The sequence below is a fragment of the Vulpes vulpes genome, chromosome 12, assembly GCF_048418805.1.
Source record: "Vulpes vulpes isolate BD-2025 chromosome 12, VulVul3, whole genome shotgun sequence".
Taxonomy (NCBI): domain Eukaryota; kingdom Metazoa; phylum Chordata; class Mammalia; order Carnivora; family Canidae; genus Vulpes; species Vulpes vulpes.
The window spans coordinates 12,926,539-13,459,057 of NC_132791.1; the positions used below are offsets into that span (position 1 = coordinate 12,926,539).

Genomic DNA, 532,519 nt, shown 5'->3' on the forward strand with positions numbered 1-532,519 from the left:
TCAGAATTGAAGTATGTGTTTTAATTTCTCTTCCATAGTGAGATGTCAACTGCATTTTGATACAGTTCAAGACTAAAAGTCACCTTGAAGCAGATCTTCCCTTTTCTGCAAAGAATCTCTTGCATGGGTTCCTCCCCTCAGAGAAAGGCTTAGTAAAACTCAGTATTAACAAAACTAACAGTATTTGAATGGTTTTAAGTATGATATCTTATAGAGGTAGTCACCAAAGAGGAAGTAGGAATAAGGGTTCTAGGTTTGTGTACTGGAATGTAGTGTTTCTAAGAGGTCTAATAGGATATTAAGACCCTGGATGGTTGTCCTTTAAACAACTGCTGTGAAAGAACTTTACCTTGACAGCTTTAATAACGGCTAGAGCAGAATTTAGCCTTTCTGCCACCTTATTTCAGACCTAATATTTAGGGATAATTGTGCCAGCACAGTTAACTGTGCCCTCTGTGGAGCCTAATTAGTCTCATATCTTCCTAGAAAATTCTCAACCTTGTTCCTGCTGCCCACAGCTCTTACACATTTATCAACTGCTTCATCCACCACCTATTGACTCACATCACTACTACCTGTGGAGTGACCATCAACTCAATCTTTGCCATTCCCACTGTCCTGGGGTAGCCTAGAACCCCATGGATTTGGTTCAGAGAGGGACTGGAAAGAACTTTAAAGATTCTGGACAGTTTGGCTTGAAGTCTCCTTTAGAGAGAGTAACATTAATGATATTGCTCAAGACAAGGAGTAAGGACCAGACCTTAAGCCACTTGAACACATAACCACATAAGAGAGAGATGGGATTTTATTTTTTTAAAAGACTGTATTCAAATATTTAATTAGCACAAAATTTATCATAATACATAATCTGTAATCTAATGTAAGCTTTTGAGGACATGTATCCAACTGAGAATACTGAAACATCAGACATAGAATGTGCATGTGATAACTGACATAGGAGTGCAGTGACAGTATGATAGATTTAAATGTATGAGTCAGAATGCCATACACTGACTCAGCTCCTTCATAATAATACTATTACATCACCACAGCATCATAACAATAAAACAGTAACAGTGTAATGAGAATGGACTTCTGGACTTTGAGTCTTACTGACTGTGGGATTCAAATATTACACTGGGAAAATGAATGCGGCACATTTCTTGCCCTGCAAACCGTGTAGAACTCTGGCTTCACCTATAAATTTACTCTTCTCTGTGAAATGTTTTAAAAACATTTTCACATACATTATTTTCAAAACACTCTCTTCAGGTAAGCAGTCACAGCAAAGACTGCTGTTTGTCCTCTAACATGAATTTCTCTCTCTTCCATAGTAAGAAAACACAATGGCAGGCTTCTCAAAACAAAGATTATAACATGTTAATGTTTCATTCTGTCAATCAGTTTATTACAAAATATATGCATATTTCCTTAGGTTCAGGTCTTCTATAATTTTAACTGCTGCATACTTGTATTTTTTAAGCCACATCATTTCCCAAACATAACTATTAGTCCTTTTGAGTTTTTCTGGTCATTATGGGCTTTCATAACATCTAATGTCTTTTGCAAATTTAAGTACATATTACATACTTTAAGTATTACATACTTCCTCTCAGAGGTAAGATGTCAAAATATTAAAATGCTATTTATAAACCACAAACAGAATCCCTTCTTTTGTATTATTTTCAAGGAAAGTTTCAGTCTACAGTCTGTTTTTTAAAAATCAATTAAGTCAAACTTTGCATGATTACACAAATGTTTGTTAAAAATACAAATGTCCTTTATCAACTTTATTTTCTTTACTAATACTATAATTCTACAGGGGTAAAAATACACATAAAGTCACTAAATTTGTCAGGCAGGAGTCTCTCTAGTCCTCTGCCTCACTAACCAAACTATTGCTTGCTGGTAATAATCCCACCATATGAATCGACTTTTTCTTGGTCCCAATTAAATCTTAAATATCCTTATTAAACACAGAAGAAAGTAATACTATCTTCAGTTAAGCATGCCACATAAACGTACTATCATGGGTCACCTGACAGTCTGCCATGTAACGTAATCTAAGGTCTACTATTTTCACACCAGATCACTGGTCCAAATTCCATCTCCACAAATATACACTAAGATTATATATTCCAATATGGACCACTACCTTTCCAACCAATCCCACACCTACACTGAGCTTAGAGATTTATTTCATTTTTAAAGTATTTTCTAGTATCACATTCTTATTCGCCATCTCTATATTTTCAGCATTGTGATGAAACAAGGTCAAGCCTACCCCTTAGTCCCTAAACAGACACCTAGAGAAAAGCACTAAATTCCTGTAATATACAAACTATGTAACACAAGCACAGAAAAAGCAACCACACATAGAAGGTGTACAATGATTTTCAAGAAGCAGAACTAAAAATTAGGCCTAAGTGACTCGCTGAGTAACAAAATTATTACTTTACATAATAGCATAAAATATTTCTAAGTGTTTCTCAGAATCAAAGCTAGTCACTGATTTGGAGTTCCTCAGGCAAGTATCTTCATAACCTGGATGTACGCAAAAGTTTCTTAAGACACAGAAAACAGTAACCATAAATTAAAATATTGAGAAATTAGACCTTTTCAATATTTAAAAGCCTCTGCTTGGGGGATCCCTGGGTGGCTCAGCGGTTTAGTGCCTGCCTTCGGCCCAGGGCATGATCTTGGAGTCCCGGGATCAAGTCCCACATTGGACTTCTTGCATGGAGCCTGCTTCTCCCTCTGCTTCTGCCTATGTCTCTGCCCCTCTCTGTGTCTCTCATGAATAAATAAATAAAATCTTAAAAAAAAAAAAAACTCTGCTTGTTAAAAGACCTTATAAAAATGAGTAGGTAAGCCACAGACCAGAAAGAAAATATGTGCAAAATACATATTTGACAAAGGATCAATATCCACAATACATAAAAACCCCTACAACGTAATAATAAAAAGGTAAACCCAATGAAGTATGAACAGAAGACGTGAACAGATGCTTCACAGAAGGAAATAAACAAATGGCCAGTAAGCACACATAAAAAGTGCTCTAGTATTATCAATCATCAGGGAAATACAAATTAAAAACATAGAAACAACAAACCACCCATTGGAAATGGACGAAATTAAAATGTTTAACAACTCTAATCCTTGGTAAGGATGCAGAGCCCTGGGACTTTCAAACTATGTTATGGAGTATAAAGTGGTACACTTTGTAAAAAAGGTTTAGCAGTAATTCTACTCCTAAATATTTGCCCAAAAGAAATTAAAAACATATGCTCATCAAGACTTACACAAAAATGGTCATAGTAGCTTATTCAGAACATCCCAAAACTAGAAACAGCCCTGATGTGCATCAAAAGGACAAACAAAATGTGGCATATTCACATAGAATACTTGCTACTAAGCAACTTAAAACAGGATGAACTACTGATAAATGCAACAAGATGAATGAATCTGAAAAACATTATGCTGAGTATGAAAGCAGTCTTACAAAAAGAGAATATATTGCCTGATTCTATTTATTCTATTCAGGATAGTTGGGCGGGGGGGGGGGGGGCGGGGGGGGCGCAGATTGAACTGGAAAGAATGTCCCAAAATGCTGATAACATTCTATATCTTCATAGAAGTTTAAGGAATCTAGTGGTATTCATTTGTCAAAACCATTTTTTTAAGGATTTTATTTATTTGACAGAGAGAGAGAATGAGAGTACAAGCAGGGGAAGCAGAGAGGAGAGGGAGAGGGAGGCTCCCCATCCAGGAGGGAGCCTGACAAAGGGTTTGATCCCAGGATCACAACCTGAGCTGAAGGCAGATACTTAACCAACTGAGCCACCCAGGTGCCCCTGTCAAAACTAAATGTACACTTACAATTTGTGTATTTCATGCATGCAAACTTTACTTGGAGAAAAAAAAATGTAAAAATAAAAAACAAAGAAACTTCTCTGTTAAAAACCAAGAGTGGAATCATACTTATTAAGTATTTGTAGAAGAAAAATACATTATAGATTATCTAACTTAAGTATATAAAAAAAACTGAATGACCTTTGCACTTATTTGGATGTCTGCCTGGCCTACTCCCTCACATGTCCTTTAGGTCTCTGCTAAAATCCAACTTTAACAGAAAGGCCTTCTCTAGCAACACTATTTCAACATCCCTAAGTCCCTCACTTTCTATCTTTGTGTCCTGCTTAATACTTATTCATAACCTTTAGTATCACCACAAGAACACACTGTTTATTCTAAGATTCTCTACCAGGGGAATGTAAACTCCAAGAGAGCAGTGGGGAGAAGGAAAGTATTCTTTAACACATTATTCCATTTCCAACAAATCATTCAACTGCAATCCACTTGAGCTTTGAGGTAGATTTTAATGGAAGTGTCTGGCCTCCAAGGAATGGACAGAGAAATACAGTAAAGGGGGAATCTCTCCTCTCTTCTCTCATTTCCATCTTTTGGTCTCTGCTTAGAGGGAAGCTGGACTTTCCACTGAAATCCTCCTACTCCACATATCTGGTCCCCTCCAGCCCTTACTCCCTCAGCAAAGAAGAGAAACTAATCTGATAAATCAGAATTTGTTATTAATTTGGCCACATTTTACTAGAGAGTGAAACCACTGAGCTAAGCTAGCCCATGTTCTGGCCAGCGTCTTGTCTCCTCTAACTTAAGGAGACCAGGAGGTCCTGACTTTCTCACTGCTACCTATCACTGGCTGTGTGAAACAGGCCCATAGGGCTCATTCATTTTACATGTTGGGAAAGTCTAAACAATCTTCTTTGCAAATCTAGTGAAGTTTCCAGTCTAGGCAACACGAGTATATCTGGAGCGGGAGGTTTCAAGCCTAAGCCATGTTCTCCAGTAGCTTTTTTCCCAAGAACCCTGAATTGAAGGTTATAGGATGCACAACTAGATTAATAAAGTTTGTACCAATATTCCATTTGGACAGCAATCATTGGATATATAATACTGTAATATCAGTCAAAATACCAGAGAAGTTCTGAACTCCTAACTCAAAGAAAAATATAAAACAAAAACATAAAAATAATATAATACTCCATTAATGCTAAAGAGCTTATTTTAATAAATTTGACTTTAATACAAGTGTAAAACAACACTCCTAATATTTCAACTATAGTTAAACTCACACTTCAAAGCTAAGTCATGTTACTAATTAGTAACATGTTAATTCTGAAAAGTTTTTAACTACAAGAGTTATCAAATATAATACAAAACCCAAATTTTTAATGCTTTCAGACACAATATTGAAAATAAACTTTTTAATATCCCAAGGCTATCAAAGGTCCTCCCCTGAAAAAAATCTGTTTTTAACAAGTACAGTACACTGCTGTTTATATTAAAACATTTTTTAAAAATTTCTAATGTTAGTGTGATTTGAGTACTTCTATGCCATCCCCAAATGCCTTATGTACATACTAACCATGGTTCATGGTGTTGGTGAAAAAAAAAAACGTTAGTCACAGTGTTTAAAAATTGTAACTAGACTTTTAAATTATAAAATGAAGCAAGAAAGTTTAACATTTAGTACCTTTTTTCTCCTAGAAAAGTGAAAAGTAGCCATTAGAAAGAGACATAAGGGAAAATCTTTAAATTAAAATGATGAATCATTAAAGATACTACCACCAATGTACCCCAACCAAGATCAGAAAGAAGTTAAGAATATGTGAAATGTTGAGGAGAATATTTCTTCTAAAATTAAAATGAATGTGTTTTAAGAGAGAAAAAAAATAAGCTCTTAAAATGAAATTTACAAAGCAAAACATGGACTTAGTAATTTATTAAAAATTATACCCCTAATTTTCTCTGGAGAAAGAGGAACATTATAAACAAGGGCATGAAACAGACTTCAGATCAAGACTTATACCAATACTCTGTTCTTGCTAAAAAATACGATTTAAAAAATTAAATTTCAAGTATTTTCCACTTAATGTGGGTTAAAAAATACAATGTTTATATCTGAAATATAAACTAATCATTTATTTTCATTCATAATATAAAGTGGTTTAGGTAAGGTTTACTTTTCCCAGTGCTCAAAGTTAAATAGGAATTGTTTTCCATATCTAGGAATTAGAATGGTAATATGAAGTATAAGTTCAATTTTGAACTAAAGCTCAGAGATTCAATTTAAAATGTGTATGAAAATACCTAAATAAAACAAAGGCTTTAATTTTTATTATTTTGCAATGATAGTAAGTTTACTTTTTCTAACATTAGGGAAAAAAATCTAGCCTCCTTTATCAACATAAAACTATTAAATAATCACAACAGAATTTTTTATATATAACTTAGGAAAACAGTTTCACATGATACACTCATAACACTCAATTACAATCCAGAAAGAGACAATCTCCCTGAAACAGAAAGAAGTTCTTTCTTTTTGTCACCTCCATTCCTTATATATAATCTTTATTTCACATCATTTACATAGAAGTATTTATCACAATCTGACAGGTAGATAAGAAAAAAATTTCTGCCTTTAGAACTCATAAAGTAAATTTACTCAGTCTTCTTAGTATGTTTCTTTTTAACAGTATCTGAAGCAACAGCTATAGGTTTTGAGGTCGATGAACCAGTACCATTAAAAGATGATTTTGTTTCACTTTTCTTTTCACATGATGAAAACTGCTGCTGCCAGCCAAATAGCATCCGACCCAATGTATCCTCCAGAGGAGCAAAAAGCACAGTAGCAGTCTCTGTAATCATCATGGTTATCTGGAAAAAAAAAGTTCAATTTTGAATTTAAATACAAATGTTTTCTGCTTCTCAAAACTGAGAGGAGAAAGTAAATTTAAAAAGAGAGAAAGATTAAAAACACATTCTTAGTTTTTACTCTTTAAAAAAATGTTTTTTATTGAGGTATTATTGACATATAGTTTCAGGTGTAAAACATGATTCAATATTTGTATATATTACAAATGATCACCACAATAGGTCACCCTACATAGTTACATATTTTCTGTGCTGTGATGAGAACTTTTAAGATTTATTCTTAGCACTTTCAAATATGCAATACACTATTATTAAGTATAGTCATCATGCTGCACATTGCATCCCCATGACTTATAACCAGAAGTTCGTACCTTTTGGATCCCTTTACCCATTTCACTCCCCTGACTCCTTGCCTCTGGCAGCCACCAATCTATTCCTTATATTTAGGAGTTTTGTTTTATTTGCTTGTTTGTTCCAGTTTTTAGATTTCATATACAAGTGAAATCATGTAGTATTTGTTTTTCTCTATCTGACTTATTTCACTTAGCATAATGTCTTCAAGATCCATCCAAGTTGTTGCAAATGGCAAGATTTCATTCTTTTTATGGCTGAGTAATTTCCATTGGATAAATACACACATACCCACATACACACACACACACACACACACACACACACACACACACACACTACATCTTCTTCATCCATTCATCCATCAACAGACATGTTGTTTCTATTATCCTGGCTATTGTAAATAATGCTGCAATGAACATAGGGGTGCATCTATCTTTTTGAATTAGTGTCATTTTCTTCAGATAAATAACCAGAGTGGAACCACGAGATCATACAGAGTTCTATATTTAATTTTCTGAGGAGCTTCTGTATTGTTTTGCATAGTGGGCTGCACCAACTTACATTCCCACCAATGGTGTACAAAGGTTCCTTTTCTCCACAACCTCATCAACACTTGTTATTTCTTGTCTTTTTGAAATAGCCATTCTGGCAGGTGTAAGGTGATATCTCTTTATGGTTCCGACTACATTTCTTGATGATCAGTGATGCTGAGCATCTTTTCATGTACCCATTGGCCATCTGTATGTCTTTGGAAAAATGTCTATTCAAAGCCGTCCATTTTTTTAACTGGATTATTTAGGTTTTTTGCTATTCAGTTATATGAGTTCTTTGTGTATTTTGGATATTAACCACTTATCAGATATATGATATGCTAATATTTTGTCCCTTTCATATTGCTGACAGTTTCCTTTGCTGCACAGTTTTTTGGTTTTAGTTCCACTTGTTTACCTTTGCTTTTAATGACTTTGCTTTCGGTGTCAGATCAAAAAAAAATGCCAAGACTGATGTCAAGAAGTTTACTGCCTATATCTTCTTCTTCCAGGAGTTTTATGGTTTTGGTTCTGGAATCCATTTTGAGTTAATTTTTGTGTGAGATAGTGGTCCAATTTATCCTTTTGCATGTGGCTCTCCACTTTTCCCAGCACCATTTACTGAAGAAACCATCCTTCCTCCATGGTATATTCTTGGCCGCTTTGTAGTAAATTAATTGACTGGATACGCATGGGTTTATTTCTGAGCTAAAAATGCATTCTTTAATCTTTAGGAGAAACAAACTAAGCTAGGTTCTAGAAAATCTCTGTTCTCTATAAGTTTATACTTAACCAAAGCAGAACATAACTCATTAACAATAATACAAGGCACCATGTTTGTGGGTACCAAATGAGCAGTATAACCACAAAAATACAGTTAGTATTCAAAGGAAATAGGAAGGTAAAATATCTACAGTCTATAACAAACAACCAAGAACAGATACCATTAGTATGCTCTTAACATGTGCCAGAACTCTGATAAGTGTTCTATACGATCTTATTCTCTTTAAATTTACGCCAACAATTACTCCACTATTACTCTGAGCACAGAGATGTGAACCAAGGCTGACAGATTCAGTAATTTGTCCAAAGTCACAGAACTAATAAGCAGTAAAGCAGTTTGGAACACCCAGATTTTGAGTTCAATCACTAAATACACTGAATTCCATCATTATCTAAGGTCACAGACTTTCAGTAAATTGCAGGATACTACCCTTAGGAGGGACAGTATAAAGTCTCTAATCATCCAATTTTTCCCACAGGTGTATTTATATCCAAAGCACCGAGACATTAAGAGGTAGAATATAAAGTGCTACCAATTCTTTATCTGGCAAAATGCACAGTGTTCAGAGATGTTCAGATACTCAAAAAATTGGACTGGTACCAATATGGATCTGAGAGGAGAACTAAAGACTAGGAAGGTTCGAAAAAGCCCAAGAATTTCCAAAAGACAATTCCTCCAGCAGATCTAAGATAATGAATCACATTAGAAATTTTTGGAATCAAATCTCCACAAGAGGCCCCTACCTGATCCATTTGTTTAAGGAAAATGGAATCAAGAATAAAATTCTTATGAAGTGCAATACTGTGTAGGTAGTGAGCAGCTGGGAGACAGAATAGGGGTCCATCAAGAAGAATGCATAAGTGAAATGCATACTGTGCACCTGTTAAATGTAAGAGAAAAGCAATATGGAAAAATTCCTAAAAATACTGTTAGGTGAAAATGAGACAAAGAACAAGAGCTACGTTATACTATCATTTAGATAAATTAAAAATGCAAGGACACACAACATTGTGAATATACAAAAAGTCACAGAATCGTATACTATGAAATAGTTTGTCTTGTTATTTTGACCTCAATAAAAGTAAACAAATAAAATAACGAACCTTTTAAAAACTGCATGCACACACATGACCTCATGCCATCCATAACTATATAAATGCCGTGTATCAGACTCAGTCTCTTACCAGAATCAATATAAAAAACAAATACATAAAACAACCATTAAAAGGCCCTGGAGAATAACAAATCAGGTGGAACCTAATGATGCTTTGAACCCTAAGAGAAAGTTAATTGAGCAAGGTGAGCTCCACATTCGACCTGTTTTTTTTCTTTTAATGATATGTGTCAATTCACAGCATAGGACAAGAGTAAACACAAGTCCCAAATGGACTAAGGACACAGAGGCTGCAGTGGAGAAGGCCAAAGCATCCAGGACTTGAGGGCAATACAGCTCAAGGCAAAGAGAAACACAAAAAAGTGAGCCCAAAGACCCACACATAACTTGCCCTGGAGAAGTTTACCAACTCTAAACTGTACAAACATAGAAAGAGATTTCAAAAATCTAACAAAGAGCAACAGTTGGAAAGCTAAAAGCTGATCAGACACTTCAGCAACCAGCTGAAGGTTGGAGTTCAAGGCCAGCCAATGTGGAACTGCCTAGGGATATACCTCAGGTTTAAACCGAGACTCCAAAAGGGTCACATTCTAGAAAGGCAAACTCAAAACACAACAGCATGAACAAAACCTAAAATCAACTATCAACAGGATTAAAATAATCTGCTTATGCATTACATCTTGCTGTCAGAAAAAAGTTGAACACAGTCCCTACCCTTAAAGTCCTTACAGATCAGTCAGGGACAGGCTGGTCAGAGACAGAATAAACCAGTAATTACAGAGCAGTAAACAGTAAATGCAGTGATGAGACCTGGCCACAAATAGTTAAGTAAGAGATACAGATTTGGAAGTCATTACTATACAACTAAAAGGTAAAGGGGTAAATATGAACATGGTCACCTGAAGAGAGAATATAGAGTATGAGTCTAAATATAATGTTAATCTACAAGTTTATATCATTATTGGGTAAGATCTAAGAAGAACTTCTTTATATGAAATTATTCCTTAGAATAAATAGTTAAAAAAATGTGTATTAGCATAACTACCTTGGTCACAGCTTGACTTCATGGACTGCCAATAACAAATAAAATAATTCAGTTAAAAACAATGGTCCACTGTCAGGAAAACAGCAATGTCTTTTTACAAACACTAATAGAGAAGACTGTCAGGATCTAAAGTATTTCCTAAGAACATGAACTATAGTATTTTTCAAAGTCGAGTGTTTTAATAGAATCTCCACTCCCAGTAGACTCATCACTCAGCTGAGAAGTATTGCTGGCATCAGAAATTACTGCTGAGATAGACTTATGAGGTTCAAGGACAAACTTCTGTGAATTCAGCCTCTTATCAGATCTTGATTCAGCAAGGTGACACCAATATAATGGTGACAAATGGAATGAACCTTTATTCTTTTACAAATAAAATATAAAACTGACTCCTTATTTAGCAAACCATTAACAGAACAAGCATAACATCTAAATTAAATAGCATTTGACTTCTTGGTCTCTTGCTTACAAAGGAAAAAAAAGAAAGTAGAAACTCTAAAGACTATTGGATATTTACAATATATCCTAAAATATAAATAATTCAAGTAAAGAAACTGTTTAAAACTCCACCACATTCTTTATGTAATATCTCATATTATGTCATTTCAAAGATGCCCAGAAAAATGTGACATACAATCTAAGTTTTTAAGGGCACAAATAGCATTTAATGTACTTTTAGATCCTCTACTGAGTCTAGCATAGAAAGCACAATGAATAAACATAATTTCTACCTCATATGATCAACTGAAAGACTATAACAATGAATCTATATATAAGGAAAATTTACATGATTACTCTCTCCATCCAGAACATACTTCTGTCTCTGCATCCCTAGATCCAAACAATCCTTTGCAAGGCAACTCATGTGTCTACTCCATTAAAATAGTGTCTGGTGAAATCTGAATGAACTCCCAACGACAAGTGGCATATTCAACCATGTTTTCTGGTCACCTATGCTTTCTTCATTGGTGATCTCATTCGTTCAGGCATCAGAAATTATTAACCTGAAGACTGTCAAATAAATTAAAATTTTAAGATTTCCATTTTTATAAATGTCCTTTTCAATAAACTGGGCAAATGAATTGTTCGCCTCTGGTAGTACAATCTTAGATAAGTATGGAAGAATTAAATACAGAGAGACCTCTTAAAGAGGACTTTGATCATTTATCAGTCAACAAATATGTATTTAATATCTGCTACGAACACTAGACACACTGCTAGGGATGCAGTGATAAATAAAACAAAACTAGTCCCTATCCTTATAAAGCTTCTAAGTATAGTGTACATTTCTCATATTTCTTTTCCTAACATTGTAAGGACAGAATTTGGGTCTTATTCAAAGTTTATATGCCCATTTGTATCCCCCAAAGGGCCTAACAACACTGTCCCTCATTCATGTTTTCAGTAACATACTATCTCAATATACCCTTCAACAGCATTTAGCACAACCCCCCCACCCCCATCCATCCTTCCTAAAGCTTTATCTTGGTTTTCCCCTTGCTTGACCAACAACTTCCAGTTTCCCATCTGAATCTTCCTTCTCTAAATAAATATTAAAGAATCTCATAGCTCTGTCCTCACTCCTATTTCAACAGCTCTGTTTCTCTCTATGTAATATAACTGCCTAATTTATAAATTTAATACAATCTCAATAAAAAATACCAACAAGTTTTTCTATGGAGTTAGACAACTTGCTATTAAAGTTCACATCAATATGCAAAAATAGCCAGAAAAAAATTAAAGAGAAAAACAAACATGCAAGAATATTCAAAAAACACAGAAAATGAAAAATTCCAAGAGTGCCTGATTCTCCATAACCTTGTAGATAGAACACAGACAGAACCAGATTTTTAAAATTCTGCCAGCTAGATAAATGAAAAAGGATATCCAAGTGTTATTTTAATATTTCTCAAATTATGAGTGTTGCACATTTTTTCACGTTTGAAAGATATCTTCCTATCTTCTCTGTGTGAATTGTCTGCTGACAGCTCCTTTTAATTTTCCTTTCAGGTTTTGTTGCCCTATATCCCTTAATTTTTAAGAGGTTGTTATGATTTACAAATATAAGCCGTTTGTGATGTATGTTGCAAGTACTTCTATCAGTTTGACAGGTATATTTTTACTTTGTCCATGGTGCTTTCTTTCTTCTATGCAACTTTTTAAAAAAAATGTTACAGAGTCAAATTTATCAACCTTTTCTTTATAGAAAAAGAAATAAAGTAAGCCCAAAGTACATACAAGGAAGAACATAATAAAGAGCTGAAATTAAGTGAAATATCAAATAGGAAACAATGACACTAAAGGCTAGGTCTTTCCAACAAATTAATGAAACTGATAAACATCCAGTAGGGCTGATTTAAAAAGAGAGAAAACACAAATGACCAAACCAGGAACTAAAGTAGAGACGTTACTACAAATTCTACAGACGTTAAAAGGGTATCAAAGAACTGCCATGAAAAATTTCATGCCAATAAAATAAAAAATGTAAGCAAAACACCAAATTCCTTGAAAAATACAACTTACCAAATGAACACAAGTAAAATAGAAAATCTAAATAGTCCTAGATTAAACACTTAACCAGGAAATAATATCAAACCTATATAAACGCTTTCAGAGAATAGAGAATTGAACACTTTTCAACTTAGTTAATGAGCCAAGTGTTATGCTGATACAAAAACCAAACAAAGGGGCAGCCCCAGTGGCTTAGTGGTTTAGCACCTGCCTTCCGCCCAGGGCAGGATCCTGGAGATCCGGGATCAAGTCCCACATCCCACATAGGGCTCCCTGCATGAAGCCTGCTTCTTCTTCTGCCTGTGTCTCTGCCTCTCTCTCCTGCATCTCTCATGCATAAATAAATAAAATCTTAAAGAAAAAAAGAAAAAAAAGCAGACAAACTACAAAGAAAACTGCAAACCAATATCCTTCATGAACATACTGGAAAAAAAATCCTTCCAAAATATCAGCAAATTGAATCTAGCAATATCATAGCCAAATGGGGTTTGTCACAGAAATGAAAGGTTGATGTAACATTTCTTAAAATCAATGTAACCTACTACATATCAACAGAATATAGGAGAAAAAAATCCATATGATCATCTCAACCAATGCTGAACAAAGTATTTAACAAAATTCCAAACCACTTCATGATAGAAATTATCACCAAATTAGGAATATAAGGGAATTTCCTCAACCTGATAAGTACAACAATAAGAACTTATATAGCTCACATCATATTTAATGTATGATAAATGTTTTCCTACTAAGGTTAAGAACAAGACAAAAATGTCTACTTTCACTCATCATTTCTATTCACTGTTGTACAGGAGGTTCTAGCCAGGACAATAAGGCAATAAAAAGAACTAAACAGCATCCATATCAAAAAGGAAAAAGTAAAATTGTATTACAGATAACAAGATTATATATGTAGACAATGTTAAGAAATCTATACAAACTATACCAGAACCAACTGGTAAAATTTAGCAAGGTCATAGGATATAAGAAATACATACAAGAATCAACTATACATCTACACACAAGCAATGTAAACCGCAAAACTGAAAATTTTTAAATTATTATTTATAAAGGCATCCAAAACTATGAACTACTTCAGGATAAATTTAAATGTAACAAAATATGTGTAAAACAATGAAAACACATAAATTTAAGAAGACCTAAATAAACAGAGAAGTATATCATATCGACAGAATGGCAGATTCAATATTCTTTTTTTTTTTTTAATTTTTATTTATTTATGATAGTCACACAGAGAGAGAGAGAGGCAGAGACATAGGCAGAGGGAGAAGCAGGCTCCATGCACCGGAAGCCCGACGTGGGATTCGATCCCGGGTCTCCAGGATCGCGCCCCGGGCCAAAGGCAGGCGCTAAACCGCTGCGCCACCCAGGGATCCCCAGATTCAATATTCTTAAGATATTATTTCTCCCAAATAGATCTATTAAACAACACAATCTCAATCACAATCCTAGAAGTCTTGCTGGTTTTTAAATTTTTTTTGTATATTTTTTATTGGATTTCAATTGTTGGTTTTTTTATAGAAATGATATCCTAATCTTAACATCATATGAAAATGTAAAACACTTAAAATATCCAAAGAAATCTTGAGAAAGAGTAAAGTTGAAGTATTTACACTATTTGATTTCAAGACTTACTATGAAATTATAGTTATGTAAAACAAGTCGGTACTGGCTAAAGATAGACATATAAATCAATGGAACAGAATACTGCCCAGAAATGGACCCACATATATAAGGGCAACTGATATTCAACAAAGGTGACAATATAATTCAATGAGGGAAAAGACTGTCTTTTCAACAAATAATGCTGGAACAAAGTCATGTTCATATGGAAAAATAAATCTGATCCTTATCTTTTACCAAAAATAAAACTTAATTTGAAATGGATCACGTAACTAAATAGAAAGGCAAAAACTATAAGAAGAAGATACAGGTGAAAAATCTTCACAATCCTGGGGTATGGAAGGATTATTTACATAGGACACAAAAAGCAGGACCATAAAAGGAAAATCTGATAAATTGAACTTTATCAAAACTAAAAAAACTTCAGCTCTTCTAAAGACAATGAAATAAAAAAGAAGGCCTAATTTGTGGAGAAAAATATTTGCAACTCATATATCTCACAAAGGATTGCTATCTTGAATATACAGAGAACTGTTATGTTACAACTCATTAGAAGACAAACCATCCAATTTTTAAAAATGAGCAAAGATCTAAACAAACCCTGCTTAAAGATAATGATATAAATGGCTGATAAGCACATGAAAAAGTGCTCAGATCTCTAGTTTATAAGAGAAATGCAAAGAAAAAAAAAAACCTTACAGTGAGATACCACTGCATATATAAAAAACTGGAACTTTCATACGTTGCTGGTAATAATGTTGAGGAGTATAACCATTTTGGAAAAGAGTGTGCCAATTTCTTTAAACATTAAACATATGCTTTCCATATGACCTAGCAATTCCACTCCTAGTTATTTATCCAAGAGAAATGAAAATACATGTCCACATGAAGTACATGTGTTCACAGCAACTTTATTCATAATAACCTTACTGGAAAAACCAAAAACTAGAAACAATCCAAAAACTGTCAACAGATAACTGGATAAACAAATTGGGGTATATTATGCTACTTAGCAATAAAAAAGAATATGCAACAGCATAGGTAAATCTCAAAAACATTACGCCAAAAAGGGGTACCTGGAGGGCTCAGTCAGTTAAGCAGCCAACTCTTTTGATTTTGGCTAGGTTATGATCCCAGGGTCCTAGGATACAGTCCCTTGCAATGGGCTCCCCACTCACCGAGGTGTCTGCTGGTCTCTCTGTCCCTCCCCCTACTTGTGCTCATGCTCTCCCTCTCAAATAAAATCTTTAAAAACACATTATGCTGAAAAAGAGAAGCTAGACACAAAGATATATATGATATAATTCCATATATATAAAACTTGAAAAAAGATTAATCTACAGTGACAGAAAGTGGATAAGTGGTACCCTGGAGCTATAAGCAACAGTTGGTATTTATTGTAGTACACAAGGGCCTTTCTGAAGTAATGGAAATATTCTGTATCTTGATTGTAATGATTATGCAGGTACATAAATTTGTCAAACTCATTAAATTTAATCATAGATTGAGTATATTTTATTGTACGAAAATAATATTTCAGTGAGTTGGTTTTTTAAAAAATTTTAAAGAGGGATCCCTGGGTGGCGCAGCGGTTTAGCACCTGCCTTTGGCCGAGGGCGCAATCCTGGAGCCCCGGGATCGAGTCCCACGTCGTGCTCCCAGTGCATGGAGCCTGCTTCTCCCTCTGCCTATGTCTCTGCCTCTCTCTCTCTCTCTCTCTCTCTCTCTGTGTGTGTGTGACTATCATAAATAAATAAAAAAAATTTTTAAAAATCTTAAAGAGCCTGTTCCTAAGATTTTTGTAAACGTAATAGCCCTTTGAAGTTATCCTTTGTATTTCTGGAAAATGTACTGTCAATCAGATTAATTTTCTGTATGAGGTCATTTAGCCCAACTTTCTCAGATTTGACACCTTGAATAAAAGACCACGTATAAAAAGGATGAGAAATAGAGTACACAAAAGAATTAGTTGGTGGCTTAGGTATTAGTGGGATCCATCTAAAAAAAAATGCTATTTTGCTAAACATTTTTTAAAAGAGACACGGATGAGGTTGGGCTCTGTACCACAAGTTGGGAGACGGCTATAGGTTATACCTAGAAAAGGAATTAACAGGTCACAAGACATGTAATTCTTTAACTTTGTCAGATATTTGCCAAACTGCTCTCTCAACCTGCTTCTACTTATACTCTCTCCAAATCTCTTTAAAATAGTTGATATGCTTTGTCTTCAATTCCTCTTATTCACCTCACTTTATTTACAATCATTTTTCTATTCTTTATCAGTCCACTGAAACTGCTTTACCAAGGTCACTAAATACCTCTTCATTTCAAAATCCAACAGCTTCTTTTCAGTTTTAATCACTCTTTAAAAAAGAAATCACTCTTAACCACTCAAGTCTCCCTGTGTTTTATTTCACAATAACACTATTTCACCATAACTCCTTATGCCAAGGAGCCAAAAGATAATCCACGCTTCTCAAACTCTTTTCAAATCATCTCTGATAGGAGAAAGTGAACTTCCCAGAGCCCGAAACAAAGGCATGCCAAATATAAAATGTCATATTTTATCTTTAAAAAATGTGAATTTTGAACTCTATCCCATTATATATTCCTGTTTAACTTTAAGATGTTTATAATAATTAACACTGAGATCAACCAATGGTATATAATGCATCACATTTATAATGTGACTTAGTACAACCAGTGCCCAAAAAAAGCCATATATCCCTCAGTGTATGTATAACTCCAATTTTTTTGTGTAACTCCAATTTAAGAAAATAAATGACCAAAAAAAAAAAAAACAGAAAAGAAATGACTTGCTCAAAACTGTGAAGCCTGGATTTCACATTCTGACTCCAAACCCCATGTGCTTTTCCCTATACCAAGTTTCTTTCCTGAGGCTTAAATTGTAACAATTATAAATGACTTGTGAAAGCTGAAGAGTAGAATTAAGTCCTCCTTGAATGAAACCAGGATCCTATAAGAGCGAAACATCACTAAATGTCCAGCTTGCTTGGGTTTGGGAAGGCAAGGAGGAGGGGAGAGACAGGGGAGGAGAATGGGAGGAGGAGGGGGAAGGGAAAAGAAAGGAAGATAAGAGGGAGGAAAAGAGACAAGAAGAGGAGGAGAAATTTAACACACTTCTCTCAGAAAAAAAAAATTAATATATCAGACATGGAAAAAATTAGTAACTACATATTTGAAACATAATTAACAAGGATGTGTACATATATGCAATGCAGAGTCCTTATACCTCCAAAATAAAAAATATACTTACTTTTCATACATACAAATAATTATAAAATTTCATCAATGTAGTATAGAAATGAAGTCTCAACAAACACCAGAGAATAACAAACCACATACACTGTCTATAATGCAGTTAAAGAAAAGTTTTTAAAAGTTTAAAAGATTTTTTTTAATGTCTGAAATTTTAAAATACACTCAAACATTTTTTGTCAAAGAAGAAATTGTAATGTAAGTTAAGAGGAATTTAAACTGGGGAGCCTCAGTGGTGCAGTTGGTTAAGCATCCAACTCTTGGTTTCAGCTCAGGTCATGATCTCAAGATCTTCGAACTGAGCACCATATCCAGCTACCAGCTCAGGACTGGGCTATCCTCTTAGCATTGGGCTACCTGCCAGTGCTCAGTGAGAAGTCTCCTAAGTTTCTTTCTCCCTCTCCTTTTGCCCTTCCCCGCACTCACTTGCGTGCACTCACTGTCTCTCTAAAATAAATGGATAAATCTTTAAAAAAAGAAATTTAAACTGAATAACAATAAATGCACATACATGAAGCCGTGTGATGTGGGACACAGCAATATAAAACAATATGATTGAGGAACAACAAAACCAAAAAGTTGGTCCTCTGAAAAGATTAACAATATACAAAAGTCTCTGACAGACTGATCAAGTAAGTAGAAAGGAACTTCCTCCTTGACTATAGAATAACTAGTTCTAGACTCTAGGCATAAAAACCTTAAACCTGACCAAAAAATGAGGTAACTACCTTTGGGCACTGGACAACAGAGAGTGTAAGACTGATGAGGAGAAGAGAGAAACTGATAAACTGATCCACACATTTACCCTCACTTCTGCCTCAGAACAATTTCTCAATCAGAAAGCTAGAACTAAAACTGAGGTGGTAGAAATTGATGTCAGTGAAGCTAAATGGACTTGAATCTGCAGGGCAGGGTATCAAATAGGAGGACACTGGGTAGGCACAGGAGGCAGGGGAAGAGACACCAGATGTCTATATGGGATGGTGCCACAAGTCCTTGGCTTAGGGCTAAGCTGCACATGTCAAGAGGGAGACTTCCTCTGGCTTACCACGGAGTGGATGCTAATGGGTCAAGACATCAAAAGTGATACTAGAGGTTGAACAATGGTGGGGACATTTACTTTCTGTTTCTCTGACAGAACTCATTATTTTTATACTTCTAGCTTTCTAAATGTGTTTGTTTTACTTTTGGGGAGCTAGTCTCTTTGAAAAGAGAAATCATCCTTATCAGTATACCTGTATACACGAAAACACTAGATTATTATCCAAAACAAGCAGACAATACACATTTTCTATACACACTGACTATATAAAGAATACAGCAAAAGAGTAAAGAAAAATAATTACTGGCAAATTTTTCCCTGTATATTCATTTTTTTATATCTAAGAAATGAAAGGCTATAGTAGCTACTCAGAAACAAATGACAAGTCACTTAAAAATTAATATAAATCTAAATGGAATTTAGGCAAATTTATGGGTTAAAATGCATATTTTATTTAAAAGTTGGTGGATAATTAGAGAAATGTTGTGAAATATTATGAGACAAGTTCAATACTGTGTATTATTACCACATTTCAATATGGTGTTTAAGTTTAGGTATTATAATAAAGAACTATATGTCCAGCAATAATTGTACGAAAAATTCATTTTTATTCCACAAACCAGGCCTTCAACAAAAACTGATCCTTATAATTAAAAAAATTCAACAAATACAGGTACTACTTATTCTTACCAATACATCCACAATACGCATTTGTTTTCTTTAAAGATTAAAGTTAGAAATCTCAGAAATGATACAGCTCCCACCACTCCTGCATGATGAAAACACTCAAAAAACTAGGAATAGAGGGAACAAACTTCCTCAATCTGATAAAAGGCATCAATTAAAGACTCAAAGTTAGTATCATATTTAATAGAGGAAGACTAAATGGCCTCTCCCTAAGATCCAGGAAAAAGACAAGGATGTTCATTCTATTTCTGTTAAACACTGTAGAGTGTGTCTAACCGGGCAATTGCACAAGAAAATTAGATAGAAGACATGAAGATTGGAAAGAAAGAAGTAGGGGCGCCTGAGTGGCTCAGGCAGTTAAGTGGCCAACTCTTGGCCTGGTCCTGGCTCAGGTCCTGATTTCAAAGTCCTGGAATCAAGCTCTGCATCAGGCTCTGCACTCAGCAGGGAGTCTGTTTGAGGATTCGCTTTCCCTCGCCCTCTCTCTCTAAAATAAATAAATAAGTCTTAAAAAAGAAAAGAAAGAAGTAAAACTATCTCTATTTGCAGATGACATCATCTTGAATACATAAAAGCCTAAGGAATCCACACCAAAAAACCCCCACAACAACCTATTAGAGCTAACAAATGAGTTTACTAGCAAGGTTATAGGATACAAGATCAAAAAACAATTTTAGGGCAGCCCCGGTGGCTCAATGGTTTAGCGCCGCCTGTAGCCCAGGGCCTGATCCTGGAGACCCGGGACAGAGTCCCATGTCAGGCTCCCTGTATGGAGCCTGCTTCTCCCTCTGCCTGTGTCTCTGCCTCTCTCTCTCTCTCTCTCTCTCTCATGAATGAATGAATAAATAAATAAATAAAATCTTTTTAAAAAATCTATTTTATTTCCACATATTTACAATGTACAACCTGGAAATAAAGTTAAAAACCAATTCCATTTACTACAGCATCAAACAGAATAAAATACTTAGGAAGAAATTTAACAAAAGGAGTGTACATACAACTCGTACACTGAAACATAATGAAGAAGTATTTTAAAAGACATGGAATAAATGGAAAGACATCTGTGTTGGCAGACTGAAAGCCTTAACAGTGTTAGGATGACAATACTCCCAAACTTATTTGCAGATTCAATGCAATCTCTAAGAGAATATGAGCTGGACTTCTTTGCAGAAATTGTGAAGTTATACCTAAAATTTATACGGCAATGAAAGTGACCCAGAATAATTAAAACAATCCTTAGAAAGAACACGCTCAGAGAATTCATATCTCTCCATTTCAAAATTAAGCAGACAGCTAAAATAATTAAGACAGTGTGGTACTGACAGAAGGATAAGTAAATAGATGAAGGGAGTAAAAGTGAGGGAAAAGAATCCAGAAAAATACTCTTAAATTTACAACTGATTTTTCTGCAAGGGTGCCAAGAAAATTCAATGAAGAAAAGAATAGTCTTTTCAACACATAATACTAGGACAACTAGATATCCATAGAAATCTACATGAGTGTATAAATAGATATCCACAGAATGTAAAAGAATGAAGTTGAATTGAAAGTTCCTCATACTATACCCAAAAATTAACTCAAAATAGATCACAGAGCTAAATATTAGAGCTAAAACTATAAAACTTGTAGAAGAAAACATAGACGTAATCTTTTTAACCTTAGATTTGGCAACAGTTTCTTAGATATGACACCAAAAGCATACACAACAAAAGAGTAAACTTGACTTCACTAAAATTTTAGAAATTTGTATTTTTAAAAACATTACCAAGAAAGTGAAAAGACAATCCCCTGAATGGGAGAAAACAAACACAAATCAGAAATCTAATAAGCATCTGGGATCCAGAATATATGAGGAATTCTTACAATTCAACATTAAAAAGACAAATGAAACCATTAAAATTGGGCAAATGATCTGAAGAGACATTTTTCCAAAGAAGATGTACAAACAAGTACATGAAAGATGCTCAACATTGAACAGGGAAATGTAAATCAAAATCACGATGAGAGGACACTTCACACCCACTAGAATGGCTCTAATAAAGACAAGCATTGATGATGGTATGCGAAACTAGAATTTTCATATATTGCTGGTGGGAATGTAAAATGATCAAACCACCATAGAAAACAGTGTGTAGTTCTCCAAAGGTTAAACACAAAATTACTATATTATCTATTCCATTTTATGTGACATACCCAAAAGAAATGAAACATGGATCTACACAAAAAAAGTATAATAATGCTCATAGCTCATTATCATACTAGCCAAAGAATAAAGCAACCTAAATATCCATCAAATGATGGATAAACAAAATGTGCAATATCTATACAATGGACTCTTATTTGGCAATAAAAAAGGAATAACATACTGATACATACCATAACATGGATTAACCTCAAAAACATTACACTAAGTAAAAGAAACAAGTCACAGGGCCACATATTTATGATATCAACTACATGAAATGTCAGAATAGGCAAATCTATAGACAGAGAATAGATCAGTGGTTGCCTACAGTTGGGGGGCCTGATGGAAAATGTTAAGTGACTGCTAATGGGCATGAGGTTTCTTTTCTGGAGTGGTGAAAATGTTTTAATATTGATTATAGTGACATCTATACAATTCTGTGAATAGACAAAAAAACTGAAATGTACACTTAAATGGATGAATTGTATGGTACATAACGTATCTCAATAAGCGATTACAAAAAAATACACACAGTTCACAAAGTGAGGACTGGAAGAGAAATATGCATAAGAAGAGACTACCTTAGATATCTGAAGTACCTAAATTACAGCCACAGATCACTTTCACTGCAGAGACTACTAAAACAAAGGTAAGTAATCCCTATAATGCCAAGTCACTATAAGATATAAATTTATAGAGTATATATGGTTTTCCTTTTAAGAATTCCATAGGTAAGTTTTTAGCCAAAAATACCTAGGCTAAGACAAAGTTAGCTATAAAATTCCTCTACACTTAAATAATAATCTTATTTTAAAACCAAGTATCTACTTTTGAATAGGGAACAATATCTAATAATGGTAGATAATCAGAATTAGCCTCATGATGCAAATAAAATTCCTAAGACTGTCACAGTGATAAAAGGATATGCACCATCCAATCCTCTCAACAATCAAACAATGAAGATGAGGAAGTCAGGATTCAGAGACATTAAGTGACTTGTCTATTCCAGAATTAGATAGCAAAGCTAAGATTTGAACTTAAGACTGCCTGTCTCCAAAACCTGTGATCTTACATCATACTACCTCCTATTTTCAAGACAGAATAAAGCTTCCAATGAGACAATAATAAGAAACTAAGCACAAGTATGTCCTACTATAAAATTCTGAAATGTTAAAGCTTAAAGGAACCTCAGAGAACACCTAGCCCAAGTACCTCATTTTACAAATGAGACAATGCTGTCTTCAGTCTCTGATCAGCAATAGCGATTTCCACTACTCTCTGGCTTCCAATATATGGTTAGACTATCTGCAAATCTTTCCTGATAGCTTCAGCAAATGTCAAAGGAAGAATCATACAAGAGCTATGTTTCAGAGAGTCATGGATGCAATGAATAAACCACCCAAAATTTACCTTTTTAGACTGTAATAACAATAAAAAATAAATGTTCCTGTTATTTGCCTAGTATGCAGAATTCTGGTTACACAGAATTTAGAATACTGATTTATAGCTATTCTGAATTCTTACCTTTGTGACCACAAGAAACATGGTATAAAGGAACATAAGGTTATGCCTTGATACTGCCAGATACTTCGTGTGCTGGAATGTGAAGAGAACTGACCCCAATAGGGTCACCTTGGCAGGGCTGAAAATAAAACATACTTTAAGTCAGTAAGTAACAAATATGCTCCATTTACTTCTCAAAGAGTACTCTGGAAAATATTAATTTAATGAGTTATTAACAGATAAAAATGAGTTCTGTTAATATACTTGTAAAGTTTTAGAAGTGCTAAGTTGTATAAAGTATAATTTCACTGATAAAATAACAGAGATCTTAGAATGTTCATACATATTGTGACTCTCCAATAGAGTTCATTTCTACATACAGTATTTCTGAAATACATCTGACCATATAATACCTTTTCACAAAGATATGAAAGTCCCATGTTCCACAGTATGACTCAGAAAAAGGAGATTAGTCATTATAGCACGAAACAAGCACCCTTTGGGTGGGTGGGAAAAGAAAGCCCTGATTTCTAGTATTTTCCCATTTCTGTGGTGTAAATACTCCCATCACAGTAAATTTCAGGCTACTGTACAGAATGGAAAAGAGACAGATACACACAATTAGCTCTCATATAACAATATAAGCCAGATCCAGCACATTACTTTGCTAACTCCAGCATAGAATATTAGTGTTAGTATATTAATAAATGAATGCTGAAATTTTAACATCCATAGTAAAATGTTAATCTACAAAAGCATTATTTTCGTATTATGTATTTGCCACACGTTTAAAGTATGTATCTCAGTAACAGATCATTATCTAGCTTTATGCTTATGCTTACAACTAGAGAAAGATAAATGATAAACTCTTAGAATGCCACATTGCAAATATGACAAATTGCATTTCATGAAAAATTAACTATTTATTTATTATAAGCTGAGGATGGAGTCAAAACAGGGTTAGGTGTAGGCCACAGGGGTTTAGACCTTGCTTAACAGTTGACTGGGCAACACTCATGTTTTGGAACAGTGGTCTCTCTAAATTTTTTTTTTAAGATTTTATTTATTTATTCATGAGAAACACAAAGAAAAGAGAGAGAAAGGCAGAGACACAGGCAGAGGGAGAAACAGGCTCCATGCAGGGAGCCCAATGTGGGACTGGATCCCGGGTCTCCAGGATCACGCCCTGGGCCGAAGGCGGCACCAAACCGCTGAGCCACCTGGGCTGCCCTAAACTTTTTAACTGTGCAGCCCTATTAATACCAAAAAAAGTGTTTTAAGACACAAATACATGTTTATCAATTAACTTATAAATTACATATACATATAACTGTGTTATAAAATGTATTCCAAATTGACATTTTTAAAGGATGAGATTAAAAAAAAGGAATTACGTTAATCTCTTTTTTTAAGATTTTATTTATTTGTCAGAGAGGGAGAGAGAGAGAGAGAGTAAAAATGACCACAAGCAGGGGGAGTGACAGGCAGAGGGAGAAGCAGGCTCCCCACTGAGCAGGGAGCTGGCTGTGATGCGGAACTCAATCCCAGGACCCTGAGACCATGACCTGAGCCAACAGCAGACAGTTGTTTAACCAACTGAGCCACCCAGGGGTCGCAGGCATGAGGTTTATCTTAATGTCATTTTGCTATTTTTTGTTTCTAACGGTTTGGGTTCTGTACCATAGTGTCTCATCATGGGTATCCTCTTAGCATATTCACATTCCATTTTGGATTGCATTCCCTTAGAGCATAAATTCAGAAGCACTGAATCTGAAAAGCAAGGATTCTGCAGACAATAAAATGGGACAGGGAATTGGAAACGAGCTGAGATTTAGGAAAATGTCAGTGAAACTGGTTTGAAAGATCAGGACACAATTAGAATATTCTGAGATTAGTTTCCTGTGAAACTAGAAAATGAGCTTATCTGCATCCAAAATACAACAGTGGAATACGTATAGGGTAACAGACACATTTCCATTCCAAAAGAGAGAAAATGAAAGAAAAGGAAGAAAGAAGTCACTGGTCCTGTGCAGCTTCAAAATCCAGCAGGGCAAACTCCATTAGGTTTCAAGGTTTCAAGGCCTGGGAATAATCCTCTGTGACATTAGGCTCCATCCAGTGAGTCCACCCATCCACTCTGCACCCATGGCATCTGGACTCCAACTGTGGGCCTGGCCTCAGACCTCTAGGCCCGTGGCTCCCAGCCAAAAGCCATTTTTCCTTTTTCTTGAAAGGTAACACATGTTTGCAGCTGAGCAGTTTTATCAGCCTATTTCCTGCCTATAGAATTTTGGGAGTCTGACAGTCTCTTCATTTCACCTTATCTTTGTCCCTTTCCAGGCAATCTGGCAGTGCTTCTACTGATACAACATTTTCAAAAACCTTGTGGGTCTGCAGTATAAGACATAGGAATCTATAACATTAGTTAAAATGGTCCTCCACAGGGGATACCTGGGTGGCTCAGAGGTTGAACATCTGCCTTTGGCTCAGGGTGTGATCCTGGAGTCCCGGGATCTAGTCCCACATCGGGCTCCCTGCATGAAGCCTGCTTCTCCCTCTGCCTATGTCTCTGCCTCTGTGTCTCTCATGAATAAATTTTAAAAATCTTAAAAAAAAAAAAAAAAAAAGATGGTCCTCCACATATCTTTCCTAAATAATCTCATGTCTGTTCCTAGCTTGTGCTGTGATGGCTGAATGGATCCACGAGTCACACACCTAATTTAACACTAGCAAAAGTTTTCTAGCCACACTCTTTACCTTCTCTCCACAACAGACTTTCTAAATACGAATCTCCTAATTTAATCACCTTTGCAATCTGGATAGGCCGAGAATTTTCCAAATCATCATATTAGCTTCTTTGTTCAGCAGTTATCCCCTCAATTCAACTTTTTCTCTCTCACTTTACTAAAAGCAGCAAGAAACCAGTCCAGACCTTTAACACTGCTTCAAAATCTCAACTAAATATCCAAGTTCACTGCTCACAAATTATACTTTCCACATAACTGTAGTACATAACTCAACTAAGTTTTCTCCCACTATATGTCATCTCTCCTCCAATTTCCAATATCATGTTCCTCATTCTCTTTTGAGCCCTCACCAGGATCTTTAACATTCATAATTCTACCATCATTCTGTTTATGACAATATATATATTCTCTAAGACCATATAGGCTTTCTCTACTATGCAAAAGTATTTGGTAATAGATAAATGAAAATTTATATATACACACTCATACACAAAATATCATAATGAACAAGTAATCAATCTCACCTGACCAACTGATAATTCATTCATCTAATGTTTACTAAGTATCTATTACGTGGTAAATTTGTTCAAGGATACAGTACAGTTTACCTGACTTATTCCAGGATACAAGCAAAGGAGAAAATAGTAATAAATCAAGTCAAAGCAAATAGGATATGGAAGAAAGACAGATCTTATAGGGTCTTACAGGCCATCTGGGGAGTCATTCCAAGGTTTTGAACAAAGGAGAAACAAATTGATTTTGGTTATAAGAGCTCAAGAAATGTTTTGTGAAAGATTTTCAAGGCATTTTATGAAAGACAATTTAAGACAAAATGAGAAAAATTTCCCTTGAATATCATTAATGCCTTATTTATAACTTATCAGTCAAAGCCTTGTTTGTTCTATTTCTACACTACTTCATTCACACTTAAAAGGGTACATTCAAAGTTAAATACAGAATTTGTTGGTTCACAAAAAACATACACTTCATCATACAGACTGCTTCTCAACCTTCATTTTTAATCCACTTTAATATAAAGTCTTTCCTCACCATGCTTATTACTATGGCCACTATTCCCTAAGTCTTTTTCCTTCTTGAACTGTGTTAACAGTAACTATATCTCTTTATTTCATTTTCAGGAGCATCAGGGATACACCCATGACTTATTTAAGAATGAGTCAGTGTCTTTAGATAGCATTTAATGATCAGATTCCCTCAAATGGATGCAAAAGGTAACCTGTACACCCTACAAATATAGAGTGGTTTATTTCCTCTTTTATTTTTATGTGTAATTAAGCTCAACTCTCATTTTTAAAGCAACAAGGCCTTACAATAATGGATTGATTTGTTCCCATAAACTTAACATTTTACTACCATGCAAATCTGAAATCTGAGTGATGTTGTTCGTAGTCATCAATCAATTGCCAAGAACCTGCAACTGATTCATTTCCATCCACAGAAGTGTGTTCCTATGTACTTCTCTCTCCATTAATACACACTCTTCCCACAATTCCATAACAATCCAGGAGCTTTGGTTTCTAAGGGGAGGAGCTCACAGAGAAAACAATCAATATTTATTTTAAAAACTGCATTTGAGAGAGCAGACTTCTTGAAAGATTAAGTTTCTTGATTCTCTTCCCATTATCATGACTATTTTTTTCAGCTTCATTGCATCCATATTTAGACACTTGGTAAGATTTAAGATAAAAAGCCGGTCTCGGTATAGTTTATACCAACTCACTAGGACATCTTCAGCCATTCATCAGCTTCTGGTTTCCAACCTCCTTTTACCAACTGTTCAAAATTCGTGATGATGCTACCACCTGCACCTAAAAATAAAATAAAACAAGAATTTTAGATAAATTTTATGGAGGAAATATTTGAAACAACTAAGATCAAATTCGAAGAAGATCCCCAAAATATAATTTTGAGGAGGAAGAAAAGAGTTTTCTTGTACATTTATGGTACTGAGACAATTGCAACTCCTCCCATTCATCAGAGCTGGCAACTGTCTATTGTACCATAATTAAGGTTAAAATTGGAACCTCAAGCACAGAGATGTTTCTAAGAGTTTGTTTCAGGCTGAAAAATAAAATTTTCTGCTTTATCATTTCCTTCCCTGTACTAGTTTTAGGTGCAGTAAAATATAGTAAGAGATTAGAGAAATTTGTTCAACTTCTACATATAAAAGAACTCAACAATAAAGGTAAGTGATATAGAGTGAAGATGAATCCATAATCAATCATATTTAAATACTATTTCTAGTTGTTTTGGATAAAAAAAAAAAGAGCAATTTTTAATACAATCTTTTTACATAACTTCTTAAGTCAACTTGTCCCTCTAGTTCTGAGCTACTAATCAAACCAATGATAAAGATTTTATATTGTAAGATAGACTCAAAATACGGTTGATGTCTAGTAATGAAGTGCTAGTTATGAATTAACTTTACTAGCGAACAGAAGACTTCTTTCTTCCCAAAATACTGTTACTAGAGTATGTGGTCCTCATTAACATAACTAGAGAATTGTTCAGTAGCAATAACATATCAATAACAGAATATTTACAAACACATTATGTTAATATTACCTCGGGCCCATCCAATAGCTATCATGACTATCCAGCTATTTTTGTAATAGCTATTAGCATGTTTCACTCCACCTACTATTTTCCAAGTTCTGGTCACTTCTTTCATTCCCGCAGCCAAGAGTTGAACAGGTAGGAAAGAATAGCCCTGGGAAACTAGGTCACATGGGCAAAAAAATGTAATATACCTGAAATTAAAATTTAAATATTTTAATGTATAAAGTATAAGTTTTTATAATATAAATATTTTAATACTTTATAAAATTTTAAATATATTAAGTATAACATGTTAATATATAAATGTAATATATAAATATAAATTATTTAACATATACCCAATTTAGTTAGGTAAGCTTAGATTTTAAACAATTAAATCACAAGATCAGCAATAAAGAGAAATGAAAACCCAGCATATCAGCAATAATTTTCCAAAGCACAACAAACTGAATTATCCATATAAACAAGGAATTTGACTTCAAGAAGACCACGGATTGGGCAGTCAATTTTTGTAAATCCCGGAGGCATACATAATAATCTGCCCAAAAGATATGATCAAAGGGGACTTCCATCTTGTTTGGACTTCTGAATAGTCTATATATGCAAAAAGTATTTACTGAACTCCTAATTTGTGCCTATACTCTCCTAGATGGTAGGTGCTGAATCCACTAACAAAAAAAGTAAAGGTACAATCACTTTTAAGGTCGGGACTTCTCTAAATGGAGTGTCTTTGTCCTCTGGGAAAAGGAGTTAGAGAAGAGCCCTTAGTAGCTGAGAAGGGCTCCATTTCAACCCTATTAACATCTTTACCTGTACCCTTCTGTGCAGAACATAAACTAGGACCAATACAGAGAAAGGTCATAGCTCTCAGGAGACAGATTTGTGTTGAGGAAAATATTTTTACATACAGGTAAAAAAAAATATGAAACTCGTTCTTCAATTAAATTGTGATACTAGTTTAAAAATAACTCACTCTCTCAGATAAATTGTTTTTTTTAAAGACTTTATTTATTCATGAGAGACACAGAGATTGAGAGAGAGAGAGAGAGAGAGAGAGGCAGGCAGAGACACAGGCAGTGGCGAGAAGTAGGCTCCATGCAGGGAGCCCGACATGGGACTCGATCCCGGGGTCTCCAGGATCATGCCCTGAGCCGAAGGCGGCGCTAAACCACTGAGCTACCCGGGCTGCCCAGGTACATTATTTTTTTTGAAGTTTAATTTGTTCCAAGTACCTATTCAGTCTACTAACAGCATTAACTGGAAAACACACTGGTGTTTTTTCTCCCATTTCTAAAATACTCTGGCAGACAATTTCATGCTTAAAGCAGAACATAATATTATATGTCTTCCAAAAGAACTGCAATTCATGATTCATAAAGTCAGAATTCCTAAAAGTATTCACGGAATATGAAATTTATTTGTTAAAATACTACTTCAGAGATCCAGTGCAAGATGCAATGGGATTTGTTCAGGCTCAAGTACTCTTTCTTCTTCATCTCCACCTACCAATGCCTTCCTATTCTTCAAGGTCCTATTCAAATACTATAATGTACATTTGACTTTGGGAATTTCTTTTTAATATTCCCAGTTCACTAAATTCTGATGGCTCTGTACAATTAAAATAATCAATTCTTATGCTTCAACATCCCTACAAATTTTTTCTATAACATATAAAGGGAGTAAATCTCATAATAAATCAGAATAGTCCTTAGATGTTAATCATTCATTTTGTTATCTCCTCACCTAAAACTCAGTGTGATGAAAAGTAGCTCTAAATTAAATAATTTATTAGCAGTTAATCAGGAGACAAAATACAAAATATGTCAAATCAAAGAATCAGTTGATAATTAAAGAGTTTGAGGGAAAGGAATAAATTATCTGAAAGTAATAAAAAGCATTTTAAAAATAATTCATTTAAAAATTTTACATGTCCAAATATTTTGAGAGCCTCTACACACCTCTCTCTCTAAATACAGAATAAGGAAGTGGATTTAAGTACTGGAAAAAAGGTTACAAGTAAAATAAGCAATTTTTTAAAGATTTTATTTATTCATAAGAGATACAGGGTGGGGGGGGGGGCAGAGACACAGGCAGAGGGAGAAGCAGGCTCCATGCAGGGAGCCTGATGTGGGACTCGATCCTGGGTCTCCAGGATCAGGCTCTGGGCTAAAGGCAGCGCTAAACCACTGAGCCACCCAGGCTAGCCAAAATAAGAATTTTTTTTTTTAAAGATTTATTTATTTATTTATGATAGGCATAGAGAGAAAGAGAGGCAGAGATTCAGGAGGAGGGAGAAGCAGGCTCCATGCCAGGAGCCCGACGCGGGACTCGATCCCGGGACTCCAGGATCGCGCCCTGGGCCAAAGGCAGGCGCCAAACCGCTGAGCCACCCAGGGATCCCCCAAAATAAGAATTTTTAAAAATATTTTGATATAATAAAAATACTTTGGTATCCACCATAGATCAGATTAAGAAAGGAGAACTAGGTTTGACTTTAGCAGTAATGAATGCTCAAAAGTAAAACACTCAAAGAAACAACAAAAACTAAAAGAATACAGTATAATGACTCCATTTTTGTTCTCTACGCATTACTATCTTTAAAATGAGTTTAAAAACCTTAACTATTAGCAACCTGGACTTTTTATATTCAACTATGTGACATTATGGCATAAGAGCTAAAATTTGTAATTATTGCTATTTTTAAATAAACAAGGCTTTATCCTATTTAATCAGATATTGCTGAAGTATACCTACAATAAGCTAACATTTTAAACAGAAAACAGTTCTCATTCAAGTGTTAAATAGCCACAGGGCAAAAAAACAATTGTTTATTGTTCTCAGTAGATTCACAAGTAAACAAATCAGACTAATGGCTCCCTAAACAGCCATTCTTGCTCTATAACGTAAGTTTTTTAAAATTCCCTTAATGAACCACTCAACCAATACTCATTAAGCAATCACCACATCCCTCCTTTTGTAAAGACATCATTTCACCTCTTACTAAAATCATCACATCCAAGGCAACTTTCATTGTATAAAGTGTCTAAAGAAAACACTGGAGAAGAAATGGAACACCAGACAAGAAAGAATAAGAAGGCAACTGATTTCTCATACATTTTTAAGTCACAAAGGTTAAAAGAAAGAAAAAACAGCAAAGAATAATTCAAAATAATAGAAATTGGTCTAAAATAGGATACAACACGATGCCAGACCACTGACAAATGAAAGCTAAACCAGTTTAAGTAGGAAAGATGAAAATAGAATTTAGGTAAATACCTAGAGCTGAGCAGAGAGACTCTTCCCATGGTTAATCAGAGAACCCTTGTTTTCACTTTATTATTAATTCTACTCCTCTGAGTACAAAGAAAACAGCAATACTTAACTAAACCAAAACAAATTACAAATTAAATACAGTTCATGTTAGTCCAATATGACAGCTTTTCTCTTGTTCTTATTACTCTAACAAATTAATAAGTTTGTGTATTTTATGTATGCTTTGAAAAATACTGGAGAATAACAGACCTATAAAACTACACCTTTTCTTGTATTTTTCCTCAAAACAATACAATCACAGTTATACATATGCGCATAATTTAATACTTGGAAGTTTGAGGAAACCAAATGGGCCACAAATCCCAGTACATAGAAAAATTACAAAATATTAATTTCCCCAGAAACAGTTTTCAAAAAGAAAAATCCTATGAAAGTATACATTATCTTCCAAACAATACTATACTATGACATACCAAGCTATTGTTTCCCATTGCCAGTAGATGGTGCTAATATCCACATGTGAGTACTATGAGCTATTGTACTGAATAAAGATTGTCTTTTCAAGAAGTGCATTCACAGAATCCCGTAGTTTAGTTTGCTAGAGTTTGAAGTACATTCCAAAAATCATTTTAGCTCTCAAGTTAAAATCAAATAAAGCAAAGATTACAATTTTTTTCTCAACATTAAAACCTTAAAAATAAAATAGTAAAACATACTGTGTCTTTAAACAGTTACCATTTTTTATTTTTAAAGGTCTGAGAGAAAAAAAAAAAAATAAAAAAATAAAGGTCTGAGAGGACAGAGGTCTTGTCTACATTTTCAGAATCCAAAACAACACACTGCATAAAAGCCGACTCAAGATAGCCTAGATCTGAATTCTGGACCTAACTACTAGGTATCTGTGATACCTTGGGCAAGTTACTTGGCCCATCTTGCCTCAATTACATCATCTGCTAAATGAGAATAAAACAGTACCTACCTCAAAGGGTTCTTGTGAGGTTTAAAGGAGATAATATGTATAAAGCACTTAAAAAAAAGTCTAGGACATAGTGAGTATTCTATCAGTGGTTGTTAATATTATTTTGTAACCAATAACAATGTTCACCAGAAGAATAAAATGTAGATATTAATAAATTATAGAGCAGGAGAAGGAATGTACTAATGTACATTAGTAATATAATGTTAAGTGAAAAAAACAAGTCCCAGAGGCACCTGGGTAGCTCAGCTGGTTAAATATCTGCCTTCAGCTCAGGTCATGATCCCAGGGTCCTGGGATCCAGCCCTGCATGGGGGGGGGGGGGGGGGGGGGTCCCTGCTCAGCAGGGAGCCTGCTTCTCCCTCTCCCTCTGCCTCCCCCCCCCAACTTGTTCTCTCTCTCTCAAATAAATAAAATAAAATAAAAAACACATCCCAGAGATACCTCATTTAAAAACAGGGCCAAAAACAAGTAAAACAAAAAACTTATTGTATAGTCATATGTATTATATACCTTTTTCAGAAAGTTAAGATAAACACAAACAGGATAGAGATTATCTGTAGGAAAAGTATATAGAAATGGGATGGGGGAAGAGAAATATATGTAAGTTATTGGTAAAGTCCAGTTCTTAGGTTGAGTGCAATATGATAGAAATGTAAATTTGTTAACCACTTTGAGAAATGATTTGGCATTATCTTTATCTAATAGAGTTTAAGAATAACTTTCTCTGTAACTCAATAAAGCTACTCTTAATCAAATATCAAGATAAAATCTTGCTCATGTACACCAGTAAGTATATACCAGAATGTTCTCAGCAACATTGTTTGTAATAGAAAAAAAAACTAGAAACAATTGTCAACAGAAGAATGGATGAATAAATTATGACAATTCTAGTATGCTATACAGTGAAAATTAATAAATTAGAACCATACACAATAAGACTGAATCTCAAGAAAAAAGGCTGACCAAAAACAGCAAGTCACTGAAAAATACATACACATGATGCCATATATAATAACACTTTCAAAAACTATATTGTTTAGGGACATAAACATATGCTAAAACTACACAGAAAAGTAAAGGAATGGATAAGCACAAAATTAAGAGTAATAGTTATCTCTGAGAAAGGAAGAAAGGAGATGGGATCAGTCAAGCGGTGGGACATCAAAACTAATGACAAGGGTTTTAGGGAAGATGATGGCAGCAGTGGCTGTACAGACTTTGATCTCTTCAAACCCTAATAAAAACAGGGCAACTAGAAAGCAAAATCAAAACCCCATCCACAACGCTTAAAACTATGTGACAAGGTATCCCTTCAAATCCCAAAATGCAAATGGAAAGAGACAATTCACCAACACCCACAGGACCTATATTTTTTGGAAGGAAGAAGAGAGCAAAAAGGTGGCAACTAACAGACCTAAAAACAAAACAACTCCAAAATAGCAAATGGGTATTCACTAGAAAGCACAATGGGCCAATTTGGAAACAACTGAAACAGATTCTCTAATACCAGGTGCCACAAAGAGTCCATAATAAGAAGTTCCTAAGAGGCTGAAACAATTTAGTCCCCATAAACTTTCAAAATGGATCCACCCAAGCTGTCTCCCAGAACAAGCCCCAGGTGAAGAAAACACTGGTATAGAATTAAAACAGCAGTACAGACAACAGAAGGAAGGTTCAGACCAAACTGAGAAAGGAGAAGAGACATAGGAATCTGAGAAAGCAGGTCTTAATCTTTTGAACACTATAAAAACAACAGAAGCAGGAACTCTATGAAGTCAGAACATCTTTTCTGAATTCCACCTTACACTAAAAGTTCAAGAAACCTAATTTCACATAAAAATGACCAACAGAAAAGTATCAAGGTCAAATCTCACACAAATTTATTAAAAGAAAAAAAAAGCAGAATAAAGCCCTGTAGACAATGAAAGCACTCAGGAAAATTTGTCCACCAAATAGATAAAAACTGTGACCTACTATTTCAAAACAACCTAAAGACATTAAGAAAAGTGATACAGGGGGATCCCAGGGTGGCTCAGCGGTTTAGCACCTGCCTTTGGCCCAGAGCGTGATCCTGGAGTCCCAGGATCGAGTCCCATGTCAAGCTCTCCTCGGCATGGAGCCTGCTTCTCCCTCTGCCTGTGTCTCCACCTCTCTCTCTCTTTCTCTCCCTCTATGTCTATCATGAATAAATAAATAAAATCTTAAAGAAAAGAAAAGTGATACAACACATAAAAGAACAACACATAAAAGAACAACACATTAGAATTAGAAAAACTAAGAACTGAAGATACAATCCTCAGGAAAAAAAAATTTTTTAAACGAAAAGAAATCACTTCAGTAATGAAAACCAAACTAGAATGAAAACAAAGAGAAATAAGCATAATAATACCTTCAAAGAAATACGAGAAAAAGGAAAACATTTTAAATTTAAAAAAGGAGATTTAAAAAGTCCTCTGAACTATGACCCAGCAACTGCACTACTGGGTATTTACCCCAAAGACACAGGTGTAATGAAGAGACAGGACACCTGTGCCCCAATGTTCATAGAAGCAATGTCTACAACAGCCAAACTGTGGAAGGAGCCATGATGTCCTCAGATAGATGAATAAAGATGTGGTTATATGCGTGTGTATATGTATACATATATGTATACACATGTATGTGTGTGTGTGTATATATGTATATATATGTATATATATGTGTGTGTATACACACACACACACAATGGAATATTACTTAGCCATCAGAAAAGATAAATACTTATCATTTATTTCAATGTGGATGTAACCGGAAGGTATTATGCTGAGTGAAATAAGTCAATCAGAGAAACAATTATCATATGGTTTCATTCATATGTAGAATATAGAATATAATAAATAGTGAAAGGGACTATAAGGGAAACTGAGTGGGGAAAAATTAGAAAGACAAACCATGAAAGATGCCTAACTCCAGGAAACAAAGGGTTGCAGTAGGGGAGGTAGGTGAGGGGATGGGGTAACTGGGTGACAGGCACTAAGGAGAGCACATGATAAGATGAGAACTGGGTTAACTATATGTTGGCAAATTGAATTTAAATAAAAATATTTTTAAAATATTAAAAAATAAAAAGTCTACTGAAGAAAGACAAAGAGCTATATAACAACCATAAGAGTTCCTGAAGAGTACAAATACTAAAATAATTTTCTCAATTGGAAAAAAAAAAAAGGCATGTACCTACTAAAAAGAACATACCACATAACCTAAAAATACTGACTCAGAATGACTAACACCAAGACTTCTTTTATTTAAATTATTAGGCTTTAACAGGAAAAAATATATTTTGGGCATCTAGAAGGGTATGTGACTTATAAGGGAAATAAAATTAAATGATCATCAGACTTTTTCACAGTAATGTTTTATGACATAAGAAATAGAGTGACACTTTCAAATCCTCAAAGATACAAAGTGTGATCCAATTATTTTATACCCAGCAAAGCTGACTTTCAAATACAAAAGACACAAACATCAATATATGGGACCTCAGTGGTAAATCTCCTAGAATATAAGCTTCAAACAACCAAAACTACTAGGGAGACACAAACATAAGGACTGGTGATAAGCACTAAACATACAGTTAACTATAAAAATAAGATTGAATTACAATTAGGAAGGCAAGAATAACAGTATATAATAGCTATAACTATGACAATGTAGAATAGTTTATTTTTACAATGGGAAGAGAACAAGAAGTACATATGCAAAAAAAAAAAATTAATGTTCTCAGTAATCACATCAATGGTAGTATTAGTACTGTCACTCCAAAGCTATTGTGTATCATATATATAATAGAGAATAAAAGAAATGAGTAATGCTGGAACATTCTATTATGCCTTGTGCCCTCAAGAAAGAAAATTCTTAGTGTGAAAGAAGGATACACACAAACAGGTAACAGAAAAGTTTAATGAAGGCTCTATGGTCTTGAATTTGAATTAAAAATATTAATATGAACTTATAAATATTTTTCATCCTTATTTTTCCTAGCTCTGTCCACTGAAAAGGCTTAGAAACAGTATCAATCCAGTAATAATGAACAACTCTAGTGTTCAAATTTCGGTCTTGAAATGCCATTGCTCAGTAAGAGAAACCAGAAAAATGAGTGATTCCAGAAGAAAAGTACAAGATGAATCTTAGGGTGCTTTGGTGGCTCAGTCAGTTAAAAGTCTGGCTTCAACTCAGGTCATGATCCAGGAGTCCCAGGATCCAGCCCCACGTGTGGGATTCCCCCTTGACAGAGAGTCTGTTTCTCCCTCTGACCCTCCCCGCTCTTGTGCGCGCTCTCTCTCTCTCAAAGAAAGAAAGAACGAATGAATGGAAAGAAAGAAAGGAATCTTATATTAAGTATCAAGGAGCTAATCAGTCTGAAGAACCAATCTGAAGAAGTTCCCATCTGCCAAAGATGAAACAAACTGAACTTCAACAATGACAACTGCAATTTATTGCAACCTATGAAATATGTTTAAATCCATAAGTTCATAATAACTAAAAAAAAAAAAAAAACTGGTTACCTTTTGAAGATGACATGGGACTAATTATCATGAAAACTGGTACATAAAAAAAAAGAATCAAGGATTTATCCTGCCATTCTTACATGAATGATACAACTGGGTAACCAAATAATAGATGGTGAGTGGAAAGTTATCTATTTATAATACTACTCCATCTAATACATAAGACAGAACTAGACTATTACCATTGTGTAATTCCCAATTAACACGGTCATTAAGTGTAAGAGTGCAAACGTCAACAAAAAAGAAAGCAAATCAGATATTTGGGGCCCCTTCTGGTCTTGACAAAGGAATCTAACCTGAATGTGATTTGTATTCGGAATCAATCTACCAATTTTCAAGAAACACAGAGAATTCAGAAATATAATGATCTGCACCATGTGTATGCGATCAGCACATTCCAGACTACAGAAAACTTTACAGGTCAAATGGCTCTGGTTTTTCAAGAGATAAATTATAAGGGAAAAAAAGGAATGGAAGGGGAATCTATAAAATAAAAATGACTTAAGAGACATCAATCTTTTAATAGGTATGACAAAATTATAGTGTCTAGGGATGAACATCTGGATGATAAAATCATAAAAATATACAAGTGATTACCATAAAAGGATAAATGGTATGCTACTCTAACGGTTATTTAAGGTGGGAAAATCATTGTGATTAGAATGAGATACACAGAAGGGGCTTCTAGAATGAATGGCAAAAACTTACTTCTTACTTGAGTAAAACTTCAAGTATATTATACTTCATAATAATACATTAGGCCAAATATTTATTTTTTTGTGGTTTTCCTGAATTTTCACTTTATAATAAAAAGATTCCTATTCTAAATGATGGGAATGCACCTTTATTTTATCACAGTTTTATACTTTGCATTTATTTTATAAATATTCTTCTGTATCTGTTTATTATTAATTGAAAAATTTTAAAGAAAAAATATATTGTAATAAATAAGTAAATAAAAATAAGACAAAAGATTTGATCCTAAAAAAAAGAAAACTGTTCAAAATGAAACCTCTTCTTGGTTAAAGTCATGGTCCAAATGCTGAGTTGAATTCAGACCCTGCCATTCACCAATTCCCTAAGCCTCAATTTCTTCCTGCATAAAACTGCAATAATAAAAGATCTGAGGTTAACAATTAAATATTATACTATTAATTCACTATGTAAAATTGCATTTCTTATTTTCCACTTCTAACATACTTTTTAATTTAAGCTAAGAAAGCATCCATTTGGAGACAAGCAATTTTATTTTATTTAAGGGATCAAATAATCAAGATCTGTGATTCCTTACTACTCAATTACAGAAATCCCTTCTAATACATAACAGCACATTTCTTTAATATATTTAGCGAACCTAGAAAAGTACTTATCACACAGTTCACAAAACAAAATCCCTGTTCTAAAAAAAACAAAAACAAACAAACAAAAATCCCTGTTCTGATAAGCTATTATGTTAGGAGAATGAGACAGACCAACATAAAAAGAAATAAACAGATAATAAGTCAGATAGTAGTAAGTCTAAAAAGAAAAATAAAGAAGGATTATGTGATATTCATGGGAGAGGAGGTGCTATTCCAGTCAAGAAGATCTCTCTGAAAAAAAGAAAATATGAGCCTTTTGGGGAAACAGCATTACAGAGAAAAGACTGCAAGCACAAAGGTCCTGAGGCAGAAAAACATTGTGTGTGCTCAAGAAATGGTAAAAACCAATGCTGGCTAAAACAGAATGAACAGGAGTACAATCAATGGAGACATTACATCAGGAAGAACAAAAGGGAAGATACTGTAGGTTTTTTTTTTTTTTTTTTTTACTGTAGGGTTTTATAAGCCATAGTAAAAGTTTTAGATTTTGTTCTTTTTTATTTTTTTTATATTTTGTTCTTTATTGGATAAGAAACTACTGAGCATAGGAGTAAAACGTTCTAACTTATTTTTATCTTTTTTATTTTCAAATAGCTCCACACCCAGCATGGAGGAGCCCAACACAAGGGCTTGAACTCACCATCCTGAGATCAAGACCTGAGCTAAGATCAAGAATTGGACACTTAACCTACTGAGCCACCCAGACACCCCTCTAACTTATTTTTATATAATCACTTTGTCCATGCAACAAAGAAGGGTGGTTAGTATACAGGAGAAGTGGAAATGGGTGAACTAGGTAAAAGGGTTTAAGAGTACACTTACCATTATGAGCACTGAGTAAGGCACAGAACTCTTCAAACATATTGTACACCAAAACTAATATAACACTATATGTCAACTGTACTTCAAAAAAAAAAAAAGAAAGAAAGAAAAAACATATAGCAAGCAGAAGACTGTATTTTAAGAGATGATCAAACAAATCTATGAGAGTCAGGGGCACCTGGCTGGCTCAGTTGGTAAAGCATGCACTCTTGATGTCTGGGTCATGAGTTTGAGTCCCACACTGGGGATAAAGTCACTTAAAAAAAAAAACAACAACAACAATTATGAGAGACAGGGGCTGTTAAATGTCAAAGCTCTAAAGTCAAATTTCCTGGGTTTGATCTGAATATGAATACTGAACTGTAAATTCTAGCAAAGTTTCTCCATGCCTCAGTTTTCTCATTTGTCAAATGTCAAAAATAATGGTTACCTTACGGGACGTGTATGATTAAATATGAATATAAAGAATTTAGCTAAAAAAAAAAAAAAGAATTTAGCTGATATACGGTTAACAACTCAGTAAATATTAGCTATCAAATTTATTATTCTACTCCTACTTGTTTCCACTAACACAGGTTTCCACTGTTACTTTTTCTCATTGCCACCACTATGTATAATATTCCCCTTTAAGACTGGTTACATGCTCATTTAAAAATTATCACAATAAAAATGAACTTTAAGTGTTGCTAATATTCTATATTTGATATGGTTTTTAATCAAAAGTATAGTTTCTGCTTCAGATGTTGCAAACCCACTCTGATTTGTATTACACTTTTTTTTTAGCTTGATGGATCAATCTTCTTAAAGATAACTGAATCTTTGGATTTGTAAGAACCCAAAGCCATTCCTGCTAATATTTTTTCTTCACTTCAAAACTAGATTAAAAACAAAATTAGGGTAGCCTGAGTGGCTCAGTGGTTTAGCGCCACCTTTAGCCCAGAGCCTGATCCTGGAGACCCAGGATAAAGTCCCATGTCAGATTCCCTGCATGGAGCCTGCTTCTCCCTCTGCCTGTGTCTCTGCCTCTCTCTCTCTCTCATGAATAAATAAAATCTTTAAAAAAAAAAAAATAAATAAATAAAATCTTTTAAAAAAATAAAATAAATAATAAATAAATAAAAACAAAATTAATGTTAAATCCCATAAGGCGATGAAAAATCCAACATAGAATATAATAAGAATGGTAATTATAAATGCATCATAATAATCACCTGGACTTTTTGTGTAGTTGGTCGCATTCTTGATTTTATCCTTTTGTATGTCTGTGGGTATGAATTAGTAAGTTTGGGGTCAAATATTTGGTTTCCTTTCACATTTGACAAGCTTCCACTAAAGATAAGGTAACAAACTTGCCTCTGGACAGGATAAAGGAGAAGGGTGAGAAAGAGACTTTGTACTTAAAACCATTGGCTTTATTTGGGTTCCTTCCTTTGCACATGTATTAACTTTTCAAGAACATAAGATAGGTTTTATAAAGAAAAAAATTTCATTTATTAGTAATTTACAAAACAATTTTTTAAAATGTCTCATAGTTCACCATAATGGCAGCTTACCAGATTGAAGATGCCAGTAATATATTAGTGTTGTTTGCAAGAAACCTCAACGGAGGCTCTGCAAGCAACACACAGGATAAAATTCCTCCACCAAAGCAATGGAGCATAGCAGTAAACCAGCTTGAAAAAGGGTTCTTCCGTGCCACCGCCGCAGCCCCTGGAACGGCAAAGTGGAAATGCGCTCTGAGAGAACTGTACACTGAATAAACCCTAAGGTGCCAGTGGCACTAAAGAAAAACTTCTTGGGCAGCCTGGGTGGCTCAGCAGTTGAGCGTCTGCCTTTGGCTCAGAGTGTGGTCCTAAGCCACAGGAGTCCCACATCGGGGTCCCTGCATGGAGCCTGCTTCTCCCTCTGTGTCTCTGCCCCTCTCTCTGTGTGTCTCATGAATAAATAAAATCTTTAAAAAAAAAGAAAAAAGAAATGAACTTCTTAACTTCATGACTTTCAAAACCTTACTATTACTCATAAGTGCGACAATCACAATCATTATAAACTCTTTTGTTCTTTAAACCAAGACTGTAAACACTTTGTTAAGACACAGGTGATCGGGACACCTTTAAAACACTCTGTCCAGCCTCTTACTGCCAGTTTCCTAATAGCACATTATTATAAACAATCTCCCTTATGTACTCTCTCTCCTTTCATTCCCAGCCCTGTTTTAAGTACTTCCAGTTGATACATCAAAGCAAATTTTAAGAAAAATGTATTTTCTTAATTACTTTAGAAAATAAAAGCTGAAATAAACTTAGCTTTTAACATAACAGGCTAGAAACAGAATAACAAAATAAACCCAGAGGTGAAAGGCTCATGAGGAACATATATATACATTATCTTAAAATGCCTCCTAACAAACTACTTTTTTTTTTTTTTTAATTTATGATAGGCACACAGTGAGAGAGAGAGAGAGAGAGAGAGAGAGAGAGGCAGAGACACAGGCAGAGGGAGAAGCAGACTCCATGCACAGGAAGCCCGACGTGGGATTCGATCCCGGGTCTCCAGGATCGCGCCCTGGGCCAAAGGCAGGCACTAAACCGCTGCGCCACCCAGGGATCCCCAAACTACTTATTAATTAGAGGGAAATAATTTTAGAGTGGAGAAACCTTGCAGACCTCACCGTAAACAAACATCAGGTGACTCCTGCTATCATGCACTGAAAACACATCTTAACTTCTACAGTATTTCCACCAAAAATATATAACCCGAACTAATCTAATCAGATACACCCAAATTGAGGGCACTTCTGGGAAAATACCTGGCCTACCCTTTAGCAATGTCAAAGTCAAGAAACATATACAAAAAAAAAAAAAAAAAAAAAGGCTGATAAAATGCTCTAGATTAAATAACATTAAAGAGACAACAACTATATGCAATGTATATTCTAGATCATATCCTAGAATGGGAAAGAATATTTACAAATCACCTTTTTGGACAACTGACAAAATCTAAATATGGACTATGGCTTAATAATAAGTGTTGTATTACTGTTAAATGTTCTGATTTTAGTAAATGTTCTATGGTTCTTATATATTAACAGACTTAAGTAATTTGAAGTAACTAGGCAAATGCTTCCAACTGACATTCAGGTGGTTTTGAAAAAAATAGTAATGCAAAATAAAAACACTCAGAGATGCTAGAGTACAAATTTCTAGTTCTAAAATGAGCAAGTTCGGAGCTCTAACGTACAGCATAGTGACTACAGTTAACAATACTATCTCATACACTTGAAATTTGCTAAGACAGTAGATGTTAAGTCACGGGGTGGGGGGGTAACTATGTGAGATGATGGATGTGCTAATTAACTTGATTGTGATAATCATGTAACAATTCACATGCATATCAAACCATCAAACTGTACACTTTAAATATATATAATTTTGTCAATTATACCTCAGTAAAGCTGGAAAAAAATTTTTAAATGGGGCAAAATGTAAATGCTTGATGAATTTGGGTAAAGTACATGAGAATTCCTTGACCTATTCTGGCAACTCTTTTGTAAGTTTGAAATATCAAAGGGAAAGTACAAAAAAAAATTAAAAATAAACTCAACCAGAGAAACAGAAGCAATTTATAAAAATAAAAGCAGGGATGCCTAGGTGGCGCAGTGGTTGAGCATCTGCCTTTGGCTCAGGGTGTGATCCTGGGGTCCTGGGTTTGAATCCCACACTGGGCTCCCCACAGGGATCCTGCTTCTCCCTCTGCCTGTGTCTCTGCCTGGCTCTACAGATCTTTCATGAATAAATCAATAAAATCTTTAAAAAAATAAAATAAAAAAATAAAAGTAGAAACCAATTAAATAGAAGTTAAAATTGCAAGATGGAGATGGGCAATCAATAAAGCTAACCCCAAGCTATTCTTGGAAAAACCAATAAAACAGACCATTGTTCAACAAGTCTGAGAAAGGGGCTCAGGGTAGGAACAAAAATAATGCAAAGCATTAGAAGGAAAAATAAAGAAATAGTTTTAATAGAGTTTTACAGGAAAACAACATGCATTTAATATAATAAATGTGAAAATGCAATAGAAATGGACAATATAAATTAGCAAAATTTCCTTAAAAACAGAGAGAAAACTTGAACATATAAATAACTGGAAAAAACCTACAAGGCCAAGATCTATCTTAAGAAAGGTGCCAACTCAGATAAATTAATGGAAAACATTTACCAAATATTCTTGGATTACTCATTTTTATGCTATATAAACATTATGGAATACAGCAAAGGAGAAAAACTTAAATCATTCCATGATTAATCCAATATCATACATTATAAAGAAAGAAGAGTGAGAGAGGAAGGAGGAGAAGAAAGAAAGGAAGAAGACACTATAATTTAGTTTATGAGTATAATGCACAAATATATTAATAATAAATTAAAATCAGTAGTTTTTTGAAAAGATAATAAATCAAGACAAGTAGATTTTATCCAAATTAAAAGAGTTCAATATTTAAAATTCATTTTTTTAAAAGATTTTATTTATTTATTCATGAGAGACACAGAGAGAGAGAGAGGCAGAGACACAGGCAGAGGGAGAAACAGGCCCCATGCAGGGACTCAATCCCGGGACTCCAGGATCACCCCCTGGGTGGAAGGCAGGCACCACCCAGGCGTCCCTAAAAATTCATTTAAATCATTCACTATACTAACAAATTTATTATCATCTCCCATTTAGACAATTAAAGACTTAAAAATTCAACACGCCCAATTTCAAAAAAAATCTAGCACGCTGACAACAGAAAGAAAAGTACTTAACCTGAATAAAGATATGAAGGAAAAGATTTTTTTGACCTTACTAAAATTCAAAACTTCTATATGACAAAAGACTGGAATAGTGTTTTTCAACTTACATAAGGCAAATTCCAATAAATCAACAGAAAAGACAACAAACACGAGAGAAAAATGGACAAGTCACAAAGCAGGAAATATAAATGACCAAATACATACCAAAAAAAGAAAGTCATCAGTAATCAAGGAAAAACAAAATTTAAGAAGATATTGTATTTGTCACACATTCAACTGGTAAAAACATGTACAGCTCAGTATTTATATTAACTTATTAGTTGGCAACAATGTGAAGAAGTTCATATACTGCTGTAAGAGTATTAAAAGTCATTTTAAAGAGTAACTTGGGAGTATAAATTAAAATTTTAATTTAAAACTGACTCAAGTGTCCAAGGAATTTCATACAAGAATATTAAAGCAGTGTTGTTTATAATGCTGTGAAAAAAAAATGAAAAACATCTAAATGACTATCATCAGAGAAGACTTAAACAAATCATGATCATTTGTGGTATGGAATACTATACAGAAGCAATCAAGCGTGTGATATAGCAATATTAACATGGGAAGATGCATACACATGGAATGCACAGCAAAGGGTATGCAATACACCAAAATTAACTCCTATTATATCTCTTGAGAAAGCCTGGGATTTGTGAGGATGGTCAAATTTATTTAATTATATTGATTATGATATGATAATGATATAATATTATGATGATTTAATCATATTTGAATTCTTTTAACTGAATTATTACTAATTATAAAATTAAACAAAATTTTAACAAATTATGTCACACCCAATCTGTGGAATACAATGCATCTATTTTTTTTTTAAGATTTTATTTATTTACCCATGAAAGACACAGGGAGAAAGAGAGGCAGGGATACAGGCAGAGGGAGAAGCAGACTCCATGCAGGGAGCTGGACAAGGGACTCGATCCCAGGACTCCAGGATCACGCCCTGGGCCAAAGGCAGGCGCCAAACTGCTGAGCCACCAGGGACTCCCAATCCAATACAATGCATCTATTTAAAAGAATGTAGCAGCTTTACATGCACTGATAGACAAAAAAAAAAAAAATATATATATATATATATATATATGTGTGTATATAAACAATATGTACAATAAGAAATCATTATTGTACAGAAATCCATGTATTTTGATCAGTACATATACATAAAAATAATACATAAAATAAGGTCTGCAAGAATATATAACCAAGTTGTTGTTATCTCTTAGGAAAATGCCCATTTATGCAAAAACAAACAACAAAACTAACTACATAAATGTATGTGTGAGTTTGTTAGGGTAACATCATCATACTTGTATTAACACGGAAATTCATCTGTATGTGCTCAGGGAGAAAAAAGGAGATAAAAGTCAAATAGTGCAACCCACCATTCCACACAACAAAACGTGCCCAGGAGTGAACATGAGTTGGCAGATGTGCATTTTCTGTGGTGTACATATCCTGTCAAGTGAACATGTGATGCCAAGGTTTAATGATATACGTCTGGTGAGAACTCAAGAAATGGTGACCTGTTCCAAATCTGGAAGAAAAATCAATTATGAGAAAAGTACTAAAAGGCAGGACATCAATCTTCAGTGTAGCAACTTCCTTAAACCTAAGAATTTTCAAGAATTATTTTGATAATATATGCTATCTCTAGAGCCAAACCCCCATGTAAGATATGATACCGCTATGTCTCTACTTAGATATTATTACCTACCTAAATATGTATATGGGCACTAGAGCACCACAGAGTGGTGACTGATTATAACATTGGTCAGTCAGCCTAACAAATGAGTATTATCTTTTCTTAGGTAATGGTCACTAGATTCCTCCATACTGCACCATCTTCATGTTGAAAAGCAATACAGAGGGGTGCTGCGTGGCTCAGTCGGTTAAGCAAGCGCCTGTCTGTCTGCCTTTGGCTAAGTCAGGATCCGCTCAAGGATCAGACTCAGCAGGGAGTCAGCTTCTCCCTCCCCTCTGCCCCACCTCCAACTTGTATACACAGGCACACACTCTATCTCAAATAAATAAATAAAATCTTAAAAAAAAAAAAAAGCAATTACAGAGTGCTTAATATAGAGTGCTTATTGACTCTATAGTTTAACTACTCAGGTATAAATCCTGGCACCAGCACTTACTCTTTGTGTGAACTCAACAAGTTGATTGTTTGCTTTCTCACATCTTCAAAAAAGAAAAAATACACATACGGAAGTGGTAAAGAAAAAAGTAATTTACACCACACGGTTGTTGTAAAAATCAACTACAAGTGAGTACTTTGAAATCACTCAGAATGGGGACCTGGCACACAGTAAGCAATAAGTATTAACGTATCACTATTATTATATAAGTAAATCAAAATAAGCAAAAAATTACCCTTTCCTATTTCTACCATTCTATCACACTCCTATCCTGAGAAATGACAACTTCCAGACTTTTTCCCTATGCTTATTTACACATACACACCCTTTATCCCCCTTACTCTTAACTGTCTCCCAATCCTACCGTGTGTGTGTCCCTTTCTCTCTCTCTCTCTCACAGGCATACTCTGGTTAGCTCTGGGAATGCATTCTGGAAATGAGAGTCCTAACTGCATGACAGCCATAACAAGCCCATCACAGCACAGTCACTATGAAGAACACATTCTAAGATAACTTATTACCTCAAATAAACATACGATTAGGAATACTCACTGGTGTCTGTCCTCTGTGTTCCTGGGTACTACTCTAATGGAGATTTACCATTACCTTCAGCTACCTGATACCCACCACTCACTAACTTAGCCAAATTTTAATATACCTGGGTTTTCCTTTGACCATTAAAACAATCCAAATCAAATTTACTAAGTGATTTCATTTAAATGATTCACTCATGTAATACTCATTTCTGATTAGGTCAAAATAACTTTCCTTTTTCCTCAACTTGCACATTTTATTCTGTCCTCTTAGGACATAATCACATTCTAGATTTTGTATATGTGTTAGCTCCATTATAAAGTTCTTATCTCTTAAAATTCTAAGAGACTTTAGACAGTAGGTACTCTATAAATGTACTGAATGACAGAAAAATATGTGAAATATTTCAAGAGCTCAGTATTATGATTTTTAACTACCATTAACTTCCCTTTGTATTGTCACAAGTCAAAGAAGCAGCTGGAATTATATACCAGTTTTGTGACCTCTTTGTAGGATCACTAAACCCTGCCGGCTTAAGTTTCAACTTTCATAAAATGGGAGTAATACATAACTTATAAGGATTTAAAATAAGAAAATATACAAAAAGACATATTTACTACCTAGTACACAGCAGACACTTGATATATCTACTGAACGGACTGATCATTACCAGCAGAGAAAGCAGGCAAAATGCAACTTCTAACTTCTGGCTGCTTCTATTCTCTGAGCCCCAGATAAAATTCTTTTCAATTCTTATTGCAAGGCTTAGATGAAAACAACACACCATAGCACTAGGGAAGTACTTATAACCCTAAGACACTTAAATCAGTGAAACGAAGATTTTATTAGAGGAAAAAAAAAGAAAGGAAAAGAACGATTGAAGAAGGGTCTCTCTCACATCCATCTTTTTTGTCTAATTTTCAAAACTATGTCCGCTAGAAAAATTTCCCTTAACTCAAATAGGCCTTTCTATGGAGCTCTTTTCAGTATATACACTATGGTAACACATTTTTACAGTATGAGGCAATCCTATGACAAATCTCTTTAGGTGTTATGTTCTTTTGTATATATCATACCAGTATCAGAATTAGTTTATTGTGAAGTTAAACTGTGAAAATACAGAAAGGTAACCAGAAACAGCTTGTATATCTTTTCCTGCATATAAATAATTGTCATTAGAAAAAAATAGTTAATATGGTTTCTTTGCTTTTTTTCTCAGTTTTAAAACATTCCTTTAGCTAAGGAACAAGCTGACATTAGGAGATGTTATTTTATTTTTAACATGCTCATATTTAAAAGACAAAAAATTATCTGTCCTATCTTTAGATGTTTGTGATATTCCCCAAAACTCTTAAGAAAATTTGTCACATTGAGATCTGACTCTAATTCAAAGCAGGAGTTCTGAAAAAAAGAAAAGAAACAAAAAAAGTATGAGTTCTGAAGCACTCATAATCACCTATGGACTTGAACATCAAAATATTTTCATTATGAAATGAAAGCTAGAAAATAAAGTCATATTCTACTTCCAGTTTTGGATCAAGTTTGGATCACAGTGGGCCAAGTAAATCTACAGACCCACCTTGTGGTTATTTCCATAGTTCCTTAATGTATAACTAGAATAGAAGTAGCTGGCAAGTGACACAAAGCCCATAGTGATCCTCTGATTTATGGAGTCAGAATCAGTATGGTAGAAACATTCGAGTAGAAGCCCCTAGAGCTTCTTCTCCCCCTCAAGGTATTTTTAAAAAGCAATACCAGAGATGGGTGCCATAACCAAAAACGTCAAAGATGAAAAGGTGGTGATAGCTATCACATCCCATTTAACTTGCCTATTTGGTCTATAAGTACTAAGCAGATGGATCTTGGAGAATGCTTGTGGATTATCAGAAATGTAGACAGTAGTGACTCCAAATGCAGCTGTATTCAAGATGCAGTATTTTTATTGGAACAAATCAATATAACCCCTAAAACCTGGTAAGCAAATTCTTTTTCTATATTAATTTGAAGGAACCCCAGAGACACCTCTTTTACCTGACTAGGTGAACAGTATATTGCAATCTTGCCTTAGTTCTATGTCAACTCTCCTGTTCTCTAACAAAGTCACAGAGATTTTGATCATATTGGGAATCCATCCAACATCACACTGACCCACTAAAACTAATGACGTTATACTGACTGGATCTAGACAGGAAGTAGCCAGAACTTTAGATATCCTAACTTGACATATGCAAACTGGAAAGTAGGAAGTTAAATTCCACTGCTAGGACTCTGTACCAGTCTGTACCAGTCTGAGTCCAGTCAGGGAACAAAATACATAGTTATTTTAATAGAGAGAATTTGCTATAAAGACATTAAGTATAAAATTGTTAACTAGATTGTTAAAAAGGTAAAAAGTACTACAGTATCACAGAGTTATCAACTACAGAAAGCAGTTTACCACTACTGGGGAAACAAAGGGTTGAAAATATCTTTAAACTTTGAAGCTTCAGGGGATCCCTAGGTGGCTCAGTGGTTTAGTGCCGCCTTCAGCCCAGGGCGTGATCCTGGAGACCAGGGATTGAGGGGATTGAGTCCCACATCGGGCTCCCCACAGGGAGCCTGCTTCTCCCTCTGCCTGTCGCTCTGCCTCTCGCGCGCGCTCTCTCTCTCTCTCATGAATAAAAATCTTTAAAGAAAAAAAAAATTTTTGAAGCTTGAACATCTCTTTAGAGCCAAAACTGAGACTCCTAAGGAGGAAAGACAGCTCAGCTGTTGTTCTAGTCCAGCCCACTCACTGCACAGATGAAATATTGGGTTTTAATTTATCTGAAACTACCCGGTTAGTGATAGAGTTTTAATACTGGTGTCCTGATTTTATTAGCTCTTTTTACCACATCACACTCCCTGACCAATATTTTATGTCATGTCAAATATTCTTTCACTTAAAAATTAAAGACATTTAAGTAAGACTCTCTAATAGAAGTAAATTATGAACTGTCATTTCTGAACATCCTTTTCCACCCTACACTGGGAGAACTGTCACTTTTTAAAACATCACATAACAAAAGAGGCTTTTGGGGTTTCATGAATTTTTTTATCTGGATATTGATTAAATAGATGTGCTCATTTTGCAAATTCATTGAGCTGTATGTACATTTATGATTTTTGTACTTTTCTGTATGCTTTTATGTGTGGATTCATAAAGACAGCAAAATTATGCTGCCACCTTTACAGAAACCTCAGAACTGACAAATTCTTGACATATAAATCCTTTCATCTCCCACAAATTAAAAGGAGAAACAATAATAGGCTTTATTCCTGGATTCCTAGTTCTGGAAAGCAAAACTCATTGGTGATATGGAAACGATAGAAATCATGGGAGAAAATAACATTGTTAGGGCTACAACAACATCTTTCGTCTTGGTATCCTTAGCATCTTGGGGGATCCCTCGGTAGCCCAGCAGTTTAGCATCTGCCTTCGGCCCAGGATGTGAGCCTGGAGTCCCGGGATCAAGTCGCAGGTCGGGCTCCCTGCATGGAGCCTGCTTCTCCCTCTGCCTGTGTGTCTGCCTCTCTCTCTCTCTCTCTCTCTCTCTCTCTCTCTGTGTCTCTCATGAATAAATAAAATCTTTTAAAAAAAATCTAATATAGTGCCTGATACACAGTAAAGTTTCAATGAACATTTGCTTAACTGAACTTCCTGTGATTCGAGAGAGGTTAGCAGTATTTGAAATATTTTAGATATTCCTAAACTATGAACTTTCTTAATATCACTGTCTTGCCAGATCACCAATACTGTCCCCTGTAGTATAATGGGGGAGAATTAACAGGAAAAATAGACTGTGTTTGTAAAAAATCAAGTAGAAATAACTGTAGATTAAATTTTCAGGAAGTTTTACCAAAAATAGCAACTAGATATGAATGTATGATTGCAGAAATGTGTTAATTTTAATGAAGATTTAAATAAGAAAAGAGAGAAGGCAGATTTAAAACGTAAGAAAAAAAATAAAATGTAAGATAAGGGGCAGCCTGGGGGGCTCAGTGGTTCAGCGCTGCCTTCAGCCCAGAGCATGATCCTGGAGACCCGGGACTGAGTCCACATCGGGCTCCCTGCATAGAGCCTGCTTCTCCTTCTGCCTGTGTCTCTGCCTCTCTCTCTCTCTGTGTCTCTCATGAATAAATAAATAAGATCTTAAAAAAAAAAAAGGTAAGATAAGAGAGACTAAAGTTGATATAAACTTTCTGTTAAGTGGGGTTTTTCTTAAGATTTTATTTATTCATGAGACGCATAAAGAGGGGCAGACACATAGGCAGAGGGAGAAGAAGCAGGCTCCCCACAGGGAGCCTGATGTGGGACTTGATCCCAGGACCCTGGGATCACAACCTGAGCCAAAGGCAGATGGTCAACCACTAAGCCAGCCAGGTGCCCTGTTAAATGGTTTCTGACTAATAACTCTCAAGACAGCATTTTCCAACTTCCTACTAGAATAGGAAAACAAACAAGCAAAACCTATGACTACTAGCCAAAACTAAAAACTATAGAAAATCAGATGCCAAGGTTTAGGAGGAACTAAAGTTAACTATTTGACGAATGGAGGTAAATTAAGAAATAAAAAACAGGGGATCCCTGGGTAGGGCTCAGCGGTTTCGCACCTGCCTTTGGCCCAGGGCGCGATCCTGGAGTCCCGGGATCGGGATCGGGTCCTGCGTCGGCCTCCCGGCATGGACCTGCTTCTCTCTCTGCCTGTGTCTCTGCCTCTCTCTCTCTATGTCTATCATAAATAAATAAAAATAAATCTTAAAAAAAAAGAAATAAATAAAAAACAATCCAAATTATTAAATACAAGTCATGTGGAAAAGGAAAGAGGAAAACCATCATCTTTCCTTGGATTTGAAGCCTACGACTTGAACCAAACAGCAAAGGGACACTGTCCTTATCCATACCACAGAAAGAAGGAGTTAATCCCCTTTCCCTGTTTCCACTAGCATTGTTTAAGCTCTAGGAAGAGATATATAAGATGTAAATGGTAGGCAAGTGAGGAGAGAGGTATTGGCAGTAATAAAATACATTCCAAAAGTCAGGAGTCTCAAAGAGTAATGTGCTCCAGAGAATAAAGATAAGAAGAATCCTGGTACTACATAGAAGAATTATAGTTATATTGTACAATAGGTCTGAGTTCTAGAGAATCAGTCAACAGGGGATAAGAAAAAGTTGCCAATTAAATAAAAATTTAAACAAAGTATTGGCAAATAAAATCCCTAGTGAATTAAAATGATACTCAAACAGGTGGAGCTTATTCCAAGAATACAAGGATGATTCATCATTTTTTTAATTTTTATTTTTATTTATTTTTTAGTAATTCCTACACCCAACATGGGGCTTAAACTCACAACCCTGAGATCAGGGGTCACATGCTCTTCTGACTGAGCAATCCAGGAGCCCCTGATTCATCATTTTAAAAAATGTATTACAATACAATTTAAATAGGAAAAACAATATGATCAACTCAATGAAAAGTGAAAATACAAATTGCCAATAAACTTAAGAAGCATACACTCAGTAACCCTGACAGGTACAAATGAAAACTATTTTTCTGATCATCAGAATAAGATAGTTAAGAATGATAACAGTGGGGGGGGGAGCAAATATTGAGGAAGAAACAAGCAGTCTAACATACTTCTGGTAAAAGCTTAAATTGGTACACTCTTTTGTATGAATTCTATCATTTTCACCTGTTTACAAGCACTGGTACTGGAATGTAAAGTATGTTTCTCTCACACACACACACACACACACATATATAAAATATATTCACAAGATGTAATCCCGTTTCAGCATTAAATTACTCCAGTGCTTCTCAAATTTTTTGGTCTCAGGACTCCTTGCGCCCCTAAAACTTAGTGAGCAAATGAATGGTTGCCAGAGACTGGAGGAAGGCCAACTACAAAGGGCAGGAGGGAATCTGGGGTGAGTGATGAAACTATTGGATATCTTGATAGTGGTGGCAATCACATGTCTGTATGCCTTTGTCCAAAATCACAAACTTTAGGACAGCCCGGGTAGCTCAGTGGTTTAGAGCTGCATTCAGCCCAGGGTGTGATCCTGGGGTCCCGGGATAGAGTCCCACATCAGACTCCCTGCATGGAGCCTGCTTCTCCCTCTGCCTTATGTCTCTGCCTCTCTCTCTCTCTCTCTGTGTCTCATGAATAAATAAATAAAATCTTAAAAAAAATCACAAACTTCATTTTAAAAGGTGAATACATGCAAATTAAACCATTAAAAAGTCAGACTTGAGGGATCCCTGGGTGGCGCAGCGGTTTAGCGCCTGCCTTTAGCCCAGGGCGCGATCCTGGAGACCCGGGATCGAATCCCATGTCGGGCTCCCGGTGCATGAAGCCCGCTTCTCCCTCTGCCTGTGTCTCTGCCTCTCTCTCCCTCTCTCTGTGACTATCATAAATAAATAAAAATTAAAAAAAAAAGATTTAAAAAAAAAAAAAAGTCAGACTTGAAAAAAAAAGTTCTTGAAGACCCCAAAGGGCTTTTATGTGAGTTACAGGTATATTTAGCTTATTAGAAATTGTTGAGAAAATTTTAAAGGAGTACTTAATGTTTTTCATTTTAAAAATAATAAACATACTAAATGTTAACATCAATTATGTATTCTTTATGAAAAATAAGTGCTTTCCAAAGCAAACATTTAGTGAGGAAGGTCCCACTGTTTTATGTTAGCAAATCCTTTTTTATCTCTGGCTTCAAGCAGAAAACAGCTGTATTCTCATATCTGTTTCTGTATTCAAACTGTTACAGCATCACAGGTCATGTAGCCTCTGGAAAACTCCACTGCACACTTGTGAGAAAATGAGTGTAAGGAAAGACAAATAATATTTGCATATTATTATGAAAATAATTTTGACCTGGAAGTGTCAGGAACCCCAAGGGTTCCCGGGCCACACTTTGAGAACCTGATTTGGCCTATACAAGAGAACTCCAAATACTGAATATGGCATTATAAGGTACTTCTTTTCAAATCAGGGAAACACTTTCACTTACACAGATTATCTGTCCTGATTTAATACAATATCCACCTTTTCCAGAGCAAAACTTCGACCAAACAATGCTTTAAAAGACTGAGCTACAAACATCAATGTAAGTGAAAAATATTTCTGAGAGCAAAGAGTCAAAAGCAAAAACAAAAAACAGTCCCCAAGAGTTACAGCACCTCTCCAAGCCCTCATTCACTCATTAATGAACTCTCCCTAAAGGACCAGGCGGCATGAACAGATAAAACGTAGGAAAAGGGAGAAAAAAACCAAAAATGCCTGAGCTCAAAGAAAGAAGAGAGTCAAAAAGGATCCAAAAGGCAAGCAGAATAATTGCAGAAGTAAAGCAATACAGGCATAAACATACTCTGAGAGTAAAAAAGACAAATATTGCTCCTTGACCATATACGATAAAGAAACCCTCAAAACGCTGTAGGGAAACCGTGCCAAACGACCCTTGGACGACGTCACGCTTACGACGGAAAAAGGGGGATCCCCTCTCTTCCAACCACAATCACTTTATTCGGCTGCAGAGCACGGTGACAGAGCTGGGTCCGGAGAAGACAAGTGTCCCTGCTTGGGGCTCTCTGAGCGTCCACACAACTTTCAGGGCTGCAGAGCCACTCTCTTATTCCAACTCTCTTATTCCAAGCGACCAAGCTCCACTTGCTGTCCGGGGGGGGGGGGGGGGGGGGGGGGGGCTCTGTCCCCAGGTGACCTTTACGGTTTTTTTTTTTTAAAGATTTTATTTATCTATTTATTCATGAGAGACACACACAGAGAGAGAGAGAGAGAGGCAGAGACATAGACCGAGGGAGAAGCAGGCTCCGTGCAGGGAGCCCGACGTGGGACTCGATCCGGGAATCCCGGGACCCCGGGGTCACGCCCTGGGCTGAAGGCAGGTGCTAAAGCGCTGAGCCACTCGGGCGGCCCATCTTAGGCACTTTTTCATATGTTTCTTGGCTCTTTAGAAATACTCTGTGTGGGTGTGTAACTGCCCATTAAAGTTTCTCTCCTTCGTCTTCCTCTTCCTTAAACACATTTTTTTCCCTACTGAACTGTCTATATTTTTGTAACTGATATGTAGGTCTGTATACACTTTATTTACACATCCTTTGTTGGTTCTAGTTTTGCAAATACCCGTTCTCAGGTTGTGCTCTGTGTTTTCAGCCCTTGAATGGTGTCTTCTGATGAACAGTTCTTACTTTTATAATTTTTTTTAAGATTTTATCTATTTATTCATGAGAGAGACACACAGAGAGAGGCAGAGACGCAGGCAGAGGGAGACGCAGGCTCCACGCGGGGCGCCCGACGGGGGGCTCGATCCCGGGACCCCGGGGTCACGCCCTGGGCGGCAGGCGGCGCTGGAGCGCCGAGGCCCCGGGCCGCCCCGCAGGTGAGCTGTGAACGCCGGGGGTCCCCAGGCCGGCGGCGGCGCCCGGGGACCGCGCGGGGCGAGGGCGGCGCAGGCGCTCCGGCCCCCACACGCCGCAGCGGCGTCTTCCCCGTCAGCTGCCCCTGCCCGCCGCGGCGGCCGGACCCGCGGTCGCGCCTCCTCTGACGACTCCCGGGGCCACACACACACACACACGCTCCCTGCCTCAGTCTCCCCCGCGCTCGCGAGGCCGGGCGGGTCGGCCCCGGCGCCCCTCCAGCCCGTCTCCAGGCCCCGGGCCGTTCGGGCGGCTCCGGCCGTCCTCCCGGGAGAGGCACCCTGAGGGGGCCGGTGTGCGGCTCCCCGCACTCACCCGGCTGACGCTTCAGCGCCATCACGGACACCAGGTAGTGGGCGATGTCAAAAAAGGGGAACATAGACGTGCGAGAAAAGGCAAGGGTCAGCTCATCCCACGGAGAGTCCATGACGACGACCGACAGCAGCAGCCGCAGCAGCCCCGGCGACGGGTTCCTGCCGTGCGCGGCCAGGGTGGGGGAGGGGCCGCCGCCTCGCGCCCGGGCGCGCCGCCTGCAGGAGCCCTGCGCGTGCGCCCTGGGACCCGGCGCCGGCACGCTAGGGGCGGGGCGGGGCGGGGCGGGGCGGGGCGGGGGCGTGTCCTGGGAGTGGGCGGGGCCAGCGGCTTCCCGCCTGTTCCTGCAGGGCTGAGCCTGGTTCTCCCAGACAGGGTCCGGCGTTCTTCGTGCTGCAAACGGTGCCGGCTCCAGGAGAATGGGCAGAGGAATATATACGTAGTGAATTTTATTTTATTTTTATTAAAATATTTTATTTATTTATTCATGAGAGACACAGAGAGAGAGAGAGAGAGGCAGAGGGAGAAGCAGGCTCCATGCAGGGAGCCCAATGCGGGACTCGATCCCAAGACTCCAGGGTCACATCCTGGACCAAAGGCAGGCACTAAACTGCTGAGCCACCCAGGGATCCTCTGTAGTGAATTTTAAAATGTAGTGAATTTTAAAACTACTTACATTAACATTTAGCACATTTGGGCAGCCCGGGTGGCTCAGCGGTTTAGGGCCTGCCTTTGGCCCAGGGTGAGATCCTGGACTCCCGGATCAAGTCCCATGTCCGGCCTCCTGCATGGAGCCTGCTTCTCCCTCTGCCTGTGTCTCTGCCTCTCTCTCTGTCGCCGTGTCTCTCATGAATAAATAAATAAAATCTTAAAAAAAAAATTTAGCACATTTATTATTTTAAAGAACTTTTAAATTTTTCTCCTAAGATGTGAAATATGCTAAGTATTGATTGCGTAGCCCTCGTAGAGTCTTGGGGACTCTTTTGGGTCCTCAAGAAATTTTTTTAGGGATTTGATTTACATACATTGCATTCACCCTTTTTAATATAAAGTTCTATGATTTGGGATAAACCTGTACAGGCCAGAGGGGTAGAGGTTCAGAGTGGGATTAACTTCTTTAAATTGATTCACCTGACATTTGTCAAGCAAAGCTAGTGTGCAAGGCACGTCGTGATTTAGTGGAGATCTAAAAAAGAATACAGTAATATCGTGCCCTCGGTAAGCTTGTGTTTTCTTAAGAGATTAAAAGTTTTTTAGGCACACACGTCATTTGTACAGAACTGGTAGTGAGAAGCATAGGTGCCATGCTAGAGCAGTTCCAAGAAGAGGAGGACTATTTCAGGGAAGTGGTAAGGTGACCTGGCCTTACAGGCTAGATAAGAGATGGACAGAGGAATTTTGGCTAGACTACAAAGTGAGAAATGAGGCTGGAAAAGAAATCCTTGAATGGCATACCACAAACTATGTGGCTTGACTTCAGAATCTAAGCGCTTGATCACTACATTATGTTCAGACAAATCAGAGCCAGAATCCATTGTCTTAACCATTATACTAAACTGGGTTTTTCCCTTTTTGATGGAGGTGGAGGGTAATGTGCAATCAACAAATAGTTTAGGAATAAATTGGTGAGAAGAGACTGGAGACTGGGAAAATCAAAGCGTATTCACTTTCCATACTTTTTATGCATTCCTTTATCTTTGGAATTGTGGTGTTATGAATTTAGGAGCACAATTTGGATTGTGTTTCCCAAAAGGTTTTACATTTGACAATCTTAAATTTCATAAAGGATACATTTGTTCTTAAAAAAGTAATATATATGAAGTACTCTTTGCAACACCTCCAGTGATAGTCTATGTCACTATTATTCTAAGGTATAATTAAATCAATTATTAGGACCAATATGACAACATAAAAAGCATCAGAGTTTTTTAAAAAGCAGGTAAATCCAACATTTTACTTACCCTAAACAGACTAATTCCAACAGAAAGAAATGAATCATTTCAGGCTCTCCTAGTAATCTGAAACTTGTTTCTTTTCAAAAACTGAGAATAAGATGGATCTCCACCTGCCTCGAGGCTAAAGAAAAAAAATTTGTAAATCTAAGAAAAATGAAATTATAATTTTATAAAAAGACAAGTTGTATCCAAATGTTAAATATGCTCACTATATTTGCTTCTGGTCAGTGCTTCAGTTATTTAGTAAAATAAAATAATCCAGAATAAAAGGAAGTGAGCAATGAAAAAAGGAAAGGCTTTGAACTGGTAACAGAGCAAGGTGAGATTGGGGGAGATTATGTGTGAATATTCAAACTTTTCCTGACTTTTGGAAACAGTTTACAAAGTTACATAATCATTGCAGAAAAATGAATTTGTATTATAAAGTATTGCTTATCTATTAGAAAGTAAAGCTGGTCTTATTATATGAATATCTAGAAGAGTTTTGACTAAAAAGAATTTGAATTGAGTAAAAACATGTGAAACTAATTTTCATAAACCAGATTTCTCAACAATACTATTGGCTCTTTGTTGTGGTGACTGTCTTATGCATTGTAGGATGTTAAACAACATTCCTAGCCTCTACCCAATAGATGCAGTAACACACACATGCCAAAGATGTCTCCATATATTGCCAAATGTCCAAGTGGAAGGCTGGTATGAAAATGCCCCTCATTCAGAACTACCCTTATACATAAATAATTTTTTTGCAGTCTGTATCTCTGTATACAAACATAACAGTCATGCCACTAATATTAATCATGAAGTTAATTCTAGAACAACTCACATAACCCTTCTTAGTCTCAGCTTGCTTACCCATTCCCCCAAGTCAAGGTGGCAAAATCCCAAAAACTAGTATCTCAAAATGTAATCATTGCTATCTCTTCTCTGCAATACTGCTTTCCATCCACTGAGTGGCATGCCTTTCACTTTGGGAAATCAGTAACAGTAACTTTTTAAAGAACCATAAAGGGCCCATAGTTAGGTTTCATATTAAAGGGGCTAATTACACTTCTAAACTTTGATATTCCAATTAGACATTTTCACTCTAAAGTTATTTTGATAGGTATTTGATACCGTGCCATATCAAATTATAGTGTAATATTATATGACCTTTACAACAAAATGTTTAATTTGAATTCAACTTTTTAATATCCAGCATTATCTCCGAGAATTAACTAAAGAACATCAGTTGCATTCAAAATACCCACTGAATTTAATCAGTTCAGTGGGCTGCTAGTGCATGAGATTTAAGTGATGAACCAATTTGGGTATCACTCAACTTTTTAGACTCAAGTGTTTAATAATAGTGCCTTTCGATATGGTGACTTTTAAAATATTACTTGGTTCACCTATTTCTTGCCCTGGAGGCAAATCCTTTTCTTTAAACATCACATATACCTCTAACATAAACTATCAAACTAAAACTGTTCTCCCTGTGTAACAAATGTAAATATACCTAATTAAAAATCTGATGTTATTAAAAGGAATATCTCAGTATTCATCAGTGTAAGGACTGCCAAAACTGCAGTCACTCACCACTGCGTGGCTGCTAGGTGTCTGTGGTTACCAACACCCAAGGTTACAACTCCTCTCAGTTCAAGATTAACAGGTACCGTTAAATCAAAGAATAATAACATTCTAGAAGTTGAATGGACCCTTTAAAAAATTACCGTGGATTGCAGGTCATAGAAAACAGTTTGGGGCAGCTTAAACAAAGTGAAGGATTTACTGAAAAACTGCAGAATCAGATGAAAGGAAGAATTGAGCCATTAAGCCCTAAGAAGAGCAAGAAGCTGGGAATTTCTGAGGCCAGCAGCAGCAGGTGGGGGTGGCTTGCTCTCAGTTACTAATGATAGTCAATGTCAACATTGTTCCATCTCTGCGTTCCCCTATTCAATACTGCAGGAAAGAGAGCCTGCCTGGCCTGGGATAGATGTCCTCTCCTGCTTAATCAGCTCTAAAGGGAGGCTGTGGCACATGGACCCATAGCATCCCTAGGTATCAGAGGCAATGTCCTGAGAATAAAGTGAACGAGGCAACCATCACAAGAGGTGTCTATTACAATCATTTTCTTTAGCCCATTTATTTCAGAGTAGGAAACCCAGGGTGACAAAGAGATCACAAAGGCAGTCAGTGACAAACCAGGATTGGTTATTATCCTGTTACAATCTCTCCTAAGTACTCCTCCTGGGCTTTCTCCTATCCCACAGACACCAAATATTATTCTTAAAGTTGTCTTTTAATAACAGTTTCAGCACCCCTACAGCAATGAAAAGGATACCAGTTAAGAGCCAGAAAGACTTATTAGGAGTCAGGGCAATGGGTCAGCAGTCAGGATTAGAAAAAGGGTTTGTAGTTTATAGCATAACCAGTTTGTTGAAGGAACTGAACTCAGTGGGACACAATCAGGAAGTGAATTTATCTTCCTCCAGAAACCCCCACGCCCAACTATAATCCTGTGTCAGATCTCCCCTTCCCATCCTTTAACATTATCTCAGCAGATCCCATTGCTTCTTGTCATTAAACATACTAAAAAATGAAATGAAATGAAAATGTTAAAGTCTACTACAGTTAAATTGTCAGTCTTGCATCTAATTCAGAACTTCTCCCATTCCATCAGCTTGGTCTGCCTAGCCCAGAAACTTGCCATAGAAGAAAGGTCTTTCATCTTTCCTCATCTGCCCCTTCCATCTTCTGTGCCCTCCAAAATCAAGGTAAAAGGTAGCGATATCATAGAAAAGGAACAAAGGTCTTGTGGTTAACAAGTGTTGGTTATAGTTTTCGGGTTTTTTTGTGGCTATTGATACTTTTTATGGGAGGTTCCCAGCGCTGACCCATTCATGTGGTACATTTGTAGGTTTGGCAATGATGCCATGGACCTCTGCATAGCTCGGTTTCCTGACATCTACAGTTGCAGCCAGACACCATGAGGCTAACACAACAAGTATATCTAACTTTGCACATTGAATTAAAACTTAAATATGGCTTTTACAGCCTCTCAGCAAGGAGTGGCCATGTATTAAAATACTGGCAAATGAAAATGAAGAGGGAGTCTGTTGGAATGCTTCTAAAAACAAAGTGAAGAAGAACACAGCTGGTAGACTGATTCTGCTTGCTTGACCTTAAGACTTATTATACATACAACCACAGTAATCAAGATAGTGTGATACTGGTAAAAGAATAGACAAACAGGTTGGTGAAAACACTGTGGCTTCTCTCACAAGGGTGACCCATGCTCTTGATATGGGTCTTATTTCTGCCTTGAGCTGGAACAGCCATCTTGTGACCATGACAGAAGGTCAAGAAAATAGCAGATAACTGAAGATATCAGCTATCTCTCTCAGGCTTACTGTTTTTTTTTTAATAAATTTATTTTTTATTGGTGTTCAATTTGTCAACATACAGAATAACACCCAGTGCTCATCCCATCAAGTGCCCACCTCAGTGCCCGCCACCCGGTCACCCCCACCCCCCACCCACCTCCCCTTCCACCACCCCTAGTTCGTTTCTCAGGCTTACTGTTATATGAGAAAAAAAGTAATCCTATACCTGTTTAAATAGCGTCTGAATTGGCATGGTGGAGAGGTGTGTACTTACTTCCTCACAGACAGAGGAGTAGAAAAGCAAATGCACCAAACCTTTGAATTCCCTTCTATGAATTTCCTTTCAAATTGTTGACATCTTGGGGTGTTGGGAGCAAAGGTCTCTGGACCAGTTGTTATCTGTAAGTCTCAGTTAGATGGCCTACCTCCTCTTTTTAGAATATGAAGGTAACATCTTTTGTCTTAGGGGCGTTCCAAGATAGTAAGTCCCAATTAACATCTTGTTGCACTAGAAGATAAGCAAAAGAGAGAGATTAGAAAATGAGGTCGATGAGTGAGGTTTGAAAGAAAATGCATGTAGCGAAAGCTAGGAACTCACAAAACATAAGTGATTGTGTAGATGGATTGGTTAAACCAAAACATGAGCAATGAGAACATAATATGCCCCTAACATTTGGGCAAACCAAAGGAATCCTACTTAGAGGTTCAGAAGTGTGTCCAACTAACAGGGAATGAATGGTGAGGAGGGTCCATAAGTACAAATAGAGAAGGTAAATGCAGTTGTAGGTGGTCTCTGTCCAGTAACAATCACTGAAGCAAATTAATCCAATTTAAAGCTGCCCTTATAGGACAACTGACAATAAACATTTATTCCATTGCTTGAGCCCAAAGCTGTCTAGGTTTCATACAGAATGCATCTATATTACATGCTTCCCAGGTCTATTTTTAAAATCTATGTCAGTTAGTGGAATTGCATATGTTTCTGTGGACAGCACGGTCTGCTTCAATCACTCAAAGTTCCTTAAAAATCTGTAAATCTGTATAAATCACATTAGATGTAAAATCTGTAAAATGGAAAGATTTATTAGTATTTATTATCCACATTCTTATGGTTTTGCATAGAAAAATTAGTAACAAGTTTCCTTAGTCTGAAAAAAAGAAAACTTAAAGAGAGTATTTTTTTAAAGATGTATTTATTTTAGAGGGTGTGCATGGGTAAGCAGGGGGAGGGGCAAAGGAAGGGTGGGGAGAGAGAGAGGAGAGACAAAGAGAGAGAGAATCTCAGGCAGGCTCCCCACTGAGTGTGGCACCTCCCAGGGACTCAATCTCAGGACCCTGAGATCATAGCCTGAGCTGAAATCAAGAGTCCAATGCTTAACTGACTGACCACCTGGGTGCTCCAAGAGAAGATTGTTAATAACAGCACAACTTCTTAGAGGCATTATGATTATCTAAGAAGGGAATAATTCCCCAAAGTATTTTAAACATGGAAATCTATTTTTTTCCCTCCAAGCAGTTAATGAAACTGGAAATCCAGCAAGGAAAACCCTGTACAAATCTCTTCCTATCTCCACTATACTCAGATGGACTATCAGCTTATTTATAATGTTCATTCACTCAATAAATATGTATCTCATCTTTCAAATGGGGCCCATCAAATCTAACAGCAAAGTCTTTCCCTCCATCTCCTTAGCTACCTCTCTGTGAAGTTTAGCCAGCTAGTAGCAGCATATAAAATTGCATTTTCCATTTTATACTAAGGGGTTCACTTGGGAAACTCTCATCTTGGGAGACAGGGTAGCATAGTGGTAATATAAAACACACGGTCTCTGGAGTCTGGCTGGCTATTTATTGTTTAACCTTGTAGAAAGCAGTTGCTAACTCTCTCTAAACCTGTGCCTTCATCTTAATTTAGGATTAACAGTATTTAATAAGTAGTGTTGTTTTCAAAACTAATAACGCATGCATATAAATTACTTAGCATAGGGGCACCTGGGTGGCTCAGTGGTTGAGCGTCTGCCTTTGGCTCAGGTCATGATCCCCATGTCATGGGATCGAGTCTAGCATCAGGTTCCCCACAGGGATCCTGCTTCTCCCTCTGCCTATGTATTCGCCTCTCTCTCTGTGTCTCTCATGAATAAATAAATAAAATCTTTGAAAAAAATTGCTTAGCATAGTGCCTAACACATGAGTACTTGCTTGATAAACCTTAGCTATCAGTCTTCTCCTATGATATTCAGACCTCTTGGAAGGGAATTAGATATTTTTTCCTACTGCTTTCTTAACTACTGAAGTTATATAGATTTTATTAATTTTAGAGGAATAGTGATTAAGATTGCAGGTGCTGAAGCAAGGGATCCTGAGTCAAATTCTGGCTCTGCTCCTTGATAGCTGAATTATCTTGGGCAAGTTTCTCTGTACCTCAGTTTTCTCATTTCTAAAATGGTGAACAACAAAAATAAATAAATAAATAAATAAATAAATAAATAAATAAATAAATAAAATGGTGAACATAATACTCTGGACCTCATGGGGTTTTGTGAGGATTAAATATATTAAAGTGTGTTAAGAACAGTGCCTAGCACATACAAAGCCCTCAATAAATGTCAGTTACTATTCAGAATTTACTTAACCAGCATTATAAGGACTTTAATAATTTTCTCTTATCATGAATATAATTCAATTGGGACCTAATTTCTTTTAAAAAAATCTATCACATAAAAGCACTTTCAAACTTGTGATCTAGTATATATTAACCTAAATAATGAACAAAATCATCTGTGTGCAATAGAAAAGGATGCTTAGGTGACAGACTTCAGTAAGCTCAGTGAAACTGTCGTTAGCATTCCAAGAAAAAATATAGGTATTTCTCCCTTATTTGCTCCCTTTTACTTTTGTGTTTTGGTTTTTACTTTTATTTCCTTGTCTTTAGCCTTGTACCTTATAATAATTATGGGTGCCCAAATAGAAATAACAATAATGCTTCCCTTAGTCCATGAAAACAACGCTATTGCTTTGACTAAAGTCACATAGTTGAGGTTTCCTTGAGTTCTCTTATTACATTTTTCTCACCCAGAAGCCATCCATATTGAAGTCTACCAGTTCAATTCAGAAAAGTCTTTGACAAGGCTTCCAATCCTGTAAACTCACCTAACTTTGAGGTGCCAAATAAAAAAAAAAAGTTAACCAGAATACACTCTAAAGAAGGGCTGGGAACATTCTCTACCAGACGGAGGTTAGGACAACTGGGCTAACAGTTGTTGCACATCCATAACCACGAGAGAGACTGAGGATAAAATTAGATATAGGGACATTGAGACTAGCTAATTAGAGTGGGTAACTGGCAAGTCTGATCAGTCAGATAATAGCTGAGACTAAGAAATACAACCTGAGGGGCAGATGAAGTTTAGTCAGCTGTCATTAGCAGGACCATAGTCAAACATTACCAGAAAAAAAATGTCAGGTGAATAAAGTCAAGCCAATGAAGCAAGGAACACTTTAATGACAAGGTATGGATGACTAGCTATTGCATAATTACTGATGCTAACACTGGGCAGGAGCCACACGAAGATTTCTTCCAGACGGGTGAAAAGTTGCATCAAAAAGGACTGGTCTTAAAAAAAAAAAAAAAAAAAGGACTGGTCTTTAGACATCTCCTCAAAGAAAGCTCAAACCACGAAGAATAAAATTGATGAATAGGCTTACATTAAAATTAACTTCTAATTATCAAAAGTCACTATTAAGAGAATAAAAAGGCAAACACAAAGTGGAAGAAGATACATGCCATATGTGTTTATCTCCCAACAGAAAAGTCTTACCCCCAAAATATAAAGAATTCATATATCTCAATAAATAGAAGTCAATTAGTTTTTTTTAAGTTCAGTACAAAACTGAGCAAAAACTTGAACAGATAATTCACAAAAGAGGATAACCAAATAACCAATAAATACATGAAGAGGCCCCAACTTCAATAGTCATCATGGAAATGCAAATTAAAACTGCTTATTAAGGAACGCCTGGGTGGCTCAGCAGTTGAGCATCTGCTGGCCTGGGATCGAGTCCCACATTGGGCTTCTTGCATAGAGCCTGCTTCTCCCTCTGACCATGTCTCTGCCTCTCTCTGTGTCTCTCATGAATAAGTAAAATCTTTTTTAAAAACCTGCTTATTGGGCAGCCCCGGTGGTGCAGCGGTTTGCGCCACCTGCAGCCTGGGGTTTGATCCTGGGGACCCTGGATCGAGTCCCACATCAGGCTCCCTGCACGGAGCCTGCCTCTGCCTGTGCCTCTGCTCTTCTCTCTCTCTCTGTGTCTCTATGAATAAATAAATAAAAATCTTTTAAAAAAACCCTGCTTATTAAAATGTTTAAAATTAAAAAGAGAGACAATACCAAGTGCTGGTAAAAATATAAAGCCACTTAAACTCTCATACACTGCTGGCAAGAGTCTAACATGATGCAACCACTTTGGAAAACTGCTAAAGGTGAACATAGATATCCTCAGATCTACAAATTCCACTCACAAATATGAAAAGCACCATTATTTATAATAGCATAAAATTGTAAACAACACAAATGTTTGTTGAAATAAATATGGGTGAATAAATTGTGATGTCCAGTTGCTATATACGTATACACACACAGACACACACACAATATTCTGTACAGCAATGAAAATGAATGAAATATTGCTACTTGCATCAGTATCAGTGAATCATGAGTCTTAAACACAATATTCCATTTAATGGAGTTCAAAAAACAGGCAAAACTAATCTATGGAGTTGAAAATAGGGATGAGTGGTTGCTCTTGGAGGCAGGAGAAGGGAGCTTCTGGAGTTTCTATTCTTTACTATGATGTTGCTGTGTTCACTTTATTGAAAATAGAGTTATACTTTTAAGATTTGGACATTTTGATTTGTATTTTATACTTCAAAAAGTTTTTTCAAGTAAAGAGGAGGAATGACATTTTCTAACAAACTTACTAGGCAGCTTGGGGCTTGGCAGGAAGTCTGGCTCTGACTGGGTTTTCTGTCTCTCCAGGAAGAGCTCAGTCTCTGTGGGAGTAGCATAATAAGCCAAGGTATAAAAACCTATCCTAATTCAGTCAAAGGCAATGTTGTTATCTGTTCAGTCAGAGGTTTCCTCTGGAACCCTGAGAAAAAATAGTGAAGCTGCATGCAATTTTCTTAGTTCATACTCTCCTGAAGTCTGTTTCCTAAAGAATTTCCTCCAGAGAAGATGAAGTTAATAATCACTTTGGCATTAATCTGCAGGTGCTAAAAATCTTGGGCCTTAAGAATGGTTGATTCTTTGTATCATCTACTTTTAAATATATATTCAGGGGCAGGGATGCTTAAAAATTAGGGAGAGGAGGTCAGATGCCAAGTCCTTCAGTTGTAAGCCTCTAGATGCTACAAGAGTTCTCTTCTCCTTGAAAGGAAGTAATTTCAGCTAAATCGGGCTAAGATTCTTGTGTTGTTGCTTAAACAAATGAATACTTCGGGCTCCAGACATACAAATTTTAGTGGGTACTTTGAAGTCAGAGCTGGGTGGCAAGGATACCTGAAGTCAGGCTCAGATTTCATGAAACATAGAATAGATTTTTGTTCTCCACAGGCTTCTAGATCACGAGAGTCAGCAAAGGTAAGGAAGAGAATACATCAATTCCCCTAAAGATTGCCATTCAGAAGAAGAATGGTGAATGGTTCAATAGTTATATGAAAAATGACCATCAGCATCTCTGCCTACATTGGATTCTTGTGAAATATTTGTGAGGAAATTCGAATAGGCTGGTTCATGCATCTGATCAACTTTATGGGCAGATGAAGAACACCTCCAGGCTCTTGGGAGCTTTGTTCTACTTGGCACACAGACAAATGAACAAAGTTTGTGTAGCATGACTGTGGGAGAGCAGGACCTCAGCGGGTAAAAGAAACAGTAAGAACAGGGTCATATATAAATGGCAACAGGGCAGCCCCGTTGGCGCAGTGGTTTAGCGCCGCCTGCAGCCCGGGGAGTGATCCTGGAGACCTGGGATCCAGTCCCACATCCGGCTCCCTGCTTGGGGCCTGCTTCTCCCTCTGCCTGTGTCTCTGCCTCTCTCTCTCTCTCTCTCTCTCTCTCTCTCTCTCCCCCTCTGTGTGTGTGTGTGTGTGTGTCTATCATGAATAAATAAATAAATCTTTTAAAAAATAATAAAAATAAATGGCAACAGCTTTATGTGTATGGCAAAAGCCAATTATTCCTGCCATCCATCCATCCTGAAAACAGCAATGATGGTGGATAAGATAGCCAGGCCTGCTGAGGTCAGTTCTCCCATCCCCAGCAGCCCCCTACTTAATGCTTTTCTGAGACCCCTGCAGATAGTCACATATGCAGTTTTCTGCTGTCCCTCACATGACTGGTTTCTTGAGTTGTTTTCCTTCCTTGCTTCTGCATACTTTACATTCCACGATAATAAAACTGAAAGCCAGTCCAGGACTCAGGGCTTCACCTCAGTGCCGGCACTTCTTGGTGGTGCCTGATGGTATAGCCCCTGCGGGCCTCTCTTTGTTCCAAGGTTCCAAGGTATTGGACTCTGAGGAACCATTTCGTCTCTCTTAGCAAGGCGCCACATGGCACCTGATGACTGCTATAACAGCACAAGGTACTATGAGAGCCCCTGGAAGATGATCTCCTAACCCAAGCTAGAGAGGTTGAGAAAGTCTGGGGAATAGCTGCTTAGCAAATGAACTCGAGTCGTAACCTCATGTGTACACCACAGTGTTTGCCTGTCATCCCTGGCTACAAAGCAGGGGATTTCCTTCAGGAAGCTCTTTGCCAATCTCATGGCAGCAAATCAGGCCTCTGAGTAGCAGTACTCTCCCAGAGTTTAATTCACAGTGTGTCCTGCTTCTGACTAAAAGAAGAGACCTGGAATTTGACCAGGACTCTGGTCTACAGGTCTAGAATGTGTAACAGCTGTCTGGTTGAAGCCCAAGTACAAGTCCATGAACTGATGCAACAATTTGTTTAAAGTGGAAAGATAATCATCCTGCGGCAAATCAGCCACTATTCGATGGACTATTTTATAGAGCAATCTGTTTCTCTTGCTCCTGTTTATATATATCCACCCACAGAAGCATGGGCCAAGCACTGTACACACACATACACACTCACACACACATACATACACACACCCCGCACCCCGGCATCATGTTCTCTAAGGCGCATTGCTATGTCTACTGGTACCTCATGGGGCCTTGTTGCATGACATATTTATCTATCAAAAACTAAGTGCAGAAAGCAGATAATCTTTTGTATCTTTCAGAAGGAGAGAGAGCTCAAGGATTCCCACAACTCTCAGGGTAATTGCAGCATTTACTGGATGGGGATTGGAAGCTGGGAAAATAGCCAAAGAGTGAAACTGAAAACTTGCTGCCAACTTCTGCAAGACCTCAAACATATGACATCCTCCCACTACCACATTCAAAGTCCGAAGACTAGCGACTACTTGGCCCGGAGAACTGGTGCAGAGTAGCAGGAAAGAACAGGGAGGGGAGGCAGAACTAGTGTCACATGCCACTCCAGAGAATGGGGTCTTTATAAATAATGAAAGAGTCACAGGGATAGGACTCTGTGTCTTTATAAGAAGCCCCAATACATCTCATCGCTAGATCTAATAACCATTTGATCTTTCCTATTTGAAAAAAGAAAACAACACTTTACTGAGGTATGATTGGCGTACAAAAAGCTTTTTTATATTTAACATACACAAGTTGATGAGTTTGGAGATAAATATACTCCCATGAGACGATCACTATAAGCTATGTCATAGACAAATCCATCACCTCCAAAATTTTCCTCCCATCTCTTTGTTATTATTTTGTGTTTAAGTGTAATAAGATCTACTCTTAGCAGTTTTAAGTATATAATACAATATTGTTAACTATAGGCTCTAAACTGTTCAGTAGGTCTCTAGGACTTATTCGTCTTGTATAAGTGAAACTTTGTCCTCTTTGACTAAGACGTCTCTATTTCCCTCTCCCTCCAGCCCCTGGCAACCACCATTTACTCTCTGCTTCTATCTAACTATTTTAGATTCCTTATGTTAGCAATATCATGTGGTATCTGTTTGCTGTACCTGGTTTGTTTTTTAGCATGTCCTCAAGATTCATCCATGTTATTGCAAATGGCAGGATTTTTTTCTTTTTAAAGGCTGAATAATACTCCATTGTACATATATACCACATTTTCCTTACCCATCCATTGATGAGTGGGAAGTTTTGAGCCATATTTCTTTAAATAATTTTTCTGCCCCTTTCCCTTTGTTTTCCTACTGAGACTTCCACAATGCATATATTCATTTTCATAAAGATATGCCATACGTCCCATAGGCTTTCTCCACTCTTTCTTTTCTATTTTGTGGTTTTGGGGTTTTTTTGTTGTTATTGTTCCTCCAACTGGATAATTTCAAATGACATGTCTTTGAGTGTGCTGATTCTTTATTCTGCTTGATTGAGTCTGCTGTTGAAGCTCTCTATTGAAATTTTCAGTTCAGTCTTCCTATTCTTCTTCAGCTCTAGAATTTCTGTTTGGTTCTTTTTAATGATTTCTATCTCTTTGTTGAACTTCTCGTTTTGTTCATGTATTGACTGGGTTCTGGCTTTGGAAAATCCTGGGGTCGATATAACACATAGGGGAAAAACTGCCAGAATGAATTCAATCATATATTTTCTAGCATAACCAAAATGTCTACTAGTATATTCTATGAAATACCTAACTTTATACAATGCAAACATTTCTCACTCATCAGATTTTTCTAATGTTAGCCAAGTTTTTTTTCAAATTCTAGGCTTAAAAGAAATCTATATCATTACCATTTTCATAAAGAAGTCATTTTTTTCACAGAGCTATGTCCATTATACTTGTTTTGAGTGAAGCCAGTAGAGTTAGTTTAGGAAAGTTCCAAGTGTCAGCCAACATCCACCTAACCCCCAGCCCTTAGTTCATTATACGAATTTGACAAGAGAGTGTATCCTAAATGAGCACTAAAAATCCAGAAGGGCATCATTATAGTGGCAAAGAAGGCTATTTGCAGCAATATTATACCAAGATGAATATGTTTAAATATTCATCATTGTTTAGATTACTGAATGTTAAACTATAACAAAAGTCTGAGATTGGCTTATAACATTCAACCATATGAGGAAATTAAAACTACTGGTGGAAGATTTCGGATATGCTTAAATAAACCATTTCTTAGCACAAAAATGTTTTCCTTACTCAACTTATAGTTGGTTTTAAGACAGTTTTTTGTCTGAAGAGATTCCACTTCTAACCCTCTGCCTTTCCATTCTCCATTCTAACCAGGGTCTGAAGCTATGAGATGATAAGAGTGATCTTTTTAGTTTTCAAACAAAAATGAGGAGGGGACATACAGCAGAGATGAAATATGACTTTCTGTTCTTCTGATGGAATCTGATTATTGTTGCATATTTGGGCTATTTTGGAAGTGATGGAGAGGGAGAAGTGATGAAGTAAGCATGTGAACTGAGAAGGCCTGAATCATTCACTAATTTTAGGATAGTCAACCTTGTCAGCTCTGTAAGTGAATTGTCTCACAGTCTGTTATGAAGTTATATACTTACGCAATTTGAATTAACACAAAGCCTCGTATGAATATAAGTTATTTTAAAAATAACCCGTGGAAGGTTGTGAAAGATGACTAGCAGGGTCCTCAAGCATGAGGCAGAGAAAACAAATCAAAGGAATGAAATCCGCTCACTGAGGTGTTTCCTAATTTCTGTACCTCGATATCTTTCCCTATCAGAGTATAAATTCTGAAAGGCAAGTACTAAGGCTTCAACACTTTTGTGCAGCCCATAGCACAAAGCATCATCCTTAATGAGTAGTAGGATCCAGTGAATGTTAAACTGTACCATTCAGCTTCAGCTTCTGAATTTATATATTGATTAACCAAGAGGGTAAATGTGAGTCAGTTGGGTAAAAAAACGAAGAGGAACCTTACTTTTTAAGAGGGAAAAACAGCCTTGTCATTGCAGTCCTCATTGTGCCTTCACTGCACTGCCTTTTCTGTTCGGAACACAGAGACCTCTGGGCACTCTAAATTGTCAAGAGCCCTGTAGGCTTTCCAGAGTAGCAGCTTTGTGTGGCTAAACACAGGACGTGCTTTCTTTTTGCACTTTTTTGCAGGGTAGGTTTACCAACAAAGTCGTTGTCCCTCTCTTCCTGGCCTTAGCCCTCTGCAGATCTAGTTATGCTGTTTAGGTTCATGAAGTATAAATTAGCATAATCCGATTAGATTAGCTGCTGAGGGACGTCTTTGGTCTGAAAAGCGGAGAAAACAAAAGTATCTCACAAAGAGGGGAGCCTGGAGCTTGCAAGGGGAGGGGCGACAATTGCTCCTGTGCTGCTGGCCTGAAAGCTTGCACCTGCACAAGCCCTCTTGTAAATAAGGACTCTTAGATGGTATTAAACAGGGCACTGAGGAGTCCGGGGGAGCTTGGGGAGGTAAGCATCAGGAAGAGAAAGGCAAGACAGCAGCTCTGCATCCCATTAATTGATTTATCTGGATTGGCAAGGCAGGAGTTGCTGACAGAAGAGAATGCCTGTTTGATTCCTACTCAGCACTGAGAGTGGGTCAGCCCCATAATCTGGTCTATCGAGATAAGCGTTTTAGAATCTCTGCAAGACACTGATAAGGGGTTTACTTACAGGGAACAAAGTTCATTGGATGTTTGATTTCGGTACTTTCTGAATTGGACTTCTGTATGTTTTCTTTATTTCTGGAAAAGAAGTGGGGGAAAGCTAGGTGGTGGTAGCTGTTTTAGGCCTTTGGGTAAGGTGTGCTTAGAAGCCAACAATCAACTTGTTACAACAAGGGAAGCCAGAAAACTTTTTGACTGAGTGCAGCTTTCTCTGCTATGGGCCGTTTATGCATAGAACTGCAATTTTCATTATTTTGAAAACTAAGGAAGGGACTCTATGTGTGCAGTAAATCACGATGTGATCTCAGATTTGTCTCTTAGACTCTTTTAAGCCACAATTCCTCCAACTGTAAAGTGGAACAAATACTACCATTAAATGGTTATTAGGACTATCAGAGATGGCATTTATAAAATATAATAGGCTCTCAATGGATATTAGTGACCCTTCCTCGAGGTGTTTATACTTCCCTTCTGCATCCCCACCTTGCCATACTGGCATCTGTTTATGTTGTATATCTACGTAGGTGTATCATGGTATCAATATCATGATATTCAAACACAGTGTGAAGAGTTCACTAGTCCCACAAGCTGACTTTTCTCTGCCTTGTCTCCCCCATCTTTTGTCCAGTACATCTTTCCTTCTCAATCTCTGCAGTGGAACATCTTTCCTCCTGGAGCCTAGAGCCATTCAGTCTCTCAGGGAAGATGAAGAAGATACTCCAAGGTTGTTTTCAGGTCTGGAATCTAGGGGCAAAAATTTAGTCTGAGGAGGCAGGTAGGAAAATCATTTCTATCTTCTAGAAGCCAAAGTAAGCATGCAGAATACCCTGAGTGTGAGATGGGGGTGTGGAGGCCTGGTATCTAGAGAAAAGGGTAAGAAGGTGATAAGGAGAAGGCCTGAGAAGCTCACTAACTCTGACAACCCACATCTCTCTTGAGCTGTGGGTTGAAACAATTGCTTCTTCGTACATCTTTTACAAAGACAGAGTTGGTGGGGTGGCATAAAAGGAAGTGGCACAAGGTATCCTTAGAGAAGATTCTCCTCCTTCCCACGTAGATTTTAGTAAAGATAGCTTTTGTAAGTCTGACTTTTTCAGGGATATTTTACAACATGGCCAAGATATCGATTAGGAACATATATGAAATTATTTATAATTATATCATGATAATTATTTTTTTATCATGATAATTATATCATGGCCAAGTAAAGGTTTATCCAAACACTGCTAGGAAATACATTAATATTATATATCTCATCCAATTTCAATAGGTATCAAAAACCTTTCATTAAAATGCGTTACCGGGTCCTCATGTGGGAGGCAAGGAAAACTGCCTTTCTCTATGCCCCAGGAGGTAGACCTGTACAAACCTCAGCCTCCATCACTCTGGCCTCCCTACTCTTGGGCCTCTAGTTGGGCTAACAAATTAAAGGCAGTAGCAGAGCAGAGGGTAGCAGGAGAAAAAGAGGTCAAGGTATTTACCACTCCCATGGCACTCCCACCACTTCATCTGCAACCACAGCTCCTATTAGATAGACTTCTTCCTGGACACAGCTCTGCTAGAGATACCAGGCAGTAGCAGACTCTAATCCCACCTTTACCCAGCTATCCCTTTCTGGAGACTCAATTTCTGAGGAAATTGTTCTTCTGAACTTTCACTTCTTGTTTTGTTTTGTTTTTTTCTTCCTTTTCTCTTTGTTTTGCCTTTTGGATGTTTCTTTTTCTTCCTGCCCAGTATATGTGTACTCTTAGCTCTGCCAACTTAGGATAGAAGATGCTGATCTATCTCAAACCCGGTGGGCCCTTGGTCTCCTACTTTCTTGTATCAGAGTACCACGGGGCAAATTTTTGAAACTTTTCTTTATTAGAATCAAATTTAGAGTTTGGTGAAGGAGCAGTTTTATCTATTTGAACTTATTTGAATTATGTAACTTTCAATGTCATAATAAGTCGTTTGTATTAAAGGGGAAGAAATATTCAGCATCCCCCCCCCACCATTTCTTGCCTCAGAAACCTCAAAAATGGGGCCTCACAGCAAGATTTTAAAGTGAGTTCAAAAGGACAAAAACCTCAGAGTGAAGGAAGTCTTTATAACTATGACTCAAAATCCAGAACCATAAAATTGATAAATTGTATAACATAAAAATCAAATTCTTATACAAGGCAAATGAATGCCATAAACAAAGTCATAAGACAAATGAAATATTGGGGGGGGGGGAATATTTGTTTTTCACATCACAGAAAAAAGATTGATCTCTTTCACATATAAAGAGCTTTTAGAAATTGGAAAGAAAAAGCCAAACAACCCAACAGAAAAAAAAAAAAAAAAAGCTAATAGTCCTCAAAAACACAAATAACTCATAAGCATATGATGTCAGCCTCACTCATAAAAAGAAAAATGCAAATTAAAACCGCATTGAGATAACATTTTCACCTATCAGATTGGCAAGTATCCCAGCAACTGTCAACATGCTCTCTAGGTGACTGTGGAAACAAGAATTCCCACACGTTGCTGCTAAGAATGCACTTATCCTATAAATATATCTACAAGCTTGGGAAATCTTGTGTGTTGAAGGCTATTCGTTGCAGCATTGTTAGTATCAGCAAAAGACTGGATAAAACCCAGTGTCTGTCAGTAACCAAGGTATATCCATATGGTATAAGATATGCAGATATTAACAAGAATGAGAAAGTTCTCTATGGTATTGGAAGATCTCCAGGATATAGTGTTAAGAGAGAAAGCAAGGTGGTATAAGAAAGAAGGAAATGAGAATATATGATTATGTTTGCACAAAGATACAGATAAAGTAGTTAAAGGATAATGGTTCACTCCTTGTGTTGTACATTCTAAGGGTTTTGATAAATGTATAAAGTCATATGGATGATGGTGGAGGATCCTAAACTTAGGTGAAGGAGATTAACAGTACACTTATGATGAACACTGAGTAATGTATAGAATTGTTGAATCACTATATTATACACCTGAAACTAATATAATACCATATGTTAACTCTACTGGAATTTTTAATTCTAATTTTGTATTCACTAAAACAGCCTCTTTGCTATCATTGATTAATTTTATAACTAGGTATTACATAAACTCATTGAAATAAATGTCACTGATTTTTAAAAGTCTAGTTTTTGTTGATGGTATATGTTGGCATCCCGAATAAAATTTCTACTGGAGGAGCACCTGGGTGAGTCAGTCTGTTAAGTGTCTGACTCTTGGTTTCGGCTCTGGTCATGCTCTCTGGCTCCTGAGATCAAGCCCCTCATTGAGCTCCACGCTCATCATGGGGTCTGCTCCAGATGCTCTCTCCCTCACCCTTTGCCCCTTGCCGCACTCATGCTGTAAATACATACATACATACATAAAATCTTTTAAACATTTTGAACTGGAGGGAAAATTGTATAATAACATGTATCCATCATTATAATATCATACAGAGTAATTTCAGTGCCCTAAAAATCCTCTCCCTTTCGTCCTACCCCCTCCCACTTCCAGCAACCACTGATCTTTTTACTGTTTCTATAGTTCTGTCTTTTCCAGAATGTCATGTGGTTGGAATCATACAGCATGTAGTCTTTTTCAAGTTGGCTTATTTCACTTAGTGATAGGCATTTAAGGTTCCTCTGTGTCTTTTCATGGCTTGATAACTCATCTCCTTTTAGTGCTGAGTAATAGTACACTGTCTAGATGCACTATAGTTTATGTATCCATTCATCTACTGAAGGACATCTTGGTTGCTTCTAAGTGTTGGCAATGATGAATACAGCTGCTATAAACATCTGTGTGAAGGTGTTTGTGTGGACATAAGTCTTCAACTCTTTTGGGCAAAAACTGAGGAATGCAAGTGCTGGATTGTATGGAAGGATATGTTTAGTTTTATAAGGAACTGCCAAGCAGCTGTCCAAAGTGGCTATACTGCAGTTTCACCAGCAATGTATGAGACGTCCTGTTGCCCCCCATGCTCTCCAGCATTTGGTGTTGTCAGTGATCCAAATTTTAACTGTTCTGATAGGTGTGTAACAGTACCTCATTGTTTCAATTCGCATTTCCCTGATGACATTTGATGTGGAGCAATTTCCATATGCTCATTTGCACTCCGTATATTCTTTGGTGAGGTGTCTTTTAAGGTCTTTGGCTCATTTTTCAATTGTTTTTGCTTGTTTGTTTTCTTCTTGAGTTCTTTGTATATTTTGAATAACAATTCTTTATCAGATGTGTCTTGTGACAATATTTTTTTCCCAATCTGTAGTTTATCTTCTTATTCTCTCTTCTTTTTAAAAAAAGATTTTAGGGACACCTGGGTGGCTCAGCGGTTGAGCGTCCACCTTCGGCTCAGGGCGTGATCCTTGGGTCCTGGGATCGGGTTCCCTGAGAGCCTGCTTCACCAACACTTATTATTATTGGTCTTTATAACCTTTAGTCTATCTGTAGTTGTATCTCACTGAAGTTTTAATTTGCATTTCTCTGATGGTTAATGTTATATGCTTATTGGTCATTCCTATACCATCTACTATGAAGTCTGGGTGTTTGTTTTTTAATATTTTATTTATTTATTCATGAGAGACAGAGAGAGAGAGAGGGAGAGACATAGGCAGAGGGAGAAGCAGGGTCCCTGAGGGGAGCCCAGTATGGGACCCGATCCCGGGACCCCGGGATCATGCCCTGAGCATGATTCCTCAGTGGCTCAACCACTGAGCCACCCAGGCGTCCCTATCTTCTCATTCTCTTAAAATTGTCTTCCACAGAGCTTAATAATTTTTTTTAAAAAAATGCTGTTACTCACCCCACTCCCACTCTCCTTTTCTTTTTTTTCTTTAAAAAATAGCTTTGAAGGGTCACTTGTTTTGCTCAGTTGGTAGAGCATGTGACTCTTAGTCTCAGGATGTTGAATTCAAGTCCCACATTGGGCATGGAGACAACTTAATAAAAAAAAAAGAAAAAAGGGATCCCTGGGTGGCTCAGCAGTTTAGTGCCTGCCTTCGGCCCAGGGCATGATCCTGGAGTCCTGGGATCGAGTCCCACATCAGGCTCCCTGCGTGGAGCCTGCTTCTCCCTTTGCCTCTGTCTCTGCCTTTCTCTCTGTGTGTGTGTTTCTATGAATAAATAAACAAAATCTTTTAAAAAAATAGCCTTAGAAAGTGACTTTTTGATAACCGTTTCCTGGGAGTATTACTGTATCCCTCCTATTATCTCAATCCCCTGTTTTAAAACATTACTTCTAAAATACAAAAACTATGGATTTTAAAGCACTTTATCAATTTATAAAAATACAGCAGTTGATTTGAGACCATTTTATTTTAGGATACTTATAACCACAAAAGATAAAATGTATAGCTTTTTAATGATTTACACAGCCTAGCCTATCCATTTAAACATTTTATCTCACTGAGTAACAAACATTTATTCTTTAAGCAGAAGTACTGAAAATAAAAGATGTTTATGCCTCAAAATTTTGTACTTTATAGTTTTGCTTAGAAAGTTCTCTTTTCAACTATGTATATGACCATCTTCTGAAAACTAATTTTGACTCCAAAATGTTTTACAATATGCCCAAATAAGGGCTCCAAGGCTAAAGCTTTTGAGAAGATTCAGATCTCAATTTGACAAACACTGTATTTTCTTGTTTGTTTGTTTTGTTTGATTGTTTTGTCCTCAGCAGCCCTCTCCTCTCCTTTTTAAATCTACTCGTGCAGGGAAAGTAAACTCAGGACATTTGGGGTTCTCTTCTGACATACTGCTTAAAAGCTAAATATGTACCCAGTTTTTGTTCAGAAAGTCAATGATGCTCAGTCTAGGGGCATCTCTGAGGCCTGTCCCATCCAGAATGTTACTGTACCATGTGATAAGACTGGGGACATCTGAGGACTACAGTTCCTATCCCAGGCTCCTTCCTCCCTATGGATTTGGCTCATTTTGTGACCTCTGTGATCACATAGATGTTGTGCTCGACATCTACCTCCTTGGGTAGAGTATTAAAGAGACACCAAGAAACTGGATCTTACACCAACAGATCCTCAGCTTTAACCTTATCTAGTTACTTATTAATCCAAATTGAAAGGAGCTGAAGGGAAGGCCAAAAGATGTCACTGATATGACAACCTCTCTAAACTTCTCTTAGAGACCCAATGGTCTCAATAACTGATTAGCCTATCCCTTTCCACATATTTTCCAGTCACCACTGTTAAATCCTTCAAAACCCATTCTTTCTGCAGTGCCCATATGAGATGTGATGTCTCCCAATTGCTGCCACAATTGTATGCTCTCAGGTATGTTACTGGTTGGTGGAAAGAGAACATGTGCACACATATACTTGTGTTCACATGCACACATACACACACCATAAGGTAAAATTAAGTCTTAGTTTATTTAGTGAAAGATATAAAAAAAATACCCTGTAGTGACCTGACTGCTGGAGCAGATGCTAAATATTCAGCACAGCACTCCACTTCTCCCAGAGTGGGGAGAGAGTCACAGTGTCCCTAAGACTATGTGCAAAGTAGAGTCCTGCTGAATCCAAGAGATTTAATTCTTTGCTGTTCCACAGTGTTTTTAAACCTGATTTGTATCACTAGTTAGAAAGAATTGATAGGAATAGTCTAAACTGAATATAGGAAGAAAATGCAATCCCATATCCAGTGAAGAAAAATACTGTCCATTTCCTTAGACACTCTTCTTCCTCCTCAACTGCAGAGGAGCTAAAACCAGGAGAAGGACAGGTAGGAGATGTGGAGGAGTAGATTTCCTGTCGTGTGCATGCAAGCACATGCACAGACACACACACTCACAAGAACCAATGCTCTGAACCATAGTTCATGCTCAAGCCAAGGTGGAAGCGGGAAGCAGAGTCTAAACAGAGCAACTAAGAGTTTGCTCCTGCAGGCTCACTTTCAAGCCTGCCTCTGCAGGACAGCGTCCTCAAAGTGTCTTGCTGTGGGATTACCCCCAACTTGGTGCTTTTAAACAGGAGGACTTTGTTTTTCAAGGTTGTGTCTGATTACTCAATAGTGTTATTGGGTAATATGCCTGCTCCATGATGTTCCATTAAAGTGGTCAGGATTTAAAATATTAAGAATTCCCACACCTGATATTTATCCAAAGGATACAAAAATAGTGATTCAAAGGGGTACATGCACCCCGATGTTTATAGCAGCAATGTCCACAATAGCTAAACTATGGAAGAGCCCAGATGTCTATTGACAGATATATGAATAAAGAGAGAGACTATATATATATATAGTCACCTCTTCTTTATCCATTTATATATTTGTTCATATACATATGAATATATATATAAGCCCATATATATGTTATATATATATATAACTCACCATCAGAATGAATGAAATCTTGGCATTGCCATTTGCAATGAAATGTGGATGAAACTAGAGGGTATTACGTTAAGCAAAATAAATCAGAGAAATACCAAATGATTTCACTCATATGTATAATTTAAGAAACAGAGGAACAGAGAGGAAGGGAAGGAAAAAGAAAATAAGATAAAAACAGAAAGGGAGATAAACCATAAGAGACTCTTAACTATAGGAAATAAACAGGGTTGCTGGAGTGGAGTTGGGAGGGTAACTGGGTGATGGGCATTAAGGAGGGCCCTTGAGGAAATGAGCACTGGGTGTTATATGCAACTGATGAATTACTAAATTCTACTCTGAAACTAATAATACAGTATATGTTAACTAAATTGAATTTAAATTAAAAATAATTTTTAATAAATTTAAAAAAATAAAAAGAATTCCCACACCTGAAACTAATGCAACATTGTGTGTCAACTATAGTTCAATTTAAAGGATAATTTTTTTAATTTAAAAATACAAAAGGAATTAAGAATTTTGACACACACACAAAACGTGTCTGTGAAAAGCAGTAATTTTGAATAAAAATGACTGGGACCAAATTCTGACTCTGCAGTAGAAACGTGAGCAAGATAGTCTCCTAAACTTCAGTTTCCTCATCTGTGAAGTGAGAATAACACACATAATTAATATAATGTTAACGATACAGCATTGTTATGAAGATTAGGTGGGCTGATACACTGGAAGCTCTTGGCACGATGCCTTGGCAGTCAAGGAAGCACCCCATGACTCTTAGCTCTTACTCTTATTATTATAGTTTTATGTACATTGTGAAATTCTGAAACAGAGATCCATGTACATACTTCTTTGGCCATAATTCTGATTAATTATTTATGATAGGTTCTAGAAGGATAATTACTTAGGTTGAAGCGTATGGACATATTGGATGATAATCCTGTTTTTTTCAGAGTTATCCAGAAAAAGAAAATTCAATTCGACAGTTCACTTCACTTGATTACCAGGGAATTCTTGAACCCTGGATATTAAATTCTTAAATTTATTTGGCAGATTACAAACCTAAATTTATGTATATTTATGTTAAAATCTAGTGCTCTTTAAGGTCTCTTTGTGATAAGTCATTAGAAAGAAAGAGAAAGAAAAAAAAAAAGAAAAGTTTCCCTATTTATGGTACACCCAACAATCACAGAAGTGAAAGTTGTTTAGGAGACTGTGCCCCCCCCCCCCCCCCCCCCCGCCCCAGCTTCCTGCAATCCTTTGAATGCATTCATTCCTTGGCATTCCTTTCTGACACCTGCCACTTTAAATCCCTCGCTTTGCATTGCCATTGGACTTTTAGATTCCCTCCTTATCTTTGACCTTTTTATTTAAGGATGTGACTTTTAACTAACCTTTGGCCTATGGGTCAGCAGTTAAGCTGTCCATTCTCCCAGACTCCTTTCATCTTTTGCCTTTTTAAGGACAAAGCCAGTTGTGCATAACTTATACATATTTCGCCCATCTCAAGCCATTCTTAGGTGGTGATACTTCCTAAGGCAGGTGCTGCATGTAGAATAGAAATGATGAGAAACAATGCTTTTAAGAAAAGCATTAGACTTTGGGGTTTTCGGGAAAATTCAGCCTATCCAAGTTTCATTTGTGTCCTCTTTTAGGGGAGGCTGCCTTCTTAACAGGGATGGTCTTGATACAGTTTTCTCATTTTGAAAATGAAGTCTCTTGCAGGGCTGTGGTGAGGAGTAAATGTTAGAAACTACCCCTCTCCTTGAGGAAATCTTAGCTTACTGGAGAAGGGGGACAGGCTATACACCAATATTTGTAACCATAGAATAGAGGAAGTTAGGGTCAGGAAGCACAAAAGGGGATTCTAAGAAAGGAAAGTTTCAATAGAATGGTGGAAATCTAGGAGGACTTTGTCTAAGAGATGGTATTTAAGAGGAGTCAAGGGGGGATCCCTGGGTGGCTCAGCGGTTTAGCGCCTGCCCTCGGCCCAGGGCATGATCCTGGAGACCCCGGATCAAGTCCCACATCGGGCTCCCTGTGTGGAGCCTGCTTCTGTCTCTGCCTGTGTCTCTGCCTCTCTCTCCCTCTGTGTGTCTCATGAATAAATAAATAAAAGTCTTAAAAAAACATAAGAGGAGTCAAGGTTTGTGAAGGAGTGGTGTTTAAGATCAGTCATGAAAGATGTTAGTGGGTGGAATTTGGAGCAGGTGGAGGAGTGAGTAGAATGAGAGAGAATAAGAACATTCATGCATGCAAGTGAAATCATAAGAGAAAACTCAGAAGTATTAAGAAGTAGGACATGTGTAGAGGCCATCAAGTGAGGCAGTTTCATTAGCATGTACAATCTTTTTTTAAAGATTTATTTATTTATTTATTCATGATAGATGTAGAGAGAGAAAGAGAGAGGCAGAGACACAGGAGGAGAGAGAAGCAGGTTCCATACTGGGAGCCCGACGCAGGACTCGATCCTGGGACTCCAGGATCGCACCCTGGGCCAAAGGCAGGCACCAAACCGCTGAGCCACCCAGGAATCCCCTAGCATGTACAATCTATTTAGGGGATTGTGGAAGATACAAGGAAGGACCAGGCTGCAGAGGGCCTGGAGTAAGGCACTTGTCTCGGTCTGGTGGACAAAACACTGAAGGTTTGATAGCTAGGGAGTGATCTGACCACAGCAATGGTTTGAGAAGGATAATGAGGGAGCTGTGTGAAAGGTAAAATGAAGAGAGAGCCAGAGGTAGAGAGAGAGACAAAGGGAGAGGAGAGAAAGACTAACCAGGGGATGCTAGATTTTTTTTCTAGACTAAAGACAATGATGGGGGAGGGGCTGAGAGCCAAAAGCTGTAAGAATGAAGAGAGCAGTGCTTAGTAAATTTGTGAAATTCTTTTTTTTTTAAAGAACAATTTCTTTTCTTAAATAATTTATTTGCAATAAATTAATAGTTAAATAGCAAGCCCAATGTTAAAAACGCACAAAACACATTAACAAAAAAAAATCTTTGGTTAATACATCTAATCACATTCTATAAAGCACATTAATTCAATTTCAATTAAAAGGCATATGAAGATTACCGAATGCTGTTGAAAAGAGCATAGCAATAAGGTGCTTATCCATTTTCAATCCTAAAATACTTAGAGGGTGAACAGGGCTGTAGAAAGGTTGGACACAGAGTCAGGAAATCAAGCACTAACTGTCCATGGGACCTCAGAAGGCCACTTCAGAACACTCTGGTCCTGTTTTCTCCTCTGTAAATTGAGGAGTAAAACTAGCCAATCTAATGATCTATATAAATCAATGACCTGGTTTCCAGAAGTTTCCAGTGCCCACAGGAGACTGAACATTTTTTTCAAGTAACAGAGTAGCATAAATGGCATAATCTGTCTAAACTTTTCTGTTTGGTGCAAATGATCCATAAAGAGATATGCCATCGGTGAGCTCTAATGTATTTTAACCATATATTCTTACTACTGCAATTACCAAGCCTTGACTATAAGACACCAAGGAAGACTACAGAGTAACTTTTTAATTAGCTTCCAGTCTCATGGATACCTTGCCAAAGGTTTTGGTCTATGTGTACTTACAATTCCTTTTGACAGTCACTTTAACCCAACACAACCTGATATACCAAAACCTAAGCTCACAAAATAAGAGGTGAATTAGATCAAGTAGTATTTTAACTGTTTATTCATTTATCAATGGAATTTCCTGCAGTTTAAGTCATTATCCCCCTCATATAGTTTAGTGACAACTCAATCTCCTCACGACTTTTCAGAAGCACCCTCTTACACGTCAGTGGAAAAGCCCCCTGTATACACAGACATGGCTCCAATAGCAGAAAAGGGGGCATTCATTCTGAGGAGAGCAGTAAAATCCTGCATTCAGGCAAAGAGGTCCCCTGTGCCTTCCTCAGCAACATGTTAATATGAAGCTAATTTAAAAAACGCTGTCAAAAGTGTCATTTTGATTTAATGCCAGATGAGAGAGTAAGTAGTGTTTGATTGACAGCTGTCATCAGAGCTTTGAGCCAAACTATCAGTTAGTTTGGGGACAAATTTAAGTCCACATCACCTCATAGAAAGAAATGCACATTCAGAGGAAGGCTCCTAGAATCGGTGTGTATGTGTTTCCCTGGACTATTCTGGACCCATAGGAAGTGTACAGAATGCAGTTTAAAGGACCTAGAAGGAAAATATTGTTTGGAGAAATGCACTGGGCTACGAGTGTAAATGCTGTATAGATGTCAATGACATTATGACCTTGCTATCTGGGGGAGCCTCATTGAGCTTTTTTGGTGATCATCACCAAACCAAAGAAGCTCACTTCAACCTTCCATAAGTCAATATCTTCTTTCTAGAGTAGCAGGAAATTTAAATTCCTCTGTTGTGTACACACTGAAAATTCCTAATTGCAAATCCATCAATTTCCTACCTGTGGTTCAGAAGGTTTTAAAACCAAGGCTATGTCAAGAACTTTAGGGAAATCAAATGTCCCAGAGACCATCAAATGCTATTATTTGTATTCTGGGCTCAGCTATGGGATTCATCTTTGAATCCATCTTTGAATCCAATCATCAGGGTGGCACATGGTTGTGAGTACTTTTGCCAGATCCACACTGTTTCATTGACTAGTGGGTACAACCCCTCCCAGCATAGGATTGAGCTAATGCTCCATAGCAAGGAAGACAAATTACAAATTCATTAATTCATTAAAGTCTGGTATTACATTCCTATTGTCTACTCTAGATCTTTTGTTTAAACTAAGCTGTCAAATGAGTCGTTAAATGGTAATATTTGGATTTTCATAATTATATTTGAATTTTACAGGTCTTAAGTAGCAGAAACTCAGGCTGAATGAAAAGTTTTAATGTCTGACATGTGCAACTAAGGGTTTAGATAACCTAGTTCAGCTGTTTTTCATAAGAAAACTATGAACTCTACTTCATAAATTATCAAGTCCTTTCCTCTCACAGATATAATCCACCTTTTGGCTTTAGAGATAACACATATATAAATGGCTCAACACAGGCAACACTTCATATTTCCACAGGGATAAGGGATACAGAGCTCTTCCACATGTATTGGCCATGTTCCTGTAATCCTCACAGGTCAGGAGGGTCTTTTCCATGAACTTCCGCAGGGAGTTCATGTTGGTTTCCATGAGGGTTGTCTTCACATTCATCAACCTTATTTCATTCACCCTCCATCACATATATCTCATTTTTCAAAACAAACTTTAAAATACATTTCGAGGGAAGCATTTTCTACTCATCCATCTGAGATCTGTTATGAGAAAACTCCTTCCTTGTAATTGAAAACAAATTGAGTAAAGCGTTGGTTTTCAAACCTGTTTTTAACTTATGTTTTTTTCCTTCTTTTTTCTTTTTTTTTCCCCCACAAACAACATCTTATGCAGATCCTGGATAAATAAAATAGAGGCGGGTTGCTCTGCCTGAAAGGCCCGGGCTGGTGGCAGACTCCAAAGCCTCATGGCCCGTTTCCGGCTCAGTTGTCCTTGAGCCACCTCCTGTGGAACTTAAATTCATGCCTCACAAATTATTCATCAAGTTGATACCAGAACATGCAAAAGGCTGTCGATGGCCAGTGGCTTTGAGCAAGTGCTGCCCTGGGTGATTACAGCCAGAGCCCCACTACACAACGTTGGGGCTTGGGTCAAGTGAAGGAACCTGGTAGTCACCAAGGAGAGTCCTGTCCGGCAGATGGGATCCTTGGGGGAAGAGTCCCAGAATGTTTCCCTGAGCAGCCACTCCCGTTTGCTGCAGGGTTTGCTCCCCTAAAACCTTGACCAGGAAGTTGATATATCTCATTGCCAGGCGAAGTGTTTCATTTTTGCTTAGCTTTTTGTCTGGAGGGTGAGTGGGGATGAGCTTCCTCAGCTTGGCAAAGGCACTGTTGACATTCTGCTGCCTCCACCGCTCCCTGGTGTTGGTGAAGATCTTCCTGGTCATGTTTGAGGTCCTGAGACAGGAAAGAGAAAGGGCCCAGTACTTTGTAAGAGACAGTGGGTATCACCTGTCCTGCCAAAAATTTGAGATGTTAGATCTTTTTGAACCAGGTTTTAGGAAATTCCACTTCCTCATTTTTAGGTTTGTGGGGTTTTTTTTTTGGGGGGGGGTTGTTGGTGATGGTGGCTTTTGTTTTTCCTTTTTTTTTTTTTAAAAAAAAAATCTTCCTTTTGACAATGGAAGAAAATGTGGCAGACGGGATAGGGTCAGAACAATACCCTTCAGCCTTTTTCTCCCTCCCTGTTCTGGAGCCCCCATCACAAGGTGGTTTTATCCCAGTAACCCCACTACTTCCTTTGGAACCAACTCTTCATAACTGTTCAGAATCAGGCATAGCATAGGATTTAGTATTGTGCAAACAAAATATATAGTCAGCCAACAGGGAGTTAAATATGAATTCTCAAAAATAAAAGCTCTAACCCTAGGCTTCACTAATATGATAATTTGAGGAATGAGGACATTGACACAGCTCTCCTCTTAGACGGCAGACCTCACCTGGAGGGTTGGGCCTCACTGTGCAAAATCTAAAATATCCAGACTGGACCACAATTAGAGGAGGGTGAACAGAGTGATGAAGAGTTGTGAAACCCTATTGTATGAAAAACAGAAGTGGGGATATTTGGTGTAAGAAGAAGACAAGGGGCAAGTGAGGGTGGCAACTTGCCATAGATGCTGTAGAAGATATTCAGGCCTCCACAAGCCTGCACTTGGGTTGCCTTTCCAACCCCAGGCAGCTTGGATTAACATGTGTTAATGGGAATGTAGATGATGTATCTGCAAACAAACCTCTCTGTGATCTCAGTGTGTGGTGGACATTGAGCACCCGTGCTCTACTCTTGAAATAGGAACCCCGTCATCCCTATCGGAAACTGTGTGTGGTAAGAAGCAGTGCACTCACCGGTCCCTGTAATCCTGGAGGAAGGTACAGCAGGAGTTCAACATAGAGGAAAAGCCACCTTCTCCCTCCAAGGGTGTGTGTTTTGGTCAAAGCACCAAACACTAACCAGCTGTGAGGCGCTGCCTAAGTCACTTCACCAGCCTGAGCCTCAATTCTTCAGCTATACAACGGGTGTAATTATACCATCCTTTCCTCACAGCTTGTTGTAAGGATTAAATGGAATACTACACGTGAAAGCATTCTGTGAACTATAAACTAAGGAAAATAAGAGCAAACAGAGAGTTTGCTTTGTGCCAGGCCCTTTTTTTTTTTTTTGGTGCATTAACTCATGCTCTACACATACGCAAGCAGTGTTGGTTGTAGTGACAGTACTGTAGACACTGTTGGGATTGGCCAAGAGACGCTGACATATTCCAGAAGTCATTTCACTACATTGTGTGCTGGTATCTCTGCCCTTCTGTAGGAACCAAATGATGATCTCAATTAATTAGAACAAGCCATTGTTACCACCAAGCCCTGACCCTACAGGGATCAGTCACCAATGGAATCACTTATACAGTGGTTAAGAACACAGGCTTCGGAGCCAGAACCTTGCTTTGGCTTTTGGTTCTGCTCTTTAGCTGTGTGACCCTGAGCAATCTACTTAAACTCTCTATGTACCAAACGCCTCATAAGTAAAGGGGGACTCAGGGCACCACCTGTAAGGAGACATAAAATGATCCATGTAGGGGATCCCTGGGTGGCGCAGCGGTTTGGCACCTGCCTTTGGCTCAGGGCGCGATCCTGGGGACCCGGGATCGAATCCCACGTCCGGCTCCTGGTGCATGGAGCCTGCTTCTCCCTCTGCCTGTGTCTCTGCCTCTCTCTCTCTCTCTCTCTCTCTGTGACTATCATAAATAAATAAAAAAATTTTAAAAAAATGATCCATGTAAGCCATTTTAGCAAAGTGTTCGGCACATAGTAAGTGGTCAATAAATATTAGACAATTACAATCACTATCTCTACAAATAAAACAGGGAAAAGTAAATGTTTATTGCAACTTAGCAAATTTTTTTTTCTGATACAGAAGCTATGTGCAGTAGAAAATGTCTGAGCTTGATTTATGTATTTATCTGTTATGCTCTATATGTCTATGGGCGTGCACGCATGCGTGTGTGTGTGTGTGTGTGTGTGTGTGTGTGCAAAATACCTGGAAGGATTCAGGTCAAACTGTTGGTAGTGGTTCCTTAAGGGAGGACAGTGGGTTGGGGGAAGATAGAAAAAGAAGATGAGTGTGTTTTATTTGTTATAGTTGGGTAATATTTTACATTTTTAAAGGATTTTATTTGTTTATTCATGAGAGACACACAGAGAGAGGCAGAGACACAGGCAGAGAGAGAAGCAGGCTCCCTGTGGGGAGCCCAATGTGGGATTTGATCTCAGGACCCTGGGATCACAACCTGAGCCCAAAGCAGATGCTCAATCACTGAACCACCCAGCTGCCCCAATATTTTACATTTTTATAACAAGAAAGGTCTCACATATTATTTGCTTCATAATAGACAAAAACTAAGAAGGTTTATGTGCTTTAATGTAGAAAGACCTGGTTTTAAATTTCAGCTCCCAATTTCTTAGTTATATGATTTTGAGAAAATCAGTTAACTTTTGTAGCCTCAATTTCTTCTCTGTAAAATGGAAATGAAGCCATCATCAGGGTTCCTGTGAGGATTCAATAATATGTTATGTGAAGTATATAATATATAAATGAGATACTATGTGCCTGCTATAAAGGTGCTTAATAAATAACAAGCATTCTCTTCCTTATACAGATGATAAGTGTCATTACTCCAAAGAATAGCATTTTTCAATCATCTGTATGGTCCCAGGACATTTCTCCATCCCTGTTCTTGTGGCCTTTCCTGCTTCTATCTGGGTTGGGTGCTGTGCTGAGAACCCAGTGGTAAGAAAACATGGCAGCCCAAGCTCACTGGCTGGCCTCAGGCTCCCTCCACCAGCCACTCAGGTCCACTTCCTTTCTCTGTGAAGACATTCTTAGTAGGACCCATAATCCAATTACAGTCATATGCACTCTGAGCTTAGGTAACAACACTTACTGACCCTATGTGTCTGACACTATACTGGCTGCTGGATACTGGGAAACCAATGTCTTGTGAATGGACAGCGAAACAGGGGCTATAGAAGCACAGAAGCAGCTTCTACCCAAGTGTTCTAGGGGCCTTCCTGGCATACCATGTGTCCTTTCAAACTGAAGGGGGTGGACTAGGTGATCCCAAAGGCCTCTTTCTGCTCTAAAATGCCACAGTGCACAGCCTATTAATAGTCTTTGATCTAACTCATTTCCAAATAACCTAATCCTTCATCTGCAATGAAAAATATGAGTGCCGTCAGAACTATAGCCAACTAAAACTAAAATATGACAGTTTGAACCTAAATCAAGGGATTTTAGATAGAAAACTATTCAGTTTTGTTTACACCACGAGGCTGGCTGCTTTGCAGCCAGGACTGTAGGAGCAAAGTTACTTTCAAGCTTTTCTTGTCAAGGGAGGGTTTAGCTCACTCACTAAGTCAACTCTACTTCCTTATGTGTGGGGGACGGGGGGGGGGGGGGGGGGGGGGGCAGTAGTGGTCCTTTTCAAGCTGGGAAGAGAAAGATTAAGCAGGATAAACTAACTGGTGTTTTCTTCTAAGAGGGCTCAATCCTATTGTGCTAGAAGCAGACAGAGGAAATAAGGAGAGGAAAAGATGGGCTTCAGCTTCAGAAATGTAGCCTGCCATCCTAGAAGGAGCTTAATAATGCCTTGTTGATTTAGCCTCAAGGGTGTTACTCTCCTCCACAGGGGGAAATAGAAATCAGGTCTTTAACAAGCTGGGAAAATTCAAAGTAGTGGTCACTGGAAAATTACTGAACTACTTATTAAATCAAAATAAATTGCATTTAGTGTTTTTCCAGTTGTAAGGCCCGATTACTGCTAAGCTTGATCTCAGAATAATTTAAGAGCTTAAAAAAATACACCAGATGCTGCAAAATCAGAAAACACCTGATAGATGTCAAAAAAGAAGTAAAGCGTGCTGTCCCTGGGTCACACGGGGAATTGGTGGCATGGCCTGTGTCTCATGCCTATGTATGTATGCATCTTTGTCACCACTGACTCCTGCTGGGTCAGGATACATAAACTTTTTGTGGCATGGATTCTTTTGGCAGACTGGGGAAGTCTAGGGGAGGACTCTATCGCAGGACAATGATTTTAAATCATTTTCACAAAGTGAAAAGCTTTTGGTTCCCTTCTCAAAATAATTATTTTAAATGCATGAGTTGAAATACATAGACGTATAAAAATAATCCATTATCATTAATAATTCTTAAAATAATTTTAAAATGCAATATAGTAGTAATGTGCTTTGTTTTTAACACATTAAATTACTTGTTACCATAATTTCTATACCATGACATGTAAGCAAAAGATCTGCAACATATGTGAGAGGAAGGTATTTATGATTTTTGTTGGTGACATTGTCACCTGTACTACTTTTTATTACCCACATTTGTAAATAAAGGAAAGGCTAAATTTAGATGAAAGGTTACTAGAAGTAAAAATGTAAATTCTCCCCATCCAAATACACAGAGCCCCTGATTTCTATTTACATCCCTCTGGTTGGATAGGTGTCACGGACCTGGGGTTAGGAACACCTGGGCAGGGGGAATGTAATGTTAAATATAATAGGAATATATATAGTTGGACACAAACTTCCCTCTCTTATATTGTCCTCACTGAAGATAACAGGTTACCAAAGAAAAGAATGACAATTATGCCCCCACCGAAAGTAGCCAATATCCCCAATAGGGATTGCTGCTTTTCCGTGACAGTGGTCTCTGGACACAGAGCCTAGGTCAACAAGAAAAGGGTGCAGCCCAGGCTCACAGCTAACATTCTGCGGTGGCCTGTCCCAGGCAGTCAGATTCATGTAGCTCTTTGTTCATAAGACTTTAAATTCCTCCTTCTTTCATTTGGTCATGTGTATTTGTCTCTTCATCCATCTTTTTCTCGAAAATAAGTGAAAACAGTCTCCAGAAAGAGAGAAAGGTGATTTACATAGACCGGTTAAGGGAAGATGCCTAACCTCCCACACTGGGCATAGCGTTGTCTTTTGAAATCAGTACAGAAGTAACACATGCTCTTCCAAGAAAAGAAAAAACAAAACAAAAAACAACCAACAAATGAGCTGTCCGTAGGTGCATAGAGTAAAAACACGGAAGGTTCTCTATCTATACCTTCAGTCTGATCGCCGAGCAGTAGCCAGTCTGGTGTGTATACTTTATGACACATATGTCCTTTAAATATCAGAACACACACTATTATGCAAACTACTTTCCTCATTAGACACCTCTGCATGTTGATGTTCTAATAAATGCGTTTCCCATGAGTAGCAAGCAGTCTTTGGGTGGGCACCCCGCCTGGTGCACCTGAATCCTCTGCCCGCCCCGCCCCACCTGCGGCCCTCGCCCCTTCACTTCTCGACTCTTCCCTTGGCCTGCAGCGCCCGGGGGGCAGCTTGGGCTGGAGCTGGGCACCTCCACCTGCGGAGTCGGCACCTGCAGCTGCGGAGCTGGCACCTCCACCTGCGGAGCTGGGCACCTGCAGCTGCGGAACTGGGCACCTCCACCTTCGGAGCTGGGCACCTGCACCTGCAGTGTCGGCACCTGCAGCTGCGGAGCTGGGCATCTCCACCTGCGGAGCTGGGCACCTGCAGCTGCGGAGCGGGCACCTCCACCTGCGGAGCTGGGCACCTGCACCTGCGGAGTCGGCACCTGCAGCTGCGGAGCTGGGCACCTGCAGCTGCGGGCGAGTCGCTCACCGGGACGGGACGCCCTGGCAGGAGCCGCGGGGGCACCTCCAGCAGCACCCACCGAGGTGGGGCGGCCTGGCCGACCGCGCAGGGCATCGCTTTGCTCCCCCGTAGCCGCGCCCCGCCCCCGACCTCGGAGCCCCCCCAGGGCTTCCACTGAGTCCTCGGCCCTCCTGGCCCCCGCGCCCCCGGGGCCGACGCACCTCCTCGCGGAGCCGGGAGCCGCCGCCTCGCTGGCCGTGTGCGCCCTCGCCCGGACGCGCGCCTCCGCCTCCTCCGCCTCCTCCGCCGCCGCCTCCTCCGCCGCCGCCTCCGCCTCCGCCTCCGCCTCCGCCGCCGCCGCCGCCTTTATAGGCCGCGGCCCTTTGTCTCCGGGCCCCTCGGGGCCTGCCCGCCGCCCCGCGCCCCTCCCGCGCCCCTCCCGCGCCCGCAGGACGAGGCTCCCGCCGAGAGGGCCAGGGGCGCCAGGGGCCGGGAAGCACGGCGACCCCGGCACGGCGCAGAGCCGGTTACTCCGCGCCCTGCCCACGGGGCTTCCCGCCTCCACCCTGCCCCTCGGTCTACACTCCAGCATCACTCAACGACCCGATGAAAGCCCAGTTGGGATTCCTGTCGCTCCTGGCTCAAAGCCCTTATGCGGGTCTCCATTTCACTCAGAATTAACCTGAAGTCTTCACAAGGGCCCCGAGGACCCCCTTTACCTGCCTGTTCCTTCCCTCCCCCAGGTTTAGTCAACTGCAGCCACTCTGACCTTTGTTGTTTCAGGAACGTACCCAACGCACTCCCGCCTCAGGGCCTTTGCACTGTTTTCGCTGCCTGAAACTCTCTGCCTCCAAGTTACCCACGTAGTTTCCCACCCCCACCTCACCTCCTTTCATCCATTGCACGGTTATTACTGAGCACCTACTATGGTCCACCCTGTACAGGTGCCGGGAGACAACTTCACACAAAACAGACACAAATCTCTGCCCTCAAGAAGCTGACATTCTTCCTGTCTTTGGTCAAATGTCACCTTTTTTTTTAAAAAAAAAAGATTTTATTTATTTATTAATGAGAGACACAGAGAGAGAGAAAGAGGCAGAAGCAGGCTCCATGCAGGGAGCCCGACGTGGGACTCGATCCCTGGTCTGGAGGATCACACCCTGGGCCGAAGGCAGGCACCCAACCGCTGAGCCACCCAGGGATTCCCCCAAATGTCACCTTCTTATGAAGATTCTGAGAACATCTAAAATTGCACCTTCACATACATAAGGACTTTTCATCCTCCTGCCCTGCTTTATTCTCTCTTTAGTACTCCTCTCCGTTTAGCAATATTTTACTTACTTATTCCGTCTGTCTCCTCCCAACCCCAGTGAATAGGCATTCATCAAACACTGGCTGATTAACGAATGGATAAGTAAAGGATTTCCAGATATCACATTCTCTAAAGGACCCAGCATGGGATTTAAAATCATAAATTCACAATACATTATAGCTTCATGGATAAAAGTGAAGGACTCTGGAGTTGCTGCCCAAATTGAAATCCCTGGTCTACCCCCTTATGTGACCTTAGGCAAATTACATAACTTCTCCCTGCCTCAGTCTCCTCATCTGTAAAATAGGACTATTTTAAAATAGGACTGTTGTAACAACAACAGGACTATAAGGACAACTACTGGCTCCCTTTCCTGGGAGAAGATTATATAACCCCACCCATTGCCATGTGCTGGACAGTGCCTCCCTGTAGGTGGTGGGAGGGGACTTCTCTGCCCACATCCTGGCTTGGCCATGAGACTTGCATCAGCCAACAGAGTGTGAGCAGACCTGACATCTGCAGTGATGGAGGGGAAGCTCTAAGAGTGATTCCTAGTTGGGCTGTCATGAGAAATGTTTGGGGTTGGGGTTGCTCTTTCAGCCTGACAGCCATAGAGCAAAGCCATAACCAACCACAGCCCTCATGTAACATGACCAAGGAGTGAATCTTCACTGTTTTAAGCAAGCCACTGAGACTCTGAGATTGTTTGTCCCTCTTCATATATATGTATTTCTTATTATATTTTTATTATATTTCTTATTATAAATTTTTAAAAAAGCTTTTGTGTGAATTGTTAGAGCTTCCAGAAGCAAGAAAGTGAAGAAAACACTACATCTACATTCAAGGAGTTCACAGCTTTTGGGAGGGAGAGGCATGGCCATAATGACTAAATACAAGAGAGTCCTGAGTGCCAGAGAGTGTGAACAAGATTCTAACAGGAGGATCAGAGATTTCTTGTGAGGGGGATGGCATTTAAACCCGGCCCTGAGGCAGGGCTGCCTCTGACATCTGTGGGATCCAGGACAAAGGTACAGATGGAGACTTCTGAGCCATCCCCATTCTTTCCCCACTGCCCAGCTCTGTTCTGCTCGGTGAAGGGCTTTGTGTATATGATGTGGACTCCCAGCCCACATGGACCTAAGGAAGAACCCTGTGCAGGCTCTGAAAAATAGGCTCAAGGCCACTTGAGCAGAAATTCAGGGAGTCCTAGATACACAGAGTGTGGTCTAAATCCAGGGGTCCTGGATACCCAGAATGGGATCTAGAATGTAGGAAAGGGGCACCCGGTGAGTACTGGAGAAGAACTAATATAGAGTCATCTAAAGCACATCTAAAAAGGCAGGAGTTACAGGTGCCTGGGTACCTGGGCAGAAGGGTGGGAAAGACTGAAGGAATTACACAGATAGGAGTGGAGGAGAAGCCAATCCATGTGAAGCCAGCTGCATGGATTGAAGATGATGAGAGTGATATGTTTAGGTTTACAGGTTCCAACACTCATCTGGTAGCAATGCAAAGGATGGAACGGGAGTGGGGAGTGAGTTGGAGAAAATTGATCAACTTGTGCACAAAGGGGGCCCTTAGAAACACACTTTGATATTTCTAGCAAACATCCTCCATTTGTCCTCTTTCTGCCCTTCTGTCTGCTTTGTGGGCTGTGGAAGGGGAACTGCAGATTCCCAGTGCCCATGTTTTTCTACCAAGCCCTGTGACATCACTATTCTGATAGACCGCGTATTATATTTTTTTAAAGATTTTATTATTTATTCATAGACACACAGAGAGAAAGGCAGAGACACAGGCAGAGGAAGAAGCAGGCTCCATGCAGGGAGCCCGATGTGGGACTCGATCCCGGGTCCCCAGGATCACACCCCAGGCTGCAGGCGGCGCCTAACAGTTGCGCCACCGGGGCTGCCCTAGACCGTGTATTATATTTTAAACCAAGAACCCATATTACCCTTCATGTTAGCCAAAAACCTAAGCAAATGTATTTGCTTAGTGGCATAGTCTGTTATTGCTAAAAAAAAAAGGGGGGGGGTGGCAGCCTGGGTGGCTCAGCGGTTAAGCACTGCCTTTAGCCCAGGTGTGATCCTGGAGTCCTGGGATCGAATCCCACGTTGGGCTCCCTCCATGGAGCCTGCTTCTCCCTCTGCCTCTCTCTCTCTCTCTGTCTCTTGTGAATAAATAAATAAAATCTTTTTTAAAAATGTCGCAACTGGGTAGCAAGGGCAGAAATGTGTTGATGCCAAATGAAACAATAAGCTGTGGAGTGGGATCTGTGCACAACTGGACAAGAACTGACAGGAGAGCAAAGATTACAGAGAAAGGGACCCAACTATACTGGCACACTGGGACCAGGGTCGACATTTGCTTTCTTCTCAAAACTGTCTTACACATTATTGTTGCCTTTATTTTTAAAATGGGGAAACATTTTTCGGTGCCCCATTCCACTGGCAGTGATTCTTCGGATGATGGGCCCTCTTCCATCCCGGGTCTCCCAGTGCTGAGAGTTAGGGGCTAGGTCCGGTCCCCCAGGGGAAGGGGTTGAAGGAGGAATTTACATAATCCGATTAGTGAGGGATTAAGTTTGGGCAGCTAAACGCCTCTGTGTGCTTGAGCTAAAACCCTTACTATTCATGGCTCTCACTGCCCCCTGGAGAGACTGCACCTGCAGACTCCTGGCCAGGGAAGGGTAGGCTGCTAGGAGAGCCGGGTTCTACTGGCTTAATTGATCTGTCTGGATTAGCCTCTGAATCCTGGACCTCTAGTCCTGTGTGCAGGGATTGTCAGCTTCAGGAGAGACCAAACCTGAAGTTTGCAGAAGGGATTTCTGTCATCCCAGGTGGTTGTGAGCCAAGGTCATTTTGGCTGGAGGTCAAGCATCAGCCTTACCTATGCAGTCTTAAAACTCCTTCTTCCCTACTCCATCCATCCATCCATCCATCCATCCATCCATCCATCCATCCATCCTTTCTTCCACCCATTGTGTCCGCAACCATCAATTTATTCATCGCATGAAATAGCTGGTTCTTGACAGTTAATAGAATCCACTAGTAAATCCTTTTAGGTAGGTTTTGTTCCTTCAAGTGTTCTCTCTTAGGTTAATTTTGGTACTTTTCAGAATCATTAACAAAGTGTTATATAAAGCTATTCAATGATTTTTTAAAAATATATATATATATCTGATGGCACCTGGGTGGCTTAGTCAGTTAAGTGTCTGACTTCAGCTCAGGTCATGATTTCAGGGTCCTGTGATTGAGCCCCAAGTCCAGGTTCCCTGCTTAATGGGGAGTCTGTTTCTCCCACCCCTCTGCACCTCCCCCATTCGTGCTCTCTAACAAATAAATAAAATCTTTAAAAGATGAAAATTTAAAAATATATGTGTATTTGTGTTGCTTTCCTCATTCCTCATGTTGTTGTTCATGACTTCTCTCCTTGATTAGCTTTGCAGAAGCTTATTTATTTTATTGTTGTTTTTGAAAACTACCTCTGTGTTCCAACACTTTTATGATTTTCTAATGTATTAATGTTTACTCTATGTTTATTAAATCTGCCCTTTCTCATTTGCTTATGCTTATTTTGTTCTCTCTCCACATCCCATTCTTAGATTGAATGTTTATTTTATTAATTTTCTGGCTATGAATTATATTCTGATATATCTTTGGTGTCATTCTGTGTTTCCATTTATGCTATCACTGTCATTAGTTTCTAACATCTGTTGTTTATTTTAATTTTTCTTTTTGAAGGTACTTTTAAAATTTCTTTATCATTGTATCTTTTGGTAACAATTTACTATTAATTTCTAATTTCACTGTGGTATAGTCAAAGATACACTGTATATTGTTTTGTTTGGGACATTTATTGAGAGCTTTCTCTTTGGTAAAACATATGATCAACTGTTATAAATGATCCATAAGCAATAAAAAGGAGGTAAATAAATATCCTGTTTGAAAAATAAAATGTTTTTATATACAACCATTAACATAATCCTTCACATCCTTTTGGTCTATTTTAATCTATTTGACAGAGTTGTATGAAAATCTCCCTCTATTATTTCATATCTGTTCCTTCCTTTCAGTTTTTCCAGAAGAGTTTGCTTTAGATCTTTATATTTTAAGATACAATGTGTTTGACACATGAAGATCAGTGAAGTTTTATTGATTTAGAGAACTACACTCCATATCAATATAAAAATGGTTCTCTTTGCCTTGCTTTTTGTCATGAATTTTATATTATTACAACCTACTTTGCATTTTCCAAAAAAAACTGTGCTTGTTCTTTTACAGTTAATTTGAAGCTGTGTGGGTATGACTCTTGGTCATAGGTTTTATCCTTCTGTGAAACTTTATTTGGTAAATTAAAATTCTTTTGACTCTGGTTTTTTAAAAGTGCCCCATCACCATGGTGAATTCTTCAAAGCAAATCTCATTCTAGTTTACTTGCTTATTGGCTTGCCTGTTATACACTGTAAATGTCAAGAGGGCAAGGACTTAGCTTTGTTAACCTAAACCCCACAGTGTTCACTGCACATAAAAGCTGCTTGATAAGACATTTGTTGAATGAATGCAAGATAGTGCTGACTCATTTCTCCAAACAGCTGCCTCCAGCCTGCCCTGCTTTCTGTCAGAAGACACATAGCTTGTTTCTATGAAACGAATGCTTCCAAGGCCATGGGAGGGGTTTGGGTGATTGTTTTTTAAGGAGAAGAGAAGAACATTCTGGCTGCTGTACACAGAGGGTCAAGAAACAATGTGAGGAGACTAGCTAGCAGGTTGTGACAGGAGAGCGGATGCTGCTTGACCTAGGGGGTGATATCAAGCACCAACTAGAGGCCAGGTGTCAAATTCTCTATCCCATTATTATTTTTTTTAATTTTTATTTATTTATGATAGTCACACAGAGAGAGAGAGAGAGAGAGAGGCAGAGGAGGCAGAGACATAGGCAGAGGGAGAAGCAGGCTCCATGCACCGGGAGCCCGATGTGGGATTCGATCCCGGGTCTCCAGGATCGCGCCCCGGGCCAAAAGCAGGCGCTAAACTGCTGCGCCACCCAGGGATCCCTCTATCCCATTATTTAGCACTAAGTACTAGGTGTCATGCAAAGCATTACACACACTTTTCCCATTTAATATGAGAAATTATATATCTTGATTATAAAATTACATAAGTTATCATCCTTGACAAAACAAAATATTGCTCCCAAACAAGTGAAATACTAAAAAGTATGCCCAAAGAAGCAAGACTTCACTTGCAGCTGACTCTGTTTTACTAGTGGTCCTTAGACAAATATCTTCCCAGAGCCAGCAGAGGCTGTAAATCCTCATGGACATTAATGTCACTTCGTTCACAGGACCCATAGAGCCACTTAGTGATTAGCTTACCTCCTCAGATGCTCTTCCTGCCTCCCCTTCTTCGACCTCCTGCAAATAAAAAAGTAATAAAGCAAGCGGGTGCAGATGAAAGCAGGTGATGTAAGAAACCAGGGCATCTGGAGGGAGAAATAAGCTGACATGGCCTCATCTCTACTAGAGCGCTGGGAAGGGTGCTGGCTGAGTGAGAGCTTTGGTCTTCTGTCATAAGGAAAGAGAGATTTGGCTGCTTTCTCATCATTTTCGGACTTTCCTGAGGTTGTTTCCTAGTTTGGCCAGAAAAGGAAAGATAGTAGAATCTGCAGACCAGAGTCTCTGATGTACACTAGTCTTGCGGCCCTGGACATACTCACAGATAGAAACAATAAAGGAAAAAATGGTATTGATATATAAGGAAACAAACGTGCTGTCCACTGAGGTTTTCCCTGCAGCTTACAGTGACTTTAGTTGACAAAAGAATTGGACAATATTACTCGGTAAACAAAGTTATCCGTACTTGGAAGATTGCCATAGCCTGCCAGACATCCTGCATTTCAGAAGCAGTCAACGTTGAATCTCAGTGATGGTCCTCAACTGGATCCAAACCTAAGGCCCTGTTTGAATAAAGAAGAGGGGAAGGGTGGGTGATCCATCTACAATCAGATTTGCAAAGATTTCCTGCACTGTTGTAACACTGTCTTCTTGATGCCTTTTCTCATTTCCTGTTGTCTCTGTCTGCTGTCTAATCTTGTGCCTTGCCTGGGACAAGTGCAATGATGAGGTTAGTGGTTCGGATTGCAAGTAGAGGAATTTATAAATTGCTTTCCAGGCCCATGCTGCTTTGAAACTTTCTCAATTAAACTGGCTACTTGACTTAAGAAACAAAAAGCTGATAGAATTGCCAACCCCCCCTCCCCATATTTTACCCTTCTGAGGCTGTTTTCTATAACATGGGAATAACAAATACTCAGTTTGCTATGAATTAAGTGCGATAAAGTATTAAGAAACACCAAGTGGGTGACAGCTCAAAGAAGGCCTTTGCTATGGCTGCAGAGGCAGGCTGACTGCCTGAATCCTCATTCCGACACTAGTCTCCTAGTTCCAATATTCTCATGTGAATTGGAAACATTAGCTTCATGGCTTATTGTGAAGATTCAGTGAATGATTTGGAGTAAATGCTTAAAAATGGTGAGAATAGGCATCTAATAAAAATCATAGCCGCTCAATACTTTGTGTTTTCATTTTCATTGCCAGAAAAACCCTATCCAAAAACTAAGTGGAGAGTCTGAACACATGCTTCTAATATCGTCCAAAGGGCACTTTTTTCCTTTTGTTTGCCCCACCCAGCTATCCTGGCTCCCACTTCTCTTCTCCCAGTTACTTTGGGTCCTATGCTGCTAAGAAGCATTTATTTCCTTCTGGTATTTGAAGCAAACAGAACCCAGAGCTGGGTGAGGGAGATATCAAAGAGGGGGAAGAAAAGCTTCTCTTGAGCATCAGGCTCTCTTTTACCATTAATTTCCACCCTCTAAGGCTCCCCAGACCCAGGACTCCTTGGTAACACCCAGACACACATGCACACACATATCTCCATCAGGACACCTGGTGTTGAGGCCTGTCCAGAGCAAATGTTGACCATTGCAATAGAAAGCACGGCATAGAACTGCCTAAAGTGAGCGGGCTTTTCTTCCCATAGTTACAACTAGAGGGATGCACAGCCCTGGGTGTGCCCAGCTGCTGACTCTCAAGAACAGGCTGATTTGGCCTGATTTCGCTCTGTAGGCCTGGAGCAGAGAGTGCTACTTCCAGCCAATAACCCCAAGGGCAGTGGGAAAGCAAGGGGAATTGGGGGGAGGGGAACGGGGAGCAGAGCAAGGTACTGGAGAAAAGAAAGAGGTGGGGTGTGACTCCCCTTTCTCCTCTTTATATTCTCTGGTCTTTGTATAAGAGACATGACTCATCAAATGGGTCCCCTAGATGGGGATTTGGATGCTCTGTGGGCAGCAGATAAGAGTGCAGCCTTCTTGCAGAAAGTAAATTCACTGAATACTCCCCATAAAGTCAATAATGTCAGGCTTATCAGCTGTCCTCATTCCCCACTCCGCCCCCTGGGGACCAGACTTGAAATAAAGGCCACAGCTCCAGGGGCTGGAAAGTGAAGGCACAGGATTGGGCTAGGAAGGGGCCTCTGCCCCCCTGAGCTATATTTTAGGCAGGTGGGGGAAATCTGCCAGGCCTGAGCTGCCCAGAGCCCTCTGCTTTCCAGACGGACAAAGCCCAAACCAAACACATATACTGAGGGGATGAGGGAGGCACCCCCTTAGTCCTCAAAATCAGCAGATGTTTTCAGGAGACGCCACTGGGGCTTCTTAGGACAGTTAAAGGATGTTATTTTAAATATAACCAATAAAAAAAAACCTACAGGGGAAACCTTGGTTTCTTGCCACAGTTCTCACGTTTGCTTTTGCATAATACAGATACTTCTGTACTACCCAAGAGCATATCCATCTTTTCTAGCTGGTGGAGATCTGGTTTCCTTACAAGTTATGTGAAATAAGTCCAAGACCAGCTAGGGTTTCAGATACGATTCTGAAACTCACACTGTAGCCGAAGTGGGCTGTTTTAACAGGACACAACCTGTGCTTGGGGCTCCTCTCCTCCCACACTCAACACCCTTAGGATCCAAGCAGGCATTAAAGCTGGCCCAGACCTTGCCAGGGAATAGTCCCAGCTTCAGCTCTCTGACCCAGGCAGCAGAATCTGGCTGGGTGGAAATGGACTTGTACTAGACTGATTTCATGGGATCAGTCTCAGTGAGCCTAAATTCTTCCAAATCCCCACTCTGGCCTTGGAGGTGCTTCATGAATATTTCCTGAGTCAACAAATGGACCTCAGCCCCCAACGTAGTATGCGTGAGTAGTAATCTAGTGCTGATTAAAAACATCATGTTCTTATTCAAATAACCTTTCTACACTTTCTTTTATCCAAACTTCACAGCAGTATATTCAGGTCCCCCTGCCCCCAATCTGTTCTTTGTCCGCTTTTCTAGCTGTCTTTTTCCCCCCACTACTTATCCATGTATAGCCAAGTGGTCTTATGTACTGTCCTACAAAGCCCATTCCATGATTTCACTGACTTCCTTTGTTCAGAAATGCTTTCTTCCCTTTCTTCATTCAAAGTTACTGTTCACTAATAATGTCTTAAGATCAAGTTACACCTCATTGTAAGGTTGTAGTTACACCTTCCTTGCCCTCCTTCCTAGAGCTTTTTCTAGCCTAGGGTGCTCAGGCTGCCTTCTACAAAGTCTGGGACTTTTGGTCTCCTTATCCAAGGCTGGTCTTTGAGAATCAATTAATCCCATGTCCTGTCTCCCCAAAAGACAGAACATGCACCTGTGCCCTTGAGGCTAGGGTCCTTTCTTATCACCAGACCTTAGGACAGGGTCCTCTACCCAAGATAACTCTTAAATATCTAATCTTACAGAAAAAAATTACTTGGGTTTATTGGGAAAATATAAGTTCATGGGATTTATTCCAAAAGTAGAAATAAAAGCAAGATACTATTAACAAGAGCCACCATTTATTAAACATCTACTATGCACTGAACAGAACCAGATACTACAGATTTCCTATATTTCTTATAATAACCCTTAAAGCTAGATATTAATTTCAGCCCTCTGAATTGAAAAAAAGTTGGAACTCATAAGTTAAATAATTAGCCCAAGATCATAAAACTAGGAAGTGGCACCCCTGGATTTGAGTCCAAGTTTGTACAACACCAAAGCCCTTGGCGGTCTCAAGTGCATTATGCTAGTGTCATACTGTTTTGATTAGTACAGCACAAAAATTGTGGTAAGATTATTCCTTTAAATTTTTTATAAAGAGGGCAGCCCCGGTGGCGCAGCGGTTTAGCTCCGCCTGCAGCCCAGGGCGTGATCCTGGAGACTCTGGATTGGGTCCCACGTTGGGCTCTCTGCATGGAGCCTGCTTCTCCCTCTGCCTGTGTCTCTGCCTCTCTCTCTCTGTGTGTCTCTATGAATAAATAAATAAAATCTTAAAAAAAATAAAAAAATAAAAAAATAAATTTTTTATAAAGAGTGTTATAAGAGTTTTTGTAACATGTTGAAGGGCACTCTCTAGTAAAATCATAGTACAAACCATGGTACACAGTACACATGCAAAAAGAAATCCTTTATAAAAGAGACAACTACAGTATTTGGTGTTATCACTATTTAAAATTTTAGTTATTCTAGTAGGTGTACAGTGATATCTCTTATGCTTGTAATTGCACTTCCCTGATGGTTAACAATGTTGAACATTTTTTCTTTCTTTCTTTCTTTTTATTTTTTTTTAAAGATTTTATTTATTCATGAGAGACACAAAGAGAGAGAGAGAGGCAGAGACACAGGCAGAGGGAGAAGCAGACTCCCTGTGGGGAGCCCGATGTGGGACTCCATCCTGGGAGCCCAGAATCATGCCCTGAGCCGAAGGCAGACGCTCAATCGCTGAGCCACCCAGGTGTCCCTGTTGAACATTTTCTTAAAGTTATATTAATAATCAATATTATAGCTCTCTTTACTTCTCTATTATCAATGATAAATTTTACTCCCTTCAGAAAATGCTGTTACATTTAGCACCTTTGGTCAGCAGTTTACATATAGCTTTGTGGGGAGAGAATAGTCATAGGGAAACATTATTTATGGGATGAATAGTAAAGGTATAAAGTTAGATTAGAAATAAAATTAGTAGTAACTTTTAGTAAAAATGGACATTTCCATAACATTTTTGGAAAATGATACATTTTGGAAGAGGACTATGCTGAAATTCAGAAGATTTTGTATTTTTGCGTCCAAGGAATAGGATCCCAAAACACAAAGTGCAATGAAGCAGAGCTGAGGAGGCTCTAGCATTACTTCTCATACCAGTGATAACAAGAAAAATTTCTAATTATCAGCTGAGCAAGGGCTGATTTATTAATGTTTGCTTCAGTAATATTTCAGATTTCATGGAAGAAATTATGACCAGGAAAAATGGCAACATTTTCCCCAGTTTTATAGAGATATAATTGACCTCTAACATTGTATATAGGTCATAAAGTGTACAACACAATTATTTGATATATGTCTGTATTGTGAAATGATCACTACTAGTTAACATCCATCACCTCACATAGCTAAAAACTTGTTTTGTGACAAAATGCTCTTTCGGATATACAATATAGTATTGTTAACTATACTCATCATGCTGTATATTATACCCCTAGAACTTGTCTCAACTGGAAGTTCGTACCTTTGACCACCTTCACCCAATTCCCTGCCCCCTGCCTCTGGCAACCACCAATCTGTTGTTTCTGAGTTTGGTTTTTCTAGATTCCACATATAAAGTGAGATCATATAGTTATCTAATCTTTTTCTGTTTGTTATGTCCCTTAACAATAATGCCTTCAAGGTCTACTTATTTGGCCACAAATGACAGGATTTCCTGCTTTTTTGTGGCTAAACAGTATTCCATTCTCTATATATGCCACATCTTCTTATCCATTTGTCCATTGATGGGACACTTTGGTTGTTTCCATATCTTGACTATTGTAAATAAACCTGCAATGTATGGGGGCGGGGGAGGGGCAAAAATCTCTTTGGGAGAATGATTTTGTTTCCTTCAGGTAAGTATCCAGAGTGGAATTGCTGGATCATCATATGGTAGCCCTATTTTTAATATTTTGAGGAAACTTCATGCTGTTTTTCTAGTGCCTGCATCAATTTACATTCCCATCATCAGTGAATAAGAGTTCCCTTTTCTGCATATTCTCAACTTATTAGCTCCTGTCTTTTTTAATAAGTCATTTTCACAGGTGTGAGATTTTGATTTGCATTTCCCTGATGATTAGTAATGTTGAACACCTTTCCAGGTACCTGTTGGCCACCTGAATATCTCCTTTGGAAAAATGTCTATTCAGTTCCTTTGCCCATTTTTAATTGGATTGTTTTTTTGCTATTGAGTTGTAGGAGTTTCTTGTATCTTTTGGATATTAGCTCCTTATCAGATACATTGTTTGCAAATACTTACTCCTAATCTATAGGCTGCCTTGAATTGTTGTGCAGAAGCTTTTAATTTGATGTAGTCCCACTTGTTTATTTTCACTTTTGTTGCCTTTGGTGCTTCTGGTGTCATATCCAAAACAAAAGATCATTGACATGAACAAGGTCAAGAAGTCTTTTCCCATTTTATTCTAGGAGTTTTGTGGTTTCACATTTATGTTTTTAAATCCATTTTGAGTTAACTCTTGTGAGTGGTGGAAGACAGAAGTAGTTTCATACTTTTGCATGTGAACATCCATTTTCCCAGCCTCATTTATTAAAGAGACTGTATATCCTCTGTTGAGTATTCTTGGCTCCCTCATCAAATATTAGTTGATTGGATATGCATGGGTTTATTTTCTAGGCTCTCAATTCTGTCCCATTGGTCTATGTTTATGCTAGTACCATACTGTTCTGATTAGTATAGCTCTAGATTATGGTTGGATATCAGCAAATGTGATGCCTCTAGCTTTGCTCTTCTTTCTCAGTATTGCTTTTGGCTATTTTGTTAACAGTGCTGAACATCTTTTTAGCGTGCTTAATCAGCTGTAAATATTTTTCAGTGAAATGTCTGTTCATGTCTTTTGCCCATTTTCTAATGGATTTTTCAGGCTATTGAGGGTCAGTTTCTTTATATATTCTAAATGCTACTCTCTTGTCAGCTATGTAGTTTGCAAATATTTCCTTCTAGTCTGTGGCTTGACTTCCCATCCTCTTCTTGTAGGCCTTTGTAGTTTTAAATTTTGGTTTAGTCCAGCTTATCAATTTTCCCTTTAATGGATTATGCTTTTGGTTGGTATCAAGTCTTAAGAAAGAACTGCCTAGCCCCAAATCATGAAGATTTTCTATTTTTTCCCTTAGAAGTTTCATAGTCTTACATTTAAGTACAGGATACATTTGAGCTCATTTTTGTATAAAGTATGAGGTTCAAATTGAGGTTATTTTTGTTGTTGTTGAAATGGCTATCTTAGCCTCTACTGAATTGCTTTTGCTCTTTGTTCAAAAATCCATTGAGTGTATTTGTGTGTCAGTTTCTGGGTTCTTTATTCTGTTCCAGTGATCTATGTGTCTTTTTACCAATACCACACTGTCTTCATTACTGCATTAATCAAGGGCTGCCTAATAAAGTATCACAAATAGGGTGCCTGGTGGCTCAGTCAGTTAAGTGTCTCACTCTTGGTTTTGGGCTCAGGGCATGATCTCAGGGTAGTGAGATGGAGCTCCGTGTCAGACTCTGTGATCAGCAGGGAGTCAGCTTGAGATTCTCTTCCTCTTGCTCTCCCTCTGCTCCACCCCTGCTTGCACGCGAGTGTGTGCTCTCTCTCTAAAATAAATAAATCTTTTTTAAAAAATAAAGTATCACAGACTAGGTAGTTTAAAATAGACATTTATTTTCTCACAGTTCTGTAGGTTAAAAGTCCAAGATCAAGGTGCTGGTAGAGTTCGTTTCTGTTGAGGGTCTTTCTTCTTGACTTGTAGATGACGCCCTCTCCCTAATCTCCGCAGTATTCCTTCTGTGCCTGGCTGTATTCTAATCTCTTCTTATAAGGGCCTAGTCATATTTGATTAGGACCCACTCATATCACTTCATTTTACCTTAGTTTTAGAAATATGGTACTTGTGGCAAGATTTACTATTTTACCAGATTGCTTAAGAATGTTAGTGGCTGCAATATCTACTGCAAACTTGCAGAATAAACACGAAACATCTCAAGTAATTTAAAAAAGTTTATTTATCATCCCAAACTGATTATATATTATAAATTCTGATCAAAATAATAATATTAAAGGTATTTTCAGTAGTACCACAAACTACCTGTACCTGAAGATAAAATCAAATAGTCAACTGGTAAGGATACATTGAAATTTACCCATGTTTAAAATATCACTTTGTTTAAAAATTCACATACATGTTTTTCTCGTTTTGAATTAGAAGGGACACACAAATAGCTATATATGGTCTTCATTTAATAAACCCATGCTCTGAATGAGTCATCAAAAGACTACAAAATCTTATAATTTTCTTTAATGGCACATGAGACAGTACATTGTTTTATAAAACAAAATACAGTACTTCTAATTCTCTTCATACACCTTTTCAACCCCACTGTGAGAGCTGCTCATAAGTGTATAGCAGCTGTTGAGTAATGGGTTCCTACATCATCTCTGTATTGGGTTGTGTTGGGGGATGGCAAGAGGGACATTATAACCCAGAAGTTCTGAAAATACAGAAGCACAGATTTCTCATTAGAAAAATGTATACTTGCCTAATTTAGTACGGGTTCTGTAAAAAGGTATTACTATTGAATCGTTCTGTTTGACTTATAAACTATAATTAGATTTTAGTTTGTGCAGAGAAGCTAAAATAGCTTAAAACATACTGTTCATTCTTGCCTGAAACATAAACACAAATTTGATGAAAGAAGGTGGAAATGAGTATTTTCGATTCTCCTTTACTAAAAGTACTGATAGTTATATGACACTAAGTATTCCAAGTTCCTTCTCTCTGGAAATTGTAACTTATACCTGATTTTGGCTGGGTAGAGATTTAGTAACAAGGAGATGAGGGTTTACCTCTAGAAAAAGCTAGAATGCTGAAATAGTCCAGGGCAGAACAAGAATTAAATCTAGGGAGGGAGAGAGAGGGAACTGCTTAGGGCCAAGGAACTATGTAACATAAGGGATCATATAAAGAGACCTTAGGAGACAGTAGCCTGACCAATAAAATGAAAATACTAGTTCTATTTAGAGAAGGAGGCAACTTGGTAATGTCTCTGAATTCATGAACCATACAGTTTGTCCTTTAATGCCTTGATTTAATGAAACAAATTTTTTCCCTAAGCAAATTCAGTTACCCACCTCCTGAGTAAGGATTGTATTCTGAACCATAGTTTCCTTAATCTTATTTGAAGGATTAGAAAAGGGACTTGGAAGTAGGAAATGGAACATTTCTTGAGAACTTACTTAATCCTAGGCCTGATGCTAAGCACTTTATGTTCCATTTTATCCTACCGAAATTCTAGAAAAGTACACATTTCCCCAATTCACTTATGTGGAAATTGAGGCTGAGAGGTCCTCTACCACAAATCCCACATGACGAAGCTGGGATGCAAACTCAGGCCAAATTCAGAAGTTTGTGGTCTTTTTATACTAATATGCTGACTCCCCTAAGTGAAACATTAGAGGTGACCTACCACAGGTCTCAATGACAGAGGAAGAAGAGGAAAGAGAAATTCCCTCAAAGATATCCTTTCATCTGGTCAGGAATTGGAGTTTTTCCATGGTAATTATCAGAAGTTGAGAATGTGGCACTTTCTCTGACTAGTCTTGAGGGTAAATTTCCCATGGAGATTTATAATATTAAGGATGAAAGAAGTGTTCATTTTCCAGAAGGTGAAACTTGGGAGAGTCTCAGAGACATTTGCAGCCTTACTTAGGTTTGTGATACTGGGTAAGGTATTAGGCTAGAGTGTGGGAATTCATTCCAAGTGTGTTTCCCAGATGCAGCTCTGGTCCCCAATCTATAACCCCTGCTTTTCTATGTAACACCCTGCTCTTCTGTCTGCCATCTGAAGCTTTGTAACCATATTAAGACTAGATACAATGGTTTGGGGTCACAGAGAAGAATAGCAATGAGCACAACTTATCCTCAACTTCTAGTATCCATAAGAGAGTATCAACAAGGGAAGGAGGAAGGATTCTTTGGAAATGAGTGCTTAGCCAATGGTTTTTTGGGGAGTTGGAAGGGGTGAAGTAGCAATGGGACACATCTTGAGCTTAAGAGAATCAGGTATTGGGGATCCCTGGGTGGCGCAGCGGTTTGGCGCCTGCCTTTGGCCCAGGGCGCGATCCTGGAGACCCAGGATCGAATCCCACGTCGGGCTCCCAGTGCATGGAGCCTGCTTCTCCCTCTGCCTGTGTCTCTGCCTCTCTCTCTCTGTGTGACTATCATAAAAAAAAAAAAAAAAAAAAAAAGAATCAGGTACTTCTGGACGTTAAGAATATCATAATAAAGGCTGATGTCTCCACATAGGAACTATTTCACTGTTTGGAGATATGGCATTTTGCAGATAAAGGTATGAAGATAGCCTAAGTATTTTGGACAAGAAAGAAATACTCCTTAATCTCTTTGTCAGCTCAGGCTCTCAATCTGAGCAGAAAGATATTAAGTGGAGAACGGCAGAAATACCCTGAAACTTACTCCTAAGGCAGAGGTTGACTTCTCTGTCAAGTATCTCAAGCAGAGTTAAAGATGCTGTGCTGTGATGCAATGAACTAGGAACTGGGCGAAAAGTCATGGCACTCTTAAGTTTTAGATTCAGGTGTTTCTCAAATCACTGCTATAGCTTATTGATTTAGCTATAAAATGAAAGGGATAAAATGAATGTGACCTCTTTTAAGACTCAAGAGCAAGATGATTTTCACTCAAGAGTATACTTGTTTTGGGAGGAAGTGGTAGACATTCTGCCACCTAGTGGTCATATTACAGGGTTTGTAGCTAGGGAATTAAAGAAACTGATTATCCCACTGCCCAGCTTCTTAGGGATGCTTGATTTTAGGAACTGCTGTCATACTACACTTTTATTCCAGGAGCCAGGTATCAGTAGTTGCAGCAGAGGGGAGAAGGCCAAGTGCTCCTTGCTTAAAGAAGGAGTGAGTGACCACCAGGTTGTCAAGGGAGAGGTTATCAATCTTGCCTCTCAGGATCTCTCTGGAGGATATCCAGGGGTACCTAACTTCCAAGTTAATATAAGAGGTTTTCGCCTATAAACCAGACAAAGTGGACCTGAAAGTAGCCATATCAGGAGAATTACTGGGATACTCAGGTGAAGAAAGAAAAATGATCTTATGAGGTTTGATGGTAGATCCACCTGAACCAAGGTCTCTGGACACTGAGCACAGTTAAGAACTGTCAAGAAGCACAGGATGAGGTATGGCTGAATCTGTATCAGAAGCAAGCCTGGCCTTCAGAGTCCGGGGGAAAGCTTTCATTCCCTCAAGTCAGGGAAGGAACAAAGTAAGAGCAGTAACCTGTAAAACCAGAAGGCAGTCAGGGAAGGTATTTCAGCTGCCAGTGGTCTGTGGAGGGAAGGACACAGAATCTCTGTCAATGAGACCAAGACATCTCAGGTTTTGGATTATTCAAGACCTTGGACTACAGAGACAGATAAAAAAAAAAATAACCTAAATAGTGGTGGGTAAGACCTCTACCACCTGGCAAACAGTGGAAGCCTCAATTTGAAATGGTCAGAAATGTGTATTGCACTTTTATATACACTTCTAGATGCTGAGCACAAGCAAATGGTCCTCAGTAAGCAAGGCAGATTTTGCTCAGGAACACTATTATTATCTGATATTTTTTTTCAACCATGAAAAATGAAATTACGTTCGGCTTTTTGGAATTTGGGTATGATTTCTGTGGGCTGATTTTCCAGCAAAGAGAGACTGATTACAATGGCCTGTCCTTTGGGGACAAGTTTAATGGTAATCTATAAGGCTCTCTAAAAGCCTCATTATGTTAGTTAGGAAAAGATCCAATGGTCACATGTTGAAAGCTCATCCTAACAAAGGAATTTGGGTCAGTGGTTAACATTTATCAAAAAGTTTTTGGTGTTTTGAAAATATCAAGTGGTGTGGTTTCAGGTCACTTTTCCCAACCTTGTTTTAGAGAAACTCAGCCTATTCCCTCGGACCCTCTGCTTTCCATTTCTGACACTCCTGTTATTCTCTGGTTTTAGAGGAAAATCTGGGATTTTGTCAAGTTGTCCTGAACAGCCTAGATAAAACGTTAAGACTCAGCTTCCTTTCCTGAACAAATAAAAAGATAGCAGTGTTTATTGTATATATACATATACCTCTACTTTTCACTTGGAATATATAATTAAAGTGATTCATGAGATGTGGAAGACAGAGCCATCCCATCCCACTCAGAAAACTATCTTGAGGCAGGGGAAAGGAAACTGAAGGGTTTTAGAATGGGTGGTATTTGACAAAGCAGGAAGTCTGAGTTCCTGTCCCATCAATATGCAACAGATACAACATCTAGATAGAACAATGAGAATGGATACAGACTTTACAAACACCATGATCTGGGAGTGGGAGGACGGAGAAAGCATTTGTCAGGTTTGCCGTTCATCTTCGTTTGGGGACATGGTAGTACAGAAGGGAGGGAACAGGTAGGTTCATATACTATTTAAATTGGCTTGCTGGCCATAAATGAAAGATATGGAGCTGCAATTGATGAATGAATGCACTGAAGAGTAAGTACACTTAGAAACATAAGAGGTATTTCTACTAATATTTTAGTGTTAACATTAAAATTGGGAGTACAAGGATTATAAATTCAGAAAATATTAATGTCCATGAATGGCTCATATTTTTACCTAACAGATGGCTGGGAATGAAATAAGGAAAGTAACTTTTGTGAAATCACAACCCTTTCAAAATCATGTCTGGTAACATGATCTCGCTCGAATGATTTGTTAACAAGTGCTACAGAGGTCAGTGAAAATATTCTCACAATGACTGGAAATTCAAGCATCACACAAGCACAAGCTTTCTTTTCACTTAAAATATAAAAATAGAAATTGTACAGGAATTTGCATATCTTTGACACAGCTAAAAAGAAGCTCTCATTCTCACAGAATGATGCCCTATACTCTAAAACAATTCCATACTGGGTTGCTTGTAAAATGAATGTTCTAGCATCTTTTCTTGATGTCACCTAAAGTCTGATCACTTAAATATTAACTCCGACTCTACAACCTTGAAAGCAGCACTAACATACAAGCTTAACTGCTGATTACAGGAGTGGGCTATTCTTTTTTACTGGTATATTCTCCTTTAGCTTTGCCCAATAAACCCATCTTCCAGTCCAAACATTACCTAACAGTTTTAAAGAACATCATATTCTACAGGAACTTCAAAGGGTAAGGATGTTTCCCTCAAAAGAAAATTGAGGTGCTTACCAAAGGGAAGGAAAAGAGAGACAGGCGTGTGTGTCACTCATGTCTGCTTCTCCACTGTAACCTAGCACTGTACCTGGCACATAGGGACTCCTGAATAAAAGTAAATGAGAGAATTCAATCAGATGGCTCAGAGGTTAGGACTCTTTCTGCATCTTCAGACTCAACATATATCTTTGGCCCCTACTTACATTTGACAAATAGAGATTTATCTTCTTAAATAGTTAGAATCCACCTGTTTCAGAAGGGGAATTTTATCATTTCAACCTATTGTCTCAGTATAACTGGATAACCTCATCCCACTCAGAAATAGGCCAGATTCCATTGGGCTGCACGTTGGGGGGAGAGCGCTTCCAGTCCCACGTCTTCACAGGAATCTTCCAGGTTTTACCATAGTTGGCTTCAATGTATTCAGTGGTTTCACAGGGCACATGAACCTTCATGTCTACAAACTCAGTCCAGCACAGTGTAAACTTGGGAAACAGGTATCTGTGGCAAAACAGAGGCAATGTGCAGAGGGATGAGACTCAATAGAAGTCCGGTCTAAGGAACCCAGCTGCTAGTGCACTTGGGATTGAAGGAAAATTCTCTCCCATTAAATAGCTTTGGGGACAAATATAGTGGACATTTTGTTGTTTCTGACTGTCCAGCCTTCCCTTCCACTTTTAATGTTTTTTTTTTAATTTTAAAGATTTTATTTATTTATTCATGATAGACAGAGGGGGGAGGGCAGAGACACAGGCAGAGGGAGAAGCAGGCTCCATGCAGGGAGCCTGATGTGGGACTCGATCCTGGGACCCCAGGATCACGCCCTGGGCCAAAGGCAGGGACTGAACCGCTGAGCTTCCCAGGGATCCCCTCCACTTTTAATGTTGACAGCATCCCCATTTCCCTGTCCCTATGGTTCAGGAAGGGCTGACCCCACCCCCTCTCTAGAGACGGGTAAAAAAAAAAAAAGACCCAGGCTTAACTAGTATATTATATTATTAGTATATTATAGTGATTGGATCAGGGTTGGGAATATACACAAATTAGGCAAATAAGTCAGCTTTGGGATTTCCACTGGAACTACTGGAAGAAAGAGGCATTCTTTCTGCTGAGGTTTCTAAGCCGGTGGGGTGGAAGCTGAGCATCTTTGTTATCTATTAGCAAGAAGAGCCTGAAGATGAGGTCAAAGCAAAAAAGCTCCCAAAACGTGGAGAGAAATGACCAGCTCAGAAAACCCTAGAGAAGGACTTGGATTTGGCTGTAACCATTCCTTAAATATCTCAGGTAAGCCAATGAATATATAAGTATTTTTTTAAACTACATTTCTAATATTTGAAATTCTTCATACACAGAGGGAGGTACATGTAGCAGTGAGAAAGGAAACAAAACCCTTCTAGTCAGCCACAGAACCTGAATCAATTCTGGCAATATAAAGACAAATTCTCCAACAACAGTACCACAAATGCTTGTGTCTTTGTGACAGGCCTTATTCACACCTGCATTCTGAGTTTCACTGTGGTCCTAGATAGCTTCTGATAACCTAGTCAGCTTAGAGAGCTAAAGAAGAAACTCTCAGGATCAGCCAGGGTATTTTTCAAACTCCTTTGCTAACTCATACTGTAGTGAAAATTTCACACCACAGTACATGAATGTGGTAGGATGCACTAAGATCGCTTTTTGGGGATCTTCACACCCCAGCCCCCTCCTCAAATGCAGAAAGAGACCTAATGCCTGGATGTCCTGTACTTGAACAATATTTCCCTTAAAGACAGTGATATGGACCACATTCTTTCTGCTTTTATTTTACCACCTGCCCCCCTCCCTTAAATTTCTGTTCTCAGCCACAAACTTACTTTCTTATTTTTAACAGTTCACACATCATTAAATCCCCATCAAATTCAAACTGCCACTGAAAGAATCTAACTACAGAACACTGAAATAAGTACCACATGTGTGAGGTGAATCTTCTTTTCTTTCAACGTGGACTTTCCAAGGATATCTAGCAACTGTGACTCCAAGATGCATTCCCAGGCTTCTGTCCCTCACATGAACCTACCTGTAGTTTCTGTCTTTCTTTCATCTCAGATGTGAAAGAAAGTCTTTACATCAGCCCAGGCAATGTTAGTTATAATGAATTTTACTCTATGGTGGAACTATTTTAACTAGCAGATATGTTTAAGAAATTAAGCCAAATTATGTTTCTTAAAGGTACTCCAGATCAGTAAATTCAATTCAATATATTACCAAGGAAAACTAAAATGAGCAGTTTCGTTAGATTTAAGTTTATATTATAACCTTATATTCTGTGTTGGTGTTTTCTGAGAAATGTTTCTTTTCTTCACATGAAAAGAACTTTCAGAAATGAGATTTCAAGTGGCAATAGCAGAGATCACAGAAACTTAAAATATCAGTGGATTAAAGAAAAAAGGAACAGGAAAGAGCCAGATGTCAAAGCATAATCATATTGTGGAAATGGGATCTAGCTGGGATATTCTCCAAGGAAAGGTCAGTTCTCATACATTCTGCTTTTAAATATCATGTTTTACCACCAGATGAACATAAAGCCATACATGAAAATGAGAGGCTGAACAAATTCTAAAGAAAGCAACAAGTTCCTTCTACCCAAACCAATGGGTGCTGGCAGTTAATAGACAATCCCAGCTGGCTTCTGTGAAAAGACGGCCATAGCAAATCTCATAGCTGAGGAAGAAATAAGATACAGCATAGCTCTACCATCTGCTGGTCCCAATTTTATTCTGCACACTCATATTCATGGAATTGCTTATTTTGTCATCAGACACAGCCATCCATCACCGGCCTCCACCCTCCCCTATCAGATGCTGGTCAGAAGAATGTCCACCTGTCCCATCCTATCAAGTGGACACACTCTAGTTGAAATAAAGCAGAAATTATGGTCTATCTTGTTACACAGGCCAGGAAGCTCCTCTCTTAAATATTAGCCTCTATAGTCTATCAAAGAGAAAGAAAAATCACAGGTCCAGGATAGACAGGGTAAATGAGAATACTACAAATTTTACAGAAGCAGTATTTTAAACAATGAAATGTTCAAATGAACAAAACCAAAACATTAAAAGCACATAAACAATGTATAAAAATAACACAAAGACAATTTAACTCAAATGTTCATTTTTGCTCCTAAATGGAAATATCCCTAAATCATTATGGTTTTCTTTTCACTAAAAAATTTTTCAGTTCAATCAGCAAAAAGAAAATTCCAGCTTCCTAGGAGAAGAGGAAAGATAAACAAACCATAAAATGTGAAAGCTGACTGTAAAATGGGACTGAGGAGAGGAAGAGGGAGTCAGTGACACAGAATATCACATGCCATGTACTCTGCCCAGGTTACCAGTAAACAATGACTAAGACTAGAACACACCATGGATCTGTGACATTACCTTACCTTAGTTTTTAAAGCAAAGATTAAGTTTGGCTAAGCAGTTTGCACTTTAAAGCTCTGGGACAGGATCCAGAATGGGAACAGATTTAAATTCACACTAAGGCAACCCTTGGTTTAAGGGATCTTTTCAAACACACAAAAAGCCTTCCATTCACATTTTCTATTTCATAGTTCGTTTACTTCATTTTATCTTTGCATAAAAGAATAATTAGAATTAAGACTTAGAGTTAAAAAAAAAAAAAAAGAGTTGGAGTAGACCATTGCATTTTCTTCCTCACAGACCTCCTTACAATCTGTAAAACTACTTACTGGTTGCTGTATAAAGTAATCTCATCAGTTTAATTGTGCAACCTATAAACATAATTGCTAAATGAAAAACACTTTTTATTATTACTAGTTAGCTAGGCTAAGTGAGCGAGAGAGAGAGAAAAACTATCAATTACAACTGAATTTGACCTTTTTAAACATAAGCTGCATTAAACTCCAAGTTGGAACAGCAGAGCCATGTTTTTAAACAAGAATTTCCTGCAAAACAACACAAATGGTTTATTCTCATTACCAGTTTTGTCTCTGCTTTTAATTCTTAATTTCTTTTTCTTGTGTTATTCTAGTGCCTAAGCCCTCTAGCATTCTACTTAATAGAAGCAGAGAGAGTACATTTTTTTTTTCTGATTTTTGATAGAAAGGCTTAAAAAGTTTATCACGAAATATGATTGCTTCTTTTAGGTTTTTAGTATATTCCCTTTATCCAGTTAAAGAAATTCTGAACTCTTTTATTCCAAGCTTGCTAAAAGGCCTCCCCACCTGCCCCCCTTTTGGTTAATTACGAAATTTATCAAACATTTGCAATGTCATTTATTGAAATAATAATGGAGGGGGTTTTCCTTTAATCTTTTAATCCTTTAATGTTGAGAATTGCACTAATATATAAATACTACAAAATTTGATTCATTGTGTTTAAGGTATCCTCATCTGTGTTTGACAATACTGTAATTTTCCTTTAAAAAATTTTTGGCACTGTTCAAGTCATTTTGCTATCAGTCTCATACAATAAGTTGCTTAAAGCATTCTTTTTCTTTTTAAAATTTCTGACATAGGAAATATAGGGAATAATCTCTCTGGTAAGGCATGGTAAAACTTCCCTGTAAACTTTCAGTAGGGAAAAGACAGGGGAAGGAGAATTTCCGATTATTGATTAAATTTCTTTCATGAGTATGGGTTATCCAGATCTTCCTGAGTTAATTTTGACATTTGTTTTTTCCCAGAAAAATTTATCATTTTCACATTATACCTAATTATCAAATTTATGACTTAACATTGTCCTTAGCATTTTCTTTTGAAAGTTGGTGTAATGAATTAAAAACATAGTTTCTTTTTTTTTTTTTATTTTTGGCTGATTTTAAAATGTTTATTCTTTAAAAATTTAGTTTCGTTTTACACTGCTATACAGAGTTCTTAATGTTTCTTTGCCAATGGAATATAACGGAATTTTACAACTATATAAAAAAGTTACCTTTGTTTAAGAAATGGTATTTACTGTGTGTAGAGTTGACAGTATTCTCTACGACCCAGAACCCTAATTAACTGACGAAATAAGCTACCTCAAAAGGGATATTACAGGATTTCCCAAAAGAAAAATATAGACACACACACGTGGGCACATACACATATACACACATACATACACTCTTCTGTGGCTCAAAAGACAGTATCACGGTCTCCTCTGCAGGGAACTTATAATTACCAAATACAATTTAGTGATAAGAAAAATCCTTTCAGTGATGAAAAAATAATTCTAAGTCCCATCAAAGTACTGCTGTAGTTTATGCATAAGAAATTACTTAACCATGAAGACAAGAGAAACAAAAGCAAAAATGAACTATTGGGACTTCATCAAGATAAGAAGCTTTTGTACAGCAAAAGATACAGTCAACAAAACTCAAAGACAACCTACAGAATGGGGGGGTGGGGGTGACAGGGTGATGGGCACTGAGGTGGGCACTTGACGGGATGAGCACTGGGTGTTATTCTATATGTTGGCAAATTGAACACCAATAAAAAGAAATTTATAAAAATAAAAAAAAGAAACTACTTAATCTTCTGCTATTCCAAATATATTTAATGCTCATTTTTTTAAGATGAGTGTCGCCCCGGCCAAAGTAACTGCATTGTATCTTTGAAACAAAGCAGAAAAACAAACAAAGAAAACTGCTGGTGACAAATATACAGCAAATTTATTTCTTCATTTTTCTCAAAGACTGAAACCAAGTCTCAGGACCACAACGAGATAGTAACTCATCTATTTTCAAAGACCTTTTGTAGACTCTAAAGCTCTTGGGCTTCGGTAAATTGTCCTTAATTTTACTTTTTTTCTTGATCAATCTTGCTAGATGTCTGTTTATTAGTTTTTAATTTATTTTTTTTTAAGAACCAGCATTTGGATTTGTTGACCTTTGATACTGTTTTTTTATTTCATTAATTTTTTTCTCTTGGCTTTCTTCTATTTGCCTAGGCTGAATGTACTATTCTTTTACTTTAATTAAATGCTTATTTTTTTTAAATCTATTTTTTCATATTTAAATGCTTTTAAGGCTGTAAGTTTCTCTCTCGTCTTTTAACTGCATCCTACAAGTTTCTATCTGTAATACATTATCATTGAGTCCTAAAAATTTTTATAATTCCCACTATTATTTCCTTTTTAAGTCATTAGTTATTAAGGAAGGCATTTTAAAGTTTCCCTACATTTTAAAGATGTCTTTAATTCCATTGTGGTCATACAATGCCATCTACTGAAATAATCATGTAGGGTTTCTTCCTTTAATCTGTTAACATACAGAATGTCCTTCCCTCCATCCCTCTCCCTTTCTCACTCTCTCTCACATACACAGATTTTATTAATGCTCTGAAATTTATTAAGATTGCCTTTATGATATACTACATAATCAACTTTTTATAAATGTTCCATTTTATAGCAGATAAGAAAGTATATTTAGCATTTGTTGGGTAAAGACTTTTATATAATACCCAATAAATTAAGCTTGTTGATTTTGTTCATATTTTCAGTAGTTTTGCCAATTTCTTCTTTGGTTGAATCAGCAGTTTTTAAAATAAAAGTATTTTAGAATCTAATAAGTATTTTAGAATACATGTCAAATATTCATTGGAATTTCATCAGCTTCTGATTTACATGCATAAAGACCATATATTTTTTAAAGATTTTATTTATTTTTAGAGAGAGAATGGGGGAGAAGCAGAGGAAGATGGAGAGAGAGAATCTCAAGCAGACTACACACTGAGTGTGGAGCCCCACATGGGGCTTGATCTCATGACCCTGATAACATCACCTGAACTGAAATCAAGAGTCTGATGCTTTATTGAAAGAGCCACTAGAGGGAACCCTGGGTGGCGCAGCGGTGTGGCGCCTGCCTTTGGCCCAGGGCGGGATCCTGGAGACCCAGGATCGAATCCCACGTCGGGCTCCCGGTGCATGGAGCCTGCTTCTCCCTCTGCCTGTGTCTCTGCCCCTCTCTCTCTCTCTCTCTCTCTGTGACTATCATAAATAAATAAAAATTAAAAAAAAAAGAAAGAGCCACTAGAGACCATATTATTAAAATCATACAAACTTCTTGGTGGACTATTTCCTTGTAAAATTATGTAGTGGGCCTTTTAATCCTTTAATATTTTTCCCCTAAAATTCTATTTTGTCTGATACTAAAATTATAGCAGCAGTTTTCTTTAGTTAATAATATTGGGGTGTATCTTTTTCCATCTCTAATTTTCAACCTTGCTGGGTGATTTTGCTTTAGGTGTGCCTCTTGCCAAGTATTATATATAGCTATGTTCTGTTTTTCTATCCTGGTTTAATCTTCATCTCTATAAAGGTTAGTTTAAACTGTTAATATTTCTTATAAATAATTTTATATTTAGACATATTTTGAATTCTAGAGCCAGACTGCTTGGGCTCAAATCCTGGCACCACTTTTCTTATCAGTTATTACAGCTGTTAATCTCTTTGTGCCTTAATTTCTTCATTTATAAAATGGGGGACTAACAGTACGTCGGAGGGAAGTTAGCATAGAATAATCAGAATAGTGTCTAGCACACACACGGTAAGTGCAATTACACTGCTAACTGCTGTAATGATTATCCTTAAATGTTTTCAGTTTGCCATACCTTTTCTTAGCCCACCTTTCCTAATTTCATTGATATAGGTTTATAAATTCCCTTTTGATCTGTTTATTTGGGCTTTTTAAAAACAAATTTTTTTAAAATAAAATAATCTCTACACCCAATGTGGGGCTTAAATTCACAACCCTGAGATCAAGAGTCACATTCTCTACCAACTGTGCCAGCCATGTGCCCCTTTTTGGAAATTTTAAATAATATTTCTATCTAGTAGTAGTTACTCTTTGTAATAGCTGTTTTTTTTAAAAGTATACTTCACTATACATCTCACTATAAGATTTTCTGATAAAAACTGAATGTATGCAGAATCTCTACCTTCTTCCTACACACAGAATTTAAATGTACTTACTCCTTGAACACTGACAAATCACCTCCTCCTCAACTTATCAAGATTTTTCCTTTTTTGACTTTTCTCTTTGTAACACATTGTCATTTTATTTTTTACAGGCAACAGCTGACAAATTTACTGATATATTTTACCCATTTCTGTGTTCACCATTATTTCATATATATTATGTCTTCCTTCTCAGTCCTTTAATAGATCTTTAAGTGTGGATCTCTGAGATGTGAACTTTCTTAGTCTTTTTATACGTGTAAATGTCTTTATCTTGACTTCCTTCCTGAGTGCTGTTATACTTGCACATAACTTAGTTATTTTTCTGCAGCTTTTGAAAGATGCTATAACCTCTTAGAATTATCTTCTGGCATCTACTGTTGCAGAGGTATATTTGCTGTTCCTTTGTGAGCAGTCTATTTTATCTGGCAGCCTGCAAAATTTTTTGGTTTTGACATTACAGTTTCCTTAAAAAGTATCTAGATGTAGATTTAATATTTATCCTGCTTGTCTCTCTTTAATTTGGGAATTCTATTTAAATACTGCTTTTTTATCATTTACTCCATTCTCTTAGGGCTCAGATATATCTTTATTTTATTTTTATATTTATTTTTTAATATTTATTTGATATAAGTGACACATGTTACATAAGCTTCAGGTGTTCATACTAACAAGTTTATACATTATGCTATGTTCATCACAAGCATAGCTGCCATCTATCTCAATACACAGCTATTGCAATACTGATTATACTCCTTATGCTGTGCCTTTTATTCCCATAACTTATTCGTTCCATAACTGGAAGCTTATATGTCCCCACTCCCCTTCACCCAATTTGGCCAGCTCCCTTTCCCCCTCTTCTCTGGCAACAATCAATTTGTTCTCTGTATTTATAGGTCTGATTCTGCTTTCTGCTTGCCTGTTCATTGTTTCAGATTTCATTTATGCATGAAATCACATGGTATTTCTCAGTCTGACTTACTTCAGTTAGTATAATACTCTGTAGGTCCATTTATGTTTTCTTTAATGGCAAGATCTCATCCTTTTTATAGCTGTGTAATATCCCACTGTGTGTGTGTGTGATACACACATTATATCTTCCTTATGTATTTGTCTACTGATGGACACTCAGGCACTCAGGTTGTTTCCATATCTTGACTATTTTAAAAAAATGCTGAGATGAACAGGGGTACATACATCTTTTCAAACTAGTGTTTTTGTTTTCTTTGGGTAAGTACCCAACATTGGAATTACTGCATCATATATTTCTATTTTTAATTTTTCGAGGAACCTCCATACTGAACCAATTTACATTCCCATCAACAGGGTATAAGGGTTCCTTTTTCTCCACATCCTCACTAACACTTGTTATTTCTTGTGTTTTTGACAGGTGTAAAGTGAGATCTCATTGTGATTTTGATTTGCATTTCTCTAATTAGTAATGCTGATCAGCTAAGTCTTTTAGACACATTCAACAGTGTTGCATGCTTGGACCAAAGGATATGGCAAAGTGAGGAAATTACTGTGCCACGTTAAGTCATCACCTCATTTTTGTCCAATTTTCTAAGAATTGGAACCCACACTTTATAATTGTTATAGTATACTGACTAGCATTTTTAAAATGATCTCTTCTACTAAGCCTCTCACAATTCCACCACAGATAATACAGAACCAAAAAGGGTAACAGTGGAGTGGGTAATATACTTTTCAGAGCCTAAGCTAGAATATAATCTCTGAGACCTTTATTGATCCCATACTCCACTCCTATCCCAAACTTCTAACATGTAACCAATATACACAGTGTATGCATGTTTTATAAAATAAAATTCTACCCACTGAACCTCATTTTCCCATGACTTACAGTGTAAATGGAGTGATTCCACCTATTCTATCAACTATTAAACTCTACAATCTCCATAGGACAGAACTACTTATTATCTATATACTATAAGAGAAACAAGAACAAATTTATATCATTAATGAGTAGACAAATTAAAGCTTGTATGGATAGTTGTTATTGTGTAACACCTGAATGCACCTGCATAATGACTATATCAAAAACTATCCATTTAAAGTATGCACAAAACTTTTTTTTTTTTTGCACAAAACTTTAATGTCAGAAACAAAGCCTCAGGATATTTTTATTTCTACTTAATAATTCTAAAAAATGAGATCTACAGTTTATCAACAACCAATTAGATGCAGCTGTGCTTGCTTTCTCTCAGGCAATTTTAATGGTATTTCTCTTTGGATATAATAACTAAAAAAGAAATATTAAATTATGACTTCAAATTTTATACTAAAATAGAAAAAGCTTCTTTTATTTTGAACTCAGATTACCTAATTGTAGGTAGCCTGCCTTGATCAAATTCATCACTTCTGGTTCCAGTTATCCCCCTATTTCAGCACATTATCTTGAGCTCTTTTCTCATGTTGGTTTTCTAAGTCAACATTTTAAAAAAGATTTTATTTATTTGAGAGAGAGAGAGAGAGAATGAGAGAGAAAGCAAGAGTGGGGGAAGAAAAAGGGGGAGAGGGACAAGCAGACTCTGAGCTGAGCACAGAACCCAATGTGGGACTTGAACACATGACCCTGAGATCATGACCTGAAATGAAATCAAGAGTCAGACACTTAATAGACTAAACCACCAAAAGCTTTTTTAAACACTGTATATAAACTTTTTTCTAAATGAGCTTTTTTAAAAAAGAGTTTATTTGAGAGAGAACAAGAGAGAGAGCACAAGCAGTAGGAGGGGCAGAGGGAGAAGCAGACTCCCCATCGAGCATGGAGCCTGACATGGTGCTTGATCCTAGGACCCCTGGTGCTTGATCCTAGGATCAGGACCTGAGCTGAAACCAGAGTCAGGCACTTAACCAACTGAGCCACCCAGGCATCCCTCTAAATAAACTTTTTTGAGAAGTAATTTACATATAATTAAATGCATCCATTTTAAGTTTTGAGAAACACATATACCTGTGTAACCACTACAACAATTAAGAAACAAAATACTTCTACCACCCTGCTTCCCAAAGGTCCCCATGCTCTTTGGCATGTCATGTAGTAGATCTATTCTGGCCCCTGGCAATCACTGATCTAACAACATCCTTCATTGGTTATGTGTGTTCTACAATTTCAAATACATGCAGCTACCAATAAGTCATGTAGTAGAGGACTACAAGTCATGTAGTAGATCTATTCTGGCCCCTGGCAAGTCATGTAGTAGATCTATTCTGGCCCCTGGCAATCACTGATCTAACAACATCCTTCATTGGTTATGCGTGTTCTACAATTTTAAATACATGCAGCTACGTAGTATGTCTGACTTCCTCCACTAAGCATAATATTTTGGACATTCATCTATGTTATTGCATGTATCAGTAGTTCATTTCTCTCTATTGCTGAGTAGTATGCCACCGCATAAACATGTAAGTTGTTTATCTGGTCAGAAAATGGACAGTTGGGTTGTTTTCTTTTCTTTTTTTCTTTTTTTTCTTTTGGTTACCATGAGTAAGAATGCTATGAACATTCATGTCAACTCTTTCAGTGAAAATATGTTTTTATTTCTCCTGGACTACTACCTTATAGAAAACTTTATAGAATTACATTCTTTTTTAAAAAATATTTTATTTATTTATTTGAGAGAGAGAGAGAAAGCAAGAGAAAGAGTATGAGTGGGGATAAGGAGAGGGAGAAGCAGACTCCCCACTGAGCAGGGAGCCTGACTCGGGGCTTGATCGCAGGACCCTGAGATCATGACCTGAGCTGAACATAGATGCTTAACCAACTGAGCCACTCAGGCACCCTTAGAATTACATTTAAACAAGACATATGGCGGTCTTAAAAAATATAATTTACCTCACACAGATGAAAGGTCTGCCATTTATTCATTCTGAGGTAATCTTTTTTTAAAAAAAAGATTTTATCTTTATTTTATCTTAAGTAATCTCTATACCAATGTAGGGCTTGAACTTACAACCCCTAGCTCAAGAGTCACATGCTCTACTAACTGCAGTAGTCAGGTTCCCCTGAAATAATCCTTTCTTTAAAAAACCAAATAAACAAAGTTAACTATATAACTAACTCCCACTTCTGTATATTGTATACAGGTAGAGGTTTGGAGATACAATTAAGGAAACCTAAGACAATATTGTAAAATATGGAGATATAAATAGAATAGGAAATGTGAGATCATTTTTAGAAAAGTCTATGTTTTAAATACACTTTATTTGTAAATTTTTTTAAAAGATTTTATTTATTTATTCATGAGAGACAGAGACAGAGAGAGAGAGAGAGAGAGAGAGAGAGAGAGGCAGAGATACAGGCAGGAGAAGCAGCCTCCATGCAGGGAGCCCGATGCGGGACTCAATTCTGGGTCTCCAGGATCACACCCTAGGCTGAAGGGGGCGCCAAACCACTGAGCCCCCCCCGGGGCCGTCCTAAATACACTAATTTAAAGAAATAATTCAAATTCGTCGTTTTAGCTTCACAGCTATAAGTACTAAAAAGGCAAACATATTTTTGAGAGCTAAAACCATGGGAGCTTGGTATCAATCTATAAAGCTGAGAGAACCTAGGAGTAGAGATTCAACAACTAACTTTAACTTCTGGTAAAACAGAATGGCTGAAAAAACTGGGTGGCTTGACCTTGTGGTTCTGATGCTACAAAGGTGGTAGGTGGATCAAGATACCAGTCTGGTATTATTACCTTATCATCTTAATAAAACAAATGCATTTAAGGACTGATTTTGGTTTCATGTAGGGCTCAGGTCTCACTCAGTCCAACAGATTTACCAGGCCTGATTCTATCTATAACTCAGAAAGGAAAGCCAAATCAGCAGAAGTTCCCAAATAAGGTATGAAAAAGTAAAGGAAAAAAAAAATCTATGGAAATTCAGAACAAAGAGAGATTATTTCCAATTAAGAGTACTGAGGAGCAACATCAAAAAAGGGAACTCAATGCCCTTGAATGGACACAACTGGGACATGTCATGATATATTATAAGCCAGTACTACTTAGTGACATGCTTAAAATCTTGGTCTCAAAGAAGTTGCAAAAGGCTGGCTATTATTTATTTATTTATTTATTATTTATTTATTTATTTATTTACTTATTTATTTATTTACGATAGTCACACACACACACACAGAGAGAGGCAGAGACAGAGGCAGAGGGAGAAGCAGGCTCCATGCACCGGGAGCCCGACGTGGGATTCGATCCCGGGTCTCCAGGATCGCGCCCTGAGCCAAAGGCAGTCGCTAAACTGCTGTGCCACCCAGGGATCCCAAGGCTGGGTATCTAAATGCAATGTGGTATCTTGAGTTATATCCTAAGACAGAAAAAGGACATTAAGGAGAAAAACTGGTGAAACCCAAATCATGTCTGGAATTCAGTTCATTGTAATACACCAATGTTAGTTTCTTAGCTTTGAGCAAGGTACTGTGGTACCACATTAGGAATAACTGGCATACAGAAACTCTGTGTTATCTTTGCAACTTTTCTGTAAATCAAAAATGATCATAAAATAAAAAGTTTATCTAAAAAATAGGGGTGAGGGGTGTCTGGGTGGCTCGGCGGTTCAGCGTCTGCCTTTGGCTCGGGGTGTGATCCCAGGATCCTTATGAGGAGCCTGCTTCTCTGTCTGCCTGGGTCTCTGTTTCTGTCTCTCTCTGTGTCTCTCATGTATAAATAAATAAAATCTTAAAAAAAAATAAAAATAAAAAGTACGAATGAAAAGACAGAATAAAACATGCTGCAAGGAAGACTGAGGAAGCCCATACAACTTCTAAGAGTCCTAACAAGTCAAAAGAAAAACAAGACTGAGGAATAAAATCTTGGACTTTACTGGTATTGGAACATTACCCACTTACCCTTTGTACTTGTCAAACAGCACAAATAATGATTCCATTTCTGGGAATCTAGTCAAGGAAACAATCCATAATTAAGCTTTTACTTTATATAAAAAATACTCAGAATTTTTTAATAAGAAGAAAAATAGAAATAGTTTAAAGAGAAAAATAGTTAAGTAAAACTATTATTAGGCCTTTCTCCATATTCCTACCAAGTCTACCTAACAAACTTTTCTATTTTAAAGCCACATTTCCTTGCTGTCACTTCTAGACAGACTTTGATTTGGTATCTCAACTATATATAATATATACTTCAATTACTATACTGTTGATAAAATACTTTAATAATTTGTTTTGTGGTCCATACTATGAAATCCTTGACAGCAGAAACTAAGTATGTTCACATGAGAATACTTAGCACATAGAGTTAGTAAATAAACTCTGCAGAAATGAAACATTATATGAGAGCCACACTTGGATAAAGTCTAGTCCCACAGAAAACAAATCCAAATTTTGTGAAGATCTGTACAATAATCAGAAATATCAGAAGTATCAGACAAATATCAGAATATCTACAAATATCAGAAGGTGTAAGGAACCCACTACTAGCTCATGGAGTACCATGTTTCCTATTAGAGGTTAGAGAGGTAGCTATATTACTCTGATAATATCATAGAGTAGAAGGGCTATGTTCATAGCAGGAGTCTTTACAATATGATAGATCGTGGTGATGCTAACATCACGTACATATAAGAATATAGGCTCTGAAGTGATATGGCCCCACGTCTGAGTATTAGCTTTGCCTTAATTTCTACATCTATAAAATGAAGGTGACAAGATTAATGCCTCCCTCATAAACTTGTGAAGATTAAATGAGATGATGCATATAAAAGCTTGGCATAGTGCCTGGCACATGGTAGTTAGTTTTTATTATTACTTCTCAAACTTCTGGCCCCTATTTACATCAGCTGACTCAGATGGGAAAGAAAGAAATAACCCCAAGAAACCTGGGCAGCATCTGTAGGAACTGTGAAGTTATGGAATAAAAACATCACATCCTGATGACTCAGTTATTATATTCATCACTTTTTATTACTAGTGATTGGGACTCTGGAGAAGAAAAATAAGTACACAAAATTCAGACCCACTGGAGTAAATAATCCAAGTTAACACTGTGTTGAAGGTAACTATGTTCGTGTCAGAGCAACACAGTAGCACAAACAGTAATAATAATAATATAGTAATGATAGGAGCAGCAGTAGTTAATGTTTATAGAGTACTTACTAAGTGCCACGTACTGTTGTAAATGCATTTCATATATTAACTCACTCAACCTACTAAGTCTTAGAAATAAGAACTTAGGCTTAAGAACCCAGCAGCTCTGGAGTTAAATCTCGGTTCTACCATTAATGAGCAAGTTATTTCATTTCTCTAAGTGTTACTTTCCTCATATCTGACTGGGAGTGAGAACACCTAACCCACAGGGATAATGTGAGGATTGTCTGAGATAATAAACATAAAGTACCTATCATGTGCCAGATAACCAGTATCAATACTCTAATAGCTATATATATTATTCACAATATTATTATTACATCTGAGGACCAAAAACATCATTTTGCAGGCATGCAGAGTAAAGTTTCAAAAGGAGGAATTTTTTCTTTCTTCCTGAGTTCCTTGTTAGCCTTTTTTTTTTTTAATGCATTCTATGATAGTATTAAGCTTTTCTCAGAATGAACATGAATACAAAGTAAAATACTATACAGATAAAAAGACCTTTAGAGTAGCTTTAAAAGCTTTTTTCCCCCCTCAAGGAATAGTAGTGGTGAAAATACTATAGTTCCTTCAAGTAAATAGAGCTGAAAAGAATGAAAATGGCATATGGCTGGAGGAATCTTCCAAAGAAACTACTCTACACAGCCATCCCCTGTTCTTTTCTCTGCCTTTTAAGGTCACAGTAACAGGATAGAAAATCTGGGATTCACACCATCTGTCCAGACAGTTCCATCACTGCTCATTTCTCTTGTTAAATAATCAGAACACTTCACACTTCCCAAACACTGCTACCATAAAGAGCAGTTACAGCAGAATGAAAGAAGCTCTTTCTATGCAGAAATGTACTGGTTAGAAATGAATCGTTCTTTTGAAGTTTGTGGGTTTCAGATCATGTTAGTGAGAAGAAAGGTATTCAAGCCTCGGAAGGAAATTTAAGAATAACAATGATAATACTGGGAAAAAAAACAATGATAATACTGACTCTAGAAAGTACCTTTCTTAGAAAAAAGGTGAGATTCTCATATGAGTTCTCTAAGAATAGATTTGGCAGTTTAATATTGAGTTAATTATATAGGTATCTAATCCGTAAGTTTCTCATAAGATGAAGAAGAGAAATAGTTTTCTTTACCCCTGTCCTACTACTAGTAGTAGTAATAATAGCAGCCAATAATTACTTGACACTCAGGATATCTTTAATTCTCTTCAAAACTTTTTATGTATTAACTCACTTAATCCTTAAAGCCATTCTATGTAGCAATTTCTATTATTATTATCAATTTTACACTTGAGGAGACAGGCACAGAGAGGCTAAATAACTTGCCCACAGTAACAGAGCTAGTAAAGAATAAAGCTGGGATTCAAAAGCAAGTAGACTGGCTCTATCCCTTCAATTTCTTTTTTATTTTTATTTTTATTTTATTTTAAGATTTTATTTATTTGAGAGGGAGAGTACCTGCACACAGGAGTGGGGGGTAGAGGAGACGGGAGGGAGAGGGAGAAGCAGGCTCCCCACCTGAGAGGCTGCAGTGCGTGGCATTCCAGTAGTGCTTTGTGTGGAGTCAGGGGACCATTCCCCCGGTGACTTTGAAGGGAAGCCTTCTGAGAAGCTTGGGAGTATCCCTTCAATTTCTGTGCTACACTATCTTATAGTTTTTAAAGAAGCCTCTAAATCATACACTAATTTTAACTTTTCAATTTTTTTTTAAAGATTTATTTATTTTAGAGAGAAAAAGAGTAAGAGTGAGCACGAGCAGGAGGGGCCGAGGGAGAGGGAGAGAGAATCTCGAGCATACTCCATACTGAATGTGAAGCCTGATGCAGGGCTCTACTTCATGACCCTGAGATCATGACCTGAACTGAAACCAAGAGTCAGACACTTCAACCGAGTCACCCACGCACCTCCAAATTCAGCTTCTTTATTATATTTGGATAAACAAACTATAGCTAATGTTACAAACACTTACCCCCATTCACCTAGCCACAGTGAGAATGTCAATTTTATGTTAATTTCTGTCTTCTAATCAGAGCTTAACCTTATAATGAGAATTCAACCGTACATGAAGACTCCTTACCTTCAAATAAAGATTCAGCAATATCAAGAGGGTGTGTCAATGCACCCAGGAAAAACCAGTCTGAAAACGACATTTCTCTTCTGTGTTATAGAAATTCCCCACCCTGCCCAATGGCTCAAATGTATTCAACAGCAGAAGCTCCAATCTTAGCTAGTTAGTGAGGCAAATTTATGCTTTGGGTCACAGAACTACCATAATAATGATAATAATCACATTAGTAATCATAATAATGATAACCACATTTTTTACTGATAACTGAGTGCTAAGCATTTTGCCAGATGCCTCAAATTGTGAGGTGTATTAGGGAGGCAGTGAGGAGTGGTGGCTAAAGGCCAGGTTGCTGTCTAAGTCTTTCACTTATGTGCTGTGTAGTCTTGAACAACTACTTACAGTATCAGCACCTCACCGAATACCTGCCTCCTAAGATTGTTTTGATGATTATATGTTAACAGATACAAAATATTCATAATAGTCAAACACAGTAATACTATCCAAAGTTAGCAGACTAGGAGATTAATGTTCAGAAAAGCTAAAGGCCACAAACTGGTTACGGTGTAGCTGAAGTCTCCTATGTCTGTCTGACTCCAAAGCCCATGCTCTGTGGGCTCCTGTTCTCATTCATTCACCTCTCTTTGTCTTTCCCTCTCAGAATTGAGAATAGGTCAACTGCATCATAAAGGAGAACATAGTGGCTCTAATGTCATTTTTGTCTTTTCTCATCAGAAAGTTTTACTGTAACAGCATTAAAAAAAATGTTAAAAATGTCAATCTAACATACTGCACTCCATCAATTCTGAAACATTTCCCCCTACCCAAATTTTTCCATCTGTGAATCATGTGTCTTAGAATTATAATTGGCAGTATTTTTCCTTTCTTCATAGCACAAAGAATAATGGTGCATCTTATAATCCATATCATCTTAAATTTGACAAAATATGGTAGCTGTTAAGCTCAATGAGTATACTTTAAGGATCAGCCCGCAGTTATTGTTGAAGTCATATTCTACAGCTTGTTGAGCATTCATGGCTTCAAAGCAGTTCGGTCCCAACATCCTCACTTAAATTTCACTTCACCCTGACTATCCCCTTCTTACTGACCCTTTGCCCATTTCCATCAAATTAACAAGCTCTTACTATTGAAAAAGCCAATTAGTGTTGTGGCTACGGCTCTGGCCACAGTGTGCCTTGTTTTGCTTTTCCCTTTCTGATGCCTCAAAGGCTTCTAATCATAATGACTCTTTAGACTGAAGTCCCAGGGGCACTTCCTCCTCTTAAACTGTCCTTATCAGCAGTCCATACTTTCCAAACATAATTGGGCTTTATGGGTAAAATGAGGAAGAATAAGTTAATAGTGAAATTGTGACAGTCTTTTATTTGTTTTTTTCAGTTGCTTCCTCAATTTCTACCTTCTGAAGTTATTTCTCTGGCCCCTTTTATAAGTACTTATCTGATTCATACTTAAATTTTTTTCCTGTTTTGGCCTGAGTGCCTCCATTCCACATATGGTCAGTCTCTTCATAGAAGAAAAAAATGTCGAGTTTTATATCATCTTTTCCCTGGAAAGATAGTTCCAAGCTGTCCTCTACCTAGGAGGAAGATGAAAACTTTCACAGACTGAAATGAAGGAAGTATATTTAAAAAAAAAAAAAAAAAAGATTTTATTTTGTAGAGAGAATACTGATTCTAACATTTTTTAAAAGCTGAAACCCTCTGAAAATGGGATTTATCAGTAGCATGACATCATTTCATTTCTTAAATGCATATAAAATAATGTTGCTTCTGACAATTAATGAAAACTCAGAGGAAATGATTTACAGTAGCTAAATTACCACTCTGCAGAACATCCTGTTCCTGAGCCCGTTTCTGACTAAAGAAGGAAAGGAATCAAGAAAAATGATTCCCTTTAATAATCAAGTAAACCTGTTAGGAAATAAGTCTCTCATCTCAATCAATAATAAGTACCTAGGTAAATGTGGTATCATAGAAACTCATCCACATACCATAAATCATTACATTATGTACTTAAAAAAAGAAGAAACAAAAGTTAAAGGTACAAAGAATTTTGAGAGCATTTCCCTAAAGAAACTGAATGATTTAAGTTTCTTAACAAATAATTATGTTCCCATTAATCTTGATGTATCTGTCTTGTTATAGCACTAATCACATAATTATTATGTGTTTTTTTCCCCCAATTAGACAGTGAACACCTCAAGGATAAGTACTGTTACTTATCTTTGTGTCCAGGTGCAGAGGCAGTGCCAGGCATACAGTGAGTGTACAGTAAACATCTGCTGCATGCCTAGAGTTCTATTGCTTGGACTCTAACCTCTGAAAAACATTTTATTAAATTTTCATATAAACTAGAATTACGATAAAGAAAATAATTTGTTAAGTGACTAAATATGCTTCTACTTGCTTTCCAGGACAACATTTCCCTATGAACTAACAAATTAAGGGTAAGATGTTATTTGCAAAAAAAAAAAAAAAAAAAGAGTAAGATGTTTGCAAGGAATCATGGGCTTGGGGCATAGAAATTAAATCAAATTCTCTAAAAGGAAATTTCATTTAAGTCATGATGACCTATTCCTAGTTGAACTCTGAGAAAATTGCTGTGACCCAGAATATGTGAAATAGATAAGAAATTTAAGGACTAATTGAAATGGTTCTACATTTCTAACCCTTAGCTACCAAAGGACCATTTCACGTTGATAATGACAGGACACCTAAGTGAACATGAAATTAAGTGACTCATAAGAAACAATATAACTTCAGGTAGTGTGGGTGGGACTCTTAATAATTGTATTAATTTTACATTATACAGTATATTAATTATGTTATATTGTTATCTAACATAATGGCAATAAACTCGCCTTCAAGAGTTCAAAAGATCCTTTTCTCCTTCTCATTGTCAACAGAAAGTCAGATTTTTCTGGTTTTCCTTAAAGAGTCCAGAAGTCACATAAGAAACTTCTGCTGATCTCATCCTGGCCAATACTGAGTGATAAAATGACACGTGCAACATTCTTAACCATCTCTGAACTAATATAAACTTTATCTTTGAGACATGTTACTTATGAAGTAAAGCAGATTGTTACTACTGACCTTCCCAAATTTGTGTTTGAGTGGAAGTCCTACATCCTGAAATGCTGAAATAATATCAGATTTATAATCTTGTATAAAAATTCCTAGGTCAACATCTTTACTATAAGGAATAATGTTGCATTGCCGGTACCACCCTAAAAATTAAAAAAGAAACAAGAAAACTTTTTAAAATCTTAAGTTTGGAAAAAATTAGTCACTATTCTATGATCTTTGTAAGAGTGGTTTTTATTTCATAAGATTAGACTTCCAGTGCTTTACCAAAATTATTTTTAAAAAATTAAATCCCAAACTAAAAATCTATGGTTATAAGGAGCCATCTGTAGAAGAACCTTTCTTTTTCTCTTTCCTTCTTTCCTTCATTTTTACTGCTCTGAGCACTCAGCATCCTCAAAAATTTTCACGAGTTATTTTTATTTCTAGATAAACTATCAGCTTTAACAATGTTAACTGGGCCAGGCCTCCTGTGTGGCTCAGTCAGCTGGGTGTCTTAGCTCAGGTTATGATCTAGGGGTTGTATTGAGTTCTGAGTCAGGCTCCACACTCTGTAAATAAATAAATTCAATTAAAAAAATGTTAAGTGGGGGATGCCTGGGTGGCTCAGTGGTTGAGCGCCTGCCTTTGGTCCAGGGTATGATTCTGGATTCCTGGGATCAAGTCCCACATTGAGCTCCCTGCACAGAGCCTGCTTCTCCCTCTGCCTGTGTCTTTACCTCTCTCTCTCTCTCTCTCTCTCTCTCTCTGTGTGTGTGTGTCTCGTGAATAAATACATAAAATCTTAAAAAAAAATGTTAGGTGGGCCATCCATTAAAAAAATTACATTACTTTTGAGAATGTTTGATCATAAGCCTCTAATGATGAAGGCTGCCTTTAAGGCATGCTACACAATATAATTTAATTCTTTTGCTTAGCTATTATCCCTTTTCTGAGCAACTCTGAACAGCTCATGTCTGATATAAATCAACATAAAGATTGATTTATTAATTTAGAGAGAGAGTGTGTGGTGGGGGGAGAGGGAGAGAGAAACTCAAGCAGACTCCCCACTGGCATGGAGCCCAACAAAGGCTCCATCTCAGGACCCTGAGATCACAACCTGAGCTGAACCAAGAGTCGGTCGCTTAACTGACTATACTACCTGGTGCCCCTGAGGGGGTCATATAAAAAACAGCAGTTTCATCCGCAATTTTCAGTACATTGTCAATATTAAAAGGCAATTAAGTGCTATAGTACTGTTCTAAAAAACTAAAATCTATACCTTAGTACTACTAAAGGCTCTTGGGTCTCCCTAGTATCCTTCTAATTCTTTAATCCAAATTATTCAGAAAGTACATAAATGTCTACAATTGTCTTATCGGTATTGCTATTGGGCAATAGTATTTGGCATTCTAAACTATCTTCATTTTAACATAGATCTTTAGAAGTCTAGGATGGGGTCTTATCTCTAGCTTGAGAAAAATCCACACCTCACATCCATGAAAGATTCATAAACTATTAAAAATGGAAGGCTCCTTAGGGTGTCTGGGCGGATCAGTTAGTTAAAGCATCAGACTCTTGATTTCAGCTCTGGTTTTGATCTCAGGGTCGTGAGTTCTGGCCCCGCGCTGGGTTCCACACTAGGTGTGGAGCCTACTTTAAAAAAAAAAAAAAAAAAGGAAGGCTCCTTAAATAGTGTCTAATCTAACTCCCTTATTTTGCTCTTAAATGAAGAAAAACGTGGATTAAAAAGGCATAATACAACACAAGTGATTAAGAAGTATTTCTGATGACATTGTTTGTAATACAATCTTGCTTCAAAAAGTTAAACCTTAGAAAAAAAAGTTAAACCTTAAAGCATACATCACATAAATGCGTGAGATGTAATGTATAGTGGAAAGAGATCCATCAATCTTTCTCTGATTCTAATAGCAACTTGCATAGGACTCTAGAAAAGCATTCATTTCCCCCTCTTAGAATGAATAGAATGTGGTAAGGCAGTGATGTCCAACCAGTGATAGTATCAGTGACCTGGAAAAGACTTGTGGGAAGACCTTATGACACTCCCTCAGTCTTCCTCTCATTTGTGTAGTGTGTAAATAAAGAAATAGAACAGATTTTTTTTTTTTCTAAAATGGCAGAACAATCTTTGGGATAGAAATAATAAAATGCGAATCTAAGGATTACCTGAAGATCAAATGTAGTCTATATATCCTGATATAAATTTTATACATGATTTATAGTTTTTGGTAAACACAACATGGTCTTCCTAACTCTTTTCTGTTTCTGAAATTAATTTCTTTAAAAAATCAATAAATTCCTGCTACATGCACTACATTTATTCTGTTTGACACTTCAAATATCACAGATGTTTTGTCATCTCAAGCAGTCATCCCTAAAGCCAGAGGACAAAATGACAAAAAGACAAATGTAAAGCAACAAGAGTTTTACCTAGACAAGTTCCACTGCTCAGCCAGAACTGTACTCCCAATTTCTTTAATGTTTTGGCTGCCAGTTGCAATAATTCCTTTGCATTCTTCCGAAAGGCCATAGCTTCCACAGTGTTATCATCAAGGTATTGCTACAGATATAACAAACAGTCAGCTATTACGACAATTTCTAAATTTCTAGAAATAATTCTGTGACATCCAAGTTAAATTTGAAAATTAATCCCATATTATAATTTTTCTATTATAGAAAATCAAGTGTCAAAAAAAAATCAAGTGTCAGACTTCCTTATTTGTTGCACTTTTATAAGACTACAGGAGCAGATTCTAGAAAAGACAAGTGAAAGGGAAAGGAGTATAACCAGGAATCCCAAAGGATGAGACTTCCACTTCTATCAACTCCCTCCACGTCACAATTTAGCAGACTGGGCAGTTAGGAGAAAAGAAGACTAATTCTGAGAGCTATAAGCATATCTATACAAAATGCACTTAGTGACATTTTCAAGATTCACTGATTCAATTGGTCTTGAGAGACTACAGAGTTTAATAGAAAGAGCCTGTGATTTTTGACTCAGATTATCTGTGTTCAAGTCCAGCCCCACTTCTCTTTGGCTCTGATGCTGGGCGTTATCACCTTAGAAGAACACAAGCTGTACTAGTAAAGTGACTTCATTCTACCACTTTGCCTCCAGTGCCCAGAGCAGCACCTGAACATCTGCTGAATGAGTGAGAGTATGAAAGAACAAACCTCTCTTAGATACAGTTTCCTCATCAGTAACTAAAGGATAAGAATTACACTTTGCAGGGCTGCTCTGAAGATTTAGTGAGACAATGGATGACAGAAAATATCTCATAAATTATGAAGTTCTGCACAAATATTATCAGCATCATTTACTTAGTCATGCTTTTCTGATTTTCTTCATGATTAGGATATTCTAGACTGAGGAAAACACTATAGATTCTTCAGTGATGCTTCGCTACCTATGGATCAAAATCTAAACTTCTTGCCATAGTAGACAAGGACGTTTGTTCTGGTCCCTGACTACTGGTCCAGCCTCATTGCGACCTTCCTCACACCGTATAATACAGCGATACCTTCTAGCTCCCCAAATATAGCATAACTTTTCAAGCCTCTGTTTCTTTATACATGTCTCCTTTATCTGAAGTGCTCTTGACTAACAAAATCTTCCAAGTCTCAGTCCTACCCTTTGAAAAACATTCCCTAATTTTCCTAGGAAGATGTATGTATTTATTCTCCAGTGCTGCCCTTTTGTCCAGCACATACAGAACAAAGAAATATTTGTCAATAGACAAAGACAAATGAAAGAATCTGTCCGATGACTTTATAGTAGTTACCACTTACATATACTTTCACTATAATTATTATCATTTTAAATTCACATTGTTGATTTTATTTGTATTTCCTCCACTAGGTTATACAGATGGTTTCTTGAGGGCATGTACTAAACCTCCCCATCACTGGATGTACATATTTAGAATGGCGCCTGACACATAATATGTGAGCATCATATAGTGGTAAATGGGAAAATGAATAAATGACTAGGCCCCTCCTACACTAGCCCCTGCCTATAATAACCTATAATACCTATAATATCCCATCATTCATCTACAATATAGCAGGAGAAAATATAGTTGCTGGAAGGACTTTAGGGAATCTTAAGAAAAAACTATCCCTAGGAAGAAAGTGGGATCACAGAAGAGAAGTTGCCTTCTCCAGAACATACAAATTGTATGTGATCCCTTCAAGATGAAAACATACTCAGAGCCATAGCTTCTCTTGATTGGAAAGGGAGGCGCATGTTCTTACCCTTGGTATGGTGGGAAAGACTGCCGACCAGGACTTAGTCTATGCTCAGCCAATAATGACTGTGTAGCACAATGAAAACTCAGGTTTTTTACTTGTTAAAGATAAATACTTGCCTTATTTAGAAGAGTGACTGAAAGGGTCAGATTAAATAACAGACATGAAAACTCTGCTTGATAAAAATATTACTCTGGTAGTTATGTCCTACGAGGCTGTCCCCGGCATGGACATACTCTCACCTCTTATATACCTTTCCTAGCATGACACTTCCAGAAATTTCACTTCTTAGAACTGATTCTCATATATATTAAAGGATATGCACCTATAAACCTTTTATATCTATTTTGGATTTTTAAAAATATAGTATTTATTTTTTTCTATTTAAAAATGTCAATCTTGGGCTTACCATACCTCTAGAAAAAGACAAAACCTTAATTTAAATATTATATCCATTTGATCCTTGGCATTCAGGCAACCTTTCCCTCAATCTTCCCCCAAATATAGACTGAAAATAATGTGACAGAAGGTACCCACTCATGGGGAAATTAAGGCTTAGAAATTTGTCCAAAATCTCAGAAAAAAATTGGTAGAAAAGGAGGGTAATATAGCTTTGTAGATATTCCTAAGCCAGGTGTCCAGATATTTCCATATTACCCTCTGGTTTTTCAATAGAATACAATAGACTGGACTGAAACTCATTAAGTATTATTTGATAGTTACTGCTGAAACAAAATCATGTTCAGGAAAACGTATATTATCCTACTTCTAAACTTCTTGGTAGATTAAGAAAATAATTAGAAGTAAATAAAGTAAGTCAAGAGAGTATTTCCTCTTCTCCTCCCCCTGCCTTCCTGAACTATTCAATACTAAAACCACTAGGTAAGGCAAAGCAAGAAAATGCTCATGGTAGCTGGGTATGGGCATCAGAGCTTGAATCAAGTGATGAGGGAATCCACATGGAGAGGACACCCCCTCCATGTCCAGTGTGAGGAGTCAGAGCCGGAAGCAGTTTGAGAAGTATGTCCATAGATGGAGGCAGCCCAGGGGGAGATTAGCAACATTCAAGCAGAGTGAGGACAGCAACCATGTGGGAGAAGGGACAGAAGCAATGACAGGTGATTGGACATATAAGCAAATATATTAAGAACAAAAGAAGTAAAATTTCTCACTTTTTGAGAAAGGAGTCACAAATAAGGAAATAAACCCTAGGCTGTTTAAATGAAACATAAATTAGTTGGAATGGTGATATCAATGTAAATTTATGGATCTCAATAGATAGATACAGAAACACACACACACACACACACACACACACACACACACACAGAGTCACTGAGAGGGCTTGTGCGCAACAAAAACCAAGTAGCAATGAACACACCTGGCATCCAAATCTTGGCTTCTAAAAGGAATCAGGGGATGCCTGAGTGGCTCAGCAGTTAAGTGCCTGCCTTCGGCTCAGGGCATGAACCTGGAGTCCTGGGATCAAGTCCCACATTGGACTCCCTGCATAGAGCCTGCTTCTCCCTCTGCCTGTGTCTCTGCCTCCCTCTATCTCTCATGAATGAATGAATGAATGAATGAATGAATAAATAAATAGATAGATATTAAAAAAAATAAAAAATAAAAGGAATCAGAACTTAGAGAAACAGTTGATTCTGGTGTTGCAGGAGGGAAATTAAGGGATGAACCTAGAGCCAAAGAGCCAAAGAGTAAAACAGAACTCAAAAAAATGAAGAAGACATGTCAAAAAGCCATGGAAGCCACCATGAAGAGGTTTCCACTGGCCAAATAAGAAAGAATTTGAGAATGAAAGTAAATAATGAAAATAAAAGAGGTTGCCTGGCTGACTCAGAAGGTCATGTGACTCTTGATCTCTGGGTTGTGTGTTCAAGCCCCATGGTGGGTGTACAGATTACTAAAAAAAAAAAAATAAGTAATTAAAAAGAAAAGAATGGACTATAACCTGTTGAATAAAATAGGAAACAGGATGTAAACAAATACATTGAAAGACTGATAAGGATATTAACAATTTTTTAAAGAGGGAGATCGCGCACCTAGTGTGGGAAAAGGGGCAGAAGGAGAAAGAGAATCTTAAGCAGGCTCCATGCCCAGCACAGAGTCTGATGCAGGGCTCAATCTCATGACCTGGGCTGAAATCAAGAGTCCAACACACCTCACCAATTGGGCCACCCAGGTGCCAATATTTTGGCAATACTGGCAATATTTACTTGGTTTGAAAGTACCTTCTGGGCACCTGGGTAGCTCAGTCAGTTGAGCTTCTGACTGGCAATTTCGGCTCAGGTCATGATCTCATAGCTCTTGAGACTGAGCCCCACGGTGGCCTCCATGCTCAGCAGGGAGTCTGCTTGGGATTCTTCTCTTCCTGTGTCTCTCCTGAATCCTGCGCAAACTTTCTCTCAAATAAATAAATAAATCTTTAAAAAAAAAGTGCCTTCATGCCAAGTTTCTATTGGTAACAACGGAAAAAGCAGAACCTTGACAAGGGTGAAGCTAGAGATACCACTTTAATCGAGTGATCAGTGTGAACATCAATAGTAATGGGACAAATCATAACCATGCAGCATCTGATGTAATGAGAAAAGCACAGAATCACTTCTGTTATTCCTATTTTAGGTGTATTACCTGAATCTTATATGAGGAAAAATCAGATGAACCTCAAACAAGGGACAATTTACAAAATATCTGGCCTGTAATCTTCAAAAGCATCAAAGTTATTCATAAAAGTTAAAAAATAGGACTATGAAATCATTCCAGATTGGATGAAACTAAAGAAATAGAAAAATTAAATACAGGGGCACCTGGGTGGCTCAGTAAGTTAAGCAATCAACTCTTGATTTCGGCTCAGGTCATGACCTCAGGGTAGTGAGATCAAACACCTGGGTCGCGCTCTGCACTCAGGGCAGTGTCTGCTTGGGATTCTCTCTCTCCCTCTCCCTTCACCCCTCCTCCCGCTCGCACTCTCTCTCTCTCCCCCTAAAATAAAATCTTTTTTAAAAAGAGAAAGAAAAAGAAAAATTAAATACAACATGTGATTCTAAATCCTTTTTATCATATTTTACTCTGAACTGGATCCTTTTATTATAAAGGCATTACTGGGGCAATTAGCAAAACTCGAATGGGGATTAAGTGGTAATAAATCTACATGTTAACTTCCTGATTTTTTTTATTAAGACAATGTACAAGAATGTTCTTGTTTTGGGAAAATGCTAAATTATCTGATTTGTGGGATATACAGTCAACAACTTACTCCCAAATGGTTCAGGAAAAAAATATTTGTATTTTATTTATAACTTTCTTGAATGTTTGAGAATTTTTCCAAAAAAATATTATTAGAAATAGAAAGTTAGAAGGTTGTTTTATGAGCTCTGTTGGATTAGTTCATTGCTTGTTTTACACCAGGCATTGTATATAAGACTGTTTGGCGCCATCAAGTGTCCAAAGTTATGTATGCTCACTTCAATTTAAAAACGGACTCTCCTGGTATTTTTAAACAATGAAACATTTAAGAGATTAAGAGTAAACAGTTATTAACCTAACTAGGCACCCTACATTAGTAATACCAATATAACAGCAAAAAATAAAAGAAAATTTGAAATCACAAGTATACCTTGCTGCAAGTGAGGGACACAAACAACCTGATAAAGAATGAACATAAAGTTCCACATGATCCTACTATAAATATAAACCTCCAGGCAGGATTATAGTCTTGCTGTGTGATGGTACTCTAAACACCAAAACTACGAGGCTATAAATGGTAAGCCCTCTGAGCATCTATCATCCATATTCTTCACTCAAATGCTGACTGAGTTGAGTGCTTGCCCTAAAAATTTCAAAAGCAAGAACGAAAATACAGAATTAAAAAATTTGATACTATCCTAAGGATGCATCAATATTTTGAAGCATTTTACATTTTACACTTTCTCACAAAGAGCAATGAAATGAGCCTGGGCAAATGCTTGCTAGGTAATAGAGGAGTCCTCATAAGTGTCCTTAAAAAAAAAAATCATTTGATTCAGATGAGCACATTATTCTCCAAATATTCTTTCATAATTATAGGATCTTTTCTTTGTGCCAGATGCTGTTCTAGATACTGGGGCTACAGAGGTGAATAAAGTAAGATGCCTGCCATCCAGAAGTTCATATAGTCTACTAGGGGGACAAGACATACACTCCTAATTCACTGTGATAAGTGCTCTAACAGAAGTGGCAACCAGAACAAACTCCCTTAAGGCCAGAAGAGTCAGTGGTCAAGTCCAAGCACCAGACTATATCTGTGTCTTCTTACTTACTGCGTGATAAATGATGATCAGCACTTGCCTATGAGAGTAGGCCCATCCACAGAGGCAGTTGGCCAGCTTTCCACCCATGAGGCTGACTGGGTATGTTTCACAGCTCCACAACTACAGAAAAGGGGACTGGGCTGGGAAGACCCACCAGGAAGGCTGTCAGGCCTTAGTCCATGGGAGTAACACAGCCTACCAGGAAAACCTTGCATTTGTGGGTGTGGGGCACAATTTTAGGGCATCACTTAGTGATGATAGAGCTGGTACTTCATTTCTCCATTCCTTTCCTGTTCATGTGTCTACAGCTTTCTTGGAAGGGAATCCCAAAAAACAAAGGGCAAGAGGAAGGATTAGGTACCCCAAATCCATCATAAATCTGTTTTTACTATATTTCTGTTTCCAGTCATCGCTTAGAGCTGAACTTTCATGTCTCTCAAAATCATCTTTATATCCCCGGGGTCAGCAGAGTTCCTGGGAAACTGGCTTTCAATAAATGTTTATTGAACTGAAAGCTACAGCTGCAGAATAAAGTAAAGTTCAAAAAGCACTGGTATCTGCATAGCATTTACCTTCAAAAAACCTTCATAAACACAAAAAAATTCATATTCATTGTCAACCCTCTGAGAAAAACTGTATTTTCCATGAAATCTTTTCCAAATCTATATGGTCCATCTTCAGCGGCTTCATCCTAACTGGGGTGCTTCAAGAACACACTAGCTTTGATAAAGTATATGGGGTGTCCTAACCTAAAGCAAAGGCCAGTGCTAAACCTACCAAAAGTCTATCTAAATAAAACAATGTCTCCACAAACAACACACCATTCAACTAGGGAAGAAATAGTTTCTTGAGGTTAATGTTTAAACTACCTAAAAACAAACAAACAAACAAACAAACAAATAAATAAATAAAACAATCTAGAAGAAAATAGATAAACCAAAAAATATTTCTTACCTATTTTTCATAAGTCCCTTCATTCCCTACCCCTTCCCAGAACTATTAAAAATACACACATTTCCTTTAATTTAAAAAGTACAATATTTGATTATTTCTAACCTGAAAGAATGCTCGAGCTTCTTTATACCTACACTCAATAAACCTAGAGCGTGGTATTTCTTCTAGAAAGTGCACTGGATCTTTTGGGATGAGAATTTCTAATCCATCAACAGTAATTTGTTGTAATTCTGGCCTGAAAACAAAGTTAAGATTTATTACAAGGACTTAACCCAGAAAACTGGCAGCTCTTCAAAAAATACAACATAAGTAAAAGAGCTAAACATCAAGCATATTTTCCTCAGTTACCTCAGAGATCACTTTTTAAGATCTACTCTCTCAGCAACTTTCAAATATACAATACAGCACTGTAGCTACAGTCACCACACTGTACATTACATCCACAGAAATTATTTATCTTTTAACTGGGAGTTTGTACCTTCTGACCACTTTTACTATGAAAGCATATATTATGAACATATCTTCTCCTGTGTTTGTACTTTTTATAAATGTAATCAAGAGTTGTTTTATTTTAAGTCTTGCTTCGGTCACTCAACATTGTAGGATTCAACTATGTTGTTACACAGAGCATTAATTCATTCATTTCCATGCTCTACAATATTTCACTGTATGAATATACAATGTTTGGGGGCGTTACAAACAATGTTGTCATGAATGTTCTTACATATATTTCTTGGTGTCATGTACATGAATTTCTTCCTATTGAATATTTACATTTCAAAACTGATTTGTGTAAATTACATATTAATTATTAAATGTAAACAAAGAGTAAGAATTCATGACTGGAAAATATAAGTTTCAGGACTCCCCTTTAGATCCTGAACTTACCTGTCAAAAGCTCCAGGATAACGACCAAACTGTAACTTTCGGAAAGGAACAAATTTCCTGTCCATGTGTCCTTTGAGTCGTAAATGGCCATGCCAGAGGTAGTTGCCACTCCTCTCATGAAAGACCACCAAGTGGATGGCATGATTGGCCAATCTGCAGATGTAGTGCAAGGGAATTTCAGTTCCAGAAAGTGAGTCTATGCCATCTAGCCGGGGATCTTTGCTCTCGATCTTTAGGCATTGAAATCCCATATTTTCAGCTATCCGAAACCAGCCTTCCTAAAACCAAAGAAACATCAAGCTTAAATATTTAAAACCAAATGCTGGTAGCAAAACTAAAGTGACTTTTACACTGATACATATTTTATGCTAATGTGCTCTTTGCCTGAAGATTTAGAACTAAGGGTGGCAAGGGGGAAGGTGGTGATGGTAGAATAAAGAAGCATACCAGAAAGGGGAACTACATAGCTTGGAGGATACATTCAAACTCTCTTTATGTGAATTAGTACCAATTTCTTCCTTGGAAAGAGAATGCTCACATTAGTGTTCTCTGGATAGTATCTACAAAGTAATTGTTAATATAAGGATAGCATTTAAAACAAAACATTCAATTTTCAATTTAACTTCTATTAATCTGTATCTTCCAAAGTACTTCAAAAGAAGAATACTTTCATCTCATAGTTTATATCCCAACACCTTAAACTGCTACTTCAATAGAAGTCCATCATAATGCCAATTAGAAAAGATACTGAGACATACTATCAAACAAGTATATTTTGCAACATCATTACAGTAAAATCTAATGTAACAAGATTAATCTATATGGTAGACTTTTAGTCCTAATACCAACAAAAAGTGTTATGAATGATTAAATAGTATTAATTATTGAGAACACACGAGATTTTAATAGGACTTTATAATTTCCAAGGAACTTTTATAAACATTATTGCATTTACATATGACATCTACCTTCTAAAATAAGTAGCACGAGGTATGCTAGATTAAAAACCAGACCCACAGTAGTCTAAAAAACCAGAATTAATAAGAGGCAAAGCCATTGCCAGCATTTAGGTCTTCTCCAACTAAATCTAAGGTTCTTTCCATTCTTAATACTACCTCTCTATTCTATATTCATATAGTGTATATGAAACTCATTCACATTCATTATCTCATCTGATGCCCCCAGAAACTATTTGAGGGCAGCAAGGAAGATATTATCATACTTAGTCTACAATTAAGGATAACAAAGCTTTAAGTGGTAATATCAGGCTTTAACATTATTAAATTATGGAGCTGTGTCTGTAAGTTTGTCTTAAGTCACAGTAGTCATAAACATTCTTCAAGAGTACTTTATTCACATCACTTACTGCTTCTGAATGTTGTCACTTGGATTAGCTGTATCCTCATCATGATCTCGTAACAGATATAGACCTCTATTATAATACTGATTATACAGCTTTTTAATTGTTTAACTCCATCAATAACTGCAAGCTCCTCAACCACAGGAATCAACTAGTACACAGTAGGTACTCAACAGATATCTGGTGTTACTGTTATTTATGCTGTTATATGAGAGAAAGTGCTAATTCTGGTAGAGAACTCTAACTGGCAATAACAACTGTTACTTATGGATATAGAGCTAAACGTGTCCTGGCCAAAGGAATGTGGATGGAAATATCATATAATACTTCTAGGCCTGGCTTACAATCTTCATAAAATCTTCCACGCTTTCCCTCTTCTGTCTGCATCTAGAGAAGCAAAGAACTCCAAGATGGAAAAACCACACAAATGAAACAGCCTGTATCCCTAAGTCACTGCTTCGAGGAGAGTCATCCAGGAGTACCCCTGACCAAGAATATCCATACTGGACTTGAGTAAAGACAATCACTCCTTTCTTGTGCTAGGTTAATGAGATTTTAGGGATTTTTTTTTTTTTTAACAGCAACTAATGCAACTTACCCTAACTAATGCAATTTCACCTGACTCTCCCTTATGTTAGATTGATCAACTGCAGGGCTCCTCTTTTTCCTTTTCTCTCCGAGTATACCTAAGAAGTAGAATGTACTGACTGAGGGTGAGAGTGACCAACTCAGAGATGGAATGTACAGGATGGAAGAAATGATTAGTTGGTAAATTGAGGAAAAAATTAAAAGGCTTACAAGACCTTGAAGGGGAATCAGACCTTGGGATGTAGGAGGAAACACTGACAAACAAAACAGGTAGAACTATGAAATGGCTTGTCTTCTTATAATCATGAGAGAAAAGTCAGAACAAACTAATTGCTCTGATGAAATAGAGCAAAGGCCTAAGTCAAGGCTATACAGCACAAATCTACTCCCAATTGCCTTTGGCAGTAGTTTGCTCACTTTATGGTAATGGTATTAATAAAGAATAATCACATACGAATTAAGTTTATAATAATTAGGTCTAGTACTCTAATTAGCTCTACCTTAGGAGAAGGTTTAGGAAGGACTATCTAAGGACTCTATGTGATATCATATGTATAGAAGAATAAATATGAACCTGTGTACTTATTCTGGGTATTGCTGACCTTTTGCATATTGGTCTTGCCAATCGTGGCACAGTCTCTTTCTTCTAAAGTATTGGTTCTCAAGGCAAGTGGTACCATATCCAAGAGACATTTAAAAAATTTGTGGGCAGGGGCACCTGGGTGGCTCAGTTGATTTAAGTGTCTACCTTTGGCTTAGGTCATAAACCAGGGTCCTGGGACTGAACCCTGTGTCAGGCTCCCTGCTCAGTGAGGAACCTGCTTCTCCCTCTCCTTCTGCCTCTCCCCTCATTTGTGCATTCTCTCTCAAATAAATAAATAAAATCTTTAAAAATATTTGTGGGCATATTTTTAATTATCATAATGATTGAGGAAGATACAAGTGGCATTTAGAGGCTCAGGCCAGGAATACTAGACATTCTATAATTCAAAATATGAGTATCTGTCCCATATCCTAAATAATTTCAAATGTTCTATCAGTCCTGCAGCAGAAAAACTTGTTCATAATGATCTGAACCTCTATTTCTCAGGGATACAATGGCTATGCTAAAGGAGAGACAATTTTACTTTTCTGTTGTTGGAAACCTGTTCATTATTTTAAAAAATCACATTACTAACAGTATCATTCGTAATGAGTCTATATTTGAAGCTAATCATATTTAATGATCCCACTGAAAAGTGCAACCATCTGAATTACTTCATTATGCTTTCCAATGTAGTCATGACTGAACATTTACAAGCTGAAATACACATTTCCTTTTATTTCTAATTCATATTATAATTAAGACATTATATTGACTTAGGGGATTCTGTATGTAGGCAGGTTATAATGTCAAACTTCATTTTGGGAAAACAAAGGAACATTATAAAAACTCTTTATAGAAAAGGCTTATAAGCATTGTGGTCTTTTTCTTTTTCTTTCTTTTTTTTTTTTTTTTTTTTTTTTGGTCTTTTTCTATAAGGAAATCAAACAGTCCAGTAGAAATGGGCTACAAATACTGACATTTAGGAGTCAGTGAGAAAGCTGGCATACCCTTATTATTACTCTATCATGAAAGTCACCAGTTTATGAAACATGGCCCTAACAGAAAGCTTCCAACTGGTTTTCAGTGCCTCATTCTTAAACATGAACAAAGATCAGCAAACATTAAGGAATGGCTATATCATGAAAACCAAATAAAATAACCACAACAAAAAAATAAATAACCATAACAAAAAAATAAATGCCCAAGACGAAGGGATTTAGAAAAACAAAATGCAATACGGAGCAAACAACTAAACAAAACCCAAAAAACATGAAAATCTACAGAGCAAAAGAAGATAAACCCATACCCATGAAACAAGAATCATAAGAAACAGTACACAAAATTTTTGGAAAAATATAAAAATTTTGAGCAATATGAAGAAAATCAATGGCAGTGTTAGATTTTGTTTAAAAGTAGGACAAGAACTAGGGGTGGTGGAAGGGGAGGTGGGTGGGGGGTGGGGGTGACTGGGCGACGGGCACTGAGGTGGGCACTTGACGGGATGAGCACTGGGTGTTATTCTATATGATGGCAAATTGAACACCAATAAAAAATAAATTTATAAAAAAATAAAAGTAGGACAGTTAGAAAAAGAGATGAAAAATCTATAGATGAGAAAGAAATCAAAGACAAGAAAATGAGAGACTCAATTCTGGAGGTCCAACATCCAAGCAATACAAAGTTCTTTCTTTCAAAATAAAGAATACTTTTATTTAATATTATCTTGTCCTACCTAAATCAATAACACAAGAAAAAGAAATCAGGTGTAAAGGTTGGAAAGGAAGAGACTAAATTGTCTTTTTGTGCAGAAAATATAACCTGCTATATTCAAAGAAAGAGAAAAAAGAAAGAGGGTGGGAAAGGGGATTAAGAAGGGAGAAGGCAGGGAAGAAACTGAAGTTTATCTATACAGTGCAGAGTTCAGAACAGTAGCTGGGAAACAGGGTCAAAATACAAAAATCAACAGCATTCTCAACTACCTCTAATAACGAATTAGTAAAGGAAGAGGTAAAATATCCACGTTATCTTGTCACCTCCACCCCTTGTGCATGCGTGCATGCGCGCACACACACACACAAACATAAGGTAGCAAGGAATAAATCTTATCAAAAATGTGCAAAATATGGAGCACCTGGGTGGCTCAGTTGGTTGAGCGCCTGACTCCTGGTTTGGCTCAGGTCAAAATCTCAGGGTTGTGGGATCAAGCAAGCCACATGTTGGGCTCCACGTTCAGTGCAGAGTCTCCTTGAGATGCTCTCCCTCCCTCCCTTCCCCTCTGCCCCTCCCCCAACTTGTATGCTCTCTCTTTTTCTCTAAATAAGTAAATAAAATCTTTTTTAATGTGTAAAATCTGTTAGAAAAATTACAGTATTTTATTAAATCTCATCAAAGAACATCTGAATGAAAGGAGGTATATTTATGTTCACAGTTAAGAAATCTTAATATTTTAACAATATCAAGAAACTTTTCATGTTTTTGCTTTCTCAGACTAGCCTGGATGATTAGACACATGGTCAAGATACCTCCACTGCTCCATTTGACAGCAAGCCACCCTGGAGAAGCAGAGCTGCCTAGGTGACTAGAAGCTGAGCTTAGCTGAGATCAGAACTGCCCAGCTAAATGCTACCCAAAAATCCCACCATCACAGAATCATGAGTATCAAACAAGTACTACACACTTTCAAGATGGAAAGAGTAGTGCTATGGACTAGTGACATTGCCCTCACACACCTTATGTGGCAAATACTGAATATTCATCACCAAAACCCTTCCTACTTGCCTGCCTATGCTGATGGAAATGCTAAACACCTGTCTTCTAGGCCCCTTTACAACCAGAAGACGTACTAATCTAGTTCTGGACAGTGAGCTATAAGCAGTTTATCAGAAGCTTCTGAGAAAATTTTTGCTTCAAAGGATAAAAAGTGTCACTAGCCCTTCCTGTCTTTAAACATGGATTATGATACCTGATAACCAGGACAGCTATCTTGTAATGATGAGAAGAATGAAGAAAGAACTTCAGTGATGCCAGCCCTGATATCAGTGAGCAGCTGACTAATACCAACGGCACCAAACTTTTAACCTCTTGTTACACAAGAAAAGTAGGTCCCTACTTTGTTAATTGTCTTCTATTACTTATAGCTGAAAATATTCCCAACACAATTTATAAAAAGCTTTAAAGATTTTTGAAATGTTTTACTTTTAAAAAACTGGTTTATCCCCACACTATTTTGTAAAGGACACATTCTGTTATGTGAAAGCAAATCATCTTACCTCATTCTTCCACAGGTGATACCGTAGCGCAAATGTGGTAAAGTCTCTTGGAACACAGAAAAACTTGCATTCTGAAGTGGAGCCATGAGAAGTATTTTTGACTTGTTCAAAGTCTTTATTAATCAATTCCAGGATCAAAGGATCAATAAGGAACACTGGTACATTTTGGCTGGATGTTAGCACAATAAATTTTTTAACTGCACGCTGTTTGAGAGGAAAAGAATCTCCTTAACTCTTCTAAACCAATACAATAATCCACCTTATTAAATTTTTTATTCATTAATTTTATAAGAATATGTACAGTTTTTACTCAAAAGATACCATGTCTATTATTTATGCTGAACGAGTAAGCAGATAAATACTACAGGGCCCCTGCTCTCAGGATATACACAATATACTAAGCAAGATGAACAAGTATTTACAATACATGATAAAATATGCTATAGTAAAAATATATGCAACATACTATAAAGTACAGAAAAGTAAGCTACCAATTATACATCAAAAGAACAACACAGAATAAATTGTACCTGAGATGAAAACTTTGGGCTTACAAATTATTCCCTTGGTATTGGCTAAATCTTTTTGAGCCAAAGTTGGAGAGGAAATACCGGATCTGTCAGTTTTTATTTTATTTTATTTTTTTTTTCGGATCTGTCAGTTTTTAAAAATGGTAATGTCAACCTTTTCAAAATAAAAAATCAATTCTGTGTGCTTTTTTTCATGTTTGTTAATACTGCTTAATAATCTTTCTAAGCAAAAGATCAAACTAAAATATATTGCATGTTTGACTATTCCCAAATATAGTTTGATTTTCTAAAAGTAATGTAATATTTTAAAATATAATTCTTTGGAGCAGTAAGTAGAGACCCCTACTGAAAAAATAAGGTTCAAAATTAGAATAGAAACACAATAATCACACTCAAGTGTAACACCAAAGAACAGCAAAGATAAATAGAAGAACTGGTATACATTATTGCTTAAAAGTATACCTTAGGGCAGCCCGGGTGGCTCAGGGATTTTAGCACCACCTTTGGTCCAGGTAGTGATCCTGGAGGCCCAGGATTGAGTCCCACATCAGGCTTCCTGCATGGAGCCTGCTTCTCCCTCTGCCTGTGTCTCTGCCTCTCTCTCTGTCTCTCAAGAATAAATGAATAAAATCTAAAAATATTTGCGGAAAAAAAAAAAAAGACCATGAGAGACTCTTAACTATAGGGAACAAACTGTGGATGGCTGAAAGGCAGGTGAATAGAAGGATGGGGTCACTGGGTAATGGGCATTAAAGAGGGCAGGTGATAGAATGAGCAGTGGTATTATATACAACTGATGAATCATTAAATTCTACCCCTGAAACGAGTAATATACTGTATGTGAACTAAATTGAATTTAAATAAAAAAATTTTTAAAGAAAGAAAAAATGAGATAAAGCTAGTAATAAGTCTCTTACCATTTGTTTTTAGGCCGAGGATGCAAAATACCAAGACTACAATAATCTCTGCTCTAGAGGAATTTATGATCTCTTAGTGGGAGAAATAACTAAGTTAAAAATTAGAAAGCCAACTTTATGCTAAAAGATTCAATAACTTAGGGACACCTGGGTGGCTCTGCAGTTGAGCGTCTGCCTTTGGCTTGGGGGTGATCCTGGAGTTCCAGGATCAAGTCTCATATCAGACTCCCTGCATGGAGCTCCCTCAGAGGACAGCCTGGCTGAACCAGTGCCCACCTCACACTTCACAGCCTGTGGCTCCTTGACTCGCACCCTGGACAGTGGCATTGGGACCTTTCCGCCCCCAGACCACGGCAGCAATGGGACCCCCAGCAAGAATCTTCCCAAGACCAAGCCCCCCCGGCTGGACCCCGGCCCCGGAGTGCCCCCAGCTCGGCCCCGCCCCTTACTTTACATTTGCTTCTCCTTCTGCCTATGTCTCTGCCTCTCCCTCTGTCTCTCATGAATAAACAAAATCTTTAAAAACAAGAGATTCAATGACTTAGATGAAATGGATAAATTTCTTTAAAAACACAATTAACAAACTCCCACAAGATGAAACAGAAAATCTGAATTGCCCTATACCTATTAAATAAATTGAATTTATATATATATATATGTTACGTATTTATGTTATATATTCATATATATTTTTATATTTTATATGAATATATTTTATATGAGTTAACTAAATTGAATGTGTATATATACCTATATTCATTATATATTTATATATGTTATATATTTGTATATATTTGTTTCATATATTTTATATGAATTTTATATATATATATGTACATATATATATAGCAACAAGAATAGCAACAAGAAAAAACTCCAGATTCAGATGATTCACAGGTGAATTCTATCAACGATTTAAGGAATAATACCAATTTCACAAAATTTTTTTCAAAAAACTGATGTCTTAAATTTTGATTTTCTCATTTATCGTTTTTTTTTTTTTTCTTTTATGGTGGTTGCTTTCTGTGCTTCACACTAGGAGAATAAAAGAATGATTTTGGAAGAAAGATGATGAAGTGACAGACACCAGCACATATATGGTACTTAATGTTTGTAGAATGAATCTCTTTCAGCTTAGTGTTAAATACAAACATGACAAACACATTTATGGCTTTGTTACAATTATCGATATAAGTATAGATTGGGGCAGGGTGGAGGAGAGATTCCCTAACTCACCTTCTAAATATGCCTTCCAGGCTGTTATCAATGCAATCATCAATGCTCCTCGGAAACAGATGTCCAATTGACTCTAAATCCAATTAATTCTAAATAAACATGACTATCATCATCTGACCTTCAGTAATTCGTTTTGTTTAGAAGAAAGAAAAATGTCTTGTTGATAGCAGGGTGTACTGAGGCTGTAAGAGCCTATTCATCTACAAGGGCTTTGGCGGGACTTGTTCTTAGTGAAAGGCTGGTTCCTAATAATCATCCTTCCCTTTCCTCAAGTCATCTGTTTAATAACTCATTCTAGAATCTTATCAGCTTGCAGTATCACACTTACTGATCAGATTTCATCCCTCCTTCCTTCTAAAATACTGTAACAAAAGTATTTTAGTACTTCTCCCCCTCCACATGATTCTGCAATTAGAGAACTCACTGAATAGTGAGCTGTTCTTTAATCTTTTCTCATTTATCTTGGAAGCAAACCCTTTAAAAAAAAAATCCCTTATTTTCTCCCACCTCAGGATCCTTCCCTGAAAGAAAAAGATGAGGCTTTTCCCGTTCCCCTCAGACAACTCCTACATTCACAGAGCAAAATATCTGATATTTTTAATAAATTAAAAGTTTATTTTGATATTTCATAGTTGAGGCTGATTTAGGATATCCCAGACTTTACTTTTAAATAATAGTTCAGGGATGCCTGGGTGGCTCAGTGGTTGAGCATCTGCCTTTGGCTCAGGGCATGATCCTGGAGACCCGGGATCGAGTCCCACACCGGGCTCCCTGTGTGGAGCCTGCTTCTCCCTCTGCCTGTGTCTCTGCCTCTCTCTGTGTGTCTCTCATGAATAAATAAATAAAATCTTTAAAAAAAAAAATTGTTCAAAACCAACTGGTGTCAGCAATGACCTAAAATTATTACTACTTCATTGCTGCTTCATGATTTTGAAAACCCATTTCCTATCTAAAGCTTCATGTCTCTGGTTAAAGAGATGCCAAAGACGAGTCATCCACAAGAAATAAATGGTCATATTCAAAATGTATGCTAATAGGATAAATGTAATTTTTTATTAGTAACCAATAACCTTGCACTGTTTTTCATTCTAAATTTGGCTAGAAAAAAGGTAAAGAAACATATTTTATAAATGTATACTCTAAAATTTATAAATCAAAACAGGGATATCTTGTGCATACCACTAGTTTTCTTGATCTTAAAAAGTAAACATGTTGACTAGATTTCTGTTCCTAATCATTATTTTCCCTTATTCATAGTTCCATTCTGATTCACATATTTTTTCATTTGGAGATGCACCATCGTTTAGTGAGTGAGAATTCTGAAGGCAAACATTTAGAATCTGGGTTCAGTCACTTATTAGCCAACTAACCTTAAACCTTCTAAGTGAACTGAGATAAAAATATGTATTGACTTAATAAAGTTTCCATAAGAACTAAATGAAATACTGTATATAAAGCACTTGACACAGGGCCTACCTCTTCCCCTCCACCACCTACTCTCACTGCCCACGAAGATAGCTATCACCATTGTCATCATTCAACAAATACTTATTGAGTACATAAACAAATGAACTAAATGAACACTATAAATGAGGAATTTCATGCCTGTACATACCCACTGTGTGCTATCAAATCCAATTCGGCTTCCTTTAGATTTTGATAAACCAGTTCCATTCTAAGAAGATAACAGAAAAATATTTTAGTAAATTCAAAGCTATCTTTCTCTGTCTGACTTGTTTCAGTTGGTATACGGAGAACAAACTGGTGGTGGCTGGTGGGGGGAGGGGCTGGGCAAAATGAGTGAAGGAGAGTGGGAGATAGAGGCTTCTAGTTATGGAATGAATAAGCCACAGGGATGAAAGGTACAGCTTGAGGAATACAGTCAATGGTACTGTAATAGTGCTGCATGACAGACGGTAGCTACCCCTGTGGTGAGCATAGCATGACTTGATTCACTGTGTTGTACTAATTTACTAATGTACTAATGTACTGTTGAATCAGTGTTGAAACTAACGTAACATTGTGTGTTAACTATACTCCACTAACAAATAAAAATTAAGAAAAAATATTCAGGGCTAGAGAATCAGAAGGAAGAAAACATTATCAGTTTTCATCTGACAAGCCCCAAAATACTTTGAAAGTATAAGGAAAAAGAATGTCTGATGGCTTAGAGACAACAGGAAGAATGCTTCAAGCTGAAAGAAGATCCAGAGAAGTTTCTTATGCCTTGAGTGTGTTCTTTACCTAGAAGATGTAGATGGGAGGATACTGAAGAAGAAAGAATAGTCTTATCCTAAAAATGAAATATGCCCCAGGCTCCTAAAAAGGAGACTTACTTCCCCCACTAAACTGCAAACTCAAGAGCAGGGACTGAATCCAATCCTTTTTTGTATTGACAGTGCCCTAGCATACTGCTGGGCAATGAGTAAATGTTTAATGATGGTTTGTTAAATGCAGGGAAGGAGAGCGGAAAAGAGGAACAGATATACTGAGTAAGATAGAGCGAGAACTGGTCTCTCCTCATAAGCTCTCAATTTGACAATAATATTTTCATACCAAGGGATATTTGAGAACAAACCACAAAGAGATAGCTTTGTAATCTTCATCCTTGAAAAGAGGTTGCAAACTCTGTGACATAGCCCTTGTTGCTTACTTAGCCCTCCATTAGTAGATGAGACACAATTTCTGAGCTTTGTTTTCTTTGCTGGATCATTCCCATCAATATAGAAACATGGTATTATTTCTCCTATCTTCAAACAAACAAACAAAAGAAAAAACTCTTCTTGCCAACTAACAATTTTGTCTTCCTTCAAGCAAAACCCCTAATAGGTTGTCTGTTCTCACTGCCTCTGATTCCTTTCTTCCCATGAGCTCACAAGATTAATTTCACTCTTCCAAGTATTCATCAAGATCACCAATGACTTCCACGTTGCTAAATCCAACGGTCAATTATTACTCCTTATTTGATCTAACAAGAATTATTGATCATTTCTGTCTCACTTAAACTTCAGTTGCTTGGCCCTCAGAACCCCATACTTCTGGTTTTCCTGGATTTCTCTCTGGCTGCTCCTTCTTGTTCTCATTTGCTAGTTCTTCCACCTCCCTGATCTGATGCATTGGAGGATCCCAAAACTCAGACCATGAGACTTTTCTCTTTTTACTCACTGTTCACTTTCTTGGTAACTCATCTACTCTAATGGCTTTACATACAATCTACATGCTTACAACTTTCAATTTATATTTCCAACCAAACCAGTCCTTTGAATTCCAAACTTATATATTCAACTCTATTCACCTCTTCACCTGTATGTCAAATAGGCATCTCAAATTCAGATCTCCATCCCTCAAGCTTGCTTCTCCTGTCTTTCCCATCTCAGTAAATAGCAACTTCCCAATTAGCAATGTTTCCAATTAGGCCCAAAACACTGAAATTATCCCTGACTCCTTTCTGTCTTTTACATCCAATAACTAACTCATCAACAAATTCTGACAGCTTTATTTTCCACTTTTCATGAACTCTACCACTTTTCATGAACTCTTCCACTTTTCATGACAAGATCCCTTGTTCAAGCCATGATCATTAATCTGCCTACAGAGAATCGAAGAGTAAGACTTAAGAACATCTTTTTAAGTCTTTAATAACTGATCTTTTTCAATTATTTATACATTTGCGATCCTAAGGATCAGAAACACGAATCATGGTAAATCCACCAATCCTACAGGCAGCTTTCCCCTTCTGGATCTCAGTGCCTTTCCTTCCAGTGGATGCACTGTTCTTTTACTTATTCCCAAGTCACTCAAGTTCTTAGTGGATAGGACTCATAAATGTGATGTGGGATGGTGGGAAAGCTTTGTTTATTAGTAAACCAAAATGTTTGGCCAGAAAACCTATGAAGTCTGAAGTCTGGGAACACATGGAAATATTTTTTCAGTATCTGTCAATTCCAATGGAAGAAATTCTTTCACATTTCTCCTGAACAATGGCAATAATGGGGCCGGGGAGGTGTGGAGGAAAAAATAGGAAGAGGACAACAGCATTTATCAAAGTTTATCATACTAGCTCAGATTATCAGATAAAATATTTTTCATCCAGCAATGACCCATATATTATCCTTCAGAACATAAGAGCCAATAGCCAAAGAAGATATTTTTAACTGTATGTTGGCAAATTGAACACCAATAAAAAATAAATTTATTATTAAAAAAAGAAGATATTTTTAAAATCATTTCTTGCATGATTTTAGCCAACAACTGACTAACTCAAAATATTTCAAAAATCTTTGTTGCAAATGATCTAAATGGCTACCAGATTTATTTCCATTTCTAATAACAGCATATAAAATTGTTCACTGTGAATGACTATTGTTAAACTTGAAATCCAAATTCCCCTTTCTTCCCTCCTGGTCTTCTAACCAAACACACAGAGGTTACTACATATAATGCAAAGAAAGACATCCTAGCACAAAACCCTGTAAGTGGCTTTCTAGGTAATAAGAATAGCTGGATATTGCAGGTACTGATGTTGCTTATGGTTCTAAGTCAAGAACATCATTAACTGAGACGCCTGGGTGGCTCAGTGGTTGAGCATATGCCTTTGACTCAGGTCATAATCCCGGGGTCTGGGGATGGAGTCCTCTATCAGGCTCCCTGCGAGGAGCCTGCTTCTCCTTCTGCCTATGTCTCTGCCTCTCTCTCTGTGTTTCTCATGAATAAATAAATAAAATCTTAAAAAAAAAAATCATTAACCAAACCAACAGTTTGGTTCACTCAGTGCTTTATATAAACATAGGTTGTTGACTTTTCTTCCTTCCACTGAGGCAGTAATATTTTATAATTTTTTACTGTGATTCCTAATACTTTAAAGCCATCTCATTTCATATCTTATCAATGCTATAGTATTTCATTTGAACATATTCATATTTACATGTGGTATTAGCTCTATGAGTAAAGACCTAAGTTTTAGGATCTGAACCTGGCAATCTTCAGCAGGAAGCTTAACATATCTGGGCCCCAGATAACTCACTTATGAAAAACTGATAAATGTAGGCTCATGAGAAACCTGTAATAATTAAATACAATTTAATTTTCAAACAGCAATGTAAACCTTAGAAGGACCAGAATGTATAAGCTACTAATAAATAGCTAGCTACCATCCACTGAGCATCTACCCTATACCAAACAGTAAGTTAGATGAATTACATACATTATCTTAACCAGCAAAGTTGCTATTAGTCCCATTTTAAAGAAAATGAGGTTCAAAGAAATTGATTTGCAGTAAGCCAAACAAATCATAAATATATGGAAGAAAGATTTCTCATTGTTTCTATCACTTTGTCAGAATGCCTGGCAAAAGTGACTTTTAAATAAAAATTTTTGAATTAATAAAGTTTAAAATTCCATTTTGTAAAATGTAAAATTACTTGACTAGGAATAGTTTAATATAGTTTCTATATTTTTCAATAAAATAAAAGTAACCTTTGTTATTGCAGAACTTAGATCTTATGATCTTCTAATCATCTCTACCTATGATTAATAGTGAACATAAAAAATAACTCTAATACAAACTTCACAAATCTAAGAGCATACAAGTTTAGTGAACTTTTAAAAATTTTATGCCTTATTTTGTTCAATTTTGCTTAATGGCACTTATCACTAAGGCAGTTTATATGCCATGGACACGATATAACAAATACAACTTTTGATTATAAAACTGAAGATAATAATAAAAAAATAGCTCATGGGGTGCCTGGGTGGCTCAGTTGGTTGGGCATCCGACTTGTGGTTTTGGCTCAGGTCATGATCTCAGTGTCCTGGGATCGAGCCCAACATCACGCTCTGCATTCAGCAGGTCTGCTTGAGATTCTCTCTCCCTCAGTCTCTGCCTCTCCCCCCATTTGTGTTCTCTCTCTCTCTCAAATAAATAAATCTTTAAAAACAATAGCTCATAGGCAGACTGTAAGAAACTCTTAACTATAGAAAACTGAGGGTTGAGATAGAGGAGGTGGGTGGGGGATGGGCTAGATGGGTGGTGATATTAAGGAGGGCACTTGTTATGATTAAGCACTGGGTGCTACACATATAAGTGATGAATCACTAAATTCTATTCCTGAAACCAGTATTACACTATATGACAACTGGAATTTAAATAAAAACTTGAAACAAAATGAATGTGTGAATGATATTACTTGAAAAAAAAATAAACCTTGGGTCAGGTAACATCTTTCCTCAAAAAAAATAAAAAGCCTGTATTTTTTGATCTGTATGTGACATGCACTGCTCCAAAGGTTTTATGTGCATTAATTTGTTTAAGCTTCATAAGTCTACAAGATGGTACTGTTATTCTCCCTTTTATAGATGAGGGCACAGCATTTAGAAGTAATTTACCCAAGATCCCATAGCTAATAAGCAGTATAGATACAGTTTAGTCCTAGGCTGGGGTTTGTGCTTTAAACAACTAAAACTACAATGCATTCCAAACGAAAGGGTCAAGATAATAGTTATTTATAGGAATTTAACGTATAAATAAGATGGGATTTTTAAGTTAATGATGGAATTAAAAAGGTGATATTGGTACGAATGGTCAACCATTTGGGAAAAAATTTAAGTTAGATATCTAATTCATACCTCATTCTAAAGGAAATTCTATTTAATTAAAAAATGTAAACAGGAATAGTATTAGATGAAAATATAGGTGAATATTTCCACAGTCTTGGACCACTTATGACATAAAAACCAGATGCCTTAAGGAAGACAGCTGTCTACCTAGAAATTAAATACAAATGTATTACGGGGGGTTATATCATGAATATAAAGTTAAAAGGCAAATTCATAAATCAGGAAAAATGTTCGATATATGTCTGATAAAGGTATACCATCCTTAAAATTATATAGAACACACCCTCAGAAAAATATGCAGGTAGGAATACAAAGAAGAAAAAAAAACAAACAGAAAGAACCAGTAAGCATATGGGAAGTTTAGCCCCAGTAGTAATCAAATAAATGACCTATAATGGAGTTTAATATCTTTCCAGTTTTTGAACATCAAAAACACTAAAAATATTAGGAACAAGGTTCTTGGGGGTAAACTCCCTAGGTTTAAATTCTATCTCCCTCACTTAATAATTATGTGACATAGGGTGCCTGGGTGGCTCAGCTGGTTTAAGCATCTGACTCCTGATTCCAGTTTAGGTCATGATCTCAGGGTTGTGAGACTGAGATTCCATGCCCAGTGTGGAGTCTGCTTAAGATTCTCTCTCTCCCTTTTCTCTGCCTCTCCCCCTACTTGCACTCTCTCTCTCTCTCTCTCTCTCTCTCAAAAAAAAAAAAAAAGTGACAGTTGACAAATTAAGAAATCTCAACAACAAACCTCAGCTTTTTCTCCAGGAAAACAGGAAGTACAAGATATACTTAATTTAAGAATTAAATGTATGTGCAATGCTTAGCACAGTGCCAAGCCTAGAAGCACACCAAAAGATGTAGCTGCTGTAGCAGACACTGTAGGTAAGTTGACCTGACCCCCCACTCTCACACTTCTCCTCTGCAATCTCTATTATATAGGCTGGAAAAGCTAAGTAACAACAACAACAACACTAGTAATAAAACCTTGCTTTCCCAGATTATCTTATATCTAGAAATCTGCAGGCAAATGTCACAAAAGTAGAAGCCTTTTAGAATGCACTATGTCTTCTTCCAGCCTTGTCTAGCACAAGGAAAACGTCAAGAGAATTTGAGAAGCTTTGGACTTAAAGGCAGAAGAGACAAATAATCCTCTATTTGTTTAAGCTACTAGTAGTCAGCCCCAAACATCTCTAACTAATACAGATGCCATTACTGTTGTTACTGTTGCTATTATTCCTACATTTGAAAAGGGGATAGGAAATTAGACACACTACTCATCCTTACGGAATATAACTTTGCGATATGTGACAAAATCTAAAACATACACATTAGACCCAGAAATTCTACTGTAGGACCTTCTCCCGAGCAAGTACTCAGGAGGGGGTTGAAGATGGCACACAAAGACATTCATTGGATAAACAGCCAAGATAGCTGGTAGCCTGGGTACTTGCCAATTATTTCAGAAATAAGTTAGCCTGCAAAGAATGGACAAGCTGTCAGCCCTGCATGTTAGAAATTGGGTGATTCAGGGAGGTAAGTTATCTTCTCTGTTAGAGTTTTGGTTTTCTCATCTGTAAAATGAGATCTAGCAACTCCACATAACAATGCTGCATAATAAACTTGACCTAGTCTTAAAACGCTACCATGCATTTACTTTCTCTGTTAGATCCATGGGTCAAGCTGGGCAGCTATGCTTTGATCTGCTTCATACATCTCATCCAGGGCCCAGACTGGAGGAGCAGAATCTACTCAGGGCACATTCTAGTCAGGGTTACACAAAGGGCAAGTCACATCATAACAATCTCTTTGAAATTTCTGCACGTGTCTGTAACATTCCACCAGCCAGAGTAAGTCTCATGGTCAAGTACAACTAGGGCAGAGAAGTATCCTCCCCTAGAGTGGGAGGGAGAAGTACATTGTACTAAAATAAACCAATTTTGGTATTTTATCAAAATTATTTATTACTGAATTCTTCCCAACAGGGATGATGTGTTTGGAAGAATAATAGTTTTTATATAACTGTAACAGAAAAATTCAATAAACATTACTGAAACTTGGCACTTTGACTAGTGTGTTATTATAATAATATTTAACTGCAATGTTGAATTGCTCACCGCACTTTACAAAGATGAGAATCTCAGTAAGATCTATTTCTAGGAGCTCCTGGGTAGCTCAGTCAGTTAAGTGTCTGCCTTTGGCTCAGGTCATGATCTCAGGGTCCTAGGATCAAAGCCCTTGATGGGTTCCTTGCTCTGCAGGGAGCCTGCTTCTCCCTCTCCCTTTGCCTACTGCCCCTCCTCCCCCACTTGTGGTCTCTCTGTCAAATAAATGAAATCTTAAAAAAAAAAAAAAAAAGAACTATTTCTGCAAGATTTGAAAAACTGCAACTAATTCAATTTAATTAACTAAATTTAAGTTTAATTAGAAAAATATACAGTTAAAATGAAGCCTAATGACGAGAAGAGAGAAAAAGATATTACCTTTGCCGATAAATAGTGCTTGTAGTAGTACAACTGAAACAGCAGAAATGCAGAACTTGTCAAAGTTAAAAGCGCCAAAATCACGTTCTTATTGATTCTACTCATTAGTCTGCGGTGCTCACTTGGTTGTCTTTTGAGAGTAACTCAGTTGATTTCATCTTTTTTGGATAAGAAGATAATCTTGTTTTCTGTAAACAAAAAGATATTTCTAAAAAAACAAAAACCTATTTTTAATTTTTCACCTCTAATAACCACCACAAAAATAGAGAAAAACGTCACCTGAAGTTCTATAGAACATTCTTTGATTTGCTAATTTCCTCCTAAATAATCAGATATGAGACCAAACATGAAAGAACAAAAATATTTTTCATGTCATTCTACAAATAACAATTGCAAATACCAAACATGAACAAGATATCTGTAAAATTTGGCCAATGGAGATTTGGGGGCTTCTATAGTTCCTGATTCAGTAGATCTGGCTTCTGAATTTGCATTTCTGACAAGTTGCCAGGCCATGCTGATGCTGCTGAGCATATTAACTACTTCCAAAGAAGAAACTGAGAAAATTTTGTCAGGAAACATCTGTATGATAGCTTTTTGTTGTTTTTGTGACCTAGGATATGGTCAGTTTTTATAAATATCCCACATATGTTTTCAGTCTTTTTGCAAATGTAAATAAAGCGTAAAAATAAAAATTTTTGTCCTTCCACCTTTGGTTGCATCTGACAATTAAAGATAAAACATTTAATATAGTTCTACCTCTTTGTACCTAGTCTGCCCTGATTTTGGTTAAACATATATTTAGTTCTTCAAGTGTTCATCTTTATTCCTTTAAATATACCGACACCTCTATTACTTGATGTCTAAACTTTCTGTCCTTTGTTCTCCAGCTGAAAAATAAGAGGAAATCAGTAAATTTATACTCACCCTTTTTTTCCTCCTTCAATATTGACTTTTATTAATTATTTCTACCTTGTTTCAGTTCTATTATATTCTGTTGCTACAAATCCCACAGTTCTTTTGTTCTTGTTCATATCTTCCCTGCCAAGCCTTTTGCTCTATCATCTCCATTCATCTACTAGATGGCTGATTTTCATCGTCTCACAGTTTATCAAAAAACTTAATAGATATTATTTACCTTGAGTTCTTGCATTGTTGAAATACACTTATCAACTGATAACTGTGCTGAGGTCATACTTTCTTTCCCCTGATGACTTGTATGTAGGCTTTGTACCACTGTCCTATAATGCTAAATATCTCCTTGACAACATCTGATCCTTCCCCCAGTACTTCTCTATAGGTAAACTGACTTTTTTAATGAAATGAGCAGAGAATGCACTCCTTAACTCTGAAATCCAATTTTTAAAAAGTAGGTTGATGTTGACAACTATACAGCTGACCCTTTAACACAGGTTTGAATTACATGGATCCACTTATACATGAATTATTTAAAGTTGTAAATGTACTTTCTCTTCCTTATGATTTTCCTCATAACATTTCTTCTCCAGCTTACTTTATAGTAAAAATACAGCATATAATACATATACAAAATATGTGTTAATCAACTGTTATCAATAAGACTTCTGGTCAATGGTAGGTTAGGTTATTAGCAGTTAAGAATTGGGGGAGTCAAAAGTTAACACACAGATTTTTAACTGTATGGGAGGTCAGTGTCCTTAATCTCACAATGTTCAAGGGTTAACGTACACTAGCTTTCCTTCATTACGTGCCTAATCTATAGAACTAAGATTTCCTTTTTAGCAGTTTAAGTTATATGTTTGAGTATTTTTCTGCTTTCATGCTGAATTCTCTATTTCCAGGATACAATGAGCATTTGTTTCATCTCCTTTCATTCTCATTTTACTTTGTTCAATTTTCAAAAGTCCATCAACATGCCCTTTACTGACTTTTCAACAATGTTAATTCTCCTTTTTTGCTTTCAATATGGTTTTTTATTTCTGATTTTCTTTTTTTTTTCTTTTCTTGAGTTCCACCAGAATATGATTTATCACATCCTGTTGTCTTACTATTTCTCCCTAGTCAATTAACTTTCTTTATTATTTTAAAGAAGTGATTATTTCATTAAATTTGTTAGGCCAATACAGTTTTCTCATGGGTCCTTTGTCACTTGTTTTTCCTTGTTCATTTTTTCCTTTTTTCTTGCAGCACTTTTGTGTAGATACTGTGCCCATTTCCGTTTTATTATTTACCTGTAGATGATGTGAACTCTATTCGGATTAATTATTTGGAGGGGACTATGGAAGGAAGAAGTAGGCTGTGTTCTGGTCTAGAAGGTAGTCTCTGATATACAAGAACACATTTTATGACAGTGTTCTGAGCATGTGTGTGTGACAAAAACAGGCAAAGAGAATGTGTCTTGAGAACAAGTGAGAGAAAGTTGTTTGGCCATGACTTCTTGCCTTACCAAGAAAGTACTTCCTGCAAGATGGTGGGTATGTCTGTGTGTTTTCTCATTTGCTCTTCCTTTCCTGCTAGTTCATGCAGCCAAACAATCCGAGGAAACTCCCGCTGCCTTCCTATACACCTGGATCCCCCTGTAAACAGATGATCTCTCTCACATCACTCTACAAACTGTATCTGAGATCTCTTCCAATTAGCATCCTCTTTTAACCTCTTCCTGCTTACATTTGCAACCATTTCTCAAATATTTTGATTTGGGGTCTTAGGATTTCTGGTCTCATCAAAGATACAATCTCTGTTTCTCATTTCCCTTGTAATTTCAGGGTAATTTCAGATACAAGAGGGTACAAATATCTCTACTCTGCCATCTTGAAAATCAAAAGTCTTGGTTTACAGTTTTAAAACAATAGAAATGAGCTTCCAGAGCTGAAGCCTACATTAAGCAAATACAATATTATATAAAGTCAACAAACTACTTAAGAGAAATAATGCTAAACATAATAGGAATAATTCACTTGATTTACAGATAATGTGTAGAGTAAAAACTGAGTAAATCATGATCATGTTCTGTTTTCTTATTAAACTGTGAAAACTAGCAACATACATAAAATAACATTGATGGTGACACTAGTTTTTGCTATCAGCTAAAATCTGCTAAAATAAAACAAATACTCTGATAAGGGTAGCTTGTAAGAGAACAAGGAGAATTTCCTTCATTTTCAGTTTTTCAGCTCAGTTTCTTGTAGTTATATTAAATAGTGTTTCAACATATTATATACTGATTCCCATGTACTTTTCTAAAGTGGCATTCAGAGTGTGCCGTAACTGAGCCTCTTCTATGCCCAAATTAATAAATAGAGAGAAAGCATAAAAGGCCTATATAAACCACTACAGAGACCCAAAATAAGGTCCAAATTATTATCTTGTTCTCTTCTTGGACAGGTCTCTAATCTGCAATCAATTCTTACATAAAATAAACCTCCAACACATATCATCAATCGCTTAACTCTACTATTATCAAGATGATATCCAATTAACTTTATTTCATTATTTTCTATAAATGCCAAGGCAATTTCGATTGCAAAGAAGGAGTTTTTGCCTGTCAAAGCATTCCTTTTTGTTAGCACAATCTCTTAATTAGGAATGTAGTTACCATTTTAAAATGAAAAATGTGATACTTAAAAAAAGAGGCGCTAAGGGTTATTCATTTTATCTCTGGTATCAATTCCCTCTTCTTTCTTCATAGTCATTCTAATTTAGACTCTAATTGTGCCTAATGTCCTAATTTTAACTAAAGCTTTCGACCTGCCCATAATCTCACCCACAGAGTGATATACCAAATTGCTGACAGATGAATCAAGTTATGCCATGATAAAAAAATTTTTCAATGGTTCTCTTCCACCTACAAATAAAGTTCCAATGCCATACAATGGCCCTCAAGAGTATTCACAATCTGACTGAACACAAACAAATTCTGTAGACTTCTCTCACTTCACACACTCTGAGATTTCTGCCCAAGAATCCTGGAATACACACACTTTTCTGCCTCTGCTTTTGCTCATTCCCTCTTTTGTGAAATGCTCTCATCCATTTCCATAAAACTAGCTCTACACTTCTTTTCATAACTCCTCTCAAGTAACCCTTGCATAAAGTCTTTCATGGTCTTCCAAATCAAAATTAATTTCTCCTACACCAAAATTCCTAGTTTTACTTTCCAGCTGGGAACATTTACTTTCTACCTTACAAGCAGAGGCCACAAAAATGCTAAGCACTGGACATAAAATGATAAATAAGATACAGTTTCCTATTTTCTAAGGGTTTAGAGATGAGTAAGAGTTTTCAAAAGAATGGTGATGTTGATGGTGATGAAAAATGTGATGTACCTAAAAAATAGCATGGGAAGTTTTTTCCAAAATCAAAGAAATGCTACTCCTTACTATCCCCACATCTAGTTTGTGATAGACTCTATCAGAGGAAAATATGAGGGAAATGTAAATGGTGTAACTGCTATGAAGGAGTAGGCACAAGTTATCATGGCAGCACAAGGAGAGGCTTTTCTAACTTTCCACTATGAATTATACTTATTAGTACATATGAATCATTCCACTACCAGCCTAAAACTGGCTGAATTAATATCAAGAAATAACAAGTATACTCAAATAATGCTAAAGAACACACAAAATTATTTAAAATTTTTTTTATTTTAAGAAGTTTTGCAGGAACTTTTATGTTAAAGCAAAATATGAAAAAGTGATTTTTTTAAAAGAATTTAAAGCTCAGGGGTGCCTGGGTGGCTCAGTCAGTTAAGTTTCTGCCTTTGGCTCTCAGGTCATGATCCTGGAGCCCTGGGATCAAGTGCCACATCAGGCTCCCTGCTCAGCGGGGAGTCTGCTTCTCCCTCCGTTCCTTACCTTACCTGTGCTCTCTCTCTCTCTCTCTCTCAAATAAGTAAATAAAACCTTAAAAAAAAAAAAGAAAGAATTTAAAGCCCATACTTTGTTCCAACTCCTTAACAAGAAACTTTTAAAAATAATGTATGGAGAAATATGGCATAGAAAATAAAAATATTCTTCATGTATATGTCTCTTCTTATATGTGGCATTTTAGCGATCATAATAAAAGTTCTGGGGAGGATAGGTAATGCATTTTCTTTTTTCGAAGATTTTATTTATTTATTCATGAGAGACACAGGGAGAGAGAGAGAGAAGCAGGCTCCATGCAGGGAGCCCAATGTGGGACTCAATTCCGGGACTCCAGGATCATGTCCTGGGCCAAGGGCAGGCGCTAAACTGCTGAGCCACCCAGGCGTTCCAAAGTTATGTATTTTCTTAGGTAAAGCTTCCTAAAAAACACAATATGTCTATTGAAAAAGAGAACAAGTATTGCAGAGATAATAAAATGAAAGGAAAATAAAAGGAAAAAAGCAAACCTTTCCAGAAAAATAATAATGCAGATATAAGGGGAGTTATAAGGTTTAAGTAACTCAAGTATCTTCAAGTTCTAATGTAAATGTGAGAAATATACATATGGCGTATTACAGCACAGAATTCATCTCAGATGACACGGAAACCTGCCATCACCGGTACCGTAAACTGACATTTGGCAATGAAGAAGAAAGGACTGGGCAGATCTGTCTCCCAACTGAACCTTTAATGGATTATGGGTGTCAGAGCTATCAGTCCTCTCAGTCTTTGGGCCTGGGATAACCAAAGCCCAAGACTAGTCACGTCTAGTCAAGAACAAACACATTCTTATATCCTTTATTATCAATTTCACTATGTGTCAAGACATGAAAAAGGTTGGAAAAAACTGGTGGTAGATCAAAGTCATACACAAATACGAAGGGAAAATATGTGCAGGATGGGAAGTTCACAGCAAGTTCTCAGGCTTGCTCTACAGCCAAGATCAGCAGTTCATATTCTTTTGGCTTCCCATTTGCCTGTTTTATATAATTTGTTCTTTGGAGGTAATGGCAATGAAAGACTTTGGCACCTGGTTTACCTGACATCCCATGACCACCACCATCACTCCTTTAAGAATCATCTGAGAAAGGATCTGAATGTCTAATTGCCTTTTTTATTCCACTTTCCCATACTCTTGCCTTCTGGACCACCTCTCTTGACATCAGAACTCTGACAAGAAATGACCAGGCCTGACCACCTAAATTAGGTTCCTAAGATGATGTGTGCCAGCCAGCCCGTTCCCTTCAACGCTGCTAGGTCCCAATTTATTCAGGGATGTTAGAGAGGGAGAGGAAGAGGAAGGCATGGGTGGTATGAATTAGACAGAACTGAAATTCAAATATGGCTTGCACTGCAAAATAAAACAGGAGGCTAACCTACAAGGAGGGCAGTGTAATTAGGCAAAGGTACAATTAGAGAGGTATGGTAGCATTTTAGAAAGCACAAAGAGAAAATGCTTCTGCAAATGTATTCAAGGTTAAGGCATGAAGGGCACCTGGGTAGCTCAGTGGTTGAGCATCTGCCTTCGGCTCAGGTCATGATCCTGGGGTCCTAGGATGGAGCTTTCTTGTCCCTCTGCCTATGTCTCTGTCTCTCTCTGTGTCTCTCATAAATAAATAAAATCTTAAAAAAAAAAGACATTTAAAAAATCTACATTTCCAGTTGCTATGAGCAAAAAAAAAAAAGGCACACTAGCAATAAATGCTACCCATCTTCCCTAAATACTACTGGTCTTTCATGTTATTCATTTCCTTCCTTTTCATAATTAACTTGAGAGTTAAGAATAGCCTGGAAGTTAAGGTTAGATTGCCTGGGGTTAAGAATTCTCTGTTTACCACTCATTCACTTCTTAACCCTTTGCAATATAACCTCTACCTCAACATGCTGACAAACTTGAGATAAAGAAAAACAAAAAAACAAAAAACAAAAAAACTGGTCTCTCCATTTGATGCTCCAGAAAAACTGCAAATACGTAGTGACTCATTTCTGAGTAACTATGGAATGATGAGGTCCTGCAAAGTGTCTGAAATGACAGACCCAGATAAGAAAGTCTAGCTAAGAAACGAAGTGAGGACAGGAGGGGACTGATATTACAAGGGCAAAGTAAAGGGGTAAAGGAAGTTGTGTTGTCCAATATGCCTAGAATTGTCTGCTGGCTATAAAATCTAGATGAAGTTCTCTTTACATTCTCTTGCTCTTAATCATTTTATTAGATACACTTGCCATAAGCTATTGGCTTAGTACTACTTATAAATATTCCAGCTGACTGCTAGATATGTCTTTTTGAACATTCCATTAGCATCTAAACAAATCATGGTCCGCCTTCACCCTAGATTTCTTCCATGACTTGACCATTATATTCCGTTAATAGTATACCTATATTCTCCATTTTTTATGTTCAAAACAAAATAGTTTTGTGGTTCTAACTCTATATCTAATGAGTCAAACTGTGTATATTCTTCTCAGTGCCTCTAAAAGCTGCCATTTCTCTTCCATTTGCAATATAATTAACCTAATTTAAAGGTCTTATTACCTCTGCCTAGAGAGAAAGCCTCCTACATGAATATCCTACTACCAACTGGTAGTAGAATATCCCACAGTACTCCATTCCAAATATTTCCTCAAAATACCCATCTTAGGGGTCAAAGTCAAATTTATATCAAGTGTACCTCTTTGTATCACTTTCTCTACATTAAGACCTTCTATGGCTTATTTCATACCTTTTTTTTTTTTTTTTAAGATTTTACTTATTCATGAGAGACACACACACACAGAGAGGCGGAGATGTAGTCAGAGGGAGAAGCAGGCTCCATGCAGAGAGCCCGATATGGAACTGGACCCGGACCTGGATCCTGGGACTCCAGAATCACTCCCTGGGCCGGAGGCAGGCGCCAAACCGCGGAGCCACCCAGGGATCTCCATTGTACTATTCTTTATGTAAATCCACTGATACAGTACTGTCTTACCTAGGTGCCTTTGCCTATGCTATTCCTTCTATCTACAATGCTTTCTTCCCCCACCTCCCTGCCTCTCTTGCTGCCTATCAAGTAGTTAAGAGTACTGAAAACAGACTGCTGTCTTCAAATCCTGCTCTGCCACTTGCAACTCGTAGGACTTTGGCCAGGTTACTTAATGTCTCTATGCCCCCATCTTTAAAGTGGATTTATAAATTGTACTTGACTCACAAGGCTCTTCCGAGGATTGAACAAATTAATGCATGTAAAGCACTGAATAGCACCTAGAACAGAGTATACAGTAATGCTAGCAATAATTAATAAGTCATTTTAAAGGTCTACTAATAATTCCCTCCACTCTCACATAATTAAAGTCTCCCTCCCTTATATTCCCACAGCACTGTACATCTGTACTATTTTTTCAGTTAGTCTTAAATTACAGTTCCTTGAGACAAGAGGCTATTATGCATCTTTCTTTATCCCACGGTATTCCGAATTCCAAATTCTTTCACAGAATTTAAGCACAGTCTTAAAAAGCAACTTTTTATAGGAGAGCTCTGTGTGGCTAGAAGAGTACAAAAGAATTTGAGATGAGCTGTGAATGCAAGCATCTGCAGGTGAAGAGTGATAGCCAGAGTTTATGTCACACAGGTGGGCTGGGTTTGCTACTTCATTCATTCATTCCTTCATTAACTTCACAAATATTGCTGAGTCCTCTGCACTAGACGCTGGGCCAGCTGCTAGCAGTTCCCTGTCACAACACTATAGGGTATGTATAACCACAGAAGATTATGGTTATTTTGAAAGCAGCAGAAACTTGATGAACCGAGGATTTCTTTTGACCCAAACATTAATTATATAAGCTATTCCTTGAGGTCATTTAAGAGCTACCTTAGTTAGCATACACTCCACGGTAAGAACACTGTTTGTCTTTGGGTTGGGTGGAGTGAAGGTATTTTTTTTCTATTTATCCTACGTGAACATCAATTGATTTTCAAATATTTTTTTAAATTAAAAAAAAAAACTTCAAAAAGTCTAAATCAATTTTTAAAAAAATTTATTTATTCATGAGAGATGCAGAGAGAGAGAGAGGCAGAGACACAGGCAGAGAGAGAAGCAGACACCAGGCAGGGAGCCGGATGTGGGACTCGATCCGAGGACTCCAGGATCACGCCCCGGGCTGAAGGCAGACGCCCAACCGCTAAGCCACTGAGGCATCCCTCTGAATCAATTTAAAAATACTCATTTACTACAGCTCACACATGTTATAAGCTTTGATTATGTTAATATCTTCCTATTTTTTGGGTAACAGAATGGTATTAAACCACAATATTTTTAACTGAGCAGTCTTCCCCTCAAGAATGCAAGTTCTTAACTGCTTGGTTGATGCTTGGGTACTGTACCTAGTAAAACTATATGGCTAACAGAATAAAACACAGGGCTCAGAATGTATCAAATATTAAGACAATATATAAAGTATGAACACATGTACACATATAAAACCTGGATGGATATTCACCAAAATATCAGTAATGTCTAGGTGGGGAAAGTGGAATGCTTTTTTACATTGTTCTTTATACTTTTCTGTACTGTCCCAATATTGTTATAATGATCATAACCTTATTTTCATAAAGGCATTGAAATTATTAATAAAAACAGATGATGGGTAGTAGTGGTTTAATAGCTGCCACATTTGCTAGACAGGACCTAGATCATTGCTACTTAAAAGGATGGTCCTGAGACCAGCAATATCAGCATCGCCTTGAGTTTGTCAAAAAATAACACAACGACTCTACTATAGACCTACTGATTTAGAATCCGCACTTTAACAAATCCTCAAGTGATTTCCTATGTATGTTAAAATTCCCGTAACTCTGGGAAACGAACAAGGGGCAGTGGAAGGGGAGGTGGGTGGGGGGTTGGGGTGACTGGGTGACGGGCACTGAGGAGGGCACTTGGGGGGATGAGCACTGGGTGTTATGCTGTACGTTGGCAAATTGAACTCCCAATTAAAAAAAAAAATTAAATAAATTTGAAAAGCACTGACCTAGAAGCTAAGGCCCTTAGATGCAGCAATAATCAGAACAATATCTACCTTGTTCATCTGAGCACCTAGCAGTGCCTGAAACGCATCTATACTTGTTGAATAAACAAACATGTAAATGTTATTATTTCTGAGCAATTAGAAAGGCAGGGAAAAATTACATTTATTTGAATTATTTTCCGCCAGGGTTCCTAGAAACGGGTGTTTAGTATCTGCTGCAAATGCCATTAAATTATTATGATAACAATGTTGACCTCAACAATTTATTATGAGTGACTACATGTAATCTTTTAAGAGACCTTGCTCACCGCTCAGGGCCAGACGTCTCCTTCAATCACTTCTCCAGCCTCCCACCCGCGGGCACATCCTCTAGTCACTCTAAAAATCTATCCTTCGGGGGATCCCTCGGTGGCTCAGCGGTTTGGCGCCTGCCTTGGGCCCGGGGCGTGACCCCGGGGTCCCGGGATCGAGTCCCACGTCGGGTTCCTGGCATGGGGCCTGCTTCTCTCTCTGTGTCTCCGCCTCTCTCTCTCTCTCTCTCTCTCTGTCTTTCATGAATAAATAAGTAAATCTTAAAAAAAAAAAATGTATTCCTCAAAGCAAATTTATTTCAAGATCTTTAACTACCGCCCTCTGAGAGACAACTTACTATTTGAGTTCCCAATGTACGCACTCCATCTGCCTGTATTTCCAAGTCTACTTCCTACGCCTCAAATTCAGCAAATTCGAGATTAACAATTTTATTCTCCATCAACTCTCTCCCTCACCCATGTCAGAAGAGAAGGCTGCTCCCCACTCCTAGGCTCCTGTTGAACCCACCGGGAAAGCTTCAGGATGAGAGAGAGAGATGGTTAACGGAGTCGTCCCTCCCTCCCACAGCCCGAGCAAGCGGCCCGCGCTGCGGGAGGCGTCGAGGTCCCCGCCCCCCACCGCCCTCCCCGCCCGCCCCTCCAGCCTCGGCCCTACACGCCCGCGGGCTGCCCCAGGCCGGCGCTCTCCGCGCGTCCGCGTCCTCGCACCCGCCGCCCCACGGCCCGCCGCGCTCGCCGCCGCTCACCCCCCAGCGCCGGTGCTCCCGCCAATCCCGAGACGGCCCTCACGACCCTGCTCCGACGTCGCCACCCCGAGCAAAGTCCGACGAGGGCCTCGGTCGCCCCCCCAAACCGCGCCTGTCCCAGGACGCGGCTCTTCCTCGCGGACCCGCCCAGGGGCGTGGGAGGGGCTGTCCCGGCGAGCGGCCTCACTCAGCGCCGCCCCGCCCCGCCCCGAGCGCGCTCAGCCCGCGGCCCGCCCCGGCCGCTGCGGGGAAGCAGGTGCCCGGAAGGCTGGGGATGCACCGGGAGCGCATCCGACCGGCCAGCGACGACGTCTGAAGGCGCACCCCCACCCCCCCGCGGCCCCGCGGCGTCTCCCACACCTTACCTCACCCAGCAGCGGCGGCAACTGCGCTTTACGGCGTTCCCAGCAACCGCTGCAAAAGGTGCCGTCAAGCGCAGAGCCGTGGCTCCTCCGGTTGTCGTCGGAGACCACCGCGCGGCACTGCCCCGGGCGTCTGCGCGTCCGCAGCTCCGGCCGCTGCTTCCCCGACCCCTGACGCTCTCCTGCCTGTTGCCATCTCATCGCTTGGCACGCTGAGGCGACGTGAGGCTTGGAGCTGGAGCAAGGACCGCAGAGGCCCAGCCGAGCTGTGCTTCTAAGAGTGTGAGCTTGCAGGATGCTGAAGATGCGGATTTCAGAGAAAACGAGGAGGTGGTGTGTGTGTGTGTGTGTGTGTGTGTGTGTGTGTGTGTGTGTGTGTGTGTGTGTGTGTGTGTGTGTGTGTTTAATAGCGCGTGTGCTATGCAAAGGGATTCAGAGTAACTCCCTGAATTCTGGTCTGGGGACCATCCATCAAGTGAGACGGGGATGTAGTGGGAAATAGTCTGTTCTTGCTCAGGAGGTGGAGATGCAGGACTTCCAAGCTCCAGGGGGAAGTACACACGCATACAGTTCCGGCTCTGGTTTTCTTTTCTTTTTTTTAAAATATTTTATTTATTTATTCATGAGACACACACAGAGAAGGGAGGGGGCGGGCAGAGAGAGGCGGAGACACAGGCAGAGGGAGAAGCAGGCTCCGTGCAGGGAGCCCGACGCGGGACTCGATCCTGGGACCCCGGGGTCACGCCCTGGGCTGAAGGCGGCGCTAAGCCGCTGAGCCACCCGGGCTGCCCCCGGCCCTGGTTTTCTTAACTTCACAGTGAAATCCAAAGGATTGGTAAGAATCAGATATGTAGAGCCTGATAAGTCCTTCAGTGACAGGAATTCTCTACCCCTGGAGATCCAGCTCGCGGTCCCGCAGGGCTTGGTGTACTGAGCCATCAGCTTCACCATCCTGCTGCCTCCTGCTGCCGGTGCCGGTGCCCAAGATTATGTTTTTAAGTGATCTTTACACCCAACATAGGGCTTAAGCTCACAAACCCAAGATCAAGAGTCCTACTCTACCAACTGAGCCAGCCAGGTGCCCCGATTTTGAATTTTTATATAAAGTGTGAGGTTTAGACTGAAGTTATTATTTTTTTTTGCATATGAATGTCTACTTGCTCTAGCACTATTTGTTTTATTCTCTAAAGTTTTAATTTAATTTTTTTTTAGTCAAGCAGAAGTAACTTTTATTTATTTATTTTTTTTTAGAAGTAACTTTTAAATATTGACAATATCATTCTATAATTTAGAAAGGCAAAGGAATATGAATAGCCAAAACAATTTTAAGGTAAAATAACAAAGTTGGAGAATTTACAGTCTGTTTCAAGACTTACTTTATATAAAGCTACAAGAATCAAGACAGTATTGATGAAAGGATAGGTATATAGGTAAATAGATAATGGATGGATAGATGATAGATAGATAGATAGATAGATGATAGGTAGATCAACAGAAGAAAAAAGGAGTCTAGAAATAGACCCATGCAAATATGGCCAATTGATTATATTTTTAACTAATGGATTTCATTTCTTAGAGAAGTTTTAGGCTTGCAGAAAAATTGAACTGAAAGTACAGAGAGTTCCCATATACTCATTCTCTCCTCACCCCAGTTTCTCCCAGTATTAGTGTCTTTCATTAGTGTGTTACATTTGTTACAACTGATGAACTGATACTGATACATTATCATTAACTAAAGTCCAGAGCTTGGGTGCATTTGGTGGGATGAGCACTGGGTGTTATGCTGTATGTTGAGAAAATTGAACTCCAATATAAAAAAAAAGTCCAGAGCTTACAGTAGGGTTCACTCTGTGTTGTAAAATTCTATGGGTTTTGTGAAAGGCGTAATATCATGTACTCGTCATTATAGTATCATGCGAAATAGTTTCACTGCCCTCAAAATCCCATGTTCCACTATTCATAACCTCCCCCATCTTCTCAACCCTTGGCAACTACTGATCTTTTTATTGTTGCTATATTTTTGCCTTATCTAGAATGTCAAATAATTGGAATCATACACTATGTAGCCTTTCCAGATGGGTTTTTTTCACTTAACAATATGCATTTAAGTTTCCTCCATATAGCACTGGGTGACATGCTATATGTTGGCAAATCAAACTCCAATAAAAAAAATATACAAAAAAAAAGAATCAGATATGTATCGATTTTGATGTCAATTTTGTATAAAGCACTAAATACTGTAAATTTTGTTTATACAAAGATTATTATCAGTCCATCGTAAAAACTAAAAATACTTTTATATATCTGAGTTTTCTAAACTCTGTTTTTTGGAACATCATATAATGGGTTTTTTTTTTTTTTTACTCCCCGCATTTCCTATTATACCAGTTTCTTATTTTTCCTTTTAGAAATTTTCCGTGTACATACAAACTTATTTTGTCCAAGTCCTCTTATTACTTAAGAACTAGTTCTGTAAAAAAAAAAAAAAAAAAAAAAAAAAGAACTAGTTCTGTATACTTAGAACTAGTAGTTGGTAGATTCATAAAAAAGAGAACACCCAAAGGAAGGAAGTTATCAAAGGTTAAAGGGATCACTGGACACGAGTGCTAACTTGGCAGACCTAAGATGGGAAAATGTGAGCATCAAAATGAGTAATTTATTGACAGAAACACTACAGATAAAAATTCTTGACTTTATAATTTCTTAAAAATGAGAAGCACACTAGTCATAACTGAAGATTGCCAGGGCACCAAATCTCTATTGTAAAACTTGATGAAGGAAAAACATCAAGCATTTATCCTTTCTTCCATGAACTGTTAGCCAACATGCTAATTAGAATTCTAGCTAATAAATGAATTAAAGAACAATTACCATTTTGCTACTCCTGATGAAATATGGAACAACATTTATCAATAGATGTTAAAATTTAGGTGAAATGTTGATGAGGAACTTTTTAACTTTATATTATTTTTTTGATGGGGAACTTATTAATAAGTGGATTAGGCTGACACCACCTGAACCCACCCCGCTGATCAATCTTATGATTGATCTGGGGTGAGACACTGTGTATGCCATGATGTGATGCAGCAGAAAGTACACACCACCACTTGCAAAGGATTCTTGCCTAAAAATTGAAGCTGCACTTATTTAATCAAAACTCTAGATTTAACAAAGGGTATGTAGAGAAGCAATCAGCCAAATTCAGAATGTATGATATTCTAAGAGGTAAAGGCCCCAGTATATCAATGGAATTTAAAGAGGAGGGAGGGAGAGAACTACCACAAAATCAGAGACCTAAAACCAAAGGCAGTGTGTAGACCTTGCCTGTATCCTGATTTGAAGAAAACAACCATAAAAAGACATTTTGAGGGGCGCCTGGGTGGCTCAGTTGGATGAGCGTGAGACTTTTGATTTAGGCTCAGGTGATGATCTCAGCATTGTGGGACTGAGCCTGTATCAGGCTCCCTGTTTAGTGTAGAGTCTGCTTGAGATCCTCTCCCTCTGCCTCTGAATGCATGCCCTCACTCTTAAAAAAAAATAAATTTTGAGACAAAATTTTTATATGAACAGAGCTATTAGATTATATTAAGGAAGTGCTGTTAATTTTGCTAAGAATGTTAACACAGTGTGGCTGTGTTTAAAAGACTAAGTCATCATCGACGCATATTGCAATGCTTATAGGCAAAATTTTAAAAACCTTTTTAAAAGATGATACAGACATGGCAAAATTTTAGTAACTGATAAATCTGTGATGAGCATAAAGTGCTAATTAATAGCCTCTACCTCTGTATATTTGAAAGCTATCATAAAAATGAACAAGAAAAGGGAAAAATTATCAGGTTCTTAGAAGTAAATACTTTTCAAATACATAACAAATCTTTTTCCATATAGACCTAAAAAACAAAAAACAGCAGTTAAAGTGAGGATTACATTGGCAATCTTTTGAGCGAAGATCTTTTAAAATACACATCAACTGATTGGAGCTTCTCACTATTTCTCCCACATAAACTAAAGGCACAATGCATCATCTGCTATTCCTACTTTATTTTTTTTAAGTGGACCAAGAACTTAAACAAGTGAAGCAATCAAGTCAAAGAGCCTATATTTTTGAGATTTTGTTTTTGCAGTCCTTCCCTATCATTTACAATTATTTTGGACACGACTGTCTTGTCAGTGACTTATTTTTTAGCTATGTTTAAGGTTTCCCTCAACTTAGAATTTTTCATATTCGTGTATCATTGGTTTAGGTCATATTTAAATTCTATAATTAAAATGACTGACACTAGCGTAAACAGGTTTGGGAACAAACAGCTAACAGGATGTAAACACAACTCAACTGGTGGAAGCAGTACTTCTCTAGCATACCAGAGAAGCCCAGTCAGTATGCTTTAACTTGGTCAGCCAATCCAGTTGGACAAAGGGTACAAGAATGGGTAAAAGCAGTCTCTATTATAGGCAAAGATGTATCTTTCTATTAAAAGATTTAAAGAGAGTGCACATGTGCACGTGAGGGAGTTGGGGAAGAGAATTTCAAGCTGACTCCCTGAACTCAGAGCTCAACTTGGGGCTCAATTCCATGACCCTGAGATCATGACTGGAGCTGAAATCAAGAGTTGGACGCTTAACTGAGCCACTCAGGCGCCCCAAAGATCTTTTAAAAATTACTCAGATGTAGGTAGGGGTGCCTGGGAGCTCAGTCAGTTGAGCATTTGTTTTTAGCTCAGATCATGATCTTGGGGTCCTGGGATCAAGTCCCACATCTGCCTCCCTGTTCACTGGGATTCGGCTTTTCTGCTGTACCTCTCCTCACTCGTGCTCTAATTAATGAAAAAAAAAATCTTAAAAAAAATATTTTAGGGGCACTTGGGTGGTTCAGTTGGTTAAGCATCTGCTTTTAGCTCAAGTCATGATCCCAGGGTCCTGGGATCAAGCACTGCATCGAGCTCTTTGCTCATGGGAAGCCGGCTTCTCCCTTTCCCTCTGCCTGCTGCTCCTCCTGTTTGTGCTTGCTCTCCCTGTCAAACTAATAAATATTTTTAAAAGTCTTTTAAAAACATTACTCTGCTATGGGATTACATCTTGGCCCACCCTAACATTCTGGGTCCTGGGGCAAGAGTACAAATGGAGACTAACTCTGACATATTTTAAGTACTAAGTAAAGAACCATCAAATAAGTATGTATCCTCTACCTTGGCAAATATTCCTTCTCAAAAACAGAAATTTAGGATCAAATTTGGAATTCTCAGACATATACTGTAAAGTGTGAGCACAACTAGGTCGGCCTGTTCTCACAAGGCCCTGGTCTGTCTCCTTTTATTTCTAGTCTCAGTTTACCACAAGAGTCCTGGTATGCATGCACGTGGACACCCTGGTCTGATATCTAAGCCCCATCCATCATGAACTGCCATTCCTTTAAGTGTTATATATATATATAAAATATATATATAATTTATATATATATTTATATATATTATATATATTTATATATAATATATATTATATATATTTATATATATTATATATAATATATATATTATATATAATATATATTATATATATTTTATATATATTTATATATATATTTATATATATATATTTATATATATATATATATAAACTGTAGCACAGTCTGTCTTCAGGATGATTTCACAAAGAGGCCTGCATCTGTTCTGGAATCAAGCTTTGGGCTGGTGGGGCAGGGAATTATGGGATTCTGGCTGTCTGATGCATAGTGGATAGGGGAACATGAATTTCCAAGTAGGTGCAATCCTTTGGGTTCTTCTTCATTCCGTGAAGAGGCACAGCCAGTATGAGGATCAGGGCAGGGATCTCTCTTGCCCAAGTCTAGGTGTACATATACCCCCATGTGTCACACCATACATACTGTTAGACTTGCTCTTTCCATTTCATGAGTACCCTTCCATTAGTAGCATATTCTGGAACAGGTGTGTAGGGTTACTTGGAAGCACCATATTCTAATCATTGTGGTGACCTTGTGCAAAAGGGGCATAAACATACTACTAATCCCATGCAGTGTAAATGTAAAATACGGTTTAATAAGGGAAACACTTGGAACAGAAGTAGAGTGCACTCGATTTCCTGAGTTCTTATCCGACAGAGATTCAGACAGGCACAGAAGGACTCATATTCATGGAAAGGACTCTAATTGAGGAAACCAACCCCCATGATAGTCTACGTATTTGTAAAATTTATTGGGGAAAGGGCATGCAGATTATATCTAGAAAAGTATGTAACAATGATATCTTGTTAGTGCAGCAAGTTAGAAAAGGGGAGTCTTTGGAATTCTGGTAGCCTATCTTTTCTTCAATTGACAGTTAGGTTGCTTGTATTTTGCTCTTGTAAAGCTATAATGAGTACTGGCTTATTTGTATGTATGACAAATACCAATAAATGGAATTAGCTGTTCGAAGGTGTGTGTATTTAATATTGCTAAACTGTTCTCCACTTCATCTTCTATAGGAGGGTACTGGTTTCTCAGTATCTATGTCACACTTCTCTCCCTATGACTCAAGAGGATCCAGTCTCCCTTCATTCTTCTTTTGGTGAAAATAACCGTAGTTCGGAGCTCTGGTCTCATTTAGTCATTGATTGGTTTTCTTTTTTCTCCTAAACCAATTTCAAGTTAGGAAACACATTTTAAAAAGGCTTAGATTCTGGTTCTGACTCTTTTAGCTACAATCTGCCAACATGTAACCCAAGATGTGACAAGCTTCAAAGACAGAAACTAAGTCCTGGATTTATATTATAGCATGTTTCATCTTTCATTTATAGCTGCACTGTACAAAACTGTAGGGAGTAGTAAGATGTGGCTCTTTACATTTAAATGAACTACAATAAAAAATTCAGTTTCTTAGCTGAACTAGTCATATTTACAGTGCTCGAGAGCTGCCTGTGGCTCCTGGCTACCATGTTGGACAGCACGAATATTGAACTTCCCATCACTGCATAAAATTCTATTGAACAGTACTGCTCTAAAATATAAGCTTGTGGGGGCTTTTTTATCTTCTCATTCCCAACAGCACATTGTAGATAGTTAATGAAAGGTGACAAAAATGCAAGCACTGAAGCAAAAGAAAGCAGAAAAAAGTTTAATTTTTAGATGAGATATTCCAGGTGCTTTTGTAAGAACTTAACTTGGTCATTCTATACAGAACATACAATCATTTCAACATACAAGTTACTCCACTTTGCATACTCTATTTTAAAGTTAAAAAGTTTCTAAAGTTTAAAAGGCTTTGTCTCGTTTCCAAGGATAATGAGGCAATATGCTTATTAAAACACTAGTTTGCAGAACTGAGTACACTTTAAGTAGTTCATTAATGTTCTTCGTAACTTAAAGGTTAAACCTGAGGAATCAGAATTTTTATCATCAGAACTGCATAGCAAAACCATGTCCAGATGATAGACATACCAAATAAGCTATAGATCAAGATAATCTATAAATCCAATTTAAAGCAAAAACAAAATGTTAGGAGAGATACTAAATGATACCCGGGTTAGCAAAGTTTTGAAATGCTTCATCATATTTTTTAATGCAACAAAAGTTGTCAAATGTTAAGTGGGCACATACACCTAATATCATTTATCCCATGACAAAAAACTACTGAATCATTTGGTTGTTTGGAAATAATTATTTGGGCTAAATTCACTCTGTATGTGGCACTGAGCAGTCATAAATTGAAAGTGCAAATGCCTGAATGGAAACATAGCTTAAATCATTTATTTATGCTACTATTCTACACTGACACACTAATGCTGTGAGAGACGTTTACAATTGTACAAAGTCTTGATATATAGAGTAATAAACTTGATGCGAAAAACACAAAAAGGCCATAGGTCATGCAGAAATTAAAGAATGTTAAAGGGCATTTTAATCAGGAAGGTTTGTTTGTTTTTTTTTGAAGTCCTGGTGATACCACTTTAAGCACATGCTTTATTAAAAGAAAGAGCATCTGGAACTATCCCAACACTTAAATTCATTATTAACTGAAAATAATACCTTACATTTACATAGCATTTTATGGTGTTGAAGCAATTTCACATACTCCATTTCATTTTATTTCTCACAAATTCTCACACATGTGAGAAAAGACAAACAAGTTACAATTATTTTATGTAAGGCAGTGGAGGCCCAGAGATGAGAAATGATTTATGTAGAGGTCATAGGCCTAGTTAGTATATGGTAGAACTATGGTGATTAATTTTAAATTAATTACTTCAAAAGAAATGAAACCAAAATACTTTTTATATCATATCCAGAAATCTTAAAGATTGTGGTTTTTAATGTAGATTGATCCAAAACTTTAACTATTACATATCTTATAGTATGAATTAGTTATAAATTTGATTTTAAAGAGTCTCCCTTAAATGGTAAATTAGACTCTGTGCTTTGGTACCTTAGAGATACTGAAAATGTTAAAAAATATATATGCATTCTTATAGCCCTTAGGCTCTCCAAAAATTTCCAATACTAATAAAAAGGCCTTTTACCAATCATAATTTGACTTAATTTTAAAACTAGTCCAAACTTATGAAAACTCCAAGCCAAAGCAAACACATTCACTCACCTTCTGCCCTACATACTGTGAAGTCCTGTACATGTCCATTCCCAAGGACCAACTTATAGTGAATGGGTATCATTAAGAAAATATGTTTAAACATAGGTCAAATGATTATGAATCAAAAGTGATTACCTTATATTGACCCAGAAATAACAAATACTGTTTTAATTTAATAATTGGGTACTCTGAGGAGAAAAGTACTATGGCAATCTATTATTTATTTATAAGCCAGTACTAACCTTTATATGACAAGTCCAACAATATCTTTTCAATAAAAGCAACATATACCAAATACAGTCCATTTAAACTCCAAAACTACTCAAAAAGCTGTATTTACATTAATCAAATATTCCAGGTAGCAAAGCATATCAGGTCACAAATATTTGGATAATGTGAATACTGTAAAATACACAGAAAACTAAAATTATACTGAACATGAGGTAATCGTTCTGTAGTGATTAAAGAAACATTCATGATCTATTATAACGTTTCAGTACCAGCATTATGAAATGTACATTTTGGTTAAAAATAGCAAATAACTTTATGGTTACTTGGGTATTGATTGAGTAAATTTATGCTGACTATACACTTCCCAAGAGAATATATCCAGTTTAAAATAAAATCAAGGAAGAAAGTTTTCTAGACCCATTTTATGTGACTATATAAAAGTAAACCATATTTTAAGCAGTTAATTTGAATTTTTTATAAACTATAACAAACTTTTTAAAATTTGACTTATTAGCAAAACATTGTTTTTAAGATACAAATTTTGTCACACTACTCAAAAAGGTAGTGAAACTATATGCACAATAAATCAAACTTCACTAATTGTGGAAATCTAAATACAAAGCATGGCTGCCCATATCACAGACACTTAAATATCTTCTGTATGAATTAGCTGATGAATGGACATTGATCTAAAAATATGGGGTTTTTAAAAAAGAACTACGATAAAAAAAAAGAATTACGATAATTTGAAAATATACTTCTTAGTATTTTTAGCCTGGAATCCACCATATTTTATACTAAGAAGTCTACAGTGTCCTCTTCCAAAATTAATACTCTTTGAAATAATCATCTTCCATGTATATCCTTTTCCAACTTTTTCCACGTTTTCAAAAGAAACAAAAATAACTATAATTTTAGAAGTACAGAGAAAAACTAATCATTCTAGGTAAGTAATGAAATGGAGTATGTTAGCTTAATTAAACTTTCATTACAAATTATTTACTTTTATTATTTGTACCACCCAAGAATCAGTCACAAAAAATTCAAATTATACATGATACTATTTATACTTTAATTCAACAAATGAGTAAACAAAACCAAGCCAATGTGCTTCTTTAGATGATAATATGGGAAAAAATTACTCTTTGCAGAACTAAGTAGGCCAAGTCTAGCTGTACAGTGGCTGTTAACGGTTTGTCAACATGTTACAGATGCCATCAATAAAACCCATGTACAGACAGGCACACTTCTAATACTATCAATTTGTTTACCTACACCTGGAACATTCAAAGAATTACTGTATATTAAATTGCTATGTGCGCTCAGTTATTAAATGCTTGATATATACATATTTACCAAAAGTTAAAGATGTATGTGACATGGTAAGCCCAAATAATCAAAATCAATTGTGAAAAAATTCTTTTTCTAAAGTGCTTAAGGCAATTCCTTCATTCCTTTATCCAGTTTACCAAAACTGGTTTGGGATTCAACTGCTAAAAGAGAAATGCAATACTAAATGCATGTTTTTATAAAACAATTTTTTTATACCTATGATACATCCATTACCGTCAACCTCTCATGCATTTCTTTTACAGAAAGCAATCATGTTTGACCTGTCAACAAAGAGTAAATAAACTAATAAAGAACGTCTGAAAGAGTATACTGCCTTCCCATAATGCATTGAATTAAGCAAAAAGGTTCAATATTTTTTAATTCAAATGAAAATGAAAATGTTATATATTTAGTTACCTTAATGTGAGACTTTTTAAATAGGCACTACAGTTGATTATTTTCTATTTTGAAAATGAAGGTGGCAAACTTTTCCAGTTTAACACATATAAACTTAAAACCCTACACATTTTGTTCTTTATATTTAGAGACCTTTAAGAAGAAGCACAGTAAGAGGGTAATCTCAGATTCTTATAATGAAGTCATAACTATTATTACTTAAAATGAATTTTCCAAATGAATATTAGAAAATTTTATATGAAAGTTTTCAAATGATGGCATGAGCACAGGAAAGAATCATATGCACTCCTCCAGCCCCTGATTAATATTTCCTCTTCTCCATACCCCTGCAAATAGAAGGACCTAACCAGTATTAACATAATGGTCTCTGGCTTAAATATCAGTTGACACTGCATGGGGTATGGAGCAAGAGCACGCTTAGAGGAAGAAGGCACTGAATTAAAGAGAAGACACAATTACGTAAGACGTAATAGTAAAAAATTTTATACAAGAACATCTGGCTTTTTCTGTATCATTTTTGCTAAAATACATACGTGTAAGTGTTCGCACAAAGCCATTCCACCACTAACTCACTGCTTTCAGATTTGACTCTATGAAAGATAATTTTAACTGCCTGTTTCCTTAGGTCCTAGAATAACCCCATTGTAAGGAAAAGAACATCCAAACAATTTTTTGAAGATCTTTAAGAAGAACAAAACCCAAAATTCTACTTTGTTTGGAGAATCAAAAGGATATCTATTGACATACTTCATTCTCCCAACTGCATTGGTCTTTAAAAGTACCAATATGTCATGATATACTAGAGAAGATATAAATGTCTTCTGGAAAAATAATAGCCAGTTCAAAGGAATTTTCTCATTTAGGTTTGTTTTACCAATGAACAAAACATCCTAACAGTAAGCAGTAAACTTTAATAGGAGAGAATCCACTATACCTATTCCACAGGCCTTTCTATAATAGACAACTCAGCTGTAAGCAGCAACAATCACTTCTCAGGAGAAGGTTGTCTAGCACAATATACTTAAAATAAGAATGAAAGTCAACATGAGAAAGTAAAATCCAGAGACCACTCAAAATGCTCAAAGAATCCTTAAATACTGTAATCACAACTTTCAGTTTGGCTCAAAGAACTTGTATAACAAATTTTAACCAACCTTTAAATAATAGATACGTTCTGCTCAATTCCATGTGTTTTATTCATTGTTTAACACATTTTCCCTAAGTTTGGGGAAGATTTGTCTATGATAATTTTTGGAAGAATTATACCCCTTTAGGAAATAAATGAATGTTGCAAAAGGATTAAAAGAAAAATAACATCTGAGTAGTTATGTTTGAAAAATTCATGTGGCAAGGAAGTGAAAGAGATATGTAGGCCTTTTTTCAAAACATTTGTTTAAACCCTTCCATATCTTACTAAAAACCAGACATAAATGACTTCAGTATAGTTTCAGGCACCTTCCTTTATAACCTAGCCTTCTGAGATAAAACATAAATGGTGTAGGTTTTTCTACCTAATGTATAACTTTAATAAAATTTCATTCCTACTTAAAATATTAAAAATCAGTATAGTTATCAATTATTATCAAATTCAAGTGGGAATTTTACCAAGATAACTATTAAAGGTAGTATTGAATTAGACAACAAAATCAGAAAATAGAAAGCTTTTAAAAATTTTATCCATCATCCAAAATGATGGAGTGAAAAGAAGTCTACTTAAACAAGGCAACATACAAAGCGTATCCCTTTGCCACTGTTAGTGCAGCAGGTAAAAACTAAAGTATTGGTGATTTTTAAGCAACTATGTCTTGAAACTCTTCCTATTCACTCTATTTTGAGTTTTAACCGTAAGAGAAATATCACGACATTCGGAAAAGAGAAAATGACACACAATCTAGTCAGTAAACAAAAGAGGATAATTTAGCAAAACTCAAACTTATTTATAAAAGGAGAAAAACAAACCATTGTAAGAAAGCCTATCTAGCATCCTGAACCAATTATTTCAATTTTTAGAAAACCTTAGAAGACTATTTTTTTTTTAAAGCTTCAGTGTATGAACCTAGTAACAGTGTGATGAGATAAAGTATAGAGGAAAGACGACAAAATTTAATGCTTTCCTCTCAGGTCCTAGGGCTACCACAGGTAACTAAACATAGCAGAAGAGCCAAAGTAACCCAAGAAACACACAAAAAAATGAGTTTTATATAACTATTTTAACACTGCCTTTCTTCCCATTTACTCTTCAAAACATCAGTTTCTTGTGTGGTATCTGCTTGCTTGATGATCCTGCACAGTAGGTTCCTGTGAGTATTTTGTACTAGATGCTTAATGCTAATACATTCCAGGCCTTAAAGCAGAGTGTAGCAAACCTGATTTCCACCACTCAGAAATTTCTGGGATTAGTAACTGCACAGAAAAGGCCACCCAATCAAAAAGGGGGTAAACATATTCTGAGTAAGCATTACTGAGTAACATTGTTGAGGCTGCTAGCTGAACCTGTCATGCCATTTTCACTTTTCTGAAGTGTTCTCACAGCACTTGGCACCTGCATCCCAGTATTCAAAGAAAGTCCACCACACCAAACCTAAGAAAAGATGAAACAAAGCTTCAGTTAGATTTCAAATCAAATTAGAACTTAGGTGATCCTTAAAGTTCCATTTGAAAGGCAAAATTCCACATATGTGAACAAGTGAACAAGCTCCAAACTGATAACCTTCACATGTGAACTGAGGGGATGTTGGAAAGGCTAACTCAAGAGTCTTAGAACCACAGAGGCGAGAGGGAGTCTTTACGGTAGAACACACTGGAACTGCATGTAAGAGAAGAAACTAAGGGCTGTAGAAATTTAGAGATTGACTTTTTAGGATTAATAGGCAAAGGATATTGGCTGTTATTACTGATGCTAAACTTCACAATAAGAGAAGTGCAAAAAGAGCCAATTTCCTTATCCCAATTATTTCTTTAGATTATGATCATGAGGTGTGGCCTGAGACTATAGGAATCTAATGTTCCTGTGTTAACAGTAAAATCCGTTATTTTTTCCCTAACTTGTTAATAGTAAGAACTCTTTACAATTCTTTAAGGACTTCTGAGAAAAATGCAAATGGCAATATCCACATATACCACATTGCCATAGTCTATCTATTATGAATGTGAATAAGTTCATGAAAGATGAAACTGCTTTGCTTGTAAACAGAGTAAATATCATTCAATAAGATGAACAATAACTGATTTGGAACAGACTCAAAAGATTTAAAATATGTGAGAATGGATCATTTAAATTATCATAAGTGCCTGGTTTGTAGTAGACATAGCTTGAGACAAGGGACCTAGAAACTGTTGAAGTATTCCCACCTTCAATTATATCCTCAAGTGTTCAATATTTACTAAGTGACTACAGTACTGTACCAAAGAATTTATTGACGTGAAGTTTATAGCTGTATGATTAACATTCCAAATTTTTAAAACTAGCATGTTCAGTAATGATAACTCCCAACATACAAAAGCAGCTCTGTGATCATAAAACCACTATATTACTTTTTTGTAAATTATTTAAGTGATTAACAAACATATTTAGTTGGAATATCGAGCACAAAGGTGCAAGGGCAACTCAATGAAGAAAGATTAGTCTTTTTCAAAGTGGTACTGGAACACTTGGAATCCATATGCAAAAAATCAGACCTGGTACCATATACAAAAAAAAAAAATCAAAATGGATCGCGGGCCTAAATGTAAAACGTAAAACTGTAAAACTTTAGGAAGAATGCAAAAGAAAGTATCTTTGTAACCTTGAGTTAGGCAAAGCATGATCTACAAAAGAAAAAAAATGGATAAACGGGACTTCATTAAAATGAAAACCTTCTCTTCAAAATGTTCAGAAAATGAGAAAAGCCAAACTGGGAGAAAATATTTGCAAAACAGTTATTTGCTAAGGGACTCATATCTATTATACATAAAGAAAGCTTAAAACTCATTAATGAGAAAACAACCCAATAAAAAATGAACAAATAGTATACACTTCACCAAAGAAATACAAATGGCAAATAAGCACATGAAAAATGCTCAACGTCATTTGTCCTTAGGAAAATTTGAAACCCCAATGAAATACAATTACATGCCTATTACAATTGCTGACCAATAAAATATCTGACAATATCAAATAGTGGCAAGGATGTGGTGAACTTTCATATATTTCTAGTAGGAATGCAAAAGTCATACAGCCACTTTGGAAAACAAGTCGGTAGCTTCTTTTAAAGATAAACATGCACTTTCAATGTGATCTAACACTCTCACTCCTAGGTATTTATCCAAGAGAAATGACAATGAATATTCACACAAAACCCACTTGCAAATGTATACAGTGCCTTTATTCAAAATTGCCAAAAACTGTAAAGAATCCAAAAGTCCTTCAGCTGGTAAGTGGATAACGTTTGGTACATACATACATAGTCAACAATTAAACACACACTCCTCACCAGTAAGAAAGAAAGGCTACTGATAAACACAACATCGATGAATTTCAAATGTATTATGATACAGAATCAAAAGTCTACATACCATACAATCCCTTTTCTGTAATATTATGGAAAAGGCAAAAACTGTAGAGTAAAACCTGGTTAGTGACTGCCAGGGATAGGTATGATCAGAGAAGTCCACAACAAAGGAATGACTTTTCTAGGGTGATAGAAATGTTTGAGGTCTTGATTACGGTGGTGTTACACAACTATATGCATCTGTCAAGTCCCAAAGAACTGTACACTCCTATACATTAACCTCAGTAAGCTTACTTTTAAAAAGAAAATTAATCTTGTACACAAAAAAATTTAAGTTACCTAGTAATACAGCCTTCAATGAAGGAAAAAAATAATTCCAACCAGTTTGAAGATACATTTCCTAAAGCATCTTTCAACATTTACTAATAAATCGTGGTTTAATTATTTGGAACGGAAAGCAATAAACTCACTCTATATCTATGTGAGATAGACTCAAATTAAACATGAAATCTACCCTCTGAGACACAGGGAAAAAATTACTTTGAGTTTCATATGCTAAAAAAATTTGTTCCTGATTGACCTATTTGGAAAAACAGCCAAAAACACATAATACAGCAGAGGTTTCTGGCAAAGTAATAATAACCTTTTTCTAAATACCTAAGTATTTTTCTATGAACAATAACTTTATTCACTGATCCCTTTTACTTTTAATGAAAAATCAGTTATTAGGACTTTTAAATTTAAGATTTTAGGGTACCCAAGGTAAATAAATGATCATTATCAATTGTGAAATTTAAAAGTATTGTTTTAACCCCACATACACCTTGAATATGTTCTCTTCATAGTTAGAAGCTGCAGTCAGGATAATGATGAAGATCACACATACAAAACTTTCTACAAGCTCTGCAATGGAAATACACCGTTCTGATTGTAGAAGTAGCACCCGACTTAAGCCAGAATACTGAGGATCTCAACTGTACTGCAGAACTCCCCACAGTAGCCCAAACTACAGACAAATGCAAAGGATAAAGGATAGGAAGAAGCAGTAACATCTTAATTAAAAAAAAAATTCAAATCACATTTTAGTGTAGAATCATGACCTTTTCTTGTATAAATCAACCTGAAATGGAGTAGTCCTCAAATTATGTATGTGTGTCTATGTATGTGTCTGCCTACCACACATAGACTCATCTAATATTTTATAAAGATGACACCATACTGCAACAGAAAAAGGATCTTTGGGGCACCTGGATGGTTCAGGGGTTAAGCGTCTCCCTTTGGCCCAGGTCGTGATCCTGGGATTGAGTCCCGCATCAGGCTCCCTTCAGGGAATCTATTTCTCCCTCTGCCTCTGTCTCTGCCTTTCTCTATGTATCTCTCTCATGAATAAATAAATAAAATCTTTTAAAAAGCTTTACAAGAAAACAAGAGTATTTTCATAACCTTGGGGGGTGAAAATGACTTCTTAAATAGGACACAAAAGTGCTAACCATAAGTTTTTATCTTAATAAATTAAGCAATATTAAAATGAACAACTTTTGTTCATCAAAAGATACCAATAAGACAGGGAAAAGGAAAGCCAGAGTGAAAGAGAAATTTGCAATACATATATCAGTATGTAAACCACTCAAGAACCCAATGGATATATAAATGATGACATACTCATCTAATGGAAAACAATACATATAAATATAATGGAAAACTATGTAAGAATGAACTATCACCACATAGAACAACATGGATAAATCTCACAAACATAATGCTGAACCAAAAAGATATTGTATGATTTATACAAAGTTGGAAAGGAGACAAAATGAATTTATGGTATTAAAACTCAAGATAGTAGCCACTTTGCCAGTTGATCCTAGGGGCTAGAAATAGGCACAAAGGGGTTCTGATAATGAGGTTCTAATAATGTTCCATTTCTTGATCTAGACACTTGTTACAAAAATGTGTGCAGTCCTATGAAGATTCATCAAACTGCATTCTTATAATTATGTAATAATACTTACTTCAATAAAAATACCAAAAATATAGACAATCACAGATTTGGGAGAGAGAGATTAGGGAAAGAGGGAAGAATATAAAGAAAAAAATAAGGTATTTGGCTTCCCCAAATATATAGCACAGATTTTTCTCCTTAAAGTTGCCAAGCCAAAGAAAATATAAATTAAGTACTAACCATGAAACCAGGTAGTACCGGCTGAGTAAATTTTGTCTTAAAGGAATACAACAACTGTTTTGAGCTTGCATCATAGAAAGAAAGTTGACCTAAAAGGGGGGGAAAAAAGCATTATTATACAAAAACATTTTATTAAATCTAACACAAAATCATGGGTAAAAGTAGTAACTTAATACATATTTTGGCACTTTTTTTGGTTACAAATTATACAGACTGGACTCAGAAATTCTCACGAGAAAATTAGTACACATGCTAAGGAAAAGCCAAAATCTAATTTTCTTTCCTTATTTTCAAGATCTCCATAGTGCTTCCATAATCTGGCACTATTCTACTTACTGAACTATAAACTGTTTCTTTACTTTATCATTATTTAACAAATGGTTTTCTTAACTCAGTAAAAACCGGGCTATTTCTTCCCATTCTTGCTATAACCAGCTTCTCTATGCAATTCCTATCTTCATTTAAGGCTTACTCTATCAAACCTTGTCTTCTAACCACTTGAAGCCATACTCATTTCAGTTTCTGAAATCATAATTATCACTGCTTCAGCTTTTTAAATTTTTTTTAAGGTTTTACTTATTCATGAGAGACACAGAGAGAGTCAGAGAGAGAGAGACCGACAGGAGAAGCAGGTTCCATGCAAGGAGCCCAATATGGGACTCGATCCCAGGACTCCAGGATCATGCCCTGAGCTGAAGGCAGATGCTCAACCACTGAGCCACCCAGGCATCCCACTGCTTCAGCTTTTCTAATTTTTAAAATACCTTCACAGTCTTTCAACATGATCATGCAACTAAAATTACTGTCTTTCTAACCACTTAACCGTCCAATCTGATGGCCTCCTTACATCTATTTCCACTTCTTGAAATTCTATCCCCCATGACTTCTCCATATCTCTAACCCTGAGGATACCTCCTGTCTCCTTTTCTCCTACTCTGAATGTAGGCACTTGTCCAGGCCCTGTTGTCTCTCTACAATGTTCCCTTAATGACTCAGCTACCACAAAACAAAGAAGAGAAACTATTATTTATGTCTACCATTAAAGCACTGGGTTCTTTATATACATTACCTCAAAACATTAGCCAAACTATGTATGCTCACAAAGTTAGTAAACAGTAGAGCAGTCTGTGAGATCTTCAGTAGCCACTCTGTGATGCCGTGTCTAACTTTCAGCTTCAGCTCTAGTCTTCTGAGTTCTACCATTGAATTTCTAAGTATTAGCCAGCTGTGCCATATGGTTGTCCTGATGGCATCTCATCTTTCTCCAGGACTATGTTCCCATGCTTCTGATCACATACCATCCTCTTGACCACACTGGCTGGAATCTCAGTCATTTTCAACTGCTCTTTGTTTACTCTCCAATCCATATTTAGTTATTGAGCCCTATAACTTCTACTACTACTATCAAATCCATTCCTCTTGATTCCATACTGCTCAGGCCCTTGTTAATACTAATCACTGAACCAATACTTATTAAGAGCTTGCTATGTGAAAAGCACTTGTCAGGCAATAAGAATATAATACTTAATAAATAAATATGGTCCTGCCTACACTGTTTAAAGACTGACTCCTGGAAAGTCTTACCCTATATTTGCAATCTTTTTCATATTTAACCACATACTCTCCAATATTTCTAAAACTAGATTACCATCATATATGACTACAGTTTTCTAAAATGCCCAGAAACTCCTTTCCCTCAAGTACTAAAAAAGACAGCCTATCATTATTTGTCAAGGCCCTCAGAATCTGATCCCATCCTACATTAACAACTCTTTCCTGTACCCTATGTTCTAGGCTAGCAATTACATTTCTCACTACTATCTTTGAAGAACCATGAAGTATGAGAAAAGAAACAGAAAAGGGTAAGAGCGAGCTATCTTGAGAGTTGAAAAAGAATAAAATGTGTATATATGTCCTGAGGAGAATTATTTATTTGATTCAAAGTGAGTAGATAAAAAAGAATGCAGCAAAACTAACATATCACTAAAATTAAACCAAGCCAAAGTTAACTTTTTTTTTTTGAGTAACTAGGTTGAAGGCTCAGCAAATTATTTGGACATAATGTTACTTAAAATGACAAAATAGGGTTTTATTAGCTCAAAGTGTCAACTTGGAAAGAAGTATCTAGGGAATTACTTTTGTTCCCTAACTTAATAGTCGCATCTTCAAAAATTTTATATGAATGCCTGGGTGGCTCAGTCGTTTAAGCATCTGACTCTTGATTTTGGCTCAGGTCATGATCTCGGGGTCATGAGACTGAGCACCATATTGGGTTCTGTGCTTAAGCAGGCACCGTGCTTAAGATTCTCTCCCTCTCTCTCCCTCTGCCCTGCTCATTGATTCTCTCTCAAAAAATATATATATATATTTTGATGATAGTAGTGAAGATACTTATCAAGTACCTAATTCAAAAAGCTTAAGCAAATTTTACAAAAGATAAATCAAGTTACTTTTTAGATGACTTTAACAAAAGTTTTCAAAAAGTTTGGCCAACTCTATGACAGTGAAACCGTAAGAGACTCTTAACTATAGAGAAAAAACTGAGAGTTGATAGAGGAGAGGTAGATGGGGGATGGGCTAGAATGGGTGATAAGTATTAAGGAGGGCTTTTGTGATGAGCACGGGGCATTATATGTATGTGATGAATCACTAAATTCTACTCCTGAAATCAGTATCACACTGTATATTAACTACCTAGAATTAAAATAAAAATTTGAAACAAAAGAGAAAAGAAACTTAAGGACAAATGTAGTATTTTCCTTTTGAGTTTGAACACACTAAACTGCCTAACACATGGGGGAAAAAAAGACAATCTGACAGCAACTCCATGAAAAAGACCTAGTGGATTGTGTGGCTATAAGTTCAATATAGACCAACAGTACTATTAAGTCACATTACTAGAAATTGTGTTGCCAAATCACATGTCCATGATGATCAGAAGTTCCATGTTCTACTTTGAGAATCAATGCTTAAGAAATATGCTGACACAGAAAATAACCACAGCAGCTTATAAGGTTTTGGAAAAATTAAAGGAGTAAGAGGAATAGCTAATGATACAGAGAATGTATAGTCTGGAAAAAGAGCAAGGGAAGAATGTTAGTAGTTTTTTAACAAGTATTATCATGAGAATGTGGATTAGGGAACATAATTCAGTGTTTCTTCAGGTGACAAAATTTAAGGACAGTAATCTCAGAAGTTATTAGAAAATAAGGTGAGTCAATTATCGAAAAACTTTCTACTACTAAGTACTGTCCAACAATGAAATAAGCTTTAAATTTCATATTAAAAAGCTCTTCAAGCACAGCAGTGACAACTACCTGCAGAGACAACCATAAGTATTTTGTACTGTGTGGCACATGGTTTGGGCAATTTCTAAGGTCTACTCCAACTTGAAAAATCTGACTCCACAACTCTTTATAGGTAATAAAATAAGGTCAGGAAAGAATTAAAATAGAAAAAATTTTAATGCTTAAGACTAAAACTAAGAAAACCATTCTTTCAGACTTAAAAGCATATTACAGATGACTGTTGTTTAAGGCTTCCGGCAAACATCACACACACTTCCAGTCAATTCTAGAGCTGAATATGTTTGTGATCAAATCCTGGTAGGTCAAGACACCATTACCACTATATTAATGGAAATTGTATATTGACAATTACCAAAGAAAAGTACTAAAATATAAGCAATTATGACAAAAGGACTTATGAGAAAATCAGTAAACTTACCCCCATCAAAATCACAAAATACACCTATTCTCTCAGGAACAGCAACATCCAAGGCTTTGACTTTATTATTATGCTTTGCTGCAAATGTGTTTTGTAGCCAGTTGTTGACATGGATACACCAACTAGTGTTTGTCTTTCCTAATTGGTCAAATTTCCCCAAAGTCTTATATGCTACTCCCACACTGTAGGATTTACAATCCTTCTGGGCCTTGACCTCCCAGTAATGTTGTCCACTTTCAATAGCAGTGTCTCCTACAAAAGATCAGAAAGGCAAATTTGACTATTACTTCATCTTTATGAGTTACATAGATTTTTACCTATCTCTTATCCCACAGAATGGCACAAAAATCTGATTCAGAAAAATAACCATATTAACACAGACAACAAACGCAGAGTATCTGCTATAACTTTACTTGTATATTTCCTATTAAATTTTCTCATTTATAAAAGGTTTTAAAACTTTTATTCCTTATTATCTCTTTAAAAGATATGCATATACATAAAATACAAAGTAAAATGAAGTAAAGTTTTAAACCAATAATTAGACAATTTGAAACCTCCCAAAAGTAATCAGGCTTCAAGAGGGAGAAACCTAGGCAAATATTCATTCAATACATAGGCCTCTCCAGCTCGGGAGTGGCCACCAGTGTGACCATGATGCTTTTAATATTAACTGACATAATGAAGGCTATGTTTATCCTACCCAGCACTGTGTATGACTCCCCAGTAAAACGATCTCTGCTGCCTCTTACTGCTGGTGGCCTGGAGCCTATGGATGTCCGTTTAGGGGATGGTGTGCCACTTCTATATAAGCAGGAAAAAGGGGAAAACAAATATTCTATGTAATAAATGTTTCACAAACCAAAATCACAAATCATAAAAGGAAACTTTGAAAAGATTTTAAATTATTTTATCTGAATTATTATTAAAGAGTTGTCAACTATAAACACTGAAATGTAAGAAGTCATCAACATAAAGCAGGCTGAACACTAATATCATGCAGACAACAAAGTTGATACAAAGAACACACAGTTGAAATAAGAAACAATGCCAAAATGAGACAAGATGAAAAGGAAACAAAAGAATGGAAGGGGAAAAAACCTCAAGAAAAGTAACAGATTATAGAGCTTACATTTCTTGCAGTTAAATTTAAATTTTAAAATGGCAAAAATATGCTTATTCTAATGAAAACTAAATAACCTTTTCATAAGCAGCAGGTATTTTTTCTCTGGATCTTCTTAAAAAGAATAGTATATGCCCGAATATCTTACAGAGGATAATATCAAATATTATAAGCATTTCTCCTGCTAAAATGGACAAGAGTCAACCTCTCCTTATATCAAATTACATGATATGATAAATGGGACAGTATGATGTCTTGCACTAAATCTCAAAAACACAAAATAAATCAAAACCCAAAGACAATTTAAAGAGAACACTTCAATTATACTGAATCACTGCATTTTAAAAAATAATTATAACTTACCGGTAGTAAAGAAATAAAAGGAAAAGCATGGAGAAAAAACAAACAGATTTAACTATTAAGAGTGGCAGTTTAAATTTCAGAGAAAAGTTAAATAAGGAGGGCTCCTTGAAAGCAGCGTTCTAGACTTCCAACCCTAAGAACATTTTTGCAATCAGTACAACAGCTATTACTGTCCTAGGTCAAACATGATCCCTCCCACCTTGTTCCTCTAAAGACAGATACTTTTGCAGCTTAATTGTGCAAATTAAGGTTCTTTGTTTACCTGCACTCTAGATTGTTTTACTAGTTTCTGAAATTCTCTTTGCCACCCAATTCATCTTGTTCACTGTTACCAGATAAACCTAAGTCTGATATTCCTACTTTAAAATCTTCAAGTACTTCCTTATTGCCTATAAAACTTAGTTTGGCCTTTTAGGTTCTTCTATATTTGGTCCCAATCTGTTTTTCTAGCCTTCTCACCCTCAGAGAGCACTATTTAGCTAAATGTAGCAGCTAAAGTGTTCCTTAAACTCAGGCAACCTGCTTCAGTGTCTTTTCTCTTATTTCTCCCTCTCTCAATGCAAGACCAAATGGCATGCATTCTACTTTCTTGAGAACCAGCCTATTATTCCATTAATAAAGATCTTCCAGATTCTACCAGGCTAAATAACTCTTCTGGGAAATCCATCTCCAGGCTAAAATCCTATGTGTAGCTTTTCAGGCCCAACTATAGACAATAATAAAAGGCTTTTAGTAACAGGCTTGGGAGGGCTGCCTTTCCTATGCCAGACCTGATACTTACCTAATTTATCCCAGTTTCTGAAGGGAGATGCAATCCACCTCCACCCCAACCCAGTGCTCATATGCATATCTGCACTCCTAGCTTAGGCACTTCCATTCAGAGATTCCCTTATGAGACCTTTTCAGCCGCCTCTTTGGAGAGGCGCAAGGGAGCAAGGGAGCAAGGATGATGTATGCAATCTGAAGACATTCTCTCCACTTCATCTCAATACTTTCCCACTTCTAACCCTTCCTCTTCTCTCTTCTTCTTGGCCTCAGGTCCATAAAAGAACAGGAACAGCATTCTGTTTGAGACTCTCTTGGCAGTGAGATGATCCTCCAGATAACCATCATTTGCAATCTGCTTTGATTTACCTGACCCTCACCCAATGCCATTATGTTGGGGAAAATGGAACAGTGAGGAGAGCTAGCACCCTTTCCTTTGTGGCCTCTTGCTTATACTATCACGTAAGTGAATAAAGGCTTGATTGTTACTTTCAGTTCGGCTCAATGTCCTAACTGACCACTTTAAAACCTGGCAGCTCAAGACATCTTTCTTCCTCAAAATTCTTTATTCATGCTTACCATTACATGTAATCTTTACCTTGTATTATCATTAGTTGTATATAGATATATAACCCATATACATAAGCTAAGGCAAATTTCTTAAAGGCAGGAATAGTGTTTATCTCTACAAACCCCACCACATCTAGCTAACACCTTACATTGACCAAGTATTTATAGAAAGAATAAATGGATATAACATTCCAGAAGTACCCTACACATAAAGTATCCTTAAAAGGAAAGGAGAAAGAGAAGTAATATGATCTGAACTGCTTAAATAGAAGCAGTCTAAAAATCTCCAAGTGACCAAATGAAACTTCATATATTCTATTAAGTCCAGCAACATTTTGTAATTTATAATATGCTAACTCAAAGTCACTTTCACTAATAATGAGCAAGCAAACTAGAAAAAAGATAATTTTGAAAAGGGAATACATTCTGGTTTCTGGTAAAGATGTGGTATCTTCAAATTAGCACATTATTAATCATGCAATTTGAATTGATTCATCTTTCTGAGCACTGTCCTAGTAATTTCAATAATGACCTTTATTTTTTATCCTTGATGCTTTTGAAACTGTATTATCATACAATATAAGAACACGTCAAACCTGCTTCGTGTCAAGTACAAATAAAAACAAAGCTGTAATGTTAGATATACTGAATACAGCACAAGAAAGATGCCAGTTACAAGTAAATGCAGAAAAAAATGAGATGAGGGAAAATAACTCAAGAAAGACTTTGAAGCAGAGCTTATTGTTTTGTTACCATATACAACATAATCCAAACAGTATGCAGTATACTATAATGCTGTAAATTCAAAACATAAGCTACCAATACAGACAGTCTACAGAGAGCAGTATTTTAGCTTATGAAAGCTACTGCAATGGCTTCTGCTTATTGGTTAAAAGAAAAATTAAAGTTATTCAGCGAAGCTGGGTATACTAAGTCCTAGAACCAGACAGACATAGATCATCACCTTGTATGTTTCTTCAGTGAAGTAACATGGACACTGTTAGATAAAAATAGGCAACTGTTAAGAGACTGCTTTACAACTTAAATTTAACAGCTTATAATAAAATTAGATCAAAAGCCTGTTGAGAAAAATTCTTTTGATTCACTGTTGTAACTCACAGTGATATTGCTTTATTTCAGTTTGAGCAAAATTTTCCTCTGTTAAAAAAGAGGCCCCCATACTTCGAAGACTGTCTAAAAAAGTCTGACAACAACAAAAGGTCCCAAGCCTTCCTTCCTCTTTAGTTCATAAGGTTGCTGATCAGGGACAAGACAATGGGACTGTACATGCTAAAAGTTGCCATTTAATGCAGACTTCAGGTAAGATTGGTGACCTAAAATTCAGGAACTTCTTTCTTAAGCAGTTCAAGTTGCTGTAGATATAACTTTAAAGAAATGGAATACTGAAATAAAAATGTGTAAAAAGAGGATTAGGAAAGAAAAAGTAATGAAAAATTTATAACAAATTCAAGTACTGATAAACAGTATTATATTCCTCTGTGTTACTAGCCTATCACAAATCATACTGATGTATAGAGTAAGAATTTCATAAGTCACTGTCAAATAAGAATCAACATACAAGCATGTGTCCACATAACAGATCTAATGAAATGACTTACCTGCCTTTATTCTCTTTCCCTTTCATTTTGTTTTCTTGACCTTTTCCTCCAGTAGGATCCCACTCTACACAGGTATCTTCAACTCTCAGGTTCAAATGGGATGAGGAGTTATCCAAACTGAAGTTTAATGCTGTCCAAAAAAATAGTTCACTTTTTAAAAAAATATAGAACATATCCACAGCACAACCATCATCACATTATTTTCCTTCTTAACTTATTCAGCACTGTACAAAGAGAATAAAGTTCAAATTTCTAATGCTGGAATGCCTGGGTGGCTCAGCGGTTGAGCCCCTGCCTTCAGCCCAGGGCCTGATGCTGGAGTCCTGGGATCAAGTTCCATGTCAGGCTCCCTGCATGGAGACTGCTTCTCCCTCTGCCTCTCTCTGGGTCTCTCATGAATAAATAAATAAAATCTTTTTTAAAAACTCCTAATGCTAGCATTTAAAGTTTGCAAAGATAAGGCTGTAATTAACTAACTCCTACTTTATTTCCCATTATTGTTCTCTATATATCCTGCAACCCCAACCAAACACAATGTACTTGTATGGCCTCTGGTGTTACTGCTATTCCCTCTCCTGGAATTTCCATCAGCACATAATAATCTCAACTTTCTGTTATTAGAATATCAGTGGACTATCAGTTGATTGTTATGACTAAATAGGAAGAGGAGCTGGTAGACTTGAGGATGTGGGAAAAAAGTGATGTAGAAAATTATACAGTCTGGCACACACATATTTTCTCTGAGGCTCTAATACTTAATTGTTTCATATTTAAACTCTCAGTAGTTTTGAATTAAAAAGCACAGAGAAACAGCCTATGACAGGAGAAGCAAGGAAACTGGCCCACCTAATAGAGATAGATGTATTACCTTCTCTCTTTGGAAACTGAAAGTAAATCATTAAAATGTATTTATTAAGCTGAATAATGCAGAATTCCTCAGATACTCCAATGCAATTCCCAGAATCTCTGCCTTACACAAGGCATCATCTACTATATATTTACTAACGAATCTGCTTCTGTTAGTTGTATTTTCCTTCAAAAGTTCAAATTGCTGTAATTACTCATTGAAGTGATATTACTTTATAACTCCATTTTACTTAAGGATATTACTTGATTTAGCCAAAGCTTCAATGTTTCTATGAAGTATGCATCATCAAACAAGATATTCATAAACAGCGCCTAATGTTTACCTAGCAGATTAAAAAATTTTTTCCTTCACTGTTTCTATAAAGAGCACTTTAATTTCAGCTATGGGTCTGAGCCATTGCTCATTGTCTATTTATAAAATAACTTCCTAAGTACAAATCTACTGAACATACTGCTTCTAGGAAATATCATACAAGTTATTAGCTTTTCAAAATCTGCTGTAAACAGAAATGAAATTACAAAAAGAATATAGTTTTCCAGTATAAATGGTAACAAAATTCCTTACTAAAGGTTACTAAATAGGCACTTAATAGTCACTTGATAAGCAGGTTACTAAAAAAATAGGATTAAGCAAATTTGACACCCTGCACTATCAAGAATGAGCTGCCTTAAGAAAACTGAACCACTTGGCTGGTTCAGTCAGGAGAGCATGCACTCTTGATCTCAGGGTGGTGAGTTTGAGCTCCACATTGGTTGTAGATATTAATAAAAACTAAAAAAAAGTCCACAAACTTAAAAAAAACAAGAGTTAATTAACCCCTATATTAGCTAGTAGCTAATAATATGTTAGGGTATCTACATTCTGGAGAGAAAAAAAAGTACTTTTAAGTCTAAGGTGCCATCAATTCTCAGGTGCTTGTTAAAATTCTAAGACTGTTCAAAAAAACAGGCAAGAAAAAATCCTAAGGCTGTTCCCAAATATTTAATATGATGGAGAAGGACAGAGTCATGAGTGGCAAAAAAAAAAAAAAAAAGGTGTCACCTTCAAGTCACCTGAGACTAGACTTAAATACCACAGCATGCAGACAGAAAGGTATGAACTTCAATCCCAGGGGTATAATTTTTCATTTCTCTCTCTCTCCCTCTTTTTTTCTTTTTTTGGTTTTGTATACTATCTCCTTTATGGGACGTCAACCAAGTCACTGAACCTCTCCTCTCTCAGCTAACAGTGATACTGTGTATTAAAAACAAACAAAAAATACAGGACTGGTCTCAAAAGTGAGGTCTCAAACATCAGATCATCTCTATAATACAGCTAGGTATTAGTTTCTGTATCTTTAAAAGTCTATGAAAACAAAGTACCAAAAAAATCAAAGTTATCGTTATGTTTCATGTTTGTGTTGGTACCTGTTTTCTCTGCACTCCAAAATTGCATCATAGCCACTATCATTTGAAACTAGAGAGTAATTTGTGATTAATATATCATTTACCTTTATAAGGAAGTAATGTAAAATTACTTAAAAATTCTATTCATAAGACCTTAGGTTACACATCACATGTGACAGTTCCAATAATATGAAATAGTGCTACTACATACATTGGAGAGACAGAAATGAAAGATGTTCACTATTTCCCACATTGAACACTGGTAAGAGGCAGGATATCAAATTTTGGTAGGCTTCCACTATTTAACTTCCATATTTCTCTCTTTCCCTCCAATTCTTTGTTCTATACACTTGTTTCTATGTTTGGTCAAAAAGTACTGCAATAAGCCAAAAAAAATTAATAATTGTTCACCACGTCATCTTTTAAAAAATCTAGCCTTTTCCTCTGTAGCTCTTGCCACAGTGGTAGCTCACAACCACTCAGTGGTATGGAATAACTTTAGAAAAGTTGAGACCTATAGCCATTTAAGGAACAAATTCTGAGTCTCCCAGATGGTCAGAACCATGTTTAGTGGGCCTCAAGGTTAAATTTCAGTCTATCCTCACCCCAAGGGGTTTACCTCACTGTGAGAATTCTTGGAAGGACTAAAACGAATTTAGTCTCTCTCTACAAACACTAAGACCATGAATTTGACTACTAAGATTCACACACTGCCAATAGGAGCAGCCAGCCCAACTCCAAAGAAACAAGCCAGCTGTTTATTTTTCTGAATCTGTGGAATCTGCATAGAAATGTATAGGTCCAAGTTTGGTCCCTAAATATAAAGGGTAAAAGAGAAGGAACAAAAGACATAAAAAGATACAATACTCCTGAGGGAGAATAATAATGCAATTTTACCTGACAAGGACTAAAAACAATTCAAGTTGTGTAGAAAAGAATCTACATATTTATGACTATACTTTGAAATGATTAAAATCTCTAAAGAAACTACAATAACATCTTAATTTGATTACAAGTAATTCAAAGTAACTGCATTCTTGGCTAAATTATTTATAGTTCTTGAATAAAAACATTTGCTAATCTAAGCAAATTACTCAACTTAGTTTTTTTTTAACTTTGTGACACATTCTTTTGAGTTTGTCTTGTCAATAACTTAGGGACTTCATAGTTTGTTTTATTCTGATATAATATTTTTATATCACTTCCAAATCATATCAAACTCTGGCATGTAAACCCATCCAAATGCTTTATGAACTATGCCAGTGGACCACTTGAAAGCTCAAGTACCTCAACAATATGTTGAATCTGATTCTTGAAGTAAACCCAATCAATTATCATCTCACAACTAACAAGATCTCTAGCACTATGGCCTTCCAAGTGCTAACTACCTAAAAAAAATCTATGTTGAAATATGTTATTCTAGAGAGTTTTAACTAAATCCAAATTGCTCTCAGAAGACTAGAAACACCCAGGTTCCAGGCCCACAGTAAGGGCTGGCAAGGAACTTGGAAACAGATTTTTTTTTAAAGATCTTATTTATTTGACAGAAGACAGAGAGAGAGAGAGAGAGAGAGAGATTGCATGCACAAGCAGTGGGAGCAGCCGGCAGTAGGAGAGGGAGAAGCAGGCTCTCTGCTCAGCAGAGAGCCCAACATGGGGCTTGAGCATGCACAAGCAGTGGGAGCAGCCGGCAGTAGGAGAGGGAGAAGCAGGCTCTCTGCTCAGCAGAGAGCCCAACATGGGGCTTGATCCTGAACCCTGGAATCACAACCTGAGCCAAGGGCAGATGCTTAACCAACTGAGCCACCCAGGCAGCCTGGAAATAGATTCTTAATTACCTTTCCAAGTTAGTTCTAGAGATCATAGGCAAGTAATTTAACATATTTAAACTTCACTTTTTTCATCTACAAAATGGGTATAAGTAATATCTAGACTACTGTTCTCTCAAGATGGTTTTATTTTTTTAATTAATTTATTTATTCATTAGAGACACACAGAGAGAGAGAGAGGCAGAGACACAGGAAGAGGGAGAAGCAGGCTCCATGAAGGGAGCCCGATATGGGACTCGATCCCAGGACTCCAGGATCACGCCATGAGCTGAAGGCAAATACTCAACCGCTGAGCCACCCAGGCGTCCCCCAAGATGGTTTTAATAATCAAATGGAGAACTCTCAGAGTGCTCTGTAACCATTAATAAAAATACAAATGTTAATTTCTACAGTAAGGTTTAAGAAAACATGGGGCAACTGGGTGGCTCAGTTGGTTAAGGGTCCGACTCTTGATTTCAGCACAGGTTACGATCTCAGGGTTGTGAGATCAAGGCTGCACTGGGCTCTGCACTAGACATGGAGCTTGCTTAAGATTCTCTCTCTCCCACTTCTCTCTGCCTCTCTGGAAAAGAGAGAGAGAAAAAAAAAAAAAGAAAGAGAGAGAAAGAAAAAGCAAGAGAAAGCAAGAAAAGAGAGCAGGAACTAAACTGAATGGTACTTCCTCATTATTGAGCCATAATCCATTCCCTGAGAAATCTCTGGGCAAATTTCACTGATGCCTATGTATTTATATTAGATTGCAATTTATAAACTAACATCCACCATAGAATATAATGCCATCATCTTGGTTTATTTTACCCACCTGAACACCATCATAAAAGATTAACAAAGGAAAACCAATATTAATGGTTAACTAATTCCCCCATCGTAAAATTCCTACTGCTGGGAATTCCAAGTGTGTGTGTGTGTGTGTGTGTGTGTGTGTACACGTGCAGTGGGGAAAAAGTGCTACCATACATGAAATGCTTCCTCTCACAGTCTTGAATAACTTCAGATGCTAAGTTTTGTTTTATGCTGTATAAATATCTATGATCTTACCTCTGGTCTCTAGAGTCACTGGATCAGAATACTCTCCAGCTACAGCTTTGTTACAAGCTCGTACTCTGAAATTCATATATTTTGAATCAAACTTCAAGCCTGAAAAAAATGAAAATGGTTTTCAGATATGAAAAATAAAGGGATCTATTCCAAAAGCATGAGTATGAACCTTCAGACACTTTCCCTCCTTGGAACTACTTTTATGTTAAAACGGTGATAATAAAAAAAAAAAAAAAACAAAAAAACAAAACAAAACGGTGATAATGCCTCAAATAAGAGTAATCAAAATTTATCTATTACTTTCTTCAAAAGAAATAAATTATATACAGTTTACCAATATGGATTTTTTAAAAATCTAGTGATAAAAAGGTACTTTCAAACCTTGTTAAAAGTGATGTTTCATTCAAGGAGAAATGCTAATTTAAAATAACATATTCAGGATGCCTAAATGGCTCAGCAGTTGAACATCTGCCTTTGGTTCAGGGTGTGATCCTGGAGTCCCAGGACTGAGTTCTGCATCAGGCCTGCTTCTCCTCCCTCTTCCTGTGTCTCTACCTCTCTCTCTGTGTCTCTCATGAATAAATAAATAAAATCTTTAAAAATAAATAAATACATAAATAACATATTCAATTTCTGGAAAGAAGATATCCTAAACAATTTTTATATTTATGAAACATTGTCTTTTTATGTGAAAAATGAATTTAAAGAAAAAGTAAAACATAGGAAACTCTGAAGTAATCAAGTCTAGATTAAAAAATCCTAATCTATGGCATCTCTGACTGGCAACTCTGATTCTCAGAATTATGTTTGAGCCCCACAATGGACGTAGATTACTTTAAAAATAAATAAATAAAATCTTTAAAATCTCAGTCTAAAAATTACTAGCTATGAGATCATCAACAACTTGAAGGAGCCAGTTTTTGTATCTGCAAAATAGAATAATAGATTCAACTTCATAATTATAAAGATTAAATAATAATGTATTGTGTAATACACTTCAGCCCAGCTCCTGACAAATGGTAAGCATTTAATAATGGTAATGTTACTGCTCATGCATAAGGTTGAACAATTCTGGAAACAGTTGGCCATTTCAAATACCAAAGCCCTATGTATGTAGAGATACCTTTTTAAAGACTTTTCAAAGGCTAACACAAATTTCTAATGCCAAGTCACAGCTCTTTAAGTATTACTGTGAAGGTAGTCATAAAAAGGTAAAAGCAACAATTTTTATAGTACCACTGAAATGCAGAGTAGTACGTACATCTAGAAAATTGACAGCTTTTTTATTATTAAAAAATCAAGGGTAAAATTCAATGTTATTCTGAAATATTGTTTCCAGAACACCCCTTCATGTTTGTTTTACGTACATTGTTTTACCAGATTACAAATATCCAGAACTAATTAAAATGAAAGTCTTCCTGATATTTTAAGAGAAATTTACTTCTATAATAAATTATAAAAAAAGTCAGCTTGGCCAAAGAAGCTGAACTTTATCTTTTAAAGTAATTCAAAATACTTTTCACAATTACACTTACTTTCTGAGAATGAGATTTATGAAATGAAGTCATCATTTTACCTGACAGTGTATATTCAGTACCCTTAATATTATCAATTGTCTCCCAGCATCGCTCATCCTTTACACGTGGAAGTCCATCAAAATTAGTTTTCCGATGTTCTAGTATAAAGTGATCAATCTTATTATCTTCTTCTGGCATTCTCCAAGCTACTGTTACAGAATTGTCTGCCACCAAACACTCTACTGGATCTATCTCCGGAGCTTTAGGGACTGAGAGAAAAAGAAAAAAAAAAGCTCATTTCTCATTTATTATAGTACTAATCTAATATTTATGTTTGTCATTCAAACTTTTTTTCATGTTGTTTTTTAATGGTGTAATTGAATGAGGCTAACGGAAAGGATACTCTATAAAGGCAAAGTAACTATTTTTCAAAGTTCCATATAAAAATTCATGTTTAAGGTTTTTTCATAGACTTACTCAAAGTTTATTAATAAAATCCTAGTTGGCAAAAAGCAAGTCAAATATGCTAAAGATAAATAATCAAGAATAACTTGTTATTCCTCAACACATACTTTTTAATCTACTACTTCAAACAGCTATGGAATATAGATTACAATCCTGAAATCGTGACCAGAGCTAAAATCAAGAATCAGAAGCTGAGCTACTCAGGCACCCCCCAAAGTATTAATTTTTAAAAACTATGACAACAAAGGAATTATACACAAAAGTTAAAATGCAAAGCAATGTAGAACTTAAATAACAAAGTAAACCAAATATTTTACATCTTAGACAAAATAATCAAGACCATGATGAGTCCTAGAGGTCCCTGGGTGGCTCAGTCAGTTATGTATCTGACCCTTAATCTCAGCCTGGTCTTGATCTCAGAGTCATGAGTTCAAGACTGTAGCCTAGCATTGGAGACTACTTTTTTAAAAAAAGGCCAATATGAAAAGAATTTGATATAAATTTGACATCTTCAAGCCTAACTAGTAAGAAAAGAGGAAGGGAGAAAAATGGGACAACTGATCTCCATTAACTATAGTCTCCAAAGTTCAACTCTTGTCTGTGTAATTGTATAATAAATATTTAGAATCTGATATACCTTATTAGTAAGATAAAAGATAACCAAGTAAGTATTTTTTTAAAGATTTTATTTATTTATTCATGAGAGAGGCAGAGACACAGGCACAGGGAGAAGCAGGTTCCCTATAGGGAGCCTGATACAGGACTAGATCCCAGGACCCCAGGATCATGACCTGAGCCAAAGGCAGACACTCAACCACTGACCCACCCAGGTGCCCTCCAATAAATATTTACCATGTCACTATGGTTTATTTTCTTAATCTAGCTTTTGTAGGGTTCTTGTCCCTATAATACATAACAAATGCTAATCTCAATTATTGAAACAAGCAATATAGACTAGTATTCACTGCCAAAAGAATAAACCACAGGCATTTATGAATTTAATATGCTCTACACTGCCTACGTGTGAGGAAATATAACAGCCTATGGCATGTAATAATTTTGTTATTTTGCTGAGTCAAACGCCGGTACAAAAGCCTGAAAAGTCAAAAGCCTGAAAGTTCTAAGAGGCTGATGTAAAGCAAAAACCATTTAATTTGTAAGCAGGCCCAGCTAACTCCCCAGAATCTACATCTTAATTCAGCTGCCGTTCCAGTAAGAATGTATTGGCAAGTAGATATTTCTTTCATGTGAACAATGGCCTCCAAAAGAGAACAAACTGCTAGAAGTGGCAACTGAGTTAAAAATGAAAAAAAAAAAAAATCCAAGAAAGTGATGATACCTGGAAGGAGAAAGAAAATTTTGATAATCTAAGAGTGGTATATGTTAAATTAAGGCTGACCTGGATCTAATGTGTGGAAAGTTCACCCAAGATTCTATACAGAAGAGTTGAGTTCATCAAATGGGAGACAGAGCTTCAGGGTAAGATGAAAAGTGGTATATTTGTAACAGAAAAAAATACTTAGGAAATGCAGGACTTTCTTTGGAAATGAGAATGGAAAGCAATTCACAGCAATTTCCATAAAGTAACACTCAACTGGCAATAGTGTGGAAACTGGCTCAAGAATTTTATGTTCCTGCATGTGAATGTAAAAAGGCAAGTGACATCAACACTGCCACAGATATGTTTCTCTTCTTAGCTGCAGGAGGGAGCTCAGAGAGGATGAGGATATAAATTCTTAAGTTTTAGTGTATAAAAAATAGCTTAGAGTAGAAGAAAATGACTAGAATTATTATCACTACCACTTCTATTTTTCAAACTCAAGTAAGTGTACAACTCATGTTACTATACATACTACAGTGTAAGAGTTGATTTTTGTGGTGTTTATGGAACAGATTATTAAAGGATGAAGATATTGGTTTTTCGGGATGCCTGGGTGGCTCAGCGGTTGAGCGTCTGCCTTCAGCTCAGGGCATGATCCTGGGATCCCCACTGAGTCCCACACTGGGCTCCCTGCGGGAGCCTGCTTCTCCTTCTGCCTGTCTCTCTCTCTCTCTCTCTGTCTGTCTCTCATGAATAAATAAATAAAAATCTTTTTTTAAAAAAAGGTATTTGTTTTTCTAAGTTAATCTGATTCCATCTTATGGGAAATTTTTATGCTATCACAGAATAAAAAATTAGTGACATGAATTCATCATTCACAATTTTTAACAACCTACTATAATCTTCCTTTCAGATGAAATTCCTCCACAAAAGGTTTTCTTGTTTTTTATTATACTTCATTGCTTGAGACTGTCATAACACAGTTTGCCAAAAAAGGAAATCCTACTGTGTATGCAATCTACTTGACTTTTTAGTAGACATGGCCTTGGTCTGTTAAGCCATGAAAGAAAACCCAAGAGAAGGAAAGTAATAGTGAAAAGACTGCTTTTTAACAGTTTTTTTTCCAAAAAAAATCAAAATAATAATACTCATGTATATATTCATGATCCACAACTCCTTTCCTTCTGAATTTAGAAATAGTGTGAATGACACTATAATAGTAATTCTGAAAGGCGAATTTACAGGTAGATATCCACTGACAAATATACCTCCTTCCTCTATACCTATGGTTCCTTCTGTCATCTTTTCTTTTCTTTTTTTTTTTTTAATTTATTTATTATAGTCACACACACAGAGAGAGAGAGAGATCGAGAGAGAGAGAGGCAGAGACACAGGCAGAGAGAGAAGCAGGCTCCATGCACCGGGAGCCCGACGTGGGATTCGATCCCGGGTCTCCAAGATCGCGCCCTGGGCCAAAGGCAGGCGCCAATCCGCTGCGCCACCCAGGGATCCCTCATCTTTTCCTTCTATAAACTCCTCTAGAGGGACGCCTGGGTGGCTCAGCAGTTTAGCGCCACCTTTGGCTAGGGCATGATCCTGGAGTCTTGGGATAGAGTCCCACATTGGGCTCCCTGCATGGAGCCTGCTTATCCCTCTGCCTGTGTCTCTGCCTCTCTCTCTCTCTCTCTCTCTCTCTCTCTCTCTGTGTGTGTGTGTGTCTCATGAATAAATAAAATCTTTTAAAAAAGAATAAACTCCTCTGAAAATACCACACAGGTTAATACCTCACTTAAACTACCCTTCCTTATTAGTTCCATTTTGGTTTCATGACTACTAACCTATCTTTACAATCATATTTTAAAGTCCCTGACCAAATACTCAGAGAATGGTTTCATATGATCAACACTCTCTATTCAAAAACAGCTAATCTCCAAAAATTAAAGCCAGTTCTAACTAGAACCTGTAATAAAAAGCACCTGTAAATAAGTAAAACAAACAAACACCTGATCCCCTCAAATCATCATGTTCAAACTGTTTTAGCTATCAACCTAATGCCACTTCTTGACGTTAGCTAAAAAGAGAATACCAACAAACGGTCCTTAGTTTGCTTTCTCACATAAGTGGGAAAAATTGGGGGCTCAATTTCAAATGGTTTTTGCTATCCTCATACTAACCCTTATACTAATACTCTAATAAACCAGTTTTAACCTATTACTACTGGAAATAAAAGTTCATCTAAGCCAATAACCACAACTATACTGGTAATGGCAGCAGCTAATATGCACTGAGTATTAACTAAGTGCCTGGCACTATTTTCAAGCGATTCAGAGGTTTGAATTCATTTAATCCTCATAAAACCCTAGAAGAGTAACATCACATTTTCAAGATGAAGAAAATGAAACAAAGTTAAATAATTTGTTCAAGGTTCACAGTAAATAAATGGCAGCCAGGATTCAAGTCTAAGTCTGGCCCCCAAACCCACTGTTAACCATCATGGTATATTGCTTCCCTTTACCAAATTAACAATCATAGATACCCCTTTAATAGGATTCTCAAAATGGGACTCCTGGGTGGCTCAGCGGTTGAGCGTCTGCCTTTGGCTCAGGCGTGATCCCAGAGTCCCTGGATTGAGCCCCACAACAGGCTTCCTGCAAAGAGCCTACTTCTTTCTCTGCCTATGTCTCTGTCTCTCTCTCTCACTCTGTGTCTCTAAAATCTTTTTTAAAAATTCTCAAAATGGAATTTTTACTACCAGTAAAATAATTCTCTAAAAATAAAGACAACCCAAAAAAAAATAAAAAAATAAAAATAAAAATAAAGACTACCAAATTTAATTATTCCTTAGCTGAATGAAGGAAAAAACCCACACTATACTTAATATTTACATTTCAAAGTCCATTACAATAAAACACTTCACATGTAATATATGTACATACTTACCGGGCAAAAACTTCAAAGTTTGCAGCATCTGTCTTTCCTGAGAAAAATCCACCATTAAATGAGTCATGTTGTCACTGACCTTTGGTTTCAAAGAAAGGCGAAAGGCTGAAGCCATTGTTACTCTACGGTAAACACAAATATACTTTTAAAAATAAAAGAATGGAGAGTATGCCATATTTAATTTATAAATGAAGATAGAAGTTATTTCATTTTAGTGATTTCAGAAACTATAACAAAGGTAACAAAGCTAAAAAGAAATTTGTTCTGAGTCTTTAGAAAATTAACTAAATAAAAAACTTTAAAATTTTTTTAAATTTAGACATTTAATATAACTTTAAGTAACTTTCCAGCCAGTTTTATAAAATTGCACACAAAAATTTCACAAAAGAAAATATCCCTTATAAATCATCGTTCACAGACCCAACAGGTGTCTGAACCTATGTACACTCAATCTCACTGACTTCCTGATGCCAACCTCATTCCTTTTCATATGCCAAATAACGAACTCTACACTCTCCTTGGTAGTCACAGCTACTCCCTGTAACCTCAATTAAGAGTAAAAGTACCCTGACCAAATACTGTACAGCCTAGTACCTGCTAAAGATAGGGCATGGATGAGAAAGGAGAGAAGTAAAATCACAATTTTGAATACCATGCTAGTAGGTATCACCCTGATGTATCAACATCTGATACATAGAAGGATACAAGGAGAAACAGCCCATATGCCATGGAAATAATAGTTCAATAAATATTTATTAGATGGGTGTGGTATAAAAAAAAAAACAGACATATACACAAAAGAAGCTATATCAGACCTCATTTTACCCAAAGTGTGGGGAAACTTTTCTGTCAATTAAAACTATAGATTAAAAGAAATTCTCATATTCTATTAATTTGTCGTTTTATCTCAAATTTCTATTTTCACATTACAGTAAATTTCCACAAGTGTCACAAAGTAACTTCCCTTATTATCTTTGGTCAAAGAATGATTAAAAGTACTATTCATGGAATATTGTCCTGTTAGTACATAATTTGGGAGAAGAAGTAAAGCTGACAAACAAAGGGAATACTAGGCCTAGTTATTTAGATCTGGCAAATATACCCAGAGATAATGCGGTATAAAAGATATTAAATTTACTGCTGCATTCAATTATTTTATTTCACTTTAAAACTAGGAAAGTAATTACTTTATTAATAACAGTGAGTCAACAATAGCTGAACTATCGATCAAGAAGAATGTTCTATACTGAAATACAACTTATGGGGAAGTGAACTCACTGAAAACCAAGCATAATGCTGAATATTTCACACACATTACATTAAGCTGTTGGTTCTCAAAAATTAAATTTCAGATTACATCAATAAGAGATTAGGAACAAAACCTAAGTCTTACTTTGTTCTTTAAAGCCCCCAGTATCTTTTCGTTTGAAGACTTCTGAAAGAGCTATATTCAGATAGGTACTTAGTATAAAAGACCACTGAATCAATGAAACTACTTGGATTTGAAACTACTTGGACGCTTCTAAATCTACTTAAATGTTGACAGCTGTTGAAAAAACCTAAAAGTATTTTAGGGAATTTAAATCTAAAATTTTATCTATAGGGATCCCTGGGTGGCACAGCGGTTTGGCGCCTGCCTTTGGCCCAGGGCGCCATCCTGGAGACCCGGGATCGAATCCCACGTTGGGCTCCTGGTGCATGGAGCCTGCTTCTCCCTCTGCCTGTGTCTCTGCCTCTCTCTCTCTGTGTGTGACTATCATAAATAAATAAAAATTTAAAAAAATTTTATCTATAAAACTTGATTTTAGGATGCCTGGGTGGCTCAGCAGTTGAGTATCTGCCTTCGGCGCAGGTCGTGATCCCAGAGTCCCGGGATCGAGTTCCACATTGGAGTCCCCTCGGGAAACCTGCTTCTTTCTCCCTTTGCCTATGTCTCTGCCTCTCTCTCTGTATCTCCCATGAATAAATAAAATCTTTAAAAAAAAAAAAAACTTGGTTTTAATCACTGTAGCCTCAAAGAAAAAGAATGTCCTCCAAAAGTACGTTAGAAAGGTCCATCAAAACCTAAACTGAATAAATTTAGGTAATTGTGCCTGAAAGCCCAAATCAACAACCTCAAATCCATAGATAATTCTCTACATTACAAGAACCAGATGGTTAGGAATATTTTAATTCACCTTGACTTTTTTTATTTATTGCCTATAGTACAAATTGAATACAAAGATCCTTTCCCCTCAGTTTCATTTTTACAAAGAAAAAATAACTGCAAAACATATAAATGAACACTTTCCATTTCCTCAAATAATCTAATTAACTTGACTCACCTTTTCATGACCCCTTTCTTTCAAGAAGCATAAGTCCACAGCAAACCTCAACTAATCCTCTTCCAACATTACTAAAAGCACCCATAAATATATATTAGTGATTGGGAAAGTTACAGAGATCTGCTATTATCTTTTCATTTCAGTTGCTTTTTCTTCTTGTCATTCCCACTGTTTCTCCTGCATAACTTCTACCACAACAAATGATAAATATTCAGTTCTCACAAATGATTTTTACATATTTGATTCTCTGCTCAAGTATGTTAGACACTCTTTCTTAAACATCATTTTTGCCCTCATATAAGAGAATAATCCTTCTTCACTAGTAAAAATTATCTTACTATGATTATGTATTTAAATTATTTTTATATCATAAATGGCAATGATGGAATTCTAGCAGCTTGCTTCTAGCAGCACCTAATAAAATATATAAGAGAAACCTGGACATTTTGAAGTTAAAAATCAAGTTTAAAAAATTAAGTCAAGACCCAGAAGTGTTCTTGAGAAGGAAGTAATAATTTCATGGGTAGCCAAAATAGATAATGTATAAGCTTTTTTGGGGTGGGGTGGGGGCGTGCCGTGACAGAGAAAAAGAATTCCAACTCCTAAGATCACCTAAAAACTAATTAAATCAAGCCAAGAAGTGGGCATAGAAGAGGCAAAGAGGTCAAGCTTTACCAAAGCTTTGCATTCAGCCATGAAAATTCATCATTAAATTGTGACAAAGCTGGACAAAGAAAGATGTCAGGGGTAAGGACAGATTCTTGGAAGTAGAGAACCATACAGATTCCTAGGAGAGGAACAAGAGAAGATCTTGCAAGGGCTCTTGAAAAGTCTTTGGATAAGCCGAAGCCTGATTAGGAAATGACTTCTAATCCAGAAAATCAGAGACCATAGCAAGACTTAGGGAAGTATGTGCCTAAACTGAAGAATAATCTAGCCACAGTGAAAGATGGGTTACACATAGCAAATTCCAGCAGATACAACCTAATTCTATCTTACTCAAAAAACTGACCTACCTAGCACCTACCTACTCACATAGCCAATACTTTTCACCTTCAGACTCTCATAATCACCTTTCTACATCCAGAATAAGATGATCCATGTTTTTAACCATTCTCTGATATAAAATACACCAAAAATACCTAAAAATTAGTATTTGTACTGAGAGTGCTATGAGTGCCATGTGAATCTTGCCTCTAGTCAAATAATAGATGATCAGAAAAACAGAATTGAAGGCTTCAGCCAAGATTGTAACAATAGACACACTGGTTTTCACACAATCCATGATGAATACTTTTGTGAATTATCTGATGAAGAATAAATAATTTAGTCTCAGATTCAGAGTGGTGCTTTGAAGAGATATGCCTTTCAGAGAATCTCATAATCCTCAAAGGAACTTTAAGGGATAATCTCACTATCATCAATGCTCAGTGACTAACCAGGAAGATCAAAACCATCCCTCCTGTGGTAACTCAATCCAAAACTGTCAGCAGCTTTTTTAGCCCTTTGGTGTACTCATTACAGCAAGTACTAAATTACCTTTCTGAATCCTGGCTCTACCAATGAGAAAGTCTTTCATGAGGTCATCACTTTCTTTAATTTTCTCTTCCCACACATTAGATAGTAGTGGCATGAAAAATAGAAAGAGATGGCACCAGGAACAGGATGGAATGAGAATACAAAGGTGTTAAACAGGAGAGCACTGAAGTAGGAGAGCTTTAGCTCTTGAGGACTATTAACAATGCTATGACTTCTCAGAAAATAGGACATACTTATAAAATTATGAACAAAAAAACATTGCAGGAATATATTTTTTAATTATCCAAAATGGGTCCCCATCGATTCATAGCTAATTAAGAACTGTACTAAAACTAACTATATAATATCAGAAATGAAATTCTTTAAGTATATAATTGTCCACAACTGTTTTTTTTAACCCTGCTAATATACTGTTTATCCCATAAGATATGCAAAAGACATTTTCTTTTTTTGTACATGGCATTAGGTATTTTTATTTTAACCAACAAAAGTGAAATAAGAAACTCTTCTTGAATTTCATTTCTGACTTAAATATTGATACTTATATAAAAATGTAGGTTTTATACCATACCTATCCTTGATCTGTCTGGCAGCCTTGGAGCAAATCAGGGAGAAGAGAAAGAAGGCAGTTAGTGCTTTTCATGCAAGTTTCAATGGCAGTGACATGCAAGAAAAGTTAGGATAAAATCCTGGAATAGATTAGTTCACAGTCACCCAAAACATGAATTACAGGAAATTTGTACAGTTCACATCAGCCTGCATAATGTGATGTTAGAACTATAGCAAAAACAATATCCAGACCCCATATAAATCGCCTTAAAAGGAGGAAAACTGAACACTTCAAACTAATTCCAGATGACTATAAATGATTTTCCTTACCTTAAGATTATCAAAATAAACCTCCATTTCCATTCAGTCTGACACTCTTCAACTAGAACAATCAATCTCCTTCATGGGGCACACATTTCTATGCAATCTAATGATTTTCTTATACATTTCAAATCTGCTCTCCAATTTTTCTTCAATGATCTCTTTCACCACTTCATCATGGTTGCTCCAAGTTTTCTCTATATGCCTCCCCTGGGCAAAGACTTTGTATTTTGAGGGCTTGCCTGCTAACATATAAAACTGAGCTGCCGTTCTACAATCCTTTACCCCAAAGAGTAAAGCAATAATGACAAAAATTCAGACGAGGAGAAATCAGAGAAATACTTCTACCAATAGGGTCTTTCCCTGAGATGACTTCATAGAACCTGCTAACTTAAGCCTACTTGGCATGGGATATCTTTTTTTTTTTTTGAGAATTCTAGCACAAATGTACAAATTTAGGAAAGGGCACAGCTGTCACTTGGTGCTGTAGAGTATACAAGAAAACAATACACATAAAATCCACTGTCCCCTTCACATTTACATACAATATATTCAACAACAGTTTTTCTCCCCCAAACTGACCACCATAATTAACAATGCATCTAATGTAAACCATGATTATTTTGCTCTACACTCTATCCTAGGTCGAGCACAAAGCTTGCCACATGGTGATACTAATAATTATTAAATTTAACTGAACACTAATTTGATATATATAGCGATGTTTCCGTTGCATCTCTTCTTCAGTTCTAACACTGTTCTTACTTGGTATTGGTCATTTTTATATCTATCCTAAAATAATGTGGTCTTGAGTACCTTTCTACATAAAAAAACAGAACTGACATTTATGAGATGAGCATGTGAAACATTTCCAGCACTACAATAATCAATTGTGAGATCCTGTATACTAATCATTCTCTTTTCTTTATTAAAAAATTTTAGTCTTCACTCGTTCTATAGATCCTTTCCAAGCTTCACATTTTACAGCAAACAACCCAACCCACTGGCATTAATATGTGTCTTACATCCTGACATGACTTTGGTACTAGGAATAAGAAATGTTAAAGTCAATTACAAAATTTTTTTTTAAATTATTGTCATTACAGCTAGAATTACAACCAAGGATTTTAATATAAGTGTCAGGGAAGAGAAAAAGGAAGACTCCTCTGCTCTTGATGTTTCTTTACATATAGATAAGTGCTTAAGTGCTACTAGCATTAATCACTCCCTTACCCTCTCTCTAATCCTTCATTTCTTTGGGTGAGGAGAAAGGACTTAATCTGATTACGAGTTTGAAAGGAGAAACTAGAAATAAGCTCAGCTATTTTCCCTCTTTCTGGAAGCTTGCTTGCCTACAGGGAACATATATTCTGTTCTTTCCCTCTGTGTAGGAAGTTTCACAGAAACAGGCACTCACGCGCTCTCTCTCTCTCTCTCTCTCTCTCACGCGCGCACACACACAGACACACACACACACAGAGTCGAGGTACCCTTGTATTGACCATATCTGGGTGGGAAAGTCTGACTAACTCTAGGATTCAATATTAGAAAGCTTGCCCACTGATATAAGCTAAATTCTCTAATATCATTTTATTGGTATTTGGCCTCTTATCAACTTTATTGCTTTATTTCCCAACTGTTTCAGAATTTGGTTAGGAGAATGTTACTTATCAATCACTCCCAAAGAACCTAACAATATGAAGACCATAACTATCTTTTTCTAAAACACTGATTTTCTTTCATCTTTCAAGAACATTATACAGTATGCATGTTTAATTTCCCCACAAATTGAATTTAAATAAAATATTAAAATAATAATAATAATCTCCCTACAACCATTTTTTAAAGTGATCTCTACACCCAGTATGGTGCTCAAACTTACAACCTTGAGATTAAGAGTCACATGCTCTACTGATTCAGCCAGCCTGGCACCCCCAATACTGTTTTTTAAACTAACCAGAATGATTCAATTGTGTGTCTAGTATTATTTAACTTTGTAAGGTGACTTTTCTTAGTGTGTCTGTGTACAAGTGTGCACATGTGCACATGCATGTAAAGTTTCCTTTCATCATTTAATGTACTAGGCTGCTTGTGACAAACCAGAAAAGGAACAGATGAAAAGCCAAATAATGCTGGAAAAATTGTCGTCTTGTGTATTTATATATAAACATACCCAGGTGATCAAACTGAAGACTCAGCGGTTCCTCTTTCATTTAGGTTCGAATTTAACAGTATATACACTGTGTAAATGCAGAAGGGGTTGAAAAAGTTATTCTGTGCAATGATAAAAGAGTAGAAAGTCTCAAATTCTGAAGATACCTCTCTAAAAGGGCCCAATTTTAAGAAACGTCTTAAATTGGAAAACAAATGGTTTAATTTTTTTTCTGGAATTTCTTCTCCCAAAGTAGAAATCTATCCAAAAGATACACATTACTGTACTGCTTGATTTCTGTAAATTTCAATTTCAAGAGTGATGTTATTTTGTCAATTAAATATCTCTGTTTACCAAGTACAAAATGATTCCAGAATGAACAGGCCTCAGTTAATTCTTTAGATTTTTGGGTAATGCTACTTGTTGTATATTATTAGAAAGTTTTCAAGAAGCATTAGCCACATTACCTTGCTCAATATCACTGTTTTCTATTTCAATTTCAATCACTATTTCCATTTCAATCTTCCACTGAAATCTTGGTTGCCAACACTTCATTTCTCTTTATTCTGATCAGAGTTGGTTCCTTTCTCCCTCATTCCCTTCCTCCATCTCTCAATAATTGTTTTCAAAATAAATCTTATAATTCTGATCCTTTATCAGTTATAGGAATCTATCACCTGAGACCAAACGCCCTTAAAAAGACCTGTAATAAGAGTACAAGTAGAAGTAATCACAAATGGTTCTTCATAATTACCAATTAAATATAAAGAAGTTAAACCAGATATTTTCCCAATCTTTCTTGTTTTTAATCTGCTATAAGTAAATACAGAAACTATTTTCTTTCGTGAGTTTAATTTAACAAGCACTCTGAAAGTTCAGATCTTATTTTTTCTATATTTCTTACTATCATATTTTTTTCTTTTTATAGAAAGATGTTATATGGAAAGTACCCTAGAAAATAACTCTACTGTAGCAGCTAACTTAACAGTATTTTCTAAACATTAAAATGGGAATAATAATAAAACAAGTAAGTTTTAGATCTTGCTTATTGTATTCAATGAATCATTTACCCAAAAAAGAACAAAATTTGGTATTTCCAAATCTCTTCCCAATTAGCAAAAGTTCTGAAACACCTCAGCAAAAAATATGGAGCATGAGACCAAAGGCTTAAGAGATCTGAGTTTCACACCACATGAACCAGCAAGTCACTTAACTCTTTTAGGATTCAATTATCTTATCTATAAAATGATGAGTACTAAAGCATCTTCAAACCCTAAAAGTCCATCCTAAGCCATCTTATTTGCACACAGTAGCTTTTAAAAATTATCCAAAATAAATTGAGCATTTTAACAATCTAATTCTCTGAAATATAGGCTGAAGTGAAGAGGCCGCAAGGGAAAAGTTAGTTAAAATCAGAGCATTAATAAAAAGCAACAAAAAATAATACAATTGACCCTTAACAATTTGAACTGCATGGGTCCACCTATATGCAGGATTTTATACCACAGTGCTGTAAATGTATTTTCTTTTCCTTATGATTTTCTTAGTAATATTTTCTCTAGCTTATTTTAAGAATTGAGCATGTAATACATATAACACAAAATATGCATTAATCGACTATGTTATAGGTAAGTCTTCTTGTCAACAATGAGTAGTTAAGATTTGGGTGAGTCAAAAGTCAGACATGGACTTTAAACTACATGGGGGTCAGCTCATAATTCTCATGTTGTTTAAAGGCCAACTGTATATCTGTTTCTGGGTAACAACAGAAAATAATACACTCACACTGTCAAAATGATGAATCTAGCAAAAACTAGATTTCAAAACTGGCATTTGCCTGACATGATTTGTCTTTATTTTGATTTGCAGTAAAGCCCAATAGAGTTCCTACTAACATTCTCAATGCCACACAACACTAAGAAACTTTTCAAGTCTTGTCTGTATATTTACATGGTCTTATACTTCAGATTTTCCTCTTAGATTTGGGATAGAAAATTTTGTAATATTTCCTTGAGACAATCTGAAAATGACTAACAGGCAAACATACAATACTTTCCCAATACTTTTTACAACACATAACTGAGACTTCTACCCTCACTCTAAAAATACCGTATTAAGGAATGACTTGGGAAATGCAAGGGATTCATCAAGAGAAAGTGAAAAAATATAGCTTCAATATGCTATTTCCCATTTGGAAAAAATACCATCATTAAAAAAAAACTAAAACAAAAACACTGCAAAACAGTTGATTCCATATGTTAAGAGTTTTATATTTTCTATACATATGTTTATAAAAAGAACTACTTTTCAAAAAAATATGATCATCTTAGTCTTCACAAGCTATAGTAAATAACTGGAAATAAACTTTGAATACAGTACTGGATACATCTGTTCTATATGTAAGCACATTTATATAACAGGAAACTTAATTTCTGTAAGACGTAAACATCCACAAATGAAATAAAGGTGAAAAATTATAGTCTGGACTACTCTGAACAAATATTTACATTTGTCTTTAAATTGCCTCAGTAACTAAAACATACATGCTTTCAGTGAAGGTCCTCTTCTCTCAGCATTCCTGATTTCAACCCACAGAAAACACTTCTGCCAATACTTCTATTCCCTTGAAAACATACAGAGCTTCTATCCTTTTCGTTTGTTCCTCCCTGTAGTTAGAAGCTGACACTGACTGAACAATACGCCAGTGGCTAGTTACTGTGAGTCTAAAGTGGGAAATACACAAAACATCCCTTTTCATCTGTGATCAAGTGCAGAAGACACTGTTCCCCTTTCACCCCACTTTGTATTTTTTATTCCAGTAAAGGCTTTGTGTACTGGTGACCAGTACCTCCCTTCTAGTCGGACAACTGGGTTATGTGTGGCAAGATAGTGAGGAAGTGGATGGTTAATGACTTGGAAATTACCCCACAGACTCAGCTATTTTCATTTGTTTTTAAGATTTTATTTATTTATTCATGAGAGAGACAGAGAGAGAAGGGGGCAAAGACACAAGCAGAGGGAGAAGCAGGCTCTGTGCAAAGGAGCCCAATGTGGGACTTGATCCCAGGACCCTGGGATCACAACCTGAGCCAAAGGCAGACACTCAACCACTCAGCTACCCAGGTATCCAAACTAGGCTCTTTTCAAATGTAGAATTCAAGTTCTATATTCGGGGTAGGAAAATAGAAATATTAATTTTGGGGGCACCTGGGTGACTCAGCCAGTTAAGCGTCTGCCTTCCGCTCAGTGGAGAGAGCCTGCTTCTCCCTCTCCTTTTGCCTGACACTCTGCCTACTTGTGCTGTCAAATAAAATAAAATCTTAAAAAAAAAGAGAAAGAAGTATTAATTTTGTCAAAGGATCCAAGCAATGCAGGCTATTAGCAGAGAAGCCAGGTATGGTGGAGTTTCAGCTACTTGTCCATCCAGAAATAAAGCAAATGATCCAAATCTCATTTGCTGGTGATCCATCTTCATATATTTACTATCAACCAAACTCCTAACAATTAAAAAAAATTAGTGAAAAATAAAACCAATTTGTAATACCAAATATTTAAAAATTAGTGTAAGTATGTTCCAAAAATCCTTTCCCATTTGTGCCATTTTTACCCGTTCATTTTCAGATTGCCTAATGCTGGTAAATAGCATAGCTTCATATTCAATTCTCATAATGAGGTACTATAAGGTGATCATTTAAATATTAGTATTTAAATTACTCTTTTTGAAGATAATAAAGTCTAAAAAGATTCATGGGCTGGATTCTAGCCTATGATTTTTTTGTGCCCATGAACTATTCATACTAGTCTGATTTAATCACTTTAATATAGGATATTCATAAACAGCACAACTTAAAAGAATTTCTTTTTCCAAATTTCTAACAATATACAAGATTATTATTCTTCAAAGCCAAATAAAATTGATCTTCAAAGTCATCTTCCCTATTTTGTCAGCAATTAGGTGTTTGAGGCAAGCCTCTAGTACATCCAGTTATCTAAGAAAGTGAATTCAGTTTTTGACTTGGAATCAAACCATTATTTGGATACTATTTGGATGTTCTAATAATTTCAAACAACTCTCAGTTAAGCATTTTTCTTCAATAATAATAAACTCAGATTTCTAGGTAGTAAACACTGACAAATAATTCATTTCACCACATTTCCAAATGCTTTAAGCTATTAAGCAGTGCCACAAAATGGTGGAAAACCAAAATAATAAAATAAGACACATAATGGAACATTAAGAAAATCTGTGTAGGGCAGCCCAGGTGGCACAGCAGTTTACCGCCACCTTCAGTCCAGGGCTTGATCCTGGAGACTTGGGATCGAGTCCCATGTCGGGCTCCCTGCATGGAGCCTGCTTCTCCCTCTGCCTGTGTCTCTGCCTCTCCCTCTCTCTCTCTGTGTCTCTCATGAGTAAATAAATAGAATAGTTTTTAAAAGATTTATTTATTTATGATAGAGAGAGAGGGAGAGGCAGAGACACAGGAGGAGGAAGAAGCAGGCTCCATGCCGGGAGCCTGACATGGGACTCGATCCCGGGACTCCAGGATCGCGCCCTGGGCCAAAGGCAGGCGCCAAACCGCTGAGCCACCCAGGAATCCCCCTAAATAAAATCTTTAAAAAATAATTTTAAAAAGAAAATATGTTTAAACCACAATGTGACTTATTTTATCAGAACTTTTCCAATTTCCATCAGCTGGGAACAAGTTTTAAAAAAGCTGGAAAGGACAAAGGAGAAAGAAAATAGCAGCCTTTGAGAGGAAGGGGAGAGGACATAGTGGAAAGCGAAACTTAGGAGAAACAAACTTGATCACAGGTTTTCTGAGTACCAATCCCTACTTAAATGTAACTGGGCTCAAATTGTTTTTGAGTACTTGTGTCCATGTTTTATGGTTTTCCTGTCTTCTTCTTCCTCATTATCAGGCTCTCAGCTATTAATTCTTGTGGCTATGAATATGCCTATCATTAACAGCTATCCCACTCCACTAGAAGAGGACTTTATTAACAGGGAAACTGAAGAAAAAAACTAAAAATTTAGTAGCACCATGGAGATAGCAGGAACTAGATGCTGAGAAACGATCATCAGAAAAGAACATGTATTCCTGCCCATCAACTCCATGATACTGATTTTGATGACTCAGATTATTTTTTGCTTTCTGTATGTTTTTTGGCTATGTTCCAGATGTTTGAGGTTATCCCATAGATGTCTTCTGAATAGGAGATCTATCTATTCTTCTAAAGTACTTTAAAGTATGATACATTTCGGGATGGCTGGGTAGCTCAGCAGTTTGGAGCCTGCCTTCAGCCCAGGGTGTGGTCCTAGAGTCCGGGGATCGAGTCCCACATTGGGCTCCCTGCATGGAGCCTGCTTCTCCCTCTGCCTATGTCTCTGCCTCTCTCTCTTCCTATGTCTCTCATGAATAGGTGGATAAAAATCTTTTTTAAAAATAAAAATTAAAACATAAAGTATGATACATTTATCTCATAATTTCTTTACATAGCTAGTCCTACCAAGTGCAAAGATGAACCTACTTACAGTCTACCTCTAAATTCAAGAATTAGTTCATGCAGAACTTTTGATTCGTTTCACTTAAAAGAATCCATTTTTAAAATTCATTTTCAAAACACAGCACATAAGCCACCAAATGTTATCTTCTCAAGGAAGATTTTTCTACCTTCAAGTTCAAAGAAAAATCATGAAATTAAAATATTAGATGAACACAAAAGGATAATATAGCCACCTTTCTAACACTAATACAGTTCACTACCTGGTCCACAAAGACCAAGGAAATAATATCAAATGTGAATACCTTATCTTGATATGATTACTACACAGTACATATTTTACATTAGTAAACACTTGAGCTAATTATACAGCTCAAGTTGCCACTTTCCTCACACCATTTTTAATATATTCTACAGCTGTATTCTACATCAAACAGAGATCTGATTTGATAAATTGGTAATCATTTAAAAATGACCCAATTTAAAATAAAAATAAAAATATAGAATTCAGAATCTCTTAAATAACAGGATCTAGGTTACAACACTAATAGTCTTATTCTACTGTTTATATTTCATACTAAACATACCCTTAAAATAAGAACCTACATTTTCATATTTTAATTAAACATACAATTACACTAAACAGTGGGGCACTTAATAATAAATATAATAGCAAATTTCACTCTGTTCCAGTGCTTATATGCATCAAGTGATGTTTTTCCAATCAGCTCATAGAAGGAAGGAATACAAAACTAGATTTTTAAGAATGTTAATAGCAATATTAATCTTTCCTTAATCATGAAATATTTATAACAAAGGTATGACTCAGATAAAATACAAAAGTACCCTTAAAATAAGTGACCAATAAGAATGTAACTGAAAAGGAAAATAACTTGATTCATCTTAATAGAGCATTAAAGAGAAATTAGATAATTTGTCCATGGCCCCAAAGATACATACATCTAGGTATCCATGTTGGAATAATGAATAGATAACATTTTACTTAAGAAATTCCAAGCCAGGGATGCCTGGGTGGTTCAGCGGCTGAGCATCTGCCTTCGGCTCAGGACGTGATCCCGGGGTCCCGGGATCGAGTCCCACATCGGGCTCCCTGCATGGAGCCTGCTTCTCCCTCTGCCTGTGTCTCTGCCTCTCTCTCTCTGTGTTTCTCATGAATAAATAAATAAAATATGTTTTTAAAAATTCCAAGCCTTTTTTAGTATTAGAAATGACTTAATAAATTCAAAATTGAAAGGGAAAACATCATTTTTTAAAACAAAATTCTATTTAAATGGTTAGTTTAGTTTTTTGGGCTGGATTTTTACCTTTGAAAATTCTTCAGGTTCCTTTATATCTAATGACCGTGTTGCAAATTCTAGTAGTTCTTCTGAGTTCTCCAAGGCATTATTACATTGACTGAGCTGACTCTAAAAAACAATAATAAATCTTTAAAATAAAATTTCCTATTTCCATGAGAATCTTAAATATATATTGTTATAATGAACTTACAATTTTAATAGCAAAAATTGAACAAAAATATTTTAGAGAACTATTAAAGCAATATAATCACTAGTCATATATGTAACAAATTTTAACTATCTTAATATATTGTACTAAACATCCTTCCATAATTTGTTCAAAATAGCTAAATTGCATACAGATATACTCATCATTTAAAAATACAAAACAAAATAAAGCAATTATTTACTTAATTTACTTACAATTCTCGATCAGGGCAGTCAGGGAACTAGCAAATATTTTTTAAACTATCAATAATTTAAATTAAAAAATCAAAATGGGGGTGGTGCCTGAGTGGCTCAGTAGGTTGAGTGTCTGCCTTCAGCTTAGGTTGTGATCCCAGGGTCCTGGGATCGAGCCCTGTATCAGACTTCCTGCTCAACAGACAGTCTGCTTCTCCCTCTCCCCCTGACCTTCCTCCCCATTTGTATGCTCGCTGTCTCAAAATCTTTTAAAAAATTAAAATAAAAAAAATAATAATAAAATATCAAAATAATCCATCTGCAGACAACATCCTGTATAAATGAAGACTAAGTTTCTTTGATATTTAACAATTTAAAGTTTATGAATCAAGTGACAGATGCATGCAGTTGAGCACAACTTTAGTACTCCATATACCACATCAACCCAAGTAATACCTACTACCATAAATGCTAATTTATAATTTCCAAAATTGGGTAACATAGGAATCACAAATCCAAGTGACAGGATTAAAAAATAAAGAGAAATAAAAGACAGTAACTGTTACAGTGATATGCTCTGTTATAGTGATGTATTAATTTCATGTACTACTCTTTCTTATTCAGTTCTCTGTCACTCTATCATCTGTTGTCTAAAACTAAGCCCAGTCATGCAAAAATATTGTTAGTGATACTTTTAAGCAAAGAAACAGATCTATTTCTAAGTTTTTTAATGTACCCAAGATTCTACTTAGAATATTAGTATCTATTTATTACTATCTATTCCACATTCAAATCTACTTAGGTATCCCTTAAGTTCAGCACTAAAGATAAAACTATGGCTCATTTTATTGGTGTCTGGATGCGTTATATTTTTACTTTCGAAACGTAGAATAGTTTTGCCAAATTTGAGGTTAAAATAGGTTTTCACGTGTTATTCTAAGAACCTAATCATAATTTCCTAAAAATACTATACTTCCTATAAGTAAAGCTCTCATGACTTCTGAAGAATAATTAATAAACCACCATTTGAAATATCCCATTTGGATGAGAGCTTTATGAAAAATTTAAGCAAAATCACTCAGAAAAAAATGGTAGCTATTAATGGTCTACACAGGATCACTAGGGCAGACTAAGTTACTGTAGTATTAAAAGTAAAAGGTAACTAAAAGAATAAAGAGGGATGCATGGGTGGCTCAGTAGTTGAGTGTCTGCCTTTGGCTGTCCCAGGATCAAGTCCCATATCCGGCTTCTTGCATGGAGCCTGCTTCTCCTGTCTCTGCTTCTCTCTGTGTCTCTCATGAATAAGTAAATAAAATCTTTAAAAAAAATAAGGAATATATCTCAAGGAATTATTAAAGTGAAAGAATCCAATCTGAGGTCAAAGTTTAAGATAAAATATCTTATTCTAAGAAAATGTTATGAGGGCATCTGGATGGCTCAGTTAAGCATCAGCCTTCGGCTTAGGTCATGATCCCAGGGTCCTGGGATCCCTGCTCAGGGAGGAGTAGGCTGCTCCCTCTGTCTGCCCCCCTGCTTGTAATGCTCTCTCTCTCTCTCTCTAATAAATAAATAAAATCTTTTAAAAAAGAAACCTCTATGAATTTACTTACAAAAGGGAAAGCTTAACAAAAAGGTACAAAGGAATACAATTAAAACAAGTTTGTGAACCCAAATGAAGAACAAAGATGTTCTACTGTCTCCAATTAAAGAATAAAATGGCATCCAAGTTGTGATTTTTTTTAATATTTGATTTTTAAACTATCCCAATAAAGCTTTACCATTACCATTATGCTGATATTAAATTACCATTATGCTAATATTACCATAGCTTTTCCTTTGAATAAGAATGAAGTTAACTAAATTTGTATTTCAACAACTCAGTCTTATTTTATAGCCTGCTATTCCCTAATACTTCTTCATCCCACCTAGATCACTACTCCTATGAAAAAACATTGCCAAAATTTTTGTAGCATTGAGAAGAGGCAAATATTAAGAGTTACAAAGGATAATTGGGTGTATAATTTTTAAAAAATGGAATCACTGGAAAAAATGAAGATCTCAAGTTATGCTACAGGAAGAAAAAATGGTCCTAACATCCTTGCAGTCACCACACCCAAACAGCATCATCTCACACTCATTAAGATGGCTACTACCAAAATAATTTTTAAATGGATGAATGGGTGATGGTGGTCAAAAGGTACAAACTTCTGATTATAAAATAAGTCCTGGGGATGTAACATACAGCATAGTGAAAAGAATACTATATTGTATATTTTTTAAAGTAAGCTCTAGGATAGATGTGGGGCTTGAACTCATGGCCCTGAGATCAAGAGTCGCACGCTCTACGGACTGAGCCAGACAGATGCCCCTACTGTATTGTACATTTAAACATTGCTAAGAGAGTAGACCTTAACTTATCAAACTTCACACCCAAAAAAAAAACCAAAAAAATCCAGTCAAGAAATTGGCAGAGGACACGAACAGACATTTCTCCAAAGACAACACACAAATGGCTAACAGACACATGAAAAAATGCTTAACTAACTAACATCACTTGGCATGAGGGAAATGCAAATCAAAACCACAATGAGATACCACCTCACACCTGTCAGAATGGCTAAAATTAATGACTCAGGAAACAACAGATGTTCATGAGGATGCAGAGAAAGGGAAACCCTCTTACATTGTTGGTGGGAAAGCAAACTGGTGCAGCCACTCTGGAAAACTGTATGGAGCTTCCTCAAAAAGTTAAAAATAGAGCTACTCTTTGTCCCAGCAATTGAACTACTAGGTATTTATCCAAAGGATACAAACACAGTGATTCAAAGGGGCACCTGCACCCCAATGTTTATAGCAGCAATGTCCGTAACAAACTATGGAAAGAGCCCTGATGTCCATCAGCAGATGAATAAAGAAGATGTAGTATATATACACAATGGAATATTACTCAGCCATCAAAAACAATGAAATCTTGCCATTTATAATGATATGGATGGAACTATATGGTATTATGCTAAGTGAAATAAGTCAGAGAAAGATAAATACCATATGATTTCACTTACATGTTGAATTTAAGAAACAAAACAGATGAACATAGGGGAAGGGAAGGAAAAATAAAATAAGATGAAATCAGAGGAGGAGGCAAAACCATAAGAGACACTGAACTTTAAGAAACAAACTGAGAATTGCTGGAGGGGGTGGGGGGAACAGATAATCGGGTGATGGGCATTAAGGAGGGCACTTGATGGAAAGGGCATTAGGAGTTATATGCAACTGATAAATCACTAAATTCTACCTCTGAAACTGATGAAAAAAATATACATATGATTTAAAGCAGTAATTTGTGAATAGCCTCAGAGGAAAAATAAGAGTAGATCTTAAAGGTTCTCATTAGAAGAAAAAAAAATGTGTAACTATGTGTGGTGTTGCATGTCAATATATATTTGCATACACACACACACACACTTTCTTTATTCATATAAAGAAATATATAGGGCAGCCCAGGTGGCTCAGTGGTTTAGTGCCTACCTTCAGCCCAGGGCGTGATCCTGGAGACCTGGGATCGAGTCCCACATCAGGCTCCCTGCATGGAGCCTGCTTCTCCTTCTGCCTGTGTCTTTGCCTGTCTCTCTCTGTCTCTCTCATGAATAAATAAAATCTTTTTAAAAATTGTTAGTTTTAAAAAAAAGAAATCTATACAAATGTACATATATACACACACATTTTATTCATATAAAGAAATATATATAAATGTACATACATACACATACACACATATATAGTGAAATATAATTCAGTCATAAAAAGGAAATTCTAGCACATATTGCAAGATGGACAAACTTTAAAGACATTACACTGAGTGAAATAAGCCAGTTACAGAAGGGGCAGATACTGAATTATTCCACTTATGTGAGGTTATCTAGAGTAATCAAAATCATGAAAACAGGGCAGCCCAGGTGGCCAAGTGGTTTAGCTCTGCCTTCACCCAGAGCATGATCCTGGAGACCTGGGATCGAGTCCCACGTCAGGCTCTCTGCACGGAGCCTGCTTCTCCCTCTGCCTGTGTCTCTGCCTCTCTCTCCTCTCTCTCTCTCTCTCTCTCTCTCTCTCTCTCTCTCGTGAATAAATAAATAATCTTTTTAAAAAAAATCATGAAAACACACTAGTGGTTACCAGTGGTCCGGTAAAAAGCAAATAGGTAGTTGTTGTTCAATGGGTATAGAGTTTCAGTTTTAAAGATAAAAAGTTCTAGAGATCTGTTACACAACAATGTCAATAGAGTTAACACTACTGAACTATACATTTTAAAATGGTTACAATGGTAAATCTTAGGTTTTTATCACCATTAAGAAAAAACAGGATATCTATGATGAAACCAAAAGATAATCATTTTTCTACAAGATAAAAGTAGTTATTCACAGAAATTCACTCATTTTTTTCTGTCAGTAAATCAAATATTAAACAGACTAAAGTTATCTATATTTAAATATGCTGCATGATCTCACCTGTAATTCTTGTGATTTACGAGCTTGTTCCTGCTTGATACTGTTAATCATACTTTCCTTCACCTCATCCAAAATAGAATATAAACTATCAAATTCTTCATCTAACTCCGAAAGTATGTTAGAAGAATTTTCCTGTTTAATAAACAAAACAATGATTTTTACTTGAAGAGCTGTCAAATATCTGAAAATTAAAAGATATGCTTACAAAAGACAAAACAGATTCACATTTATAAACCATCCCAAGCTAAAATCATATAAGCAAAAAAATTCTAATATTTGTTTTGTTTTTTCACCACACACAAATGGATTTTATTCTAGGACTTGAAGGAAATTTCAATTATTTGGAAACTTGCCAAAAAAATTATGAATTACAAAAATAAAGGACATGACCCATAAAATTAAATCAACAGATTTTTTTTTAAACCTTGATAGAACTTAGCAAGTCTAATAATAATTGCTATAGTGGGTACTATGTGCCAAGTACTGTTTAAATACCTAATACTTATGAACTAATTTTATCCTAACAAGCACAGCTTTACTTTACAGATGGAAGAACTGACACACAACGAAGCTAAGTACCTTGCCCAAGGTCATACAACTAGAAAAGTGGTTGGACCCAGAATTTGAATAAGGGTACTAGGCACAAAGTCAGTATTCTTAACTACTGTACTATCTTGCTTTTTCTAAAAGCAGGAATAGAGAGGCATCTGGTTGGCTCAGTCAATAGAGCATGCAGCTCTCATTCCTGAGGTCAACCCCCACATATGCATGGAACCTACTTAAAAAATAATAAATCAATAATAAAAACAGGAATAGAAGGAAACTTCCTAAACACAATACAGTATTTATCAAAAACCAACAATGAAGTAACAGTGATGAGATGTCCAAGAATACATGGAAGATATCAATGAGGACCCTCTATGTGATATCCTACAATGAGATACCACTTCCATCTTTAGAAGCCTCTGGTCTGGAGGGGGGGAAGGGTATCATATCAATTTAAGGATGGTCCAACTGGAGCCCAGTGTTTTAAAAATTTATTAAACTGCTATATGAAAATTATTATCTATATGCAAAGGAGATATCATAACTAGCCCACCATAAGTTGATCTGAAAATACACACAGACACGTTAAGCTCAGAATAACTGACAAGGTAATTTAACAATAGTTGAAGACTGTAGGGCCAACAAACTGGAAGCACTTATGTCAAATGAGTACAAGTTTAAGAGGGAAGAAGAAGCATTTCAAGAAGGTCTTTCAGAGATGAGTGGGATCTGGAAAAATCTAAGGAACATTAGCAAAAAAGGAAAAAAAGTTCTTCTTAGGGAACACAGTCCCTATCTAAATGATGACAGTTTGGATTAGAGTAGAAGTGTAAAAACTATACAGGGGAGGGCCTTGGCCAAGATAAAGGAAAGAATTAATCCATCTTGCAATATGACTTACCTAAGTGATAGAACAGAGGGGGTGGAGTAGAATAAAAAATGTAATTAAAAATTCTAATATTTGACATATGCTTTAAAAACAGGTAAATCCTAGAAGCTGGCTGCTAATGCTGACAGCACTATCTCAGTTATGCTGAGTTAAACATCTTTTATGGAGTAGCCCATACTCTCCTCTTTATCTTTACAACACCATTTCCATAGGACAACGTGAAAAATTGTTTTAAACTGCCAACTTTGTCCAGAATTTCAGGTTCCAAGGCAGACCCTAAGCCAGTGGTTCTCAACCTTTGTCATGCATCACAATCATCAATGAGCATTTTAATAAAATATTCCAGAAATTTTGTTTCCATAACTGAAGAACAGTTTGTGCACACAGGGGTGGGGCTAATTTTGCGTGAATGGTACGATTGTTCAGGTTGTCTAAAACAGTGCATTTACATAAGATATACAGAACTTACAAGACCAAACAATTCCTTACTGGACCTAAGAGATTTATCAAACATTGATTTTTAGTGCTCAAAGAACCTCACAAGTCATCTACTGACTAAAATTTGTAGTCAAACTCCTAAATTTTAGGAATTAAAATACAGAAGTGACTTGCCCAAAGCCACACAACTAATTAATGATGGCAGAATCAATAAAACATTTCAAGCCTGTTGACGTCCCAGAGCTCCTCACTGTCACGTTAAGCAAGATGCTGCTATTTCAACAATAACTTAAAATATCTGTGAAATCTTTAGATAAGCAATAACACTTGCAGTAATTATGAGAAGAAATCATCTTAGGCATTTCTCAACTTAGATAAATCATTCAATTAAGAGAATTGGCACTGGTTAAGAAAACTAATACGTACAATCTACTGTAGTAACATAAGCCAAACTTTTGCTTATAATTTTTATAAAAATTAGATATTACCTCACTTGGAGTCTTACCAAAAATGGTATTAATCATTTTATTAATTGATTTGCAGTAATAAGAACAAGCAGTGGCAAAAGAAATGTGCAGTCTGGTAGGAAAAAGAACTAAGTAAAATCTCACATTAACCACTCAGTAACAGTGTGACCTTGGACAAGCCACTTAAATTCATGGACCTCAGTTTACTTATCTGTAAAAAGAGAATGGACTGCTTCTTGATAACCAATTGACACATACTTATAGTCTCTTACCCTCTACCTCTTATGCCCCCATCTTCAGTGACAAGGTTGTAAATTCTCCCTCTAGTTTTCTTTCTAGGTTCTGAGGTAGAATACTAATAATTATTCATCAGAAAAATAGTCTGGGCTATCTCTGGCTTATGATCTCTTTTTCCAGATGTCAAATGTGATAATTCTCTTATATACAGATCAAGAGTCTTAGAACAACTAGCTTTGCTTATTTAAAGAAAGTGGATTTGTGGATTCACCAAATTTTCCAGTAAAAAAGTTTGAGAATGACAGTTAAAGTGATGAAGATCTTAATCAACCAACCTCAATTACAATAAATTCTGAAGTAAAGGAAATAACAAGGACCATAAAGTTTAACAAGCCAAGACTCAAGCAAAAACCTAGGTTCAAACAAACAAAAATCACAAGAAAGGATTTACTGTCTACTGGTGTCCTATAGATCCTCTATTTCACCAAAAAATAACCAATAAATTCATTAAGGCACATTCATCCACATTTGATTACATACTATATGGATTATGTGCTCAAACCTGGAACCATTTCCTTAAATATTTCTCTTCCTCATTAGGCACGTTATTTTTAAAAGTTTAACTTTCTTCCAGTTCTGCAAGCAGACCTCTTACCAACCACATTTTCCTTCCACTATTTACTGTAAAAGAAATGGTTACCTTCCCACTACTCTGAAAACATGTAATTTGCTCTTAATTGGAATTATAAAACATTTATCTATAATGGAAAGGGTCAAAAGCGAGCACTGTAATATTCCCTACCAACTACTACTCCAGAGTTTTCTTCTTCCCCTACTATTTGATCTTTCCATAGAGAATACAAAAATAGTAAGGAAAACATTTTTCTTTATCTGCATTTAAAAACCATGCTCTCAAAAAAAAAAAAAACCATGCTCTCACCTTAATTTATAATCTAGAGTTGATGTAGTATATTTATGCTTCTGATTTGACCCAACATCATTCCTTGCAACATATTACATTTTTTAAAAGATTCATACCTGTACTCCTTTTAGTGTTTGATTTAGTGTATCAATAAAGTTCTGAATTTCATCATTTTTATTTGCCAGAGTTGAAATGATCCTTTGTAGAGCTTCCTAGGATTAAAACAAATGAAACAAACAAAAACTTAACATCATGATATTTTAATAAAAGTATTAAGCATAACAATTCTCTCAACAAACCATATAAGAGGAGAAATGTAAAATTTCTCATTATCAAATTTCCAAAGGCCTATAATTACAAAAGATGGGATATGCATGTACTGTTTTAAAACTTCTTATTCCTTGGGATCCCTGGGTGGCGCAGCGGTTTGGCGCCTGCCTTTGGCCCAGGGCGTGATCCTGGAGACCCGGGATCGAATCCCACGTCGGGCTCCCGGTGCATGGAGCCTGCTTCTCCCTCTGCCTATGTCTCTGCCTCTCTCTCTCTCTGTGACTATCATAAATAAATTAAAAAAATTAAAAAAATATTAAAAAAAACTTCTTATTCCTAGTGTGCAACTTAATCATCACCATACCTTTCATATTGAAGATAATCAATATAATTTAATGCCAATAGTATAATTTTAGGTAATAGGGCCAGAGGTAAGGAATAAAACCAAATCCTTAAATGCTGCAAAAACAAATGGAACTTCCTAATACAATATTAAGATATGAAGAATTTTTTAAAGAGCAGTAAAAGTTGACATTTTATTTATAAAAATAAACAAATACCAAAGTAGATAAATTTGTAGCTAAAATTACAATATTCATCGCAGTATTTACAGATGCTATAAAACCATAATTAAAGAGTTCAGTAATTTTAGTAGCAAGTATCTCAGATTTTTAAGATTTATTTATTTATTCATGAGAGAGACAGAGAGAAAGAGGCAGAGACATAGGCAGAGGGAGAAGCAGGCTCCCCGTGGGGAGCCCGATGCAGGACCTGATCCCAAGACCCCAGGATCACTACCCCAGCCAAAGGCAGATGCTCAACCAATGAGCTACCCAGGTGCCCTACCTCAAAAGACTTTTTGATAATGCCTTCTATTTAACTAAAATACTTGGTTATTTAATCTTCTCATACTCTCCAGTTCAATGCTATACAATTAAGTTTTCTGCTATGATACACGTAGCCTATACATGTGCTGTCCAATATGGTAGTCAATACCTATATGAAGCTAACGAGCTCTTGAAATGTAGACAGAACTGAGGAACTGAGTCTACTGTTTTTACCTTTAATTATTTTCACGTTCTCTAGCCATATGTGACAAGTGCTGTCATACTGGACAGCATAGGTCTACTGTTCAGTAACTCTTTATGGGTAGTAAGAGCAAAATCCAAACAAGGTACTTGTATTCTCAGTAAGAATCAAATGCAAGTATTTTTACTTTATAATTTTCCCAGAAGCACAAGTCTTATTTCTGTAAGTACCAGAAATATAAATATTTTAATAATATAAGACTTTGTGATAAAGGTTCTCCTCAATATATAACCAGATATCAGTAAAGGGCTATATCTAAAGAGCTCAGGAAATAAACTGATAAAGAGATAGTATTTCATATAAATGCTCATAAGGCATTATAGTAGGAAAAAATTAAAAATAATAATAATAGTTCTCAATTTTCACAAGAATCCCTGAAGGAGGTATTATCCTCATCCTTGAGGCTGCTCAGGGTTCTGTGTTATATATATTCATTTACTTATACTATTTTTCCCATTCTCACAGTTGGTAGTATTTTAGTATAATAATACAACGAAATTATGCTATGACAGAAGATCAATACCAAGAGTTAGCTGTTTATCCTGTTGGTGTTCTTTCCAGAAATAGGTGCACCAAGATTTTAATACAAAAACAACCAGCAGAGGGGCAGTATGAAGCCAGGATTTAGGGCAGAGGTGAGTACAGTTGTAAGGGCAAGAATGGTAGTACAGAGATAATAGAAAAAAGAGGGCAGAGGACTTAAGAGGCTTCCAATTATTCATCCAAGGTAGGAGATATATATATAAAACACAATGGAAGGGGCGCCTAGGTGGCTCAGGGAGTTAAGCATCTGCCTCCAGCTCAGGTTGTCATCTCAGGGTCCTGGGATCGAGCCCCACATTGGGCTCCCTGCTCAGCAGGGAGTCTGCTTCTCCCTCTCCTTCTATTCCCTCCCCACACACAAAGTCGTGCTCTCTTTCTCTCTCACGCTCTCTCTCAAATAAATAAAATATTTAAAAAAAACAATGGAAGAGCAGTAATGGTTCTGCATAATCACTGGACTGTGTAGAGTAAGCTTCAATGAAGACTGGGCTCTTTCTGGGGCCTTTGGGTAGTTCAGTCAGTTGAGGGTCCAGTCATGATCTTGGGATTGTGAGATGAAGCCTGGGTCAGGCTCAGCGGGTAGTTTGCTTGGGATTCTCTCTCTCCCTCTGCTCCTCCCTCTTGCTCTTGTGTGTGCACTCTCTCTCTCTCTCTCTCTCTCTCTCTCAAATAAATAAATAAATATTTAAAAAATAAAAAAGAGACTGGGCTCTTTTTGGTAAATGGACTATAGCTGCCTCCTCCTTTATCTCTCCTAATGGCAGGGCTACATCCAAACTGTACAGATGATAAAATGGTAGTAACTGCTAGTAGGGTAAAAATTATGCTCAGTTTGTTTACAAAGTCCATGCTGTTTACCACTTTAGAATACTGTTTCTAAGTCTAGCCAATTTGCCCATCATATGAAATATTCATATAATAAACTATATATTCTTTTTAAATTTTGGTTTGCTAAGCCTCTTCATGACATACAAAACTTAGAATTTACATAGTAAAGAATCACTGGTGGAGGTTAAGCTCTGTTCAGTGCTAAGCATACTCATGAACTTCAAGGTAAAGATGAGTCTTCCTAGAAGAGATTTTATCCCATGAAAAGGAGGAGTTAGACTCAATGAATTCAACTCAAAAACAAAATTTCAATCACCTATATATATATATATATATATGAGTCCAATAAAAACAAAGAAATTTCACCAAAGAACCTGTGAGGCACTGATACATAAAAAAGGCAGATCTAATTCAGAACAACAACAACAAAAGCCCACAAAGCCCAAAAAAATTCCCTAGTACAAAACAGCTTTTCATATTTTTTGTCTGAGTTAAATAGAGAACTGTGTATTTGGGGAATTCTGCAGCAAAAATTCTTTGGAGATAGCTGAAGACTATTTGTCCCAACCAGGTAACCTCTAAGCTCCAAACGTTTTAATTAGAAACCTCCTTACCGTTTTAATGCTCCCTGCTATTAACTGAATATATAACTGAATTATAATAGCTGTATTTGAACATAAACTAAAATGCTACAATGTTACAACCAAATTCCTTTACTAGAATTTCATCAATTTCTCAGTTTTTATTTATATAAACATTACCTTTAGAAATGCAAAAATAATATTATAACACTACCATCTCTCAAAATGAACAAAAAATGCATAAGCAGCTCTCCTTTTGGGATCCCTCTAAAAACATACATGAGAAAGACACTCCTCTCTCCTATAAAACTTATACTGCTTATTGACTTTAGTTGGAAAAAAACTTAAATGTCCACATAAGACAAAAACAAAGCTGCACCTGAAGACACCTGACATGTAAGTTATATGAACTTAAAGAATCATCAGGATAATGCTGTCCTTTGTGTATGGTACTACTCCATACCTCCAAGACATAATACTGTGAGATTACAGTAATCTTATGGTAAAGACCATAAAAAAATCTAATGGTAAAGACTATTCCTTTTTAATTAATTCAAAACTCTGCCATTACCAGAAAATGAAAAGTCATCTTTCTCAATTTGTGTTGGCCCATGAAGAGTTAATAGCAATTTCTGGAAAGAAACTCTCTGATCTATGTGTTAAAGCTTTGGGGGTAATGGTACTCTAAATGAATTACCTAAGGCTTTAAAAATATCACACTCCCCCAGAAAGTAGTTGGGAAGGAAAGGTCTCTAAAGTGTGATATAGTATTTCAGGGAAACATCATCTCATTCTTTGAAGAGAAAATGCTTTGTGGCTCACATTTTGCACTTCAGTGGGAGTTCCAGTACAGAATTAGGGTCTACCACGGAACACCTAAACAAAGGGCCCACATCCTGAGAAAGACAGCTTACCTTACTGCCAAAGGAACAAAGACTGAAGTCTGAAATTCTCTGGGGGTGGGGGGGTATTACTCCAATCTCTAGGTAGGGAGAGCTTCGGAGCCTTTGCTATAATGTACACCACTGAGATGCTATATGAATGGACAAGCCAGCTGTAGAGGGCTTTGGAGCCTCAGCATTTAAGGTGACCTGTATTTTAACAGCTACCAAATGCATTAGAAAACATGGCTGCAGTGGGGCACCTGGGTAGCTCAGTCAGTTAAGTGCCTGCTTTCTGCCTTCAGTTCAGGTCATGATCTCAAGGTCCTGGGATCAAGCCCCACATGGGACTTCCTGCTCACTGGAGAATCTGCTTCTCCCTCTCCCTCTGACCTTCCCTACACTCGTTCTTTCTCTCACTCTCTCAAATAAATAAAATCTTAAAAATAAGAAGAAGAAAAAAAAAAAAACGAAGAAACAATCATTCAGGTGAATAAGAGAACCCAAAGCAACCAATGTGACCTTGGTAACTAATACAGATAAAGAGCTGCCTCTATCCTAAGCTTTTTTCTTTTCTTTTTTATAAAGATTTTATTTATTTATTTATTTATTTATTTATTTATTTATTTATTTATTTACAAGAAACAGAGAGAGAGGCAGAGACACAGGCAGAGGGAGAAGCAGGCTCCCTCCAGGGAGCCCAATGTGGGACTCAATCCCCTCTAACCAAGGTTCATGCCCTGAGCTTAGGGCAGATGCTCAACCACTGAGCCACCCAAGCATCCCAACTCTAAGCTTTTCTAAGAAAAAAGGGATGTATCATGAAAGTTCTCCAAGAATAGACTGCTGAAGAGCTCCAGAAGCTCTGAAGCCACTTTCCCTTTAATCTGGAGAGAAGGAGCAAATGCAAGACTATAATCAAGAACTCACATTTAGTATTCTCCTATAGTCAAAGTTCATCAGGAAGGGATGAGAAATAAATAATCAAGGGGACCAAGGCTTCAATCATTCTGGTCCTCACAAGAACAGGGACTGGCTAGACTAAGGGTGAAAATGGCATGAAGACAGAAAGAACTAAGGAACTTGGGACTGAGTAGAACTGGAAAACAAATACAAGTAACCAAAAATTTTAAGTACCACCACCAATACCAAAACTTATAAAAACTAAAGGATAAGGATTACATGAACTGAGTTCTGAAACTCAACTCTATCTTGTGTATGTGATATGAGGTGAGGCTAAAGTTTTCTGTAGGTAGTAAGAGTCAGAAGAAAGGTGTATACAGCGATAGTGTGTGCCTAATATAATAGGCATACAACAGGAGACTAACTAAATATGTTCCAAATCCAGTATAAATTTGTTAAAGTGTTTTATAAATATGACATGCAACATGCCAGGGCAGGATATCTATATTCAGAAACTTAGAGAAAGAGAAAAGAATTAAAAGATACCATAATCTTTTGAGTTTTCTACCCCACTTTATCCCTTTAGGGCCTCCACAATTAATCAATAGCTTTTAAAATGGAGATGCAGTAATTGATAAAGAAGTTGAAGAGGAAGCACAAAGCCAAAAGTCTCAATGAATGTAACGTAAGCTGTGTACAATCAGTGCACCAGTAGATGCAGAGCCTCTTCTCTGAGCCCCAGATCATCTTCATACAACTGCTTACTTGGAATCTCCACCTGGATGTCTCATAAGCACTTCAAAACTCAACGTGTCATAATGTCCCCCACTAAACCTAAGCCCTTTTCTAGTGTTCTATCTCTGCAAATGGTGGTACTAGCTGCAAAATCAGAAACCTAGGCTGCCATCATTACATCCCCCTCCTCTCATTTGTGCTCTACATGTAGTCACCAAGTCCTGTGGATTTTACCTCTTAAGTAGTTCTGTAATTAATACTACTACCTTAGCATAAGTCAGTATCATATTTCAACCTATACTCTTGTGAAACTTAACTAGCTTGTGATCCATTTTTTCTCCCCAACAATCAGTTCTGAATACTGCAGCGAGAATAATATGATAGCATCACTCTTCCTGCTTAATTTAGTCTCCAATGGCTTCCTTGGATAAAACTGAAAGTCTTGGGACACCTGGGTGGCTCAGTGTTTGAGTGTCTGTCTTTGGCTCAGGGCATGATCCGGAGATCGAGTCCCACGTTGGGCTCCCTGCATGGAGTCTGCTTCTCCCTTTGCCTATGTCTCTGCCTCTGTGTGTGTCTCTCATGAATAAATAAATAAAATCTTTTATAAAACCCTGAAAATCTTTTAACATGATGTTAACATGACCTTATATAATCTGTAAACCCCTCCATGATCTTCCCGGTGCCAACCTCTCCTGCTTCAGCTCACATCAGACTTCCTCTTTCTTGCTACATTCCAGCTACAGCAGCCTGCTGTGAGTTTCTCTAATATGCCTTGCTTCACACCTATCAGTTCCTCTGCCTATAAACACTGTTCTAAAATGTATACACGATGTATTGTTAAAAAAAAGTTCCATCATTAAGATAAGTTCCAAAAAGGTATTTATGGAATGGACTTATTGTAGAATACATTTGCGTCAATTATTATCAAAACCTGATGATAGACGGCATCTGCTCTGTCGGATTCTACCAATGTGAAAGGATGCCTACAAGGATCTCAGATTTCATCTCAGATCTTCACCTCAGTCTCCCATTACCTTTCAATATAATTATATTAGGAGACTTCAGGTGGCCATGACTAAAAGTTCTAGGTGATACAGGTCTGAAGATGTGCTTCGCCAAATACCAAATTTGCTGGATCACAATAAAATACATAGGGCATATATCTCTAAAAGAAGTGTGCACAGGCAATCTCAGCCATTATCCTTTGGTCAAGAACCACAGTTACCAGGACCTCAAAAATCTACTATATCAGGATTAAGCCTCTCAATTACCTGACAAGGGAAACTGGCTCAGATAAGTGCTATGCTAACAAACACAAAAAAAGGGAGGGGGGCTATATACCTCTCCAAGCACAACTGCAATCATTCCCATGGAATGGATCAAAAATCTAGAATGCTGAGATGTGCAAGGCATGAGGTATCTTCTTCAAAGAAGCATAGCTTAATATTATGCTGATAGTCACAATCGTGAAGTAAAGGCACAATTAACAGTCTCTTCTGCAAAATAACACTTTTATACTCTTAAGTATAGCACCATTTTAAGCTCTTTACATATATTAATTCATTCAACCCTCTCAAGAATCCTATGAAGTAGGACACTAATATTATCCCCATTTTCCAATTTGGAAGCTGAGATATAGAGAGGTTAAATAATAGTTTGCTCAGGATCTCCATTATAACATGTGGCAGAGCCTGGATTCAAATTAAGGCAGTCTCACTCCTAAGTCTGTGCTCTTAATTATTACACTGTATTACCTGAAAATAAAGATGAGAGGTAAATGAAAAGAGTATCTAAGGGCACCAAAAAGACTAAGATTTTACTTCAAGACTGTAAAAACTGGAGCTGATTAGCAGATTGTAACATATACCACCCTGCCAGATACAAGAGGAACAAAAACAGCTATTCTTACTATAGGCATCTTATTAAGCCTGAGAACATAATGACTTTCAACATTTGAAAGGGCACGGTTCTACTCGTTTTAGCTTAATATATGTGAAGATGCCAAATTCAAATATTGAGTGTTAATTCTGCTACATCCAACAAAAACTCTGCCAAGTTGGATTACTTACTTAGAAACTATCCAGTGCAGTAAGTTCCTGAAATTACGTTGCAGAAACCTCCTGTTCTTAGAACCAGTGGCAGAAATTCATTATACCCAGGTTTATATGCTAGTCTGAATTTGAGGACCTCAATGACCAAGCAGTCATAATTAGAGAAACACCTTGATATATGACTTTCCGACCAGCATCTACTCACACTGACAAGATCTCTGATTCAAATTCTACATTAGTATTCCAGACCATCAAAATACACAAATCTAGAATCACTGCAAATATCACTAGTCAATCTACAATTTAAGAAGGTCAAACTATTCTTACGGCCATTTCAGTAGTATTCACTAAGCACATAGAAAGTGTGCCAGATGCTATGCTAAACATAATAGATTTTTAAAAAGTGGTATCAGTCTTTGCATTTAACGGCTCAAGAAAAGGAAAGTAAGAGAAGAAATTCTCTTACAAAAAATTAAAAATAGAAAAAAAAAGAAATTTTCTTACATCACATAGCTATCAAGTGGCAGTCACAATCCAAATCTAGGAAGCTGCCTCTATTTTCTTAGTAGCCTAGGCTGCTTACACTGCCGTGGACTGTACATAACAAGCATAGTGTTCCTGCAATTAGAGTAAAGGGATCAATGAAACCAGGATATAGCATTTCTGGAAAACATCCTTATGCCACCAGAAACGATACCACTTGCATCACACCACACCATAGACTTTTCCTTTGAATTAGGTAACAAGAACTGAAATCCAGAAAGCTCTATCCAGCTGGTAAGCTAGACAATCAGAATCTCACCAGCTGACCATAGTTCTGGCAACACAAATAAAGAGTATTATGCTCAGATGTTATATGAAGAACTGAAAAAGGAGAATTATATATTGCTGAGGAATTCAGGAATCTGATCATCATAACTGGTAGAAAGCCATGCCCTCTTTTATCAGTGAAACAGGAACACCACCTGTTTACAGAGGCAACTGAGGTGATCCACAGAAAAAAAAATCTAATAAAAGACCTGGTGGGAAATGCTGCCTTTCAACCCTGAACCCAGCTGGAAGATATGAGGACAGAAGAGGTACTCTCTCACCTAGGATTTGAAGAAATATAATGAATGACAACCTAAAGAAGCTTTACCCTTGCACAGTGACCTCTGAATTGGCTGTTCCATTCAGTGAAGTCTAGGAAGCTCATATTCAGCCAGAGAAACCAGAGGTCCCACCATCTGAGGGAGGTGCAAAGGGAATGAAGACAGGGTACACTCAGGTTCTGCTGATGGCAATACAAACTAACAACCCTTGTCTCTCTCTTTTTTTTTTTTTTTTAAGATTTTATTTATTCACAAGAGACAGAGAGAGAGAGAGGGGCACAGACACAGGCAGAGGGAGAAGCAGAACAACCCTTCTCAAGGGCAACTTGGCAATATGTACCAAAAGATTTTTAAAACTTTAGACAGATTGACTCTATAATTCCATTTCTACTAGATTTATTCTAAGTTGGGACGCCTGGGTGGCTCAGCGGTTTAGTGCATGCCTATGGCCCAGGACATGATCCTAGAGTTCCAGGACTGAGTCCCACTTTGGGCTCCCTGCATGGAGCCTGCTTCTCCCTCTGCCTGTGTTTATGCCTCTCTCTCTCTCATGAATAAATAAAATCTTTTTAAAAGTAAATAAATAGGGCAGCCCGGGTGGCTCAGTGGTTTAGTGCCACCTTCAGCCCAGGGCCTGATCCTGGGGACCCAGGATCAAGTCCCACGTCAGGCTCCCTGCATGGAGCCTGCTTCTTCCTCTGCCTGTGTCTCTGCCTCTCTCTCTCTGTGTCTCTCATAAATAAATAAATATTTTTTTTAAAAAAGTAAATAAATAAATAAATAAATTTATTATAAGTAAATAACTAAAGGTATAAACAGAGACTTGACTATATTTGTCTCAGTGTTATTTATAACACAAGAAGGTTGGGACCAACATAAACATACAATAAAGAGTACTGATTAAAAATCAAGTAATATACAGCCATACAAAAGAATTCTGAATTAAGTGCTGTAGAATATTAACATGGTAAAAGATTTATAATGTATTAACTGAAAGGCAAATTAGAAAACAGTATTACCATACATGATACCATAGTCTTTTTAAGTTCTATATACATTTAAAAACTGGAATGCAATACATACAAATGCTAAAACAGGTTATCCCTGAGTGGCAGGATTTGGGTGATTTTTCATTTTATTTTCATTTATCTGTATTTCCTATTTTCCTACAATAAGTTTGTATTAATTATAATGTAACAAAAGTGCATAGACTGGCTGTGCTAACTCCTAGTTATATAAATTAGCTAAAAATATAATTAGCTATCAATCAACAAGTATCAATAACTAAAACCAGATTCTACCAGAACCCTGTGGCTGAGAAGAGTGTCAAAAAAAGAAAGCTGGAGAAAAAATCTACCTACTTTAAAATATTGTCCACCGTAGCTTAGACTGGATTACCTATCATCATGGCAAACACTCAGTATGTGTTTACTGCATGAATAATCCTGTTTACATTCAGCCAGGCATTGCAAAGAAGCACTGTATTAAAATTAAAAATTTTTTTAAAAATGTGCTCCACCATTGACCCTTGAATTGCCTGGGTTGGAACTGTCCCAGTGCACTTATAAATGGACTTTTTACAGTTCAGTACTGTAAATATATTTTCCCTTTCTTATAATTTTCTTAACATTTTCTTTGCGCTAGCTTACTGTACCATAAGCTCTAGCTTAATGTACCATATACTGTAAGAATACAGTATATGGCACATATAACATACAAAATATATGCTCAATGACTGTTTATGTTATCCATAGGCTTCCAGTTTACTGTTTCAGTCAACAGCAGGCTATCTGTAGTTAAGTTTTGGGGGAGTCAAAAGTTATATGCATATATATTTCCAACTGAATCAGGGGCATGTCAGCACCCCTAACCCCTGTGCTGTTCAAGGGTCAATTGTATTTCCATTTTTTTAAAACTTCCAAGTTCAATAAAAAATGAATAAATCTGTATTTAAATATAGTGATCAAGAGTATGTCAGTATGGTCCTTTGAAAAGGGTTCCTCATGCCTGTACATCCCAGATTACTTTGATCCATTCCCTGGGAATAACTGTGGTTGCATTTGGGTAGGATACATAAAACTCCACTTCCTGTTCACAGCTCTACTTTAGAAAGCTAAGACATTCCCTCAAAAAAGAAGAGCTAGAGAGAGAGGATACACACACCTACACACACACACACACACACACACACACACACGAAAAATAATGATTGTATACAGGGCATCAAGAGAGACCAAATTCCAGAGTTTTATATAAATCATGTCCTAGGGATGCCTGGGTGGCTCAGCGGTTTGGCGCGCCTTTGGCACAGGGCGTGATGCTAGAGTCCCAGGATCCAGTCCCGCATCGGGCGTCCTGCATGGAGCCTGCTTCTCCCTCTGCCTGTGTCTCAGCCTCTCTCTCTCTCTCTCTCTGTGTCTCTCATGAATAAATAAATAAAATCATTTAAAAAATCATGCTCTACTCTATCAACGATTTTCACTAGATTTAATTAGCTTCTTTAAAAAAAACTACTTTATGGTGGCACCTGGGTGGCTAAAGTTAGCTAAGCTCCTGCCTTCAGCTCAGGTCATGATCCTAGGGTCCTGGGATCCAGCCCAAGGTCAAGGCTCCCTTCTCAGCGGGTGCTCTCTGTTTTGCCTTTTCCCTCTGCCCCTCCCGCTGCTCGTGCTCTTTCTCTCTTTCTCTCAAATAAATAAAAAATAAATACTTTAATTTTATTTATTTGAGAGAGAGCGACTGAGCAGGAGCAGGGGGAGGGGCAAAGGAAGAAGCTGACTCCCCACTGAGTCTGCAGCCACTCAATGACTGGGCCACCCAGGTGCCTCTAAAATCCTTTTTAAAAAAAGACTCTATTTATAGGAATTTGTTCCTAATAACAACTTAAATTTTAATTAATCATATCACATTAAAGACAAAAGATTCAGTAAAGAAGGGTGGTAATGAAAAAAGCTTGGGCTGTGAAAACCAGGTTTGAATCTTGACTATCACTTGCTAGCTGTGCAACTCTGAACAAGTCAGTTAGCCTCTGAGTTTGGTTTTCCATATAGATGTGCAACAGGAATAAGAGCTATCATGAAAGTTTAAAGCAATCTAACACAACACTGGATGCAGAACAATACTCAAATTTTATTTTTCTTTCCTTTCTTCAGGGAATAATATTTTCTTAACTGAGAAAAGGAAGTAATTTCTGAACATGAAATGGCTGGTTATATGGATATGGTGGAGGTCTCTGAATTGCTAAGGTACAATGAAGGAAAAGAATGAATACCAGGGTAGAGGAGGAAACTGGGATAAGGAAGCCACGTGCAGACAGCTACTTGCTACGGCTTGTCATGCTTTAAAACCAATCCTATTCAGTTCATGTGTTCACCCAATCTTCATGTGTCCAGTATTGTGTCACTGCCACTTTCTAAGTAGAAAGTAAAGAATATGCAGGAAAAGGCAGGGAAATCCACCAAAAAACCAAACCCTCCCCCAAAAAGTATGCTCTTAGCACCATCCTGGGGGAGGTTAGGGAGGGAGGCTAGGGAGTGAGGGAGGCCTAGGGAGGGAGGTTAGGGAGGGAGGTTAGGGAGGCTAGGAAGGGAGATTAGGGAGGTTAGGGAGCATGTCTCCCCCAAAAAGTATGCTCTTAGCACCATACTTCTTCTGGGCTCCACCTTTACTATTCCTACAGCATGTACCTTTCCTAGAAACAGCAATCCCTATGAATACAAATGATGTCCTGTGCAAAACCTTAAACTATCAAATTCTAAGGGCCAAGATTGTAGAAAGGTGTAAATGTCTTTTGTTTCATTGGTTTCTTTGAACATATGTATTTAATCAGGTATGGAAACCTTTGGGATTTTATCTCAAAACCACTTAAGGACATAATCAAAAGGTTTGGGTATTGAACAAAGCCACCTATCTGTAACACATCCTGTTGGCAAAAGTGTCCCAGAAACTGGATATAAACAAAATTCTTCTGTTTATTTCTAAGAGAGAATACTGTGGTTTTCTGTATCCAACAGTATGCCTTACATACCCAAGGCAATTATGTTTTCTTCCTCTACTCAAATAGAGCATCTGTTGCTAACACAACACTGAAGTCCAAGTTATTTTCACAGACAAAAAAGCAGCTGGTCAAGCTAATCCATCTGCTGACTAGCCACCATCCAGCTTCTGTAAGACTGTCCAGTTAACTTAACCCCTATTGTCAGACTGCATGAGTCAGAACTCCGAATCCTCTTTCAATTAGAATTCAACAACTCTTCTTTGACACCATCATTTGAAATCACTTATTACAGATAGAAAAACAGAAAACATGTTTTAAAACTTAAGAACAAAGGTTAAAAATTGGTAGGCTGGATTAGAAAAAAATAGTTATACAAATTATCAACAAAAGGAGAAAGTTACTTTCAAGTTGGGATTATGAAATTCATAACAACAGCCAGCAGTACTTAAGTGCGCTAGGCACCAAGGATTTTTTTTTTAATTTTTTTTTATTTAAACTTTTTTTTAAAAAAATTTTTTTAATTTATTTATGATAGTCACAGAGAGAGAGAGAGAGAGAGGCAGAGACACAGGCAGAGGGAGAAGCAGGCTCCATGCACCGGGAGCCTGAAGTGGGATTCGATCCCGGGTCTCCAGGATCGTGCCCTGGGCCAAAGGCAGGCGCCAAACCGCTGCGCCACCCAGGGATCCCGGCACCAAGGATTTTTAAAAATTAACATGATCCTCACAATAACCCTTTGAGGTAAGTATAATTGTTATCTCTATTCTATAGATGATAGAGACACACAGCAAATTACCCAAGCTCATTCAACTCATAGATAGTAGTAGGACTGAAGACTTGTCTCCAAAGTCATCCTCTTAATAATTTAAAGGCCAAATCCCAGTGCCTTACTATCAAGTATATATTCAAGCCATCCTTACCATTTGCCATTTGCAGTACCTTACTATTTTCCTTACAATGACTAAGGTACCATCCCTTACAATGACTAAAGTACCTATTTTCATTGTAACATTCTATAACAGGGAAGAAAAAGCATGCTAGGGGTGTACTATTTACATAAAGAGAAATAAATACACAGTTTATTATCAGTTGAGGTATATAATGGATTCTGCAGTAATTCATGAGAAAGATGCTCAAATTCATAATAAATTGGTTATAAGCATTAAGATTTTAAGCTATAAGACAAATAGTTTTTTATTGGAAATATTATTTTTTCTAGAAATAGTATTTGATACCAACAAGTGAAATGACATTCAACACATTTTCTAGTGTTGAGAGGTTGATTTTCAAAGTTATCACAAAGAACACCTAATTCTTTGCTACTACCTCTACGGAAACTGCATGTGGTACTTGTAGCTACTCAAAAACTCCATTTGGAATGAGACCAAGTAAGTTCAAATCTTAGCCTTATGACTAGTTGTAGGACCCTGCAAGGGCCACAACTTCCCACTCTTTGAGTTATTAAAGTAAGTGATAATGCATGCCCTGGCAAAATATGACGATCCACATTAAAATACTCTTTAAAATTATACTTTACCACACATGGACAATTTTAGTACTTTGTAAACTTTAAAACTTTATGTTTTCAAAATAAATTACCTTACTTGATTTTTACAGTAACTGTAAAATATTCTTACTTCCACTGCATAAATGAGGAAACAGACTGATCACAGTTAGAGCGATTTGCTCATATCACAGAGCTAGTAAATAGTAGAATGGACCCCAAGCCTCTGGCCTTCCGTTTGCCCTGAACTAACGCCCACTCAGCTATCACATGACTTTACTTTAAAAAAAGTTAAATAAGGTGTGAAATGTTTTTACAAATTCAGGCAGAGATGTTGTAAACATAGATATATTCAAAACACGAAATGTCATTTTTTACATACGTCTAACAGTCATGGAAATGAAAACTGAGTATTATTACCCAACTGAGTCTCAAGATGCACGCACGCAAATCATCTTGCACTTCAGTAAAATACTGTAATAGTCAGTGCTTAACACATCACTACACTACCCACCCTCCCGTGCCCCCGGGGCTCCTTGGGGTCGTGAATGCAGGCAAAATTAGAGAAAATACTGTTCCAAGAAGTTTTTCCAGTGCTTTCCATCTAATAATAGAAAAGAATGGCCTGTTGGTTATGCCCTTGTTTTTCCCTGCTACATCATTAATAACACTTGTGTTCCCCTCCTGTACCGTACTGTACTTCAATTGCTATCATCTAACAAAGAGAACAGGATTTCTATGCAGGGATTATGACAACACTAATAACTCTAATTGTATTCAAAACATTGGCTGTGATCTCCAAACTTTCTTTCTTTCTTTCTTTTTTTTTTTTTTCTTAATTGAAATGACCGGTTCTGCATATCCTCTCCTTAACTTGTTCGGAAAGTCTACAACAGGCCACAGTAGACCGTGAGGGTGACTATGGCCAGCGACCAACCGGCCGGAGAGGGTGTGGGACCGCTGCCAACTCGAAGCCTCTTCTCCCGGTTCAACTAACACGAAACACCAAGACCTGCTTCCGAACTGGTCACGCGGCGGCGGGGAGCGGGGGGCGCGGGGGGCGCGGGGCGCTGCTTCCCGACCCACAGCCCTGCGTCGGGTGCAGGGACAGAGGGCGGGGGCGGGGCGGGGCGGGGGAGCGTCGGCCTGGGGCCTGGGCGTCGGCAGGCGGACCCCGCTGAGGAGGGATAAACCCGCGCCCGCACGCGGAGGCTCCAGCATCAAAGGGGGCCTAGAGCGCCGCAGAAGATGACGGAGAGAAATGGGGACAGCTCCCTTCTCCCCCCCTCAGGAGCGGGGCCCGGGGCCAAAGGCCAGCTTAGGTCACCGGCAAGGTCTCCGCAGCCCGGCGGGCGCTGCTTTGCTCTCACGGGGGAGGGAGGTTAGGGAGGGAGGCTGGGGGGGAGGTTAGGGAGGGAGGCTGGGGGGGAGGTTAGGGAGGGAGGCTGGGGGGGAGGTTAGGGAGGGAGGCTGGGGGGGAGGGAGGCTGGGGGGGAGGTTAGGGAGGGAGGCTGGGGGGGAGGGAGACTAGGGAGAGAGGCTGGTTAGGGAGTGAGGTTAGGGAGGGAGGCTAAGGAGGGAGGCTAAGGAGGGAGGCTAGGGAGGCAGGTTAGGGAGGCAGGTTAGGGAGGCAGGTTAGGGAGAGGGGTGAGGGAGGCTAGGGAGGAAGGCTAGGGAGGGAGCGGGGCCCGCAGCCTCGCCCGAGCCGCCGCCCCCCGGGCCCGGGCCCCCGCCCCGCCCCACCCCGCCCCCCGCCCCCAACCTCGGCGGCCCCGCGCCGCCCTCCCTCACTCACTTTCTGGGAGTCCATGGCCGGGGGCTCTGTCCGCTGGGCCCGAAGCCGCGTCGAAGAGTCGGACACGCCAACACCGGCCCCGCGGCCGCCTCAGCCTCCGGCTGCCCCGGCGCCGCCCCGCCCCGCCCGGTCCGCGCCCAGCCCGCGCCCAGCCCGCGCGCCGCCGCCGTCGCGCCGCGGTTGCCAGGGTGAAAGGGCGGCCCGCGGGGGAGGGGCCGGAGCGCCCGGCGCATGCGCGCTGCCGCGGGACGGGGTGGGGCGGGGCGGAGACCCTCGGGGCCCGCGGCCGAGCCTCTCCTTCCTTCCCGCATCCTTCTCCCTCCAGCGCGCGCCATCGCTGCAGGCCTCGGAGCGGACCCCTGGGCGTCCCGCAGCTGGGCCCGTGGGGAGGGCCGGGCAAGGACAGCGCTGACCCTTGAGATAAACCAGCCCCCTCCGCATCCTGCTCGCCGCTAAAGCACCCCTGACACCGGCTGCCCAGGCCAGACCAGGCCCACCGACCACCGAAAAGGACAGGGCTGGGCGGGGGGTGTAGTGGAAGCACGGAAAGGCCTGTAGGGACGTGGCAGAGACATGAGTAGACCGCGGAGCCCAGCAGACCTTTCCCAGAGAGCCCTCCTGGGCATCCAGTCCATCCTGGATTCTGAGCAGGTCGCTGTCCCTGAGCCTATTTCACCTTCCTAAAAAAAGAGCAATAAAATGTCAATAAAGATGACTTTGCAGAGCGTTCTGAGGATAAAATAACGTATTGCAAGTGCCCAGCACAAGAGAGGTCCAGGACCTTGTCCAAAGTCACACAGTTGCGTGGAAAAGCCACCCTCAAAGCCAGATCCCTCTCCTCAGCCATCTTCAGCAGCGATTTCCATCAGTGAGGGGTCGGGGGAGCAGAACCGCACCTGCCTACCTTAGCTCTGCAACAGCGGTACTGAGAACAATGCATGAACAGGGCTGGAGAGTGGGGGAGTGGGGGGGGGTGGGGAGGGGTCAGTTTTATCCTTTTAATAATTTTTAAACTATTTTTGAAGTTAAAAAAAAAAAGTACCCAGTACAGAGTTAATGGCCAGTAAATTATAACTGTTGGTGGGGAGCTAGAACCTCCTGAGTCTGACCTGAAGGGACCACGCATGCAGACTGTAGAAAGCTAGGGGAGGGAGGCTTGAAAAGGTTCTTCCTCTAGCAGAAAAACCTCATCCTCCATTTCAACATTTCAATGACTCTGGAGAGGCTCAGAAGAGTTCCAACTAGTCAATCACTCATGAGGAATGAACAGAAGGGAAATATATATTGAGTACCTATGAGGTACCTATGGGGTAACAGTTCTCTAAACTGAGAATTCAGCAGTGACAGGGCCCTGCTCTGCAGGGAGAGCTTACAATCTAGTATAGGAGGCAGGGGAAAAAAGTACATATATATATATATATGGGGTAAATGGACTCAAAGACTTGTGAGGGCTCCATTTTCCATAAGAAGGTCAGGGAAGGCCTTAGAAGTGACCTGAGCAAAATTAGAGAACGAGCCATACAAATATCTGGGGAAGAGCATTCTAAATAGAAGGAACAGAAAATACAAAGACCTCGAGAGGGCATGAACTCTATTTAAGAAAAAGCATTTATCCTACAAGGCTATAATTGTCTCCATACAATTATACTCTGTATTGTGACTTCCATGCAGGTTGAAATTTCTTTTACTGGAATCTGGATCACCAGCACAGGGCCTGCTATTTAGTATGCACTCAATAAATCCTTTTTATACTGGACAGACATATACAAGAAACAAGCTGAAGGACACAAAAGGAAAAACAGGGACTTGGCTTAAGTTAGGTGGACAGTGTGGCCAGGGCCCGGGGGGGGGGGGGGGGGCTATGTGCACAATTTTATCCTGCAGCTGCATTGAGTAATGGCATGCAAACTTGCAGAGAGATGCTCTGTCTCTTGTTATCACGGGAAAGGAGCCTCCTATCCAAGCCACCCCAATTCCACAAGGAGCAGTGGGAGCAGCCCAGCACATGGCCTCTAGTGCAGGGCTGCGAGCATGAAGGCCATTCTCCGCACTGCATCTGCACTGTCCTCACTGCTGCTGAGTCAGTTTCCCATAAGGGAGAAATGCAGCCTGAGGACTAGAGAACATTAGAGGTCAAACTGCCTGACTGAGCTCCCTAGCCCTGTCCCTGCTTTCTGCTGTGGGACTTATCACTAAGGGGAAGAAACAGCATTTTGCACTGTCCCCAGTTCTCTTGCTGCAAGGACTTGACTCCAGAGAGCAACTCCTGGGCACTTTATGACTGATAGGTATAACCACAGGAGGAGACAGAAAGAGGCTTTGGAGACAGCAAGTCGCAACTGAAATGTGATCACCAGAATACTGTCACAGGTCACATCCTGGGAGCTCACTCCTGGCTCCTTGCCTCCTCACTCCTCTGGTTCTTTCCTGGCAGCCCAGCCAGGAGCCTGCAGCTTTTGACAAGATCTCTGCTTCATTTGACTTCTACCCTTGCCAGATTTCTCTTTCTTTCTTCCTTTCTTTCTTTCTTCCTTCCTTCCTTTCTTTCTTTCTTTCTTCCTTTCTTTCTTTTTCTTTTCTTTTCTTTTCTTTCTTTTATATATTTTTTAAATATTTTTTTTATTTATTCGTGAAAGACACACAGAGAGAGAGGCAAAGACACAGGCAGAAGAAGGAACAGGCTCCATGCAGGGAGCCGGATGTGGGACTTGATCCTGGGACTCCAGGATCATGCCCTGGGCCAAAGGCAGGCGCTAAACCGCTGAGCCACCCAGGCATCCCTCTTTTATATTTATTTATTAGAGAGAGAGAGAGAGAGAGAACAAGTAGGGGGAGTTGCAGAGGGAGAGGGAGAAGCAGGCAACCTGTTGAGCAGGAAGCCTAGAACTCTGGGATCATGACCTGAACTGAAGGCAGATGCTCAACGGACTGAGCCACCTAGAAACCCCCAGGTCTCTGTTTCTTTAGGCAGATTGACTTCCCTGCCCAGCTCACCTGGGCTTTCTGCTTGCCCTGGTTCCTGTCTCTTCTGGCTGTGACCTCCATTGTCCCCAGCCTATACAGGCCCTCTGGCAGCAGCACGCACCTGGCTGGGCACTGAGTCTGCACCCCCACCCCATTCCCGCTGCTTTGGGCCCATGGGCAAGTCCTTTGCCTTTTCTGTACTTACCTTTTCACAGCCAAGTTGATTTGGCAATTTTCAAAAGTAGCTTTACTACTAGAGTAAAGCCGCTGTTCTCAAGCATAATCCGCAGACCAGCTGCATCAGCACCACCTGGTAACTTGTTAGAAGGGCAAATTCTCAGCCTTCACCCCCCCCCGCCCCCCGCCTTCATCTTGGTCAGAAACGCTGGCATGAGGGTTCAGAAATCCGTGTTTTAGCAAGTCCTCCAGGTGATTGATGCCCACTAAAGCTTGAGAACCATTGAACTAAAAGAAAGCAAATTGTTTTAAAAAAAGAAGCAGCAACTACAGAGGCATAAAAACAGCTTATGTTTGAACCCTTACGTTTCTAATTCTAAGATAGCATATCTAGCCATATGTATTTATTTTATTGAGGTTCCTGGGCCTCTAGGAATACCTTTCTGAGGAAATGTCAAGTTAGAATAACCTTATGTGAAGAGTCTGGCAAAATTGTCTCTTCCAGAAGCCAGAGTCCCCTCATAAATTCTTGGGATGCTCCCATCTCCTGGGAGGGAAAGTTCCTTCCCTTAAGTGTTGCCAACAGTGTTCCCCTTTGAGAGTCAGTATAGGGCCATGGGCCCTGAGTCAGCAGTCTGAATTTACATCCCACCACCGTCCCCTAACAGCTGTGTAGCCCTCAGTGAGTCTTTCCACCCAGATAAGCCTCAACTTCCTCATCTGTAACAGTGATGAGAGTAGTAGTCATTCCCAGTTATGCTTATTGTGAGGATTAAGGAGGTTACATATACAAAGCGCCGGGTTTAGTACGAATTTAACAAATGGTAGCTGTTACTATTATTACATACATCATCTCCTTCTGTGCCACCCTTGGATGGGGAAACCCTCTAAGTCTTTGGGGCCTTAGGAGTCATATTCTCACCTCTAACTCCTGTTTTCATTGTTATCCTGGATTTTCTGAAGCATAATCACTGGCCAGATGCTGCTCTTGGTTGAAGCTCCAAATCTCCACCTGTTTCTCCCTGTTAATATCTGACCTGAGTCTTAGCATTCACCACCTAACCCAGGAAAACCCTGAGTTTCTCTAAGCATAAGTTTCTTCAGTTGTGAAAGCGGCATCATAACTGTACCACCTACAGAGTTTTTGGATTGATTAAATGAGATAATTCACGTTAAGAGTTTCACAGCGTCTGTCATGTAGAAAGTATTCAAAAATATTAGCTGTCCTCTCTTCCTAATCATTGAAACCTATTTCTTTTGTTCCCCCTGCCTCCTTCTGACTAAAACAGACTCAACCAAAAGTCCTAGAACCCCCTTGAACTCAGAGTACTAAGTTCTGGCCCTAGGAACTCATTTTAGGCATTTAAGCTCTCATAGGAGGGAAAGGATGATTTGTTCCTATGTGAGCTCATGCTGTATGGGGTGGCCCAGCTCCATACCTGGGGGCGCTGTAAGCAAAGTAGGATGCAATCAGTGCACACAAACATGACAGAAGGGCCTGGAAAGCTTATGAGAAGAGACACAATTAAAAGCGCCTGTGAGTATTTAGCCTGGAAAGGAAAAATCTCTCATGCCAGGGAGGATGATCATTTACCTCAAATCCCAATAGGGTAGTTGTGTGGAAGAGGCAGGTGACCTGTTCTCTAACATCTCACACATAGAATTAGACTCAATTCATGGAAGCTACTAGAAAATGCATTTCCAATCAACAATAAATCGAACTTTCTTGATAGCCATACACAACTGGAATGGGCTTTGGTGGTGAGGTCCCTATCACTGGAGGTTTCCAAGCAGGGGCTAGGCATGTGCTTTGCAGAGCTTTCCTAGGGGGAATCAGGCAGTGGAAGGGTGGATGGCCGAGATAACTTTTTTCATCTTTCCGAACCCTGAGAGTCTGTCATTCTGCAAACTAGAAGCCATAACTATTCATTCCCTTTCTGACTCAGCTTTGCAATTGTACTCACCTCTGGAATGTGCTCTGAATCTCTTTTCGCCACCCGCATTCTCATATGCTCCATTGCAGGAGGCCCCTCTCCTTCCTGGGTCAGGGCTTGAAAGGGGCAGTTAACTAAACTGTAGCCATTATGATGTTGCTATGTCACAATACCTTCTCCATGTATGATGGCTTGCTTTATGCTAGGCACTGGAGACACCAGACACTGGAGATAAGTGAAGTCTGGAAGACACAGGTGTTTCCATCAGAGCCTGCCTTGGCTCTCGAAATGTCTCTAGACTCATCTTGTTCAGGGAGTGACCAAGGACAAAGCAAATTTATCTGCCTGTATATTTCTTCATTGTGAAAGGATGCTGCCCCCCGCCCCACCCCACCACCTGGTCCCTCCAACACAGAGTTGTTCTCACTGTTCCTATGGTATGGAATAGTATGGGCCAGATTGAGACTAATTGAGACTTGGAAGATAAAGGGCCATAGTGAATTGACCACTGGCTAAGCACCCAGATTCTGATACCAGACTGAATTCAAATGCCAAGCCTAGGGGCACCTGGGTAGCTCTGTGGTTGAGCATCTGCCTTTGGCTCAGGTCGTGATCCCAGGGTCCTGGGATTGAGTTCCACATCGGGTTCCCCGCAGGGAGGCTGCTTCTGCCTCTGCCTATGTCTCCACCTCTCTCTGTGTGTCTCTCATGAATAAATAAATAAATAAATAAAATCTTTTTAAAAAAATGCCAAGTCTACCACTTACCAGTTGTGTGGCCTTGGGTGATTTGGTAACCTCTTTGTACGTCAATGTTCTTATTTGTAAAATGAGGAGTATTAACAATACCCACCTGAAACGGTTGTCATGAAGATAAATGACAGTGTATGTAAAGTGCTTACCTAGAATAATCCCCGATTTATGGAAAGTACATAGTATATGGTAGCTATCAATTATTTTTATTTTTTGAGGAAGAGAGCAAGAAAAAGAGCAGGAGGCAGGGTAGTGGCAGAGGGAGGGAGAGAGATAACCTTAAGCAGGCTCCACTCCCAGCATGAAGCCCAACGAGGGACTCCATCTCACGACCCTGAGATCATGACCTGAGCTGAAGTCAAGAGTTGATCACTTGACTGACTGAACACCCAGGTGCCCCTATCAATTATCATTTTCTAAAATAAACCATTCTCCTGAGCACAGCACCAGGAAATAATGGTGTCTGTGAGCCCTTCGGTATTACTGTGCTCTTATTGTCAGGTTCAGATGGTGCCATGTCAGCACTTCCGAGGGAAGTAAATCTCTTGAAGTCCACCTCTCATTCTGCAGGGCACTATATGAACTTTTCCTTAGCAATAGGAGTGTTCAAAGGCTGGGGGTGGGGGCGAATGACAGAACCAAAGCTGGACGGGGGAACGTAATACCAGCACACATGACGGGAAGACAAAACCCTCTCCAAGCCAAGGAAACAGCATGAGCGAAGGTGAGAACCAAGAACTCCTCTGGGGAATGGAGATAGGAGATGAAATGAATGGAAATAGGAGGCCTCAATGTCCTGATACCGGGGAAGTATTAGGAAAACATCGGAACATCTAAGTCATGGACTGTTCTGCAGCATGAAAAATTTTCTTTATGAAAACTACATGGTAATGTGAGAGAACGCTTGTATTACAATTTAAAAACAAAACAAGGGGACAGCCCTGGTGGCTCAGCGGTTTAATGCCGCCTAGAGCCCAGGGCCTGATCCTGGAGACCCAGGATCGAATCCCATGTCGGGCTCCCTGCGTGGAGCCTGTTTCTCCCTCTGCCTGTGTCTCTGCCTCTCTCTCTCCTCTCTGTGTATTCTCATGAATAAATAAATAAAATCTTTAAAAAATAATAATAAAAATAAGAAAATAAAAATAAAAAAATAAAAACAAAACAAGGGAATCCCTGGGTGGCTCAGCGGTTTGGCGCCTGCCTTTGGCCCAGGGCATGATCCTGGAGTCCTGGGATTGAGTCCCATGTTCAGCTCCCTGCATGGAGCCTGCTTCTCCCTCTGCTTGTGTCTCTGCCTCTCTCTCTCTCTCTCTCTCTCTCTGTGTGTGTGTCTCTCATGAATAAATAAAATCTTTAAAAAACAAACAAACAAAAAGGAGCTTACTAGAGTATTTTTTCCAAATATAAATGGATAGATAAGGTCAACTGTAGAAAAGTAAATAACATATTTATAAATTTTTCTTTTGTGGGCAGCCTGGGTGGCTCAGCGGTTTTGCGCCACCCTTGGCCCAGGGCATGATCCTGGAGACCCGGGGTCGAGTCCCACATCGGGCTCTTCTCCGTCTGGCTGTGTTTTTGCCTCTCTCTCTCTGTCTCTCATGAATAAATAAATAAAACCTTTAAAAATTTTTTTCTTTTGTTTAGTTTTAACTTAGGTACAGTGACATCATATATAAAGCACAGCCTGGTTTCCTGTTATCAAATACTTTTATATGCTTACTTTTCTACTTATATAACAGTGAATCAGGGGTGCCTGGGTGGCTCAGTTGGTTAAGCATCCAGCTCTTGATTTCAGCTCAGGTCATGATCTCTGGGTCTTAAGACTAAGCCCCGTGTTGGCCTGGGCTAAGCGTCTGCTTAGGATTCTCTCTCTTCCTCTCTTTCCCCCTCCCTGGCACCCTTGCCTCAGCACATACTTTCTCTCTTTCTCTCTCTCTCTCTCAAAAAAAAAAGGTGAATCAAAGAGTGGGGGGATTGGTGAAATAAACAATGGGGATTAAAGAGCACATTTATCATGATGAGCTCTGAGTAATGCATACAACTGTTGAATCACTATATTGTACACCTGAAACTAATGTAACACTGTATGTTAACTATATTGGAATTAACACTAAAAAACTTTAATGAATCAAAGACTAGTAAATTGGCTTTGAAATATAAATTCAAATTTGGCATGACTTACTCATGATTTTTTTAAAAAGGAAAGGAGTGGAAAGAGAGATTAGTAGGGGTCAGATTGTTGTGGTCTCTAAATTCCAGGCTGGAGTATTGGGATTTGAGCATGTTGTAAGTGGGAAACCACTTACAAGTTTATGAGCAAAGAGTTATTTTAGGAAACCTGATTTGGCAGGAGGAATAGGAAGGGCATGAGTGGGATGCATCTGGGGTGAGGAGTTGACTGGGGACCCAGAGGCTCAAACATCTCCCTTCTACTCCCTATCCCTTAACCTTCTGGGGTTAGATCTCAAACCCTCCACCCCCATTCAGACTTGGACACCACCATTAGAATACAGTGATTACCTCTGTATTACAAATCTTCAAGTAGTTTTTCAGTCCAATGGAAAAAAAAAACAAATCAGCCTAATGAAAACTATTGGCTTTCTTCCTAAGTCATCTGAAACAGGGATCAGCTACCTTTTTCTGGCAACACCCAGATAGTCAATATTTTAGGCTTTGCAGGCCGTATGATCTCTACCACAACTATGCAACTATGCCACTGTAGAGAGAAATCAATCACAGACAACACATACAGGATTCGAGATGGCTGTGTTCCCATAAAACTTTATTTACAAAAAATAGGTTGGGGGCTGGATTTGGCTCACAGGCCATAGTTTATCAACCTTTCATCTAAAAGCATATTATGTTATTTTTCTTAGAAAACAATTCTGCAATTATTCAGTGCCTCTAAAGCCTCCCTGACCCTCCCTCTCAGACATTTCCTACATATACCCCCATCCCTGTCTCTAGTTATGAGAGGAATACCAGTGATGATATGATGGGCTAATTATCCCTGCAGTAGTCATAGGCAAAGCAATGTGTTAGAATGAAGGGGCTTTAGACCTAGATCTAGACTTGAGCCTTGACTCTGCCAACTGTGTGATCTTATACATAGTGCACAATCCCTCTGAGCCTCCATTTCCTTGTAGGCAAAATGGATAAAGTAGGTGTTTTGTGAAGCGTAAATATTTTAAAGCATTCAGCCTAATGACTGGCATGGAACAGGCACTCAATAAATAGTTATGAACCCACACTGGCTCTATAAATAGCCTGAATGAAGAGAATTTCATTGTGGATCTAGTCTTCAGGCCAGTAGTGGCGCTTGAGGGAGAAGCAGCAGAGATCACGCAAACATACACAAAGCTAGATAAGAAAGCAACACCAACTTTGAAGACACTGCTGCAAGACAGACTTGCATCAAATTCTTCTGATGAATCATTTATTAGGCAGCCCTACTGTGCCAAATCCACTTGGCTGTTGGTGGTTCAGCAACATGGTCCCCCGCTTCCATTGAAGTAATAAGATCCTGCTCTTCATCCACAGACTCTCAACAGCTGGTGAGTGGGAGATCCTCATGTAAACAGCCTCTTCTGAGTTCATTCTTCCGGGCTCATGGGACCAGTCACCTTCGCTTCAGCTGAAAAATAAACACATCAAGAAAATGAATGCTTCTCTCCTAGGGGAACACAACACAATGAGAATCAATCAATAACAAGAAATAGCATGGGGTCATCTTTAGAGAAGACACTGTGAAATGTAAGAAGGCGAAATACACACACACATACACATGCACACACATGCACACAGATTAACAAATAAGAAAAGAGCTTGAGTTCAAATCTTGATTTTTTATGCCATTATCAGCTGTCTATTTGTGGTCAACTTAGTTAAATTCCATGCCTACATTTCCCCCTGTATCCAATGAAGATAGCTATGGTATGGTCCTTTACAGTTGTTGTGAGGATTAAGTGCATTAATAAATATGAAGTGCTTAAAACAGTGCCTGACGCAATAATGAATGTCCAGTTAGTGTTTGCCAATATTGGTATCAGCATTATTCTTTGTTGTTTTTTTTCAACATTATTCTTTGAAAAAGATGTTTTCAGAATAGCTGAACAATGAAGTCAAACACATAGTTAGTCAAATTTAAAAGTAATCTGAAAAATCTGAACCTTTCGTACTTTCAAAGACCCAAACCTGAAATTCAAATAAGACTTTGGATTTCTCCCCCCTGTGACTCAGCAGTAGGACAGGTCAAACCAGGATAATAGGTGTTCCCACTGTTCAATTCAAGAAACAGTGACTGTGTAAAGTGTACCAAAGTTGACAACTATATACTGTGGTTTTATAAAAGGATATCCTTATTCTTAGGAAATACACAATAAAGTCGTTAGGACTAAAGGGTGATGGTGTATGCAAATTATTCTCTAATGGTTCAAAAATATTGGGTGTGTACGCATACAAATAAATAAATAAATAAATAAATAAGTATATATAGAGAGAGAAATATTTAACAATATGTGTAACAAGAGTTTATATAGTGTTCTGTGTCCCATTCTTATCCCTGTAGCTTTTCTATAAGTTTGAAATATTTTCCAAAAAAAAATTCTTTTTAAACCCATTAGGATGGGTTAAAAATAGAAAAGAAGCATTGACTCCAGCTCAACTATCAAACAAGTGCAGTGCGGATGTAAGGACAATCAGAGGTGACAAGATGCAGTCCAGACAAGATGCCAAGAGAGCTTGGACTTGAACAAGGGACATAAAGTAGTCCTAGGATTCAAATGTGCAGTGGAGACAGGCTAAGATCTGCTAAGAATAATATTGCTTGAAACCCTTGCCCCGAGTTTCATTTTAGGTTTTTAGTCTTGAAGCTTTTGTTCCATATGCCAGTTATTGCCTTTTTGCTGATCCCCTGCCACAGATTTCTCCCCATCTTCAACGCATTCTGCAAACATCTAATAGAATAAATCCCCAAGTCATTGCTCTCACTATTTCAGTTCCTCAATTAAGAAATTACAATGCTGGGGCACCTGGGTGGCTCAGTGGTTGAGCGTCTGCCTTTGGCTCAGGTCATGATCTCAGTCCTGGGATTGAGTCCTGCATCAGGCTCCCTGCAGGGAGCCTGTTTCTCCCTCTGCCTGTGGCTCTCTTGAATAAATAAATAAAATCTTTCATAAAAAAAACAAAGAAAGAAATTACAATGTTTTCCTATGTATCATACCACCTTTTCTAAGCATTGCTGTCTCATCAGTTCCATGCTTTATGATTTTACATATTTCGATTTGCAGTTTCAACTTCCAAGATTTTTTTTCCTGCCACTGAAAATAACAGAACCTAGGATTAGACTGACATCCGATAGTGGTTGATGTGTTAGTTACTGTTGTGCAGTCTGAAAACTAGGCTCAAGCCAAAGTTGTAATTTATCTGAAATTGAGACAAAAGTTTTTCCTCCTTTTTTTAAATTTAAATAACCTTTTCAGGGATCCCTGGGTGGCGCAGTGGTTTGGCGCTTGCCTTTGGCCCAGGGTGCGATCCTGGAGACCCGGGATCGAATCCCACATCGGGCTCCCGGTGCATGGAGCCTGCTTCTCCCTCTGCCTGTGTCTCTGCCTGCCCCTCTCTCTCTCTCTCTCTGTGACTATAATAAATAAAAATTAAAAAAAAATAACCTTTTCATTTTAGAATAGTTTTCGGTTTATAGAAAAGTTGCAAAAATTATACAGAGAGTTCCCATATACCCCACACCCTACTGTTTACATTTTATGTCCCTATTGTTTACATCTTATGTCACTATGTACATTTGTTAACACTAATGAGCCCATATTGGTATATAGTCATTAATTAAACTTTGTACTTAATTCATATTTCATTCATTTTCTTTAATGTCCTTTCCTATTCCAGGATCCCATCCAGGAGACTACATTACAGTTAGCTTCCTCCTTTTTAAAATTATAAAATATTGATTAAGAAGCTAAATATAAATATTGTGTGTAATCTGATTGAATAAGATTTTATACAACACTTTAATGGAATCATTATCTTTCCTACTGCTCTTGAACATGAAAAAACCCACAGCATCTAACTCATCCTGAGACATGATTATAACATTCATTTCAAGGCTCCCTGAATTTTCCTGTTATGTCAGATCCCCAGATTTCATGTCCAAGACTAGATCTAATTAGCTGATCCAAGGAAGTTTTGCTTCCTATACAGTATACAGCAGTTTTCTACATAGAGATTCCTGAAGTCTCATGTTTAGTACAAATACATGGTGCTAAAATAAGCTCTCACTACCACCTGTGGAAAGTACCTCAGTAATATCACTGCCGATATTATTCCCTCACCAGCCAGGGGTATTAGAGTGTCCTTTATGAAAAACTGTGGTATCAGCTGCCATTAAGCTGCCAGTAACTCTTCTCTGATTCAGTTTTAGGGAGTCTATTCACCTTGTTCATAGAGCTCATTAGCTCACAGAGCTAATTAATAGGCAAAGTTTAATGGATTTTTCTAGCCTCCAATTTGACATTGGCTCTGCATTCCTTTCGACACCTTCATTTTCCTCTGCATAGCTGGAGTAAAAAAGAAAGCGTTCATGATAACATCCAACCAAATGGTCATTTTTTCCCACCAGGAGAGGTAATTTCCCATTCTCTCTCTTAAGGAAGAGAAAGAAAACCCCTTTGTACAATTTTTTGGATGGCACCTGAACTTAAATACAATGCCCTCTAGTATCTTACTAGCAAATAGTATCCTATTAGTAAAGAGCTAATAGTTATAAAGATTTCAGATAATAAACATCTTTGACAGCAACTCTTTCCAAATGAAATGCTTGGCATAGAATTTTAAACAGCCAACATAGGATTTTTACCAATTCTGTTTTTTAAAATTTTTAATGTTTTCCTTGTCTGTTTAAAAACCCAGCATAAAATTAAAGTGAATCTTTACAAAAGGAAAAATTTATTCATAATCTCACCATTGTAGCATACCTATTTTAGATTTATGACTTCCCTTTTATCTTTGGCCAAACCTGTGTTCTTCTCACCTCACATTATATTATAAACATTTCCTATGTCTCTGGTATTCATGTATATTTGTAAAGGTTACATAATATTTCATTAAGTAGATGTATAATTATTATTTAAATGTTTCCCTAATGTGCTTTATAAGGGCAAAGACTTTTGTCTGTTTTCACCATTGTACCTTGAGCATTTAAAACAGTGCTAGCAATGGCACCGGTGTGGCTCAGTTGGTTAATCATCTGCCTTCGACACAGGTCATGACCCTAGGGTCCTGGGATGGAGCCCGGATGGGGGGGTCCCTGCTCATCAGGGTGTCTGCTTCTCCCCTCCCCTCCGCTTGTGTTCTTTCTCTCAAATTTAAAACAAACAAACAGTGCTGGCAAAAAGTAGACACTAGGTACATATTTGTTGAATAAATAGCGAATTTAAATGGTTTCAAATTTTACTCTCATTTTTTTTATAATCCTGCTTTCTTTTGACCTAATTTTTCTCATTCTACCTCCTTAAAATAAAAACAGTTGATCATGATTATCATTTCTTTTTATGTAGAAAACATTTAGAATGATCAGTTGTCTTCGATTATGATCTGGTATAATTGGTATGACTGCATGTAAATCCCTTGTATATCTGAAATGTCTTTATTCTACTCTCACATAGATTTCACAGTCTGGATAGGTGGAGAATCTACAATGGAAACCACTTTCCTTCATAATTTTGCAAGTGTTCTTTCATTTTTTTGTAGTTACCATTTTTTTGTAGTTTCTGTGTTAGAAAGCCATTGTCATTCTGATTATTGATCCTTTTTCTATGTATAACAGTTTCTCCCTGCCCCTCCCCCTCCATCTCCCTCCTTCCCTCCCTCACTCCCAGGCGCCTCCCCCACAACCTCTCTGGAGTGCCCTGAATTTGGACGTTGAATTCCCTGGAATGAATCTCTAATTTTATCTTTTCCATCTTGTTTTGCCCTACTTTCTGAGAGATTTCCTCAAATTCATCTTCTAACTCTTCTACTGAATTTTACATTTTTATTCTATTGCTAACTTTCAAGAGCTCTGTTTTTCTGAGACTCCCTCTTTTATATATAAAGCTATTTTCACTACATAATCTTTTCTATGATCTATCTGAATTTAGTACTTTTTAAAAACAATTTATTATTTGAGAGAGAGAGAGAGCATGCAGTGGGAGGGGCAGAGGAAGAGGGAGAGAGAGAATCCTCAAGCAGATTCCCCCTGAGTGCAGAGCCCACTGTGGGTCTTGATCCTAGGACCCCAAGATCATGACCTGAGCCAAAATCAAGAACTGGCTGCTTCACTCTGGAAAACTGTGGAGGTTCCTCAAGAAGGTTAAAATAGAGCTAACCTATGACCCTACTATGCATTACTGGGTATTTACCCCAAAGATACTGATGTAGTGAAATGCCAGGACACCTGCACCCCAATGTTCATAGCAGCAATGTCCACAATAGCCAAACTTTGGAAGGAGCCATGATGTCCTTCAACTGATGAGTGGATAAAGAAGATATATATATATATATCTTTATCTCCTATATATATATATATATGTATATATATATATATTATCTCCCTCATGCCCCATCTCAGTCAAAACACTCCACAAAGTAACCATTATTCTGTTCTCTTTTATCATAGATAACTTTTGCCTGTTCTTAAACTTGAGTTAAATGAAATCACACTGTATATACTCTTGTGTTTAGCATTTTGCTCAATATTTCATCTGTATGATTTCTTCATGTTGTTTCAAGTTATCTGTAGCTCATTCTTTTTTCACTTCTGTGTAGTATGCTATTGTTTAACTATAACACAATTTATTAATCCATTTGACTATTATAAACATGAATTATTTCCAGTTTTTACTATTTTTTAAAATGGAAGTATAGTTGACAATACTTAAAAAACAACAGAGTTTTTTCCAGTTTGGGCTCTTTTTAAAATTTTTTTATTTTATTTTTATTTTTTTTTTCAGTTTTGGCTCTTATAAATAATCCACCCGTGAAGATTATTAAACATAACTTTTGGTGCATGTATGCATGCACTTTCATTGAGTACATACACAGGAGTGAACTTGCTGGATCTTAGGACATATATTTATTTTTAGATTTAATAATATAGCCAAATAAGTTTCCAATGTGCTTACACCAAATTATTTTCCCATGAGCAGTAAATGAGAGTTCCAGTAGCTCTACAACCTAGCCAACACCTTAAATTTTAGCCATCTTGTTGGCTGGGTTGGGTAGTAGTATCATTGTGGTTCTAATTTGCATGTCCTAGATAAATGAAGATGTTACGCAGCATTTTATATGCTCATTGGGCATTTGGAAAGTGCCTGTTCAAGTCTTTTACTCATTTGGGGTCTCTTTTATTCTATCGCAGAGGTTCTTTATACATTTTGGATAGGAACTCTTTATCAAATGTGTTTTGAAAATGTCATTTTTCCAGTCTGAGGCTTCTATTTTCTCTCTTTCCATGGTGTCTTTTGATGAACAGAAGTTCCTAGTTTTTAATATGGCAAATTTAAGACTCAATTTTAAGCAACTTAAAAAGGAAAATTTTTATTTAAAAATCAGGGCTGTCTTGGGGTGCCTGGGTGGCTCAGTCAGCTAAGCATCTGACTCTTGGTCATGATCTCAGAGTTGTGAGATAGAGTCCCGTGTCTAGCTCCAAGCTCAGTGTGGAGTCTGCTGGAGATTCTCTCCCTGTGCACCTTCCCTGGCTCATGCTCACACTATTTCTCTCTCTCTTGAAAGAAAGAAAAAGAAAGAAAGAAAGAAAGAAAGAAAGAAAGAAAGAAAGAAAGAAGAAAGAAAGAAAGAAAGAAGAAAGAAAGAAAGAAAGAGAAAGAAAGAAAGAAAGAAAGAAAGAAGAAAGAAAGAAAGAAAGAAAGAAAGAAAGAAAGAAAGAAAGAAAGAAAGAAAGAAAATCTTTAAAAAAAAATCAGGGCTGTCTTTCTGGGTTTGCTGTAATGTACTGTAATAAAACTTGTGCTGAGCAGAAAACCATCTTTGTTCCAAAGTTCAGGGTTACAATTCTTGTTCCAGCTGTGATCATAATAGAACATTATCAGACACAAACTACATACCATGCTACTCTATGATTTTTGGTACCAGGAAAGAAGAAAAGAGGGATCCACCTTTGGTTGTTCTTTCTGGAAGAGCATATTGCAAAAACACTTTGGTCCCTAAAGACAGAAGAACAAAACTTCCAGGCCCAGAGAATCATTGTCTCTGCCCCCCTTCTTTATACCTTGCTTATTAATGACATGATATCATTTTTGGATGTTTTCTTCAATCTTTCAGATGCTTCCTCCCAGCTACCTTCAGCAAAGTGAAATAGAACAACAGGCATTCTATTCTATATCAATGGTAAGGTTTTATCACTTCTAACAAGGAGTGGTCTGAACAGATAGTTGTTGGCCTACAAGGTAATCATTGACAAAAGAGTAGGCCTATAAAGCAATTATTCAAAAACTAGAGCCACCATTTAACTGTTTTTAACCTATGAAAAATGATAATTTAATATAGCCAGCTTCCTGTTTTTGGTAATCTTGTAAAATGCTGGAAGTATGCCAGAAAAAGAAGTCCTCAATGGTTTACCGTGCAAAGTACAGAATAGGAACTCAATTAACATTTATCAGATGAATTTGAAGGTACTGTGATGACATGTGGAGTTATACCTGCTTAAAATTTACTAGGCTTCAAATTCTCTTAACTATACCCTATGGACTGGAATTTGGGTCTTATTTGACCATTTGTCTCTAGGAGGCTCTTGGAACTGGTCAGAGTTACTCTTTTCAGGTGCAATTCTGAATGGGAAGAATAATTATTTTAAAAATAATGTTTTCCAAATTAATTTATAAATCTAGTAGTCTTCTAATTAAAATTGCATGACCTTTTTGACAGTAAACAGTTATTAAGTGATTCTATATATCAAAAGATAATAAGTGGCATATAGGAAAATTAGAGATATGAACCAGACAGGGAATGTGGTGGTGGTGTTACTATTTTCTGTAAGTAGTTCAAGGAAGGCCTTACTGATAAGGTAACATTTGTACTGAGACCTAAAGCAAGTGAGTGCATGAGACACGTGGAAGCAAGTACAAAGGTCCTAAGATATATACCTGGCTATACAAAGAACAGCAAGGTCCTGGGGGAGGTCTCATGGCTGAAAGAGAGTGATTGAAGGGAGAATGGTAGGAAATGATTTGAGAGCAGCAGTAGGGGGGTGAATCATATAGGGACTTTGAAATGTAGTCAATTTATTTTGAGTGAGATGGTAAGCCTTTGGAGAGTGTTGAACAGAGGACTGATGAAATCTGACTTAGATTTTAAAAAGATCACCCTGACCCTTGTGTTGAGAATAAAATGTAAGGGGACAAGGCTGGAAGCAGGAAGATGAGTTAGGAATCTGTTGCCATTTTCTAGGTAACAAATAAGGGGTAGTAGCAATGGAAGAGGTGAGAATGACTGTATTATGGCTCTCTATGGAAAAATAGAGTCCACAGGAGTTGTTAATGGATTGGGTGTGGGGTGTGAGAGAAAAAACATGGTCAAGGATGATTCACAGCTTTTGTTCTCAGCAAATGCCAAGGGCAGAGTTGCTATTTACTGAGAAGAGTTAGGTTTGGGAATGTTAAGTTTGATATGGTTATTAGAAATCCAAGTGGGGGTGCCTGGGTGGCTCAGTCAGTTAAGTGTCTGCATTTGGCTCAGGTCATGATCCCAGAATCCTGGGATCAAACCCCACATGGGGCTCCCTGCTCAGCAGGGAGTCTGCTTCTCCCTTTCCCTCTACCCCTCCCCCTGCTTGTGCTCTTTCTATGTCAAATAAATAAATAAATAAATAAATAAATAAATAAATAAAATCTTTGAGAAAATAAAAAAGAAATCCAGTGGAGATGGCAGGTAGGCAATCGGAAAGGCTTAAAAGTGAATCTACATTTCACCTGGAAGAATAATGGGCAAGAGTTGCTATTAAATAAAATTTCAAAATAAAGATTAAGGTGGGAATGGCTTCACAGATATGAAAGTGCAATCTAAAACTACAATAAACAAACCTGGCACAGGAAACCAGAAAGATTGATGAAACAAATATGCCTTGAAACAGTTCTTACAGGGCTTCTCCGCATTTACAGATTTAAGCATTGATGTTTTACTATTTGCAATGAGCTCCAAATGTTGGTGATGATTAATCTCTAACTTTGTTTAGGTATGCAGTTTTTCCAATGGAAACTTCTTTATTATTCTTCCCTTAATATACACAATTATTGTCAAAAAAATTAAAGTAATACAGAAAACTTTACCCCCAAATCCCTTTAGCTTTTGAGATAATCTGTTTTTTGTTTTGTTTTGTTTGTTTGTTTTATTCTTCAGGTCTTTGTTCTAAAGCATAATCTGAATTGTATGCCCTGTGGATGTGGAAGTGTATCATTTAGTTGTGAGTGGAGCCTCACTAAAATCCACTGTGGAGATATGAATGCAGCTTTGTTTTATTTTTTAATCAAATTCCCAGTAACTCATTACAGGTTAAAACAAATGCAGCTTTATTTTTCAGATTCCCAGTAACTCATTAAAGCTTTCTACATCATTCAAGAACATTGAGATTTATTAAAAAATGGAATAACTTGGGACGCTTGGGTGGCTCAGCGGTTGAGCATCTGCCTTTGGCTCAGGGCGTGATCCATGGTCCCTGGATCAAGTCCCACATCAGGCTCCCCACATGGAGCCTGCTGCTCCCTCTGAATACATCTCTGCCTCTCTCTGTATCTCTCATGAATAAATTAAATCTTTTTTAAAAATATGGAATAACTTTACCAATATCACGGTCATAATCATAGCAACTAATATGTACTCTATAGACTACTTCCCAGGTGACACACCTCATGCTAAATGCTCTGGATGCACCATATAATATAATAGAGCCCTCTCTACAATACAATCCCTCTTTTATAGGTGGAGAAACAGGATTCAATGAGCTAAGTAATTTCCCCAAACAAACAAACAAACAAAAGCAGAGCCAGAGGCAGAGCCAGAATCTGAACCCAAATGTGGTTGATCACAAAGTCCAAAATCTTGGCTACTACTATCTTTCTTGAAAATATTAAGGAGTCTACTGCATACAATAAAACATCTTTAAAAATCAGTGAGGGAAGGGATGAATAATTCAATAAATGATTTGGTGGAAATTGGTTAAATATTTAATATGGACCTCATTTCATGTTATATAACAAAAAGACTTCCAGCTATTAATAAATATGAAAAATGAAAAATAAAACCACTAGAGACAGGCATGCCTGGGTGGCTCAGTGGTTGAGCATCTGCCTTTAGCTCAGGGTGTGATTCTGGGGTCCTGGGATCGGGTCCTATGTCACTCCCCGCAGGGAGCCTGCTTCTCCCTCTGCCTGTGTCTCTCCCTCTCTCTCTGTGTCTCTCATGAATCAATAAAGAAAATCTTAAAAAAAATTAAAAACAGAATATAAATTATACCTTAATTTTTTTAAAGATTTTATTTATTTGGAGAGATAGTGAGAGAGAACACGAGCAGGGGGCAGAGGGGGAGGCAGTCTCCCCACTGTAGGCAGCCCGAGGTGGGGCTCAATCCGAGGACCCCAAGATCATGACCTGAGCCAAAGGCAGACGCTTAACTGACTGACCATTCAGGTACCCCATACCTCAATTTTGAAAATAAAAAAATTGAAAAGATAGAAGAATATATAGGTAAGTATTTTATTGATTTAGGGGAATAAGGAAAGACTTGAACAAAAAAACTGGGAAAATAACACAAAATAAATCAATTTGTCTATCATAAAAATTTAGACCATTTATAGATAAAATATCACTAACAAAATTAGACACATTATAAATAAGGAAAAATATTTGCAATGAATATATGACTGAAAAGATGCTAATATCCCTAATATATAAAAATAATTTATCCAACAGTAAGGAAAGCAGTGATATCTCAATAACAAAATTGGCAAAGGACATGAATAGAGAATTTACAGAAGAGGAAATATAAAAGGCTGATAAAGTAATGCAACATATTTAATTCACTAATAAAGAAATGCAAGCAAAAACAAGAGAGTGTCATTCATCTTCTGCCATTAGGGTTATCAGAAGTGAGTGAGAATGGTGTCCTGAGTAGCTGCCAGGTGTGGGAAAATGGGGACATTCATAGACCTTAGTAAGTATTTACCTTAGTAAATTGGTACCTTTCTTGAAAGCAATTTGGCAATATGTATCAACATTCATAAAGAAGTACCTTTACCTTTTGATCTAGTGATACCATTTCCAGAAGTCTATCTTAAGGAACAATCAGCAGTATGACAAATACATCCTACAACCAAAAGATTAAAATAATCTAAAAGTTTAATGATAAAACATTAACATAAGGAAATATAAATCCACTATTATAAATCATGTTTCTGAAGAATATTTAATATCTGAAATATGTTTATGTATATGTACATCCTATATATAATGTTATATATAATGTTTAAATGGCGAGGACAGGATATGAAAGCTTCTATGTGTATATGTTTTATTACCAACTCTGTGGAAATGAGACGTATGTGTAGATAAATATTACACATACATAAATATATAGCAGGAAATAAACATCATAAAAGTAGTTAATTCTGGTAAGGGGGATACAGCATAGTTTTTCTTTCCTTTCTGGAAATATTTGCTACATATATTGAAAGGAAAATGAGTTACTTTGATCATCAGGTTAAAACTTTAACTTAGGGGCACCCGGGTGGCTCAGTGGTTGAGCGTCTGCCTTCGGCTCAGGTCATGATCCTGGGGTCCTGGGATCGAGTCCTGCATTGGGCTCACTGTGGGAAGCCTGCTTCTCCCTCTACCTCTGCCTCTCTCTCCATGTCTTTCACGAATTAATAAATAAAATCTTTAAAAAAAATAAAATAAACCTTTAACTTAACAAGAGCCTTTTAAAAGTTCATTTCTTGTGGTGCCTCGGTGGTTCAGTTGGTTAAGCATCTGCCTTTGGCTCGGGTCATGATCTCAGGGTCCTGGAATTGATCCCCACATTGGGCTCCCTGCTCAGTGGGTAGGATCTGCCCCTCCCCCGCTCATGTTTTCTCTCTCTCTCTCACCCTCTCTTTCAAATAAATAAAATTTAAGAAAAAAAAGTTTGTTTCGTTTTATCTAATAAGTCATTCAAGTTCCAGAGATGTAACCTTAACAATGGGCAGAAATAAAGACAAAGATCTCTATACAAAAGTGATCGTTTTAACATTATTAATAATTATCTAATTTTGAGGGGGAACTACTAATTTCAATTATAGAGGAAAGACTGAAGAAAATATAGTACATAAAATGAAAGAAGATTATAAATCTATTATAGCCTTGTTTGCAAGGAATTTTTAATAACACACAATAAAATTCTCATATTTTATGTTAAGGGAAAACAGAGGATAGAAATTATTTAATAGGTATCTAACTTACTGTAACCTTTTATTTTTAATATGACCCGAATTAGATAGATAGTAGATAGATACACACACACACACTCTCCCTCTCTCTCTCTCTCTCTCTCATTTATTTATGTATAGCCATTTATTTACTCCTTTATTTGCTTAGTTTTCAATTTATCCATTTAACAATTTCTTTACAGAGACTGGGCTTGAATCCAGGCTCTGGCAAAAAATAACTGTGGACTTTGGGCAAATTACCAATCTTCCCTTAGCCTCTATTTTCTCATCTGTAAAATGAAGACCATCCACTGTGCAAGAGTAAATGAGATAATATATATAAAGACCCACCACAGTGACTTACTCATAGAATGTTTTCAGGAAATATCAATTGATATTATTTGTTATTTTAGAAAATGAAAAAGATTTAGGAAGCCAAGTAGTGAGGAACCAAAAACGTATGGGCGGAGAGATACCTTCACTTCCTCCCAGCCAGGGGAATTACTTACTTCATAATTTAAAAATAAAAGCACAAAATATATTACATTTCTAGGGCGTAAAAGGAATGTAAATGCCAACGTAGATCAAAGATCAAATAAGAAATAACGTCAGGAACGATGCAATGCACTGAGTAACCTCAGCAAATTCTCTCATGTGGCTTAATGACTATGATATCGCCCCCTTGTGGATTAGCGATGCATTTCACATTCTAGGGAATTTGAAATTTTATTTAGAAGTAATTTATATATAAAGCCTAAATTCTACAAATATTCTTACCAAAAAAATTAACATGTAACTAGCGGATATCAGACACAAATTGTTCAAGCATGTAGAAATGTACTAAGTGATATAATAGGGAGTTTGGTGAACAAAAGAAGCCATTTAAAAGTATTTTTTATCATTTCATCCCACTTTTTAAATATCTAAGTTAATGTCATATCATTAGTATTTTAAAGGCTGTGGCATCCTTCATAATGATTTTTTAATGGTTACCTACCATTTTATTGAATTGTTGTGCCACAACCCAGCTCAACAATCCCATAACACTGGACATCTAACCTATTTCCAAGTAAAATGTCAGTTTACTGGGACAGTTTCTGTACAGATGGATATTAATGTATTTATTTAGTTATAAAAACCAAAATGTGTTCTTATTATGAAGATAATACACACTCAGTATTTAAAAGATAAGCAAACATAAATTATAATTTTGCAACCCAGAAAACCACTGTTGCACCTTGCATATTTTTTAATACACACAAATGTATGTGTAGTATATATAGTCACATTTTTTATTTAATTTAATTTTTTTAAGATTATATTTATTTATTTATTCATGAGAGACACAGAGAAAGAGAGAAGCAGAGACACAGACAGAGGGAGAAGCAGGCTCCATGCAGGGAGCCTGATGTGGGACTCGATCCCGGGTCTCCAGGATCACGCCCTGGGCTGAAGGTGACACTAAAGTGCTGAGCCACCCAGGCTGCCCATATTCACATTTTTAGAAACAAAAATGGGATTATATTACTACATAATCTGCTTTTTTCATTTAATTTTACATCATGTGCCATTTTATATGCCAATAAATATTATTTTATGACAAAATGGTACTCCATTTACAGATTAATTAATGGCACATGTGTACTACATACTACTAAGTTCTGGTGTGTGTATTGTTGAATGTGATGATTACAATTTGATGGAGGTCGTAGGCATTAAACAAACAGGAGAAATAGATGCAGGTGGCCGAATTAAAAGGTAGGCCACCATTAAAAATTCATTATGGAGGATGGCACAGCATGGCAACATACTTGAAGGCCCTGAGGTGGAAAATTTCTTAGCAAGCGCTGGAAACCGAAAGATGGTGTCTGTGGCTGGCATTTGTTGAGGCCGAGACAGCAGGAGCTGGAGGGCACCCACACCATGGCACGGAGTAGACACCACCTTGTCACACCATGGCAGTTACATGATCCGATTCACGTTTGAGAAAGCTCGCTCTGCTTATCCTGTGTGGGAGAACGGACTGGGGGACAAGAGCATACGACAGGAAGCTAGTTAGGGGAGTACCACGGCAATCCACCTAAGAGAGGACAGGGCCCAGAGTAGTGTAGAGGTAGTAATGGGTGCAGATGAGATATGGTGGCGTTTGGGGGGAGGTGGCAGGAAATACCGCATCCAGGGTGGCTACTAGCACTTGTGGGGTCGGAGGCAAGAGGACCCATACTTTTCCCATCCCTTGCTCCAGCCACCCTCTGATGCTCTCTGCAGACTCCTGAGCCCACTAGTCCAAGATCCATCCACACCCCTGCCACAGCCAGGATCCACCCTTGGAGGAGGTACCTGGAGAAGAAACCCATTCAGGCCTTGTTGAAGGAGAGAGTTCTGGGGGCTTGGGTTTCTTCAGTGTGGCCTCAGGAGAAGGAAGTGGGCTTTGGGGGGCCATGTCCCTTCGGCTCTGTGGACTTCTTGCCCTCTGAAGGGGTCCAGAGGGAGGAGGGCAGGAGTGAGGACCTGATGCTCAGTGCTACTTCAGGCGGTACTGAATGCATCTAGTCAAAATTAACTTTGAAAAATCTCATAGACCATCCATCAAGCATAGTACAGTATGTTTTATGTGTATGATCCTGTATCATTGTTTTCTAATTTTTCCTTGTCCATGTTTCTCTATGTCTCTCAGTTAATTTCATCCTACCTGATGTTGATGGAGTCATCATTACCCACTTACCGTTATTGGAACAATGTATTTCCTCGTATCATGACAAGTAAACCCTTGAAACCTTCACAACTGTTTCATACACTGGCTTTTAGACTTGACGTCATCTAGTGCCGGCTTGGGCTAACACAAGATGACTCCCTGTGTATTTTGGAAAATGATAGGATTTGGAATAACAGTTGAAATGGAGGGAGGGAAATTTAGGAATGATTCTAGCTTCCCAGCCTGAGCAGCTGGCTTAGCAGTCATGCTATTTACTGAGATGGGGAAAACCAGAGGAAGAACAGCTATGGATGTATTGTGATTCACCAATCTGATTCCTTCTTGTTGGACATTTAGGTTGGTTGAAATATCTCACTGGGAACAATGGTTTGTGGCAAAATCTTTTTGCACGTCTTTAATTTCTAAATACAGAAGTACTTGATTAAGGGATGTGCACATTCTTCAGATTTTAATGCACATCGCCAAATAACTTTTAAAAGAGCTGTTTCTGCACACTGTTAACCTTAGGGCAGATTTTGAACACTGAAGTTCTAAACTGTCCTCCCGCTTTCCTTCTCTCCCTCCCACTTTTCCTTTGTCCACTCAATAAGTAGCCTTTGTTGAGTACCTACTATGTCCCACACAGGGCCTGAGATAAATCTAGCTTTGTTCCTCGTTGGGGGCTGGGAGATGACTGGGGAGAAGGAAAAGCTATGGAAGATTCTAGAGTTTTTAATTAGGTGACTTGTATATCATGCCCCAAACTTCTTCTTTAGGTCTGGATAGTAATCTAAATAAGTTAAAATTCTTTCTTTGTTTAGATTGGTGATGGCACTCGAAGAATTTTGAGAGAAAATGTTTAACTTCATGCAGACCACAAATAGGACACCAAGTCCAGGTTTTGCCCCAAGGAACTATAATTTGGAGAGCATTATTTTACAATGAGCTTTTAAAACATAATGCAAATTTTACTGTTAGCCAGTGGCCACATCACCTCACCAAGACTTGTGACAGGATTGCCCTAGCCAGGGGTCTGTCTCTTGGCAGCTGATGGAACAGGAGACCCCACATCAGAGCATGAGGCCCCTAGGGGCAGTTCTTACATTTGAAGTAGGAAAAGTACTTCAAATTGAGAATGAGTACTTAAATTGGTACTGGAATGAGTACTTAAATTGCTAGATTTGACTTTGAGCTTGAGTTAAAAGAGGTGCTCGTGGACGTCCTTATTGTTGTAACTCAGGAAAGTCCAACCCAACAACACCATCTTGCCTCCTGTCAGCTGGCACCTAGTAAAAGATTTCAGCAAGCATAACACTGAATCTATGGCTAGTTATTGGAAGACTTGGGCCCTATACACGGTTGGAAAATAACATACCCAGGCGCCAAAGAAATTACAAGGAGATGCCTGGAGGATTATGAACCTAAAGCAAGACTGGATCATGAATATTGTTGCTCTCTTCTCTGAACGTGGGCTATTATATAAACCCCCATAATCCAGAGGTCTGTTAATCACTGTGGATCTAACACGTCAGTAACCTGCTAGAGGCCCTCTGATCTGAGTCATTGTGTTCTTATCTTTAAAATGGGAACTGGGGCGCCTGGCTGGCTCTGCCGGTAGAGCATGCGACTCTTGATCTCAGGGTTGTGTGTTCAAGACCCCCATTGTGTGTAGAGGTTACTTAAACACGAAATCTTTAAAAAAATAAAAATCAGAAAATAAAATGGAGGGAACGCCTGGGTGGCTCAGTAGTTGGGCGTCTGCCTTTGGTCCAAGCATGATCCTGGAGTCCCAGGATCCAGTCCCACATCAGGCTCCCTGCATGGAGCCTGCTTCTCCCTCTGCCTGTGTCTCTGCTTCTCTCTTTCTCTCTGTGTCTCTCATGAATAAAATCTTTTTAAAAAATAAAATAAAATAGGAACAATTCAATGTCTCATGATTTATAAGGATGTAAAGAGATAATCCACATAAAGCCCATAGTGCTGTAGCTCTCACTTAGTAAGTGTTCAGTAAATGGTGGCTGTTCCTGGAACAACATGTACCATACTAGCACATCTGATTCACAAAAGACTAATGCGTTTTATTTATCAGACCATCTATTTGAAAACCAGAAGGATCATTCCCAGGTATCGTTTTATAATGAAAAAATAAGTTAACATAAAATGATTTTTTTAAATGCCTAACATCTGCCTTCTTAAAATATATAATGTAGTTACACCTCTGGAACTCTAGGTATCTGTCAGTTTATTCAAATTCTGCTGAACACTTTTTATCTCCCAAAATTATGCTATCTACCTATGTCTTCAAATGGGCTTTTGCAGTTCTTTTCTTGGAGGCATATCAAAGCAACCCAAAAGCAGATCTATCTAGACCATGCTATTTAAATAAATATTATATTGACTATAATCAGCTCAACTTTCTGACACTGGAGACTTCCTTACTTTGGAAGAAAAGAAAGGGATGTGTATAGAAAAAGGGATATGTGATTTCCAGTGAAAGGAAAGAGCCTTTGTAACTCCACTCTGACTCCTGCATGCACACATTTCTGTTTCCAGGACAAATTACGAATCTCATGATAACTTTAATTTTCCATTCCCAATAGTAGGCCAACGCTTCGTAAATAACAGAAGTTACAGATAACCATGATTTTTATTTAATTAAGTCCTGTGTCTTCCTCCCTCTTCCTTGGAATCTAACAGGAAGTTAAACAGGACATTTGGTGTCTCCCCTCTCTTTCTGCCCCAATGGGGGGTGGGGGGGTGGTTGCGGCTGCAGGCAGCAGGATGCTTTCCATCCAGACCAGGGGATCCTGGACTGGATGGGCTCTGGGGACCATGGCATCTGTCCTGAGTAATAGCAGACAGAAGAGCCCTCTGAGCAAATGATTGACAGGTTTCAAACAGCACAGGCACCAGCTGTTCCAAAGACAGCTGAGTATACTATGAAGGGTGCAAAGCACCAGATTCTGCTCTCCAACCGTCAAAGCAGGCAGCATGCAAACATGCTGCCTTCTACGAGGACTCCTAAACCGGTTAGAAGGTAGGGATTACTAAATTAATTTCTATTAATAATTTAGCCATTGTATGTACCTGTAAATTAGAAGTTCCAGAGCAAACAAGATGCTTCCTGGAGTGTAGTGTGTTCAAACCTTTAAAATCCCAGATGGGGAGATACGGTCTGTCCAAAGGCTCTTTCTCTTGACTCGTGTATTTCCTGAAAGGTGCTCCCTTTGTAAAACTACAATGAAGGTACAATCTCCTTCCCAACCCTTTGAGCTTATTAAACACAAAAATAAAAAAATTGCTTTGGGAAGCCTGGGTGGCTCAGTCGGTTAAGCATCTGCCTTTGGCTCAGGTTGTGATCCCAGGGCCCTGGGATAGAGCCCCACATCTGGCTCCCTGCTCAGCAGGAAGTCTGCTTCTCCCTCTCCTCCTGCTTGTGCTCTCTCGTGCTCTCTGTCAAATAAATAAATAAATAAATAAAATATTTTTTAAAAAATTGCTTTGAACATACTTTAAAATCCTTCAAGTACAATAAAGCAGAGTAATGTTTGAGTATCATCATTATCTCCCCATGTCAGTCACCAGCTTTGTCTGTGGTAGGTAGCACTAATATTACATATAAACACCCCCTCAGGCAGGTGTATATTATATAATTTATATTAGTGCTATTCGGAGGTACCGAAGGTGTGCAAACCAGCACAATTCCTACCACACATCTGCATGCCACCATTAGGATTCTTCATCTTCTAAGTCTTTTTCTTTTGTGGTTTTTCAATCTTTTGTCACTTGACTCTTTTTTGATTGTCATGTCCACGGCCAAACTTTGTTCAGGCACAATTTGCCAATATCTCTGCATTTCTGGGATATTAAGAGTAGATGACTACCACAGAACAGAATATATACAATTTTGGGGAACTGTCCCCCCAAATGTTATCCCTTGAAGTCAAAGATTAACTTTGGACCAAATCTTTGAGAGTAATGTCCTTTAGGCTGTTGACCTGGCTAATAAGCAAGAACCCTCCATCTGTTAGGTAATACCTGTTAATAAGAAAGTCACACTTCGGCATGAGTGGCTAAGAGACCCTCTCCTGATTTGGGGCTGGGCCAGTCAGGCACAAGCTACTTATCTGTGCTGATGGGGCAGTCCCACCCCCAGGTCAAGAGAGCCTGGTTCTGGGGATCACATCAGAGTTATGGTCCATGGCCAGCGGTGAGCAAATATTGACAGGACTGGATTCCTCTTGGAACAGCTGGTTAATGACCGTCAGACTCCATACTTGAAAGAGCTCAAACTCTTTACAGAACGATTGGGGCAGAAAATCTGTAAGCTAAGAAAAGGTCTCTTATTTAATTAACCTGTTTCAGAGGTAAACCCCATAGAACAGCACAGAACAGCATGAACTAATAGCCACTTACCACTGTTGCAGTCTGAATGCTGTGTGCTTCCTGGTCTTTTGATGATTCATCGATATCAAGGGAAGGAAAGAAAAAAGGGAAAGGACTAACATTTATTAAGGGCCTGCTGGGTGTTGGGTACTGGTCTCAGTCATTTTATACATATTTTTCTCACTCAATCCTCAAGAGAAGGTATTATTAGCTCCTTTTGCCCAGTAAAAAAAAAAAAAAAGGAAAAGTTAAGTGGCTTGCTAACATAATGGCAGGGAGGAGGCAATATTCAAATTCAAGTCCATCAGTTGAAATCCATGCTCTTTCTGCTGGCTCAGGTCAAGTGTGTAAGGATATATACACAGTGTGGCTGAAGATGGAGCAGAAGGGAGGAGGGAGAAATAAAAAGATTGTGTTTGTCCATCTTTCACGAGGAAAAGTGTTGATTATGTAGCTTGAACACAAGGTGAGCACCTTATGCTGCTGTGAAAAGCAACATGGAAATATATCCATTATCACTTATTATTTTTTAAAGATTTCATTTGTTTAATTATTTGAGAGACAGAGAAAGTGCACAAGCAGGGGGAGTGGTGGGCAGAAGGAGAGGGAGAAGCAGGCTCCCCTCTGAGCAGGGAGCCCAATGTGGGGCACGATCCCAAGATCCTGGGATCATGACCTGAGCTGAAGGCAGACATATAACTGACTGAGCCACCCAAGTGCCCCAATCATTTATTATTTTTAAAAGGTGAACAATTATGCACAAAACAATGAATTGGTTTCTTTCCTGCCTCTGGCTCTATGAACCAGTGCTAGCTTTGGGTCCTGGGAAGGATACTTGAGGAATTTTGTGTGACAGGCAAAGCTTCATGGAGGGTCCTGTTAGGACAGGAAGAGAAGGCAGTGCAGAAGCTCTGAAATAAAAGGCATGATGGGGCGCCTGGGTGGCTAAGTGTCCCACTCTTGGTTTGGGCTCGGGTCAGGATCTCAAGGTCATGAGATGGATCTTCCAGCTCCACGCTCAGCATGGAGTCTGCTTGAGATTCTTTCCCTCTTCCTCGCCCTCTGCCCCTCCCCCTGCTTTTATTATTTCTCTCTCTCAAATACATAAATAAGTATGATCTTTAGAAAAAAGGTGCAGAAATCCAGGCCTGCCATCTATCTACATAAAAAGAACCTCCTGTTGAAATACACAGGCCAAATCTAATTACTAGAATGTTAAGAGATTTTCCAAATGGACTGGAACTTTTTGTGTTGAATCTGCACAAAATTCTCAACTACTATATACAATCTTCAGGAATTTGGACTCAGATTTGACCCATTAGTTACAAAGGAAGTCCTATACTTACTGCATTGATATTCCAATGAATAAATTATCTGATAAAAAGCAAATCTTAGGGATCCCTGAGTGGCTTGGCAGTTTAGTGCCTGCCTTTGGCCCAGGGCGCTATCGGGTCCCGCATCAGGCTCCCTGCGTGGAGCCTGCTTCTCCCCCTGCCTGTGTCTCTGCCTCTCTCTCTTTCTGTGTCTCTCATGAATAAATAAATAAAACCTTAAAAAAAAAAAAGCAAATCTTAAATTTCAACTTTTCAGTGGTCATTCACACCTATAGGGTGAAATCTAATCCTCTTGGCAGGTGGATGAGGCCCAGCCTGCCTCCTTGGCCCCAGCACCCGTCACTTGCAGCCTCACTCTTCATAAGAGCAAATTAATTGGAGGTTACCCCGCTCCCAGTGCAGACACCCCAAATCCCATTTCACACCTCTATGTTTTAGCACATACTTGTCTCTATTCTCGGAACTTCCGACCTGGGAATGTCTGTGTAGGATTCAGAAGAATGAATTTGTTGCAGGCTTCATCATATTTCTGGATTCCACCTCTATCCCCTCACTGCTTCTACACATCACACGCACTTCCATGGCATTGACCACACCCACCCCCTCTCTATTCCTGAACTTTGAACTCCCTGAGAGGAGGGCCGGCATAGAGTAGGTGCTCAGTAAGGAAAGGAACCAATTACACTAAGATATCTTGAAACATTTTCCTCTTTATCCTGCCTGGAGTCTTCAGTGAGAGATAAAAGTTGGCTTCTCATGATTTCGTTAAAACAACCACAAAGAATGAGCTCTCTAGTTGAAGTTTCAGTAAATCAGAGGAAATCCAAAACTTGTCAGTGTTTCATAGGAGCATGAAATAAGAATATTTGGGGGCCTGGGTAGCTCAGTCAGTTAGGTGTCTGCCTTTGGCTCAGGTTATGATCTCAGGGTCCTGGGATCAGGCCTGCATCAGGCTTTCTGCTCAGCGGGGAATCTGCTTCTCCCTCTGCCTCTCCTCTTGCTTTCTCTCTCTCTGTAATAAATAAATAAAATCTTTTTTTAAAAAAAGAAATAAGAATATTTGTTCTAAGAAACATATAAGATAATTGAAGGACCATATTCTTCAAGAATCTCTTGATTCTACCCAGAGCTAGTGAAAAGAGGACAGAAATGTGAAAGCAGATGTCCCCCCAATACCTGGGGTTTGGGGATATTATTCACTGCTGTTAGAATTCAAACACTAAAATGCAGCACCCACAGTATTGTAGGCCCCATAAGAGAAAACACCTGTGCAGTTGGAGGGGCTGGTGCGTTTGCTAATTGTCACGAGCAACCAGCAGGTGTCGTCAGACACAAGCACATCTGCTACGGCTGCTTCCTCGAGGATGACCACCCAAAATCCTGCTCCAGCTGGAATTCCTGCTCCTTTCTAAGGTCCCATCCCTCTTTGGAAGTTTTAACCAGAACAGCCAATATACACACCGGTGGTGCTAGAGTTCATCACACAGGAGAGCCGCTGGGAGGGCAGGGATTGTCAAAATGTGGATTCCTGAGGCCCAGCTGCAGAGATTCTGAATCAGCAGGTTTGGAGTAGGGCCTTGAATGAAAATTTTCCATTTTAGGGATGCCTGGGTGGCTCAGTGGTTGAGTGGTGGCCTTCGGCTCAGGTCGTGATCCTGGGGTGTGGGGATCCCATCGAGGAGCCTGCTTCTCCCTCTGCCTATGTCTCTGTGTCTCTCATGAATAAATAAATAAAATCTTTAAAAAAAATTTTTTTAAATCAAAATTTCCATTTTTTTTTTTTTCAAAATTTCCATTTTAAGCACCACCTTCTTATCCTCCCTCCATCTTCCATTGTGATGCACTTTGAGAAACACTGATTTGCACCCCACGCAGCGCATATGATAGCATCTCCCAGCCTTGACTCAGGGATAGTCAGGCTGGAAAGGGCCTCATGTGTTCATTCATTCCCCCAACATCTACTGAGCCTTTCCCGCTTGCCGGGCTCCACTGGGTACCTTCACAGAGGCAGCCCCTCCCCAGGCTTGAGATCACCCCGGAGGATCTGACACGGCCTCCAGGAAGGACTGAAATGGTCCTTTCTTATATTCACCCCATCAAAGAACCCAGACTTCGATACAAGAGGAAAAAAACCCTCCTTTCGCATGAAGAACACCAACCACCACATTTACAAAAACTCTGCCAATAACCTGATCCCTAATGGTTAGTCCCTAGGACATACAGTCGAAAAGGAATCCTGTTACCAAGATCCATTCCTTAAAACACGGACAATAATAAAGCCATTATTTTAAAACAAAGACAAAAATAATAAACCCATTAGTATCTGAAAATCCAAGCGCTGCTGAGTATAGGTTCTGCTGTCGTGTTAACTTTGCAAACCCAAGATAAATAGAAACCCTAGTAGTGGAAGAGTGGGATAAATTACTTTACTACGAATAAAACATAAACTAAAATTCCATTAGAAACTTAAAAATTGGCATGACATGGTTACCCAGGGGGGTTCAGGGAGAGCGCTTTCTTAGAAACTAATGAAGATCGTATATTCCGGTGCAGTCTACGGCTGAAACACACCATCTGTTCAGTGACCAACACTTAAATGCCCTGAGCCCACCTTTTTTTTAACAAACTTTCTGACTTTTGAAAAGTTTTTGTTCTAGAATGGACTTTAAAGGCCCTTGAATCCAACTCTTCACTCAAAACTGAACACTGCTTTATAACACTGCAGCTACAAAAGTGCTGGGACGCCCGGGTGGCTCAGTGGTTTAGTGCCTGCCTTTGGCCCAGGGTGTGATCCTGGAGTCCCAGGATCGAGCCCCATGTTAGGCTCCTACGGGGGAGCCTGCTTCTCCCTCTGCCTGTGTCTATGCTTCTCTCTCTCTCTGTCTCTCATGAATAAATAAATAAAATCTTAAAAAAAAGAAAAAGTGCTTCCCAGCCTCTGCATGCATTCCTCTAGGGTCAAGGAGATCACTTCCTTTCCCCCAACTCAGTCCATTTGTTTCTGGGAACTTCCTCCTCACCTTCTGACCGAGAGGCAGGAAAAGCCAGTGACTCCACGAGCAAGCCTTTCCTGACCCCCTCAAAGTCAGCATGGTGCCTGGGCTGGGACTGCATCTCAGCTGCACAGGCAAGAAACCTGTTACCGTGGCCTAAACCAGGAAGGCATCAATCTTTCTTAGGTAACAGGAAGCACAAAGGAAAAGCTGTATAAGGAGCTGTCCTCCAGGAGCTAGGCTCCTCCCATCTTTCTGCTCTGCCATCTTTCACCTGTGGTTCTTCCTCCTGCTTGTAAGACGACTGCTGCCAATAACCTGATCCCTACTGGTTAGTTCCTAGGACATACAGTCGCAAAGGAATCCTGTTACCAAGATCCATTCCTTAAAACACGGACAATAACAAAGCCATTATTTTAAAACAAAGACAAAAATAATAAGCCCATTAGTATCTGAAGATCCACGTGCTGCTGAGTATAGGTTCTGCTGTCCTGTTAACTTTGCAAACCCAAGACAAATAGAGGCAGGCGTGGCTGCATTCCAGACAGGGAGAAGGCAGGGAAACCTGGAGGATGGGAGGCACTTCTATTAGAAGGCAAACCTTCCTTGGAATTCTCTCTTATATTTCACCTCATATCTCTTTGCAAGAATGAGGTCACATGACCACCTCAGACTTCAGTCTGAGAAGGTGGGTGTTTTAGTTGGGCACTTGGGTGACTGGAACAACATCTGGGTTAAACTCACGGGGAAGAAGGACAGAACAGATATTGGGTAGGACAATTAGCAGTCACTGCCAGAGCCTGATAGTAATAGGTGATTAACATGTTAGTTGGCTGATAAAATCTGTCTTTCTAACCATTAGAACCCTTCAAGGCCTTAGGACAAGATTATAGAAACTCTTCTTTCTCTGTAACATCCCTTCCGATAATTGAATACAGTGATCATTTCTTTTCACGTCCCTCACCCCAAGATACCTCTTTTCAAAGTAGATGTCTTTTCCAGGCTTGTCTTTGAAAACATTCTCATTTGTTTATATTCCGGGTGCGGATTGACCTATAAAAACTAATGCAGAGTCATCGCTTCCTTCCTGCTGGACACCGTGCTATTATCAGAGGCCCAAATCCCTTGAACTGAAACATCCCACTATCAATTTATACACAGCATGCCTTGAACTCTGATGCTTGTGGGGCAGGGGTGGGGCCATGGGGACACATACATACCCTGTGAAGCCACTCTGCTGTCTCCTTTATAAGACATTCCATTCAGGAGACCCCAAGGCCATATCAACCTCATTTGGCCATTGCAAGGCTGGTTTTATGGACCCAAGGAAGCACTTTACACAATCATTGCTAAACTCCATGCTGCCAGATTTAGTCCATTGCTCCGGAGCTCTGGTTGTTATCCAATAAACTATACAGCTAGCTTTTTTAGCTCTAAGTCACTAAAATATGATCTATTTTTAGTATTAGTTAGGTTGTGCTCAGCTGTAATGGCAAAAAACAAAACAAAACAAAAACCCCATTCAAATAACAGTTACTCATAAGTTTATTCAAGAAGTGTGGAGGGTGGGGGTACCTGGGTGGCTCAGTTGGTTAATCATCTGAGAACTCTTGATTTTGGCTCAGGTCATGATCTCAGGGTCATGAGATCAAGCCCAGTATCAGGCTCCACGCTGGGTAAGGAGGCTGCTTAAAATTCTCTCTCTCCCTCTTCTTCTGCCCCTCTACCCCCTGCTCCTTGCTCTCTATCCCCTCTTTCTCTCTCTCTCAAAAAAAAAAGTCTGGAGGTTGTCAGCCCAGGGTTGATATGATATGCCAAGTGTCAAGGACGCAGGCACCTTCTACCTTGTTACTCTATTATGAACTTCTGCAAGTTTCAAGGTCACTGCATTGCCCACGATGGTTGCTGGACTTGTAGCCATCATATCTGAATCCCAGCCAGCAGGGAAGAGGAAATCAAGGAGGAGACAATGGCCCTTCCTTTTAGACATTACCTGGTAATTACATATCATTTCCACTTATATCCCACTGGCCAGAACTGAGTCACATAGTCATAACTTAGCTGCAAGTGGAGCTGGGAAATGTAGTCTTTGTTCAGAATGGCTATATATCCATCTAAAAAATCAGGTAAATGTCACCATTAAAGACTGAAAAAAAAGGATATGGGGAGACAAGTTGTAGTCTTGCCCACTCCTTCCATTTCCTTCTTTCTTTCTCCCTTCCTTCTTTTTTCTCTTTGCTGTTTTTATCTTTCTTTCTTTCTTTCTTTCTTTCTTTCTTTCTTCTTTCTTTTTCTTTCTTTCTTTTTCTTTCTTCTTTCTTTCTTTCTTTCTTTCTTTCTTTCTTTCTTTAGTAAGCTCCATGCCCAACATGGGGCTTGAACTTACAAACCCAAAATCAAGAGTCACATGCTCTACCAACTGAGCCAGCCAGGCGCCCCTCTCTCCATTTCTTCATCCACATCAGCGGGAAAAATATTAAACTGTCCAAGACTAAGGCAAAAGACCAACAACAAGAGTTAATATTTACTGAACATTCACTGTATGCTGGGAGCTGCTTTATGCATTTTGCATGTAATAATGGAGTTAATAATCATTAAAAAAAACACTATTTTACACTGGACACTATTTCTCTATTACCTAAGTGGAAAAACAGAGGCCTAGAGAGTCTGAAGCCCAAGATCATATAGCTCCTAAGGGACACAGGTATGCTTGAATTGGAGCTCATGCTCCTAATTAATCACTGTAATGCACTGCCTTAGGGCGATGTGTGAGAAATACAAACTTCTGTCTTCTTTCAGCAACTGTTATTTTGGGGTTTTTTGTTACTCACATCTGGCGTCTGCCGCCTCTATTGGAGCCCTCCCTTGGGTTGAAATTAATTAGCAAGTCTTAGGTTTGGTCCTTCAATTAATGACTATTCCACCCATATTTCTTCTCAGGTCTGCTAAGCTCCTGAGAGCCTTGTTCTTTGTAATTTAGATAAACAGGAAGGGCTCCCAGAATCAGGCTTATGCTGAAGAAAAATCCGAGCTCTGACCTAAATGCAGGCAGCAGGTGTGGCAGCCCAGCCAACACATCATGGCAGGATGGAGTGCCTTTTGTATGGTAACGTTCAAGGTCTTTGCAGTAAGAAAGACCTCAGGTTGAATCCCGGATCTGCCATTTGCCACCAGAGAAACTCCTTAACCTCTTTGTCTCTCAATTCCTCAGATAAGACCCACTTTGCACATTTGTCCTGAGAAGGCAAACACATCTACATGCATGCACAAGCACACATCTCTGAACCATATGTGGTTCTGCTATGCTATAGCACAGAATCTGGTGCCTGGTAGGCACTCCTTGCTTTATGACTTTGATGAAGACCAGTGAAACTCCAACGCACTGTTGGAGCTCCAGGCATCCTTGGAGGAGAAAGAAATGTGAAAGATTAAAGGTTGAAAAGATAGTGAGGAAAAGAAATTGTGTTACACTTAAAAAAAAATCTTTTTTTGACTTCTGGGAATTTATCCAGAGGAACAAATACAGCTGAAGAAAAAACATGGATGCTAGATTTTCAGAACTATCTCTGAATAGCTAAAACCTAAAAGCCACTACATGCCCACACTAGAGAAAGAAGAACTTAGTACACAGGGCACAGCTGCTCAATGGAACTCGGGGAAGCCATTTGAAAGGAGAGGGATTAAGCCCTTGTAGCAGCACGACAGCATATTTAGAACAGGATTTAACATACGTGAAAAAAGGAAAACATAGTGATATGACATATGGTTGCAACTTTGCATATATAACTATATATAAATGTGCATATATATATGCACATTTCTTTTTTTAAAAAATATTTTATTTATTTATTCATGAGAGAGAGAGGCAGAGACACAGGCAGAGGGAGAAGCAGGCTCCATGCAGGGAGCCTGATGTGGGACTCGACCCTGGGACTGGATCCTGGGACTTGATCCTGGGACTCCCTGGGCCGAAGGCAGGCGCTCAACCGCTGAGCCACCCAGGCATCCCAATATGCACATTCCTATGTAGGATTAGAAATCATATGTACAAAATAAAAATAGAAGTGGCACAAGGACGTAGGCAAGGGGTGGAATATTTTCAGTATTTCTGTATTTTGTATTGCCGTTTCAATAAAACAACAAAAAAGTATTGTATAGTGCCATTAGGTGAAGTCAGCTTTCTGTATTTTCAATAAAAGCTACCACAATGAGTACTTGTAGTGCCTAGACTTTGGTTTCTAAATACCAACTTCCATCAAAAGGAACCAGGGTTCCTTTAAGAATTAGTGATTACAGAGCTGAGCCAGGGCAAGCCCAAGATGAGGCTGGAATATCTGGGTTGTGTTAGTAAACAAGAAGTACTCAAAGGCTCATAGAGACAAGTCAAAGTATACAGAAGCCAGTATGGATGTGCTCTCATTGGGCAAATGTGAGACAATTCGGGCATAAAGACAATGAAGATAGAAAAAAAATCCATAATTTGATATTTATTCAATGAATAAATATATAAGTGGGAGAGAAGATAAAGTTCTTCCTTCCAGTAGAACACCAACTAATAAACATAGAAGGAATGATGGTATTAGAAAACCATCATTAGGCAAAAGTCATAGTAGTGGTTGTTTCAGAGAAGAATCACAAAGAGTTGCTAAAGCCAGTGGGTGAAAGGTTGATGAGAAACAGTATCTTGACATAGTTTCAAAATACCTCTTCATGGGACACCTGGGTGGCTCAGCGGTGGAGCATCCGCCTTCGGCCCAGGGTGTGATCCTGGAGTCCCAGGATCGAGTCCCACGTCAGGCTCCCTGCATGGAGCCTGCTTCTCTCTCTGCCTGTGTCTCTGCCTCTCTCTCTCTCTGTGTCTCTCATGAATAAATAAATAAATAAATAAATAAATAAATAAATAAATAATCTTAAAAAAAAGTATCTTGTGAAGAGGTTTTTTTTTTTTTTTAAAGGATTTTATTTATTTATTCATGAGAGACACACACACACAGAGGCAGAGACACAGGCAGAGGGAGAAGCAGGCTCCATGCAGGGAGCCCGATGTGGGACTCGATCCCAGGTCTCCAGGATCACGCCCTGGGCCAAAGGCAGGTGCTAAACCACTGAGCCACCCAGGGATCCCACGAGATACTTATTAACTACAAAGGGAGAAATAGCAAATTTATAGTGGAGAGACCAGGGAGATCCACCCTAACCAGATGATCAAAGCTAACATCACCAATAGTGGACAAACAGATATTACGTGCCTCCTGATATGAAGCACTGAGAACAATACAACGTGATGTCTGTGGTAACCCTGCCAATAATGCATAACTTAATCTAATCATGAGGAAACTTACACCCAAATTGAAGGACATTCTATCAAATAAATGTCCCGACTCTTAAAAAATGTCAAGGTTGTAAGTGATGAAGACTGAGGAATTGGTAGTTCTTCACCTTTATTCTTTTTCAAGATTGTTTTGGCAATATGGAGTTCTTGGGAAAACTCCATATGAATTTTTGAATTGCCATTTCTACAAAAACAGGCCACTGGGATTTTGATAAGGATTGCATTGACTCTGTCAACCACTTTGGGTAGTATTATCATCCTAATAATATTAATTCTGGCTCAGTTGGTAGAGCATGTGACTCGATCTCAGGGTTGTAAGTTTGAGCCCCATGTTGGGCATGGAGCCCACTTCAAAACAAAATTTAACTCTTCCAACCCATGAACATAGATGTCTTTCCATTTATTTATGTCTTCTTTTCATTTCTTTCAATGGTATTTTGTGGTTTTTAATGTAAACATCTTGTTTACATTAAAAATTAAATTTTTATTGGTTAAATTTATTTCTCAGGATTTTATTCTTTTTGGTGCTGTGAATGGGATTGTTTTCTTCATTTCCTTTTTAGATGGTTCATTGCTGCTGCATAGAAATAAAATTGATTTTTATGTGTTGATCTTGTATCCCACAACAATGCTTACTTTAATTGTGTGTGTGTGTGAATTCATCATGATTTTCTATATATAAAATTGTGTCATCTGGGAAGAGAGATAATTTTACTTCTTTCTAATCTGGGTGCCTTTTTTCTTGTTTTTCTTACTGAATTGCCCTGGCTGGAACGTTCAGTATAATGTTGAATAGAAATGGCAAGAAAAGGCATGCCTGTCTTTTTACTGATCTTAGGGGGAAAACTTTGCATCTTTTACCAATGGGTATGATATTAGCTGTGTGGATTTCATAAACACTCCTTATCAGGTTAAGTTCCCACACTGCTACCACAGTGATTTTCCCCCCTAAAATGCTCAAATCATCAAGCAACTCTTCTGCTTAAAATCCTTCAGTGAGTCTCCATTTTCTTCAGCATAAAATCAAATCCTTTAGCATGACCCACAAGACCCCCAAGACCTGACTTGCGTTGAGTTCTCCAATTTCAGGTCCCTGCACCCATTCTCTGGTACAGATTGACAGACATGTCATTTCTTTATACATGCTGTTCCCTCTGCTTGGAACAGAGAACCCACCTCCCTTTCTCTAAGGTTTACCTCACACCATCCCATCTCTCTGTCCCTCCACGCTGCTGAGCTAACTCCATTGGAGGGTCTGGCTCACTCCATTACAATCATCTGCTCATCCCTCTGCTTTCCTAAATGCTGTGAGACTTTTGAAGGCAAAGCCTGGGTCTCTCATTTCTGTGTCCTTAGCAAATATAGGACTTGGTAAATGTCTTTGGAATAAACGAAGAGTCTTTCCTGTTTTATTAATACTTAAGAATGTGTCTTTTAAGTCCCAATAGAGGAAGATCTGGGTAAGGATAAAGTAACACACTCAGTTAAAGACTCAGGGAGTTACATGCTGGGACTTTATCAGCTCAGCACTTCCAAACCCCAATTTGATGGTCATATGCAGATTAATTTTGCTCTCACAGTAACTTGAATAATACATACACTTACATCAAAAAATAATAGTCTATAAATCTCGGTGGTTTCCTCTCTTTTCAGGATGCCAGGAAGCTCAAAATATTAATGCCTTATTTTGCTGTGACAATTAGTCCTAGGGTCTAGCATATTTGTTTCTTCTCGCTTATCCTTTGCTTTTCTATTTTCTTTCTTTATTTATAATCTCTACATCCAACGTAGGGCTCAAACCCACGACCCCGAGATCAGGAGTTGCATGGTCCACCAATTGAGCCAGGTAGACACCCTTGCTTTTGTATTTTTAGTAATCTAGTTGTATAGATGCCTCTTTGGAAAAAAGTAGAGCACATATATGTAAACATAAAATACACCAAATATATTGCATTATTTTTTGTTAGTGTAGAAGTGTGCAGATGATTAAGGTAACAATCAGCAGATCAGAGATCTAAGGCCATGGAGACAGTTTGCCTGCAGCTACCTGAACTGCACAGCCATTGTTAGGTTGGGATCTCTTAACTGAAAACCAGAAATTAGGTGGATTTCATTTATCAGGGAGTGAAAAAAATATTTTGTTGACAGAGAGAATTTTCTTCAGGCCCTCACACTTGTCTCTAATTGACTCCTTCTTATCTCTACAGAATTTTTGTATCAGATAGCATTAAGGAGAAAAGGTAAATATTTCTGATATTCACTCAAGTAGAGAATCAGAGCCTGGATGAATGTGACCACCCGGTGCAAGCCCCTATCTTTAAGTGCAAAGGTGACACGCACCACTCTGAGTATAGACCTCCACAATTTCTTTTTCTTTCTCCCCACTAGTTGGTCATCAGGCCTGTTAGATTTTCCCCTGGAATATTCCTCTTCCTCTTCCTCCTCATTCTCAGGTCTCCTTCTTCCTGTTCCAGGCTCCTGACAGCTCTTGGTTCAGACCTGAATGCACATGCAAGACTCCTGTATCCTCTCTGGAGTCACAGGCACCTCTAGCTACATATCCACATATTCTTGGCTTAGGACATGCTGAACAACCGGTGTTCTTCCGTGTTGCTGTAGGATCGCTGCTATTGCTGAGTAGAATCTTCTCCCCTCCCCCCATCTCTCCTTTCATCATCTGGCTAATTCCTGCTCATCCTTCAAGTCTCAGCTCAGGTAGCTCCTAATGACCCCAATACCTCCCTATGTGCTCCCAAAGCACCCTGTTCTCATCCTAACACTCACTGCTGCCTATCTCCCTCATTAAGCTGTGAGCTACCTAAGATCAGGGAGTGAATATTCACCACTGAGTTCCCACATTATAAATCTGGTTGACCAGAGGAGGTCTCAGGAAATGCTCGTTGAGTTAAAGTGGACACACTTAGCAGACTGCTGTATATATGCTTAGTAAATGCATCTGAAATGGGCCTTGCTCATTACATTTTCCACAAAATGTGGGACAGGATCTCACCACTCCCACCAGTCCATGCTTTTTTTTTTTAAACCTAATCCTTCTAAATTCCTTAAGTCCCTCCCACTCCTTCCCCTGATCTTTCCTTCGTCTAATAGAAAAAAAAAAAAAATTCTTAATCCATTTGGATTTAACTTAGATTTGTTTTCAGACTGAAAGTCAATTGTTTTTAACACCGTTTATTAAATGAAATTTCTTTCCTTATTCATTTGAAGTCCTTAGCTTTTATTAAATTATTATAAAAATATAATTTGTTTTGGGAACTATCTCTTCTACTCCATTAGATCTATTATCATATAGGTTTAGTTACTACCATTTTATGATACTTACCTAGCTATTTGCTTTTTAATGTGACTATGTTTTTTCATATTAAGAAACTGTAGAGGAATATTTTAAACATACAAATAAGCAAAGAAAAAATAAATTATCCACAATCCCATAATGCAGAGATAACCATCACCATCATTTTGATATAAATAGAGTGGCTTTCTTAGCTGACTTCCACTTCATCATCTTGCCAGATTAACTGCCATTCTCCACTCCCTTGTAGAAGGAACTGGTTGATTTCATAGCAGGCTGAATGTTCCCAGGGGCACTGTACACTGTTTTCGGCATCAGTGGACTATGTTTAGCAAGAGTCAGGTGTGTTTATTCCAACATGTTATGCCAGGTGCAGTGTTGATTCTAATGGTATGGTTATTTACATTATACACATTGATTAAAACAATGAGTATGAAGAGAGTAATTGCAATGAAAACTGAGTTGAATGCTTTGCTTTGGAAAGACTATAAAGATACTAAAAATATTACTCTCAAATTCTGTGTGTGTGAGGATTATAACAAATGGAAAGAAATTATAAAAATCTGGGAGTCCATACACAGCTGGCTTCATATGCATGTCTAAACTCCCTATCCACTTTTAAAAATCGATATTCCACTTATTACATTTTTAGGTGGTTACATTATCGGTGTGGTTAATGAAAAAAAAAGGACAAAAGACAAATTCAGAGGAGTCAGTCGTAAAAAAGAACTACACTATGTCAAAGATTGGCCAATGAATACTTACTTGTATTTAAACTTTTTCATTAATAATGATTCTCTTCATTAACCAAATTTTTCAATTAACCGATTAAGTACCAGCGCTTACAGAATTGCATCTACTGTACCATCAGTTATTTAAAAATGTATAAAAATATTGATTTTGCATAAATGAGATCAGGCTGGAAATACTGCTTTATCCTTTTTTCATTGATTATACTGTAGACATTATGTCAAGTCATTAAACATTACTCATCTTTAATACCTGCCCAGTCCTTCCTTATTAAAGTTCTATTCAACACTTCTTTTTATTAGGCTTGTAAAACTATGTACCTTTCTTGATTTCCTCTTTGCAGGACTGACAGACAACTGGGAATTCAGTCTTAATGCTCATCCTTGGGTTTCTTACGCAGCTAATCTTCTTTTCCCAATTTTCATTTGCCTTTTATTTTTAACTTTGTTGTTAAATTATTTGATTATAAGCTGTGAGAATCCTTCCTAGCAGATGGACAGTAGATCAAACACAAACTCTTAATATCCTGTCTCCAAGTGTAAAGTTATATGATAAGTATGAATGACTGAAAGCCCTTTTGTTTTGCCTTGAAGGCCATTCCTTACTGTCGCCTCTCTAGACTGACATACCTGGCCAGGGAGCTGATAACTATCCAGAAAGCTTTAAGACTTCTATTGAAATTGCTGATAAGTCCATGAAATGGTCTAATACCTTAGCTTTGTGTTTTCTGAAAACCCAAATGCAATCTAGGTGCATCTTCTAAAGTTATTTTTCTCAGGATTTGAATAGTTAACGCATAATATCAAATTAAAGGCACAAAGCACATTTGCTTTCACTGCTACTTGCCACAACCAACCAGAAAACACAAATGATGTGAAAAGGCACTGAATAGTTTCATAGCACTTGATCAAAGATCTAAGGCCAAAGATTCTCATAGGACACTGGCTTCTTTCTGAACTTTTCAGCACCTGTAAGAGCTTCGATCTATACAGCTAGTTGAAGCTCAAATTTCAATCCTTACTTACATATTAACCTGGAGTGTGCAAATAGTAGCTTCCTGGAAGAAATCCTATAGATTTTTCTTTATTCTCTGAAATTTGAAATTGAATACAGAGTATACTTTCCACAGTCAAAGAAAAAAATTCTGGGTTCCTTTTAGAAGACATGAGGCTTTTCACAGGATCTTTAATCACTAGGTGGTCTATAGAACAAGAAATTATGTATATTTACATCAGAACCACCCAAAAAAAGAATTAGCAGTCCGGAATCATTAATATACTCCAGTACCTCAAGTACCTCCAGTGTTTGAGGAGGCCTCACAAATGTTCTGTAACAACTTTTGGCAAGATGGGTACAGATAAACATCTATGATCTGGGCATCATTCACATTTGCTAATGAAAAGTAGTCTGTACAACAGCATCTTAAATAAAGTCCAAAACTATGAAACAAATTAGAAGTTTATTGGTATACCAAAAGGTCTTCCACTTATGCACATCCTCTTCTTTAGTCCCCAGTACCATTTAACACAATTAGTTTTAAACAAGCTTGCTTTTTCCAAACTTTAATGGGGCACAACCACTGCATAAATGATGGCATACCACAGTTTCACAAACCCACTAACAGCACAGATCCAGGCTTCCATTTACGTGCAGGGCGTACCAGCCAAAAGTGTTTTCCATTGTAAATGTTATCCAACAGGCTTTTTTCTACTCCACCTAATGACTTAATTCAGTTGTAACCTTAGCATTCACAGGGCAAGTCAGATTCAAGCCTGGCCGGGCAGTGGATGAACTTGGTACTTCTTTGGTTTGTAGTGCATTTATATTTTGTATCTCAAAGACCCTAGGATATGCTGAGAGGTGCTAGAAAGGAAGAGCTGGGAAATTCTAGGGTACCCTTGCAGCATAATGACCTAATCTGAAGACAAGATGTTGCCCAGGATCACTATTTCTACTGAAGAGTAGAATATGCCACCCCAAAATATGACTCTACAGTCTACAATTTCAAAACATGCCACCCCAAAAATGCCATTGTGGTATATTGATCATTTTGAACTGTAGGTACTTGAAAAATAGCAAATGCAGGAAGAGGCTTTCTCTGAATGCTCCTTATCTGCCTAAAGACAGATCCTCCAAAAGGAACTCTAGTGTCATCAATTCTCTTCTTGGGAGGTTCATCAACGAGGGAGAATGGACTTATCACTGGAGACAAGAAGTCGACACCATACCCAGGCAAACTCTCTCACAAACTATCTTACCCCTCCTGTATTCTTCTAAGGGCCCACTCATTTTCCCTGAAAATCATCTCCTCTTCTCTATGAGACCTCCCCTTTCCCTAGTAAGATGGTGTTTAAGCTTGAATTCTAAGTCACCTTGGCGGGGGACGACTCAATTTTCCCTGGGTATCTCCCATGTATACATGAGGTATACATGTTAACACATTTCTGCCTGCTTTTCTCTCATTAATCTGTCTTCTGTCATGTAGGGGTCTCAGCTAAAAACTCAGAAGGGTAGGGGGAAAATTATTTTCCTCCCTTACAGTGCTATTTATCACCATCCTGGGCATGGGAAAGGGTTCCAACACAGTAGACAATGATATTCTTTCCTATAAAATTTTATTTATTACATAAAAAATTCTATACATTTTTTAGACTAAAATACAGTTTTCATTATAATTCTGGCAACTGAGTCAGTACACAGAGAAAACTTAGCATTGGATCAGCACTTTTTTTCTAGTTCATATTTCTGCACAAGAAAAACATTTCAAAGCTCCATTTCATATAGGCTCATTGTACTCTGAAGCCAGATGGAATTCCATCCATTTCAGAGCTCTTGTAAGTTAATTTCCCAGCAAGATTTGATAACTCCAGAAAGTTAATTGCTTAATATACATATTTTTAAAGTCCTCTGAGAGCATAATGCTCTGTCTGTAAAGTCTGCACTGTGTCAATAATGACAGTCACAAATAGTAGGGCTACAACCGTGTCTGTGGGGCATGTTCAAGCACCTACATGTTTGTTTCCCCACCTGAATACAGTGTAGTGACACTGTGATAAGGAAAAGCTCAAAATAACGCTAAAGTAAAGGATCCCGAACTACAGAATTCATGGAAGGCTGAACTGTGATCCCATAGTTCGTAATGGACAGACAGGACGTGATACAAAAATTCATTTTGACACTATGAAATAGGATGCAAATGGCAAAAGAAAATGACAAAGACAAAAAAAGGCATCAGATAGAGAAATATGTGGTACCACAACATACTTCTCACGCTGGATCACACAGCAGTGAGCAATCGAGACACTGATGCGTGTTTTCTATTCATATCACCCCTTACACTGTACTTCCGTACACTGGGCTGGGCCTGACACTGGATATAAGGCTCAGAGCTTGAGCGATCAATAGCAGGTCCCTATTGCACTGACTCATCTTAAAGCTTGGCTGCCTCTTCTAGGAGCTCTATTCTCATCTCCAGAAGTTCAGATGGGCTGTGCCAGCTAGTACTTAAAGTTGGACCTTTGGTCTTCAGAAGATATGCTTTTGTCTTTGGTTGTTTTTCCAGAGCCCCTATTATTTTGTTAGGTGCCCTCTATGCTTTTCTCCCTACTTTTTTATTAGTTGTAATGTTTGTCCTCCTATAATCAGATCAGCTAACAACCCACTGAACTTACCTCACTGGGTACAAGACCTGTTTGAAGTGTACTCAATGGTCAAGAATGTACTGAGATAGTACAATTGAAACTTCTTTTCATTATGGAGCTCCCAGTATCCTTTTATAAGAAGGAAGAAGTCAGAGAACCTCAACAACATAATATAACCTTGTAGCACTAAGGCAACATAGAAGAAAGGTAACTTTCCCCATGCTAAGTCTCTGAAAACCAAAACTAGCACAAAAACAAGAGGAGCCAAAAAGAACTCTGAGCAGACTACTGGAACGCAGAGGATGGGGAAAATTTACTGAATGGTCCCTGTCTCAAATCATCAGCCCCCAAAGTTGTCCTATTATTGTCTCATTCCTGCGAGGTATCTAACACAATTTATGAATCCTGGCCTGATGATCAACACGGCAAATAGAGTGCTCACATTTTCTAGTAGCAGGTAGAATGGTCCGTGGGATGCTGGCTGTAGCTTCCACTCAGTTCCATGCCCATTTATTCAAGTCTTCTTTTCAGTGCTTACTTTTACTCACACAGAATGGTTTAACACAAATTCCTGAAAAAAAATATAACTAACTCCAACTACATTCCAATCTGATGGGATGGGTGGATCAGATTCAGATGTGAAGATCAGAACATTCTCTCTAAGTCATACACATCTACAACAAAAGGAATATCAAATGTAGATACTTACACTGGACTTAGGCCCTTTTGCACCCGATATGGGAATTTCCACCCATGGTCTCTCCATTTGCTACTGCAGAAAGTTCATTAAAGCTCTTCTGGAGGTATGGGGTCGGGGAGGGAGCTGAATTTTCTCCTTTCTTCTCCAGCCAGTTATGAGATTCCCACTGCTTTCTTCAGCTTGAAAATGTAGGTAACGGTTTGATGTCTGACTATAAATGACTCACTGGAACCCAATCTTAAAAAGAACTTCAAACTCCTTTAAGGATTTCTAGCTGCTCCTTTAAGGGCCCCGAGGGCCCTCAATGTAGATGCAGCACCCTAACTAATAGTAAGGTTGAGATGTAAAGAAATCCACATGCTTCCCTAAAGAAGACCGGTGGCTGCGGGGCAGTGGAGGCACAGTCTCATTAGCAGAGTGGCCAAAGGCTGCTCTAGGGGGTGACTAGAAAGGCAAAACAAAGAAATACCTCCCTGATATAAGGAGGGAGAAAAATAACTTTTGAATTCCCTGCCCTCCACCCCCAGCATCTGCTCCTCCAACTTTCTACTAAAATGTTATCAACTGTGAACTATACTGAGTTTGCTCATTGATCATCATCTTCAACTGTTCTTGGTCATGATGACTGATATATTTTTAGACAGTGATCTACTGATAACGTTTGTCATATCTGAGCAATAATAAAAAGAATTGAGTGTTTTGGTAGATGTGATAATTATAAGGATTCCTTCTTGGATTTTCTTGTCCATGCCCAAGAATTTGGTAGCTTGCCAAAATCCCCTCTCCAACACACACCATCATACCTCCAAGGAAAGAAATCTTACTGTCCTGAAGATTCAGTGTTGACCATTTTGTTACTCACTCAGATTTCCAAAGCTGGTACTAAATCAAAGTCTTCAAGTTATACAAATGATTCCAAGACAGAAGTTGGTAAGTACTATCTTAGAAGTATCTTCAGTGGACGGCCTAATCACTACTTTATTTCAAAACATGTTATCACACCAACATTAGAGCAGCTTTTGATTTGTGTGCATTAGGCTCCAAGGGGCTGGTGGGGTGGAGGCTGGCAGATGGAGGGCCCTGAAATTCTATTACCATTTTAAATGTTCATAGATGTGCTATGAGCATTTGAGAGACAGTCCATCGCTTTCATAAGCTTCTCAAAGGGGCCCATAGTCCTCTCAAAAGATTAAGAACCTGCTTAGGAATATCAAATATTAAAATCAGGTCTTAGCAAATAAAAGTGAAAATTTTCTGAAACATTTAGGAATTACAATGTTTTCATATTCAGCCAGATATTGACTAAACCTTTAGTTTAGTCAATTTAGTAACCGAAAAGCTTTATTATTCTGAATGCTCCGGCCTGGAGTATTTATTCCTCATGAAATCACTTTAGTTGTAAAATTGAGTATCAAAATGGGAAAACATTGTCTAATATTTTGGTTCCTAATAATTTCACGTCTTTTCCACAAATTTACTAATGAACTCCTTTAGAAAATATCAAACTTAAATCCTGTCCGTGTAATTTACAAAAGTGATCATTGTTCATGCAATACTGAAACTGAACCATGATTTGTCTTTTTTTACACATATAAAAATCACGAAGATGGGAAGAAAAGGTACTATAGTATTTCTATAGAAAGGTTTTCCACAGAAACTCTCAAATTTAAAAACTTGGCATTGAAGTTTTCTGTAAGAAAGATATTTTTAAAGATTTGAATCTTGGATTAAATTTTTCCTCTTAAAATGTAGAGAATAAGAATTTGGCTCACATTTATGAAATCTGAATGGGGAGAGTGTGCTATTTTAAATTGACAAGCATATGCAACATGCTTAGTTTTCTGATTTGCTTTTTAAGTTTGTTACAAGCTTTAGATTTTTCTCTTGACCCATTCAAGGGTCTTGCTTTCAAAATTTAGGCTATGTGCCACTAATCAAAGATGAGCTAACTCCAAAAGCAGCCACTGTATCTGAACAGTGCCTACTTTTCAAAAGGGCTAATGTGCATACTTAGTACACAAAGACACATGAATATGCATTTAAAGCAAAAGGCAGTCTATGCTGTGAATATATAACACATTTATATATGTATTTACTTTGAACCTGCAATTTTCCAATATATATTCACAGACCACGTCTTAACAACTCTAAGCAAGCCCTTGTAGTGCACTCCTGTCAGATGGAATATATGAAAAGAATACAGAAATTAACTGTGGCAGGTGCATCAATAAGCCTCCAGACTCTCAGGATTTTTTTTTTTTTTTAAGTAGCAATAAAAAAAGCAGTAGAGAACTTATTGAAAGGTGAAAGCTTAAAGACTTTTCTGAAGGAAACTTCTCACAGGCTATGTTAAGGCTACTGGAAACTCCAAAAATTCAAGTGAGAAGGTTACTGACCAAAGATAAAATTAAATGTTTGGGTCACCATAATTGGCAACTCTGGTTTTGGAACTGACCTCATAGTTTTGTTTTGTAGGTGGGGTGGGTGGAGAGGACCTCCTGAAATGGATTTTATTAGCTAGTACAGGTGCCTGGTGGAAATGGCTGAAGCGTTGGGGGCACTGACATGGCCTGATATTTGGTGCCAGCAGTTCTGGTGGGAGAACATTGCTCCGGTGTAAAGCTGCAGCTCAGGACCAGGGCAAAGGCAGGGGTCAGCTCTTCACTACCCCCTGGTGGGATGAAATCCTGAAACTGCTCTGGAAAGACAAGGGCCCCTGGCAGATACCAAGGTCAATGGTATCAGAAATCAGCAGCTTAATGTTCTTTGCTGAAAAAAGAAAATATAAGAGTAAGGGGATATTTCTAGAGAAAAAAACTTATTTCCAGTATAATTTTAAAATAGACTTAGTGAGTGCCTCCTCCCCAACCACTATGGAAGAAGTTTGGGGAACAACACACAGTTAAGCTACTTAAATTGCAGTACGTGGGGTTTAATCATGCTATAGGATAGGATAAAAGCTCTAATCCTAAACATGAAGCATTGCATTAAATGATTTAAAGGAACAACCTGCTTTGAGCTCTGCTCATCCATGCAAGGATTATATAATCTCAATGCCCTAGCTAAATTCCTAATGTTTACCTAAGGCGCTGGTTAAGCCTCCCATAGAAGATGGGTCTTGTGGATTTATAACTGAAATATATAACCTTTTCCCTTCCATTTTATATTACAGCAGCGCTTGCTCTTGAGGCAGGAGCCTAGAAAGTCTAAATCATGTATCAGAGCCTTTTTCTGATAACAGAACCCACAGTGATACTCTGATCACCATGATCAGTATTTACAGTAGAGAACCCTAACTGTGACTCTGGAGATGTAAGTACTGAACACAGTTTTGAAGATCCACCACGGAAAAAGACACAAACCACAACACAGAGTCAATGGCTTATAAAATTATTCAGGTCACCACATATCACAGATAATTTTTGTTTTTCATCTATTCTTCGCACTTGGGCAGAAGATGGAGGCAGTGAGCGAATAGCAATAAGGCAGCCCAGAGCTAGCTGGAGAATGACTCGCAATGAATGAAAGAGGCAGCAGGAATATCCAAACATAACCTCAAAACATTTAAATATTGCTAAAAAGCCTCTGTGAGGCTTTATAACACGTATCAAGGAATGAAGCTCATAAGAGAGTGATATTCTCTGTATTAAATATCTCTCTGCGTGTGCCCGTGTAATGTATATATGCACAGATGCATATATCTACTTACATGGCACACAAATTTACTTAGGGAAAACAGCCTGGCAATTAATTTGAAACTCAAATGACATGGTTACACATAGATCATAATTTCTAAACACAATGTTAGTAAAACAAAATTTATTTGTAAAACAGGACCTGTTATATAAAATGGCACACAATCAAGTTATACAAAAATACAAAATTTCTTTCTGATTACAGTTCTAGTTGCAAATGATAATTAGAAAGCATTCCTGGTGGCTTCCAAATAGCTGAGATTGCGAGCAAATGCAACAGGGAGCAGCAAGAGTCCATGATGTTGGGATGTCCAAGTGAGTAGAACCTAATTTCCAAATTCAAGACTTCCATCACGTCACTTTGGAGGGACATCTCCTAAAATAGCTAGCTCCTAGAATGTCTTCTGTTCTGATACTCGTCTTCCAAACTTTTTCCAATCCTAAATTTAGTTCCCAATGTTTCTTAATGTCCAAAATCTGTGTGGCTATGAAACAGAAGGTATTCCAAATTTTCTCACATTATTTGCTCTCTCATCTATTTGGATAATTGTTAGTTACATCATTATATTTATTCCATTTCAAATGATACAAAAGAGTACAATGATACTGTCTGGCTGATGTTAGATGTTAACTTCTGGAGAATTACTGTTTCAAAATAGCTATTCTCACAATGTTGGTTTCTCAGGTCTTGCCAAGATATGAGCTCTTAACTGTGTGTTTTTTTTTTTTTTAAATCCAGACTCTTATTGCAAATATTCTGAAAAATCAGAAATATTACATGAGCTTTGAAAAGAAACCAAGGCATTTAGCAAATTTTAGCCTAGCTAGAGTAAAGAACACGGATACTAAAAAAAAAAAAAAAAAAAAACAAAACCAACCAAAAAACAAAAAACAAGGAAACAATTTACCTTTTGCAGCAATTTAAAGGTCTAACCCTTTGAAAGCAAGCACATGAGCAAATCGCTGCTTATTAAGCCCTAGTGACATTAATTGTATGCATTTCCATAATACCGGTCTAATTCACTGTCTAATTCTGGTAGGAGGCAATGCTTTCTTTCAAAAGATTCTTCTTCTATGGAATGATAAAATGCTGAGGCTTTTTTTTTTTTTGTACAGAGCCTGTATTTAGTGCAATAAGTTTAAAAAATTTGCTCTGAAATATTTACTTTACATTAACAAAAATAGCTTTTTTTAAAAAAATCGTAACAAAAAGGAGTTATCGCATAAACAGATCATGAATTATTCTTAGCAAATTACACTTTTTTTTTTCTTAAAGCATTCACCATTACAATAAGCAGAACAATGGAATATTAGCCATTCATATCTGGTAAGCTTCAGGAATAAAAAAGAAAAACAACAAGAAACAAAAAACCCCAAACCCATTCCCAAAGAAAAAGAATATTCAACACTTGAGGATCAAAAAAATATAACCAATTCTTCAGTGAAACATTGTAGGATTCTGGATACTGAATGAATTGCCTAGGAGAGGAGCACCTGCCAGTATGTTTTCAGATTTTACAGCAAGCATTTGAATAAAATGGCCACTTAAGCCTGAAGCCACTGAAGTTCCTTAGAAGCAGAAGCCCAAGCACTGGAATCTCAATGCTTTGTGTTCCATGATTCTCTCCCTTTTTTATTCCTCCCAGCATTACTTAATCAGCAAATCAATACACAGAAACTTAAAGGCTAAAGTTGCTGGGCACCCCAGCTTCCCTTCAAATCAGGCACACAAATGTGTGGAGGATGCTACTACAGTAAAAAATGAAAGAAAGACAAACTATAAGAACAAAGTTTGCATAAGAAAGATTATCTACCCTTTTCTTTTTAACCTACTCTCTTATAGAAGCTTAGGGTAAACTACAAATACCTGAGGAGTTGGTTACTTTTTAATGTTGGCTGACAAATGCATGAGCTATTATGAAAATTCCCATATTGAGTCCACTAGTATGTTTCTAAAAGTAAAATGACATGGCTTCTTTGATTGGGGAAAACTGATTGGAGTATCTCCTTATTTATCTGAAAGCATATGCCTAGTCTCATACCACTAGGACTTATGCATCAGTAAAATAAGACCTTGATTTTATGCATACATCAGGGAAAATCACCCCTGAATAAACTTTAGACAGAGAATTCGGTACAATCATTTTACCTAATTTAAATAACTAAAGTTAAAATCTCCTCTAAGTTATTAAAAATGTTAATCAGATATGAATCTTAACATTTCCATTAAGACAATTACAATTGAAAACATTAAATGACGGCAGTTGCCTTGTAAAAGCCACCCGTATGAAAGGAGTACATGTTTGACAAAAATAAGCATAAAAAAGGTATTAAATCCCTGTTCCTTTTCTCTGATTTTGGCTGATTATGTGTGTGTGTGTATATACATATACATATATATACACACATACATATACATATATACACACACCCACACACACAAATACATAGTTATGTGTATATATTGTTTTGGAATGTCAATGGGTTCCATAACGGTCGGCTAGGTTCAAGCAGAACTTGCTCCCGAAGCCTAGAAAACAAAGTCATACAGAGTATAATCTTAGACAATTACCATTAAAAGGAGATCATGAATGATGTTACAAATACATAGATGGTGATAAGCGGCAGTAAAGCAAAATGGACTGAGAGCCTTTCTCCTTGAACTTCTCTATTCCAGGGGCTGTAATTCCTATGAATGTTGAAAAATCACACTTCCTTTTGGGGGAATCTTTGAGATATGTAGAAGAATACGTCTATGGCCTAAGTTGCTATAGTGTTCAGGTTTCTTTTCTCCCCTTTCCTCTATAAATTCTTTCCTGTACGCGGAAGGCCGGAATGTCTCTTTCTTAAACTTCTACATCACATTTGATCAATTTTTCTAAAATCATTTTCAAAGATTTATAGGATGACCTCACAAACCTTTAAAGTTTCCTTAACTGGTGAGGTTCTCTCAAAAAAAAAAAAAAAAAAAGCCCAAGAGTTAAACTGGAAGTACTTATTTACTTCAATGGTCTCCTGTCAAAAGGGAAACTTAAAACCTCATTTTTCCTGAATGTTATTCTATAGGCAAAAAGTAAACCCTAAATTAAAATATCCCATCAAGAAAGAAGATAGACAAGTGAACTTAAAGAGCAGATTGTATAGATACAGCAAAATAGGTATGACACTTTTACAGAATTTTCATCTAAGGGAACAACATATGAATTAAACCAAGCAAATAAAAATAAGCAATCCTAAATTCTATCAATCCCTAAATTTGAGTGACGAATTTCTCAGATAATTATTTAGGGACACATCCAAGAGAGTGGTCAACTCTTATCATGCTAATTTAAAAAGAGAGCTAAGAATCAGAGCTACTGGTTATGCTTCAAATTTTTAACTACCCTGTAAGCAACATCTCAACTTCTCTCCTGGGAAGTTTTTAAATCATATAAAACATCATTCTTAGAGATCAAATGCTATAATGTCCAAAGCACCAGAAGAACAATGCACATAAAAGATAGATTTGGGGACATAGTGGAGGGTTTTGCCATTAATCAGCAAGCAATGAACTGATGAACAACATAAAATAAAAGCAAAATATGAATGAAGATTTTAAAGCAGTGTTTGAGTTAAGGGACATTAATTTAAAACTGAAAGTAATATTGGAAAAAAAAATCTTTCTAAATCTTGGCTTCCGGTAGAATGCCCCATAACTTGGGCAATTCTCCTAGTATTATCGCCAATGAATTAGGGGTTTAAGTAAGAGAATTCTGCATTCTGGTCTACCGCAATTTATCTTTCACTAAAGAATGATGCAGAAATACATATGCCAATTCATGGTCAAACTAAGCTAGTCTAGACCTCCAAATACTTCTCCCTTTTAAAAAATGATTATTACCGACAAATGATTTAATAGAAAAGTGTCAACCAGTGGAAAGGCAGAAAAGGGAGAGAAAAAATGGCTTGCATTTTAAGATTTTATGTTTTACCTTTTTAAGTTATAGGCTGGGATCCTTATTTACTGAACAAGAAAGACGAACAGTGGCAAGAAGAAAGCCTTCCTCATTTCCCCATGCCACCAGAAGGTTGGCAAGAACCTTTATTGCTGTCCCCTCAGCCAGTGTCAAGTAAGAGGGATACAGAAAGAAAGAAAGGGAAGGCAAGTAACCAGACTGGGGGGGTTGCTGATGGTGCCCCTCGCTCACTCAAAGCAGTTCTGGTAGATGCAGGCTTAATTAAAACTAAGAGCTCGACATCCCTTTACTTATGATTAGAGTGATCTGTACCTTGGGAAGTAAACATTGAAGTCTTGACTTTATAATCATCAATGCTATTAAAAGTAACACCAAAACATGCCCTGGAAGGGGTTATGGAGGAAAGAGTTTATTCTAAACATTCTGCTGAGGTTTTAATTTAGGTTGAATATACAATTATTTTGCATATCCATATAGCCTTCCTCCCTCCCTATCTTAAAAGGACCCATTTTCTTTACTCTTGTATACTTAAATAGGGTTGTTTTATATTATGTATTTATTCTTAAGATGGAAACCTATGAAATCAACCACTTACTACACTATAAAGAAGAAAGAAGTGTCTTCATCTCATACTTTTGGAGGTTATGTGCAATTAGAAGGCACATTATTTAAAATGAACTGTTTAAGGAGGTAGGCAATCATATAATATCTTGTAGTAACATGCCCTTTAAGAACAATACATTTGTAAAATAAGCAGTAATTACACAAATATATGCAAGAGACATCTGTCATTATGCAGAGGTGGGAATATCTGTGGGAAAAGCAACTCAGGACTCTTTTACAGTGATTAAGTTGCTTTTTTTTTTTTCTTCAAATGAAAGTAGAGTACTTATAATACATATATCACTGACCAGAGATCATTTATCCTTCTCACAATTAAGCTGAGGTTAGAGAAGACCAGGTTGTCTTACTGAGCGGGAACGTGAGTGCTGATGGAAATAAACCTTGTTGGCTACTGAAAAATAGCTTAAGAAACAAAGAAAGTACAATCCAGGCAACAGAAGAAAAAGTCAGCAAAGGGTAAAAGACAGGAACAGAAACAAAACAATATTTAAAAAGTGGGGGATATGAATTTTAGCAAGTTGAAAGGAATTATCACCTTCCAAAAATGACAAAAATCAGACTGTCCATTCAACCGTATAACCACATGTTCAGTCTGATGAAAACCAAACACTGACAGTTAAAAAGACAGCCCCCTTGTGTCCCCCCCCCCCCCCCCCACACCTCCCTGCCCTGCGTTGAACCAGCAGTTTTACTTTAGGGACAAAAGAGCCCCTGCCCACCACAGGCACAGGCAAACGATGCTGTTCCTTTCAGCTTACTTTTACAGAAGGTGACCTCAGTTGTGACAAGAATTCTGCAATCCAGGTGATGGGTAAACACACAAACAGAAAGAGCAGCACGTCCTGCGTGATACAGATAACCAAAGCTTCTCCCGAAGAAGTGCAATCAGTGAAGACAGAGAGAGAGAGGAAGTGAAAATGAAACTCTTGGAGGCCGGCCATTGCCTCATCTCCACCTACCATCGGTTTTAGCTCTCTGGCATCAGCAACGCCTCCCTTACCAGCTTCTTTCATTGCTTTTCTACTGTTTTCCACAAACTCCTGCAAAATATGGACCAGATTGCATGAATTCTTGGGTCCTTTCAGATGATGGTTGGTAGATGACTTCTAAGGAGCATTTACATTTTTTATTCTATGTTAGTAAATGGATGGCCTGAAAACATAGCAGTAAATTATATTTATTAACTCTACACAAGAGCTGCTAAATTTGTGTGGATAGGCTGCAATTTGTCAAGATAAAATCTTTTTGATCCATTCGTTGTGACCATAATACTGAGGCTCAAGGTGAGAATGTTATTTCTATTTGGAAGAGAAAATACCTAACTTTTTTTTTTTTTAAAGGACTGTTTTCCCAGACTTAGGTTATTGTTTTGTTGTTCTACTTTTTCCAAATCAAGGTTAAACGGAACAACAAGAGCATTTTACTCCATAATCCAGCATTTACGCCCTCTCTTTAAAATAACCTTAGAAGGTAAAAGAAAGCATCGATACTACTATGTCCAGAACACAGTTTTTACCAAGCCATAAATGAGCTACTTAAAAAAAAAAAAAGCCTATCTGGCTTTGAAATTACTCCATAAAGCAGGAAGACAGGAAGTAACAACCAGAACTTGTGGTCAAAAGTAGTTAAAATGGGATTGTGCCCCAAAGGAGACATTTCTATCCTGTCAAAGTTTATGGAGTACTTCTCTATTAAATATTTCTCATCATTCTTACAGGAAACACTAAAAGAAAAAAAGTGTATTTTTTTTACTCAGCTTCTGATCAGGGGTTTAAAAAACAAAAACAAATTCTTCTTCCTTTTTTTTTTAATCTACACCCACATGGCACTGGAATTTATAACCCCGAGATCTAGAGTCACATGCTCTACCGACTAAGCCAGCCAGATATCACCAAATTCTTCTTCTAAATGCCTTCATCAGCAGGGAGGTAGAATGCTCACAAGTCAAATTCCATCATGAAGACAACCAGTTAGAATTATAATTCAGACATTATGAAAAAGTCCAAAATTTAGCTGATGGTGTTCTCAGTGAAAGAGATCATCAGTACCAAATATGTCCGTTAAATCATTTACAACTTTTGCAATTAGGGGGAAAAAAAGGAATCTATGTTATTTATTACCACATTTATTTTAGATTTAACTAGATAAACCATACTCCTGGGCAGAGGACTTGTTATCTTAGTGTCTAATATTTAGTCTTCAATGTTACCTACTCTTCAGGTAGGAATATTTCACTGCTTAACAGCAAAGTATTATTATTAAGAAGTATCCTTAATTTGGTAGCATTTGACATTGGTAACAGTATTTGAACCATTTAAATACGGTTTCTAAATTTTTAAAAAATTTCTATTGAGATTCGAAAACAGGGAAGCTGCAGAGGCTATATAAGTATAAAGAATGTAAATGTTAATACCTGTGTAAAGATGTGGATCTTGACTAATGGAAAATAATACAATCAGGGTCTGTTCATCTGTATTCATTACGCAACACCCTCAATTTGGCCTGGCATACTTAGGATAGTGAGTTTTAGTGGGGTTGATAGCAATAATATTTGGAAAGGTGATAGATGGAGAAATACAGACAGGTACTACAACATAGGAAGTCTTTGAGCTCTACTTTAGGAAAGGGCACTGAGAACATCAGTGGTCCAATGTTCCAATTCAAGGGCTAAAACTCGGTTTAAAAAGTCAATTCTAGGGATCCCTGGGTGGCGCATCGGTTTGGCGCCTGCCTTTGGCCCAGGGCGCGATCCTGGAGACCCAGGATCGAATCCCACGTCGGGCTCCCGGTGCATGGAGCCTGCTTCTCCCTCTGCCTGTGTCTCTGCCTCTCTCTCTCTCTCTCTCCGTGTGTGACTATCATAAATAAATAAAAATTAAAAAAAAAAGTCAATTCTATTCCATCTAATAGCAGAGAGGGAGGCAGTAGTATGACATAATGTGAACTCAGGGCTAAAGTGGGTATGGCTACAGCTTGGTGTATTTAAATTTTCCCATCCATGCCAAGGATGGGACCTTCTTCCCTGATTTCCCTATGACTAACCTCATTCCTGAACACTACAGGTATAACTCCAAATTACTCAGTTACATATACTAGGAGTGAATTACAGAGAACGTTTTGCAAAATATTTTCACTAGTATTTTTACCCCTAAAGCAGTCGAGGGCATTTGAAGTACTTACCATCAGCACTTTATCCATATAGAATTCTCTGCCAGGGCTCCCATCATTGTATTTTGTATCAATGGCAAAACACAAGAATAATACATCCACTACCATTTCGTAAATGGACAGGAAGCAATGAGCGACTAGGAAAGCAAAGAGGCAGACGATGATCAGAGGCAGCACCCATACTGTGTAATCTTGCTGGTAGTTGAGCAGCATAATCCCAGCCAAGCCTGTGCTGCAGACTATCAGCACCTGAAGCAGAGAGAACAAAGAGGACACTTAATAGCCTACAACAGAAAATCACCATTTCTTCATCATTTGCAGACTTCAAGTTCCCTTCAACATGTGTAAATGATGGTCGCATACATTCATTCTACCTCAAGTTAGGAAGTATAATTCACATATATCCACGGACACGTATACATATATATCACATAAATAAAACAGAATCCGTTAAACACGTCTGGTTTAAATGAAAAATAGTCATGTTTTCCAAATGTTATGCTGGTTCCTTAAAACTTCCCATATTTAAGCACCTTTAAAACTTCCCATATTTAGCAATTTTTAAAATCAAGGTATGCATATTTTAGAAAATTCCCCTAGTAGCACTTAGAAGAAAATTACTGACATTCCAGGGTGTTGCTATGTACTTTTTTCTAAGCACTTTTACATATATGAAACAGTATTATATATGAATCATTAAAATCTATTCATTAATATTTATAGCATCATTCTAAATGTTTCATAAATACTTAGCCACATAATTTCATTTTAGGGGTGATTTAAAATTTGACTGGGCTTCTCCAACTGGAGACTTCTATTGTTTTCTGGTATAAATAATGCTGCAACAAACATCTCTAAGGGTTCTTTCTTTGTTTCGTATTTTATTTCACACAGCATACGTGGTGAATTTAATATGATTTGCCTTGAAATTTAGATTTGGATTACCTTGTGAGGAAAGAGGTTGCCACAAACATCCATCATAGAAGAATACAAGAAATAGCCAATTTGCTTATTGTCAAGAATGACCGACTCTGATCTTTCCCATGCAGCACTTTACATTTCTTGTGGTTCTTTTAATACATTTTAGTTCGGTTTTTCAATCTCTATGAACGGTTTATGGCGAACATTATCATCCTCATTTTATAGACTGGAAAATGTGCTCAGAGATGCTAGGCAACCTGCCCAAGGTCACAGAGTAGAAGAGCAGACACCACCCAAATAACGGTGTTACAATGCCAACTCCAGCACTATTTGTAGGTAAAAACTCAGGAAATGCTTGGATTTGAATATAAAGCAGTAACAGGTTTTATTGAATCCTGAACAGAGTTTTGCTCAGCCCCTTACTTGGCCTACCACCCAGCATTAAATAACAAAGGAAAAGAAAGAATGCTCTAGAATCACAGCAGCCTTTCCTTGTCCAGTGCTGAGAATGGTTTGATTGAGAATTCTCTTGCCTTTTCCCTACAATTTATCCACACCAAAGCACCTCTCCCTCATCATTTTAACCAAGAGTTATAAGGCATTAGGTGAAAAATTGATCAGGCTATAAATGACCCTTCTCAGATTTAGGGAGCAAATCTGGGTTTGTCCAAAATTTGAAAGACCCTCCACCATTTTTTGAGGCACTCAGGAATCCTCTTTAATAGTTACTTATTTTCTGGGGTGACTTCTACAGATAGCTAATTATATCTGTTTTCTTTCACTCTTTTTGGTTTTTAGAATCAGTTATTTCTTATACTCATCTTCAAATTTTTGATATTCATCCTGCAGGACTGAGGGTCTTTTGCTCTCATTATACCACCCGAAGTTAAGCCACATTTGAAATGTTAAAGTCAATTAAAGGGAGAAGGTATGGCTCAGACAAACCAATGCTGAGACCAAAGCTGTTGAGGTGGGAGGCTAGATATTGTCATATGAGAAAAATCTTCAAGAATTAATGATATTTAGCCAAAAAGGTCAAAGAAATATAATAATTACTCCCAAATATTATGAAAGGGTATCATCCATTTATTCAAGCAGAGGATACATTAACGGTTCTCAAACGATAGAGGAGATAAGTATCACTTGGGGAGTTTGTGAATAACACAGATTCCTGGGCCCCACCCCTAGAGTCCAATAAGGGGAAGCCCAGCAATATTCATTTAAAAAGTACCTAAGGTCATTGTGATAAAGTCCACAGCCTGTAAGAAGTACTGGTCTGTATCAGTGATCTCCATACTGATCACAAATACCCGAGGAGTATTTGAGGGGATCACCTAGGACTTCAAATTGTCTTTCTCATTTATTGAAATTTTTTAATACTATGATTTAGAATACATAAATTATTAAACACAGCACATATATTAATAAATATAAATATATTAGGAAGTGGGCTCAAAACTTTTTTCTAATAAGACATATGATTTAAAAAGTTTTGACTCTTCTGCAGGAAGGAAAGGGTGCTAGTTTTGTAATCAGAAAGATGTAGATTTGAATCACAGAGTTAATACTTTTTAGTTTTGTAACTCGAAGCAAGGTCAAATTTAACCTGAGTCTGTTTTTCTGCCTTTAAAGGAGACATAATAGTACACACATCCCTAAGTATTAAAATAAGGCATTCTGAAACCGTACAGTGCTTGGCAATCATTGTTATTCCTTTCATTTCCACCATAAATCTTGCATTTATGATGTCCTTTCCACATGGAACTCAAAGTTTTGAAATATTTTGTTTACCAGTAAAATAGCACCTATACGTAATAATTCATATCCTCATTTTTAATTAATCAATACCAAATAAACTTCCAATGATTAATGTTAGAAAAAGTATTATCAAATAGAGATAAAATAATTTCACACAGAAGTGAGGAGCTTGAGATTTTGTGGGTATTTTTGTATAGTTTTATTGGGCAAATATGCACTATCTACTGGACTTGAAAATGTTTAAATAGCTTGTAAATCTCTATTTTTTATCTGTGGGGGCCCTATAGGCCAGTGATCACAGTTCACAAGCCACTACATTAGAGGACCTAAGATCCCTCCCAAATCTAATTTACCATGCCATGAAACTACTTGGGTTCCATGGAAATGGGATCCATGGCACTGTCTTTGGTTTTCTTTTAAATTTAGGGATTTTAAAATTAAATCTTAAGTTTTAAGACAATTTTGAATTCATGGGTAGGTGTGAGAAATAACACAGATGATTCCATGTACCCTTTACCTAGTTCCCGTCAATGATTACATCTTGTAAAACTACACTATAGTATTGTACAATCTCATAACCACAGTATTGACGTCAACATAGTCAAGATACAGAACATTTTCATCATCACAAGGATCCTTCACCTTACCCTTTTTATGACTATTCCTATTCCTCCCCCAACCCCATCTCTAACTGGGTGACCACAAATCTGTTCCCAATTTCCACAATGTTGTCATTTTAAGACTGTTTCAAGCCCCACATTCGGCATAGAGCCTACTTAAAAAAAAAAAAAGGTATCTAAGAATGTTATATAAATGGAATCAATACAGTATTTAATTTTCTGGATTGGAGTTTTCCACTCAGCAAAATTCCCTCATGATTAATCCAAGTTGTATATTATCAATAGTTTGTTCCTGACACTTTTATTTTTTTTAAATGACTTTATTTATTTGAGAGAGAGTGAGTGAGTGAGAAAGAGCACAGGCAGGGGGAGGGGCAGAGGGAAAAGCAAACTCCTTGCTCAGCAAGGAGCCAGGATGACATGACGTGGGGCTTGATCCCAGGACCCTGGAATCATGATCTGAGCCAAAGAACAGACAGTAGGTGCTTCACCAACTGAGCCACCCAGATGCTCCCTGTCCTTTATAATGCTTATTCAGATCTACCCACTTGAACTATCTGATCAGAAAACTATTTCTGCATACTAGTAGCCACTTTTAATTGTAACGAAAGAAATGCTTTCAAAAGATTTCCTGCATTCTGTGATCAGAACTACATTTTAAAAAAGATAACTAAAGAATATTTATCTCAGTATGTTGAAAACCCAGAAGACTTTATTCCCCTCTCAATTTTTTCCCTCCTTTTTTAGTATCTTGATTAAAAAATAATTTATCATCCGTGGCTTTTTTACAGTGTTACAAATTTTGTATTATTCCAACTTATATGTTTCTGGAAAGCAATTTAGCAATGTACATCAAGAAACCTATTATGTACTTTGACTCATTAATTCCACTTCTATGATTCTGGGCTCAGGAAATAAGGATCGACACAGGCAAGGATTTGTATACAAAAGTTTCACAGTATCATACTTTATATTCATAAATGAGAACAGTTTAACCGTAAAAAGAAATTGGAGGTTTGGTTAAATAAATGATGATACAGCAATTGCTTAACCATGTTTAAAATATTTTTAATAAAATAGGAAAAGCTCATAACATAATATTAAGTGAAAAGAGGGATATAAAGCTGCCTTTTCTACTAGATTTTAAATTCTTTTTATTGACTAGTATATAACCAGTACCCAGAAAAGTCCCTCACACATTAGTAGTGGGCATTCTAGAATATTTGTGGGATGAAAAAAAGGTTATGATAAAACTAGAGAAAAAATTTTGACAGGTCACTAAGCTGCTGAAAAACTCAAAGTCAATTTTAAAATATTGTATTCTATCATCTCTATATTTCTCCATTATAGAAAAATCCATATTTATTTATTTTTAAAGATTTTATTTATTTATTCAGAGAGAGGTGGAGACATAGGCATAGGGAGAAGCAGGGTCCCTGTGGGGAGCCTGATGTGGGACTAGATCTCAGGACTCCAGGATCACGCCCTGAGCCAAAGGCAGACACTCAACCGCTGAGCCACCCAGGCATTCCAAAAATCCATATTTTATAGAGATTATTATGGTAACATAGGGGAAGGGGTTTCGAATCACTCATATTTTCAATATCTAAAGATATTTTCAATTCCAAAGATAATCATTAACATTTTGAGATAGTAATTCTTTTTCATATGTACATTCTTAAACAGTACTTAACAGTGATAGTCCAGTAGTTTTACTCAGCCTTTTCGCTTATCATATTATAAACTTTTAATGAAAAATATGGTCTAATAGGTGAATAATAGTCTGCTATTATTTCTAACCATTTCTCTATTGTTAGGCAGTAGATTTAAAACAAACTTTTTTTTTTTTTAAACTTAAATTCAATGAACTAACATGTAGTATATTGCTAGTTTCAGAGGTAGAGGTCAGTGGTTCATTAATCTTCTATAACGCCCAGGGCTCATTATATCACATGACCTCCTTAATGTCCATCACCCAGTTACCCTGTCCCCCAGATCCCCACCCTCCAGCAACCCTCAATTTTTTTCCTAGAGTTCAGCATCTCTTATGGTTTGTCTCCCACTCTGATTTCATCTTGTTTTATATTTGTCTCCCTTCCTCTATGGTCCCATTTTGTTTCTGGAATTCCACGTATGAGTGAAATCATATGATAATTATCTTTTTCTGATTGACTTATTTTGCTTAGCATAATACCCTCTAGTTCTATCCATGTCATTGCAAATGGCAAGATTTCTTTCTTTTCTTTTTTTTCTTTTTCTTTTTTGATGGCTGGGTCGTATTCCATGGTGTATATCCATATCTTCTTTATCCATTAATCTGTCAATAAACATCTGGGCTCTTTCCATAGTTTGGGTATTGTGAACATTGCTGCTATAAACATTGGGGTGCAGGTGCCCCTTCAGATTACATCTGTATCTTTAGGATAAATGCTTAGTAGTGCAATTTGTTAGGCAGCAGATTATTTGCAATTGGTAGCTATTAGAAATAATACTCTATTTTTCTGTATTTAGAATTATTTCTAGTAGTGGTTTACCATCAAGAGAATTCCTGAATCAAAAGACTTCTTAAAAAAAAAATCCAAGGGCAAACTTAATGTCAGAGCATAGTGACTTAAAACTGAGAAACCAGACAGACCTAAGTTTGAACTCCAACTTTGCCACATTCTAGTTCTTTAAATTTGGGCAACGTATCTAGTTCTCCTAACTTTGGTTTCCTCTGCTATAAAATGAAGGTAATAACAGTGGCTCACCTTACAGGGGAGGATGATTAACACTTCACATAAAATACATTCCTCAGTACCTAGTGCTGAGCAAGTGTCTCCATCAGAGTTTACTAAAATCACCATCATGATCAAGTGCTGCTCCTGAATATAATTTTCTGTTACTTTTCTAATATGGCTTCTCTTTTATTTTAATTGCTCTGTGTACACATGTTCTTACTTTAAGTTGCCTCATATCCTTCTTAGCAGTAGATAAATTATAAATATGTAAAACATAAAATAGACAAAAAATCTGAAGCCTTCTTAAATTAGTCATATAGCATATAAATAACAGCAATAGTTAATAAGAGTGTCAAACACTACACTCAGTCCTTAACATGGATTAACTCATTCAGTCCTTACTATAAAACATTTCCTCTTGTAAGAACATGACAAGGACAAATCCAACAGTCATAATGTAAGTTGAATTACAGATTCTCAAAATAACTGCACAGTTTTTTAATAAAACTTTTCAGATGACAGTTGCCTGAGAACTTGAAACCACACTGTGCTATCCATGCCTCTATACATCAAATATTTTTTCCCTTTCAAAAACATTTTCAAAACACAGTGGCTGGAGTAACCTAAATGTTTAGCAGTAAGAGGATATTTAAGAATGGCATTTGATAAAATACTTTCCATCATGATAATGAATAATTATGAAGATTATCAGGGCAATATGAGAATTGTATATGATATAATATGAAGTACAAAGGACAGAACAAACTGGTATGATGCTATGATTGTTATTCTACAGAAATATAAGCCTACAAAAAACACTGGGAGGGAATATATGAAAATGATATTATTAGGCTATAATGGTGTCAGCTCAATTTTTCAAATTTTCTGAGTATTTAATGGTTCAAACTACAGATACAAAGAAATCCATTATATTGTTATTTATTATTTTGCAGATTTTAAAAGTACATAAAAATTACCTCTTTTCAGACACTTTAAGGACAGGTAAGTCTCACTTCCTAAGAGCTCTGTTTTAAAGGCATTTATACATAATAACAGTAACAGCCAACATTCATCGAGAACGTAAAATGTGTTGAGCACTGTCTTAGGTACACTACCCATATTATGCATCTAATCCTCATAGCCCTACAGGTATGACTCTATTATTATCCCACTTTCATACACGCACAAATTGAAGCACAGAATGGTTATGTACCCTGCCTTGGTCACACAGCTAGTAGGTAACAGAACCAGGATTTAAACTGACGCAGTCAGACTCCTGATGCAGTACCCCTAACCACTAAGCAGACTGGTTCTGAATTCTTTACAGGTCAAAATATGTAAGAAGAAACATGGGCAAATTACTTAACTGCTGTGTCTCCGTTTCCCCATTATAAAAATGAGGATAATATTAGAACTTCCTTTACAAATTTGTTGTTAGGATTAAATGAGCACCATAGATACTTAGAACAGTATCTGACACAAATTAGGGCTTTGTAAGTGCTTCTTTTATATTACATATATTTAGTATTTTGGTGAGCAAGATATTTTTCATATATAAATATGCAAAAATTGACTTTATGTTTCAGATAACATATTTGGTCTTACCTTGCCTAGGAATAACATGAAATCCCCCACTGTGTTGATGGCAGCCACCCGTAAAGCATTCTCCACCAGAATGACAAAGGCATCCTTCGCGGAGGTGCAGAAGTTGGTGCTGTTGATAGCTGTGGCTGTGTATGCATTCTGGACCAAAGCAAAAAACAATATTTTCATCAATAAATGTAATTTTACTCTGTTAAGATATAAACCAAATAATATGATTAAAGCATAGCTTGTGAAAACAGTTCACAGTTAAACTCACGCCTTTGGTGAGATATAGGTTAAGACTTAGCACAAGGAAATGCTAGACATTTAAAAAAAAACTGATATGGTAAAAAGAGCTTTTTGGTTGGCTTAGTTTTAGTCCTTCTAAAATACTGATATTTATTAAAGTATGCACAAACCTTTCCAACATCCATTAAGTTCTTCCCTGCCTTAGGTAAATCAAACATAATTTAACCTTTCCTAGATGTCTCAGGTTCATCATTATGAATATCAGTGATGCATTATTACCATTCCAGTGATGCTTTAAAAGCTACACAAATAGGTAAAAGGCACAGGGATGCTGTGTTGTTTTATCTGGAACACCTGCCATCTACCTCTTTGGTGCCTTCCACTATGCTATCATTTCTCACAGTACTTGTGGTAGACAGCGGTTTGTTGCAAACATACCCTCCTGGGAGTAGGACCCCACATCCCCTTTGAGAAAACAGTCCTTCCCCATTCTCTTAGAGTCTGAGTGAGGGACACTAGCTCTGGCTCTGGGGGTGGGCCTAGTCTGATGTCGGCTGATCAGCATGTTTTACCCACCTCCACAACAACTGGTTCTGGGATTGGTACATACACTAATAGAGCCAATGAAAGCAAAAGATGTTCCCTAGGGCTTCTGGGAAAAAATAAGTTTCCTTTCTCTTCCACAGGAGCTCCTGACAAACCAGCTCTCATTTTCTTGGATAGCAATGTGTGAGGGTATGAACTGCCATGGCTGTTTTGCCAACATAATGCGAAGAGCCTGAAGCTGCTGGAGGTCCCAATATGAAAGGGAGGGCAAGGCTTCCATCACGGGGGCGGGGGGCGGAGTGGTAGGGGGAGAGAGCAGAGAGAAACCAGTTACTTGTACCTGGTGACAATGTTTGCATGATTAGGAGCCACATTTCTGGACTTTCCAGCCACACAAGCTAATACATTGCTAAGAATCTTTCCTCCCAATCTCTCTCCACCCCTTCCTCATGCTCTCTTTTTTAGGCCAGATTGAGCTGGCTTTCTGTCCCTTGTCATACGGAGTCCCAGCTGACACACTTTTATTCAATTATACCTGCTTCTGCTGCTCCATGTCCTCTCTGACCCTCTGTCACAGACTCTGATTTTTTTCCCCCTTTTAATACTGCATTCTAGAATAGGATTGACATTTTCTGGGAAATGTGAATAAATACTAGAACATCAAATACATCTAAGTTTTAAGAAGGGAAAGTATGTAGACTTTGTGACTAAAACTTATCCTGGGGAATTTTTGGTTTAGTGCGGACTTAAATTGTTGGTGAGTCCAGAATGTTACAGCTGTTGGAAAACTGCCATATAAAGGGCTTACTTTACATTGTCCTCTTTTTTTTAAAGATTTTATTTATCTATCTATTTGTTTGTTTATTTATTTATTTATTTATTTATTTGAGAGAGACAGAATGAGAGAGAGGGAGAACATGCACCTGGGAGCAAGGTGGAAGGGAAAAGGAGAGAGAGAATCTCAAGCAGACTCCCCACTGAGTGTGGAGCCTCATGTTCAATCTCATGACCTTAAGCCAAAGCTAAGAGTTAGACACTCAACCGACTGAGCCACCTAGTGCCCCTGTAAGGTTTTTTTTTATTTTTTTATTTTTTATTTTAAGAGATTTTATTTCTTTATTTGAGAGAAAGAGAGAGTGAGCACAAGTTGGGTATGGAGCAGAGGGAGAAGGAGACTCCCTGCTGAGCAGGGAGCCCAATGTGGGCTTGATCCCAGGACTCTGGGATCATGACCTAGGCTGGAGGCAGATGCTTAAGGGACTAAGCCACCCAGGTGTCCCTAAAGTCTTTTTCTTAAACTGAAGTATACTTAACATACAATGATACATTAGTTTCAGCTATACAATATAGCGACTCCACAACTCTGTAAGTTATACTCTGTTCACCAGAAGCGTGGCTGCCATGTGTCACCATACAGTATGACAATACCACTATCTTCCCCATTCTGTACCTTTCATCCCCATGACTTATTCATTCCATAATTGGAAGCCAGTACCTTTCATCCCCATGACTTATTCATTCCATAACTGGAAGCCAGTATCTCCCAGTCCCATTTAAACACTGAGCTTGGGAGATATAGTCTTTAATTTATGAATGTTCCTATTGTATGCTTGTTAATAGGAATTTGGCATGAAATTTGAGTCACCAAAAAATTAACTTGTTATTTTACAGTTAAATTCATCGATTGAAAACACAGAATATTATAGGGCCAAGGAAAGAAGACTATACGGGTAGGGCACTACTTTTTCAGCGAGGAGGCAGTAGGATATAATGATGCTCTTTGAGAAAGATAACATGATTTTACTACATATCACTCCATCAAACAAACCAGGGTAATTTGTTATCAGAATATACTACTTCATTATGTTTACAGTTCTTTTTATCTCAAAAGCTAATATATAGAGTGTTTTAAAGAAATAATACTATTAAATTGTTCTGGTAGCATTAGTTTGCTGCTTGCTCTCATATATTGTCATCTGCCATTGCTTCTTATCAGCTAAAAGATAGCAGGCACCAAAGAGTCAACTACCTAACTGCAGTGCAGTGGTCTACATTTTACCTATAAAGCTTCTTTTGAAATATTCTACCAAATGCCTCAATGATATCAAAATAAACTATACTTTTGATCTTATGTAACAGTAACTCTGCTGAAAAATGATGGAGAAGAACTTCCCAGGCCTGATCTCTTCTCAAAGAACCAAGACCAACCAGTTCCCTCTATACTCAAACACACAAAAAACCCATTTAACAATTTATTCTAAAGCAGAGATTGTCAAACTACAACCTGTGGGCCAAAGCTGGCCTGCTGTCTACTTCTGTAAATAAAGTTTTACTGGAACACAGCAATTTTCATTTGTTTACATAGTGTTTATGGCTGTTTTCATGCTACAATGGCAGAAATGAGCAATTGTGACAGAGTCTATATGGCCACAAAGCCAAAAATATTTACTATTTGGTCCTTTACAGAAAAACTTTGCTGTTGACTCCTGTTCTAGAGTATTGCCCAGTATCAACATCAACCTTGTTTATAGTCCACGAACCCCATCTTCTCATCCCTTTTGAAATACAAACCACATTTCCTCATTTCCAGTCTTTTAGTACCTTTCTCTACGACTTCTGACAACTGACAGATGTCTGTGGTGATTTGAAACAGAACATCCCATAAGGAAAACACAGGAAAATACCTTATTTCCCTTATTCTAAGACATGATCAGGAGACTAATGAACCATTTAATTAATAACAGGTTCTCAGGGGGAAAATACCTGCCATATTAACTATGTATTATTAGATGCTTTCCGAAGCTTAAAAAAAAAAAAAAGGCACTATAATATCTAGAATCAAGGATACCGGATAACCCATTTAAATCAAATAGTTACTCTCTTAAACTTTACCTCCTCAATGAGTATCAAGAACTCACTCTTAACTAAGCTATTCTCCCCTCCCAGTTTGTTTATTTACTTATTTTTTAAAAAGATTTTATTTATTTATTCATGAGAGACACAGAGAGAGAGAGGCAGAGACACAGGCAGAGGGAGAAGCAGGCTCCCATAGGGAGCCTGATGCGGGACTCGAGACACAGAGAGAGAGAGGCAGAGACACAGGCAGAGGGAGAAGCAGGCTCCCATAGGGAGCCTGATGTGGGACTCGAGACACAGAGAGAGAGAGGCAGAGACACAGGCAGAGGGAGAAGCAGGCTCCCATAGGGAGCCTGATGTGGGACTCGATTCCAGGACCCCGGGATCACAACCTGAGCCAAAGGCAGACGTTCAACCACTGAGCCACCCAGGTGCCTCTTTACCCTTCCCAGTTTGACCATGACCTTCTTTGAAAGATATAGAAGCAAGAGAGGATCCACATACCTCCAACCTCTCTCCTCTGTTATCATCAGACCAGCAAACTCAAAGAGGGTCTAACATCTCCAAACTACGCCACAGAAGTTTTGTTTTTCAATAATTCAGAAGAAATTATTATTCCTCCTCTGACCTGCTTCTTTCTTCTCTTCCCATCCTGCCCCACCCATTCCATCTACCCTTTGTGGACATGGAAGGAGGCAGCAATAATTTCTTTTCTCCACTCCTCAGTTTCAGGGTTGGATATATCACAGAAATTTAGCTTTCTTGGCAAAATTCCTACAGATCTGTGCAACTCCTTTGTATTCAACCTAACTGAAAAAAAGTTAAGTGGATATTTCATAAGCTCTTTCTCCCACTCCTAAGGCAGGAAGATGAGCTGCATGTGACACACAAAGGTCAAGATGACCTCTTCAGGAATAAAATTGTGCTACAGATCACAGCAGGCCAATGAAACTTTCCTTTCACTTCTATACCTCCTAGTCTGAAAGGATTCACGCTAAGGCTCTCAAGAAATTCTGAGTTCTCTGTGGCTTTCCCTATTACTGTTCTCTGAACTTTCTGTTCAACTACTTGGTTGAGATTTTTACAGCCCACCTACCTTCACAGACAACCTTCCTGATCTTGCGCTCAACTGCCCACAGAGAGGCAAATGATGAACATTTAGCCAGTGCCCAACATCTGCTCAGGCAGGATATAGGCTTGAGACTGTATAACTCCCAGAAGGAAGATAAAAGGTGATTGCCATCCAGGAAGCTTTTTAAAAGGATGACTGTTAGGCCCAAGGGGTCCCTGGTAGCATTTGTATGTGACAGGATGAGGTATAAAAGTCCTGGTCGGGGCACCTGGGTGGCTCAGTGGTTAAGCATCTGCCTTTGGCTGAGGTCACGATCCCAGGGTCCTGGGATCGAGTCCTGCATCTGGTTCCCCATAGGGAGCCTGCTTCTCCTTCTGCCTATGTCTCTGCCCCTCTGTGTTTCCCATGAATGAATGAGTGAATGAATGAATAAAAAGAAAAAGTCCTGGGCATGTGGAAGAAAATGTTAGGGTAGAAGGTCACCATGTAGATAACCCAGGCCTGCTTGGCCACATGTTCCGGAATACTGCTTCCACATTTTCACACCTTTCTTTTCTTCACTTACAGAACTAGAAATTCTCTTGAAATTTAAAATCTGTATATAATAACTCACTTACTAGGGCAAGATAGACAACAATGGTAGGAAAAGGGAAAAGGTACATGCAACTCTACGTGTGGATCATTATAAATTAAATAAGGGAAAATATAGTGAAAATTATCCCTTTCTTATTTTGAGTGAGGAATGGGGGACAAAAAGCCCAACAACCTATACCATACGTTTCATTCAGTTTGGTTCCTTTATTTTTTTTTTTAAAGATTTTATTTATTCATGAGAGACACTGAGAGAGGCCAAGACACAGGAAGAGGGAGAAGCAGGCTCCATGCAGGGAGCCCGATGTGGGACTTGATCCCAGGACCCCAGGAGCTGAAGGCAGATGCTCAACCATTCCTCAAGTGTTGTCATCTGCCATTGTTAGTTTGGTTCTAAATTCTTAGGACTTTTTAAGGCATATACGAATTAAAAATATGTTGTAAATCTTAAATTGATTGTCATTAAAACCACTGCTTCTCTTACTTTATAACACAAAACATGAAAATTTGAGATGTTTGCATGATCTCTATAATAATCTGTACTTTAGTATTTTTTATGATGCATAAAATGAGTATATATTTATATGAGAAATGGTGATCTCATGGCAAGAACTGGGCAAACTTAGTTTTGAAAACTTCCTCCATCTCTAGGTCATACGATTTGCCACAAGATGCTAGTCTCAACTTTCTCATCTGTAAGACAGAGGAAATGAGCCTTCCTTACAGAGTTCTAGAGAGAAAGTGATAATATATATTAAGTGCTTAATGTAGTATTAGGTAGTAGGTGCTCAAAAAATATCTTTGCAACTGCATAGAGAAGAGCTTTATAATCTTAAAAGCTTGGCAGCCAGAGAGCAGATCCGTCTAGTATTAAACACACTACTTCTAAATGGTGTCAAAGCAAACCAAGGGCTGAATAATGCCCACAAGAAACAGATTTTAGTTGTAACAGTCTCTCCACCTAAAGTGAATTCTGTTAGATGAGGTGTACAATCACCTTCCTGGTCACTTAAGATACGCACTTGCAGAAACAAAGAGCAGTTCACAGTTCACTCTTTTTATGTGCAAAACTCTAGCACCTATGCTATAAATAATAAATGGCTTATTTTGAAAATCCAACGGTCCTTTCTGAAGCCAGCTGTATTTTCCATGCAGTTTGGCACTGGACCATGGCTTGGGCTTTTAGAATTTCATACCATGCTGCAAAAGGATTCTGGTCTCCTCTACCTTCATTATCAATACTCCTCTACTATTAACCTCTAAATTCTCTAAAGCACTGGCAATAAGCTGATGGCTTATGGACAACTGACTTTTTTTTTTTAAGATTTTATTTATTTATTCATGAGAGAGAGGCAGACACAGAGGCAGAGGGAGAAGCAGGCCCCATGCAGGGAGCCCGACGCGGGACTCGATCCCAGGTCTCCAGGATCATGCCCCGAGCCAAAGGCAGATGCTCAAACACTGAGCCACCCAGGTGTCCTGGACAACTGACTTTTGGTGGCCTAAAGACCTTATTTGTCTGGCTCATTCAGTTTTTTTTTTTTTTTAGTTGTCAACATTTTAATAGCAGGAGACAAAATGCAAACATCCAGAATTCTGGCTTCACTTGAGAAAGTGGAAGAGTTAGCAACTGTCTAGAAATTCTCACATGGCAAGAGTATATCAGAGCTAAAAAGTGACTGCCCTCTGGGGATGCAATATGAACTCCCCAGTTTACTAGTCTCTACCACTTTCTACTGCCTTGGGCCCAGTCTGCTGCACTCATTTCCATGAGTAACCTAATGCTCCTCAACTGTCCTGCAGGGGTCTGCACTGTCCAGCCCTACTCAAGGCTTTTGACTTCAAAGTTGCATGATGGGCAGCCCCGGTGGCACAGTGGTTTAGCGCTGCCTGCAGCCCAGGGTGTGATCCTGGAGACCCAGGAACGAGTCCCACGTCAGGCTTCCTGCATGGGGCCTGCTTCTCCCTCTGCCTGTGTCTCTGCATCTCTCTCTCTCTCTCTCTCTCTCTCTCTGTGTGTGTCTCATTAATAAATAAATAAAATCTTTAAAAAAAAAAAGTTGCATGATGATCTCAGGAGTGACAGCAAAAGAAAGGACAGGAGGAAAACAATGCAACAGGCATTAACTAATTGTTAACCATTTCCAAAGAGTAGACACAACAAATCTCTGGATGGGAGACTCTACATGTAAAGTGTGAACGAACCACAGTGCCTAGCACATGGTAAGTGTTCAATAAATATTAGCTGGCATTAAAATTAGTATTATTATTTCACTGTACTCTATTAAACATTCCAAAGATAATTTCAGAATGTAAACAGGTGACTTGAAAATAAATTTTTGAAAAATAAGAATGAGAGGAATTTGTATTATAAGTGTTAGAGATATATAATGAAGCTATAAAAAATAAAAAAAAAATACCCATTGTATCCAGAAGAAGAAGAAGAAGAAAAAGAAAAAGAAGAAGAAGAGGAGGAGGAGGGAGAGGAGGAAGTAGAAGAAGGTATAGTAATTAGATATTGCAGTACTGGTGTAAAAGCATAGGCAGATCAATAGTACAGAAAAGAAAGTCCTAAGACATACTCAAGTATGATGTAGAAGAATTTAGTACATGATTAAAGTGACGTTTCATAGCAGAAGCAAGAATAATGACTAACTGGCCATGAGACAACTGATTAAATCCCCAACTCAAAAGTATTAAAAAAAAAAAAAAAAAGGTAAACATCTGAAATATTAGAGGAAAAAATACTGGAATAATTATTTGACCTTGAGGTGGGAAAAATCTTTCCAAGCATAAAAGCTAAGTAAGAAAGCGTTAAAAAAGTCTGAAAGACCTGCCAGGAGAAAAATAAAAACCACTGCACATTAAAAAATGTAAAAGAAACTAACTGTGAACAGTATTATACAGTAAGAGTCATCATTACAGAGGATATGCTGTGTCCAGGCACAGACTCAGAGTACTACAGATACCATCTCTGCATCCTCATGGTAATGGGCACTACAGATACTATTATTATCCTCGTTTTACAGATGACTGTCTTATCAGTCTATAAGCAATGTCTGATAAGACATTACTACACTGAAATAAAATATTAGAAACTTTTTCTCAAAGCTAATAGTACATATTTCAATAAAGGTCACTTTTATTAGCACAGTGAGATCATGGGTGACTTTGTTTTCTCTTGGTTTTCCAAACTCTTCAGTATTTTACATTATATTTACTTTTAAAGAAAGTAGATACATCTTTAGAACTACTTCTCGTTTTATCTTTGCCAGAGCTCTCTTATCTTAGAGTAAAACATTGGGAGTTCTTTATAAAACAATAAAATGAGGGGAGCAGGAGAGAGTGATAACGGTTACTAGGTGATGATCAAGAGCCAGGCACTGTAAGAGGTGATTTATCTGCATTAATATTTCATCCTTGCCTAAAGCCTATGAGGATAGGTATATTTTTCTCTACTCAGTGAAGAAGGAAACGAAGATTCTGAAGTTTCACTGGACTTGCCAAATAATTAAACTGTTGGGATTGAAACACACCTTCAATATCTGGGCTTTCTCCACTGTATATCCTCCCAATTATCCATCTTGTCTTCTCCAACAAGGCTATAAAAATATGGACTCAATCCAATGCGTATGGGAAAAAGAAACTTCATTTTCAGGAAGTGATAAATACTAGAGACAAAAGGAAAGGTGTGAGCTGCCTGTTATCTTGGTGCCAGCTCAGGCTTGATCTCTAGCACAGCACTAATCTTGTAACTGCCAAATGTTTGTGACAGCACTGAGAAGAATGTCCCTTCAAACACCAGCAGATCATACTCTTAGACCTTACTGGTTCTTTTTTTTTTTTTTTTTTTCAAATTTTAGAAGTCTCTAAAGCTCATCTATTCAGTACTGCCATGATTCCTGTCATCTTAAATGCTTTAAACAGACGGGTGCCCACCCAACTCTGAAACATTTCACAGGAGCAAGGGTTTAAAAAAATTCCACTGGTAGGGCACCTGGGTGGCTCAGGTCAGGGCCTTAGGGTCCTGGAATCAAGCCCTGCAACAGTTTCTCTGCTCAGCAGGGAGTCTGCTTCTCCCTCTGCCTCTCTCCCCTGCTCATGCTCTCTCTCTGCTTTCTCTCAAATAAATAAAATCTTAAGAAAAAAATTCTACTGGCAACAGATACTTCTGCTTAACCTGGCAGGAAGGGTTCATTAGAACACTTTTTTTTTTTTTAAATTTCTAAAAAAGATTTAATTAATTTATTTATGAGAGACACAGGGAGAGAGGCAGAGACATAGGCAGAGGGAGAAACAGGCTCTGATAGGGAGTCTGATGCAGGACTTCATCCCAGGACCCCAGGGTCTAGCCCTGAGCTGAAGGCAGACGCTCAACCACTGAGCTACCCCCAGGTGCCCTGTTCCGATGTCTTCAGTATGTTGACCTCAACTCCAGTGAGATTCCTGTGAGAAAAGGAGACATGAAGCACTCTGGTAATCAGGCCTGATAGCGTTTCATTTCCAAACAGAACTAAGTATTAGTTCAGAATCACTCTCTCTAAACCTAAACTCACTTATTTATTACTATTTTAACAGTACCCTTAAATCTTCAATGAAGATCCAAAGTGTACAAAACCTGTACAATAAAGACCAACTTGAAGTTTGGATATATGTCTCAGGACTGTCAGTACTAAAATGATTAATGTTTATTTAGCATGGGATGAGCTGAGAACCTTGGATTTTTTCACTTGCTTACCGAGCATGTTAACATCGTGTGATTTGTTCTCTTCCTTTTGTATACCTGTACATTTCCTTTTTGAGACTCTTTCTTCTGGTTTTACATCACACTATTAGTCTTTTAAAATCCAGGTATTCACTGATTAACAATTCATTTGGAAAACATTTAAAGACCACCTGTTCTATACCAGATACTGGAATAGTTTCTAGAGAGACAAAAATAACTATGATCCCTGTCTTTAGGGAGCTAAAGGTCTGAAGGTGGAAATAAAGAGGTAATGGGATCCCTGGGTGGCTCAGTGGTTTAGTGCCTGCCTTTGGCTCAGGGTGTGATCCTGGAGTCCCAGGATCTAGTCTCATATCAGGCTCCCTGCATGGAGCTTCCTTCTCCCTCTGCCTATGTCTCTGCATCTCTCTTTGTGTCTCTCATGAATAAATAAATAAAATCTCTAAAAAAAAAAAAAAAAAGAGGTAAACAGATGATTTCCATTTAACATTGTTAGTGTTTTCACAGAGGTATGAATCTGTTATGTGGAGGGTCAGCAGGGGGGCTAGGATAATGAGGGAAGACTTCTTTGAAGCGAAGCTCAAGGTAGAATCTTTAAGGATTAGTAGGAGCTATTCAAGTGTTAGAAGGAACTCATTTCAGGCAGGTTTGGAAAACTGCAAAGAGCAAAAGATTCCTCTTGGGAAGATGGTAGAAACTGAGAATGAAGAGATGGGTTTTGCTTCTTCTCTACAGATGAGCAATTTAGTGATGGGTACAAAATGTAATGATGATTATTTTTAGTACTGCATCCATCAACTCTTCGATAAGGATGACTTGGTCCCAAACCAAATTTTAAAGAATGTAATTTTTCAGATTGCTATGGCTATTACTAATTTTTTTAATAATGACCTTCCAAATACTTTCCATCCATACAATATTACAATTGACAAGAATTTATTTTGCTAATGAAATGTCATGCCTACTTTTTTTCATATTAACCATAGAACTCCAATAAAGCAAAATTCCAGTCATGCTCAATGCCACAGCGAACAGGACTACCATCCTCTGACTACCCTCGAGTGAATGTAAGTACATTGCTACTCTTGAATCACTTAGAGGTAAATGGTGAGAAAGCCCATTTCTGGGATCCCTGGGTGGCGCAGTGGTTTGGCGCTTGCCTTTGGCCCAGGGCGCGATCCTGGAGACCCGGGATCGAATCCCACATCAGGCTCCCGGTGCATGGAGCCTGTTTCTCCCTCTGCCTATGTCTCTGCCTCTCTCTCTGTCTCTCTGTGACTATCATAAATAAATAAAAATTAAAAAAAAAATTAAAAAAAAAAAAGCCCATTTCTATCTTTGGCCTATTAGATGAGGGCATTGGCACATTACAACTGATTTTCAAGTAATGCAGAGAAGTTGTAAAAAAAAAAGGAAGAGAAGAAGAAGAAAGAAGAAGAAAGAAGAAGAAAGAAGAAAGAAGAAAGAAGAAGAAGAAGAAAAGATGGGAAGAGTGCTTCAAAGAGAGTCCTGTGTGCCTAGACACAGCAAGACATAGCACTTCCTCTGAGACTATCTCCCAGGCTAATATCATAGTCTTTTTTTAAAAATTTTTAAAATTTTTATTTATTTATGATAGTCACAGAGAGAGAGAGAGAGAGAGAGAGAGAGGCAGAGACACAGGCAGAGGGAGAAGCAGGCTCCATGCACCGGGAGCCTGACGTGGGATTCGATCCCAGGTCTCCAGGATTGTGCCCTGGGCCAAAGGCAGGCGCCAAACCGCTGCGCCACCCAGGGATCCCTAATATCATAGTCTTTAAGCAGCTGGATCTCCCAGAAAAAAGTATCAGGATAGACAGCACACTAGTCTTAGACAATAGTAGACAGAGCAAAAAAGTGAGTTTAAGTGTCACAATGACTTTTTACTAAACTAAAGCTTTCAAACAATATTCTTTCATTCATTCACTCATTCATTCATTTTAAAAGGTAAGCTCCATACTCAACATGGGGCTTGAACACACGACCCTGAGATCAACAGTCACATACTCTATGGGATGAGCCAGCCAGGTACCTCTCAAACATTTAAAGGAAGAATTAAAGAAATATGGCTAGCTTAGACAGATTCTTAGAGAAAATCAAAGATGAAAAGATGTGAATTAAGGGATAAATGTCTTTCCTGAAGATGAACCCTAATGATATTTTATCCTTATGTTACAATTAATTAATTATGAGCCTTGACAAGAATATACATCACTCTTAAGAATATGACAGGGCACTGGGGTGGCTCAGTTGGTTAAGTATCTGCCTTCAGCTCAGGTCATGATCCTCAGGGTCCTGGGATAGAGCCCAGCATTAGGCTCCCTGCTCAGCGGGGAGCCTGCTCCTCCCTCTCCTTCTGCCCCTCCCCCTGCTTGTGCTCTTTCTTCCTCTCTCTCAAATAAAGTCTTTTTTTTTTTTTTTAAAGAATATGATAGGGATCCCTGGGTAGCGCAGCGGTTTGGCGCCTGCCTTTGGCCCAGGGCGTGATCCTGGAGACCCGGGATCGAATCCCACATCAGGCTCCCGGTGCATGGAGCCTGCTTCTCCCTCCGCCTGTGTCTCTGCCTCTCTCTCTCTCTCTCTCTCTCTCTGTGACTATCATAAATAAAAAATAAAATAAAATAAAATAAAAGAATATGATAGAAATAGATATACACGAATAAGCCACAATGCATAACATCATGAGAAATATGTAACATCTTTCAAGTAAGCTCAATTATTTTATCTTGGAAGAAGAAATGATGAACCTATCCTTGAAAGTGAGTGTTAGATTTATTTTTTAAAATACTTCACCTGATTTAAATAGTTTAGGCACTTTTCAAGACACCAAAGGCAACAAATGCAAGATTTCAGCACACATCGGGCACAAGCATTTTCCTGGAAAGGACAAATTAGAAATAATTAAAAACCATCATATAGAATCAAACCATCATATAGAATATTCTAAATGTTAGAAAAATAAATAAAAGTAAAAAAAAAATCACAACCTATGTTTCAAAGGCCTCTGTACCCACCCTCTTTTCCCTCAAAATGTAATAGCTAAATTATTTTTAATCAATTTAATTCAACAGGTATTTAGTACCTACTGCATATATGATAAAGTCAGGTATACAAGACCAGAAAGGAACTTCTACTATTGTAGAAGAAAAAAAAGCTAAACATAAAAAAAGGTTAGAAACAGAATATGCAATAGATACTAGTGCTATAAGAGTGGAGGACAGAAGGAGATGATGTCATCGAGGAGGAGGAATCAGGGAAGGTTTCTAGGAAGGGGTGGCATATGAGCCAACCTGTGTTGAAATGTATATTATCTCCACAGTCAGGGATAGGGAAGAGGTTCCAAGGAGGAGGTGTGAGTCAACACAGAGGAAGAGAAGCACAGGATAACTTTGGGAAACCAGTGACATGATGGATTTTGCCACAGCATGTAGAGAGCAAGAGTAGGGGACAAAGCAGAAGGACTAGATTCTGCTTTGCAAGGATTTTGAAGAAAATGTTCACAGCTATGGACTTAGCATCACTGGGAGCTTTACCACACACAGAGCTGAGGTCTGGGGGATATGACCACAGAAAGCCCAGAAAAGTATTTTCTCCTTACCTTTCCTTTGAGCTGACTGTGCATGTACATAAGGATCATTCGTGGAATTTTGACTAACGTGATAATGAAAGATCCTTTTGCCACAGTACCCAGGTGATAACGAATAAGGCGATTCACCGATGCCAAAATAGGTGTAAATGGCAAATTCCTTTTATCCCTGCTTAAAAAATAACCAAAGACATTTAAAACAAAGGCTAAATACAGGAATGGTTCAGAGCCCAATGCAGTGAAAAATTAGTTCATCTAAAAAAAATTCTAGATTTGTGACAAAATGGGAAAGTAGTATACAACTAATACAAATGCTGCTGATGTACCAAATAGAGTTAATGTTTCATTTCTCTATGGTAGTTTCATGGGGTTCTTAGGCTCTAAGACATTAACTAAAATTAAACTGTGCTTTGAAAGCTTTTACTAGTAAATACAGAGTTAAATGTACAATCAAAAAATGGAACTTAAAAAAGATGTTCTGGGGTGCCTGGGTGGTACAGTTGGTTAGGCATCCAGCTCTTTTTCTTTTTTTTTAAGATTTTATTTATTTATTCATGAGAGAGAGAGACAGAGAGAGAGAGGCAGAGACACAGGCAGAGGGAGAAGCAGGCTCCATTCCGGGAGCCTGACACAGGACTCGATCCCGGGACTCCAGGGCGGCACCCTGGGCCAAAGGCAGACGCCAAACCGCCGAGCCACCCAGGGATTCCCCAGCATCCAGCTCTTGATTTCAGCTCATGTCAGGATCTCAAGGTCGTGGGATGGAGCCTTACGTCAGTTCCATTCTCAGCATGGAGTCTGCTTAAAAGACTATCCTTCATCCTCCGTCTCTCCCCACCTGCTCTCTCTCAAATAAATAAATAAATAAATCTTAAAAAAAAAAAAAAGGAAAGATGTTCAATCTAGACCAGGTACTTCATTTTAATAGAAAACTAAAAGGCCTACAGCTTATATTCATCTCTGAAATTAGGAATGGGAGTCACAATACTGTTCTGACCCAAATAAATTAAAAAGGTTTGTCGGGACGCCTGGGTGGCTCAGTGGTTGAGTGTCTGCTTTTGGCTCAGGGCATGATCCTGGAGTCCCAGGATAGAGTTCCACATTGGGCCTGCTTGTCCCTCTGCCTGTGTCTCTGCCTCTCTCTCTGTATATATCTCATGAATAAATAAAATCTTTAAAAAAAAAAAAAAAGGCTTGTTGTCCTTTGATGGACCTTTATTTATTTAATTTTTTAAGATTTATTGATTTATTTTAGAAAGAGTACAAATGTGAGGGGCAGAGGGAGAAGGGGAGAGAATTTTAGGCAGATTCCGTGCTGAGCACCCCACCCAGGGCTTGATCTCACTACCCTGAGATCATGGCCTGAGCCAAATCTAAGAGTCCGATGCTTAACTGGGTGCACCACCTAGGTGCCCCTGATGGACCTTTATATAAAGTAAAAAGTACATAAGACACTACAAGATTTATTTTTCTGCCTAATATAATTGAAGTTATGTCATGACCTGCTGTTCTAACTTTTTTGAGAAACTTACAGAAAAGTATAAAGATTAAATAACAACCTCCCATGTTCCTACCTCTCAGGATTATCAGCTATAACATTTTGTCATATTTATTTCCAATTACTTTTTAAAGAAATAAAACCCTTACCAGCCTTACTTCTATCTCCTTCAGACACAATCACTTAGAAGATCTTAAGTTTTTTGACAAGAATAAATTCTCACCTAGTAAAATAGTATGTTACCACAGCTCCTGCCACAGTCATCTGCTGACACGCTAGGATAAATTCACTGATCCAAATCAGGCCCACCACATGGTACCACCACATGTATTGCAGAGGCCCAGAAACTTTAAACTCCACAAAGCCTTGCTCATTCTGAACAGCGCTGCCTGGGAAAATAATCAAGGAAGGAAAGAAGGAGCTCATAAAGTACAAACTAAGAAATATGGCTGTTAAATATAAGAGATTAATCTAATTTCCAACAACAGTCCCTCCTACCCCCAAACCACAAAATTTATGATCACGGTGCTATTTAATTAAGAGACAAAAATAATTATCACTTGAAAAGCTGTGAAGCCAGACATTATACATTTAAGCATTTGTTTTCCCCAAAGGCATCATATAGCTTTTAAAAAGTGTTCTATTTGAATATAGTTCTTACCACGTCAGTTAATTTAGGCATGAATTTTCAAACACTTCAATCTTTTTTCAGGGCTCTTTTATTACTCATCTAATAATTATAGATATCTCAATTATTAGCAAAGGACAGAAATTAATATTATATTCAATTAGTGAATGCGTGTTGAACTGCCAGAGAAGTTACATACAAGCACACTATCCTTATGCCACGCATCACTATTAATTCCATTTAGGGTTAACTTCTGATATAAAGTGTAGCTACATGCAAGTCTGAGAGTCTAACTACAAACAATATCATCACCAGAAACTCTACGTAGGTTCAGATCTTTTCCAAATTAGAAAATCCCGAGGAAGCAAGTTGATCTTTGGCTGTAACTGGGGTTTAAGGCTGCCCCACAGCTGCACGGAGTTCATTTGTCCATCTTAGAATGAATCCTAATGTCTGAATCAGTACTGGACTTCAAAGCCATGACCTGTCTGGACTTACTTTGGGAGGAGGATCTAAAAATCATGAATAGGGAATGGGCTGTTGAAGAATCTTAACCAAATTCATTGCTAGTTCCAATGGCAATCAGAGGTCTAAGAATTCTATCTGAAGTTTTAAAATAATTTAATACAAATCAGATTCATCACGAATAAGGAGAAGCAGCAGCAGGTCTTCTTACCAGTAGTGCCAAGAAAAAGAAGTGTCATGATCCAGTATGCCCAAAACAAGACAAGAGCAAAGAAAGTCCAAAAGGGTTGGAAGACTAGCAGTGGCAAGTGGATGAAGACTTTGCCAGCCACGTGGAACAAGGCAATGGTGAGAGCAACACGCTTGCGCATGACCAACATTATCAGGAACAATATCACCTGTAAAGAGCAAATGCAGAGAAAGGTTCCAGTTACTGCCCTAAGCAGTGAATACAGAAACCAAATGATGGTGGAAATTTTGAACATTACACTTCATCCCACATGGGGGAAAGGTTATTCTCTGAATCCCAAAAATACTTTATCAGTGTTGTGGCATTTAGCATTCTCAATTGAATACTGAAAATATCCTTAAAGCTAAACATAAAAGGATTTCTCAGTTTATTAATATCCTAGAATTCTCCTAACTTTCCTTTTCTACTCATTAGGAATCAAAACATGTTGTTTGTCAGTCAGGATGAGGCTCTGAATTTATTTGAATAGATACATGCCTGTCACTCTGAAAACAGGGGAGATCATATGCCATGACTACAAAAGGAGGTATTTGCACTTCACCTCTGTTATCAGACCAAGAGCTCCTAAAGAGCAGGGTCCGTGTCAGATTCACCCCTTACACACCCTCACTGTGCCCTGGGTGAGGGTGAGTGAACTATACTTAAAAAAGAGGGGAAAAAACTATTTAAAAGACGATTAATATGCATTTGTATAATAATAACAAGCAAATACCTTTTGGCACCAATGGTTTCATGTTGCCTTTATTTTTTATTTCTAAAGCTCAATTAAAAGCTTGGGATTGGTCCAAGAAATGGTCTGAGATTTTTTTTTTTCTTTTCTCAGAGAGGAGAAGGAGATGAATCAAAGATATGGGTACACATTATTTAACCACACGTTCATCAGTAATTTACTCTACAGTGCCTAGGCAGTGAAGTTCATCTCTAACTTGGAATAATGTTGTGAAAAGTTTAAAAGAAAAAAAAGAGGAAAATAATTAGTACACAAGGAAATGAAATGATATGAAGTGGTGTATTTCTTAACATACTTTAGTAAAGAAAACCACTTTTAAAAAGGGAATTATATTATGACAGCAAAATAATATGTTTTTACTAAAAAGGATAATATAAATATTCTGGGGGAAAATCCCCTCTTAACGAGCAGGCAATGCAGAACCAAATGTTGCATCAAATAACACTTATCAATTAGGGAAGCCTCCTGAAGACTTTTTAATGTTCCATGCCTATGGGACACAGATTTCATCTAATGCAGCTCAGGGTTAGGCATGCAATTGCCAGAGGTGGGTTTCTGCTTCATTAATGATCCCTGTAAATAAAAACATAAACCTAAATGATCCACCCGAGCCCACTCACTGTGAACACTGTGGCTGAAATGGCATAGATGAGGAGGGCCCGAAGATTGTCTTCAGCTATCTGAAGCTGCTCAGGAATAACTGTTTCTTTGGGAGACCTTCTTTGCTTTGCATACAGCCACCACAGTACCCCAGTGCCACCTGCATTCAAAAAACAATTGTTTTGGAAATAACAAGCACAAGGAAACGCATAACATAAATCTTCATTTTCCCGGATCCTTCCTATACATCACCATGGGACTAACGCAGCAACAATCCATTTGGCTGGGAGGTGTGTGGCTGTCACTTTTTGCAGGCATAAGGGGAGCTCCAATTACTCCATTATCATCATTCACACTAGGTAGTTAAGATATCTTTCAGTACACCAAATAAATGTCCTTCAATGGTATTTATTATTGACACTGAAGCTCAGAGAGAGCCAAACAAAGACAAGTACCCCTGAGAGGAACTGACCATACAGAGAGAATCAGTGCCTGCTGAGACTTGAGGAGCTTGTACGGAGTTAGTAAGGGTCACAGAAACCAGCAATGAAGCTGAGGAAGGCCCAGATCCTCTCTGCTGTGCTACCACAGTAACCCCAGGGCCTCGTGCAGACACAGTCATGCAGTTAAGACAGTATTTGTACAAGGAGCAAATGAAGATGAAAGAAATGATTCCCACCAAAAGTAGGAACAAAGATAGGAGATCTTTGATAGCTTGGTAGTGGTGTGTGCTGGATGCAGGTTTCTCCCTATCACTGGTTCAGAGATTCCAAAAGTTAGACTAAAGATGGGGGAAAACCCACCTCCACATGAGAGAGCTGCATCAAACACCTTCTTTCTGAGTGCCCAGAGCATCAACTATTTTAGGTGCTGGGGACAGAGCTGTGAACAAAACTAAATCCCCACCTTCAACCCTCAAGGAGCTTATATAGTAATAAGGAAACAAAACAAATAAGGAAATAAGTAAAAATATAGTCTATGAAGCCTAAGGGGAAAAAAAAGTCATCTTTTAATAGGGATAGAAAGTGCTGGGGTTGGGAAAGCATTGTGAAAGGATGAGTAAGCAAGGTTTCAGTGGTGAAATGGTATTTGAGCAAAAGAATCAAAGACAGAGAGAAAACAATTTATAAAGCCATCTAAGGAAAGGGTGTTGCAGGCAAGAGGTACTAGCAAGTTCTAAGATGCTGAGATGAGACCATGTCTGGCAGGAGAGAAAGGAGAAGGCCACAAGCAAGGGGCAGAGTGGTAGGAGCTGTGGGCAGAGGGGCTCTGGGGACCAGATCATACTAGAAGGCCTTGTAGGCTGTGGTAAGGAAATGGAAGATTCTGAGTAAAGATATGTATGAATGGGCAGACAAGATAAATGTCTGGGAGATGAGAAATTGGACCAAGAAGTATACAAATCAACCTGACCTCCACCTGCACTCAAGTAAACAGTGAACAGGGTCAAAGGGAAATGCCAACCCTACCTGGTGCCAAACAGCCAGAATCAATTTTTTTTCTATTGAAGATGAGTAAACAACCTTAAAACAAACACAAGTCTATGAAAAACATTTGAAAAAGGGAAATATTTTCATTTTGAAATCTTAAAGAAAAGTGTCATTGCCTCAAACAACAGAATAAAAAATGTTCTCTACAAATGGGAATAAAAAGTTACGAGGGAAAAGGGCACCTTGGTGGCTCAGTTGGCAGAGCATGTAACTCTTGACCTCGGGGTTGTGAATTTGAGCTCCACGCTGGATATAGAGATTACTTAAGAATTTTTAAAATCTTTAAAAAAAAGTTATGAGAGAAAGACAAACAGAAAAGAAAACAGAATGAGATAATAATGAGGACATCAAGGAGGTCACTGTCCATAAGAGCCACAATAGACATTGCTTATGTAAATTTGTGTTCGGAAATACACAGTAGAGGTGACCAAATTGAATCACTGCAATACTATTAAGTAGGTATTAAAAGTCCCACTTTATAAATAAATGATAAAATTGAAATTCAGGAAAGTGAAGTAACATGCCAAATGTGACACATCTAGTAAGTGACAGAGCTGGAATGCAAATCTACTTTTATTATAAAAAACTAACCATCTGCTATAAGCTGAATGTTTATGACCCCCTTAAAACTCATAGATTGAATTCCTAATCCTTAATGAGATGGTATTTGGAGGTGGGTCTTTGGAAGATGATGAGGTCATGAGAGTGTAGCCCTCATGAACAGGATTAGTGTCCTTATAAAATAGCTCTCAGAGAGCAACTCTCCACTTGCACCATGTTAGAAAATAGCAAGATGACAGCTGGACAAAGGAAGCCAGACCTCATCAGATTCCGAATCTGCTGACACCTTAGTTTTGACCTTCCTGGTCTCCAGAACTATGAGAAGTAAGTATTTCTTGTTGATAAGGCATCCAGTCAATGGTACTTTGTTATGGCAGCCCAAAGTGACTAAGACAACATCTAAACACAGTACTAGACACAACGGCCACACGAGGGCTGGAAGAAGTAAGAAATGGAATCACAAAATGAGGTAAGTCAAGTACAGAAATGACAGTGAGGAAAACAAAATCAGTGATCTGGAAGGTATGCTTGAAGAGAGCTTCCTGAGTGTAAAGAAAATGTCAAAGGATTAAAATGATAATTTAGAAGAAGACAGCAGAAGAATGAACAATGATGCTAAGAGGAAAACCACTGAAACAGAAATTGTAATCAGATACAGAAATAAGACCACTTTTCAAAGTTGTAAAAGACACCCCCCACCAAAGAAAAGAATTCATTGGCAAATTTAGTTAAGATTCAGAACTAAACGGAAATTTTAAGTTATAAGGATAAGTTAAAAATTAGATACACAACAAGGTAAGTGAGATGGTGATGGGCAAGGGCACAAAATTAGACTGGTCTCCAAAAAGTAAAGTACAGACACAGGAAACATTGCTGCTTGAGAATTTTATATGCAGCAGATTCAATATTCAGATGTAAGACAAAGATAATCTTAGATAATAGTTGAGAAAATACACAACCCACAAGTACTTCATGAATAAGTTACATGAATTCAAATTCTCATCAAAACAAAGATGAACCAGAGCACCCGCACCCCAAAGTTTATAGCAGCAAGGTCCACAATAGCCAAAATATGGAAATAGCTCAGATGTTCATCCACAGATAAATGGATAAAGAAGACGTGTACACACACACACACAAACACACACACACTGGAATATTACTCAGCCATCAAAAAGAATGAAATCTTGCCATTTGCAACACTGCATGGAGCTACAGTGTATGATGCTAAGCGAAATAAATCAATCAGAGAAAGACAAATACCATATAATTTCACTCACACGTGGAATTTAAGAAACAAAACAGATGAACACGGGAAGGGAAGAAAAAATAAAATCAGATAAAAATAGGGAGGCAAACCATAAGAGATGCTGAACTCTAGGAAACAAAATGAGGGTTGCTGGAGGGGTGGCGAGTAGGGGGATGGGGTAACTAGGTGATGGGCATTAGGGCACTTGATGGAATGAGCACTGGGTGTGATATGTAACTGATGATTCACTAAATTTTACCCCTGAAACTAATAATACAGTTTATGTTAACTAAACTGAACTTAAATAATGAATTAAAAACAAAGATGAACTGAAATTAAGAACTCAAGAATGAAGTTTTACAAAAATAAGACCAGTAGTTCTCACTAAAACTGGGGCAGAAGAATGTAAATAATTTTATAAACATTATTATGAAACATTTCAAGGCAAAGCAAACAAGCAAACATTCTTTAGAAAGATACAATGTATCAAATAATATTTTAACTTTAATAACCTGAATACAAAAACTTGGATTATTTGTTAATGGCTATAAAGTGGGAATAGGCAGATGAGAGGAGGGTTAGAATGGAAGAAGTACATGTTGAATTTAAAGGAAGTAGGGTAAAACCCAACATATACCCTTTCCATTTCACCCTTTAATAACAAGAAGATTCTAGATTAAAGAATATTTTCTGAAAATGTATAGATTATCTACTGTAGAAGTAAATATAAAATGTATACCCTCCAAACCAAGGGTAAAAATAACCAATGAAAGCATAGTTTGTATAGCAAACTTAGAGAAAACAAAATAAGAAAGCATAGACTTAAAGAAAATATAAAATAGATGACATCAATAAGACCAAACATAGCAGGCAGGATAATACATATAATGGGGGCAAACTCCCCTAATAATAAAGTTTCATATTGGGGAAAGCATTGAAAAAACAATTTTCAATGAACTTGTATATAAGTTCAATAAACTCATATATAAATATAAGCTCTGAATTTCATATGCTAGTAGTGGTAAACTGAGGGGAAGCCAGGTTAAATTGTGAAAATTTTAAAGGCAAAAGCAAACTCTCTTTAAAGAAAAGAGGTGTTATGTGAAAAATAAAACTTCTTTCTTTTTTTATATTTCTATTTTCTACCATGGAAGTAGCTAGATACCATGAGTAGGTATCACATTTATAATTGGGAAGGGGAAAGAGGGAGGGGGAAGTTATTGTTCTCAAAAAAAGACAATAAATACAGAAAACCCAGAAGGTTTCATTAGAAATAGTAAAATAAAAACATTACACAAAATAGAATATCAATAGATAGAAAAACGAGTAACAATATTTTACACACATTCAATTATTCCGCCAGGAATATTTCAACCAGAAAGAATCTCAACACTTTTGGACGGCGTGTTCAGGCCTTTAAAGAGTTTAGGATAAAAAGAAAGGGTCGCTTCCTCTGCCAGGCAGGGAACACTGACAAGTATTGAGTGAAAAATTAAAGAACAAGAAGCAGGGGCACCTGCGTGGCTCAGTGGTTGAGCGTGTCTGCCTTTGGCTCAGGTCGTGATCCAGGGTTCTAGGATCCAGCCCCTTGTTGGGCTCCTGCTCAGCGCAGTCTACTGGTCTCTCTCCCTCCCCCTCTGCTCCTTCCCTAGCTCACATGTGTGTACCCTCTCCCTTTCTCTCTCAAATACATAAATAAAATCTTTAAAATAATGAACGTAGTTCTGAATTGAGGGGTTGTTAAAAGCAAACTTAACTCTCAATTCTAATTACTAAAAAACAAAGGAATAAGCAGCTTACCAAGTGAACCCAGTATGACCAGAATTGTTAAGATCCACACAAGTACTCTTGAAATATACCTGATTATCACCATCAGAATCATGGACAGAACTGCAGGGAAGATAGAGAACATGTAGAATATTATTTTAAAACATTAGAAAACATAAAGAGAAACTCTTTCAATTGTTTTCTCCTAGGGATATAAATTGTTGCTCTTGACAAGACCCCAATTTTGGTAAGAAAGGTTAACTGGCTACTTTTGCACTTTGACTTTGGTACTTGCGCCACTGGAAGAGCGTCGCTTGAAACTCAGGTTCCTAACTGTGGGTTGATAAATGACAAAGAACACATGCAAATGCAATATGGTGACTCAAAAACAGCACAGAACTGTTGTGGATTCACCACAGGAAGACATCAGAACTCACATGCAAACATACATGCCGACACACAGAGTGTAGAGAATGACGTGTCATGTTGGTGATCAGAAAAATTGCCACACGTAGGCAAAGGTCAGTTAAAGTAGCTGCTGTACTTCCCTAGAGTAATCCTAGCATTTCAGGACCAACTTCTCTGATAGCTGGTCAACAAGCTAGACAGTATTTTAATCTTTTTCTGGTCATTTCTCCTCTAAAACTCCCAAGAAATGCTCTGACTCTACAGAATAGTATCCTGAAGCCTACGAAGGCCCTAATCCAATCCCTCTGACCTTATTTCTCAGTTCAACTGGGGTCAGGGGTCCTGATTGACAGATCTTCAAAAAAAGAGCAAAGCCTAGTTGAGTGATTTAGCCAACACCTCTACCCATCCCAACCTAAATTCGGACATGCTAAAATCTTGAATGAAAATCTTAAAGAAAGAAACTGGGAAGATTTGACCTTTGCATGGGGAAATTCATTTCTAAAATCATAATTTGTTCATCTTTAATTATCTAAAGGCCCATCTCACAAACAAATGAACAAAGATCTTAAGCCTAAAGAGAACCATTCTAATAAAAACTGGAATTCCAATGGTTTAAAATAACTATCACCATTTTTAAGGTTTGGTTTTCTTTTTTTCCTTAAAGTATTCAACTATTTCAGAGAGTAAATAATTTTTTTTTATAAAGCCAGACTAATAGTCAAGTTTTTGGGGTCCATTTGCAAAGCCAAAAAATGGTTGGGATCTGTGACTAGATAACATTATCACTTTTGCAATAAATGTACAGGAACCAAAAACAGATGGGAGCGTTTCAAATATCACAGAAATAGATTTCATATGGACAGCATTATTTCAATTGAGTCAAGTACTACCTAAGCAAAAAGAAAATAGTCTCTAATGACAAGATGGAAATTCAGCTAGTCTTCTCAATGACTATAATTGTTGCTAACAGACAAAAATACTCATTTTACTTATATAATGAAAGAGGTGCTTGGTTCCTACCACAGTTTACTCCTCTCAACTAGAAAGATCTCTAGATTCTGATATGGCTACATATAGAGCTCTAGGATAATACAGGCAGTTTACATCTTGAAAATCACATTTATTTGATTATATTATCTAATGACAGGAAAATTCAGTGGCTACCAAGTGGAGATTTTCTAACTTTCCCAGCAATACAGTGATATTATGAACTGTAGCAATGAAAAAAAAAAACCCATATCTCAAAAGTAATCAGAAAGCTATGCTCTTTGATGAAAATATAGAAGAGAATATGTGGCCTCTTTGTATAAGCCTTTGGAATCATAACAAAAAACAAAGGGGTGTTGATTCATTAGAAGAAGCCTCCTGCTATCATAGTAAAGGTTATTATAGACAGTCACCAAAGTTTGGGAAAACACCAGTTTTCTCCAATGAGAGAAAAAGAAAGTTTCAGATATATAAATATATATATATATATTTAAATATGTATATATTTGTAATTATATATAATCTGAAACAGTTAGTTTGGCTATGGGAAGTTAAACATTTTACAGGTATCCCGGCTATATTCATATTTTGGTTACAAGACAGAACAGTCTTCTACTGCGGTACTATGCAATAGCTAAGAATGAGAAAAACAATTACCTAGTGATAACAAGCAAAGTCCCAATATAATTTCTTTGCTGGTCATTACTCCACTAATCAGCCTGTGTAAGACACTATTGTCACTGACAAAGGTGATCAGGGCCTCTGCAAACTTGGCATAGCAGGAAATGTTCACGGGAGCACAGCGATGGAAGAATGGGATAGGTGCACTGGTGATACAAGAAAACAAAAATCAGAAAAAAAATTACTCCTCCTTAATATAAATGCCACATCCAACACACAAATGAAAGGTGACTGTGACTGCGATACACTCCACCCTCCACGCATCACATGGGGGCCACGAGCTGGAGCTCAATGCCGTGAAGATGACTGTCATGGGCAGGGATGCGCATCTCACCACAGGCCTCATCACAGAGGGTGGAGTGCATATTCCGAAGGAAGACAGTACCCTCCCCTTCTGAAAAGAGACACACACACACACACATACACACACACGTACAGAACTACCAAAAGCAAAACCGAACACATAAACGCCTAGCCTGCACATCTATCAATCAATGGGCAGATGACAGAACTTACAAACATACACTTCATTGAACTGAAAATGAATTTTTGCCATAAGCTATTTAAACATAGAAAACACACATGCTTTTGCTCAAAACGTGCCACTGTTAATAAAATGTTTCCTCTATCAGAACAGCATACAAAACCTGGCATGAAAAGAAAAGGTGTTTGGGGCACAAGCTTATTAACGCTCATAGAAATTAATCATGCCGAGACATCAACATACAGCATAATACATAGCTGTTTCAAACAATAACTATGGGGTGCCTGGGTGGCTCAGTGGGTTAAGGTTAAGCGTCTGCCTTCAGCTCAGGTCATGATCTCGGGGTCCTGGGATCGAGCCCTGCGTGGGCCTCCCTGCTCAGTGGGGAGTTTACTTCTCCCTCTGCCTCTGCCCCTCCACCCCCACGCTCTCTCTCACTCTCATATAAATAAATGAAATCTAAAAAAACACAAAAACACAAAAACAAAAAAACCCAATAACCATGGATATTAATGTATGGAAACACTTTATGAGGTAATAGTACAAGGGGAAAAAAAACCCCAAAGATTTGTATCTAATGTGATGGTTGCTGTCTCTGTACAAAAGATAAGATAAAAGATAAGAATGAGAACAGAAAAAAAATAAGAATAAATGAAAAATCTCTGGTTTGTTAGGGTCATGAGATTCTGCACTGTTTTCTTTTTATATGTCATTATTATTGTGAGATTATTTATGTCCAAAAAAAGAGGTAACCAGTTATATCAGGTTTATACTGACCACAGCTCTTCTTGTGAAGGAACACGGCTGTGTGTGAACAGAGACATAGGTCTGGTTTGTTATAACATATTCTACTTTAGCCTTTGAGAATATGGTATACGTCTGACCAATGAGAGATTCTAAAAGAGCTCTGTGACTATGCCCTCAGTTGTGATTTGTATGGATTCCACGAGATTCCATATGCCTGTCCATACACATATACACACTTCTGTGTGCATTAAAAGTTAGCCATCGCTAACATAAATCTTGTATTTTCAGAATTATCTGTAGAACTCAGAGAAAGCTCTCATATAACACAGCTGGCTGCAGTGAGGCAAGTGTGCTCTCATTCTTGGTTGGCGCTGTATTGTGGTCAAGTTAGTGGATAGGAGTACATGACTGAATACCAAATTCCAAGGTTTCTGATCTCAGCAAAGCAATTTTGGATGACCTAAAGCAAAACACTATCTTTTGTGTTTCCTTCCTCAAAAAAACAACAAAAATATTTCTTTCCAAATAAAAATATAAGTGTGCTAAGTACTGATTTTCCTTAAATGCTGGTAAATGAGCACCAATGGGAGTAAGAATAGGCAACATCTTCATGCTTCATGTTCCATCTTCATGGAACAATAAAATAATAATAAAGACCTAGTCTTACCTTCGTTATGCTTCAGTAAAATGTATCCCAAAATAATGATGTGACACTATGACATAGTGTTTCCTTAAAAAAAGAAGTGTCTCTTGTGACTTGTGGGTTATTCGTGTGTACCTCTAAAATGTTGGTGTTGGTGAAAGTGAATGCCCAAGATTTGATATTCTGTCAGAAATTGCAGAAAGTCAGAGCATTCTGAGTAATGTTTAAATAAAGGTATATAAGTCAATGTTTTTGACCAAACTTGTTTCACTAATAGTATAAAAAAACTATAAAATTATAGCTACAATAAGTGAAATGAATTTAATCAGAAGTAGCACAGGAAGGAATCAAAAGAATTAACCATAAGTTCATGGTGGCTGACTTGGGACAGAAACCTTTAAACTGACAACCTTTTGTGACCTACACCTGTTTTTCTTCCTGATATTATCTAACTAGATGATGTCTCTGCCAGGTTAATGTCCCTACGTAAGGAGTTCTAACCATATTTTAACTAAAGCGTTGTTCTCTATCCTTCAAAACTGAAGTCTTCTCTGCTCCACGATTATCTACATCTTCATCTGCTTTACTTATCACCCTATCATTTCGGGTGTAGTCTCTGCTTAACTCACTTGCCCTCACCCTGGAACATAAAATATATCTACCTTGAGGATACAGATGCCATTTTCCCATTTTCAATATCTACCAATTTTGTTGGCCCTTTTTCCTGTCATATAACCATAAGTGAAACTTATCCTCTGTCCAGAGGCAGCTCTGCCTCTATCTCCCAAATCCTACCAGAATGCTGCCATAGTTTTAGACTCAAAGAGAAATACACATCACTTCCAAAAGATAGTGGGGCCTGTTATAATGGAAACAAACCTGGATGAGTTCAAAAGCCTGCGGTGATCCTCCTACCACTACATAGCCGCCTGTTTCTCCTCCTGTTAGCTGAAAGAGTGGGAGTAGTAATAATATAATAAATAGTAATAGAGCCCAGCCATATAAGTCAGTGATTCTAAATTAACAGGAGCAACATGCTCAGTAATATTGGTGTTTTTCTGCTTTTCAGACTTATAATGAGGATAAATGGCTTGAAAGGGAAGGATTATATTCTTAAAATTCTAATCTTTCATTTCTATTTAAGAGTTAATGCTGAGTAATATCTGCTCTTTTACCCTTTGAAGTCAATTTTAAACTATACCTAAACACTTGGCTAATTGGAAAGAGTACTTTTACAAGTCTCCTTCAAAGAACTGAAGCAAAGTAACAACAGTCCCTTACCTTATAATTTAACCTATGTCAATTAAAAAAAAAAAACAAACCACAAAACCTGACAGCTCTAAATTTGAAGGCATAAAATTAGCATAAACTGATTACATTGTCTAGCTGATGGTCAAAATCTGCTCTTAGTGGTAAGGCATATCAAAAATAGGAGGCAAATAAAAGAGAAGATGGTATTTGGACACAGTAGTCAAAAACAAAGTTAAATAGTTAGTTTTAAAGTAAAAAACACTACACTCCCTGCTCATTCTTTTCCTCTACTATTCCCCCAACAAAAACAACTTAACCAGCCATGAATTTTTAATACTCAAATGACATTCTTGTTAAAAAAAAATATATCTAAGTAATCATGGCATTGAAATGGTTTGTCTTGTATTTTACCTTTTAAGACCTACATGATATAGTGAATGTTTGCTGGCTTCATATACCTCTCAGAAAAGAATACTTCTGAGAACCTGGTATGTGAGATCTTTTCTACTTTAATGTCTAACCTAAATGACACACTCTGTGCTTCTTAATTAGGAGGACAAGCATAAAGAATTCTATTTATAGCAACTTTTTCTACCTTTTGAAGCCCACAGAATATTGAATCTTTAAGAAGTCAATGTAGTCCCATTAGGAACTGATGCTGTTTCACATTATTGAAACATAAGTCAACAAGAACAAAATGAATTTATATAAGTCTTCTAAAGATTTTTAAAAATTAGCCACTCAGAGGGAAATTGTATCTTACCTTGGCAAACACACTGCCCATTGGCCTTAAGTCCCGGCTATCGCAGTTAATGAGCTCTCCTCCCTCAAAGCCTGACGACACATGATGCCTAATATCTCTTATCCATATGCCGTCATAAGAGAAGACAGGGGTTTGTATCTCACACGATTATCTTAAAAGTTCAGGTTAATAAGCATGTGTAAATAAGCAGTTACACATGATTTCTAAAGAAAAGCTTTATTTAATGAAGAATAACAATAAAGAGTTCTAGCAGTATCTCTATAACACAGAAAATGAAGGAAATAAATCAAGAATCTAATTGCAATAGTCAGTGGTTTTCATACATTTCATTTATTTTCTCTCTTCTTTCCTTTCTATACTCCTTTTTTTTTACTTTTACTTTTTACTTTTTTATTAAGTAGGTTCCATGCCCAATGTGGGGCTAGGACTAATGACCCTGAGATCAGGAGTTACATGCTCTACCAACTAAGCCTGTCAGTCGACTCTACCTTTTTTTTTTTTTTTTTTTTTAACTAACTGTAGTATAGGACTATGTCGTGGGGAAGAGGGCAGAGTAGGAGGACCCTAAGGTCACCTCATCCCATGACTATAAGTAGATTAACACTCATATAGTGTAAAACTATGGTATAGATTTTACAAGATCTTAGATTAAAACTCTGATTCCCAACAATTAATTGTGTGACTTTGCACAACATTTAACTTCTCTCATCTTTTATTTCCTCATCTATAAATCAGGAACAATATCCTCATAGGCTTTTGTGAAGATTAAATAAGACAATACACATGAGAAGCTTCATCTGGTGGCTGGCACACAGTAGATGATTTATAAATGTTAATTTACATTGAATCCTTCATTTAAAAAATATGAATATATAACACTTTTTTTCCTTGGCTATTAGTTTCTCATTTCCATATCAGACTATTAATTTCCCAACACCTAATATCCTTTCTGGCATCCAGAAGTATCAAAATAAACATCTGGTGAATAAACTGAATTTATGTAATCTGTTTCTACTACTGCAGTTTTCTTTAGCTATACCTAAACCTTTTAAGTGTTTTAAGTGTAAGGGCTAGTCTCCCTATCACTACCACACTCAGCACGCCACCAACAGTTACAAATTTGGATAAAACATTGCCCTTTCCAGGCATTTGCTTTTAAAATTCAAAAGTTCTTAGAAATAGTAATCATTTGGCAATTGTGTAGTGTTAGTTTTATTGTAAATTAGTTTACAATTGCTTTTCTCTAAGACAAGGAAGGCATTGCTTTCAATAGCAGAAGGTGCCCATGTACCCAGGAAGGTGAGGGGCAAAAGGGGAGGCTCTAGAGGTTGAGAGAAATACTTTTCCCTATGCCGGATGTCAAGCACAATAATGGATGCTTAAAACATATTACTTTATTTAATTCTTACAACAATTCCATGAGAGAGGTATTAATATTCTCATTTTACATGTGAGGATGCTTGGTTCACAGAGAGGTGAAGAGACTTGCCCAAGGTGACAAAGAACAAGTGGTGACACAGAATTCACCCCCAGGCCTATCTGGACTCAAAGTTCAGCTCTTTCTGTCCTGCTAGGGTGCTCCTAGAAGGAGAGCAACAGAGATATGAACAATGCTCAGGGCCATTTACCTGCATCATAGGTTTGCCTGGTGCCAGTCTTCTGGTGTATATAAAAAAGTCACCAAAACCAGTTCCTTTTTTTTTTTTTTTTTCAATTGACAGAGTTTCTTAAGGACAGAAACTAGATCTTACTCATCTTTGAAGATCTGATATCTAATATGAGGTGTAGAATGTGGGATTGCCCCAAGTTTTTTATTAAAACACATTCACTGTTTTCTGATCTTTGCTCTTTGCTTGCCAAATGCTAAATGGTATTTACAAGGTCCTAACTTGATTTTTCTTGTATCAACTATCACTTCTTTTTTACTTTGCAACAGGTTGAATTCAGATAAAAGTGCTAAGATACTTAGACTATGAGGTATGCTAAAATAAGTTAAGCATGAGGATCTTTAAAAACAGCATAAACATTGGGTATAGTCAATTTTCAGATGGCATAGGGTCATCACTGCTTCTTAGATTACTGAGACATTAGTGGATGATCTTGCTAGAAGCCAAATCCGTCCATGTTTGGTTTTTTTTTTTGTCCATGTTTAAAACTCAAGCCCTAATATTATGTTTCATCTTTCAGTGAATGCCCCTTAGGACACTGTATTTGAGATGTGTGAGTTCTGTACACCCAAGAATGGAACACTTAAGATAGATAATCAGGAACAGGCAGTTTTCAACATGGTAGAGCCAGAGGTCAGAGGTAAATGAAGATTTACCTGACCCCCTGTCCCACCCATATTACACAGGAGCAGAGCAACCTCATCCTCACATCTAGGCTTTTGTTATCCTTTTATAATATGCTTATGCCTTAAAATATGACTCTATACTCATAGTATGCATTTAAAACAGACTTTTTAGCAGTTGAGTTGATAAGAGGACAGAGCCTTTCCTGTTTTTACATTGATAAATTTTCTCCAATGACTCTATTCTATTCTCAATGGTCATGAATGGAGTCTCTTTATCTATTGGTCTAAGCCCATAATTTATAGGTCCTACTTAGTATCTTTTAAAACAGTCCCTTAATTTTCATTTTCATAGGCCTTACATTTTAATTTCAATGGTGACTTGACAAGACTAAAAGAGCTGGACATTAAATGGATATATCCTTTGTCTACTTTCCAACAGAAAATTTCATTCAAGTTAATAAAGCAGCACAAGTTACAACCATAAGCAAGCCAAAGGAATGCACACATAAAATCAGTCTCAAAATTTTAATCAGTAGCTTGCTGTAATATATCAAGATATAATAAAAGTGGTTTCAACTTCGTATTCCTGGTGAAGTTGACTCGTGTTATACATGCTTAGTGATACACACTTAAGGTTCTCAAGATCAGACATGCTCCAAATCCTATGCATCTAATTCTGAGGATATATTCTATAATACCTGCAAATTTATTTCCTTGTCAAAAAACCTATTTATAATTTTGAAGTTGGCTTTACTCATAACTACTCTGAGATCCTTCAATACAAAGAGTATTTCTTGTCTCTTTTTTGTATCCATTATATGCAGTAAGTACTGAAATAATAAATGTTTGTTGAGTAAGACCTTGGATAAGATATGGCAAACAGTGTATTATTATAGAGAATGTACCTGAAGATACAGCCTGAAATAAGGTATAGAGAACAGTCACTGGCATATTTTCTAAATTTACAAAGTAAATTAAAAATAATCCTAGGAAGTATTATAAGGATCAACTTCAAGGCATCTTTGGAGACTGTGAGACTTGGCTTCTAATTTTGCTGTAGATTTTGCAATGACTCAGTAGTTCTACATACTTAAAAATTATGGCATTAAAAAAAAAGTAAGCCCCCAAAAGCAATTTAAAATCTGAGAATGAGAAAAAGTTGTTTCCTCTGTGTGTGCGTGTTTTAAGATGAAATACATGTTGTCATTTCTAGTACTACTTTTTAAATTTTGTTGTAAAAGTATCGGTCCTGAGCAACAGGTATCAGGTCACTCTTTCCCCAGTTTAAAATCTACCTACAAAAACAAAAGTCACAAGTGAACAAAATACAGTAAAATTTACCTCGCTGGAACTGGTAGTTTGGGGCACAGAACAGAAGCTTTTGAAGATGTAGTATATTCTGAAGGCTTTAGGTTGTAGCTACATAGTGCTGAGCCTGTTGAAAGAAAAGCTGTATGTTAGCTAGGAGAACAGAGCCTAAATAAATTCTCATATTGATCCACTGTATTTATTTTATATGTTAATATTAATTCAACATATCGAACTTTCAAATACTATAGAATTAATAAGAATTTGATTTGGTCTTTAATATCAATCCTCAATCATTTAAAATGGATTCCTCTCAGGTAATTAATATGCAAATTTTAATTAATAATATTAAGGTAAAAACAACAAGAACTAACTTTATTGAGTGTCTGCCACATATCAGGTGCTATATATATATATTTTTTTTTTAAGAGTCAACTTTTAATTATAACTGACCAAACTGTCCAAGAATGTCTCCAAACAACACAACAATAGAAACATGACAAAATCCTCCTACTGAAGAAGCCAACCATCTTGGCCAGCCTCAGTACTTCTGAGGATCAGGCCAAGAACAGCCCATTCCCAAGGCTGATTCTATTCCCCATGCAAGTTTCTCATCCCAGCAGGAAGGTTGGGGAAGGACAAGGGGCCTGCCCTCTCCTTTCATCATACTGGGAACTCTTAGAAAGTTACTGGTGGAGTGGTTGTGGGGAGGGCCCTCTTCTCATCTCATACATATTATTAACTATGTATTGACTATAACTCTATTATGCAAGTGTTATTAAGCCTACTTTAGAGAGGACAAAATAGAGGCTAGGAGATAAGGTACATAACTTGCCCAAGATGACACAGCTGCTATGCAGCAGAGCTGGGGTTGAATCCCTAGATCTCTTTGACTACAAATCTACCCTCAACTATATTTGCTGTCCCTCTTCCCTATGCTTTCCAATACTAAACATTTTAAGTGACTGCACATAGCATATATCCTTTCAGACAATACATCACTTTTTCCTTATTTAAAAGGCAAGAAATACTAGTTGCAAATAAACTTAACAGGTTGATTAAAGGACTCTCAGTTTTCAGATAGTTTAAGACAGCTCATATTCCATCATAAACTGGGTTATGCAAACAGCCATCTATTTCTTGGTCTCTGTGGCTAATAGGTGTCGCAATAATATATAAAATTCAGATGGACGCAGTCCACCAAATCCTTGATAAGTCTTATTTTATTGACCTGCTAATTCTGTCATATGGCAACTAGAATGTTGTCAGGTTTGTCATACAATAGATATCGCTAATTGAGAAGACCTAGGTTCTAGTTCTAATTTTGCTGAGGACCTACTGTACTCTATCAGGTAACCTGTTTATATTTTATTAATTATAGTTCCTACCAGATTACAAATTTGGTCAAATACTTATTATTAAATATAAATGGAATAGCTTTGTGTTTATATTACAGTAACAATGGACTTGCACACTGTATGACCATGGAAAAAAATTGAAGAAAAAAGGTGAAGTGAAAACAGCAGGTTTTAACATTGAGCTAATTATAGAAATGTCACGTGGAGATGTAAGAAAGAACTAGAAGGGAATACAGAAAAAAGATTTGCTAGGATAACAAACAACCTTAAGAGTGGTTTTATTTCATTTATATCTTGTCCTACCAACCAAAGAATTTTTAAAAAGCCACAAACCTGCATTTTATTCAGTAATGCTGCTCCAAAACCAGCAACCAACTTGCTAGGTATTTAAGTACGTGGGCTATAAATATCATCATTACAAAAATACATATGGCATCTATTTTATATAAAGATATTTCACGTAATTTGACAACATAAGATACTTTTTAAAAAAAAGATTAATTAATTAATTTATTTGAGAGATAGAGAACAAGGAGAGGGGCAAAGAGAGAGGGAGACAAGCAGGCTCTCTGCAGAGCGGAGAACCCAACGTGGGGCTCTATTCCAGGACTCTGAGATCATGACCCAAGTGGAAATCAAGAGTCAGATGCTTAGCCGACTGAGGCATCCAGGTGTCCCTTGACAACATAAAATATTTTAAGAGAGATACTTGAAAGTTACATGGCACTGTTCAAGTTTCTTCAGCTTCTTAAGATAGATTCTGTAGGAAACGAAGTTTCTGAAATTGTTTTTGAACATTCTTTTCAATTTTAATGACTTATTATTTTAAGTTAAGCATGAATATTAAATAGCTAATCTTCTAAAATTAGCCTTTCACATTTGAAGATAATGCCACTAGATTCTATTTACAGCAATTTTAGAGAAAACATGACAGCAGTGGCAAGCAAACATTTTAGATTAATCCTGAAATATCTGGGAGTCTTACTATAGAATTGCTCATGAAAAAAACAGCAACTGTGCCAATAACTGCAGAGCACCCAACGTGATCATCAACTTCCTGATCTGAATTGTCAACTTATTTCTTTCAGAGTCCAAGATGGAATCGATTTGCACAATATGAAAGGGCCGAACCAAAGCACTCTGTGTCAGGGCTGTCAAACACACTGCTCCGTCTGAATTCAGTGAACATAATCTCCATCCCCACCCTTTCTTCATTTAAAAAAGGAGGTCAGCAGGTGCAACAGAGTTCAATTTTATAAATACTTTCCCAGGATAATGCTCAATGAGAGGATAATAGCCTTATCTCTGATGGTATTCTGGGACATAGGCCAGTACTAAATAGATCCTGTACTAAATAGATTAAAGGAAAAAGATCTTTACAATGTGTGAGTAGTAACAATCAGAAGAAACCTTATAATGCTTCCTGTTCAAAGGGCTGATGGACACAGAAGTCTCAATGCAAAACATTAAAACAACCCAGTAATGGCAAACATTTTACAATTGTTTTTCTTTTCATGTTTATTAGCTAATGCATTTTCAGCAAACACTTTTAAGGTGGTATCCATCTTATTTTTTTTTTTTATAGTGATAGTATAAACAATACTTAGCACAAGAGGTTTCATCATAAAGAGTAAGACAAAGTTTTTCTTCTAATGTAAAAGGCAGGGAAAACCGTACTTGAGTAATGGAGTCTAAAACCAAAAACAAAAGCTTATCTAAACCACACCAGAGGCAATTCATGCATCTCAGCCAATGTTATTCAAAATGAGTGATCTTAGGAAGCCAACTTGGGTATATAAACATTTATCTTGGTAAACAGTTGCTATAGTCCCCAGAATGTTTAACTACTATAATTTTTCAAATGCCTTATAATATTCAATTATTTATTCTTTAGCTCAATATCACTTATAAGAATTCTTCTAAGAGGTATGTTTCCATCACCATGCTCCAAACACTACAGATGAAAAAAATAAGTAATACTTCTAAGGCCTTATAAGCAATCACTGACAAATTTAGAAATAAAATTCTTTCATCCTAGGCCACAATGCTTCTTCTGTGCCATTCTTAATAATCATAATCAGACAAATATTCAATAAGCTTCTGGGCAAAAAACATCCATTCCACAGATACCTCAAAAACAACGTTTGAAAAAAAAAGACATTTCCGTCACATACTCTTCAAATCTGCTCTTCCTCTCTCATACATCATCTATGGTTGGTAATGGCTTCACCATCCACAAAATCCCCAAGATGAAATAGGAGGTCATCTTCTATTGTCTTCTTTAGCCACCATCTCCATATAGTATTCAAGACTTCAAATTACCAAGTTCTGACAATCAGATCTTTCTATGTTATATCAGACCTTCAAGATCTTCTATTGGTACAAACTATTCTCCCAAAGGGTTTCTTCTCTGCATGCTGCACACAGCCTTGAGAATGGTCTTTGTAAAATGGTCCTTACTTGTATTATCCTCTGGCCCTCAGAATAATTTCCAAACTCCTTGGCTTCAAAGCTCTCCTAAGGTAGGCCTCCACCAAAAACTCCAGCCTCATTTTAACATAATATACTACTTACAATTCCTGCTGTTTGACAAACTTCTGTGCTTTTCACATGCTGTTCCCTCAGCTTGGATTATCCATTCCTAACTACCATTTGAGTGAGTATTCAAGTTTGAGCAGAATTTCTACAAACTACCAAGCCTCACCATCTTCATCAAGCTTTCTCTGATGCACCCAAAGCTCTTTACTGTTTAATTCTATTATACAACTTAGTCTATTATTTTGTGGGGTTTTTTTTTTAAGCTTACATATCATCTCTATTTGTAGAAAGCAAGCTCTTTGAGAACTGGGATCTTATGCCTTCAAAATATGTGGGACTCCTCTCTTCTGGCACATAGACAGTAGTCAAAAGCCATCTGTTGAATACAACAGACATCTTGATTGAAAAAAATGAAATAACCTATTTTTAATCTCTTATTTGGGTGTTACATGTTATATAAAATGTTTATATGCTTTTCACTATTCACTACAAATTATACTATGTAAAACAAAATCTCTCAACCTTGGTATTATGACAATTTGAGCTGGGCAATTCTTGCTTGCAGGGAGCTGTCCCGTGCATTGCAGGATGTTTACCAGTCTCCTTGGTTTCTATCCACTAGATTACAGTGCCCTCTCCCTAACCCTTCACTCAGTTTTGACAACCAAAAATGTCTCCTAACACTGCTATGTATGTGTATGGAGTGAGGGGTGTAGGGGGGAGGCATACAGTGGCAAAATTACCCTTAGTTGATAACTACTGGTCTAAAACACCAAATTATTTGAAACAAAAATACAAAATGGGGTTGGTAAGTTGGAGGCTAATTCTTCTTGCTTTAAAATTTTGCTTGATTTGCTATCAATGATATTAGTAGGACACACTAAATTAAAAGCAAAGATTCCTTTAAAAACATACTTTAGAACATTGTAGTTAATAAAAAAAGAAAATCTCCCAATGCAGAACAGTGTTCATTATGAAAAACAAATTACATTGCTGTGTGAGGTCCAATGAATTTAACCCCTTTCTCTCTAATTAGGAAAGCCAACAACCAGGATACCAGTAACCAGCAAAAAAAGCATGCATTTCCCAAGAAGCACCCATTAACTAGCTGGTGGTATAACATTATCTGTCAACCAGTATTAGCACATACTATGTACCTAATAAATATTTGCTGAGTGAATTAATTTTGGGCATCTATGTGTAAGACTCCTAGGTATTGTGGAGGACAATGAAAAGTTTGTCTTCTATCATGCAAGTCCCTTAAAGGGAACTGTACTTTTTCTTTGTTTCTCTGGCACGCACTTAATGGGTGCTAATTAATTGCTGAACGAAGGAATTACTTAAAATTGCATTATGAAATGTAAAGATTTTTTTTTTCCCTTAACAATCAAGCTTCCCTTGCTGGCTTCTGAGTTGGAGGCAATTAAAGCAGTTGCTAGGGTTGATCACTTCATTCCTTTATAAATGATATTAAGTCCAATCTTTTGATTCACTGTGCCAAAAAGAATCCATACTAACTCTCTGGTTTAAGTTATATAGTTACTGACTGGCAAGAAAGAGGGTGATACTGGTCATCTATTGATACTAACTTTAAACATAACACCTAGATAATGATAATCAAAGGCTTATTTCTATTCACAAATTTTATCTGATGTACCACATCATCTTTCGAGGTTTTCAAAGACAGAATAACGATAGCTGAGAAAGCACCATGCTGGATGGCCCTACTCGAAGTATGAACACGGTCTAAATGGTAGTTCATAAAGCTCTCAGACTTTTCACAAAATACAGTGCACCAAAGAAGCACTCTCAGATGGGAATCATTTCTCACATACTGGAAATGGGACATGAACAAGAAAAATAAGATTTCTTCCATTTTACTACCGTTAGGAAAAATAAAAATCAGGTATCATACAAAGTTTGCTAAGAGTAATGCAAAAGGTGTAAAATATTAGCAACGACTGAGAATATGCAGTGGGCTCCCAGCTTTTAGGTTGTTCTTATTTCTAAACTGCTGTTTAGAATTTAGATTGCAAGTGGAAAGAATAAAATGACATGCAAAGGCCATCTGGCACTGTGCTTGGCACAAAGTAGGTACTGATAAATGGCACAGTAAAACAATGCAGGGCTTAAGTCTGATTTATATAGACCCAGGCACCCATCCTGACTAACGAGGATAGCGGAGTAAAGCAAAAGACGAACTAAGGGCCATACTCAGAGCAGGGAGAGAAGAAGGGAAGGGACTGTTCCAGCAGGCATTACGACCTGGCATGGCCAGGCTGGGTTGAGGTAAAATTCTCATATCAGGCTGACAAGAGCTTCAGAGGGACGGGCATTCTCTTTCCCCCTACAACGGACACATTAGTTGATTTTTCAAAAATAACAATAATAAAGTATGAAGGAAACTTGTTCACCAGAAACTAGAGGGAAGTAAAATTAGAGTAAGATGGAATTCATGCTCTGCTGAAAATAACTCATGTGAGGGCTCTCACCAGATGGTTGCAGTTTTCTCTGTAGGGCACAAGGTTAGGAAAGACAAAAAACAAGAGGGCTTAGGAAAAAAGAAAAGGTTATGAATAATCATGTGGATAGCTGGATAGAGAGAGAAATGAATGAATAAGATGAACTTCTGCGAGATGAAGAAGAAGATGACCAAAGATTCACATCAATTCTGGTTAGAATGAAGCTAAACATTTTACCCTGGTGGCAACTGATGCAGATTCAGAATTGAGCGAAGGATAAAGTGTGTTGAGAGAATGAGAAATTCTGAAGTGCTGAGAGAGATGAAGAGGGAAGTCCAGGGGCACCTGGGTGGCTCAGGTCATGATCGCAGGGTCCTGGGACAGGAGCCCAGCCTCCAGCTCCCTGCTCAGAGGGGAGTCTGCTTCTCCCTCTTCCCCTCCCCCTGCTCATGCTCTCTCTCTTTCTCTCTCTAGTAAATAAATAAAATCTGTTTTTTTTTTTTTTAAAAAGGAGGGAAGTCCAATCCATTATTCTTTCAAAAAACATAAATAGCTACTATGTGGGGTCCTGTACTGGGCTTGCATATACAGAAGTGAAGAGCGCAATCCTGCCACACAGGAAACTCATGCACTACTGCAGGAAGATAACAAAGAACCAAAAAAGTTTAGTACTGAGTCATAGTACTTGACAACTTTAATCTTTAAAAGACAATTTTTAACTTATTCTCTAGCATACTTACATTGGTATCATATAAAAATGACAAATCATAATAATAAAGTGTATGCTTGTACAGCTACCACTCGTGTCAGAATTTAGACTTTTCCATTTGTCTAAATTCTTCTGCTTGCCTTTTAAAGCTCTTTGTAATATGGCATCTCCACATGACCATCTCACGTCCAGCTATTTCTTCTAAATTTTCTATTTTAGCCGGACATATTTGACGGAGGCGTTTTACAAACTGCAGTGTCCAAGAAAACAACTCCTCTTTCTTATCTAAAAGAAAGAGTTGAGGAAATATTTTTTGCCTCATAAATGCATTTCTTACAAACATTATTACAGGAGCTTAAAAGTTGGCTTTCGCTTATAAAGATTTTAAGTAATTTGTGAAGGTAATAAAAGGTCACACAAATGGATAGTTGTAAATGCTAAAAAGCCCTTTCAAATGTTGTCATGGAAACTTAACACTCTTTGAAATGATTTATATTGTCGTTTTTAGTCTGGTAAGAAAAATGTTGTTTTACCTTATATTTTAAATTAAGGTTTAAAATTATCATTTAAAAAGTTACTACTCTAAACAGGATCTTTCTCTTTCATGATCTTTTTTTTTCTTTCATGATCCTTTTAATTGTAGTAAAATACACATAATAAAACATTTACCATTTTACCACCATTTAAGTGCACATTGCAGTAGCTTTAAATACATTCACGTTGTTGCTCAACCATCACCACCCTCTACCTCCAGAACTTCCCATCTTGCAAAATTCAACCTCTTTACTTATAAAGCAGTAACTCCCCATTCTTCTCGCCCTGCAGCCCCTGGCAACTACCATTCTATTCTGTCTCCATGAATCTGACTACCCTAAGTACTTCATATAAGTAGAATCATACTGTATGTGTCCTTATGTGACTGGCTTATTTCATATAACAATGTCTTCAAGATTCATCCATATTGTAGCATGTATCAGAATTTCCTTCCTTTTAAAAAAAAATTGTGGTAAAACATGTAATACAATGACCATCCTAACCAGTTTTTCAGTGTATATAGTGTTAACTATATGCACATTGTTGTCCAACAGATCTCTAGAATTTCTTTTCATCTTGAAAAACTCAAATTCTATAGTCAGTGAAAACCATCGCCCTATCTTCCTATTACTGGCTTATTTCACCTAAAATAATGACTTCAAGGTTCATCTATGTTGTAGTGCGTATGACAGGATTTCCTTGTTTCTTTTTAAGGCGAATATTCCATTGAAGGTTAATACCATGTTTTCTTTATCCGTTCATCCATCAGTAGACAATTAGGTTGCTCCCATCTTTTGGCTATTATGAATCATGCTACAGTGAACATGAGTATGCAAATACCTCTCTGAAATCCTGTCATCACTTCTTTTGGATATATACCTGAAAGTAAGATTGCTGGGTCATATGGTAATTTACTTTCTTTTTTTTTTTTTTTAAGATTTTATTCATTTATTCATGAGAGACACAGAGAGAGAGGCAGAGACAAAGGCAGAGGGAGAAGCAGGCTCCCCACAGGGAGCCCAATATGGGACTCGATCCCAGAACCCCGGGATCACAACCTGAGCCGGAAGCAGATGCTCAACCACTGAATCACCCACGTGCTGCGGTAATCTACTTTCTAAAAGACTATTTTTTACAGTAGTTTTAGGTTCACAACAAAATTTAAAGGAAGGTACAGAGGTTTCCCACATACCTCCTGCCTCCACACATGCGTAGCCTCCTCTATTATAACTTCCCCACCAGAGTGGTACATTTGATACAACTGATGAGCCTCCCTTGACACATCGTAATCACCCAAAGTCCACAGTCCTATGGGCATGGACAAATGTATAATGATGTGAATCCATCATTAAAGTATCATACGAAATATTTTCACTGCCCTAAAATCCTCTGTGGTAATTCTATTTTTAATTTTTTAAGGAAACTCCAAACTCTTTTCCATAATAGACACACAATTCCATATTTCTACCAATGATGCACAAAGATTCCAATTTACCCATAACTTCACCAACATTTGTTGTTTTCTGTTTTGTGGTGTTTGGGGTTTTTCTCTATGAAGGCTGTCCTAATATGTGTAAGGTGGTATCTCACTGTGGTTTTTATTTGCATTTCTCATATGATTAGTAGATTGAACATTTTTTCATGTCCTTATTATTGGCCCATCATGTATCTTCTTTGAAGAAATGTCTATTCAAGTCCTTTGCCATTTTTGGCTACTTGGGGTACTTTTTTTTTTCCCTGTTGTGTTCTAAAAATTCTTTATATATTCTGGATATTAATCCTTTATCAGATATATGATTTGCAAATCTTTTCTCCTATTTACCTTTTCACTCTGCTGTGTCCTTGGATGAAGAGAAGTTTTAAATTTTGATGTAGTCCAATTTATCTATTTTTTTCTTTTGTTGACTGTGCTTTTGGTTCCGAGCCAAGAAATTATTGTCAATATAATGTCATTAAGTTTTCCCCTATGTTTTCTTCTAAGAGTTTTATAGTTTGCTCTCACATTCTGACTCTGTTGTGGATTTTGGACAATTCTTTCTTATAGGTTTGGAAATTCCCCCACTTAAAACTAAAATCATCTGTTCCTTCCAAATCAATATCCACCTCAAATGACAGACAAAAGAGGGAAAAAGGATAATGCACAAAATAGACACAGAATTCTCTCCATGACAAGAACAATGTTGGAATTAAATCTTACAGGTCCAGTATTAAGTCACCAATCCAAAGAACAACATAGATTTCTTTTTGAGAAATTCAGAATTTTCAACTTAGGGTTGCTACTAAAATAAAAGTATTTAGGTCCCTCCACCAAAGGCTCCCTTCTTTATTACAATTTCATAGTTTTTCTATTGCCTTTTAAAATATTTATCTTCTCTATCCTCCACTGCTGTGTTTCTTGATGCTGCCATTATTAATACTTTTTATGCCTAACACGTTAACTTATTTTGCAAACAGCTGCCTCAAAAGCCTAAGGGTGCCTGTATAGTTAGGCACCAATTTAAGAAGTCTGTTTTCTGGAATAATATTTATTCATTAATATTCTTGAACACCTGCTTTGTGTAAGACACTGTGAAAAAAAAAAGCTGCAAAACTCACCAGAAAGGTCTTATACACTGGCCATAATAGGCCATACTCAGTATCATAATCACTTAAAAGGATAATGGCCTGGAAATAAACATACCAGCAGGGCGGCATGGGGGATTTCTTCCCAGATCATCACAGCAGGCAATACAGTTGACAATGAACTAACTCTCTTCTGGCCCTCCAGATGACATGTCAAGTTCAAGGGACCAAGACTCATACCCAGTGGGTTCAAGAAAACGTGTTAGAAGATAGTTTGACACTAGGTCATAGCTTTGAATGCCAAGGTAAGACATATAGTTTCTTTCTTTCTTTCTTTCTTTCTTTCTTTCTTTCTTTCTTTCTTTCTTTCTTTTTTCCTCTGATGATTTCTAAGTAAGGAATTAATAGTATTGAAACTCTGGCAACATTAATATGGCAGCAATATGTAAGGGGCTAGAAGTAGAGAGAGACTACAGGCAGGAAAATATTACATTCCACTGAAGGAATAAGAACATTAACAGTAGTAATGTAACAGGGGTAACCAACACTTTTTTTTTTTTTTTTTTGCCAATTTGCTATTTGCCAGACACTCTACTAAGCATTTTTCATTTATGAGGTCCTTATAACAACCTATGAAATAGTTTTTGTACAAATATTATCTCCATCATAAATGAAGAAATTGAGGCATCTATAGATCAAGTAACTTGCCCAGGGTCTCATGGTTAGTAATTGGTAGGACCAACATTTGAACCCAGATAATCTGGTTCTAGAGCCAATAATCTTAATGACTCAATACCACCACCTCACAGAGTGAACTGTGCATGCTCACGCTGCCTAAGATTTTAGAAAATTCTGTAAGGGATAACACATTCCTCCCTAAGAAACTTGATAACGATAGGGCCAACTGTTGCACTATTAGACTCAGCAAATCAATACATGTAAGGATATCCTGTGGGAATAAAAAATGAGATCTTGAAGGATAGTTGGTACCTCTTTATTCAGTGCCCACCAAGTGCCAAAGATTCATGCATCATCTCATTTATTCCTCACAACTACCTATGAAGGAGGTATTGCTTTTAATCCATTTTTTTCCCCCAGATGAAACAATCTAGTTCAGAGGCTATACCTTCTGTCCCTCATTACAGAGCCAGTTAGTGACAGCAGTAGAATCAGAATCCAGAGTCACATTAATCTCATGCTCTTCCCACCACCTCATGCTGAGGGCATGGAGTGTTAGGATAAGAATACTGCCAGTCTGGAAGGACATGTGGTCCTTCTACAGAGACCAACATCTCGGGAAGACCTGGAGCCACGTAGAGGTGTGTGTGCAGCTACGTTCCTAAGCTGTCTCTTCACCCAGCTAGAAGTTGTACCAAATGCATGCCTGAGTTAGCCCTTGTTTCTAGGAACCAAAATGAGCTTGTCAATTCAGGTAGGGTGAAGGTAGCTCCAGGGATCTCAGCACACAAAATGCAAACATGAAACCTCATGGAAGTTCAAAACTACAGGCTAACAGTTTGTGGCCCTCCATGAAGAGAGGTTAAAAATAAAATTCTCTGAAGAGAATTGAGGTAAGTCAGAGGGAAGTGAGGACAGCTCCTGGAAATTGGAAACCCAAGGGAATGGAGTCAGAGATCTGGAAATGGACTATGTTTTCTCAGCTAATTCGTATATGTTTAACCTCAAAGTTTCGCAAAACTTTACTCTTAGGAAAATGCTTATGTGGGCAGCCCAGGTGGCTCAGTGGTTTAGCGCCACTTTCAGCCCAGGGTATGATCCTGGAGACCTGGGATCAAGTCCCACGTCGGGCTCCCTGCACGGAGCCTGTTTCTCCCTCTGCCTGTGCCTCTCTCTCTGTGTGTCTCTCATGAATAAATAAAATCTTTAAAAAAAATAAAAAAATAAAAGAAAAATGCTTATGAGACAGTGTTGAATTTAAAAAAGCAAAATGCACCAACATAATTCGAAGATGGTAGAATTTTGGTTTTTACTTCATTTTCCTTTTCCTGAATTTTTCAAATTTCTTATAATAGACATATATGATTATCCAGGGATAAAAACAAAATATACTCATTGAAACACTTTTAATCAATACTTAGGAAGATAAAAAGAAAAAAAAGACATTTCACAAAGAATAGTCTCTAGTAATTCCCAAATGCTCAAAGAGGCTACATCAAAATCACCTGAGACATTTATAAAAAAGAAAACAACAACAACAACAAATTTCCAGAACCCAAAGACCTACTCAGTCAGAATTTCCCTGGGGGGAGCCTAGGAATCTGGAGTTTTAACAAGCTCCCCAGGTGACTATTATCTTTTTCATCAAGAAAGTCCAAAAGCACTTTCAATTCTCTTTCTCTTTTTTAAGGTTCTTTGATGATCTAACACTAGTTATATTGGAAAGCAAATACACAATTTTCAACAGTGAGAGGAAGTGACCAGCGTGAGGACCTGGATGGCCTCATGTCTCACCATTCATCTCTGCAAACTTCTGAACATCACTTAGGGTTTTCAATTCTTGTCTTGGACATGCTGTTACACAGAGTGCTACAGACTTGATCTTTCGGTTTATCAAGTCCAGATTGCATGGATCCAAAAAGAACACATACCTAAAGCATGGAGAAAAATATTGAGATGTTATTTCACAAGAACACATTCTGGTCCACTGCCTAATTTGACTAAGCCTAAAAGCAAAGAACATCTATTCCATACTCATTCACAAATTTTATCAAAGATGAACAGACATTTCACCAATCTAATCAGTTTTCTTTTAATTAATTAATTGTAAATAATGGGGGCTGGAGGAACTGGAGGACTTTTATCATGATGCATTTTTTTAATATTTAAATTTCTGTAATGTATACCTTATAATTAGAAACTATCTATTTTAGTTTTTAAATAATTAATTTGTTTTATTTTTTGTCAAACTTGTGCCTAAAAATTACTAGAGTATCCTAAGACTGCCAAATAACATGAATTATAGTTTATATATAAACATTAGCTAACGAAAATATAATTATATAAAAAGTAAAATTATAAAAACATAAACTTTTGCTAATGAATATATAATTGTAAAAATGAGTTATAAAATTGAATATATAAAGTTATGAGTTATAAAATTATATAAAATTGAATATATAAAGTTGAATGGAGACTAGAGGGGAAAACATCAACATTTTAACTACAGTCATCTCTGGATGTTAGAATAAAGTGATTTTAATTTCTTTCACTTTTCAGAATTCTCATTTTCTAGAAAATGTAAATGACTTTTGAAAAGAGGTAACTACAATAAATATTGTTTATTAAAAAGGTCCATTACATATCAACAAAATAATGTCCAAATCTTAAATCATCCCTTTTATATGCTATACATTTATATTTTAGAAAAGGAAAGATTAGTCAGAAATTACACTGAAACAGATTTTTTTTTTAATGTTAAAAAGTAGAAGAGAGGGGATCCCTGGGTGGCTCAGCGGTTTAGCGCCTGCCTTCGGCCCAAGATATGACGCTGGAGTCCCAGGATCGAGTCCCACATCGGGCTCCCTGCATGGAGCCTGCTTCCCCCTCTGCCTGTCTCTCTGCCTCTCTCTCTCTCTCTGTGTCTATCATGAATGAATGAATGAATAAATAAATAAATCAATAAATAATCTTTTTTTTTTTAAAGTAGAGGAGATGGCAAAGATTGTGGATGTTCTCATCTACCCAAAAAGAAAGTAAGAGCCAAATACTCTTAACTGAGAAAAGCAAGGTCTACCATGGATCAGTGGTGTGGGAGGTACAAGTAGGAATGCTTTTAAGTAAGAGAGCAGTCAAAAGAACCTCCGGTGCGCTGGTTTCCATTCTACTGGGTCCGCAGAAAGTTTTATGAAATCATCTATCTGCCAACAGCCTTCCCACGTTGTTAAACTCTGTTGCTTTGCTATATAAAATAGGATTCAAATCAGGAAATATAACCAAATATAAGAACTAGGTGAGAAAATTGAAAAGCAAGTCAATACACATGCTGGAATGGACAATATAAAACGATACCAGAAAAAAAAAATTAAACAGAAAACAAAAGTGCGTATGTCACAGGGAGGAGGACCTGAGAGGCCTTTGCAGGTGCAGTCATGTCACATACTGCAGAGGTTCAAGCACGAAGGCCAGGGATAAGCTACAAACCACCCAACTAAAAACAAACAAACAAAAAAACCCCCGAATTTGTAATAATGTTCATGACTACAATACCATTAATGTTCTACATAGATAAGAAGAAAGAAAGAAGCCAAGCAGAAAGATGTTATTTAGAAGTGGAATTCTCAGACTGTTCCTGTGTCTGATGACAGGGAACTAGCACACAGAGAAAACCTTCTGACCATCTTTGTGTGGAAACAAGTACTCCCCTACTCCCTCTCTCTCCATCGATCCTGTGCACGGGAGTGAGCTTGCCATGCCTGGGAAATCTGGCAAGGGACATGGCACAAAGCCAGCTCCAGGGCAGAGAACACACAGGTCCTTGTGGGAAGTGTCATGAAAACTTGGAATCATTTACCAGCACTACCAAGGATACTGTTAACAAGAACAATAAAAAATAATGCCAGCCAAGGTTTATTGAGTACTTACTATGTGCCAGATGCTGTATTACACCTTTTACACATATTAATTCACTCATCACACAGTCCTCACCACAATCCTGCTGTCTGTTTTTGTGGGGAGCAGGCAGGTGGGCTGTGGAAATGGGGTGGGAAGAGGAGTTAGATGCACAGTTCTAAGTGATGAGCAATGCCTGGAGAAGTATCTGCAGAAATTACATGACAGGGATGCCTGGGTGGCTCAGTGGTTAGGTGTCTGCCTTCGGCTCAGGGCATGGTCCTGGGGTCCCGGGATTGAGTCCGGCATCAGGCTCCCTGCATAGAGCCTGTTTCTCCTTCTGCCTATGTCTCTGCCCCTCTCTGTGTGTGTCTCTCATGAATAAATAAAGAATCTTTAAAAAAGAAGAAAAAGAAGAAGAAGAAGAAGAAGAAGAAGAAGAAGAAAAGAAGAAGAGGAGGAGGAGGAGGGGGAGGAGGAGGAGGAGGAGGAGGAGAAGAAAGAAGAAGAAAGAAGAAGAAGAAAGAAGAAGAAAGAAGAAGAAAGAAGAAAGAAGAAAGAAGAAAGAAGTAAGAAGTAAGAAGAAGAAGAAGAAGAAGAAGAAGGAGAAATAATCATCACATGACAATAGGAAAACAGGCTTGGGAAAAAGGAGGGCCAGAGGCTCCTAGGCCTTTGCTGTTGGATCAGTGACCATCGCCTTTCACAACCTGCTGAGAACAGATACCTTGTCTGACCGTCCTGCAGGAATCTGCCTTCTCCAAGGCCAAAAATGTTCTCACTGTATTTGCAATCTCTTATATACCTTAAAGCACACTCTTGATTTATCCTAGTGAATGAACAGTAGCCTTCTATCAGGCGTGGGTCAGACCAATCTGAGCCTACTTTCTGGCTCTCTTTCTTAACAGTTCTCTACCCTTGGGGAATATGCTTCTTTCTGAGCCTCATTTTCCTTATGTATAAAACTGCATAGTTTTATAGTTTTTTATACCTATTTTATAGTTTAATGTTACTGATACTATACATAAAATAGCTATCATGCAGTATATACTCAGTGATGTATATCATTAAGAAAACTATTTGCCTTTTCAGGAATTTTACATATGATAGTAAGGCACTAAATTCAACACTTTCTGATATGGGCATACAACAGGACTCTTATACTAACATTATCCATTATTTGGAAGAAAAATCTGTGTAGGAGTATTCACGACTATTAGGTCATTAGCCATAATAAAAACTAAGTAGGCCTTGAGGTGCCTGGATGGCTTAGTCGGAAGAGTAAGTGATTTTTGATCTCAGGGTCCATGAGTTAGAGTCCCACAATGGGTGTGGAGATTACTAAAAAATAAATAAATGAACTTTAAAACAACAACAATTAAGTAGCCCTCTAGAAGCGGTCTGGCACAAGGTATAAAATAACACAGCAGGCAGAGAAGAACTCTAGCATGTCTATAACACTATAAAATTAACACCACTCATTCTTCAGCCTATATGTATGGTATGGAAGAATTTACTTCAACAGAAGATGATCTTAAACGATATCCTCAGGAAATAAAATCACTTGCACATATATACACCATTATATGCAAAACAGTCTCCAACCTCCACAGTCTATGAATACATGCCTTTAATTCCTTACACACTCCACATATTCAAATGCACATACACACAACATATGTGTGTGCATACACACAACATTTAAAATGATTTATAGGCCTTAGAGTCCGATTCTAAGAGACTCATGCTCTACTGACTAGGCTCGCCGGGTGAGATTCTGATTCTATTAACACTTACTGGATGTCTGGGTCCTAGGAACTGTCACATTCATGACTTTATTTGATCCTCACAACAATTTTAAGAGCTAGAGGCTATTTCCATTCCACAGAGGATAAAACTGAGGCCCTAGGGACTAACTACATGACCCAAGTGAGCTAGTAGATGCCAGAGCATGAATTTAAACTTAGTCCTTCTGATTTGGTGTTTCATGCCGTGTCCAACCTGCTCTATTCCCAAAATATTTCCTACAAAATAATAAATCATTGTAACTGTTCTGTATTAACATTTAATATTGTTTCCAGCATCCTGAAGTTCATTCAATCCATGGCAACATGTTCGTAAGTAATTAAATTTTAACTGAATGGCATTTAACCGAATATTTGAGTAGGAAAAGTGCATGTGTCAAACAGACAAATTTATGATTCATTAAAATTGCACCTTCTTGCCTTTTGATTTAAAAATGCCATTAGCCAGGTAAATAAATCCTTACATTAGTTTCAGTTTTCATTTCAAACAAAATGAACTGTATTTGCCAATTTCATTTTTTGGGAAATGAAACAAATAACTAACTCTCAAATAAGCATGACATTGGCAAACCAGATTACTTTAACTAACAAATCTACCGATAAGTTGGGTTTTTTTAAACCAAGAGAGCAAAGACACCAAATAGGAGGCTATAAAACATACTGAAAAGGTTTCCTAAACAGTCTTCTTGGACTCTGCCCCTGGGTAAATAAATGGTTGGGAAGGGGCTGGAGCCCATGGATTCATGATTACATGCCCTGGCTCCTATGCCCCATCCTTTCAAGGTGGAGAACCACTGTCACAGATAACCAATAAACTGGAGTGAAAAGCCAATTTTTTTAAAAAGATTTTATTTATTTATTCATGAGAGACACAGATTGAGAGAGAGCACAGACACAGGCAGAGGGAGAAGCAGACTCTATGCAGGGAGCCTGATGTGGGACTCGATCCTGGGCCCCCAGGATCATACCCTGGGCCAAAGGTGGCGCTAAACCACTGAGCCACCCAGGCTGCCCCGAAAAGCCAATTTTCATTGCTATCTCAAGGAGTCTTTGCTAGACCTACTAACAACTTAAAAATTTCTTTAGTTCATATTAGCTCATATTCTATAGAGGAGCAAGAATGAATAAAATACCAAAAGTGGGAATGAAAGTAGGAAGAGATGCAACAAGAGAAAAACACATTCACAAACCGACAGCCCAGACACCTACAGGCATTGGCATGTATGACAGACATGCAGCAGTATCATGTGGTATCGAGAAGGACACATTTGCAAAGAGCACTACAAAGCAACCTAAGAGAGTTTTGAACTTCAGTTACAGGAATGGTGAAAAATGCTGAACACTGAACTGTAAGGCAAACATTACAGAGGACGGCAGGTAGGGCGTGGGAGCATGTATTAGAGTCGAGATATAGTCCTGGGAACCGCTGAAGGTGAGAAATGGATAAATTCATTTTAAATTGAAATTCTTGAAATACAGGGTATGCCCAAAAAGGCAGGACAGAGTAAACTCATGGGGACAGATACACCAAAGACAAAAACAGGCAAGCACGGAAGTTCGGGAAAAGGGACAAGAGACATAGAAAGAGGCGATTTCTCCAGCTGTGCTCAGGGCAAGGCAGTGGACACTGAGCGACCCAATGCAGATAAGGATGCTAGAGATGGTGCAAACTATTTAAACTTCTAGTTTTCTTTCATTTTCTTCAAGGAAGATAGGGCAAAGGAGAGAACCTAAGATTTACCAAGAATTTACTTTGGGGCCATAGAGCATCATAGGCACTATCCTCACCCATCCTAATTCAACAAGAGGGAACTGAGATTTACAAGCCGGTCAAGTAACCAAAGGCCACACTGACTTGAACCCTTGGGGGACAGGATCCCAAGGGTGGCTCTTTCCGCCAGCGCCCCTCCAATTCAAAATGGAAAGTGGAAATAAATAAATAAATAAAAGGTGAATGAGTTACAGACCAATTAGATCGGCTCAACCTTCTGGAGCCTGAGAGCAGATGAAGCCCTAGCCAGACACGACACAGTCGGTCCTTTACGTGGCATGCAACGCTTCCAGGATAAGAAGTACGTAGGATGATGTGGAAACACTTCATTCGGGATCCCTGGGTGGTGCAGCGGTTTGGCGCCTGCCTTTGGCCCAGGGCGCGATCCTGGAGACCCGGGATCGAATCCCACATCGGGCTCCCGGTGCATGGAGCCTGCTTCTCCCTCTGCCTGTGTCTCTGCCTCTCTCTCTCTCTCTCTCTCTCTCTCTCTATGACTATCATAAATAAATTAAAAAAAAATTAAAAAAAAAAAAAAAAAGAAACACTTCATTCCCTCAACAAACACTATGAAGTGTTTACTACTTGTGGGCTAGGCCTGGGGATACGAAATTCATTAAAAAAATAACAGTTCTTAAATGCAAATAACTTACAGTCTAGAGAAGAAGAAACAAAAATACAGTCATTTCCAAATCAGGTGATACGTAGCAAGGCTGAGATGGCAGAGGAAACTGCGTAATTCTGCACGGAGCATGAGGGGTTAGAAGAAGCACTGTGGAATAAGAGGCAGTATCTAAGCCACATTTTGAAAATGAGTAGGAATTTTCCAGACAGTTGGGGAGGGGAGCGTTCTAGGCAGAGGAAACTGCATGTATAAAAGTACAGGAGCATGAAAGAGCATATTTAAGGAACTGCAAATGATTTGATAAGGTGGACTGCAGGATGGGACTTCAGAGGGCTACGCCCAAGGGGAAACAGGAGACAGAAGTGGCCACCCTTGGAATCTGAAGGCCCCTCCAGCCCCAGGGCATCACACGTGTGCTCTCAGCAGCCACGGCACACGGATACCCGGGGGTACCAGGCCCTGGGGTTGACGGCCGGGGAGGGGAAGGCTGGGGCCACCGGCGGCGCTGCTCCCTGAGCTGAGCCTTTGCCATTAAATCCTCTCCGGCTGCCATGGCAACTCTGCGGCAGGGCTTTTTGGAGCAAAAAGTGGCAAACAGATACTAGTCTACTGGCCACCTCCTGCCAAATTTGGATTCTCTCCTCTCTAATCAGGACGGAAGCACTGCAGCACTAGAGCTGGAACGCTGGCTGAAAAAGCCCTTGCCCGTCGCCCTCTGCGTTAGTGATTCCTGACGCATGTTTCCCCCCAGAGGAGAAGAAAAACGGAGTCTGATCATTTTTCCAATTATTACCACCTATCAATTTACAATTTGCAGCCCCTATCCACAGAGCACGCTGCCATTAGTGAATCGCACCAAAAGGAAGGACACAACAGCCTAGCAGAGGCTTCTCCCATCGCTAAATATAGACTTCAGAGAGCCCTGGATCTCTGCCCCACCCGCAGTGGGACTGTGTCCAGAGGAGGCCTCTCACTTCCTGTGTGGGGTGCCAGCATCCCAGGGGAGACCCACCCTGAAGTGCTGTGTTCCACAAGGGCAGAGCAACTGGAGTCTGCATATGGAAGTCCATAAAAAACCCAAACTAACTCAACACACACTAACCCAACACATAATTAACTGAAACCCCTGTTGGCCCTCTACTTTCTGGAACAAAGCCAAGCGGAGAAAGAGAAACAAGTTGAAAGCAGTGATTTATCTTCAAAACTGTCACTCTAGACAGTGGCTGAGAGAACTGTAGGATGTTCACGATGCCCCCAAGATGGCAAGAACACAAAGGAACAGAAACAAAGGGCGGAGGTGAACTGTGGGTGACCCGACCTGCGAGGTTGACGACGGCGATGCCCTACTTTCCCACTGCCCGCCCCCCAATGCCATTGAGGAAGAGGCAAAAAAACGTCCCCAGGGGTATCACCTGTTAAAGAAGTGCCTTGGCACGTACCTCACCAACCTGGCAGCCCTCTATGCAAGCACTTCTGTAGCCCTTGATTCACAGATAACTGCTAAGAAGGGAAACTTTCTTCTCGTTTCTGGTAAATTCACAGCATTGAGAGCTGAAAACAGCTTCCAACTGCGGAGGAAGCCCAGGGATCAGATTAAGACAGAAACACTCTGAGATGTTTACCTCTCTGACCTCACCTCCCACAGGTCTCCTTTCTGTTCCTCTCTTCCAGCTCACTCGTGCCTAAACACCTCTGCCCTTCTATCTGCCTGGAGTGTTCTTTCTCCAGAGAGCAGCACAGCTATTGGTAGCCTCCTCATGTGCTTCAAGTCTCCATGAAGGTGGGGTAGCCACCTCTCTAAAATGTGCATCATCCATCTTTCCTGTCTTTTGTTTCTCCTTAGCACTTATACTCACATACTCTCTATTTTACTTATTTATCTGTTTATTATCTGTCTCCACCCATAGACTATCAGCTCCCAAAAGGCAGAAATATTCACTGTCTCATTCATCATTATTATCTCCAGTGCTTAAACCAGTGCCTGGAATAAAGGAGTTCCTAACGTATTTGTTGAGTTAATCAATGGACCTTAACTATGTAAGCAGGGCAGAGAGTAGAGAGAAGGTAAGTAAGAAGATAGTTTAGGTAGAAGGAAATACTCTTATTCATTCAACAGAAATATATTGAACACCTCTGCCAGGTGCAGGGCTAAATACGCACTAGCGATGCCATGATAAATAAGACCAACATAAACAGTGTCTCCCTTCCCAGCATTGAGTCCAGAGAGAGTAGGGAGGTAATTACAAAAGTGTACAAATGCTATCGCAGAGGAAGAAGGATAAGTGAATGCCTCCAAAGGGCTCTATGAATGGACAGGTGTCCAGAAGAAGGGAAACCTAAAGCCAGGACCTAAAGACTGAGTAATGAGTTTGCAAGGTGTGGGGGAATGGAGGCAGAAACAGGGAAGGAAGAGAACATGCAAAGACATGAAAGGGAGAGACGGCGTGGCATAACAGAGAAAATGAAAAACGGACTGTGGTGAAGAACCAAGTGGCCAAACAGGCCAGCTGGAGCTGCTTCACACAGGCCTCGTAGACGGTGGCAAAGAGGTCAGAAACTTGGGAATTCAACCTAACGACACTGGAGAGCCACTGAGGGTTCACCAGCTGTCATGTGGGGAATGAATTACAGGCGGCCAAGAGAGAAAGAGACTGAATCTCCACCGAGAGGATGACTTCGACTAGGATGGGAATGGGAACAAAAATGAAATTTTGGAAACACAGAATTAACACAATTAAGAAACCTGATGATTGATTATATGTGGAGGGAAAGGAAGAAATTAAGCACGATGCTCATTTATGGACAAAATTAAGAATGGAAGAAATTAAGAATGATCTGGTTTAGACTAGAGTAGCCAGAGCATTGTGGTTTGGACTCCTGTTCAATCAGACACTCATCTCAGGAGGAGAGGTAGAGTTTGGAAGGAGAAGATCATGTTCTAACTGTAGACTATCTACAGTTAGTCCAAAGTGTAGTGGAGTGTGAGTCCAAAGTGTCTGTGGAGTGTCCAAGTAGAGACCCGGACAGTTGGTTGGAATGTCCTGGCACAAAAATCTGGACAAAAGATAAAGACTGTGGAATTACCAGCATATAAATGATAACCTCACCCCCAGGAGTATATGAGATCACCAAAGTGAGTGTGCAGAGATTTTTTTTTTTTTTATGTATTTATTTGAGTAGAATGAGCAAGACCAAGCAGAGGGAGAGGGAGAAGCAGGTTCTCCCCTGAGCAGGGAGCCCAATGTGGGGCTCAATCCCAGGATCCTGGGATAATGACCTGAGCTAAAGGGAGATGCTTAATTGACTGAGCCACCCAGGTGCCCCCAGAGTTGAGATTCTAATCCTTGGTGAAACCTGTAACCCTCTTGAAATTTTTTTTTGTGTGCCCCCCTTGAAATTATAAGCAAAATTGGTGCACAAATTCACATGCAGTTTTCTGAAGAGAGATTTCTTATAATTTTGATCAGATTGTCAAAGCCTCCCAAAGAGATTAAAACTAAGAGTAAAGTAAGATGAACAAAGAGACAAAACAAAGGCATGGACCTGAAACGGCATGGGGAAAAAATGATTCTATTATTTAGCTAAGTGTCTGTCGGCTCCTTATGCATATACTATAAAGGAAGAAATAATCGCCAGAATGATAACCAAGAGCTAGACAGTAAATTGTGTTCCTCACACTAAGCTGAAGCCAGAAAAAAAAAAAAAAAAAAGCAAATTAAATTTTTAAGAGATTTATTTTTAAGTAATCTCTACACCCAGTGTGGGGCCCAAACCCACAACCCTGAGTTCAAGAGTCACATACTCCACCAACTAAGCCGGCCAGGTTCCCCTAAAATACCTCTTAAAAATAATCCACAAGACCTATAAGAGAGAAAAGCTCTCTATTTAATCTAGTCAACTGGAATAACATCCCTAACCCCAAGTTCAATGGCAATACTACACAGTCACGGGGTGTACTCTCAAAATCAACTTGTTCCAGCACTCAGGCTGAGAAATAATATGTGCTAAGAGTCAATGACCAGAGATTTATTTTTCTTTTTAGTTTAACAGTTTTATTGAGATATAACTCACATGCCATGAAATTTTCCTATAAACTGTATAGTTCAAAGTTTTGTACAACTCAGTTCAATTAAATATTTTAAGTATATTTTACAGAGTTGTTTATCCATCACCACAATTTATTTCTGTAACATTTCATTACCCTCAAAAGAAATCTCACCATTAACAGCCATTCCCCATCCCCCCACTTTCTAACCCCTAGCCCCAGGCAACCACGAATATGTTCTCTATCCCTACAGATTTATCTGTTCTGGAGAGTTCATATAAATAGTATCATAGAATAAATGGTCTTTTGTGACTGTCTTCTTCTACTTAGCATGAGGTCTTCAAGTTGCATCCATGTTATAGCATATATCGGTGGTACTTTTTTTTTTGGTACTTCTTCTTTATGGCTGAATATTATGTTGTACAGAGAAAACACATTTTGTTTATTCATTCATCAGTTGGTACACATTTGTGTTGTTTTCCTTTCTCGGCTATTTGGAATCATGCTGCTATGAATATCTATATACAAGCCTTTGTATGGATGCATGTTTTTATGAATATAAGTAATGAGTAGAATTGCTGGGTCACATGGTAACTCTGTATTTATTATTTTGAGGAACTGCCAGGCTTCTCCATAGCAGGTGCTTCATTTAATGTTCAGAAGACCAGCAATATATGAGGAATCTGATTTTTCCACATCTTTGCCAACACTTGCAACTGTCTTTTTTTTTTACCATTAACTATTCTAGTGGATGTGAAGTAGTAACTCATTGTGATTCTCATTTGCATTTCCTTGATGTTGAATATCTTTTTATGTGCTTATTGGCCATTCAACCTCTCTTCTTTAAAAAAAATTATTTCTAAAGATTTTATTTATTTATTTGACAGAAAGTACAAGCAGGGGGAGTGGTAGGCAGGAGAGGGAGAGGTCCAGCAGGGAGCCTAAGGTGGGGCTTGATCCCAGGACCCTGAGATCATAACCTGAACCAAAGGCAGATGCTTAACCATCTGAGCCACCCAGGCACCCCTCAACCTCACTTCTTTGAAGAAATGTCCATTTAAATCCTCTGCCTGTCATAGACTTCTTAGTCTTTGAGAAGGACAGAATAAGGCAGAAACAGGCACTAGATATGATCACAACAGCATGAAAAATTATAACAGAAAATAAGGACAAAAGAAAGAAAAGCCGTTAGGAGAAGGTACAGGAGTCAAAGAACTAAAGGTCAGAGAATGGCTCCAGTAGGCAAAGAAAAACAGACAAGCAGGAAGGAGAGAAGGCTGTGGTCAGAGTGGGGAGTTCTTGAATTAGTTTGAATTGATGTTATAGGTGGAGCAATAAAGGGTGATGCCCAAAAACCAAGCTGTGACTCCGAAGAGTGAATCCTGAAAGCCCCCACTGAGAAGAAATTCAGAGTTCCCAGGGCTAGAGTGAGAATCAATGAGACAATATGTGAAAGTACTTTGTAAACTCCACAAATGTAAACTTGGGGAAAACTGCTAATTTAGCCATCTGGGTTAAAAAGGGAAGAAGCCTTGATAAGTAACTTCGAAACCTGCTTTGGAAAATAATAATAATGAAAATGATTATAATAAATAAGAATTTAACATCTATGGTTCCAGGCAGTGTGCTAAGAAGCATACATCATATATCGTATTTATACCTCCAAAACACCCTAGGAAATAGGGTGTTTATTATTAACTTCATTTAACAAATGAAGATCTTTAGGTCACACATATTAATGTTATTTTCTCCAGTGTAAATCATCCTTGGTGAAAATGTAAACCATTGTTGGTTATCTATCTACTGCATCTACCCTTACGGATATATCTCCAATTACAGGAAGAATCTTACTGATCATAGAAAAACTACAAACACTGTTCTCAAGGTACTGCTTTTCTCTTTATATCAGAGAATCAAATTTTTTAACAATCAAACATACCCACCTTGGTTCTACTTTACTCCTTTAATGCTTCAATAATATATAAATGGTTTCCTCTCCATAACAAAAGTAAGTATAATATTTGTTTTACAATATTTAACTCATCTAAAATTTATTTTGCATGGTGTGAGATTAAAATAGCTCTAGATGTAGCTTCCTTCATACTATCATCCAACAATGACTTTTGTTAAACACCAATTGCTATTAGTTTTTATTTTATTTGATTTCTCATATGCTGCTATCAATTTATTTCTGATATTTCTATTGTGTTTCCATCACTCTTACTAACCTGCATTCAAGTGGTCTTGTTAACATACTTTTTGAATGGCAAAATTCCTTTTTGTTCTGCTCTAACCTACACAATCACTAATTAGACGAGTAATCTTTCCCCCCTTCCTGTTTTGTTTGGCCAATACATTAATTCCCAATATTTAAAAATCAGAAGATCAGTAAGTGCTATAGTCAGAATGTATGCCCCCACATTTCATATGTTAAATCCTAACTTTCAAAAGTGATGGTATTAGGAGCCTCTGAGAGGTGATTCGGTTATGAGGGTGGAGCCCTCATGAGTGGGGCTAGTGCCCTTATAAAAGAGTTTCCAAAGAGATCTCTATCCATTTCCACGACATGAGCACACAGGGAGATATTAGCAATGAACCAGAAAGAGGACCTTCACGAGACTGTTATCATTCCAATGTCTCAACCTTAGACTTCTAGTCTCCAGAACTAAGAGAATTAAAATTCCTGTTGTTGTTTATAAGCCTCTCAGTCTGTGACATTTTGTTTTAACAGCCTGAATAGACTAAGGTGATTGGTTATGTGTGCTCCCCTACTCTCCTTCCATAAATAGATTTCTGGCTTCTTTTGAAAAAGGAGGACCACTGGGCCATCCATCCATATGCCAAAAATCAGCTAGGACCAAGTAGAAACTATTCTTTAATTGGGCACACACATATCAAGTTCAAAGTGTCCAACATTCCCTATGATCCCAGCCCCCTTACATGACTTATAGTGCCTGCCTAGAGGCCTTTAAATAGGCAAACTCTGGTGAAACCCAAAAGTTTCCCTTTCTACCTCAAAGCCAGTAATTTCAGTTAATTTGATGCTAACATTTAGGAATCACACTTAACCTAAATTTCTGGTCTAATCTTACTTCTCTACTTCCATTGTATGGCTCCCTACTCTTCTATCTCCATTTAACTGTTTCAAAATATATATGCTCCTAATTCTAATCCTCTCAAATTATTCTGTGAACAAGCATAATTTTTAACATGTTCTCCCCTGAAGTTCTTTCCTGCTCCTTTATTCTGTGATTTATACTCTCAATCAAGTCCAATTCACCATCCTATCAGGATCTTAACTGGTATTGTATTAAATCTATAAATTAACTTTGTTAGTATTGTCATCCTTATTAAGACTACTCAACTAGGAGGAGATTATATTCTCTTATTATTCGTTTTCTTTTCTTTTTTTTAAGATTTATTTATTTATTTATGATAGACATAGAGAGAGATAGAGGCAGAGACACAGGATCGGGGAGAAGCAGGCTCCATGCTGGGAGCCCAACGTGGGGACTCCAGGATCACGCCCTGGGCCAAAGGCAGGTGCTAAACCACTGAGCCACCCAGGGATCCCCTGTTTTCTTTTCTATTAAAGTATTATAATTCTCTGTATTTGGCCCTCTATCTTGTTGGATTGTTTTCTCATAAGACAAGTATTACGTTTTTCATTCTATTTTGTCTAGTGATAAAATAAATTACTGAACTGAGTTAGATGTATGTCTTATAATTCATGATTTAAGCATCTCATTTCAAGATATGTTTTTGTTAAATCTCCTAAGCATTTAGGTTACCGTCCCTCGTCATTGGCAGATAGTATTATCTTTATCTCTACTGACCTACACACATTCCATTTATCTTTTATATAATTTGTTGCAACTAGTTATTTAAAACAGTGTTACAAAAAGAGGTGATAGCCTTATTTTAATTTTTTCCGTAATACCGGTATCTGCCACTACCAGAAACTCTATCAGCTTCCTTTAATGCCCTAGACTTAAAAATCTATTTTTTTACAAAGGTGCCAAGGTTATTCAACAGGGAGGGCAGTCTTTTCAATAAATGAAGCTAGAATAACTGGGTTTTTGTATTGGGGGAAAAAGAAGACAAATCTTGACCTCTTTACACAGTATGCAAACATTAAATCAAAATGGATCATAGGCATAAACATAAGAGCTAAATACAAAATGTACAGAAGAAAATGAAAGAGGATGTCAAGTACTTCCATTTGAACCTCAGTCTGTACTTTCCAACTGATTAAGTTCTTCTTTCCAGCTTATCTCTTAACTCAGGCAAAAGACCCTGCAGGTAAAGCATCCCCTGTTGGGAACCAAAACCACCCTCTCAAGCAAGAAGACTGCCCTGAGCCAACAAGACCCCACGTGACTGACCCCAAGACAATGATGACCTGACCTTTACAGCCCACCTGCATGTACCCACCCACCTTTGTCCCACATTCTCCTTATATAAACCTAGAAGTATTTTCAGCACTTTGAAGATGGTCTTTGAGACGTTAATCCGCTGCCTTCCTGGTGTTGGCCTCACTGAAATAAATTCCTTTCTTGTTTCCTCACACGTGTCTCTCTGCCTTTGGATTTTGTTAAGGGCAAGCAGCCTGAACCTGGTCTGTTTGGGGCCCCCGGAGCCAGGGGCTCCTGTACCCCTGTGCACTGGCTACAAAAACATAGAAACAAATCTCTATGACTTTGGGTCACATCGATGATTTGTCAGAGTACAAAAACATGAGCCATTAAAAAGATACAATTATGTGTATGTTTTAAGTATATCTAATGGACAAATGAGATTTCATCAAAATTAAAAATTTATCAAAAGATACCACTAAGAAAACAAAAAGGCAAACCACAAATTAGAGAAATATTTGCAAAACATATACCTAATTAGGGTCTTGTAAACAGAATATATGAAGAATTCTAAAAACTTTTTAAAACAAACCAATTTGTCGAAATGTGCAAAGGATCTGAACAAATACTTCACAAAAGAAGACTTATGGATGGTTAACCAATACTTTAAAAAGATGCTCACCATCACTGGTCACTAAAACACGAAATTTAAAACCATACAGAAATACCATCACATGCACATGTGACCAGCTGAACCTGGTCCATTTGGAACACCCAGGGCCAGGTGCTCTTGCACCCCTGTGCTCCAGCTATGGTGAGAATGCAAAATGCTGCAACTCCTTTGGAAAATAGTTCCGCAATTTCTTATAAAGTTAAACATAACCTTACTATATGACTCAGCAATCCCAAACCTAGGTATCTACCCAAGAGTAATGAAATACACATCTATATAGCATCACATGCATAGGTTTCCAAAGCAGCGTTATTCACAATAGAAAAAAAATTATTTTAAATAAGTAAATAAACCAAATTACCCAAAACTAGTGAACAGACAAGCAAAATGTGGTATATCCACAGAATGCAATACTACTCAGTAATTAAAACAGAACAGACTATTGTATTTAACAACATGGGTGAATCTCAATAACATTATTATGCTATGTTAAAAAGGCCAGACACAAAACACAATATACTACATGATTCCATGCCTATGAAATTCTAGACAAGGTAAAACTATACCATCAGAAAGCAGATCCCCTACTGATCGGGGACAAGGATGGGGGAAGAACTGGCTGAAAAGGGGCATAAAGTAATTTTCAGGGGGCAACAGAAGTGTGGATTGTGATAAAGCATGTATGAATATACAGTTACTAGTTACAATAAATTATTATATGTAAATTACACTGTAATAAAACTATAAAAATAAAATAGCTCAAATTTCATCTTGAAAAACGTTCTTTACAAAATCCAAGAATCCCCTAATTAAGTCCTACACATTTGAAGTGCATAACAAAGAATTTAATCTACTCAGAAAAAGGTTTCAACTTTGCCCTGGGCAAAGGAGTGTCTTTATTTGCCAGGGACCTTGGGTCATGGCAGATATTCCAACAATATGATTTAGGGTGTGGGCAGGCCTCACCATATAGAATTTAGGGCAGGGACTGATCATTCTTCTTCTTCTTTTTTTTTTTTTTTTTAAGCTTTTAAAGTAATCTCTACACCCAACATGGAGCTTCAATTTACAACACTGAGATCAAGAACTGAATGCTCTACCAACTGAACTAGCCAGCTGCCCAAGGGGTTGACCACCCTTAGGAACACCAGCAATGTCATGTAGACAAGGAATTTGGGGATCATGTGCTGTCAGTTTGACAAGGGGCTAGAGATAGGATCAGCCACATGTGCAATGAATCATGCCTGCATAATGAAGCCACAATAAAAGTTCTGAATATTGAGACTTGGGTGAGCTTATCACTTGGCAATGTGTCATGTATACTGTTACATATCAAGGCCAGGTAAGCAAATGCCCTGACACCACAGAAAGAAAACAATGAACACTCTGCCCTGTGTACTTCTTTCACTGGCTGGTGTTAATCTATAGCTCTTCCCTCAAACTGTAGCTGTGAATATAATAGATTTCAGCAAGTTCTGTGAGTCTTAAGAATGGTCGTGTGGACCCCTTGAATTTGCAAGTGGTATCAGAAGTAAAGGTAATCTTAGGGATCCGATCTTGCAATAAGTGTCGGAATTGAGTGTGGTCATATGTGGACTGTGGACCCTCACATCCGGATAAATAAAGAGGTGGCAAACTAATGACTTTAACATTCATAGTTGAAGTGGTTAATAATTATCTAAAGTATATTACAAAGGTCATATCTATGAGCTTATATATAATGACAAATGCTTATTAGACTCTTTACAGTTGCCTGGTTAACCTGGAAGCAACCCAAGTAGTGAAAGTCTGGACTGAGCATGTTTAACTCACTTGGGCAGGATATACACCGAAGCAGGTAACACAGAGAAAAACCAATCACCTCATCCTTGTCTCACTGCATGCATGTCATCTACTTCTAAGTGGCTTTTTACTTCCCTATTTTGAATCTGCAAAACATTTCAACTTTCAACTCCTGCATTTTCTAAGGTACATAATTGAATCTCTTCTTTCAAATTGCTAGCGGTATTATCCATAGCAAATAATATCCTAGAATTAGACTAGTAATACAGATGTTATCTTTGTAGAAAGCTTTAAAATTCAGGCTAAATCGTGGTATGAAAAAAAAAATAGTGGTGTGATCACAAAATACAGCAAAAAAAAGAAAGAAAGAAAGAAAGAAAGAAAGAAAGAAAGAAAGAAAGAAAAAGAAAAAGGAAAAAAAGAAATTCCAAAGATGCCTCCATAAATTTGCCTTCAGAATATTTACCTATCATTTTTACAATGTCTCACATTTTCCATGAGAGTACAACAAAGTTTAGGGAAAACTGCATAAATAATACAATAAGTTTCCATTTAGAACTTCAAAAATGTTACTCTTTTCAAATGCTTATCAGTTTATGACAAAATGAGTCCACAAATACAAGTTCATGTGTAGTATCTAGGCTGCTCTTTTTCGTGTTGAACCAAACTAGGAGAGATGGTAGGTTAATGTTAGAATCAGAGATTATTTGACAAGAAGCCAAGAGGACAGGGCTTTCCCTCAAGGCAAAGCCAATATATCTCCATTTGTTCAAACTCATCTCAAACTGTAGGAATAAGCAAGTGCTCTATTGGGCTGCTCTGGAGAAAACCCTGAACACTGTAAAACTCAAGCATTAGCACCATGGATAAAATGCACTGCCTCTCCTCTTCTAAGCCTCTACAACTCCACAAGATAGAATTAGGAGCTCTTCATTATAGGTGCCAGTTGTCACCCAGCTTTAGCATGTCCTACAGAACTCCAACCTGTAGACTCAGCCCACAATGTTCTTCAGCGAATAAGAACTAAACTTGACATTCTAATTGGAATTCCATCCTCACTGGAGATAGGCTCTTGAGCTGCCACATAGCCCAAGAACCCACAGGACCATCCATTCACCAGTTTCCCCCTCATCACCACTACGTATGCGTTTCTTCCAAAAGCCTCCTTTATTTGATTTTTGCCTTGCTAGAATGCAAGTCCTGCTCTGGACCTCCAACGTAAGGCTCTAAAACCCTACTTGAAATGACTCTGTCCCTGAACCCCCCAAGTCTTTGGCTGAGAGAGATTCTTTCACACAAATGGACAATCTAGAACCAACATGTTACCCTGAAGAAGGGGAGGTCAGAGACACCGAACCATGAGAAGGATCTGGCCCATTGTTGCTAAAGGATGGATCATGAGCCACAGAATATAGGTTCTTGAATATATAGGCTGCCTCTAGAAGCTGAGAACGACCCCTCGTTGACAACCAGCAAGGAAATGGGACCTCAATCTGACAATCACATGGAACCAAATTCTGGTAAGAGCTTGAATGAGCTTGGAAGAAGATTCATTCCCCAAAGCCTCCAGTAAGAAACCTAGCCCTGCTGACACTTTGATTTCAGCCCTGTGAAACCTTGCACAGGGAACCAGTTGAGTCTTACCATGCAGATTTCTGATTTACAGAGAACTTTGCGTTTCAAGCCACTTGGTTTGTGGCAATTTGTTACAGTTGCAGAAGCAACTAATAATAGAGCAGTGGTTCCAGTGCCACCATCAAATTGCCTTATTTTTCTGTCCCCACCAGCCTGCTGTTAGGAATCTAGGAAAAGGCACTCACCACACAACACTTACAGGATGTCCCACATGGCACGGTCATGGTTTATCTGCATATTCTGTCTTCCTTGCTAAAATCCAAGCTTTTCAAGGACAGGGATTATGAATGTCTTTTTTCCCCACTTTTTTTCATTACATAAATAATATATATTGATTGAAGAGAACTTAGGAGAAACAGTATAAAATCAAAACCATCCAAAATGTAACAGTTAACCACACGTTAACATCTTCATGTCATTCTATATCTTTCTATGCACGTTTTTATATGTATATATAAAAATCATACTATTTCTGTTGTTCTGTAACTTATTTTTCCCTTCATAATGTTATGTGGCTATTCCATATCAATGGACATGATTCTACACCATAATTTTCCATTCAACAGTAACTCGGACTGGGCCAGGTCCTCCTACTACAACCTGTCTCAAGCCTTTATGCTTCTCCCTTCATAACACTTAAAACAGCTGTTAATACTATGACTGTCAGATGACCTTATTAAGTTCTGTTTTGTTCACTAGATTATAATTTCCATGAGTTAAAGAGTGTGCCTCTTTTGCTCAAGATTATAATCTCCAATGCCTAAACAAAAGAAGATGGCAAAAAATAGAATGCCTAAATAAATGAATTTAACCAAACCTCTTTTGTCAGCCATTTGGGTTGTTTCCTCTTTTGTTTTTCCTAATGGAGATCTCTCGCACACACATTTTAATAAATGCTGAGGACTAAATAAAATAATTAATAGAATTTTCAAGAATGGTGAAGGATAGTCATTCAGTAAGCAGTAATTTAAGTCATCTGAAAGAGAAAGATGTCCTAGTTGAATAAGAACTAACTGTAGTTGGCTGACAAGGATCCTCGAAGCAAGAAGTTTAGCAAATTTTATTCTAGTTCCTTTTCTTCTTCAAACAGGGACAGGTATGCACAGTCAAGAAGACTTGATAACTCCTTAAAAACTCTTCACTAAAGGCATGTTTTACTTATTAACTAATTAAAGAAAAACATTCTTTCTAATATAGATGGGTATTTGGTATGATGTAGGCACGGGAAACTTGCCAATCTTCTTATGAGTAGTTTAAAGAGTAAACACATTCTCCAAATTGGTACCGTATCAGTCCCATCTCCCCAAAAAGCTTTTTATAAGAGTAAGTAAGCTAACTAGCCATCATGGGGTGGACTGAGCCAGACACTAAACCTACAGAGACCTGAGCTTTAGGGAAGGTAATCAGTGGTCACTACAGTCCTATCCTGTGTCCATACAGAGATCGTAAAAATAGAGTGTTTCTTTAAAATAAGACTACTGTCTATTAAATCATCAACTATCTTAAAAAAGTAACATTGTCAGGAGAAAAAAAGTAACATTACTAGTTTAAACTACATGTTTTTCGGGCAGCCCAGGTGGCTCAGTGGTTTAGTGCTGCCTTCAGTCCAGGGCATGATCCTGGAGGCCCAGGATGGAGTCCTGCTTTGGACTCCCTGCATGAAGCCTGCTTCTCCCTCTGCCTGTGTCTCCGCCTCTCTCTCTCTCTCCCTCTGTCTCTCATGAATAAATAAATAAAGTCCTTAAAAAATAAAAATAAAAAAATAAACTACATGTTTTTCAATAGGTATTTAAAACACACAAATGCTAAAAATGCTCAAGTGTGAAATAAGAACAACATATTTCATCAATAAAATGCATGTTCTTCATCTGACAGAGAGAAACAGACAAGGCTGCCTTCAGATTATTTGAAGCCTTCATAGATTGTATAGGTTTCAAAGTTTCTTTAGTTATAACTTTATTAATTTATATTACCTGCCCTTTCTTCTCTGCATGTTCTACTAAAAGTTTTTCATCTTTAAATGTCCAGAGGGAGAGACCCCAAAAGTAAAAAGGATGGGAAACTGAAATCATTGTGTCGCTTACCAGGGGTGGTGGAGTACATAATGCAAAGAGCACTAGACTGAGCGTAAAGAGTGGGGTGCTAGTTCTGATACTACTGTTTCAAGCCACTGACATTTCCTAGACCCCAGTCTCTTTATCCGAAAAATGAAGGGGCTCAGTGATCTCCACGGCCCTTTTATGCACAAACATTCTTTACTGTGGATTTCTGGGGAATGAGACAGTTAAAGAAAAGTAAAACTCATAGATAGTAGATATACCCTGCCACAGGTTATGAAGGTAATTGAAAAAGGTCTCAAATAAAATGCCCCCTATAGATTTTACTTATAAATGTATGCCATCAACCTCCTCAGACCTCTACTTCCTGTACATTCTGTTAATACTGATTATCTGAAATCTGAGAGGCATTTTACAGTCAAAGAGCCTTTATCAGTGATTGGGGCTTTAAATGGCTTCCTTAGAGGAAAGATAAAAAGATAAAGAATAAAGTTAGATTTGTGCAAAAAATAAATCTTTGGAACCTCTATGAAAAAAATCAATAGTGATAAGTGAGATCTATCTCACTTATCTCACTGAGAAAATTTCTTAAGAGACACAAAGACTCACTAAGCTCTGTGTTAGGACTTTTTGCAGAATAGAGAAAAATTTCTAATAATGATATAATACCTACATTTAAAAAATGAAAAGCAGTTCTCAACATACCCTTATCTGGTTTTACAATAACCTATGCATACTAAGAGCCACTACCATCTTGCCATAGCCTCTCCCATCCCGGGCACCCAGGACAAGGTAACATCCATGGTAGAAACATAATAATACCTCCTGCTCCTCCAGTTGTCTCCCAGGGGCCAACAGAGCTAGATGCTTTGCCCCAGTATAGTCCCCATATCGACAAATCCAGATATCTTAGAACTAGAAGCAGCCCTGCTCTATCCAAATTGATATGGAGGATATGGGGCTTCCCCTTTGGGAACAATTTCTATAATAATAATAATTCTCTGTCTAAAAATTGACACATATACTGTAAGGCTAGCTTTACAGTTCTGAAAATGGTAGGCAATGTAGAATGTGGAAGAAGAGATCTTTTTGGAATTGTCCATCAGACTTCAAATATATTATTACTACTCCACTCCCTACAACTACTCCCTCCACCAAAAAAACAAAGGAAAAAAGACTGTAAGCCTTACCTATGTTCTCTAGCATCTCTGCTACATAATAATAGCTCAACTACAAAATAAGTCATTTTCAACTACAAAATAAGTCATTTTCTTCTCTGAGCCTCAGTTGGCAACAATATTTGATGGGCTGCTTTACCGAGGTTACACACAAGTTTACCAATACTTGATGGGATGCTTTAAGGAGGTTACACACTAGATAATCTTAAAAATCCCTTTCATCTCTGACACTCCATGATTCTAAGACAAATGACCTTTCTGAGTTAACCCAGCCTCAGAACCTTATTTATAGCATTGTTTCTATGCAGAAGAGTTATACGTATCTCAAACAATTTAAAAGTGAACTTTGGGAACATAATCCATTTGAAGTTGGGGCCTTCCTGTATTTCATAAAGTATTATCTACCATTTTCTTTCACATCCTTACTAAGCCCCTGTGAAATAACTCTTGGATGTTTTAATCTGGCAGCTGTAAAAATATGGCGCTCCAGGGAGACAGAGTTGGGTAGGGTGGCAGAAGACTATAAGATGCCCCAATTATTCCCACTTCTTGGAATTCACACTTTGGTGTAATTCCCTCCCTTGACTTTGGGTGGGACTTGTGATATGCTTCTAACACGAGAAAATGGCAAAAGTAACAAGATATCACTTCTATAATTATATTACATAAAATTTAATTTCCATCTTGCTAGCAGACTCTATTGATGCTTTCCCTTGCTGGCTTTTGAAGTAAGCCACCATATATATGGAGTGGCTCTCACAGCATGCACTGAGGGTGGCCCAGGCTTACAGCCATGAAGAGCTAAAGCCCTGAGTCCAACAATCCTGAAAGACGGGGTGCTACCAGCTATGTGAGCTTGGAAGGAGAACTCTCCAACAGAGCCCAAGGCCTGACCAACACCTTGATCGAGGTCCTGGGAGACACTCCGAAGCAGAAGACTCAGCTTAACCATACTCATATTCCTGATCCACAGAAACTGTGAGATAGTAATTGTGTCTTGTTTTAAGCCACCAATTTATAGTAACATTGTTACCTAGCAAATGATAATTAATACAGGCAGAAGAAACACACAGTATAATTGGAGAAGAACTCCAAGGCAACAGAAAAACAGATTTGAGATAGGAAAGTTCAGTACCTACCTAATAGGTACCTTCAGTACCTATTAAGATAGGTAATAAAAGATCACTATGGGATAAAGTTTGTTTTGAAATATTTCATGAAGAGGTTAGTTACAGGACCCATCTTATTAAGTCTTTCAAGAATTCAGACTGGCAGAGAAGTAGAGGGCACAGCACACAAATAGAACGAATATCTTGGATAAAAATACTATCTACTGCACTGAGAAACAGTGGGAAAGGACTGAGTAGGTACAATGGGTCTAGATCATGGGAAGCCTGCAAAGGCAGGTGTTGAATAGGCTCCCCTTTGATAATATAGGCATCAACACTAAGGAAAGGCTCTTGAGCAGGGAAATGACCATAAAAAGTATTTGAAAGAACTTAATCCTATCACAGCATAAAGGATGGAGAAGATTAGAGATTAGAAGACCAAGAATAGATATGCTACCACAACAGCTGTCCTGAGGTCAACAAACATGTGAAGGAAAAAGGCTCATGCTCATGAATAACCAAAGACTTGCAAATTAAAACTATAAAATGCCATTTTTGGTTAACCAAATTAGCAAAAAATAAAAACTAGTAATACAAGCAAAGATAAAGCAGCCTCAGACACTGGTGGTAATGTAAATAGAATGGACATTATGGAAAGCCATATTCATTAGCAATTTTTATTAATAATCTTAAAATATTTATTAGTAATCTTAATCTTATCCTCAGACTTGGTAATTCACTTCTTAAAAAATATTTTAAGAAAATAAATTTTTTACCCATTCAACAAACATTTACTTGAGTGCCTGCAACATTCCAAGTACTACAGATACAGTCTGAATGAAACAGACTTCACCTCTGCTCTCATGAACTTAGAAAACACAAACATTTAACAAATAATCACAAAATAAATATGTTATTACACATATTACAGGACACAATAGGAATCTTTTTATTTATTTTCATTTATTTAGTTTTAAAGTAAGCTACACTGAACATGGAGCTCAAACTTACAACCCCAAGATCAAGAGTCACATGCTCTACCAACTCAGCCAGCCAGATGCTCCATGAGAAAGTATTTTTAAATACCTGATTTAAACTGTGAGGTCAAAAAAGACCTTTCTGGGAAATAACATATATAATGAGGACTGAAGGATGAGTAGAATGCAGCCACATGAAGAATGGGAGAAATATTTCCTTCTGACAGAGGAAATAATACTCATGAAGGCAAGAAAGTATTAGTTGTATTCAAGATTTTAGAGGATTCATTTATTAACTTATTCAAGAAGTATGTATGGAGGTAGGTCCTAGTAAATATCAGGTATCAGGGACTGAGGATTAAAAAATGAGAGAAAATAGTGATCAAGGTCAAGTTGGGGTAGAAGCAGACAAAACAGGTACAAAAAATCTTTATTGCTTATGGTAGGGCCTAATATCATAATGGAGACAAACATATATTAGGAAATGAATGAAAAACTAGGAAATGAATGCATTTGGCTGAAAAAATAAGAGGACGGAGTAAAGGTGACAAACAGAGACACTGTGCCTTCTTTCAAATCCAAACAATATAGACTTACCTGAGAAAGTTATGTTAAAAAATGTATTACTCATTAAAATATATATGTAGCATTTTAAGATAGAAATACTTAGATGGTTCAGCACTAAAATGGGTAGCACTGTTGGTTGAGCATCTGACTCTGGATTTTGGCTCAGGTCATGATCTCAGGGTTGTGAGACTGACCCTGGGTCAGGCTCCACACTGGACATGGAGCCTGCTTAAGATTCTCCCTCACCCACTCCCTCTCAATAAACAAACAAACAAACAAACAAACAAACATGTATACTTAAGGTATAGCTACCTGGGAAACTATTTCCTCTATAGCTATCCATGAATGGCTCCCAACTATGCTAACACTCAGGGAAAAGTCACCACGTTTTTGGAATAAGAAGTAGGCTCTCTTTGAAAGAGGCCAATTATAAAAATATATATAGTGTGTGTACGTACACATACATAGTGTATTGAGTATATAGTATGAAGAATATATAGTACACAGGAAATAGCTGTATCAGTATTTAGAAAATACAAGGACTTGAAATTAAAAATTGACCAAATGAACTTCTATAAGTTTAAGTGTGAAGAGTGACATTTACACAAATCTTATGATGACGATATGTTTGGAACCATCAGCAAATTATAAAGGGAGCCATGAACATGAGTATGACCTCATGTGAGCAGTAGATCTGAAGGAAGAGATCTCTTTTCCTCCTATCTCTTCAGTTACCTAAATGGTAATATTTTATGTTTGGTACATGTCAATAGCATTAAAGAGTCAAAAAGTGTTTGACAACATAGACATTACCTACAACAACAAAAAAAAGATGTGGAATTCTGTACTATTTTTGTAACTTCTATGAGTCTAAAATTATTTCAAAACAAAAAGTAAAAGAAATATATATATATAAATATAAAAGAAATACATACACACACACACACACACACACACACACACACACACACTTATATAGGCTGTCTTGTTATCAGAAATAACACAAGGCCTAAAAGTGTTAATTCTATAAAGCAATCAAAAAAGGGATAAATGAAAATCCTCCAAATTACTCTCTCTGAGTCCAATTTTCACTTCTGTCAAGGGATGCAGATGCTTATCAAGAGAAAAAGCTCATAGTCTGCATTTGATCTTCCACTGACCAACCAGACTTTTGAGAAAATCATTTCAATCTCTCTAAACCTCTGCTACACCTACCTCACAGCATGGTGTTATATGCTTGCCAACTATGATACGCTACACAAATATTCATTATTATTATTTAAAATTATATTTATTTGAACTGCATTACTCCATTCAATGGGGGAATATTTCTGAGATCATATCATAACTATTTGGATTTCTTCAAGTTTGTGAAATTATCAAATTAATCTTATACTTTCCAGTAAAGGCACTGATTTAATGAACGGATTTATCTAATAATAGATATAGTTACTATATCCTGGAAAATACTTCTTAAGACAACTACATCTTTAAAAATAGTTTTCACTGCTTAGCCTTTTCTTTTCCTATAAAGTTCATAAACTGAATTGGGTAACCCATTACTTTAAAATGTTTGGTTAATTTTGAAGACTTGATTTATTTATTAAACCTCTCTAATCAACTGTGATGGGGCATAAACATACAGTGTGGACAAATATACTGGCATCAAATCTAAAATATGTATGATGACATTTTCCTCACAGACATTAAAAATGAAGTAATAGCTCCTCTGAAGAAAAAAAGGCAATTAAGCCAGGAATTTCATGAAATGCGAAAGATGAAACTTGCAAATTCAAAACAAATTTTAAAGTCTGAGAAAGAAAATGTATCTTATAAAATTGGAAATTGATGTGTACTGTACTTATAAATGATGCATCACAAAATGTTTCGTTATACCTTTAATGTTTCAAAATCCATTATCATCCCTCTGTCTCCCATCAATACAGTCTTAGGAAGAAAAAGTATTACGTTATTTCCTGATTTAAGACTTCATGTATAACCTAAAGGCTAATGGGAAAACAGAGTATAGGAATAATCCTCTCAAATCAAGCCTATACTCATTAAAACCTCAAGATAGTGCATTTTAACTTGGCAGCTAATTTTATTTCCTGGAAAATGTATTGACAGACCAAAAACAGGAATAATTCGAGTGGGAGGTTAAAAAAAATAAAAACACCAACAGGAGTCATATAAAAATAATATTCAGTAAGATATTACTGGAAAAGCAGGATTTTCTACCCCCCATTCAAAGTTTCCACAGTGTTCATTCAGCCAACAGTCTACTCACTTCCGATGGGTGTGGTCCATACCACTGTTTGGTATTGCTTCCAACTTTGCATTTTTCTGCCCACAGATATTTCCATAGCTGTCGTATCCTGACACTAGTCTCGCTGCTGCACCTGTTGCTACTGAAAAGCCACAAATAAATCCCTAGAAAAAAAAAACAGAAAAAACATACAAATAAACCAGTTCAATAGCAACAGTCACTACTTGATACGATAATGAGCTTCTTTTTGTCTGTTGAAGGGAACAAAGAGCCATCTTTCCTTATTGCAAACACTATTCAACTGTTTTCCTTGGATTTCACATAAGCAGCACAAGAAGCCCACAGGGAAACACTATTTACTACCATAACAAAACAAATCTCAAGCTTTTACATCATAAGATAGTCTTTGCATTTTATGATAATAATAGCTTCTCTGTATTGAACATCTGCACCGTGCCATGCTCCTACTAGGTGCTTACCAGACATTATAGCTAATCCTCAGGAGGGAGAATGAGACCCAGAGAGATTCAGTAAATTGCCCAATGCCACAGAAGCTAGTAAAGATCAGACCATAAAATCAAACCCAGCTTGTTTCATTCTTTAGTTTTATTTGGTTGTAAAGGAGTTCTGTTAAATGAACAATAGCAACAGATGAAAGAAAAAAAAATCAAAGAACATAGGTATGTGGGTTTTGAATTATTATCATTTTGGTCCACGCAACACTTCTGTTTCCTTTCTGCAATAAAGCTGTATACAAGCCAAAGAATTACACCATGCAACACCACCATGCTTTTAAGGTCGCAGACTCAAGAGAGTGAGGCACTGGGTCTGTGAGCCACAAAGGTCACTTCATTTCACAGGAATAGGCTTCATCACAGTGCCAAAGGCAAATAAATGGTAGACGCTTCGGAACTGTATCATGCCTGCTAAGTCAAGTATGCAGTGACCGAGACAAAGCAATAACAGCCTATACTCACTGCAGGCTAGCAGTCATAAGAATAGGAGGTAAGTGACTCACTCCTGACAAAATGAATTGGGAGAAAAGACTGGGGTTAGAAAATCTTGCAACGTGGTCATTAAAAGGTTAAGTTTTTTTGTCCTTATTGAAGTGTCCAACGAAGGCAGAGGTTATCAGTGTTTAATGTAGGATAGTCAAGACTCATGAGTAGTGTGTGTATAAGCAGCCCAGTGAGATCTCAGGCCTTTGGTGCTCAGTGCTGTACTCATATGCAGTTCCTCCAAGGAGACTATTTCCTTCCTAAACATACTTCTTAAAAAGGCAAAAACTCTTTTTTTTTTTTTCTAAATAACCCCTCTATTTTTTATCTTGCAGGTAAGGAAAGGGAGGGAGGGGGAAATGTAGAGAGTGTGGCTCTAGTTAGGAGAAACTGCTTGAAACTACAGTCTGTAAGAAAGTCCAATTTCAGAGGGAGACTATCTCTGATTTGCTACTCTCATGCCTGTGGATCCATGCCAAGTGATTTCAACTCTGCGTCTCACTCTATTCAGGTAAAATGGAGATAGTGGGTGTATATCTCATAAGAGTGCTATATGGATTAAATGAAATAATCCAGTAAAGTGGCAAGAATCCTGCTCAGCACATAGTAAGAGCTCAATAAATATTAACTATTATTGTTGTTAAAAATGAGAACACGTAACGGAAAAGACCATGGGTTCTAGGGTCAGATAACCTTCACTGATCAATGGAATACTGATCACTCCATTTTCTACTTGTGTGATACTGGACAAACCTGCTTAATGTTCTGTGCTTCAGTTTTCCTGTCTATAAATTGAGGCTAAAACCACTTACCACAAAGGCTGCTGTGAGAATTACATGAAATAATGCATGTAAGTGTCTGTTTCAATAAAAATGTTAGTACCCTTCTGCCTCAAAGCAGCAGCTAACTGCTCGCAATAGGGTTAGGCAGAGGCTGGTGGGGACTCACTCATTCACCCTCGCCTTTTGCCCCCTCCCTCTCTCCTGATTCCTCCATGGAAAATGCAAGATAGTTCCATGATAGGACTTCACACCAATACTAAAAAAAGAGAAAAAAAATACTTAAGCCCCTGTACATATACAGAGATGCAAACCAGCATGCCATTTTAAGCATATCATTACTTCAAATTAGGAAATCCTACACCGAACAAAAACTGGAAGTGATTAGGAGGTTTAATGGCTAACCTTTCCAATACAGTTCTTTTACAAGAAGAATCAGAGAGTAACAGAAAGGGAACCCAGAGAGATATGGATTTATACCCTCACTCTACCACTTACTACCTATGGGACTTTGATCCAATTACCTACTTAGAGTGTTTCTTCCTCATCCCTAACACAAGTACCATCATCTATTTCACAGCCTGATGATGAGGACTAAATGAGATAATGCATATCTAACCCCTAGCTGGGCTGGTGCATGACTGGTCATCAAGACAGGGTAGCTGTTAGTGGGAAATTTGAAAGACAAAGCCAGACTAAAGAAGTTGACACCAGTAATTGGGGACTAACCAAAAACTCCTTTAGTTCTCTCCTTTAGAACAAAAATTTCTAGGGAGGAAAATGAGAAAGCATGTCAGTAATTCTGACACTATACAGAAACATTCAGACCACAATTACAATCTTCTTTCTCTACTAGTCTAAAATAGCAAAGCCCTTGCATAATTAAAAGGTTATGTTCTTCTTTCACTTTTTATAGAAATTTTCTTCTTGTGTTTGATAAGTACTTTGTGTTACAGATTCCTTTAAATGGTTTCTGATTTCCCTTTGTGACTATTTTTAACAGTACAGTTGGATATGTGAGGGTTTGTTGGTTTTTGTTTTTTTATTTTAATTTTTTTAATAATAAATTTATTTTTTATTGGTGTTCAATTTGCCAACATACAGAATAACACCCAGTGCTCATCCCGTCAAGTGCCCCCCTCAGTGCCCGTCAACCAGTCACCCCCACCCCCCCGTCCTCCTCCCCTTCCACCACCCCTAGTTCATTTCCCAGAGTTAGGAGTCTTCTATGTTCTGTCTCCCTTTCTGATATTTCCTACCCATTTCTTCTCCCTTCCCCTCTATTCCCTTTCACTATTATTTATATTCCCCAAATGAATGAGAACATATAATGTTTGTCCTTTTGTTCCGACGTGGATGGAACTGGAGGGTATTATGCTGAGTGGTTTTTTTGTCTTTTAAATCATAAGCCACCTCATATCCCTCTGGGATGTAGACAGAGTATAAATTATAAATGTTACATATATGTGGTAAAATGGGACACTGACATATTTTCACACAGGCCATTTAAACTTCTTAGTAGCTTCCAAAGGCATTAGAGAAGGGAGGGTAAGAAGCTGCAGGGGAGAAAGGAAGGAGAATAAGTAAGGTAATAAGATAGGAGGAAACCATGACTGTTATCCCAGGGACTTCCCATATGGTACAAGTACTGATGATGGGGAACTAGGCCAAATATAATTAAAAATACAATCGCCCTTAAAAAAACACACACAACATTCTGAAATCCAAATGCAGGAAGCAATACAGTTTCAGATGAGAAAAAAATGTGGTACATGAAATTAAAATAGGACGAGAGAAACTTTACAGAATGCACTCAGTAATTTAATGGCTGTGAGCGGGGAGAGGAAGAGGCATTCAAGAGAAGGAAATCATATTAATGAAGCAAATGATAAGGGGGATGAGGAAAGCTTTTATATGCCTATAGTAGAGAGCAATCACTGCAGAGAAAGTAAGCCTATTAGTAAGGAAGAGAACCATGGCTAAAATCTTAAAAGGACTGAGTTACTGAAGTGCTGGCAGAACTGCTCTTCTGAGAGAGGGAGAGAAGGAGCAGACAAATCTAATCACAAACAGGAGGTGACTCAAATCAGATCAAGGCATCCAGTGGTGGTGGATCCCAAGCTGGATCTGGCACACTAGGAAGTATCTATTGTCTACGTGGGAAAAAGACAATTTGCTAATTAATGAACTGTGCTCATTACTTCAACGTAAGAAGGAGGATTTGCTTAGTTTCACTCACTATTAGTCAAAAAAAGGGACACATTTTATTTCACAAGCATGTTTGAATTTTAAACCTGGAGCCTTAACATGCAACTGAGCAAGACAGAAGGCCTTAGTTTTGGTTTGAGGGGTGGGGAAAAAAGTCAACAAAAACATGTGTGGCAGATGGCAATGAAATATGAATATAACAAAATATGAATATTCAAAATAAAAAGATGGGCAAAAAAGATTGACACTTATAGCTTTCTCCCAAGGACTAATGAAAATATATCCAGACTCTTCTCCTCAAATATAACCTCCTTTAGCTCTCTACCTAATCCTACTCCTCTATCCCTAAACTCAGTCAAAGCTTGGAGTCAATCTCCTAATAATTAATTTGTCAAACCTTGAAGTAACATTTGGCTTCTGTTCCTCCTCTTCTGAGAGCCCTGAAACAAGAAAGGCCATGAGGACCCAGCAGACAGGATAGCATAAGAATGCCTAATGCAGAACTAATATTTATACAAACAAACAAACAAACAAAGATTAAAAATTTTTTTCCAATCTGCCAAATTTCTAGATTTCTTTAAAGTTTAATAGGATGTACTACTCTAAAAGGAAGAAAGAAGCAATAAGCAAAAATGACTGGAAGTCTAGGAAATGTCTAGTTCATAAGCATTTATCGAGCATAATCAAACACAAGATGCCAGGCAGGGTATGAAAGGGTTATAATACATAAAGTTTACCTTGAAAGAACTGAAATGTTCTCAAAAGATCAGAAAATAATGAGGTGTGAGGAAACAGAATCAGAGAAGCTCAGTTTCATAGGCAGCTTGAACAATGAAAAAAAGAAATAAAACACACAGACAAGGAATACTAGGAAATGAACCCGGCTCTGCCACAAATACTCCTTATGATCGTGGGGAAGTCTCTGTAAATTCTGAGCCTCAGTTTCCTTACCTGTCACGGGGCTTGAACTAGATTAATCTTTAAAGCCCTTTCCTCTTCCCAAATTTTATGATCCTAAGGGAAAGTAGATAAAAAGTAAAATGTTTCAAACTATACTTGCTGGAAGAAGTATAAACCCATTTGGTCCAGCATAGTGACCGAGAATACAAAAACAAGAGTGGATCAAAAGCAAATTGATTCAAACTATTTTAAAATAGTTAAAATAGTGAATTTTATGTTATGTATATTTTGCCATAATTTTTTTTAAAAAAGGAAAAAAAAAAAACCCAAAGGATTAACAGAAGTAGGTAGGTATTTGGATCGGGTAACCTTAAGGTAATTTTTGGCATGCTGTTATTCCTCTTCTCCAATCCTGCCAAAGCACAGACCATCACACAAATGACTAAATACTGCAGTGAGTCTCTGAGTCTTTCACTTTGTGCTGCATGCTCGACAATAGTTAATGAGGTAGAAACACTATGCTCTGGGAACTAGACGAAGGCTATCAAATAAAGAAAGGTCCTTGAAAGCAGTCTGAAGGGACAAGGTATACAGGGAGGTCTCCTACACCCAGCTCTAGTCCAGATCATTCTCTAAAACCCCAACCCATTGCTTATCTCTACCCACACCCTACCTCTCCCAAACTCATCTTCTCATTCCACATTTCCCCAAACCACTTCCCTTTTCCTACATCTACTCTGTCTGCCTTTGTAGTATCATTCTTCACCAGACTGCATATGTGAGATACAAAGTCAGAAGGACTCCTCAGTCTCCCCTCTCCACACTTCCAGCCATCACGCTCACTTCCTAACTTCACGGGAGGAAGCAAGAATGCTAAACTGTTTGCTGAAACACTGACAAGACCACGTTTTGCTGGCAGGTGAGGTTACCGCGTCCATGTTCTAAACAACTTTCCTGTTGTTCCCAATTTCAGGCAACAGAGGACCTCTTGAGGCCTCACCATCTACCTCTTCTCTTCTGGGTCGAATACTGCCACTATGTAACCTAGGCAAGTTATTTAACATAGCTCTGTGCCTCTGTTTTCTTAACTGTAAAAGAGAATGATGTTGACAACAGAATCTACTTCATTATATAGTTGTGAAGTTGAAATGTTTCTATGTCGCATGCCAAACACCCCCTAGTCCACAGTAAATAGGACTAAGTATCAGGGGTAAGTTGTAGGCATCTCTGTGCCTTTTACTGTTTGTGGGGAGCACTCCCATTAAGGCCAAGTAGCCACCTCTTTCCTGTCTTTCTGTGGTAAGCTGATCTGGGCAGATAGGGTCCAGACGGATCTCTTTTCTCTTCTCACTCATACCTCTCTCTCCCTGAGACAAAATTAAGTCACACAACCCAAGATGAGAAGGACCTTCAGGCCACATGGCCCATGCTTCATTCTACAAGTCATTTTTACCAAGGAGTTCTTTATTTGGGTATAATCAGGGTACAGCCTCACTACGAATATTTTGTTTATCCATCTCATTCTTCTTCCTGCATGTGTATAGAAACTGTGGTTTGGAACTTATAAGCTGGGGTCAGATTTGACCTGAAAAACCTTACCCTGAACCCCTAATACAAGAACCTCTTAGTCATGCATACTCTGCCTCCATCTTATCTACAACATTGATGACACTCTATTCCTCTCCTTTATCACTACTTTATTTCAAGTTTTCCACATGTTATCTGGACTATTACAGCCTCTAAAGTGCTTCCCCTTTATAATAGCATTATAAGCTATCTATAACATTGGCTACCAGGGTCATCTTTGTAAACTCATCATTTCTTGCTCATAACTCTTCAGTGGTTGGGGCATCTGGGTGGCTCAGTTCAGTTAAGCTTCCAACTCTTAATTTCTGCCCAGGTCATGAACTCAGGATTGTGAGATTGAGCCCCCTGTCAGGTATGGAGCCTGCTTAAGATTCTCTCTCTCCCTCTGCCCCTCCCAGCTCTCCCTCTTCAAAAAATTAAAAAAAAAAAAAAAATAGGGCAGCCCTGGTGGCGCAGCGGTTTAGTGCTGCCTGCAGCCTGGGGTGTGATACTGGAGACCTGAGATCGAGTCCCACATCGGGCTCCCTGCATGGAGCCTGCTTCTCCCTCTGCCTGTGTCTCTGCCTCTCTCTCTCTCTCTCTCTGTGTCTCTCATGAATAAATAAATAAAATCTTAAAAAAAAAATAAAAAGAACAGAAAACTCTTCAGTGGTTTATTGGTGCCTAAAACAGTAGTCTCAACCCTGGATAAACATTGGAAACACAGAGATTAAGTCAGAATCAGAGGAAGAACCCAGGAAAGAATTGTTTGTTTGTTTTAAATCCCAGCTGATTCTGGTACGTAGTCAACTTGTCCAATATGAGAACCACTTGATTGCTACCTTAATGGAAAACAGAAATTTAGAAGTACAATGCTACATGAAGTTTTTTAGAACAGAGTAAATGTATGTCCAATAATTTCAAAATATTGATAAAAGTTCAAATGTGGAAGATGATAGCTCTCAAAAAGGCTGGTAGCAATTTGCTTTGAAAAAAACCCTAAGTTCTAGACAAGGCAAGCATGGAAAAACTGAATGTAAGGGAAGAAATAAAAGAGAAGCCTCTACTTATGAAGAGGTGAATACATATAAAAAAGACTTAATGGTGAAGATGAATGAAATAAGAAAGATCTTAAAATATTTCAAAGAGTAGATATCAAGGAATGAGCAAAGAACTTCAAGTAAGGACAGTGAATAAAGATACAGCTTAAATATTAGGCCACGGAGATGACAGAAAGACGCAGACCACTGGCTACTAGGTTAAAGAGTATTCCAGTTCCTATTCTACCTTTGTCACATGTTACCAGTATTCTATTCTTAGACAAGCTAATATTTAACCTTGTTACACCTTGTTTATAAACTGGGGATAGAATCTATTTCATAAGGCAACTGGGAGAATTGAATGAGATAAATACATACAGAAGCATCAAGCACAGGATAATGCTCAACAAATGTTTGGTGAATGTTTCTCTGAAAAGTACTACAGAATGAAATCCTAAAGAAAAAAAAAAGGCTTTTAAAAACCATACAAAACAAATACACAGAAGACAAACTTGGCTCGAACTGCTGTGCCAGTATGGTGGGCAACAGAATTTGGAAATTTCTCCAGTTTCCACATAGCAGAATGTGAGGTTAGCTCAACTCTATGAGGGTAATCCAATAAAAAAAAATTTTAAAAAAAAATCATTCCAAAACAAACAACACTATGCCTGCATTTAAAAGTACACACAGTGGGTCTTAATTACCATGGCACCGAAATCAGCATTATATTAATTACCAATGCATTAAAATGTGTCAGTAAACAAATAGCTCCTTACCCTGAGTCACTCCCAAATCAGCCTATCAACATTAATGACTGCACTTTACTGAGCTATTTTAGCATAGAAAAATCAAAAGCACCTAGAGTGGCAGGTACATGTTTTTATAAACATAATTTTGAAAGGTCAGCTGCTGTCTGTCTCAGGGATAATTCAGGGAGTAGAGAGAGGTTGCGCTAATTCTGTTAGCAAAAAAAAAGAAAATCTCTCCCACACTCTGCATGCACACTGCATTTCAGGTGCTACTCCATTAAACTAAGTAGACTCTTGAACCACATCTCAGAAGTTCTAAGTGAGGAAATGGGTATTTTGAAGTTTTCTAAATATCTCAGGTTTCATGAAACTGAGCTATTATCTTTAAAACTAGCACTCCTCATTTTGCCCAATTTATTACATATCTTTTTAAAGTCTGCTGCTTTCTTTTCCTTTCTTCGGGTGTATAACTGGTACCTGCAATTATGTCTATTAGGATTAGGGTGGTTCTGTGATTTTTCAAAGGGCGTTTGTGAGGTGTGCAGTCGCAGAGAACACAGAGTAAGATTATCCTTAAAGAAGCTCTATAAAAGGTATGGGGAGCTGGGGACTAAAAATACTCTCACATTTGTGGAAAAAGGCTGCCAGAGAGGTAGCATGTTTGTGTTTTTGGTTGTAAAGACTAAGAAAGAGAAAGCAATGCCCATCTGCACAGTCCCTTTAAGGAAGAGGAAACAAGCTGACAGAAGAGAGCACCGCCCTGGAAATAAGGAGAGCAGGGTTCTGTTACCAGCTCTCCCATTAACTAATGATGTGGTTTTGGCGTGGTCATTTCCATCTCTGGGTTTGATGCTTTTAATCTGTAGAAGGAGGGTGATGAACCAGATGAGGATTTCCAACTCTGCTCTGATTCTAGCTCTAAACATCAGCTAGCTTGAAAACCACTGTTTTCAACCTTTTTTTCCAGCTCAGCACCTTGTGACTCTAGAGTTCCAGAGGCCTGTGTCAGAAATCCTGCAGGGCAGGGTGGGGATGCAATTTGAATAAGCACACCCCTGACACTCTGCACCAGGGGCTCTGTTCCTCCATCCTCTATACCCAATGGAAAATCACCAGGTCCCTGGATCTCCAACTGAGAGATGCCACTCTTTCCAGCAGACACAGCAGGCAGCAGGGCCCTGGTATGGGCAGAAACAGGGAGCAATCAGCCTCCCCTCCAAGAACTGAAAGATGTCAGAATTGGAAACATTGTAGATATCCTCTGGCATAAACTCTAATTTTATACAAAGGAACACCAAATCCCCTGAGAGGAAAACTGGTTCAAAAATAACCATTAGGTTTGTGTGACTGGGTTGGATAAATACTCGGGACTCAGGGGCCAGTGCTCTGCTCAACACTCCACCAAGATCACAATCCACAGAAATTTATGTCAAATGATCTGGCTTTCTCAAATGATCTAGGAAAAGAGACAGAGTTCCAATCCTCTTAATTTGTCTCATGGAGGCTTAAGAAAAAAAAAATCAAAGGGTACCAAATACCAATGAATTGTATGGGGCAAAATTAAGCAGCTTCAATGTATCCTAGAACCTCTAGTTATAAGCAATGCAGGAGGGGTTAAATATAAGTAAATAACAAGCTCCCTCTTTAAACCAATTCCCCATCATTCCCTTGGATCGTGAATTCATCAAGTTCTGATCATCTGTGAGAGTATCCTTACCATCCCAATGCAGAAGAGGATAAAAAGCAGCAGCCATGGTATGTCTGTACAGCTACGATCCTCCAGTGGCTTCCATTCTCGTTTAGAGCTCTAATGGAAAATGAAAAATAAGAGAGTGGTGAATGTTAAATTTAATTAAAATGAGGAAGGCACAAACATACCACATATTCCTAGATCCCATCTTGCCTGACAAGTTTCTACTGAACATTTTAATACACAACTCATATATGTGTCACCTTCCTGGGAACTTTTCCCTAACTCCCACCTTTCTTCTGGCCAGGAAGAGTACTGATTCCAATGCTTTTTTTTTTGTACCTCTATTACATTTAGCATGTTGAATTAGAACGTGCTGAGCTATGTCCTCAGAAGATCATGAGCTTCACAAAGAAAGAGACCTCTTCTCACTTCCCAGCATCTAACATGACACCAGCAATCATAACATGTTCAAGATATATACTCAGTGTTAGCTCTTTAAAATGAATAAACAGGGGTGCCCGCGTGGCTCAGTCGGTTAAGCTCCTGATTCTTGTTATCAGCTCAGGTTTTGATCTCAGGGTTGTGAGTTCAAGCCCCAAAGTAGGCTCTATGCTGGGTGTGGAGCTTGCTTAAAAATAAACAAAATAAAATAAAATAAAATAAAATAAAATGACAAATTCTTCCAACTTCAATCCTAGTGGTAGCTTTCTTGTTGTGTGTCCAGATGTTAGATTTACAAATTTAGAATGTGTTTTACATGTGTTCTCTTCTAGGAAGAAAGTCCATTAAAATGAATTCTAGTAAGATTCAGGAACGAAAAATTAAAACTTTTTTTTAAGATTTTATTTATTTATTTACTCACGAGAGACAACAAAGAGAGGCAGACACACAGGCAGAGGGAGAAGCAGGCTCCCCCACAGGGAGCCCGATGTAGGACCCGATTCCAGAGCCAGAATCAGCCCTGAGCTAAAGGCAGACCCTCAACTGCTGAGCCACCCAGGTGTCCCATAAATTAAAACATTTTTATAAACTGATCTGGGTAACTCCTAAACCACCATCCACAGATTTTCATTCTGTTTCTGGAAAGTTTAAAGAGTTTCTAGATTAAACAGAGATTCCCTAACTAAAGAACCAGCAGCATTCTTTTTTTTTTTTTTTTAAGAACCAGCAGCATTCTAAAGGTGAATTTGCAAAGTATTGATTGGAATCCTGATTGTATTTTTTTTTTCTTACAGCAAATAGTCTTATGTTTTCAAGTCAATGTACAAATTCCTTTTAAACAGAATGTAATTGAAATAACACCCCTAAGCTTTCTAATGAACAAAAATCCTGCACCCTCTGCTAGAAACAATAAACAGAGAAGGGAGAGAGACAGTAGCCTTGGAAAACCTACAGGAAAAGTTCCTGTAAGAAGGCCAAGGCCTCCAAAGGCTTCCATGACAAGATCCAGGAAGCCATGTGGGAAGTCTTGTCTACTGGAAAGGGCACACAAGCAGAAGGTGGCTGGAGATAATAAGGAGCCCTCTAGTATAATTAGTATTTAGAGTGCAAGAGTGAGGAGCTGGTTCTCAGGTTTTATTAGCTTTCCCTCCCTTAAAAAAAAAAAAGAAAGAAAGAAAGAAAGGTTTCAGCTACGTACCCTTTGATAACCTGATGAAAGGTACACATTCTGGTCTTGGGAGGTATGCATCTATTTGCATAATTTTCATAAAACTTTAGAAAATTCAGACCCCAGGTTAGGAAACTCAACTTTAAAATACCTGCCTATCAACACTGAGGGCAAAGAGTCTGAGCTACAACCCTTCCTCCTGACCCTTCACATGCTAACCAGACAAATGCTTTTTCCTTGTTCAGAGCCTTACAATGTTCAATTGTTCAACAAAAAACCCGCCACCCTTGATAGCTTGCTCCCAGACACCCACACAAGAAAACAAAAGAGCAGTAGTGAGTCATGGGGAAAAAACCTTACCCCAAGACTCTAACTAGCATTAAAAACCAAGAGTGAGTAGGCAGTTTTTTCCAGAGGAATGTAACACTATGGAAAATAGATGAAGGGCTCTGTTCTCTCCCTGGTTCTGTCATTAGTTAGCTACAGGACTAGATAAATCGCTTCATCTCTCTGGGTGGCAGGAAGGAGTTAGATTGGATCTCTTAGGTTCCTTCCAACTCTAAAAATCTGTGATCATGAAGACAGTTTTGTGAAAATTTTTATGACCAAAAAAAAAAAAAAAAAAAGCTACAAAAATAATTTGACATTATTCCTTGTACTATTCAAGTAAGAATGCCTGTATTGTGGTCTGTGTTTTGGAACACAGTTGCTCAGTGTATGAATAAAGAATGTTTCTTTGTATTAAATAATTTCAATCTTGAGTAATACCCATTACAATAAAATTATTTACAAACACAGAATTTGGACACTTCTGTGAAACTCATTATATTTACTCTAAGGTAACCTCTAGAGCAACAGCTACTTTAAAATACTGTATTTGTTTATCTTAAACAGTCGAGGATGGAGTGGGGGGCTCAGCCTGATTAAGCAGTTTATTTATCCACAGCTATTTTCTTAGTAGTTTTACTTTAGACAAATATTCCATTTTAATGCTTAGATTTTCACCTATAACATAAAGAAAGTGGGATTTCACTCTTGACCAGAAACATGCAAAGATTCAAAAATCTCAACAATTCAACTCACTGTGGACCACTTCTAACCTTATATATAAAAAACCCTTCATTGGGGATGAGAAGTGGAAAAAGGACAGGAGTTATATATAAAAATTGCGATAAAGTACAAATTAGACCGGAAGAACACAAAACGGGGTGGCACACTCATTCATATAAAGAAAGACTTCTCAGAAGAGTGGCAGCTTACTTCACGGAGCTATTCTGAGGATCCCGTCACACAGCAAACACAAATTCTTGGCTATTATTCATCAACATTCATTTTTTAGCCCTCTCCCTTTTGTTAAAATACTCTGGGGCACCTGGGTGACTCAGTGGTTGAGTGTCTGCCTTCACCTGAGGTCGTGATCCTAGGGTCCTGGGATCGAGTACCACCTCAGGCTCCCTGAAGGAAGCCTGATTCTCCCTCTGCCTCTGTCTCTTGCCTAAACTAAATGCCTATGTCTCTGCCTCTCTCTGTGTGTCTCTCATGAATAAATAAATAAAAATCTTAAAAAAATATATGTGTGTGTGTGTGTGTGTGTGTGTATACACATCTTTTTACCAGATGGATCTTTTCAACTAAAAGAAAAAAGAATATTAAACTTGTCTTTCCCCTTCTATTTACTAAAATTTGACTTAATAATGGTATATTTCCATTTTAGCTACTATTATTCTTAATGCCATATCACTCATTGATCTCTATTAACTAGGCACTATACCCAAAGCTTCACATACTTTATGTATATAAACATTGTCTTTAAAACAGCTGATGTAGGTATCATCCTTATTTCACAGATAAAACAAAAACTCAAGCTCAAAAGTTAGATAATCAGCCCAAGATTTTACAGCTGTGTAGCCAGAATCTGAATCCAAGTCTGTGACTACAAAGGCAAATCCAATGAGAATAACATTCATTTCCACCAGTCAGTAAGAAGAAAAACCTCCATTAGTTTTTCCTCACAATGCAAAATTTGGGAGCCAATCCAATTATTTAAAGTCCTATATGCACAGAGAAAGAGAGTAAGATGTTTTATGAGCCATGACATTTCTCAAGTGTGTCAAGAAACCCAACAGTTGAAAAATTTTAATGACTCTTTAACAGATTTAACCAAGTGGCAACTGGATTTAATGCTGTTTCTTTCAATTAAAATCCACATAGACCTGGTAAAAGTAAAATGTTTTACAAAAGCACTTTTTAAATGTGATTTTTATCCCTTTCTCAAATTCTACATGAGATTAATATAGGCTGTCAGTAAATATTAGGTCCCTTCCCCTTCACGGAATCTTACAATTTAGGAACTAAATAGGGTCAAAGTAATCATACCATGCAAGCCTTGAGTGACAGATTGAACCATGGGAAAGGAGAGGTAGGAACTAGTCCAATGGATCATATTTGATTCTCATAACAATTCTGTTAGTTATTATTATATATTATTATTATATACATATATAATGATTTTTTAGTTTATAAAAAAGAAAAACAAGGTTCAAAGAAAATAAGTGGAAAATCTATTTCTGAAACCTGAGACCTCAAACTCAAGCAGAGAGATGGACATGTAAGTAAGAGTTAAGGAAATGCTAAAAATAAAAAACATGGTAATAAGATAAAGAATGCCTTTGTCATGCTCATCAATATACTAAACACAGCCCAGGAAGAAATCAATAAACTCAAGGATAAGTCAATAGAAATTACTGACAGTGAAACACAAAGAAAAAAAGAATAAAAAATCAAAAACCCACAACAGAACATCCAAGAACTACAGGGAAATATCAAATGGTCTAACTGAAGTGTAATTGGAATCCTAGAAGAAGATTGAATGGAACAGAGAAAATGTTAGGAAAACTAATGACTGAGAATTTTCCAAAATTTGTAACTAATAGCACAGCTATATTTACTAAATTTATAACAAAAGAAATCAAAGCAGAGATCCAAGAAGCTCAGAGAATCCCAAGCAGGATAAATCCAACACACACATGCATGTGTGTATACACACACATACATACCCTACACATATTATATTGAAACCCTTGGAAACCAAAATTACAGAGATCATCTCGATGGCAGTGGAGGCAGGGGCAGGATACAAAGATTAAGTAACCTTCTTGTCAGAAACTACGTAAAGCAAAAAACCATGCAATGACAGCTTTAAATTACTTTAAAAAAAAGTAAAACAACCAATACTAGGGGCACCTAGGTGGCTCAGTGGGTTAAGCACCTGCCTTCAGCTCAGGTCATGATCTTGCGCTCCCTGCTCAGCAGGGAGTCTGCTTCTCCCTCTCCCTCTGTCCCTTCCCAAACTCATGCTCTCTCTCTCAATCTCTCAAATACAAAAAACCTTCAAATAAACAAAAATAAGGAGCATCTGGGTGGCTCAGTCTTTTAGGCATCTGCCTTCAGCTCAGTCATGATCCTGGGGACCTGGGATCAAGCCCCACGTTGGGCTTCTGGCTGGGAGGCAGGGGGAGCCTGCTTCTCCCTTTCCCCTTGTTTGTACTAGCTCTCTCTAGTGCTCTCTCTCTCAAATAAATAAAATCTTAAAAAAAAAAAAAACACAAAAAACGAAGCAAAACAAAACAATGAACACTATTAACCCAGAATCCTATACCACCCCCAAAAAATGTTTTTCAGAAATAAAAACCTTTTCAAACAAATAAAACCTCAACTACAAAAAAAAAAATGTTTTTTTACAAATTCTTCAGATTGAAAGAATACGATACCAAATTTGAATGTATACAAAGAAACAAAAGTTTTGAATAAAATGGGTAAAATTAAAGTTTGACATTTTCCATAATCAAGTTTTTTGTTACTTATTTTTTAAAGAATTATTTATCTTAGTGAGAGAGAGAGCACATGAGTGAGGGGAGGGGCAGAGGGAGAGGGAGACAAGCAGACTCCCCACTGAGCAGGGAACCAGATGCAGGGCTCAATCCTAGGCCCCTGAGATCATGACCTGAGTTGAAACCAAGAGTCCAACTCTTAACTGACTGAGCCACCCAGGCCCCAAAGTTTTGTTTTGTTTTTAATTTTAAAAATAAGGGTGCAAATATGTATGTACAATGACATTCACATCATATAATCTTTTTAGCTATACAAGGTTAATAATCTAGAAAGTAGAATTGTAATTTTTAATATTAGTTACTAGACCACAAAAAACAACTCTAAGACCATAACTGACCTCTACCTCATGTTTTGGAGGGTTTTTTTTTTAAAGATTTATTTATTTATTTATTTGAGAGAGAGAGAGAGAGAGAGAACATGCATGCATGAGCAGGAGAATCTCCAGTAGACTCTATGCTGGGCATGGAGGTGGACCCAGGGCTTGCTTGATCTTCCAACCCTGACATCATGACATGAGCCAAAACCAGGAGTCCAACACTTAACCGAATGAGCCATCCTGACTCCCTTGACATCTACCTCATGTTTATGTTTTATTATATTCATATCTTTACAGTTAGGAAAGAACAATGTTTAGTATCTTCCCATTCCTTCCTACATTTTACATATCATAGTTGAAAACAAGGAAGGAGGAAGGAAGGGAGGAAGGGAAGGAGGAAGGGAGGAAGAAAAGCTTCCATAGTATCTCTCATAGAAGTCTTAGCACTAGCAACTATGCCCTAGCCTCCACATTCACTATGAGCCCTAATACCCAAGGCCTTCTGATGAATTTGATAGGCTGTAGTAGGAATGTGTATTTTTTAGGAACTAAACCTGAAATAAGTTTTGACTTAAATTTCTATGTTATCTCTAATGAAAATATAGTTGTTGAGTAAATGTATTACAGATAACAGTAACACACACAGGTTTGGAAAAATGATATGTTATAACCTGTTAGGTCAAATCAGGTATCGTTGGAGGCCATCAGCCCTCATAGGGCAGGTAGGGTGGGCCAAGCGTAGCAAAAGGTCTAGCAGATGTGAATCTAGTTCATGGAAGTAGGCAGGGCAGGAAGGATCAGGAAAAAAAGAAAAGATCAGAGACGCAATACCAACAACAATCCAGAACTGAGACAAGCGGGTATCAATTATGGAGTTGAGGAAGATCCAAAATCCAGGCAGTCACAAGTTACCCAGGTGATATCTAACAGCAACGACTGAATGCTTCCAGCCCTCTATTGATACTCTATGCTTACTCTCTGTATGCCTTTCTCCTAATTAAAAGTACAAAGCTTCCCAAAAGATTCTTACACTAATCTAGTAACAGTATTACCTTATGCTATGAATCTTTCCTTGACACACCAGACTTGTGCAGATATGGTCTGAAAATAATGAAAAATGTGCTACAAAAAGAGTACAATTACATTAAGAAGTTACTCGATTTTCAGACAATACCTTTAAACATTCCACTGATTCTTCAGATCAATACTGAGCGCCACACAAGGTACCTGTGATTCAAAGCCAACTGAGATAGCCCTGCCCTCACTGAGCTCCAGTTTCATGAGAGAGGGACTAATTAGGTACCATGATATCTCATCGAGGGATGCCAAAATAGAGATGTGTACAAATTACTGCAGAAATAGAGATGCAGAACTATTGAGTAAACATTTGTGAGATCTGTTGAAATTACCTCACAAATTCTGAAGCAAACACTGAAAAACGATCCTTCAGTGTCTAAAATAGAATGTGTTTTGTGCCCAAAATGTGAGTGAAAATTCTTGCTCACTATGATGGGGAAATACCGACTGCCAAATAAGAATTATTCCACTCAGAAATGTTTAGTAGTAAACAAACAGAACATTAAGTTGATTTAAAAATACAAAAATCAGCCATTTCTTTACTTTGTATCCATTAAGATTTCTTTATACTAAAGATTCTATGGCTGCTCCAGTTAGGAAGCGGCCTTTCAGTCTTCAAAGAAAGGAAAACCATTTTTCCTTTCTTTTCTGGCACAATTAGTGCAGCACTGTATTTACTTAGCCGCTGGAATATTTTCATGTTCATGTCACTGGTGAGATTCCCAAATACTATCTGGTCGCATACATCTAGAATTGCTTCAGCTTGGGATTTCTGTTGCAATAACTGGCCACAAGGTCCCTTGTCATTTCCCCTGAGGAACCCAGAGGACTGCAGCCTACTACATTCAAATAAGCATTAAGTGTCAACTTGGGAGGCTGGTTCAAAGGAAAAGAAGTGGTGTACAGGCGGTGTTAACCCTGCAAATAAAGGGCAAGCCAGCGTCAGCTCCAACACCGTTAGGGCCAAAGTCACAACTATAGTTGCCCATCCTTGTATGTTTTGATCAGTCGGGAGGTATACCGCAAGTATTCATTATGAATAATTAAGTACCGAAGCTCAGAAATTTAAGCAGAATCAAGATTATCCTTTTAAGATACTCGACACATGCCCACACTCTCCAGCAATGAGAGTTAAACTAGTAGGTCAGGAATTGCAGTAACCTGAAGCCTATAGCTCACGAGAAGCATAGAGACACCATGTGTACCTAGATCTCTGCAGCACAGATCCATCCTTTCCATCCATGCTGCCTTTTCCAGATTCCAATGAAAAGCCAACTATGCATGTGAAGGCCAAAACAAACTGAGACATGCGTGGCCTCTCTTGTAGGACAGATTCCCAGAATGTGTATCTGTGGGGTGTGTTTGCTAATTTGTTGGATAATCAATTCTCCCTCCCCAGTGTTTTGTTGTTGGGTTTTTTTTGGGGGGGGGGGGCGGGGGGGGTTGTTTCTGTTTTTGTTTTGAAATCACGTTCTTTCTAAATAGATCACCTCTAAAATTGGCTCCATGGTTCCAATGGCTCTGCTACAGTTTCATTGCCCTGGCTGCTCCTTGGCACATCCAGAAAGCCTCTAAGGTAGTCACTGAATGCATCTCCAAGGTGACGACTACTAGGTATTTGTGTGACTTAAGTACATATGTGGCAAACACTGGGCTATCTGTGAGGACTTGATTTTGTTCGTGCCAGTCTGTTTTACACAAAAATCTCCAGTATTAAAGACAAATAGTCATACACTCCAAATCTTCAAAGCTCCCTCCAAGGACATACTGCTTCATTAAGTTCCCCAATATGCTTTTATTTGCGCAGAGTAGTAACAAAAGAATAAAAGAGCTGATGTGTATCATTTTTGCCACAATTTTCAATAGAGTGAGCAGACCTGATGAAGTTGGGCAGCAATAAAACATGGAGGCTTTCAGCCTTCTGTTCATAGCACCTGCAAATAAAATCCTGTAATAGGATTTTGAAAGACATTGCCTGCCCTTTGGGAAAGCTCTCTCAAGGATTTGGAGTGCATAACTACTTACAGTTACCATAAGTAATCCGTTTCATTTGCTAAGCCTGGTGATGGCAATTTATATTTGAAAGGTAAAAATAAAAGCATGATTTTAACAGGCAGTTAAAGGTAATAAGATACATAGAGTGGAAAGATACAGGCATCTGTGTCCAACCGCTTTTCTTAGTTCATGAACTTTATACTAAATCACAGACATTCATCCGTTTAAGAAAAAAGAAGGAAATGGCAACTAGAGCTGCTTTATAAGTTATTTAGTTACATGGAGATAGAAAGATCATGGGGAGATATTTTGCTTCTGTCTTCACCCTTTCTCCAACTGCTCTAAAAATAAATAAATAAATAACTGAGGGGCCTGCTAAAAAATGTTCTTACATCAGACTCCTCAGTGGCTGTCTTTCTTGCACACAGGCATGTGATAATTACTGGGCAGAGGCCAAGATCATCTTGCTCTGCAACATAGCTTAATAGCATCTTTTACCACCATCATCAAATGAAACATGATCAAAATTGTACAGACAAGCCTTGTCTGTGTCCTCAAACAGTATTTCTTTATTCTGAATCAGTGGTGAGCAATGTTTTTAATTTGAAATTACTATTTTTTTAATTATAAATTTTAATGGCCTTTGTTTTTCCCCCATTACATCTTGTAAGTATCAGAACTTCTTCAGTACTTGATGATACCAAGGACAGACAAACAAGACCAAGGTCTACTTTGCACCACTTCCCTGCTACAGTACAGCCAGTTTCCAGACTGCTAATGGATTTATGAGTTTCCTTGCTATGCCAAAAATATTTATGAAAGCAGGAGTTCACAGGTACTCAGTTTAGGATTCTAACTCACATCTGGCTTCCTTTCCATGACACAATAGGTAAGAACTGACTTGAAGTCTATACTGACTAAGGAGAAGAAATGTGAAGATTACACTGACTATAAAATAGCTAATGAGAGGATGGAATTGAGTAAATTTATGTTTTAAATCAGAATAAGAGGGGTGCCTAGGTGGCTCAGTCATTAAGCACCTGCCTTGGGCTCAAGTCATGATCTCAGGGTCCTGGGATCAAGCCCCGCATTGGGCTCCCTGCTCAGTGGAGAGTCTGCTTTTCCCTCTTCCTCTGCCCCACCCTGTAGCTCGTATTCTTTCTCTCAAATATAAATTAAAAAATCTTAAAAAAAAAAAAATCAAGGTGTACAGAATCCTCTGCAAGGGAATGAACATATAAGGACCATTCTTCCCACCTTACTGCCTACTTAGGGGCAAGGACTTGTTGGTTTTATTCACAGCTATATCCCCAGTAGATGAACAGTGTCTGGCACACAGCAGGCTCTCTAAATGTCTTTAATGAATGAACGAACGAGGTTAGGTCCCTTACCATTAGAGTGACGTAATGTTAGAGCAAACATCCCTACTTGCCTCCCCTGCACAAGATCACGTTCCTAAAGAGCATTCTACTATGTCATAGGCTGGCGCCTTTTCCCACAGATATTATATAGTATGGTATTCTCATAGACTTATTAATAAGTCTATGAGAAAAATAAATTTCAGATTTAAATAAGTTTCAGAAATGCTAACAAATCTAGCTTTGAAGTAAGACTTCTCTGACATCTTAATGTGAGACTCCTAAAAAGTTATGCGGTCAGATATCCATTGGGAGACATGAATACAGACAGTGCCAACCTCTCTAACAATACATTTCTGGAAACCACAGCATAAGGGTTCATGCTCCCACTGAAAAACACTTTGAAAAGTGAAGGCAGGTAGCAAGCAGCACTAGTTAAGACTATGCTGAAACTGAAAGCAGTTTAAACTGGTTACTTTTAGAAAGTGATTTGGCACTACATTTCAAAAACCCAAGGAAATAATCTAAAATGTTAAAATAGGGAACCCTGAGTGGCGCAGCGGTTTGGCGCCTGCCTTTGGCCCGGGGCGCGATCCTGGAGACCCGGGATCGAATCCCACGTCGGGCTCCCGGTGCATGGAGCCTGCTTCTCCCTCTGCCTGTGTCTCTGCTTCTCTCTCTCTCACTGTGTGCCTATCATAAATAAATAAAATTAAAAATAAAATAAAATAAAATAAAATGTTAAAATAACTACATGTAAGATGTTCAATACAGGGCCATTATGAAAAAAGAATTAGAAATTTAACTAACAGGAAAATAGTTATACAGGAGAATGGAATACTGAGCAATCATAAAAATACTTATGAAGAGTTTGCATTGTAACAAAAAAAATGGTAATGATAAAAAGTTATATATATTAAGAAACATGGTAGGAGGGGCAGGCACCTGGGGGGCTCAGTGTTTGAGTGTCTGCCTTTGGCTCAGGTTGTGATCCCAGGGTCCTGGGATGGAATCCTGCATCCAGCTCCCTGCAGGGAGCCTCCTTCTCCCTCTGCCTATGTCTCTACTTCTCTCTGTGTGTCTCTCATCAATAAACAAATAAAATCTTTAAAAATTTCTTTAAAAAGAAACATGGTATGAAAGCATATCTATGTTCTAGCTCTACAACTTATAAAATAGTATATGAAAATGTACAAGCATTGGAAGGAGGTAGTGAAATTTTTAAATAGTTTGACTTATAATGCATTTTCCTCACTTTGATTTCCATTAATGCTATTTAATTATGGAGGAAATAACAACAAAAAGTAATACTGGCTCCCATTTCTCCAGGTTATTCTTTTTCTACTTCCTCAGTATAGTATTAGCTATAAATAGACACAGTATCAAAAGCACCGGAAAACGTTCACTCATCCTGACACTTATTGACAGGAGATCAGAACATGTAAAACGTCACTTGAAAGCTATATGTTGACAATCAGCCAGGCAGGAGCAAGGTTCTCCTAAAGAATGCAGAAGTGGCAACATGACACAGATAATAAATATACTGGCAAACATTATAAAGGTGGTAATACACGGGTACAGTGAGAGGGAGCAACATAAACTTGGATTTGAATCCTACCTTCTCTTATAAATAGAAGTATAATCAGCTGACCTGATTTCCCCACTTGAAAGGTAAAGGAGACTATCCCCACATCATGTGCTGTGGTTTAAAGGACTAAATGAATTTAAGTAAAGCTCCGAGCTAGGACCAGGCCCTAAATCACTATCAATGCCCTTTCACAACTGGCAAAGGGGGGAATCTTCCCTACAATGCATCTTAAAAATTTATTTCTGACCAGTACTCATGTCAAACACGTAAAAATTGCTCCCATATTGCATACATTCTAAAATGTGTGCCTGAAAAATATGAAAAATTAGTTGTATAAGAAAATACAATCAGGAGAAACTAGGGGCACCTGAGTGGCCAGTCGGTCTGCCTTCAGCTCAGGTCAGAATCCCGGGGTCCTGAAATCCGAGCCCAGATCCAGCTCTCTATTCAGTGGAGAACCTGCTTCTCCCTTTCCCTCTCCCTTTGCCCCTTCCCCTGTTCACACTCCCTCTCTGTTTCAAAATAAATGGATAAAATCTTTAAAAAAAACAAAAACAAAAACAGGAAAAATTAATGAGTGCACAGTTATAGCAGAGATTATCATGGTAAATGTTAAGAAATAAATAGTAACCTTCAAATGGCAATGGCCAACAAGAGCAACTGAAATGCCTTCCTAGGTCTTAAATTTGTTAAGAAATATGAAGAAAACTTCAATTCTAAAACCCAGAATCAACCAAACTACACAAAAATCCATCCATTCGATAAATAGCCATTACCACATGAAAGGAACCGCACTGCGGCCTAAGAAATTTGGTACTTGACTTTCACCTTTCTGTTCTCTAACCTTCCTCATCTCTAGGTTTTACCTTTTCTTTCCTTCCTTTTATAAATATGCAATTCATTTGAGTTCACACATGAAGCTTGGTGAAATAGGTAAAATGCACATGTTTACTGAAGGTGGGAAAAGGTTATCCATCAATCTCAGCTAAGATTACCAAAATCAGGGGTGCCTGGGTGTCTGGGTTCAGTCAGTTGAGCATCTGACTCTTGCTTTGCCTCAGGTCATGATCTCAGGGTTGTAGAATGGAGCCTGGCACCCAGCCCTGTGCTCAGCGCAGTTTGTCCCTCTCCCTGCCAGGCTGAAGGCACATGCATGCACTCAAGCACTCTCTCTCATTCTCTCTCCCGCCCTCTCTCAATAAATAAATAAAATCTTAAAAAAAAAAAGGATTACCAAAATGTTTTATCCCAAGCGCTTAGTAACTGTATGACATTAAATGAAGACTATATCTTATACTATCGAGCATACCCCATATGCCAGACACTTTACTAACATTAACCTATTTGATTTTCACAACAAGCCTGAGGTTGGTACTATTATTATTTCCATTTCATTGATGACAAAACTGAGGCAAAGAGGGAGTAAGTAACTTGTCCAAGTCATGCAGCCAGTAAGTACTGAAACAGCTGGCATGTGAAGCAAGCAGTTGAGCTCCAGGGCTGAGGACCCCATTGCTCTTCTCTGCTAACTGTGGTTAACATCCTATGTGGATACTGTGAAATGATGATATATTTGAAAGAGAACAGGGAAAATAGAACAATGAGAGGCATAAGAATTACAGCAAAATTACTATAGTACATTCTGTGGCTTATTTTATCTAAATTGATTTTTTTGCATGGTTAACATTTTTCTTACAGGAAAATTATAGGCCATAACGAAGAATAACATGTTATTAACATATTTTGGATTTTGAGTTCAAAGATAATTTCCAAATGTCCAAATATTGCTGTTGATATTTAAGTAAACACCTGCAGCGATGTCTAACAGGTAGAAACAACTGTTGTTTCCTCCTAGCCTTCTACAGCTTCCATCCATATTTTCTAAAACACTGCTTGGATTTCAAAATGAAAAACAATGCTAAGGAGCTACTTTGCTAATAAGAAATCACATACAGGGACACTTGGCTGGATCAGTCAGTAGGGCATGTGACTCTTGATCTCAGAGTCATGAGTTCAAGCACCATGTTGAGTGTAAAGCTTACTTTAAAAAAAAAAAAGAAAGAAAAAAATCACATACAAATGCCCATCAACTGATGAATGGATAAATGCAGTATGGTAGATCCATACAGCATGGAATATTACATTCCATACAGCATGGGATATAAACTTTGGAATAAAAAGGAGTGAAGTAAAAAAAAAAAAAAAAAAAAAAAAAAAAGGAGTGAAGTAGTGATACATACTACAACATGGATGAACTCTGAAAACATTAAAGCAAAAAAAGCCTGACACAAAAGGCCACATATTACATCATTCCATTTATATAAAAATGTCCAGAATAGGCAAATCTATAGGCAGAATGTAGATTAGAACTTGCCTACAATAGGATGGGAGTTGAGGGGAAATGGGAAATGATGACTCATGAGTATGGGGTTTCTTTGGGGGATGATAAAAATGTTCTAAAACTGATGGAAGTGTTGGTTACACACTCTGAATATACTAAAAATTACTGAACAATAAATTTTTAATGCACAAATTGTATGGTATAAGAATTAATCTTGGGGCACCTGGGTGGCTCAGTCAGTTAAGTGTCCAACTCCCGATTTCAATCCAGGTCATGAGCTCAGGGTCGCGAGATTGAGCCCCACGTTGGGCTCTGCACTGGGTGTAGAGGCTGCTTAAGATTTTCCCTCTATCCCTTCCCCCCCTAAAAATTGTATCTCATTAAAGCCGTTATATGGGGCAATATGGGTGGCTCAGTGGTTTAGCGCCACCTTCAGTACAGGGCATGATCCTGGAGACTTGGGATCGAGTCCCACGTCAGGCTTCCTGCATGGAACCTGCTGTGTCTCTCTGCCTCTCTCTCTCTCTGTGTCTCTCATGTATAAATAAATAAAATCTTTAAAAAAAAAATAAAGCTGTTATATGTATAAAAGAAATCACAGAAAACACATAAAAGGAGGCCATTTTGGCTACTTCACACATGGAGTTCTGATTTCATAACAGACTTCATATAAACACTTAATGTAGTTACATTAGATAGACAATAAGATAAAAACAGTAATTTTAATCAAGGTAGAGAGTTGGGTAATAATGAAATTTGATGAAAGGAAGCATTTTTGTAAGAAATCAGAAATTACAAGAATTACTAGATAGTGCTGATTTTCATAGACTAGTTCAACCCTTCTGTGGAAAGCACAAGAGGAAAAAGAGAAAGAAGTTTGTACAGAACTGAAATAAAACAGATCAAAGTAGAACTAGAAAAGACATCTTAAAGAGGCCAAAGGGTACACATGCCAAAGTAAAACTAGGCTGTGGTATAAACATACCTAGAGAAAAAATGTACTTGTCAGAAAAAAGGGCTGGGAAGGGCAGGTACACCCACGGCTACTATTTATTTAGCAACTATTAGGTGGCAGGATCTGTACTTGACCAGTTACACCGAAAAATAACAGTCTGAGAGATAAATGTTGACATCGCCCTTCCAAACTATCTTGAAGAAGAGGTGCCAGGGCAGCAGACTCTAGATTGATGAATAGACAATTCAGGCTACTGACATGCTGCTACACTGTGAGTCATCCAGACTGCTCTGCTCATCTGATTCCATGTCATTAGGTAACCTTATGACTGTCCTCTAGCTTCTTCCCACAAGTTAACAAGTGATGTGCTCTAGAGAGCTATAGAAAACTAAAGCCAAGAGAGGAGCAGAGGCTACTCCATGTGCAGAGAGTCTGGATGACTACATCTAGACTCAGTTTTAACCATTGTTATTTCACAAGGTAGGGTCAGAAGGACTTTCGACTTACACATTTCCATATTTGGATTGAACTATTAAAAAAAAGTACTACTTTCTATTAAGAATATAATTTTAAAATAATAATTCAGCTTTACCTTAATACTAGCTAAGATGACTAAAATTTTCTGATCAATATGTTCACTTAATAAATTAGCCCCCTGAGTTGACATGTGTCTTGTTACTTAGGTTTGCATAATTCTACTATTAAGAGAAGGATGCACTCTATATACTAGCAAAATTGACTCTTTGAGCCTAAAAAGCTCTAGGGCTTGGTGAATTCTAATATCAAGGATACTCAGTAAAGCCTCCTGGCAGCCATCAGTTGGGCTTCCTTGGTAAAACCCAAACTACACCAACTATTCTGCAAATTGTATAAGCAGGGAAGCCTGGGTGGCCCAGCAGTTTAGTGCCGCTTTTAGCCAGGGCGTGATCCTGGAGCCCCGGGATCTAGTCCCACGTCAGGCTCCCTACATGGAGCCTGCTTCTCCTTCTGCCTGAGTCTCTGCCTCTCTCTCTCTCTCTCTCTCTCTCTCTCTCTCTGTGTGTGTGTCTCCCATGAACAAATAATAAAATCTTTTAAAAATAAATAAAATCTTTTTAAAAAAATTCTATAAGCAAAAAAAACATTAATGAGCTATAATTTAGAACCCTTCTAGAGAACTTTCCCAGCATTTCAGCATAATTTACAAACGGGTAGCTGTTGGACCTACAGACTGGCCTTATTAGAAGGCAAGCCTGGGAAAAAAAGAAGTTGGTTCTATACCACCACCAACCTCAAACACCCTATCTCCCCCTACAAATAGATAAGAACTATGGAGGAAGCCCTAGGAACATGAGAGTCCTGGGTTTAGTCCAGGCCTAGAATCTGGGTCCTAAATCCAACCACACTGCCACCCCTGCCTAGAGTTTAAAGTTAAAGGTCAGAGTACCCAGTAGTAAGGACGACCAAATGGTATCCATGTTTCAGCCTTCAGCCATCCCTAAAGATGACTAATTAGTTATCTCCAAGTGAATGCTGGGTCTGAGAATGCTATACTGCCACAAACCCTCAAATCCCACTTCTTGATAGACCCAACTATTAAAAATCAAGATATTATGTAAGGCTGAAATGGAAGAGAATAATACAGGGGATTCAAGCATCAAATTGAAAGTTGGATTAGAAAATTATTACAGTCCTTTGCAACTCTGAGATACAATGTTCCATCATTAGGGAAAGTTTTCAAGAAAATATGTGGGCACATCAGGAGCTAAATTAATGAAAACCAGCTAAAGATCTGAAGTGATTAAAGAAAACTCATACAAAAAGACTAGAAACACCCAAATAAGAAGGAACACTGAATCATCAAATTAATAGCCCTATAAATGACAGATACTAAACTTGCTCTTAAAAAAAAAAATCAACCAAGAAAAATGAATGTTAATGGACCAAACTTGAATAAATAAATGCTCTAAAAACATGAGTATCTGTAAACTTCCATGCCCAATAAGTCACTAAAATATCCCACCATGGAGTGCCTGGGTACCTCAGTCAGTTGAGTGTCCAATTCTTGATCTCAGCTCAGGTCTTGATCTCAGTGTTGTGAGTTCAAGCCCCCCATGTGGGTGTAGGGCCCACTTAAAAAAAAAATCCCACTCATAAGAAACAATGTTTGTCCATCTCCAAAGCCAAGTTCCAAACCAGGTGACCTCATTCATACCTCAAATGGTCTGTATCCAAATCTGGCAACCCATCTTTCCAACCAACTAGTCCTCTGTATGTTTAAGTTACTTTTCTCACATCATAAGATTAATTTTTATTAACCCCTTAAAAGTAATTATTTTCTCTTTCCATACACCTATCCCACTCCATACCAATTGGTTCTGTACTGCCTTAAGTATGTAATGATTCTCAATTACAGGCTTCCAGCAACTATACAACTTCTAACTATATTGCTCCCATATTCAAAAAGTCTCTACCTCCTTGAGATTCAATTAAATCCTAATTCCAATCTATTAGAACCCCATATATGATCACAAAGAAACAATCCATTCTAAAATGATAAACCTAAGACAGGGCTACCAAATAATAAGCTAGCAATCCATTATGGAATAAAAGGTACAAGCCCCTGCTGGAATCCCAATATCCAACAAACATGAGACAGGACCTCAAGTCTCCATACCGTGAAGCCTCCCTTCTTGACAATACCATGATTCCCTGATCACAATGAGACACATCTTTGGCCTTCTGGTCTACTACAAAAAACCACGTGGCTCACTTCATCACTTTCTAAACAAAAGCCTTTGTGCTCTCACACATCATAATTCCCACCATGTCTGGTCTTCCTGAGGACCATACTTATGAAAACTACTATAGACAGTAACTGAACAAAGGGAGAATAAAAGAGAGATAAGAATATAAATATGCAGAGACAGAAGATAGTAAAACACATATCCACACCAACAGTACCACGGGCTTCAGAAGAAACCAAGGAGGAAACAACCTCTACTTTGGTCTAATTGTTCTTTTACTGCTAAGCATTTACCTAGCAATACCTTGCCCCTTTAGTCTTCAACCAATGTATGATTTTGTTTCCAAAGAGGCTGCTCCCAGGTGGGCCCTAGCCACCCCACAGGCCTCTTCCCCGCCCCGCCCCCCGACACCTTTTGCAGGTTCAGCTTCCTTCTACTGGTACTGGTCCAGTGCAAGGTATCTCCATGATACAACAGAGTAAAGTTTTATTCTCAATTCTATCTGATGCTTCCTGAGGAAGACAGTTTCCAGCAGGAATGTGTTCTGGCTTAGGATGATCACTAGATGGTTTCTCAGCATGCTTTGCCATTTCTGAGCAAGTGGCATGCTACAGCCAGATTGTACCAGTTCATGAGAGCCAGCGATGCACATCTCCTCCCAATTCCTGCTCACTGATTTCATGTTGGTAGCCCGAAATCAGCATGGCGGGAGAATTATACCAAGGAAATCTACAGATGCGACCAACCTGGGCATCTGCTTTCCTCCCTCACAGAGCTGGTTATTATATATTGACCAATATACCACTCCTTGTGCCTCAGTCAATCCATTTGACTTTGGATCTTTTCTCACAGCTTAAGCTCTTCAATTATTTGATACATTTTTTCTATTTGTTTATGGTTCCATGGAATTTATTTTGATGTGGAATACGAGTCATCCAAAATTTTTAACCTAAATATCTAATCAACTGTCTGATTCAAAATGGCTCCTTCAGGGCAGCCCAGGTAGCTCAGCAGTTTAGCCCAGGGCACGATCCTGAAGCCCCGGGATGGGGTCCCACATCAGGCTCCCTACATGGAGCCTGTTTCTCCCTCTGCCTGTGTCTCTGCCTCTCTCTGTGTATCTCATGAATAAATAAATAAATCTTTAAAAAAAAATGGCTCCTTCAATAAGTAATTAGTTTTTATATATGTTATGGTCTTATGTTTATAAATTCTCTTCCACTGACATGTTTTACTCTTGTGTCAATGCAAAATAAGAACAACTAACATGTTTTGGGTACTTTCCATGTACCAGCAATTTGCTCAGCTCCTTATTTACAGTATCTCATTTAATCTCACGCTTTACAGGTGAGAAGATTTAGGAGGAGGGATTAAGTAACTGGGCCATGGTCATCTGCCTGGTAAATGCCAAGCCTAGAATCCAAGGACTCTACCTCCAACACGTGACATCATGACCACTATGCTAACTGTAACACACAATTGATTGCTATGGCATTAAGTTTTGTTATCTGTATTAGTCTCTCCTTTATTACTTAGAATCCTTTTCTCAAGTCCCTCTACAAATGTACATAATTTTTACTCAAATTATGTTAGATCTGTAAATTAACTGGGAAAAAAATGACTATTCCAGCACTATTCCAGTTTCCACATCCAGGAACAAGGTGCATCCCTCCAGTTCATTAAAGTTTTGATTTAGAAATCCCAAGTTTTACAGTATTCATGATTTTTTTTTTTAAGATTTTATTCATCCATCCATGAGAGAAACAGAGAGAGAGAGAGAGAGAGAGAGAGAGAGGCAGAGACACAGGCAGAGGGAGAAGCAGGCTCCACGCAAGGAGCCCAATGCAGGACTCAATCCCGGGTCTCCAGGATCACGCCCCGGGCCGAAGGCAGTGCTAAACCACTGAGCTACCCGGGCTGCCCAAGTGTTCATGATTTTGATACCACACACTTCTTACTAGGCTTATTTCTATGTATTTTATATTTGTTGTTACTATACTGAAGGATGTTCTTCACATTTTATGTTTCGAACTGGTTATTGTCAACACTTGGGAAAGCTATTGATTTTTTAATACTTAACATATATACTGCTTATTAATAATTTTAATTGATTTTCTTGGTTTTTATATTTTATCTCTTTTCAAATAATTATAGTTTCTTTCTTTATAGTTTACTTCACCAGTCAGAACTTCCAGAATACTGTTAATGGCAATAGAAGTCTTGCTAATATGCTCCAGAAGTAAGCAGAAAATCCTCTAGTGTGTCATTATCAAGTGTGATATTGGCTGTTGGTTGGTTCAAGAAAGTGGGTCTCATTAAATATGTAGTTTTCACTTCCTGCTTCTTAAATGAATAGATGTTGAACTTTTTCAAATGTTTTTTGAGTATACTATTGAAATAACATTAGGATTTTTCTTACTAAACACCTCTTTTATTTTTTAACGCACATTTTTTAAAAAGATTTATTTGAGAAAGAGAGAGAGAGAGCACCTGAGCAGGGGGAGGGGCAGAGGGAGAGATAGAATATCTCAGGTAGACTCCCCACTGAGCAGAGAGCCAATGTGGGACTCAATCTCACAACCCTGAGATGGTGACCTGAGCCAAAATCAAGAGTTGGATGCTCAACCCACCAAGCCATCCAGGTACCACTTGATTACATATTTTAAACAGAAAAATTCTAGATTATCCAATAAAGAGGTAGATCCAAGTTTGTTCCTGGACTGTACATCAGCTCTCAGGAGTCAGGAGGCCCAGCCTAGCAATATAACCTGTTCTGCAGCAATGTGTTTCTTTGATCCTCATTATCTCACACACAACTGGCAAAGAGATGAATGACATTCGCATAATGAAGAAGTCACACTGGCTCCCATGTACTTTTTCCCAGCATGTTAATGTTTCCGAGTAATCAGACACAAGTTTTCTCATGATTGTTAAAGAGAATGCCTTAGCAAGTAGAACTTAACAGGGAAAAAAGCTGAAAAATCTATAGAAGTGACTTACTTTTAAGAGGTGGCTGATTCATCGGCTTCAAATACAACTACACTCTCCATCTTCTAAACTAACTATCTGGCAAAGCTGTAAATACAGATGAGCAAGATGCAAAGACAGCTTCATTAATCCATGAAGGCTATATAACCTGGATCAGATTTTTAACTTTGATGAAAAGGTCTCTATTAGAAGCAAATACCCCCTAAGACCTACTTCTCCAAAGAACAAAGCATGAACTCTGGAGTTTAAGGTTACAAAGAATTTTCTCACTCCATACTGGGTACAATACCAATAAACTATGTGAATTTTTTCTTAATACTTCTATTAGGACTACCTGGCCACAAAGTTCCTTAGTTTTAAATGTTCTGTCCCAACCCCATTTCTCCCATCAACCTTGATTTTACACAACATGAAGTTGTTTATTTTACTTTTAAATTATTGAGGCTTTAGTTTCGTTCTGTTTTTGTTTGCTTATATTTTCCAGGTTCACCTATAGGGTGTGGCAGCAGAAACATCTGTATTCCAGAACTACTGAGTCTACTACAACTTGCTTATCAGAGGGAAACCACTTGAAATGTGAGATTCTTTTTTAACCTAGTAGCTAAAAGACATGAAGTACCCGCCACCAAAGAATTTAAGATGCTTGATTTAAATATTGAAAAGTTTAAACCATTTGTCATCAGTGGAGTACCTTGCAGGGGAGAGGGCATATGCAAATTTCCGAAGAACATGCAAGCAGAGAGTGCGGCCACACCCAGCCCCATTGTCTCATTCACAAGGCACACAGAGCACCAAAACTCCAGATATTATCCCACACAACCTGCTCCAAAAGCCTTCCCCATCTCTGCAGTCATTCCATCTTCTCAGGTGTTCAGACTAAAAACCTTATGAACTCTCTTTCTCACACCACAAATCCCATTCATTAAGAAATGCTGAAGTCAGGATGCCTGGGTGGCTCAGCGGTTGAGCACCTGCCTTTGGTTCGGGGTGTGATCCTGGATCTGGGTATGCAGTCCCTCATCAGGATCCCGGTGAGGAGCCTGCTTCTCCCTCTGCCTGTGTCTCTGCCTCTCTCTCTGTGTCGCTCATGAATAAATAAATAAAATCTTTAAAAAAAAAAAAAAGAAGAAGAAGAAGAAAGAAAAGAAAAGAAAAGAAATGCTGATGTCTTTTATCTTCCAAACATGTCCAGAATCTGACCATTTCCACCACCCTGGCTCAAGCCACCTTAATCTGAATTACTGCAACAGCCTTCTGTTTTTATCCTTGTCCCCTCAACACTAGTTTCAATAAAATGAAACCCTTTTCATCAGAAAGCCAGATCATATTATTCCTTTGCTCAAGGCCCCACAATGTTTTCTAACCTCACTCAGAGCAAAAGCCAGTTTTTATGATGGCTTACAACATGCTAAGTGCTCCGGTGCCACCCATCTCTGAGCTGTTCCCTCCATACACACCTCCAACCACTATAGCCTTGCTACCCTACCCCTCTAGTCTCTCAGGCTTGCTTCCAACTCCTGACTTTTGCACTTATGGTTCCCTCTGCCTAGAACAGTCCTTTCCTGGGTAATAAAGCTAGCTTGCCCCCTCACTACCCTTAAGTTTTTGCTCAAATGTCATCTTAGCGAGGCTTCTCCTGACCACCATTCTGTATATCTCAAACACACACTCCCTAACTTACTATTCTCCACAGCAGCATGCTAAACTGTCTATTTCACTTATTTTGTGCACCTGCCTTGTCCACTAGAAAAGAAGCCTGGTGCTTGCTGTCTGCTGTATCCCCAGTACCTAGAAGAGTTGCTGGCACACAGAATGCTATTGAGTTCAACAAATACTGAATGAATGAATGAATCAGGTTCACTACATGAAATGATAAAGGAAGTGACAGATTATAACTCCAGGTTATGGCCTTCATCATCACAAATTCAAGGAGTATTTGGAAGAAGGTGAAACAGTGCAGAGAAGTTTACTTTATTTTAATGCAGGCATATGGCTAGGCTGTGAAAACTTATTTAAGAGATTTACTGAGCTGCTTCCTCAGATCAAGGACACTTGGAATTAAAGGGCTTTGAGTGGCTCGACTTGTCAGACCCCCTGGCGACTCACAAGATTGTTCTTCCATGATGTGACAAGACATTTGAACACACCAAAGCTGAAACTGTAGGAAAACCAGAGCACTACTGATATGACCAAGGCTATTCAAGTGTTCTGATTCAAACTAGACATGTGAACCAAGCCAATGGAAACTGCATTCATTTTCCACAGCTGACAAACACCCACATTCTGTGGAATCACTGAATTTAAAAATTAGAGAATCTTATCAATTAATCTCAAAAGAGTATCTGTCGTTACCTCTAAAGTGCATCCCTCAGAGACAGGCCTGAATCATCAAGCATTTGTCCCACTGGCATGGTTCACATTTTCATGAACAAAATGCGAGAGCTGAAGACAAAATTTAACCAACAAAGAGTCAATATTTAAGATAGTCTGAAGATGAATTTACAAGCTTAAAGTTATCCTAAAACTTCAGACATGTGCTGAATTCTACAATGTGTCTACTCCTGTAAAAACATCTCTTTTTCAGGAAAGGGCTGAAATTAACACTGGAGCTTTACATCTGTGATGTGACCCTAGAGTAAGGACAAATTGAAATATGCCTGACTATATACCCTATAGCTGCAGAATATGGTTGTTTCTTAAATGCCACTTTCCTATCAATACATCAAGAATGCTATATGATTAGTTCCAGGCCTGTAATTTTGCACTTTGGGGATTAACTTTATTAAATTATATTTCAAAATGATTTCAAGTTAATTCTGAAACCTTAATTTCATAAATATGTTTTGCATCATTATCAAGAATTTTTTTAAGAATTTAGGGGCGCCTGGGTGGCTCCAACAGTTAAGCATCCAACACTTGGTTTTGGCTTAGATCATTGGGATCTCTGCTCAGTGAGGAGTCTGCTTCCCCACTCTCTCCCTCTGTCTCTCCTCCTGCTCGGGCTCTCTAAAATAAATTTTTAAATCTTTAAAAAAGAAAAAAGAATTTAAACTTCATGTGGACCTACACATAGGTGGATTTCAAATAATGCATAGATTTTCCCTGCTATCCAAAAATTCATTTTACTAAAAAACTACATTTGTTCTTTTTTCCTCAAATGAAAGAAATCCAAAGAGGATTTTTGCCTTTATGAAATGGTAACTGTTTCTTCACTTTTCAGCATTTCAGCTTTCATGGGACTCCTCTACTTTTGGATAGTGAGGGAACCTGTAATTCATTACTTCAGAGCATATGTGCTTACTTTTCAATAGAGTCAAGGTAATGAAATAAAAGAAACACCTGAGAAACTGTCATAGCTTGGAGGAGTTAACTAAGAAGATATGATGGCTAAATGCAATGTGGGATCCTGGACTGAATCCTGGGATAGAAAAAAAAAAAAAGAAACAACAATGGAAAAACTGGGAAAACCCAAATAAAGACTATAATTTAATTCACAGGTCATACCAATGTTAATTTCTTAGTTTGATAAATGTATCATTGCTATAAGATGTTAACATAAAGGACGCTGGATAAAGGGAACACAAGAATATTCTGTATTCTTTGCAACTCTTCTGTAAATCTAAAATTATTCCAAATAAAAATGTAAGCCTGGGTGGCTCAGTCGGTTAAGTATCTGACTCTTGATTTGAGCTCAGAGCTTGATCTCAGTGTCCTGGAATTGAGCCCCAAGTTGGGCTCTCTGCTTAGTGAGGAGTCTGCTTCTCCCTCTGCCCCACCTCCCTGCGCTCTCTAATAATAAAATCTTAAACACACACACACACACACACACACACACAATGGTTGTTTCTATGTGCTGGAATTATGATTTTTTTTAAAGATTTTGTTTATTTATTCATGAGAGAGAGACAGAGACATAGGCAGAGGGAGAAGCAGGTTCCCTGCAAGGAGCCCAATACAGGACTCGATCCCGGGACCCCAGGATCACGCCCTGAGCCAAAGACAGATGCTCAACCACTGAGTCACTCAGACGTCCCTGGAATTATGATTATTTTATTCTAAACTCTTCTCTAAAATGAGCACATAAAGATTTTATAAGCTGAACAATAAGAATACACACATTTCAGTGTTAGTGCACATGATCTTGAGGTGAAATAACAGGAGGTTATTTCTGCTCCTGCACGTCTCAGCCTCTTATTCCCCTTACTCCCCACCAACCTACACTGGTTTGGATTCTCATCAGTTTTCCCCTAGTCAGCTGCATCATCAGTCTTCCCATACCCCTCCACTCATCTGCAGTCTAATTTTCCCATTCTATTATTTTCCTAAAGTTCACGTTACATGACACCACTTCCGTGAAAACAAAACAAAAATACAAAACTCGAATGGCTCTATCTGTTGTCTAAGGAAGAAGCAATAACATTCTGAGGATCAAATGACTCACTGAAACCATAATTTCCAATTTGCCTTTCAAGGCTCAGCCCACTGTGTACCATTATATTTAGTCCCAAAGAGACTAAAACTCTTCCAAAAACTTACTAGTCACTTTCAAGCTTCTTCTAAGGGTTTGTTCATGACCTTTTCATTAACAAAATTACTTTAGCTAACATTTACTGAGAGCTTATTACGTACTAGGCACAATGCCAAGAGATCCACATATAATTTTTTCCTAGAGTCTTCTCATTAACCCCTAAAGTCAGAGCTATTGGCTAATTTTCCCAAGGTTACCTGGCTAGTAAATGATGGTGTAAGAAACTGAACCCGAATCTTCAAGTTCCAAAATCCAAGCTCAATACAATCTTTTTTTTTTTAAGATTTATTTATTTATTTGTGATAGACATAGAGAGAGAGACAGAGACAGAGAGAGAGACAGAGAGAGAGAGAGAGAGGTAGAGACACAGGAGGAGGGAGAAGCAGGTTCCATGCCAGGAGCCTGAGGTGGGACTCGATCCTGGGACTCCAGGATCACACCCTGGGCCAAAGGCAGGCGCTAAACCGCTGGGCCACCCAGGGATCCCCCAAGCTCAATACAATCTTACTTCCAACTTCTGTCCTTCCATCAATCCCAGAATGCTAGCTTCTGGTCCATCTCTAATTCTTCCAGTTGGAAATGATAATCTCTTCCACAGACCTATAGGACTATTTAAGTTCCTCTTTCCTCTTTTTTTTTTTTTTTTTAGATTTTATTTATTCATGAGAGACACACAGAGACAGAGATAGAGAGAGATTTTACATAGGCAGATGGAGAAGCAGGCTCCCTGAGAGGAGCCAGATGTGGAACTTGATTCCAGGAGCCTAGGATCACGATGTGAGCCAAAGGCAGATGCTCAACCACTGGACCGCATAGGTGCCCCTAATGTCCTTTTACAGATCTTATTTCATCCTTCCTTGTATATGGGTAACAATACATAGACCTATATTAGCCAATTAGATTCAAGTGCTTTGAGGACAAGAAGGCAAAATTATTATCCTTCACAACCCTGACCCATGGTAATGTCATGTTGTAGTAGTACTCAGCGTCTATCAAAGAAGAAAATCACGTTCAAAGAAAGTGAGACTTCTACTTTATTCCTTCAGTTATACACACATACACATTTGAATTAGAGGTACAAAGACTTTCACACAGTACAAAGAACACTGGTTTTGAAACTTGGCAAACCTGTTTACAAACCCCTGGCTCTACTACAAAGAAGCTACTATCTGACCTTGGGGCAACTCACTTAACCAATGTGCCCTTAATTTCTCATCTGTAACATTGTGAAAATATGTACAAAATACATAGCACTACATGTAGCAAAGTAAACTGATAGCAAACTATCAAAGTAACTTGATACATTTATGTGTTAGTATTCTTTGATTCTACAATATGTTAATTAAATTGTGGGCATGAGAATTTGCTTCATGCCCAGAATGACAGGACCTCATTTCTATGCTTTTAAGTAGTATTTCTGTAGGTAGATGACTTGGAACACTCAGGTAATAATACTCAGGCTAGTGAGATGATTATGTGCTAAGTGCGTAGAGATAGGAGTAATCAGTATAGACTAATGAGAAAGACTTCTTTAAAGGAAGGAATATAAAAAAAAAATGGAAGGAATATGAGCTGGCTCATTGGAACAAAATTACGTAGAATGGAGAGAAAGTCCAAACAAGAGAACATCATAAGGAAAAGCAGTGGGACAGGATTACATTGCTTATTGGAAAAGGCCAGCATGCCTCAAGTGCCATCTTGCTCAGTGGACAAAGATCATATGAAGAAACTGAGGGCAGAATCCAGAGGAAATTTTGAATCTAACGCTGGAATAAAAGATACACTGTTCAACAGGATAAAAGTGGGAAAGGGAAAGCTTCATATTGCTTATAGGAAATTATCCAATAAAATGAGAATTAGAGATTTATCCAATAAATGCATTAAGAATTTGCTATAATGAGCATAAACAAATCTTGAGAGATAAATCCTTTGTATTGATTAGTCTTCTTCACCATTGTTATCTCTAACGTTAAGGTCAGTGGTCCTATCCTATCCCATCTTTCAGCACTATGAAACATATTTGTACGCAGAGAGAAATAATAATTTAGAGAACTTCCATATTCATTCACATGTATCTGTGGGTGTGGATAAAATGCAGAAGACACAGGGTTGAGGGTTCCTTACAACTAAAAAATGCTACCTGATTCAAAAGGCCATCAGAACCAGGAAGAGTAGTTTACCACTAATATTACCAAGAACAAAAAAAAAAGAAGAAAAAAAAAGTTAGGCACACTCTGTGGAGGGAAAAACAAAAGCCATAATTTTAGAGCAATGCCAAACTGGTTAATGAACTCTGATACTGATATGTACAATGGTTTGAATTATCACTGCTCTGTGACTGCAGATTAAGAATTAGACAATATACACAGAACATAACACTTTTTTGCAATGGACTCATATCTTCAAGACTCCCACTGCTTGAATGAAATTCACTCAGTTGCAATTTTACACAAATCATCCACCATGAAATGATATAAGAGCCCAGCATCCTGAGTTTACATACAGATTTTTCAAATCAATGGGCACCTATTCAATCAGAACTGGAAAAAAAGAAGAAAAAAGAAAAACCTAGTTGACAAGTATTAATAAGCAAAATGTAGTCCACTCACCTCCACAGTCCATACTGACTACATTGACAATAAAGGAGTAAGACCTCCACCTCTAATTCATCAACATTTTATGTCTTAGAAATAAACTTTGGTGGGGCACCTGGGTGGCTCTGTCAGTTAAGTGTTTGCCTTCCACTCAGGTCATGATCCTAGGGTCCTGGGATCAAGCCCTGCCTCAAGCACTCTGCCCAGCGGGGAGTCTGCTTCTCTTTCTCTCTCTCTCTCTCTCTCTCCCTTTCTCTCCCTCTCAAATAAATAAATAAAATTTTTTAAAAAAGAAAGAAACTTTGGTTGACTCTAACTAATCAAAGTTATCAGTATCAGTTTCAGTTTATGACAAATGGAGAAAGCCCTTTTGAGAATTATAAAGTCCATGGTGAAAATCCAAGGGAAGAAAATTAAAAATTAAACATGTGAAATAGTTATTTTAACATAATATTTAATGTGGTAGAAATTTTTTTTGTAAAAGATTACATTTATTTATGTATTAGAGAGAGAGCACGCACACAAGCAGGGGGAGGAGCAAAAGGAGAGGGAGAGGGAGAGAATCTCAAGTAGACTCCTCACAAAGCATGGAGCCCTACTTGGGTCTCAGCCTCACAACCCTGAGATCGTTACCTGAGCCAAAACCAAGAGTCAGATACCTAATCGACTAGACCACCTAGGTGCCCTTTTTTCCTTTTTCTTACCCATTTTCATGCAATTGTCACAAGAAAGGCCAGACACTTTGAATTTGCCTGTAACTCTCAGCAGATGGGAAGGCCCACTTTCAACAAGTATCCTAGACACTGATGCACAAACTGCATTTTTTTTTTCCAATTGGCCAGTAGGCCACTCATCAACCTTAAGTGGGATTTGGGATACCCAAAACAGAGAAAACAACAACCTAAGACTTATGTTCTAATTCCGCGTCATTTGTTTACTAAGTAATTTTAGACCTTTGACCTCTATCACCTCATTTTCTTTTTTTTTTTATTTAAGATTTTATTTATTTATTCATGAGAGACACAGAGAGAGAGGGGGGAGGAGACACAGGCAGAGGGAGAAGCAGGCTCCCTGCAAGGAGCCCAATGTGGAATTTGATCCCAGATCCTGGGATCACGCCCTGAGCTAGAGGCAGACACTCAACCGCTGAGCCACTCAGGCCTCCCTGATTTTCTTATCTATAAACAAGACCATTATACCTAACATGGGATAATCCATAGTGGCTCCAGATTTTCTTCTCTGAGGGAAAGAGAATTCCCTGATTGGAAGGGAGTACATGAAGATGGCCCTGTACAGTACTGCACTGGAGATTATGGAAATATTAACTGTCCTATCAAGAATGGGGACCTGATGGAGATACTGAGAAAGCTAAGGTCCCTCCTTGATTCCAGTACTGCTTGCTGTGATAACATAGATTATAAATGGAAAAGCGACATGTAAGAAATAAAGACACCAAAAAAATGAACATCCACAGTGCAGATGCATGAGGTATACAATACAAAATCATTTATCCCCCTTTTTAGATTAATTCAATAGAAAAAGTCTGGCCTTCTAGATTCTTGGGGAGATTAAATCTTATCAAAATTCAATTTAACTCAACAGTGAACACCTATTATATGCAAGCTGCTATGTAGGGTGCTATTGAAGACAGGAAAAGAAATTAAGAGATATTCACCTTCAACCAATATGTAAAAAGAATTAAGTAATTCCCAAACTAACAATATAAAAATAGGGGAACATGGGTGGCTCAGTGGTTGAACTTCTGCTTTCGGCTCAGGGTGTGATCCTGGTGTCCTGGGATCGAGTCCTGCATCAGGCTCCCCTACAGGGAGCCTGCCTCTCCCTCTGACTATGTCTCTGCCTCTCTGACTCTCTCATGAATAAATAATAAAATCTTTTTTAAAAATAGAAAAAAATAAAAATAGTACGGGAGAGAGTACAGAACCTCCATAATCCTGAGCCTTCATTTAAGGTCACAATCTACTTTTCAGCAGACCCCCATACTGCTGATAAACACATACTCCAGTCATCCCAGACCACTTCTGCAAAACACACTGTGTGTTGTGCCCTTCTGTGCTTTTGCTTATGCCATTCCTACAGACCAGCAGAGTTCCTTTACCTAGTCCCACTAAAGTTATTACTCATCCTCAAGACCAAACTCCAATCCTTTTGCTTCACAAAGCCTTTCCCATGACCAGCTGGAATTAGGGAAGTGATTTTAAAAAAATACCATTGAACAGGAACATAGAGGAAGAAGAGAATAAAAAATCTGGACTAGAGGAGATATAAATATAGGACTAAAGATTTGCAGAATCTTCTAGAAGACCATTATCCCATGCTAAGCAGAAAATTAACAAGTCTAACAAGTTTCAACAGGAGGAATCCAAAAGGTAAGAGAAAGCCTGTCAAGATTACAGGATACTGGGGCATCTAGCTGGCTCAGTCAATACAGCATAGAAGTCTTGATCCCAGGGTCATGATGAGTTCTAGACCCACACTGGGCAGAGAACATTAGGCAGAGAGATTACTTCAAAAACAAACAAAAAGATGATCGTGTGTTACAAAAAGCCTAGCAGTAGAAACATATCTAAGAATTATGAAACACAAAGAGTTAGAGCCGCAGTTGGTCTTTTTATCTATTATTCCAACAGGACTAGGAAGCATGCAGAAAATTAACCACTGGTTACACAAATGGCATCAAAGAAGAGAATTTAATTTTTTACAGTTTAAGACACAACTCTGCCAGCAGGTACCTTATCAAGTCTGGAAGAATGCTTTCGCTCACAAACTGGCCTATCTCATCAAAAGGGCCTTAAACTTTAAACGAATAAAGAAGAGGTAGAAGAAATGATGTAAACCAATACTGTAATGCATCATTCATCCAATAATAAACATTATTTGGCCATCTCCTAATTGCCACAGCCTTCTGAAACATTGGGGATACAGCATTCAACCAAACAGAAAAATTCCTGTGCTCATGAAGCTTATGGAGGGAGAAAGCCAGTAAATATATGTAAATAGTTCCAGGTGATGATCAGCTTAAAGAAACATACAACCAATTTAAGAAATAGCACAACAGGGTTGAGGTAGAAATGCCATCTCAGAACCGAGAAAACAAGCCTGACAAATCTGAGGGGATAGTCAGGCAGACAGAAGAAAAGCAAGGCTATGACATGGAAGGATCGACATGTCTGAAAACAATAAATCTGGCCAGAACATAATGAATGGAAACTGGTAGAGGGGAGGTGAAGAGATAGGCAGAGCCAGATCAAGGCAGAAAGGAAGTCTGGATATCACTGTGAAGTGGGATGGAAGTTACTGATGGGCTGCAGGCACAGGGGAGATGGGATCTGAGTTAGCTTTTTGATCACACAGACTGCTGTGTGGAGAAAGCAGTGCAAGCCCATAAACACAGGACAATGTTGACTTGGACTAGGGTGGTGGCAGCAAAGTTAGCACATGCCAGACATGTTACATAAAGACTATGTGCATAGGATGGGTCATGCATCAACTTTACTGTCGGCCCTTCTTCAGTGCTTTCCTCCCCACTGAGTCGTAAGCTCCATGAGAGCAGGAACCGTCTTAGGCTTTACTATAGATCCAAAAGCCAGCATAATACTTGGAACATCCTGACACTTTAAACACAAGTGAGAAAGTATCACAAAAATTTAGTAGAATGAGACTCAACATTAAGGTCAATAGGTGAATAGGTGAGGAAGTCCAGAAAGAAGGTGAAGCTGTTTCAAACAAACAAACTCAAACATTTACAGAATGTCTTCTACATTAGACCAGCACAGTGTGCTGAGAACACAGGCAGATCAGACATTGCCTCCTTTCCTATCTCCCAGGCGAGAGTTCACACCCTGGTCATCCAGACCAGTTATATCCCCTGGAGAACCAGGGGAAATACGTTAGCCTCTCCAGTTCCAGAAAGGGGAATAAAGTGAATGCCACAAACTGCAATTGAGCATAACTTCAACTCTGAGTAAAATTCTAGAGCGAATTAACAAAGGAGGGTTTGTGGGCTCTTAAGAAGAAGTAAATAGTAAGAGCCGGCACCTATACCAAAGCAAGGCATCCCTAGTTAATGTGATGTTCTCTTTTGACATTACGAGAATAGAGACTGGGCAACATATGATATAGCTAAATTTTACTAAAATGTGTTGATCCCATCCTAATCCTATCTCTGAAGACAGGGGAAATGGACTCAAATAAGTGTCAGATGTAGTTGGAACTGCTCAAGTGGTTTTTGTTTTGTTTTTCTTTAAGTAGGCTCCACACCAGAGTGGAGCCCAACACGGGGCTTAAACTCACAACTCTGAGATCAAGACCTGAATTGAGATCAAGAGTTGGACGCTTAACTCTCTGAGCCACCCAAATGCCCCACAATTGCTCAAACAGCCTTAAGAAAAGAGATGACCAACTAAAGAGACTGGGCAAAACCCAACAGTTTTAAAAATCCTAGGTAAATTCAAGCTTTGTCCTGTTCTAAAAACCCAACATTACAAAAACATCAGGACAGGATAAAAGATGACTTAGGGCTTTTGGTAGACTGCAAGCTAATGTAAGTGAAGTTATTAGAAAAGCTAATTCCACCTTGGGCAACATGAAGAATCCAGAAGGACTGACTTCATCTAGGTTAGTGAGCTCCTTTCTGTGCACCACACTTTAATGAAACTGTTAAACTAGAATTCATAAAGACGAAAGAGACTTGGATAGTAAATCCAGTAAATGCTGACTTATTGAATACATGTATTTAACTCTGCTCTCTTCCAAAATGCCACTAAAATGACAGTAAAGGGACTTAAAATATTTGGAGCTTGGAAGTGGGAAGGAAAGACATAATTGACATACAAGAATCCAAAAACCTAAATTCTGAGTCAACAGTGAAAGCCTGGAAGCATACCAATGTATGGCATAAAAATCCCCAAACCTCAGGAATTAGTGGTATATCATATCTCTAGAACTGGAGGTGACAGTAGACTTAAATGGGAGAATTTAGTGAAAGGATGCTCAAGAGCAGTTACACGCTGTGTGCAGCTGAGCAACTAACAGCCCCTTGTCTGTCCAGAAGGGTTATGGCCAGGGGTACTACATGGGAAACAAAAAACTTAGGTGGAAGTTTACATATTAACTACTGAGACCAACTCCCATCCAACTTCCTTTCACCCCTGTATTCCAGAACTCTGGCAACCTTACTAGTAATGCCCTCCATGAGACAGGAAGAAACTTTTTTGGAAAAATCTGACTAGTCCCAAAGATACTGACTCTGGACATTTCCCAAGGAAACGGCCCAGCCAGGCCACACCACAGTGGAGCCCAGTCAACTGTTTCCAAATGAATACAGTATTTTCAAACAGTCTTTTAGAGCCCCACACTTAAATAATGAGCAGATAGCTAAGATTACCAGACATTTAAGGCAAGTTTTAAGGTGAATGCAGAGACAAACAGAACAGAGTACATTAGAAGAAACAGATGATGCAGATAGAGAACTGAATTTAAAACAAATGCATACACATATGCCCAGAGAGATAAGAACAGAGGATCCAAAAATAAAAAAGAACATTGAAGAGAACAAAATAAAATACCCTAGGAAATTAAGTTCCACAGCAGAAATAAAAATACAATAGAAATACTAAAAGATAAACTGAGGAAATCTACCAGAATGTGGAGAAGACAAGGAGTTCAGAAATGATGAATAAAATTAAGGAACAGGGGATCCCTGGGTGGCGCAGCGGTTTGGTGCCTGCCTTTGGCCCAGGGCGCGATCCTGGAGACCCGGGATCGAGTCCCACGTCGGGCTCCCGGTGCATGAAGCCTGCTTCTCCCTCTGCCTGTGTCTCTGCCTCTCTCTCTCACTGTGTGTCTATCATGAATAAATAAAATAAAATAAAAAATTTAAAAAAAAAAAGAAAATTAAGGAACAGAGGAAACAGATGGGAAAGTATCAAATAAAATTCAGGAAAAATTTTTCCAACTGCAAAATGCAGATTTCCAGATTTCCAATGGTCAGCATAATGGATAAAAACAGATCTTCAAAAGACACATCACTGAAAAATGTCAGAATACAGGTTCTGTATACATACAGGAAAATGCTCCTTGATCATACAAGGAAAATGCTAAAAGGCTCCAGAGAGTATGATCCTTGCATACAAGGATCATCATACAAGGAAAATGCTAAAAGGCTCCAGAGAGAATAAAACAAGTTGAATACCGAAAAATCAAGAATCGGAATGGCAAGAGTCAACAGTCACCCTAGAAGCAAAAACAACAAAAGAACAACACATTCTAAAAACTGAGGAACAATAATTTCCAATCCAGAATTCTAAATCCAGCCAAATGTAAAACAGTTAGGAAATAAGAATAAAAACATGCGAGGTATATAAAAAAAATTACCTCAAGTATCCTTTCTCAGGAAACTACAGAAGGAGGTATTTTACCAAATCAGGGGAATAAACCAAGACAGAAAAGATCAGAACAGTAACACTAAGGAAAGAAATCAAAGGTTTAAATATACAGAGAACTATACCACAATCACAGATATGAAAACTCAGTATTATTCAACAATTCTTCCTTAATTGATCTACAGCTTTAACGCAAGACAAATAAAAACCCCAGCAGGATTTTTTTGGTAGATATTGACAAGCTGATTCTAAAATGTGTAAGGAAAGACAAAAGAACTCTAACAGCCAAAATAGTTCTTTAAAAAGCAGAAAAAGGTTAAAGGAATCACAGTACCTGACTTCAATATACAGTATAAAGCTACCATAAAACAGATGAATGGGGCACCTGGGTGACTCAGTTGGTTAAGCGTCTGCCTTCGGCTCAGGTCATGATCCCAGGGTCCTGGGATTGCGCCCTATTTCAGGCTCCCAGCTTGGCAGGGAGCCTGCTTCTCCCTCTCCCTGCCATTGCCTCCGCTTGTGCTCTCTCTGTCAAATAAAAATAAAATCTTAAAAAAAAAAAAAAAAAAACCCAGATGAATGTAACAGAATAAAAAGTTCAGAAATGGACCCACACGCATATATGGTTGATATCTGAAAAAGGAACAAATGAAATCCAGTGGAAAAAGTATAGCATTTTCAACAAATTGTACTGGAATAATTAGAAACCCATATGCAAAAATGCAAACAAAAAGTCCAACTTATACCTCAAACCATCTACAAAAATGAACTCAAAATGGATCAGAGACCTTAATGTAACATGTAAAAACAGAAATTTTGAGGGCAGTGTGTTATTTAGTTGCTTGGCTGGGAAGTGATCCAAGGGTCTATCTATTCCTAACATACACTGTCAACCAATTTTATTGTTTTCAGCATCTTTTCTCAACTATGCCCTCAGTGATCCTGGGCCTCAGATTCTAAGTGATCTGGATCCATATTTATGCCATGCCAAGGAGTTTGGAGAAGGAGCAGAGACAAGTGCATATTGAATCTACCATGTTGACCAGATTCACTGGTCTTGTTTCAAGCAGAGATGTTCTGAACTCTCCCCAGATCTTGCAGTTTGAAGGCAAAAAAGCAGCCTTCTTCCTCCAATTCTTTTTTCCCTTCTTCCTCCTTTCCTTCATTTTCCTTACACGAATTTGTAAAATAAAGCCACACAGGCACTTTAAATATTTTTAAGTAAATTTTTAAAAAGTACACAACATCCAGATAACTGGGACTCCAACACAAGAAAGACCAAGGTAATCTCTGGTATGAAGGGAAATCTCAAATTAAGAGCTTTGCAATACAGGCCTGAAAAGTGGCCAGCTCGGATTAGAGTTATAGGAGAGATCTAGTCAGGAAATTGAAATTGAAAAGAGTATCTAAAGTACCTGAGCTGACTCAAAGAAATTCACACAACTAGGCAAGAATTTAGAGGTAGTCATTAAGTCCATAGAAAACTAAGTAAAAAGCAAACAAAACCATTATCTCCAAGAGCAACAAAAGATTATGTAAGATTAATGAAATATTACATGATTCAGCTGTGAAGAGCATTTACATAGTCATAACGTAAAGCCTGAACACTGACCCAAACATTATGATAGGTCTACAGCAGATGGATAACAGGGACTGGAAGTGTGCATGTGGGATGGTACAAAAAAGGGTGTTGCAAGAGAGCTCAATCTTCATCATCCATAACAGAGGCCAAAATTAATGTCAAAAACTGAAGAGCCAGGAGGTAGCAATATAAGCATGCTAGAGATACAGAGGGAAAAGCAAAAGATTTAGTTCAAAGATTTGAAAGTGATGGCCTCAGGGCAACAAAAAATGGGGGAGACTTAAAAAAAAGCTCCTGCTAGAAATGTTTCTTTAAAAATATATGCATGTATAGCTTTGATGGGAATAAAAAAATTTAAAAATCAAAGCATAAGAGAGAAAAATGGGGGAGCCCAGAATAGTACAGGATCTGGAATCATGACATTTAGAAATAGTTGTATAAGGGTTTTTAAGTATAAAACACACACATACATTACTTGGCACACATTAAAGGTTGATTTCAGTTGTTCTATCTTCAGTTCAGTTATTTTATCTGGCTAAAGGGTGCAAAATCAGAACCAACCATAAAGTTGCATGGACACAAGAGCTCAGCTGTGCAAAAATGAAGACATTTCCACTAACTGCCTGAATGCAGAATTAAGTATCTCAAGAAGCAGTGAGTTCTCTGCTGATGGAAGTATTTAAGCAGAGCCTGAACAAAGTCCACTTAGTGGATATGATACTTTGGTGGGTTGGGCTATAGACCTCAAGTCCCTGACAGTTGTGGGATTCGGTAAAAGGATTCCATGTAATAATCTCCTTTGAGTTAGTACCATTCGAAAGTAGGGCTAGGAACTCTGGTAGGTAAGTTTAGGCACTTAGGACATGTGTGCCTCTTTCTTCTTTACCACCTCCACCTCCTCTCCTTTTAGCTTTTAATTTTTCATCTTGAAACTCTTAAATATATTTACATTTGTTAACAAATCACGTAAAATATTTTCGGAAACAGATAGCAGTGTAAATACTTAGAGAATAGAAGAGAAAATGCCCATTTGCGTGGGAGAAAACTGGAAGAGAAGACAAGAAGCTGGTCTGATGCAGCCATTAGAGACAACTGAAATCTACTCTGGGCCCTGTGGTTCGGTGGCTGTGGGACATTAACAGGTTACAGTATCCAGTTAGGTATGACAGTACCTGGGCTTCCTGGCAGGGTGAAAGGGGAGAGATCTGGGACTCAGTCTACAGATGTGGATAAGCAGCAAGAGCTACCAGAAATTAGTGAAAACAACCTAAGAATACCTTTGATTTGTTCTACTTTAAATAAAGTTACGATAACCTTGCACTATCAAAGAACAAAAATCAGCTTAAATGTTGGTCATTTCAATGCAGGAATAATAAAAATATTAAACAAATGGGGCGCCTGACTAGAAGAGCATGTGACTCTTGATCATGAGTCAGAGCCCCACATTGGGGGTAGAGATTACTTAAATAAATAAAAAGGGACTGCCTCAGGAGTCAGTGTGACCTGTCTATGGACTTTAGGGAAGCTTTATTTTCTGGTAAAGGACAATATTTTTCCTCTTGCTCAGTGTAATAAAATACTACCGCACCTATAGACACAATAAATTTATCGCAAAGTTTACTGAACTCCACGCTTAGTAGTTAAGAATTGACACAGATCATACGTCATAATGTCTAGTTCTAGCTCCTTATTTTTTTTTTTTAAGATTTATTTATTTTAGAGAGATAGCAAGAGCAAGAGCAGGGGCAGGAGAGGGGCAGAGGGGAAGGAAGAGAGAATTCTAAAAAAAAAAAAAAAGAAGAAGAAGAAGAAGAGAGAATTCTCAGGCAGACTCCAAGCTAAACAAGGAGTCCGACTTGGAGCTTGATCCCAGGACCCCAAGATCATGATCTGAGCTTAATTAGGAGTCGGCCGAGACTGCTAGCTTATATTTTTAAAAATTAGTTTAGGATCTAATGCCTGCCTGGGTAGTGATGCCTGCCTGGGTGGCTCAGTGGTTGAGCATCTGCCTTTGATTCAGGTTGTGATCCCAGAGTCCCAGGATCGAGTCCTACATCAGGCTCCCTGCAGGGAGCCTGCTTCTCCCTCTGCCTGTGTCTCTTCCTCGCTCTCTGTTGCTCATGAATAAATAAAATCTTAAAAAGAAAAAAGAGTTGCAGTTGTACCCCAACACTGTGGAAGCCCCTACACTCCTCTGTAAACTGTACACTTCTAGAGGCAAAGTCTCATTCTTAGTTAAAGCCAGTACTTAGCAGCCTGAGCAGCATACTCACCAGTAAACACTAAACTAAACCAAAGCATGTGACCAGCCTAGAATTTTCTATTTTACTAACATTCTTGATGCTTTTATTTTTTTCTTCTCAGTGCCTTCCCACTGGCTTCAGAGCTTCCTCACTGGTGCACCACAGTCACAGGCAGGGCTCAGTTCTGCTGTGCTTTTTGTCCTTCCAGTCACACTTTGAACAAAATACATAGGATCTGTGGCTGTACCCACTCTGCTCCCAGGAAGGCATCGTGAAGACAGGCCAGAAGAGTTTCCTTCACGCATTTTGCAACATGAGCCAGTAAAAAAAGAAAGGGAGGGGGAGGGGCAGGCAGGAGGCAGAGGCAGAAGGGAAGGCTTCATTCCCATCATAAATCCATCAACCAGTGCTGATTACGTAGCATACTTAGGTATGGACCAGCCGGAGGTCTCTAGTTTATGATGTGCTTTTTTCCCCCCTAACTTGCTAGCATTAAGGTCTTTACCAAGACTTCATTATAATGAAGGGAACACATGCTAACAAGGTCAGGCTCACAATCACAAGGATTAAAACAAACATTTAGAATAATGGCTTATTGTAATTTTCAGGTTCATTCACATTTCCTCTCCACCACAGGTTATATTTGTTTTAATAGTAATTTTGACAAGTATTATTAGCATCCTAAACTGTTAGCCCCTGAATACCCCATGCCCCCATCACATTTATTCAGTGTTCATTGAGAATCTATTATTTGCTTAGCCCCTCCCTATAGCTTCATCTCCATCCTCAATTCTTTCTCCAACAAAAGACAGCATCAGATCACCAGGTCTCATCTCTGGATGGCCCTTTGGAGTGTTTAGCAGCAGACCTAGAGGAAAGAAGAAAACCCCCAAGCACAAATGTCTAGTTCCCTCTCTAGCTCTTGGCCCAGCTGGCCTCATAGCAGTCCAGATTCCCAAGTTACAAACTGGTTGGCTCCTTTTTAAACTATTAACTCTTCCCCAACTTCTTGGGAGATCTCAAGCTACAAATTTGAGAAATAATTCACATGAAGGCTTTTAGATTATAATACAGTAGAGTGACTTGAAATTTATTTACATTGTCCTGTCAATATTTTAAAGAACATGAGGTTTCAAATGTGGTTTCAGATCTGCTGAGCACTTCTACCTAAGGGCTACCTATCTGTGTTGCTACCACTCTCTCTTTTGTTGTCACTTAAGAGAATTGAGAAGAAATACTCCAAGAACTATTTCTCAAAGTGTGTTCTGCATAATAGTTCCTCAAGATGTGAGGGGCACCTGGCTGATTCAGTGGAAAATGCTTGCAACTTTTGATCTTGGGGGTTGTGAGCTTGAGTCCCGTTGGAGGTAGTTTACTAAGAAAATAATATACTTAAAATAGATGTAATAAAAAAAAAGTTTAAGGACAAATAATTTCAAAAAGGTCAGTTATGCAAAGTTAAATTGGTTTCCTGGGGTTGGGGATGGGAAGTGTGTAGCAACGACCCTTTAATACGCTGATATGCACTGTCACCCAAACAAAAGAGGTAAGGAAAGGGAGATGTTGGGGAGGTGGTATGGACGGAGCAAGAACTTCCCAACTTTTCTGACCTTAGAACCCTTTTCTTGGATGATCATCTAGTAGCTCTGGTGTTGGGGAAGCACATCCTTGGAAGAAACCCTCAAGGCATTCTTAGCTAAGTAACATTTGTATCCTTAATGTGGAGCACCACCCCTGGAGCATAGAACCTGATAAGTAGCCAGTAGGAGGGTATGGGAAAGTGAGAGAAATAGGCCTTTCTACTAGCTCTTGGCTTACCTTCTCAGATTAAACTTTAACTTTTAAAAATTATCACTATCCATTTAAAAACAGAATTGTATTCAATTTTAACATGAAAGTATTCAAGTATTATTTCTAAACTTTCACAACTGAAATCTACTTCTACCACCTGTGTCTATTCCAAAGTGTTTTTCTTGATGTAGAAGAATGGTTAGTTTCAATATGTATTTAATATGCTAGACCTAAAACTTGATATCCTTAGAATTGTCTTCCAACACTTGATGTTTTTAGACTTGTCATGGAAATAGAAAATCACATGCAAAACAGATTTGAAAAAACTTCAGAGCCTAGAAGGAATAAAACTCTCTTAAATATGCTGAGTTTTTAAAGTATAATTTAGTTTGTTTTTTTAATCCAGTTTTTGCCCTGGTGGTGAAAATCTCTGCCTTCGTAATTTGATCCTAATGTGCGTGCTAATCATTTGTGCTACAAAGTCAACTTCACTGTGGCCATTTTCTTCACCCTTTCCTTTCTTACTGCTCTCCAGAGCCTTGTTGGTACTCACTATTAAATAACACCAGCATCAATTACATTAACCCTTTTAGAGGTCATGGACCTCCAAAGACTGACTAAATAAACATATATTCCTTATTTAAAACTATATTCTCAACAATCTGAATTATAGGGAAAAGGACACAATTATAGTCACATTTAGTAAACTTACTGCCATGATAGACTTGTTCAGACTCAAGGTCTTAGAAGAATCTGTAAAAGGGCCCAGGCATGAATACACGGTAGTCAAGGGTCCCTAGAGCCTGAGGTTTATAACCACATACTCTGCTCCAAATTGTCATTCCAGACCTTTGGGGTACGCTGATTTAAAACCAACACCTTCCGGGCACCTGGGTGGCTCAGTCAGCTAAGCTTCTGACTCTCAATTTTGACTCAGGTCATGATCTGGGAGTCCTGAGATCAAGCTTACCTTGGGCTCCGTGCTCAGCAGGGAGTCTTCTGGAGATCCTTTCCCTCTGCCCCTCCCCCCTGCCCAATCTCTCTCTCTCTCTCTCTCTCTCAAATAAATAAATCTTTAAAAAAAAAATAAAATAAAACCAACACCCTCTCCTATACACATATACTTTAATGTGAAGGTAAATAGTATATACAATCTATGAATTTAAGAGACAGAAAAGTGGTGTCTGAGGTACATTTAATATACACTATTCAAACGTAGTAGAGAGAAACGAATGTGCAGGAGGAAATGCTTTCAACTACATGCTTTCAACTACTCTGGGCTTGACACTACTTAGGGGAAGTTGGGAGATGCCTGGGTGGCTCAGCTGTTGAACATCTGCCTTCAGTCTAGGGTGTGATCCTGGGGTCCCAGGATCGAGTCCCACATCGGGCTTCCTGCATGGAGCCTGCTTCTCCTTCTGCCTGTGTCTCTGCCTCTTTCTGTGGGTCTCTCATGAATAAATAAAACAATCTTTTAAAATAAAAAAATAAGGGAAGTTGGCCAAACCGCCTAAGCTTTCTCAGCCTCAGCTTCCTCATCTATAAAATGGGGCTAACACTGCTACTCCTCCCAGAGTTGTGAGAAAAAAATGAAATTTATTGTATGAGAGCAGATGGGGATTCAGCACAGGGAAACCCCTAGTCAACGACCAGTCATCACTCATTCTCTAGTTGTCTGCTCTCGTATTTCACGCCGTCTCCTTCCCCTCAGAGATCACCCATCCTGAAAGCATCCACTCAATGAACATGACTTAAAGCATTACTTGAAATCCAGTTCTGGGTCTTCCATTGCCTATGGGAAACTGCTAGCTATATGGAGCTATCAGTATCGCGTCAAAACTCAGTCCACACAAAATTAAACTCATCTTCCCTTCCCCACATACTGGTGTCCATCTCCACTTGTGATGCCTAGTATAATACCCTTCCTCCATTATATGGCATTCTAAACTGGTTTTATCCCTCTCCTTCATCCCACATACCAAGATAAATCAGGAAAGTCTGTCCTATTTCAATTCCATAATATATCTTCTCTGTTACCCATTTGGGAAACACTAGATTGTTTGGTCCAAGATAGTGAGCAGCTTCGTGGGGTGGCATCTGTTTCCCCTTCTCCTACTTTGAGCACAGGCAAGGCTGTCATATTAATCTTCCTTAAATCACTCTGAAAACTCTTCCATGGCCGCCTATTTCCTTCCCTTCAAATATTAATGCCTTCCCTACAAGTATGACCTCTTCTCTCTACTCGGGCAAGGTCTCCTTTGCAGTATGTTAAAGGCTTCCTTGCCTTTATTCAAGCAATTCCTTTCATTGGAATGCCTCCTCTCTCCCTGTTTTCTACTGAAATCTGACTATCCCCTCCACTCTTTCTAAGCTTTATCCTTCAAGGCCAGATCAATGGCCATTTTCAGGTAGCCCACTCACCAACTGGTCCATCTTTTCTTGTTTTCCTCGTTCCCTGAATTCCTAAGCACCCAATTTAGCTCTCATTATTGCTATTTCACCCTTAGCACTCATCTTCCTAACATAATTGAAAATTTTTAGAAGTCAGGATCCCTTTTCCCAAACCCACACAGGATTTTTTTCAGGGCAGGATTAATGTATACAAAGACATGTGACAGATTTAGTTTCCATTAATATCATAATGGTGGAGACATTTTCATGGGTTGTGCAATCTGCTATAAGCCTATGAGACAGGTTTTATAATTGTTCCCATTTTACATCTGGGGAAAGTGAGGAGCCAAATATTAAAAGAATTTAGTCCAAATAAACCAGCTGGTGACAGAATTGAAATTCAAACCCATGCAGTCTGGCTATACAGCCATTACTCCCATCAGTATAAGAAGGTGTTCAATTCTATGGATTCTAATAGCTCTTCAGGGTAACAGTAGGGAAAGGATATCTTATAAGGAAGATAGAAGGCCACTTAAGCATTAAAGGAGGATCATTAAGCTGGGGATGGGAAATGAGACACATATAACACACGTTTTTTAGCATAAAAGAAATTTTACACCAAAAATGTTATATTTAAAATTAAATTCTTTTGCTATTATAAATAACACCAAAAGGAAAGATTCTTGCATATAGTATTTATTGTACTTCTGGAGTACTAAATAAGGGATGTCAACTGCTTTTTATGGCTTTCAATGTATGTCATCAAACAATGTCCCAAGAGAGTCATTCCAATTTATTCAGCAAATCAATAAAGTACACTTGAGTCAAAACCACATGAGCAATTAATATTCTGTTAACTTTTACCAAAGTTGCAGGTGTAAGAGAGTCTCTGTACTTTCAGTTAATTTGATTATCTGTAACACTGAACACATTTACATATTAGTTTACTATTTCGTCTTCTGTAAATTAGCTATTTGTTGCAGAGATGCATTTTTATGAGCTCTTTACATCATAGATTTCCTAAATAATGTGAACCTTCAGCTTTTTTATTCTTTATACAAAAAGAAAAAGAAAGAAATTAAACAGGAGGGAAAGAAAAAAAAGGTGCTCTCTCTTCCTTCTGTCCTAGTCTATTCCACTCAGTATTATGACTCCTGATGCGTCAGGGAGGGGTGTGAAGAAGAAAAAAGAAAATGTAAGAGAAAAGAGAATAAATGAGTACTGAATAGACAAAAACACATACGGAAGAGGTAGAAAGGGAAACTGAGAGCCATAGGGCAGAGTTTATACTAACCCCCAAGATTCTCTTGGACTTGGGGGAATATTAATGAGCTACTTCACCATCATTCCAACCTTAAATGGTCTTCTTTATCCTGAAGCTATCCTGACCTCAGAACGGGAAAGAGGCAGTGGGGTGGGTAAAAGAAATAGGGGCTTCAGTGGTGGCTAGAGCAGTATTACTGGGAGAACGGGAAGATAATTGTGTGACTTTCAGCTATGAACTGTGAAAAGTCTTATAATGGAGCTATAAGCAAAATGTTAGGAAACACTACAGAGGTGTGACTTCACAGGCAGAAGAAAATGGCAAAACCATGTAACAGGTACTATTGGCTGACATACTCCGTCACCATCCCCACCCTCTGCACTGCTGGCAGATTTCTAATTTTGTTCTAGTGTTGCTCCACCCTCCACTTGACTCCAGGAAATCCTGGTGAGCCTAAGCCAACCAATTACAGGGTTCTTTGCCTCCCCCTCGCTAGAAATTGTTTAGGGATGAGTATGCAGCCCTCCCTATCTCCTCCTACAGGGAAACCACTGGAGGTTGTTGGCTCAGCAAAAGAAGGTCAGAAGAGCCACATCCATCTTGGGATCATGAGGGCAGATAAGGAAGGAGAAGCTGCCTAATTTAAACATTTTTTTTTTTTTTTTTAAAGCAAAGAGGGAAGTTAGGTCCTGGTTGACATCATCAAGCCATTAAACTAACCAACTTAGTAGACACCCTACCTCTCAATTTATGAGAGATTAATTTTTTAATGTTGTAACTATTTATTTTTTTAAGATTTTACTTATTTGACAGAGACAGAGCACAAGCAGGGAGAGCTGCAGGCCGAAGAAGCAGACTCCCCACTGAGCAGGGAGCCCGATGTGGAGCTTGGTCCCAGGACCCCAGATTCATGACCTGAGCCAAAGGCAGATACTCAACCACTGAGCCACCATGCGCCCCTGTTTTAGCTACTTAGATTTAAGGTTTAATTCTTACAGCTGAATCATCCTAAGTGGTTCATAATGAAAAATCTTACAAGATCATCATCATTATCACAATGCTACAAAAAAAAAAGCAGGGATCCCTGGGTGGCGCAGCGGTTTGGTGCCTGCCTTTGGCCCAGGGCGCGATCCTGGAGACCCGGGATCGAATCCCACATCGGGCTCCCGGTGCATGGAGCCTGCTTCTCCCTCTGCCTGTGTCTCTGCCTCTCTCTCTCTCTCTCTCTCTGTGACTATCATAAATAAATAAAATTTAAAAAAAAATTTTAAAAAAAAAAAAAAAAAGCAAATTTTCATATCTTCATTGCTACTAGAGTATCAAGAAGTAACCATCTATTTCCAGTTTTTCTTCTTGCTATTTTCTTTAACATTATACTAAAGTATCCAGAAATCAAACACTTCTGTTTAACAATTTTCAGTGTATCTAGCAACCTCAAAAATTAGACTAAAAATAGCTTTGAAGAGTTTCCTTTCTAAATAAATGTTCAAATAGTTGTTTGTGAGATGTTATAGAGAACAGCTAAAAAGAGTAATGTTATTTTCACATGATAAATTCCAGTGGTTTATCAACCAAATGTTTTTTAAGTAAATTCTATTATACAACTGATACAAAATTAAAAAGGAGTCTATTAGGGCACCTGGGTGACACAGTCTGTTAAGTGTCCAATTCTTGGTTTCAGCTCAGGTCATGATCTCAGGATTCTGAGATGGAGCCCTGCATCCATTGGGCTCTGTGCTCAGCAGAGAGTCAACTTAAGACTTTCTCCCAGGGCACCTAGGTGGCTTAGTCAGTTAAGGACCTCCCTTCAGGTCAGATCATAATCTCAGGGTCCTGGGAGAAGTCCCATGTTGGGCTCCCTGCTCAGAGGGGAGACTGCTTCTTCCTCTCTCTCTGTCCACACCCCCCTCTAAAATAAATAAATCTTTAAAAAAGAAAAAAAAAAGAGTCTATCTCAGGAAAAAATAAACTAAGACCTCCCCCACCACCAATGAGCATATTAAAACATACTGAAAAGGGATGCCTGAGGTTGCTCAGTTGGTTAAGCATCTGCCTTCAGTTCAGGTCATGATCCCATGGTCTTGGGATAGAGCCCCAAGTCCAGCTCCCAGAACAGCAGAGAGTCTGCTTTGCCCTCTCCCCCTCCATCCCACCTGCCCCACACTTGTGCACCTTCTCTCTCTCAAATAAATAAAATCTTAAGAAAAAAAACTACTGAAAAGTGCAAATCACTCTCAAAAATCACCTTTTAAAAAGAGTACCAAGTTTGACACAATGCATAAATTTAAAATTGGAACATCATGCTGTGCTAAATTCCAAATAAATGAGAAAACAAAAAGTACTAAAAGGGAAGAAATATTACTGTACCAGAAACTTTAACCATTTCCAGAGTGAATTCCCACAATAGAAATAACAATGCCTCTTTAACAACTGAAGTTTTTACCAGTTCCAACACTTCTTCTTTGTAACACTACACATAAAGTCCCATCCATTTGTGCCTGTTATAAAAACACCAGCACTGTAAATCCAACTGGCCCATTATTAGAGCGGACCAGTGTTTTCCCATCCACCTTGACACAGGAACTTACACCTCTTTAAGTCCCCTTGCTTCATGTGAGATGTATATCTGCAACATACAAGCTGCTGAAGAATGCTGCTGAAGATGCTATAGAGAATATTCTTTGAAAGTATCCCTTTAAGAATCTTAAAATAGCAGAATTGCTAAGGTAGGAGTTCATCCACATACATCCATGGAAAAAAGAGAACCTTTGCTAATTTGTTCAAATATTTCCTGAGCACCTATTATGTACTGGGGATCAATCTAGCACAGAGAATAACAGCAATGAACAAAAGAGACATAGTCCTACTCTTCGTCAGCTTGGTCTAGCCCAGGGGTCAGCATACTTTTTTTTTTTTAAGGCCACAGAATAAATATTGACACTTGTAGACTACAACCTTGCTTTGCAGCATGAAAGCCGCCACAGACAATATGTAAATGAATGAGTAGGATCGTATCCCATTAAAACTTTGTGGACAATGAAAGTCAAATTTCATACAACTTGTATGAAATAAATTATCATACAATAATCTTTTGATTTTTTCAACCATTTAAATACACACACACACACACACAATTTTGGCATTCTTAGCTTGCAAGCCATATAAAAAACAGGTAGCTGTCCAGATTTGGCCCATGGACTATATAGTTTTGCCAACTCTCAGGCCAGACAATATCAATTGTATAATTATTTATTATTTTAAGCATTCAAAGGGAAAATACTTAAGGCTATGAGAATTTATTGAGGAGATGTGGCCTGGTTTGAAAGATCAGGGGAGTCTTTTCCAAAGAAATGACTGGAAGGCTAAAACTTAAGAGTAAGTAGCCAGCCAAAGGCCAGGAAGAAAACAAAGAATCTTCCAAACAAATGAATAGCAAGTGGGAAAGGTCCTAAAGGGAGAAGAAATACAATCTACTGAGGAGTCTGTGAGGTTGGAGCACAAAGAGTACGATGCCTGGCATAAGAGGACAATGACGCTGGAGAGAGGGAGACCAGCCAACAAGGAGTCTTGTTGGTTAAGGTCAGAGATTCTGGTCTTTGTCCTAAAGGCCATCAGAAACCATTAAAGGTTTTAAGCAGGAGAGGGACACAAACAACTCTGGATTTTTTTAAAGATCACTAAGAGTACAGTACAAAGAAAAATCTGAAGGGGACATGAATAATACAGGGAGATCTGTAAGCAAGGTTCTGGCCAGATGATGGAGGCTTAGACTGGGGTGCTGGCAGTTGAATTTAGGAGGTAAAAGAAGCAAAACGTGTGACTAGATGAGGAGAAATGAAAAGCAGGCTCCTGTATGCCTCAGTTTCCAGCTTTCACACCAGGATATTGGTATCCTTCAGTGATACCAGAGATTCTGAAAAAGATGTGTGTGTGTACAAATTTTGAGTTCAGTTTTTGACAAGCTGAGTTTGAGCTGCTTCTAAGATATTCTAGTGGAAGTGCTAAGTCATCAGCTGGATATTAGGATCAGAGGCCAGAACAGAGTTTCTTTCAATTCAGTAATTCATTTTGGGAATTGTCAGCATACAAACTGTAATTGAAACCATAAGAGGGGATGAAGTTACCTAAAGAAAGGTATGTTCTCCATGGTTTTCAACCTTGGCGGCAGAGAAGAATCACCGGGGAAGCTTCAAAAAATTGTGATGCCCACGCAGTGACCTAGAACCATTGAAATCAGAATCTCTGGGAGTAGGACCCAGGCATTAGTGTTTTATTTTGTTTTTAAGGATTTTATTTATTTGACACATAGAGAGAGAGAGCACAAGCAGGGGGAGAGGCAGAGAGAGGAGGAGAAGTGGGCCCCGCACTGAGAAGGGAGCCCAACGCAGAGATGCAGGGCTCGATTCCAGGACCCTGGGATCATGACCTGAGCTGAAGGCAGAGGCTTAACGGATCAAGCCGCCAGGCATTACTGTTTTTTTAAGTTCTCCAAGTGTTTCTAATATACAGCCAAGGTTGCAAAGATAAGACTTAAAACATTAAGAATTAACTGTACTACAAAAAAAGCAAGAGATTAAGAGTGGGCTTCTAGTCCCAGCTACATCACAACATATTTCTCTGACATCAGACTACTTCATAGCTTCTCAGTTCTAGTTTAGCTCAACAGAAAAGTGAGACAGTAGGACTGGTTTATCTCTAATATCCCCTAAAGTCCCAAAAATCTGAGCCAAAGTTACAACATGGAAATATTTTTCTTCTTGGAAGGTGGGGGGTGGGGGCAGGAGGGGGTGGAGGGTTATATGCAAAAACAGCTATTAATCAATTACCAGTAGCATAATAGAGAATGTATTTTTATAAATAATTATCCTCCCAAGCCAATAACATTTCTAAATGATAGGATGAACACATCAAATAGTATTTGGTAGTATTTTTAAGCCTGGGAACATTCTAGCTAGACTACTTTTGCTATAGTATGTTGTTCCACAGCTAGAAACTGCAGGAAGTTCAAAATGGTGGCATGACTTTAACTTGGAAATTCCTTAATTCAGAATTGTATTGAGTGGTTCTTTTTTTTTTTTTTTTTTAAGATTTTATTTATCCATTCGACAGAGAGAGAGAAAGCATAAGCATGAACAACAGCAGAGAGGATCCAGCCCCATTTCCAGTTCCCGAAATGAGGCTGGATCCCAGCGCCCTGGGATCATGACCTGAGCTTAAGGCAAAAGCTTAACAGATTGAGCCACCCAGGTGCCCCAGTGGAACTTTTCTAAAGACACAGTAAGCTGCAATGTAAGATTTGGGAAGCATGCATGTGAACACAGGAACACAGAACTGCGATCCAGAAACCAGGGTTAAAGTTTGGATCTGTCACTCAGTAGTTGACTTCAGCCAAGTTTCCCAACCTCCAACTCCTAATTTCCTCAGCTGTAAAATGAGAGTAGAGTCAACTTCGGAATTACTGTAGAAATTAATACCTGAAAATGGCTGTGGAAAATAACTGTACTAAAAGCATTACCATTTTTACATTATTTTCCAATTTTAACAGTAACTTTGATTTACATATTTTGAGGAGTGGGTCTTCCATACTAACAGCAGAGCACTCAGAAGTAGGAAAAAAACAAAACAAAACACATCTTCATGCCATGACTTTTTAATCCCTAGTTGGACCAAGTCTACTTTCCTGGACATATTTTAATGGAACAATTTAGTTTCTGTTGGGAAATCCCATCACACTCTTCAAATGCCATTTTTATCATCTGACTCCAAATCCTACAAAGTAGATGGAGACTACAGTATTATTAAAATCTGTTAAGGAACAGTTAACATACTCAAAAGTTAACCAGTATTAGTGAACCACTTGGCTGTTTTTTATTACTCCCTCGACAAGATGTAAGAGCTAGAAAAAGACAGTTAAATTTATAGCTCTCAGTTTGAGGACCATGGGACAAGACAATAGACAAGCACTATTTCTCCTAAAGTTAGACAGACAAGAGGCGGTTTGTTCAACCAGAAAGACACTCCTCTATCTTTCTCACAATTTCTAAGGTTAGAACCAAAGGACATAGAACTTCAGAGCACTTGCAAAATCTCCTGGCCTCCAAAGCACTGCTGTGAGAAATAATGATCTAGCCATTAACGACAAAGACTTACGGCAATTTGCTAAGTAATCTTTGGAAAGCCTGCTTCATTCAAACGGGTTTGTCAATGGAAAAGAACATTTCATAAATCTGAAGATTTACAAGTGAACTTTGAAGTTTAACATTACAAGAATAGAAATTATGTCAGGTTATAACAGAACAAACGAATTATGGAGAGTTGGGAATAAATTTTAAGAGTCTTAGGGAAGATTAGTGCTGTAAAAAGAAACTCAAGACTATCTCACTTTTATGTTCCCTTCAAAGAGATTTTTAGGCAAAGGCTATCATGTGTTTGGCTCGTTTTGCGCAGCTACTAATATTAGCAAATAACTCATAGTGGTCACTAATAAAAATCATAATTAAGAGTTCTATAAGAGCCCTGACTCACTAGATATTCTTAAGATTCTTAGATGTACATAACTGATACAGCACAAATTATTCTGCCAATAATTTGCTCCTTCCGCAATGAAATGCAAGTTCGTATAGAATGTGACACTTTCCTTTGATCTAAATCCTAAAACAGGGTAATTATTTTGATGGCAAATTATGATATCCAGACACTGCCAAGAAAATGAAAATAATACCAGGACAGGCTAAAAGAGATGAAACAGTTGGGAAGACCATAAACTCTTTCATGAGAGTCTACAACATAGCAAGAGACTAGGAGGAAAAATAAATTACATTTCAAAAGTGAATCGCTACTACAAAAAGGAAACGTACTATATTTACATTGATAAAACCTGCCAGAGCTTTAAAATTGCTGACGATACCACTGAGAAAAGCTAAGCTGAACTGCAGAGTACCCCGAAGCACGTTGTTTTGATGTGCTGTGCAGGTTATCATTAGAGTTTGCAGACAAGCTTTTTAAAGATGTTACAGCCACTGCTCCAGCTAAAATATAGGCATTGAGCAGAGCACCAGGAGAAAAGGAAAATCCTGCTCAATTTTGCAAACTGATGGTACCATTGACAGAATAGGAAGGAACGTGGGAAAGGCAGGTCAGTTTTAACTTAAACAGTCCAAATTTGAGCTTCAAAGAGGATAGCTTGGTAGAATTAGTCAACCAGCCTATGGAAGTGAAAACAGCACATGGGTCAGGGCTGGACTCATATTCAATGCTACTTGCAGCCAGATGTTCAAATGTGTGTACATAATTCTGTTTACTGAATATTGCTGAGCAACTATTCTGTACAAGGTATGTAACAGTGAGGCACTGCAATGGATACAAAAATGAGGAAAACAAAAACAGTTCCTATACTCAAGAAGCTTACAGTCCAGTAGAAGGGATGAAAAGAAACCTATTCTGCCTGAAATTACCACTGAGGCCTCCAAGAGAGGTTCAAAGTGATGCGAAGTTGCATTCCTATTTTGTTTCAACATAATATATATAGATATATTATTCTAAAACCAGAAATACTCCTGAAAGGGGCATTTAAATGCCAGTAGACTGGTAACATTTCACAAATGAAGAATGATGCCAAAATCTCAAATTAAAAAAAAAAAAAAAAAAAAGACGAGCTCTTTGGCACAAAACCTGCTCCTCAATGCTCCACTGAACACTACAAGTCCCTAAAGCTGAACTTAAAGGCATGTGACAGCTGTCAATTGGTTATAGGAATCTAGAGGAAAAAAAAAAAAATGCACCCCTGAGGGTGCATGACATGCATCTTGTCTGTAGAACGTGGCATGAAGGAAACAGTGACTACAAGAGGAGGAAAAGGCAAAGAAAACGTATGTGACAGCATTCTGAAAAGTAAGATGTGGAGCTGGTCAAATGCAAGACCTATGATTAAAGCAGAGTTTTGGTCCAGCGTTCCTCCCTCCCAATTTTAACTGTTCACACGCTGAACAAGCCATCTACAAACTATCAATAATTTCCTGCCTTAAAGGCATTTCACCACCAAAAGAGGATGTAAAGTAGCCCAGCTCTTATAAGAAAAGCAGTATGAAAACACCTTTTTATTGAAAATAATATGTAAGCAAATGTTAGACGAATAGCACTCAATTAGATTCCCCCTCCCCCAAAACTCCCTAACCAGTGGAAAGGTATTGTGTAATCCAACACCTTTAACTGTTAATATGAAAACCCTGGTCTACCGACCTCTGCTCCATACCACCAACCACACATAGTTTTCTTTGCTATTCCAACTAAATAGGAAGCTTTAACTAACTAAACCAATCAGCCTGACTGTGATCCTAGTAGGGGAGGGGGAAGAAAAAAAAAAAAAAACAGTAAGCAAACACCCCCCCCCCCCCAAAAAAAAAGAACTGGACAAATGGGTTGGATACTTGATAAAACATAAATGTCCTCCATTCATCTGCAATTCTAGTCATTTTCTAACAGATCTCAGATTTTCAGAACAAGTATGCAGGTTATTTAAAACTGAGTTATATATAGTCATTTAGCAGCAGCAAAACACTTCTGGCATTATCGCAGATGCTAGATCTCTGGAGGAATTTTTTTTTTTCTTTTTTCCAAACTAGCATTTTTTCTTCACCAAGAACCAACCAGCCTTTATTTCTAAAAACAAGAGCCCTCGTCTCCCCCAAAACAAACAAACCAAAGACCACAGTTAAATTCTACGCTAATGAAACTGTGGGATTACATCCCAGGCGTTGTCAGAGCCTATTTTTCATACACCACCGCCAGACAGTTTGATGCAGTATTCCTGATTGCTTTTTATCGTATTTGTAAATACACTCACTAATCCACTAAATTAGGTAATTTACAAACAGGTCCTCTCAGTTATTAGTGGCCAGCAGTCAAGTTCCATTACATTTGATCCTTATACAGTTGTCTAAACATTCCCATCCAGGTTCAAGGCTCGGATCGCCAAGGGAGAGGGAGGTTCGCGAAATTTGGATGGGGGCAGGGTGGCAGCTGGGAGAAATCTCTGCATCTCAGCCCTCGGCGACAACATTCAGCCCGTGCCCACAGGAAAACTAAATTCGGCACCTCTTCCTCCTGTTACACCGGCAACAAAGAGGGAGTTTCCGTGGCGCTCCCGTCACCCCCCAGGTGCCCGCTGTGCCGCCCGGCTCGGGGCAGCGCTCCGCAGGGGCCTCGGCGCGGAGGCCCGGAGCCCAGGGTCGCGGCCCGGGGGTGGGGCGCACGCGGGCCGGCGGGGTCCGCGCAGCGGGCGGTGGACGGGCTCGGGCACGCGCTCCGGCGCTCGGACCCGGGTCGGGGCCACGGGCAAGGGGCGGAATCAATGCCCGATGGAGCAGAAACTGGGATAAGATGGCAAAGGGGGGAGAGCCCGCGCTGGGGGGCAGTCGGCCTGGGGGCACCGCACGCGGCCGGCGGAGGGGAAGGGGAGACTCCCAGGGGGTGGGAGGAGAGGCGCGGGGCCCGGAGGACGGGGACCGGGTGCCGCCTGGGCACAGCAGCGGGCAGGCGCCCGGGCCGCCTCTACCTGCAGGCGGCGGGACGGGCCGCTCAGGTGTGACTGGGAAGAGGAGGCCAAGTCGGGAAGGCGCCCGCAGAGCCGGGGGGGGGGGGGCGCGGGGGCACCTGCGGGGGCACCTGCGGGGGCACCTGCGGGACAGGCGCCCTCCGGAGTGCGCGGGGGGCCGAAGGGGCGCACGGGCGGGGGAGGCATCCGGGCGGGCGGCCGGGAGGCGGGAGCCCCTCACCTGCGCGGCGGAGGAGGCGGAGCTGCAGCAGCCCATGGCGGGGCCGCAGGAGCCCGGAGGCGGCGCCCGGCGCGCAGCTACGCCCCGGAGCCCCTCGGCATGCGAGCCGGCGGGCGCCCGGGGAGGGCGCGGCCTGGCCCCGCACGGCGCGGCGGCGGCGGCGGCGGCGGCTCGGGCGGCGGCGGCTCGGGCGGCGGCGGGGCGCTCAGGACGCGGCGCGGCTCGGGGCGGGCGCCGGCCACATCCCCCGGCGGCGGCGGCGGCGGCGGCGGCGGCGGAGGCTGCGCGGCTCCGGCTCCGCTCCTGCTGCTGCAGCTGCTCCCCAGCGGAAAGGGGCGGGCGGCGGCGGCGGCGGCGCCTCCCCCTGTCCCCCGCCTCCCGCCTCCCGCGCCCAGTCCCTCTCCCGCTCCCTCTCCCTCTCCCGGGCCGCCGCCTCCTCCGCGCCGCGCGCGTCTCCCATCAGACTCCCCGCCCCCAGTGCAGCGCCGCGCCGACAGCCGGGCGGCGGCGGCCCCAACGAGCCCGGGCCTTCCGGCGCGCGTCCCAGCCTGCGCGGGGCCGAGCCTCTTTGGCGGTGGCACCGAGGCACGGCGCTGCCTCGGAGCGGGAGGGCGCCGGCGGCTGTGGCGCTTCCGGACCCGGGAGGCTCCGGCGAGGCTCGCGCGCTACTCGCTCGCCCTGCTCGCTGGGCGCGCAGCCCGAAGACCCCGCTGGCACCTCCCTGCTTCCGCGGTGGCTTCTTGGCCCGAGAGGAAAGTGTACACACTCAGCCTTGCCTGGTGACGGAGCGGGTGGTAGACGACGGGGAGAGACCTGCATCTGTTGCTGCTGGCCCCGTTTTGCTGATGAAACTGAGCGTTTGCAGGAGACAGCCTAGGAAGATGCACGCAACCCCAAGGTCAAAATGTTTGCAAAGAGCCATGGATGGGGAAACAGGTAGCAGGTTCGCCGAGTCTCCCAGTGCAGAGCGATGTTGGTCTGAACGAAACTTTCCTATGCAGGATTGTCCGCAAAAAGCAATAAGCCAGTATTAAGTCGTTCCTATTAAAAAGAGTTAACTGAGGATGTACTTAGTTCCAGTAACCTATGGGTACTGGGAATGAAGAAGTGAACCAGAATGACAGCTTCTGTGGTCTTAACAGGTCCCCATTGCTACATTAATACCCCGTGGACTTGCAACAAGTTAGAATGGGCGTGGTCGCCACCTTCAAGACACGTACAGCCCTGGGGAAATAGCGTCCAACAAGGAATAGGGGCCCCGGGCTGGCTCCCTTGGTGGAGCATGTAACTGTCCACCTTGTCTTGAGTTCAAGCCCCCTGTTGGTGTTTACGTAAAAAAAACAAACAAACAAAAAAAAAACAAAACAAAAACAAGGGGATCCCTGGGTGGCTCAGCAGTTTAGCACCTGCCTTCAGCCCAGGGCCTGATACTGGGGTCACGGGATCGAGTCCCACATCGGGCTCCCTGCATGGAGCCTGCTTCTCCCTCTGCCTCTCTGTGTGTGTGTCTCTCATGAATAAGATCTTTAAAAATATATATCCTTTAAAAAAAAAAAAACCAAAAAGGTGAAAGAAGCAAGTGTTTAAAAAGAAAAGGCGAAAAGAAGCAAGTGAAAGGGTGGCGGGAATAAAACTTAAAGATCAGGGTCAAAATTAAGAGAACCACCTGCCAAGTACTGTTGCAAGCCTTTTACAGGTTTCATTTCATCCTGCCAAAGAATGTCTCAAAGACAGAATGGGGGAGGGAGGGGAGTTTCTTTACAAAGGTGCAAAGCAGTGAGGCTTTAGAAGGCCTACCCAAATGAGAGACAGCAAATTTTAGAGATTACTCCAAGTCTAGGGGGAAAAAGACAGCACTGAAGTCAGTTGACCTATGTGCATTGAAAGCCAAGGGAAGTCATAACAGGAACCTGGAGACGGCTGAAAAACAAAACAAACAAAAGACCAATGAAGAATCCCTGATTGGTGTATTCCAATACCACTTCCTAGATCTATGACAGCGGATGAATCACCTTTCTAAACCACTTTCTTGTCTCCTGTGACCTGTTGATGATAGGATGACCAGGAAGGGTATCTTCAAGATTAGGTAAGAAAGCTGCTAGTAGGTAGAGCTCCACTCCACAAGTACTGCTTGAGATCATCAATGCTTCCTCTGCATCTGTGTTCTAGTTCAGCCTGCTCCAAAGATGCACCGTACCTCTGGGCTAGTAAATCCTCAATGTGTTACCAGGAACCATCAAGCCACTATAGAGAAGTGAAAAAAATAAAACTTGAATGGCTCTCGTCCCAATTCTGGTTATAAACTTCACAATTAGACTGTAAACTCCCTGAGAACAAGGGAAAGGATTTTCTTCTTTGTATTTCCCTCAGCTCTCTCAAATGTTTGTTGAATTATTCAATGCAGTCAGGAAGAAAAAAACCTTCCCTTGAGATTTTCCCTCAAAGCCTCAAAGTACATCTTGTTTTTAACTGAGGGAGGAGGCTGAAAGTAAAATTACAGTCTTAAACAAGAAGCCATCTGTCTTCCTTCTTTATAATCAAGGAAAGGGGAGTTGTTTCTCTTAGCAGAGTCAATATGGGAGCATTTCTCCCAGATTATAAAAATCTTTTTGGCTAGTATAGCTATTCCATGTAGTAGCTAGTGCTTATTTTGTAATTAGAGCTGCAAAAGCAGATAAATACGTAACAGGCTGTGGCAGTGCTTCAGAAAAAAAAAATGTATTTCACTTTCTTGGAGGTCTCTTTCGTAGATATGGAGGTTGGGTGAATATACTTGAAGGGAAACACATTCCATTGTGCTTGACTGTTATGAAATCGTTTTACCTTGAAGGGTTAATGGAACTAGGAGTTCTAAGATTCCGCAAGGGGCTTTGTAAATATACTAATTATGTATGTATGCATCATATATGCATATGAATGTGATGTTTTAAAATTATACCTCGTCATTAGCATAAGAGAAACTAAGGGCTCCCGACTTGATATTCTGTACCTTCTAAGAAGGAGTCTCTTTCCCATCCCCCTCGTACCCAAAGAAGCCTCATAAATAGAGGGGGACACACTGCTGTTCCTCTTCTTCACTCTTTCTCATAAACAAGCACGTTCAGGATTCAATGAAAGCTACAGAAAATTCAGAAATCGCGAAAGGTGTTATTTTTTTTTAATTCTAGCCAGTGATCAAGGTACTGATCTCACTACCATGAGGTGTCATCAAGGCAAACCACTTGGGAAGGGCTTAGTGTGTTTTTCTTTTGAGAGAAAGAGCGTGGTTTTTTGTTTTGTTTTTTTATTTTTTTCAACTTATGTAAGAACAGCATCCGCACTAACCAGGATAAAATTATAAGGTCTATCAATCTTGGTGCTGCAGGGTAAAAGCAGATCACCAGCTGAGCCAGCCAGAAATGCTTCCCAGTGGTCTAGTATTGCATAATTGGCCATGTGAATTCCAGGGTTTCCAGTTTCAGATGGAGGGTTTGGTGCTGGTCACTCACAGTAGGAAAACACTGAATCACTGGTCTTTCCTACGATTTTAATAATGCCTGACTCATTGTTTACAGGATTGCTGGTTTAGGGGTGCAAATATAAATGCATCTATGTATGTGTATGCCTGTAACTGCTCAGAATCATCCTCTTTTTTTTTTTTTTTTTTTGTAAAAAGTGGCATTTGGTGCTTTTGGCTGTGTTATTTACATTTTAGCACATACTGTGTTCACAGCCGCATCCCATAAGAGCACATTTGCTTCAGCAGAGCCCCAGCCTCCAGATCTGCCTCACAGTCTCCTCCTGGAAGCATTGGCATATCACCCCTGGGAAATGCTCCAGAAGCAAAAACTAATTGTAACCAAGGGCTGTAACTGTTCATTCATTACCAGAAAGGCAAGAGCAAGTCTCTATTTGAGAAGATGGAAATGTATCGCAGGCTCCCAGTTAAGTCTTGAAGTTAGAAACCCCTGAAAAGAGCTTGCCTGAACTCAGGCGTGTGACAAAAAAAGACAGCGTTGTTCCCTGCAAGACTCTAAGAATTATAAATCCTTAGTTCTGCGACTTAGTTTCTGCCTGTACTTTAAGTTGATGTCTCCCTGGTGTTAATAACTCTATCTTTTATTTGTGATTTCATGTGGATTTCTCCTGCAATATCAGGCAAATTATAAGTTCTCTAAAAATGCTAGCTGTGAATTTGTGTTGGGAGGTGGTGGTTAGCTTTTCCCTTATTACTTTCCTGAATGACATTTTTAAAATCTGCAGTTATTCATTTATTCAATAATTTTTTAATTGAGTCTTTCTTATGAGCTAAGCATGTTTGATTAAATATCACTATGTAAACATCAGTCCTTGGGGAGTTCAGCTGTTTCCATCATACAGTGAGCATTGGTTTTTATTTTGAGGTGTGGGGTGAGGAAAGAGAGGAAGGGAGACAGGAGTATGAGTATTCATGTGAGAAGGAAAAGAGGCAATTTGTAAAGTAGGGAAATCCATTTATTTAACAATATAGGTCTTGAGCCATTATAATGAGCCAGATACCTAGCTAGATGCCAGGGATTCAAAGATAAATAAGGTACATTTTTTGCCCTTAAGTCATTTACATTTTAGTGAGGTAGAAAGACATTTAAACTAAGAATTAGAGTTTAGATTAAATGTAATGAGAGGAATGAGTCCACATGCTATATAAGCTCAGAGGAGGACCACAGAGATTGATTTATTTTGTTCATAAAAAATATGCTGCATTACATTTTTCCCTCTGTTAACTCTTCTTATCCCCACTAGACAAGTTCCCACTGTGTACCAAAAGACTAGAAAAGAGGATGGTATCCAGGAATAGGTCACAAATATTTCTTCAACAAATAACCGTATTTTGTCAATGAGTTCCCAGAAATTGACATTTACAAATGCCTAGAATGTCTTAAGGAAGAGTTATCAGAAATATTATATGATTTTTTTAATGTTTGGCTTTTTTTCTGTAAAACATCTGGAATGAAATATATTTATTTTTATAATATTTAAAGTATAGAAGGGTTTTTGCTTTTTGTTTTTTAAGAAACTGTAACCTAACACCTTGGCAAAAGACAGTGTTAACTATATAAATCTCTTTAAACCCCTAGATGCAAAAGTTACCATAAACACAACCAACACAGAGATAAAAAATCCTTGCAAAATGATATATAAAGTGTTCACTGCTACAGCAAGAATGTTCATGTCCCCCAAAATTCATATGTTGAAATCCTAATTCCCAAAGGTGGTAGTTTTAGAAGGTGGGCCTTTGGAAGTTATGTGGGTTTTAAGGATAGAGCCCTCACGAATGGGATTAGTGACTATAAAAAAGGTTCCAGAGAGATCCTCAGTCTCTTCCACCATGTGAGGACACAGAAAGAAGTTGGCAGTATGAAACCAGGAAAGGGCCTTCACCAGAATTCCATCATGCTATCTAGCACCCTGATCTTGGGATTTGCAACTTCTAGAACTTGGGGAATTAATTTCTGTCGTTTATGAAACACCCAGTCTATGGAATTTTGTCATAGCAGCCTGAACAGACTAAGATTTTTACTATTGTTAATACTCAGACGGTTCCTATTAAAAAAGTAAAAGCCAAAAAATCCCTAAAAGCACTCAATAGAGAAAGAAACAGGCAAAGGACATAGCAGACAAAACCCACAGTGAAAGAAATACAAGGACTCATAAAATGTGAAATGCTGCTCAACTTCACTAGGAATAAAACTGTAAGTTAAAAAATTAGAAGCTATCATTCTTCACCTAACAAATTGGTGAAGATTTAAAAGCTCGATAATATTCAGTGTCAGAGAAAGTCACAGTGCTCTCATATACTATTGATGGGGATATAGTTACCTCTTTCTGGAAAAGGGTTTAAGAATTTATACCAAAATTTAAAAGATGCATTTCTTTCAGTTCAGCCTTTTCTTGTCCAGGAACATATTTAACAGCAATACAGTCTCGTTTACAGTAAGGAAAAATTGGGAAAGACCTAAATTTCTATAAGTAGAATATGAAATAATTGGTTAGCTAATAGGAGATATTTTACAGCTATAAAAAATAGGAGGTAGGTTAGTACTTACTGACATGGGAAGATAACCACAATACATCATCTACTAAAAAAGGTTTACCAAACAGTATTATGATAGAATCCTGTTTATATTTTATTTATTTACTTTAAAGATTTTATTTCTTTATTCATGAGACACACACACACACACACAGAGAGAGAGAGAGAGAGAGAGGCAGAGACACAGGCAGAGGGAGAAGCAGGCTCCATGCAGGGAGCCCAACATGGGACTCAATCCTGGGCTGAAGGCAGTGCTAAACTGCTGAGCCACCCTAGAATCCTGTTTATACAAATACTGTGTGTTTGTCTCTGTGTATTTGTAGAAAAGACTGTGAAAAATATATACCACTCTGCTGGTAAATATACCATCCACCTTTGGAGAAGATGTGGGGTTAAATTGAGGTGAGGTAGAACAAGACAGAAGAGAGACACTTTCTGAATTATGGACTTCTGCATTGCTGTGGTTTTGACAAACCAGGCACTGTTTTTTAAAACTATGTTAAATGTTTTTATAGAATGATTGTAGGGAAAGCAGTCCTCCCAGATGACCTTTTAATCATGGAGAAATCATGCAAAGTGCCCAGAGTACAGAGAAAGAACAGATCGCTATCAAAAGCCATGATTAATAAAGACTTCTTGGAGCAAGTGGCATTCAGCTGATCCTTGAACAACAGGTAGATTTTCAGTAAGTGAAGAGAGGAAATAAAAAGATTTCTCTGGCATAAAATAACTTAAGCAAGGCACAGGCTCAGAAATGAATAAGATCTGTTGGGTGTTCCAATTATATATTGTTGTATCACAAATCAGACTTAAGACAACAATTATTTATTACCATCTCTCACAGTTCTGGGGACTTCTCACGTGAGAGCTCTCATGTCACTGCAATCATACAGTGGATGGGGCAGGAGTCATCTCAGAATTTCTTCATTCACCTGCCTGGTGGTTGATGCTGGCTGTTGGCTGTGAGCCAGAATACTTACATGGACACTTGCCCTATGACCTGGGCTTCCTTGCAGGATGGTGGCTGGGTTCCAAGAGTGAGCATCCAAAGAGGACCAGGCTTAAACTACATTACATTACCTTTTATAACCTAGCCTCAGAAAGCACATAACATGATTTTTGTTATAGTCACAAGCCCATTCAGACTCAAGGAAAGGGATGTTGGTTGCCCCCAACACCTGACCCCAACAGAAGAATTATCAATGTCGCATTGTAGGAAGAGTATGTGGGATGGGAGATCTTGCTATGAGCTCTCCAGTTTGCCATGGTTCCTAACACTGGTCTCTAGAGCGTCTTCTGACAAGAGCCAGCTTCTCCCATCTACATTGCCCTCTGGCTCCATAGACCTTGGAGTTCACACCTCCTACAGACAAGAGGATCAGAGAATTTGGAGCAAAAAAGGTAATAGAACCTTTAAAAACTTCACTGTGATGATATGTTACAGGGAGGTCTAGAAAAAGGAGAGATTAAGTAATAAAAACAGTAGGTGCTAAAGCTTTTGCCCCTAGTCATCAACTCCTCTGCTCAATTCAGCAAAATGATGCCCAAGTATGATTGATGGGAGTCCTCCATATTCTTAACAAAGCATTCAGTGTTCAGGATGCTCTCAACACGCCTCAATTCTTGTAGAACCAGATGCTCCTATGCCTGGCGGGAAATTACTAGGCCATAGGAAGTAGTTGAACTTTTTGAGAATACCAAGGTACCACTTCAGGGAAACTAAGTGATATTTCTCTGACTGAGCAAAGAACATAGACTACCTGGGAAGGAAGCCGTCTCTTGACCACCAACTCCTCTCCTCCCAAGTGTTGCCATAGCTGGCCTCCTAGCGTGGTGCTGTGAAGGAAAAGAGGCAGGCAGAGACTGTGAGATCTGGCTGGACTGGCAGTTTGAAGCTTAGCTACAGTCGTTCCCAGCTTCCCTCAAGTCCTGTTAAGAGATTTGTGTTAGGTAATGAAAATTGTAGCATTAGTCTGGTTTTTAAAGTTTTTTCCCCCCAACTATTATTATTTTATTGGACAAACTGTCAAAATCCACCTGTTCTTTTTCTCAGAGCTCCTTTCTTCCTTCTTCATTGGCACTAGACAGAGTCATTTTCCCTAATACTATGTAATTTAGAAGAGGCTGTGTCAATTGCATAAAATATTTCTAATCTCCATAATTAAGATGCTGCTGGTCTGACAGCTTTGCTCTCTTACTCCCCCTCAGCTAGTTGCAGGCATATAGAAAGACATTTTAAAAGAGTACTAAAGCAAAAATGACATGCTGTTCCCTTCCCAAAGGGCCTTCTCATGACTATCACCAGCTTCCCTAGACTCCTTCCTGGAGAGCTTCATTTATGGTTTCTTCAAAAGTAGGAAAGAGAGACTATGCCAAGTTTCTTCAGATCATTTTCTCTCCATTCCCAGAACATGTATGCCCTATCCTCAGTTTGGATTTAGAGAAAATCCAAATTGCCCTTTCTCATGACCTGTCCTTGGTCATCTCCTAACACAGCATTTGACAGGGAATAGTCACCAATTAACTTGAGTCTAACAACTGAATGATGGAAGTCTGAAGTCAAGGAGAAATTTAGAGGAGTAGCAGAACATTGAGTTGGTGGCAAGACACCTTTGAATATCATATATGTAGTCTAATTTCCTTTACTTTTGGAAAAAGCAGAGAGACAGTGATTCACCCAGATTGCCATATACTCAACTCCTTCCTCCTACCTCTTCCTAGTTTGACGATGCATTCAGGTATGGCCTATAAAAAGTCTCATTTCATCCTCAAGATAATTCAGTTAAGTAAAAATTATTATGGCTGTTTTAGAAACTAGGAAAATGAGATGTAAAAAAAGTGATCTAGACAGACTGGACTATGCTGCTACAACAAATTTACCTTCAGATCTAAGTGGTTTAGTAGAACAAAGGTTTCCTTTGCCCTCACAGTATTTATGACATGGTGTGTGGCTCAGATGGGAGAGGATGGTTGTAACTGCTCCATGGAATTATTCAGGTACCCAACTTTCTGGAAGTTTGAATGGATTTTAACTGCATCTTGTAAAACTTCAGGTCTTTCGATCTCTCAAAGTAAAGAAATAGTGGGGTGCCTAGGCAGCTCAGTTGGTTAAGCGGCCAACTCTCGATCTCAGCTTGGGTCATGATCTCAGGGTCTTGGAACTGAGCCCTGAGTCAGCCTCCACCCCACTGGGAGTTTGTATATCTCCTTCTCCCTCTGTCCTTCCCTCTGCTCATTTGCACATGCTCTCTTGCTCTCTCTCAAATAAGTAAATAAATAAATAAATCTCTCTTTTAAAAAAAGAAAGCATTACATAATTACCCATGGACTTTTCACTGATTTAGCCCAGAAAGGACACTTATTCTTTTGGTTGTATTTCATTAGCTAGTACGTGTCCTCACAGAACAGAAAGGGGGAAGAAATGTAGGAGAAATGGAATATTCTATAGGCATTGCTCACTCACTGTCATTGACCTATGAGGTAATAATTTGCCCACCATCCCATAGCTGTGAAGTGGTAGGATTGGCATCTAGAGCCAAGCTGTCTGACTCCATAGCCCATGTTCTTCCCCATTGCACTTTCTTTAGGGACAGAAGTGGCCATGGCATACGAGGCAGCTATACAGCATAGTCGGAAGATCTCTGGACTTGAGACAGATGGGTTTGTATACCCATTTTGCCTTTTACTAATTGTGAGGCCTTGGGCAAGTCCCTTAGCGTCTCTGCTAACAGCAGTATTCCAGTCTATAAAATAGGGATCAATAAAACTCTTTCATTAGGTCACTGTGAAGGGGAAAGTATGAGAACCTTCATGAAATGTAACTTTTCCTCAACAAGTTTAAATCTGAATTCTTAGCATTTCTTTTTCCTGCCCCTCTTTCTGTCACACAAATGCTTCATGTGATGTAAGTCCTTATAGTGACACCTTACTGAAAGTTCTAGTGAAATTCTGCCAGAGGAGAGACATCAGTAACCTGATCCCAACACTTCCAGCACTAAAGTTCTGATTCTATTACCAGTCCTTTTTCTGACATCAGCAATTTTCTTCACGTATTGCCAAGCACAGCTCATTCATGACTTCAGGTAAAAGGAAAGGATAATGTCGCAATGGAACTAAAAGTTGTGGCTTGAGAACAGTTTTGCATTTAAAAACACTGGAAATGCTGGAGCCTTTTTAGGAAGTAAATGTCAAGGCACATTAATATAGAGTGAACATAAATGCCTTCTGGTTTCTCAACCTATTGAGAAAGCCCATTTGGTTCATCATTGTAGCCTCTTCTAAACTCTGAAAATAGGTCCTCTATGTTATTTTAATGTTATTTCGAAAAACAAATTAAACATCTATTAAAGCAACCAGGTAATAGGGAAAAAATATCTTATTTAGAAGCTTAATGGGGCTTTTACTCCTGGGAAAAGAAAGTAAATTGTTTCCTGTGGGAAGGTGCATAAACTCTTTCAGGCCCTTAGGTAATTGTTTAGGAGAGTGTTGGTAGAGATAATTTACAATCTTAGGAGCCAAGGTTCAAGGCAAAAGTAATGAACTGCTCTGAAGTAAGGCTTCTTTTTCAAAAGAAGCCTGAAACACAACAACTTCTATTCCTTACTTTGCCTTTCTTGTTAGCAGTGCAAACATCCCGACACACTGGTTGCAATCTTGGGCTCTGGAGTCAGACAAATGTGGGTTTCATCACCAGCTTTGCATATTACTAGCTGTGGGTCTTGTCCTAGTCTGCGACATTGCATTGTGATTATTAAAAGGCAGAGAGCACTTGGCAGGTTTACAATGGTGTATTGGGCATATTTGATGCCTGGAACAGGTCATTTTTAATGCACCTCTCTAGGTGACAAAATTATTATCACTAATAATCATTTTCTAATTTATTTTTCTGTTTCAAAACAATTAATAAATTTCAATTTTTAAGAACTAAAAGGTGTATTTTGTGTGAAAAATATACACTTATTCACCAAGGTATTGTACCTTGCAGTTCACAGTTTTACTATTTTGAGGTTTGTTTTAAGATTTTTAAATTTATTTGAGAGAGAGAGAGAGAGAGTACAGGAGATGGGGGCGGAGGAGAGGGAGAAGCAGACTCCTTAATGAGCAGAGAGCTCAATCCGAGGGCCCTGAGATCATGACCTGAGCCAAAGGCAGATGCTTAACCAACTAAGCCACCCAGGCATCCCTGTGTGAAGTTTTTTTTTTTTTTTTAAGATTTTATTTATTTATTCATGAGAGACACAGAGAAAGGGAGAGAGAGAGAGAGAGAGAGAGAGAGAGAGAGAGAGGCAGAGACACAGGCAGAAGGAGAAGCAGGCTCCATGCAGGGAGCCCGACGTGGGTCTGGATCCCAGGACTCCAAGTTCATGCCCTGGGCCAAAGGCAGGCGCCAAACCACTGAGCCACCCAGGGATCCCCCCTGTTTGAAGTTTTAAACTATAACTAAAAACCCAAACTGTGACATAAAATGATTGCATTAAATTAATCTAGTTTTGTTTTTTTACCTTTTGAATGACTGTGCTGTTATTGTTTATTTGTACTTGCTGTTTAAATGTAGGGGTGTGTCCTACCAAGGGGCTATAAAGAGGAACACTGCCCTAAATGAGCTTGAACAATTCCTAACCATTATGAACTTACTCTTGAAGCAAACCCATGAAGCTGTGTCTACATGTATCACGGTTGATTGTGCAAGTACGGTTTCTTTGGATTAACTTCTATTTTGGAATACAATGTTTGTTAAGAGACAAGTAATAAACTTTTGCTAATATGAAGTATATATATAAAATATATATTATATAATAAGTATCGTATATACATATTATATAATAAACATCTATAAGGTTATATATTTTTTTAATTTTTATTTATTTATGATAGTCACACAGAGAGAGAGAGACAGGCAGAGACACAGGCAGAAGGAGAAGCAGGCTCCATGCACCAGGAGCCCGACGTGGGATTCGATCCCGGGTCTCCAGGATCGCGCCCTGGGCCAAAGGCAGGCGCCAAACTGCTGCGCCACCCAGGGATCCCCTCTATAAGGTTATATATATACATCTAATATAATATATATACATATTCTTAAAACTCAGCAAGCAGTTTAGAAGGTAGTCCAACCAAAGATGTTTTAGAGAAGAGCAATTTCATCACTGACATTGTTCAAAATTTCAGGCACATGGTAATAATAAAAATCAGGCAGATAAAGCTTGATTACTTTTGAAAATTCTCTATAGACAATGCACCTTATATGTCGTTAGCTACTCCCACTGCCCCACCCTTGGCACAATACTATAAAGCTCCTGGTTATAGTATGCAATCAACAAGTGTCAGCTATTAGTATTTTTCTACAAGTCTTAAAAACAAAGAGATTTCTAGGGTCTTTTATGTTGCAGAGAGAGAGAGAGAGAAATGGAAATATGACTTATGCCCCAATAAAGAAGTAGTGTTATCTTTTAAAGAGAATAATGTTTTTCTGTAATAATAGCAGTAGATGCTTTCTTTTTTTGAAAAAGATTTTATTTATTCATGAAAGACACAGAAAGAAAGAGAAAGGCAGAGACATAGGCAGAGGGAGAAGCAGGCTCCATGCAGGGAGCCTGATATGGGACTCGATCCCAGAACTCCAGTATCACGTCCTGAGCCAAAGGCAGATACTCAACTGTTGAGCCACCCAGGTGTCCCAGCAGATGCTTTAAAAAAAAAAAAATTATTAGGGTAAAGTACACATAACAGTTGCCACTTTAACCACTTCATTTTATTATTTTAACTAATCTCTACCTACATCATGGGACTTGAACGAGCCCAGAGGTCAAAAGTCACAAACTCTACCAACTGAGTCAGCCAGGCACCCCCATAGCAATAGATGCTTTTTAATTTAGAAAATATGATGTGTAAAAAAAGCATAGAAAATGCATTAAAAGTCCCTGTGGCCCTGTTATCTAAAGACAACAATAACTTGTTTATCTACTGTATGTATCCCAAGATTTGTACATTCAATTATTTTCATCTTCACTATTAACCTATGAAGTAGGTCATTTTTTACATTTTTCATTTCTTCACATTCCTCTTTTCCTTTTTCACAGAGGAGATAACTGAGACCTGGAGAAGTTATAGAAGTTCATAAGTGGCAAAGCTGGTATTCAATGACAACTCTGACTGGAAGCCCAATCTCTCTCTTTTTTAAAAAAATTATTTATTTAATAATATATACACCCAATGTGGGGCTTGAACTCACAACCTGAGATCAGGAGTCACACACTCTTCCGACTGAGCCAACCAGGTGCACCTGAAAGCCCAATCTCTTAATAACTCTACTATTGTATATCTTTATAACCTTAGGGAATACATTCAGAGGATATAAACAGAATTGTCTTTAGATTTATAAATGAGGGTACTTGTCACAGTGATAGTTGTAAAAACATATTTATGTACATATTTATGTACATTTATGTTCCTGAGAAGGAAGCAATAACACATTACTGGTGGCTAACTCTTAGTTACTGAATTACTGATGATTTTTTATTTTATTGTATATAATTTTCAATATTTCCTAATTTTTTAAAAGATTTTATTTATTTATTCAGGGAGAGAGAGAGAGGGGGAGAGGCAGAGACACAGGGAGGCAGAGGGAGACGCAGGCATCATACAGAGAGCCTGACGTGAGACTCGATCCAGGGTCTCCAGGATCACGCCCTGGGCTGCAGGCGGCGCTAAACCGCTGCGCCACCAGGGCTGCCCAATATTTCCTAAAATTTCTATGTTAAGAATGTGGATATTTTCAAATGTGAGATTTTCTTTTATTATTATTTTTTAAAATATTTTATTTATTTATTTTTGAGAAAGAGAGAGAGTCAGAGACACAGGCAGAGGGAGAAGCAGGCTCGGATCCAGGGTCTCCAGGATCAGCCCAGGCCGAAGGCAGGCGCTAAGGCAGGCGCTAAACCGCTGAGCCCTGGGGCTGCCCTTGTTTTAATATTTAGATTTTGTTTATTTATTTGACAGAGAGAAATAGCACAAGCACAAGCAGGTGGGGCAGCTGGCAGAGGGAGAGGGAGAAGCAGGCTCCCCGCTGAGCAGAGAGCCTGATGCAGGACCCTGGGATCATGACCTGAGCTGAAGGCAGACACTTAAGGGACTGAGCCACCCAGGGGCCCCATCAAATGTGAAATTCCCTAAAAATTTGAAATATATGTCTTTAAAAAATTGCTGGTAAATTTTTGGTGAATCCTCAACTCATCAATCATTGAATCCCAATCTTTCGTATAGCGTTTGATTAAATGTTGTGCACAGCTCACTTTCCAACAATGTGTGGACTAGGCTGAAATTCAATGTCACTTTATTGTCTTCTCTCAGGTCTTTACTCCTCAGCTGTTAGTGGCTTTTATTCTATCAGTTCTTTGATTGTTTCTAACCTTCCCGGGGAGAAGATATTCATTTACTTCTTTGATTGCTTTTTTATAAGGACATCCAATTTCTTTCTCTCGTTAGTAGATTATGGAAAGAAATATTGACACAACCCAAGTTTCTCCAGTCAGATGGAACATTTTTTCCCCATCTTGTTAAAAACTTCCTTGTAGCTAGCTCACTCCAGAAATTTCGGACAAAGTTAGCTGTTTTTATCATTAACATAAGATTTCTAAATATCTGGGTAATGATATGTTAGCTGCATCTCTTCACATGAGGCTCACTCTTCTCATCTATAAAATGAAGACAAACTCATGAAGCTCTGAAGTCCCTGCCCAATCCCAATCCTTAGTTAAAAACAGACCAGTCAAGGAATGGGTGTTAGTTCTTTGGGTCTAGTTCTTCGGGTTAATATATCTAATATACATCGCAGGACAATGTAGATATATTAGCTCTCTGAATGGTTTCTGAGCAAAGAGTTTCTAGGATAGAGGATTAATATAGTGTGGGACAACCAGATTAGGTGGAGGCCAACCTTGCAGGCAGTAAACGAAGTCATCCAAGACGTAAAAAGGGAGCAGGGGGCTGCACAGCAATGGAGAGACTGTCTGTGACAGGCGGTGGTGAGGAGCCACAGTGAGTGAGTATGGGGATATATGGAATTTCTCCTTTTTTTGGTAATCTTTGGTACTGTGCCAAGTTGTAATTGGTCAATTAGGGACTATGGTTATTCCAAGGTGAGTCGCTTAATAAGCCTGTATGCACTGCCTACTTCCAATCAGCTCAGTGTTCGCTTGTGGGCTCTTTTGCCTTGCTCTACATGTAGTATTGAGGAAAGATACTGAATTTGGAATGAAATGACCCCAAAAGGAGGCTTTGACTGTCTTTTTTATTGGCTACATGGCCTTAAGCAAGTTGGGTAAGCCACTTTTCAGATTTTCTCTTTGTCTTGGTACTCTGTGGTTTCTGTACAAAGTGTCCATATGTGGATTTCTTTTTGTTTATCTTGCTTGGGAACAGTTGGAATTTTTGAGTCTGTGTAGATGCTATCTTCTTATTAGTTTTGGAAAATTCTCGGCCATTCAATATTTAAAAACTGCCTCTGGGGGCAAAAGCAATATGAACTCTGGAAATTGCTTTAAAACATAGCAACAAAGAAAGACGTAAAGAAAATGAACAAATGTGGCCCGATCTTAATAATTGTGGAGTCTGAATGATGGGTGTATAGGGTTTATAGTATTATTTATCGAGTTTTTTCTTTCATGCATGCTTAATTTTATAATTAAAAAACAAAGAGATAGAAGAGGCATAATAAATATTCTATCTCCTTCTCCATCTGGAACTTCAATGGCATGTACACCAGACCTTCTCATTCTATCCTGTAAATCTCCTAATGCTCATATTTTCCATATTTTTATTTGTCGTGTAACATTCTGGGTAATTTCTTCTGACCTATTTTTAGTTCATTTATTCTCTATTTAATTGTATTTAATCAGTTACTGGGTGCTTAATTTTGGTTATATAATTTTCATAGACATTCCTTTTCAAATGCGCTAGACTATCTTTTTTTGAGATTACTTTGAATGGTTTCCTATTCCTTATCCTTTTTCTCCAATCAGAAGTGGGCTCTCTCCAGAACTTTTTAAAAATACCCTTCCCCAGCTATTCAAACAACAACTAACAATAACAACATACTAGGCATAATTGTGTTATACCCTGGGTCTCACGATTATGACCTCAGAACTCTGTGAAAATCTAATTATATTGTGTATGTGTCCTACTGCTTTTAAAGGATCTTATGCATGGTGCCTTGCTTGTGTGCTTGACTATTTTTGACTGTGTGCTGCTCATATATTTGAAAAATTATATGTGCAATCCTTTATGGTTTAAGATGAAGCTGCTTTCCTCCAGAGAGAATATACATTTGATTATGCCATGTGCTCAATGGCATCGCCCATTTAGGACTATTTCAAAATAAATTCAGAAGTTGCAATTTTTTGGGACCAACCAAATTCAGTGATGTGAAGGAAGGGTGCAAATTTGAGTGTGACTTGCTACGACTTTTCAGTCTTTCCCTACCCAAGCTTGGGCTCAGCAACAAAGCCATTTTCTTGTAGCCTCCGAAGTGGGAAAAGATACAACCCTTTGGTGTCCCATCTTCTTTGGGACAAAGGGGTCTCCCCTTAGAGAATTTGTCTTGGGTAGGATCTGGGCTTTGATTTCCCTCCTCCTTGCCTTGGGGACCACTAATACTCTGGGGGAAGAAAAGCAGTTTTATTGTTTTCTCTTGCCTTCCTAGAAAAAGATGAGTAGTAAACTCCTTTGAGGTCCAATTTCTTCATATGTAAGATGGGGCTAATATTGCTTCACTCACAAAGATACAAGTGTTCAGATTTTAAAATGCCCTCTGTAAATTGTAAGTCACATTATTAACTTGTTCTGGAACCATGGCCCTTAAAATTTGGGGAACCTCTTCAAGTTTTATGCATTACTTCTTGAATGTGTGCACTTTGCTTTGTGTGTGTCAGAGGGTGCCCATATATTTCATAAGATTTTCTTTTTTTTCTTTTTTTTAAAGATTTTATTTATTTATTCATTAGAGACACAGAGAGAAAGAGAGGCAGAGACACAGGCAGGAGGAGAAGCAGGGTCCATGCAGGGAGCCCAATGTGAGACTCGATCCTGGGTCTCCAGGATCACTCCCTGGGCCACAGGCAGGCACTAAACCGCTGAGCCACCCAGGGATCCCCTCATAAGATTTTCAAAGGACCTACTGGCTTCCAAAATATGTTTTAAAAGCAATTTAAGGGGATCCCAGGATGGCACAGTAGTTTAGCACCTGCCTTTGGCCCAGGGCATGATCCTGGAGTCCTGGGATCGAGTCCCATGTCCGGCTCTCTAAGTAGAGCCTGCTCCTCTCTCTGCCTGTGTCTCTACCTCCCTCTCTGTGTCTCTCATGAATAAATAAATAAAATCTTAAAAAAATAAAAATAAAAGCAATTGAAAGTAGAAATTATTATTAGAAATCAAACAAGTACAGGAAGAGGGCAGCAGATTTGGCCAGTGTTTATTCATTTAGATGTTGTGGAATTTTAAAAATCTCTGCCAATGACCAAAATCATATTTTTTTGCTCAGTAAAACCATATTTTCCCTGTTCTCTTCTCAACTCCCTTCCACATGTATGAAGTCCAATGGTAAGAGAAAGAAAACATACCAAAATAAATGCATTGGTCCTGGTTCAAGTTTAGCATCTGGTAGGAAGAGCATTTTGTTCCTTTCATAATTTATTCCTTGCAGATTTCCATTCTTAGGTACATAGATTCTTAGAATATTAGAATTGGCTGGATCTGTACAGATCAGATCACTCACCTTCTTAATTTACATTTAAGGACACTGAGGAAAGGACAAAGATAAATTTATCAGGATTGAAAATGCAGTCAGTATTTCTGAGTCTTTCTGCTAATTAAAATGTTTCTTTCCTCTAAAAAAAAAAAAATAGCAGAATCTGAGATTTTCCCTGTTTTCCTTGATAGCATTGCTGAAATTATCCTTTAAGACTCTGACCAGGGATGCCTGGGTGGCTCAGCAGTTGAACATCTGCCTTTGGCTCAGGGCCTGATCCTGGAGTCCCAGGATCAAATCCCATATCAGGTTTCCTGTATGGAGCCTGCTTCTCCCTCTGCCTCTCTCTCTGCCTGCCTCTCTCTCTTTCTCTCTCTCTCTCTCTCTCTCTGTCTCTCATGAGTAAGTAAATAAAAATCTTAAAAAAAAAAAAGATTTTGACCAAATGCCCTCTCTTCTGTGAAACTTCCCTACTTCAGATGAAATGACCCACATAACTATACACAAAGACTTCTTGATATACAAGAATTCCACTATAACTTTTCACCTCCTTCAATAGAAGGAATCTTGTCATATTCCAGAATTAGAGTAAAAGAGAAGTCAATGATGGAAAGCTTGAAAATGTGTAAATGTAATTCCAAAGCTGACAGTCGTCAGTAGTTCTTCAACCTTTCATTCAACAAATATTTATAGAATATTTACTAATGTGCTAGCTAGGTGCTGAGATTGCAGTGATGAACAAAAGACACATATTGTGCTTGTCCATTCACCATTTGTACACCACCACATTAATCACTGTTGTATCTCTTTTGGGCAATTCCGTTTCTCTCCTGACATATCTGTTTACATTCTGATCTCCCTTTGATCCATTCTCCACCCAACAGCCAGAAGGATCTTTTGGTCATGCTTAAAACTCCTCTTTAGAACCCTCAGGAGCTCCACTTCTAGAACAGTGAAGAGAGGAGCTCTAAGAACCAACTCCTCAGAGAAATAATTAGGACTCATGATATCTTTGGAATTTCTGGAAGTTGTCCTAAAGTTGTATAGCACATGAGGAAAACTTTATTAAAGAAAATCTATTAGATCTTGATAAGAACAGCAAGAGTCTGTGGCACAACCCCCCCTCTCCCCTTCCCATGTTGGCTTTATGACAGAAGCTCTAATCTGGGAAGGTATCACCAAGAAAATGGAGTTCTTTTTCCTCTCAACTCCCAGTAAAGGGAAATGGAGGGGCAGGCCACCTGCACTTCTCATCTCTCAGCTCAGGTTAGTATGGCTTAGAGGTAAGAGGCTCCCTTCCCCCAAAAGATCTCACCTATAGGTGGAGGCATCATCCAAGGCATGGCAGGCCAAGAAGATGAGGACTGGAAACCCTTGCTCTAGCTTGCAAGGAAAAGGTTTTACAGGGATTTTATTTTATTTTTTCTATTTTTATTTTATTTTATTTTTTTAAGATTTTATTTTAAAGTAATCTCTCCATCCAACTTGGGGCTTGAACTCACAACCCCAAGATCAAGAGTCACATGCTCTATCAACTGAGCCAGACAGGCACCCCTTCACAGGGATTTTTATTTTATTTTATTTGTATTTTTTTAAAGATTTATTTAGTTAGTTATTCATGAGAGACACAGAGAGAGAGAGGGGGGCAGAGACACAGGCAGAGGGACAAGCAGGCTCCATGCAGGGAGCCGGATGTGGGACTCGATCCCAGGACTCCAGGATCACGCCCTGGGGGGAATGCAGGGGCCAAACTGCTGAGCCACCCAGGGATCCCCTTCACAGGGATTTTAAACAACCAATTGGATTCAGGATCCTGGAACACAGAGAATTTGGGACTGCAAAACCAACCTGGGGAAAATGTGATTACCTTAGCAGAACCAGCTTCCCTTTTACTTCCAGGTCTGAGGCCCCAGAGGAGACAGTCAGTCTCCCAGCCAACTTCCTGGTCTGAGGCTGTAAGGCAGTCAGCCTTCTTTGCCTCAAGCCTATCAGAGAAAGGCCTGGAATGTGCTTCCACAGTCTTTTCCATCTGGTGAATTGCTGCTCATTCTGCAAGACCCTTCTTTCCCAGGACTCCATCCTGCAATAAGGGTGTGTCCCGGCTCCTGAGGATTCTTTTGTAATAAGCTGGTCCAAAAGAAAACAATTTCTAAGAGTTAATGAAAAGCTCCTTTTGTATCTCCTACTCTAATTTGATCCTCTCAACTTGAATCCCAGAGGAGGTATGTGTGCTGAATTCTGAGGGTGAGGGAGTGTGTTTTACTTTTAGTTCTCAAAGGTCAGACAGTAAGCCTTAGTCATGCTGATGGGCTCTAACTTTCCTTGGAATCAGTTTTTCAACTCAAGGGATTTTTAGAAATCTTCCAAATGAGGCCATTGTCTCCAAATCACAGTGATAATTACTGGCAGAGTCAGAACTTCAACTCAGGTTTCTGATTTGAAGCCCAGTGCTTCCCCACCCCAGCACTGTTATATAGTATCTGGCTTTCTCGAAGGCTCTGTTAGTACCAACTACCATTCCTGGCACACAGTAGTGTCATGATTACTATTGAATGAATAAAGAAATAGCTGTTTTACTGCCTGATTCTTCCTCCCCCCCACCCCCCCCCCGAATATAGAGTAAAGAAAGAAAACAGCCAAAAATATGTTTTGGGTTTCCAAGCAGTATTACCACCACAACATAATGACCTTTAGGATCTCTGCCAGTCAAGTCATAAAATCAAGTTGAATCTCTGAAGAACTACTGTCCTTTCTTAGCACAATCCTTAAAGGATACAAAATCCTAGAACCCAGCTGGTAGAAAATACTAACCCAGATCTGTGTATAAGTAATATTGCCTATGAAGGTGAAAGGCCAGATACATTTCCAAAATAAGATAACTGTTCATGGCTACCACATGCATCTGGTTAGAAGTAGAAGGCTGCCAGGTACTATTAAGGTATGTTTGTTGAAATTAGTTGAATTTAACTGAATTGGATTTGTTGCTGCTCTGATTATTCAAGGAGTCAGAGCTTTAGTCTTTCAAAGTCCTAGAAGCAGGGCTCCAGAGGACATCTGTTGTTTTCTGCTGCAGTCCATCAATTCACCCTCCTGCTAGAAGTACTCTGCTTTACCTCTGGGAAACTCCCCCTCCTCCGTTCTTAGCTCCTATGGCTTGGGCAAGGCTGAGCCAACTTCAGGTTCCAGAGGGGACTACAGATTTCAGACTTGGCTAGTTAGTTGTCTCAGAACCAATGAGCCATAATGAAGGGTTTTCATAAGACTCGTATAACAGAGACTCTCGCTCTTTACTCTGAAGGTAGATTTGAGAGTTCATAGAGACTTTGCCGGCTGCTGCCATATTGTTATCACATAGAGCCCAAGGCTGAAATCAGCATAACAGAAGGCAAAACCAAAAGATTGGAGAGGAACTAAATCCATATGACTTAAATTGAAGCCTGAATCCACTTGCCTGAAGCCAGCACGAAGTCTAAAGGTTAAGATATGAACCCCGGTATCTTTTTTTTTGCTTAAAGCAGGTTTAGGTTAGGATTTTCGGCTACTTGTAGTCAGGAGGGTCCTGATTTATGTAAGAGTATTTCCCATCTTTCTTCTCCTTCAGTGTTCTCTCCTGAACAGTCTTCTTTAGTATAGGCCATAGACACCCAGGCAATAGGAAGACAAGCTGGTTCACTGTGATCTCTGATTTCTCTCCAATCTCCATCCTACCATCAGAATGATGGTTTTACAACATAACTTGAGCTAAGAAACAAGTGTTAAAAATAAGTGTTTTATTTAAGATCATATAGCTAAGCGGTGGTGAAGCCAAATACATGGCCTGGGATTTTTGGATTCAAATACTTTGCTATCTATTTAGCACACTTTTGGTCATATTTGAAGTGGCTCCAAATATGTTGATCCCTTTTTCTGGTTGTAATCGTGTACTTTGATCTGCCTTATACAAAGATGGTAGCTTCTAGCCTTATGTAGCTACTTAAATCTAAATTAACTGACATTAAATACAATTTATAATCAGTTCTTCAGTCCTTTCAGTCCTGTTCCAAGCACATAGTAGTCACATGTGATAGTGACTGCCATGTTGGACAGCTCAGATATAGAACACTTCCATCATCACAGAAAGGTCTAATGGATGGCACTGCTCTAGAGACAGATTTCCTTCTTTATCCCAAGTAACCAGGCTCAGAGAGCCCAATAGAATCTTCCCTCTCTTCAAATGGCAAAAAAGGCCAATAGACACATGGTGGACCATGAGCTATTCAGTCATCTATTCCATATTTTCTAGACAGTTACATGGGATTGACAGATCCTAGCTACCCATCTCTGGGATGGGTAAATCTGAAATATGCTATTTAGTCAGGGATGATTAATCTGTTGTTACATCAAGCATGCTGAAATTACTATAGAAATAAATGTAATTTAAAAAATGCATCTCTCTTTTTTTTTATTTTTTATTTTTTATTTTTTTAAAATGCATCTCTCTACCCCACTCTGGTCTAGTGTGTGAAAATATACTTCTTGGGATTTTGAAGAACATGATGTTTCATTCTCAGGTTGGTGACTCATTAAGAATACATTTCTCAATGACATTTCCATAGATCATCATTCTCCAAGCAGGAACTATCTTCCTAGGTCTGGGCCCATTTTCCTTTCAGATTAAAACCCTGGAGGGAAAAAAAATCTAATCATTTCAGTTCAAACAGGAAGTAAAGCTCTCCAAATGAAAATTTGTACCAGATATTCAAATTGGAAAATGATAACTATGGTATAAAATAAACCTTCTTTATTAGGCAGCATATACAAATGAAAGATTATATTGTCACCTAGATACCACAAGTGAGTTATTTTCTCAGGGAAAAAAAAAAAAGAGCCAGCTTTGCTTTGTTGTACGTCAAATGAAAAAAAATGATAAACAGATAACACAGGACCCAGGGTGACCATTTGTTTTTGGTTTGACATGAATAGTTTGTATTTGCAAACATTCCCCCATTCACTTGTGTGAAATAATTAGAAAAAAAGCACACAACTTTCACAAAATTGGAGAGGGGGGGTTGGTTTCAAGCCCAAGTACTCCCTCGTTGGGGGAGTAATTTGGTATCAGAAGGTAGTCATGGCGACCATAAAAGTTACTCATGTGACTAACGATGCAACTAATGATGCCCACAATTACTTAATTGCAGGCATGCTTAACTGCTTTTGCCATTTTTGGAGAGTGCTTATGGCTAATTGTGGCTGCAAGTGGGTAACTACAGGTGCAATCAGATGTGTTCCTAATTTTTACATTTGTGCTGACAGCAGGAGAATAAACCACCCCCTCTAAAGAGGGAAATTATAAAAAAAGAGGGCTGAAATTAGTTCTTTCAAGTCCAGGGAGGATGGAACAGCCTCCAACATGAAAACAAACACAAGTCATTTAATGTTTAAGCAGAGGAAAGTTCTAGATCATCAGCTGACTTTCAACTAGACTCCATCTTCTCTTTCCCCTGAGGTTCTCCAACTTGGGTTCCTCTTACTGTCCCTACCAAAAAGGGCCCCTATAGCTCCTGTCCTATCGTGGAATTGATACTATCCTTTAATTTAGATGAAATATAGTAATAGATACTATCTTTTCTATGTTATCTGCATGGTCATTTAATTTACAAATACTTTTTACACATGGTGTAATATTTATGTGTACAAACGAACCCAAATATATACCCTGGGACAGGCAGTTAGCTTTTGAAATTCTCTCATGAGGAATTAACAACCTGAAGATATAGCTACACCACACTTCAAACATCCTCAAAATCTCGCTGGAAGGTTTTTAATTTGTATAAGGAATTTAGAAATATTTTTGACTAGGTAAAACGAATGACGGGCCAAGGCACATGGTTGGTTAGAAAGATAGAAGCCCCACTGCTCTTATATGGATGAGAATATGGCTCCAGCAAGCTCACTGGTCAGATTTTTTGTACAGTGATTGGGGTCTAGTATTCCGTTGGTCCTATATATTTCTCCTTCACCAAGTCTGTGGCTTGACCCTACAAAAGACTGGTTAGTTTTGTCATTATCTTGTGTCTACCATAGAACTGATCATGCTTACATTACTTGTGGTGCCTAAGACAGAGAGTGGATCCCCAAAGCCTGAAAGACCAGTAATAGACTGTTTTTTATATCTGCTAGATAGTAAAAATTTGTAGCTTTGGCCAAATTTGGTCTTAAGACCTCACCTGGTGTGGATGTTGTAAGGTAGAGGATGTATGCCACCACCTATCTAAGCACCAGAGGCTACTGATATTTATCCAAGGAGCCTGGCAGTTGCTGAAGGGCCAAATTGGCTTGGATCAGTACAGAACATGTACATTCTCTTAGCATAGCTTCCACAGGCTTATATTTTCAAAAAAAATGAAATAAAAAACAAAGATACATGTAGTTATAATATATATCATGAAATAAAAAGCAAGGATATAAAAAATAGGTAGTTACAGAAGGCACCAAATACAGAGAAATGGACACATTTTCTAGATACAAGAATCACCTTCTACCCAAGGAAGGAAATGTAAACAACTCCTTTCACACACATCTTGCCTGGCCTCTGGCCCTCCTGGGCCCTCCTAAGCCCTGCTGTTTTCCAAATGTTGTGTATCATCTTTTGCCTGTCTCATAAGAGATGCCGGTTAATCACTCAAACTACTCTGTATTCCACAAACAGTATCAAATATCCATTACGTGTGCCAGCCACTGTTCTGGGCTCCGTGGTGACTTGGTGGGATGAATTAGGCTTCTCACCCAAGGGATGGTTTCCTGTAAGTAAGCCCTCTGCTCTATTAATCATCAACTCTTCTGGTTCGGAGCCTGAGGTACAAGCTTTATCCAAATGGCAGAATGGTGAGGACTGGCAAGTAATGAGGTGGAGAAAATGTTGGTCACCAGAGCTCCCTTAGGGAGAGCTTTCTATTTGATTAGAAGAAATACTTTGAAATGACATTTGGGGTGGAAGGTGAAGTCCCAAGGGCCTTCTCCATCAAGAAAAAAATGTCTGTTAAACTGCTTTGCATGAGGCAATTGCTCCTAAGAGGGCGGTGAAGGGGGTGGGCAGGGAGGTGGGGGGAAGAGTGTGCAACCACAGTGCAACAGCAGAGGGATGCCTGCTGCACGATGTAACCCTTCATGGTGATGCACGAATCTTTGCTAAAATATACTAAGTGAATGAAATAAATGTTTAGCGTGCCTGATTGTCTTGTGGAGATTGGTGAAGAGGTTGGGTTTGGTAGCTGGACTGCAGCTGGGTTTTTCAGTTTCATAATGCCATGCTTAGTGTGTGTGTGTGTGTGTGTGTGTGTGTGTGTGTGTGTGTGTTTAGCTTAAGCCAGTATGGTTCTCTCTCTCTCTCTCTCTGTGTGTGTGTGTGTGTGTGTGTGTGTGTGTCTCTTGCATATACCACAGTCTGCTGTCCTGCCCCTGCACATTGTGATCCAGAAGGAGCACTCACGGAGGCAGGTAAAAGGAGGATTATTCTATCATGCTGTGACATGACAGGCGGAGGGTACCAGCAGCCTGGGAGAAATGGGCATGGTGCCCAGGGCTTGGGCAGCCACGAGTCAGAGGATGATTAGACAATGGAAATCAACAGCTTTTCAAGGCTAGAGGACAAAGCCACAGGGATTGTTCAAGGTCCAGCAAACAATCACCACTAAGGAGTCTGTGGTGCTGCTGGCTCTAAGTGAGGCAGGGGATCAAACAGTCAAACATTTCCTCCGCACCGGGATGTACCAGGCCAGGAGCTGGGGATTCCAGAGGGGTTGGGGCACTGCCCCTGTCTCTCTAGATGAGAGACTGGATCTCTAGATCCAAGAACCACGGCATCAGGAAGCTTGGAAGGGTCTGGCAAGTTCGGAAAGGCTTCCAAAAAGAGGGAGTCCTTGCTGTCAGCTCTGGAGGACAAAGAGGAGGAGTTGCCAGATGTCTGAGGAAGGCCTTCGAGGCAGGGAGGTTAGCCTGTGCAAATGGGCAGAGGCCTGAGTCAGGAAAACTGAGGCAGAAGATGAGGGGCTCAGAGAGCAAAATGGCTCTGGCCAGAAAAAGACTGAGGCCTGAAACAGCCCCTTTCCTCAAGGCGCTTACAAAGAAATCAACCCCAGGACACCTTGCTCTCGGACCTCTGGCTTCCAGCCCTGTGAGAAAATGGTTTTGGACTGTTTAAGTCACGGGGTCTGTGATACTTAGTTTGCAGCCCGAGCAAGCTCATGGAGCCGGTTGGAGTTCCAGCTCAGCCACCACTGGTCAACCTCCCGGGGTGACATGGCCTAGGCCTCACTTTCCGCGTCTGTGAAACAGGGATAGGAATCAAAGCTAAGTTGTGACAAGTGATACACATGAAGTGTTTAGCTCTGTGCCCAGCTGTCATCATTATTATTGTTATTATATTATTTCTTAGGAATATTTTTAGCTTCAGGATGTAGTTTTAGTGTAATGGAACTTACATGGCTCCAAGTTACTTTGAGGATTCAAACACAGTAAACATGTAGTCGCACCTGTAGGAGTAACTTCTGACACGCTTAGGTGTCTAGGGTAGAAAACTTTTCTTCATGAAAAACCTCAGGCTGGTCCTCTGGGAGTGGAGTGAAGGCCACGCAACAGGGGGCTAGATCCTTAAGGTCATGAGTCAATCTGAGTGGGGTACCCGGGTGGCTCAATCAATTGAGCATCTGCCTTCCTTTCAGGTCATGATCCCAGAGTTCTGGGATCAAGCCCCATGTCCTTGGGCTCAGCAGGAAGTCTGCTTCTCTCTTTCTCTCCCTTTTTCCCCTCTCATCCCCACTCATGCTCTCTCTTTCTCAAATAAATAAATAAAGAGTTAATCTGAGAAGTTGCATCCTGTTCCCTGCACTCTGGACCTCCCCCTCATCCTTGTTAGAGCTGGGAAACCAAGGCTTCCTTACAAGCAGAACACGACCCAGATCCAAAATACACCTCCTGCTGAAACAGACTTTACATGCCTCCTTTACATGCCTCCTGAAGGTAGCCCACTGGGTTTTGTTGTTATTTCACTTATATATTTATTGTTTTATTGTGGAGAATCTCAAACACACGCAGAGAATCTCAAACTACGTAGACAAAGTAGTTTAAGAGCTCCAGGTGTCTATTATCAACTCATAACTAAGGCTGCACATCCACTCCCACCACCATCTTTTTTCTAAAGAATATTCTAAACATTCTCTAATTTCACCTTTAGCATTTAATTATGTATCTTTAAAAGATATGGAGTTTATTTGAAAATAATAGTATTATCACTGACCCAAGCAATTAAAAATATATTATTCATAGCATTATAGTATTTGGTCAGTATTCTCGTTTCCCTTTTCATAATCTCATAATTTTTAATAGTTTCTTTGAATAAAGATTAAAGTTGTCCTTATTTAAGTAAGATCCACACATTGCAATTAATTAATGTATCTTTTAAAATAGTTTTATTTATTTATTCATAAGAGACACAGACAGAGGGAGAGGGAGAGGGAGAAGCAGGCTCCTTGCAGGTAGCCTGACATGAGACTCGATCCTGGGTCTCCAAGATCACGCCCTGGGCTGAAGGCGGTGCTAAACCACTGAGCCACCGGGGCCACCCTAACTAATGTATCTTTTAAGCCTCTTCTAATCTACAGATTTCTCTTTATTTGTTGAAATCTGGTGATTTGCTCTGTAGAGTTACCCACAGTCTGGATTTTGCATTCACTCCTGCAGTGGCATTTAATATGTTACTCTATCCTCTACATTTCTTATTTCTTATAGGTTGGAAGTTAAAACTAGAGTCTTGATCAAACTCAGGATCAATCTTTTAGCCAAACTCCTTCATAAGTCATGTTGTAGTCTTCCAACAGGAGGCATATAATATCTGATTATCTCTCTCCTGCTTATTTGTCCTCCCTTTTTGACTTCTTTCCTTTCCATATCTCATCTTTCTCATTCCAGGCAGAGGATCTGAAGACTGGGAGTCGGTGGGGAGGGACTGCCAGGCTTTTCTGGGCCCCTCCTGGGGTATTGCTCTTTCTAATCCCTTGCTTCCTGTCTGTGTTGCCAACATGGCTTTCCATTCCTCTGGGGGACATGGTGATGCTGCTAAATCTCTTCTCGGAACTGGGTGGGGAACAAACATGCTGACAAAACTTTGGAGGATAACATTTATCTGCTTTTGCCCTTCCACTCTAGGGAGTGCCAAGTTCGAAACCTGCCCCACTTGTTAATCATCCAGATGGCAAACAGCTGTCAGGCAGAGGAGGGACTGCTAGACAGGAAGCCCTTCCTTCCTGACCCATGCAGAATAGGAATGTAATTTCCAAATACAATTTAAATTCAAATTCAGATTTAATTGAAGTCTGAAGTCCAGCCGTAGTTAAGCCCCGTAAGAATATTCCAGATCCCTTCGATCTTGGTCAACAAGGGCCTGCCATATATAAAGGATTTGTTCAACCATTTCTTGCCCACATTGGTATAGAAACCTTGCCCCCCCCCCCAAAAAAAAAGAAAAAAAAGAAACCTTGCCCAAGATTCAGGCTCTTTTGTTGGAAGTCTAGAAAAAAGAAAAAAAATATTATCAGCCATCACTGCCAGCCTAGCTACAGAATAACCTTTTGTTGGATTCAGCAACATTTATAGAATAACTTGTTTTATTTGACCTCGATTTTGACCTCAACTAATTTTGTTGAATCCTAAGGGTAGCAGATTCTGCTAATGTCCCAACCCGTGTCCCTTTGGTTCACCTTTGAGTTCACATGCAAATGGAGTGCAATAGTTCTTGGGCACACTGGCAGGTTCCTACCTCACATGCCATGGATTTCCTGCTCCTCTTCCTGGGTTTTTTTTTTTTTTTTTCCTGTTCCACCAGAAATTACTAGGCTCTTCAGGGCATTGTGGAGGTGCTGGTTATTTAAGGCTCCCAGAGGCAACCCTCAACCACTGGGAGAAAAGAGTCAATGGATAAATGCATCAGCTTCCCCATCCTGCAGCAGGAGAATCCTGAGACATATTCTACATGGTTCTTTAAAGGGTCCCTTTGAGAAGACTGATTTGGGGATGCCTGGGTGGCTCACCAGTTGAGCACCTGCCTTCAGCCCAGGGCATGATTCTGGGGTTCCAGGATAGAGTCCCACCTTGGGCTCCCTGCATGGAGCCTGCTTATCTCTCTACCTTTATCTCTGCCTCTCTCTCTGTGTCTCTCATAAATAAATAAAGAAGACTGATAAGACTAAGAAAGTCACTGATACCCCTTGTATTGACTTCTTTCCCTTTCTTCACTGTCTCGCTTGAACTCCCGGAGGTTACCTCCCAAATAGGCCACCTCTACCCAATTCCTTATGTTGGAGCTGCTTTTGGGAAAGAGCAACTAAGATAAGCAATAACTTTGTTAGTTACTTCAAGCCTTTCAGAACAAATGAATGTAGATAATTAAATAAAATATGGAATATCACAGGCTGAGTACATGAACATGTTTGTGATCTCTAATCCTACAAGTGAGCTATTGAATAATCCATTTCTCAGATAAAACTGAGAATAGAAGACATTAAAAGAATTGTCCAAGATCATAGAACTGTTGAAACTCCGATGGAAGTTCATGACTGTCATCAATATTATCTTGCCTCTTGTTTTCTCCATTTTGTTTCAGGTGACAGATTTTCTCTAGCAGCTAGTGGATTTCTGTCTTTTTTCTTTCTTCTTCTTCTTCTTCTTTGAATTGTTCTGTTTGCTTATCTATATTTTGAATGGGAGAATTTCCTGCCAGTTGAACTTCAAGTTGTAAGTAAAAAGGCCCATCTTGATGTGGTCTCCTAGCAACAATTTATGAAACACTTTAAAGCAATTATTCTTCTCAAGCACGTTTCCAAATGTTGAAGCATGTTCATTCACTTCGATCATTAAAATCCCCAAGAACATTCATTGTGTAGCACACAGTTCTGGTAATTATAAGCTTGTCAACAGGTTGCTTAGTGAGCTGAGAGCGAGGACAAGACCACATTCCCCACAGGAGCTGAGCACTTTGTTTCTAGCCTAGGGGGCAGGGCAGATCCACTCTTCTCCAAAGAAGTCTTAATTGGCTTGTGTGGTGGGGGGTAGAAGAAAGAATATTTAAACCCAAAATAGCCATCTGTAAAATATCAAACCCATGACAACCCACAGGCCTAAGGAGGATTTGAATACCTAGGTCCAAGTCCGCTAAGCGGGCAGCTTAGGGCTCCTTTTCTGGAGCCTCCCTTTGCTCAGTCTAGATCTGAATATTCAAAATCAGGCATAAGACCTATCACCTCCTCTGCTTTCTTAATAATGCGGTTATGCCCTAAATTAGCGGCTGGCCCTTCAGTCTTCGTTCTTCTGGTTGTGGTGTGGTTTTTTGTTTAAGATTTTATTTATTTATTTAAGAGAGAGAGTGTAAGTGGGGGAAGGATCAGGGGGAGAAGGAGAAGCAGACTCCCTGCTGAGCACAGAGCCCAATGCAGGGCCAAATCCCCAGGACTCAGAGATCATCACATGAGCTGAAGTCAGACACTTAATCAACTGAGCCACCCAGGTGCCCCTGTTGTTGTTGTTTTTTAATTTAAAAAAAAAAATTTGTTTTTTAAGATTTTATTTTTAAGTAATCTCTACACCCAATGTGGGGCTTGTACTCACAACCCTGAGATCAAGAGTCTCAGCTCTACCGACTGAGCCAGCCAGGCACCCCCATTCTTCTGCTTTTTTTTCCCCCTAAGAATTCTCTTTTATTTTTATCTTTTAAAAAATGTTCTAGTATACTAAGTATGGAAGGGGATCTGGATTGTTGGCAATCACACTGCAGGTTTAGCAAATTGGAAAGCCAATTTGGCAAGTTAGAGAGTATCCGTCTGGACTGTACTTATGCATGCATCAGGCCTGACTCCAGCTCTACTACTGGTAAGGAAGTCACAACCAGAGTGGTGCCACTGAACAAAAGTCAAGTAACTCTAGGAAGTTTCAGAACTCAGACGGGAAGATTGAATTTCTTACAAATCTGGTTAATAGTTTTTTTTTAAAAAACTTATTTGGGTATCTTTTAGATTCACAGAAGAGTATACCATTTATCTAGTTTCACTTAATGCCAACATCTTACATAACTGTGGTACACTTGCCAAATTAGGAATCTGTTTTATTTTGGGTGTCCTTGTGGAGAGAGATTGTATGAATCCCAGGCTGATGAAGCTGAGAGCATGCACAAGTACACACACGTGTATACACGTATCATGCATATAGACACAAAACACAGATATACACAGTATAATACAGATACATACATCACGCATGCACATATGACACATATACAAACACGACATACATATGGATCCACGTGCATATATGCAGACACATATGCACACCATATATACTGATACACACACATACTGTCTTAGAACTGGGGGTTCATCTTCTACATATGGAGAATGCTTCCTTTCTCTTTTTTAAAAAAAAGATTTTATGTTATTTTTATTTTAGTTATTTATTTGAGACAGAGCAAGAGAGAGAGCACCGAGGAAGAGGGAGAAGCCGACTCCCTGCTGAGCAGGGTGCCTGACTTGGAACTCAATCCCAGACCCTGAGATCATGACCTGAGCCAAAGGCAGATGCTTAACTGCCTGAGCCACCCAGGTGCCCCTAAAAGATTTTTGTTTAAGATTTTATTTATTTATTCATGAGAGACACACACACACACACACACAGAGGCAGAGACACAGGCAGAGAGAGAAGCCAGCTCCTTGCGGGCAGCCCGATGTGAGACTTGATCACCAGACCCCGGGATCACACCCTGAGCCAAAGGCAGATGCTCAACCACTGAGCCACCCAGGCATCCATAAAAGATTTTATGTTTAAGTAATCTCCACACCTAAGGTGGGAGTCAAAGTGACAATCTGGAGGTCAGGAGTTGTCCATTCTACCCAATGAGCCAGCTGGGTGCCCCATGGAGAATGTTTCTTGATGGAACTCAAGCTAGTTGATGGAGACAGAAAAGTGCTAAGAGATTAAAGAATACTGGCGATGAGACAGTCAGGGCAGGGATGCCTGGCTGGCTCAGCCAAAAGAGCATGCAACTCTCCATCTCAGGTTGTAAGTTTGAGACACCACATTGGGTGTAGAGATTACCAAAATAATAAATAAAAACCTAAGGAAAAAAGAGGACAAATGAACAAGGTTGACTCTCTCTAAGTGGAAATTGTTATTTGCAGAGATGGGGCTGAGTTCTACCACTGCAATGGTCTAGGTTGCAAAGTCTGGCCCAGCCATTCAGATAAACTTCCCATGTAAACTGTTCAATCCTCCTCCCCAGGTAGGGCTGGATAGGTATAATCAGCCTAGATGGCCTGGATCCTGAGGTAAGGGTGGGAGAGATGGGTGTGGGAGCAAGAATGAGAAACATCTCCTCCTTGAGACTTTCAGGTAAGACCCTGGATGGGGTAACAGAAACATGGGAGAAGGTGCAGGCTTGCACCTTCCTTAAATCTGCCCCAACCTTGTCGTAAGAGAAGTGAGTATCATTCACTGAGGTGTAGAGACAGATGGGCCTTTGAGACCTAGGGAAGTAGGAAAAGCAAGGGAGAGTGGAACAGAAGTGGAGAATAGTACTTCAAACAATCCCAGGGACAGTGGTCTACCTCTTTGCCTGATCTTGTGTGGATTTGTGTTGATGGGTGTGTCACTTAAAGAATTAGAGCTATATGGATTAAAAAGCTTTCAGAGTTAGGTTAGTGAGTGTGCCAATTACTTATTGCTGTGTTATAAATTACCCCCAAAACTTAGTGGATGAAACAACAGTATGGATTTTTTTTTTTTTAAGTTTTTATTTATTTATGATAGTCACAGAGAGAGAGAGAGAGAGAGGCAGAGACACAGGCAGAGGGAGAAGCAGGCTCCATGCACCGGGAGCCCGATGTGGGATTCGATCCCGGGTCTCCAGGATCGCGCCCTGGGCCAAAGGCAGGCACTAAACCGCTGCGCCACCCAGGGATCCCAGTATGGATTTTTTTTTTATTTTTTTATTTTATTTTTATTTTTTTAATGCTTCACTGTATCTGTGGGTCAGGAATTTGGGAATGCCTCAGCTGAGTTGTTCAGGTCAAGGTCACTTAGGAAATTAGAGCTGAGATGTTGGCCAGAAATGCAGTCATGGGAAGGCTTGACTAGGACTCGGCAATTTGCTTCCCTGCTTACACATGTTAATGGCCAGTTGATGCTGGCTGTTGGTAGGCTTCAGTTCTTTACCACATGGGTTTCTCTGTAGGACCCCCTGAGTATCCTCATGGCATGGGGACTGGCCTCCCCCAGAAACAGCACTCCAAGAGAGCATTGTGGAAGTCTCAATGTCTCTTATGGCCTGGCCTTGGAAGCTCACTGTCACGTCTGAGGTATCCTACTGGTTACGCAGGTCAGCCCTATTCAGTGTGAGAAAAAGAAGACTATCCAAATATCGAGGCCATCTTGGGACCCAACTATTGAGTGATTTTTCACTTTTATGATGGTTTCATTCAGATTTAATAAAGCATATTTTACTTATACCTTGAAACCAAGTTGGTGATATTGGTGATAGCCTAGGTGTCCCCCGATGCAGCGAAATTTGCATGGAGCCCTGAAAGAAATGTAAGACGGTAAGGTGAGATCATGGGGTAGGGGTGCATGGAGAGGGCACAGATCAAGTATGCCTTGTTGGTCATTGTAAGGACTTGGGTATTTTATCCCTTCCATAATATCAGGAGCCTTGCAGGAAATACATATATGGCAGCCTGAGCACTGTCATCTTCTTCCTTTCTCTCTCACCTATAGAGTTCAAATGGTATACAAGATTCAGGGAAATGGGGCACCTGGGTGGCTCAGTGGTTGAGCATCTGCCTTTGGCTCAGGGCATGATCCTGGGGTCCTGGGATCGAGTTCTGCAGTGGACTCTCCGTGGGGAGCCTGCTTCTCCCTCTGCCTATGTCTCTACCTTTCTGTGTGTGTGTGTCTCTCATGAATAAATAAAATCTTTTAAAAAATGTTTTAAAAAAAGATTCCAGAAAGTTGTGAGAAAAGGAAGCCAGGAAGTGTGAGACAGAACTGGGGGACCTGGTGGAATTTAATAATAGAAGCCATTGTGTGTGTGTGTGTGTGTGTGTGTGTGTGAGAAAGACAGAGATAAAGGGATCCAAAAGTCTAGTGATATGGATTGGTAACAGCTGCAACAATATTCTTTTCCTTGAAAAAGTTATTTTAACAAGTCCTTACTTAATATAAGTAAAAATGTACTTAATACATTTTTCCTGATTACTCAAGTAATATATGTTCATTGTAGAAAGATCAGAAAGATAGAGATCAGTGTAGAAAGATGAGGTAATAATCATCCACAATGCCATCACTCAAAAGCAACACTTCAGGGGCACTTAGGTGACTGTCAGTTAAGCATCTACCTTTGGCTTGGGTCATGGATCTTGGGGTACTGGAATCGAGCCCCACTGTGGGCTCCCTGCTCAGCTGGGAATCTGCTTCTTCCTCTGCCTTTGCTCCTCCTCCTCTGCTTGTTTTTTCTCTCAGATAAATAAATAAAATCTTAAAAAAAAAAAGAAAGAAAGAAAGAAAGAAAGAACCCTTCATATTTGACATTTTCTTGGATTCTGTTTTTGTGTATTTTATTCCTGAACCTGAGATCATACTTTCTCTGTAATTTTCTATTCAGCTTTTCATAAACATTTAACTGGGTCACTTAAAAACTTTTAATAAGTATTCTTGTCCCTCGCGTCAAGGCCGGGATGAAGCAGATCCTGCTGCAGGGCCATGAACGATCCATTACACGGATTAAGTACAACCGCGAGGGAGACCTCCTCTTCACGGTGGCCAAGGACCCTATTGTCAATGTGTGGTACTCCGTGAATGGTGAGAGGCTGGGCACTTACATGGGCCATGGTGGAGCTGTATGGTGTGTAGACGCTGACTGGGACCCCAAACATGTCCTTACCGGCTCAGCTGATAATAGCTGTCGTCTCTGGGACTGTGAAACAGGGAAGCAGCTGGCCCTACTCAAGACCAATTCAGCTGTCCGGACGTGTGGCTTTGATTTTGGGGGCAACATCATCATGTTCTCCACGGACAAACAGATGGGCTACCAGTGCTTTGTGAGCTTCTTTGACCTGCGGGATCCAAGCCAAATCGCCAACAATGAGCCCTACATGAAGATCCCTTGCAACGACTCCAAGATCACTGGTGCTGTTTGGGGACCCCTGGGGGAGTGCATCATCGCGGGTCATGAAGGTGGAGAGCTCAACCAGTATAGCACCAAGTACTGGTGAATTTAACGTTAAGGAGCACTCCCGGCAGATCAATGATATCCAGTTATCCAGGGACATGACCATGTTTGTCACTGCTTCCAAGGACAACACAGCTAAGCTCTTTGACTCCACAACTCTTGAACACCAGAAGACTTTCCGGACAGAATGTCCAGTCAACTCAGCTGCCCTCTCTCCCAACTATGACCATGTGGTGCTGGGTGGTGGTCAGGAAGCCATGGATGTAACCACCACCTCCACCAGGATTGGCAAGTTTGAAGCCAGGTTCTTCCACTTGGCCTTTGAAGAAGAGTTTGGAAGAGTCAAGGGTCACTTCGGACCCATCAACAGCGTTGCCTTCCATCCCGATGGCAAGAGCTATAGCAGCGGCGGTGAAGATGGTTATGTCCGCATCCACTACTTCGACCCACAGTACTTTGAATTTGAGTTTGAGGCTTAAGAAGCTTGGATCTCCATCGGGACCAGGGGAAATTTCTGGGCCAGGGCTCACAAAATTTTGGACTCTGAGAAGTAAATTAGTTTGGAAAAAAAAAAAAAGTATTCTTTTTAGAGATGGATGGGGGGGCACCTGGGGGCCTCAGTGGTTAAGTGTCTGCCTTTGGCTCAGGTGGTGATCTCAGGGCCCTGGGGTTGAGTCCTGCATCAGGCTCCCTGCAGGGGAGCTTCTCCCTCTGCCTATGTCTCTGCTTCTCTGCCTATGTCTCTGCTTCTCTGTCTGTGTCTCATGAATAAATAAATCTTTAAAGAAATAAAAAATAAAAAAAAAAGGTGAATATGTAGGGGTGCCTGGCTGGCTCAGTTGGTAGAACATGGCGATTCTTGATCTCAGGGTTGTGAGTATGAGTCCCATGTTGGTTATAAAGATTACTTAAAAATAAAATCTTAAGGATGCTTGGATGGCTTAGCGGTTGAGCATCTGCCTTTGGCTCAGGGTGTGATCTCGGGGTCCTAGGATCGTGTCCCACATCGAGCTTCCTGCATGGAGCCTTCTTCATGCCTCTGCCCTGTCTCTGCCTCTCTCTCTCTCTGTCTTTCATGAATAAATAGATAAAATCTTTAAAAAAAATAAAATCTTAATAAAAATTTAAAAATGAAGGTGGGTATATATTTCTTCTTTTGATATATATGCTTTTTTAAAAATTAAATACTCTAGAATTATATTGAGAAACAAAATTCCTAAATATCACCTCCTAAACTACTGTTAATGAGTATAGTTTGTTTTTCCAGATATTTTTCTATGTATTGATAAGATTATGTAGATATGCTTATAAATAGATATTTTGATATACTCTGTGATTTATTTTACTTAAATATAACTGTCATGGACATTTTCTATTGTTCTGCATCCTTTAAAAAATAAAATTTTGGTTGGGCAGCCTGGGTGGCTCAGTGGTTTAGCACCCGCCTTCAGCCCAGTGCATGATCCTGGAGACCCGGGATCGAGTCTCACATTGAGCTCCTTGCATGGAGCCTGCTTCTCCCTCTGCTTGTGTCTTTGCCTCTCTCCCTCTCTGTGTCTTTCATGAATAAATAAGTAAAATCTTAAAAAAAAAAAGAATTTTGGGGTACCTGGGTGGCTCAGTCAGTTAAGTGCTACCTTTGGCTCAGGTCGTGATCCCAGGGTCCTGAGATTAAGCTGTGCATCAGGCTCTGCCCAGTGGGGAGTCTGTCTCCCTCTCCCTCTACCCCTCCAACCACTCCTATGTTCTCTCAAATAAATAAATAAAATCTTTAAAAAGTAGAATCTTTTTCTGATGACAAAAGTAATACATTTTTTAAAAAGTATTATTTTTAATGATTGTATAATATTCCATCATATAGCCATCATTATTTATTTAATAGTTAACATGTAATTTCCACTATTTTGTTATTATGAACAATCCTGTGAGAATTACCTTGGTAATTTCCCTCCTGTATTTCTGATTATTTTCTTTGGCACATGGAAATGAGAATTTCCACATCAGGCTTTAATAATTGATAATACATTTTCTATTACCTTTCCCCCTCAATATTTCATGCATGGCAAAAACAGTAATGTCTCATTCAATAATTTTTCTTAAAAATATTTATTTAATGAACAAACCACATTGTAACAACAATGTAATTTTTAAAAATATGAATTAAAAAATCACAATACACCCATCATAATAAATCAGCTTTAATTTTCCATATTCTCATTTAATCCTTTTTCATATACATGAATACTTTTAGACTAGAGCTCGGCACACTTTTTTTTCATTTCTATTTTTATTTATTTATTTATGTATTTTTTTTATTGGAGTTCAATTTGCCGACATATCAAACTTTTTAATAAAAGACCAGATAGTAATGTTTTAGGTTTTGCATGCCACATAGTCTCTGTTGAAATCATTCAATTCTTGTAGTGTGAAAGTAGCAATAGCCAATACAATAAAACTTTATTTACAAAAATAGGTGACCAGCCTATGTTTGCTGAATCCTATTTAACCTGAATAGAATGACTGTCTAGTCATTCTTATAATATAGATGAAACTATTTCCTTGGCCATTCATGAACCAAACTTCTTTCTTTTCCCAGATCTTTTTTAACCATCTTGCCATTATGGAGTTGGAGTCCCCAGATTGATATGTTTTTGGTAATGCAATAAATTCAATGCGCTTACTGATTATAAAAATACATGATTTATTTTATTCTAATTTTAATTTTTTAAGTTTTATTTATTTATTTGAGAGAGAGAAAGTGAGAAAGCATGAGCAGAGGGGGATGGTCAGAGGGAGAGAGAGAAGCAGACTTCCCCCTGAGCAGGGAGACCAGATGCAGGCATGCGGTGGGGGGGGGGGGGGGGGGCTTCATCCCAGCATCCCAGGATCATGACCTGAGCCAAAGGCAGATGCTTAACCAACTAAGCCACCCAGGTGCCCCCAGAATTTTTTTATGATGGACTTTAAGGATGACTCTTAAAAGAAAAATAGTCATCTGTAACCTCACATCACAGCAAAAGAGTTTTGATCTCTTTCTGCCTTGGTCTCGAAAAGTACACTTTTCGATGATTATATTGATGGAAAAGATAATATAGCAAGAGGAATTTGGGGGAAAAATCACCTCTAGTTCCACTAACTGAACAGATATAGTTTTAGTTCTTGTCCACCAGCAAATATATTTTTATATGGCTGTAGCTATGTACATCTATCCTTTTAAAATGTTTTTTCATTTTCTCTAATGAACACGTATTCTAAGCTTTATAAATTTGCCCATATATTTAATCTTCTAAAGGAATTTCAAAATGCATTCACCTTATTTGGTACACCCCTCTTCATCATTCTGAGGTGGCTTAATCCAGTCAAGATTTTTATTTGTATACTTTTACTTTATACTATTGTTATTTTTTTACTATGAAGAATTTTATTTTTTTAAAGATTTTATTTATTCATAGAGACAGAGAGATTGATAGAGAGAGAGAGAGAGAGAGAGAGAGAGAGAGAGAGGCAGAGACAGGCAGAGGGAGAAGCAGGCTCCATACAGGAAGCCTGATGTGGGACTTGATCCCAGGTCTCCAGGATCACACCCCAGGCTGCAGGCGGCGCTAAACCGCTGCACCACTGGGGCTGCCCTACTATGATGAATTTAAAATGCACAGAAAAGTTGAAAGAATAGTGTACTGAACACCTATATACTCACCACCTAGATTCAGCAATCTATAATACTTTATATATACAAGCATAATTTTTTTCTCATTCATTTGAAATTGAAAGGCAGATATCATGATTCTTCCCTTCTAAGTACTCAGTAGGTATCTTCTAAGCATAAGACTGTTTTCCGGCATAACCACAATGCCATTATCATAGTTTAGACAATAATCATCTCTAATATCATCTGACATCTAGTCCATACTCAAATTTCCCCAATTGTTCCCAATTGAGGAATATCTAGCAGTTCCATTTGGAACCAAGATCCAATTGAGGTTTATATCTTGCATTTGTTAATTTGTCTTTTTTTTTTTTAAGATTTTATTTATTTATTCATGATGCACACACACACAGAAAGACAGGCAGAGACACAGGCAGAGGGAGAGGGAGAAGCAGACTCCATGCAGGGAGCCTGATGTGGGACTCAAGACTCAATCCCAGGTCTCCAGGATCATGCCCTGGGCCGAAGGCAGCACCAAACCTCTGGGCTACCAGGGCTGCCCTGTTAATTTGTCTTTTCAATCTCTTTTAAACTAGAAGAGCATCTTGATGTTTTTCACCATGGCATTGACTTTTTGAAGTGACTGGGATGATTGTCTTTATTCCACAGTCTGGGTTTGTCTGAGTGTTTCCTCTTGCTGTAATGTAGATTGTTTATCTCCTGGACTTCCCATACACTCTGCACTAAGTCTAGAAGTGAAGTAGATTCAGGTTAAACCTAAAATATTTCACCATTCACTCCTATCAACTTTGATTCATTAGACATTCTCTTATGTATAAAAATATGTTCCATGTGGCATGGTGGATGAAATCTGCTTTGTAATCAGAAAGGTTTTACAGCAGGAGACCTTGGGAAAATTATTTAACTTCTTTGAGCCTCAGTCTCCCCATAGGTGAAAAGGGAAGTGGTAGACACTTAATAAATGTTTGCTCTCTTCCCCTAGTCTGTAGGTTCTTCGGGATCTCGCAAAGCACCACCAGGATAGATATCTCAAGCACGTCTGAAGAGCTCACGTTTCCTAAGTAAGACAGCAGCAGCAAGACGGCAATCATTTCTGTGGAGACAGTATCATCATAATGCAATATTAGCTACTGTGATCTTCTATCATTTCCTTCCTGGAGAGTTATGACTGTGGCATTGAGGATTTAAGACCTACAGCCCGAACACTACTTACTACAAATCTCTCACAAAGCTGCTGCAATAAATCTCGTGGAGGAAAGTCATTGCATAAAAAATCCCCAACTCCAGGGAGCTGGCCATTTATTTTCCTAGGAAAGAAGGGCTGTGATGAGAGACACTCCATGCTCCTTTAACTCCATGGAACAGAACCCAACAAAGCATTCATCATAGAAAGTTGAGTGATGGGCCCAATGAGAGGAGCTGGGGAAGGATGTTGGTAGGGGAAGTGCCCCCACCCCAGGCCTGCTCAGAGATTTCCCCTCAGCCTGGGGATTAGCTCTGCATAGAATCAGCACAACTGAGGATGTAGTTCCTCAAGACAAACTGCCTGCCTTTACTGATACAAAGCCACAGTCTAAACTTGGGCCCAATCTACTTCACAGATTTATTTATTCTGCATAGTGTTTAAAAATGTTTTTATTTAGATCCCCAGCATTTAAAATTTGAAATGTAGGGACACCTGGGTGGCTCAGTGGCTGAACATCTGCCTTTGGCTCGGGTCGTGATCCCGGAGTCCTGGGATCAAGTCCCGCATCGAGCTCCCTGCATGGAGCCTGCTTCTCCCTCTGCCTCTTTCTCTGCCTCTCTCATGGATAAATAAATAAAATCTTTAAAATAAATAAATAAATAAATAAATAAATAAAAATAGAATTTGAAATGTCACAGAGAAAGATAAAATCCAGATTTCTGGCATCACTAAACAAATTGGAATAGTCAACAACGGTGGATGAGGTTCCTGCATTCCTGCCCCCATAGGCAGAGTGAGTAGGCTCCAGTTTTCCAGTTGCTTCCCTCCTACCTTACCTGCTTTGCAAGCAGTGGAGTCTGCATTCCCCATACTCATCTATTGCCCTGGGGTCCATTCTCTCACCTTCTGCTCCCATCACTGTCCCTGTATCAAAGTGCAGCCTTTACATAGAAAATGCAACCAACTGATTCTTCTTCAATCATGATCTTGTACACTTCAGGAGATACTTTTAACATGGCCAAGAGGCAGCCTAGAGTAGAGCAGAGAACGTAGGCTTTGCCTAAAAGCAGACTTCAGCTCAGATCCCATCTCTCCCTTCCCTGGGATGTTATCCAACTTGTGAAGTTCCTCTTGAAACTTTGTTCCAGTTTGCTTATAGCAAATTGTCCATACTAGGACTTCCCACTTTGGGAGACACCTTAGATGTGCCATCTTCTCCCATATTCTGTGCCCTCATGCTCTCTTGGTTCAGTCCTTTCCATGGCTTCTTTGCTTCATTTTTTCTGTCTTCTTTAAAGGTACTTCTTCCTGGAACATTCCATACATGTCAGTGTTCCTCATGTTTCTGTCCCCGACATTGCTCCCCACTACTCCTACTCCTTACCCTTCCCTCGATCCAATGGTGGTACAGACACACAAATTGATAAACAGATGACAACACAATATGATTTGGTTATGCCTTTTTTTTAAATTTGATCTCTGTAGATACTCTCAAAAAAAATTTTTTTAAGATTTTATTTATTTTTTCATGAGAGACACAGAGAGAGAGAGGCCGAGACACAGGCAGAAGAAGAAGAAGCAGGCTCCATGCAGGGAGCCTGACATGGGACTTGATCCCAGGACTCCAGGATCACGCCCTGGGCCAAAGGCAGTTGCCAAACTACTGAGCCACCCAGGGATCCCCGAGACTGTCAAAAATTGTCAATGCCCACTGTACTTCAAGTTGTCACGGTAGGATATGACGAAAAGCTTACAATTAGCAATAATTGTACCTCGTATAAACCTTATTGGCTACCCCAGTGCCATTGTGCAAAGCTTGTTTTACTTTTTTCCCCCCCTTCTTTAAAGTTTCATTTGCTTAATAAATAATCTCTACACCCCCATGGGGCTCAAACCCATGACTCCAAGATCAAGACTCACACACTCTTCCGGCTGAGCCAGCCAGGTACCACCTTTAACTTTTCAAAATTTATCATTATGTAAACCTTTGCTCTTTGCTGTGGCACATTCTTCAGAAGAAACATTTAATGGCTACACAATATTCCGTTGCATGAATAGATAATTCACTTAATCATTCCTCTAACATTGGACAGTTAGGTTGTTCTAATTTTGAAAGGTGAGAACCAAGAATGTCTTGTTATAAGTGACATTTTGCTTTGGGATTATTTCTCAGGCTTCTTTCTTCTTTTTTTAAGATTTTATTTATTTATTCATGAGAGACATAGAGAGAGAGAGAGAGGCAGAGACATGGGCAGAGGGAGAAGCAGGCTCCTTGCTGAGAACCTGACGTGGGACTTGATCCCAGGACCCAGGGATCATGACCTGAGCCAAAGGCAGGTGCTCAACCACTGAGGCACCCAGGTGCCCTCTAAGCATTATTTTTTTCTCACAGTACCTCCATTTTGGTCTTTTGCTCTTCTCTCCTTTTTCTCCTCTTCATGGCCCTCATGTTCCCAAAAGTTTAAAGCATTCTCTTTGGTGTCAACCTGATGGAGAAAGCTTGATGTCAATAAAGAAAATAGCCCTATCTGTTGACAATTTCTTTGTCAGAAAAACAATTATTGTTGACAATTTATTTGTTATTGGTCTGCATAAGACCAATGTCCACTGGAACTGAGGAGCAACAAGCTTCTGTGTGGCTGTTCTCAGGGTGGGTTTTTAAAAAAATGAATGCCTAGGAGCTTTACAGGTATGTGACATCCAGGCCAGGCAATGTCTGGGAAAGTGGGGATAGGTTTTCTTTACTCATATGGCAAGTCCTGTACAGAGTTGTAGAGAACCGCATCCAGAGTCAGGAAGGAAGAAGTCCCCATGCAGCTGAGAGAAAATGTTAATTTGGAAATAAAGGAGGAAGTGTTGGATTCAGTTAATGAATTTTAAGTGCCTGCTATGTGCTAGGAGTACCGACTAGATAGTTCCGTTGGCCCAGGACTGCTTGGTTGCTGAATGGAAATGCACTGATAAAAGCCAGAAACATAAAGTCAGGTTTGATAGGGAAGTGGGATGTAGCCTCAACCATAGGAAAGGCTGCCAAAAAGGAAGCAGTGGGTAACTAGCTTTTTGTGACAATTTGGCTGTTGGTAATTCAGTTGACTAGCTTGATGACTCTCCTGAGATTTTTACCTCTCCTTATGAAGCAATGTCCCACCCAGGGTCACTAAGGTAAATTACTGAAGACAAACAGCCATCTTACAAGGAGTATTTTTGGAGACTTTATTATCCATTGCGAAGCCAGCTGGCAGCACAGAAGCAGACAATGAAATGTTTCAAGGTCAACTCAAAGTAATAAGCCTTTTAAGGGTTTTCATAGGTTAATTCCTCCCTCCTCACTGTAACATCTTCTCCACTCTCCACCAAATTTAGCATCCTCTTCCTGTTGTGGATTAACAACTGTATCCTGTAAATGGGACTATTACCAAGAGAGGCAGAAAGAGGAGCATTTGCTATTTTTTCTTTGAAAAGCCCATTTAAAAAAAAGAAAGAAGAAAGAAAGAAAGAAAGAAAGAAAGAAAGAAAGAAAGAAAGAAAGAAAGAAAGAAAGAAAAGCCCATTTACAGGCTCTTTCTCTTGTGATTGCATCCCAAGAAGTCAGTAGAGAGATCTAGCCTCTCCTGAGATCTTGGAACCAATGATACCACTTAAATGCATATGACTCTACCAAATTTGAACAGCGGAATCCCATAAATTTTAAATACTAAGTAAGAGAGAAAGAAGTAAAGCTTCCTAACTGGTTGACAAACTGGCTGCAAAAAGTTGTCTCCAACCAAGAGCAAGCACAGACCCGTCCTCAGCTGCTTCGATTCTTTAAAATGAGAAAAATGCAGTATGTTAGGGATGCTTGGGTGGCCCTGGGTGGTTAAGTGTCCAACTCTTGGTTTCAGCTCAGGTCATGATCTCAGAGTCCTGAAATTGAGCCCTGCTGTCAGGCTACCTGCTGAGTGGGGAGCCTACTTAATATTCTCTCTCTCTCTTGCTCTACCTCTCCCCTTCTCTCTCTCTCATCAACAAACAAACAAACAAAATGCAACATGTTTGGGAAGTACAAGGAAGGCAGAGTTTATGTTTTCTCTCTGGTAGGCCGGACAGTACAACTAAACTCAATTCTGCTTGGGTGTCCTCTTTTTAAGCCTAAGTAAAATCTGTAGGTCTGTTGCAAAGGCAATAGAGAGTGGAGGGAGGATTAAGCCTATTTTTGCATTTAGAAGACCTATTTTTGCATTTTGAAAAGGTTCATTTTTTTCCAGGCTAGCTTGGAAAAGAGACTAAAGAAAGCCTTCAAGAGGTCTAGCCCACAGAAAAAAAGTTCTAGAGTCAGGAGAGGTTTGTTTTGCTGTAAGACTTAGAAAAGCTTCAGTGGGCTGATGAATTGAACACAGTCCCAACTATCCTATCCCAGAAAATGAAACTCTGATCTGAAGTCAGATTTCAGGGACATCAGGGGAAAGGTTGTAAACCCAGCAACAATCCCCATTCAGTTGCTCCCTTGTGCTCCTCAAAAGTGCCTCTGCATCATATCCTTTTCTTTTCCTTGGCTGAAGTGGCTGTAGCATGAAGAGCTCACTAGCCAGTGTTTATGGCTTGAGTGTTCTAAGCCTGGTTTCCCGGATCACTCCCTCCAGCCACCCAGACACATTATGGCCTCGTCTCTGTGACTGAGAAAGCAATCCACTGCTGACCCATGGAGCTGTGAGCTCACAAATGGGTGTTGTTTTAAGCTGCTGCGTTTGTGGTACTTTCTTTCACGGCAACAGAAAACAAACTCACCCACCTTCCTCTTTTCTTACTCAGGAAGAAGCTACCAGAAGACCCATTAACTCAACTATACCCTCTAGGAAAAAAAGGGCATCTCTAGAACTGAGCACCCATACTGCCCTCTGGTGTAGAGCTCCCATAAAGCAGGCATGGGTAAGGGCCGCTCCCCTTCTAAGAATCTGGTTGTCTCCATTGCAATGAATGAGACTGGAAATATCGATGCCCACCTAGCACAGGAGTCCCTCCTCTTCAGAGTTTAAAGCAGATCTGACCTAACAGTCCTGCTATCCTCAAAGTTCCCTGAAATGCGCGGTGACAAACCTATTGCACACAGTAACACATCATGAACCGTGATAGGGTAAGAAAAAGGACAGCTTTTCAGACTGTCATCTTTCCACTGCCCAGGCCATGGGCCAGAGAGTTCTGCTGGGGGGTGTCCATGCTCTGCCCAGAGCCTGCTCCCAGGGGCCCCAGGCCCCACGCATGCTGTGTGCCTCCCCTAGCCAAACAGAAGCCCCTGGGGAAGGAAGTGTGGCCATCTCCTTAGCTAATCACCTGCCAAATCAGCTTGGGTTTATTCTCAGTGAGGACCATCCTCCCCCTTCGCTCCCACCCACTCAGGCTTCACTCTTCTCTGTCAGCCCAGCAAACTCAACAGCTGGTGGTTTTACACACCAGCCTTCCCTCCTGGGAGACTAAGAACCTCAGAGGTTGAGAGGGCGCTAGAGCTGTACTTTGGGAACTGCTGAGCATTTAAGTTTGCTTTTGTGCTGGGTGGGCCCTGTACCTGGTGCTGCTAGAGTGCTTCAGGAAGGTGCAAAGGGCATCCTTTCCAGGCAAATTAAGCGTGCATTTCCTCCCCAGGTTCATTCAAGTGCGTTTTGATAGCTCTCAAGCCAAGGTGCAGGGAAGCAGGTGCTTTTGCATTTTGCCTTCATAACCATCTTGTGAGGTAGATAATAGTATCGTCATTTTGTGGATGACACTTAGGTTAAATGACTTATCCAAGGTCGCAGTCAATAAGCTGTGGAATTGGGATTCAATTTAATCTTTTTTAGAAGTCCGTATGTGGTATTATGATTCATTTTTATTTGTATTTATTTACTTTTAAAGATTTTATTTATTTATTCATGAGAGACACACAGAGAGAGGCAGAGACACAGGCAGAGGGAGAAGCAGGCTCCATGCAGGCCCAATGTGGGATTTGATCCTGGGACTCCAGGATCACACCCTGAGCTGAAGGCCGATGCTCAACCACTGAGCCACTGAGACTCAGTGGTCCCTTATAATTTATTTTTAAATAAACTTTTTATTTCAGAACAGTTTTAGATTTACAGAAACATTATGAAGATAATACAGAGTTCCCATATACCCCACATCCAGTTTCTCTTATTATTAATATCATCCATTATATGGTACATTTGTCACAATAATCCAATGTTGATACATTATTGTTAACTAAAACCCATGCTTTATTCAGATTTCCTCAAAGTACCCTAATGTCCCTAATGTCCTAATGTCCCTAATTTCCCCAATTTTCCCTAATGTCCTTCTCTCCTGTTCCAAGATCCCATCCAGGACTCCACATTACATTCAGTAGTTAAGGTCTCCTTAAATGCCTCTTGGCCGGGGCAGTTTCTCAGATTTCCCTTATTTTTGATGATCTTTAAAGTTTTGAGGAATGCTGGTCAACTGTTTTACAAAATGTACCTCCATTAGGAATGCATGGTTAGACAGGGGTTATGTGTTCTCAGAAGACCATAGAAGTTAAGTGGCATTTTCATTACATTGTATTGGGTTGAATATTATCACTGTTGACCTTCACCCAAATCAAGCTGAGTTAGTGCTCGCCACATTTCTTCTTTGTAAAGTTACTCTTTTTTCATTCTTTTCATACTGTACTCTTTGGAAGAAAGTCCTGTGCAGACCACTCTTATGGAAGAGGGGAGATCTGTTCCTCCTCCTCAGGAGCAGAGTATTTACATAAATTGTTTGGGAGTCTTCTGTATGGGAAGTTTGTCACTTCTCATTCATTTACTCAGTCATGTATTTATATCAGAATGAACTCATGGGTGTTTATTCTATATTTTGGATTATTATCCAATAGGACTTTATTTCATTGCAGATAATTGAATTTTAATCTCCTGGGTTTTTTGTTTGTTTGTTTTTGTTTTTTTTACAAGATGTTGCTTGTGGTCCTGATTCGATACCATGGAGGTGATATTTTGCCAGGACCTAAGGTCCCATACTCTGGAATCCTTTCCCATCTGGTTCCTCCCTTTGAGGCTCCCAAAGGACATACATGCCAGAGGACAAGGCCAGGCAGAGGAATTCTTATTATCCCTGGATTGACCTCTGACCTCTGTCAAAGTATAAATTTCAAAAGCTGAAAACACGACTTTCTCAAAAATATAGAATAAACACATGTCAAAGATTTTATTTAACTCATTAATTATTGAGGGAACCAGTAAGAAGAGAAACAGGATACATGCAGGCAATTTTAAAAAGAACTTCAGAATAAGGTCACTGTGAGATACAAAACTGGTTTACTGCCCTCCAGGGCAATAAAACCACAACTTTTGGGGGTTATCTTATCTACTAGTTAGAAATCATTTGCATCTCTAGTAGTCACAAATCCACAAGTTAACAGGCAAAGTCACCTGTCTCAGCCTCAATAGTAAATGGCAAAGCCAGAGGATGGTATCTCCTCTTGGGAAATTACATTTTTTTTTTTTAATGTGAAAGCTATGGTCCTTTTTTCTTTTTTCTTTTTTTTTTAAAGATTCTATTTATTTATTTGAGAGCAAGAGAGAGAGAGAGCACAAGCAGGGGGAGGAGGAGAGGGAGAGGGAGAGGGAGAAGTAGGCTCCCCACTGAGCAGCGAGGGGAGGGAGCTGATCTCAGGGCCCTGAGATCATGAGTTCAGCTAAAGGCAGATGCTTAACTGAGCCACCTAGGCACTCCGAAATTAGATAATTCTTAAATAAAACTGTTAAACTACAGTTTGGCATGACATTGAAAGGACAGGTTGTGCTCTCTTAAACCTACCGTGTTTTGGATAATTTTTCTTAACTCATAGCCCGATGTCATTTCCTGTGGAACTATGAGAAAGCATTTTGCAGCCTACAAAGGCCTCGTGGCCTTCTCCTAGGATCCCGTTAGTTTTACTCCAGGAAACAGAAGTTCCTTTCTAGGGGGAATGTAGCCTTAGGCCTCTCTAGGGAGACTGGAGATGGCAAAGGGATTTAGCACTTTAGTTAACTTCCCACTCACACCGATAGCACCGCTTCCAGGCACTGTGGTCCAAGAAATATAAAGCCTGATCAATGCATATTTTTTTAAATTTATTTTTATTTTTTTATTTTTTTATTTTATTTATTTATTTATGATAGTCACAGAGAGAGAGAGAGAGGCAGAGACACAGGCAGAGGGAGAAGCAGGCTCCATGCACCGGAAGCCCAATGCGGGATTCCATCCCTGGTCTCCAGGATCACGCCCTGGGCCAAAGGCAGGCGCCAAACCGCTGCGCCACCCAGGGATCCCTGATCAATGCATATTGAAGGGATTCAGAACAAGTCTCCCCAAAATGTGCCACTTTGGCATATGGACAATATTGAGCTGAAGGCAGTCAAGAGTGGCAGATTCAAGGAAAACCTACATCTCCCTAAAGTGCCTCAAAGAATCCAGATAGAGGGTCTGGTCCAGAGGGAGAACTATCACCAGAGATAAGCATATGGACTGGGGTGATAAGCTGCTGGGAGGACAGGGGTGGGGGCTGGGGGGTGGGGGATTCGGAGCTCTGCAGGCCTAGAGGTTAAATTCCTCTCCGTGTCCCATTGTCTCTGCAGGGCAAGGCAAATATTTGTTTACCAAACAAAGGCTCTTCCCATCTTCCTGTGAGTTGTCTTCCTCCCCCTTTGAATCCTAAAGATTTTCTTTAGTTCAGAATGGCATGTAGACTTCAACAGCCTGAGTGCCTGTGGGTATCATATTCTTAAGAGCTCCAATTTGTATGTATGTTTTCCTCCTATTAATATTTCTTATGTTAACTTGATTATTAGACCAGCCAAAGAACTGAGAAGAGCAGAGGAAGCATCTTTCCTCCCAAGAATTTCAACACCCTCTTTTTCCGATTGTGGGACATAATGAGGCTTGACAGTGGACAGAACCTTGATTTCTCTCTAGAAAGTGAAATATCAGGGCACCTGGGTGGCTCAGTCGGTTAAGCGTCTTGTCTTCAGCTCAGGTCATAATTCCAGGGTCCTGGGATGGAGCCCCACATGGACCCCTGGCTCGATGGGGAGCCTGCCTTTTCCTCTCTGTCTGCCTCTCCCATTTGTGCTCTCTCTCTGTCAAATAAATAAAATCTTAAAAAAAAAAAAAAAAAGAAAAGAAAGTGAAACACTCTACATGGCTTTCAAATTTTAACATTACAAAAAAGCACTACTTTTTACTTAAGGTCTTTTAACTGAGTGGTGAGATAGGACTATATATTTGTATAGCTTTGTATTCTTCACAGCATCTGGCATTTAAGTCTGGCATATTGCAGGCACTCTGTAAATGGCAGCTGCGTGAATAAGGGGGTATTATGACTTGGGGGTTTTGGTGAAAATGGGATTATGCAGGAGAAAGTGTTTTGAGAAGCCTGCACCAATGACTTGCTATTTGTGAGGCCATGCTGTGAGGGGATGTCTTGAGGACACAGTATTCCGGAAGAAGTGGTTTCCAAAAGCACAAGAAAGCCTCTTATTTTTTAAAATGTGACCCAGATGGCAATACCAAATAATAATAATTATGATGATACATTTTTAAAAAAAGAGGCCAGGCCTGTCAACATCTGGCTTTAGATGACAAATTGGCTCATTATCAGGAAAAAATATTTATTGAAACATAGCAATGATCAATGACTCAAGATATGCCTGTTGGAGAAATCAGGCAGTTATTTGTACATGTGGTATTTGGTGCACAGCTTTGCAATAGGGAAAATTTCCAAGACGAGCACCAGGGACAGGAAATTGGACTTTGGGGTCCTGGTCTGATCATCTGGAATATAGGGCTAATTGGAATGCCTCCTTTGGAGGTTGCTTCATTAAGGTTTGGTTGAGAGCTCAGAAAGCTTTGAATCAAAGATTCTTCAGCACTGTGGTTAGCCTTATTATTTTAAGTAGAAACCTCAAAGTGTTTGGGCCATTTTACTTGTTTTTCAGGCTTCACTGTTTTTCTGTGACATTAAGCCTTTTCTAGGAATTTACCTAGATTGAGCTCACCGTCCCTTTTCTTCCGTCTTCAAAAACATCTTAAATATTATTTAGCATAGAACATATCGAAAGACTCAGGTACCTCCATGGTCACAGATTATAACACCAGAAGACCAGCTAGAGCAGCACTTGCTACAACAAGCAGCCTTGTGGAAAGAACATAGGCTTTAGCATCAGATGGCTCTCAAACGGAATCAGGAACCTAAAACATATTAGATGTGTGATCTTAGACATCTTTTAGTATTACTGGGTCTCTGTTTCCTCATCAAGAAGAATGGGAATACTACCTGCTTTGTAGTATGGCTTTAAGAATTAGAAATCATATTTGTATAGTTGTTGGAGAATAGCAGATACTTAATAAATAATAACAATTATTATCATCCCTCCTCAAACACTAATAGTAAGATGCCTGGTGGGGAGAAGCAGAGGTTTGGAAATTCTTTCCATGATGGTGTCCTGAGCTGGGAACATGGATAGTAGAGATCTCTGATTGTAAACCTGATGGGAGCATCAGGAAGTAGGCAGCTTTGAACTCTTCAGTTGCCTTGAACTTGACCAGCATCAACCATATAAGAGATACGCCTCGCATGCTCACAGCTGAAAAGAAAGCAGGCAATGGAATGAGTGAGAACCAGATTGATGGGACCAAAATAAATAGCATTCATTACCTTCAGCTAGAGTACAGATGATCCCAGCTCAAAAACCGGAACTGAAGTTCAAAGAAATAATTAGAGTAGTGGTTAGGAGCTCAGATTCTGGAGGACGACTACTGGGCATACTCTATAAATATGTTTTTGTTTCCTTATCTGAAATGTGGGAAATCATCAGGATAGGCTAGATTATGCTGCAGTAAGAGATGACACCCCAAATCTCAATGATAGACAACAAATGTTTCCTTCTTATACACACTACATGTCCTTCATGAGTTGACTATGTCTCTGCTCCATGCCGTCTTTATCTTCAGACCCAGGCTGACCGAGCAGCCACTGTTTGGGCACTGCCAGTCACCATGACACAGTGAAAAGAGAACATGGCAAAGCACGCACTGGCTTTTAAAGTTTCTTTGTAGCAATGTCACATGGCACTTCTGCCTTTATTTCACTGGCCAAAGAAAATGGTATGTATGGTCACTCCTTAGTCCAACAGGAATTGGGGGGATGGATGTCTGCTATGGGTGGGAGCACTACAGGAAGGTAAACTAAAGTACTTGGTGACTAGATAAATACAATAATAAAAATCCTTACCTCGTGGGTTGTCCTGACAATGAAATCAGCTAATTTTATACCAAAGCACTTAGAAAAGGAATGGCACCTATTAAGCATAATATGTGTTTGCTATTATTATTGCTGAACATCATACAGTGGGGTAGTGACAGAGCTGAAATGGATGCTGGGTGTTGAATTGAAAGGAAGAAAAAAATTTGTTGTACTGAGAACCACAGATCCACAACTAAGGACCGGACACATGTAAAAACGAATGTAAAGCAGGTTTTCTTTTTCTTTGCTTTGTTGTTTTTTGGCTGAAACATCAGAAATTTATTTTCTCACAGTTCTGGCAACTGGAAGCCCAAGATTAAGTTGTCAGTAGGGTTGGTTTCTGTTGAGACTTTTCTTCCTGACTGTCCTTTCCTCTGTCTGCACACACCCCTGGCACCCCTTCCTCTCTTTTATGAGGACCCAGTCCTATTGGATTAGGCAAGCAGGTTTCTTTCTTCTTCTTCTTCTTCTTTTTTTAAGATTTTATTTTTAAGTAATCTCTACATGTCACATGGGGCTTGAACTCACAACTCTGAGATCAAGAGTTGCATTTCTACTGATTGAGCCAGCCAGGTAGCCAGCAGGTCTTTAAAAAAGAGAAAGGGAGCTGAGGGAGAAGGGACAAAAGGAAAGGTGTAGAAGGAGACAGAAAGAAGTGAGAGAAAGAGGGAGATGCAGAGGGGAGAGACCCCAATCCTCAAAAGCCAAAGGTCAGAAAGCTTCAGGGGACAGGGAGAGAAGCAACCACACTTGGAACACGCATTCGGTGATGACTGCCTCGGTCAAACCCGTTCTTTTCCCCAGGGTAAATGTCATTCTTGTCGGTTTGTTACACCTTTCATAAAAATGCTGATTTCCTTCAGCAGCTAGGACCCCTTCCATAGTCCCTTAATTGTTCTCATCAATCTTGAGTCTACGGTTGGTAGGATGGTCAGAGCACTCACTGAGGAAGGAAATTTCCTCCAGGGTCCAGCCTTCCATGATGAGAGCATTCCTGTCTCAGAGATGCTCAGTGCTGGGCTGAGATCCAGGTGAAAGCTAGGCTCAGGTAGAGGCTGGAACACTCCATTCCCCAGGCTCCCACTTGTGACACACAAGTGTCTGCGAAGTGGCAGAGGGTAGGGATGTCCGGATCTGAGGCAGGACACTGTCCCCGAGTCTGCCAATAATCATAAGAGCTAACTTTCAAATTGTATGCACCGTTGCCCAACACGCCAGCAGGTGCTCACATCTAACGACTCATCATGTTCACAACCCTAGGCTGTGTGATCATTGCCTCCATTTTACAGGGCGAGAGACTGAGACACAGGGTAAAGTAACTTGCTCTTGCCCGGGCTCAAAGTTAAGGTAAATAGCTAAGCTCACTTTGAATCCAGGCCATTTGCTCCAGAGTCCATAGTATTGATGTCTATAATCTAACATCTTTCTAATGCCTGCTTGGGGGCACTACTTCGACTGTGGGTATGTGTGTGTGTCCCTAATAAAGATATGAGCCCTGATTTGGGACTCTGGACATATAAAATCTAGAACTTAGTTTTATTTTGCCTCCCAAGAGTAAAGTCTTTTTACTTATAAAATAACACATTTATTGTATTTAGAAACTTGCTGTCAATTGTCATGAGTACACTGGCTCCATTCTACCTTTATTTATCTCCAGAAATGTTACCAGCACAAACATGAAGAGCTTCCTTGTAGCCTACCAGGAGCCTGTTTCTGCTGACCTCAGTAAAATGCCCTTTCGGGAGGTGTGTCCCTAGAGCCCTTGGACACAAAGCATCTTCTCATGTCCTCCAAGGTGTCCGTCTCCACATTGATTGCCTGCTCTGGGCTCCCACCAGCAACTTGCCTCCCCTTGACTATCATTAGCTGTCGTGGGCTAATTTTCTTGCTGAGTCAGACAATCAGTCTTAATTGCCTGTTCCCACCTCCAGCTGTGTCTCTTCCTTGCAGGAGGAAAAACCTCTCTCTCAAGGCTTGGTGCCTGCCCATGATCCCCTTAGATCAGATGTCCAGGGAGGCAGTGCAGGCCACCTAGAGGATTTCCTACAACTTCTGAGCCCTGGGGTTCCCCATTTTCCTGGGCTGTGCTGGAGGAAGATGAGGGTTTTGTTCAAGTGCTAAGCCTCCTCTGCTGCCAGCCCACCATCTTGCCCTCCCTTTGTCTTCTTCTCATAGCTGACTAGTGCCTATGTCCTCTGTTTGCCCCTCCAGACATGCTTCCATTCTTCCTGCCACCTCCCCTGGGAAGCTGACCTGTTTGGACCTCATCAGAGGGTGAGAAGCCCGAGCAGGACACCACCTTGTTGAGGTCAGGATGTTTTATTCCCCTGGCACCCTCCCTGTGGATGCTCCTCAGGTTCTCTCAGATGGAAGGTCAGAGTTCCTCTCAAGGGAGCCCTTTTCTCATGACTTTTTTGGAGTTCTGCTAAGCACTCCCTCCCTTGACATTAGGGTGTGTGAGAGACAGGATTATTGGCCCCAGTTCCTTGTACCTCCTGGTATGCATGGAGGTCTATTGTCCCTTGCCCTTGGTTTTGGCTCTACGACTTGCTTTGGCTGATGAGTGGAACCAATCGTTTTTGCTGTTTCCAAGCTCAGGCCTTCAGAAGCATCATGTGTTTCCTTGTGCCTTTTTTGTGCCTCTGCCATCTCCATAAGAAGAGCTTCCGCTGGGCACTGCTGCCTCTTCAGTCTGGGCCCTAGAATGAACCCATGTGGAACGGACCAGATCTTGATCTGCATAGAGCAAGCAAGCCCAGCTGGACACCAGCATAAAGCAGAGACCGTGCTGAGACAGAGGACCTGTCGGCACCACCACCCTCAACACACACCCTTGAGAAATACATGCTTAGCTGCCTTGTGATAACGAGTGGTAACACGCCACTGTCACCATCACCAGGGATACTGTACTATTCTTTACGCTTCCCCAATACCATACTCTTACACTATAAATACTCCCTTTATTAAACCCTTGGAGAACCATCCTAATTTGAGTGTCATCTGTTTCCTGTAGTGACACTGAATGAATGATACAGGCACAGGGCCCAGTCCTTCCCTGTCACTATATCACATTGCCAGCGAAGCTCAAAATATGACGTGAAATACCAGCTGCCCCCTCTTCTTTGTTTCCCACTTGCCACTCAATATTCCACTGAAACCCTGATCTTAAAAGCCAATAATGGCATTTAATTTTATTCTTTTTATATGTTAATTTGTTTTCAATTTTTCGACTTTTTATTTGGAAAAAAATTTCAAACATATACAAGCAGAGATATCAGAATGAACACCCTCGTCCCTGTGGCTCAGCTTTGGCAATGATCAACATTTTGCCAATCTTATTTTCTCTCCTGTTTTTTTTTTTTTTTCTTCTGAATCTAATGACTTTTTGGTTTCCAGGGGGGAATCCAGAGGTCCCATCTCAGCTCTAGCCTCCTGTGGTCTCTCCCCAGCATTTGTTGCTCACCCCTCTTTCTCCGCCCTTGCTGTCTCTGAGTTGCCTTTTGCACCTGTGACTGCTGTTTCCTGTTTTTGAATGTCAGCACTTCTTCTTTTTTAAAAAAGATCTATTTATTTTTAGAGAGAGAGTGAGCACGTGTGAGCATGTGGGAGGAGGGGCAGAGAGAGAGAGAGAGAGAGAGAGAGTCTTAAGCAGACTCCATGAGCTGAGCAGACAGCTTGACTCGGGGCTCCATCTCACCACCCTAAGATCGCAACCTGAGATCATGACCTGAGCAGAAACCAAGGGTCAGTCACTTAATGGACTGTGCCACCCAGCTGCCCCCTGAATGTCAGTCTTTCTTTCTTTGTTTCTCTTTCTTTTCTCTCTTCCTTTCTCTCTCTCTCTCTCTCTCTCTCTTTCTTTTTAAAAGATTTTATTTTTATTTATTCATGAGAGACAGAGAGAGAGAGAGTGGCAGAGACATAGGCAGAGGGAGAAGCAGGCTCCTGTGGGGAGCCCGATGCAGGCACACCAAGGCAGCTGTCCACCTTGAAGGCAAGATTGAGCAAGCACAGCGGTGGATTGATAATCCCACAGTGGATGACCGGGGTGTTGGTCAGGCTGCCATCCAGGGGCTTGTGGCCAAAGGGCATCGTCTGGCTAATGTCATGATGGGGCCTTATGGCCCCATGACTCCTCTCTTTTTTTTTTTTTTTTTTGACATTCATGTTTTATTGGGAAGGGTACATGAAGACCACCTCTGACACAGCCCCAAGGGAACCGACGAGCAAGGCGCCGCACACCTTCTTTTGTCTTCTAAAAGCTGGTTTCTTTGGAGTCCTGTCTTGCCCGTTCCAGCCACAGGGTCCCAGTTAACTTGGCTCCTTCTCCTCCAGGCTCAAAATAAACTCAAACTCCTCTGAGGTCAGGGGCTGAATGGAGAGTCTGGGGTGAGTGAACAGAGCCATATTCTTTAAGGGGCCTCCAGTGGCTTTGTGGGCTTGGTGATTGGCTTTGATCTCAGTCAGGGCAACGTAACGCTTCATCAGCCGAACAAACTGTACATCCACCATGGACCACTTGGGGTTGTTTCTTTGCTGGATGGGTCATAATAGGGATTGTTTTTCTCAAACTGTGTGTGGTCTGGGTAAGCTCCTTCACAATCTGACCTGAGCCAAAGGCAGATGCTCAACCACTCAGCCACCCAGGTGCCCAATGTCAGTGTTTCTGAGGCTCTCGTCCTTCACTCATTTTCCCTCTACATCTTCTTGAGATGTCTCATGTACTCCTATGGCATAAACTGTGAGCCTGCTCCATCCCTGGGCTGTACTTTCTGTCAGCCCCTGAAGTACCTTCACTTGGATGTCTGTATATACTTCAAACTGAACATGTCCAGCCTAAACCAAACTCAGTGATTTCTCCTTGAATCTTCTTCTTTAGCTCTTAATCCGGGCTTCCCATCTCAGTTCAGAATTTCCCTAGTGACCAGTCACATGACTAGGTATCCTATTACCTCTCTGACCCAGATCTGACTATCCCACTTCTGAATGGTCTTTCTAGTTCTTTTCTTGTTTCTTTTTTCACCTCCTTGGTTCAGACCCTCATCATTGCTCAGTTGGGATATTGTAGTATTCCCTCTGATGAGTCTCTCAGTGTCATTCCTCTCCTCAGCGCTAATATCATTTCACTAAATCATATACCTAATCAGGCTAACCTGAGCCCAGCTTATAAATCTTCTACGGTTCCATTCCAAATGTATTCTGAACATTTTGTTGTAATATTGAAACCTCTTTACCACCTTGTCTTCTCATCTCACCTCCTATACTCTGTTCTCCAAATATAGGGCCCTGATTATTTCCCCTATAACACACCACATGATTTCATGTAGCCTTTGCTCATACTGATCACTGCTTTATGTTTTAAGGTAAAAAAAAAAAAATTAGATGTTGGTTCTCAAACACTAGTTTCAAAGTGCCCCTTCCACAGTCCTTTTGAGATTCTTCTTGGCTTCTGAATTTGTAGTTCCTGCCAAAGGAAATAGTCAACATGGTATTTAATTTTTTGAGCAGTCTCATTAGAGTTTCTCTTTTCAAAAGGGGCCCCTTTGCCATGGCAATGAGTATTATCTCCATAGAAATACCGTCAGTGTAAAGTTTCTGACTCTTCCATAGGACTTTGTGTGCCCCAGAGCAGGAATGGTGTGTTACTCATCTTTTTATACATCCCCAGTGCCTGGCATATAGAAAATGCTCCGTAACTATTTGTTTGAATTGCATCTAAATGAGCATTGGGACCAGGAAGTAAGATCTGGAGAGGAAACAAATGTTGTCAGCCAATTGCAGAGAAAACTGCCAAACATAGAATCTATGAGCTGAGAAGCTGGGGTCACCCCATTCCCTGCAGTGAGAGCCTCCAAGCCCATCAGATGTCAGTTGTATTTGCAAAGCTAGGAGTTCAGGTGGAAGGTTGGATTTTTCTTCATTAAACTTGTCATTCCCCAAGGTGCGGCTCTGACAGGAACCCAGTGAGATGTCAAGCTGAGACAGCTGTTGCCAAACCTGGTAGAGGCATTTCAGACAGCCGGGGACACAGCTGTTGCCTCAAACTTCATGTGCAACATCCTTCTCTTCTTTAAGGAGGTCAAAATGCTTAACAATAAATAGTAAGAAAGAGGCAGTCGTAGTATGATGATAAAGATCATGTGGATTTGAGTCTCAACTCTGGTTCTTATTAGCTGTGTGACTTTGAGTAAGTTACGTAACCCCTCTGAGCCTCATTCTCCTCATTCATAATACTGGTTGCTGTGAAGACTGAGTAAGAAATGTTTTATGAATTGTAGATCATTATTTAAATATTAGGTAAAATTAGAATATATTAAAATCATGTTTAGTCTTTGCAATACACACATATTAAGTATAGAATGGTCAAGATGATACATATTTACTCTCTTTTATAATGTCCAGCTCTCTGCTCTGAACTGTGATAGATGTAGGGGTTTATATAAGTCAGTTTCCTGACTTTAAGAAATTTACAGTCTAGCTGCGAGAGGAGACCAAGTTATTCCCTACTCTCCCTGTTTCTATAGAGAAGAAGAAATTTCTACTCCACAACCAAGGTAGACCAAGGTAGACCATCCTAAGAGAGGAGGAGTAATGTACATGATTGGTGAGTTGGGCAAAGAGACTGAGCATGGTGTCTCAGCACGTTCTTTCTTCTGTCTTCCTGAATTAGTAGGTCATTGGGAGTGCATACTTTCTGTATTCTTTGTCACAAAGTAAGCCTTTCGATGGCACTGGGTGGGGGAAAGCTATTGTTGTCCAGCTCATTCTGTGACTAGATGGGTTAAGGTTAAATTCTGGGGGAGGGTATCAGGAGGTGCATTGTATCTTGGCATTTAACACTGTTTCCTGTCCTTGATGCCATCCTAAGGTATTATTCCTTCCTTAAAACCTTCAACATCTATATCTCCTCCCATTTTTTTGGAAGCACCTGCAACTTACCCACAGGGCTTGAACATAACTCAGGATCAAACTACTTTTCTGACTTTAGATTATTTCAATTAGACCAATGCCTTAGGAATTCTGTGAGTCTCTCCAGGAGGGCTTGCCCCTCCAAGTCTTCAGAAACAGATCAGAATGCACCCCACATCTGATTCACTTGTAGGTGTCCCATCAATGTGAGATGTTAATGTGCTTCTTTATCTTTGGCTTTAAGCTCTGGGAGGCATGCTTTCCTCTTGTTTATCCTATTTGGGATTTGATGAAATTCTTGGATCTGCGACCTAGTGTTCTTCACCAAAAATTTGGGAAATTCTTAGCCATTATTTTTTGATATTTTTTCTGCCTGTTATCAGTCAAGGTTCCACCAGAGAAACAGACCAGTAGGGTATATGGTAGGATATGTGTCCAGTAGACTATGTATATATATGTGTGTAAAGGGACTTATTGCAAGGAATTGGTTTACATGATTGTGAGGACTGGCTAGGCAAGTCTGAAATCTGCAGGATAGGCTGTCAGGAAGGGCAGGCTGGAATGTCTGGGGCAGAAACTGATGTAGTCCACAGATGGAATGTCCTTTTTCCTTGGAGAAATCTCAGGTCTTCTTCAGAAACTTTCTTTTTAAGAAACTTAAAAAGTTTCTTTTAATTAAAAAAATTTTAAAGGTAATCTCTACATGGGGAGATTACCTTTAAAAAGGTAACCTTTTTGGGGAAGATTGCTGGGGAAGCCCTAACATGGGGCTTCAACTCATTACCCCGAGATCAAGGGTCATGTGGTTTACTGATGGAGCCAGCCAGGCACCCATCAGCCCTGTTCTTAAGGCCTTTCAACAGATTGGATAAAACTCATCCTGATTATGTAGGATAATCTCCTTTATATAAAGTCAACTGATTATATATATTAATTACACCTAAAAAGCACCTTTGCAGCAACACTGAATTAAGGTGTGGTTGAATAATGGTATAGTTTCAAATAGTGCAACATTATTTATATCAAATCTACCTTATTTAAAACTTTAAAAGTCATCATACATGTAAAATACCACATGCAAATACATGCGCAGTTTAGAGTGACAATGAAATGAATACTCGTGTACTCATTCTCCAGTTAAAAAAAAGGAATATTAAAAAAAAAGAATATTAGTTATTTGAAGACCTGTGAGCCTTTTTTCAGGTGTGTCCTCCTCCCTGCTATATGTAAAGTTTAAAATATGAAAAACAATACCCTATATTATTGTGTAAAACTATAAAAACCATGGGTACAGTGCTAAATACCAAATTAAAGACAGTGATTATTACCTCTGGGAAGGAAAAAAAATGGGATGGGATCGGGGAGCACAGGGTTTCAATTATATTTGTAAGGTTTTATTTTTTTAAATGATGTCAAACAAATAGGCCTCATGTTAAGATCTGGTTAGGTGTTTGCTGTATTAATTTCAAAGAACACAAAGGCAAAGCAGCACGATGGGTTCAGTGTACAGGTTCTGTGGCCAAATTGGGTTAGATTAGATTTTGACTACATGACTTATTAATTGTAGAAATTGCCCAAATTACTTTGCCTCTCTACAACTCAGTTTTTCTCATCTATAAAGTGGAGATCACAATAATACTTTATGGTATTGCTGTGAGGATTGCATTAATTAGTTTATGGAAAGCATTAGAAGAGTGCTTGGTATATAAGCACACAATAATTGTTAATTATTACTATATTAGTAAATTTTACATATATTATACATTTTTCTTAAGATTTTTCTTAAGAAACTGCAACACCCCCCCCCCCCCATTATAGGGTCACAATAATGTTTGAAACTCTTGAGGCACATGTGTTTCACATTTCAGAATTTTTGGTTGTTTATTATGCAGCACCACTAGTGGGGTCTGGGGCAACACCCTTTAATTAAACACATCAAACACCTTACTGTTTCTGCAATGACAATTATGAATATTCACTAAGTAAGATAAATAAAGACTAAAAGATTCATGTCATTTCAGGTCAGTTTTACCACCAAATGAGTTTGCTGCAAACTTTCCAAAACCTCTCAGTTTTCAGAATGGTTTTGAAATCTGGAAATGTGTATAAAAGATTGTGGACTCGTACTATAATGCATCCACCTTATGAGTACTGGCTTGTCTTTAAAAAGAATGAGGCAGATCTTTACATATTGAAATGGAAAGTTAAGGCACATTGTGAAGTAAAAATACCATATGTGTTGTAGCATTTGGCCAAACTGTATTATGGTTCCTGTTATAATTATAAAAAGAGATGTCTATATTTTCATATGTAGGTATGATAACTGCATTGAAAGAGAATGGAAGGATACCTGCCTAACTGGTGAGAGTAGTTACCTCTGGGGAGGGGAGTGGGGGAGGCCAAAGGGGGGGCGTTCTCAGTTTTCTTTATATACTTCTGAATTTTTAAAAAGATTTATTTATTTATATATTTATTTGAGAGAGAGCGAATGAGTACGAGCGAGGGTGGGGGGTGTGAGGCAGAAGGAGAGGGAGAAGCAGACACCCTTGCAGAGCAGGGAGCCCCATGTGGAGCTCCATCGCACCCTGGGATTATGACCTGAGCCAAAGGCAAACACTTAACTGACTGAGCCACCCAGGCACCTCAATTCTGAATTTATAAGGTCTTTTATGAAGAGGTATTCACCTCTACTTGGGTAATAAAAGAGGAAAAACTGCTTGGAAAAATAAATTAAGGCAGTATCGTGGAGACCTGAGAAGTTTGTGTTTAAATCAGTAAATACAAGGAGCTGTTGACATATTTTTAAGTTTACTTATTTCTTTTTAGTAATGTCTACACCCAACGTGGGGCTTGAACTCATGATCCAAAGACCAAGAGTCCCATGCTCCTCTGACTGAGCCAGGCAGGCACAATCAATTTGTGAGCAGAGTAGTAAGGCTCAGAAGAGAAGAAAGTTGGAACTATAAGGTTTGGGTGTGAGTATGGAAAGGAGTAGAGTCCAGGATTAGTCTGTAAAAATCTTCCCTTGAGTTCCAGCCTCAGGATCAGAAGAGTAACACTCTGGATTACTGTTACCTGTGTTTGTAGTTCATGAAGAACCCAAGAGATGACCTGTGGTAACAACAGAAATGAACCTAAGGAGCTTCTTAGCTCCCACCAGAGACCCATAATGTTCTGTGTCACAGAAAGCAAGGGAAGAGAGAATTTCATTAAGGAACTGACCAACAAGGTTAAGTGGTGCTTTCATTTTTGCCTCTATCCAATTTATTCTCCAAACAACAGCCAGAGCAATCTTTTAAAGGCACAAACCTGGTTATGTTGCAGCGTCAGTGGTTTCCCTAGGATCTTTCTAAGTAGAGCTGGTGAGGAAGAGCCCTCAGTTTCTTCCATTTGTAAGCCTAGAGCTCTCTGGAGTTGTATTTCTCCTTCTGCTGTGAGAAGCCAGCTCGAGGAAGAGATGCTGACAAAGCAGAGAGCAGCAGAGATGAAAAAGAGAGAGAGAGAGAGAGAGAGAGGACTAATAGTATTCAAGTCTCTAAATTCAGCCTCACTTTGAGGTCCAGGATACCACAGTTCTTTTTGAGTTTGCTCATGATGGTTTTGTCCATGCCAGTTTGAGTTAGAGTTCTGTCTCTTGGAGCCCACAGAATCACTCCTAACTTATATACTCCTCTTCAGCAGTGCATTCCCTAGAACATTTCACTGGGGCTCAACTTAGATCTTTAGCAGCACATTTGAATTGTTCCAGTGAGGCTTATGAGGATTTATGGGATCTAAAGTCTCTAGTTTCCCCTTATACAAAAAAGGATGCTACATAGCTAAAGGGTGAAGTGGTGGCAAGTGACTCAAGGAGTCACTGTATTTATATCTTGAGATACAACGGGTCATTGTGGTAGTCATGAGGGCTGCCTACCATCATTCCAGTTCCCCTTTCAGTCAATTGAATCCATTGAAGGTAGCTATGTGATGTATTTTTTAAAGATTTTATTTTTTAGTAATCTCTACACTCAACATGGTGCTTGTGATCCTGAGATCCAGAGTCCCAAGCTCTACTGACTGAGCCAGTCAGGTGCCGCTCTATGTGATTTGTTTTCATGAATGGAATACAAGTGGAAGTGACATGTGCCACATCTTCTTCAAGAGGTTGTGTGTGATTTGCATGTTCTCTTTTTGCTACTCTGGAGATGGTGGAAGCTCATGTTGAGATGAAGCCTGTGTTATCTAAGTGCTTATGATGGGCTGAGACCCTTTGCCAGCCCATTTTGGTCATGTGGATGAGAAACAAATATTTGTTAAGTTACTGAAATTTTGGGGTTGTTTGTTAACCACCATAGAACCTGTCCTATCCTGATTGATACAACTGTTCAAAAAATTGAATATTATAAATTCTGGAAAACTTTGAATTTGTACTTGAGAATCTGTAATGAACAATTATGGAGACAATGGAACTAAGGATTTCAACTGATGTTTAGGAGAATCATTTCCTCCAATTAACTACCTCATATTTTGTTGCTTTTTTGGTAGGCCCTGCTAATTGCTCCTCTCAAATTCACCTTAAAGCCCTAGATTAAGATTTTATTTTGTTGTACTTTTTTCAAAGTCTACTATTGTTGGTGACCTCTACCTTTAAGAAACATTTTTCATTGTTAACTCCTCAGGTACAGTTCAATTTGGCACTCAAGACAGAAGCCACTTGATTTTTTTTCAAGATTTTATTTATTCATCTGAGAGAGACAGAGATAGCGAGAAAGACACAGATAGTGAGAGAGAGCACTAGCAGGAAGGAGGGGAAGAAGCAGGCTTCTCACCATATAGGGAGCCAGACATGGGGCTCCATCTCAAGACTCTGGGATCATGACCCAAGCTAAAGGCAGATACTCAACTGACTGAACCACCCAGGCTCCCCCGACTGGATTTTTATAAAGGGAATCTTCTAGCTTTCAAGATTCCTTTTTTATTTATGGTGCATTTATAGTGCTTTGCTATATTTTCCTTCAGTTTATGTGTCAGGCTCATTCTTAACGAACCACTTCTTTGGATTTCTTTCTTTCTTTCTTTCTTTTTTTTTTTTTTTTTTTAAGATTTTATTTTTAAGTAATATCTATACCCAGCATGGGGCTTAAACTCATAACCCTGAGATCAGAAGTCATAGGCTCTACCAACTGAGCTAGCCAGGTGCCCCATTGTTTGGGTTTCTTTTCTTTCTTTCTTTTCTTTTTTTTTTAGATTTTATTCAAGAGAGACACACACAGAGAGGCAGAGACACAGTCAGAGGGAGAAGCAGGCTCCATGCAGGGAGCCTGATGTGGGACTTGATCCTGGGACTCTAGGATCACGCCCTGAGCCAAAAGCAGGCGCTAAACCGCTGAGCCACCCGGGCTGCCCCATTGTTTGGGTTTCTATGACAGAATTTTATACCTAGAACAAAGGTGCTTTAGGCATGTCTACTACATCATTCATCAAAGGTAAGATATACAGTGATTCCCAATGAATTTGAGGTGAGTTTTACTTACCTAGCTTAAAGGGCAGAGGTTTACAATCATATCCTCCCCTACAGAGCATTTATAGCTCTTACATCATATGTGTGTATGTAAAAAAATCACTGTATAAGATCACTTTATGATAATTAAAATTTCTTTTTAAAGATTTATTTATTCATGAGAGACACACACACACACACAGAGGCAGAGACACAGGCAGAGGGAGAAGCAGGCTCCATGCAGGAGCCTGATGTGGGACTTGATCTTGGGACTCCAGGATCACACCCTGGGCTGAAGGCAGACACTAAACCGCCACCCAGGGATCCCGATAATTAAAATTTCTATATTTCTTGCAATTGTACTAATTCAAGTTGGAATTATTCAATATTCCCAAATTTGGTATATAGGTTTTGCTATTCATTTGATTTCTTGTTGCTTATTATAGGAGAGGAAATGTACATTTAAACAATGTCTTGATGCCAAGATGTTGGGAGCACCTAGATCCACCTAAATACTTTCTTGATTCTTGTGAACAGGTGTTAACAATATGTCACAAGATGCCAAGATCCCACAAGAAGTTGAAAAAAAGTCAGATGAGACTCTCAAAAAGTAGTAGCTCAGGGAGATCCCTGGGTGGCTCAGTAGTTTAGTGCCTGCCATCGGCCCAGGGCATAATCCTGGAGTCCTGGGATAGAGTCCCACATCGGGCTCCCTGCATAGAGCCTGTTTCTTCCTCTGCCTGTGTCTCTGCCCACCCCCTCTGTCTCTCATGAATAAATAAATAAAATCTTAAAAAAAAAGGAGTAGTAGCTCCAGCTTGAAAGTGAAGTTCAAATTTATAGATGGTTTAGTGTATGTGTGTGCACATGCTTGCATGCATCTTAAATTTGGAGATGAGTTACATTATCAGGCCCATGATATCAGGGGCTGTCACAAAGCTAATAAAATTCTTATGGTTCTGTGAGCCAAACTCTTTGGTCTCTTTAGTCATCCAAGGAACCCAGGGAGGCCACAGCTAGGAAGGGGAAAGGAAATCCCAGAAGTGGTAGCATTGATCTTTGTCTAGAATTATCTTGTGCAGAAATCTGGCAAGAATAATACAATTGTAGCTTTTCTTGACCTTCCATTGGTCTTCCAAATCATAAACTCAGTATAGACACTACATTATTGATAATTCTACAAAAAATGCATTTTAATACCCCTCAAAAATTCAGGATTGGTAGAAATTGTCCTCTATCCTAATGACCTGAAGCTGTAGACAAAAATGGATGCTTGCCTTCCCAGAACAGGAGATAAGTGTCCTCCTGTGTGCTGATGATATGGTTTTAATGTCATGGTCTAAGAGTGGCCTCAGTAATTGGTTCTGAGTAATTAACCATTGTCAGTGCTGTTGATGCAAAGGATTCCAAAGCTAATGTCATTATCATTAGCAGATATTTCCCAAAATTCAATTGATTTAAATAAATAACAAAACCAAACAAAAACAACAATCACAATAAAACAACCCAAATCCAAGAACATGTTTAGCCATTTCATTTGCTTGGGGCTAATTCATCCTGCCAAATCTACTCGGAAGCCATGTGATTTACTGATATATTATTGAGAGTTTGTAATAACCATTGGGGTGACTGTTAACATCTGCTTTGGATATTTTCTAATTCAAAATAAACTTAACCATGCTTTGTGGAACATAGCTTTGTGTAGAGGAATCCAGGCTGCTTCCTGAAGAAAAAAAACAATTTTGCCAGTATGTTCATCTCTGTGGAGAAGGGGTAACTTTTGATTTGGGTGGAGATCCTCACTAGCTTCCTCCATTTTTCAGAGAAGACATTATTACGTGGAATTGTGTTCTCTCACAGTGGTATGCTAGAGATGGTTCTCTCCGGCCTAAGAGACTGTGCATATCTCTTCTTACATCTGTGGTCAGTGATGTCAAGTTGGCTAGTTTGAAATTGGTCATAGCAGGAATATATACCCCAGTGATTCCCAGTGAGGGTCATTTTGCCCCTTAGAGGACATTTTGCAATCTCTAGAGACGGAATCTGTTGTCACAACTGGGGGTTTGCTACTGACATCTAGTGGGTAGAAGCCAGGGATGCTGCTCAATATCCTACCATGCAAAAGACAGCTCCCCCCAACACAGAATTATCCAGTCCAAAATGTCAATAGTGGTGACGTTGAGAAACTCTGGTTTATACCATAGAAACTGGCAAACATAACAAGTCCGTTTTTTTTAAAAAAAATTATTTTTAGGATTATTTTTAAGCCATAGTTTACTAATCACTAATCCCAAAAATGAATTCTTACGTTTTCATCATTGTACAATCTCTAATTCCTATCAGAAGCCCATGGGGAGAAGTCATGTTCCTGGAAATCTAAAAACAGTTTTGTCCCCTGGATAACTTATAGAGACTATGGTTGGCTTTTTTTTTGTTGTTGTTGTAAATAAAGGGTAGATAGTAAATATTTTAGGCTTTGCAGACTATGTGGTCTCTTTTGCAACTAGTTATGTCTGTCATTAGAGTGTGACAGCATCCACAGACAAAACATAATGAACATGGCTCTGCCCCAATAAAACTTTATTTACAAAGCAAGCCACATAGTTTGCTGACCTTTGACTTAGATAGTAGCTTAGCCCCATCTCAGAACTGCCTTCACTAAGATTTTCTTTTGATGCCAAACATTCAGCTTTTACAAAGATATAAGAAATTATCAAATTATGTTTGCTGAAACATTGGTACAAAAAAGTCAGTGAGAACGTTTTCCACTGGGTCATTATATGCTTCATTCTTAAGGTCCTGGAGTAAAGAATTCTTTAAATGCTTGGCTTCCCACTGAGGAACTAATTATGTTTACTTTTTTTTTTCTTCAGATTTTACTTTTATACTAGAAAATCAAAGCTATATTTGATATTCACCTATAGTATTTCTTAACCTGACTAATGAGAATTAGCTCTGGGTGTTTAAAAAAATATAAGCTCCTGAGCTCCACTCCAGATCTCCTGAATCTGTTTTCCTGGTGGAGGGGTGGGGGTGGGGGGCAGATCAGTTCTTCTCAAGCTTTATGTACATAAAAGTCACTGGAGAATCTTGTCAAATGGCAGATTCTGATTCAATAGGTCAGGGATTCTGAATTTCTGAAAAGCTCCCAGGTGATGTTGATGCTGCTGGTCTTGGAACCACAATTTGAGTAGCAAAGTCCTATCAAAATATCAATATTTTGGTGACAAATTCTCAGATTCTTATCACTAAACTGCATCTCAGTTGTATTTTGATTTAACTATTATGTCTAGGTTCTGGTTTTTATTTTTTCTTTGGTTTCTGCTTTAGTTTATAATTTAAAATTTCATTATGTATGCTTTAAATCTAATAAATCCTTTGGATGGGGTGAGATGGGCACCAGAAATAAGTCTAAGGTGGATAACTTTTTTTTTTTTTTTTACAATTGTGAAATATAAGTTTAGACTGATGCTTATTAGTTGTATTTCTCGTAATCCATACATAGCAAATAACCAGGTTAATTTTTATGCTACCTCTTCAAGATTGGATGCTTCAGAATCTGGGATCATTAAATTCAAAGTTATTGAACGTGTTTATGTCTGTTTTACCTTACATCTGTTTAAGCTTTAAAAAGTTCCCTCTTCAGCTTTTGCTGATGCTCTGGGCCAATATAAAGAGGTCCCCAAGATGCTGATCCCTTAGCTTTATACTCTCTGATCTTATCCACGGGGAGTTTCCATACAATCAAGTTCCTTGGGCCGCCCGGGTGGCTCAGCGGTTGAGCATCTGCCTTCGGCCCAGGTCGTGACCCCGGGGTCCCGGGATCGAGTCCCAGGTCGGGCTCCCTGCATGGAGCCTGCTTCAGCCCCTGCCTGTGTCTCTGCCTCTCTCTCTGTGTCTCATGAATAAATAAAATCTCTAAAAAAAAAAAAAGGGCTCAAGTTCCTTATTAAACCCCACTGCTGTACCACCAATGGTCTGCAAATAGCCTGAGCGGGTCAAACCAACAGAATGAGAAAACCTGAACAACCCCGGAGGCGTCAAAGCGATTCTTGGCTATTGGCGCAGAACCTCTATGGTGCGGCCGGACCGCGTGCCAGAGCGGCCGCCAGCTCACTTCCGGCCTCCTCCTTCCGCTCGGAGCGGCCACCGGCTCACTTCCGGCCTCCTCCTCCCCCACCTGCCCGCCCCCCTCGCAGTGCATTATGGGGCACACTGGGGCTTGAGGCGCCTCGGGCCTCTGGGAGGCTGCGACCCGTCGGTCGGACCAAGGTGCGCTTTTAAAACATGCGCTCCTTCAATTTACAGTCGGGAGTTAATAGTTTTTTAAAAATATTTTATTTATTTATTCATGAGAGACACAGAGTGAGAGAGGCAGAGGGAGAAGCAGGCTCCATGCGGGGAGCCCGACGTGGGACTGGATCCCGGGTCTCCAGGGTCACGCCCTGGGCCGAAGGCAGGTGCTAAACCCCTGAGCCACCCGGGCCGCCCATTAATAGGAATTTTTACCCATCATTTTGTGTGCTAAGATTTGTGAGTAAAAGTTACCCCAGTTCATGGGGAGAAGATAATAGTATTACTCTTCCTTCTTACAGTGGAACGTCTGGATTTTTTTCTTTTCTTTTCTTTTCTTTTTTTTAATATTTTATTTATGTATTTGACGGAGAGAGAGAACACAAGCGGGGCAGCAGGAGAAGGGAGCTGAGCAGGGAGCCCTGGAGGGACTCAGTCCCAGGAGCCTGGGATCCCAACCTGAGCCAAGGGTGGGCTTTTTTTTTTTTTTTTTTAATACAGAACTTTTTTTTTTAAGATTTTATTTATTTATTCATGAGAGACACACAGAGAGAGGTAGGCAGAAACCCAGGCAGAGGGAGAAGCAGGGTCCATGCAGGGAGCCCCATGTGGGACTCGATTCCGGGTCTCCAGGATCACGCCCTGGGCTGAAGGCAGATGCTCAACCGCTGAGCCACCCCGGCGTCCCCAAGGGTGGGCTCTTAACCAGCTGAGCCACCAGGCGCCGGGAGCTTCAGGGCTACCATGTCCAGTGTCAGGAGGCCTTTTCAGTCTCACTGTGTGTTTCCCGTTGAAGCCCTTGCACGGGGCAGGAGGTGGCAGAGGGGCCAGCGGACTCTGTTAAATGGTAGAGGGGGGACCTTGTGGCCCGGCCTGACTGTCAGCCGTAGACTGAACAACTCCTTTGGCCTTTGACGGTGTTTTTGACCGTGTTTGCAGCGTCTCCTGGAGTCCTGAGCACAAGTGGCCAGAGCAGTGGTGCCCCAAGGGCTCGTGGGATGAGGCCTGTTCGGAGTGCTCAGGCCCTGACCCCATGTCCAGGTGGCGGAGGGCAGCTGTCTCTGCCCCTGGAGCCCGGCTCAGGAAATATGTTAAATTTCCTTTGTCACTAGGTGGCAGAGTATAATTAAGATGTCAGAATTTTCCCCGTAACATTGGAAGGTGTTTCTAGCTCCTTCCTCATGGCCTTTCATTACTTTGCAATATTTGCTAATGCCACTTAGGGTTGAGGCAATGAAATAAAAATTCCTTCTGCAAACACTTCCTATATTATCTAGGATTTTGCTTTTTTATTCATTTAACTAACTTACCTCTTAGGGTGAAGCATCCTTAACATAAATCACATTCTCTTCCTAAGGGCTGGTATTTGGATAATCCAAGCTTCTTACTTTTACCTATTATTTTCTTCTTCTTCTTCTCTCTTTTGCTCCCTCCCTTTTTTAAGTGGGCTTCATGCCCAACGTGGGGCTGGAACTCCGGACTCCGATCAAGAGTCACATGCTGCACTCATTGAGCCAGCCAGGAACTCCTTTATTTTTCTTTGGAAGCAAATCCCAGCTATGGTGTCACCGCACTTACACCTATTCCAGTGTGTATCTGTAAAATAAGGACTATTGAATCTGCAGTTTTGGTGATCAACACAAATAATGAATTCTACGCCTGTGGATCACAGTATAAGGATATGCACAGTTATTTACAAAAGCCCAGTTTTGCGAGGGTCAGGGGCTGGGTGTGGTCTGACTTGGAGTGGGCCAGTTCCTGTAACTTATGGAATCTGGGATTTATTCTGATGGGGAACATAGATCCCTGGACCAATGCGGATCACCCTTTGGCCCTTAGATGAGTGTATACGAAGAGTTTAAATGAGCAGAAAGCAACAGATCAAATGTGTGGTCAGCATATGCAATTAGAAAATCTTTAATACCGATCTTTCACATGTCCTCTGCCCTGTTTTTGGAGGGGTGGGAAGTCTTCAGCTGAATCTCCTGTGGCCCTCGCTTCTGGGGTGTCAGTCTTGTGCTGTATTTCCTGCCCTTTCAGGGCGAGTCTCAGTGCTTACGTCTTCCTCAGCTAGGGGTTCTCCTTCCTCATTTCTCCCTGATTAGTACTGGCCCACAGTACCCCTTTTACCCCTTTGTCTTAGCAGGGTTGAGTACACCTTTTCTGCAAGGGTTGCTATGTTTTCCTCTCTCCTTGCTTCCTCTTCAAAATCTTATTGTTGTATGAAGGCCCCAGTCGATTCCCCTTTCCACAGCGCTCAGACCACAGATTTGGCTGGTCTGCCCCACTTCTGTTTTTCCACTTCCTCTTCCCCATGTACTGGATGTTTGCCACATGACAGGGACTACACTAGATGTTGGGCATACAAGAATGAAAGAATCAGAAGAGCCTTTGAAGAGCTCACCGCTTGACTGGCGGTGAGGTGAGCAGGGGAGTAGAGCATAAATTAGGGCAGTGCAACATGGTATGTGCCAGAAAAGTTGTAGGCACAAGTGATACGAGAACCTAGAAGAAGGGTGGGCTTACTGTGCTTGTCAGGGAGGCCAGAAAAGGCTTGTCCCGGGTGAGAATTTGCTTTCTGTTTTTATATTTAATTTAATTTATTCCATTGATTTAATTTTAATTAATTTATCAAGTTATCCATTGATATAGTTGAAATATTTATGCATCTATTATAAAGTTAATTTACATGTATCTGAGCCCTAACCCCTGTTACTTTTCTGCCCATCCCCATGCTATCCAAAGGTAACTACTGTTACTAGTTTTTTTTTTTTTTCTTTCTAATTTATTCACGAGAGATACAGAGAGAGAGAGAGGCAGAGACACAGGCAGAGGGAGAAGCAGGCTTCCCATGGGGAGTCCGACACAGGGACTCGATCCTGGGACTCCAGGACCATGCCCTGGGCCGAAGGCAGGCGCCAAACCGCTGAGCCACCCAGGGATCCCCCTGTTACTAGTTTCTTATGTGTCCTTTCAGAATATACAAGCAAGTAGAAGTAAGTTTTTAAATTTCTCCTTTTTTACCCCCCAAATAGCAGAGTGTACTTACTGGTCTGTACTTTGCTTTTTAACATTATCATTTAATGGTTAAAAAATGGACTCTGGAATCAGAATGCTTGTGTTTAAACCCCAGTTGTATAATTTACTAGATGTGTGAACCTGGCAAGTTACGTAACTTCTCATTCCTTTAGTTTCTTCATGTGTATCTGAGATTTTCAGAATCTCGCAACTTTATATCTAAAATCTCTTATGGACGCTCTATTCTTTTCTGTGTACCAATACTACACTTTTAATTTTTGAGCTTTTATATTATGTTTACTATTTGGTAGGGCCCTGAATTCCCCAGGAAGACATGATAGCACCAGTGACAACAGATGTTATTAGTACAAACTGTTTTCACCACCACCACCATTTTATTGTATGTCTACGGTGTGTGAGATGTTCTAAGTCACTCCTTGTTTACTTTTGACTGTTTTCCCTTTGCTTTGAAATTTTGCCTCTTTATTTTAAATATATTTACTTCATCATGGATAACATTTTTAAGCCACTTTAAATCCTTTTGGAAGCAAGGAGAGGCATAAATAGAAAAAGACCAGGCAGGAACTGTATTAGGTTACTTTGCATAATAAATCCCTAATCCTTATAACAACCCTACAAGGTAGATATTATTATCCTCTTTTTTATAATTGAAGACATTGAAGCCTGGAGAAGTCAAGTAATTTTCTCAAGGTTATATAGCAAGTAAATGTAGATTCAAACCAGAGTCTATTAGTGTTATCATCTTTGTGGTTCCTGGTGCTTCTTTAAACCATACTGGATGAGGCTCTTTATTAGGATTCTGGTAAGGATAGCAGAAAGACTGTGAAAGAAACTGAATCCGTAATAGGGAACAGTTATACACATTTTTTCTTAATGGCTAATATACACATATAGTTACTGTGGACCATGTAAAATCATCACTATCATGTGATTTTGGTGTTAACTCATTAATTCACCAAATATATCCAGAGTCTACCATGCTGGGCACTTTGCTGGGTGCTGAGGATAAAATGACACATGGGATCTGGTCCCTGGCCCTTAACTCTTCCTGTGAGAGTTAGCTAGCAGGTCTTCCTGGTCTCAACCCTCTTCATCCATTGCACCCTGAGGAATATCTAGTCTATTCTTCATCCAGTGCTAGTTTATAACCATCTTTTTGTTTGAAAGCTGATAATGCGGATATGATTAGCTAATAGTGGCTTCTTGAGGTATTTAAAGATTGTGAAGCTACATCTGGAATCGTTGGCAAAGAGTGCAGTGACTTAATTAGTTATGCCTGCCATGGGGGCAGGAGGGAGAAATGAAGGAAAACAAGCCATGTACTTGTCATACCTGAACTAGTTGTCCAGAATGATCAGTTTCTTTTCTGCAGTTGTTATAAATGACACCAATTGTATTTTATTGCTCGAATTCACCATTTCTTAAATTGCTATATAAGTTATTCTCCTCTTGGGAAGTCCTGGAGTAAAAAAGCCATTTAACTTGGTTGAGACGCAGTTTCTCAAACATACTTTTTGTACAGGAATCTGTCCCTTCATTTCTAATTGCACAATCTATATCAGTGCTGGATGTATCACTTTGTCTGAGTTCTGGAAATATGCCACCATCACTGCCAGTGTAAGTCTTTGATTGCCTTTGATTTCCTAGTATGTTGTAGTGACTTTTGTTTGGAGGGAAGACTCCTGGGCTGAATGCTACTCTGTTGTATGGAAGCCCTTTATTCAATAATTTCTTTCTTTGTCTTGCCATATAAAATTCCTCTGAGAGCCACACGTGGAGTTAAAAATGGTTACACATTGCCTGTCTGGAGTTTTGCTGTTTACCTTTTTTAAGACCATGCACAAATGAGTTCTTGCATCACTGGGATGTGTTAGAAGATAATTCTGTTCATTCTGTTTGTTTGCTAAAATCCATGCTCATTAATGAAAAATGTCCTCTAAGAAGTTAATCCTCAAATGACTGTTGCTTCATGGGAAATGTATTTGAACTGCTGAGCAGGTTTCTCTCTGTCCACTTGTGGTATCTCTCTGGCCACAGAGGGCGGGGAGGTGGTGGCAGTGTGCTATAGCATGAGGTAGTTATGGAAAGAATACTGCATTTGGGTTCACTAACTCTGGGCGAGTCCCGGAACCATTGCTTGGTTACTATGTAAACTTGAGCCAATCAAACACTGAACATCAATTGCTCAACTATAAAATAATGATTATAATAATTCTGATCTTCCCAATTTAGGGAGTTATTGAGAGGACTAAATAGGATGATATATGGAAAACATCTATTCAAAAGTAAGTTTTCAGTATTAGATGTCTGGGTTTACATTTTTTTCCTGCTGGTGTTTCCATTGCTCTTGTCTTAACAAGATGTGAAATTCAGTCTTTCTTGCAGCTTTTCCTGATGTGATTTTCATGAAAAGTTATAGGCTCAATCAACACCTTATACTAAGACCAACCTGGTTTTGGTGATAGACTTCCTCTTGCTTTTTCTTTCACTCCTGCTCTTATTCATCATTATCTGTAGATTTTAAGCACAATGTGACCCTAATCCATAAATTATACCTCAATGTTAATGTCTTTTAACAATGTTTTTTTTTTTTTTTTTTAAGGAGGAGGAAAAAAGAGATGCTCTGTTCTACAAAACTTAAAAAACAATTTAATTGAATAAATGCTTTAGGTAGCTGAGGCTCTGAGAGAAAGGAGAGTCTAAGAGTGAAACAATAGTGTTAGAAGTACCTATCTGGCAAAATGTTGAGGGTCTATGCTCTGTGCTGTAACTTAGGTGAAGATGTGAGGAGTTATAAAATGGGATCGCACTGCATACTGCAGTTTTGTTTATCCATTCATCAGTTGATGTACATTTGGGTTGTCCTCATAAACATCTTGTACCCCAAACTGCATCTCAACATCTACTTCTGGAGAGCCCAACCTGCAACCTATTCACACCTGGGACCCTAGGACCTCAGCTTCTGTACCAATGGGGGGTGGGTTATCAAGAAAAACTTCCAATAGAGGTGGTTCTGCCCAAAGAGAAATTCTAATACCAGATGCCAAGATAATAAAAACCTTTCCATAATAAATACTATAAGCCAGCCTGTTGGCTACTTGGTCTACACTTGGCTTCTTTAGGGAGGAGATTTAATATAGTTGAAATCTAGTGAACAAGAAGAAAGAAGGGTCAGGTAAGAGGTGAAGCTAGAGGGACTGGTAGGGGCCACACACTATGAGTGGCATTTATGCTATGACAAGATATTTGGATACTTCCTGTAGCAGTAGAGACTCATGTAAGGTAGGTGATGTATGATTGGGTGTGCCCTCACTTCATATGTGGATTACAAATTATGGGCAGGTCTTCTTAGAAGACATTGTGAGTTGGCCAGAGACTGAGTGGGGGAAGTTGCTGGAGATGAAGCGATGAAGTGTAGATTGAAGAAGGACTCAGCAAAAAAAAAAAAAAAAAAAAAAAAAAGAAAAAGAAAGAAAAAAAAGAAGGGCTCAGAACAAATATCAGGGGTGCAAAAAATTCAAATGAGCCTCCAGGGAAGGTGAAAAGGAATCTGGAGAATCTGTATGGCATATTGTAAAGAATATGGCCCTGGAATATTTCTCTTTCATCCTGTAGCAGCTCTGTGACTTGAAGCAGATTACCTAACTTTTATTTTCTTTTTTTAAGAAAAGATTTATTTATGTAATTTTAGAGAGAGAGAGAGAGAAAGCATGAACGGGAGGGACAGAGAGATAGGGAGAGAGAATCTCAAGCAGACTCTGCACTGAGCACAGAGCCCAACATAGACATTGACCCCATGACCCCGATATCACAACCCTAGTGAAACTGATAGTCGGACGCCTCCCAGGCATCCCTAACTTTTCATTTTTAAAGGAGGCTAGTTATTCTTACTTTTCAGCATTTTGTGAATTTGAAGTGATAGACCATGTGTAATACAACCAGCTCCTCTTAGTTCACTTCCCCTGTCCCTGTAACTGGGATAGGCCTGAGAGGCAGGACCCAAGGTAGAGGTCCAGAGTTGGATCATCAGGTAAGTAGGTGCAGAGGACAGGGATGGTAAGGGCTGCTGGGGACCAAGGAGCAGGAAGAGGAAAGGAGAGGAGGGCCAGAACCCAGGGAATCACAAGGCTGTTTCCCAGGCAGGAGCACATCTGCATGGATAACATTCCTCTGGAGCCCTGTCCTCTTGGAAGTTTCAAAACCACCTTTCCATGATCCACCAACTCAGGCCTCTCTGCAGCCTCAAACGGTGGCTGCTGGGGTCCCTTTGGATGGTGGAACCTGACAAACCTCACAATTTTAGACCCTTTATAGCCAGATGAAGTGAAATCAAGTACTGTGTTTGCCGGGTGTACCTGCCTAGTATAGAGGGTTTGTACCAGCTGTCTCCTTCCTTTATTCCTTTCCTTTTATTATCTTAAACTCCCTTCCACTGATACATGTCTTGATTTTTTAAGAAGTTAGATTGCATGTGCTAATTTTTGGTTCTAAATGATGTATGGTTGACAACCATGACCTCTGAGGCTTCTTACCATTCTGTGATGCTGGGACTGAAAGTCAAGGGGAGTTCAGCACCTGCTTTCTGAGCCATCTTGGACACCTGCCATCTCAGACCTTTATCTTATCCGTCTTGGAGTCTGCCACTTTTTAGCTGTGTGGAGTTGCTGGCAGCCTCCAAAAATACTAAAACAGTACAGCAAACTGCATTTGACCCCTTGGGACTCACTCATCTTCTGTGTGGAGATACTGCTAGCCTCCAGAGACATTAAAATGGTACAGAACTTGTTTGTTTGACCTTTTGGGATTACTCATTGGCATCTCCACATTCAAAACTGCAAAAATAATTGAGGTATGCAATCAGAAATCTGAGGCCATGCAAAACCTGAGGTAGTTTCTTTCTTTGATGTTTAACTAGAATTTGTGGGTACTTGATTGTCTTGTCATTTATTTAGTAAACATTTGCTGAGTGCCTCCTGATACTCTGAAATTTATGGAATTGCATGTTGTTTTTTTTTTTTTTTTGGATGAAAGATGATAAAATGGCAGTGATTTCACATTATCTGACCTGACATATGCCAGAAGCCATGCCAGGAGCTGGAGATGCAAAGGGATGAGACACAGCTTCTGTCCTGGAAGGGCTTTTAGAAGAGCACACTTGGGACACAAGTGATACAGGTCCTATTACAGATGTGTACAAAGGGTGGTGTGTGGTACACCCCCAAGAGGGAGGTACCAAAAGAAAGACCTCCTGTAGAAGCCTCCTGGACTTTAGTATGTGGAATAAGAGTTTTTTGGTGAAGTTCTCAAAATTGACCAGCCGTTCTAGGGACACATAGTCTGGTAGCTTTCCATTATGTCAATTTAGCTTCAGTTCTAATTGCTGTAATAAATCCTTTATTGTGTATCACTCATTAGACTCTGCTTCTCTGTCCACTGACTAATGCACACAGGAAGTCTCAGTTCACCCTATGTTTGATGGATTAACATTCCATTCATATATGGAATACATATATATACGGAATATATATATATATATTATTTATTTATTTAAAGATTTTATTTATTTATTCAACAGAGACACAGAGAGAGACAGAGAGAGGCAGAGACACAGGCAGAGGGAGAAGCAGGCTCCATGCAGGGAGCCCAATGTGGGACTTGACCCCGGGTCTCCAGGATCACGCCCTGGGCTGAAGGCAACGCTAAACCCAGGCTGCCCTATATTTTATTTATTTATTTATTTTTACATAAAGGTTTTATTTTTTTTTTAAGATTTTATTTATTTATTCATGAGAGACAGAGAGAGGCAGAGATATAGGCAGGGGTAGGGAGCCCCATGCGGGACTTGGGATCAGGCCCTGACCCAAAGGCAAATGCTCAACCATTGAGCCACTCAGGCAGGCATCCCTAACATTCCATATTTGAGTACCATAGTATAATATGTTTTCAAATGCCAACATCTATGAAGATATGGCCCCTTGGGTTGACCTCGAGACTGGCTGTCAACCCAGCTTCCCACTCAGCAAGTCATATCTCCAACTTCCACATTAGGACAGAAGCCATTGTTTTAATTCAAGGCAGTACCTTGGAGGGAGCTCCTGGGCACTACTCTAAGAGCTTTGCATGCATTAATTTACTGAATCTTTACAACCTATGAGGTTGGTACAGAGGTAATCCCTATGGTAGGGTTTAGGAAACTGGGGCACAAAGTGGTTAAGAAACCAATTAAAATTTTTTAAAAAATCAATTAAAATTATAAAAAAAGATAAAAGAGGAGGTAATGCTTATTCTTTCTACCAAAAGCATTCTTCATTTTGCCTAAAGGATTCATCATTGGTTGTTTTGAGAATTACCAATACTGTATGTATAGTATGTCTCTGAATGCAAGATATTGCTTGAGGCTTCTCATTTTTCTTATTTTGCCAGCTTCTCCTGAAATAGAGATCCTTGATCTGCATCCTTTTAACTACTGGCTATGTCCTCTGCCTTCCTCCATCAGAGCCTGTGTTTCCTAAGCCAAAGACATAGGGCTCAGACCCTTCAGAGGTCTCTAGAGAGAAGAGCTGGAACCAGAATGCCGTCCTGGCAGAGGATCTCCCTGGGCCTGCTGCTCCCCTACTGGGCTAGCACTGTGGAAGTCCTGCTGCCACCAAACTAGGCCAGAGGGAGGGAGGAGTCTGGCTTTCAGAAAATAAAATCGAGTTTCATAGCTGCCTGAGCCTTGGAAGGAGAGAGAGCAAGGAATATATGGGGCGAATACTTTTGTCTGATGGGCAAGGTCTTCCACAGTTACCCTTACAGTCTCCCCAACCTGTCAGTGGGTGAATTCCCATCCCTCACACCCAGAAACAACAACTGGCTCCTGCCAAATAACCACATTGCTATTTTCTGATGCCCTCTGCCAACTCATTCCTACTGATTTCAAGACCCAGCTAAAAGTCACTCTCTGAGATCTCTTCCTCTAGGCCAGCATACCACAGACTTTAAGGGACATGAGCCCTTGTGTAAAATCTCACTTGGAGTCCTTGCTAAATTGCAAATTTTAATCCAGTAGATGTGGGATAGGGCCCGATATTCTACATTTCTAACAAGCTCCTGGGGGAAATAGATGCTGTTGATTATATCAACAAGACTCTAGATCTCATTTTTCATTTTGGAAATGTAAGCCTGCAGAAGTGATTTCAAGGGAAACAAGATGTTTTGCACTAACTCAAGCTACTTTGGCTTTAGCAATTGGTAAATTCTTTGAGTAGATATGTGTGTGGGTCCTGGTTTGCCTGGCATGGTGGGTTTTCCTAGGACATGGGATTTTCAGTGCTGAAACTGAGAAAGTCCTGGGCAAATCAGGATGAGTTGGTCTCCCTACCTCTGGTGGCTATAACTGGGTGGGGGCTATATCCCCCCCCTTTTTAATTTATTGTTATTTTTAAAGATTTATTTACTTGGGAGAAAGAGAGCACAAGTGGAGGGAAAGGGTGGAGGGAGAAGGAGAAGCAGACTCCCCACTAAGCAGGGAGCCCAAGTGGGGCTCAATCATAGGACCCACAGATCATGACCTGAGCTGAAGGCAGATGCTTAACCATTTGAGCCACCCAGGCACCCTGTCCCCTCCTTTTTCATAACTTCTACATCAAGTGATGTCTTAGAGAAAATTTAGCTAAAGCTACGAATGTTTATTACCTAGCAGGTACAAGAACAGTCCAATAACTGGTTCTTTTCTTTTTTGGGGGTGGTGGGGAGGGGGTAGAGGGAGAGGGAGAATCTTAAGCAGGCTCCACACCCAGTGTAGAGCCTGACCTGGGTCTGGATCTCATAAATCCGAGTTCATGACCTGAGCTGAAATGAAGAGTTGGACATTTAACTGACCGAGCCACCCAGGCACCCCCCTACAACTGGTTCTTAAGCCTTTGGGGAAGGCCCATTCTCTACGTTAGGCACTGCAAAGAGCACTAGCATGATAGGTTCTCTGTAAAGTGTACTGAAGGATGTTGGGAACCAACCAGCCTTGCTGTGGGTTTAAGTGACAGCCTCTATGGAGAGAGACCAGGACCAAAGAAACACTAGAGCTCAGGCTCTGCACCAAAAATATCAGACTGCTTGTTGAATTTGTATACTTCATTAAAGCAGAGCAGTGGGCTTTGTTCTGCAGCCAGTGAGGAGACCTGAGGGTGTCAGAGCAGAAGGCCTGTGCTCAGGAGTGTTTGGTTCAGCCAGGTAATCAGCTCTGTGCCTTTCTTAGCCTTAATTAGATTCAGATTTTGTTGGTCTTTGTGATATTTTGCCCAGAGGATGGATGGAAGGTCACCTCAAGAAGTGACCACCAACTTAAATATATTTTTCTCCACATTCCTTGAGGTTCCTCTCATTTTTTTCAACACTAAAATGAAAGAGAAGCAGGGAATTGGGTTCTTTGGGCTCTGGGGAGCACACAAAATAGTAAGACCCCCTCCCTGCATTCAGAAAAGCCAATATTGTGGGACCCTGGGGTTACATTGGAGCAGCTTTTTTTCCTAAGGAGGAAGGAGGATCCCTCTCTCTCTCTCTCTCTCTCTCTCTTTTTTTTTTAAGATTTATTTATTATGAGAGACACACATACACACAGAGAGAGAGGCAGAGACACAAGCAGAGGGAGAAGCAGGCTCCATGCAGGGAGCCTCACGTGGGACCCGACCCTGGGTCCTGATTCTGGGACTCCAGGACCACACCTTGGGCCAAAGGCAGGAGCTAAACTGCTGAACCACCCAGGGAGCCCTATGGAGGATCTTTCTAATTGAGCCTCAGTCTCTTAAAAAAAAAAAAAATTTAAACCTCTATTTGTTTTCGTGGAAGAAAGGAAGGAAAGAAAGGAAAAATAAGATTTTCCTTGCCTCTAGGCCTTTCAGAAGACACTAGTATGGAGTGTGGAGGTTGGGTTGCTGGGATGGAAGTTCTGTGAACAGATTTTTTTCAGAGCAAGTGTTAGCATTAGTGAAGCTCTCATCCTCCCCTGTGGATTTGTACACCAACCTCTGACACTCATTCAGCAAAACAACTTCACCTTTCACCTACTTTCTTTGTTTTCCAGCTGTTTGGTTCATGCTCTGTGTGCACATATGAGCAACTCTTGATTATTTTGTTTGCTTATAATCTTTTTTTTTTTTTCCAACAAAGAGGAAGGATAGAGTTCCTCAGTGAGGCTGTAGAAGTTAAGAGACCAGGAGACCAGGATGGTGTGTTGTCACTGTTGGAAGGGACTCCAAAGGGCTCCAGAGATTTGTGGCTCAGAGTTGGATGGCAGCCCTCTTTTCACAGAAAAGCTGAAGAACCTGAGACTTGGAGGGGAAAAATGGCCTGCTTGAGGCTGGCGAACGAAGAATGAGATCTGCAAGTTTTTTTAATGTTCTCAGTTAAAATTCATGGAGTCTCAGAGTTGAAAGGGACCTCAATAGTTTTGTGTCAAGCTTCAAGCAGATGCTCAATTTCTGGTCTCTGTATCCTTCAAGAGACCTGGCTATCTGACTACTGCTGGCCTTGGGTGCTGGGGAGACTGCCACCATTCCAGAAAGTGGGGCTTCGTTTGATGATTCCATTGAATGTAGGATATTCTTGACCAGGACTGTGTTTTGAACTCTCTCTTTCTGAATACATTAATTTCAATTAGAATTATACCAATGTTGATGAATTTCCATTGGGAAGATATTTCCTGGAGCAAACTTTATTTAGCTTTAAGCAATTAATGGTAGGGCACCTAAGAACTTTTAATTACCACAAAGGATTATGCCTCTCCTAAACATAACCCTTTACTTTGGGCAGAATATCTTGTAGCTAACTCTGTTTTGTAGAACAAATTTCAGAAAATGCTACTCTGAGCTGTGGAATAAATTCTAAATAGGTACATGTAAATTTAATTTTTTTTAAATCGTAATATTTTAAATGTGATAGAGGAATTCACCACTCAAAAGCAGTTGATGGAAAAGATTTTGCTAAGTGAGAAGAGCCATACTTACTTATAATTGGTAAATTATGTCTAATTGATAAATCATGTTTTTATTGGTATATATGTTTTATAGATCATTTTGGAAAGATATATATATATATATGTATTTTATTTTATTTCTTTAAAGATTTTATTTATTTATTCATGAGAGACACAGAGAGAGAGAGGCAGAGACACAGGCAGAGGGAGAAGCAGGCTCCCTACAGGGAGCCTGATGTGGGATTCGATCCCAGGACTCCAGGATCACGCCCTGAGCGGAAGGCAGGCGCTAAACCGCTGAGCCACCCAGGGATCCCCTAAAGTTTTTATTTTTAAAAAAGATTTTGTTTATTTATTTGAGAGAGAGAGAGCACACAGAGGGAAAGGGAGAAGCTGACTACCTGCTGAGCAGAGAGCCTGACATGGGGCTGGATCCCAGGACCTTGGGATCATGACCTGAGCTGAAGGCAGACGCTTAACTGACTGAGCCACCCAGGTGCCTCTAAACTAAAGAGATTCTCTCTCTTATCCTCTGTGGAAATACGTAGCTAAAATATCATTTTCCTCCTTTCTCAGATCAAAATCCTTCCATGATACCTGTGTGCATATCAAGTCTAATCTCCTCTGCCTTATTGTTAAGACCCTGTGTTGCAGACCCCATTTTAGCTCTTGGATTTACCTAATATTGGTCCCATTCTGGTAATACTCAGTTCAGTCAAGCTCAACTGGTTTATCCTTTTTTCTGACTTCTTGTGACAGTTCTAATCTAGTCTATATTATGCCATGTAACATTCATTGATTGATCGTGCCACTGAGGCTCAGCCCTCGGTGCTGTGTGGCAGAGGCTAACTTAGCTTGCTTTCTGGAGGGTTTGAGTACTTGAAGACATGCTAAGTAGCCTGGAATGATGCACTGAGTTGGAATCCAGAGGAATAGACCAAGAAGACATCAGTTGGAGTGGCCGAGCAAATGGGCAGTTAGTGAGATGCTAGAGCAAACAGGGGGCATGAGGTGTGAATAAGCATAGAGAAGGAGGTGGCCTCTTGTTCCTCTCATGTTGGACTTGAGACCACTTGTGTGATCTGTCTAAGCTGGGGACTGACTGCCACTGTATACTGGTACCATCTATAAGAGAGCAGAGCAGGGAGTTCTCTACTTTTTCCATGCCTCCACATACTCATTGCCACCCGAAGTCTGGGGATTCAGACACTATTTATAACCAATTAGAAGAAACTTAAGCTAGAAGTAGCTTAGGCAAAAACGGAGTGTATCCAGTAATTAATCAAATCAAATTAATCCAATAATTATCCAAAATGTAGGAAGTATGGCTGCAACCTGACCTCAGGAACTGGGTGCCTAGACTTGGATGCTGCCAAGAATCTTGTCTATTTCCCTAACCTCTGTTTCCCTTTGCATTTCGATCTTCTCTCTTAGAGACAGCAAGATCTTCTCTCTTTCCTCCACATGGTGGTAAACGTAGCCATAAAAAGCTCCTAAATTTTTTATCTTTCAACTTCCACTATCAGAAATTTATCTTTCAACTTCCACTATCAGAAACTGATCTCTTATTCCAGGTGGGAGAACTCCCGTGAGGGGCTCTAATTGGCCTGCCTTGGGTCAAGTGTTCACCCCTGACTAATCAGATGTGCCGGGAGAGATAAGGCCACATAGGAAGATGCCGTGCGGATAGGGGTGGCGTGAATAGTTCCCAGGAGAAGGGGGTTCTGGCAAACAGTCCCACGGATATCTAACCTAATAGCACGACAGCAACTGTGTACATGATCGTGTTCAGTACAGACATGTTGGTCAGTATGCTGGAAATCAGGAAGGAAGAACTAAGGTTTGGCACACCACCCTTCCTATTGTTAGAGCAAAGTCAACAAGTCTTTATTAAGAGTTTGTCTCTGGGGATTTGATAATTGTTGGACTAGCCTGCGACTCGGTACACTGTCATTTTTTTCTGCTATGTTAACCTCAGGACCTGTGGCTACATTCAGACACCCAACAGCCCTGACATTTCTTTGCCCTGTAGAGAACTCCTAATGACTTCCACTGTTATCTTGGTTTTGATGACTGCTGAGTCACTTCGTTTCCCAGAGGGAGAATGGTGAAGTCACCAACACTGCCAGGTTATCAGCAGCCATAAGCTCTGGATGGAATGTTTCTGGGGAGAAATGTAAATGAACAAAGGAACCTGACACTTCTTTTTAGAAGAGGGCCATCAGGTCATCCTGGGTGGGTTAGCTGAATGGCAGGAGGTAATGGGAAGAACATTAACATAAAATGCTTAACTCTAGAACTTCTCCTCCAATATTAGGGGCACCAAAATCAGTAGGTTCCTGGTTCATAACGCTGGTGGAGAGTCTGCTATTAGAAAATTAGGTGAGGAATAAAGCTGGGAGATAGGGAAGGAAGTGTGACATGAAGACCCAGAAGTGCCTAGGTCCCTTTGTTCAATCTCTTGCTCCATTCTGGCTTCTGCTGCTTGATCTGGGCTCCCCAGCTGCCTATGCCCCCCATCTCCCATTTCCAATCACTACTAGGCTTTGACTCACCAATTTATTCAGGATTTATGTCTCTGCTTCTCTCTTCTGTTACATGGATGTTTGTTGGGCATTCCTGTGGTCTCTTGACCTGTTTTTTGAGCCCTTTCTTTTTGTGACCTAGTCTGGAGCTGGTTCATCCAGATGGCACTGGGCAACCCAAGCTCCACATGCCTCCCTGGTACCTGACTCCAGTTTTATTGGCACAGAGCCCGGAGTTTGCTGGGTGGAGCTTTTTTCTTTGCTGCGCCCCAACAGTGCTCTATAGGACTTAATCCAGACTGCTTTAGCGTTGCCTCTTTACTTGTGACTACTTGCCGTCTAGCCCAAGTTGGACTCATCTGTGTACCGCCAGCACCTGGCACAGAGCCTGGCACAGAGAAGGCTCAGCCATGATTGTCAAGGGATTGGGGAAATGTTCGTTTTTCTGTACTCCTTCTTTGGGTTCAGATATAGCTTATCACCACACTCTTTCCTGTTCTCCTTTTCCACCTGCTTTCCTTCCTTTTCCAGCCAGTCTGTTGGAGGGAGCGTGTATGTAGTAGTTAAAAATGTGGATTCTAAAATCAGATTATCTGGTTTTAAATCCTGGCTTTTTTACTTCTTAGCTTTGTGACTATTTTCAAGTTGCTTCGCTTCTTTGTGCTTTAGTTTCTTTGTCAAATGGGAGTAATAAATAGGTGCAACCTTGTAGGACTGTTGGAGGACTAAATGTGCTTGGAGTAGCAAGCCTGTGGTATGCAGTAGGCATTCTAGAAGTGCTGGTTGTTGTTGTTATTCTCTCCACCTCTGCTTCCCACTCCAATAAGGATCATTTGACTTTGTTCCTTTTTGTGTTCTTGGGCTAACCCCCAACCTCCCTCTCCTTGTGCTCAGTGTTTATGTGTCAACTTTAGCCTCTGGCCCACACAGCCAAGTATTTGCAAACACACATTTCTAATTGGCTAACTGACCTGTAGCCCAGGAGATATCCAGCCTCAATCCTTTTATGTGTTAGCATCATCTTCTCTAGCAGTGGTTCTACTAGAGGTCAGGCCAGGGCCTGGCTCAAACCTCATCCTTTTAATGGCTGATGGAGAGAGCTACAAAGGAGTAAGGCTCATCTCTGCTACTAGATCAAAGGTTGGCAAACTTTTTTTTTTTTTTTTAAGATTTTATTTATTTATTCATGAGAGGCACAGAGAGAGGCAGAGACACAGGCAGAGGGAGAAGCAGGCTCCCTGCAGGGAGCCCGATGTGGGACTCCATCCCAGGACTCCAGGATCACACCCTGGGCCGAAGGTAGTGCTAAACCACTGAGCCACCTGGGCTGTCCAGGTTGGCAAACTTCTTTTGTGAAGGGCCAGGTAGTAAATATTTTAAGCTTTGTGACCACACATGGTCTTTGACCCTTCTCTATAAATCTCTGATTTGTAGCATTTGCCAATTTCCATGGTGTCAATACTTCTACCACGGCCAATTTCATACTACAAATGTGAGGCCACTAAACTTGAGGCTGAGAAAAGATCTGCACAATCAATTCTCTGCAGCCATAGCATACCATTAAACTATACCCCCTTCCCTACTCACTCCTGGAGCCTAAGGACCAAACACCTCATTGGAGAAAACTTGAAAGAAACCTTGCTCCCACAATCCCTGCCTCAAGATTAGGCTCTTTACTGTGTTTTGGTAGATGGATATCATTATCTTGCTCTTCCAGACTTCCTAGATTTCAGCCTTTGCCTGCTTTGATCACCAACCCTTGCGTGCTCATCTGACCCCCTGACTCCCTGGGTTCTTGTAGAGCACAGATGGTCTCACACTTCCTGATCTACCCTGGCTTCCTGGCTGTCAAATATCTGACGTGCTTCTGAGCACAGAGAGCATATCCACGCTACCTCCTGCAGGGGCTTCTGGTTTCCAGGCTGTGATCCGCCTTTACCACTCCCAGTTCTTGCGGCACACCTCTCAGGACTCCAGGAGGTGAACTCTCATCCTACTGATTGGGAACTTAGTTCCCAGTTCAGTTCTTCTTTCCCTGTCCTGGCTCTTGTCTGATTAGCACTATCTGTCTACTAAATCCGTACATGATTTTTACCATCGCCTCACACAAAAAAATAATTACTTGGTATTTTCTGTGTGCCAGGTCCTGTCTAGCCCCATGGAAAATACCTCAGTGAATAAATTAAAGATTGTCTCCCCTTGGGGAAATTATATTAAAGTGTGATGAGGCATATACTAAACAATAGGCATAATAAATACATGATACATTATAAAAGATGGTGATAAGTATGATGGAAACAGTGAGCAGGGAAAGATGAGTTGACGCTGCTGATAGAAGGCACCTGGTTAGAGTGGCTTCTTTGAGAAGGTGATATTGAGCAAAGCCTTAAAAAACATTCCATGTGTTCTTTACTTTCATACACAAAATTTGCTCATCATCAACGCGTAGGTGGCTCACTTCAGCCTGAGAACTTCCAGGACTTTATGTTTATTGCAGAAGGACTACTTATAGTAAGAGGCAGAAAGTGTTATAATTGTGTGCTTGGGCGTTGATATAGAAAACATGGCCTTGAATCCTTGCTCTGTGGCCAATTAGGGCAGCTGTAAACGTTTGCTTAATTTGTCAGACACAATGTGTTTCTTGAGGGCAGGGGCTGGTTCTGTCTTGTTCACCCTGTTGTCTCCATGCCTAGCATAGTGGTATTTGACTCTATTAATACTTATGAAATGAATGAGTTCAAAGTTAGGTTTTTGGTTTGTTATTAGCCATATTGCCCTGGGAAAATCCCTCTCTGAGCTTTCAATTCCTCATATGTAAAATGAGGATGTTAATCATGATAGAGTAACCATCTTGTGTTACTGTATGAGCTAAGTTGTAAGAATATATAATGCATGT

General features: G+C 38.6%; 5 protein-coding genes, 2 non-coding genes and 1 pseudogene across 37 annotated transcripts; 1 reads left to right on the forward strand and 7 right to left on the reverse strand.

The window, feature by feature from the left end:
* Window positions 1–787: 787 nt before the first annotated feature.
* TMEM38B (transmembrane protein 38B) lies at window positions 788–56,249 on the reverse strand. Of its 3 annotated transcripts, none has more exons than XR_011995456.1 (7): window positions 56,010–56,245; window positions 41,276–41,432; window positions 28,747–28,931; window positions 27,902–27,989; window positions 23,435–23,552; window positions 3,853–6,738; window positions 788–2,659 (listed from the first exon to the last, which is right to left on the reverse strand). XR_011995456.1 is itself a non-coding variant. In XM_072727786.1 (7 exons), exons 2-7 carry the CDS (start codon window positions 46,019–46,021, stop codon window positions 6,523–6,525), a joined length of 834 nt encoding a protein of 277 aa, XP_072583887.1. In that variant the 5' UTR covers window positions 46,022–46,103; window positions 56,010–56,249; the 3' UTR covers window positions 788–6,522. The 3 variants fall into 3 exon arrangements, 2 of the variants coding, with proteins under 2 accessions (XP_072583887.1, XP_072583886.1); XM_072727786.1 differs by adding an exon at window positions 45,952–46,103 and having other exon boundaries at window positions 788–6,738; window positions 56,010–56,249; XM_072727785.1 differs by having other exon boundaries at window positions 788–6,738.
* A 26,020-nt stretch (window positions 56,250–82,269) lies between these two features.
* TAL2 (TAL bHLH transcription factor 2) lies at window positions 82,270–91,800 on the reverse strand. The gene is made up of 2 exons (XM_026002723.2): window positions 91,335–91,800; window positions 82,270–85,341 (listed from the first exon to the last, which is right to left on the reverse strand). The coding sequence occupies exons 1-2, from the start codon at window positions 91,703–91,705 to the stop codon at window positions 85,014–85,016; spliced, it is 699 nt and encodes a 232-aa protein (XP_025858508.2). The 5' UTR covers window positions 91,706–91,800; the 3' UTR covers window positions 82,270–85,013.
* A 13,759-nt stretch (window positions 91,801–105,559) lies between these two features.
* On the reverse strand, window positions 105,560–170,857 carry FKTN (fukutin). Of its 9 annotated transcripts, none has more exons than XR_011995458.1 (12): window positions 170,303–170,857; window positions 159,000–159,187; window positions 151,517–151,576; window positions 147,219–147,422; window positions 141,416–141,693; window positions 140,630–140,762; window positions 133,452–133,581; window positions 131,031–131,164; window positions 129,387–129,514; window positions 111,001–111,298; window positions 110,813–110,902; window positions 105,560–107,789 (listed from the first exon to the last, which is right to left on the reverse strand). XR_011995458.1 is itself a non-coding variant. In XM_072727787.1 (11 exons), the coding sequence occupies exons 2-11, from the start codon at window positions 159,102–159,104 to the stop codon at window positions 111,085–111,087; spliced, it is 1,434 nt and encodes a 477-aa protein (XP_072583888.1). In that variant the 5' UTR covers window positions 159,105–159,187; window positions 170,303–170,857; the 3' UTR covers window positions 105,560–111,084. The 9 variants fall into 9 exon arrangements, 5 of the variants coding, with proteins under 5 accessions (XP_072583888.1, XP_072583889.1, XP_025858505.1 ...); XR_011995459.1 differs by lacking the exon at window positions 170,303–170,857 and adding an exon at window positions 169,938–170,207; XR_003235586.2 differs by having other exon boundaries at window positions 105,560–110,902.
* A 6,535-nt stretch (window positions 170,858–177,392) lies between these two features.
* FSD1L (fibronectin type III and SPRY domain containing 1 like) lies at window positions 177,393–245,554 on the reverse strand. Of its 3 annotated transcripts, XM_072727791.1 has the most exons (14): window positions 245,422–245,554; window positions 229,267–229,362; window positions 225,652–225,783; window positions 220,772–220,873; window positions 211,494–211,516; window positions 207,060–207,181; window positions 202,393–202,602; window positions 200,817–200,915; window positions 195,697–195,826; window positions 195,042–195,074; window positions 191,960–192,060; window positions 191,257–191,508; window positions 187,531–187,619; window positions 177,393–183,439 (listed from the first exon to the last, which is right to left on the reverse strand). In XM_072727791.1, exons 1-14 carry the CDS (start codon window positions 245,434–245,436, stop codon window positions 183,317–183,319), a joined length of 1,527 nt encoding a protein of 508 aa, XP_072583892.1. In that variant the 5' UTR covers window positions 245,437–245,554; the 3' UTR covers window positions 177,393–183,316. The 3 variants fall into 3 exon arrangements, with proteins under 3 accessions (XP_072583892.1, XP_072583894.1, XP_072583893.1); XM_072727793.1 differs by lacking the exon at window positions 195,042–195,074 and having other exon boundaries at window positions 191,960–192,057; XM_072727792.1 differs by lacking the exon at window positions 195,042–195,074.
* Window positions 245,555–254,013: 8,459 nt separating this feature from the next.
* On the reverse strand, window positions 254,014–446,407 carry SLC44A1 (solute carrier family 44 member 1). Of its 19 annotated transcripts, none has more exons than XR_011995462.1 (18): window positions 394,499–395,043; window positions 392,884–392,973; window positions 382,948–383,090; window positions 355,985–356,121; window positions 343,383–343,476; window positions 335,837–336,006; window positions 333,815–333,904; window positions 328,735–328,874; window positions 327,346–327,532; window positions 326,265–326,430; window positions 324,556–324,712; window positions 323,751–323,834; window positions 310,921–311,058; window positions 303,309–303,545; window positions 301,088–301,168; window positions 272,495–273,735; window positions 268,524–268,735; window positions 254,014–254,882 (listed from the first exon to the last, which is right to left on the reverse strand). XR_011995462.1 is itself a non-coding variant. In XM_072727798.1 (16 exons), exons 1-16 carry the CDS (start codon window positions 446,307–446,309, stop codon window positions 254,868–254,870), a joined length of 1,965 nt encoding a protein of 654 aa, XP_072583899.1. In that variant the 5' UTR covers window positions 446,310–446,407; the 3' UTR covers window positions 254,014–254,867. The 19 variants fall into 19 exon arrangements, 12 of the variants coding, with proteins under 12 accessions (XP_072583899.1, XP_025858503.2, XP_072583896.1 ...); XR_003235584.2 differs by lacking the exon at window positions 268,524–268,735 and adding an exon at window positions 273,824–273,858; XR_011995463.1 differs by lacking the exon at window positions 268,524–268,735 and adding an exon at window positions 273,824–273,858 and having other exon boundaries at window positions 324,556–324,715.
* A 13,121-nt stretch (window positions 446,408–459,528) lies between these two features.
* Window positions 459,529–459,600, reverse strand: TRNAR-CCU (transfer RNA arginine (anticodon CCU)). The gene has a single exon. It is a non-coding gene; the product is annotated as a tRNA-Arg (tRNA).
* A 21,201-nt stretch (window positions 459,601–480,801) lies between these two features.
* LOC112923006 (eukaryotic translation initiation factor 3 subunit I pseudogene) lies at window positions 480,802–481,884 on the forward strand (annotated as a pseudogene).
* A 5,955-nt stretch (window positions 481,885–487,839) lies between these two features.
* Window positions 487,840–487,977, reverse strand: LOC112923119 (U4 spliceosomal RNA). The gene has a single exon (XR_003235609.1). It is a non-coding gene; the product is annotated as a U4 spliceosomal RNA (small nuclear RNA).
* Between the last annotated feature and the right edge of the window lie 44,542 nt (window positions 487,978–532,519).

Excerpts from the sequence above, each read along its gene's own strand:
- TAL2 (XM_026002723.2), bottom strand. The coding sequence starts at position 91,705 with ATGCTGGAGTGTAGACCGAGGGGCAGGGTGGAGGCGGGAAGCCCCGTG. Across the intron at positions 85,342-91,334 it reads GCTCCCGGCTCCGCGAGGAG|GACCTCAAACATGACCAGGA; the intron begins GTGCGTCGGCCC and ends TTCCTGTCTCAG.
- SLC44A1 (XM_026002716.2), bottom strand. The coding sequence starts at position 394,549 with ATGCATACCTCCCAAGACCAGAATGTGTACCTTTCATCAGGTTATCAA. Across the intron at positions 336,007-343,382 it reads AAACTACCAGTTCCAGCGAG|TGCACCTATCCCATTCTTCC; the intron begins GTAAATTTTACT and ends TTGTATCACCAG. Across the intron at positions 303,546-310,920 it reads TCATGTTATTCCTAGGCAAG|GTGCTGATAGTCTGCAGCAC; the intron begins GTAAGACCAAAT and ends TCTCTGCTTCAG.
- FSD1L (XM_072727791.1), bottom strand. Across the intron at positions 225,784-229,266 it reads AAACACTAAAAGGAGTACAG|GAAAATTCTTCTAACATACT; the intron begins GTATGAATCTTT and ends TTTATTAAACAG. Across the intron at positions 207,182-211,493 it reads GCCAGACAGATCAAGGATAG|AGTAACAATGGCTTCAGCCT; the intron begins GTATGGTATAAA and ends TGTTTACCGTAG.
- TMEM38B (XM_072727785.1), bottom strand. The coding sequence starts at position 56,121 with ATGGACTCTCCGTGGGATGAGCTGACCCTTGCCTTTTCTCGCACGTCT. Across the intron at positions 27,990-28,746 it reads AGCTATTGGATGGGCCCGAG|GTGCAGGTGGTAGCATCATC; the intron begins GTAATATTAACA and ends TTTTATTTTTAG. Across the intron at positions 6,739-23,434 it reads TGTTTCTTGTGGTCACAAAG|ATAACCATGATGATTACAGA; the intron begins GTAAGAATTCAG and ends TTTTTTTTCCAG.
- FKTN (XM_072727787.1), bottom strand. The coding sequence starts at position 159,104 with ATGAGTAGAATCAATAAGAACGTGATTTTGGCGCTTTTAACTTTGACA. Across the intron at positions 141,694-147,218 it reads ATCACCTGTGGAAGAATGAG|GAAGGCTGGTTTCGGATAGC; the intron begins GTAAGATGATTT and ends CTTTGGTTTTAG. Across the intron at positions 129,515-131,030 it reads TCAAACACAAATTTGGGAAG|GTAGAGGACAGCTTGGAACT; the intron begins GTCAGTAGTAAC and ends TCTTCCTCCTAG.